We start from the raw sequence: 522,814 nt of genomic DNA, 5'->3' as shown, positions 1-522,814 counted from the left end.
ACACTAACACACATACGTTGATAATCAATGGAGCGACATCTCATCACACTGGGACATACAGATGTGGCGTATGTAGTAATGGATGTGCTTGGAGTAATAATGTTGATGTTAATGTTTACTCACGACCGAAAATTCCTGAATGTTACATTGATTCTGAGTATGTAATTGAAGATACTCAGGTTATATTTACCTGTGAGGCTTACCGTGTCCCTACTCCTACAAGTATTAAAGCTTGGACAATTCTGGACAATAAACGTAACGAACTTGGTCCAACACTGATGGGGGAGAAGATCTTTACTTATCCAATCGACTTGAATCACACAGCAAACGGAATTTCATTTGCATGTGAAGTTAAGTATGAACTTCCAGTTTTTACATCGAAAAACTGCACCACTTTACCATTAAATGTTATGTTTGCACCGAAAATATTTTTTTCTAAGTTTCATGTAATTTCATCTGCCGGGTTAGTGACAGTTAATATTTCAGCGAATCCTGAAGCATCTGCAGTGTACTGGCGACGGTATGATGAACACAGAGAGGCTTATTTGCTTTCAAATCAAACTTTCGCCGTCGTAAACTTATGTAAGCCGTCTACTGGCATTCGGTATATTTGTTTCATTGACGACGACATAAAAAATGGATCAATTATTGAAATAATCGCGGAGAATGCTATTGGCAATGCATCTTATATATTTTCAGCTTTTATAGATACCGGTAACTCAGTTAGGTCAACAAACATGAGTACAGTTTCCACTAAAGTAATTAAGCCTAAGTCTGCTAATATCACATTGTTATCAACTGACCGTCGTAAATTGGATTTTACACTCTTGTCAATAATATTAGCACGTGGTGGTGTACTGGTTCTTGTTGTATATGTCCTGTTTATCATGTGCCTCAAAAAGTTTATATTTTACGTGAGTAATTAAGTGCATTGCCAAATTTACCAGAAAACATAACAATCTGAGATACCGTAAATTATAAATAAGATATTTTATTTACTTTATTATTCCATAATTAACACAAATGAAACATAATTAGGATGTATATTATGAACAGAGGTACTACCTCTTAAGTATGTCCGAAATCGGACCTGAAGTATGTCTTAATATGATAAATTAAATTAGGCCTACTGTATAACAGAGGCATGGTTACGTTGTAATGAAATTGAATATGAATTAAGTATCGGCCTATTAGAAATCTTTCGTTCGTTATTTGAAATAATAGACTGTCGTGAAATCTGTAAGCTCAAATACGCAATGTTGGGTCGCGAGAATTCCCAAAATAGAATCATGGGGTCGTGGTCAAAAAAGGTTGCGGAACGCTGCACTAAGCTAATGGAATTATGAATAATTCATGAGAAAAAAAATCGATTGCTATATTTTCCGATAAGATAAATAAGAATGACAATGTTGACTGAGCGATTGTAATGTACCAATCATCCATTACATCACCTTTGTCCTGTAAAATCGTCGACTCAGAAATCAGAACAAAATGTTTGAATGATCATTAACAGCTAGCAACAAGCTATATAGCTTCTTACATACAGATTAAGCACAAATTTGTCATGTTTTGTATATTTGTATACCTTATATTGTGCTTGAAGGTGCTGTTTGCGAACGGTGTACCGTCAATGCTCCAAACTGAACCACAAATAGAAATATTACAAGCATATGTTGGACAAAAAAACGTGAAGCTGGATTGTATACGTTCCAATCCGACTAACAAGCTATCTTGGTACTTGGTGGACAAAAAATCTGAAACTCTACTGACGACAGACACATGGGTTAAATACCCACGTTTATATGAAGTGGAAGACACTTCTGGTCAAAACGTGAGTAATTATCACCTAGTTATCAAAGACATGAAAATGTCATTTGAAGGATTGTATTTATGCGAAGCTACATTGTATAACAATGAAATTATATCTATGGGATTAACAAGACTGATCGTATATGAATTACCTTCTGAACCAAAGGTTGCATGCAGTGTTGTAGAAACTGATGTCATGGAAGAGACGACATCTATAGTTCAGTGCAATGCATCTATTGGTAGTATTCCAGCGGAATGTGAAATATCGATTATTTATAGCAATTCCCCCGATCCCGTTTTCACCAACTCTACAATGGATGAATGTGGGTTTAATTGTGTCACAGTTGAAGTTTACATAACGCGTAGAATGGATTCATTCCAATGTGCTGTCTTCCACGATCTTCTACCAAACGATATAATAAGTTACACGCCGCATCTTAATGTAAGTTACCGGCCAACATTCCAGAATATTCCTGAGACGGTAGAGTATGACAGAGAAGCCGATTTGAATATCCCAATTATCGTGGATTCTAATCCTAAAGCGCATGTTTATGTGGAGTTTTGGAAAAAGTTGTTAGCTAATACACCTTCCAGCAACATTATTAGACAATTAGGTGAAATAACTGAAAACAGCTTTGTTCTTTCAATCAAAGGATCAGAAATAGGTGAAACCACATACTTTATAATCAAAGCGATTAACAGTATTGGATATGATACGCACATCATCAAGCTCTATAAAAAAGAGTGTTGTTCAAAAGAAAGTGATAAGTATGATAAAAGGTACTGGTGGTTACTAGTTCTAGCAATACCTGTGGGCCTAATAACAATATGGTGGATAACACGGCGCAATCATCGTGTAAATCAGAATCCTCAAAATATACCTTAAATGATATACCATCTTTTATTTTTATTCTGCTACTTTATAATGTTATTATTTATTACATTTTTTTGATATAGTTATCGGTATATATACTTTTCTATTTTTAAACTATGTTTGATCGTTATCATGTATACTGCTGTTTTAATATTGTAAATGAAAGCCTCAATTCAGCCATTGGCTGTTGCTATGGTCTCTTTTCATATTCGGATTGATCATGTAATATATCGAAATAAAGTACTATAAATTAGACACAAACACACCTGAGTAGACAATTGTCATTTAAATGGAGGATGGTTGGTCACATGATATTCAATAACTACCATTATTCAAGAACGAACATTCCTGAATGTTACATTGATTCACAGTATAATGAAATTTAAGATACTCAGGTTATATTTACCTTACCGTGTCCCAACTTCATTTCAACAAGTATCAGAGCTTGGACAATTCTGGACAATAATAATAACGAATTTGGTCCAACACTGATGATGAAATGTTTACACAGCAAACGTCGAAACACCAACAACCTGTACCACTTTGCCATTAAACATTACATTTCCACCGAAACTATTTTTTTCTTCTAAGTTTTAAGTAATTTCACCCATAACAGTTGATATTTCAGCGAATCTCGAAGCATCTGTGTATTGGCAAATTTTTAAAAACAGTAATGTAAGGCTCTACTCCAAACCAAACATTCGTCTTCGTGAACTTATGTAAGATGTCTTATATACTGGCATTCGGTAAATATTGCATCACTGACGACATAAAAAATACTGGATCAACAAAGTTGAAACAATAGCAGAGAACACTATTGACAATTCGTCATATACATTTACAGTTTTAGACACCGGTAACGAAAACTCGATTAACCATGAGCAGGAGGAGCGTTTCTCGTTCAAAGGGTCACATTGTTTGATAGTAGGCCTAAATTTTATTATACCCATTTGCCAATAATAATTGCACGCTGTAGATTTCTGGTTCTTTTCTGAATTTTCTGTTTGCTCATATGCTTCATGTAGAAATGAAAATTAATAATGATTCAATTCATTCATCATGAAAGATGACTTAATCGAAACGTATTGAACGCATATAAACAGAGGGGTACATTCTCATAGCAAAACATTTTACCTATAATAATACAATGTGCAAGAAATCACATTATCAGCAGAAGATAAGCTTTCCAACGATATAAAAACATTTTTAAATCCGATAAGAAAGATAGAATTTATAGAGAATTTCGACAATATTATGATCGGCTGGGGTAGAGAGAATTAGTATAATATTAATAATTTGTTCACTCGTAATAAAACAGTATTATCATTCCGCTCTATACCCCACATTGTGTGATTGTTATTCATGAAATATCACCATCCGTGTTATTGTATTGATAATTCAAATTAATTTCTAACAAAAGCCTAAACGAAACGTAAAATAGGCCAGTGTGTGAAAAATGTAAACAGGATTTTTGCAATTCCAAACAACAAGCTAAGCTCCTGCACCATAGTAATTGTAACTCAAAGGAGTGCAACTCTTTATCTGAAATTATTCAGTGCATTTCTGGTATACTAATAACACAAGTTTGTAATGTCTTTCATTTTCTCATTACACCTCATTTTGTATTTTTGTTTACTGTGTACACCGAGTTTATCATGGCCATTACCTCAACAATTTGAAGAACATCAAGAACTAAAGTTAGTCACTGCAGGTGACACGAATGTGACACTGGATTGCATAGTTCCCTATCATGAGAAGACGTTAAGTTGGTATATGTTGAATACAGAATCTGAAGATCGATTGACACATGACACTTGGATTAAAGACGAAAGTTTGTATGGTGTTAAATACGGCAATTGTATTAGAAATAACAAGACTTATGAAAATTATCAACTGATCATTAAAAACATGAACTTGCTAAATGATGAACGGTATCTATGCCAAGCTACAAGATCTTGTGACAATGAGGTGATATCTGTAACAAGATTGTACGTAATATTACCGAAAGTTGTATGCAGTATTGCACAAACTGATGTCATAGAAGGGAAAATATATATTGTTGAGTGCAAAGTAAGTGTTTCAGCGAAATGTGAAATATCGATTGTTTATAGAAATTCATCTAGGCCTATGTCCGCTATTCTGAACTCTACAACAATGAATAAATTCGGATTCAATTGCGTCACAGTGGAAGTAAACATAACTCGCAGTATGGATTCATTTCAGTGTGTTGTCCAAAGTGATCTTCTACTAAACGAGATAACCAATGACACGAGAAGTATTAACGTAAGTTATCCGCCAACATTCTTGAACATGTCGACGATTTTAACATATGACACAGAGACCGTTTTGAAGATACCGATTAACGTAGATTCTAACCCTAAAGCGGAGGTATATTGGAAGTTGTTGAATCATGAGTTGTCGGTAGATAATGTAAACTTCTATAATAAATTAAGTGCAACATCTGAAAACAGTTTTATGATTTCAATCAAAGGATCAGATATTGGTAGTGCCACATACATTGTATTCAAAGCAAACAACAATATTGGAAATGTTATACACAGCATTAAACTCAATAAAACGGAAGAGTTGAAGGAAAACGACAAACAGGAGAAACAGTACACATGGGGGGATTCCATTTTATCGGTAATACTAATATTGATAATAATAATAATGGTAGTGTATAGGGTGATAGATAACCGAGGTACTAGCGTTGTGCAGCACCAAGCCATACCCATGGATGACATCTAATGTATAGAAGTCTTCAGGTAGTACGGTTTATGTCTGGGTGGTCCACAATTCACACTTCCTCTACGGATGATTGTAGAAAAGTAACTTGAATTGAAAGAGAGGTCAATTCCGTTGGAAGAGAGACGGTTCAATTTTAATGAAATATGCTACAATGTCGGATTAGGCCTATGTCGAATGTAGTTTTTTATTTTTATTTTTTAAATTTCTCAAAACTATTTCTATTTTTTCCCGGGAAGAGCTGAATTCTTACCTAAAAGTAAACATGTATAAAAAAATATTAAACTGTTTATATTATAATAATAATAAAATTATGTTTTACGGTATCAACTATTAATATATTATTATATATTAAAACGTAGCAAAGGTACAGGTGTAGGATTGCTTTACAAAATTAGACATTCTCTGTTATTTTTAACAATAGGTAAGTAAATGGGTAAGTAAAAAAAAAAATAATTATATAATAAAATTAAATTTACCACAATACTATAGTTTAGTCGGCGTATATTACAATATATTTTAAAACACTTTTAAATAAGTTTTGAATTTCCCGCGGGTGAACTAAGACCTCACACATTTTATTAAAACAAATCGGTTGTTTTATAGATAATATTATGTTAATTCAACTATGACAGTCCAATGTAACGTACACATTTTTAAAAGATACCAACAATATTTGTGATGAAAATGTTTTATTTTCCTATTTGAAATAAAGAACCGATCAAGTTTTTATACTCATATTTGACATTCTTTATCTCATTTGTTTTGTTTCCATGTACAATTTGTTTTAAATGAAAAGCGTTGCATTAACAAAACGATATTTGTGAGCTATCTTGTACTATTGTTATGGCACTATAAGTACTCCGATCTGTACAAACCCATCACGCTCCTCCCACCCCCAATTTAGCATGGTGAAACAGCCATCAAAATCGGAAATCTATGTCAAAAATGATAGACGTTTTCGTATCAGGATCAGAAAATGTTACGAAAATGCCTATACTTTCATAGGACGATTTGGGATCATCTTACTTTAAAAATCAATGCCGACGATATTTCATAATTAAGAATTAAAACAAACATGAAGCTGTTGCTAATTAATTAGGCATAACAATGCCGAAACAGCCATAAAAATCGGTCAAATAATAACAGAGTTACATTGAAAAAACCACTCTAAAATAGCTGTTTTTCGGTGATTTCGCGCCGTTCAGTGGAAATCGCCCGGATTTTTTAGTACATAAAACAAATTGTAATGCATCTTTTGTGGGGATGGAGAGTCATTATAATTGTTTTCATTGCATACTGGAGTTTACCGTCGTCAGGTGGTTTCCCGAATGATCGTAAAATCAAAACGGTACTGTATATAATACTTACACTGGACCTAATAGAGTTATGAAAGCCACAGTACAATATGCTTGATTACACTTATGGTTACTAAATCAATATTTTACGTTAAAACATGACATGATGGTCTTGCGTAACAGTTGAGTTTAGTTGCTTTCAGTTCCTGGTCGACATAACGACTCATCGGCATCTACGCATATCCAGGGTAGCGGTGGAAAACAAACAAAGACCTAATCATAAAATCTTAATATGCTTTAGCATAGAAACTAAAAAAATGTGAATTAGTACGGAGAAATTGAAAATATCACATTATTCTCATCGAGTGCGAGAACATCTTAACTAGTTAGAAATGTTGCTCCGTATAAATGCCTGTCTTTCCTACATCTCATTCGTATTTGTTTTAGTCCTCTTCGAATCCGAAGCGATCAACAACGTAACTATAACACCTTCATTGACTATTTCACCCGTGTTTAGCAAAATAGAGCTAAGTTGTATAGTACAAGAAGACATAGATGTGCATGCGGTGATTTGGTATAAATTCAAGAACAAAATTATTGAAAATACAAATATACTTGAGCCTACATATTCTGTGAATTGTAACTTTACGAGTAAAAGTTTCAAACTGTTAATTAATAAAGCTGCAGGATTAAATTCAGGTATGTACAAATGTGAAGTATGTTTCGATTTGGAAAGAAAAACGTGTGCATTTAGCAATGATGCAAATGTGACTGTTTACTCGATTCCTGCAAGTCCAACATGCATTGATGTTGAACGTGACGTTAAAGAAGGGAAAGTCATACCTTTCGGGTGTTTTATGATTGGCGGTACAGGCTTCCCAAGTATCTTGGAGGTATCGATTATTTACAAAAACGGCACATCTCGACAAAATCTGCCGACCTCAACAGACAAAAGCATATCACACAATATATCAATATCTTACGATCTAAACAACGCTGTATTGTGCTGCACTGCCAGATTTCCAATAATAAACACGACATTAAAGTGTTCAAGTGGGCCACTTAATGTCAGCTACTCTCCAAAAGTTCTTTCAATGACCTACTCAATTGCAGACTGCATCAATGATCCAAGTAACGCATCAATAACATTGAATATTACATCGAATCCAGAAGCCACTGTTAGTTGGTCAAGATTTGGCAACAACTTTTTCTTCTGTAACTCATCTGGAAGTTCAGAAAACTCTATGCTTTATGTGTGCAATATCTATAATATTACAAACGGGACAGAAGTTATTGTTTCAGCTAATAATTCTTTTGGTAACCATAGTGAAGCGTTAACGTTAGTTTGGTCTCACAGAAGTAACACAGAAGCCAATTACACTGTCAGACCTACAAAAACGTTGCGAATAAATAATCAACAAACGGAGATAAATGATATTAATAATAATGCTACTGATTATCAAATTAATTACAGTGAATATAATATGTTCACGATAACACTCATTATTGTATCTGTTTCTTCGCTTGTGTTGATTATTACCATTATTATTGTTATGATAAAACTCAGAAAAAAGAGCAAACGTCAGAATCAAAGTCAAAGTAATGTAAATAGAGATTCATCCACACCGAACAGACAACGCCCGATACAACATATCTACGACACCACACTATATGAAGTATGTAGTGTTAATGAATCGGTCTCAGGAAAGCTCAATGAACACAAACATGTAGACCTACCAATGCAAGTGGTGGAATTGCACAATACGGATTCAGAAGCAGAAAACTTTTGTGACAACGAAACGACTGAAAATCTAACGTACATAGAAATTGATCATCCAATAATTGAAAATAAAGTAGGAGTGACACGAACAATTGAAAGAGTTGAATACACAGAAATAGTTGACAAACATTCTACGGCTGGAAAAAAGACAACACAAGATAACAATGTAGGTCTAGTTCCTGATAGAATTAGTTGCATCAAACAATGTAAGTTCGATCATATCACGATGAAGGATAATCAGGTAGAATGTCCACTTTGCCAAAATCGATACCATAGACATTGTGTTAAAATGAAGCTAACGACGACATCTACAGTGTGGTTGTGTCCATATTGCAAAGATATACCGGGTACCATGTCGGATATGGCTAAAAACATTGCTTCGTTGAGTGCAATGGTAAAACAACAGCAAGATATGATTGCAAATCAAAAATTAGCAATGCAAAGTATTTTAGAGAAACAATTAGATAGTGATAAATAATAGCAGTTTTGAAATAACAATGATAATACTAATAATAATAATAATAACTGGTACTTGATATAGCGCATTATGCTGAAAGCCTCAATGCGCTTTACAAAGACAGAAAATTTTGAAAAATTACAAATTAAAAAGGTGGGTTTTGAGGAGAGATTTGAAGACACTGGTGGAAGTAGCCTGACGGATTTCAATAGGCAACGCATTCCATAGAGAAACGGATGCCGAAGAAAATGAACGATTTCCATAAAACTTAGTGGAGGGATGAAATATATGGGCAAGAAGAGACTCAGATCTAGATCTCAGAGACCGCTTAGGAACATAAGGTTGAATAAGTTCAGAAATGAACTTAGATGAAGAATTATGAAGAGCTTTAAAAACAAAGAGCAGGATCTTGAATGTAATTCTTTGTGTTACCGGAAGCCAGTGAAGCTGTCTCAGCACAGGTGTGATATGTTGCCTTATGGGGCTTTGAACGACCAATCGGGCAGCTGTGTTCTGGACTCGCTGAATTTTAGAGATATCCTTTGCTGGTAAGCCATAAAGTATAGAGTTACAACAGTCTAGCCTTGATGTAACAAAGGCGTGAACAAGAATCTCAGTTGATCTTGAATCCAGGTACTTCCGAATGCTTCCAATTTTACGAATAGCGTGAAGCCCAGCTTTGCAGATGTTATGTACCTGATTGGACATACTAAGCGTTGAATCCATGACAACTCCAAGGTTTCTACAGGATGACGAAGGTTGAATGAAAGAATTACCAATCTTAACAGAGGCAGTCCAACACGCAGGCTTAAAACGAGAAGAAAAATGAATAAGTTCTGTTTTAGCATCATTCATAACCAGGTTGTTAGATTGACACCATGCTCTGACTTCGGCAATACAGGATTCAAGTTCACTGACAGCAGAATTACGCTAATTAGGGTTGAAAGTGACATAAAGCTGAGTGTCATCAGCGTACGCCATACACTTCACATTGTGAGATTCAATGAGGTCAAGTAGTGGGGCGGTAAATAAAATAAACAGAAGAGGACCAACCACAGACCCTTGTGGAACACCAACTGTAAGCAGAGTCGGGTTCGACAAAACATCCTTGATGACAATGGACTGGGACCTATCATTTAGATATGATGCAAACCAATTATGACCAATTCCAGAGATACCGTAACGTGATGATAGACGATGTAATAACTGCTTATGGTTGATGGTGTCAAAAGCAGCACTGAAGTCCAAAAGGACCATAAGAACCTCATTATGGTTGTCAAGTGCAATGCTAATATCATTATGCACAAGAAGAAGTGCAGATTCTACACTATGGTTTGGACGATAGGCGGATTGTCTAGTGGCAAATAACCCATTTCTATTCAGATATGATTGCAGCTGACTGGACACAACCCTCTCAATAATTTTTCCAAGAAATGGAAGATTGGAAATGGGTCTGTAACTTGCAAATTCCTCAACATCCAAAGATGGCTTCTTTAACAATGGTGTTATGCAGGCATGTTTGAGTGAAGATGGAAAGATACCTGAGCTCAGTGAGGTGTTGACAACTTTACTAACATTTATAACGCGCTCTCATTCATTTTATAAACAAGAAGTAGATGAGAGGGACATCCACGTTGAACTTTGTCAATTAGTCACTCAGTTTTAAAATATAAATTGGTAATTTATAGAAATAAGATCTGAAGTATTGGAATACTAAAACTACAGCTGCAATCAACACCAAAAGTGCACATGGTGGTGGTAGTCGAAATTAGATGATGCGCGAGGAGACTAACGAAAGTAAAATACCAAACTACATATTGTTTTTCGTGGTGTATTATTTGATATTTTGTTGTTTTTTGTGTGAGAGCTTTGTTTTTATAATTATGCTTAGAAACAGGGTGGTATGCAATATGAATAAATATGGATAAAATAAAAGAAATAGGGCCTACATTGCTGCGGAAACACGACCAGTAAACACATTAATTAAATTGTTTGCCGTAATTGTGGTGGTAAGTGTTGTTTCCATGTTCAACAATAATATCAATCAAATCATTTGGATTCGGTATGTTTGTGTTTATTATATTAATGTACTTTTTTTTAATTTCAATTGTTTTTGATATTTTGCAAATTTTTTGTAGGAGGTTTGGTATCTTTTTTGCTACTTTTGCAGTTACATTGTGGTCTTGTTTTGATGTTTTGCTTAAACCGGTGATACTTATTATTTACACATTTGCGGATTCGAATGTACTATAAGCATTGATCAAAAGTTTTACTCACTGATATAACCGTTACAAGGATAGGTAAATAGAGAGGTTTCGCAATCTTACGAATACGATAACGAAAACGGATACGTCACGCACACGTATTCGTTTTCGTAAGCCAGTAAAAATCTGTTTCGCATGGCAACGAAATATTGAGGGCGCCGTCCAAAATATGACTGCGATAAATTTGAGCGAAGCGCAGGTACGTGTTGCTTGGTGCTTGGCTACCTAGGCCTAGCGTAACATCAAAGCGAGTGAGGACTTTAAAAACTGCTATTTATCAAAATTGACCTGGCATTTTAGTAAATTACTTTAGTAAATTACTTTCAATAAATCTATAATTATATTATAATCATGAATCATTCCTGATTCAAATGCAAAATGTGCAAAATAGATCAAAAACTATATTCGTTTTGTAGTTACGAATATGACTGGTGATATTCGTCAACACGAATACGCTTTACGAATATGAATTGGGGATCAGCTCAAAAGTTTCACAAATGTGTGACGTATCCGTTTTCGTTATCGTATTCGTAAGGTTGCGAAACCTCCCTATTAACTACAACGACGCGATCAGTCGATACAGTTGGCCGCCTGCCGATACTAAACATTGTTTTAATTAAGATAATAAATAAGAAACATCAGTGTGCAAAATGTGAGCACGTACCATTCAGAGTTTTCGGAGGAGAACAAATTACGCGACCAATTTAGTAGTATTAATATAGGCTATACGGTGTAGATGCCTTTGTGTGTAATAAAGCGTTTAAGAACACCACTAAGTTATTCTGAGCTACGATATAACACATTTACACATTTTATAAAAGATGGGACCATAGTTGAAATGACCGTAATAATCAGAAAATCTGTATAATATCAAACGTTTTTGCTGAAACCTAGGCTTATATAATGGTACTGATCATTTTCAGATTCTTACGGTCTACCAATTTCGAACATGGTTTGATGAATAACAATAATACGAGAAAAGAGAATGGTTTTATATTATAATGCTACCTTATACAAACAATCACAATGTAATCAATTGCGTAGCTGCAAATCTCACTATTATTCGCCACGGAAAGGTTCTATAGTATTTCTTTTTTAAATCGTCACAGAGTTTCATTAAATATCGTAACAACCATGAATTCCGTATGCAAGATATTTTACTTTCTTGGTCTTTTTTATTGCTGTTTGTCAGAAAACCAGTCTGAGATACCAACAGAAACATTACAGACGCTTATTGGAGCTGAGAATGTTCGATTAGACTGCTGTCTGATTGATCATATAGGTGATTATTACGTGGCTTGGTATCATGTCACTCAATACGCTGTAACTAAACTGAGTCACAATCAAACAACATCTTTTGAATCCTTATTTAAAATTGAGTATGACGGGGAAACACGGAATTATTGTCTTGTTATAAAAAAGGTTACGAGAGATTTTGAAGGTTTGTACATTTGCAAATTAATATCTGAAACAGGTAGGCCTACTATTTCCGAAAAAGCGGAAATATATGACGTCGAAGTATATGAGTTGCCTACTAACCCCAAGATATTGTGTTCCATTGATAAAACTGATGTTGTAGAAGGCGAAATAGTTACTCTAACCTACACCACCTTAATGGGCGACGTTCCTGCTGAAGTTTCGATCTTGATGATGGATACCGAAGGCGAATATCATGATGTGGAAGGTAAACACCTAAAGAAAATTCAGTATGATGAATTTAATTTGGAAATTGCTGTTACTCGTAACATGAAAACATTTTATTTTGGAGCATCACATAAACTACTTCAACATAGCCTGAATTGCTCTACACCACGACTTAATGTTACCTATCGACCACGGTTTCAAAGTATGCCAAGTGGAATAGAATATCACATAGGGGATCATCTCAACATATCGATAAATGTATCGTCTTACCCCGCAGCAACTATTTTCTTTAATTGTTGGCGGAACAATCAATCGATAGCGTGCCCTCAATCTGAAATATTTCCAAGTGAACTTCACGGTATTTATTACTTATATATAAAAGACAGTGAATTTACAGAATTTGATAATGGTACTTTGATTAAGTTTACCGCAACTAATACTATTGGTAAAGATAGCCACATTATTACTTTATATGCTTCCATTATTACTTCTATAAATGAAAATGGTAAAGATAATAATAGGCCTATAACATTTATTATTTTTGGAGCAATGTCTATTCTAGTGGTTTTTGCAGTCTTTTTATACACTCTAAAAAAACTCATAGACTCTACAGCTCACTATGTCAGTCGGTTGGTCGGTCGGTCAGTTTGTCTGTAAACACTAACTTGAGCACGCGACTGCAGCCATGTATATGGCCTTGTTTAAATCCGGTGGCCATATGAGGATTCACAGCAATTTTATCATTGGCTTCCATAAATAAGTGATAAGTGAAAAACGGGGGTCATCTTTCAATCCGATGAGCTATATATATGGGATTTAAAAACTTTAATTTTTTTAAAGTTTGGCGTGCAAGTGGGAACACATTTACCATTATTATTAACATTATAATAAAACTCAGAAAGAGCAATCGTCAGAATCAAAGTCTTAATGTAAATAGAGATTCATCCACACCGAACAGACAACACCCGATACAACATATCTACGAAACCAAACTATATGAAGTATGTAGTGTTAATGAATCGGTCTCAGGAGATATCAGCTAAAATGTTCGCTTTGTCAAAAACAATACCATAAACATTGTCTTAATTAAGTCAACCACGATACTGAGGAGGTTCTGTTAGTTATTTATCGCATTATTCACTTTCTTGCTTCACATTTTGAAAACAAGAAATTACCAATGAACCACATTCAAAAACGACATTTTATTTTTATTTTGTTAGGAAAAGGTGCCAGCGTTGTTTTATGTTTTCGTTGTTATGCTAAACAAAAGTCTTTTTTAAAAATCAATATTAATGTGATTATTTTTCTGGAAATACTGTTTCCGTTATGAATCTTAAATTACATTTAATTCCCTGTTTACACTAGGCCTACACTTCTTAACAGCAATATTATCCACTCTGCTGTTCCAGACTGATTTTATATTCTGTATATTAGGCCTATATGTATTTTAAAAGCAAGTTTCTATTGATTTTATGAGAATGTTTTTTACTATTTTTATTTAGATGATTTGTAAATTTGTAAATTAAAATGTACAGTATATAGTTCTGTGTTATATATATTTTTATACTTGTAATTGTAAGTGCAATTTAGCCGTTGTCTATGAATGTACAAAGTTATGTTTTTTTTAATAAAGTGATATATATATACTTTATTACCATGTTTAATTTGTTATTTTGAAAAGAAGAATAACGACAACGATGTCGGCGACGACAACAACAATGTTCAAAGTGAGAGTAACTAACACAAAAAAGGGCACTGAAAGCGAAGCCCCTGGAAGCTGTGGCAATCTAAATCATTTGAATCAGTTTACGCGCACACAATGACAATGTTAACACTAATACACTTCAACAAAAAAACAACTCTCATTTTCATTACAGAACTTGTTATATTCCTGCCAAACATACAACCACATTTATTATTATGTTGTTTTGCTTGTTTGTTGTTTGGGTAGAGAGGGTTGTAGGCCTAAACCCGAAATCAGTTGCCCACCATAGACTTTGAACACGACTACGCGATGTATGCCAACTATGTTACTCCAGTGTTCTTGCCTGAACAAGTAAACTGAAATTGCATTTTTCCGAGAACTACTTGTCCAAAATACTTCATTTTTGTACAAGAGGCAAGAGTAATTTGTTATTTGTAATTTTAAAACATAATTTGATTTAATGTGCAACTTTTTTGATGCCACATCTTAATTATTGCAACATTGCTTGGGCTGTCACACATTCCAAACACCAAACACTTTGTCCATGGACTACCACAGAAACAACAAGACAAACTTTTTAAATTACAAAAAAAGGCGATCCGCATCTGTACCCATTCCCAACACCTCACTCATTCCAAACCCCTTTTCTAAAAAGTAAAAATTCTTAACATCTTCGACATAAATAAATTACAGACGGCTTTGTTCATGCACAAATTTAGTAATCAGAAACTTCTCACATTTAACCGATTCTTTACAAAAAACAACGAAGTTCACAATTATAACACCCGCAACTCTAACAAATATATCCCTATCAATAACCATTCCACAGCAAGAAACTCAATTAAATCCACTGGCCCCAGTTTATGGAATTCTTTTCACACCTCCCTAACTAACCGCTCTTTCGAATCCTTCAAGTTTAGCTACAAATCATCGTTGGTATCAAAGTATTCAATCGATCTGCCCTAAGAATTCAATCGTTCTCCTCTAACCCAGTTTTTTAACTCTTGTCCAGCGTCTTCGTCCCTTCTGTCCTCGTTTTGTCACGTGTTTTTGTCCTGTGCCTTGTGCTTGTGTATGTAGCTTAATTAGTCACTAACAACGAGGTAGCGGAAATAATTAAATCTATGATGTCTAAATCCTGCGATTTAGACCCTTTCCCTACCAAGATTATTTGTAGACTGGGCTGTACCGTCTCGATATTACGCTCCCTAATCAATTCATCTCTTTATCTGTCATTTTTACTGATGCTTTGAAAATTGGTGTTATAACTCCGCTATTAAAGAAATCTACAGTAGATCCTCAATCTTTTGCTAATTACCGGCCTGTCACTAACATTGCTTTTGTATCTAAAGTTATCGAGAAGGTAGTTTGTTCAATTTTGGTTAAATTTTTAAATCTAAATAATTTATTCGATCCTTACCAGTCAGCCTATAGAAAGGCACACAGCACAGAATCTGCTGTACTGAAAGTAAATAACGATATTTTGCAGGCCCTCGACAAGGGACACTGTACAGTGTCTGTGTACCTGGACTTGTCTGCGGCCTTCGATACAATTGACCATTGTATCCTCATAGATCGACTTTCAGACTTAGGTCTTTCTGGTACAGTGTTGGCATGGTTCAACTCTAATACATAACATCGAGAAAACAGTCTGTTAGAGTGGAATCAGCTATCTCCGATCCTGTTTCTATAGATTTTGGTGTCCCCCAAGGTTCCACCCTGGGGCCCATTTTGTTCTTAATTTACATGCGCCCTCTCGGTGATATTATTCACAAACTATTGTATTAATCTTCATTTTGCTCATTTTGTTTAATTCTGTATATTTTGTATAATGTATTTAACTACTCAGTTCGCAATTCAGTTTATACTGCCATGAATTGTTTTATGTATATACTTGTTGATGAATAAAAGATACCGAAATATAAACATGCAATCAAGTATCACATTTACGCTGATGATACTCAACTGTATACTTCTTTTAATCCAGAGAATACCACTGAGTCAGTCCGCATCCTAGAGGCATGTATTGATGATGTACATTCGTGGCTGTCTTCCAACATGCTTCGCTGTAACACCGATAATACTGAAGTCCTTCATATAAAGCCCAAACGACATGCAAACATGCCCATAATTGAAACCATTCGTGTGGGAGACGCCTATATCATTCCATCGTCTGAGGTACGTAATGTCGGCGTAACATTTGACTCCGCTTTATCCATGAATGGGCATATCACCAATACTAGCCGAGCAGTATCTTTTCAACTCTGAAACATCAGGGTAGTTAGACGTTTCTTAAACGAGGATGCTACATTAAAGCTACTGCATGCCCTAGTAACATCAAGATTGGACTATTGTAATGGAGTTCTTTATGGATTGCCTCAAACATCTATTAGAATACTTCAACTACTAATGAATAGTGCTGCCCGTCTCATCACTCGAACACCTAAATTGCAACATATCACCCCTGTTCTCCGTCGTCTCCATTGGCTCCCTGTTGAAAAGCGTATTGTTTTCAAAGTTCTTTTATTTGTTTTCAAATCCATTCACCATTTGTCTCCAGCGTATATTTCAGAGTTAATCAAGTTTCGCTCGGCGACCTGTACTCGTTAACTTAACTTAACCATTCTTGACTATCCACGGTGTAGATTGAAGTCATGTGGGGATCGATCTTTCGTGGTCGCTGCTCCAAAATTCTGGAATTCTTTGCCTTTGGTGATTCGTGAGTCTCCGTCCGTTTCGATCTTCAAAGCTCACTTGAAGACTCACTTGTTTCGTTCTGTGTGAATTCATTATTTTTTCATATACATTTTATTCATTTATTGTTTGTTAGGCAAGACAGTCAGATGCTCACATCACTATGACACTTGTGAATAAATAGCTAGCTTGTCGTGACAAGTTAGTGAAACAGTGTGGTGATGTGAGATTCCGTTTTCGGACTTTCTTTTCTGTTGTCTTGGTCAATTTATTCTGTTTTCTTAGGCTATTTCGTCGTTTATTTTACATCAACATTTTCATTTTTACACTTGTGCTAAACATCGCATATAGACTATTTGTATTTTGCGCTATATAAATTTAAAATTATTAACCATTATTTTCATTTATTTATTGACTACTTTTGAAACATTTATTATATATACTTTTTGAATTTTTTTTTTTTTGGTGAAACTAGCCTTAAATCCCTTTGGGCTTATTTATGTTTCTCCAGCATAAGTGCATTCTACTTTTAAAAAAAACTGTCATGTTATTTCACAATGATGTATCTTATGAAAATAAAATTGAATTGAATTGAATGTTTGTAGTCAGGTTTATTTTGTCCCCAATTTATTACATTTAAATAATTATATAGACTATTATATACAATTGTTATAATGCTCTTTCATACCAAACTGTACCGTTATGTAATATTAATAACTGTGAACAATAAAGTTTATTGAATCTTAATTCTTGTTATAACTTTGACTAAACTTCAATTATTTACATTACGGACAGTTTATAAAACCACAATAAATACACTTAATTCGATTAATCGTCAAAATAGGTTGACATAAAATATTAGTAGCTTGTATAGGCCTACATATATTAAGTCTACTGTTTTATTTATTGTTATTTGTTTTATTTATACAGTGGGCTATAGAATAGAAGTTCTGACAGTATCAACAATTTTATTTAAACGTTATAATTAAACTTTTAAAATCGTAGGCGCCATAACATACGTCAAAACCGAAACATAAATTAGCGTATTAGAAACGAAGCTATCGCATCACACGGAACACTTTCAATAGAAATGTTGCTCAGTATGGATATCTGGTGGTTACTCTTGTTTTATTTTATAGGCTTATTAAAAGCTAAAGCGATCTATAACGTAACTATAACGCCTTCAATGAGTGTTTTACCCTTGTTTAGCAAAGTGGAGCTGAATTGTGTAGTACAAGAAGACATGGATGTATATGAGGTGGATTGGTATAAAGACAATCTAAAAATTGATGAAAATACAAATACACTAGATTTCGATTATATTGTTGAGAACTTTACGAGTAAAACCTTCAAACTACTGATTAATAAAGCTGTATGGTTCAATACAGGTATGTACAAATGTAAAGTGTGTTTCGATCTCAAAATAAAAACGTGTGAATTCAGCAATGTTTCAAATGTAACTCTATACTCGTTGCCTGCAAGTCCCACATGTACTGGTGTTAAACGCGACGTCAAAGAAGGGGACGTAATAACGTTTGGGTGTTTCCTAGATGACGGCAAACGCCCTGCAAGTAACTTAGAATTATCGGTTATTTACAAAAACAACAGAACAGGACAAAAACTGGCCTCTTCAACATTCAACCGTTTATCACACAATATAACAATATCGGATGATCTAAATAATGCCGTGCTGTGCTGCACAGCCATATTTTCAATTCCAATAAATACGACAGTAAACTGTACGAGTGGACCACTTAATGTCAGCTATTCTCCAAAACTGTTTTTAACGAGTGTTACCTACTCAATTGCTGACTTAATAAATGACTCAAGTAATGCGACAATAACAGTGAATATCACATCAAATCCTGAAGCCATTGTGAGTTGGTCAAATAATTACGGTTTAAACGGTCGTGTCTCCTGTAACTCATCTGGAAGGTCAGACAACTCTATACATTACATGTGTAATATTTATAATGTTACAAACGGAACAGATGTTATTGTTTCAGCTGATAATTATTTTGGTAATATCAGTCAGTTGTTAACTTTGGTTTGGGATCACAAAACATATGCAGAATATAGCACAACCAATGGTACTACAATCAAACCTGTAACAACGCTTGGAATAAATAACCAATCAACTGAAAATTATAATAAAGATGATATTAACTATGGTGATTATAGGTTTACGATTACTATAAGTGTATCTCTTACATCGATAGGAGTGGTTATCATAATTATTGTTATAATAAGCATCCGAAAGATGAAACAACTTAACAATCGAAAAACCATGAGTGTTGTAGACGGTTCATCAACGTTTAACTCGACCCCACAACATATCTACGAAACAAAACTGTATGAGGTAAACGTTGTCGGTGCTTCGGGCTCAAGAGACATCAATGAACACGACAGTGAAACAATGCGACTAAAATTACCCATAGGCCTAGATCTTGAAACAGACATAATAAATGACAAAGAAACGACTGAAAATCTAACATATATTGATATTGATCATCCAAAAATTGAAAATGAAGTCGGAGTGATACGAACAATTGATGGAGTTGATTACACAGATATAGTACATACACATGCTACACCTACTGGCACCGACAATGAAAAGATAGAAAATGAAAGTACAATATCTAATACCGGAAGACGTATTTGTATCCAACAGTGTAAGTTTGACAATGTCTTAATGAATGATAATCTACTAAAATGTTCGCTTTGTCAAAAAAAATACCATAAACCTTGTCTCAAAATTAAGTCAACCACGATACCCACAGTGTGGTTGTGTCCATATTGCACAGCTATGCCTGGTACTATGTCGGATATGGCTAGCAATATCGCTTCATTAACGGCAATGGTAAAAGAACAGCAAGATATGATTGAAAGACAACAATTAACAATGCGTATTTTATCGAAACAACTAGAAAGTGATAACTGATTTTGGTGAAGATGTTATTCATCGCATTATCCACTTTCTTGCTTCACTTTCTGAAAACAAGAAACTACCAAAGGAGGGTTCGAACCACATTAAAACACTTAATTTTTATTATGTTAGGAAAAGGTGTCAGCGTTGTTATACGTTTTCATTGTTATGCTAAACAAAAATCTTTTTAAAAATCAATATTAATGTGATTGTTGTGTATTTTTCTGGAAGAAGTGTTTCCGTTATGAATCTTAAATGACTTTTAATTCCCCCTACCCGTCTCCAAACTAACGGTAGAAACCTTCGCAACCGTATTTGTATCTCAAGTCCCCAACTCGAACTAAACTTTTTACTAATAGCTCCATTCCTTTTTAAATTAAACTTCTTAACATCAATATTATCCTCTTGCTGTTTGAGGCTGATATTTTATTATATGTATTTTAAAGCAAGTTTCTATTGATATTATGAGAATATTGTTTACTCTTTTATCTAGAGGATTTGCAAATGAATTTTAATGTATAGTTCATTTTTATATATTATATTTATTAGTGCAATTTAGCCGTTGTCTACGAATGTACAAATGTTATGGTGCTTGTTTGAATGAAGTATATACTTTATTGCCATGTTTATTTTGTTATTTTGAAAAGAAGAATAACGACGACGATGTCGGCGACGACAACAACAATGTTCAAAGTGAGATTAACTAACATAAAAAAAGGCACTGAAAGCGAAGCCCCTGGAAGCTTTATCAATCTAGATCATTTGAATCAGTTTACGCGCACACAAATATGACAATTTTAACACTAATAACAGAACTTGCTATATTCCTGCCAAACATAATTATAACCACATTTATTATTATTATTATCTTGTTTTGCCTGTTTGTTGTTTTGGGTAGAGAGGGTTGTAAACCCAAAATTAGTTTCCGGCCATAGACTTTGACCCGATTCACCCCACGTACCCCGAACCCGAATACGCGATGTAGGCCTACTATGTTACTCTAGTGTTCTTGCCTTAATTGTGTTTGTTGCGTGAAATCAAAAGTAATTGATTCCCGGCCCGCCGTAAGCGTGGTTTTCCCACTAGCAACGTAACCTAGGCAACGTAAACGTTACGCAAAGACGTAAACGCAAGGTAAATAATTTGACCATTCACAAGCGATTATTATTCGAACTGTGTCAACTCGCTTGTGTTGCGTCACGTCCTTTCGGTGAAATCAAACCTGCTCGGCTTGCTCGTCAATGTTAGTTGCCGTAGACTTCATCCCCGCATACTTTTCTCTGTTCTTGCGTGAAATCAAACTGCCCGTAGCGATGTTTACAGCACTGTTCCCACTTGTGATTACGCAATACGACACTTTGCATCGATACGTCGTTTGTTTCTATTTTGTTGATAAAAAGTTGAGAATATTGCGATGTGACGATTCGTTGTGAAGGGGACAATGGGGGTCAGGACCCCACTGGCCGCGCCCCTGCACGGTGGTATTCTTAAATGTGGGAGGTTTTGCGCTAAGATCAATAGAATGCAAAGTTTACCTCACCAAAAACATAGAGAGTGATTAAAAGTATTATTTTAAATATACATATGCGGTTTTTCAAAGGTGAAGAATGAATTAGTTCATTAGGTAAACGAATATGGAAACGAACGACATTTAATTAACGGGTTTTAAAGCTTTAGCAAATATTTTCACCTTCATTGTAATGCAAAGAAATAATTGCTGCTTTGCAAATAGAAGACGTAATGTCAATGATGGCAAGTTTTCTTTTGCAGTTAAGAATTTAGAACAGAACATAGTTTAGTTTTAGAGCAAATAATCAAATTAACATTTTTTAATATTATCTTTTTTTCTAAACATGTATTTAATAATTTTGTTCAGGAAGCGCAATTATATAATTTAGGAATAGTTTTGGGTAATTTTCAATTTAACTATTATTATATTTAGTGATTTTTGTTTAAACAACATCTTCCTTTAAATACTTGTTAATAAAGAAAATGATATCAAACATTAAACTTATGGATATCTTGATTAGGTGGTAGATACAGATACTGTAAACCTCTTAAGCGGTTTGGTTTGAACGAAGAACAATTTCGCTACTGCTAGCTGGATCAACCTATACCGGTAATTCTTACTTAGATAAAAATGTTTCAGAATATTATTAATACCTGTACTACCATCACGTTGTAATAAAATAATTGCAATGTATATTAAAAATAAATTTCGGTTTCGTTTCGTTTCGTTTATTCAACAATTTTCTACACAAGATATAAACATAGTAAAAAGCATGTGTAGAAGGAAGCCTAGATAAGTTTTTTGTTACAAACAAATAAACTTTAAGCCTAGACTCCCTGCAGTAATAAACAAAATAACAATGATACCGATTTTTAACAAATGTATTCATTTAATTGGTTTTCTCAGGTAATAAGTACCTGTAGATAGGCCTATAAAATACTGTATTGTAATCAATTTTCTTGTTCTTTTCTCAGAACTTTTACAAAGCAAGCTTGACTCTTTGTTTTTATAATTGGAATCTATAAACAAATCAAATCACAATATATAATACAATATATTTAGGAAGACCCAATTCATTCTTGCACAGAATGATTACGAACATCTAGAGGAAGGTTTCCAAATTCGTGAGAAATTTAGGCCTACGTAAACGTTTAATTTCTATTGTTAATACTCCTGCCAATACGCTATGTTATTTATGTTGGTTAAGCTTTCCTGCACATCATTGTTTGTCATCGATCGAAGATGTATTCCGTTTCGAGAAAATTGCGTTTTAAGAATCCACTAAAAATAAATAGAACATTATTGTAGCTGTTAGCACTAGCAGTACATAGTATTAGTTAAGTAGTCCTCAATAGATTCAGATTATTTTGTTTCTAAATTTATTATGTTTTGTCCACATATTTCAACTTCATATCAAGAGTCAACTTCTATATTAAACTTACTGTCAATTCTTTCATTTTATTTTTGTTTTCATGCCCAAGGTAAAACTAGGATTCTATCCTACTCGAAATGTACGTCAATTGAATAGACTTGTCCCAAATCTGTAGTTTTACTAATATTAAATTTGAAACTACGTCTACAACCTAGAAAACAAACCCATAGACAGGGGCGAAAACACAATCTCCTAGGCAGAGGTAACAAGGAAAAAATAATATTTACATTAATTTGTTGTTGTCGATTGTACATGTATTATTTTTACAGACCACAAAAGACTATGACGTCACAAAATAATATCATTTAATAGAGTCCAAAATACAGAGCCATGCCGAAATATTAAATAGAGCGCCCTCTGTCGTAATACAGTAATAGGTAATTAATTAGAGACGTGACGGGTCCTTTCAATAGCGCCTGAACATGAACCTATTTTCTGTTATCATAACTGAAGATAGTAAATAAATAAATGAATAAATAAAGATAAAGAATAATAAAATAAATAATAAAAGATTGTTCACAGTAAAAAAAAAACATTTGACTATTAATCTACTCTTTTGAAATTAAAAGTTGAAGAAAATATGTCAGTTTTAAAGTGTTTGAACAATAAAGACACATCACACCAATCTATACAAAAAGGTACTAACAAATACTAGACAAAGTGGTGGAAATTTCATTCCATCTAAATCAAACGTACGGTAACATTTATTTCTCTTTAGCTTTAGGTTCATAATAATAAACAATAATTTGATTAAACGAGGTAACTTAATTATTCTGAAAACGTTTTTTTTTCAGGACCTTAACGGAAATAAACCTGGCTATATTGTTTAACAGTTAATATTTCATATCATGTCTGCTTGTAATGGAAGGTTTAAACATTTTAAACTCCTATAATGTATTTTGCTATAGTATATTGTTGTTTTGACCAAATATATGAATGAATAAATGAATAGAATACTACATCCAACAACTACCAATAACCACAATTCTACTAATAACTTTAATAAGTATAATAGTTATTGATATGTCTAGGCTATAAATACATATGTAAATTTAATCACATGTATCCCACAATCGCCACTTTGTATTTCGCAATGATCACCGATGAATTTCACCTTGAATATATATTTGTCACTTTGCTGGAAAGCAGACTTGGACACGGACTTTACTCAGAACCGACTCTAAAGTTTGTTATCATAGATTTAATGGTATTTTTTTTCTTTATATTCTTTATATTTCGTCACATCAATTAACAATTACAGTATATGCCTGACTGAGTGATGATAATAATATTACTGGATCGTCAATAAATGTAAGTCCCCTGTTTATTATTTTCGATCCAGTTGATACATCCTTTGTTCTGAAACAACGAGAAACGTTATTCGATAAATTTTGAAATCGTCACAGACGTACATTACTCGGCCGATATTAGTGTTGCCATAACATTCTGTCTGAATACATATCTTCAAATACGTAAATTATGCTATTATTCAAGATATTTTACCTTGGTCTTTTGTATTGCTGTTTGTCAGAAAGCAACCCGTCTGAAATACGAACATTACAGTTGCTTACTGGAACTGAGAACGTTAATCTAGATTGTCTAGTTGAACATTCAGGTAACTATGACGTGGCTTGGCATCATGTCAGTGAATACGCCGTAACCCAATTAAGTATCAACAAAACAACAAACTTAAAGTTTAAAACATTATTTGAACTCGAGCATGACGTAAAAACACAGAATTACTGTCTGGTTATAAAAAAGGTTAGTCGACATTTTGAGGGTTTGTACATCTGCAAATTATTAACATCAGAAACATCAGTATTTTCCCATGTAGTGAAAATAAATGTTGAATTGTATGAGTTGCCCGTGGACCCAAAAATATTGTGTGATATCGAGAAAAATGATGTTGTAGAAGGCGAAATAGTGACTCTATATTACAATGTCTTTATTGGTAACCTTCCTGCAAATGTTTCAATATTCACAGTGGATACCAATGGAACATACCGTGCTATGGAAGTACATAACCCACCGCACAATCAATTTGATGAAGTTACTTTGGAAATTAATGTAACTCGTAATATGAAAATGTTTCACTTTGCAGTATCACATAAACTCCTTCAACATAGTGTGATATGTTCTACACCAAAACTTACTGTTTACTATCCACCACGTTTTCAAACTATGTCAAATATAATAGAATATAACATAGGAGATCATTTATACATACCAATAAATGTGATTTCTTACCCTGAAGCAAACATTTCCTGGGATTGTTGGCGGAACAATCAATCGATAGATTGCAGTCAAGCTGAATTAACCAGTGAACTTCCAGGATTTTATACTTTATCTAACAGAAAAGAATTTACTGAACATGAGAATGGTACCATGATAACGATTAACGCAACTAATGATGTCGGTGAAGATAGCCATGTTATCAATTTATACTGTAGTTCTAATCCCTCTAATACAAGCGAAGTAAATAATACTTGTACGACTATTTACTACATAGCATTCATTTGTGCGTTTGTATTTCGATTTTATTTTTAATGCTTTATGTTTATTATCACTGGCATCAACACAACAATGGTAGGACAGTAACTATGAATTCACCCAATAGTAATTCCATTTGACTAATTTGAATTTCGATTCGATGTTTGAAAATGTATCAATTTTTGTAGCTTGAATTAATATACGATTGGTTTTGTAAATAGAGGATTTAACAAAAAAAAAAAGAATGTTAAGAAGTAAATACTTTGTATTAATGTTTAGTAATTCAGAAAACAAAAATACTAAATAAATGTTAATATTTACTAATGGTATGATACTAATATGATGATATTAATAAGGGGAAAAATAGAAAAATAATAATGAAAAAAGGTAAAAATGTTTAGAAATTATGTAATGAAACATTGAATGAATTGGTGATGGTGAACCACAAAAGATAAAAAAGGATTTTAAAAAATGTTTTAAGGTGGCATAAGAAAATTAAAAATACTATCCAAGTTTAAATATTTAGCTTAACCCAATTTCTAATGATCTTGATACAGTCCAAAGCGTTTTTGCTCATGGACCAAATCTAAACGAAATTATGTAAACACTGTAGCATTAATTTCATCGTCGCCAAACCACTGTAGAATGCCCTGTCAGGCCCTTATGTGAACTGACGGAATCATTATTACCTCTTTCCTTTCAACTAGGCTTATACTCAATAAGTGGTGGACGAAAAGGTTGTATGAAGTTTGCAGTATCATGCATGATGCAACTCATGCTGAAGCGCATAAATTTTCATTCAACCAGCAGCCAGTTTTATTTACAGGTCTAGATACAATTGTAATGATGGACATTTAAGGCCATATATAAGCAAACATTAGAAATGAACTCTTTGATTCATGTTTGTAGTCAGGTTTATTTTGTCCCCAATTTATTACATTTAAATAATATATATAGATGTATATATAATGTATATAGAATTACCTTGAATTACCTTGAAATTAAGGCTAAAGGGTCTGTTGTGTGGTAGTCAAATACAATAATTTTTTATACAAAACTATACAGTATGTAATATTAATAACTGTGAACAATAAAGTTTATTGAATCTTAATTCTTGTTATAACTTTGACTAAACTTCAATTATTTATATTAGGGACAATTGATAAAACCACAATAAATACACTTAATTCGATTAATCGTCAAAATAGGTTGATATAAAATATTAGTAGCTTGTGGCCTACATATATTAAGCCTACTGTCAACGTAGGCTATACAGGAATAGAAATTCTGACAGTATGAACAATTATATTTTAACTTTATAATTAAACTTTTTAAATCGTAGACGCCATCATAACATACCTCAAAACCGAAACATGAATTCGCGTATTACAAACGAAGCTATCGCATCTCACGGAACACTTTCAATAGAAATGTTGCTCAGTATGGATATCTGGTGGTTACTCTTGTTTTATTTGATAGGCTTATTAAAAGTTAAGGCGATCTATAACGTAACTATAACGCCTTCAATGAGTGTTTTACCCTTGTTTAGCAAAGTGGAGCTGAATTGTGTAGTACAAGAAGACATGGATGTATATGAGGTGGATTGGTTTAAAGACAATATAAAAATTGATGAAATTAAAAATACACTAGATTTCGATTATATTGTTGAGAACTTTACGAGTAAAACCTTCAAACTATTGATTGATGAAGCTGTATGGTTCAATACAGGTATGTACAAATGTAAAGTGTGTTTCGATCTCAAAATAAAAACGTGTGCATTCAGCAATGTTGCAAATGTAACTGCATACTCGATGCCTGCAAGTCCTACATGTACTGGTGTTAAACGCGACGTCAAAGAAGGGGACGTAATAACGTTTGGGTGTTTCCTAGATGACGGCAAACGCTCTGCAAGTAACTTAGAATTATCGATTCTTTACAAAAACAACAGACAAAAACTGGCCTCCTCGACATTCAACCGTTTATCACACAATATAACAATATCGGATGATCTAAATAATGCTGTGCTGTGCTGCACAGCCATATTTTCAATTCCAATAAATACGATAGTAAACTGTACGAGTGGACCACTTAACGTCAGCTACTCACCAACAGTTCTTTCAACGAGTGTGAACTACTCAATTGCAGACTGCATCAATGATCCAAGCAACGCATCAATAACATTGAATATTACATCGAATCCAGAAGCCACTGTGAGTTGGTCAATGTTTAGCAACAACTTTTTCTTCTGTAACTCATCTGGAAGTTCAGAAAACTCAATGCATTACATGTGTAACATTTATAATGTCACAAACGGGACAGAAGTTAATGTTTCAGCTGATAATTATTTTGGCAGCTATAGTGAAGCGTTAACGTTAGTTTGGTCTCACAAAACATCTACAGAATATAGTACAACCAAACAACTCCCTGGTACAACCACATCCGCAACTTTCAATGACGGTTATTATGTAACTGCTAATGATGATTTACCTAATTATGACAATGAGCATATCTTTACGATGACGATAAGTGTAGCATCTCTTGCATTAGTTGTGGTCGTTATCATTATTGTTATAGTAAAAATCAAATGGATTGCCCACATAAAAAGTCGTCAACAAAGTGTTCGCCTTGGTGCATCAGCCCCCACTACAACCGAACATTACTACGAAACAGAACAGTACCAAGAAATCCCATTTGACACAATCAATCAGAGTGTTCATACCCCTTACTCAAGAACAGAGCCACACTCAACAAGAGAAAACATATATGAAATGGAACAGCACCAAGAAAGCCCATTAGACAGAAGCGGTCGAGGCCATGTTCATACATCTTACTCAAGAGAAGAGCCACACTTAACAAGAGAAAACATATATGAAATGGAACAGCACCAAGAAAGCCCATTAGACAGAAGCGGTCGAGGCCATGTTCATACATCTTACTCAAGAGAAGAGCCACACTCAACAAGAGAAAACATATATGAAATGGAACAGCACCAAGAAAGCCCATTAGACAGAAGCGGTCGAGGCCATGTTCATACCCCTTACTCAAGAGAAGAGACACATTCTACAAGAGAAAACATATATGAAATGGAACAGCAACAAGAAAGCCCATTGGACAGAAACGGTCGAGGCCGTGTTCATACCCCTTACGCAAGAGAAGAGCCACACTCAACAAGAGAAAACATATATGAAATGGAACAGCACCAAGAAAGCCCATTAGACAGAAGCGGTCGAGGCCATGTTCATACCCCTTACTCAAGAGAAGAGACACATTCTACAAGAGAAAACATATATGAAATGGAACAGCAACAAGAAAGCCCATTGGACAGAAGCGGTCGAGGCCATGTTCATACCCCTTACTCAAGAGAAGAGACACATTCTACAAGAGAAAACATATATGAAATGGAACAGCAACAAGAAAGCCCATTGGACAGAAGCGGTCGAGGCCGTGTTCATACCCCTTACTCAAGAGAAGAGACACATTCTACAAGAGAAAACATATATGAAATGGAACAGCACCAAGAAAGCCCATTAGACAGAAGCGGTCGAGGCCATGTTCATACCCCTTACTCAAGAGAAGAGACACATTCTACCAGAGAAAACATATATGAAATGGAACAGCAACAAGAAAGCCCATTGGACAGAAGCGGTCGAGGCCATGTTCATACCCCTTACTCAAGAGAAGAGACACATTCTACAAGAGAAAACATATATGAAATGGAACAGCACCAAGAAAGCCCATTAGACAGAAACCATCGAAGCGTTGATATCCCTTCCTTAAGAAAAGACGCTAACTCAACAAGGGAAAATATCTACGAAAATCATCTGAATAACCGATCACGACCCCCACTTGATGGTAGCCGTGTGAATGTTTCTGCTTCAAGGGAAAATTCAGATTTAGCTGAAATTCAATCGTATCGACCAGCACACCTGACCACCATTAACGATTATGCTACTGATAGAGAAGGTAAACCAATAGATACAAACATAGATCCAGCAGCAGCAGATGACCTGATAGACAATGAAAACGATCTGTTTGAACGAAATACCTATAATGCTGAAAACCTGACATATCTTGAAATAGATCATTCAAGAATAAACAATACAAGACTCCAAGTAATAAGAACAACTGAAAATGTAGATTACGCAGAGGTTGTGTTTGATAATTTAAAAAAATCTCCTTAACAAAATTTATAGATATTTACAGATTGTTATAGTCCTTTATGTATTAGCAAAAATCAGTTTACCTCATGTGTTTACCTATCATTGTAATGTTTGAAGAAATGTATTATTTGTCTTTATGTTATTATTCCACCATTCGAAGTTTCGATTTTTGTCTGGAAAAATTATATTATATGTATGAAACGCCATGTATGCCAAAATGTACTAATATTAAGTTAAAATTCAGTCTAGAACCTAGACTAGATGGGAGTATTGACTCAACATGGCAAGGTCTGCTTTTAAATATATTTGTGTATTTGTTTAGAAAACAAACTGTACATACCAGCCGTAGTCTTAAAACATGGAATTGCTCTCCATTTGAAATAGGCACCTTAAATTCTAAAGGATATTGTTTAACAATTGAAACTCAGTATTTCTTTGTATGTGCAGCAATGGGTAGCCTGGGAGGCTTTTTAAAAATGACACTGAATAAAGCCTATAATTTATACGTACCTGGTTACCCATTGTGCTCGCCCTAGTTTTTAAACCTGTTTACGAACATTTGTTTCCTATGGGTTTTGGAATTTCCAATAAAATCATTACAAGAGGATTAAATTCCACCTCAGATTAATAAACAACAAAAATGAACAAACAAACTTGCGCTGAACCCATGTGTCAGGTAATGCAAATTTATTTTGGTCGTAATGTACTTTCATCAGTTTTTTCCATGTGTAGGCCTAATATCTCCTTTTAAAAATAATTATTTAACTTTTTAATGTTGTGAATTTTGATGTTTGAAAGCTTGTACCAATTTTATATGTAAAATCTCTCGCAATTCAGTTTTATTTTATATATACTGCAAAGAGAAATATTGAATAAAAGCAGAATGAATGAATTAAACACAAATTTGCACTATTTTTTTCTACCGATTGTTAGCCATGATGTCAAATAGGTGTTGTGCTAAGTGATGACCTTAATTAACCAAATGATAAAAATGGCAAATAACAAAATGTTTATGCTAAGAAAGACTTTGGTTTCAACAAAAAATAATGCCCCTGTATGCTCCGGTAGGCTTTCTGTAAAACATGATTTTTCGCTTGAAAGAGTTAAAAAACGTATTTGTAGGTTTATTCTTACCAAAAACTATCAACAGGCCCTGTAAGAATTACATTTAGAGACCCTTTCTCAACGTAGAACCAACCTGTGCATAAGTTTTGCACAAACAAAATCACTGACAAACAATGTTCATCAATGCAACTTAGGAATGAAAGGATATACGAAATCCCTGTCGCAAAAACTTAAAGATTTAAAAATAGTCCTGTCCTCTATTTGATGAAAGTATTAGAAAATAGTAGTACTGTAAATAAATTAAATATTGGTGTATATTGTTGTATACCAATTGCAACCAATTTTCATTCTGATATAAATTTTACCTTTGATATAAATTTTACTTTTGTAAAATGTGATTATCTTTTTATTGTTCCATATTTTGTACAGAATACGTCAATTTAGCACTTGTGCTGCCTTTGTATTTTTATATTTTATTGAATAAAGATACCTAACTAAATGGGTATTTCGTTCAATATTTTGAAAATTACCACCCACGCCTCCTGGGCTTAATGTACACATTTAGGGTGAAGTCACTTTGATACACCAATATATAGTACATTTCGTCATCAATACCCATGCATATAGAGAAACACTTTTAGTTCTTTATTATAACCATTTAATGACATTGTCATTTCAATTTGTGGCTCAATTTTGTGAATTTCTTTTCTTGAAATTTAGCTACTTGATGTGTCTACTATTATTATTCTTTATTTGGTCCAATATAAACAAAATAATCAGAAATTCTTCTTATATACACTGCATATAATAATAAAAAATATACATATAAAATACAAATCTATATAAAATCACATATAAAATATCAAAAAAGTCTACAATCCAGGTGTTCTCTCCATGAGTTAGCGTTGGACAAATTTGTTAAAGGTGACAATAGACTGTGGGACAAATGATTTATTATAGCGTTTAGTACGGCTTCGAGGCAGACGGATAAGAATATTATTAGATGGAAGAAAAGTCATCGAAGCGTTGATATCACTTTCTCAAGAAAAGACGCTAACTAACTAACTAACTAACTAACTAACTGACCACCATTAACGATTATAACCATTTAATGACATTTTCATTTCAATTTGTGGCTCAATTTTGTGAATTTCTTTTCTTGAAATTTAGCTACTTGATGTGTCTACTATTATTATTCTTTATTTGGTCCAATATAAACAAAATAATCAGAAATTCTTCTTATCTACACTGCATATAATAAAAAATATACATATAAAATACAAATCTATATAAAATCACATATAAAATATCAAAAAAGTCTACAATCCAGGTGTTCTCTCCATGAGTTAGCGTTGGACAAATTTGTTATAGGTGACAATAGACTGTGGGACAAATGATTTATTATAGCGTTTAGTACGGCTTCGAGGCAGACGGATAAGAATATTATTAGATGGAAGAAAAGTGGGTGTGGGGGGGGGGGGGGAGATGGGTCTGTTTGGGAGAGTATACGTTTTATCATGCTATTTTTTGGTTTGCATGTTGTTCTGCAAATTCCATTTCTTTCATGGATGCACGTCTCACGTGGTTGATTGCCCATGATATAAAATGTTCATCCAAATGATTATTATTATATTATATTCCTTATTAGATTATTGTTACAAATAAATGAGTTATATAAAATGATGTTAGTGTCGTATGAGTAATACTTTTGTCGGTGTTATTCGTGTACGTATTTGTTGACGACATGGAGACACAACAATCGATTGTTCACACACAATTATGATTGTTGGAAATTGGAACATGCGTAGGCTTACTCTCCCATAAACGAACAATGACACATTCATCGATTGCACGCACAAGTGAGTCAAATTCATCCGTCATGGCCCTAAATAAATATTTCTATTGAAATACAATTTAATTCTTATGGTTGAAAGAATCGATTTTACATGCCTTTAACACCATGGTATAATATATGCGCTATAGGCCTACAAATGATTGTTATTAATGGATTTGGATATTCTAGAATGTTTCAACCAGAGTTATACCATAACTTCATCTTTATAGGCCTATATCCAGTCTGTTTAGCCCTAATATGTTTGTGGTTTTGGAATTTCCAACGATTTTGTTTTAAAAATCGTTTGTTTATTGACGCTGCAGTCTCAGTGTATAGTTGATTTATTCTTTTCTTCATCATTAGAGAGGTTTCGCAATCTTACGAATACGATAACGAAAACGGATACGTCACGCACACGTATTCGTTTTCGTAAGCCATAAAAAAATCAGTTTCGCATGGCAACGAAATATTGAGGCGCGTCCAAAATATGACTGCGGTAAATTTGAGCGAAGCGCAGGTACGTGTTGCTTGGTGCTTGGCTGCCTAGGCCTAGCGTAACATCAAAGCGAGTGAGGACTTTAAAAACTGCTATTTATCTAAATTGACCTGGCATTTTAGTAAATTACTTTAGTAAATTACTTTCAATAAATCTATAATTATATTATAATCATGAATCATTCCTAATTCAAATGCAAAATGTGCAAAATAGATCAAAAACTATACTCGTTTTGTAGTTACGAATATGACTGGTGATATTCGTCAACACGAATACGCTTTACGAATATGAAATGGGGATCAGCTCAAAAATTTCACAAATGTATGACGTATCCGTTTTCGTTATCGTATTCGTAAGGTTGCGAAACCTCCCTATTATATTAGAGTTCACACAAAAACACGCAACGGAAGTAATTTGACATGGCCACAAGTGACGGATCGAACTGCTTGTGATTGGTGAAAATTAAATATGTTAAATTACTTGCGCTTTGTCGACATTAATGTCCATGCCTGGTATAATTATAAATGGTCGATGTATATAGTATATGCATCATCACGTAGTAAATATTATATTACGCTAATATAAATATATTACTTCGATATGTAGATGACACTTTTATCATCTGGCAGCACAATAAGGTGGACTTAGATAGTTTTCTAATACACCTCAACATCGTAATATTGCATTCACCATGGAAGAGGAAAACGACCACAGTTTACCATTTCTTGACGTATGTTTTACAAAGGAACCCGAGGGCACTCTGTCCCACTAAGTTTATCGCATACCCACTCACTCGTACAGTTATTTACATAAGCGATCTTTTTTATAGGCCTATTTCATAGATTTCAAAAGTTATCGCCAAAAAACTGCAAATTATAACGTAGGGAGGGATAGGATTTAATTGGTTGAAATTAACCATTTATAATGTTATTTTATAAGTGAAAACATTATGTTTTTTCTGTTTTTTTGCCTACGGAAGTGATTAACTTTATTAAAACAACAAAATAACCTATTCAAAGTCTGATTTAATTAATCTTCATTTTTCATGTTTTTGGAGGACAATACATCTTTTTTGGTTGAAATTAACCATTTATAATGTTATTTTATAAGTGAAAACATTATATTTTTTCGGTTTTTTTTCTACGGAAGTGATTAACTTTATTAAAACTACAAAATAACCTATCCAACGTCTGAATTAATTAATCTTCATTTTTTATGTTTTTGGAGGACAATACATCTTTAAGACTAAATTAATTGTTTGTTTAAAACTACCAGATTTGTAGAAAAATTACACAACGCCCGTGTGTGAGGGCATAGGCTCAATATTATTACGTAGTGATTACGTACTTCCGTAACAAATGTTTCTGTAAAGATGTCAGAGAGTGACCTATCTTAAATATTAGGCCCTAGGCTAGTGACGTGTTTGTGGGCCTCTCTAACAGAAATAAAACCCCAGGCCTACCAAAAAATGAAACTTGTGAGTAAAGAAGTAGAAAAAGATGGATCAGGGTGAGTTCTAATAAAAACAAAAACCTGCCTATGGCCTAGGCTAGTCAGTTGGATGGCTCCCTACAGGCTAACCTTCCTTCCTTGGCAATACTTATTTATTACTACTGGTGGTGTAGGCCTAACCGTCCGTCCGGCCTCCTACTTACTACTAGTACTAGGCAGTAGTAGGCCTAGGTTGTGTTGGACTTTCTTTGTGCAATTTGAAATCGCACAAGGATTTTATGAAATTGCAAACAAAAAAAAGTTGCAAAAAAAATAAACAAATAGGCTATAGGCTAAATAATTTTAATATTAATTAAAATAAATATGTTTATTTTATAATAAGTAGCCCCTAGTAGGCCTACTACTACTAGGCCTACACACTGTAATTAATAATAATAATTAATATCTTTTATTGTTATTAATAAATAATATTATTACTTGCATTATTTATAAATGTAGGATATCATAGTACAGTTAGGACTAGGTTGTTATCAAACTTTTGTTTATCAAATACTGAAATACTTTGCACTTGCACATAACATCCTGCGGTCGTTGCAAATCAAAAAGGAAAAGAGGAAATTCTAAACTGCCTGGTGATATATACTGAATTAATTGATTCATTAATTAATTTTGAAACAAAATCTGTGAGAATTAGGCCTATTATTTGAATATTTTATGAATTGAATACATAGTGATTGTATACTATAGGCCTTTAATATCATTTTTGTTAACATTCTCACAACCATAATATAAGTCAGCTTTTATTTTACCCACATTCAATTTGTCCCTCCAATATTTTCCGACTTACTGTATGTCTGCTTTTCGTAATTTTTTTATATTATTTATAGTATATGTGAATAAAAAATAGCAATTCTTTATTGACATGTCCTTTCAATTTTTAATAAACAGTATTTTTCTTTTGTCAGTCAGGTGACCTTAATACCAGTTGAAGCTGAGGATATGTGGCACGCATACAACCTTATTGGTGTCGGAGACAGTTTGAGGTCAACAACGGTACGAAAGGTCACTACGGAATCAGCAACAGGGAGTAGCAGTAGTAGCCGTGTTCGTACCACTTTGACCATTTCAATTGAAGATATAGACTTTGATACCCAAGGCTGTATGTTAAGAGTTAAAGGCAGAAATATACAAGAAAACCAGTATGTCAAGGTAATTACTAAATGTGAAACTAGAGTGAGAATTGAAGATTTGAATACAAAATGGGACAGAAGTGAAGGATTGTATACAGTGTCTTAAATCATGAAATTTCTTATTTCAGAAGGCATGATATAATTCACCTTCTGTTTTTTTCACTCACGCTTGCAGATGGGAGCTTATCACACATTAGATTTGGAACTAAACCGAAAATTCACACTTGCCAAAGAATGCTGGGATATCATAGCACTAGAAAGAATTGGTTAGTAACGTAAAATAGTAAATTTTAATATGACAATACAAATAACAACTTCTTTTATTTTCTATGTTTGATATAACAGTGTTCAACTGATAATATAACAAATAACAAATAACAAATATGATTTTTTAACAAAGATAACAATTGATTGCGCGAGACACTTTCAATTCAAAGGATACTGAAACCATTTGATATATTTACATGCTTGTCTTGTGATCCTACAATTTCACTTTCAAATGTATTGTCCTTGAAATTCAGTTATTATTTATCACGTTTTATTGCATAATTCATAATTGGAATTAAGAAATCTATTTTTTATATAAACTTTTAGATTTTTAGCCAATATAATTTGACTGTAAAAATGAAACTATAAATTTGTTAAACTAAAACTGAATTATTCTTTTCTTTTAGTTTTATATGCAATTTGTATCTACTTCAATAAACTTAACAAACAAAAAACACATTTTTCATATACAGAATTTAGTTTAGAATACCTCATACTCTTTCACACTTTTTCTGTTTTTCTTTAATAATGTAATTGTAGTATACATGATACTGTGTCTGAGTAATCTCTGAATATATTTACACTGTATTTATACAAACACAAACAATACATGCTGATGTGTTTACTGTCCATTCTACTTACAGTTTAATTGTAAAATTTTTGGCAAAGTCTTATTTACAGTAACACTATTATTTGCTATTATATTTACCTTTCAATCATACAGAGATGGCGTGCGATGTTGCGCAATCAGCGGATGTAGCAGCTGTAATCCTTCAAGAAGGTCTAGCACACGTTTGTCTTGTGACGTCTAGTATGACAGTCATACGTGCCAAGCTGGAACAGAATATTCCACGTAAACGCAAAGGGTTCTGTCAGCAACACGATAAAGCGTTGCTTAAGTTTTACGATTCTGTTCTACAAGCTGTGCAGAGGCATATTAATTTTGAAAGTTAGTTTTTCCACATTTTGCCTGCTTCAATAGGGTTAGTTAGTTAATCGACGGATAAATTAGTTTATTCTTCTACAGTATTTGGATTTACAACAACACCTCCACCACCTAACTTTTATTATTTAGGGCAGCTGGCTAAAAATGAGTGAAAAATGATAAGGTTGCTCTCAATAACTAACCCACCCCACTGCACTTCTTTCTTATTTATTTACTAGTTGTGAAGTGTGTCATTGTAGCAAGCCCAGGATTTGTTAAGGTAAACATTATTAACGTACATTTTCAATCAAAATTGTTTTTCTGTAAACTGTCTTATACATAATTAGCTATTATTCCAATATGTCTTGATAATAGGAACTCATTTAATTATTCCGGTTTCTAAAATTAGAAAAGTGAAGTAGCAATGAAAACAAAAACTGTTTGCTTTGCTTGTTTGAAGTACTGTACTATACTAATTTGCATTGAATTGAAACTGAATGTTGGTAATAAAAACAAACCAATACAATGAAAAAAAACAAAAAACTTCCCTACAAATTTACTCTTTCAATATTTACTAATTGCTTCCTGATACTGTTATGGTAAGTAATGGTACTAACCTGGGAGTTTTTGTAAAGTTTGTTGACCTAAAATGTACATGATGCAAGATTTTAATTTACTGTACCAGTGTCATACTGTACTTTGTCTCTTATTGTCTGAAACCCACTTTTAGTAACTCTTATGCATGGCAAAAAAGATACCAGTATTCATTCGCAATGAGGAAGTTAAAAAGGGTAATCCTAATGAATGTAAAGGTTTATTCAGTTGGGATAGTACAGTATCGACATTTCAAACATAAACTCAGATTGATAGTTTAGCGTACAATAGTTACGTTTGTTTGGTACCTGTGTGGGTTTTTTAATTGAGTTCTACTGTACTTCAACAGTGGTATTTGAGTACTTTTAGGTGACACTCCCATGCTCACATACCAAATGAGAATGTTTGTGAGATGAGTCCATTTTTATTTTAGATAGCTGTAAAGTGTAAAGTATTAATTACTATATTCACAAATCAAAGTTAATTAATAATAATATAATTTGTATTATTGCAGGATCAGTTCTGTGAATATTTATTTCAACAAGCTGTGAAACTAGATTTGAAAATATTATTAGAAAACAGACACAAGTTTATTCAGGTACATTCATCATCTGGACATAAACACGCACTAAAAGGTATATTGAACTAAAACAGAATCAACTCAGGGCTAGTAACACCACTTCAATTAAAATCCCACAACAAAAATATCATGAGTCTAAATGTTAATGCTAAAGCGCCATTTTTTTTTCTTTATTGCAAACTCACTATAACTAAAAGTATAGATCGAATACCTGTTGTATTTGTTTAAATGAATGCATGATGCAAGGTCTCTGTTAATAATATTTACTTTAAAGCACTGCTTTTATGTATTTATTTTTAGCATATTATGGTGGTTAATAGCCCGTGTAAGCAAAAAGAAATAATCCCTCTTTACAAACTATTATTGACAAGTACAAATATAATACACAATACTAAATATTTCCTGCTATTTGTTCCTTTTACAGAAGTGTTATCAGACCCAGATCTATCGACCCGATTGGCTGATACAAAGGCAGCAGGAGAGGTGAAAGCGCTGGAACAGTTTTATACAATGTTAAATACAGAACAAGATAGAGCTTTATATGGGTATGTTTTATACCATGTTAAATACAGAACAAGATAGAGCTTTATATGGGTATGTTTTATACAATGGTAAATACAGAACAAGATAGAGCTTTATATGGGTATGTTTTATACCATGTTAAATACAGAATAAGATAGGGCTTTATATGGTATGTTCCACAACCTAAGGACCCATGGTTATTAGTTCAATTCAATTCCTAGTTAAGACATATCAACTCCAAACTGACCAAGCTAATAATTAAATTGAACCTACTGTATCAATTAGAACTGTCTGTTCTCCAAACATGCCGTCAGTGACTAATGTTTTATTATTCCATATTTTTATATTCAGCTTAAAATAATTGTTAATATCAACACAGTTTCTAAAAATTGAATGATAATAAAAGTGTACTACCATTGAAAATTAATAGACTTGTGTAAATATGGAGGATGGAGATCAGATAAAATCATAATGATTTGTTTTATCTTTTAGGGTAAAACATGTTGAAAAGGCAAATGAGGCATCAGCAATAGAGACATTACTGATTAGTGACACTCTTTTCAGGTTACCTTTTATTATACATTTCTATATTTTAATATTAATAATACCAGGGTATTATACAACAAGGCCAACAGCCATTAAGTCGCGTGCTACAATGCATAGTGATACCGGACCGACAGACAGACAGACCGACCGACATAGTGAACTATACTGACCGAAATTACTGAACATGTTTAAAAATGTTGAAATGTTTAAAAACATTTATATTTTTTTAATTTACACTTTTGACGTGCTCGTATAACGTAATTTCGAGTTGAAAAGTAAGTCAAGAAAACAGAAATCGGGCAAAAAGAGTGCGCAATAACATTTAACGCGCCGTGCGCGCGCAAAAATCTGCGCACTCATGGCAATTTTGTAAACGCTTAAAATTGCCTGAAACGTACTCTTATTTCATCGAAAATAAATTTTGAAAATTTTAAGCGCGCGTACGCATGCGTTACATGCGCTACGCACGTAATTGTATTGCCATATGATGATTTATGCCCTGAAATTTATGAGTACCAAATTTTATTTAATTGTGATTCATGGTTGTGAAGATATGATTACAAACGTGATTTCGTTAAATCGTGCGTAGACCGCGTAATTTTTTATTGCGCACCGTGAAAACATAACCACATCGATTCCTGGCCATAAGGAATATTCTGTGAAAAATTGACTTAGCTAGATTAAACTGATATCAAGATAAGGTCAGAAAGCGATAAAACGCATAGTGATACAGACAGACAGACAGACCAACCGACCGACATAGTGAACTATAGAGTCGCTTCCACGCGACTAAAAAGCTATTACTGTGGTACGGTGTATCAGTCAAGTTTGTTAACTGAACTTGCTGTGTTGAATTGAAGACTTGGCATTGCGTGACAATACCGAGTCATTTCGAAATTGAAATATGAAATCAAAAGTTAATATATGAAACATCGTGAATAACATCGATAGTACATATATATATCAAAGGATATCAAAACAATTTAGCATGCAATGTTCTTGCTTTTTTTAAATCAATACTTTTTTATTTATCTTTTTAGTAAAAACCATCACATAGTATTTTTAAAAACAGTAGAAATATGGTTCAAAATGTACTTTACATTAACAAGTAACAGAATGTGATTCATGGAGTAAGATTTTAAACACTAAAAATAAATGTTATAGGTCATCAGATATTACTCAAAGGAAACGATATGTCGGTCTGGTGGAGGAAGTGAGGGATGGCGGAGGAGAGGTACGAATATTCTCAAGTCAGCATGTATCGGGGGAACGTAAGTAATGATAATAATGTCCTAGATTTATATATAGCGCTTAATGTCATGAGACCTCTATGCGCTGTACAAACAAACTGAAAAATACATTTTGTTCCAGAGAGACAGAAAAATAATGTGAAATAGAGGGCGCCAGAACTCTAATCTATTGGTTCTAAAGGAAAATTGAATACTGAATTTTATTTTAAAAGTTGTTAGTGTTGACTTACAATTTACAGATATTTATTTTCTTTACAATCTTCTCAATATTTAGATGTTTTTTTTGCCCTAACTCTTCTCAATATTATTTTAATTATTATATTAATTTATAACACCATTTATTCCAATATGGCATTGTTCTCAATAGAATTGGATTTGTTGAGTGGAGTGGCAGCCATTTTAAGATTTCCAATGCCTGATATTGAGGATGAGATTGGTTCAAGCTCAGATGAGGATTAAATGTCAAAGGTTGTGGAACTAAAAATGATATGCCATTAAGAATATAGAACTCTAAAAGCACATAATTTGCACTGGAACACACTAGCAATACAATTATTGTACTTGTCTATGTATGGAATATAGACCAACTACTACAAATAAGTATTGAACTTATTATGTTTATTTATTGTACATAGCAGACAACAAATTAAATGCCAGTACAAATTATATTACAAAACTAGAAGGCATACTGTAAAGTGGCTGTGTGTATACTAGTACACCAGTAATCCTCAACTCGAAAGATATGCACACTCACTCATTGGAATTCACAATTCACAAAATGGTAAAGAACAGTTTCGTTAGATGCAAAAATAGATATTCTGACCAAATCAACTAGGCCTTCTTCCTTTATATGGATGTACCTACTTAGTTGCTCAATAAAATATAATCAGTCAATCATTCAAATACTGCTTAGTTTAGAAAATGAAACAAATGTTTGGAAAGTACAATTTAATAAGAGTAATAAAAGAATGAAACAATCAAAGTATAATGAATTCATTTCACACAAGCTTTCAAACAATGGAGGTGGAGGTTAAGCTTCAGTTTATTTTATTCGTGTTAATAAGTTTATCATGTGCAGATATTGGTAAAACAAGTACTATTACTCTAACGCCTTTAAAGAACAATGTTATTAAAGGTGATGCTGTGACTTTGACGTGTGAAGTGGATCTTAGCAAGGCAGTTTATTACACTTTATCATGGTACAAGTATAATACTGAAGTGAGTAGAAATTCAACAGTAATAGTTTACAAGGGTCTTTGGACTGTCGAGTGCAACTTTACAAGTAACACGCATAAACTGATAATTGAACAAGCCGATACACACCACACAGGATCATACACATGTAAAGCATGTGCTTCCAAACCTCAATGTCTGGAAAGTCAAACAGCTGATGTTTCTGTGTACAAACAACCAACTTCTCCCACATGTATACAAAATACTTACGATGTTAAAGAAGATGAAATGATTGAGTATAGTTGTTTGTATGAACAATTTTCAAATCCCCCTAATTCGTTAGAAATAGGACTTACTTACCCAGGCAAAAGAGAAAAACTTGAGAACAAGATTTTCAACAACAGCAATCCCGATCAGAAGCAGATCATCAATGTGCAACTTAATGTGACTTCAGATTTGGACAAAGCAACGATTTACTGTGAAGCTAAATTTGAAACTCCAAATACAACAACAAACTGTACCAGTGGTCCATTTAATGTTAGTTACTCACCAAGAGTTCTTTCAACGGATGTTACCTACTCAATTGCTGACTCAATAAATGACCCAAGTAACGCGACAATAACAGTGAATATCACATCCAATTCTGAAGCCATTGTAACTTGGTCAAGGAATGGAGGTAACTTTATCGTCTGTATATTATCTGGCAGGTCTAAATACTTATATACTTATACATGTAATATTTATAATATTACAAACAAGACAGACATTGTTTTTTCGGCTCATAATTATTTTGGTACTACCAACCGATCATTAACATTGGCTTGGGATCGCAAAACATCTTCAACAACATTCAAGATAGATGACATTGATTATGAAACTGATAAAAATGATCATAATGATTATGATAGTACTATTGAAAATGATTACCTTCTTCCGTTAACAATAAGTGCTACATTAGTTGGGGTCAGTGTCATTATTATTATTGTTGTAATAATAAAAATTCGAAAGAAAAGACAACTTATGAATCGTCATAATGTCATAACTGCAGGTTCATCAATACCAAACTCATCGACACAACATATCTACGAAACAAAACTGTATGAAATAAACAGTGACTATGCTTCAGTGTCAAAAGAGGTCAGTGAACATAGAGGTAGATCAAATGTACTGGATCTGCCCAATATAGATCCTGATGAAGCAGACAATGAAAGGATTGAAAATTACATTGAAATTGACCATCCAAGAATTGAACATAACGCCAGAGTGACACGAACAATTGAAAGAGTTGAATACACAGAGGTAATAGACGAACATTCTACAGCAACTGAAAGAGTTGAATACACAGAGGTAATAGACGAACATTCTACAGCAACTGAAAGAGTTGAATACACAGAGGTAATAGACGAACATTCTACAGCAACTGAAAGAGTTGAATACACAGAGGTAATAGACGAACATTCTACAGCAACTGAAAGAGTTGAATACACAGAGGTAATAGACGAACATTCTACAGCAACTGAAAGAGTTGAATACACAGAGGTAATAGACGAACATTCTACAGCAACTGAAAGAGTTGAATACACAGAGGTAATAGACGAACATTCTACAGCAACTGAAAGAGTTGAATACACCGAGGTAATAGACGGACATTCTACAGCAACTGGTAGTACGACGACACAAAATAAAAGCACAAGAATAGTAAATACAACTGATATAATTAGTTGCATCAAACAATGTAAGTTTAATCATGTTATGATGAAGGAGAGTCAGCTGGAATGCTCACTTTGCCAAAAACAATATCATAGACTTTGTCTCAAAATAAAGTCAACTACGACACCCAAAGTGTGGATGTGTCCATATTGCAAGAATATGCCGGGTACTGTTGAAACTATACTTCAAACCAGTTCGGATCAGCAGCAATTGATATCAGACATGGCTAGTAATATCGTTTCATTGACAGCAATGGTAAAAGAACAGAAAGATATGATTTCAAACCTACAAACCAATTGACAAAATTCTAAGTATGATTTTAATTCTATACATTAAACCTGAACGCACAGTTAAAAGAGCGACTACGGTAACATTGTGCTACCGGCTATCAATATGTAAACCCGGATTAAAAAAATATTTGAAGAAAAATATATATTATCGAGACCTGCTGAAACTTCTAAGTTTAGTAGGCCTAAATTTGTAAATAATGTAAATGTAAGTTTGCTTTGATCTTTATAAAAATGTATATATAGGCCTAAAGTACATTACACATAATGAAAAACTATTTTAAAATAACTAAACTAATAGATTAGTAATAAGTTAAAATTTCAGATTCTCGGTAGCTTTAATAAGGCTCGAAAAAAGCCTAACTAAACAATTTTAGGCCTAGGCAAGAAAGGCAGCGATACCATTACGAAACTTGATGACTGAATGAATGACAACTGAATGATAAATTAATGTAATAAATATATAACATATAGGCCTATAGAAATATCACAGGCAAAGAATAAATTCTAAACCGCCCGGTGATATACTAAAATTGAATTAATTAGTTAATTTGAAACGATAAAGATGGGGAAATCTGTGAGAATGAGAAAAAGTCGCTCATTTTCACATTTCCTCATCTTTAGCGTTTCAAATTAAAATATAAATATATATAAATTATAGTAGTGGATATTTAATAATTTAATAATAATAATAATAATACATCATTTAACTTTAAGATAACCTTGTTATGTAACCAATTACAATGTTGTGAGGATACTAAAATAAATCCAAAAAGAGCTTTTATAGGGCTGAGTATCCAAAAGAATGTACATTGTACATGGTAAGGTAAAAACATTTTAAAAAAAAACGAAGACTGATTTTTAGTATCAATAGAAAAAGTAAGATATAAATTTCATAGGAGCAAACTTAATAACCATCTGATGAATATTTATGGCAAGCCTCAGCTGTCTGAAGTATTCAAAATATTATATTATTATATTATGTTTTATTATATTATATATTGTATTGTAATGAATTATACTTTTGCATTATATTACTTGGTTTTAGCATTATATTATACAAAATAATGTATCAGAATACATTATATTATATCTATTTCTAATATATTATGTGAAAAATGTAACAAATTATTGACGTTTTGTATTATATTATTTGGTTTTAGCATTATATTATGAACATTTACTATTATATTATTAATAAAATTCATTATATTATGATATAATTGTATTATATTAAACGCATTTACCTTACTTTATAACATACAACATTATTATATTATACGTATTCGTTAGTTATATTATTATGTTGTAATGATGTTATTATATTCCTGTTCGAAAGGACTGATTGAATACTTATACGTCACGGCTTATTTCACTTCTTCTAACTCTTTCACTCCCTCCCCCTGTTCACTCTAGCAAGAGCAGCGGCAGGATCTGAATTGGGCTATGTGTGAATAATTTCATGGTAATCTAGCATTTTGTTATATATAGAATGCGTTCGCGTTTATACGCTTACACGTTCTCACGCAGATAGATAGGCTCAACACAGGCGAATAGTAGTGTGTATTGCGTAGGGCATATCTGATTGGTCGATTGCAACCACTATCTTGTGTTGGTATGGTTCACTCCTCTCCATGGAGACGACGATAACATTTCAGTTTGACATATCCAGCTAGCCTTCGGCCGGCTGTAACAACATTGCGTTGAAAGCATTTTTTGGTTGGCTAGCAACCACGCAGGCTCATCATCTATCGCAGAGCCATATATATGGCTCTGATCTATCGCAGAGCCATATATAGAGAGAGTTACGGCATTGCGTTCACGGATTTTAGAAAGTCACGTGGTGTGCACGCCGGCCATGTTTGTGTCCAACTATGCCTATGTTGCGTATGGAGTCGAGTCATTTGCTTCGAAAATGTATAACATTCACAAGGCTTTAAATATCGAATTTAATATCAAAACAATCAATTTGTTTAAAGGTTTTTGTTAAGATAATAACGCAATCATAAAGTTACTGCGAACATGATTTTAAACAACAAAATGTAAAAACAATGCATTACTATAGAGAATCGCTGTACAAACTAAACGCGCACGCGTAGAGCGTGCATGGAGCGCACAACCAGAGCCGTTCCGAAATTGCTATTTTTGTTGTTTTAAATCATGTTCGCAGTAACTTTATAATTTTTTTATTATTTTAACAAAAACCTTTAATCAAATTGATTGTTTTGATATTAAATTCGATAATTAAAGCCTTTTGAACGTTATACATTTTCAAAACAAAAGGCTCAACTCCATATACGCTACATAGGAATAGTTGGACACAAACACGGCTTCTAATCCATTCAATGGCGTAACTCTCTCTATATATGGCTCTGATCTATCGTTGTGACGTGCGCCATCTATCGTTGTGACGTCACACCGATATTTTTATACTGTATCTGACGTACTACTCTACTTACTTACTACTCTTAATATACATTCATGGAGGAATTACATACAGGGCCTAATCATGGAGGTACTGTACTTACTTATTTGTTTTGTTTGTTGCATGTCATCAAGTATGTCGAACATTCCATCTGAGACATTGGAATTGCTTTCTGGAAGTGAGAACGTTTTGTTGGATTGTCACGTTGAAGACCTAGAAGAAGATGCGAGATGGTATTTTATCACTGACACTTCGGAAACTTTACTCGGTGACAGTGAAGACGATTTATTTGGAATTGAGCATGACTCGAATATGCGTTATCAGCTGGTTATCAAAATGGTTACCACATTCGTTGAAGGCCGTTACATGTGCAAACAGAAAACTGCCAGTAGAAGGCCTGCTATACAATTTCGTGTAGTGGATATCAAAGTGTATTACTTGCCTGATAATCCAATGATATCATGTGATATTGAGAAAAATGATCTTGAAGAAGGAGACACAGTAACTCTAACTTACAACGTATTTATTGGTGATGTTCCAGCGAATATTACAATATGGACGATAGACAGTGGAGAAAGCATATATCATGTTGAGAATTTGTCAAACCAACCGCAAAATCAATTTGAGAGTCAAACTGTGGAAATATATGTAACACGTAACATGACAAAAATATATGTTGCCGCATACCACAGTCTTCTTCAAAAGAGTTTAGTTTGCATCACAGGCCAATTAAATGTTAGATATCCACCACGGTTTCAGGGTATGCCAAATGCACTTACATACAAAATAGGATACCATTTAGATATACAGATACATTTAACATCTAATCCCATGGCAGACATTATCTGGGATTGTTGGAAGAATAATAAATTACCAGAAACTACGATTTGCAAGAGAGCTACACTTCAAGACCAATATATTTTAAGAATAGAAGAGTTATCTGAAAATGACAATGGTACAATGTTGCAGTTTCACGCATTCAATACAATTGGAATAGATGACCACAGCGTTACCTTATATTCTAATTTTGAAAATACGCATACAAACCCTCATTTTAAGAATGCCATTATTATTATACCAGCGATTTTGGTACCTTCAGTTATACTTTTTATCTATCTGGGAGTAAGCAAAAAATGTGTATGTCGCAGAACAAGAGGCCTACTTCTTTTACCAGCTTCTTAATATGTACAAATTCACAGGAAGATACTGCTTATTTATGTAAGATGACGGTATGAACTGGATTGCTGAATATTTTTCTTTCAAATAGGCAATTCAAAGACAATAGACAAATTCACTCTTTAATGTTGAAGATAATATTCAGGTTAAGATGTGCAAATAAAGGATTTGTATAGCAAAAAATTCCTCTGTAAAAATAGAATAGAATGTTTTTAAACATAGTTTATATTTTTGGATGTAATCTTTAGATTGGATTGTAAGTTTATGAATTAGATTCAGTATATTCAACAACAACAACGATATGTGTTGGTGTAAATAATTTTATATAAGAGTGTTATATAAGGAGAAAAGCACAGAAATTATGGAGCGGCTATTTCTGAATATACAATAGTAAGTTGTAAGTATCAGAAATTTAAAATGTATACATTTTAGGACATCTTGTCAAAGGTCTTGAAGGGCCTATAGCCTACGGGGCGCCGTTTGGGACATTGCTAATTTTGTCGAAATATTACAATTTTGTCAATACAAAATTCATTTTGTCAATACAAAATTCATTTTGTCAACACAAAATTCATTTTGTATTGACAAAATTCATTTTGTGTTGACAAAATTTATTCTGTGTGGACAAAATTCATTTTGTCTCGACAAAATTAATTCTGTGTAAACAAAATTCATTCTGTGTAGACAAAATTAATTCTGTGTTGACAAAATTAATTCTGTGTAGACAAAATTCATTTTGTGGCGACAAAATTCATTCTGTAACGACAAAATTCATTCTGTGTAGACAAAATTTATTCTGTGTAGACAAAATGTATTCTGTGTAGACAAAATGTATTCTGTGTAGACAAAATTCATTCTGTGTAGACAAAATTCATTTTGTTGCAACAAAATTCATTTTGTCGCGACAAAATGAATTTTGTTAGCCTAGCCTACTCAAGCGTGGGACAAAACGTTTTTTAAAACATTTTGTCCCACGCTTGAGTAGGCTCGGTTTTAACATTTAAATTAGAAGGCGGAGTTTAAACGTGAAAAGGGCAAGACAGGGTGAAGCTATATGACTATGTACAGGGGTGCTGTTGGAGTGGTCTCGAATTACATGCTTTCATAACTGCAAGATACACGCCAAATCGAGTATCCATGACGATTGCTTTCAATTTATAGACCTAACTTTGAAAGCCCCTTATTATTACTTGCAAGTATACCTGCCCAAGGACGGGTTTCAAATGTTATTTAAAACATTCCCAGTACAATTCTGATCACTTTGATACCGATCATTACCCACATTACTCTAGTATCTCCGTAATACTCACCCACCCCTACACTTCCTAACACCAGGGAGTTGTGATTACACCTGCACTCGGGTGACTTTTTGAAGTACAGTATATTGTTTAAAACCTTCATAGGGTTAGGTTTGTTGATACGTATTACACGTGCACCATTTGTGTGGACGCGTGTATTAGCATTATTTTGTAAAACCCCGCAAACGCAAACTTACCTTCTAAAATTCTATCTCGATTTATTTATGTGGTCTGTATTAAATTTAAAATATGTTTTGTTACAAATATGTACATTTTGTATCTGTATATGTGTATATGATTCTATATTTAAATTAACTGTTTTTCTATCTAGTTAGGTTTTATATTTACTTTTGTTTTTAGTCGCGTGAAAGCGACTCTATAGTTCACTATGTCGGTCGGTCTGTCGGTCGGTCGGTCCGGTATCACTTTGCGTTTTATCGCGTTTTCTGTACTCTTTGAACTGCACGCGACTTACAGTGGCTGTTGGCCTTGTTTGCTATATGCTTTTGAAAGAAAAATGGTAAAGCACTTTCTTTACCTCGACTCACGAATCAAACGATTTAAATTGAAAACAGAGTCCTATGCTGTTGTTTGAATATAATAATGTTAAAAATGCTAGATATAAATGTTATGTTTCTATGCTTATTTTACAACTTCATGGTTGATTTTATTTATTATACATTGCTAATTGCAAATAATTGTTTATAGGTTTACACTGTTCTTTGTACTTTTGATGTACGTATTCAGTCTTTGGCTGGCTTGATAAGATTGATGTTAAATAAAAATGCATTTTCCACTAATAAAATATGAAGTTGTATCGAGAGAGTATCGTAATTTCGGGCAGAATGGTTTTCGGTCTGGAAAGGTCATTATTACACTGTCTTGGGGTGTTGATATTTATACATCGAATCGAATCGAATAGCCCCATTATTGAAGCTTTACCTGAAGAGGTCCTAGACAACTTGCGTAATCTTGGAGAAGCCCAGACCCTCAGTCAAACCAGAATGGTTTTCGGTCTGGAAAGGTCATTATTACACTGTCTGGGGTGTTGATATTTATACATCGAATGTTTTATGGGCAATCAGTCCTGAACCTAGCCAACATAGGCTACGTGGCCTACTTACTACTGTAGGTTAGAGGTTATTAGGTTTCGCATGGTGGATGACTTATAATAAAACTAACGTGAGCAATCTTTTGTAGTCAGTTCTTTAAATGTTTTTTTTTCTTCAAATAACGGACAGCTTTCAGCATCATTATTTCTGCAATGATTATTATTATCTTAAAGATATATTGTTAATCTTTTTGTTGAATATGTTATTTTAATGTCACATAATAGTTATTCACTTTCACAAAAAATCATAAAAAAACTTTTAAAAAGTATACCCTAACTAAAAGAAGACTGCATGATGGCGACTAATAGGCCTACTAGGGCAAATACTAAATCAATTGACTTAACAACAAAAGCTAGACCCTCCAAAAGTCCAGAAGCAGATGATCCAATCGAAGCCACCGGCGATCGAGAGGGGGAAACTCAAACGCTTGCTAAACAACTAGGTACTGTAGGCTATCAGAACAACTTAATGGTAAACTAGATAAAGTCCTAGAAAATCAACAAAACTACAACAAAAGGCTTACCAAACTGGAAACACAATTTCTCCTCCTTTAAATCTCTTTTGAAAAAACACCTGTTTCTCTCTCTCTGATTTTATTTCTTTTTATCCTTCTTTCATTGTTGGCATACTGTATTTTTATATATATATATATATTTATTTTTTATATCTTTGTTAATTTTGTGTTTTTATAGTTTATTTTGTATTTACTGTTTGTATTGTTTGAGGGTCCCTAATGATCAGCTGATGCTGGATGGACCACCCTCATAAAATATTGTTGAAATAAATAAATAAATAAATACATAAACTGTCAAAGATCTAGAAAAAAGTGTGGAATATGCGCATAATTCAACTAACAAAACGAAGGATGAAATAAAAAAACTTTGGAAATGAAATCAAGAAAATGGAGGAGTATGAAAACAAAATGGCGGCTTATCAGGATAAAATGGCGGACATGAAAAATTCAATCCTAAAACAAGAAAGATACAGTACGAGTTTTAATCTAAGGTTTGGAGGAGTTATAGAAAATGCTACAGAAAACACCCAGGACTTATTACAAAAAGTACTACGCGAAGAACTCGGACTCGAGGACATTGAAATTGAAAATTGCCATCGCACCGGGAAACGCCGTTTAGATAACAAACCGAGGCATATAATAGCTAAATTTCTGTACCGTCCACAAAGAAACCAAGTCCTAAAACTAGGAAAAGTAAAATTAAAAAGTAAATCACAAAACGTATTTATTACTGAAGATTTACCTGACGCGGACATGAAGAAAAAGAGAGAATTATCTACAATTATGGCGCAGGCATATGCTGAAAAACGTAAGCCCGTATTCAGAAATGGACAACTGTTTATCGACGGTAAGCCATACAAGCCACTAAAATAACTATAATTAAGTCATTAAGCCAAATTAATTAATGTTCAATTAAACACAATTAATTAATGTTTATGAATTATATTTCATACCTACATTACCGCAGTCTATCATTGTCTTGTAGAACGTAGACTAATTATGTGATTGTAGATAGTAGTATTTCTACCGTTATAAATTGTAAATAAACGAAGTTTGTTTGTTTATGTCGCGCACCTGGCTGTTATGTTCTGGATATCTCTGTCCATTCATACTTTAATCAGGTGACCCACGGCAGGTGTGCGACGATAGTGTTACATAATGAGAAATACCAACAACAATTAAGTGGCTGTTGATGATGTAAGTTTGAACGTAGTTGTTTACCGGTAATTCATCGATGAGTTACTGGGTTGATCAAACTCGTAAACGTTAAACACATCATTTTAATGAAACACAACACAACTAAATGTATTTAAGTTATACTATCCGTACTTTACTAGTGATGTATAATGACAAATAATAACAACATTAAGTGGCTGATGTGATTAATAAGTGAGCGCCGTTATTGAGACATCATGATCTAGACCGCTTCAACGTAGCTGTTTACCGGTGATGCTTTGACTTACCAGTGACTAACGATAACTTGCCATAATAATACATTCTGGACATCGGTGAGTTAGATTGATCAAAATCGTTTAAGTTAACCAAGTACTTAATTGGCGTCCATGATCATCATTATTGTTTCACTGCCTGTCGTTTAGTTGTTGTTGGTATGTCATGATAAAACAATTCATATTACATTGTATATATTGTAATCTATTGTACATACTTGTTAACTTAGGCTATATAGTGTTAACTCAATTGTCCTAAAATCAATTCAAATTCAAATTTGCTTCAATAATTGATAACATTTATTGCAACATCGATTCTTTTACTACGTCCCTTAAAAGTGGAATACTAATTACTGATATTTCTGATCACTTCCCAATATTCTGTGTAGATACTTTGGAAAAACATAATAAGCAATATCCTCGATTTGTATATAAACGAAAATACTTATTTTTTGCAAGAATTACAAAGCAATCAGTGGAATAATGTGCTATCCTCAAATAATGCGAATGTTGCTTATCAAAATTTTACAAACACTTTAAATAAAGCAATTGATAATTGTTTCCCTTTAAAACGAATTAGAAATAAGGCGAACAAGTTAAAATCTCCTTGGATCACAGCTGAAATTGCCAGCGCTATCTCTCAAAAACATAAATTATATAAAAAGTACAAACAAAATAACACCACTACTAATAAAAGCACGTACATACATTTTAGAAACAAGTTAACCACTACTATTAGAAATCGGAAAAAATAATATTATATGGTCCAGTTTGAACAAAATAAACAAGATATTAAAAAAACGTGGACAATCCTAAATGATATAATGGGTAGGAAAAAGACTACCAATGTGCCTACAAAAATAAAATTGGGTACTGAGACTTTCTTCTGATAATGATGAGAAAGTTGATGCATTCAACTCTTTTTTTATTAATATTGGAGAAAAACTAAATAATAAATTTAGGCATGAATGTCAAAATGATCAAATCACCCACAGAACTTTCTTAAAGGGAAATTTTACCTCTTCAATTTTTTTTTAAACCTGTTACTGAACATGAACTTAACCACTATATTAACAAGGCCAACAGCCATAAGTCGCGTGCTAAAACGCATAGTGATACCAGACCGACCGACCGACCGACATAGTGAACTATAAAAAAACACAAAGAATACTTCTCCTGGCCATGATGGTATAAGTGCCCAACTCATAAAATCTGCTTCCCCGTTTATTTTAAAACCTTTATTGCATATTATTATTACGTCATTATCATCGGGCTGTGTCCCGGCTGATATAAAAATTTCTAAAGTTATCCCGGTATTTAAGAATGGTGACATCTCAGATATAAATAATTATCGGCCTATTTCCATTTTACCCTTTTTTCCCTTTTTTCCAAAATATTTGAGAGGATTGTGTATGATCAAACGATTTGTTACCTCTCAAAATATAACGTACTGAGTAAAACACAATATGGGTTTAGACAACACCATTCAACTAGTCATGCTTTAATACAATCGATTGAAAAAATCACAAACGCTATTGAGAATAAAGAGTTCACACTAGGAGTTTTCCTTGATTTATCAAAAGCGTTTGATACAATCGATCATGATATATTATTAGATAAGTTAAGATTTTATTGTATAAGAGGAGTTCCGCTAAACTGGTTCTCAAACTATCTTAAAAAAAGACTACTATACACATTTATTATTAATACTGCATCTAGTAAAATGACAGTAAACACTGGAGTTCCTCAGGGATCCATATTGGGTCCATTATTATTTCTTATATTCATTCAAATGATATTAGTCTAGCATGTAACCATGTAGACATGATTATGTATGCAGATGACACAAATGTGTTTTATAGTCACAATGATATTAGTCAAGCTTTTGATACAATGAACCAGGAGTTATCTATACTTTCGGACTGGTTTATTGCTAACAAATTAACGCTAAATGTAAACAAATCAAAATATGTTATATTTAAGGCTAGAAATAAGTCAGCTGACACTACCTCACCAGAATTGAGGATGGGAAATGAATGTATTGTAAAAGCTACTGAAGTTAAATTTCTAGGCTTATTTCTGGATGAAACTTTAACGTTTAATTTTCATGTAAATGAGGTAGCAAACAGTATTTCTAGAATAATTGGTGTCTTAAACAAAGTGAAGTCTATGTTATCAAGTAAAATCTTGTTAACGGTATACAATGCACTTATATTACCTAGAATAACGTATGCTATCACAGTATGGGGTGCTACTTCTGCTAAAAATTTAAACCGTATACATATTCTCCAGAAAAAAGCACTTAGAAATATTTGTCATGTTCATTTTATGCATCCTTCTCATCATCATTCTCATTTATTTCGACTCAAACATTAAATATTTTTGACCTTTATACGAAACACACTGCTATATTTATGTATCAATATAAACATAATCTATTACCTGAATCATTTAATAACTTATTTAGTACATCTGCCTCATTCCATAATTACTGAACTAGAAACAGGTCAAACTACTGTCCACAACTAAAACGCACCAAAGTCGGACAGCAATGTATTTCCTACCAAGGAACACATATTTGGAATAATTTAACAGACTATTTATAAAACAATCCCTCACTTTAAGTTTGTTTAAACAGAGATTAAAGCAACATTATAACAATAGAAATATTTAAGTTAAGTAAATCACATTATGTTATTTTGGTTTGTTCTTTTTGTTTGTACTAATGTTTGATCTTTTGTTAGGTTACATGCTTAAAGCACTTATTAAACGCTTATTTTGTATCCCATTCCATTATCTTATTATTTGTATTGTATTTGTATATGTTTTTATTTTGATTATGGAATAAAAATGTCGATGAAATTGATAAACCCCTAATTTTTACCTTTGACATATAGCCGGCACAAACATTTTGGGCTTGGAGCACAATTTTCATATCTCAGAAATTGTTGGGCGGATATAGTTGGTGTCAAAATACTCAGAAGATACATATTTCTATTCACTTTAATGGACGACTTTTACAAAACATGACCGTGAAACTTTATTTTTGACCATTGATCAAGAAAATAGCCATATCAATATCTCAGCAACCACTAGTCAGAAAGTTATAATTTTAGTCTTAAATTACTTGCAAAATATATATTTATATTTGCTCTAATAAAACAGAAATACACAAAATGTTAAAAACACCTTATTTTGACATTTAACCTATAGCTGGTACAGACATTTTTGCGTGGAGCACACTTACATTTTTGATAACTAGCGAATGTTGTCTTTCCTTAATATCAAAATACTGTACACTCATATTGATATCACTCTAATGAACAAGTGCCAAAAGACATATCATAACCACTGATCAAGAAAATTACCATATAAATATTTAGCAGCCACGTCACAAAGTGATAGGTTTGGTCTCAAAATACTAGGAATGAATATGTTTAAAAACGAAATAACAAGTTATGAAAAAGTGGAGCCTTTCTTCCTTTCACATGATAAATTGAAACGCGCGTTGTCCACGATACACCATACGGTAGACTATCCAGGCCCGTAAACTAGTTTTTGGAAGCCTTTGATAGACCAACCAATTACGATTAATTTATATGTGTATTAAATTTCAAATACACCGGCTCAGGTGGATGATGGTTTTCAGTGGAGGAGGTGGCGATTAGGAGGGAATTCTCAACCTATAGTTGACCAGAAATTAAGTTATGTAAAAATCGTATCAAAGTTCCAGCTTGGAGTCAATTGTATAAAACCTTAAAAAGATATTTGAATCTAAAATATACATATAGGTCGAGTCAATGTCAATGGTAGGGGCGGTTTAGTGAAGGGATCTTCTGCACCACCTCAGTCCCATCACGGTTGGGGCTGAGGTAAGGAAATGGAAACATGGACCTTTTAGTTAGTACAATCGTATCAAACTTCTCAATTCTTTATATTAACACTGTATACTTTTAATTTATGGATAGGGAAAGTCACGCCGTCTCCACACACATAGACTGCCCAAATCATTATGCTATAATACCAAATTTAAATTCTTGCAATATTTCACTTTAAAACTATACCCAGCTTCTTTCTTGCTTGTGTTTAAAATTATGAAAATCTAAAGACAAATCAAAGTAAACCGTTACTTGTGTGACTATGTTATAATAATCCTAAAGGACATTATTGTTATTTACTCATCCTCCTTTTTGTTGGATTTACTATTAATTTAAGAAGCAAATAAATGAATGAACATTGCATAATAAACCATCATACTAAATCAGCGCAATGTGATTTTAATTAAAACTAGTATCCTAAATATAGGTTTGTGAATAAAGATTACTATGCAACTAATTTACATATTTTTGTTTATTTGTATTAAAAAGATTCAATATAACTAAGTATGTTGCATTAAACAGCCTATTGTAATGGCGGGAAACATTTGAACATCTGAATAAAACAAACCTAAGTTCTTTAGAATTAAATTATTAATTTTTAGTTTTAATTAAAATCACATATACTGAGTAGTATGATGTTTATGGTTTACTGTGCAATGTCACAACAAACATGGTAAGCTTCTTAATTAGTTATAAATTATTAGGCCTATAAGTTCGTGATTCCAACAAAAAGGAGGACGAGTAAATAAACAATTTCCTTTATAACATAATATGTAGTCATATTATGGTTTTAAAATATGTAACAATAAGTGTATAGCATTTGTCTTTCATTTACCGAGCTCTTTAAAATTGTTAAACAGTGATTAGTTTAGATTGTAATTATAATATTAAATATTAATAATGATCTTGGTGATGAGAGATTTAACTGTCATGTTATTCATTAGAATGAATATAATTATGTATCTACTTAGGACTTCCAATACAAAGTATTCATAGTATATACCATACTCACACAACAGTCACAGTGTAAGTGTGCTCCACGCATGTTTGTACCAGCTATATAGGTTAAATGTCAAAGTAAGGCGTTTTTAAACATTTTGTGTATTTCTGTATTAGAGCAAGTATAATTATATATATTGCGAGTAATTTAAGTCTAAAATTATAACTTTCTGACTAGTGGTTGCTGAGATGTTGATTTGGCCATTTCCTTGACCAATGGTAAAAAATCAAGTATATTCTGAGTATTTTGACACCAACTACGACCATATCCGCCCAACAATTTTTGAGATATGAAAAGTGTCCTCTAAGCCAAGAAGACCATTATTATGGCTGCAGTCGCGTGCTCAAATTTGAGTTAGTGTTTACCGACCGACCGACCGACCGACCGACCGACCAACCGACCGACATAGTGAGCTGTAGAGCCAAAGGTCAAAATTAAGGGTTTATTGACAGTTTTATGATTTTTATTAAATTAGAACAAATATAAACATATATTTTGCGAGTAATTTGAGATCACAGTTATCACTTTCTGACCAGTGGTTGCTGAGATATTCATATGGCCAATTTCTTGACCAGTAGTCAGAAAAAGGGTTTCCGTCAACTTTTGGCAAAAGTTTCTCATTAGAGTGAATAGAAATATGGGTCTTTCAAAAAATATTCCAATACACCCAGTAGTTACCAAGTTACACAAAGTCTTAACTTTGACCATATTGACCTTTTGGCCCCTGTACTGACCAAGCATCCCAATTTTCTTTCGGCCAACAGCAACAAATTGATTTGTATTGATATAAGGAAGCAAAAACCATTATTGGCATATTTTGCTAGAGGGTGCAGGTAACCCCTTTCTGGCTCCCCAACTACATACATTTAAATTTGATTAGTTTAACAGCAAGATAATTACTTCACTTTTTATATTTAAAAAAAGCAATTCTTAACAGGTTCTATTTTCTTTTTGTTGTACATTTGGAACCTCAAGGACTCTAATGTAGAACATTATAAGAAAATGAATGCATTATTCAATTGTTAGCAAACGTTGAAATTGATGTATGTATGTATGAGAAACAGGTCGCAGGTTCGAATCTCGCCAGAGACATTTTTTTCATACAACTAAAAATACGGAACTTTCGCCGATGAACTATACAATATGTTTAGCCCTTGGATAAATTTTGTAAATGTTACCCGAACAGAAAAAAACAAGGCCAACAGCCATTAAGTCGCGTGCTACAATGCATAGTGATACCGGACCGACAGACAGACAGACCGACAGACCGACAGACAGACCGACCGACCGACCGACCGACATAGTGAACTATACTGACCGAAATTACTGAACATGTTTAAAAATGTTGAAATGTTTAAAAACATTTATATTTTTTTAATTTACACGTGCGTAGCCTGTCACTTTTGACGTGCTCGTATAACGTAATTTCGAGTTAAAAAGTAAGTCAAGAAAACAGAAATCGGGCAAAAAGAGTGCGCAATAACATTTAACGCGCAGTACGCGCGCAAAAACCTGTGCACATAGCAATTTTGTAAACGCTTAAAATTGCCTGAAACGTACTCTTATTTCATCGAAAATAACGTGCGTACGCATGCGTTACATGCGCTACGCACGTAATTGTATTGCCATATGATGATTCATGCCCTGAAATTTATGAGTACCACATTTTATTTAATTGTGATTCATGGTTGTGAAGATATGATTACAAACGTGATTTCGTTAAATCGTGCGTAGACCGCGTAATTTTTTATTGCGCACCGTGAAAACATAACCACATCGATTCCTGGCCATAAGGAATATTCTGTGAAAAATTGACTTAGCTAGATTAAACTGATATCAATATAAGGTCAGAAAGCAATAAAACGCATAGTGATACCGGACCGACCGACAGACAGACAGACAGACCAACCGACCGACATAGTGAACTATAGAGTCGCGTCCACGCGACTAAAAATAAAAGTAAACCCGACGTCATAATAATAAAAAAAAAAACATCATTATCTAATTAATTAACAATAAAACTAGAAACTGAAAGTGAATATTGCGGACATTTATGAGAAAGTTAGAATCATATGAAACACTTTGATTCAAAATGTGGCTCAGTATGAATGTCTGGTTTCTGACATACGTGCTTAATTTTCTAGGCCTACTATTAGTAGTTGAAGCAATGTACAATGTAAGTGTAACGCCATCGATGGATATTGTACCTATTTCTAACCAAGCAGAGCTGAGTTGCGTTGTACAAGATACAGATGTGTATGCCATTTCATGGTATAAAGAAGACTTGCATATTACTAAAAACAAAGATATTCTTGTTCCTGGCTATTCTGTTGTAAATAATTATACGAGTAAGAGTTTTACATTGCGGATTAATAGTGTAACCGGGCACTACAGAGGTATGTATAAATGTCAAGTGTGTTTTGATTCTGAATATAGAAGTTGTGTATTCAGCAGTAATGCTGCAAATATCATCGAATATTCAATACCCGAAAGTCCTAAATGCCATGATATTAAACACGACGTTAAGGAAGGGGAGACATTGTCTTTTATGTGTTCGTCACATGGCGCAAATTCTCCTAATTACTTAGAATTATTCGTTCTTTACACAAATGGCAAAACAGGACAACATCTGATATTCTCGTCAGACAAACGTATACTACACGATATTTCAGTGTCTTATGATTTAAACAACGCCGTGTTGTGCTGTAGAGCCACATTTTCAATTCCAAATACAACAACAAACTGTACTAGTGGACCACTTAATGTCAGCTACTCACCAAGAGTGCTTTCAACAAATGTAACTTACTCAATCGATGTCTCCGCTAATGTCACACGTGACGCATCAATAGCAGTGGCTATTTCATCGAATCCTGAGGCTAATGTGACTTGGTCACATAATTACCGTCAATTTATCTGCAGTAGTACATCAGTAACTGAGAAGTCCACACTTTATATATGTAATATTTATAATGTTACAAACGGGACAGACATTGTTGTTTTAGCTGATAATAATGCTGGGAGTAGTATTCCTGAGTTGTTAACATTGCTATGGGATTCTACAACAGTTTATACAAAATACACTACAACCAGCTTGCCTATAAAAACAAACCAAAATATTCATCAATCAACTAAGATTAATGATACTGAAAATAATGTATCAACAACTTCTACAAAATATTATATTGATTATGAAACTGATGATGATGATGTGGTTACGAATTATTATGTTTTGACGATAACAGTAAGTGTAGTATTTTTTACATTAGTTGGGGTAGTTATCATAATTATAATCACCATCCGAAAGATGAGGAGCCAAGGTGAGAAGAGTCGTCACAGTATTGGTCTCAATGTCACAGGTAGTTCATCCACATCCAACCCCATACATTCAGCGACTCATCATATCTATGAAACAAAACTATATGAAGCAAACAGTTCCAATGCTTCAGTCGCAAAAGAGGTTTGTTTCCACGAAAGAAGCAAAGAGGAATCACCCAACATAGATCCCGAAGCAGACGACATAGCTGACAAGGAAAATCTAACATACCTTGAAATTGACCATCCAAGAATTGAATATAACGCCAGAGTGATACGAACAATTGAAAGAGTTGAATACACAGAGGTAAGAGACGAACATTCTACAGCAACTGAAAGAGTTGAATACACAGAGGTAATAGACGAACATTCTACAGCAACTGAAAGAGTTGAATACACAGAGGTAATAGACGAACATTCTACAGCAACTGGTAGTCATACAACACAAAATAAAAGTACAAGACTCGAAAATACAACTGAAAGAATTAGTTGCATCAAACAATGTAAGTTTAATCATGTTATGATGCAGGAGAGTCAGCTGGAATGCTCACTTTGCCAAAAACAATATCATAGACTTTGTCTCAAAATAAAGTCAACTACGACACCCAAAGTGTGGATGTGTCCGTATTGCAAGAATATGCCGGGTACTGTTGAATCTATACTTCAGACCAATTCGGATCAGCAGCAATTAATGTCAGACATGGCTAGTAATATCGCTTCATTGACAGCAATGGTAAAAGAACAGAAAGATATGATTGCAAACCTACAAACCAATTGACAACATTCTAAGTATGATTTTAATTCTATACACAGAACGCACAGTTAAAAGAGCGACTACGGTAACATTGTGCTACCGGCTATCAATATGTAAACCCGGATTAAAAAAAATATTTGAAGAAAAATATATATTATCGAGACCTACTGAAACTTCTAAGTTTGAGTAGGCCTAAATTTGTAAATAATGTAAATGTAAGTTTGCTTTGATCTTTATAAAAATGTATATATAGGCCTAAAGTACATTACACATAATGAAAAACTATTTTAAAATAACTAAACTAATAGATTAGTAATAAGTTAAAATTTCAGATTCTCGGTAGCTTTAATAAGGCTCGAAAAACCAAACAATTCTAGGCCTAGGCAAGAAAGGCAGCGATACCATTACGAAACTTGATGATTTTTTTGCAACTGAATGATAAATTAATAATAATATAATAATTAATAATTTAAATTTAAGATAACCTTGTTACAAATAAATCCAAAAAGAGCTTTAGGGCTGAGTATCCAAAAGAATGTACATTGTACATGGTAAGGTAAAAACATTTTTTAAAAAACGAAGACTGATTTTTAGTATCAATAGAAAAATTAAGATATAAATTTCATAGGAGCAAACTTAATAACCATCTGATGAATATTGATGGATTAGATATTATTTCTTGTAAGAAATCTTGTAAAGTTAGTGATGATTAATTAATGTCTAAAGATAAATTATTCCATAAAAAAAGGAGTTTTTCCTGAGTGCAGTAGAATAATGGGTAGATGACCTGGTTTTAAACATGAGTTAAAATGAGGGGTAGGATGCCTTTAGTATTTTGTGGACCAAATCAATTATAGCGTGGAGGTTGAATGATTATTTCGGAAGCCGTATTGCCAATCATTTAGTATATTGTATGTTTTAAAGTAATTATACAATCTGGAATGGACTATCTTTTCAAAGATTTTAGAGAAAATTAGTAGTAGTTATATCGGGCGATGATTCGAGGCTAATTGACGGTCCCCTTTTTTGTATATAGTATAGGGATTACATTTGCAATTTTAATCTGTTCCGGTATTATGCCGGAGTGAAGAAATACGTTAGATATGTAAGTCAAGGGCTTTACAATAGCATCACCAACTGCCTTGACTACCTTTGGTGAAATATCATCAAAACCAGGTGTTTTGTTTGCATCAAGTGATTGAATCACTTTTAACACTTCCTCCTCTTACATGGTAGAAAAACATAGAGTTACTTTGCCTGTTTAGCAGGTAATCAGAGTATTTTGCCGTTGATGGCTCAATACTGTCTCGTACCTTGAGATCAACATTAATAAAATAATCGTTAATGTGGTTTGCAATAGGCTCACAACCCTCTATGATTTTGTCACCAGATGTAAAAGTGGATGGAACATTATTTTTGCCTCCACCTGGATGTACTATATCATTTATAATATTCCATGTTTTTTTAAAATTTCCTTTAGTATTGTTAAAAAAATTTTCATAATATGATTTCTTTGCATTTTAACATATGCGCATAAATGACTTATTAAACTCTTTATACGTAGGCCTATCCTTATTTTTAGACGAGGAATGTTTATACATTTTTTGTACAACACATGTTTTCACTACAGTTAAGCCTAAGCCTAATAATATCACATTGTTATCAACTGACCGTCGTAAATAGGATTTTACACTTTTGCCAATAATATTGGCACGTGGCGGAGTCATGATAATAATGTGTAAGTTCAATGTACTTAAACAAGGCCAACAGCCATTAAGTCGCGTGCTACAATGCATAGTGATACCGGACCGACAGACCGACCGACCGACATAGTAAACTATACTGACCGAAATTACTGAACATGTTTAAAAATGTTGAAATGTTTAAAAACATTTATATTTTTTTAATTTACACGTGCGTAGCCTGTCACTTTTGACGTGCTCGTATAACGTAATTTCGAGTTGAAAAGTAAGTCAAGAAAACAGAAATCGGGCAAAAAGAGTGCACAATAACATTTAACGCGCAGTGCGCGCGCAAAAATCTGCGCACTCATGGCAATTTTGTAAACGCTTAAAATTGGCTGAAACGTACTCTTATTTCATCGAAAATAAATTTTGAAAATTTTAAGCGCGCGTACGCATGCGTTACATGCGCTACGCACGTAATTGTATTGCCATATGATGATTTATGCCCTGAAATTTATGAGTACCAAATTTTATTTAATTGTGATTCATGGTTGTGAAGATATGATTACAAACGTGATTTCGTTAAATCGTGCGTAGACCGCGTAATTTTTTAATGCGCACCTTGAAAACATAACCACATCGATTCCTGGCCATAAGGAATATTCTGTGAAAAATTGACTTAGCTAGATTAAACTGATATCAAGATAAGGTCAGAAAGCGATAAAACGCATAGTGATACCGGACCGACAGACAGACCGACAGACAGACAGACAGACCAACCGACCGACATAGTGAACTATAGAGTCGCTTTCACGCGACTAAAAATATATATACAATGTATAGCCTACAATGTATACAATATACAATGTATACAATATATACAATACATTTAGATGTATGGGAAGATTTTATCTCTGGTGACTTGAACACCAAATTAAATCTTGTATTAGGTGAAACTGATAACTACTATTATATGTATGACGTCGAATCCATATCAAATGTCTTTGATCGTTACTGTAAGCACTATGTTAGAAGAGCATGGGCACACAGATGTGTTGTTCTGAGCGAGTAATGTTCATATCAATTAAACCAAATGATTGATATCTATCTCATTAAAGTGTTAGGTCTAAATTGTTGTTGCCCAATTCATTTTATATTGTACAGTTCCTAACTTATTCTATATGTTTATTTCTTGTAGTTTTGTATTTTTAGGTGTCAGTGGGTTTCCTGCTGCTTTAGTGATAACTATCAATGGTATTGTAGTTACTGTAGTCGAATTGTTTCGACATGTTGACCTACATCGACTTTTTTTATTGTAATTGTTGTTTACTATATCATGTTTTTTTTTGTATATTTATTATTGGTCGAGTGCCACTGTTGTAAAAGTGTAAACTCCAAATAAATTATTATTATTATTATTATTAAACTCAGAAAAAGCAAAACGACTGAAGGAGGTTACAGTAATCTTGACATGCAAAGTTTATGATACAATATTTTATTACATTCTAGTGTCGATTAGATATTACAGTATATAATTAAAAGAAAAAGAGGCCTAAATATCATAAACGTTGTCATTTACTTTTTATGCCTTGCTATGTTGTCATAAGATATTAGAATAACAATAAACAGTAATAGACTGAGCATTGTAATGCACCAATCATCCATTACATTTTGTGCATTGTAAACATGTGAAAATATCTGATTAAAGATGTATTGTCCCCTGAAAAAATAATTCTTAAACAAAATTTGTTGAATATTCCATTTTAATGTAACATAATAGTTATCAACTTTGACCAAAAATTGGATCGAAAAAAAATGTATTTATCTGAAAAAAATGTAATTTAAAGCAAAAAATGGTCAAATTGGCTGCCAGCCAATGGATTTTTGGTTGAATTTAACAATTTTTTTGTCATTTTATAAGTGAAAACATTATTTTTTTTCGTTTTTTTTCCATGGAAGTGATTAACTTTATTAAAACTACAAAATAACCTATTAGAGGCTATATATATGGTTTGACCTTGAAAAAATTCTAATAAAAGGTCTTTTGGTATTTTGTTGTAGCTTTAGGTGTGAATAATTACCAAAACATTTTTACAGCCTTCTAGTTACTGCGTTAGTGAGATATTGAGGGTCAAAGTTTGATTTAATTAATCTTCATTTTTCATGTTTTTGGGGGACAATACATCTTTAACAGCTTGCAACGAGTTATAAGCTTGAACCATGGACATAATAGTCCATGCAATTAACCTTACAGTCTGTCTGGGGGAGAGAGAATTACAATATTAATAATTTGTTCTCTTGTAATATTATCATTCCGTTCTATACCCCACCTTTGTGTAGTTGTTTTGCATAAAATAGCACCCAATTATCCGTGTTATACATTGTATTGACAATTCAAATTCATTTCAATTCTAACAAAAACCTAAACGAAACGTAAACTAGGCCAGTGTGTGAAAAATGTAAACAGGATTGTTGCAATTCCAAACAACAAGCTAAGCTCCTGCACCATAGTAATTGTAACTCAAAGGAGTGTAAGGCTTTATCTGAAATTATTCAGTGCATTTCTGGTATACTAATAACACAAGTTTGTAATGTCTTTTATTTCCTCGTTATACCTCATTTTGTGTGTTGGTTTCCTGTGTACACCGGGTTTATCCAGGGAGATGTAAAATAATAATAAATAAATTTATTTTAAATCTCCCTGGTTTATCATGGTCATTACCTGAAAAAGAAGAAATAAAGTTAGTTACTGCAGGTGAAACGAACGTGACACTGGATTGCATAGTTCAAAAGCATGAGAAGACGTTAAGTTGGTATATGTGGAATAAAGAATTTTTATTTATTATTTATTTTTATTTATTTTATTTATTTATTTTATTTCAACAATATTTTATGAGGGTGATCATTAGGGACCCTCAAACAATACAAACAGTAAATACAAAATAAACTATAAAAACACAAAATTAACAAAGATATAAAAAATAAATATATATATAATAAATATACAGTAGGCCTACAATGAAAGATGGATAAAAAGAAATAAAATCAGAGAGAGAGAAACAGGTGTTTTTTCAAAAGAGATTTAAAGGAGAAGAAATTACGAGAATTAAGAGTTACGAATACTTAAAGGTAGAGAATTAAAGAAAGAAGGAGCATTGAAACTAAAAGAAAGTTTAAAGATTTCAAGGTAAGGACGAGGGATAATCTCCTTTAGTAATTTGCCTAGTGTTCATACGGCCGTTGGAAGTGACTTTAGTTAAAAGCTGACAGATAGTAAGAGGAGCAGAGTGATGTAGAGCTTTGAAAGATAGACATGCAAGCTGAAAGAGGTATCGTTATGGAAGGGGAGAGACTTAGCACTGGAAAAGTGATGAGGAGAGAGATGTGTAGTGGGAGATAGATCGAGTAGTAGACGAATAGCTTTATTCTGGATTTTTGTAAGTTTAGTGGTAGAAGAAGGTTTAGAACCCCAGACAGAGCAGAGTAGTCAAGTCTAGAAAGGGAAAGTGAATTGTACAGAAGATGAAGAGAAGATTTGTTTGTAAATTTAGAGGTACGTTTGAGTAAGTAGATAATAGAATTGAGTTTTTTACAAAGGTAAGATATGCGGGATTTCCAGGTTAGAGTATTGTCAATTATGATTCCAAGGTGTTTATGAGAAGTAAAAGATTGAATTGGAGAATCATTAAGAGTAAGGGTGATAGAGTTAGATTTAAGTTTTTGAGAAGAGCCAATGAGCATAGATTTAGCTTTTTAGATATTGTGTTAGCCAGGTAGAGAGATGAATTAGAGCATTGTAAAGATTCTGTTCAATTAGTTTAGAAGAGGAGTTAGAATAGTAGATGATGGTATCGTCAGCATACATGTTAACATGTAGATTAGAGTTATGAGAGATTAGAGAAGATGAAAGGTCGTTAATGTAGATGTAAAAGAGAAGAGGACCAAGAGTGGAGCCTTGAGTTATGTTAAATACGTAAGTTTTTATGGTGTTAAATACGGCAATTGGAGTAGAAATAACGAGACTTATGAAAATTATCAACTGATCATTAAAAACATGGACGTGCTAAATGAATGGTATCAATGCGAAGCTACAAGATCTTGTGACAATGAGTTGATATCTGTAAAACGATTGTACGTAATATTACCGAAAGTTACATGCAGTATTGCAGAAACTGATGTCATAGAAGGAAAAATATATATTGTTCAGTGCAATGTACCTTTTGATAATATTCTAGTAAAATGTGAAATGTCAATTGTTCATAAAAATTCACCTATGTCCGTTATTCTCAAGTCTACAACAATGGATCAATGCGGATTCAATTGCGTCACAGTGGAAGTAAACGTAACTCGCAGTATGGATTCATTTAAGTGTGTTGTCCAAAGTGATCTTCTACTAAACGAGATAACCAATGACACGAGAAGTATTAACGTAAGTTACCCGCCAACATTCCTAAATATGTCGACGATTTTAACGTATGACACAGAGACCGTTTTAAAGATACCGATTAACGTAGATTCTAACCCTAAAGCGGAGGTATAAAACTTGTCGGTAGATAATGTAAACATCTGAAAATAGTTATATGCTTTCAATCAAAGGATCAGACATTGGTAGTGCCACATACTATGTATTCAAAGCAAACAACAATATTGGAAATGTCATACACAGCACTACACTCAATAAAACGGAAGGGTTGAAGGAAAACGACAAACAAGAGAAACAGTACTTGTGGCTATTGATAATAATACCTATAGTACTAGTGTTAAGGAAGATACATAACCGAGGTACTACAGTTGTGCAGCATCAAACCATACCCATGAATGATGATCGTGACATATAATGTATAGATAATTAACTCTCCAGATACTCTCCTACCATATACCAACAAGGGAGTGCCCCACCGGAGGTGCTGACCGGGCGTCGGCGAACATTGTTTTTACTTTTTTTGTACATCATTTTTAGCTCACTATGTCGGTCGGTTGGTCGGTAAACACTAACTTGAACACGCGACTGCAGCCATGTATATGCCTTGTTGTTACCGTGTTACCGTACCGTACAGTTAAATGCATTTGAATAATGGTTACCAAACTGACAAACACTCGCTTCTTTTGGTATACAAAAGAAAAAAAACATTTACAAAATATTGTAAATGTGAATAAATGTATACTGTAGTAAGGTTTACGTCTGGATGGTCCATAATTCACTACGGATGATTGTGGAAGAGTAACTGGGAACAGAGGTCAATTCAGTTGGAGTTTGGAAGCTTTGTAAATAGAGATCGGTTCCATTTTAATGAAATACAATGTCGGGTTATGTCGAACGTATTTTTTCAATGTCTCGAAACTATTTCTATATGGTTAACATTTTCCCGGGAAGAGCTGAATTGTCACTTAAAAGAAAAAAATAAATTGAAATAATAAATTGAAATAACAACAACAACAACAACAACAACAACAACAACAACAACAACAGAATTAGGTTTTACGGTATCAACTATTAATATTATATATTAACATAATTATTCTGTATACAACCTTAATTTTATTAAGCACTACTATATTAAGTACAGTAGACTCATTACAAACTGTTGAAATATCTGACAAGGTCCCTGGCATATCAAAATAATGATTTTGAAAGCAGGACCGGTGGCTAACAGCAAATGATTTTAAGACATGAAAGCCCATCATTCTTCCTATTTCAAATAAAGAACCGATCAAGTCTTTACTCTCATATTTGACATTACTTTATCTCAATTTATTTGTTTCCATGTACAATTTATATTTTACGTGAGTAATTAAGTGAATTGCCACATTTATAGAAAACATAATCATTTTTAGATATCGTAAATTATAAATAAGATATTTCAGTTACTATTATTTATAGGCCTACTTTGTTTTATAATAATATGATTACTTGTAGTAAAACAGTATACAGTATAAGTAAGTATATAAATTCAAAATAATACATTTTTTTTAATCCAAAATAATATATTTACTTTCTAAGATTAACTTTAACAATTTTTTATTTTTGAACATTTTAAAATGCGTCTTTTGTAGAGTTAAATTTAAATAAACAAGAGTTATTTTATTAAAAAATATGTAGGTCTAAAGAATGCATTAGAAACATGTAGTCGTGTAGGCTTAATATTGTTTGATTAAGAAATAGATGTCAGAAGAGAGTATAGACGTAAGATTATTGATTGAATTATATATCATTTTTATATTATCATGATTCAGGTATATTGCCAAGAATGTTTTATTTGTTTACTGGCACAAAGGTATATTATGCTATGCATGATTGGACATGGGTTTATGAATAGCAATGAATAATAAGTCTATTAAACATGATTATTATGGACTGGGTAGAAAACAGCTGTTAACTGTCTGACATTTGCCATGTTTTATATTTTTTCTTACCTTATTTTGCTGTCTACAAAGGACGTTTTAACGAAGGTGCACGATAACGTCGAACCACAAATACAAATATTACAAGCATATGTTGGACAACAGAACGTGGAGTTGGATTGTATATTTACCAATCAGGTAAACAGGTTAGATTCCGAATCTACCTTAACAACAGACGAATGGATTAAATACCCAGGTGTGTATGATGTTGAACACATTATTGGTTTAAACGAGAGTAATTATCGCCTGATTATTAAAAACGTGAATATCTTAGATGAAGGATTGTATCGATGCGAAATTACTGTTGCCAGATCTGACGATGAAATAATTGTAGTCAGAGGCCTAACAAGATTAGTCGTATTTGAAATCTCTCCTGAACCACAAGTTACATGTCGTATTATAGAAACTGATGTCATAGAAAGTAAGATATCGAAAGTTCAGATCAAAGCATCAATTGGTACTATTCCAGCGAAATTTGAAATAAAGGCTATTTACAGCAATAAATCAGCTGACTCTATCGTCGGTAGGCATGTCAACTCTACATCATTTAATAAATGTGGGTTTAATTGCGTCACAGTCGAAGTAAACATAACGTGTAGTATGGATTCATTTCAGTGTGATGTCTTACATGATCTTCTGCCAAGCGTGATAACCAACTACACGGCGCGTCTGAATGTACATTACCAGCCAAAATTCGACAATAATATGCCTGAGATGTTAGAATACGACACAGAAGCCGATTTGAAGATACCAATTAACGTAGATTCTAATCCAAAAGCACGGATTGAATGGAAGTTGTGGAATGAGCATAAATTGGTAGATGATATAACCTATCTAAGAAAATTAAATACAACGTATGAAAACAATTCTGTGCTTTCAATCAAAGGATCAGAAATTAGTAATGCAACACACATTGAAATCAAGGCGATTAACAGTATTGGATATGATACACACATCATTCAACTCTATAAAAAAAAATGTCAAAGGAAAACGACGAACAGAAGAATGAGCATTTGGGGTATTTGATCATGTTTGTAGTCAATATAATATTAGGTCTACTAGTGTTATGCATAATTAATTGGTATCATAGAAGGTGGAACCTTCAAACAGTTGTGGGGCCAGAGCTTTCCTCGACGATGGGTTCACAAAGAACAAACTATTATAATATCTGTTTCAGTCATATTAAGCATTACAAGGCCTGTTTCATGCACTTGGTCTACATGACTTGTTCTCAGTGCAAACAGAAATTGGTATGTGTCAATTCCCGAGTTAAGTTAGCTTAACTATGCAAAGGAGTAGTGGGGATTTTTTATTGTTTACTGCCAATGTAAAGATAGTTGAAACTCTATATAACTCAAATTGAGTTTATTTTTAGTCGCGTGGACGCGACTCTATAGTTCACTATGTCGGTCGGTCGGTCTGTCGGTCTGTCTGTCGGTCCGGTATCACTATGCGTTTTAGCACGCGACTTATGGCTGTTGGCCTTGTTTAAAAGAGATTAACTAAGAAATTCAATTTCAAAACACATCGTATACAAATGGACAGGACACATGTGCTAAAGACTTCCGATGGATACTCTAGTCCGCCGCTGCTCTAGTCAAACTAGCTTTAGCAGAATTTTACGGACAGTTAAGACCAGTTACATCATAAAAAAAGAAAAGTAAATTCATCGACCGAAACAGAATCATTGAAATTAGCGAACGCAATGTCTACCCAAGTCAAATATTGTAACAGATGATGATGATGAACCTATCTCATGCTATGTTCTACGGAGCAGTAGACATTACCGCCCATCACTTCTCGTGTACAAATAAGTTCTGACTAGTTTTATCCATCTGGTACGGCATTGAATGTGAGATGTGAACTTATATATTTTGATGTGGTTTTGTACTGTTTTTTTATTGTGTTGTGTACGGTCTCAGAGCAACACAGTTTCCTTGTATATATGTTTTATGCAAATAATAACTGGAACTGGAAATGGACTTGCACAGTGTATGGACTCTAACCTTACGGTTTTCATTAAATAGATCATTCCATCCTATCCATTCTAAATAACTTATTTTTCAAACTTTTGCATTCTTCTTACTCATCTCATTCATTTTTGTCTTGGTGAAAAGGGAGGGTATTTTATATACTTGGGGCGCCTCCCCGTTCCCATAACACCCAGAGTGGAAGGGCCGTAATTAGCCTATAGTATGTACAAAACAGCTCAACGATTGTTGATAAAGACCGAAGCATGAGACAAAAATGTATTTAGTTTTACAATGCCCAAAAAGGCCTGAATCATAACGCGCGCAGTCTACTAACATTCTAGGTTGTACCAACTTAAAATTCGTAAAAAGACAACTCATCAACTATGCAACAGAAGGTAACGGGACGATTCGGCCCTGGGACGATTCTGCCCTGGACTATTCGGCCCGGGACGATTCGGCCCTGAGACGATTCGGCACACTTACATTTATCGGCTTTGATGCATTTTATAAGCATAAAATAAGCTTTTTTCCCCAAACTTTATTTTCAGAGAGACTATGGGGTAGTACTACTAGGGATAAAGATGCAATAAAGCAAACATTTAAAAAATAATTGTCGAAAATGATCATTTTTTAGTCACGCGAACGATGTAAACAAGTTACGCCCTCTGTTGGCCGCTTGGCGAATGCACGAAATAAACAAGGTTTTCGAAGTAATAAATTGAATATAAAATTACGTTTTTTTAGTAATTTATTATATATATTATATCAACATTGTCAATATTAATAAAATACGGATTGTTAAACACCTTTAGAAACTTGATAAATACCCCAACAAATGAATATGAATTTGGTCTAAAGTGAGACGTTTCGGCCCACTAAAAGTGGGCCGAATAGTCCCGGGCCGAATCGTCTCAGGGCCGAATCGTCCCTGAACCCAACAGAACACCCACTGGTGGCGCTACGATACAAGAGTGTGGCAAGTCTCTATTATCTACTGACATAAATAATAATGTGAAGACGCGACATCGTTTTGTATGCGCCATTAGCAAGTTTTCTGCGCCATTATACAATACATAATATATGACATAAGATATAATGTAAATATTTATATTATGATCAAATAGACACTAAACATTTCGAGAAAAACTTGTCACAAAATGAGACCAATTGTTTAAGTCAAATTTAAACAAACTTAATTTGTGTTTTATATGTAACATTAGGGTTGAGGGATGGGGAAGAGGATGGGTGCAAAGAGGAACAATTTTTAAATATATTCTTTATCCATTTAGCAACGAAATATTAATTGTTTTCATGTTTTACAAATAATATACCACTAAACACAGTAAAACATTTCGATGTAATACTTGTTGAAACTATCACCGTCCTAGTCGATTGAAAAGTACAGTACATGTAACGATACATCACTACGACGTGTATATGTTTATATAATGTAAAACAATCTTGTGAAAACCACCTCTATTCGGGGAAAATCATAAATTCGATTTAATCGTCAATATATATTAAATTATCTAACTCAACTTAATTAGTAGGCCTAATGGTTTTCAATTGTTTCTTAGAGCCAATTCATACTTAAGTTGGTTCCACCCTACCCACCAACGTTGTTCTGCGTTTAGGGCATGTGATGCACTGTAGGCCTATCCTCTACTGGCTTTACAACACTACTCATGCCAGTGAGGGAAGGGTGATGATGTGGGTGGTTTAACTGCAATAATAAATATCTGTTCATAAATAAAAAAACGACTGAAAACGCTAGCTCATTATCCGTTAAAACAAATCTATATCCAACCTCTGCAGCACAGATTGAAAAAAAAATGGATCGAATTTCTGTTTTGAGTATACAGTACTTGCCTTTACGACGCCTGAGGGAACAAAGATTGGAATGTTCCATTATACAATACATAATATATGACATAAGATATAATGTAAATATTTATATTATGATCAAATAGACACTAAACATTTATTGTTCTTTTATCTTATATTATTATCTCGTACCATGTTATTTACCAACGCGTAGGCATAGGCAGCCTTTATTTATAGCGAACTTTGGACACTTACAAAAGAAAGGGATCTTCAATACACTATAGATCTGAACAATAAAAGACGAAACACAAAGTTAAAAAACTAAACAAATTGGAATCTGCAAAACACAATAGAGCAGCACATTGAGACCACTAGACCCCACGTATTTTGTTTCCAGCGGCTATAACACACAAATACAAACACTTCAAGCTAAGCATAATATTAAAGCTTTGCATGTTCATTAAATCTCTCAACACGTGGAGGTATACATGGTATGTGGAGCGAATAATTATATTGAAATATCCCATAACAAGTAAATTAAGGCACAACGTAAATGGTTAAAAGGAAAATATTTGATTGACAATGTAATTTTACAAAGACACTGTAAACATGACAATAATTGTGTATATTTTAATTACAACTATAGTTAAGGTGTATAAAAACATCTTGTTTTTTACCATGTTTTAATTAATGTCATTGAAACTTTCAGTGGCTAAAAACTGTGAGATATTGATTAAATCATCGATGCGTATTTTCTTACGGGACATGGTCTACCAATTTCTAACAAAGAAGAATATTGAGTATTATTATTTTTATACTGAATTTCGTTAACGATCGATATAACACACAATGTAGCCTTTTGTGCTCCATTAATTTATTTCTATCATGAACATGGTTTGATGAATAACAATAATAGGGCCTACGGTAGTCCTTGAAAATAATGGATCAAATCACAAGTCTGGTATTTCAAATTCTCATTATACACATGAGGTACACAATTCAGAAGAAATATTTTTGTTTATCTTCCATTTCTGTCCAATTTGTAGAGGCGTTTTCAACTAAAGATTATACCCCTATATATGAATATACAGCTTATTGATACTATCGGAAGTTCATTATTCTATCCTTACAATTTATTCGTCTTTAATGCTCAGATTGTCATCTGATTCTCAAACGGTAGACCTACTTTGTCTAGAGAAAATAAAGAGAACAGGTCCAGACATATGTCCTTGTTATATATTTTAAAACCCTTGACTTCGAGAGTGGGAATCCGCATTTCTCATCGAGTGAATCGCTCTAATAAGCGCGCGATTTTTGTAAAATCACGAGATTAGAGACATATTTTAACAACCGGCCATCATAATTCACCTATCCAGTGACACATATTCGTAGCGCATCATATACGCGATGAGCACGTTTCAGAAAATTCCTACAGATTTACACCTTTTGTGCAAAAAACGTAACAACGTTGGTTACTTACGTAGACCGTTTTGGATAAATAGCTAGTCTAACGATCTGGTTAAAAATAATTCAAAATAATAATACAAACATTTGCAGTAACTCTTTAAAGACCGAACCCCATCCCCCTCTAATTTAAAATAAAAAATACTGAATCTGTAAAAGATGATGAGCTTATTAAATAATTTAAATAAAAATGATTTCTAAATAATATTAAAGCCAATTTTAGACGACTAAACAGACTCAATGTCTGTCACTTTAGTTTATTTTATTGCTAAGGTCAAGTCTGGGGTCACTTCATCAAGCCTAGATGTCAACAAGTGATAAATGGTATAAAGGGACATTCAAGTGTGAACAAATTGTATCCTATTACAAACAAAAACTTTACTATGGACTGTTTGATCATAATTCAATGATTATCTGACGACGAATTACAGCATTATAATATCGGCCAAGATTGACAGTCAAATGGGAGTCATTGTAAATAACGGCCTATAGGCCTATAACCAAAATAAAGTTTTGATTATTTGACAGATTTTACAGATTACCGTCTACACATGCATCTCAAAATACTGTATTTATCAGCAAATGTTTGCATAGAATCTCTTCTCCCAGACGTGCTTTGAGGTTTGTAATTTGAGCATGACCAGTTTACAAAATTCCAAAAATGTCAGCTTCTAGAACTATAGCTTCCGCTTGATATAGCTTCTGAATGAGTAGTCCTCTGGGGATATAGCTGGCTAAAGCCGCGGCGCGAAAACATAATAATAATAATGGAATAGTCCTACATTCAATACATGCCGAAAAATCAGGTTGATCCAATCATGGAGGTATAAAATTATTTTAATTGTAATATATAAATATATATGTTAACATCTTTGATTGACTGATTTGTTTTATTATGTAATTTTGTGACTTATATGTTATCCTTTGTTACAATTCTCTTCACCTGATGATGGGCTATGCCCGAAACATGTCGTACAAATAAACTTATATTGAGGTAGTTTTAACTTATTTGATCTTGATTTTTTTCTATCCTGCCTATGCAGCTCTTTGATTTATATGTATATAATATACCCCCATGGTCCAACATACTATTTCAAATATCTTTTTTTTTCTAAGCTCGTTTATATCATCGCACTACAATTTACATACACCAAACTTTAGGTGACCACGGAGTTTTTTAGGATTGATTCCGAAAATGCTCTCTTTCTCGCTCCTGTAGTAATATTTTATTACAAACTAGTATACGCCATTATTTCCTGATGTATTGAAATAGAATAGTAATTCCCATTGTTCTATTGTTAACGCAAGTTATTAAAATCACTGATATGGCTCGGAACTAATTCTTTTGCATTACGGATGGAGTAACCGATAGTCTATTAGAAATAGTTTTGAATTCGAGTAGGCCTATTTGTATGTGACTATTTTACTGTGCTCCGCTGTGCGCCAAAATGGGTCCACTGGAGCAGAGTGTATTAACATACCAACAGATATTACAATTTAGCGACTTTATTTGTATTTTATATCACTGTGCTCCGCTCGTACCAAACTGAGTTCATTGAACACAGTGTATTAACATATGAAAATACATTTAGTGACTTTTTCTATTTTATATAACTGTGCTTCACCAGCGCCAAATTAGGTCCACTTGAGCACAGTGTATTAACATACGAAAATATATCAAAATCCATCAGTGCCAAATTTGGTCCACTGGACCAGTTACCGTAGTACTATTTATATTTCAGAAAGTTAATAAAGGCATAAATGGCGCTCCATAGAAGAGAATGTTCCATCCAGTCGTCATCACTGAATATCCTTTGCGATAGAAAGTGTTACATCACAAAATAAACAGTTTAACTACTACTTTTACGGTTCAATTATTTGATTCTTACATATATTCGGTATTATGTATAATTTGTGGGTTGTTTTAAGTCAGGTGTAACCATTGCGAAACTGTTATCTTTGAGTCATAGATTCTATTTTGGGTAAACAAAACAAAGACATTCCACAAAATACAGTTAAAATGATTAAATTGAAATACACCCTGAATAGCTTGTATCCGCCATTATTTCCTGATATTAGAATAATGGGAATTCCCATTGAAGAACACTTTAAAATTAGAGAACCGCTCGAGATAGGCCGCCTCTCACGACGAGTAGGGATAGACGATAAAGAAACATGGGAATCGCAATGTCAAAGCACAACGAAACTGATGTTTTCGGCAATAAATTGTAAAAATAGACCACATAAACAACAACATCAAGCTTCTTATTTTTTACATTTTTTATCATCAATAATACTATCACAACATTACATAATTATTACTTCCTAAATTCCTATAATGGTATTCGTTGTATAAGTTTCCCCTTACAGAGAGTTCCTACAGACGATCGACTATTTGTATATTATTGATTATAATAATATTGATTGATTGATTGATTACACATGTCTACTATTCTCTTTTATTACCCAATTTTATATAGAAATAAACTATAATCGATTAATTAAAGATGTATTGTCCCTTGGAACACAAAAAAATGAAGGTCAAAATATTCTAAATTTAAATTGGCCATATCAAAGTAATATTAAAGTTATTCACTTTAAGTCGAAATTTCGAGCCAAAAACAACAAGTTTACGTAATTAACAGGTAAATTAGTTTGATTGCATTTTGTCTGTGTTTGTTTGAAAATCGTCGCGAGCGAAAGTAAACAAAGATTTCAAACCATGAGTATGCATTATGAATGATGCTAATTAGGATTGTTTACAACTCGTCACGGTTGAGAAGGTGTTTTCAAACAGATCGCAAAGAAGTTTTATGATTATGCATACAGTGTAGCCAAACAAGCGCGTTCCATTATGGGACATGTTTTGATCGAAAACTTTGACTGGAAGTCAAAGTTATTTTTTGAAGAAAAAAACGTATGTATTTCAGTTAAATGATTTTTTTAGACTAATTTTTGGTGAAAGTTAATAACTATTATGATACTTCAAAATGACCCACTTTTTTTCGAAATCTTTTTTTAAAATGTTGTTGGAATTAGTCAAAGGGACAATACATCTTTAATCTAGGCATACACATTGTTACAATGTGATTTTAGTGATTCAACTGAATCGTGAACTATAATTTATTTGTTTTAGATATTCAACTAATCAATTATAAAGGCTTTAGTAATTGAACTAATTATTTATTTATTAATCATTTTATCAAATTTAGGCCCGATTCAATGTTACTATAGCAGGCTGGCTAATTGAACTAATTATTTATGCTATTTATTATTCATTTAATCACATTTAGGTGCGATTCAATGTTACTATGAGGCCTGGTAGGCCTACCAGGGAAACACTTTTACTGTTTATAATCGATTATTTCTGTTGCTTGCTCTATTTATAATTATAAATGGTGTCTAGTACTACAACCGATATATAAGTAGTCTACAAAATTAACAAGATGCATCACAAAAAAAACATGCATTACTCATCAGTCATATGCATAGGTGTCACCCGGGCTTCAATTTCCAGAGGCGTTGGTCATGTGTTCGAGAACCATTCGGGTACACCCACTAGATGGTGCGCTAGCGAAGCGAGTAATTATATAATTAATTAATAATCACGTTATTGGAATAAACTTTGACTTGTAATATATTTTTCCTGTATTTTATCACTTCAATATCAAGGGGATTTTATTTGATTACATTATGTTACCATTTTACGCAACCGTTTATTTGAACATACGGTATCACCATAAGTGTAGTATTTATGAGAAATATTATAAGAAAGAGCTGACAGTCTGTGACGTTTGTTATATTTTCATAGAAAGACAACAATCTCTACATTTAATTTATGATGATTATCAAATCAGGTTCTTTGATCATGTACAAATAAGAAAAAAATGCTAATTTTGTGCAGAAGTTAGCAGTTTAACTTGGCCTAGCTTAGGCCTATTGTCTGCAATAAATTATAAATTGGGATTGCCCGGATATTTTTTCCCTTGATAATTCTTTTTTCCGCAAGATTTATATCGTTATTTAAACCTATAGCAGTAAAACACAAATAGGCCAAACAAAAATATAGTGTAATTCATTCAAACAGACTATAAGTTGTTTATTTTTAAATGATGAATAACTTAACCAACCATATTTAACAAAATAATTAAAATAACGTACTTTATTGGCAACCTTATACCAGATACCTTATACCAGATACCTTATAAAGGGGCGTCGAAAATAATACTACACCTACACAATAATCAAAAACTTTAAAATGTAAAGAAAAACTATAGTAAACTATTTGTGTGAATGAGTGTAGCACGCCTCATATATTTTAGAAATGAGTTTAAAGCTCAGTACAGGCATGAATTTAACAATGTACAAAATGTACATAAATCCTCTTTAGATACAGAATTTGACTTTCAATTTATATTCATATTCATTTAAATTCCTATCTATTTACAACATCATGTACCGTAAGAATAGGGATTTTACTGGGTAATTTGAACTATAAATCGCACACACAAAAAATGAGGAAACTATATTTATTACATAATTATTAGAATGTATGATCAATGGAAATGCATTGTATGCCCTTGTTGAAAAAGACTGCCAAAGACCATACTTTTATTTTTGAAAATTGTGATAAAAATGCAGACCCAAATATTTACAACATTTAGTTTACTAATTCCTAATATCAAATAACAATGTTTCAATCCAATTGACGTTTTGGTGCCGGTGTTTCAATCTCTTCTTTCCTCCGCAATAAAAATTGTGTGGCAGTAGTAGTCAATCAGACTGATCCTTATTTAACTGACTTGGACGTCGAGTACTCGTACGTTATATAAATCTATATTAAACTTGACACTAACCTAACAAATAATTGAACCGTAAACCTCTAAAACCATAACAAACTGTATATTTAACAATTATTAAATCCTAATTAAAATATATTTACATTTATTTATTTGTTTACAAGACTTAACCAGTGGCGGATCCAGAAGGCGGTGCGTATCTCCGCACTAACCTTCCCTCTTCATAATCTATTTTTAAATCGAATTTCGACCAACCTAGTTGGGCAATGATATCTTTTATGACGATAAAAAATCACCAATTCGTAATTTTCAGTGCAAAAGGGGCGGATGCAAGAGAGACAACACGAGAATATGAGCATATTCTCGTGGTGTCTCTCTTGCATCCGCCCAAATTTTTGTTATTGTTAATATTCTCAAAATATTAGTATGGAGTTATTACATATTTTCATTTTATGGACCTGCCACTGTTTTAAACGATAGACTGTGCAGATAAAGGATTAGTTAAAACAGGACCGCGACATGAACGCTCCTTTATAACCTTTATAACCTTGTGTCGTGTTATAAAAAATTTTATTAGGCCTAATAATACCACCAGTGGTACTAGGAGGCCTAGAAAAGAGAAAACCCACCAGTAGTAGTACTGTGCTTCTTCTTTGTCGTTTTCCGTTGACTCTGGTTTCATTTTATAGAGTTGTATGATGTGTGTATCATATCCAATACTGTTAATCGCTTTGATTGTAATATGTGTGGCATTACCAATTTCTGATTCTTTGATTGAAAGCTCAAAATTGTTTTTATACGCTGTATTTAATTTTCTTAGATAGGTTATATCATCTACCAATTCATGCTCATTCCACAACTTTAATTCAATCCATGCTTTTGGGTTAGAATCTACGTTAATTGGTATCTTCAAATCGGCTTCTGTATCGTATTCTAACATCTGAGGCATATTGTCGAATTTTGGCTGGTAATGTACATTCAGACGCGACGTGTAGTTGGTTATCACGCTTGGAAGTAGGTTATGCAAGACAACACACTGAAATAAATCCATACTGCGAGTTATGTTTACTTCCACTGCGACGCAATTGAATCCGCATTCATTAAATGTAGTGTTGACAGGCCTACCGATAGAATCAGGTGTATTGCTGTAGATAGCCCTTATCTGAAATTTCGCTGGAATAGTACCAATAGATGCATTGCACTGTATTATTGATATTTCATTCTCTTCGACATTAGTTTTTGCAATACCGCATAAAACCTTTGGTTCAGGAGATAATTCAAATACGGCCAACCTTGTGCTTATCACGACAGTCTCCCCGTCACCAGATCCACTATCACTTCTTGTTGTAGCTTCGCATTTATACAATCCCACATTTAACATATTCGTGTTTTTTATAACCAGGGTATAACAACGGCTATAACTTGTCTCGTTTATACCAATATCGACGTGTTCAATAGCATACAAACTTGGGTATTTAATCCACGTGTCTGAAGTCAGTTGAGAATCGGATTTTTTGTCAACCAAATACCATGTCCATGATAACGTCTGATTGGTATGCGTTACTACTAGACAATCCAATTTCACGTTCTGTTGTCCAACATATGCTTGCACTAGGCCAACAGGAACTTGCATTTGTGGTTCATCCTGTTGTACTGAAGATAGCCCTTGTGTACACTGCAGTAAACATAAACCTGAAATTATGTACGAAATTATCAAAAACATGGCAAAGCAGTGTTGGTACGATACTAAACTACTATAGGTTCCTTGGCAACAACAACAAAAAACACAATGTGCTATGATCAAACACCAGTGAAACGTAAGTGAAAATGTGATGATTTGAGTTTGAGTGATTGTTTTTCTACAACAACGGTAGACGTGGTAAAGTAACAAAGAGACTCAATTTAAAGGGCGCCTCGCACGTCGAGTATGGATACGGAAAGTTATTCAATAGACAGTAGAATAATATGATGGTAAAATTAAGATTTAATACGAATTTAATACATATAAAATGTAATGTTATCTTTAAAGTGCAAATTAATCATATTTGTATGCTTTGGAATACAAATTTTTGTTTCAATTACCTGGAATTGTTTAGATACCGGAGTATCTACCATATTATATTTCTTTTATTTTATTTAAATTGGCAGCCAATTTGACAATTTTTTGCTTTATATTACATTTTTTTCCAGATAAATACATTTTTTTTCGATCTAATTTTAGGTCAAAGTGGATAATACAAAGTGGATAACTATTATGTTACATTAAAATGGCATATTCAAAAAATGTTTTGTTAAGAATTATTTTTTCAGGGGGACAATACATCTTTATTTGTTTATCATTGGACATAGAAAATCAATACCTAGCTTTAGAAACATTTCTTCGTCAGAGTGAATAAATATGTTCTAGTGATAATGTTATCAAATCTACGTTTCCCGACATCTAAGATAGATAAGGTAGGTTTCCAAGGCGGAGATTTATACCGAAGTTTTTACATTGTGCAGAATTAACCATAATTTATATATTATAGATTACTTTGATATTTTCAATTTTAAGTTATTTTGTATAAACAATTAAAAAGTAATGTATTATTTGCAACTATAGCTATACTTTCTGTAATCCCTGTTGCCAAATCTTGTTATATGTTTATGTTATAAACTTTTTATAAGATTTCATTACATTTTATATGATGTGGACATTTTTATACATATTATCTTAAGCGCTATTGTTTTCTTTCACGAGTTGTAAACCTAGTCTGTATTTTTTTGGAAATACTGTAGAATAATAATTTTACTGTCCACTTTTTTACGTTACGACGATTGTGAATAGGAAACCAGTGTACGGGATCGCCGTATAACAGTGTACAAACCGTTTTTTCAGTAATTAAAAAATAACCCCTAAAAATATAACGAAATAGCAATAACGATATTGTCATCATAATTGCAATAAGACAAGTAGTTTTGTAAGTTTTTGGAAGAGGTTTATGTTTGATTCTGCATTCTATCCCAATGAACTGCAAGGTAATTCTCAATATGAAAACCAAGAAATACTTGATAAAGCTGATATTTATTGTCATAAAACTGTATTCAAAATTAAATGAACATGAATAAAGTATATTACAATATTGTAGCAAATGTTACAAACGACATCAATGAAGTAAATTTGAAATGGTCAAATGGCAAAGTAAAAGCTTTCCAATTTAAATACCTACACAAATTATTTTTACAAATGAAAGGTTGTTCAGGATCGGATTAACTAAATCCGACTTGTGTTCCTTTTGTAAAAAAGAGAAAGGCAATTTACTTACTGTCGTTCTTTATGGATTCTTTTATCTTTTTAACAAAATATTATATTTATGCCTGCAGAATAAAAAATAATGTACCTTATTTTAAAAGCCTTAAGTTCATTAACCAGATTTAAGAACATTGTAGATCTTGCTTAAGGAATAGTGGGTTATGAGTGCTTTATTATTTTCTTACTTTACGCTTTTTTTCTTTTTTTTTGTATGTATAAAAGATATTTTAAAAAAACTAGTTTTGTATACATTATTATAATATATATATAATTATTACATTATAGAAATTATGAATTTAGGCCCACGGAAATTCACTTTTTTTTTAAACAGGGCTATATTTTTAACAGCATTTAGCCTATTACTTACATTTTTAAACATAATCTGCATAATTTAGCCTGTTATTATGGAAATACAGTAGATTTAAAAGATAATTAGTACATGTAAATGTTAAACAGCTGTGAGTAGAACTTCGTTCAGACCCTTAAATCATCATAATTTGGTTCAATAATAGGTCTATAATATAAAAAAAAATATGTGTCAAACACAACCTCTGCGTAATCAACATTTTCGGTTCTCATCACTCGCAATGTTCTTTCGAATGTAGGCCTATTTTCAATTCTTGAATGGTCTATTTCAAGATATGTTAAGTTTTCAGCGTTTCGTTCATAACTGTTTTCACGTATTTCGTATTGTGGTAATCCACATCCATGTCCATTCTCTTTTGTAGCCGGTGTGTAATGGTTTAAGATGTCAAGTGGCGATTCGTCGTAGATATTTTCTGAGCGATGATCTCTTGAGTCTGGAACATTAATCGCATGATTTCTGTCTATACTTGCTCTATACGTTTCGGAAGCAAATGGTACAGGGTGTGGCATCTCATCTAAGACATCAAGACGAATGCTTTCTCTACGACTCTTCTTAAATTGTTTTCTCATCTTTCGGACTTTCATTATCAGCATAAAGGTAATAACTACCCCAGCTGATATAAGCAGTGCACTCATCGTCATCGTAAACATAAAAACATTACTGTCATCATTAGGAGGCCTACTGGAGTAATTATAATGATCATAATTATCTGTAGTTCCCTGTATGATGACTGTAGGCTTAGTGTATTCTGACGATGTGTTGTAACTCAAATGAAACGATCGTACAATTGTACCGAAGTGATTGATTATCGAAATATTCACGTCTGACCCATTTGTAACATTATAAATATTGCATAAATATAATATACTGTTTTGAAAATTTGTTATAGATGAGATACTGGAGAAACTGTTGTCGTCATTCCTTGACAAACTCACAATGGCTTCGGGATTTGATGTGATATTCACTGCTATTGATGCGTTACTTGGGCCATCTATTGAGTCAGCAATTGAGTAGGTAACTTTCGTTGTAAGAACTCTTGGTGAGTAGCTGACATTAAGTGGCCTACTGGTACAGTTTGTTGTTGTATTTGGAGTTTCAAATTTAGCTTCACAGTAAATTGTTGCTTTGTTCAAATCATAAGTCACATTACGTTGCACATTGATGATCCGCTTCTGACCGGTAACACTGTTGTTGAAAATCTTTTTTTCAAGTGTTTCTCTTTTGCCTGCGTAAGTAAGTCCTATTTCTAACGAATTAGGGGGATTTGAAAATTGTTCATTGTACAAACAATTGTACTCAATTAATTCATCTTCTTTAACATCATACTTATTTTTTTCGCATGTGGGAGAAGTTGGTTGTTCATATACAGAAACATCAGCTGTTTGACTTTCCAGACATTGAGGTTTGGAAGCACATGCTTTACATGTGTATGATCCTGTGTGGTGTGTATCGGCTTGTTCAATTATCAGTTTATGTGTGTTACTCGTAAAGTTGCACTCAACAGTCCAAAGACCCTTGTGAACTATTACTGTTGAATTTCTACTCACTTCAGTATCATCCTTGTACCACAATAAAGTGTAATAAACTGCCTTGCTAAGATCCACTTTACAAGTCAAAGTCACAGCATCACCTTTAATAACATTGTTCTTTAAAGGTGTTAGAGTAATATTACTTGTTTTACCAATATCTGCACATGATAATCCTACCAACAAGAATAATCTTAACTGAAGATCCATCGTCGAAATCGTGTGCAAAATGACTAATTCAGTATGTTAGCTTCAATTTTATATTTGAGCTAATAAATTTTGCTTTCAAAACATTGTTTCAGTTTTGAAACGATACGATGTTATAGAGTCTCTGACCTGCTCCAGAAACTAATCTGCTTCTCTTTGTCTTTAGAAGGAGGGGGTCGGTGTGTAATTGTAACACAATTTGACAATTTATTATTAAGTTTGTTGTGGCGCAGTGTGTTGGAAGTTGGACTACTGATCGTGAGATCGAGGTTCGAATCCAACTCTCGCCGCATTGCTTGTATCCTTAGGCAAGATACCTTACTTACGTTTGCCTCTCTCCACCCAGGTGTATAAATGGGCACCCGGTTAGATCAAGACACAACTTTGCGCTGAGTACTAGCTGCATTTATGGGAGTATGTTTCCATACGTGTTTGATAAATACAAATGAAAAAATTGGTAATAATGTTCAGTGCTTAGAGGTTTCACAACATTATGCGCTATATAAATCCAGGATATTATTATTATTTTATTGTTATTTATTTTATTTATTTATTTTTTATTTATTCGGTATAATAAAGATACATCCAATTACAAAACGACAGTCAAGGACTGAAATGAATTGCATTACAAATATATAAAAATAGGATAAAATAGCTATAAAAAAAAAACACCATCCTATTAAAATTGAAATTCGTACCATACATTAAGAAAACAAAATTATTATATTATTATAGTTACATTTATGTCCCTCATAATTAATAGCAGCCTCCTTGATGTATGTTAGGCTACACACATTTACCGTCTTACGGGTCTCTCAACATGATAATCAAAGCTCACTAGCAATTAATTACGAGCTACGAGTTAGTAGGCTTAATACTTCTGGCAAAGAATAATTATAAGTAATTTTAACTACAGTATGCCTATGTAAAACCATATATCTAATGCCATGTATTTTCGGTGTTTATTTTTACGTGACAAAAAAGGATTAGTCTATATACTTACACTTGCAAGTTTGGCACTCATAGTAGGCATGTTCTTCTAAACACTATCAATAATTAAAACTATAATTCTTATTATTCATACATTTGTTACAGGTTTGATTTTCATATTGTACATAGTTTTTTCTTGTAAACAATTTATTTTTGCTTGTATTGAATGTCTGGAGTTGGAGAGACGCGCCCTTTGGCGGTAGCTGTCTTACAGCTCTTGTCTCTCCTCAGTGCTCCATTTTTTTATGTTTCAATGAAAGGTATATGTTCAATAAATAAATAAAATATGAAACTGAATAATAATATGATGAAACTACGGAGAGGAAATAATTTTTTTTTGCCTCCATATTACGTAGCCACTGTTCATTTTCATCCATGAGGCATGTTATAGTATTATACATTACGTATACAGTACTCACCGAGTAGAGTACTGTCTGAGAGTATTCTCAGCAGTATAATATACCCACACCCGGAGCAGCTTGAGAAAGAAAAGAAAAATGAGAGGTAATTTATGGAAAGCCAAACCCGCCAAAAATACATAATACATACCATCCACCAATAATTAATTCGTACAAAATTCAAACCATCCAATATTATCTCATGCAGTTCAATGAAAACTTAAACCATTCACCTTGTATCTACACCATCCAATACAATGTGTGACCATCTACCACTAGCCCAAACGACAATACGCCGAACAAACTACCCATAACACAAACCATCTAAAGAATGTTGAGCCCAGGCAGCAATAATTGAATTAATCTAACGTTAATACAAGTATATATTAGCCAACTCATTTATCAACATTTCATGTAGTTCATGAACATTTCAAACAAAGCATCTTAATGTTAGTTCATCGAATTATAATTCTAATTCATTGCCTGTTTTATACACCGTTCGTCTGTTCAACAGTTGAAACAACTGTTTTGCACACGATACGCCCGTTCGTGAGTTCAAACCATGATATTTGAAGCATCGACTTTCCAAACAGCGATTTTTCGCACCGAACGTATTTTCTTGAGTTAAAGTGGTTGCATTTCAATCACTTACTTTTGATTGGCCAGTATTACACACCGTTAGCTTGTTCGTGATTTCAAACCATGATATTTGAAGCATCGACTTTCCAAACAGCGATTTTTCGCACCGAACGTATTTTCTTGAGTTAAAGTGGTTGCATTTCAATCACTTACTTTTGATTGGCCAGTATTACACACCGTTCGCTTGTTCGTGATTTCAAACCATGATATTTGAAGCATCGACTTTCCAAACGGCGATTTTTCGCACCGAACGTATTTTCTTGAGTTAAAGTGGTTGCATTTCAATCACCTACTTTCGATTGGCCAGTATTACACACCGTTCGCTTGTTCGTGATTTCATGTGATAACATTTCATTCGACAACTTTTCAAACGTTAGCTTTTGGCTCCGCTTACGTATATATCAGTTGATATACTATTTTTTAATTTTCATACTTTCCATACATCAGTTTTGTACATCATTCGCATTTACGCATGTAAAGTGTATTTATTCCACTCGACAAGTTTTAAAACGGTAGTTTTTGTTTTATTGTTTAATTGTAACTGTTGGCGCCGATTTTATATTGGGGTGGGGGGGGGGGAGGTGTTCGGTACTGAATGTGAACAGTACACATTTTTAAATATGGTACCTCTACATGTCCGGAAATTACACTCTCTCAAAAAGGGGTTTTTTTTTCCGTAGTGTGTAATATTAAATCAACCACAACCACAACCGTAAGATGAGAACATTTTAGGAACAATGGACATGTTATGCCCTGAAATTGTACTCATTAAAAATATTCCAGCTAGAATAAAATGTATAGTCCCCTCTCATATTCCCAAAAGTCTTTAACATGGCGTATGTTCCTATTGCTATTGCTTTGCAAGAAATCTGTCAAACACTTGAACAGTATGTGAATGGTAACATTGATAGAAATCTATTAATGCCACTCCCAATGCGACTGGAGGTTATTATCGAAACGATAATCGGGCATGAAAATATCCGGTTAGAGGTAATCGATAATCTTGTAGCGAGTAAAAGAGCGATAGAAGAAGTCATTGGCCCAGGCCAGGTAGGAGACGAACATCCCACTACGGACTCTGCCATGATTCACACTGGCAGACCAGGACGGGCAAGATTTGTGATCGGGCGTAGTCAGCTGCAGTTCTTTGTGGGTGCGTATTATTTTTAGGCCTCCTAGGTTTTGGGCCTAGGCCTATGTATCATTATCTACTTTAATTATTTCTTGTCTTTGGTAAAGTGGCTACCATCGAAGTAAGTAATTCATTCATTAAATTAAATTCGTGTTACGGAAGCCATCTTCTTCTTGAAGAGAGTGGCAAACAGTCGTAACCAGCCGAGCCTTAAAAACAATTATTTTTTGTTTTTTACGCTCGGCTGATCATGGTTGTTTATCATCTTTGTAAGATAGTAGCACGAACATAGTGTGTTTAATACAAATTTAAAGTAGGCCTAACGACCTTTACTTTTATGTGAAACAAATTTTGTAATTTAAATATTAATATATTGCATGACAAAAGGTAGGTAGGTTGCATGATAGGTAGGCCTACTGTATTATTTTTTTAAAAATTATTATGAGGCTCTTGCAATAATAAGCATGTAGAGTCTTTTTTCTCTCGAAAATATTACCTTACAGTACAGTACTTTGAATTATTTCTTAGAATTTTCTAGCCAATATATTATCCAATTCCCATATAACAATTTAGTATTAATAATGAACAAAATTTGGTGTTTTTGTAAACCTAATATTTTACTTTACGTTCAGTCTTCTCTCCATAGTCAGTTATTTTCATTTACTTCGTAGACAACAACTTTACTGTTCAGGACATGAGTAAAATGTTTTCTGTAAGTAAAAGAACGATAGAAAGGAGGCTACAAGAATACAACATGACAACAAGAAACTACACAGATATTTCTTCCGAGTTTCTAGACGCGCGTATTGGCATGATAACCATGAATTTTCCAAGATCAGGTAGGTATTTAAAATATACAGAATGGCTTGTTTTGTTACGCGACGGACTTTAGAATAGAAGAAGTACTCCTTCGACATGATAAGCATACAAAATAAGGATTATTTTTTGAAAGGTTGGGTTAGATACGATGATCGCATCATTTATTGATGGGATGGGATTCTTTCTAAATGATAGAGTAGTACCACTGTTTGTAGCGGTAGCTATTTGCATAGTTTGCTTATTTGTTTTTCTTTATTCATCATTTCATCTTAACACTAGGACTTAAGTCAATTGAGGCTCATTTGATGAAAGACGGCATACGAGTACGAAGAGAAGCATTGCGAGATTCTGTCAAAAGGGTTGATCCCGTTGGGCGTCATTTGCGGTCTCTGCGTTGCATACGCAGACGAGTTTATTCAGTGCCATCTCCGTTGGCTCTGTGGCACATAGACGGGAATCATAAACTAATAAAGTAGGTCTACACGTTTATGATATGTTATGATCAAAACAGATTCGTAGGCAACCCGACGCAGATATGAAAAATGATAATGTAAATGTAAGAAATTTACATTTTATGATACAATAACATAAAAGTATTTTCAGTTTCCTTTATAATTGTCGTATGTTTGATTCTACAGATGGAGGTGTGTGATTCATGGAGGTATTGATGGTTATAGTAGAGCGATAGTGTACCTAAAACTCAGTACAAATAACAGGGCATGCACGGTTCTAACTTGTTTCCAGGAAGCTGTCAGAAAATGGGGATTGCCGTCGAGGGTGAGAGCGGACAAGGGGATCGAAAATGTTGATGTGGCTCGCTTAATGTTGAACCACCCTTCTAGAGGACCAGGCAGAGGTAGTTTTATTACTGGAAAAAGTGTTCATAACAGCAGGATTGAAAGATTGTGGAGAGATGTATTTGAGGCTGTTATATGTTCCTGGCGCACATTCTTTAGCAGTTTGGAAACCATGGGTTGTTTGGACCCAGATAACGAGGCGCATATTTTTATTTTACATTTCATTTATGTACCCATTATTAATAGTATGTTGATGGATTTCCAACTGATGTGGAACAACCACAAACTGCGGACCGAGCACAACAAAACCCCAAATCAATTGTTCATAATGGGTATACAAAATATTGCATCCGATGCAAGCATCATAGCGTCTGAGTACTTTGAAGCCATACCAGAGGTAACGTGGAGTTGTATAAATTAAAGTAATAAATAAAACCTTCATTTTATACGGTATTCTTGGATTTAGAATGTAAGGCGAACGGATGTTCGTATAATTTGTTTGTCGTAACAACTACGTTATTATAAACCTGTAACAAAAACTGTTTTAAAAATAGTCTCCCCGACACACACATTATACGTGAGAAACTACTTGTATAGTTAGCTGTTACCGTACACATTTTAATTTTACCGTGTCTTGTGTGATCTACCTAATCTTCTTTCATTATTTTGGCTTATTGTAGGAAAGTGTTCAGCAGTATGGTATAGATCCAAACTCACCCCTTCCAGAAGAAAATGATGGTATAGTTGTCCCTGACACTGCCTGTCCAATGAATGATGAACAACTCTCTTTATTTAAGGATGAAATAGACAATGCGCTAAATAATGCAGTTGATATTTGGGATGCAACTCCTTATTTACGAGGCTTAGATATTGTTTCTGAATTTTGATGAGTAATAATGACTATTGTGAATGTTTAAAATAGAAAATTATCATAATGCATATATTAATAATTTGGTTGGCATTTACACTTTAGTATTGGAAATCAGGCTGTGTGAATATCGATTGTTTTGAAAAACAACTTATTCTCAAATGAATGTTAATGTTTTTATTAGTTAATTATATAGGCCTAAAAATAGCTGTGTAGATTGGGGATAGAGAGAGAGAGCATGTTGCACAATTTTACTGATTGGTGTATTTAATGACTGCCTTAATTGTTAATTAACAACAAGTTTCTTTAATTGTTAAAGAAAAACGTTTATTGCCATTAAATTGAAAAGGTTATTATATGTCCTAAAATCAATACCGTAGTCAACATATGATTTGCTTTAACATTTTTTCTACTGATGTGTAAACTAAATATGTTTGTTGAAAATAATGTTGTACTTAATGTTTCAAGAACTGCCGACACTAAAATGTTTAGAATCAAATATTATATTTCATTTATTTAGATCTACCCTGTACAGGGGGTTTAAGAACTGGTATGCCTAATGTTTAAAACGGAAATAATATGAAAACGTATTAGCTCATAACAACCCTTTCAACCATCGCTCATCTTTTTCTGTCATATATCTTTCCGTTATGTAAATACAAATTACCACCACTCTTTCTCAACGGTCACCTCCTCTATCCACTCTCCATGTCCTAAATTGAAGCATTATGGATTTTGCTCTGTGATTGAACCAACCCATATCTACAGTAGAAAACTTTATTTAAAGTATGTCACTTGCTTTGTTCTGACCCACTTAGGTCTACACATTACCAAAAAACTGTTGAGAAAATGCCAAATCATACATATTGAACAGTGTGTCTTTTGGCGGCAGACTGCATGTTAAACCTGGCCGTGGAAGTTGCATACTGTTAATACACGTGTTGGCAGACGGGAGAAAAGAACCTGCTGTTTCTGTAAATACTATTTGTGGATGGAGAACAAAACCCAACACTGGTTCTTCATCCGTTCCGGTCACAAACTGCAACAGATGACCAAGCGTCAGGTGACCTCTTCTACCACCTATGAAAAAGAGAGGTAAAAGTCAAAACAAATCAAGTCATAACAAAACCCTTTTAGCCATCGCATCAGTAAGTGACTTGGCTTAAATGCTTTGAATAGTTTTAACACTGCATGTTCTGATATGAATTAAAAGTAATGAGGTTTAAGAAAATTTGAAAAATGTCGGAGTAAAGCGAATTTATTTTGGTATATTACGGTTATTGCTCTTTTTTGCCATTTTAGACACTGTTATTATATGGTTTGCGACGGCAACAACAAATACTTCACTTGTATAGCGGACACATCCACTACAAGTGTGCTCAATGCAATATTCCTTTATTGTTTGTTTATTGTTTTCCACACATAATAAACTTAAAGTTAAATTGTACTAAACGAAAAGTGACTTCAGAAATACACATAAATAAAAAAGGGTAAGTGTGTGGAAGCCAAAATAAGCTTGAGAACTTTAGGGCATGGCCACCGGTTAAAATAAGGGTTTAAACAAATAATGGATTGCATTATGCTACAGTAGGGCAGAAAAAGTAAAATATACGAACAGACAGTCTGTGTTTTTCTATAACTTATAACTTACTAGCAACCTCTCTGACGTAGTCCAGAAATCGGGCATATACAGAACTTTCAAATATCTTAGTGTTTGAGCCATCGCTGCCTTTAAAAGATGGCTTCAACAATTCTTTCATCTTTTTTACAGATAATAGTGCTGCAGGGCTGGGTCGAAAAAGATGAACAAATGTTGGTATGTGACAACAAAGCTATAGAAAATAATTAGATAAAATGGTAGACAAGTGAATTGAATTTACAATTTTCAGTTGATCATTGAACGCATTACATTATTGTTTCGAGCAGAGATGAAGCATTATAGTGATTGGATCTGACGTATGCATATCATTACCAATACTACTTTCTTCTCTTTCACAGGTAATTACCATGCAATATTTGATGTGCACTTTCATGTTCTTCATGGAAATGTCGGCCCTACAATTTAAACATTTTTCTCGGGCTTCCACTAATGGTATTTCTCCTCCGGTATATCCCGCTGCAATGGGCGAATGTATAATTTTCCAGAACCAAATGTTCTAAGGTCTTGAACTTTACATGGCCCGTAATGGACAACAGTCAGTTTTTTGCGATCACCTTCCTTTGCCATTGTTATCTCAAACCCTCCGCAATTTGCAATTAGCAACGGAAATGTTCTACAAAAACAAATTAAAAATAAATATGTAGAATTTTGTTCTCATTTGCAAAATGTCATAAGCATCATCATCATAGTTGATTATTTTCTCTTTAACAAACAGTATTTTGGCAAAATCACCACAGAAAACATTTCGATGTGAAAACATTAGAAAAATTATCTTACTTAAATACCAGGTTGCAAAAATCGTCTTGATTGCCTTCCGCTGGAAACACAATTTTCTTCTCGCCATAGCCGTTATCTTTCAGTTTCCGACGTTGGGCTACAGTAGGAACAGTTTCCATTTTGTGTTCCATGAGGCATACTAAAAATCTTGTCAATGTTCTTCCTAACAAAGGATAAAACATCTTATAAAAACCATCTTTTATTAATATTAATAATCATTTCGGTCAATTAAGAAGATAAGACCTCCTTGTATTATTATTAGGCATGTTTTTGATTATTTTTGGTTAAATAGCAAATTTTGTTACATGGGCTAATTGTTGGAGGTTATCAAATATACAGATATGTTAGGAATTACATAACATCGTTATTCTTTTTATTATATGTTTAATAAAACTGTTAACATTTCAACTTTATATAAAAAATATACACCAATAAACCTGATTGGCAGTATTATCCGAACTCAACTATAACATGACGTAATAACTGTACCGACCTAAATACATTACACACGACAGCTTCTAAACTCTCATTGTGAAAATACAATTAAAATTGATGCGATAAAACAATTACCATCGTACCTTTTCCAGATGCTTTACTACTGGTACTGTTGTTGCTATGACCCCTGTTATATGGGGTTTGTCTCTGAAATAATATTATATGTACACAGTGATAAAAACTCGTTCAAAATGTTAATTTTACTTGTAATACAAAAAATATATGATGTTTTACTGAACGGCCAGGTAAGTCTCCAACAAAATTAATAAAAATGTGATGGACAACATGTTAAAATGTGGCACCATTGTATTGAAAATTATTTAAACTGGATTGGTACAGGCTTGGAGCCACTTAATAAGCTATCTATCGGTACAATAGTAAACTATTCGGGTGCCAAGAAGAAGGGGGTTTAGTAACATGATGCAACTTACATAATTTCGATTGAACAGTCGTCTGTGTTCACTCGCAATACTTTGGTCTATGCTAGGCGTACTGCTGGTGCTAGCACTGGAACTCAACGTAGATCTACTACTACTTCTGCTACTACTAGGCCTACTAGTACTAGCAGCATGACTAGTGGTTGTAGTAGTGCTACTAGTAGTACTAAGCTCACTACTACTATTGGAAATGGTAGCAGGCGAAGGAGTGTTTGTGATAGAATTTGCTAACCCCTGCAGCACCTGCAAAACACTACGTAAATCATCTGACATACTGGATGATACCTGAAACGAATGAGTCCATACAACTTGTATTTACACTTTTTCACAATTTCACGTTAATTTATCACATTTTAAGTTTATATACTAGAAAATCAATATTATTCCTAGAGCCTAGGCCTATATGGTTTAGAGCTATTTGGCAAAATAAAAAATAATTGTTCAGTGGTAGGCTTCTGTACTATTTATTATTAATAAATACAACCATTGATTAAAATATCGGTCTACGCACAATCGGAGGTTTATATATAATTAATTTAATATAAGTAGGCCTAGGCTAGGCCTATGTGTAATAAATATTATAGCTGGATAATTCCTATAATTAGTAATTTCAGCTACAAAATCCAGGTTCCAATCCTGGTCACCACTCATGGCACTAATTGTAGCTTTTTATAAAATAATGATAATAATTCCAATATTAATAATTATTAGGGCCTAGGCCTAGCCTAGAGGCTAGGCCTAGCTAGCCTAGGGCTAGGCCTATACTATTTTATACAGAAAAGTATAACAATAACTTAAACCATCATCAATTTCACCTACAAAATCGATAAAACACAGAATTTAAAATAATAATAATAATAATAAAACAGGAAAACACTATTAAACATTATTATATTTATTTATCTACCTATCATCAGTATACGTACGGTACGTACCTTTTTTGGTCTTCCTGAGCTTCAATGTGTGAAAAATGACGAACTACGCAGTTGAATAGCCCCCATAACAGCGTTGGGTTATTTAATGCATGATGAATAACAAAATAATTATGATTTAATAACAATACACATGTTTTTATTTAATCCATGATAAATATTCGTAAAATATGTTTATTCGGATATTTATTAATTACGTCTCCACTAAAGTCTATAAAACATAATGAATGTCATTATTTCAAATAAATAGGCCTACCCCGTAAACAAATGGAAGCGTCTCAACAACAGTTAATTTATGCATCATAGAGAACACAGAGCAGAAAATGGCTCTAGGCCGGCCTCATCTAGCAGCCGCCGCACAGGGGGAGAGAGAAGCACGATACCAGCTCTTCCCCCCCCCCCCCCCCCCCCACCCCACCCCTGTCTCTCCCCCACAGGCGGGTGAGGTGGGTGTTACCCCGGGCCTAGTTGTGGGGCGTAAAATTGTAACAGGCCCACAAGCTAAATTATATTATTTCATTCTGGTTTTTTTTTCATTATGTAAGTTTGTGATAATGTGTGTAACCAGGGAGATGTAAAATAAATTTATAAATTAGTTTACATCTCCCTGTGTGTGTAACGTAGGCCTAGGCCTAAGTATTAGTGTCATACAGTCGTAAAGTTGACATTCACCCCCCGCCCCTCAATATTAAATCGGCGCCAACAGTTACAATTTAACAATAAAACAATAAATGTGCGAAAAACTACCGTTTAAAACTTGTCGAGTGGAATATCTACACTTTACATGCGTAAATGCGAATGATGTACAAAACTGACTAGGATGGAAAGTATGAAAATTAAAAAATAGTATATCAACTGACATATAGGCCTACGTAAGCAGAGTCAAAAACTAACGTTTGAAAAGTTGTCGAATGAAATGTTATCACATGAAATCACGAACAAGTAAGTTACGCGCAATTTTATGAATTTCAATGATAGGTCATAGATTATAAACCAAAAGTCATTTTGTATTGACACTTGGTAAAAATTTAAGTCATATCAAGGGCAAACTTTCTATGGATTAAAAATGACATGTTTCACAAGAAGTTACGCGCGCACGCGCATTTAAAATTTAAAAATGCGCAAAATTAATTTCTAATCAACTTTCTACGCTGATCATGACATTTTGAGCATGTAAAAAATTCCCACGCGCGCGAAAAATTTTACGCGTAAGGTGCGCACGGAGCATGAAAAACATGTTTTTTTCTCTTGAATTGTGATTTTCCAGCCTTTCCTAGTCATTTAAAAAAAGATTGACATCATTTCAAATTAAAATGACGTCATACGAACACGTTGATTTATAACATTTGCGCGCGTTTTAGTTAAAAAAGTTACAAAATATTGTCAAATATATGCCTATTTTGAATCTATTATAGCTCTTCAGGATCGAAGGTGACCCCCAATTTTTTTAACTTATTATGCAAGAAGATAAATTGTAGATATGAATTCATGCAGAATTTTTACCTCTCGGATGTTATGACGTCATCGTATGGCCACACGAATGTAAAATATAGGATTTTTTACTGTTTCGTTATTGCTCATCACATTAAATAGAGCGCATCTCGCTTATACGTATTCCATTTCACCCGATATTTTAATACTGTCTAGGTCAATTAACTATCTTTCGCATGAGTTAAAAATATTTTAATTTTTATGACGTCATCATGTCTAAAAATGTAAATAACGTGGGTCACCTATTTTCATATTTACAGTAAATTTCAATCTGTTATAGTTCGTCAGAATAAAAAGTGATAATCATAATTAAAAGGTTTTCTGGAAGCTATTGGATTGTAGATACGAATTCATGTGAACATTTTTCAAATCAGATGTTGTGACGTCATCATATAGCCAGTTGAATAAAAAAAGTCGTATTTTCATCTCTTGCGTAAAAGTTCATTGCGTTTAAACGAGAGCGCATCTCACTTTCACGTGCCCAAAATTCTCCAAATTTGTATTAATGTAATGATTTAGATAATTATCTTCTAAAATAGTTATCTTTATAAGTCAATTTGATGACGTCATCGTGTTAATAATTGGCTTTAAAAGATGGGTCTCGTAATTTCGTCTATGCTACCACTGTATATAACATATACAGTGTATTCTGTAAATACTGTAATATGCTGTATGCTACAAAATAGGTACAATTCAGCACTGTAAACATATTTAATTCATGTCATAGGATGGCATAATCATTTTCGGCGTTCATATATTTTAAACGTATGTGCATGTTGCGTTTGCGCGGATAACCCGAACTCGTCAAAGTGACGAGTTCAAATCTAGTTTTTCTGTATTATTCTTCTTTCCTTCCTTCCTTTTTGTGAGTCGTGTTCCTCTAAAATGTGTAAACATAACATTTCATAACTTTGACAACATATGGGCATTTACGTGAAGTTGTGCACCTCCTATTTTTGAATGACGTCATAGTTGCGCAACGTGACTTATGCGCAATTTTATGAATTTCAATGATTGATCATAGATTAAAAACCAAAAGTCATTTAGTATTGACACTTTGACAAAATTTAAGTCATATCAGGGGCAAACTTTCTACGGATTAAAAATGGCATGTTTGACAAGAAGTTCGCGCGCACGCGCATTTAAAATTTCAAAATGCGCAAAATTAATTTCTAATCAACTTTTTACGCGTTTCTTGTCATTTTGAGCATGTCAAAAATTCCCACGGGCGCGCAATTTTTTATGCGCGCGGTGCGCACATAGCGTTAAAAACATATTTTTTTCTCTTGAATTATATTTTTCAAGCCTTTCCCAGTGATTTTGAAAACAATTTAGACCTTTTCCAGTTTAAATAACGCCATACGAACACGTTGAATTAGACAATTCGTGCGCGTTTTTTATGAAAAAGCTTAAAAAATCGTCAAAATTATGTCTTTTTTTAAACAGTCATAGTTTCTAAAGTAAACCGTTAACCGTTTATTTTTATTACAAAATCTAGAAGTTGATGAGTTGTAGATATCGGATCATGCATCAATAAGGCTAAAAAAACATTGTGACGTCATCGTATGGCCACACGAATGTAAAATATAGGATTTTTGTCTCTTTCGTTATTGCTCATCACATTCAATGGAGCGCATCGCGCTTATCTGTATTCCTTTTTCTCCTACATTTATATATTGTGTAGGTCAATCAACTTTCTTTAGCATGAGATAAAAATATTTTAATTTTTATGACGTCATCATGCCTAAAAATTTTAATTACGTGGGTCATTAATTTCATCTTTACAGTAAATTTTAATCTGTAATAGCTCGTAAGAATAAAATATGATAATCACGATTAAAACGTTTTCTGGAAGCTATTGGATTGTAGATACGAATTCATGTAAACATTTTGCCAATCGGATGTTGTGACGTCATCATATGGCCAGTTGAATAAAAAAAGTCGTATTTTCATATTTTGCGTAATAGTTCATCACATTTAAAAGGGTGCGCATCTATATTTTACGTATTCAAATTTCTTCTACACGTTAATATGTTGTTCCTGAGATAATTTCCTTCTGAAATTGCTATCTAAGTGTTTCATTTTGATACCGTCGCCATGTTAAAAATTGGAATAAATGGCGGGTCCCGTAATTTCACCTATTCTACACTGTATGTAATATGTATACAGCTTATACTGTTTGCATGTATATACTATATGACACCAAATTCAGCACTAACAGCATGTCATATTCTTCAGTTCTTGTCATAATGCCATAATCTTTATCTGTGTGCAATATTCCAACGTATGACGTGCACGTGGCGTTTGTCGTGGTGCGGATAACTAACTCGTCAAAGTGACGAGTTTCATGTCTAGTTCATAATTGGAATTAAGAAATCTATTTTTTATATAAACTTTTAGATTTTAAGCCAATATAATTTGACTGTAAAATGAAACTATAAATTTGTTATTAAACTATAAATATAATTATTATTATTAATAAACTTAAACAAAAAACACATTTTTCATATGGTTATTTGAGAATACCTCATACTCAGCAAATTAACTAAACCATTTGTAATTTTGTATTATTCAATACTTTTATGTTTATTATACCTTTATACAGAGATGGCGTGCGATGTTGCGCAATCAGCGGATGTAGCGGCTGTAATCCTTCAAGAAGGTCTAGCACATGTGTGTCTTGTGACGTCCAGTATGACGGTCATACGTGCCAAACTAGAACAGAACATTCCACGTAAACGCAAAGGGTTCTGTCAGCAACACGATAAAGCTTTGCTTAAGTTTTACGATTCTGTTCTACAAGCTGTTCAGAGGCATATTAATTTTGAAAGTTAGTTCAAAACTTTGTTTTGCCACAGACCTGCTTCATTTATTCAACGAATAAAGTAATTAATGCTTCTATTTGGATGTACAACCACACCATCCCCCCCACCATCTAACTTGTATTATATATAATGGCAGCTGGCTTAAGAAGAGTGACAAATAAGACTGGTCTCAATAATCAACCCACTCTACACTAACACTTTTCTTTTATTCATTTACTAGTTGTGAAGTGTGTCATTGTAGCAAGTCCAGGATTTGTAAAGGTAATTACAATACAGTAGTATTAAGTTTTTTTTTTCGCTTGATGTTCATAAGCATACACTAATTGCAATCAAAATTGGTTTTCTGTGAACTGTCTTATTTACTTAATTAGCTATTAATCCAAAGGTCTTGATAATAAGAACTGATTTAGTTAATTGCAGTTCCTAAAATAGCAAGTGAAGTAGAATTTAATGATTTGCAATGGAAATAAAAATTGTTTACTTTGCTTGTCGGAATTACTTTGAAGTGAAACCAAGTGTTAGTATAAAAACAAATCAATACAATGAAAACCAACTCTTTCAATATTACTAATGATTGAAGAGACAATTTTATCGCCATGAAACAGACTAGTGTGCAATACAATTTTGCCTGGAGTCATTTATTTGTTTGGTGTTAGCAGTGAAATATATAAAAATCACAATACTGTATAAAAATGTATAAATCATACAAATATAGGGAAATTTAACCAGACACAAGAAGCATTAGTCGGAGAAGGAAGGGACAGTAAAAAATACCCAAAACAAATATGAATAATTTAGTAATTGTTTTCAAATTAAATTACATAATGCTGATACCATTGCAATTAATTACCACTTGAAAAAAGAATCGGGGAAATTCCTAGGATGGTAAACTATAATTGTAGTAATATATGAGATACTGTACACCTGCTCTCTGAATAATTTCTGTTCTGAATATATTTGCACTGTATTTATAATGCTGATACCATTATGGAGATTTCTATTATGGCAACAGGTACATGATGTTTTTAGATAGCTGTAATGTGTAAATAATGTATTAATAATATATTCACATATTAATTACTTAATTTTAATAATTTGTATTGCAGGATCAATTCTGTGAATATTTATTTCAACAAGCTGTAAAACTAGATTTGAAAATATTATTAGAAAACAGACACAAGTTTATTCAGGTACATTCATCATCTGGACATAAACATGCACTAAAAGGTAAATTGAACTAAAACAGCATCATAATACCACTTATAACGATTATTATTCCACAAAATAATATCTTGAGTCTAAATGTTAATGCTAAAACGTCATTCTCTTCTTTATTGCAAACTCACTATATAACTACAGTAGATTTAAATTTTACTATGCTACAAATCAATATAAGATATTATACCTGTTGTATTTGTACAGTCAGATTTGTTTAAAATAGGAATGCATGATGCAAGGTCTCTGATAATAATATTTACTTTAAATTTGTATAGCGCATAATACAAATAGTCTCTATGCACATGCTTTTCCCTTAAGTGCAGACACTATAAGGCGCTCTTTATATAATAACCTGTGTAGGCAAACATGAAATATTTCCTCTTTACAAACTATTATTGACAGGTACAAATATAATCACAATGCTAACTATTTCCTACTTATTGTTCCTTTTACAGAAGTGTTATCAGACCCAGATCTATCAACCCGATTGGCTGATACAAAGGCAGCGGGAGAGGTGAAAGCACTTGAACAGTTTTATACAATGTTAAATACAGAACAAGACAGAGCTTTATATGGGTATGTTTTATACAATGTTAAATACAGAACAAGATAGAGCTTTATATGGGTATGTTTTATACAATGTTAAATCCAGAACAAGATAGAGCTTTATATGGGTATGTTCCACAACAACCTAAGGACCCATGGTTATTAGTTCAATTCTATTCCTAGTTGAAACATATCAACTCCAAACTGACCAAGATTATTAACTGTTCCTATCTTGGCAAGGTGAGCTTAGTTGTTAGATTACCTTGATCAGATTAAATCATAATGATTTGTTTTTATCTTTTAGAGTAAAACACGTTGAAAAGGCAAATGAGGCATCAGCAATAGAGACATTACTGATTAGTGACACTCTTTTCAGGTTACCTTTTATTATACATTTCTATATTTTAATATTAATAATAATACCAGGGTATTATACAAAAAGCTACTACTGTGGTATGGTGTATCAGTCAAGTTTGTTAACTTAACTCGCTGTGTTGAATTGAAGACTTGCCGTTGCGTGACAATACCGAGTCATTTCGAAATTGAAATATGAAATTAAAAGTTAATATATGAAACATCAAGAATAACATCGATAGTACATTGATATATATCAAAGGATATCAAAACAATTTAGCATGCAATGTTCTTGCTTTTTTAAAATCAATACTTTTTTACTCATTAATCTTTTTAGTAAAAACTATAACATAGTATTTTTAAAAACAATAGAAATATGGTTCAAAATGCACTTTACATCATTATTAATAAACAAGTAACATAATGTGATTCATGGAGCAAGATTTTAAACACCAAAAATAAATGTTTTAGGTCATCAGATATTACTCAAAGGAAACGATATGTTGGTCTGGTAGAGGAAGTGAGGGATGGCGGAGGAGAGGTACGAATATTCTCAAGCCAGCATGTATCAGGGGAACGTAAGTCAACAAATCAAATAATAAAATGATTATAATAATAATAGCCTGGATTTATATAGCGCCTAATGTCATGACACCTATTTTATTTTTTTATTTTATGTCTTTAGGCAATGTGGCCAAGGATTGCCAATAGTAAATTAATCACTGTCCTACCAGATAGGTGGTAATCCTCCTGATACAGGGGCTATTTTGTGAACCAGTTCACCGGGGTAACCCCATACTCTTTTCAAATAATGAACTGGGTTCTTTAAAGTGCACATAGGTTATAACTGTGTACACTCGACCATGGTTTATAGTCCTAGTCCTTATCCGAGAAAACTTGTTCCACCACCAGAATTAGGAGCGAGTCGGCCTCGAACCCTTGCCGATGTTGTTGTCTCTTTAGGTACAGTAAACGGTGCCCCTGCCTTAACTGCTCGCCCTATGTATACAAACTGAAAAATTTAATATGGTGAAATAAAGGGCGCCAAAACTTTTTTTGGTTGGTGCTGAAGGAAAAATTGAATAATGATTTCAGAGATCCCAATATTGGATTTATAACACCAATTATTTCAATATGGTATTGTTCTCAATAGAATTGGATTTGCTGAGTGGAGTGGCAGCCATTTTAAGATTTCCAATGCCTGATATTGAGGATGAGATTGGTTCAAGCTCAGATGAGGATTAAATGCATTTATAACAACCCATGTCCAACTAAGGTTATAAAAATGTTATGCCAGCATTTTTCAAATAAACATTAAAGCCAGTATTGTTCTCAATATAATTGGATTTGGAGAGTGGAGTGGCAGCCATTTTTCAATGCCTGATATTGAAGTTGAGATTTTATTAAATGCATTTGTAAATTTAAATAGATGATATTAATGATAATGATATAGAACTTAAATATGTTTTTAAATAATATTTATCTCAAATTGCTAAAGCTGAATTGCTTGAGAAAACATACATAATTAAACAACTCTATAAACACAAGGAAGCAAAGTTTGAAGAGCAGCTGAGCTTACCGTCAACCATGTTTGCACAGTCAACATTTTACTTAGGGACTGTTTTCAAATGAGTATCAATGCAATCAATCAACACAAACTTACTATTCATTGTAAATAAAGGATTCAACTATTAAAATTAATATATCACTTTTATAAAAGTGGCAACTCAAATTATATAACAGATTCTAAATACTTTGGCATTTGTAGAGAACCAAATATATATAAAGTATAACCAAAATACAGGGCAAGTTTATTGAATTTCATGTGCACTGTACAATCCTTCAATCATGAAAAAGACCTAACCTAACAGTCATTGGTTTGTACATATTTAAAACTAGAGCAGCCAAAAACACAAAACATAAGTGTCATTTTTGAGCAATTCAAAATTGTAAACATTTTTTGCATTTTGCGCACGCACAATTTTGCAATTGATTTTTGTTTTTCATACCTAGATTTCATTCATTTGAACTTGAATCGCAAAATAACGACGCACGTGCACGTTAAACAAATTTGTTCTTTTAATCTGTTATAGCTTATCAGGATGGCTGATTACCTCATTTGATTAAGATGATAGGAAATAAACAAACAAACTTGTAGGCTTTTAAATGTACCAATTGCCTACTTTAAACATAACAGTCATCATTGAAACTCTTTTAACTTGTAGAGTGCCAAATCACATGTTTTTTTTTTGTCTTGTGTGGGTTCGTCCCACTTTTATTATCATAGTCTATTTAAAAAGTTACATTTTTTGAGCATATTTTTTCCTCTTGTTTATATGTTACAACGTTAAAAGTAGACATGTTTTAATGGATGTCTATATGAACATAGTTCAAAGGTAAATAACCATACAATAGGCCATAATTGGACAACATGTGTTATTAGACTCTACGGAAACATGTGTTTTCTTAACAATTTGACACTAAAAAATAATTTCATAGTTATGCGATTCTGTAGTGTAAAGTTCAAAGGTCAATAATGTTAGAATCGGCCATTTTTTTGCACTAACATGTTGGCCTAAGTACGCGGTCTCATTGACCGAGAAGTGTTGGCCCAAAGCGCGGCATTGTCTCGCCGTACCCGCTAGACATTTCACATCTTCTGACAATACTTCAGCGTGTTGTAGTCTATAATCCGGCCGTCGCCATCCGTATTGTTAGCCTAGTTAGCTGTCTCATCCCTCTTTTATTTTGCTCCCTGTTTGTTTAACGTGTCAACAAGCGATACTGCATCTTATAGTTTAATCGTTTGCTTAACAATTAGACAGCCTTTTCAGGAGCAATCAACTGCTGTGTCAATTAGTTTAGTTCATTTTAATTACTCTTTAAATGTGCTAAAGAATCTCAGCTTTGCGTTCAATATCTGCAAACGTTTCGCACCAACGTACAATGCAATACATTAGGCCTAAAACACATACATTAGTTATACTTTATAAATGCATGATGAAATTGAAAGAATATGACGCACCAACGTACAATGCAATACATTAGGCCTATAACACATACATTCAATTCAATTCAATTCAATTAAAACTTTATTATCTCCATAGGGAAACTCTGTTGGCCTTTTCAAAAATACAGTACAGTACATACAAATATAAAATGGATACAGTATATAAAATATAAAATACGATAAAAGAGCCATACAAAATATACATATAAAATCCTAAAAAGTCGATTAAAATACTACAATAAATAAAACTAGCAATGCGTTATACTTTATAAATGCATGATAAAATTGAAAGAATAAATTAAGTCTGAAATATGAAATTAACAAAAATAAAAAGGCATAAAGGGACAGCACCAAGCAAACTTGGAAAACGCAATCAAATAATAGGAACATGACGTTCTTAATTATGTATATTACTTTTTTTTTTTAACATGACATGATGTTTTTCATGCCATGACAATTTGCGTATCGAATTAACCAGAATATAATTTAATTACTAATAATATAATAGTCATATAATAAATTAAATAAACAATTATGCTTGTAAAATTATATGTATGCGAATCACGAATAAATTAATATTGATAACAATCATCACAAATTGTTGCTTTGTCGATAATAACGGTGGCGAAATTAACGGTTGCAGTAATTGAATATTGACAAATGGCCATTTTGCGAGGGCCTAACTATCTTGTTTCAAATTAGAGTCTGGGTATGCATAGCGCGCGTTTTAATTGAGCAGCGCAGACAAGTTAGTTACACCGATGAATTGTTGATATATTGATACTGAGAGTGTTGTTAGCCAAACATGGCGATGGTTTTTGCTAATGATTTTAACATGAGAAGTGAACTATTTGAACAAGTTAACAAACACCTCCTAATTGCGTAAAATATCGTTACATTTATTAATCGTATCTCAGTTTACAGTCAAGTAAATTATTAAGGTATGCAAGATTAAGTGTCAACATAAAACTGCACTTGTCAAAGTATAGCCACTCTTATTAATATTATTCGTATATTATTATTACTGACAAAGGAATACTGACGTTTTCAAATGTTTGTCACTTCTTGTGACTGTTTTACTTTATACCGTTTTTATTTAACTTCAAAATGTCGGCAGACTTTTCAGCGGAGAGGCAGTAATCATCGTCATCATCTAATCATCCGATTTTCGATGTTTATAATCACATATGACAATATTTCTTCTGTATCATAGGCAATTCCGTAATACAGCACCCCATGTGTTTCACGTACTAGGTTAGGGTTCATGACATGCTTCTATGTTTTTTGTATGTGATGCTGTATCTTGGAATTTGCCTATGATAAACTGAGAAAATTATATTACTGAGAATCGGCTAGGTTGACCATCATGATAGAACATTATTTTTTAAAAATAAATAAAGTTCGTGTCCTTACAAGTTTACAGTTTATGCTCTAAATCTAACGCAGGTTATTTAGTCTTCTGTATCCATGGTAACACTATACTGTTCGTGGTACGTTTTAAAGATAAATTTATAACGATCAGTTTGTGAATATTGCTCAATTGTAGTTGGATGAAACTACAATAATTAAGACGCTTATTAAGACATCTATGGGAAGCCGACGACGCCATAAATCACAGATGGTTGAGAATATGGACATTTATTGCTTGTTAATTGGAAAGCCAAACCCGCCAAAAATACATAATACATACCATCCACCAATAATTAATTCGTACAAAATTCAAACCATCCAATATTATCTCATGCAGTTCAATGAAAACTTAAACCATTCACCTTGTATCTACACCATCCAATACAATGTGTGACCATCTACCACTAGCCCAAACGACAATACGCCGAACAAACTACCCATAACACAAACCATCTAAAGAATGTTGAGCCCAGGCAGCAATAATTGAATTAATCTAACGTTAATACAAGTATATATTAGCCAACTCATTTATCAACATTTCATGTAGTTCATGAACATTTCAAACAAAGCATCTTAATGTTAGTTCATCGAATTATAATTCTAATTCATTGCCTGTTTTATACACCGTTCGTCTGTTCAACAGTTGAAACAACTGTTTTGCACACGATACGCCCGTTCGTGAGTTCAAACCATGATATTTGAAGCATCGACTTTCCAAACAGCGATTTTTCGCACCGAACGTATTTTCTTGAGTTAAAGTGGTTGCATTTCAATCACTTACTTTTGATTGGCCAGTATTACACACCGTTAGCTTGTTCGTGATTTCAAACCATGATATTTGAAGCATCGACTTTCCAAACAGCGATTTTTCGCACCGAACGTATTTTCTTGAGTTAAAGTGGTTGCATTTCAATCACTTACTTTTGATTGGCCAGTATTACACACCGTTCGCTTGTTCGTGATTTCAAACCATGATATTTGAAGCATCGACTTTCCAAATGGCGATTTTTCGCACCGAACGTATTTACTTGAGTTAAAGTGGTTGCATTTCAATCACCTACTTTCGATTGGCCAGTATTACACACCGTTCGCTTGTTCGTGATTTCATGTGATAACATTTCATTCGACAACTTTTCAAACGTTAGTTTTTGACTCTGCTTACGTAGGCCTATATGTCAGTTGATATACTATTTTTTAATTTTCATACTTTCCATCCTAGTCAGTTTTGTACATCATTCGCATTTACGCATGTAAAGTGTAGATATTCCACTCGACAAGTTTTAAACGGTAGTTTTTCGCACATTTATTGTTTTATTGTTAAATTGTAACTGTTGGCGCCGATTTAATATTGAGGGGCGGGGGGTGAATGTCAACTTTACGACTGTATGACACTAATACTTAGGCCTAGGCCTACGTTACACACACAGGGAGATGTAAACTAATTTATAAATTTATTTTACATCTCCCTGGTTACACACATTATCACAAACTTACATAATGAAAAAAAAACCAGAATGAAATAATATAATTTAGCTTGTGGGCCTGTTACAATTTTACGCCCCACAACTAGGCCCGGGGTAACACCCACCTCACCCGCCTGTGGGGGAGAGACAGGGGTGGGGTGGGGGGGGGGGGAAGAGCTGGTATCGTGCTTCTCTCTCCCCCTGTGCGGCGGCTGCTAGATGAGGCCGGCCTAGAGCCATTTTCTGCTCTGTGTTCTCTATGATGCATAAATTAACTGTTGTTGAGACGCTTCCATTTGTTTACGGGGTAGGCCTATTTATTTGAAATAATGACATTCATTATGTTTTATAGACTTTAGTGGAGACGTAATTAATAAATATCCGAATAAACATATTTTACGAATATTTATCATGGATTAAATAAAAACATGTGTATTGTTATTAAATCATAATTATTTTGTTATTCATCATGCATTAAATAACCCAACGCTGTTATGGGGGCTATTCAACTGCGTAGTTCGTCATTTTTCACACATTGATGCTGATTGAATTGATTCAGCTCAGGAAGACCAAAAAAGGTACGTACCGTACGTATACTGATGATAGGTAGATAAATAAATATAATAATGTTTAATAGTGTTTTCCTGTTTTATTATTATTATTATTATTTTAAATTCTGTGTTTTATCGATTTTGTAGGTGAAATTGATGATGGTTTAAGTTATTGTTATACTTTTCTGTATAAAATAGTATAGGCCTAGCCCTAGGCTAGCTAGGCCTAGCCTCTAGGCTAGGCCTAGGCCCTAATAATTATTAATATTGGAATTATTATCATTATTTTATAAAAAGCTACAATTAGTGCCATGAGTGGTGACCAGGATTGGAACCTGGATTTTGTAGCTGAAATTACTAATTATAGGAATTATCCAGCTATAATATAATATTTATTACACATAGGCCTAGCCTAGGCCTACTTATATTAAATTAATTATATATAAACCTCCGATTGTGCGTAGACCGATATTTTAATCAATGGTTGTATTTATTAATAATAAATAGTACAGAAGCCTACCACTGAACAATTATTTTTTATTTTGCCAAATAGCTCTAAACCATATAGGCCTAGGCTCTAGGAATAATATTGATTTTCTAGTATATAAACTTAAAATGTGATAAATTAACGTGAAATTGTGAAAAAGTGTAAATACAAGTTGTATGGACTCATTCGTTTCAGGTATCATCCAGTATGTCAGATGATTTACGTAGTGTTTTGCAGGTGCTGCAGGGGTTAGCAAATTCTATCACAAACACTCCTTCGCCTGCTACCATTTCCAATAGTAGTAGTGAGCTTAGTACTACTAGTAGCACTACTACAACCACTAGTCATGCTGCTAGTACTAGTAGGCCTAGTAGTAGCAGAAGTAGTAGTAGATCTACGTTGAGTTCCAGTGCTAGCACCAGCAGTACGCCTAGCATAGACCAAAGTATTGCGAGTGAACACAGACGACTGTTCAATCGAAATTATGTAAGTTGCATCATGTTACTAAACCCCCTTCTTCTTGGCACCCGAATAGTTTACTATTGTACCGATAGATAGCTTATTAAGTGGCTCCAAGCCTGTACCAATCCAGTTTAAATAATTTTCAATACAATGGTGCCACATTTTAACATGTTGTCCATCACATTTTTATTAATTTTGTTGGAGACTTACCTGGCCGTTCAGTAAAACATCATATATTTTTTGTATTACAAGTAAAATTAACATTTTGAACGAGTTTTTATCACTGTGTACATATAATATTATTTCAGAGACAAACCCCATATAACAGGGGTCATAGCAACAACAGTACCAGTAGTAAAGCATCTGGAAAAGGTACGATGGTAATTGTTTTATCGCATCAATTTTAATTGTATTTTCACAATGAGAGTTTAGAAGCTGTCGTGTGTAATGTATTTAGGTCGGTACAGTTATTACGTCATGTTATAGTTGAGTTCGGATAATACTGCCAATCAGGTTTATTGGTGTATATTTTTTATATAAAGTTGAAATGTTAACAGTTTTATTAAACATATAATAAAAAGAATAACGATGTTATGTAATTCCTAACATATCTGTATATTTGATAACCTCCAACAATTAGCCCATGTAACAAAATTTGCTATTTAACCAAAAATAATCAAAAACATGCCTAATAATAATACAAGGAGGTCTTATCTTCTTAATTGACCGAAATGATTATTAATATTAATAAAAGATGGTTTTTATAAGATGTTTTATCCTTTGTTAGGAAGAACATTGACAAGATTTTTAGTATGCCTCATGGAACACAAAATGGAAACTGTTCCTACTGTAGCCCAACGTCGGAAACTGAAAGATAACGGCTATGGCGAGAAGAAAATTGTGTTTCCAGCGGAAGGCAATCAAGACGATTTTTGCAACCTGGTATTTAAGTAAGATAATTTTTCTAATGTTTTCACATCGAAATGTTTTCTGTGGTGATTTTGCCAAAATACTGTTTGTTAAAGAGAAAATAATCAACTATGATGATGATGCTTATGACATTTTGCAAATGAGAACAAAATTCTACATATTTATTTTTAATTTGTTTTTGTAGAACATTTCCGTTGCTAATTGCAAATTGCGGAGGGTTTGAGATAACAATGGCAAAGGAAGGTGATCGCAAAAAACTGACTGTTGTCCATTACGGGCCATGTAAAGTTCAAGACCTTAGAACATTTGGTTCTGGAAAATTATACATTCGCCCATTGCAGCGGGATATACCGGAGGAGAAATACCATTAGTGGAAGCCCGAGAAAAATGTTTAAATTGTAGGGCCGACATTTCCATGAAGAACATGAAAGTGCACATCAAATATTGCATGGTAATTACCTGTGAAAGAGAAGAAAGTAGTATTGGTAATGATATGCATACGTCAGATCCAATCACTATAATGCTTCATCTCTGCTCGAAACAATAATGTAATGCGTTCAATGATCAACTGAAAATTGTAAATTCAATTCACTTGTCTACCATTTTATCTAATTATTTTCTATAGCTTTGTTGTCACATACCAACATTTGTTCATCTTTTTCGACCCAGCCCTGCAGCACTATTATCTGTAAAAAAGATGAAAGAATTGTTGAAGCCATCTTTTAAAGGCAGCGATGGCTCAAACACTAAGATATTTGAAAGTTCTGTATATGCCCGATTTCTGGACTACGTCAGAGAGGTTGCTAGTAAGTTATAAGTTATAGAAAAACACAGACTGTCTGTTCGTATATTTTACTTTTTCTGCCCTACTGTAGCATAATGCAATCCATTATTTGTTTAAACCCTTATTTTAACCGGTGGCCATGCCCTAAAGTTCTCAAGCTTATTTTGGCTTCCACACACTTACCCTTTTTTATTTATGTGTATTTCTGAAGTCACTTTTCGTTTAGTACAATTTAACTTTAAGTTTATTATGTGTGGAAAACAATAAACAAACAATAAAGGAATATTGCATTGAGCACACTTGTAGTGGATGTGTCCGCTATACAAGTGAAGTATTTGTTGTTGCCGTCGCAAACCATATAATAACAGTGTCTAAAATGGCAAAAAAGAGCAATAACCGTAATATACCAAAATAAATTCGCTTTACTCCGACATTTTTCAAATTTTCTTAAACCTCATTACTTTTAATTCATATCAGAACATGCAGTGTTAAAACTATTCAAAGCATTTAAGCCAAGTCACTTACTGATGCGATGGCTAAAAGGGTTTTGTTATGACTTGATTTGTTTTGACTTTTACCTCTCTTTTTCATAGGTGGTAGAAGAGGTCACCTGACGCTTGGTCATCTGTTGCAGTTTGTGACCGGAACGGATGAAGAACCAGTGTTGGGTTTTGTTCTCCATCCACAAATAGTATTTACAGAAACAGCAGGTTCTTTTCTCCCGTCTGCCAACACGTGTATTAACAGTATGCAACTTCCACGGCCAGGTTTAACATGCAGTCTGCCGCCAAAAGACACACTGTTCAATATGTATGATTTGGCATTTTCTCAACAGTTTTTTGGTAATGTGTAGACCTAAGTGGGTCAGAACAAAGCAAGTGACATACTTTAAATAAAGTTTTCTACTGTAGATATGGGTTGGTTCAATCACAGAGCAAAATCCATAATGCTTCAATTTAGGACATGGAGAGTGGATAGAGGAGGTGACCGTTGAGAAAGAGTGGTGGTAATTTGTATTTACATAACGGAAAGATATATGACAGAAAAAGATGAGCGATGGTTGAAAGGGTTGTTATGAGCTAATACGTTTTCATATTATTTCCGTTTTAAACATTAGGCATACCAGTTCTTAAACCCCCTGTACAGGGTAGATCTAAATAAATGAAATATAATATTTGATTCTAAACATTTTAGTGTCGGCAGTTCTTGAAACATTAAGTACAACATTATTTTCAACAAACATATTTAGTTTACACATCAGTAGAAAAAATGTTAAAGCAAATCATATGTTGACTACGGTATTGATTTTAGGACATATAATAACCTTTTCAATTTAATGGCAATAAACGTTTTTCTTTAACAATTAAAGAAACTTGTTGTTAATTAACAATTAAGGCAGTCATTAAATACACCAATCAGTAAAATTGTGCAACATGCTCTCTCTCTCTATCCCCAATCTACACAGCTATTTTTAGGCCTATATAATTAACTAATAAAAACATTAACATTCATTTGAGAATAAGTTGTTTTTCAAAACAATCGATATTCACACAGCCTGATTTCCAATACTAAAGTGTAAATGCCAACCAAATTATTAATATATGCATTATGATAATTTTCTATTTTAAACATTCACAATAGTCATTATTACTCATCAAAATTCAGAAACAATATCTAAGCCTCGTAAATAAGGAGTTGCATCCCAAATATCAACTGCATTATTTAGCGCATTGTCTATTTCATCCTTAAATAAAGAGAGTTGTTCATCATTCATTGGACAGGCAGTGTCAGGGACAACTATACCATCATTTTCTTCTGGAAGGGGTGAGTTTGGATCTATACCATACTGCTGAACACTTTCCTACAATAAGCCAAAATAATGAAAGAAGATTAGGTAGATCACACAAGACACGGTAAAATTAAAATGTGTACGGTAACAGCTAACTATACAAGTAGTTTCTCACGTATAATGTGTGTGTCGGGGAGACTATTTTTAAAACAGTTTTTGTTACAGGTTTATAATAACGTAGTTGTTACGACAAACAAATTATACGAACATCCGTTCGCCTTACATTCTAAATCCAAGAATACCGTATAAAATGAAGGTTTTATTTATTACTTTAATTTATACAACTCCACGTTACCTCTGGTATGGCTTCAAAGTACTCAGACGCTATGATGCTTGCATCGGATGCAATATTTTGTATACCCATTATGAACAATTGATTTGGGGTTTTGTTGTGCTCGGTCCGCAGTTTGTGGTTGTTCCACATCAGTTGGAAATCCATCAACATACTATTAATAATGGGTACATAAATGAAATGTAAAATAAAAATATGCGCCTCGTTATCTGGGTCCAAACAACCCATGGTTTCCAAACTGCTAAAGAATGTGCGCCAGGAACATATAACAGCCTCAAATACATCTCTCCACAATCTTTCAATCCTGCTGTTATGAACACTTTTTCCAGTAATAAAACTACCTCTGCCTGGTCCTCTAGAAGGGTGGTTCAACATTAAGCGAGCCACATCAACATTTTCGATCCCCTTGTCCGCTCTCACCCTCGACGGCAATCCCCATTTTCTGACAGCTTCCTGGAAACAAGTTAGAACCGTGCATGCCCTGTTATTTGTACTGAGTTTTAGGTACACTATCGCTCTACTATAACCATCAATACCTCCATGAATCACACACCTCCATCTGTAGAATCAAACATACGACAATTATAAAGGAAACTGAAAATACTTTTATGTTATTGTATCATAAAATGTAAATTTCTTACATTTACATTATCATTTTTCATATCTGCGTCGGGTTGCCTACGAATCTGTTTTGATCATAACATATCATAAACGTGTAGACCTACTTTATTAGTTTATGATTCCCGTCTATGTGCCACAGAGCCAACGGAGATGGCACTGAATAAACTCGTCTGCGTATGCAACGCAGAGACCGCAAATGACGCCCAACGGGATCAACCCTTTTGACAGAATCTCGCAATGCTTCTCTTCGTACTCGTATGCCGTCTTTCATCAAATGAGCCTCAATTGACTTAAGTCCTAGTGTTAAGATGAAATGATGAATAAAGAAAAACAAATAAGCAAACTATGCAAATAGCTACCGCTACAAACAGTGGTACTACTCTATCATTTAGAAAGAATCCCATCCCATCAATAAATGATGCGATCATCGTATCTAACCCAACCTTTCAAAAAATAATCCTTATTTTGTATGCTTATCATGTCGAAGGAGTACTTCTTCTATTCTAAAGTCCGTCGCGTAACAAAACAAGCCATTCTGTATATTTTAAATACCTACCTGATCTTGGAAAATTCATGGTTATCATGCCAATACGCGCGTCTAGAAACTCGGAAGAAATATCTGTGTAGTTTCTTGTTGTCATGTTGTATTCTTGTAGCCTCCTTTCTATCGTTCTTTTACTTACAGAAAACATTTTACTCATGTCCTGAACAGTAAAGTTGTTGTCTACGAAGTAAATGAAAATAACTGACTATGGAGAGAAGACTGAACGTAAAGTAAAATATTAGGTTTACAAAAACACCAAATTTTGTTCATTATTAATACTAAATTGTTATATGGGAATTGGATAATATATTGGCTAGAAAATTCTAAGAAATAATTCAAAGTACTGTACTGTAAGGTAATATTTTCGAGAGAAAAAAGACTCTACATGCTTATTATTGCAAGAGCCTCATAATAATTTTTAAAAAAATAATACAGTAGGCCTACCTATCATGCAACCTACCTACCTTTTGTCATGCAATATATTAATATTTAAATTACAAAATTTGTTTCACATAAAAGTAAAGGTCGTTAGGCCTACTTTAAATTTGTATTAAACACACTATGTTCGTGCTACTATCTTACAAAGATGATAAACAACCATGATCAGCCGAGCGTAAAAAACAAAAAATAATTGTTTTTAAGGCTCGGCTGGTTACGACTGTTTGCCACTCTCTTCAAGAAGAAGATGGCTTCCGTAACACGAATTTAATTTAATGAATGAATTACTTACTTCGATGGTAGCCACTTTACCAAAGACAAGAAATAATTAAAGTAGATAATGATACATAGGCCTAGGCCCAAAACCTAGGAGGCCTAAAAATAATACGCACCCACAAAGAACTGCAGCTGACTACGCCCGATCACAAATCTTGCCCGTCCTGGTCTGCCAGTGTGAATCATGGCAGAGTCCGTAGTGGGATGTTCGTCTCCTACCTGGCCTGGGCCAATGACTTCTTCTATCGCTCTTTTACTCGCTACAAGATTATCGATTACCTCTAACCGGATATTTTCATGCCCGATTATCGTTTCGATAATAACCTCCAGTCGCATTGGGAGTGGCATTAATAGATTTCTATCAATGTTACCATTCACATACTGTTCAAGTGTTTGACAGATTTCTTGCAAAGCAATAGCAATAGGAACATACGCCATGTTAAAGACTTTTGGGAATATGAGAGGGGACTATACATTTTATTCTAGCTGGAATATTTTTAATGAGTACAATTTCAGGGCATAACATGTCCATTGTTCCTAAAATGTTCTCATCTTACGGTTGTGGTTGTGGTTGATTTAATATTACACACTACGGAAAAAAAAACCCCTTTTTGAGAGAGTGTAATTTCCGGACATGTAGAGGTACCATATTTAAAAATGTGTACTGTTCACATTCAGTACCGAACACCTCCCCCCCCCCCCCCCCACCCCAATATAAAATCGGCGCCAACAGTTACAATTAAACAATAAAACAAAAACTACCGTTTTAAAACTTGTCGAGTGGAATAAATACACTTTACATGCGTAAATGCGAATGATGTACAAAACTGATGTATGGAAAGTATGAAAATTAAAAAATAGTATATCAACTGATATATACGTAAGCGGAGCCAAAAGCTAACGTTTGAAAAGTTGTCGAATGAAATGTTATCACATGAAATCACGAACAAGCGAACGGTGTGTAATACTGGCCAATCGAAAGTAGGTGATTGAAATGCAACCACTTTAACTCAAGAAAATACGTTCGGTGCGAAAAATCGCCGTTTGGAAAGTCGATGCTTCAAATATCATGGTTTGAAATCACGAACAAGCGAACGGTGTGTAATACTGGCCAATCAAAAGTAAGTGATTGAAATGCAACCACTTTAACTCAAGAAAATACGTTCGGTGCGAAAAATCGCTGTTTGGAAAGTCGATGCTTCAAATATCATGGTTTGAACTCACGAACGGGCGTATCGTGTGCAAAACAGTTGTTTCAACTGTTGACCAGACGAACGGTGTATAAAACAGGCAATGTATTAGAATTAGAATTCGATGAACTATAATTAAGATGCTTTGTTTGAAATGTTCATGAACTACATGAAATGTTGATAAATGAGTTGACTAATATATACTTGTATTAACGTTAGATTAATTCAATTATTGCTGCCTGGGCTCAACATTCTTTAGATGGTTTGTGTTATGGGTAGTTTGTTCGGCGTATTGTCGTTTGGGCTAGTGATAGATGGTCACACATTATATTGGATGGTGTAGATACTAGGTGAATGGTTTAAGTTTTCATTGAACTGCATGAGATAATATTGGATGGTTTGAATTTTGTACGAATTAATTATTGGTGGATGGTATGTATTATGTATTTTTGGCGGGTTTGGCTTTCCATAGTAATTAGCGCCACCTACACAACAAACATCATATTTTGCTGCTGGCCGCCGGCTAGCTGCATGCTGCATGCTAGAGCCTCCGATCCCCTCCTCGATATGCTATGAATAATTATGATCATCCTCGAAACTTTCTCTGATTTTTCAAAATAAAGAAAAAAGCATGAAACTTGTTAGTAAAGAGGTAGAAAAGGATGGATCGGGGTAAGTTGTACCTGGACATTCAAATGAAACCACTAAATTGGCCTAGCTTATTAGGCCCGGGCATAACTAGGCCTTCTCTAGTAGGGTTATCAGACGATCGGGACCACGGACGATCGGGCCCACTTCAAGACGATCGGGCCCAAATCGTGAGACGATCGGGCCCATCAAGGGTGAAAGACGATCGGGCCCAGAGACGATCGGGTCCAGACGATCGGGCCCAACAAACAAGACGATCGGGCCCAAAACATTCTCAGAAAATTTTAAAAAATAAATACGCGAATACAAACAACACAATAATAACAATCAAATCAATCACATTTATTCATAAATCGAGAGTATTGGTAAGAAATTCTTAAAACCAGTAGTGTTAATTAGGGGAAAATTATGATAAAATCAGAAAAAAATCTAATTAACCTTTTTAATTAAAATCTTAATTACGCAAGAAAAGCACGTTGACACTAGCAGTAGGAATTAAAAATGATGAAATGTGGCACATTATTTTATATAACACAAACGACTATCGGGGCCAACGCTAAGACGATCGGGACCAACTGGTAAGACGATCGGACCCAACATGGTTCTGAAAACACTGGACGATCGGGCCCAACTGGTATGACGATCGGGCCCAACGCTAAAGACGATCGGGACCACGTTTTCTGGGCCCGATCGTCTTGGGCCCGATCGTCCGTGGTCCCGATCGTCTGTTCCCCCTCTAGTAGTACTAACTAGGCCTAGGTAGTTTAGTTAGTTAGACAGGCAGGCCGCGACCGATTTAACTCACACCGTCATAATATTAATAGGAGTTATTTTTCCCTTTTACAACTCCCTACCTACCTGGCTAGCTAGGCTTGTAGTATATTATACTAGCTTACAGTACAGTACTTGCTAGACCTATTATCAATTAATTCTCTCTCTGTTGGTTTACCAGATGCCCTTCACAAATCCAAGCCTTGTGGATGGACTTCACTTGTTTTTCGGTCGTCAGTTATTATGAAACGCCCAAATTCATGGTGCGCAACTTTCGCCATGATCTTAATATTCCTTGATATGTATTAACTAATAATATTATTAGTCTTGTCGCGCTAAAATAAACCATGTTTGACCCCTTTATGTTTTTATTTTTCAGTCAAGTGACCCTAATACCAGTTGAAGCTGAGGACATGTGGCACGCATACAACCTTATCGGTGTTGGTGACAGTTTGAGGTCAACAACGGTACGGAAGGTCACAACGGAATCGGCAACAGGAAGTAGTAGTAGTAGCCGTGTTCGCACCACTTTGACCATTTCAATTGAAGATATAGACTTTGATACACAAGGTTGCATGTTAAGGGTTAAAGGCAGAAATATACAAGAAAACCAGTATGTCAAGGTAAAGCAAAATAAAAAAAAGTTTTGCGTCACATCACTCAACAAATTTTAAAGGTCCTGTTACATTTTTTTTTTTAATTTTAAGATGTAAATCAGTGCCTACATTTGAACATACATGAATTACTGTATTTAATAAAAGATTATTATTACCATTTCACAGATGGGAGCTTATCACACGTTAGATTTGGAACTAAACCGAAAATTCACACTTGCCAAAGAATGCTGGGATATCATAGCACTAGAAAGAATTGGTTAGTAACATAAAAATGATAAATTTTAATCATATGACAATAACAACAAGGACATCTTCTTTTATTTATTTGTTTGATGATATCAAATGAAAATATGATACTACTGATTGCGTGAGACACTTTAGATTCAAAAGATACTGAAACCATTTGATATATTCACATGCTTGTCTTGTGATTCTACAATTTTACTTTCAAATGTATTGTCCTTGAAATGCAGTTATTATCATGTTTTATTGCATAATTAGTTATCCGCTTGGTATACCAAGCGGATAACTCCTTGTAATTGTATGAGATCAATATTTTTGGTTATCCGCAACTTAGTTGCGGATAACCCTTGTGATTGTAAATATCTTTTTTTTCATCTTCATCATCATCTTCTTTGTTATTCTTCTTTCTTTCCCGGAATTTTGTTCGCAGCGTATCTCTAATTATGGTCAACATAAGATTGCATAACTTTGTCATAAGATTGACCTGTAGCTGTAGATGTGCAAGAAATTTCGTTATATGACGTTAGAGTCGCGCAGCGTAAGTTACGTGCGATTTTATGAATTTTAATGATTGATCATAGATTATAAACCAAAAGTCATTTTGTATTGACACTTGGTGAAAATTTAAGTCATATCAAGGGCGAACTTTCTATGGATTAAAAATGGCATGTTTTACAAGAAGTTACGCGCGCACGCGCATTTAAAATTTTAAAATGCGCAAAATTAATTTCTAATCAACTTTCTACGCTGATCATGACAATTTAAACATGTCAAAAATTCCCACGCGCGCGAAAAAAATTACGCGTAAGGTGCGCACGGAGCATGAAAATCATGTGTTTTTTTCTTGAATTATGATTTTACAGCCTTTCTTAGTCATTTTAAAAAAGATTTACATCATTTCAAATTAAAATGACGTCATACGAACACGTTGATTTAGACCATTTGCGCGCGCTTTAGTTGCAAAAGTGACAAAATTTTGTCAAAATTATGCCTATTTTGAATCTATTATAGCTCCTCAGGATCAACCGTTACCCCCAATTTTTTTAATTTAATATAGAAGCAGATATGTTGTAGATATGAATTCATGCAGAATCTTTACCCCTCGGATGTTATGACGTCATCGTATGGCCACACGAATGTAAAATATTGGATTTTTGACTGTTTCGTTATTGCTCATTACATTAAATAGAGCGCATCTCGCTTATACGTATTCCATTTCCTCATATATTTTAATACTGTCTAGGTCAATCAACTATCTTTCGCATGAGTTAAAAATATTTTAATTTTTATGATGTCATCATGTCTAAAAATGTAAATAACGTGGGTCACCTATTTTCATCTTTACAGTAAATTTCAATCTGTTATAACTCGTCAGAATAAAAAGTGATAATCATGATTAAAACGTTTTCTGGAAGCTATTGGATTGTAGATACAAATTCATGTGAATATTTTGCCAAACAGATGTTGTGACGTCATCATATGGCCAGTTGAATTCAAAAAGTCATATTTTCATCTCTTGCGTAAAAGTTCATTGCGTTTAAACGAGAGCGCATCTCACTTTTACGTGCTCAAAATTCTTCAAATTTGTATTAATGTAATTATTTAGATAATTATCTTCAAAAATTGTTATCTTTATATGTCAATTTGATGACGTCATCTTGTTAATAATTGGATTTAAAAGATGGGTCTCGAAATTTCGTCTATGCTGCACTGTATATAACATACAATGTATTCTGTAAATACTGTAATATGCTGTATGCTACAAAATAGGTACAATTCAGCACTGTAAACATATTTAATTCATGTCATAAGATGGTATAATAATTGTCGGCGTTCATATATTTTAAACGTATGTGCATGTTGCGTTTGCGCGGATAACCCGAACTCGTCAAAGTGACGAGTTCAAATCTAGTTGGTTATCCGCAACTTAGTTGCAGGATAACCCATGTGATTGTAAATATCTTTTTCTTCATCATCTTCTTTGTTATTCTTCTTTCTTTCCCGGATTTTTGTCTACAGCATATCCCCTATTGCTTGTGAATATATCTTTTGTATAACTTTGTCATTATATGGACATTTACCTGAAGTTGTGCACCTCCATATTTTTAATGACGTTAGAGTCGCGCAGCGTAAGTTACGCGCAATTTTATGAATTTCAATGATAGGTCATAGATTATAAACCAAAAGTCATTTTGTATTGACACTTGGTAAAAATTTAAGTCATATCAAGGGCAAACTTTCTATGGATTAAAAATGACATGTTTCACAAGAAGTTACGCGCGCACGCGCATTTAAAATTTAAAAATGCGCAAAATTAATTTCTAATCAACTTTCTACGCTGATCATGACATTTTGAGCATGTAAAAAATTCCCACGCGCGCGAAAAATTTTACGCGTAAGGTGCGCACGGAGCATGAAAAACATGTTTTTTTCTCTTGAATTGTGATTTTCCAGCCTTTCCTAGTCATTTAAAAAAAGATTGACATCATTTCAAATTAAAATGACGTCATACGAACACGTTGATTTATAACATTTGCGCGCGTTTTAGTTAAAAAAGTTACAAAATATTGTCAAATATATGCCTATTTTGAATCTATTATAGCTCTTCAGGATCGAAGGTGACCCCCAATTTTTTTAACTTATTATGCAAGAAGATAAATTGTAGATATGAATTCATGCAGAATTTTTACCTCTCGGATGTTATGACGTCATCGTATGGCCACACGAATGTAAAATATAGGATTTTTTACTGTTTCGTTATTGCTCATCACATTAAATAGAGCGCATCTCGCTTATACGTATTCCATTTCACCCGATATTTTAATACTGTCTAGGTCAATTAACTATCTTTCGCATGAGTTAAAAATATTTTAATTTTTATGACGTCATCATGTCTAAAAATGTAAATAACGTGGGTCACCTATTTTCATATTTACAGTAAATTTCAATCTGTTATAGTTCGTCAGAATAAAAAGTGATAATCATAATTAAAAGGTTTTCTGGAAGCTATTGGATTGTAGATACGAATTCATGTGAACATTTTTCAAATCAGATGTTGTGACGTCATCATATAGCCAGTTGAATAAAAAAAGTCGTATTTTCATCTCTTGCGTAAAAGTTCATTGCGTTTAAACGAGAGCGCATCTCACTTTCACGTGCCCAAAATTCTCCAAATTTGTATTAATGTAATGATTTAGATAATTATCTTCTAAAATAGTTATCTTTATAAGTCAATTTGATGACGTCATCGTGTTAATAATTGGCTTTAAAAGATGGGTCTCGTAATTTCGTCTATGCTACCACTGTATATAACATATACAGTGTATTCTGTAAATACTGTAATATGCTGTATGCTACAAAATAGGTACAATTCAGCACTGTAAACATATTTAATTCATGTCATAGGATGGCATAATCATTTTCGGCGTTCATATATTTTAAACGTATGTGCATGTTGCGTTTGCGCGGATAACCCGAACTCGTCAAAGTGACGAGTTCAAATCTAGTTTTTCTGTATTATTCTTCTTTCCTTCCTTCCTTTTTGTGAGTCGTGTTCCTCTAAAATGTGTAAACATAACATTTCATAACTTTGACAACATATGGGCATTTACGTGAAGTTGTGCACCTCCTATTTTTGAATGACGTCATAGTTGCGCAACGTGACTTATGCGCAATTTTATGAATTTCAATGATTGATCATAGATTAAAAACCAAAAGTCATTTAGTATTGACACTTTGACAAAATTTAAGTCATATCAGGGGCAAACTTTCTACGGATTAAAAATGGCATGTTTGACAAGAAGTTCGCGCGCACGCGCATTTAAAATTTCAAAATGCGCAAAATTAATTTCTAATCAACTTTTTACGCGTTTCTTGTCATTTTGAGCATGTCAAAAATTCCCACGGGCGCGCAATTTTTTATGCGCGCGGTGCGCACATAGCGTTAAAAACATATTTTTTTCTCTTGAATTATATTTTTCAAGCCTTTCCCAGTGATTTTGAAAACAATTTAGACCTTTTCCAGTTTAAATAACGCCATACGAACACGTTGAATTAGACAATTCGTGCGCGTTTTTTATGAAAAAGCTTAAAAAATCGTCAAAATTATGTCTTTTTTTAAACAGTCATAGTTTCTAAAGTAAACCGTTAACCGTTTATTTTTATTACAAAATCTAGAAGTTGATGAGTTGTAGATATCGGATCATGCATCAATAAGGCTAAAAAAACATTGTGACGTCATCGTATGGCCACACGAATGTAAAATATAGGATTTTTGTCTCTTTCGTTATTGCTCATCACATTCAATGGAGCGCATCGCGCTTATCTGTATTCCTTTTTCTCCTACATTTATATATTGTGTAGGTCAATCAACTTTCTTTAGCATGAGATAAAAATATTTTAATTTTTATGACGTCATCATGCCTAAAAATTTTAATTACGTGGGTCATTAATTTCATCTTTACAGTAAATTTTAATCTGTAATAGCTCGTAAGAATAAAATATGATAATCACGATTAAAACGTTTTCTGGAAGCTATTGGATTGTAGATACGAATTCATGTAAACATTTTGCCAATCGGATGTTGTGACGTCATCATATGGCCAGTTGAATAAAAAAAGTCGTATTTTCATATTTTGCGTAATAGTTCATCACATTTAAAAGGGTGCGCATCTATATTTTACGTATTCAAATTTCTTCTACACGTTAATATGTTGTTCCTGAGATAATTTCCTTCTGAAATTGCTATCTAAGTGTTTCATTTTGATACCGTCGCCATGTTAAAAATTGGAATAAATGGCGGGTCCCGTAATTTCACCTATTCTACACTGTATGTAATATGTATACAGCTTATACTGTTTGCATGTATATACTATATGACACCAAATTCAGCACTAACAGCATGTCATATTCTTCAGTTCTTGTCATAATGCCATAATCTTTATCTGTGTGCAATATTCCAACGTATGACGTGCACGTGGCGTTTGTCGTGGTGCGGATAACTAACTCGTCAAAGTGACGAGTTTCATGTCTAGTTCATAATTGGAATTAAGAAATCTATTTTTTATATAAACTTTTAGATTTTAAGCCAATATAATTTGACTGTAAAATGAAACTATAAATTTGTTATTAAACTATAAATATAATTATTATTATTAATAAACTTAAACAAAAAACACATTTTTCATATGGTTATTTGAGAATACCTCATACTCAGCAAATTAACTAAACCATTTGTAATTTTGTATTATTCAATACTTTTATGTTTATTATACCTTTATACAGAGATGGCGTGCGATGTTGCGCAATCAGCGGATGTAGCGGCTGTAATCCTTCAAGAAGGTCTAGCACATGTGTGTCTTGTGACGTCCAGTATGACGGTCATACGTGCCAAACTAGAACAGAACATTCCACGTAAACGCAAAGGGTTCTGTCAGCAACACGATAAAGCTTTGCTTAAGTTTTACGATTCTGTTCTACAAGCTGTTCAGAGGCATATTAATTTTGAAAGTTAGTTCAAAACTTTGTTTTGCCACAGACCTGCTTCATTTATTCAACGAATAAAGTAATTAATGCTTCTATTTGGATGTACAACCACACCATCCCCCCCACCATCTAACTTGTATTATATATAATGGCAGCTGGCTTAAGAAGAGTGACAAATAAGACTGGTCTCAATAATCAACCCACTCTACACTAACACTTTTCTTTTATTCATTTACTAGTTGTGAAGTGTGTCATTGTAGCAAGTCCAGGATTTGTAAAGGTAATTACAATACAGTAGTATTAAGTTTTTTTTTTCGCTTGATGTTCATAAGCATACACTAATTGCAATCAAAATTGGTTTTCTGTGAACTGTCTTATTTACTTAATTAGCTATTAATCCAAAGGTCTTGATAATAAGAACTGATTTAGTTAATTGCAGTTCCTAAAATAGCAAGTGAAGTAGAATTTAATGATTTGCAATGGAAATAAAAATTGTTTACTTTGCTTGTCGGAATTACTTTGAAGTGAAACCAAGTGTTAGTATAAAAACAAATCAATACAATGAAAACCAACTCTTTCAATATTACTAATGATTGAAGAGACAATTTTATCGCCATGAAACAGACTAGTGTGCAATACAATTTTGCCTGGAGTCATTTATTTGTTTGGTGTTAGCAGTGAAATATATAAAAATCACAATACTGTATAAAAATGTATAAATCATACAAATATAGGGAAATTTAACCAGACACAAGAAGCATTAGTCGGAGAAGGAAGGGACAGTAAAAAATACCCAAAACAAATATGAATAATTTAGTAATTGTTTTCAAATTAAATTACATAATGCTGATACCATTGCAATTAATTACCACTTGAAAAAAGAATCGGGGAAATTCCTAGGATGGTAAACTATAATTGTAGTAATATATGAGATACTGTACACCTGCTCTCTGAATAATTTCTGTTCTGAATATATTTGCACTGTATTTATAATGCTGATACCATTATGGAGATTTCTATTATGGCAACAGGTACATGATGTTTTTAGATAGCTGTAATGTGTAAATAATGTATTAATAATATATTCACATATTAATTACTTAATTTTAATAATTTGTATTGCAGGATCAATTCTGTGAATATTTATTTCAACAAGCTGTAAAACTAGATTTGAAAATATTATTAGAAAACAGACACAAGTTTATTCAGGTACATTCATCATCTGGACATAAACATGCACTAAAAGGTAAATTGAACTAAAACAGCATCATAATACCACTTATAACGATTATTATTCCACAAAATAATATCTTGAGTCTAAATGTTAATGCTAAAACGTCATTCTCTTCTTTATTGCAAACTCACTATATAACTACAGTAGATTTAAATTTTACTATGCTACAAATCAATATAAGATATTATACCTGTTGTATTTGTACAGTCAGATTTGTTTAAAATAGGAATGCATGATGCAAGGTCTCTGATAATAATATTTACTTTAAATTTGTATAGCGCATAATACAAATAGTCTCTATGCACATGCTTTTCCCTTAAGTGCAGACACTATAAGGCGCTCTTTATATAATAACCTGTGTAGGCAAACATGAAATATTTCCTCTTTACAAACTATTATTGACAGGTACAAATATAATCACAATGCTAACTATTTCCTACTTATTGTTCCTTTTACAGAAGTGTTATCAGACCCAGATCTATCAACCCGATTGGCTGATACAAAGGCAGCGGGAGAGGTGAAAGCACTTGAACAGTTTTATACAATGTTAAATACAGAACAAGACAGAGCTTTATATGGGTATGTTTTATACAATGTTAAATACAGAACAAGATAGAGCTTTATATGGGTATGTTTTATACAATGTTAAATCCAGAACAAGATAGAGCTTTATATGGGTATGTTCCACAACAACCTAAGGACCCATGGTTATTAGTTCAATTCTATTCCTAGTTGAAACATATCAACTCCAAACTGACCAAGATTATTAACTGTTCCTATCTTGGCAAGGTGAGCTTAGTTGTTAGATTACCTTGATCAGATTAAATCATAATGATTTGTTTTTATCTTTTAGAGTAAAACACGTTGAAAAGGCAAATGAGGCATCAGCAATAGAGACATTACTGATTAGTGACACTCTTTTCAGGTTACCTTTTATTATACATTTCTATATTTTAATATTAATAATAATACCAGGGTATTATACAAAAAGCTACTACTGTGGTATGGTGTATCAGTCAAGTTTGTTAACTTAACTCGCTGTGTTGAATTGAAGACTTGCCGTTGCGTGACAATACCGAGTCATTTCGAAATTGAAATATGAAATTAAAAGTTAATATATGAAACATCAAGAATAACATCGATAGTACATTGATATATATCAAAGGATATCAAAACAATTTAGCATGCAATGTTCTTGCTTTTTTAAAATCAATACTTTTTTACTCATTAATCTTTTTAGTAAAAACTATAACATAGTATTTTTAAAAACAATAGAAATATGGTTCAAAATGCACTTTACATCATTATTAATAAACAAGTAACATAATGTGATTCATGGAGCAAGATTTTAAACACCAAAAATAAATGTTTTAGGTCATCAGATATTACTCAAAGGAAACGATATGTTGGTCTGGTAGAGGAAGTGAGGGATGGCGGAGGAGAGGTACGAATATTCTCAAGCCAGCATGTATCAGGGGAACGTAAGTCAACAAATCAAATAATAAAATGATTATAATAATAATAGCCTGGATTTATATAGCGCCTAATGTCATGACACCTATTTTATTTTTTTATTTTATGTCTTTAGGCAATGTGGCCAAGGATTGCCAATAGTAAATTAATCACTGTCCTACCAGATAGGTGGTAATCCTCCTGATACAGGGGCTATTTTGTGAACCAGTTCACCGGGGTAACCCCATACTCTTTTCAAATAATGAACTGGGTTCTTTAAAGTGCACATAGGTTATAACTGTGTACACTCGACCATGGTTTATAGTCCTAGTCCTTATCCGAGAAAACTTGTTCCACCACCAGAATTAGGAGCGAGTCGGCCTCGAACCCTTGCCGATGTTGTTGTCTCTTTAGGTACAGTAAACGGTGCCCCTGCCTTAACTGCTCGCCCTATGTATACAAACTGAAAAATTTAATATGGTGAAATAAAGGGCGCCAAAACTTTTTTTGGTTGGTGCTGAAGGAAAAATTGAATAATGATTTCAGAGATCCCAATATTGGATTTATAACACCAATTATTTCAATATGGTATTGTTCTCAATAGAATTGGATTTGCTGAGTGGAGTGGCAGCCATTTTAAGATTTCCAATGCCTGATATTGAGGATGAGATTGGTTCAAGCTCAGATGAGGATTAAATGCATTTATAACAACCCATGTCCAACTAAGGTTATAAAAATGTTATGCCAGCATTTTTCAAATAAACATTAAAGCCAGTATTGTTCTCAATATAATTGGATTTGGAGAGTGGAGTGGCAGCCATTTTTCAATGCCTGATATTGAAGTTGAGATTTTATTAAATGCATTTGTAAATTTAAATAGATGATATTAATGATAATGATATAGAACTTAAATATGTTTTTAAATAATATTTATCTCAAATTGCTAAAGCTGAATTGCTTGAGAAAACATACATAATTAAACAACTCTATAAACACAAGGAAGCAAAGTTTGAAGAGCAGCTGAGCTTACCGTCAACCATGTTTGCACAGTCAACATTTTACTTAGGGACTGTTTTCAAATGAGTATCAATGCAATCAATCAACACAAACTTACTATTCATTGTAAATAAAGGATTCAACTATTAAAATTAATATATCACTTTTATAAAAGTGGCAACTCAAATTATATAACAGATTCTAAATACTTTGGCATTTGTAGAGAACCAAATATATATAAAGTATAACCAAAATACAGGGCAAGTTTATTGAATTTCATGTGCACTGTACAATCCTTCAATCATGAAAAAGACCTAACCTAACAGTCATTGGTTTGTACATATTTAAAACTAGAGCAGCCAAAAACACAAAACATAAGTGTCATTTTTGAGCAATTCAAAATTGTAAACATTTTTTGCATTTTGCGCACGCACAATTTTGCAATTGATTTTTGTTTTTCATACCTAGATTTCATTCATTTGAACTTGAATCGCAAAATAACGACGCACGTGCACGTTAAACAAATTTGTTCTTTTAATCTGTTATAGCTTATCAGGATGGCTGATTACCTCATTTGATTAAGATGATAGGAAATAAACAAACAAACTTGTAGGCTTTTAAATGTACCAATTGCCTACTTTAAACATAACAGTCATCATTGAAACTCTTTTAACTTGTAGAGTGCCAAATCACATGTTTTTTTTTTGTCTTGTGTGGGTTCGTCCCACTTTTATTATCATAGTCTATTTAAAAAGTTACATTTTTTGAGCATATTTTTTCCTCTTGTTTATATGTTACAACGTTAAAAGTAGACATGTTTTAATGGATGTCTATATGAACATAGTTCAAAGGTAAATAACCATACAATAGGCCATAATTGGACAACATGTGTTATTAGACTCTACGGAAACATGTGTTTTCTTAACAATTTGACACTAAAAAATAATTTCATAGTTATGCGATTCTGTAGTGTAAAGTTCAAAGGTCAATAATGTTAGAATCGGCCATTTTTTTGCACTAACATGCCATTAGACTAAATATAAATGTGTAGTTTCTGAACAATTTAAGGACTAGTTTGTATCTTTCCAATTAGTGGTTGCTGAGATATGAAATGAAATCAAGATCAAATGTCAGTCATGTTAGAAATAGCACTTCCTTCCATTCATTTTTGGACAAAATTTTGCATTAAAGTGAATATAAAAAACATATATTCTAAAGATGTTGACACCATAATCAAGTATCTCTGACTAGCGGTTTTCCAGATATCAACTAATAATCGCATATGATCAACCACATCCAGAACTGATCCATTTAAGGTAAAGTTAGCTGACATATAATCATTTCAGGAGTTTTTGGTTTAAGAAAATGTATAGTAAGGATGTTTGGGTACCATTATTAACAGACACCATTCATTCAGGTAAAGCATTCATAGGGACAACTTCACCAATGGTGAGGTCATCTACATATTATTTCCATCGTCTGCAGTTATCAAACAGGGCGTAATTAAACGAAAATTGAAAATTGAAAATTGAACGAAAAATATAGTGGGAAATGGGATTTAAAGGGGGATTCTGGGTTTAAAATTGCTTTTAAATATCGTTTATTTATTAAATAAAAAATATTATAACAATATAGACATGTCAGAATGAAGAAGTAATAACGAGAAATTAAAAAATTAAATTTCATATACATTTTAGGGTAAATTCATGGAAAGTCTGTTTTTCAGCAGCTTAGGGAAGCTCATTAATATTCATGAGATATTCACAAAATCACGTCATCAGTGGATTCCAAACTCGCGACGTCATGTACGTTGTGTTAGGCAACTAATTTATATCTCTCTCCCCTGTCAAACCACGACCACCCGATCATTGTGAAATACATTTTTTGTAGATTTTCTAAGCTAGGCCTAAAGTGTAATAATAACAGTAGTAGCATATATTTATTTGACATTTAATGAAATACAAAATTTAGTACAGATTACTCCATGGTACAGATTATATATAGATTATATACAGTTATACTATTTTTATACCTCGAATAGTTCAGATCGTATATCGGCTTCAAGTACTAGGCTAGGCCTAGCCTAAATCATTTTTTGTCATGGGTGAGAGCCATTCTGACTAGGGATTCCATGCCACGATGGATTCCATGCCACGATGGCTACCCTACGTTTTAAAACATTGGGGCCCATCATGGGCCTAGCTAGCCTACTACTAAACGATTGGCCCATAAATAACAAAACTCAGTGGATCCAAACCCATCCTATCAACCAAACTCCTAAACAATCTAAACCTAAAACGTTCTACAAAATCGGCTGTAAATATTAAGGCAAAACAAGGTCCGATCGCCGTCCGCACATATGGTGTCCCGATCGTCTAAGTAGGCCTAAAATAGGCCTAGTTTACTCTCCAAAAAATAAGATACTGCATCAAGCAAGTAGACCAGGTAGTAGGAAGGAGACCTGGCCGATCCGGCCCAGTTAAACATTGAGCTAGCTAGTGTAGTAGACCCTATGCGAATTGATACTACCAGGCCTTTTACTATAGGCTACACTTGTTAAAATTAGCAATACTTATGTTTACAAATATTCCAACTCTCTCATTCGAGCTATGTTATCTATACCATTCCGGTAGGTCGAGTCGACCTTCAATCAAATACTGTACATCGTTTATGTTGTGATTATAAACGGGGTATACTCGACCCGACCAGTTTGGTATTGTATACTGTATCTGTTTATCACGTGACGATGCCAAGCATGGGCAGAGAGAGCACGTGTATCATCGTCTCGCTCTCCTCGCTCAGCAGGAATGTATACGTTACGCTTCATTGATTTTGAAGGCTTTCCCTAAGTCAGTGCGAAAATCGGCAAACGTAAAGTGCAAACATATCTAAGTTTTCACTGTTTTGATAAATTTTCATATAAAATTGACTTCATAAATGGGAAGACCGACTAAAATTACATCAGATAAGTATAATTTTACAAAAGTAATTGATATGGTTAATGATAACGAGTCGTCGGAAGATTGACCATTTCACGAATTTCCTATTCTGTAACACAGTGTCATATCGCCGTAGCTGCACTTGTAATCTGGCCTCATTTCACAGCCTTCGTTCTGCTTCACTGGGCGCTTATATAAATTGAAACTTTTACCGTTCAAGAGACAAACAAATATATTTTACATTTTTTACTATTCATTTTAAACCCGGAACCCCCCTTTAATGGGAAATGTAAGAGGACTGGGTGCCCGCAAACCTGGTGTACATTACTCTGCCACTGAGAAAGCTGCAAACGATGGGAATAAAAGACGACCTCACCCCACAATTAACTTTCTTATAGAGTGATCAATAGGATCGAACGCCTTCATAAAATCAATTTAATCAACATAATTTCCTCCTTTATCCACATTCCTAAGAATTCAGAGGCGGACGCAGGGTTGTTTCCCCAGTTGAACGGGCAACACCATTAATTCATACATTACTAAATTTTTTTTTCTGCCACTTAAATTTAGATCCCATTTCATCGTAAATAATAACCATTAACGTTATAGAATTCCAGGGTTGGAAGAGAATGTAAATTGACAGACTGCAGCAGTCAACAATGCCGCGCACAATTTACCAGCGGTCAGCGTTTTTTTTTCCAATATGTTTCTGAACATTCTCAGAATAAATAGTTTGGGTTGCTTGTGTGCGTCATGAGAAGGTATGAAACGCCACAGCACTGTGTTCGTGGAAAACCCCGTCATATGGGTCGTTGATTTGTCCATACGTATTGCATTTTGCCGAGATTCCCCATAATTTAATTATTTCCGTATGTCCGTAATATTGGGCCGAATTTTCGTATTAATTATGGACGTTCCGAACTTCAGAGTGTCATTTCTGGCGAACTAAAGGTGCCATTTAACATGCATTTTACGTGAGAGTACCATTTCCGGCCATCTATGGGTTTCATTTAAACAAAAGCCCACCCCCCATCATGGGGGGGGGGGAGGGAATACTCGGTACTACGGCCCTGGACTCTTGGGCAATCCCCTTAAAATAGTCCTGCGACCGCCTCTGAAATAAAATCAATGAGGCTAATCAGATAGTGAGTGGTTGAGGAATTTTCATATTCTATATTATTATATATTATATTATCATTATAATAATATATCCAAAGGCAAATTACTGAAATAATGACAACAAATTGCAGCATGAGTGCAAATGAGAGTACTTAGACAATATATATTATCATATGTTATAAGAAATATTTTGTATTGTTTGATCGATTGATTGACGTTATGGAAGTAAAAATGCGCAAGTGCAAAATCGCTGAGATAGCTTTTGCATAACAATAGGCACATGCTACAGTAGAAAATTGCGACAGAAATCCGCACTAAACAGGGAGAATGAAGAAGTAAAGGTCAAGAAATCGTATGTATCTTGTGGAAATGAGGGCAATACATCAATATAATACGTTACAGTTTAGTGAGAAAATGTTATCCCGGCTCATTATTGTTGTCATGGTATCATTCATATGTATATTGCATGATTGAATACTAATTATGTTTATCTATTGTAGCAAATCACTTCGAAATTTCGCAATCGGACAAACAAAATCGTTTAACACTCTAGGCAATGAGTTCATAATAATTTTCGTAGCATTCTGGACACATCTGCTAGTCTTCAACCATGAATTCAATTCGTGTGATATGCCTATATTACGTTATTGCTAATGGTGCTTTCTCCGAAAACCCATCTGAAATTTCATCGAGAACATTGCAAGTACTTGTTGGAGAAAAAAACATTAAATTGGACTGTTTAGTTGTCGCCGGTAATGACGTCGCTTGGTATCATGTCAATGAATACAACGAATACACTCAACTGAGTATCAACAAAACAACAACGTTTGAACAATATTTTGAACTTGCATATTATTATGAGCTGAAAACACATAATTATTGTCTTATTATAAAACAGATTAGCCGAAATTTGGAAGGTTTGTACATCTGTAAATTAACATATAAATCAGTTGTTTCCACTGTAGCGAAAACAAATATCGAAGTGTATGAGTTGCCTACTGACCCCAAGATAATTTGTGGCATAGAAACAACTGATCTTGTAGAAGGTAATATTGTTACTCTAAATTACACGATCTTTATTGGTGACGTTCCAGCAAATGTTACAATCTTCATGGTGGATACCAAAGGAGATTGTCATGCTATGTACAACCTACCAAACAGTCAACTTAGTTTGGAAATTAGTGTAACCCGTAACATGACAAGATTTCATTTCAGAGTTTCACATAACTTCCTTCAACCAAGTCTGGTCTGTGATACTCCACAACTTAATGTTAAATATTCACCACGGTTTGAAAGCATGATGCCCAGTACTTTAGAATATAACCGAGGGGATGGTCTCAACATACCGATAAATGTTACTAATTCTTATCCCGCGGCAGACATCTCTTGGAATTGTTGGAGGAACATTAACATATTATTCGATTGTAGTCAAGCTGAATTAATGTCCAGTGAAATTCCAGGCATCTATAATTTATCTATAGACACAAGTTACTGTTCGGAGTTTATCATGACGTTGACCGCAACTAATGCTTTAGGTAAAGATGTCCACAATGTTAGTTTAAATTGCAGTTACATCTATAATAAGGACAATCGAAAACCTTTGAAAGTATCAATGTGTATTCTATGCCTACTACTAGTAGTGGTGGTATGTGGCCTGGTCTATAGATACAAACAATGGATAACCGAACGATTGTGTAATGGTAGGTCGAGCTGGAGAGACATAATAACTCGTTGCTCTTTCCCTGGAAATGTAGTGTCGGGGCAACAGTGTCGGAATGCTGTTGATGAACAAATGTTGTCTGTTGATGAGAAGATGTTGTATGTTGATGAGAAGGTGTCTGTTGATGAGCAGATGTGTCCTGCTGTAAAGGAGTCGGTATCTGATGATGATGAGATTTTGCAATGCTAAATGCTAAGTATATGATTATTATCAGACTGGTGGACATTAATTGTTGTTATGCAAGATTCCAATGGTGCACCCAAACTGAAACGTGAAATGTGTATGCACTGCAAACTGTAAATAGTGGTTGGTAATTTTATAATGATGTCATAGTTTTATTATTCAGTTAACTTGTACGTATATGTTACATGTAATTAATTGTATGCACTATTGCAAACAATTAGGCCTAATATGATCTTTTTTTAAATAATTCAATTAATTTTAGTATCAATATTTAAAAAAATAATTGACATAGATGACGTTTTATTGGAAAGAGTTTGTAAATATACTGTATAAGTGTGGTTATTGATGATAAAGATCAACTTAGTGTAAAATAACCAATCTATTTTCAATTTTAAACTTTATCTCTCACCACTGTCAGTTCATCTACACTTAAAATATTGTAGCACTGTTTAGTCGAATCTGTTAACAATATTTTCGATTTAAAAACGTAGATAAATAATTAATTGTATGAATTTTATCGATTAATGTAGTTTTCAAATAACTTTATTAAAAAAGGTCTCCAATGGAGATATTTTAAATAATAAAAGTTACAAAAGGTGAATACTTTGAATAATTGATCTAAAACAATATTATAATAGTTTAAATGACCACCTGTTGCATTTGTAATAATAATAATAAATTGTCGCACTTCGTAATAACTAGTTTAATTTGATTATTTCAAAACCTATATGAATGAATAACTGCAATGTGATTACACGTTTATTAATACCTTTGCGGCTCGGCTTACTACCGCGACGCGGTATGAGAGTGTGCTCCAGGTCAATTAGTGTATTTGTAATATCGTATTAATTTATTCGAATAAAGCCTCCTCGAATAAATACCCCCATAGAACGTCATTTTAAATAAACTCCCCCTCGAATAAACGTCCCCGGGACTCATTTTTCCTATAAGACTAAGGCAGAAATCATGAATAATTCATTAGAATAATTGTGACGTAATATGGGACATTATAGAGGGAGGGCGCTATATAAGCATGGAGCGTTTTCCAACCGAAATGTTTGGTTTAGTGGTAAAGGCTGAACATATTACGCTGGAACCCTCGGTTTGAGGTCTATCAAGAACATGTATTTTTTTTAATAGTTGAGAGAGATTATTTAGAGGGCTAGGTTTTGTATATTTAGGAAGTAGATCAGCTATCTTGCAAGTCTTTATAATAGAAAATAATTAAGCTAATGAATTATTCATGATTTCTGCCTTAACCTCATATGAAAAAAATAATGCCCCCGAGACATGCATATTACAAAATATTGTATTTGTAGTGGAATTGATTGACATAATCTACAATTGACCAAGCATTTCGATACAATTTTTACTGTATTTTATCACTTCTCGATTAATTGTGTTTTCATATCTTATATTTATTATTTTATTATATCTTGTATTTATTTGATATTACCATACAACCAAACAAATAAACGCCTCCCTCCCTAAGAGCCCTCCTGAACATTAAACGCCCCGTTTATTCGAATAAATACGGTAATACTCATTCAAGTACATAATAGCGCATCGATATTATTGACAGTTTTGTTACAAAATCCCACAGGTATTACAAAGTACGACGATTAATACCGAGTGCGACAGTACAACAGTATCTAATTTGCTTATTCTATACAATAGTTTTCTGGTCATCTAAATCAATTTCAGTTTTTCAAACTGTTTGGCACACCCATTCTGGTCCACTGTGCGCCGTCATTGCTGGAGTCACTAACTAAAAGGCATCTAAACACTTCTATTATAGGAATAGGAACTTGTTCTTCATTTGTCTGTTCTCCTTTATGTATGTTGTAAGCACTAAATGTGCTCGTATATTATATTTTTAAAATGAATACCTGACGTTGGAATAGAAACAGGTCCAGAAAATGAATATTTATAAGAACCGCCTTAGGCCTAACTACTCATTTATAAAATCTGTGTGGTGAGGCCTGTTTCATTGATTAATACTTCACTGATGAGCATCCAGCGTTCTCAAGTTTCATTGCGCTTTTCTCTAAGCATGAATACAATTTCATTATTCATTAAATATGAGTATAAATGAGCTATCCGAGCGTGTAGAGATAAATGCGAGGTGTTTACAAATACGCCTGTTGGAATATTTATCCAATGGTGACACCGTGTTAGCTAAATCGAAACTGAGAAGTCAATAATAAATTAAGTCGAAACATTACCATTTTTCAATTATAGAAGTCAAAAGCGACTAAAACAATCATAAACATAAAACAGTAACATGAGGCTCAGTAAGAAATCTTCGTTTTTCTCATGCGTAATTTATTTGATATTAAAAGCTGAAGCATCATATAACGTAACTGTAACGCCTTCAATGAATATTTTCACCGTATTTAGTACAGCAGAGCTTAGATGCGTAGTTCAAGACACGGAAGTATACGCAGTAAATTGGTTTAAATCGAAGTACAAAATTATTGGAAATACAGATGTATTTGATCACACTTACTCTGTTGAGTGTAATTTCACAAGTAAAAGTTTCAAACTGTTAATTAATAAAGCTGCAGGATTTCATACTGGTATGTACAAATGTGAAGTGTGTTTCGATTTGGAAAGAAAAACGTGTGCATTTAGCAATTTTGCAAATGTGACTGTATACCCGATTCCTGAAAGACCCAAATGCATTGATGTTGAACACAATGTCAAAGAATGGGAAGTCATACCTTTCGGGTGTTTTATGATTGACGGTACACGCTTCCCACGTATCTTGGAGGTATCGATTTTTTACAAAAACGGCACATCTCGATTAAACCTGACGACCTCAACAGACAAAAGCATTTCACACAATATATCAATATCTTACGATCTAAACAACGCTGTATTGGGCTGCACTGCCAGATTTCCAATAATAAATACGACATTAAACTGTTCAAGTGGGCCACTTAATGTCAGCTACTCTCCAAAAGTTCTTTCAATGACCTACTCAATTGCGGACTCAACCAATGAACCAAGTAACGCATCTTTTACTATGGCAATCTCATCCAATCCTGAAGCAATTGTGACTTCAAATTCAAACGACGGAATTTTTATCTACTGTAATGTATCTGAATCTGGAAATTGTAAGTTTTATGTATGTAATATCTATAATATTACAAACGGGACAGACGTTATTATTTTAGCTGATAATCATTTTGGTAATATCAGTCAGTCGTTAAATTTGGTTTGGGATCACACTACAATTACACCTATCATAACTAATACTAATTCTACCAATTATAAAATGGATTATGGTGATAATAAGTTTGCGATAACAATAACTGTTTCTGCTTCTTCAGTGGGGGTTGTGCTTATTACGATTATTATTATTATTGTTGTTATAAAGAAAATCCGGAAGATGAGCCAAATTAAGAATCAAAACATTCGTCTTAATGTCATTGGCGTTTCATCCACATCCAATCCGACACAATCGGCTACACAACAACATATTTATGCAACAAAACTGTACGGAGTTACCAGTGCCGATAGTCCAATAGGAGAAATAAATAAACAGGAAAGAAGACCAATGCAAATGGACGGACTACCCAACATAGATCTCGGAGCACAAGACATGTTTGTAAATGAAATGTATTCTGAAAATTTAACATACAGTGAAATTGACCATCCAATGACTGTAAATAAAGTCGGAGTGACTCGGACAATTGAAAGTGTTGATAACACCGAAGTAGTAAACAAGCATTTTACACAAACTACTGACAGTAAGATAATACATAAACATAGGCCTAGAATTATTTGCATTCAACAATGTAAGTTCGACCATGTAATGATGAAGGAAAATCAACTAGAATGCTCACTTTGCCAAAAACAATACCATAGACTTTGTCTCAAAATAAAGTCAACCGCGACATCCCCTGAAACATGGATGTGTCCATATTGCGATGATATTCCAGGCACTGTTAAATCTATCCTTCAAACTAGTTCGGATCAGCAGCAATTGATATCAGACATGGCTAGTAATATCGCTTCATTGACAGCAATGGTAAAAGAACAGAAAGATTTGATTGCAGACCTACAAACCAGCAATTGACAACATTCGAAGTAGTTTAATGTTGATAAAAGACACTGTTGTTAGAATACACCATGAAGAGGAGAATGTATCTTATCTATGCTATACATTTTAAAAACATGAACTCACTACGCTAATGTATATATTATATATATTCGTAAATAAATATGTGTAAAATGTATGAGCTAATGGAAGTTTGCTTTGATCTTGTACGTGTGTACATACAGGACATTATAAAATAAAAATTAAAAAAAAACTATTTTAAAATAACTTAGATTAAAGTTGCATAAACAAATATTTCACAAATATAAAAAAAGGCCGATCATATATGCTCGTTAGCTTTAATACTGTGTGTGAATATAATCGTTAGGCTCATAATGTAAATTGATTTCCATAATTTCGTTGTCACATCTAGGACAGCAAAAACGTTTGAATCCGCAACCGAGACCAGGCATTTGATGTTTTGTTTTTAATCGTTTTTTGTTTCATAGCGAATTAAAAGAAAAAAATATTCAAATATATTGAGTAGTTGTGATTTTCTGATTTGTGAGTAATACTGGACTAATTATGTTTGAAGATAATGACAGGCCGAAACAAGCACAACATCAATTTTAGTTGATTTTGTATTAATGACACATTACTGACAGCTAAAAGAAAACTAATATTGGGCCAAAATAAAAACAGAGGGCGCTATCACAGAAACTATCATCGCCTCATGTTTTATACCAAATAATAGAGGGCGGGCTATACATTGGTTAAATGAAAACTATGGAACGCAAAGAGTGCCTTCAGTGAAAAGAATAGTACTGTATTACAAAATCATTGTGAAAAACTGTTTAATTTTTTACTGACTCAGACTGAGTAGAACATTTCCATTTGCGACAATCGTAAACGATGAAGCAGTTTGAGTGCTTGCGATGTATTTTGCATAAACTGCCCCTGCCCAGAATTTGTATATGTTGTTGTTAATAGTTGAGACAGGAAATACGAAACTACTGTACACTACAAATTTTTTTTTCCCGACATGGAAATGTTCTTGTTATCAGTCTAAATTGCCAATTGTCTCCGATGTTGATTCAAATATACAAAGAAAACCAGATTGATTTGATTTTCTCATTAAAATCACAAAACTACTATCATTTAATGACGCACTTATGACATTGATAGTGCAGAAGGGTTAAATACAAATGCAAAACAGTTATAAATAGAAAATAACATAGAGAATACTTTCCACAAGTACTTTATTAGCTGTAATGCCAGTATACCTCTAAAATATTTACATCTCTACTGTCAATATAGATAAACATAAATTTATAAATAAGAAAATTGGGTTAAAATTATCCCAAAAACAAATCGTATTACTGTATCTAACTGTAGATATCGAAAATGTGACCAATGTTTAAACAAATTTCATAAAACCCTCAATCCCAATTAAACCTAGTCTAGACTAATTTGAGTGTGATGTGCCCAAATATGGTAGTGATATGACATCATTTCCATATATGGGCACATACACATTTGTTTGTCACATAAAGTGTAAACAGAGCTTTAAATATGTACAATAATTTATATTATACATCTATAAATCCTCAAGCAAGGGAAAAAGGTTTGAAAATGAGTCTTCCCATAAATTGTCACAGAAAGGACTAGAATCGTTGCTTAGTGGTGAATTTGGAGTGTCACTGAAAGCGGAATCACCAGAGTCACTCATAGTAGAATACGATGGAGATGGTGATAGCGGGTCAGTACTGTTAAGACCCAGCAAGTCTGACAGCTCATCAGTAAAGCCATCGTCCACTTGATCACAATTCAGGATATCACTAATGTCAATTTTGTCTTCATTAGTAGTAATTTCAGCAACAGGTTCAACAACCATTGGAATGTTGTAAGGTACAGAGAATGTTTGTTCATCTTTGTCGTCAGTGACTAACATGACAGAGGCAGCTGGCGGCTTGGAGTACTCATGGTCAGTAAGGATCACTTCTTTGATGGATTCCACGTCTTTTGATGAGCTCCCCACCAGATCACTGGAGGGTTCTGTGTTGGAACTGTCTTTTGTTGTTGTTCCTTTGGTCTCGAAGCTATTAGTGTTTGTTGAGATGGCATGCTCGGAATTGAGCTGCTCGATAAGTTGAAGAAGGACATCAGACTGGTGAAAAAAAGAGAATAAATTGTACAATATTGCAATATACTAAATGTTATTGGTCTAATGCTCTGTCTACACTATCAAACTTAAGTGTGATGTGCCCAAATATGGTAGTAATATGACATCATGTCCATATATGGGCACATCACATTTTTTTGTCACATAAAGTTTGATAGTGTAGACAGAGCTCAATAATGTAAATAAAATAAAGATTGATATCAATGAATCAAACAGCTAATATTACCAACAATAATCAGTACTCACCTCCACATCAGAATGGTTGTTAACAGTGTCGAAAGCTGTTGGATGTGCACCTGCGGCAGAGGGGCTTTGAGTACGGCAGACTCAGGGGATCCAACTTCTTTCTTTACAACCACGCTCGTGGAGTCTAAAACCTGAAATAAAATTAAGAAAATCTGTTAATTAATATATCAAAGAAACAAAGTCAACAAAATATACATAGTTTTGATTTAACTTTTTTTTCCACAAAAAGGACAAAAACTATGAGCTAGGCAAGTTAGGCCTATGTATGTATCATCATTTCCACTGTTGGTCTCTAGTTCAATGAGGGCAATTCATTCCACTTAAACCCTCAAACAACCAGCTACAGGCTTGAGACACAACCAGCTTTCAAATGCACGTAATTTAGTAATGTTCACCCATTTACCTTTTCCTTATCCATATTGTTTGAGCTCAGGAACAGCTTCAGACAGGCTTTCAGTTCTTTGTTTTCATTTTCCAAGGCATCATTTTGTGACCGAAGGAGTTTGTTTTCTTTTGAAAGCTTAGTGTTTTCATCTTTGATGGCATTCACCTCGCCTTCTATACCATTAACATAATCTTTTTTCCGATCACGCGCCGTCTGTGCAGCTACTCTATTCTTTAACTTCCTGTAATAATAAAATCATAAATATCTACATTTAGCCCGTTGTTGAAAAATGATTAGCTCAGACTCTTAACTAGGTGAACAAATATTTTTAAAAATTATAATGGTTTTTATATTATGAAAAAAAATGGTTTAAATACTCTACTGTTTCTGAGCTGAAAAACAATATTTCCTTAACTTAACTAATTTCTTTAACATTTTATTTTTAGTGAAACATGGACTAATGGAAGCTACTCTACAGTTTGCATTATTTTGTAGGCTATGCCTAAAGTAAGAATATCAAAAGAGGCCTTTCCGGTTTCAACTACAAACAACATCATCCAGTGATTAAATTACCATATGGTATTGTTTGTTGGTTTAGGGCTAGGCCCGAGAACAGCAGTTCCGGTTTTTAGATGTTATGGTTTTATTATACAATTTAAGTAAGTTTTCAGATTCTACGATACATACCTTCTAGCCATTTTTTGTTCAGGCGTAAGATGCGTTAATCGCTGTCTTTTTCTTGGCATTCCTTGTTTTGTGTATTGAGTATCAAATTCTGTACTTGTATCAATACTTGGAGTGAATGCCAATCGCTGGGCCAGTTCAATCGATCTCTGATCCATCTCCTCGTTACTCCGTTTCTGTGTTGATGTTGGGCTAGACGAAACTAACATTTTAATCGGTGTCTGATTCTGGGAAATCTGGGCAAGTAGTATTCTAGAGGCCATGTTGACAATAAATAACCAAAAATATCTTCAATAAGATAAAATGGGCCAAAAAGCCGATACAAAACACAGCTACACACAGTTTTCACATACTTCGCCTTTCTGATATTTAGCAACTACTTATGTGACGATCTTACAATCGGTAAATGCTCGTGTCCTTTTCTGATTGGCCAATACAGCTAGCTTCTATAATACCGGTGGCGCTTTTCATGTGTGTGAAATATATATCTGTTTGCATTTGTTTAGGTAAGCTATAATTACGTCATTATTTTTCCAAAAATAGGAGTGTATAGGAATAAATAGACCGAAAACGTGAAAGTCTGATGCAACGGGGTGTGATACATTGTGTTGTGTACAATTACCCGTCTGTTGCTGTCAATTGCGTAAGCAACCGAATAATGATAATAACATCACACTCACGCTAGAATTAACGACTAGAATAACGATGATGCTGTGTCAGAATAGTAATTGCCACGTCTCTGACATTATTTATGCGATTGTCACGTTAGTGACACTGCTAAAATTAAATTACAGTATAACTACTTTTTGATTTGTTCTAGGCCTAGGCCTATTTATGTGGCGGGACCGTACCTGGGAAATTCCTCGCTACTTTTAGCTGGAATTTCCAATTGGTGGTTTATACAAGATAATTAAAGCAGTGGTGTGATTCTCTTAGCTAGTTTTAATCCCTCATTTTAACTTGTATAAACCGTCTACTTCTGACTTGCTCAGACAGAGTGCATAACCACAATTAAAGACCATTTTGGGATCATTGCTTTTTTGAATATTTGTGTAAATATACTCTGCCCTGATAGTCAATGGTAGTGTAATAATACGATGATAACACAACAATTATTTGGTGTTCTCACACTTCTGTATGCCTACTTCAAAATGAACTTCAAACAAATGTTAATGTTGTTACACATTGTTTAAAAAATAATAAACACTTAATAAGCAAAAAAACAAATGTTATGGTTTTAGAACTTCCCACTTACTTCCCAAATTTGCAAACATTTCCCTTGAAGTACGAAAACAATTATTATTATTTTTATTTGTTATTTTATTTTATTCAATTTTCAGTCACAAAAATACATGACAACAAGACAGCGGTGCAGAACCCTGAGGATTGCCATGAGTGCAAAGCACTATCGAGATGGCTCTCCATATACTGCACTTGAACATATAAGTAAACCATAAAAAAACAAAGATATAACAATTTTAAAATTGCGAGGCATCAAGTTGAACAATCATTAAAATTGAATCTAAAAAATATATATATATAAATATTATGTACAGATAAAAATGATTGTTTAAAGATAAAAAAAATAAAAAGTTTAAAGTTGCCTGATATAAGACCGGAGAGCTGTCACAAATGTGTTAAAACTAAATAAAGAATGTTCTCTAATATAATTAGGAATCTCTTGCCATACACGGGGAAAATTAGTGTACAATGAATATTTAAAAGAATTGGTTCTGGCATATTTGTGTTTAAAAATAACTGATTCGGAATACCTTGGATTAAAATCAACAAAATCGGGAATATTAAGATCAATTCGACCATACATACATTTCATAATAAAAAGTATACTTTATATAATTTAACATTAGAGATGTTAAATTAAATATCTTCTGTAAATTTTGAAATTGCACATTCATTGGCTTAATTTACATATTGAAAATAAAAATGTCGGCAAAAATATCAAAGAAAATTGGTCGACGTTATTCTCAGTGTGCACACAAGAAGTAAATCAAATAACAATAATGGAGCAAAATTGGAGACAGGTACAAAAGGCACAAGAACATTGTTAACTAAGACATGAATAATCTTCCAAACAATATAAAAACAACATTCAATGAATCCCTCCCTGCAACATTTTTTTAAAATCATAATACTGTAATGTTTAATTTTTCTTTCGCCACTTTTGCCTTTTGGACCTTTTAATTGTTAATTATATTTTCTATTGTATTATTTTTCTTTTGTCTAGCTTTTTATGTTTTTGTTATAGGTCTAGTGTAAAGAATATAATCTGTGATCGATTTTAAAAAATCAGTACTGTAATACTAAGTGTATCACATAGGCCTAAAAGACAGGAAAAAAGTGCATAACTTGTAGACGATCGACGACGCATCATGACATGAAATAATAACTAATGGCTCCTAAGCGTCGGTCGTAAACACCTCGCAATCATAACTATCGTTATACTGACATAAATTCGGATTTCCTGTGCAGCCGAACACAATAATAAACGCCATCCTTGTTTTACTTGACTAAACTAAAGTAACATTAATATTACAATCAGATCTGTTTAGGCCTATACTACTATACTCGAGTTTTGACTAAACATATTCACATTAATAACCCGCCTATATAATGGTATGTGCCGTCTGTCCAATGATCAGATTTCCTATCTCAACGGTCACAAGACTTCAGTTATCGTAATAAATAGAGGTTTGTTTTTTAGCCGGCCACACCTCCACTGCTGCCAGCTATAGGTACACAATGTGTAATGTAAATGTACGATCTGAATGGCATTCTATAGCCAAACGAGTCAATGTGTTGGAATCATATATGAGTTACTATGATTCCGATCCAGATAAAGTTGACGGAAAGTTCTGTGTAGTTTTTGTTCACGGAAATCCGACATCGTCGTACCTCTGGCGCAACGTCATTCCGTTCGTGGAATCAAAATACCGATGTTTTGCTCCTGATCTGATCGGCATGGGGATGTCTGGGAAGTTACCTGGAGGCAGTCAATACACATTCATGGACGTATTCCGGTATTTGTCCGAGTGGTTCACGGCAGCTTGTGTTCCGCAGAAAGTTGTTCTTGTTTGCCATGATTGGGGATCAGCTTTGAGCTTCAATTGGGCTTACAAGAATCAGGACAGGGTCGTTGGAATCGTTCATATGGAAAGTCTTGTTTCACCGATTCCAAGTTGGGAGTTTTGGGAACAAAACTTTAAAGACCCGACACTGAAAGACGCACCGGAGGGCACTCCTGGAGTAATCGACGTCTTCAAATCATTTCATACTCTGGTTGGCGAGAAAGCAATACTGGATGACAATGTATTCATCGAGAAGCTTCTAGGAGAAGGAATAATTCGAGATTTATCTAACGAAGAGTTGGATATTTATCGACAACCTTTCCTGGAGCCAGGTGAGTCTCGTCGACCTATGCACACCCTGGCATGCTCTCTTCCGATTGTAACACTGGGTGGAGAAGTCGTCCAAATCGTGAGTGCTTACAGTAAATGGCTATCAGAAAGTTCTGGTGTACCAAAGTTGTTTTTGAACGCCGAACCTGGTTTCTTTTCGCCAGTGATCAAAGCCATTACAAAGGATTGGCCTAACCACCGAGTCGGAACGTGTACTGGTTTGCATTTTGTTCAGGAAGATTCTCCAGATATTATTGGGAAGCAAGTGGTGGAGTTCTTGGATGAGTTCTGAGTAGCACTCTTTATATGCAGAATGCAGAACATTATTTTCCACACATTTAAACTATTTAGTGTCAAACAGAAAACAATATATTTGGTCACGTACTCTAAAAGTGATATCAAATAATCAACTTGCTGAAACGATTGGCGATTAAAACAATACTTATTTTCGATTTCGATTGTACTTAACTATTAATACATTTTGTTGAACTATTAACACTACTGCTTTTTTCTCATGCTACATGTAATTTGCGAGCGATTATGTATGTATTTAGTATATTTAGAATAATATTTTAATTCCGTTTTACAAATAACGTAAAATGTAAACCATTTCGCTACAGAAATGCGTACTGAATAGAAGCGCCAGCTAAAGCATATTATTTGTTACAATAAAATGTAACGGAACATAAAGTATATTTTTTTTATTTTGCACACTTGTTTCCTTGTTGTACTACCGGTATGGCTTTGGAATTCAATGACGGCGCAGATCACTTAAGTCGTCGCTTGGGGAATAAAAACAGGGTAATGGAATGTGACATTTTATATTTAAAAAGAAAGCAGAATGTGTAGGCCTATTTACGGCGCACCTGACACAATTTCTCTCGGTACCATTTTCCTTTAAAAAAAAGTGTTTGAACATGTATTCAGCGAATAGGTAAATTGTGTGACTATCAACAATCATAAACAAAAAGCATTGTTAAATTTGCATATGGATTATAATAGACACGTTCAGTTCAATGAAAACATTAATTAAATGTAGTGTGGAATGGTGATGACCAGCCATCCATGACATCATCATCACCACCACCAAACCATACATCCATCTAACTAATACACTACTACCATGGAGGTATCCATGCTACTACCAACCAACTTTTGATCTAGGAGTTGACGGGCTTCATCCATTATTATTATTATTAAATCGCCAGTATCGTAGCCTAATCATAATTCAGACGACTAGCCTTCTAGGCCTCAGCTAAACTGTTTAGGCTAGCGTGCGTAGGCCTACTACTGAAAGTTAGCCATACTAGCCAGCAGGAGTCCCACCTACATCAAGGCTTAGTAGCTAGCTGCTAGGCCTAGCTAGCCTGTTGGACCTACTCGCTCCTCGCTTGCTTGGATAGGCCCTGAGACTGTCTACTACACCTACCTCGAATGTATGCTTGGCCATCAACATCCGTTAGTCCAGGTCTTCTATAGTATTATATTCCACATTAAAGCTTTTGTCATGAATAAGACAACTGAATTTTACGGTTTTACCGTGTGTAGCCTCCGACGTCAAGAAGCGGATAGCACGATGCACTTTCTGACGATGATTTTGCCGCCCATATATGCGTCAACCAACCAAACGAGAGCCATCGATGACGTCGGCTGCGTGATTGGCCAGTAGTTAAATGCCCAAGATAATAATAATAAATACATTGGCAATTACAGTGCGAAATCAACAAATATACAGTTAGTTATGCAGCCTTTTATTTATTGTTTTTTTGTGTACAATATCCTATCGTATTTTAAATAACAGTAATACGATAATTGACAAAAATATAAAGTAATTATTTTAAATCTACAACAGCCATAGTTGTCAAATGTAAGACTATTTGCAAACAATATGATCTTAACAAACATTGTACACACGATTTAGTACAGTACAATCTCAACAGGTCAAAGTTCACAACCGTGTTAAATTGGCATAGATGACAGTATTACTGTAGTTCATCTATGTTTATACACTACAATAGTTCTACTAATTTGATAGAAGGTTTACAAAATATAAAATAAATAAACACATACAAAAATATAGAAAATAACAACAAAGACTTTGTCTTTGAATATTCGCTGCTTGTAACATTGTTATTTTAACAATGTAAAGCAAAAACATTCAGAATGAATGTACTAACAAACACCAACTCCTAATGGTAACATTTCCTTTAATAGGTCACAGTTTGTACTTAATAAATCATTCATGTGCTTGTAACATTTTTATGTATCTCAAGGTTATTGGAATTCAACAATTCTTCATAATACATTCACATTAATGTTTTAATCATTTGGAAAATAAAACATTATTGACTATATCAATAATTTATTTGCTGCAAAAAATGTTATTTGTCATTATTTGGAACATCATGAATGATAATGTAGCATAATATGAATCTATTATTACAAGAAAATACTTTTGAATTTGGATTATAATCTTCTGTAGTACTACCTATAAATGTTACAAGCACCTAATAGGAGTTGGTGGCTGTTGGTACACATTGTAATATTTCTTTTCTATGGCTATTGTACATTATTATTCTACAAGAGTGTTATGAATAGAGCAAATAAATCTATGCTATGTAATATTTTTACTTATTCAACTTTGCTCTATGGTTGTTTGAATGGCAGGAGATAACAAGAGATAGTCTATAGGATATCAGAGGGGGTGTGTATTAATATTGCACAGACAAATCCAATGACATAACATCCTCCCTCTGCTGCCACCCTCTTTTAACAACCAGTTGCTCCTCTTTACATTTGGTCTCAATAACAGATTCATTCCATCATCGCTTAGTTTATAAGTCGATTGCTGTAATCGCTGCACTATCCTTATTTTACGATTAATAGTACAGTATCCATGTTCATCGTGTGCTGTATGGCGATTGTTGGAATCGTAGGACAATTCATGTTTTGCGAAGGCGATAGTACTCATCCTCCTCATCACTTAGATAGTGTGCTGTATGGTGCTTACTGGAACTGCGGGACAGTTCATATCCATCGCTGCCGTCCCAGCGTTCGTACAAAAGGATGTTTAACGTTTCTTCTAAAATTCTCGCTTCAGGAAACTCAACCTTTAAAACGAAGCAAAAATTAAATTTACATTTCAATGATAACTTCTTCTTTCACAAAGTGGCATATTTAATTATGAAAACAACTACTGGTATGTATTGTTGGTTGGAAACACTAATTCATATATACATACTACTGTATAATATTATTTAATACAAAAATATACAAACGACATTCAAACATAAAGATACAAGAGGATTCATAAAAGTAAAATTCTCAAACAGATTAAAAAAAAAGAGAACATGCATATTGGAAACCAAACTTCCATGTGTTTTGGAAGTGTACAAATATTGGTGATGAGTTCTATTTACCTTTGTCTGCTTTCTTTCACTTGTATACACAATAGATGTACAACTGATTTCTGCAACTTTCTTATTGTGCCCATAAAATGTCCAGCAACAAATTTCCTCACTTCTTCCTGTCACATCTTTGACGAAGACCACCCGACCGTTGAACCGTAACGACAACTTATCAAACATTTCTATGTTTTTTAATATGTTATCATCTGAGTTACTAAATAAAATATACAGATGAATATATAGTTAGTAAGCAATAGAATGTTGACATTTGGACTTGAGTCTATTATTTATCAAGATGAATTAGAACTTTGATGAAGCTAGGTTTATGTACATACATCATTAAAATGTAAAATATAAAATTGATGATTTAGTTTCTTACCTTGTATACGAATATTTATTATTTTGCCTGTTATACAACAGTTTAACAATAGGCTGAAATGATAAAATTTAAAATAATGTGATTGAAATATTAATCAATTGTCTGTTCATTGACAGTACATATTATTTGTATAATTTTCTTTTGTGCTTATATCGCTGACAAATATATACGTAAATTGGAGGGATTTGAAGGGTTTTAGCATCCATTTTAGAATGGCATGGCTATTTAGTTGCTTAGTTTCAACTTACTTTACAGGATGATGATATCAATTTCTGAGCCTCCCTCGGTGAAGTGACAACCGGTACTCTACATATAGGCTCATACTCGTCATCTTTTCTTCGTCTCAATGTCCGTGCACAGTTATCAACTAGTCCTTGTACTAGGTAATATTTAGCCTCGCACAGCAGTTCTTCGATATCTCTGGTTGATTCCGGTAAAGGCGCTTGGCCATCTCGTAGATAGTTTAGAATTACACCAAAGTGTTTGCCACTTCTGTCTATCAAAATCCAACCTGAAACATAAAATGATGTAAAAATAATAAATCCAAAAATGCAATGGTTATGCTGTGTGATTATTGTTAACATTGAACAGTTCAGTAGTACAGACAACAAACATACATATTACATTAACAACGACATTGTCATTTAACAAGTTTTACTTTTTTAATTGATTATTGACTTGACAATATTTTTAAACAAAAAGAAAATATTATTAATATTATTAAATTATTGAATACAACAAATACCTTCTGAATCTGTAAGAACCTCCATTCGGCCACTAAACATAGCGCGTAACATGTTATCTTCTTTGGTCAGGGTATCAATGGTTGTGTAATGCAGAGAGCCACCAACATTCAGCTTCACATACTTGCTAGGCGCACCCTTCACACGGCGACTAGTTGCAGGGGAACAGGTCGACGAGTGGCCTACCGAGCTCGTTGCGGTTAGGCCTGGAAGTGAAATCGTACTGCCAGTCGCTGATGTACAACTCGCCATTGGGACTGCTTCGGCCGACATACCGAATTAAAGGCAAAATTCTAGCTAATCTACGTCTTTAAGGAAAAGCTGGACTACCTAAATGAACTATAAATCGTTTATTATGGCATTTAATTTGCCATAAATTCACGGTGACCAAAATAAACCTTTTCCGACTTCCATATTTTCATCGATGATAAATTTTGGAAACACCCAAAAACGTTGGTGGCGCTATAAACAATAATTAAAACAAAAGTACAGTATACACGCCTTTTTGTATTTAGTAGAGGAAGCAATGCCCAAAAAGTGGCTTATTTAAGGAGTTAGTGCAACCGGCAAATTAACAAGATGAATTATATATCAAAATGTTTATAATTTTATAGGCTTTCAGAAACTGCATGATGACACTTTCAAAACTGCTGGCATTTTTTATTACAACCCTTTAAAGACAACTCACTTTTTTATTCTATGAAAAAAATCCACAAGTAGTTTTAAAAAGTTTTTGTAACTTATCATTATAAAATGGGGAAAATATGAATTTTTTTTTTCCGGTTGTAGATTTTTATATCTTCACTTCTATTTCATGATAGGTTTTCTTGTTAAATTTTGCTTAAACTTCAAATATTATGAGAAAAAAATAAAAGAACCTGCTATTCAATATTCTCTAGGTTCTTTTTTAGTTTAATACATTCCTATTTTTCATAATGGAAGAGTCCAAAACTTGTGTGTTTACATTTTTCGCTGTGTCATTTGCTGACTATTTCAACTTGAATTGTAAGACTATCTTTTAATTTTTTTAATTAATATTTTATATATAACTACAATCTGTAAAGTAGTATTAATAACTTAATCAATCATATAGCATCATAGTAGCTTCTCAAAACATTGATTCTAGCATTACTATGTGTGTTTGCTGTGTTTTTGTAGGGACCACTTTTTCTAGGCCCACTTGCTTTTCCGCTGAATTTGCTGCTGCTGCATAGTCAGGTCTCCCTAACAACATACAACATTTGTATATTTTAAGCTAAAAATGATGAATGGATAGAAATATCCAGCTCTAACATCAATATATTTTATTTGCTTCAAATATTGACTAGGTTTGTGCTTTAAATATTGACTAGGTGAACCGTATGGTCTAGCCTCCCTTTAATACTAATAATAGGCTAGCTAGCCTAGGCTAGGCCTACTAGGCCTTTAACTTTTATAGACACTCTAGGCCTAGGCTAGTATAGCTTTCAGTACAGTATACAGTAATTGTTTTTAGTACGTCATGTATTTATTTTCAATTATTATTTAAATGAATTTTTATGAATCTATATTTTAAATAGTTTAGATCGATCATATTTATAATTAATTTAATAAGTTATTGAATTCATCTTTTTTAGTGGTTTGTGTAACTGTAACAAAAAGAAATATCATTTTAATGACGACAGAACCAACTGCTCACGACGGTTGTCATTTTTTTAAATTATTGGTTTAACAAAGGTAATTCAAATAAATTAATATTATTACTATTATTACTATTTTAGTATTAGCTATTATTATTATTATTATTATTATAATTATTATTATTATTATCTAAGTATTAGTATAACTGTTATTAATATTTATTATTATTATTATTATTATTATCATTTTTTGTTTTGTTTAGATTAAACCTTAGTACAACCCATGTAATTTAGATACCGTAGCTAGAACGGTCATTTTTTTTAATTACTGCTCTAACAGAGGTGAGTTTAAATAAGTTATTATACACTATTAATTTATTACTAGCGTTACCATTTTATAGTATTACTATTATTATTACTATTATTAAATTGTTGTTATTTATTATTGTTTTTATTATTTATTATTTTTTGTTTTGTTTAGATTAAACCTTAGGACAACCAATTTAGATAGCTATAGAACGATTATGCCTAGCTTTAGGAATGTAGGAACTTAAAAAATGTCATTAGTCGACAAGGACAAATCAGCAACCATGTACTGCAAGTTGTAACTGTAAGGCAAGTTCATTCAATGACTGTTCTGAGGATTTTCCTCCATGTTCAAATCCTCTGACATATTCAGCAACGAATGCTGATTCTGATAGTGAAGGTGAAGCTATCGAAGAATAATAGCTTCGTAAATGTCTTTCAGACCTAAGAGCAAAACAGCAGTAAAGTTAACACGGGTGACATCTTTAGAACAGAACATGGTTGCTGATTTTGTAATATGCATTGCAATGGAAATAAGAAAATTGTAATCAAAACAGTGTTAAATTAAATCCGGATGATTTTAAAACTAAAGACAAAACAGATATATTCAAGGTTAATTAAAAGCATGTTTATTTCCCCTATTACCATAACGTATTAAGGACTACATATGTATAACAAATAGGAAAATATAAAGATGAGAGTTACTAAAGACAACACAACTAATGTTTTAAAAAAAGCTATACTCTGTACTAAGTGTACCTACTGATCTTTCATTTAAAAAAAATGTTTAAGTGATGAATTGTATAACTTATTGAGGACTACATGTATTTACAAATAGGAAAATATAGTATATAGTTTAGAATTAATGTTCATTGCCTGATGTGTTTATATATATAGATATATATATCCTCATCTTTATCGTTTGAAATTAATTAATTAAATTTCAGTATATCACCGGGCGGTTTAGAATTAATGTTCTTTGCCTGATTTGTATATATATATATATATATATATAGAAATATAGAAATACTAAAGAAATATGTGTAAATTATATACAAAAAGATTATTAAGAGAAACAAAAAACTTTGATTACAAAGAAATGTATTTATTTGAAATGGAAATATAGGTGAGTGATTCTCACAAAAGACAAAAAAAAATCATTTTATCACATGGAAATAATTTGTGTTTTCTATCAATTACTACTATGGCAATTCATATTATAATAGGTTGGCAATATCCTAATTTAATCTTAAAATGACCTCAATTATCTAGAATGTTTTGCATAATTAATTTTTTAAATTTTTTTTTAAATGACATGTCAGGGCAGTTATTGAAAATAAATTGCATTGAGTTGACAGGAAATATTTTGAATACATGCAATTTTTGAGCTAAAAACAATAAAAACTACAGTATTTTCCCCTAAATTTTAACCAAAATAGTATGAAACCCATCCAAATTTGTTATAAATTTAAAAATAAAGTAATCATCTTCAATACGACCAAAAATAATTAGTGTCTTTTATCTCAAATTCTATGAAAATTGCCGTCTTATTGCCATAGGTTGCCAATATCCCAATTTCATCTTAAAATGACCTCAAATGACCTCAATTATCTAGAATGTTTTGCATATTTAATTTTTTAAATTTTTTTAAATTTTTTTTTTTAATGACATGTCAGGGCAGTTTTTGAAAATAAATTTCATTGAGTTGACAGCATTTTTTTACATTTATTTTGACAAATATTTTGAATACATGCAATTTTTGAGCTAAAAAACAATCACAATTACAGTTTTTGTCCCTAAATTTGTACCAAAATGATATCAAACCCACTAAAATTTAGTATCAGTTTAAAGAAAAAAAAATTATCTTTAATATGACATAAAAATATTTTTTTAATTTTATAACAGTAATAAGATAGACCTAAAGATAGGAGTGTATATCAAATTTGACCTCAATTGACCTTTGATAACCTGTAAAAAAAGTTGCCATGGCAACCAAAAATTAAATCATCCATTTTTATGACCCCAATATGTCATAGAACATATTTATACATGTTTCAGCTTGTTAATTTGCCGGTTGCGGTACAATTTTTTTTTTGCTCCAATTTTCCTCTACTAATTGTAATGATTCATCATCGGAAGTAAATAATCATTCAATTTAATTATTACAAAAACAATCTATTTATAGATTTGTTATAAACATATAAATTAAAATGCAACCACAAGCTAGACCATTAAAAAGCGTGCAAGGAAGGACACTAGATGAGCCAGAGTGCTTGACGGAATAAAATAATTGAATTGAGATTAAGATCCAACAAATCATTTTTTTTTAAGTTTCAAAGAATTATTAAAACTATCGGAGATGTAAATATTTACATAAACATAAAATAAACATTTTTACAAATGTGTAAAACTAGATGTATGAAAGCAGAAAGACTCAGGTACAAGATTAAGATTAAAACATTTTTTAAGTCAAAAACGATTTATTTCAGTTATAAGTACACACTTTATCAAACTTGTCATTTTAACTTCTATAGAAATATTAAATAAAAATTTAGTATTAAAATATGTGCGTATATAAATTATATAATAAACAGTTTTATTAAAAATGTTCTGAAAGAATAAACTTATATAAAGTCACACATATAAATATAATAAATAAGTGAAAATGCTTAAAGAATGTTGTGTCATACCGTACATATTGCATATTTTTTTGATAATATATTCTGTAAAATAACAAAATAACTTGATAATTTCCCTAAAAAAAATGATAGATTTCCACTATATTTGGCTCAGAACTTTACAATTATTATACGGTTGGGGCAGTGGTTTCAACCAAACAATCTGGTGGGCATTTCTTCTACTTAATTGCATTTTAGCATGATGGAAAACATTAAATTGTATTTAAAGAACACAGTCCAAAAAAGCATCACACTATTATAATTTTTGGTCTGGACAATGATTTTCAGAATCACTTCATCAACATTATTAAATTTTACTTGATGAAATGATCTCTTTTAAATATATGATACAGTTAACTCTCCCCATACCAGACTCCTTTGGGCTGACCTAATGTGTCTTTTTCTGGAAAATCTGGTATTCAGAATGTGTTTTTAATGGTAAAAATGAATTTAGTACCTTTTGGACCTCAAGAAAAGTGTGGTATTGGGAGAGTCGACTGTATATTGTTATTTGCATACCAAATGTATCTATGCATTAATAATGTTGTTATGTTTTATATAACATCAAATGTTAGACTAAAACTGTTTAATCATTGTGCTTTGTACCATAACCATTGACAGCACTGAATTCACTTTGTTTGGAAGTAGTTACCATCTGATCTGATTTTAATCTCGATTTCACCATCCTCATACCCGCCTTCATTATCAAATAAAACCATCCCAACTGAATAAGTAAGAAGAATAAGTTTCCTAAATTACAATGCCATGGAATTGATGTGAACGCTTCTAGAAAACTAATCTGTTTGTATTCTGCATAAGAGTAATACATAAAAGGAAAAATTAAAAGACGAAAAACTATGAACGTTGAAAGCAGCAAAATGTTGACTAATGTGTACAATCTTGTGTTCTCCTTTTGAATCTGAAATTAAAATATGAAATTCAGTTTGAATTCAGATAAATAAGCTTTTGATACTAATAATCTAAGTATGACTCGATTACAAATGGTCTATTTAATTTGGATCATCTTTTGTACTCTACAGAAAATCTGTTCTTTTACTACAGTAGTAAGGTAAACACATAAAGGCCAATTTACAGACAAGTGTTAACAGTGAGTGGTAAACAGTAACAGGCTGTATTGAGTGAGGATGTCCTAATATCCTCGCAATAAATTAACATGACGTAGTTTGATTGTCTATCATCACAAATCAAAAACTCCCTAGTATTTCTAAAAATTCTTATAAAACATAAATTTAAATTGTATGTAATTAAAAAAATTTACCTTTTTCATTAGTGCTCTTGCATTAAAAAATGGTGTAGTTGTCTCAGATAACAAGTAACATGCTACAAAGAAGTCTCCAAGGCCTTTTCTAAAATACTGAAATACAGGAAATAATAAGAATGGGTTCTTAGTAAGTGCTTACATTTGTTGGCACAGTTTTTGTCACTAAATAGCTAAAGTCAAAGTAAAATATATTCATCCTTAAAAGGAAATTGGATTGAGATATAAATAAATATATAACATTCAATTTCTTTCTGGCTGTTTTATTTTATCGTTATGATTTAGCTTTTTGCTTATTTTATTTTATTTTATATACTTACTAATATAACTGGAGGACCACAAAGAACAATGAGAATATGGTGGTAAACAAATATCCCTCTGGCATTTACAAATTTTCTCACTCCTGTCCAGTATGGCAATCTTAAAATTTTCAATTTAGAATGTCGATAAACGATAAACATTGTATAAATATCGTAGGTGAAGTAAGCTGTGTTTATGACACTGTATGGCTCAACCAACCACCACCTGTTGGAAAATTAATTTAAATTAACATATTAAATTAAATAAACATAACATATATTAGTATAAATATAAAAATAACCTATTATTATATTATTACCTAGTGATTGTAGTCTAACATTCTCAATAAACATACACTATCAGTATCAAACTAGTTTGACAACAAAAGTGTGATGTGCCCAAATATGGTAGGGATATGTCCAGATATGGTAGTGATATGACATCTGCCAATCTGTGTTCCTGGAAATTTAATTTGATATAGAATACAGTTACAGTATATGGCACTAATAGAAGGTGTGGCCAAATCAACTGATGTTCTGTCTTCTTGGTAACAAAAAACTAGAATGACCTACCTGTCATGAATGACATCTTGTTTGCAGAATACAACAGCAGTCAAACCAATGATAGATGCAAGGATGCCTTGCAGGATGCATACTAGCCTAAATAAAATTAAAACAACACCGTGTTAAAACAATCAATTTAATACAGTCAGTAGTTTCAATGATTGTCAGACGATCGGGTCTATTTCAATACGATTGTATGTGGTAACCCATTTGAATGGTTGAGTGTCATGCTAAATAATAAGATGGCAAAATGAAAAAAATAGGAGGCCGCTCAGACCAGACTTTCCAACTCTATCGATATTTTGTGTCATCATCCGCTACAACATGGCTAAAAAATACAATTTCTCAAGATTTTTGGAATAAACATAAAATATATCCAATTTAGAGCCTACTTTCTATGACCTCTAGGCTGTAAATGGATAAGAATTAAGGGGTTTATTAAAATAAAAGGATAGGCTTTATTCGGTCCACAATATTAAAAAGATCGTTTAAATTCATGAATTGAATAATTAATATAGTGAAATATTGAGTTGGTAAAACTAATTTTCCTGCCTTTGATACATCATTATTAATATACCATCATGTTTACTATTAATATATACTATAGATTCCAACATAGTCAATTCTATTGACTTCTATTTTTTAATAGCGTCCTCTATGGTTCCTCAATTAGTACAAAATACACCTGACCTATTTTTTTAAACAGGCGAATACGTGTGTCTCGCCCTGAACGTGATTTACGGTAGGCCCCATCACACAGCAAGCCTAGGAAGGCTGAGAAAAGGAAACAACACAAACCTATTTGCAACTTCGGTTGTAACACCTTCTGAATTTTCAAACTTTCTTGTGTAAGGTCGTAAGATATTGCAAAACAAACCAAATAGTAAAAAGAAAAGCACTAAAGATGATATAAACAAATTCAAAAGCATTTTCTCTCTCGGCAGTCGACCGACGACCAAAACAGAAGTCGAGCGAGGGCTTGTTGGCGCCCTCTACAATTCTTAATAATAACAACAACCAGCCAAACACACATCAACATTGACATCCAAAAAGCAAAGAGCTGCATGTTTCTGAGGATAAGAGCATATGTCACTCCACCACCAGGACATCAGCAATAATATGTGTGTACTGCAAGCACGAGACTTACCTAGTAGTAGTACTTGGGAGCTACAGTGACATTTTAACCATGTCCATAGTTACTGTTCAAATTGGACAATGTGGCAACCAAGTTGGTCTGGAGTTGTTCAACACTGTCATGGAAGATGTGAGCAGTGACTCTACCAAACATTCCACCTTCAATGACCAAACACTCACAAGGTTCTTTGATGTCCCAGAGAGCAGCAAAGAGAAAAGACCGGTTGCTAGAGCAGTCCTTGTCGACATGGAAACCAAAGTGATTCAGAATATGTATGAGGCATCAGAAAAGTCTGGCCGATGGAAATATGGAAACCATCAGTATTTTTGCCAGAAGCGAGGCTCTGGAAATAACTGGGCAAATGGATTTTCTGTACATGGACCCAAGGCTGAGGAAAGTGTTTTAAACATTGTGCGGCGGGAGGTTGAGAAATGTGACAGATTAACAGGTACGACTGCATATTGAGCAATACACCTAAACTTTCGTACAAACTATTAATGATGATTTTGGTTTATTTTTCAGGCTTCTTGAATCTGATGAGTCTTGCAGGTGGTACTGGATCAGGTGTGGGTACCAGATTAACACAGAGTCTCAGAGACAACTATCCACAAAACTTCATTTTAAACCAAGTTGTGTGGCCTCATAGTAGTGGAGAAGTCTGTCTCCAAAACTACAACACTGTGTTGTCACTTTCCCATTTGTACAAATCATGTGATGCAATACTTCTTCTGACCAATGACAACCTGAATAAGATCTGTTCACAACTTCTTGGGATTAAAAATGTTGGGTTTAAAGACATGAACAAGGTCATAGGTCACCAACTTGCGTCAGCTTTTCAACCAGCATATGTGCATGGTCAATCATTGTGGTCATCTGTTGAAGAAACTTTTGAACATTTGGTAGCTCATCCAGAATATAAACTTGTAACATCAAGGTGTGTTCCTCAAACTTCTGAACGATCGATGGAGTTTAGTACGTACAATTGGCCAAGTCTGTTGAAGTACTTACGACAGATGTTGATTGTTGATTCCTACATGGACGAAGGTACACGTCGTCTGCTGTCATAAACACACACTTTATTTTGTAGTCTGCCATGCACCAGTCTAGTAATTTCATGGGAATCATTGATATAAAGCAGGGAAAAAATTCATTTAAAAATTTTTCTAAATAAACTGAATTTAGTCTAGAAATATTTTGTATTTGTATTCTTTGCTATACAATTTTATGTGGAGTAATAAAGTAGATTTGTATAGCTTTTGCTAAGGTTCAATTGCAGTAGGTGTGAAAAGTATTCATACTGTAAATTTTAACCCAATTATTACAGGAACACACTTTGTTTATTTTTGTAGGTGTTAATTGGCACGTTAAGGTACCACCTGCATCTTCCAACCAATCAGCATCCAACTACATCAAGTCCATTAGTAATCAACTCATTCTTCGGGGAAAAGATGTCATGCTGGCAGACTGCCAACATTTCAAAGACACCGCTTTATACGCAAACTGGATCCACCCAGACTCCGCCATGTCAGTGCTCTCGCACCATCATCAATTCCTTAAGTACGAGAAGTCTGCAACTTTGCTAAGTAACTGTCAGTCCCCAGTAAAGCCACTGGGGAAGTGTCTGGATAAGGGCTGGCAGATGTTTGCGATGAGGGCGTATGTTCATTGGTATACTAGATACGGCATGATGGAGGAAGACTTCATTGACTCATTTGCTTCTCTGAAACAGGTGCATCATAGTTATGCAAATATTTGACATCTTTCATAGAAAATGTAAATATCTAAATCTGAAAGTAATTGTAATAATGTTTAATAAAATAATCAAATATAAAAAAAAGACTTGTTAGACTTTACTATATTCATGTTACATTTATTTCTTATTCAAATTTTTATTTACAATACATTAAATATACATTTTCCGATCTAATTTGCACATTTTACGCATTCTAACTTTTAACCATAATACAATCTGAGTTGGTACAAGAAATGGGCAAGGGTTACTGGTAGTTCAATTGTTGGTGTTCTTGTTGATGTTCTTGTTTGATAGCATTGCACTGAAACTGATAAATTAAGACTGAATTTGTTTTGCATTTAGAGCCAGATTTTCTTTGTGCATTTTCTACCATCTGTGGCAAAATTGGTTTAAAACCTGACCTTTTAAGTAACAATCTTACTTATAACATGCTAGAAATATAGCTGAGCCTCCATTATTTTACATATTCTAAATATGGGCCTCAACAGTTTTATATATTCTAAATATGGGCCTCAACTGTTTTACATATTCCTAATATGGGCCTCAAATGTTTTATGTATTCCTAATAAGGGCCTCAACTGTTTTACATATTCCTATGGGCCTCAACTCTTTCACATAATCTTTATATGGGCGTAATAGTTTTAAATATTCTTATAGTAATGGAATGGTGGTTATCAACAATATTACAGTAAGGTTACCAATTTAATAGTTATATAACAGACAAAACATTCTTGCTTATTTTTAATAATAAATCATATATTTGAGTTGTTTTTTTTATCCAATACAATTGTTTTCTTTTATTTAATACGATACTTAATTTGATCAACGATCATAATGCTCATAACTGCTTTATAATGATGTTGGTGTTTGAGATACTAGGGTAAAACACATTTACAACACCAAAATATTTTTTTTTCTGTTGATCTAAAATATTACTACTAATAATATACTTACAACAACTGAGTAAACATCTTACTTTTTATTATTACAGTATTATTGTATTATTACAGTATTATTGTATTATTACAGTATTATTGTATTATTACAGTATTATTGTATTATTACAGTATTATTGTATTATTACAGTATTATTGTATTATTACAGTATTATTGTATTATTACAGTATTATTGTATTTAATATGAATTTTATTTGTTCTATTGCTTCATTGTATTTATTTTACATTGTTATTGTAAAGTGTTTTCAAATTCATCCCACTAGCTTCATTTATTATACTAGCTTTGATCTTAGAGTTTTATTGTTGCCTTTAACATATTAGGAGAGGCTCCATAGTAATAGAAAACAGGGTATACAATTCATTCTCTCAACACTCCAAAAGAGAGGGGAGAAGTCTCCTTTGTGGCCAGTCACTTAATTAGATTAGACCCTCTAAATTCTATAATTTTGCTGTATAATACAGGGAGATGACAGTATTTAATACACATGATCCAATCTACCCAACTAACTTGCTTACCAAATACGTGGAAGACATATTCATACAAAACAAGCTTCTATAAACTTAATCTAAGCATGGAGGTATAACCATGTATTAAGTACATGTACTTTACACTTTGACATGTTATTTTAGGTCATATTCAATCGCTCATATCGCTACTCTAATGATCATGCAATTTAAGTTAGTCTGAACTAAGTGGGTTACGGTTACAGACCACAACACAATTACCATTGTTTGATAAAAAATGACCGGGGTAAGGACTTAAAAGGCTTTGGGAATTTATGTAAGAACAACATATTATTACATAAGCCAAACTAAGTTCAGAAAGCATGGCTTAAGTTCTCATCCTTCAAGCTAATTTGCATAACACATATTATATATAAAATTATAGATATTAAAAAACATGCAATTAAAATGTCCAAAGGAATATAAAATAAAATCTGAATATTAGTATTTTTTTATAGCACATACAAATAATTGTGACCAATATCATTTCTCATTACTGTAGTACCATAATATATTATACATTACCTGTATATAAACTAAACTGATATATTGGGGTAATTTAAATATTTAATATCATTTCATAAGGTTTATCGCAAACAGCTTGATTTCGCGAGGAAAGTCATAGCACAATGCATGATGGGAAGGGTTTGGGAGCAAAAGTCACAACGCATACCTACAAACAAGTCACATACGTACGCATCGTGACGTTTGCTCCCAAATCCATCCCACCATGCTTCGCACATGCTATTTGGGATAAACCTACAAATTTACTAGACAACCTTTAATAATTACAATACGCTGTATAAAAAAAAGTATAACTGAACTGAATTTGCAAACTTCTTAAGAACACAATTAAGGGTAACATACAATACATATAATATAATTTTTTTTAGATTATTTCTAATAGAAATATTTGGTAATGAACATTTAAGGAATGACTATTAAGAAAGTTTAACTAGGAACTGAGACACAACCTACTGCAGCAAATGCATCATTTACTGCAGTAGTCTCTATTGTATACTGGTACAAAATATACATTTTGGTATATTATGAAAGGAGGGCTCAAGCATGGTGGGGTTCAGGTGGTTTTAACATCAATCAGCACTCCTGCCCCTTCCCTACATGCACTACTGACTTGTTTAGTATGGGCAGCCATTTGTGCCAAAATGCTTCCAGCTACTGTATTCAATCAGTAAAATAATATGGTTGTGAAATCACTTAATAATTTATATTATTACTCATAATAATTATATTTCACAATTCTGTTTTATATTTTGTGAAACATACATTGCAGATGTATTGTATTTCCTGAAAAGTATACAAGTTAAAATACTGCAGTAACTGCAGTAGAATGGTCGACTGGTCAAGAATCTGGTGCTGATGGGAATCCAACACCAGTATTATGAGTTTGCATGTTGACATCTTTAATAATCATCTGGGCTACTTTCCACGCCATGTCTTCTTTTGTCTACAGAAAGAGAAATCAAATTAGTCAATTTGCAACATCAAAATAGATACTTGTTTTACTGTGTTCAAAATACATAAATCTAGGTTACACACCTTATCTTCTTCTTTGGTTACTAGTTTCCGTAAAGAAAATTTCCCTACAAAAAAAACAAAATGAGTTTTGTTTAATTTCCATAAATCAAACAGCATATTGTCACATAAAGTTTGATAGTGTGGACAGAGCTTTAGATACCTTTTGCTTTGTGTTGTGCGACCTCTGGATCAGGTTCATATTCTGCTACAAATTGTCCCAAAGAATTCACAGTGCCAAAACTCATAGGCCTACAAGAAAATTGAAGAAGATTAAATTGAGTTAACTTGCTTTTATTGTTTCTAAAAATGAATACAAAATGTTTTAGTAATAAACTATTAAGGAAAATTATAAAATAATTGTAATAGTGTGTCTACTTACGATTGGTTTGGCCTTGTCCACAAAGAGCTTGGGTTCAAAACTCCCGAGTCTATTGTAAAATCATTCATTTCAAATAAAGTCTTCACTTTCCCTTCTGCTAATAAAGTGTTCTTATTGGCTGATTGGTCAGTAGTTGACTGGCCTGCTCCACTTGTGTTGGAGGGGTGTGTGCTAGTATCTGATGAAGGAACTTTAATTTCACTTTTAATTTGGTTTACTAATTCAGATAAGAACAGGTAGTATAAATCACTTGTGAGAAAGCCAGGAAAATGAACCTATGAACAACAAAAAATAAATTTCAATTAAGAAAAATAATATTTAAAAAAAATAAAATTATTGCTTTGGTAAATGTTTGTACCTTCTATCTGTAGATTGTAGAAGTTTTCTTTATAATTTTATTCATTTTAAATTTTTATTTTCAAAACACATCCAACAGCAAGAAACCAATTACAGGATGCCTTATAATCTAAAACAATATAGAACAACAAAGCAGAAATATTTAAATATCATATAAAATATCATAATATTGATATAAACCATTACAAGAATGATAATATTTATATAAATACATGACAAAGGTTTTTAATATTTCATTGAAATGTAGAGTCTTTTGGAATACTAATAAGGAGTATTTCCCTCTATAGCATCAGCAAGTATTATAAGTTTGATTATCTAAAGAAAATTATTAAGAAACGTACAGATTCTATAGTCATCAACGCCTGTTGTTTAGCAGTTGCAAAGCAGTCAGGTAGAGGGCCTTCTTCCCTACATATATTACTCTCGACCTCTAACCTCACATTGTCACTGAATCCTAAAGGGTCAGTTGCTTGCAGAGAAAAGTACCTATAAAAAGATGGTTAAATATTTCTGTAAGATAATCCAATATTAAAAACTCACTATGGCTGAGCGTTTAAGGCAGAGGAGCCGTTTACCATGCCTACAGAGCCAACAATATCGGTATGGGTTCGAGGCCAACTCGCTCCTAGTTCTGGTGGTGGAACAAGTCTTCTCGGATAAGGACTATAAACCGTAGGTCCAGTGTACACAGTTATATTTACCTGTGTGCATTTGAAAGAACACAGTTCATCATTCGAGACGAGTCAGGGGTTACCCCGGTGAATTGGTTCACAAAAAGGCCCCTGTATCAGGAGGATTACCACCTATCTAGATAGGACAATATTGATAATCCTTGGCCACATGTGCCTAAAGACATAAAATAAAAATTAATTTTGTCATCAAATGAAAAAATGTAGAACATACTTATCATAGAGCACCATTGCATCACTTTGAGCCTCCATTCCATCGTACTGACCCTCTTGGGTTAGCAGTTGTTGTTGAAAATTATCAGCCGCAAGATAGAATTGAAGCAGATTGAGACACTTCTCTTGTTCCATGTACTGGGTATAAATGATAGGCTGCTTGTTAAGATCTGTCTACACTATCAAACTAGTTTGACAAAAAAAGTGTGATGTGCCCAAATATGGTAGTGATATGCCCAAATATGGTCGTGATATGACATCATCATGTCCATATATGGGCACATCACATTTGTTTGTCACATAAAGTTTGATAGTGTAGACAGGGCTTAACATAGTACTTTCTACTGCATTATCTATATATCATTGTTACATAATAACAATAGTTTACAAGATACAATAAATGTCTTACCTCCATAAAATGGAACATAGCAGTGTCATTGAATAGGATATCAGCCAAGTACACTTTACCACTTGTTAAGATATCTACCTGATATTTGGCATGAAATTCACTACTCATAAATGCTGGAAAATATCTGCAATAAACAAAATAATGTTATTAATGTAGCTTTTTATAACATTCATTAATGTTAACTTAAATATTCAGACTTCAGGGTAGCTTTGCATCAGGGAGATAAGTTAATTGGTCAGACGTTTAATATTACTCTATGCAAATTATTCTCAAATGTATAATTAAGTCAGAGTAGTGCATTTATCTAACGAAATAAGATTTATGGAATTATGAGGAGAGCCTATTTAAATAAAATATATCGAATGTGTTTTTCCTTTCAAAGTTTAAAAACAGTTAAAAAATGAACTTGAACTTATTCACATAATAAGATGAAAGGAAATTTAAAAAGTCAGACATTCTCAAAACTTTTTTTAGATCAAAATTGTGCTTACATTGTCTCTAATGCTTCGTATACAAACTGGTGAGCAGGACCAAAACTCTTAGGGTCAGGCTGGTCATTCTCTGGACATATTTTAGCTTTAAAAAAAACAAAACAATCATTATTTTAAATTTTGAATACATACTATCATTAGAGTCATATCACTACCATATTTGGGGATATCACTACCATATTTGGGATATCACTACCATATTTGGGGATATCACTACCATATTTGGGTACATCACACTAGTCAAAACTAGTTTGATAGTGTAGACAGAGCTTTAGATATTACACTACAATTTCTTGAAAATATTTTTACTAAAAGTCTCTATACAACTTGACCTTTGAAAAGAAATTGACCTTTGATAAGTGCTCAACTATAAATCAGTGGTACTTAACTTAATGCTGTTATAAATGATGAAAGCACTTATTGGTTTGTCTGAAGGTCACAAGGTCAAATATAAGTCTAAGCAGACAAGTATGTGACATGTTAAGTAATCATTTACATGTGCGCCACTGAGACTAGGTTTTGAAATTGGTTTAATTATAAATACAATTAAATCTAGCATTGTATTAATGTGTATGCTTAAATACTGCATATAAAGTCTTAAGTCTTTCTTACAACACTTGTTTACGTAAGTCTGGCTTTATCTCATAGTTTAACTTAATTAGCGTTAATGCTAATAAATACAAGTTAAAAATAAAAGTTAAAAATAAAAGATAAAGTTAAAACATATAAATAGGTATACACAAAATGGCAGGGGAGAGAGAATATCTAGGATGAAGGACAAGGAACGAAGCACAACAAATTGCTGCCAAGAACCAACTGGAGAATTGTCACTGCAGCCTTATGGGCCAAGAGGATCGAGGTGGTGGGGTTCCTTAGCTCTAAAAAAAATACATATACAAGTTGCTATGTACAAGTTTTATGCTTCTAACCAAAATTGAAGTATTTTGGCTCTAAGGAGCTCCACAAGGAGGCTAAGTATACAAATTACCTATAACTTGTAATCTCATTTCTTCACCAATGCCCACAGGATACGGAGCGTCTTTGCATAAGTATGTTGTGTAAATGTTCATTGCATCACGTTCAATTGCTGCAAACATGAAAATAAAAAAACATTTTCTGAAACTTGCACTTAGAACTTACTTAGTTTACATTTGAGTATATAACCTAAAGTCATTTTGTAGTTGGCAATAGAAGGTATCTATTTAAAAAACATGATACTGTATATTGTACATCAAATAAATGTCAGTTTCATTTCATAAACTATATTAATTTAAAAGGTTCTGAAATTCAAAAGGTAAAAGTCAGGAATGTGAATTATTTTACAATTTTCAAAGATTCAAAAGGCCCTGAATGTGTATTATCTTACAAAGAAATTGGATTCACAAGGCCCTGAATGTGTATTATTTTAAAATTCAAAGATTCACAAGGCCCTAAATGTGTATTATTTTTTTAATAAATCACAGATTCAAAAGGCCCTGAATGTGTATTATTTTATAAAGCTAAGATTCACTATTATTTTACACCGATTTCAGTGAAGGTTAATTGTTGTATACATAATCCAAACTTAACTTACGAGTTCTAGGATCCTGAAACTTAGTTTGATTTTTTTGAAGACTATTTGTGTCTTTTGCACGCTGTACATCCCCAGCAGCAGCATCTTCAGACTTTTCCGCAAGTTTAGCTAGGCCTATCACCGAGTCCGACTTGGAACGTGTATGGGTCTTCTCGTGAAGCAAAACGCTAGAAACAGCTTTACCTTCTATCGGCCTAGATGTCGTATCGCTAACATTTGAATTGTTATTCATTGTCTCATTTGGTATCATTTTGGCAGGATTTTCAGTTGGTGATGAAATTACAATATTTGCACAATTGGTGGGAGATGTTACTGAAGAAGAGTTATTAGTCAGGGAAGTCTTTAATCTATTTATAGATTCAGTTCGTATACGAGACCAAGATGCTCTGCTAAAACTTTCGACAGCAAGCCAAAATCTAACCAAATGGCCGCATTTTTGTGAAGTCATATATTGAATAAAGTAAGGTAAAGCACCATTGTCATTTAAAACTTCATTTAGTGTCCTTGATAGACGAGATTTGGCAACAATTTCACTTTTACGAGTTGTAGTTCCTGAAAATGAAATCGTAAATGCACTTTAATGTTTCTCTAACTTGAGGTCTTCATTAAGATCACTAAATGACGCTGTATGTGTACAAGTACATTAATTCCATTTAATGTATTTAAATTATTATTTTTTACTTTAAATTAATAACAGTGACACAATTTGCTACCTTATTACTGTATATGTTATGTGGTTATTAATAAAAAGGTGTCTTTAATTTAAAATTTTTAGATAACTACAGAGATAACTATTATGTTTGATAAATAAAATAATATTTAATAAAAAAATTTAAAAAAAAATATTTAAAATTATGGATAAAACAATTTTTTAAATTTTTGTTTAATCTGGAAATTAATTCAAATTATTTAAGAGAAGCGTACCTGATCCTAGATCACCATACTTAGATTCGTCATCACTTTTCTTTCTCACTAATGGGTTTTGCCTCGGTATACCACCTCCCCCTCCAGGTACCACATTAGAATGAATGCTAGTTCTCTTTTCATTAATGGCACCTAAGTTTTCCCCATTTGGTAACTGGGTAGAACCTTTTGACAAACTACCACTTTCTTGATGACGATTTTTGTGAGGAACATTTTCTGGTTTCTTTTCTATTAAGAAAATAATTTGAAAAAAATCATAACACAGTAAATGAAATATTGTGAGATGAAAAATTTACCTTGAAAATCTTGATCAATGATAGAGTAAGTGCCAAACAAAAGCTATATTATTACTTAGTATTAATATAAAATACTTACGGTATTAATAGGCCAATTAAGCATGGCCATGATTTAGACTATTAGTATTATTATTAGGCCTAGTGTTTACTAATAATTTTTTTATGAGTAGGCCTACTGCAAACTCTTGACATTTGACTTTTACTTTAAAAAACTAGGAAAAACACTTAGGCCCCTAGGCCTATTTAATTAAAATTAAAAGTTATGTTATGACTGTTTGCTCTGGTTGTCGTACAAAGAATTATATAGGATAGGCCTAGCCTGCAAAGCATTTGATTGCCCAATGACAGTCTTGTTTTTACCCATTCCTCCATTGGATGAATACGAATACACTTCACGTGTACTTGTGGTTTTGTAGGCCTAATGTACGGGGATGGGCTAGGCCCTCTAGCTAAATAGGATAGAGGCTAGGCTGGTCAGGCCTAGAAAGTGTCAGTGACAGTGGAGGCTAAAAATGTATTGATATTTTTACCTGATTTTCTCCGAAATAACGGCATTCTCACCATTAAATATCTTAACTACCGATCCTATATTATGAAAAGAAAAGACATGCTACGTTTACATCGTAATTTACACGATTTAGCAGGTCGATTTCCTCAAAAAAAGCACCATACCGTATCATAAATCGTAAATCTTTTCCTTATCAATATCTGACCTGCCATCACCGAACTTCGATCAAAAAAAGTGAATAGCGCCCTCAATCCAACTTTTACGAAAGACCTCAAACAACAATATTTCTTTCTACCATAATAATTTTAATATTTATATATTTTCAGCATGTCTATCTTTAACACTTTTATAATGGTTAAATCAATGAGAGATGTAAAAGTAAAATTCAATTTTCTGTATTTATATTAATTACTAGTACTGTAAGCAATACAGTACATTAAACTTATCCAAGCAAATGATATTTCACAAACAAATAAAAACATTATTCACACACTTAAAACTAGAAAGGAAAGAAATATGTGTAAACTAAAAGAAAAACAAGAAAAAATGGTGTATTTTCTTTAAAAAAAAAGAAAGTACAATTGAAACCAAATGCAATATTATGCAGCATTGCTCATGTAATAAAAAAAACTGCCAAACTTGAAATTAAATTACAAATTAAATTCACCCCGGACACTGTTGCTTCACAAAAAAAACCCCTAAAATGTGACCCACCCAGCGGCCAGCTTCAAATAATGAACTATGAATATTTTCTTAGGGTTCAAAATTACCAAATTCTGTCCCATTGTAAAATGCAATCTGAAAACAGGACAGGAAATCAGGTGTATTAGTTTTTATAAGGTGTGTTGACTAAGCTCTGTCTACACTATTAAACCAGTTTGACAAAAAGTGATATGACATCATCATGTCCATATATGGGCACATAGCATACAGTTTGATAGTGTAGACAGAGCTTAATAACAAGACAAGATAATCCAGTATCACAGTAAGCTTGCTTGTAAAATAAAAACTTGTCTGAATACAAATTTCAATAATATATGAAGACTAGGTCCTCTACATTAAAACTAACTTTCAATTATTCCTTATTTTAGTAAATAATTTTAATATTTTCTATATTATTTATAAAGCATACTATCAGGCATAATAATGACATTTGAGTTATGTAATTTAACATCATGAGTTGAGAACAAAACCACTGAAGCAGAGTTGATACCTCTTGAGTTAGGTTACTGAAGTTAGCCCTCTTAGTTGTATACTCTAAGTCTACACTATAAGTTTGATGCTCCTAAATATGGTAGTGGTATGCCCACATATGGTGATATGACATATGGGTACATCACATTTTTTTTATCACATAAAGTTTGATAGTGTAGACAAGGCTTTAGCTAGCACTTAGCTTTAGCTCTCTTAGTATACTCTAAGCTAGCTCTTAAAGTTAGCCCTCTAGTTGTATAACAACTCTATGGCAACATTTAATAGTTCAAATCTGTTGAATATTGGAATACAGTACTTACTATATACAACATTTGTTACACTTTGAAGCTCTTACCAATACAATTACATAACATTACAATATTATCCCGTTTCTCCAAAGAAAATTTCATTAATAATACAGTACTTGAGGATTAGATATTATTTTCATGTATAAATGTTAAACACAATTTAATTGGCTTTAGATTCTAGTAGCAATATAAATCAACATGATGTACAGTGCAATTAGCAACTCAAGAGCTGTAAACACAGCTGCAATAAAAATGTTTTTCTATCCAAGCTATATCCACAATAAACATTACTAATGTCACACTGCAGCTGCTAAAGCTCTGTCTCAACTATCACTTTATGTGATGTGCCCATATATGGATACGATGATCACTACCATATTTGGGCACATCATCACCATATTTACATACTAGTTTGATAGTGTAGACAGAGCTTAATAATAGGATAGTCACATCAAACATGGTAGCCATTACTTGAACCGTTGTCCAGCAGTAGAGAAGAGGAGTTGTTTTTGTTTCTTTTTTCCCTTCTTTCCCTTCTTACCACTTGGAGAGCCTGCAGGCGATGACAATGGTTCATCTATAAAGATAACACAATGATTAACTATCGTTTTACAGGTACCAATAAATTAATATCTATTTATAGTACTGTATAAATTCAAACTGAAAAAATGACAATGCTGTCTGGATCTGTCAATGGAGATTTGTTTATAATGATATTGTATTGCATTAATGAATTGGTTTATACATAGTGTCTGTGAAATCATATTTTGTAAGAATAATTAATACAATGGAAGTAAGTTGACCTTTGTGTTACTTTTCCTTCAAACTTAAACTTTTCTATCTATTTATTTTCTTTTTATTATTATTTTTTATCAGGTGTCAATACCAACAGACCTTTGCAACTACTGTTGTATGAGTATAATCTAGATCTCCCTGCTTTGAACTAAATTCAATTTGATCATTTATATAACAACTACAAAAGAACTGACCTAGTTTTTCAGTTTGACCTTTCATGGCTGCCTTATCAAGGGCATCCTGAATAGCATTACTGAACGAGTCCTTGTATGTTGGCACTGGAATATAATCTTCATTGTCATCATCACTTCCATCAGGGCCTAGAGGAGCAGCAGACTTATGCCAGACTGGAGCAGCTGCAGCCAGGGTTGGCTTGGGGTTCTGGGACAGATTAGGCCAGGCTTCTTGCGGCTTAGCAGAGGCAGTTCGTAACATCTAAAAAAATAAGAATAATGTTTACAATATATATACAAGTATATATTGAGATCAAACTTGATATTATGGTAAATTATGGCTATAATATTCAACATAGAAAGTTTGCGATCCATTTAAATAAAAAGCGCCCTCTATCTAACGATTTTCAACTTAGGCCCTCACCTGTGCAAATGATGGAACAGCGCCATATGAATTCTCAACGACATTTCCCAATTCATTATCACCTAAAAATAAAAAAATAAAAATTACAGTCATAACATTCAAAATGTGTAAATCTGTTAATTGTGTCAATCATGGTATTTGTGATAGTGTTAAGTCTGTCTTTTTCACAATGAATTAATACTTTATTTAATTTGTTAAAACTATTTTCTTTTGCTATATACTGTGTGAATTTTAAATGAAATGTGTTTTATACATTGTACAATTTATTGTTTTATTATGTTTTCTCCTAAAGGAGGGGAATAAATTTGAACAAAATCAATAACAATGTATACATTACGTGGCTAGTAAGAAGTATTAACACAAATATTTCTTGTATAAAAACAAATTCATGCATGAAAGAAATTCAAGTTACTTACACTTGCCCGAAGGCTGAGTATCAAACACTGCGTGACTCTCATCTTGAGGAGAAGTTGACTCAGTGGACAAAGTTGGTGAAGACACTTGTGCCTCATCTTCATCAGGTGAAAGAGCAAAATCTGGAAAATGTCTATGACTCTGCATGGACATTCTTGGTGACGGATCTACAACAAGCATTTTTTATGAGTTATATTTAGTATCATTATTGTATTCTTGCGTAAAACTTTAAATTCATAAGTAACTTTTACATGATCACTAAATCAAAGGGAACGACACTGTAAACATTTTTATTCTATTTGCTCTTTTGTGTCGCGAACGTAGAGTGCCCGTCTTGTTCAAAGACACAAGGGGATGCCAGGGAATTCAACTACTACCAAATTTACAACAAGGAAGAAAAAAAATCTTACATTTTCCTTGCTTTCTTCCTTCTTCAAGTTCAATTTTCTGCGATCGCTTTTTTTCTTCTCTCACCTTTTTATCCCTAGCTCTTTTCTTCCTTTGAAATTCATCTACAAAATGACAACGTCCATGTTAGCATAATAAAACACAATAACCTATGTCCAACAAATAGTTCTTTATTGTCATTGTATGCCAAAAATATATGTCACATATTAGTTTTAAGGGGAAAAAAATACCTGAAAAAGCTTTGATAGTTTCCTTGGAAACGAGTGGTGGTTTAAGCTTCAGTTCACACACACGAAACTCGCAGGTCAACGGCAGATGCTTAAGATAGCGATAACGCTTTCTAAGTTCTTGCGTCATTGTCAGGTGTTCAATTTCAATTACTTGACCAGTGATTGTTTCTGGACATTCACTAAGACTTCCATATTCACTAACTAAGCATCTTGCATTCAGTGAGTGGACATATAAGTGCTGGCTGTCAGCAGCTGAAAAGCAAAGGAACATCTCCTTATTTTTAGGGCACTATTAAAGTCATTATTAAAGTCATTATTTGGGGAAATTGGACATCACACAACAGCATGATTGCATACTATCAAAAAGGAAACAGAATTTGTCACATGCGGACCTATATACATGCTTGCTCAAAGACGTACAGAGTGGCGAACACAAGTGAGATGCGCAATGTCTAAGATGATGATTATTGGTCCATCATAGAATATTTTTGGGAAATTCATTTTCCAAACGGCATACATACAAAAATTGACAAAATACTTTAATAATAAAATTAATATATTTTATATAAATTTATTTGTATATATTTTTATTGCAAACTTGATGGTTCTTTAAACTGTTATACAGTACCTTGGTAGAAATAATAGGTGTGCTCTGTCTCACTACTTTGCCGACGCCGACGGTTACCATCTGCTCTCCAACTAACATCTTTCTTATTATCGTTCACCAAATCTGGGGATTGTCCCATACAGCATTCTACTTTCTTTACTTGTTCGTCTGTATTTTCTGGTGGTTGTGGACTTATAGAAGGAGACTTAGATTGTTTTGTCTCATCTTCATCCAAATTTACAGATGCAAACGACTCCTGGAAAAGAAGGAAAAGCTATGAATATTCAGAAACTTTAATCTGCTGGAAACTTCAAAAGAAGGTAAACCTCTGTCTACACTATCAAATGTTATGTGACATATATGGACATGATGTCATTTAACTTCCATATTTGGGCACTCCCAGATTGTCAGCATGCGCTTAGGGTCACCCTCTAGAAATAAGGTGTAATAAAAATAAAATAAATATATGGCCACACATCACACTTTTTTGTCAAACTAGTTTGGTAGATAAAGCTTTAGGAACTACTACCAGCCTACACTAATTTATTATTTAAGCAGTATTGCAGTTTCTCTAACCTCAGCTGATGTAGAAATATCAAAGTGTTCATCTTCTGCAAGATTACCATCAGACTTGTCTACAAAATCCTCTGTCACTATAAAATAAAAAATAATAGGTATATACCTTTTTTTAAATGTTTGAACATTTTAATCCTTTCTGTATCTATATTAAGTTGCACTTAAATTTAAGAAACTGGTAATAGGACTGATTCTGTACACCTAGTGAAAATGTATTTGAATGTTACCAATGATTCCAATTTTTTTTAAATCAAAATATACAAACCCATCTGAGTCATTAGAGCATCTTCTCTCTCTTGATGAAGTTTGATCGCAGCTTCTATGAATGTCCGCTCAAAATCCTGATAGAACAAAAGTTTGAAGAATTAAATGTTTGTTAGATTTAATTTCATACAAGATCGAATAGAATGTTGCATAAATTAAACAATTTAAATTACACTTGGTCCGACATAAACGCTCCCAATCTTTACTACCCAAGTTTTAAATATTGTCATTTATGTTGGATAAAACCACTAACATACATTGATGTACTAGAGATGGATACTGGTATGCAGAGAGATGAACTGGCTGTCACAATGGCAGATAGGAAATTATGGAGGAATCTAGTCATATAAGTTTGGGTATGCAAATTGAACATTTTAGGAAATTCATATAAAAATATTATTATTAACAATTACTTACATCTTCACATGTGCTTAGTTGGAACTGAAGCATGTCTTTCTCTGGTCTTATGATCTGAAATGTAAAAAATACTAAGAAGTGACTGTGTAATAATATCATATGCAATTAATTTTCTGTCTAAATATACAGCTAGATTAGTTGAAACTGATTCAGAAGAATAGGACATTCTATATTATGATCTTTATGTTCTGAATAAACCATTCCTCTTACCTCATCAAGTATTTGTAAATTTGTAGTCGTTAGCAACTTAACAAAGCACTCTTTAGTAACGTCATCTGAAAAGATTTCAAATATTCAAATCATCATTGATCAATAATTATTGCAATAACCAAACACATGAACTCCAGTCAAAGTTGACTAGCTAATTTTGTAATACCATTCTGAAAATTACTTCCTAAGCGAGCAGTTAAATTTTGACAATTTTGTTCAAAAAATTAACTACAATCAAATTTATGAGCGGATTGCATGTTAATACTATACATACATACCTCCTAATTTAAAGGGATCGTTACTTTTGTGCAACTCATGTGACACAGGAACAGCTACCACTGACCCCTTCTCACGCTTCATTAAACGCATGGTGACCTCTTCACCAACTGAATAACTTTTAGTTGCAACAGCGATTACACTGCAGATATAAAAAAGAATGTTATATTGCATTTTGAGTCATGAAAGAAGAACTAAATTTAGTTACATTATTACAACATTATCAGTATATATCTTTATTCATCCCACATGGGGCAATTAACAAAAGAAGGAGATGGATTACATCATCTTACAATAAAAAGTACAAATTACAACATCAAATATAAAACTCTTAATTATAAAATGTTTAAGTTCATTATACTAAAAAGTTAAAATTTAATAAAAATTTAAAATTTATAAAATGTTTATTATTTATTAAGTATTTGCTTGCCTTTTAAGATCCTTCTCAACGATGCTTTCATCACATATTGGGCATTTTCTCCAATTACGTTCCCCGAGAGATAGATAATGGAGGATGCATGACCAGCAGTACACATGACCACATCGTGTCATCTTGGCTACTGTAGGTGGGTATAGACAGATTGGACAACATGTTTCCTCATGACTGAATATAGACACACGCTCAATGAGATCCCAATCAACAAGGATGTCGGCATCGGCCGAGTGTACCGTGTAGTCATGGTTCGCTCTTACCACAAACTGACAACTGAAACATAAAAGTACAGATGAATTTGAAAATTGAACAAACTCATAATTGAAAAAATAAGACTTTAAAGAAACTGTTTGTCTACGAAAATTATTGGTTTGTTAAAAACAAATCTTCAAATTCATTTGGCCAAATGAACATTTTACAAAACAAAATTGCAAAAGTTACATTATTAGTTGAAAATACTTTAACTAGAATATAGTAAGCATCAAATCTTAAATTTATCCAATAAATTTGAATAATTTTTTTTCCAAACGGTTCTCACTTTGCCTGAAGAAATTGCTCTTTATTGTATCGTGGTCGTCTTTTATTCCATTTGCCGCGACCATGAAGTGCGCCACCACTTCCTGACCCATCTCCGTATGAATCTCGTGGTGCGAATGTGAAGTTTATCAAGTGGTTTAGATTAACCTTCTTAGGGCCATGTTGAAGGGCTGAGCCATATTCAGCCCTCTGGGCATGTGTCACCTGCATAAAAGACATAAACAATGTTAATTTTGTTTTAAACCCATGGCCTACCTACTGGATATTTGTAGCACAAACTTTCTTGCATTATATTAATTATATGTTCATTATCGGTTGTATATTTATTATGTTACTCTGTATTTTGCTCTATTATTTGTGGAAATAAATGTTATTCTTATTATTATTTATATTATAGCACTGGGTTAAAACGGCCAACTTTTTAAAAAAGTTTCTAAAAATAGAATAGAAGCCTGGATAGAAGTCAAATACACTCCAGAAAAAATGTAGTTGTAATTTACCTCATCCCGTCTACCACTGCCTGTAGTATTCCGTCCTCTAGGCCTTTTATCAAGGCCTCTAAATTTGGGTAGAGGTCTACTACGTGCTGAGTTAGCAACCTCTCCTTTTTGCACCGGAGGGTCTCTGCGTTTATTGTAACGTGGAGATCCATTGCCAGTAGCTCGAATATTGTCTGAAAAAAAAAAAATCAATGGTAAAAATAAATTGATTTGTAGAAATAGAACTTTTATATTGTCATGACAAGTTGACTATTTTCAAAGAATATAAAAATATAATTTTATATCAAATAATACATGTATTTAACTAGGCCTAGGCTATGCTACTGATCTACTGCTACACCAAATATGAATTATTTATATCGATCACCCATAATTTAAGAATATATAAAGTGCCAGCCTACAAAAGGTATATACCCATTACAATTTCACATTAGGGGGTTTTTTTTCATCGAACCTTTTGCTTTATCAAGTTGAGAACATCTGGCATTCCCACCACTGGACAAAAGACGAGATGAAGATTTCACTTCCATTTCTACTTCCTCTTCCTCTAGCATCGACTGATAAATCTAATTGAGGCCTAATATCTTGGCCGTTTACCCCGAAAGGAGACACAATGCTGACCGGGCTTATGGGCTTCATTTCACTGCTCCATGATTGCACAAGTCAACGAAAGAAAAATCTGCTGTCTGATAAATGACTGCAGAGAATTTGCAAGTTTTATATTAAATTTAGTTCTATAATGTTATTTAACTTGTGCTTGAATGCACAAGTTAGTTTTATTTGCCGCTTTTACCAAAATTTGGTCAAAAAAAGACCAATTTTTGGGCGATATTTCTTGATCCGTAAAATCACTTTTGCTCTTCAAGATGGCGAGCCGCCGGGTGCAGTAGCATGTAAAATATGAGGTTTACCATAACGACGAACTGATATCTTTTTGTATTTAAAAATTTGGTCACGCCCAAAAATCCAATAGAAAGTCAGCCGTATACATCAATATGTATAACTTAATAATACTGTTAAGTAATGAAATAATTTAGGCATAAAATAAATGTAAAAATAAAGACAAAAATATACATTTTAATTTCAGAATAGGTTCGTATTTTACCTTTTACCATCGCAAGCAGAATAGAGAGGGCAGCAGATAGCTTGACCAAGGAGCGGCATATTTGAATTGTTTTTTTTTTGTCGCAGCATCATTAAGTAAATTTCTGCTTTTATGTTTTTATTTACTATAATTATTGTAATTATTCAACAAGTATGTAATGATCCTACTAAGTCTCTATGTAGTTGGTTTTGAAATAGGTTAAATTAACCACAGAGAAAAGGGTATTGTAGTCTAGGCTAGGCCTAGCCTCAGTTCAGACTGAGGAGGGAGCCAGCCTGCTGAGAGCTCACTTAGCAGCAGGCTCGTAATTTACAGTATCAGCAGTAACTAATAAGATAGGCCTAGATGGATGGGCCTAGGCTAGTCCTGTCCTTCCTATAGCCTAGATCGGATTAGGCCAACTTCGGCCACAGACAATTTCGGCCACAGACAATAATACTACCATATCTATGGAACGCCCATAGTGCCATTGATAGGGGAACAATGAGACACGACAATGTAATACAGGATTATCGATTTCATTGTGTTTTACTTTTGTTTTTTGTTTTTACACAGGAAAACACGGACACAGACAAACTTGGCAATTAATTAATTAATTAATTAATAATGAAAATAAAATACGAACGTATTTTGTAGCTAGGTGGCATGATGAGATAAGAAACGAAGAATTACGTAGATACCGATATTTCAGCAGAGTACAACAAATACAATACGGTGAAAATTAAAATGTATAGTTTTTACAAATAAAAGAAATGAATTGAATGAGGCCTAAGTGATACTAATTTTTTGTGTCAGGGTACAATAGAAATGATTTATAATATAAGAAACAAAGATTTACTAAAGTGATAATTAAATGTTTCGGTAAAGAATTATTAACGTCATGTACATTTTTATCCCAATTATTACTCATTTTGTTTGTATATTGATATGATATGTTCATTTATTCTGTGCATGTTAAAATATGTTAAATGCATATCGCCGCAAATTACTCAATATTATTTTTATGTTGGGTCTGATATGTTCGTTTTATTTATGCACCTGTGTTCTTAAGACATGACCTGAGCTCCATGATAAAACATTGAATTACTCCTGTGTTGTATTAAAAACCAATCAAATGAAGACGACAAAGTTTTATTAAATTTATTTTTTTTATCACTAATTTTCTTCTTGATTCTGCTTGTATTGATGTGTAAGTTCCTGATATTCCTCTTTGTTCCTTAGGTCACCTAAGCAATGGAAGGAAAAACGTTTTAATTAAACTTATTTTTTTTTCTTAGCATTTCTTTTTTCATAGCCAAACTATTAATACGTCTGTACTAAGAGAGTATTTAACTGTGTCACTGACAGTTGAATTTGTTTTTCGCCAAGACTCCATGATACAACTAAACTGGAATGGAAACAACAAATCTAATAAATGCAAATTGTAGTGGAATAACGTTAAGAATGATAACACTGTAATGTGTAGTAATAGTCATAAAAAAATACTATACAACAAAGCATGAGATGCGATAACTAATAGCAAAAACAATAGCACGGTCTAATATATGCGTGAATGGCGCGCCATAGAAATCTGTTGTGGCCGAAACTGTCTGTGGCCGAAACGGTCATAGCCTACTCCTGCACTAAATTAATAAACAATAAAATGACCAAATATTTTTATTTCTTATTATTATTTTCTTTTTTTTTACAATAAAATAGATAGGTAAATAACCAAGAAGTATGGAAGAATTTGGCGAGTATGATCCAGAAACGCCGCTGCGCAAAACTTACTGCCAGCAAATTACAGCTGAAGAATTTGAAGACCAAGGTACAGAGAATACGTACAGTGCTTTGCAGGTACTAGAACTTGTCTGACATTATTATTATATTAGTAATAGGCCTAGTATACCTTTTTAAATTAAAAAAGTATTTCCCAGGCTTTTATGTTTATAAATAATAGAGTACCAGCTGGGAACCAGTGTTATAATGTAGCATTTTAATAAATTGTTTTATTCTTGATTACAACATTTCAGCATATCTAGTCCACCACAATAACATATTTTATTTTGTTGAAGAATTTAATGGAATACCTTGCAGAAAACCCAGAAAAAGTGAAAGGAATTTTAGCCAAGAAAAAGATAGAAGAACAAGAAAATGGAGGAGTGCTTGCTTTTATGAAATGCAAACTAATGACTTCCATAAAAGGAGATAGTTACATGCTGGATGCAATCAGTAGAAAAGAGTGTGAAAAAGAGTCTGAAAGACTACAAGCAGAAATGCAGAAAGAATTCAATTATGCTCAAGGTATGGACTGTTTTATAGACGCATCCTCTCAATCTCATATAATAGTAATTTACTTAGGGCTTTTAACAAAGTGACAATTAAGTGTTTCACATCAAAATGATCTACATAAAAAGCTAGTTACATTGCTAACTAAAGACTAACAATACAAAAATAGAACTTTCTCAGAAATTTATTTTTCATCAACTAAAATTAATATACAAAATTCAATTTCAAAGCGCTGATATTAGCTGCAATAAAAACTTTTAAAGCAGAGGATGTTTTTTTTCTTTTTTTGTTTCATAGGCAACAAACAATTCTCGATTAAAGGATGCTTTTAATTACTACCTGTCTGAAATGAATTGTAGAATTATATTGTTCTAAAACAAATTTATTTTCAGAGGCAAAAAACAATGGCAAACGTTTTAGCAGACGAATAGCAGCGAGAAAAGCAATTAATAACCAGATTAGAAGTCCACCTTCACAGGCACCTCCACCACCCCCACCGCCGCCATTTTGCTCACCACCTCCGCCACCACCATTTTGCTCACCACCCCCACCACCACCATTTTCCCCACCCTCAGCATGGTCAGGTCATAATTCTGCAGAGAAACCACTTCTAGCTGTTGTACCTCAGCCAAGGCCATCAATCCACACGCCAACAGGCAGGAAGATGTATGTTAAGAACGGTGCTAGAAAGTGTAAGCCTGTACTTAAGTCACCAAGTCCATCTAGTACTAAATACAGGAAGGCTACACCATTTAGAGAAAGAACGAACATGGTAAGATATTTTCATTTCTTTTTTAAGGCTTGCTGCCCAACACAAGATGTTTTTCTTCATCTTTCAGGGCATCTGTCTTCAAACTCTGACCCCTCATTATTTTATTGCATTCTATTTTGTTATTTTTTACTCTCAGAGTCTGTAAATAAATGTTTTGAAAGTTGATTTAAGTTGTGTTATCAATGTCACAGTTTTTAAAATTACAGTGCAAAAGATAGGATGTTAAGTTCAACACTCTTTAAGCCCTGGACCTGTCACGGGTTCTTTTTTCTCAAAACCTTTTTGGTTGTAAGAAAATAATATCAATGTTGTGAATTCTACCTATTAAGATATTTATATACAAGACAATGCTGTGAATAGTATATTATTCAGGATATTAAACTTCTTTTTATAGATTACTGCCGATGATGAAAGTGAATTTTTGACACCAAAAATATTGAAGCCTAAAAAGAAACCCAAGAAAACAGAGTAAGTATTTACATTAGAAGAGATTAAACATTCAAGTCATTTGAATGAGTAAGTATTTACATTAGAAGAGATAAAACATTCAAGTCTGTTGAATGAGTACGTATTTACATTAGAAGAGATAAAACATTCAAGTCTGTTGAATGAGTACGTATTTACATTAGAAGAGATAAAACATTCAAGTCATTTGAATGAGAGATGAGTAAGCATTAGTAACTCTTACCTTTTTGGCTTTCAGGTCAATTCTTAGTGTTCATGATGAGATAAGATCTTTCTCAAAAGATAAACTGCGTTCTGTACAGGGGCAACGGTAAGTTAAAATTTGACTAAAAAAGAGTGATGTACCCAAATATGGTAGTGATATGACATCATCATGTCCATATATAGGCACATCACATTTTTTTCACATAAAGTTTGATAGTGTAGACAGAGCTTAACTAAGGAGTTTGTTGTTGGAAGATGATGAACTATATATTTTATGTATACTCAAATATGGAGATATCAATATTTATCTTATGAATCTTGTTTTACAGATCACCGGGTCGTACACCGTGCCGAACTCCTCGTACAAAGCGTCTTTTAACGGCATCTGATGCCTACGATCAAATGGGAGATTACAGCGGAGTGTCACTGACATCGTTACAACAGATCATTATGGACAAATTTCGTAACATTAGGAGTCCAGTCGATGCGCCAAGTCCATTAGAATACCCAGAAATTTGTAGCCCAAGTGGGTTTACCCCTTAAGTGATACTCATTTGTAGCCCAAGTGGGTTTACCCCTTAAGTGATACTCATTTGTAGCCCAAGTGGGTTTACCCCTTAAGTGATACTCATTTGTAGCCCAAGTGGGTTTACCCCTTAAGTGATACTCATTTGTAGCCCAAGTGGGTTTACCCCTTAAGTGATACTCATTTGTAGCCCAAGTGGGTTTACCCCTTAAGTGATACTCATTTGTAGCCCAAGTGGGTTTACCCCTTAAGTGATACTCATATAGATTCCCTAAGGTGGTTTGGGAGATTGCCTGTAGAGCAAATAATATAAATATAAAGTGCTTTCACATGTAAAAATTCTATGGAAAAAAAAATGTACTGTAAAAAATATAAACGATAATTAAAATGTTGCATTGCTGTATGCAAATAAGATTACAGTAAATGAAATTCAAAAGTATTTGTGATAATGTATTTTTAAAATTATTTAAAAATAATTGATTTAATTATGAAGATATATATATATATACCTCCATGATTTAATGTACCTTGATACTACTACTGTAAATATGAATGATAAAATATGTTATTTGTAGTATTAGTGCTAACGTAGGTTAGAAAAGTATTTTAATATAGTTTGTGCATCATGATGTGAGACAGCATTACATTGTAAATTAATTCAGCTGTAACAAAGATAGTAATGTACAATATTTCTAAATTGTTCAAATTCCAATCATGATATTAATAACTAATTGTAAATACATTACATGTGTAAATGCAAAAAATTAGTGTAAAAACATAGAGAAAGCAGGTTAAAAGGACTAAATGTATATTGATAATGTTGTATATAATGTTAAAATAAAGCAATTATGTTAATCTACATACCATGTATTATACATGATATTATTTATTTTTATTAGTGGGCTTGCTTTGTAAAAGGATTTTTACTGGTTTGTAATAAACGATTTTGATTGGCTGAAAGCGTGTTGACATCGGACCTACTGACGTGTGACGATGTAAATAACTTCGATCAATGTAGGTGTCCATTTTGGCCTACAGAAGTATTTTTGATGTAGAAATGAAGCCTTTATTTACAAATTCTGATCATTTTAAATCTAAAATTACTCTTTCAATTTTGATATTGATTCCTCATATAATATTCGCAACCAAAGAATTTAGTATTTCGGTCTCAAAAGCTGAAACAGGACGTCATTTCTCTGACGACGAGTTGGAAAGATTTAGATTTGTAGGTACCTTGTTAGCGGGCGGAGAAGGCGTTGAAGAACCTATTGAGGGACGTGTTCACATAGTAAGTAGGCCTACACTACGTAATTGCTTAGCATAGCTGCACATATCAGGATAATTTTTATAACTGTTTTATTCATTTTTGCTATAAATTCATTAAATATTCATCATATGCTGTAACTCTATACAGTGAACTTGTGTCAGCCTGTGGGCCTCTACCTACCAGTATATCATTTGATTTGTTGGAACATTTTTTATGTAAAATTCTATCGCAAATTCAGTTTTAACATGAATATGATTTTATTAATTAATATACAATATCAATGAATGAATGATTTGAATGTTAACATTTTCGTTTTTTAATTTTTAAAATGTTTTTACTAGTAGTAGTAAGTTAAGTTAGCAATACTATTATACAGAAATTAATTATGTTTTATTCTGCACTTATGTATATGTTATTTGTTGTACGATTTTATTTATTTTATCAATTATTCTATTTTTAAAGATATCAGCCACATGTAATAATGATGACAGCCCTCCTCACGATGGTAAATGGATAGCAATGATATTTATTCCAGCGCTTGATGATGATGTCACTGCGGAGGCAAGCTCAGATAAACAGCACAAGTGCAGTATCATTGATATGGTACCAAATTAATTTATATACATCTTACCCCATTACTAATTAGTAGGCTTAAGTAGGACTAACTGCCAGCTGCAATATATTTTTTAATAATTTGTGTCCGCACTGCTGCACATGACAATTGTGATTCAGTGTTTAAAATAATTAACATTACATAATTAACTTACACATGATTGATTGAAGGTAAAGGCAGGATTACTATTCGGAGCATCAGCAGCTATTCTGATCAGAATGGAACTAAAATGGACATTTGAGGTAATATAAGACTCTTAAGTCTGTCTTACTAAACTAAAGTTCTGTCTACACTATCAAACTTTATGTGACGAAGACATAATATCACTACCATATTTGGGCACATCACACTTTTTGTCAAACATTGATAGTTCTTTAGAGTACCTGGATTGTCTACCTAAACATTATCCCATTAGAGTTAATGTTCACTCTTCTCTCTACCTGCCACTGGTACAACTGCAGTAAGTGCTTCACATCTTATAATTATACTTTCAGTTAAAAGGCTAATACATATCTGTTTATGCTTTAGGTAGATGCTTGGAATGTACTCAACTTTCCAGTCATAACAGTTGATATTTCCACAAAAATATCATCTGTAATCAATGGGTAGGTATAATTATATTTTAAACCTACTTACAATACAATGTTTATTAAAAATTTATATTTATTCAAATAAAGGCGTTTATTCAAATAGATGCGGTAATTTTCATTTTAGGTTAAGAATTGGAAATAAAATGTGGATAACATTAGAACATAAAGAAGAAAAAGTTGAGAAACAAAACAGAGTAAATGTTGAGAATACAAAAGAAAAAGCAACTGATAAAACAAAAGAAGCAAAAGATAAACAAATATTGGTATGTTAAATTAAAATTATCTTGATATTTCAGTCGTACCATTCTATAGGTAGTAGATAGTATTAATATTAGCATCTATCTAAGTAAGAACAGGATAGAATTTTCATAACCATGTACACAATACATATTTTTAACAGAATTTTGGGACAGTCATAGAAGGCTCAAAGTGTGTGAAGATGGGAGGTGTTGATTCCAACTTTAGAGGTTGGAGAAGTATTGTATGCAAAGGTGGTAACTACACAATTAATAAGGTAATGTATAGTATCTTTGACAAGATAGTGTAGAAATAATGGTTACTACTGGCCCCACCAAAGTCATTCTTTGTGCTTGTTTGTGTTCAATTTTTACAGGTGTCTCCCAACAATATACTCAGCCTTGCTTTATCTATTATTGGTGGAATCATTATATTAAATATCATGAAAGGAAAATCACAACGTAGTATGGAGAATCATATAGGATTTGAAGATGTGGAGGTAGGTATGAATCACTGAAGGAAATAATGAGATAGGTACCAATTACTGTTGGAGTGAAGATGTGGAAGTAGGTACAGTTATTTTTGGAGTGAACATGTGGAAGTAGACCTAGTAGTGTAAACAATACATTCAAACAAATAATGAACTGAGAAAGAATGTCGTAGGAATTGTTCTGCATTGAACAGAAAAAAGTTAGAAAGATAGTGGTACAATATGTAGTTATTATGAAATGAGAAAGACAGTTAGCAGTAACTATCAACACTGAATTGTGGTTCTGTATTTATTTGCACAGGAAGCTCTGCGGAGGCTGGCCCGCACAGCAATTCTGAAAATGCCAACTCGCAAATATAAACGTAGACGACACCATCAGGAAAAATATAAAGAATGTGCAGTTTGTTTAGATACATTTTTACCAAATCAAGTGAGTTTTTAGTAAAATCAATTTAATTTTGTGAATCAATGTGTTTGTTATGCTGGTTTTGTTCACTGTGGTACTAAAATGTTTTATCTTCAGCTTGTTAGGGTTTTACCTTGCTACCATTCCTTCCACTGTAAATGTGTCGATTCCTGGTTGCTAAGGAGACGGACATGTCCATTATGTAAACTTAATATCATTGGTGAGTATTTTTCATTTTCTGTAAAGCAACAAGAAAGCAAGGTGGCATTCATTGCTGTATCATAAATCAATAATCGATAAATGTTATTACAGTAATGAGAATCAGTCTCATAAAACACATTCTCATAACTTTTTTTATAATTTTTTTAGAACATAATTCCTGTAGTCCAACTGCTCTTCAAGAATGGTGATCTTATATTTTATACAATGTTTCAATTATTTATGGTGTGAAAGGTGTCTAGTAGGAATGTGCCATTAGTGATATGAATGCTAAACATACCTCATTTATTCCTATGCTTGAGCAATAACAATCCTCAACTTCTGAAAAAAATAAACAAACAATAGTTAATGAGGTGTTATTATTTAGTTTGCTTGTTCTGGCAGGGAGGTACAGTATAAAAACTCCCTGGTTCTGGTATACAGATTGGAGTTGTTTTTGGTTTTAAATATTTTTTTTTATATAATGCAGTTATAAAATATTAAATACAGTAGGCCTACGGTATACAATTTTTTTTTTCAAAAAAGCTGAGCATGAAAAATAGTATTTTTAATTGAAGGTAAAAATAATGCCGGTCATGTGATAGGGATCAACCAATCAAATGGCAAGAATACAACATAGGTATAATAATACATTAAAGTATTGTTATATCTTTCTATCAATTGTCTTACCTGATCAACAGGGATGAGATCTAAAGGCTTATTACTGAAATAATGTGTGTAGGTTATATTTATAACAATTAGTATCATAGTAGTTTTATCTAAAATATTTATAAAATTTATATACAATCATAGATAGTTACTATGGCAATAAATACAGAATATATTATCGTAAAGATTTTGACTTTTATTGAGAACAAATTTGGCCTTTAAACTGCGGAACTACGGTATAAAAATAACATTTTTGTACAAACCAACCAAATAAAAGTTTGTAATCATAAAATATTAAAAATATTTAAAAACAAAATCTTACACTAATTATAAGTACAACATAAGGTGAATAATTACAATGCTTTTATTGGACACTATTTGACCTGGGTCAACTCAAGCTGGGAATCATATACTATTGAGTAATCAAATATTACTGTTACGTATCCTACCCTGAACACACATCCTCCAACACTATCAAATACATTTTCTATTTTGTATTAAGCTCTGTCTACATGTGCCCAAATATGGTAGTGATATGACATCATCATGTCCATATATGGGCACATCGCATTTTATTGTCACATAAAGTTTGATAGTGTAGACAGAGCTTTAGGGTATATTTCATTTCTTCACATGAATCTATAAGTACAGTACAGTATTAACATTTATAATGTACATATTTACATAGTGGAAACAGATAGATGCATAAAAGGTATATACTGTACTTAGCCACAATGCAATAGCAGTACACTGGTAAAAGGACAGAAGTATATTTAAGTCATAAATTAAATATATACATTAATGTAACAATAATCTGACAACAGGTATCAATCACAATCGATGGGTTCTTTACTACTACTGTACATATATACAGCATGCTATGATTTTATGATTAACTGACTACAATATTTGACAGAGTATTTTCATTTTATTTTCGGAAACAAATAAATTAAATATATAACACATAAATATCATATATATTCACAGGATTAAAATTGTAATTTGGAAGAGAACTTTCCACCCCAGTAACACAATACAAAACAGTGGAATACTGTATAACATATTTGACTGAATCAATATAGTAGTTCTGCTTGGTTAAGACTAAAGCTAGGCCAGCAGTTTGATCACCCCAAGTGGGTAACCAAAAGGCAGTACAGATTACCTCACCATTTAACAAGATTGCTTTGCTAGCCAGCTGAAGTGCAAATACTAGGCCAAGTACGTTAGCAAGTTTTTCCAACATTAGTAACAGTTTTCTAAAAATCAACATTATTATACAACTTTTGATGGAATATTTACAGCTCAATAATTTGACCAATATGGATCCAAATATTGCTTTTTACATTATTTATACACAGACCACTACTTCATGCAAATTTCAACCTTGGCTATACTATACTACATACTGTAGTAGCAAATACAACAATGCAAGTCCAACAACACTCAGCTACACCACATAAGCACCAGCTAACTACTTGCCCCCAACACAGGCTTAAGTTATTTTATTTAATTTGTGTTAAAGTGTGGTATATTATACAGTATATATATTTTGGTCTTTCATATTAACACACTCGCACATTGTATTCTTTAACTTTCAATTCTTTCACATTGGTGGTTGATGAATGTATAACACACATCAGGTGTGTATACATCCTAATAGTGGTTATCACTCTTCAATGCTACACACATTACTGTATCATCCCTACTACATGGTGTAGCACTCAAAACCTGTGCAAAAGGAATCGTTTGTTTACAATTTAAAAACACTTGTTTGGTTGGTTGTCTTGTTTTTACATAGTGTAAGCATGACTAAATCTGCCTTACTTGAGTATATTCCATTACTTTACTTCCTTCGATAACTCTTGTACTCTTACTCTTACATTTAATAACCATTTTGGTTGGAATGTGGTTACTCTTTCCATCACTCTTTTTTTTTATTCAGCCATCGATTCCTACTATTTTTCCACATTACAGTGGTGGTCACTCTCTTTTGTAATTCAGTAATTCTTCTCCATCCATCTTGGATTCTTCAGTTCTAGTTGGTCAACTCGCAGCACTTTCTGAATTCAGCTATTCTTGACCATCCATCTTGCACTGTCCGATTCCATGGTTCTAGTTGTTCAAAAATGTTATTTCATCCATCATTTCATTCCAAAATATTGTTATTCCATTCAACATTGAATGGAATCACTCTTGCATCGCTTGCCTTACACAAGCAGCAAGTAGTTCTTCTATAACCTCACCATCAGTGTCTTCATCGATGTTGATTTCCTGAAAAACAAAAACTTCATGTTAATAGTGCATTAAAATTGTGCCTAGTGTTTTATAATAGTCAATACAAACAATAGTCAGTTTCCTACAATATCTATTAATGCCTAACAATGTCCAATAATGCCTATATAATGCCAAATGTCACCGATATAAAAAAAGATTTTACAAATTCCATGTACTGTATTATGATTTTAAGCTGTCTACACTATCAAACTTTATGTGACAAAAAATGTGATGTGCCCATAAATGGATACGATGTCATTTCACTACCATATTTGAGCATATCACTACCATATTTGGAAACATCACAGACAGAGCTTAAGAGATAAGAAAAACGTCTGCCTCTTTGTAGCATCACTGACAATGCATAATGATAAGCATAAACTAAGTACCTCTTCATTTATAGACTTAAGTAGTTGTGCAACCATTCTCTGGAATGACTTTAGCCTTGTGGATGCTGTTTCTGCCATTTTCTTCTTCTCAAAAGCTTCATGTTGAAATGTACCAACCAACTACAATACAAAATATAATAAGATTTATTAATAGGGAGCTTGTGTTCATTTTCATTGTGCTTGTGCAGAGATTCCAACAAAAAGGAAACACAATAAATATTTATCAGGTCATGAAATGCATAAAGCCTGTAGCCAAGACTATACATACATCTCGTAATCCTTTCTCATAACTGTCAAAGAACTTCTCCAAATCAAATTCACCAACTTCCTCCAGTGACAGTTTATTGATGTCATCTTTGCTCATCACCCAGTTAGGTGGCAAGAAATATCTTAAGCATTTCCTAAAATAAAAATAAAATAGATTACTATATACAATTAAATATATGGGTAAAAAAATACAATGCTTGAATGCTAGAATGAAAATATAAATAAACTATATATCATTGAAGGTTTGGATGGTAACATCAATAACATTGGCACGGATTACTGATTTTCTAATGCACTGGCTTGAGAAAACCTACCTATAACTCTTAGAGATTGTATCAACCAGAGCAGCCTTAGCAACCAACTCATCTATCTCTTCCTTTGTGTAACCATGCTGTGCACCTGAAGCTGACGGGGTTGTAGTGGTAGCTGGAGACTCTGTAGTGGTGGTTGTGGCAGGCTGAGTTGTGGTCGCCATGGCATCCTTTATAACTTCATCTTCCTTCATTTCAACATCTTCTATCGTCTTTCCATCTTTTTTATCTTCCGTTGTTGACACTTCCATTGTTTCTTCAATTATTTGTTTTTGTTCTTCGTTTTCTTTCTTCTCAATTTCTTCTTTTCCAGATTTTAAAATTGGTGATGATTTGAATTTATCCTAGTAATAAGATTTTTTTTCATAGTCATAGTAATACACAGACAACATTATTAACAAAAAGTAGAGATGGAGGTGTCTAATCATTTGAAGAAATGCAAGTTCATCACACAAAACAATGTTCAATACTTTAAATTGAGTTTTACTATCTTACTAATTACATTTAAATTATTTAAAAAATGAATGATTTCAAGATACATACCTCTAAAATACGCAAATTTTCATCTGTTCTCTCATACCTGAAATAGTAAATTGAACATTAATTAAGGCCATAAACACAGATATTTCAGAAAATGAATAATTGTCCGATTTATAGATTGATTTATTGATTGATTGAAAGAAAAGAGTGGTTACCATTTGTCAAATTTATCCTTAGGATACTTGTCAAATTTCACCTTTACTTTGGATTTACTGGAATGTGTGATTCTCCCAGAATGCCACACCCCATTCATGTTGGTTTCTACTTTGCATCCAATTTCTGATAAAATATAAAAAAAACAAGTTTGCAAGGTTCTATAAATCTCAAGAAAACTACTCATTTTTTAAAAAACTTTGAACCTCCAGCCTACTTTAAAAAAAAAAAATTAAACCAAGAATTTACCCTCAGCCTCGTCATCATTGCTTGATACACAGGAAGAGTCCACTTCCTGTTCTTTTGTTGCCTTGATAGGATCTTTAGTGGTCTTCACAGCACTCTACACATAATAATAATAATACTTTACTGACACTGTACTTCCATTTGCCATACACTATTTATTGGCCACGACCTTCCATATGAAATTGCATTAAAATTTTAAAAAACAATTTTTTAAATAATCTAAAACAACAAAGAAAAAATATAATATTTGGTTTATTTTACCTGTTTTGCTTTTTCTTCTTTTTTCTTCTTGGGAGGTTCAATCTCCTCCTGTAATAAAGCAAATACAGTACAATAATTCAATAATATAGGGCCTAACGGTAAATTTAAATTTTATATAATATCATAAACATGTATTGTTTGAAGGTTTGCATGGCAAAATCAGTATGTGTTTTGCGGTACACCATGTATATACAGATAGTTCTGAAAAGAACTGTTGAGTTTCTCAACGTTTCAATCAATGTACTTTGATCGTCCTCACGAGTGAGAAACTCACAGTTCTTTTCATAACTATATATACACGGTGTAACGCAAACATTTTAACACAGCATAAAATGTTTATTTATAATTACATCACTACTAGATTCAGAACTTGATGATTCCTCCGATGTCTCATCCCGAGTCCTTTTCAAGGACTTAGTACTGGCCAAGATTGTTGCTGTTTTCTAATTAAAATAAAAATAATAGAAAGTTCTACACTTAATATTCTGAAACTCAAAATAATACTTTCGTAACTCAATACTAACTTGATTTCTACAACAATAGAAATACTTACTTTAGGTTGTGGTTTCATGTCTACAGATTTCCGTTTGGCAAGTTGTGTTTTTGATGGAACTGTCCTAGAAGTAGTTATTGATTTTCTTTGATTAGTTGGTGTTGAGGGTAATGACCGTGACCTTGAGTACTCCTTTGATTGGCCACGTGAATTGCTTATTACTGGCGAGGCCTTTCCAACTGGCTTGGAAGATTGCTATACAAAAAAAGTTTGATGCTTTTAAAATGGTTTACTTTACTTATTCATGCTTTACTAGGTACTGTACTTTAAATTGACCTATGACATTATGAATGTTACTTACTTTAGTACTGGCACTAATCGTTTACTTTACTACAGTAGGTACTTTAAATTGACCTATGACATTAAGAACTTACTTTAGTACTGGCACTAAATACTGGGTTAGCTTTACCAACAGGTTTGGAAACAGTAGCTGCTGCAGGAGACTGTTACAAAAACAATAAAACATATATTATGAAATGTAGAACTTTAAAACAAAATTTGTGAAATAAAAGATGGTCTAAAAATTATAAATGAAGTGCTATTTCCTATCTTTTGTATTAGAATTTTTAACTCCCCTCCACTCCACTCCTCCCTCTGGATCAGCCTATGTAAATGATACTATACCTTTCTTATCCTGCTTTCTTGATAACGTGGTGCAACTACTACAGTTGTGTCATCACTGTCTAAATCATGCCTTGATGTCACAGAACGAAATTTCTATACCAAAAAAAAAATTTAGATTTAAAGTATTTTATGTATATCTTTTACTAATTATTGCATGTATATATTTTACTATCAACTTATAAATTTACAGGCATAATCATAAAGAGAAAATCTAAAACATCCAGTGGAAATTGGTTTGTATAAAATTAAAGCAGTAATTTACCTCCATACTATTGAGTTTTTCTTGTTTCTTTTTAATATCCTGCAAATAAAGATTAACAAGTGTTCATACACAAACCTGAGGCAGATAAACAATACATCATTTAAACACTCGGACTAAAAATACAAAAGTCCTCAAACTTAGTTTCACTATTCTGTATACTGTATATAAATATCTTTATTAATTAATATTTCTAAATGTGCAAGAAACCACAAAATCAAACATTCTTGATCTGGGTGGTTGTGTTCTACCCGTAACTAATAACTTAATTTGCATATTTGCTCCTGTATGTAAATGAACTACACACCTCGTTAAGTTTCTTCTTTTTTTCTTCTGCTGTTTTATTATCTTTCTTTAGAACACCTATTGGAATGTTTAACTTCTGCTCAGCAGATGCACATCTAGAATAAAACAGAATTTTGAATAGGTTTAGTATATGGTTTCAACAACTAACTATTTTTACAGCTACAGTGGCTCTATTTGTTCTGCCATATAACCCCACCTGTTATGAGTTGGATCAGGATTTTGAGTACAAGTCCAATCTTCATCAAATTCTTTGTTGATGTTACTGCTTGAGAATTGTAATAGACGCCATTTTAGACAAGAATCTGAGGGGAAAAAAAGTTTATTAACAATCTCTATTATTCAAAAAATGTTGGAATAAGTTAACTTACTTGCAATGTAAAAGTGAAGTTAGAACGTTACATAGTTGCAAAAAAGAGCAATGAATTTGATTGGTTGACTTTATTCGAAATTGTCATAAAAACAATACAAAAATACAACACAACATCAATAACAGAGAAAATTGGGATAACCTCAAAGTGGTCCTAAAACAATTAAAATATTAAAATTGTGAAAAAAAGAAGAAATATTTATAAAAACACAAAAAGGAGGGAACAATTAATAAAGATAATTTGAATTTGAAAATACTGTAGAAAGAATTGGCTGTGTACTTACCACATTGAAGCATTGTTTGGAGCTGCATTGCTCTCTTACGTAAATACTTTGAATCGTTTGAAGGCATGTCCTTCCAGTTGCTACTTATGTAACCAAAATCTTCCCAGTATTTCGTAACACCTTGAGAAGCTGGAAAAGAATGTGAATTTATATAAGTTGGCAAGCCAAGAAAGGAAGAAAATAAGTACTTCTGACCAGTTATCAGTAGTGTACCATAAAATAGTTTAAGAAGACATAATTGAGACTTTACCTATAGCTGTGTCCCTCCAATACTGCACCATGTGTTCTCCCATTGCTTTCAGTAACAGTCTGTACTCTTTCCTATCTTCAAAATTCTGCTTATTATGAGTTGGTTCTAACACTAAGTAAGGTACATCTACATAGCCTAATACACCGCTACAGTTTCTGAAAAACCAAACCATAATAGTTTTTTAAATTATATTTCCTTACATATTTATGGCTGATATGCAAGTGTATTATTATATACAGGATTTATATATTACTGTGTAAACCGTTCATTGGCTTTCTATGTTCTTGTTTTGTGTGAATCTAACCATGTTTATACCTCCATGATCTAAAGTTTACTCAGTTTATCTGGCTAAGCAAGTATACTTAATACACTAAGTACCGTACAGTGTGTTTGTTATTGACACAAGTGGTTCTGTAGCTTGCTGAATAGCCTTCTATTATTGTTTTAACTACTCTTTCACAAGAACCTTCATAGCAGCACAACTGTACATGCAAAATCATGGTTTGTCTGTTTACTGTTACTGTTCCTATCTAAATATGTTGTGTTATGTGGTTGTTAATGTTTATTTACATACAAATATTCTTACACTCCTCCCTCCAGCTGTGGTCCAACTTTCTCATACATTTTAATTAATCTACTACAATTGTATATAAAGAGGCCATCATGTTTCCGGTTTTCAATGTTCATTCCATAAACAAAACTCAGAGTTTTTGGTTCTTTTAATGATTTTTGTTTCCTTGCAGCAATTTCTTTCTTTTGATTTGCTTCTTTACGCCTGTCTGCTGCTTCATGTTGGGCCTTCCGTAACATTGCCTGAAATAATTAGAAAAATTTACTTTTTAAAATAATTTAGGTTAAATTGTTTAGTTTATATTTTTAATTATGGCTTTATTCAAGTTTTTATTTGAAAGTTTAAAGAACTAAAGAAAGCAATTTTACCATTTTTTCTTTTCCATCAACATGTGCAATTTTCTTTTCAAGGTCTCTAGCGGTGCTTTCAGCTTCCCTAGCTCTTTCTTCACCTGCCAAGGAGAAAACCCAAATAGTATCTCAATAATTAACTAGGAGTTTTGTAGAAACTAAAAGATAGGCCTACTACTGTGTACCAGTGCTTGCCATGACTCATCAAATGAAACTAGATAAACATAAGTATATTTTGTGTAGATTCTATTACTGTTTCTTTCGGTTTCTATTTTTCTATAGCCAAATATCTAAGGGAGATAAAATTTTAAAAAGACTTACACAATTTCGCTTCATTGACAGCTTTGGCTGTTTCAAGTTCAGACCTTGTTTTAAATCGAGTTGAAGTGTATTTGTATTTTCTGGAAATAAAGATAACCATCACTTAAAACTTTTTTTTATTTTTTTTTAAATACATAAAACAAAAGTCTTTAAAACATTGACTAGCAATTTATAAAATTAATTACAATGCAACAGACAGAACAAAAGCAAAAAAACAAGTCCTAAAGTCATTCATATTTCAAATCCTATAGTTCTTGTTTTGAATTACAGTACTATGAAAAATAATAAATAATAATAAACAATATTTATATAGCGCCTAATGGATCACTGACCCCTCTAGGTGCTTTACATTAGACCCCAACTAATGGTAATAAACTATCCCCCGCCGGACACTATTCCGGTATTTCTTAGTCGAGGTTTCGGGGATTGAAACAATCAATAATAAAATAAAAAAAATAAAATAAAATACTTAGTATGATCTTGCATACCAAAGTCTAAGAAAGTAAACTTTACACAACTTAAGTAAGTTACCTTGGTTTATGTAGACAACTGGCAAGGTGCTTTGTTCGTACTTTCTTGTTTTGTATGTATATCTTCATTTTTGGCTCTACATACAGCACTGCCGCATAAGCTCGGAAAGACCTTCTTTCTGGATAAACCCTTTAATTTATAAGTAGACAAATTGGAAAATACTGTACACCACATTTTATTTTAATTTCTGTAGTTTTTAGAATGATATTTTTGTATCCATTACCATAACACTTTCAATTACAGAGGATCTCTTTTGTCATAGTCTTTTAAAAAGTTTTAGTTGTTTCTTTCACTAGCTTTTTCATTGAATTGAAAACAAACCAACCTTTTAGGCATCAAAATACTTACCCATCATCATCAGTAGGGGTGTCGCCACCTCCCATCACAATGTCCGTTATATCAGTAGAGATGTCCAGTTCAGGATCACCATTGTCCAAAAGTTTCAAGTTGTATATTATGACTAGGGTTCCAGATCGACCTTTGATCTTACTAAACTGTTCAAACACTTCTTCCTCGGTCTTGAATGGTGAGTATTTTAGAATAAGATCCATTTCTATTCTGTGCTGTTTTAGAATTGTTAATTTAGCAAAATGATAAAATCAACTCAAAATCTTTTATAAAGTATAATGCATAGGAATGGATTAAATAAAAACGTTTAAAGAGATTATTTAGATTTATTAGGTCTTTTGGATTTTAAGTATGTTTTTAATTGGAGGAAGAATTTTGCAAAAAATATTAAGGAAACAAACCGATAAATATTTATAGCTCTAAAATAAAAATCCGGATACAAGAATGAAATCACACAATGATTCACCTTTAACCTTGACAGCTGTGAAAGACATCAAAGTCAAATACTCTTTCCAACTGGTTAATATGGTAAAATAATCATTGAGAAGAAGCAGAGATAAGGAATATAAAATATACTGTATAAAATATACTTTCGCCAATGAGCTATGCTCGACGCGATTATGAGATCATGTTCCGAATATGAGCACTGTTTCTATAATTTACAGTATGATTTATATATAAAATATACTGTAGCCTATTTCCTCTTCCAACTACTAATAAGAATATTCATACCATAATAAACTACAGTATCCACAAAAGTACTACAGTTTTTAAATTAAACTGTTTTTAATTCCTTTAAAGCTGTTTTAAACTATTTTAATCTCCTGAATCCTATTCAATTTTAATATTTTGTCATTTTTACACCGTGTTTCATAACTTATATTTTTTTGTGCAATTATGTGTGTGTACATAACATATTATATATCTATTTATTATTGTACTAATAATTGTCAATCTTCAAGAAGAATTTCTGTTGTTATTTTATGATGATGATGGACAATAAAGCATTTCAGTATTCAGTAAACTAAACTGAAGAATACATTTTTAAATATTTTTACTATACATTATTTATTCCTAATTTTAATTTTATTATTATTGGTAACCATGGAGTAATGTTGCGAACAAAGACAGTAATCCAAATCCAATTCAATAGAGCATATTTTAATATAAATGACACAAAAGGTCTTGTTTTTATCCAACCAATTCTGCATCATAATTAATAAAAGATTCTCGTGATGATAGACAACCCCCTCATTGTTGTCTGAAATACAATACAACAATGAACTATCAATCAACAATAGGAGAACGCAAGTCGACATACCGAGGTTGTGTTGCAAGAACAACGTCCATTGTGAAAGTTATCAATTTGAACTTTAGACTATAAGCACATCGTATTATTGTGTGTGTTCTTAACAATTAAAAGATATTGCAAAGTGTTTCGTTTTCAACTCTAATAACCTATAAACATACTGTGACTTTATTAACTGAGAGCGTTGTTTATTAAGCTTGGTTCCCACTAACGACGCAACGTAACGCAACCTACGCCAAAGCCCTTCCAATACAGTAGTTGTGTTTTCCTCCTCCCCTCTGCGCAAGATAAAACATGCGATGATTGCAGCTGACTGTTGCGTCGTCGGTTCCCATTTGTGATTACGCAATACAGCACTTTGCGTCGATACGTCGTTGCATATTGCGTCGCTAGTGGGAACCACGCTTTATGATTACGCAATACAGCACTTTGCGTCGCTGCATTGCGTCGCTAGTGGGAACCACGCTTTACTTACTTTTAGCTTTTCAGTGTGTGTCCTTGAAATCGTCTTCTTAGATTTGACGTCAAATGACGGTAGAGGTACAATGACCTCGTCAATTTTTTCTTGTTCGTGAAATGTTCTTGATAAGAACAAGCATGTCATCGTGTCGGCTTTCTTTGTGAACAAGATAAAGTCTTTTCCTATTCTCATGGACCCGCTGTAAATGATAAGGAAACTTGTTCTTTAAAATCAATACTGACATTCACTGCGACAAAGGATCGGAAATATTCGGCTTTATACTATAAAATCGCGCGTAACTTACGTTACGCGTCTAACATCATTACAGTACTAGGCCTAGTTACTACAACATTCTATTCTACATACAGTAAAATGTTGTGATAGTTAATATCAATTATTTCCGTTTGTGTAATTTTTTTAAGTTGATCTAACAACGACTGACTAACTTACGATTTTAATCCATTTCCGTACTGACCAATTGAGAACAGATCAGAGTTACGTTTAGTGGACTTTCCAAATTGGATAACATTTGCAGCTTCCTCTGGGAAAACAACAATCAACGCCGGATTTAAGCACTTTCTTCTGCCATGGTTTCTCATGCTTCTGCCATGGTTACTCCATAATTTAACGAAGGCCTAGGCTTATCATATATCTGTTATATTATAGGGTGATCCAGGGGCGTTCATGGGGTCACTGGGTACGCCCTTTTTATTCGTTATTGTGTGACGTTTTGTCGGCTGGTACAGTAGGGACCTACTGCTTCAGCAGATACATTTTTAAAATCTATTTATTGTTTTATGAAACAATCTTCCAAAACTGAGGATACGCCGCAGTTATTGCATCATTCAGCCTACAAATTTATTTTCTTAAATATATCATTCATTCATGAGTTATTTTTACAAAGATTTCCCGGTTTCGATATTATAAAAATACGCATGTATTTTGCTGTATGACTTCCTGCTGCAACAAAACATTATATTTCTAATACAACAAAGAAGCCTAATTATATTACAATATTCATCGAGTCATACACGACTCGGTACACACTAGTGACACGTGTATTATCTAAGGTAGGCTAATTCCACGTGGAGCTAGCTGGAAGAAGAAGACTTGTCACGTCACGAATGCACGCACAACTTACCTGGGTTCATACCAATGCCGTCGTCAAGGAAACAAAGCATATAACCGCCACGAAGATCTTCGTTTTGAACTGCCAATGAATAAATTAATACAATGTTTAGGTCATGTATTGATGACCCACGTATGAACATTTATTGTAATATCTATATATAGGTCACTAAACAAAGACAAATTTCATGTCGGGAACAATACACTTATTCTCGATCAAGAGCATCTTCACCAGGTTTAAATTAATGCAATACGTATTGTACAGTGTACGTAATTAATACTAAAGCGTGGTTCCCACTAGCGACGCAACGCAAGGACGTAACGCAACGCAAGTGAATTGACCAATCACAAGCGATGGCTTATTCGCTTGTGATTGCTAACTGTCTATAACTTCGCTTGTCATTGGTTAAAACGCTTGCGTTGCGTTTACGTCCTTGCGTTACGTTCTAGTGGGAACCAAGCTTTAAACGAGACTTTTGCAGTAAACGCGCTTAGCATTTTGAACGGAATGGGTAAAGATAATTAGACGGCCTGTGGTTCCCACTGGTCATACAGATTTGGGGCTCAAGAGAAACTATGACAGAACGTATAAGATTTTATCATGGAGAAGATATATTTATTCCCTCTGTATCCCTATTAGGCTTACTTATGGGCCATTTCTGCTAGAAGGAAAACTTAATTAAATTAATTAATCAACCATGATACAACACATAAAATAAGCATACTGCATATTATTGGTAAATGCCCTAAAGACATACATGTTTGTGCTGAGATCTATCTTGCTTTTATCGGGAAAATTACCGCCGCTATTTTCTCGTAATCCACATCAGTATTTTTATTACACTGTGGATGTGTTTTTTTTGCAAATCAATTATGTTTACCAAATCGACAACACGATTTATTTATTTGTCGGTTTATATCAGATCAGTTCCTGTTGTAATTATTCGTACACGTGAGATGTTATTCTACTGCTTATGCCTGCCTGGTTCACACAGTACAAAGACGTAAGCGCAACGCATATATTCACAAATCACGAGATTCATTGCGTCGTGATTGGTCAAATACTTGCGTGGCGGCCTCGTAGGAACTAACGCTTGTCACAAGCGATGGATACGAACATTGGTCAACACCCTTGCGTTGCGTTTACGTCATTGCGTTACGTCCTAGTGGAAACCAACTTAACCTTTAATACATTTTCCCGTTCTCTACTGTACATCTAAATGTGAGATATTGCGCTACTGAAGGTTATTTATTATGTATATCAACCATTTCATTCTCACAATCCATAGGTCATTACAAGAAATATATTCTTGTTTCGATCGATCTGTTCTTCTAGGGAATATCAAATTTTACATGACATGAAAAGTTTGTAAAGAGTTCATCTCTATCGAACGCACGACATCAATTTCATCTTCTTCAATTTCATCATTAAAATCATCAAATGCCTCACTTGCAGGTCATTTATGAATGTATCTACATATTTCAGGTTACTTTTCGACTTCTGGTGCCATTGTAAATTACGGTACAATATGCAAAATTAATATAAAATACGCATGTCATCGTACATTTACCAACACCGAACCATCGGGCACTTTGAACTCCTAACACAATTCTATTCACAATGCTGTAGGCTATACTGCGAATATTTCTTGGATCGCGCCACTGTAATCTACTCTATGGTTCATTTATTTTCAAAGACTGCACGCAATCAACGATCAACCTTGCCAACATTTCTGGGGCTTTTTTTGCATAACAAAAGAAGACTCAAACAGGAATGTGATCAATCACAGAGAAATAAACTACGTCATTGTGCAGGTATGCTGCTGCTTGTACAGTACTGTAAATGTTTATTTTTTTATTTTCGAACGTCGAACTACGAAACATGGGCATGTACAAAGTTTAATACAGTACCGGGCGGTACAGATCCTAAGTAATTGCTACGTAATGAATTCCAGATGAGGTTCATTAGGTTCACATTGAACGTAATCCACTGTATTCGTTTTCTTTAGATCTTGCTATTGTAGGATTAATGTATGCCGAGTTTTCTAATCAGTTCCTCATTCGTGACCTCTGCCATTTGCTCGATCCAATAGCTAAATCTATTCTTGAGTTAGTCAATCTCCGCGCTTGTCTTCACTCAGGCCTACGCCTATGATCAGTAGGCCTACGCCTGTGAACAAGGGACTAACTATTTTGGATAATTTTTATTTCCAACAATTAATATAACATAAGAAAGAAAAAATGTTGGTTTTTTTTGTGAACATTGCGAAATGAAACAGTCACGCGACAATGATCTACTATGTGCGTTATTACAACACGTGACATCCTGTGTAAGCTTAACAACTCCCAAAGAACTTAATTACAGAAGGAGGTTTACGATCGGTTTGGATCACCTCATAATCATCAATCTTATCTTGTTGACGAGCCTATTATATTACACTAGTATGTTTATTTTTAAATATTACAATACAATGGTCGTACAGAGTGCAAATTAACTAATCTCCGTCGCCTATTTGTTCATGTTGTATAATTCCTTGTCAAAGTTATGTGCTTGCCCTTTTTCTGATTGCATTAAAATGAGTCAGTTTCGTACATATTAGCTTACTTTTTAAATACAGTACTTACCAGTAAAGATATCCATGCATGTTGCTCCAGCATCTCTGTGAAAAAATATTTGTTATCGTCACTTTTATTTCTGTAAATCCACATTGTAGGCCTACTAATCTAATACATAAGCATGTACTACAGCCTAATAATACAGTACATTGTAGGCCTACTAATCTAATACATAAGCATGCACTACAGCCTAATAATACAGTACATTGTAGGCCTACTAATCTAATACATAAGCATGTACTACAGCCTAATAAAACAGTACATTGTAGGCCTACTAATCTAATACATAAGCATGTACTACAGCCTAATGATACAGTACATTCGGTTCTTTTTCTAAAGCGTGGTTCCCACTAGCGACGCAAGGACGTAACGCAACGCAAGTGAATTGACCAATCACAAGCGATGGCTTATTCGCTTGTGATTGCTAACTGTCTATAACTTCGTTTGTCATTGGTTAAAACGCTTGCGTTGCGTTTACGTCCTTGCGTTACGTTCTAGTGGGAACCAAGCTTAAACAACGCAAGTCATGCGTCAATTAGGTACTTTTTTTTAACCAATAACTTTACCTGGAGTTATCTAACATTTCTGCTAGTGCACCAAACAGAAATTCATGAGTGGTTCTAGAAAAGAAAACATGTTGTTAAGAAAGTCGGAATTTCCTTGGTTTCCGATTTTTATGATATATAAGGAAATAACATCATAATAACCTAACCCTAACCAAATATGTACAGTATGTAAAATAAGAACATATGAAATTAAACTGAACTATACCATGTGGCGGTGGACGGAGGGCCGGTTACGAATTACACAGGATTTCAGCAGGGGTAGTGGGCGTTTATAGAAGTATACGGTACTGTCATGGAGTAAGAATTACTCTATGATGGTACTGTATACAAAGTTACAATTTATTAAAGGAGTATGCGAGAGGAAGAGGAGGGTTCGTGTGGTCAAACGTCCTGTATTCAGGGAAAAGAATGGCGTCTACGATTCGCGCATGTACAGCAGGCACGGTAATGTACCGCATACGCTACAATAAGATACTAAATTATGGGCACTAAGAGGTATGAAACACAGTGAGTAGACTGTAGTCAGACATAAACAGTTCTACACCCAACGTGTTTATATACTGTACTGTATGTCTGAATATCGAAGCAGGGTTAAAGTTAAGTTGTCTCGTGATTATCGATCAATGCTGAAAGAACTGTGACCTTAAAAATAATCAAATCAGTCTAAAAGAGTGCAAAGTTCACTTAAAATAAACAAACTATTGTATGAGGGCATGGAGATCAGTTTTCCATGGTTTGGAGATTGTGGCCATATATATACACCATGTACACCAACAATACTTACTAAAGGCGAATTTAGTAATGTCATTGTATGAACAGTATTCTCTCCATTAGGCATTATGCAGTACTGTACATTACTTTCTTGCATATGACACAGTTCTACAATGCCTGTTTCAATTATTCTACCATGCATGGTGACTATCTTAAATGTCAGAGCACATTCACTCATAAAACATGTTCTAGAAGTAATTATACAGCCTACAGGCCTAAATTAGTTACTAGACCTGGGTTGAAATATCAATAGGTTGAATAGTCTAGGCCTATACCGTTTTATAGCAGTAGACATATGCTATAGGATTTCTATCCATGATTCCAGATTAAATACTTCTTCTGCCTTGATAAATGAAAGCACACAATTCTACACACCTTGAATTGAAAGAATTCTTTACTCCATGCCTTAATATATTATTAGTAAGTTTATATCAAGTCAATGAGTGTGTGCACAGTTTAAAATAGACGAGAATAAAGCCAGCCTAACAATGCATGACCCCCATTAAACAGTATAATACAGTATGTACAATAAAAGCCTACAATATACAACTACTACAGCAGGATGTTATGAAACCCCGTATGAAGTTTTTCTTTTGCCTTACGAATTCGTATGAAGGTATTCAAAACTAAGTTGTGCTCGACTCAGTCCCTGGTAGGCCGCCATCTTCATCTGATCATGCCCCAACAATAATAAATTAACCGATGTTGTGGAATGCGTATGTTTATGAGTTCACGCACTAAAGTCTAGGCAAGTTTCGTTTTCACTGGCCTGCCTCGAGGTTGAATCAGACGACATCAGAAAAAATGTGGTCATACACAAATTTATAATCCAACCGAGTTACTGATGACAGTGAATGATGCCAACCAAAATTATCACTTGTAGATTGTAGTATGATATCCTAGCGAGATCAAGCAGTTTTCAGATTTGATTTCGGGAATACAAGCCTAATTTAAAATAGACACTTTATATGCATGACGTCAAATTAGAAAAACAGCCATCGCCTTCTTTTCTCTCACACACACGACGACCAACCAACAAAATGAACGAATAACAACCAAAAAGCATGCTTATGATAAATGCGCCCGGCAATGGACGACCTGGAAGTATCATCGATTGCTCCATTAGTAAATAGTTCCTACCATTACAGGGCTGTATTCAATATTCCTTAACATATTTAAACAATTTAAATTTACTATTTATTCCAAAATTGTTTGCGAAAACTACCTGTATATGTAATTTATTTGTAAGGAATATAAACACAGTTTTCTAACTATATGCGCGTATTAATACAATTTGTAAATTGACGTGTCAAAGGTCATTCGTTAAGGTTGATATGAGGAAGAAAGAGAGAGACTATCGTTTCTCTCCCCCGACATGACGAACTTGCTGTGCGGTATAACAAACATTACCAAATGACTTTTGTGGTTCATTTCTTTCACATCTGTTAAATTTAAGACCAAGATAACTGAAAAGCTTAGATTATAGCAATTTGATGTACCTACCAAACTCCATAAGCGCAGCCAGCTGGAATTCATGGTCCTGACCTGGATGGAGAGGAACATCGAGTACAACTTGCATAACAAATTAGTTAAGCAGCTAGCTAGGCTTGGCTAGACACATCATGTCTAGCCTCCTCGGGATTAATCCGAGGTACTGTAGTACGTTTCCGTAGGCCTACGTTGGAGTGAAATGTTTTTATTAGATACTGTACTACAGTATAGTATTCATTTTTACAACCGTCTGGCTCTACTACTAAGCCATATGGTGTCTACGTTTGTCTTTGCCTACAAATTTCATGGATGGGCAAGCTTTGTTTATTAATACTATTACAACATGCAGTAAACTTTTCAACTTTCACAATAATAGCGTGCCTGCTGTGTAAAATTTCCTGTGTTTTAAGAGCGAATCACATTCATCAATCAGGTGTTCAACCCCGGTGGTTTGGACTCGAAGTTTGAGTTTTAATTCACACTAGTAACAGAACACCGCCGGTGTTGATACCCCCAGTGTGTATAAACTCAGGTATTTGGCTATGATGTGAAGGAGGTGTGAAAGTGCATTTTATTACTGTAATTATGACCTTCCCATGGAAAATCCTAAATTCCCCTTCTCCCCCTCCTCCCAAAAAAAAATACAGAATGATTGTTATTAACCTGTCATAATCATGTTATAATTACAGTGTATACGAAATTGTTTTATTATTGCATATAGTACGACTAATGGATACAAAGGCACATTCATTAGTATACATATTTGCAGTTTTTTTTCTTTTTACTGCAACTGGTTGCATCATGAAGTGTACTGTTGCACATAAATTCAAAATGTCCTCTTGAGGTTTATTGCCTACTGTTTACAATATGTTTGGTTCCCACTAGTGACGCAATGCAAGGATTTTTTATGCAACGCAGTTGGAGTTGAGAAGCGACACTTGCATTGAGTTGCGTCCTTTTGTTGTCTAGTGGGAACCAAGCATTAAAGTGGATCATTGTTCAATTAAACTAGGTTCAAATTAATAGTATCTCTATTTTCATTGTAGCCAAGAATCCCTAAAATATTATATACACACCAACAATATTCTTAAATAGTAATACATCTTATATAATCCTTCTTATACTGTAGTAATTCTTCTCATAATTTATTTTTTTACATCAAAAAAAGAATCAAACAATAATTCGAAACAATAATTACAAAATATACAATTGCACATCAATTGTTTGGTACAATGATACTGTACAAGTGATTATTGAAGTTTGATGTAACAGTCCAGGCCAACCAATTGAGTTAGTGAAAATGCAGGTACAGTATTTGGTATACAGTACTTCTGTTAAAAACACCAGGCTTATTTGAATGCAAGGGTCTTCAACAACAAAATGTAAGCAGAAGTTTGGGCTAGCATGATGGTATCCTGATTACAATCCATTTAAATCTCATGAATAATATAGTGTAGATGTTGTTATAATGGTATTTCCACATTTTCCGGCTGACAAAGGAAATACAATATTAAACAATTGTACTGTGAAGTTTCTAAATAAATAGCCTTACTTCCTTTAACATTAAATTGTCCATAAACTGTATTTACATCACCAACTGTAAATAGATTTCTGCTCCGAATACAGACAATAGGCACATTGTCAAAATGCTACTTGTTTGTTTGGCTTGCACAAGTTTGCATGGAACTAAACATAGTTTATAATGCTGATTCTCTCAATAATGTTCTTTGTATTAACCTTACACGCTACTCAACTTACACTATTGTAATTCAGTTACAGTATTATAATAATAGTTATACTCATTCATATCAAAATATGTTTTGAGCATTTGGAACAATCTGTGTTGGTAATCCACCTTTTTCCATACACCCTGTAAAGTCCATTCTTATGGTGTTACCAGTTGAAGAGTGATTTCACTCTTCAACTGGTGTCAGAGAAGAGTGAATTCACTCTTGCCTGGTGTTGCTGATGGCAAGCTAAGTGCAGCTGTTTCAAGTTATTTGTGAAGAGCCTGAAATAAAATGTTTTTAAAATGGCAAAATTAAGTGTGGGTTGAGACTCATTGCTTACTTGCTAAAGATTGCTGCACTAAAAAATTATAATTTTGAATAATTCACATACACACTCCTATTAATATTTATTTACATCTTGTTATACTATCCTTACTTTTTTTTCTGCTGTACTTCCAACAATGACCCGTGTTTTAGATGGTTTTCTTTTGAACATGGCATAACAAAAGCATGTAATTATCATAACAAACAAGAAATAACTTGTGTGCATCAGGTGTAGGTTAATAAGAGATCGTTCAGCCTGAGGGAAAGAAGTGTGCATTGTTGTGTAAATGTTTGACTAACTGTAAAGTAAAATATCAACAAGCAGTGATGTAGCCACAAGAAATATAGTGGTCTGGTTTTTGCAAGAAAAGAGAAGAATCTCTGTTCAAACCACAGGGTTGTCTCTGTGAAAAAGTGGTCAGGTTGAAACATTACCAATCGTACTGGTGGCAATGGCCCTGACAATTAAATTCTTCCATATATTCTATTTGTCCCCTTAGTAGCTGTACATCATTTTTATCTCAATCTTATTTCATTTGGTCTAGATTATATTTTAATAATACTGTATTATGTAACGTTTACAACTGTTTGACTGTAATTATTATTTTTTAAGGTTTTTGAATAGTAATGTATATAATATTAAATTCAATGATTTTAAATTGTTGTATAATTGTATTGTCTAGTTCTTCATATCATGTCCATATTGCAATGTTTAACAGCTAAATAAATCAATTCTTTTTTTTAAATTATAGTACCATTATATTATTACTGTAACATCATTATTACCATTATTATTGATTAAATGTTATTAAACTTAATCCTAAGCACTTACTGAACTGAGCATTACTGTAAGCCTAGGGTCAAACTTGTGTTCACCATACATGACTGCACCATTATCACAGAGGTCACCAGGGGCTTCAGTCCTTGATGATAAGCCAGCTATATAATAGTCTCTTTGCGTTTCTGTGATATTGCATGATGGTGGAGCTCTGTAATGAAGACAATAGAACTTTTAATTGCATGATGCTATGTTAAATAGTACAAAGCAACAGGCTTTAAATCTTTGCGATCCTGTGATATTACATGATGGTGGAGCTCTGTAATGAAGACAATAGAACTTTTAATTGCATGATGCTATGTTAAATAGTACAAAGCAACAGGCTTTAAATCTTTGCGATCCTGTGATATTACATGATGGTGGAGCCCTGTAATGAAGACAATAGTACTTTTAATTGCACGATGCTATGCTAAATAGTACAAACCAACAGGCTTACAATCTTAACGATTCTGAGATATTACATGATGGTGGAGCTCTGTAATAAAGACAATAGAACTTTTAATTGCATGATACCACGCCATTCTCTTACCTTCTTGCTGGAAAAACACTTTTGACAGCAAAAAACGTGACACAGGATCTGAGGACAATCTTATCACAGAGATTAGCTTTCTTGCATGTATGTAAACCAACTGGCTCAGGTAATTCAAAATGGAAATACACCACTTCACTTTCTGCATCTTTACCTACAATTAACAAATTGGTTTTCTAGTAAACTAATTGAAGCAACGGAGATAAGGCGCACAGAAATATAACATTGACCATTACAGTCTGCATTTAGTCCAAAATTAATCATACAAGTTGATTCAAGAAACACAGCAATTATGTACTATTCTATCTATGTGCAATGAATAGGAACAATAATGAAAATAATTCTTGCAATTTTTTTTTTGAATATGCCATTTTAATGTTACATAAATTATTACTGTAGTTACCCACCTTGACCAAAATTTGGACCAAACAAAAATTGATTTACCTGTACCTGAAAAAACTGTAATTTAAAGCACGAAATAGTCAAATTGGCTGCCAGCCAATGGGATTTTGGTTGAATTTAACTGACTGTTTTGTCATTTTATAAGTGAGAACATTATTTTTCCCATTTATTTTTCTACAAAATAACCTATTCAAAGTCTGATTTAATTAATCTTATTCTTCATTGTTTTTGGGGGATGATACATCTTTAACAGTATGTGTTTCTTCATGGAGAAAAACTGTAAAAACATAATCAGGGCCATAGCCACCAGTACGGTTGGTTAGGTTTCAAACTGACCATTTTTTTCACAGAGGCCTTTGACAACCCAGTGGTTTGAAGAAATATTTTTCCCTTGCAAAACCCGGACAACTTTTTTTCGTGGCTACATCACTGATAATTGAACACAGTAATAATAAATTACCTAAAACACCAAGCTGAGAAGCAAACATCTTTCCTCTGAAGAAGGTAACATTTTGCAGACTGTTGATCATCTTCTCAGTTGGTTCAATGACCAGTGACACACCCATTGAATAGTTATGCAGTTTGGTGTCGTACTCAAGTATGTTAAGTTGGTCCGCACCTTGACTAAGCAACGAGTCTGTTACATTGCCGGTGGAAATGATGTATGGATGCGCTTGCTGTATTGACATTGATGTATTGCTGTCTATACAAAAGTCATTCTCAGAAAAACTTAGTAAAAAGCTGTTCCAGTCCTAGAGTAGAAATGTAATTGAGTTAAATAATTGGAGAGACAGAAAGCAGACAAACAAAAACAAAACATAATGAGATACAAAATCTTTCTTGTAAACAGGCTGTTAATTTAGCCTGGGCCAAAATTAGAACAAATAAACACATTTTGTCTGGCTCAGAATTTTTATTCTCAAGTGGCAAAATAAATTCAATGACAACAACCTGAGAAACATCATAATCCTGTACTTCATGTTGCTTAACATACAACGCTAATGACATCATAACAATCACAAACGAGATCATACAGCCAACAAAGACGACAACGGGTGGCTTGCTGATTGCATGGCTCTTGAAGTTCTCAACTATAAACACCTTCATGATAACCTGAAAAAAATTATAATTTTCATTGCATACTCATACAGATAAATAATAAAACACACCTGAAAATGAAATAGGCTAGATTCTTAGCTTATTCTTTTTATTGATAGGAAATAGACAAAAATACAATTCTTACTGTCACTTTTTTTTAATTAGTTTACATTTACAGTCTGACAGTGTCAGACTGTAATGTAAATGTAAACTAAATTGAAAGTTATAATGCCTAGTAGGCCTACCCCAGTATAGTCTACAAACTAGGCCTACTACTTATTATACTCCTACTGTAGTACTAGCCTAGCCTAATGTAGGCCTGTCTAGTTAGGCTACAGTACTCGTCGTCGGGGGCTAGTCTAACTAGCCTAGCTAGGCATACATGGACATGTAACATACTGTACGTACCACGGAGATACCTCCATGGAGGTTGGACATGGTGGTACGTACTGTATTTTTAATTCAATAATTCAGTGACAAACATCTTTACCTTGACAATTTATACTTGTGATCAATATCTACATTATACGTATAGACCCTGCTTTTAATTACGTCCTATTATTCGTCTTTTTATCTATGAAATCACCAGTTTGAGATAAAAAAGGATGGAAGAACCAACATTTTGATTTGATGATACGTGGTTGTTGTTCGTCGTCGTCGTGTCGTAACCTCGTATCGTGGATGGCGCTCTCTATATAAAACCTGTAACCCCTTATGGTGGAATTTTTTTAGGACAATACATTTGTTTGTGAGTGCAAAATTACAAATAATTTTATGAGGTGACAGAAAAAAGGTTATACAGTATTTTTATGAGCCTTTTCCACTCTTCATCTACAATCTGTGTGTTGCAGGGGGTTCAACACCAACACTTCATGACATGGAGTAGTAGTAATGCATATGACCTTACCTCATGAATGTTCCAATGTCGGTCATATCAGTTCCTGGGTGTATGGTCATGGCAGTCATAGTAATGTACTGTAATGTTTATAAGAAAATCAACTACAATGGTTTCCTGAACATTTTTTTTTATTAAAATTTCTAATTTAACGTATAAAAAAATTTTCTTTTAGGCTAGAACACAATAACACTAATTACTGTACATAAAATGCATAAAAGCTCTATAAATGTTATTACCACTAACTCGGGTATAACCCTGTCTAGAGGCTTAAATCCAATACCAAAAAAAGGTCTACATAATACTGGAGTGTATTGCTTGGAATGTTGTCCAATATTATGCAGAATAATGTTTTCTATTGTACTATTTCTACTGTTAGTGGTTTACTAATCAAAAATAAAAAGTGTTTAAAAAGTTCCGAAATGCATAACGTTTAAAATACAAAGCAAACAATATATAATAACTACAACTACATTAAACATAAACAATATTTATGGGATGCAACGTTTTTTTAAAATTTTTCATTAGAATGTCAGTTATTTTAAGTTTTAATTTTAAAAATACGAGAAAGACTTTGTATTGTATACAATATAAAAATACCAATTCTGAAATATTTTATAACTTATTATTAGTAACCATAATAATTACTAATAATAACAGTTCAAAATGCAATAAAATCATGCATAAATTAGAGATAGTAGTACATTTTTATTTAAAATTAACAACTAATATATGTCTGCCAAAATTATAGCACCATGAAACATATTAAATTAACCAGTAATTTTTGATTCTCAGAAACCAAAGGCGATGGAATGATCTACAAACTAAACACTTGCTACTCATCCTTTCTCCATGGTAACCCTTTCTCTATGGCAACAGTTTCTCCATTGTAACCCTTTCTCTATGGTAAAGCTCTGTCTACACTATCAAACTTTATGTGACAAAAAAATGTAGACATGATGTCATATCATTACCATATTTGGGCATATCATTACCATATTTGGGCATAACACTACCATATTTGCTACACATCACACTTTCTTTGTCAAACTAATTTGATAGTGCAGACAGAGCTTAACAGTTTCTCCATTGTAACCCTTTCTCTATAATAGTTTCTCCATGGTAACCCTATCTCTATGGTAACAGTATTTAATATACAATAGGTGTAGTAAGAAAAAACAATATACAGTATAATACACAGTAACTGAGAAAACAGAGATATTTTAAGTCAAATACCAGCAGTTGATATGATGTCATCGTGTCCTTATAAGGGCACATCACAGATCTGAAAGCGCATAACTAAAAACTATAAATGCAAAGATAATATATAAATCATGTCACCTGCACAAGATTTTGTCTTTTTCAATGAGTAAATAATTTTCAGCTAAGCATTCTAGAAATCATAGATACTGGCCCATAGTTTAATGTATAGTACATAAGAAGCAGCAAACTAATCACTATTATTTCTATACACAGGTTACTTTTCCTCTTCTATTAACTATGGAATAACTCGCCTCTCCCTATTCCCTCTCCCCTTTTAAAATGAATGGAATGGAATGTTCAATATCTTCTGCTTTTTATACAACTCACAACAGTAATCCACTTTAACACTTTGGAATACAAAACTTTCTTAACATTTTTAAAATGTATAATGTACATATGCTTGTCAACTGCACAAGCTCGACTTATTTTCTTACAAAAAGAAAAGGCGGTCTGCTAACTCTATGCGTGGTTCTCTGTGGAGAGACTGGCCTACGAGGAATGCCAACTTGTGAGCATACTGACATGGAGCAGGAACTCGGATTGTTCCCTGCAAAAGAAAATAGTTATTGCAATTATTTACCACAAAAAATCCTGTGTTGTTTTCTTTTCTTTTAGTGATGACAGCTTGTTTAAACTTTCCAATATATTTAAATACCAGCATGTATGAACTTTTATACATATATTTATCAAGTTTGGTTTAATAAAGACAAAATAAAAACATAAAAAAACTTACAGGCCAATTGTAGTAAAGGTGGGTAAGTTTATAGGTCAATCTTTGGTACTGATCTGGCTGGAAGCCTGCATTGTCCCAGATAATATCGTAGTTTGTTGGAGTAACGGTACCCTGACGGACTGATTGAGATACCAGGAAGAAATCATACCTAAACAAATATAAAAATACAAACAATTATTGTTTTTCAGCAGTGAGAATTCTGGTAAAACTAATAGAGGTAGTTATGCTGGGCCTTATACCAAGGCTGTAGCAAGAGGCAAAGATGATTTAAATGTAATTATTAATATAAAATATGACGATCTGTGCTGGGGAATTGGGGTGGGTGGAGAAAATTGAAAATTTCAGATGAGTTGAGTGATAAACTTAATTTACTGGTTTGATAAACTTAATTTACTAGTTTGATATACTTAATTTACTGGTTTGATATACTTAATTTACTAGTTTGATATACTTAATTTACTAGTTTGATAAACTTAATTTACTGGTTTGATATACTTAATTTACTGGTTTGATATACTTAATTTACTGGTTTGATATACTTAATTTACTGGTTTGATATACTTAATTTACTGGTTTGATATACTTAATTTACTGGTTTCATATACTTAATTTACTGGTTTGATATACTTAATTTACTGGTTTGATATACTTAATTTACTGGTTTGATATACTTAATTTACTAGTTTGATATACTTAATTTACTGGTTTGATATACTTAATTTACTGGTTTGATAAACTTAATTTACTAGTTTGATATACTTAATTTACTGGTTTGATATACTTAATTTACTGGTTTGATAAACTTAATTTACTGGTTTGATATAATTAATTTACTAGTTTGATAAACTTAATTTACTGGTTTGATATACTTAATTTACTGGTTTGATAAACTTAATTTACTAGTTTGATATACTTAATTTACTAGTTTGATATACTTAATTTACTAGTTTGATAAACTTAATTTACTAGTTTGATATACTTAATTTACTGGTTTGATATATTTAATTTACTGGTTTGATATACTTAATTTACTGGTTTGATATACTTAATTTACTGGTATGGTAAGTAGCAAAGAATTAAGTAATACTTACTTTTCAGGCTTGGTTACGGTGGAGTCAACAATAGTACCAGGTGGTGGGTTACTTAACTGGCCATTATTATTCAGAATCAATCGAGTACTGATTCTCTTCCTTACAACAATCACTGTTAGTAGAGGCCTGTAACAAAGTCATAACACATTCTTAAGCTCTGTCTATCAAACTAGTTTGACAAGAAAAGTGTGATTTTCCCAAATATGGTAGTGATATGCTTAAATATGGTAGTGATATGACATCATGCCCATATATGGGCACATCACATTTTCATATAAATGTTGATACATAGACATAGCTTTATACTATTTTTTAAAATCTACATAAAACTTAAACTTCTAAAAGAAAGTTATGAACAAGATTAACTGAATATATAAATATAAAGGGTTTGGATTTTTGTTAATGAATGTAGACATGAATGTAGACATGAATGTAGACATGAATGTAGACATGAATGTAGTGTGCAATGTGCTGCTGTAAAGACAAATTCCAAATCTGATAGGAAAAGTTTTTCCAAGATTTGCCAGTGTAGACAGCAAACTGCAGAAAAAGTTTTCAGAATTTAGGCCATGCATTGACAAATAAGTTTTCCAAGATTTAAGAACTCAGTAAATATTGTGACAAAGAAAGGTCTGTTTGCTAGTGTAGGCTTTACATTTGGTCACAATGTGATCTTGTAACCAATGTAAATGGAGCACATGACATGACCCGAGTGACCCATGGAGTATGTGTTAAAATGGAGCACTGGTGATTAGATTTTTTTTACAGACATTGTTCTCATGTGTCACATATGATGTACATGTACATAGTATCACAGAACTTGCCTATATAGTAGTAGATATAGTACTTACTCTTTGCCTGGTATAAGACCCTGAATGCACTTGATTAATTGAGGTATTTCGTGATCCCTTACAGCTTGTGTTTGCCCTTCGCCCACACCGTCCCTGTATACAATGATTTTGGCTGGGAACTGTCCGTTGATCTCATAGTATTTTTTTAGGGATGCTATACACACATAATAACAAATGTTACTCATGTAAACGCACATAATAACAAATATTACTCATGAAAACACACAATAATAACAAATATTACTTATGTAAACACACATCATAAGAAATATTACTCATGTAAACACACATCATAAGAAATATTACTCATGTAAACACACATCATAAGAAATAATACTCATGTAAACACACATCATAAGAAATAATAATAATGAATAATCAGAAAGCAAGGAGATAAAATATTTGTTTTACCTTGAAGACTGACTCTTAGTCCATCCACAATTTCTTGGCCTGGAGTTTGAAAGGAGCAGCGACTATAGTAACTATAACAGAAAAAAAAAGAAGTCTGCTACTTATTCCACCAGATAAATTAAGCTTTAATTTAGTACTAGCTCTAGAACAGCTACCGGTAACTGATAAATCATAATTTTATACAAGAGAAGATGTCTTTGTAAAAAAAACAAAGCAATGTCGGTTGTCAGCAAATTTGAAAGATACATAAAGATAAAGATAAAAAAAAATGACAAAAAGTGTATAAAGTATAAACTTAAAAATCTTAAAAGGTTAAAATCGTAAGTCAACAATTAAAACTCTTACCGTGTCAAAGTTCGATTCATGGAGGCAACAAAACCGCAAACACTCCTACCTCTCTGGGCCGAGTCGTGATAGTTGTCTATGCCGATGACCATAAGGCCAGGCACCTAGAGGTAAGAAATACAATTGCAATGGTTATTACATTGTGTGCTATGCTATGCATTAATTGCTTTGCTGATGTTTTCACATGTGTAGACCATGTGTTGTCACATTTGTTGCCGATGTTTTGTTTTGGGAGTTAAAAATGTTTATTAATTTCATAACGAATAATAACACCAAATACAGGAGAAAACAGTAGTAATAATATTTATTATTATGATTTAAGTCATGAGCATCATAGGAGGAAATAGCTGAAGGGATTCCTTTAAAAAATTATTAAAAACTCATCTTTTTGCCCAGGCTTATACATAGTCATAATTCTTGCCATTTTAAATTCGCAATTTTATTGTGTATCTGAGCTGATTGCATACTATAAGCATTGAAAAGGGCCTTGAGCACATTTGGTGGCAAAGTGCGCACTAGAAATCTGCATTATTATTACACAAAAGCTAGCGAAATTAAGTTGAGAGACTTACCGGGTTGTGGACACACCACAGTTCACCACCAAGTTTACAATTAAGTTGCATGCCTATCTTAGTGGCAACGGACATCAACATCTGTTTCTTCGCAATGGTTCTACCGACGACTACTTGACTAGGTACAGGCATCTCCAAGCAACACTGCTTCTTGATTGCATCATAACGATCTTTACGGTTGTTTGGTACGATACAACACACCTGAAATTGAATCATTTATTTCTTAATTTATTTGTCAAAACAAAATAATAATAAAATTCACAGAGCTGGACGATAAATATTTTTTAGATTTTTAACAAAATTCGGAACCTTGTGAATGCTAAGAAAAGTCATGAACACAGGAAGAAACAGTTTTAGTTGAAACCAACCCCACTAAAAAATTGTCAATGATTTACTTGTAAGATCAAAATTGATTAAACACATCTGTATAGGCTGAAACAGCTTATATAGTGAACTGCCCTGTGCAAGATTCCTTCGAAAAAATAAAAAGTTGTAAAATCAGAAATGTACAAACCATTTGGGTTCTTTGAGTCATCTTCTCTTTGATAGCCTGAATATAATTTTCAGTTCGATCTCCATTTAAAGCAATGACTGCTGGTTGGTTGACGCGCATTCCAATTGGACCACACACACGGATCAAAGTCTGCACAAAGTCTTGAGTGTTGGCTTTGTCACGAGGACTAAATATTACAAGCCAATCGTCAAGGTTCACTGCTGTCTGGACAGGTTTGCCACGAGTTTCCCTCGACCAATCAGCTGTTCGTATGTCGTACGAGAACTGTGAAATACAATTATATGTTAAAACAAATCTTTTGCTAAGATAATATTTATTGGTCAATAATAAAATATGTTGGAAATTCATTTTCCAAATGGCGAATAAGTTATCAAATGATACTGGTAATATATTCTTTTTATATAGTGGTACATCAACAGAAAATGTCTCTGTACCAGATTTTATTTTTGTAGGCAAGTTGGTGGTCTGTTAAGAATATATTTGAGTACATACTTTAAAATTACGTTGGTTTAGCTGTTCAGCGGGCAAGCCCCTTCCTTGGATGTCCATCAAGTTGTTGTCCAAAGACAAGCCCCACCTTTCAAGATGTGAATTGGCTTCTTTATTGCTGTAACAATAATGTATGCATATTATTAACATTTAATCATTTATGGCAAGATTAATAATATAAAACTATTATTTTGGTGACTAGACGGAAAATGATTATTACTCAAAAAGAACTTCATTTCCATTAAGCTAAATTAATACTTTAACACCATTCATGAATAAATCATGTAAATAAAATTTCAATTTCACACAATCATTTCAGAAAGCAGTCTAATAATAGAAGTGACTCGTAATGCACACTAAATCTAAGAGACACAATGCAAGGACAAGAAATTTGACCAATCACATAGCTCTTTTTCTAAAAAATTAAAATAAAAGTGTACAGCATGGTATAAACGTGGATCGAGTACACCCGCAGTGAAGTCTTGATGCTAAGTGTCCGTCAACGACAGCCAGGTGTCTTGAGTACACCAGCAGTGAAGTCTTGATACTAAGTGTCCGTCAATGACAGCCAGGTGTCTTCAGAAAAAGACGGCTACCAGAACAGTAACAGTAATTCAGAAAAGGTTGTACAGTCTTAAAATAGATTTGTAATGTACATTAAATCTCAGTTTCCACTGGGACACAATACAAGTAAATAAGCAAGCCAATCACTGCCGCTTGGTCAACGTAGTTGAACCAAGTGGGAACCAAACTTAAACATGTTTGTACGTACTTGCTAATGCTATGCAGGAACCTGTTGAGAGTGGCAGCTCGGTTCTTGGGATCAACACGAGTATGTTGTGCAAGGTCCTTCATTACTGTAAAGTTGCTTCTTACTTCATCACTTATGCCTGTCACGGTACAGAACTCTGGTATCAGATGTAGCACCTCTGGGCCTTGTTGTCCTGCACGAACTTCCTATTTAAAAAAAATTTAGATTTTATAGTTTTAAAAAGAACATTTGTATTGTTTTAGAAATGTCACTTCCTATTAAAACAAAATAGTAAAATTTTATAGTTTTAAAAAGAATGAAAATTTGTATTGTTTTAGAAATTTCGGGTGGAATTTTCAGCAAAAATGAAACAGTAGTATCTACATTTTATGTACCCTAGATTTTACATACGAAAAAAGGTCTTGGAAATTTAACACCTATGTAAAGTTGTTTCTTGTTTGTCTTTCTTTCATTAAAAGTGTGTTTTTAGGCCTAGCTTTAAAGAAAACGATACATTACTGCAGCTACAATCAATTCACTTTTATTTCAGAACAAAGTCCATATCATAACATATAAAAATATTCTAATAAATAAATGTAAGTAAGTAAAAATCTATACCACATGTCGCACATAATAAGGCCGTCGGAAAACTGACGGTTTTCAACTGGAGTGAATTAACATTATAATGGCTATACTGATACAAGTTAACATACGTAAAAGTATACATGAAATTATGTATACAGAAGTTCAATCCATCTACAGGATGTTGGGGTGAATTTAGATCCCTTGTTTTATGCACAGTTTTTGGTACTGTACCATATTTGCGTTGAGATTAATATTGCATCCTACCAATTCATCTAAATTCATGCCTTGTGTTTTGACAACATAAATGTGATTACAGCACTTATTGTTATAACTTCTACACACCAACATAAAAACAGCACATCTACACCACCCCTGAATGTGTTGAGGAGTGCAATTTGTAGCACACCTACAATTTTAAAAAGACAGGCCTGTAAAATGTATTGTAAAAATTCCTTACCCTCCTTTTTGGTCGGCTAACCAACAATGGTTGCTCAAGATCAGTGATCTTCCGCTCATACACTTGAGCGTAGTAGTCCACATAGGATATCTCACTGCCATCAAACTTCTTAAACTTACTCATAGGGTTCAATGACCAGTTGATGTCATCAACACGATAAGTCTTATTGTTGTACCTAAATTAGAAAAAAGGCCATTAGTTGACAGCTTATATTGTTACAAATTGCACTTCTATATATATATAATTTTTTTTTTATTTCCTATTCATGCAACAGCGAGCACAAACTCGCCAATTACAGGATGGATATACTATTTTATAATTTATCGTGCTTATAAACTAAGTCTCATTTGAGGCTTAGGATTGAGTTGAAAGAGTCAGGATTGAACCCTGGACCTTGGGATTGGAAGGCAAGCACATTAACCACCAAGCTACAGCTCCACTCAAAAAATTATATAGGTTTTGTTTTTTTTTTTTTTTTTTTAGAGATAGCTTAGAGATTTTTGGTTTATGAAATAATACAGGTATGATTTGTATTTTATCTGTATTTTAAATGACGTTTTATTTGTATTTTACCTAATTTTATATTTTTACCTAATTTTATATTTTTACCTTTGAACAAACACAAATAAGTTCTAACCATGTACATATTTTACTGTGTTTAACCATGAATAAATGAATACTGAACAAAAATTTGAGCATAAGAGGATGTTGGCCTCTGGTTATCATCACTACAATGACCTGTCGATCTATTTTTACTTACTTAGTTAGTACAATTTGTCCAACAAGCTTCTTTGTGGCCTGTTCCTTGAAGGATGACCGGTTTGCATGGAATAGATCATAAAGTTCATCAAGGATTGTACTCAGACACAGCACTTTGTGTGACACCTCCGCTTCAAGCATGATATGCGTTTCTCGTTGGGAGATTGATGTTATGAAACCGGGCCAAATTTCAAGTCTTCAACAAAAAAAAGTTTATAGTTAACTTTAAATTAGTTTTAAATTAGGGGAAAAACTAGTTTCTAGTTCTCAAAATTTTAAAAATATATTTGTACTTTATCTGTACTGATTTAATGTTGACTTACTTGTGCTGCCTGACCTCAATTTTATTGTCTGGATTAAAATAATGGCGGCCAATTTGCTGCATGTTAAGCGACCCCATCACTCTGAATAAAACAAAAGTAAATATGTAAAAGCATTAGTAAACCATCAAATAGGAGATATAGACATAGATTAGTTGTATATGTCGTAATTTTAAATTATACGAAAATGTTTTTCCTTGGCAAATTTCAAATAATCTTTGGATAATAATAAATAATAAATAGAATACTTACTTCCTGAATATGACATTGTACATGTGAAGACATACACCAGAGAAAGGTGGCAGCTCATTGGTCAGTTTAATCGTAATCTGGATGTTCTCACCTCGGTTTGTCTGCACAGTAAATACAGTCTCCTGAAAAAAAAATTTCTTAGCATTACGAGTGCATCAAAGAATTGAGAGAACTGTCAGAATAATTTTTTACTACAAATTATCTACATGTGCCCATTATTATATTGACATGATGATGGCACATTTTTTTTGTCAAACTAGTTTGATAGTGTAGACAGAGCTCTACACTACTTGTTAATGAACGTTCACTCATTTAAAGTTAAAGAATCACAAACGTATGGAAATGCATATTGAAGAATTCTATGCTGGATGACTACTAAATATTTAAGTACTATGGTTAAATAACGACAAAATATAAAATCAATACGTACGGTTCGTTCAAGTTTTATAGGTAGGAACAAAACCATACCATCAAATGCATTGGTGGCTCCAATAATTTCTTTCTGTTGTTTTACGAGAGCAATTCGCAATCGTTTACTATCCACAGGTGGGTTGAAGTCCACATGGTACTGGTACAGCGCCCACTGCCCAATCGTCTTCAGTCTAAAGTTGTTGGACACAAGTTGGCATACCGATCCACTTTTACCTGAAAAAAAATTGTTAAAATTTGTTTTTTGTTATTTAGAAGAACCTATTTTTTTTGGGTCACATCGGTATCAATGTTGTTTTCAGGAATTTTTTTTTAAATCCAGTTTTTGATCAAAGTGAAAAAGTAATGCGACATTAAAATGGCATATTCAACAACATTTTAAAAATAATTTTTTTTTTTTAGAGGGACAATATTTCTTTAACAAGGTTTAAGTCAGTTAAGATGTATTTAGTTTGAGTTGACGGTATATTTGCATAAATTTAGTTCATTTCAAAATTCTTACCTTGCTTATCCTTAACATGTTCTGGTCTCGTTTGAAACACATTATGGTCACGTGACCTCCGACCTCTATCTAAACCGCCAGCCCCTTGCGGGCCAACTTGCAGCCGCTGCATCTGCTGTACAGGTGGCTGGGCAGCTTCAGGTTTGGCCGGTGGTCTTGCCAATTGGGCTAGTACAGGTAAAATGAAAAAGGTAAAATATTAGTACACCATAAACACACTATAGGATCGGATAGAGATAACTCAATGAAAAATATTAATAGATATTCTAACCAATCATTAGTCTTTTTTAATTAATTTGATTTATATATATTTATTTTTGTAATTTCTAGATTATTTATTTTAGATTATAAAAGGATCCCAACGGAAATAAGCTAATAAGCTTTATGGGCTATCCTGAAAAATCTTTATAAATGTATTTATTTGTAATGTCAGTCATTTATGTTATCACTTTGTATGTATTTTTTATGATGATTTTTCTAGTAACTTCAAATCAAAATCAGAAAAGTTTGGAAAATGAAGGTCATCTTGGACAGATGGCATTATAATAATATTACATTCAATAAAATACATAGGAAATATTAAAGGTATCTAGCGTACCTGCTACCATAGGTTGAGTGGCGGCCCCACGTGTACGTCCTCGTCCAGGGGCTACTTGTGGGTCCATCTGAGGAGCAGCAGCAGCAGCACTTCTGGAAGCTTCACCAGGGGTAGGTGCTGGGGTACTTGCAGTCGTTTTACCCCGACCCCTAGCACGCCCTCTTGCACGACCTCCTGTTGACATTGTTTCGTATTTCTTATATTATTTTCCCCCAAAAATGCCAACTGCAAAGAAACAAAAGTAATTTTACCACAAGGTATTCCTGTAACTAACACAGTGGAGTGACTGATATGGTCATATGGCTTACTTGCTTTATATGCTTGAAAATGTTATAGATATTGTATTGCTAATGACTATTGTATACATATCCAAGTGAGAGAGCCCCACCCATGACCCAGCCCCACCCATGACCCAACCACACCTTACCTAACACACACTTGTTGGTCATAGATTACCTGTGCTGTGCTAACATCTGTATGTAATTTAGTAAGAGTATATGCATGGGAAAATAAGTTAAAACATAACATAAGTTCGGACTAAATCTATATTGATGAGTAAGATTAGTAAAGTCAACAAGTTATTTAAGTATTACTTAAATAATGTTTTGACTTAAGTTCATTACTGTATTTTATTAACTATATATGTGATGAAAAAAAGTAAATAAACAAGGTCAAAATATGTAATTTCCTTGGTATTATCATTAGTATAGGCTGGTCCAAGGTAAAATATATGAATCTATACTTTTAAAGTAACTAATAGTAAAAGAACAGGAAAATAAAAGCTAAACCATTTAGAGATCAAATTTTCAAAGAGTAGTAACATATTTTAAAAATAATGTTCATGTTTTGTTGTCTTTACTACAGCAATAATAACTACACTTTATAAAGTGCATTCCACAAATATGCTCAAGGATTACCTCCACATAAATGATTACAAATTATGCTTAGCACATATTCATATACAAATATTTTCATTGATTCCTTTCAGAATAACAATTCTATATTTAACAGCCAATGATGTCAGTATAAAACAATCTCCAACTTGATGGATTGCATTTTTTCTCTCGATAACATCACAAAAGGTCAGGACTCCACAACAAATTCCAGATACAGGTTAAAGGTCATTAAACCCATTATCATATCAAGGCTATTGAAAGGTGTAAATAACCAGGTTGCTGGTAATCCAATTACAGAGTCTCTGATGGCCTACAGTAGGACCTTTACCCAATGCTCTGTAGATAAAGCTTGGCCTAGCAAACAAACAGGAAACACACACACTGTACTATAATTAAGTTATCAAATATTAATGTTAAAAGTGTTATAACATAACATAGACAACAAAGACAATTAGCAGTGAAATCTTCAAAACAACCAATCCTATCTGTTCCTTTCTTCAATTTATAAGACCAAAACAACACAGTAATAAAATCATAAACTATTAAAGACCCCTTCCCTGCAATTTTGGACGTTTTTTTGAAAATAATACATATATATCACTTTAAAAACATTAAACCATGTCATTCCTTGTCTTAAATGTACGTTTTATGGTAAATTATGATAAAAAGTGAGAAACAATGCACTACCTAAGTAGCTCGCGGCGATCGACCTCTCGTGGACGGTCTTAGGCCTAGCCTAGCTAGGCTTAGTTTTGTAGGTGTAACGTACGAACATCGTACACTAGCTATATACCTAGCCTGACGTTGTATAGTTGCTGCATTAATTGTCTTTCTATTTTTGCCAGACTCCATTGATACAAATTGGGGAAAATCCGGTATTTTCGCTGAAAAGTTAGGAGTCTTCCATTTGTTTTGGCCTCACGATTGATCGAAAAGTGGGCGAATTACAGGTGAAAAACAAAAATATCAATCCGCGCGCAATGCATTTTGTGATTTATAGCGGGCCGTTATAATTATTAGAATCGACTTATTTTTCACATTTTTAACCGTTTAAAGACGAAAAAAGTTATCGCAATAGGACCATATAGTATTATTTTTACATTAAATATAGTTTGTGATCTTAAATTAGATCTAAAAAACGTAGGGAAGGGGGCTTTAATCATCAATCAGTATAGCATCTTCTTTGTAAAACAAATAAAAAATACAACTCCCTAAGCTGGTTTAGCTAGCAAGCATTACAATTGGCTCCAACCAGTATTAAAAATGGTGTATTTATTTTAAATGCGCTTTGAGCACTCTTGAGTGGTACGTGCGCTATATAAATAGACATTGCATCAAGTAAACATTGCATCAAGTAAGTACTGCAGTGGGCTGTGCCTAGCTATTAACAATATTAAACAAGAGCATTCTAGATTGATAAAGTAAATATTATATTTTTTATTGAATTTCTACACTGGGAGAACAAGTTGTAAATTATAGCAATTATATAACTACTTGAATAAATAAGTACTGTTACTGTTTATACTTTTTGTCAATTTTTAGTCCATTTAAATACATTATGTGTTTTTTAATCGGATTTGCTGACAACCAACATTTCTTTGTATTTTTCGAAGACAAACAAAGTTTCATGTACAAGTAGCTTTGCTTTGAATGTGGTAATTAGCAAACTATTTGGCCTAACCTGATGTATTGTGTTTTATACTTTTGTTAATTAAGAAAGCACAAATACTTCACTCTACCTATTTGACAGTAACAATAAGACATGTGGATGAAAACTTTTGACACAATGCATTCATTCTTTGTACAGCAATAATAGGATTATTTTAAAGACCCATTCCCTACGTTTTTTAGATTTGATTTAAGGTCACACACGACATTAATGTAAAAAAAAAACTATAATGGTCCTATTGATTGAGATCATCTTTAAATGGTTAAAAATGTGAAAAATAAGGCGATTCTGATAATAAATCCCAACATGCATTGCGTGCGGATTGATAATTTTGTTTTTCTTCTGTAATTCACCAACTTTTCGATCGAGAGGCCAAAACAAATAGAAGACTCCTAACTTTTCAGCGAAAATACTGGGTTTCCCCAAATGTGTATCAACAGCGTCTGTCAAAAACAGAAAGATAATTAATGCAGCAACTATACAACGTCAGACTAGGCCTATAGCTTGCGTACAATGTTCATACGTTACCGATGTTTACCAGCTAGGCCTACAAAACTAAGCCTGGCTAGGCATAAAGACGGCCAACGAGAGGACATTCACCGCGAGCTACTTAGGTAGTGCATTATTTCACCTTTAAGATTTTTCACGGTATTGATTCTTTGGATCCGATACGATTCGGCCCACTTTTGGGCCGAAACATCCCACTTTGTGGGCCGAAACGTCTCACTTCAGACCAAATTCATATTCATTTTTGTTTAGTATTTATCAAGTTTTTAAAGGTGTTTAACAATCCGTATTTTATTGATATTGACAATGTTGATATAATATATATATTAAATTACTAAAAAAACGTAATTTTATATTAAATTTATTACTTCGAAAACCTTGTTTATTTCGTGCTTGCTTATAAAATGCATCAAAGCCGATAAATTTAAGTGTGCCGACCACCACTCATGACATGCTGGCGACATCCCTGGAAGAGGATGCTGTGATGTTTGAGGGACAAATGAGCACAGTTCTCTAAGTCTCGAAGATTCAAGGTAAATTCAAGGTAAAATTGTAGGGAATGGGTCTTTAATTTTAATACTTTTTCAAGATTAGAAAGGTAATATGAAGAATAAGTCAATATGAAGAATTTATTTATTAGTTATTTACAAAGATTTAATGTATGGTATCGTAATCTTAGCAGTACCTGACCAATTCATTCTGTATGTTTGACATTTTGTTGGTCTAAATCAATAAATGAAAATGAATAAGTTTACCGCCGCGAGCCGACGACCATGGTAATGGTGGCCAGTCCATAGTCACACCAGCAAAAACAACATGCAGCAGCTGCTGGAAAGGTACAGCTGATGGATACACACTGTCGCTAGCTGTTACCATCATAACAACCGACCCAAGCATGCCATATTATGGACAGAAAATCTTTGTTTATACGAAGAATTACTCTGAAATAGACAATTGAAACAACGTTCATAATTATTATATTGTAAATAAGTCAAATTAAAAGAAATATACCTCGTTTTTGGCCCTATATGTTCACTATTATCAGCTCTTGGTCTCGCCCAAACGCGCCAATGCACAATCAAAATGGCGAAAGACGAATACCACGCGGTTGTTTGGCGAAAACAGAGGGAGACATTATGAGAGGAGGAGAGGCGGTGGTATCCCCGATCATCCATAATATCCTTATGTATTTTTTTAGCAGTCGCGCCAGCACGTGGTGTGTGTAAAATAGGCGCGAGACCTGTATCTCCTCGTCTCGTCGTCGCAACCTAAAAAGTATAGGTTTTTTTCAAATATTAAAATTATATTACTGGTATTGTATCAAGAGGTTCCCACGTATGTTTGGGCCATTGGTCCATGGTTTCCTACTCTTCTACCGGTATTTTTTTTTATTGAAGGCTGCAGAGGAGACAAAAATAGCTATGTGGCCTGCCTACAGGTAAAATTCAACATGGATCACAGATAACAGATTAATAAAAATCAATTAAATAAGATAAAAATTAAACCAATAAAACAATCATGTATGGCCAACTATTATTTGATACTGTAATTTTGTTAAATTGTCTAATAGGCACTAGCCTAAACTATTTCCATCAAACAGTAAGTGTAAATGTACACGACGGTCCCATTGGAGTTGTTGTATTATAAAACGGCCAGTTTCAAATTATGTTGCCTCGACATCCAATAAATTAATTCTACTTAAAGATGTTGTCCCCCGCAAAACAAGACAATTAAGATTAGGCCTAATACTTCAAACTTTGAATACGCAATAATGGTTTGATTATAAAAAGACAAAATAAACGGTTACATTTAATCAAGAACCTATTGACTGACACTCAGACAATTTGACTATTGTTTTGCTTTTTACAATTTTTTCCTGTAAATAAAATAATTTGTTTTCGATCCAATTTTTGGTTAAAGTTAATTCAAATGTTAATATTCAACAAAAGCTAAAAAAATATATTTTATTTCAGGAGACAATATCTATTTATTTTCCATGCATGCAGGCCTACTGAGAGTGTTAGTAGGCATATGTTGTGAGTGGTTATTTTTAAAATAATTTCTATAAAAATTAAAATTTGCCCTACTCTGCTCTAAATACTTTCCGGCCGTGTTCGAACATTAATTGTGATCAGGATCCCACAAGAATCTCTCCCCGATTTTGACCGGACAACGCATGGCATACCAAACTCTAACGAATAAAATTAATTACAATTGGGGGCGCTAAACATACAATTGCAGGTGGCGAAAGCCAAAAAAAGATGTAACGTGTGCTCTCCCTCCCTCTCAGCGCTAAGGCCCTGCTGCAGCCTTTTGGGGTGGTTTTCACCAAATCACCAGATGCATTAATGTTCACTGCCTCATGATGTGGTGGAAAGGCGGAGCTAATGTGAACCCCAAACACATTAGCTCGCATAGCTTTAACTCTATTCCACCGACCAGCGTAGGAATCGAACCCACGACATTCGTGTTACTAACACGACGCTCAGTCGACTGAGCTAACTGGTCATCTTGCTTTTAACTGGGTTAATATGTCTATTTATGACGTAATGATGAATTACGTAATATACGTATAATAATAAATAGACTATTATCCGCTGCCTAGTCATGGAATTTGTGGCGTAACGGGTAATGCTTAATTTTAAGTTCTCTCAGCCCTGGGTTCGAACCTCTACGAATTTTTTTTTTATTGGAAAATGAATAATAGGCCTGTTGTTTTTCTTTTATTTTGAAAGAGAGATATTTAGATAGTTGAAATGTAATTTTGTAAAATCAGAAACAAAGTTGTATGGCATTCATTTTTCCATTAAATAGACTACTATACCATAAAACCTCGAAAAGAAGCCCATGTGCTGATCCTTCATTTTTTAGTACTCATGGGTGGGCTTCTTTTCAACTTCTTTTCTTGAATTTCTAATAAAGATTAACAAATAAAATGTAACAGTGTAGCATGTTGACCGCGAATGACTAACAATACCATCTACCCCATATTACACTGAACACAAACTCATTTGCATAACAACGCACGGCATACCAAACTGTTTAAAATAGAGCGGAAAGGTAGGTACGGGTTCCCGGAAATGACACCTATATTTTGAAACAAAATGTATAAGAGTCTTCTGTACCCCTACCATGCTTGAGGCTGAACAAAGACAATTTTGAAAAATATAGAGCTGATGGGTTCCCGCTCGAAATGTCACTTTCCATGATTTGAAATTATATGAAATAAATAAATAAGACACATGGGCATATTTATAATGTTCTTATATTTGATCTCATCAGTCCTCCATTAACCAGCCCCATATTTAAAAATGCAGACAAACTGTCTGTTTAAATATTTATTCTGGGACGACCCGGCCATACACGCCAACTACCATAAACTTTTATTCATAACATATAATAGTACAACATAATATCTTGATATTTCCCTGCACAAACTCATTTGCATGACGAAATCGTTTATGATGGGACAAAAATGTGGCATCATGAATTGCCGGATTGGGAATTTCTTGTAATTTTGTCTGGCAATCTTTTCAAAATGGCGACGAAGCCTCGCACGACGAGAAAGAGCGGGATAAAAACACGAGATTTTCAGTGAAACGAAAGCTTAATTATTGTCTGATATCGGGAATTGTATTACCTAGACCTATTTTGCAAGTATTTAACAAAATAATGTAAAATAAATCTTAAATTAGATTGTAAATAAAATAGAGTAGGCCTAGGTCCTAGTCTAGAGCTCTAGCTAGCTAGGGCCAGCCCCCTCCCTGCTGGCTGCTAGCCTAGCCTGCTATCCCATCTACCCAGATTTAATTCAAAAATCTATTTATTATTATTATACCTGCTGTCTGTAGTAGTAGGCCTTATCTTAGTAGTAATAGCCTAGTATAAGTATTGTATTATTTTGGATGTATTTTTTTTCTGTTTACTGTTGAACCATGGTGGAGGTATAATTCCATAATATCTCCATGGTTGAACTAAATAAACACACTTTTTGATTGCAGAAAATGTCGAAAAGAAAAGCTGTGGAGGGTGAAGAGCCCGAGTTGGGGTCATTTTCAGACCATTCTAAACGGAAGGTTAGGTTTAATGAAAAGGAAGAAAGCAGTAAAGATGAGAAAACAAGTCGCTTCAATGCTAAACACTCACTAGATAGTGATGAAGAAGATAATACAGCTGACCCATCAACTTATAACATTGAGGAAGGGGATCTTGTAGAAGGTGTGTAGGTTGTGTGAATGTTGTAGAAGGTGTGTAGGTTGTGTGAATGTTGTAGAAGGTGTGTAGGTTGTGTGAATGTTGTAGAAGGTGTGTAGGTTGTGTGAATGTTTAATGTATGAGTAGTAGTTTCTTATTCACGAAAAATACATTAAATTAAACATTTAACAATTTTAGTTACTCTTGAAACTCTTTTTTTCCAAAACGTTAGCGCACAACTAAAAAAGTTTATCACAATAAAATTAAATCTATAACTAGAATTTAATTCGTCACTTTGACGAATTATAGGTGATCATTTTTATCATTTTACTGAAATTAATTTTTTTTAAACATGCATGTACGTTAACATACGATCGGAAAATGTTGATGTATGCCATCCTATTATATGCTTATAGTGCTCAGTTGTGCCTATATGCCATATACAATATGTACAGTATATACTGTATATCTATATACAGTGTAGCATAGGTGAAATTACGGGACACACATGTTCTAATTTTTTGGCATGATGACGTTATCAAACTAAACTTTAAGATGACAATTTCGAAAGATAATTAATTGAGCAAAAAAATATTAGATTTGGAAAAAAATTTGGCACGTAGAAGCGCTGTGCGCGCTCTTTGAATTGTGTATAACTTTGACGAAAAATATGAAAAAACTACTTTTTCACTTCAACTGGCCATATGTTAACGTCACAACATCCGATAGGCTTAATTTTTATATGAATTAATATCTACATTTCATCAGCTTTCATAATAAATTATAATCATCAAGGTAACCCTCAATTCTGAAGAGCTGTAAGATATTCAAATTTACTGCGAAGGTGAAATTACACGGCCTACGTTATTCAAGTTTTTACGCGTGATGACGTCATTAAAATGAAGATAGTGTCAACTCATGATAAAGATAATTAATTAAGCAAGCACATACTGAAAGTTGTGCGAAATTCGAGCACACATAACCAAGATGCGCTCTGTTGAATGTGATAATCTACACAAAAAGATAACAAATCCTAATTTTTAAATTCAAGTGGCCATTTGATGACGTCAAAACATTTTGTACGTAAAATGTGTACATGAATTCATATCTACAACTCAATGGCTTCCAGAATAAGTTAAAAAAATTGGGGGTCATCTTGCATTCTGAAGAATTATTTTCATTTTAAAAAAGACCTATTTTTCACCATTTTCAGAACTTTTGTAAAATTAATGTGCGCATTTTGTCATTTTTAACGTGCTCGTATAGCGTTATTTTAAGTTGGAACTGACTCAAATTTGGTGAATGTACTAAGGATGGTGAGTAGAATGAGATTTGTAAAAAAATTCATATTTTTTACGCTTTTTAAGTATCGCGCGCGCAAAAACGCATTTTTGCGCAGTAATTTTTTGAAACACGCAAATGCCCTAATTCATGCTCTAAATTGATCAAAACTTAATTTTGAGCGTTTTAAATTTTTAACGCGCGATATCACGCGCATGAACCTACGTGCGCGTGCGTTTTTATTTGCTAATATTTTTACCCTTGATCTGAAGTTTACGTGTAGTGAATTTCATTAATATGTGATAATGAATTATGGAGATATGATTGATAATGTGATTTCGCAAAATGGCGTATAAATGTCGTCACGGATGAGTGATCACGCTGGAAAGCTTATTAGGATTAAGTTATATTATTTGAAAGATATTCTGAAATTTTTGTAATCATTGACATTAAACTTTTTGAGATAATTGTTACACAAAATAGTGTACAGAAACAATAAAAAGACTAGACATGTAACTCGTCACTTTGACGAGTTTGGTTTTCCGCCGCGCAAGTGGTGCAACATGAACGTGTAACGACGTACCTTACCGTACCGAACATTAAGGGGATAGGTTGAGGACAAAAGGAAGTGTCCACGTTGGCATTATGACCTGAACTGAAGAATATGATATGTTTTTATTGCTGAATTCTATTAGTTTGATTCATATATAGTATACACAGTATAATCTGTATCCATATCACATACAGTGTAGAATAGGTGAAATTACGGGACCCGCTATTTATTGCAATTTTTAACATGGCGACGGCATCAAAATGAAATACAAAGATAGCAATTTCGGAAGGATATTATCTCAGCAACAACATATTAACGTGCAAAAGAAATTTGAATACGTGAAATATTGATGCGCGCTCTTTTAAATGCAATGAATTATGACGCAAAAGATGAAAATACGACTTTTTTCATTTAACTGGCCATATGATGACGTCACAACATCCGATTGGCAAAATTTTCACATGATTTCGTATCTAAAATCCAATAGCTTCCAGAAAACGTTTTAATCGTGATTATCAAATTTTATTCTTACGAGCTATAACAGATTAAAATTTACTGTAAAGATGAAATTAATGCCACACGTAATTTAAATTTTTAGGAATGATGACGTCAAAAAAAATAAAATATTTATAATTCATGCGAAAGACAGTTGATTGACCTAGACAATATCAAAATTTGGGTGAAAATGGAAAACGGATAAGTGGAGATGCGCTCTATTCAATCTGGTGAGCTATGACGAAAGATACAAAAATCCTAAATTTTATATTCGCGTGGCCATACGATGACGTCACAATGTCCGGTTAGCCATATTAATACCTGATACGATATCTACAACTCATCTACTTCCAGAATATGCCATCCACAAAAAGTTGACCGTCTAGTTTAGAAATTACGATTGTTTAAAAAAATGCATATTTTAAACGAATTTTTTAACCTTTTCATAAAAAACGCGCGCAAATTGTCCAATTCGACGTGCTCGTATGACGTATCTTTAAGTCGAAATTGTTTAAAATTTGGTAAAATTACTAGAAAAGGCTGGAAAAACATAAATCACGCGAAAAAAATACGTTTTCAATGCTACGTGCGCACCGCACACGTAAAAATGTGCGCACGCGTGGGAATTTTTGACATGCTTAAAACGACATGAAACGCGTAGAAAATTGATTATAAATTAATTTTGCGCATTTTGAAATTTTAAATGCGCGTGCGCGCGTAACTTTGTGTAAAACACGCAATTTTTTTTCCACAGAAAGTTAGCGCATGATATAAATTAAACTTTTGGAAAGTTTCAATATAAAATGTTATTTGGTTTTCGACCTATGTTAAATAGAAGGAAATCGTTAAATCACGCGTAAGTCACGTTGCGCAATTGTAAACGTCATGAAAAGCTTCGCAGTACATCTTCATGTGCATGACGATATGTTGAGAAAGTTACAAAATGTTATGTTTGCAAGTTTTAGAGAAAAGCGTTCCACAAAAATCATACAGAAAGAAAGAAGATCAAGAAAAAGATGTTGATTTCGTACAATCACAAGAGGTTTTCCTGCAACTTCGTTGCGGAAAACCAACTAGACATGTAACTCGTCACTTTGACGAGTTTGGTTTTCCGCCGCGCAAGTGGTGCAACATTAACATTAAGGGGATAGGTTGAGGACAAAAGGAAGTGTTCACGTTGGCATTATGACCTGAACTGAAGAATATGATATGTTGTTATTGCTGAATTTTATTATTTAAATTCATATATAGTATACACAGTATAATCTGTATCCATATCACATACAGTGTAGAATAGGTGAAATTACGGGACCCGATATTTATTGCAATTTTTAACATGTTGACGGTTTTAAAATGAAACGCGAAGGTAGCATTTCCGAAAGGAAATTATCTCAGCAACAACGTATTAGCGTGTAGAAGAAAATTGAATACGTGAAATATTGATGCGCGCTCTTTTAAATGTAATGAATTATGACGCAAAAGATGAAAATACGACCTTTTTTATTTAACTGGGCATATGATGACGTCACAACATCCGATTGGCAACATTTTTACATAGTTTCGTATCTACAATCCAATAGCTTCCAGAAAAAGTTTTAATCGTGATTATCACATTTTATTCTTACGAGCTATAACAGATTAAAATTTACTGTAAAGATGAAATTAATGCCACACGTGATTTAAATTTTTAGGCATGATGACGTCAAAAAAATTAAAATATTTTTAACTCCTGCGAAAGATAGTTGATTGACCTAGACAATATCAAAATCGGGGTGAAAATGGAAAACGGATAAGTGGAGATGCGCTCTATTCAATGTGGTAAGCTATGACGAAAGATACAAAAATCCTAAATTTTATATTCGCGTGGCCATACGATGACGTCACAATGTCCGGTTAGCCATATTAATACCTGATACGATATCTACAACTCATCTACTTCCAGAATATGCCATCCACAAAAAGTTGACCGTCTAGTTTAGAAATTACGACTGTTTAAAAAAAGGCATATTTTAAACGAATTTTTTAACCTTTTCATAAAAAACGCGCGCAAATTGTCCAATTCGACGTGCTCGTATGACGTATCTTTAAGTCGAAATTGTTAAAAATTTGGTAAAATTACTAGAAAAGGCTGGAAAAACATAAATCACGCGAAAAAAATACGTTTTCAATGCTACGTGCGCACCGCACACGTAAAAATGTGCGCACGCGTGGGAATTTTTGACATGCTTAAAACGACATGAAACGCGTAGAAAGTTGATTATAAATTAATTTTGCGCATTTTGAAATTTTAAATGCGCGTGCGCGCGTAACTTTGTGTAAAACACGCAATTTTTTTTCCACAGAAAGTTAGCGCATAATATAAATTAAACTTTTGCAAAGTTTCAAGTTGAAATGTTATTTGGTTGTCGAGCTATGTTAAATACGAGAAAATCGTTAAATCGCGCGTACGTCACGTTGCGCAATTGTAAGCATCATGAAAAGCTTCGCTTGACGACGTTACATAAATGTCAAAATGTCAACATAGTTAAAAAAATGTTATGTTTGCAAGTTTTAGAGAAAAGCGTTACACAAAAATCATACAGAAAGAAAGAAGATGAAAAAAAAGATGATGATGATGATTTCGTACAATCACAAGAGGTTTTCCTGCAACTTCGTTGCGGAAAACCAAAAAAAAAAAATAAAAAAAATAATAATAAAGATTTTATACAATAACAATAGGTGATCATTTTATTCTAAATGATCACCTAAAAATACAAGTATATACTGTATTACAAAACAACTTTGAAAAATACAATTACAATGTTACATTTAGTTATATTTTTCTAGTAGCATGCAGCCTGTACATTTTTAGGTACAGTAATTGATTCCATTCAATAACTCCTTAATAGGAAATACCATACTTTTTCTATAGTAAGTTGTTTCAGTGAATAGGTGTTTCTTTTTTGACAGGTTGTGAGGACAGAACATTGGAGAGTGAAGGAGGAATGAAACTAACTCCTTTCAACCTGAAAGAGGAAATGCAGGATGGGTACTTTGACAAAGAAGGAAATTATTTTGAGAAGAAAGATGATGAAATCAAAGACAGCTGGATGGATGAAATAGATTGGGTGAAGGTAAAAGTGAAAGAAAGTTTGAGAAAAGATGAGAAGGACGAATCCAGTATGGTAGGGGATGAACCTGTAAATGAGCTTAATATTCTCAAAAACATTTTGCCTTTTCTTAAACCGGGTGAAACGATTTCAAAAGCAGTTCGTCGGTTAGGCGGAGGAAAACAGACAAAAAGCAGACCATGGGAAAAAAAGAAAAACAGTGGTAAGGCAGCAGCAGCCAATGAGAATGTAAATAAGGATGACATGTTAAAACTGACTGAGCATGTTGATGAACTTGTCGCTAATGGCAACTATGAAGTGTATCAATACACTTATGAAAAAATTACACATTTACTTGAAGAACAGAAACGTAAAGAAGTAAAGAAAAAAGCAGATGCCTTTGACATGTTCTCTGACGATGTTGATGAAGAAAAATTGAACACAAATAATCAAGATGGTAATCATTATTTTATTTTTGTTGTTAAAGATGATAAAAATGACCAAAATTATTTATGTATGCGCAAAACAACAAAAGACAAATTTGAAAGTCAATTTTATATTTATTATGTCTACTATATATCAATTCTATAAATAGTTTTAAGCAACAATTGTGATGTACAGTATTTTTTAATCCTTTTGTTATAACTTTTATGACTTGTCTTTTGTGTTTTTTCTATATGAATGTTTTTTTTGGATGTTTTTATGAGGAGCAGAGTCTTAAATTTTATATTAATTATGTCTATAATATATTGATATTATAACTTTTGTGTCTTTTGTGTTTTTTCTATGTTAATATTTTTTATGGATGTTTTTAATGAGGAGCTGAGTCTTACATTTTATATTTATTAATTCATTTTTATCATATAATAAAGTAATATGTAAACATCTTTTATTAAATTTCTAGATTCAAACGAAAAGAAAAATCAATTGAGTGTGGATGAAGTTTACTGGGAGTACCGATGGGAAGACAAAGAGGACGCTGAGATCCACGGACCATTCAGTAGTACCCAAATGCAAGAATGGGTCCATAAAGACTATTTTGCCGACGGTGTTTTAGTTAGAAAGGTTAACTCTGGAGCTAATTTCTACACATCTAAGAGAATAGACTTTGACTTGTATACATAGTTTTTATGATTGAGTGTGTGTGAACAGCAGCAACATATTGTAATATAATGTTGTTATGAGGTACTTTGTAAGGAAGACTCTTTACTCGCTTTGCTGTCGTAACATATATTATTTATTCAGAATATACTTGATACAATAACTGAATAACTAACTGACTAAGGAACAGAGGATTAGTGATGCTGGCTGTAAGGTGTTCTTCTGAAGAAGTGGCTGTGAAGTGTGTCTGGGCTCTTCTGAAACTTGGGAGTATATCGGCTTCGGTTCATTTACATATGTCACTACGTAATCTGTGAGGGTAACGATTGGTTCTAAGTTGATCCAGGGGTGTTTAAGTGGGAGTGATTAACGGTATAATAAGGTATTTCAATGATGGATGACACTGTCAAATCTGTACTTAAATAGTGTCAATCTCTCCTGGTTTAACGATGGGATAGGTCAAATGTTAAACTAAGTGTTTTCTTTAGGGATTCTTTTATAAACTAATGGTCATTAAAAAACATCTGGACAAACTCTCCTCTGGACTTTCTGGGTCAAGTTTGTGAACTCAAATGCAAAGGTTGATTTCTTAATTATAAAAGTAGGCCTATATCATTACATTACATCCCTCTGTTTCCCTTTTTTTTTTTCTAATCTATTTAAAATATAAAAATGGTTATAATAGTGGCATGCAAAATTAAAGTTATATAAAAGAAAAAAAACATGATTATACATATAAGCAAAAATTGAGTTAGCCAAAACCATTGACTCTGAAGTGTAACCTTATCACTTTCACTCTCTCTCTTCTCTCTCTTAAAAAAAATGAAATTAAAACTGAATTTTGTATAAAATTTCCGGAATTTATATAAAAATTTGGAAAAAAAAATGTATAAAGAACAAAAGTTTTCTTCAAGATCGACATAATTGTGGGTCGTTGCTTTGGAGGCATGCTACACTCGGATTACCGAAATAAAGACATCACAACGGTTGGGTTTCCCTAAAGAACATCGGTCAAGAAGGCAACTCTTGTTAATTATGCACTCTAATCTATAATAACGGTATTCGCGTAAATCAAACAAAATCGGTCAAAATAAAAATACAAAACTTAAAAATGGTATGTTACATTGAACATACATCAAATCGTGCGACAACTTATCGCATTCTAATTAATGGCCTTCGAACATAAATCAATCAAATTAAAACATAAAACTCAAGAAAACTGTGGCTGATCAGCCTAAAATCAATATCAATCGACTCAAGATATCGAACTTAATCACTTAAAACTTTAAAAGAAACAAATGTGTGTGTCCCGCTGACACAAACTTATCCACAATATATCGTTATCATCACAACTTTATCACAAATTTATCGATTTAAGCATTTATATTCACAGGTAATTACGATTTCAATCGGTCGACAAATTCGACTTTTGTACTCAATGTAAAAAATACAATTAAAAGTACTAAGAAAATCTCCTGTTCTTGTATATCAATTAATTAATTAATGCTTGAGATTAACGACTCAAAGGTTAAACAAAATATTTGTTACAAAATTGATTGTCGTTCTTTTCAATATCTCAATATATCGATCATCAAAATTCAAAATAAATCATTATCAAACTCGTTACAAAATCAATACTTAATCATAATTTCAATTCTCTTTTAACTGAAATCACATCGTTACTAAACAAATCTTATCAAATACGTAGACTATGCTATCATTAATTTAGCAAATGTCGTAATTAAAAAAAATTCTCGCAAAAAATTAAATCAGTAACTTGTTGCATTATACAAACGTTTTATGAATCGTTTTGGCGATCCACTTATCGGTATCTGTTTATCATTAATAATCTCTTTAATCAATTTATCTGTATCGTTATATCTGTCGATATTCCACCAAAATTTTCGAACATTAGATTCGTGTTTTGTTTTATCAGTGTTGCGTTTGGCTGAAGTCGGTTTAGAATACGAAACTAAAACTTGGAAATGTCCTGCTTTAAATCTACCACGGTTTAATGTCATATTTGAATCATTAGGTGCTGTCATAATTAAATTAGTTTGTTCCTTAATTTGTTCTTCTTTCATTTGGAATGGGGCTGCTAATCCCATGTTATTCTCTACACAGTCAATGTAAGGTTGCAAGTTAAGGGGTTCTACTTTAGTTGGATGTGTAAGGGTATCTGATTGCAATTGGGTGGGTGTCCTATCATGTTCGTCGACAAATTAAACATTGTTTTCGTCATTTACTACGTTAACGGTATTCTGAATTTTCTCGTTATTATCGGTGGTTTCATTTTATTATTATGATTATTTTAACAATTTAAAAAAATTTTAAGTGTATACCATGAACTTTCACACTGGGTTACAATTCAAAATGGTTTTGACTTACCCCAATGCTTCGGATCCAATTAAAAACGAATTAAAGGAAATGCAAAAAGTGTTCAACAATGTTCAAATGTTCAAACAACGAATTAAAGAAATGTTAAAAGTGCTCATCAATGTTCAAATTTTCAAACAACGAACTCAAAAAAAATGCGAAAGGTGTTCATCAATGTTCAAATTTTCAAACAACGAACTCACAAAAATGCGAAAGGTGTTCATCAATGTTCAAATTTTCGAAGTTCAAAATTAAAAAAAGTAAATGTTAAAAAAACGTTCTAAAAAAACTTGAAAGTGTCCAAACGAAACGTTCTTGTCCGCTTGCTTCTGTTTTCCGTCTTGAGTCTTCTTGTGTCTTCCTTGATTATCTTCTTTATCTTCATCAAACGGTTATACGAAATTAAAAAATTCTGCTTCTCTTGATCCAGTTAAAATGCCGTCTTGAAAAAAAAATTCTGCTTCTCTTGATCCAGTTAACTGCTTAATTGAAAAAAAAAAACTCTGCTTGTCTGATTAAAATATAAATTTTAGCTTGTCTTCGTGTAATTTTCGGTTTTCTCCTATCAAACAATTATCTGACTGGTGGCTGGTTTTCTTCGTCTTCGTCTCTTGTTCTGTTTCAAGAAATTATCTCTTGCTTTTATTTTCTGCTTCTTGTCTTTATGTTAATTATCTTGTAAATTTTGGTTTCCTCGCTCTGTCCCTTGTAAAATTTGGGTCTTCCACCATGTAATATAATGTTGTTATGAGGTACTTTGTAAGGAAGACTCTTTACTCGCTTTGCTGTCGTAACATATATTATTTATTCAGAATATACTTGATACAATAACTGAATAACTAACTGACTAAGGAACAGAGGATTAGTGATGCTGGCTGTAAGGTGTTCTTCTGAAGAAGTGGCTGTGAAGTGTGTCTGGGCTCTTCTGAAACTTGGGAGTATATCGGCTTCGGTTCATTTACATATGTCACTACGTAATCTGTGAGGGTAACGATTGGTTCTAAGTTGATCCAGGGGTGTTTAAGTGGGAGTGATTAACGGTATAATAAGGTATTTCAATGATGGATGACACTGTCAAATCTGTACTTAAATAGTGTCAATCTCTCCTGGTTTAACGATGGGATAGGTCAAATGTTAAACTAAGTGTTTTCTTTAGGGATTCTTTTATAAACTAATGGTCATTAAAAAACATCTGGACAAACTCTCCTCTGGACTTTCTGGGTCAAGTTTGTGAACTCAAATGCAAAGGTTGATTTCTTAATTATAAAAGTAGGCCTATATCATTACATTACAATATACCAAGCAATTATGATAAACTTAATTTGACAGGTCATTGAATAGCACTTAAAGCTTGGTTCACACTAGGACTCAAAGCTAAATAGTGTAGCAGCACAAAGCTTGGTTCCCACTAGTAATCTGATTATTGTCTAATATGCAGTATTTTTTTGTAGAAACATTTTGAAAAAAATAAAAGAATCAACACATTGTATGAGATGTGCGGTAAAAATATAGGTATTAGTTTTTGACTAAAATATTTAATGAAAGCTAACACAATTTTAAAATGAAACACTACCACCTTATGGAATTATACAAATATTTTTATTTATAATACTGTACACTAATATACACAATTTTACAAAAAAAACAAATCTTTAATGCAAGATTATTTTGTGTGAAATTCCATACTATAACATGGTGAATGTGCAGAGCAATGCATGTTTCAATACATCCAATGTTCATTCATTTTCTTTCACCACTGTGCTCTTTTTCTTTCGACTTTTTTTCACCTTTCCTTCTTTCTCTGCTGCATTCACTGCAGAGAGTTTGTCACTCACTTCTTTTATGTGGTTGGCCTGAAATAGGAAATAGAAAAATATTACAATATTACAGATTCACTACAAACTACAGCAATGTATAATAAAATATTAAAAGAAACAATTTGATAAATTAAGTCCATTTTCGATAATTATTTGTCATATAACAATTTACAAATACTGATAAGGTATTATTTAGCTAATCAAAGCTTATCAACTACATGTACATACTTTTCTTTAATAAAAAAAAGTAGAGAAAAACAGTAAGCAGGATTAACAAAAATAAGTTACATATGCAATGCTGTATAATAATAGAAAGATATATGAGAGCTGTGTTTGGTGAATCTTTTGTACTTACCAGGGCACCACTTCTCCTGGCCAGTAACCGGACATCATCTGTATTTATCACAGATCTCTTACCATGCCTGAAAATAAGCCAAATAACAGTCAATCAATCAAACACAAATAATAATAAAACACATTTATTATTTTGTGGCATAACGGAATAGAATGAATTTGAATAAACTTGTTTATGGAGAAGCATAACTTTATGGTGTCACTGACAATATTTTATATCATGTTGGATGTAATATTGATTTGTCTGTCATTTATCTCTGACCATTGAATGTAATCAGTCTTTAAGTAAAATGTTTATTTATAATTTTCAGTATATCACCAGGTGATTTAGTTTGTGAATGGTAGCCCATCAACGGAAAGACTAGAAACCAAAGGCAAACAAACTCAGAATTAATGTAATCAGTACTAGTATTACTATTAAACTTTGTGATTACCTTGCAAATAACTCCAAATCCACAGCAGCAATTTCTATTAGAAGATAAAAAAGTTCAATATATTTAATCTCACTGAAAAAGACACTGTCATTGATTCAATTAATTAATTGAATCTCTAACAATTAAGAGCTAGTTATAGGCCTAGTTATAATTCATTGTATACTTTTTAGTGGTAGTTGGAAGATGTTTGTGTTTCGATGGTTGGTAAAAACAAAAATAACAACTCTCTGGTAAAAGTCTACAATATTTTTTCATGACAAATAAACAAATTTCTCTCTCAAAAACTCTTCTTATGAGATGTAGTTCATCATGGTAGTGCTGTATGTCTTATTTGTAATGTAAACAATTGTCTATTTATTACATTTGCTATTTATAACACTTCACGGCTCTTACCACATTGACGGAAGGTTGCCTCGGCAAGTGCTGCAATAACTTGCTTCGAAAATGTAACTTCTATTTCGCGAGATGTTTCCTCGCAAATCTGTCCGACAGTAAAATGTACAGCTGCTTTCAAGCGCTAAAAAAAAAGGTTAAAACCAAAATTATTATCATGTCATGTGAATGTGATGCATAATAAGGATTAAGTAGCTACTGCTTCTTCTGGCTTCAAATTTAATACAATCATCCTATATTTGAATGGAATAACCCACTAAGTCTAAGGCTAATCTGTCATCTCTCATCTCACAACACAGTGTCAACTCCCACCAGGCCAGACAGTCAGTTACTAGCCTACCATCCAGTATTAACAGCTAGGTCTGGGCTCTGTTTATTATGGCCTAGGCTATCTTTATTCTATTTATGAATACAATTTTTGGTAGCTAAATTACCTGAGTATGTGCTAGTTTTTCATAATCATCTTGGGATTCCATATTAATATAGTTCGGTAGGAAGGAGGAGGACTATTATACAAACGACTCGAGTCGAGAGAAAACAATTTTGTAAACAATAACAATTCAACTTTCGCGCAATTATTAATTTGAGTAGCTTAGGAGGTACTTTTTTAATGAAATTAATAAGATACATTATGAATTGACTTGTAGTGTAGTACCAAAATAAATAATCTGTTAACTAATATTAAAATTCTTTTTTAAACTAGTTTATCTACTTACCTAATTTATGGAACATTATTTTACCTAGCTTAATTTGTTTTCAGCAAGAAGTTAAGTGGTATGACAAGGCCTAGACTATAGGTGGCGCTCAGTAGACAAAGTGTGCAAAAATCTAAAATTTCCGTAGCGTAGGGCCTAGGGAGTGCAAAGGGAAAGTAAAACACGTGTTTACAAGGTATTTAAATTCTGTTTGTGAAATAATTTTTCGACTAAAATATATAAACAAATATACATATGAATACTGGGCGAATACTGTAGTTTTACATGCCAACTAGCCTGCTAAAATGCGAATATAAGCTAGGCCTAGGCCCTAGGCCTACTAGTCTAGAGAGGCAGAATAATGAGAATAGTACAAGAGATGATGTAGTGTGTAGCGGGCCACTAGCGACCCTGCATGCATGCAGTTCAGGCCTAGCCTAGGCTGCTACTAAGGCTATAGAGTGTAGAGACCTAGGCATCACACACAATATTTAATAAACATACTGTAACTGGCAATGTGCTGTAACACTGCATGCAATAGTCTAGAATAGAATATTTATTTACATTTGATGATTGTATGTTTATTACTCACTGTCTATGTAGTAAATAAAGGTGGGCTCCTGCTTTATTAACATTATATATTGTTGATTGTTTGAGAGCAATGTCAGGAAGGTTCACTCGTACAAATTCAATGGCCCAGCCAAGTTCATTACAAGTTGTCAAAGATTTTGAACGTGCTTCATCTCCACTCCGAGTCTTCGTTGATGCTAAGAAGAAAATAAATGGAATCTTTCATGGACTTTACACGCATATTGAAGACAGCAGAAAGTTTATGAAATCTGGTAAATCAATTGTACTAGCAGTAAAACACTAATAATACAATAACTTGCCCTGAACTCTTTGAAATCTAAATTGAATCAATGAAGTTTGTTCATTATCAATAATATATACAATAATGTATAAAAAATGATTCAAAATATATTTTGTTTTAGATGCAACTGGTGATGCTGACATCATCACTACAGAAGAAAAAGAGAAGATTGATGGCTTCTCTGATCAGGTGGATTGTATTGCGGAAATTCTTGCCAGAGATAACATGAAGGTGGCATTCTTTGGCAGGTAATATAATAATGCAGGTGGTCTGTTTTGCATATTCCATAGTAATTTGCATACAAGTGTCCATACATCATTTACAACAACAACAAAATAGTTTGGTTTACTTATGTTGTAGTTAAGTTGCAACATGGACCAATAAATTAGATGCTTGCATTAAAGGCGTATTTTATGTAGATTATTAATTACTAATTATTGTTTATATTAGAACAAGTAATGGCAAAAGCACTGTTGTGAATGCAATGATGCGTGACAAGGTCCTGCCCACAGGTATCGGACATACAACGGACTGTTTCCTGAGTGTTGAGGCTAGTAATCTGGATGAGGCATACATTATCACACCTGATTCTGAAGAAAAGAAAAGCATCCAGGTAAGGGTGACACATATCTGTGGTTTGTTTTGGTTTATTAGAATTATCTGTAATACATTAGGTAAGTTAAAGCCGCCTTTTTAGAGACGACCACCTAACACACTTCAAAGATGCCCCTGATGTGTGCTATTTAGGGCCTACATAATTTGGTAAATAGACACAAGGTATAAACAGCACACCTAAATCACATATAAAAGATAAAATTGTCAGTCAGTCAAATTTTATTTAAACATTTTTTTTTTCATTTTTAGTCTGTAAATCAGATTGCCCATGCTCTTTCAAGTGAAAACCTGAATGACCAGAGTTCTATGGTTCGAGTGTTTTGGCCAAAAACAAGATGTCATCTGTTACAGAATGATGTTGTACTCATGGATAGGTAACAGTACAAACATTTTTATTGTTAATCTTTAATTTTAAGCGTTGGCAGGAAGTACATTACAAAAGTCTGCAGGCAGAAAAAAAGTATTAATGCTTTATATTCTCACACACAGCCCTGGTGTTGATGTAACTACAGGCCTTGATGAATGGATTGATAAGTACTGCATGGATGCTGATGTGTTTGTCTTGGTTTCTAATGCAGAATCTACTCTGATGAGGACGGTAAGTAAGCATATACACTTACATAATTGAGGGGATGAGAATTTTCATTTCATTTATTTCGTCAGAAAAGAACAAATACATAACAAAACAAAAAACCAAAGAAAATGAATAAAAATGGAAATTGAAATGAGTAATATCATTTTTAAATAGGTCTAATCCTCTGGACTGTTTGGATTTAGCATTTTAAAGAAAATTTTGCACATATCAGACAAGAACCACCCAGGTTGTTAACAACTCCCTGCACTACCCAGGCCTATGGACCTCAAACCTTTTTATATGGAAATGTTTTGTAGTTATAGTATAATGAATATTACACAGATTAATAAAAACACCTTTTGCTTTACAGGAGAAAGGATTTTTCCACAAAGTCAGTGAAAAGTTATCAAAACCAAACATATTTATTTTGAATAATCGTTGGGATGCAGCAGCATCAGAACCAGAGTTTATGGAGGCTGTGAGTAAACATTAAAGATTTTACTTATTGTTGTATAATAATACATAAAAATGTCTATAGCGTCGTTATCTTTCTCTCTCATGGCACTATGTGGATTAACAACTCATAAAACATTAGCAATTAGTGATGTGTCTCTGACCCCACTTATTTTCAGTCATATGTTCTTGAAACACACAATGATTGAAAGAATTCGCCTCCATTATCTCTGTTTTGTTCATTTTGAATACAAATTAAATAAAAAATCAAATCATTTTTTTAGGTGAAACAACAACATCTTGAACGTGCTGTTGACTTCCTTGTAAATGAATTGAAAGTAGTAACAGCTCAGCAAGCAGAAGATCGAATCTTCTTTGTGTCGGCAAAAGAAGTGTTGCAAGCCAGGATACAAAAGCAACAGGGTATGCCAGAGTCAGGTATTTGCATGCTAGCTTGCTGGCTGTTCTGTTTTCATTTTGCAATATTTTAATTTAATATTATTTATAAATTAAAGTTTGGCATTTTAATTTTAAGAATGAAATTTTAAATTACAATGTGTGCCTTTTCTTGTATCTTAATTTATTCTTTTAATTCAATAGACATTTTTCTCAATTTAAATGTCTTTTTTAAACTCCCAATATTTCCCAATTTCAATGTGTTTGAGTGGATTGTTTTTTTTTTAATTTACAATAATTCAATGTGATAAGCTTTAATTTTTAAATGTAATTATTTTCTAACAATATTAGTGCATAATATATGTGCCTTTTCTAATATGGTCTAGTCTACATATTGTGATTAACCAGTTAATCAGTTTGCAAAGAGTGATCTTTTTAATGCATCTGTATGCTTTAAAGCCAAGTGTTTTAGTTTCATTAGAATAAATGTACTGTATATGTATATTAAGGGAAGTTGGCAGATTTAGATTGATAACACACACCCACAGACTGTGTTACTTCTTGACAGAAAAATAGAACCTTTCCAATGGTTTTACAACATTCCTGCAATTTATTATCATTGTCTGTTTTATAAAGGTGGTGCATTAGCAGAAGGCTTTCAAGCTAGACTGTTTGAATTTGAAAATTTTGAACGAAAATTTGAGGTAATTTCTTTACTTAGTCATAAGAGAACAGTTTTAGTGAATACATAATAATCTACGGTAAATGTTGTTAGATTGAGATAAGGTTATACTTTTTAATTTATTATATTGTTGTCACTCCTGTTTTGGGCCATTGGTCCATGGTTTCCTCTTGGACTATTTGCCAAATCTTTAATAAATAAATTGGAGAAGCATACGAGAAGTCTGAGGCATTACTATATATACATGTATTTTCTGTTCTACAATATACAAATTAAAGACAGATAACATCTTGTACTGTTATTTAAAGGAATGCATATCTAAGTCTGCAGTAATCACTAAGTTTGAGCAGCATGGCAGACAAGGTCAGCAGATAACACAAGAGATCCAGGCTCTGATGGAATCTGTTTATGAAAGAGCTGCAAGAAAGAGGTACACTTTAATGATAGTTGAAACTTCAAGTTTTGGCCATTAATTTGATTTTTAAATTGTGTTTGTTATTTAGCACAGCAATATGCATTGAAAGTAACAATGTTTAGTTTAGTTTGTACTTATTTGAGAAAATCCTATTTTGGTACGATTTTCCGCTTTTTATTGATCTATATATGGAACTTTTATTCTGAAATAAAGTGATCAATCAATATACATATATATAATGTTGGTATTTACATTTTAGAGCATCATGTATTGAGAAAAGAAAAGAGAAAGGTGATTTGCTAGACCACATCACCAAACAACTCACCATCCTAACAACCGAATGTAAGGATAAGATTAAAGATATCTCTGAACAAGCAGAATATAAGGTGAGATCAGGTTTTTTTTATCTTTTTATTATTTTTGTTGGACTTTTTTTTCTATCAAAGTGAATACCTTTATTAAAACTGCAGAATAGCCTATTCAAAGTCTGATTTAATTAATCATCAATTTTTGATGTGTATGTACAATACAATTTTTAACATACTATTAATGAATAACTGCTGTTCTCATATAGTTTATATATAGTTAATCTTCTAGTAAATTCTCATAAAAGTACAGAAGATGATAATTATTATATTTAACAGATATCTAGTGCTATGACTGAGGAGATTCGACGTCTACACATTCTAGTTGATCAGTTTGATCGACCATTTCACCCTGATCCACTTGTTATCAAGGTTTACAAAGAGGTATGTAACATACATTTGTACTTTTAATGTCCTCTTCTAACTATTTTATATAACATCTTGTTCTCAGTTTTATGTGATTTTATACTCTTTATTACTGTTTGTGCGACAATGTTTTTAGACAATTTTAAATGTGTGTACTTTCAGCCAAAGTTTCAAGTCATTAATGAGTTTGACAATAAAGTTTATTGAATTGAATTGAATAATAATATATACGCAAAACCAAATTATATACAATATAATAATAAATGCAATATATAAAATGACCATGTTTATCAAATTGTTTTACAGGAGTTGCAGAAGTTTCTAGAAGAAGGTTTAGGAAGAAATCTTGATGCGCGGTGTTCATCAACAGTCTTGCAATCACTTGAACAAACTCAAACACAGATGACAGGTACTGCTTTCACTCATAACCATTTACTTGACCACACTTTACTTTCATGAATACAGTAATTATAACTGCTAAAATAATACGTAGTTTGAACAACATGGGAGTAGCAGAAAACAATGTATAGAGCCTTAAAATACAAGGAAATCAAATATACTTGGTTATTTTTAGTATTATTTTTTTTTTCACATATTTTTTCTTTTTAGAACACATGTCCGCTCTTCTTCCGGAAGAACGCCAAAGTCAGATGAGCAGTCTCATATTCCGTCGTGATTTTGATTTAAGTTACCGACTCGACTGCCGCCATCTCTGTGCAGACTTCAAAGAGAATATACAATTTCAATTCTCCTTGGGCCTAACTGCTATGATGAACAAGTTCCTAGGTCCTAAAGGTACTAGAGTAGCTTTAACAGGCTTTACATCCATGGTAAGTACACAAAATAATAAGTAATAATGATATAATAACATTGTTTACCATAACACAATAGGATACTTATTTGAATGGTTGTATGTATATAACAGTAATTGTTTTCCCTTTAGACTACTTCTGTATTTTGATGACAATAAACAAATATTAAACGCAAAGTATTATCTTAATATTATTTTGATATCTGTTTCCAGATGCCAAGACACTTGCCACCACCGGGACCAGGTACTGGCACCAATCAGGCCTCACCTGACGAGGATGTTGCTGTTGCTATGGTTTCTGGATTAGCTTCACTTTATTCACGTACTTCTGTTGGTTTGATATTTATAGGAGGAATTGTAAGTGGTCTCTTTTAATTTCTTGCACTAATTTATTCAATGCTCTCTTTCTCTCTGAGATTTTGTTAATTGAATCAAAATGCCAGTCAGCTAACTTTACTTTTGGAAACGCATGTGTACCACAAAACTGGCTTAACTTGTGTTTATTCTCCGTGCAAACCTTTGAAGAATGTTGAATCAGCATACAAACTCTCCATATATCCACAATATCCGGGTTTCTAGATTGTCCAATTGATTTTAAATTATATAGATCTTTAGAAAGTGCCCTTTTAAGCTGTCTGTCTCTTACTAAATTATTTACTGTCTAAATGGCCCTTTCTAGAATTTCTTTAAAATTTCTCTCCGTTGTGCTTGTTACATCAAATAAGTCTAAGTCTCTTTCTTAATTGTTAGATTTGGAAATCAGTTGGCTGGCGTATCTTAGCAGTAGCTGGAGGGATGTACGGAGGCATCTATATGTATGAGAGGCTGACATGGACAAATAAAGCCAAGGAACGTACATTTAAGAGACAGTTTGTGGATTACTCAGCAGAGAAGCTTCAGCTGGTTGTCAACTTCACTAGTGCAAACTGTAGTCATCAAATCCAACAGTAAGGACACAATATTGTTGCAATCTCATATATATTTTTCAAAATACAACCTTTATGTATACAAAAACACCAATGACACAAAAATGGAAAAATTGAATGTCGGGAGACTTTATAAAGCCGTGGCTAAACCAGAGAGGGCACTATAATTTGTTAAAATGCATCCAAACATAGATGCTACTAAAGCTCTGTCTACACTATCAAACTTTATGTGAAAAGAAAGTGTGATGCACCCAAATATGGTAGTGATATGTTTAAATATGGTAGTGATATGACATCATCATGCTCATATATGGGCACATCACATTTTGTTGTCAAATAAAGTTTGATAATATTATAGAAAGTATTTGATAGAAAGTATTGTGGACAAGGCTTAGGAGAGGGTATGCCAGGGGCTATCCAGTATCTTTGTTTTGAGCTACAAAGGGATGCCTATGTTGCCTTCAGTTAACCAAAATAGGCATACTGTTCTAGTAGAACATACATTATTATTGGGACATTGAGCTTATTAACTACCTAGTTAAATTTCAGTTAATTTTTAATCCTTTTATTTCACAATTTTGTTGCTAGGGAGTTGTCAACAACATTTGCCAGATTGTGCCAGGAAGTAGACACCGCAAAAGAAGCATTAAATAAAGAAATTGTTGTTCTGGATGCTGAAAAAAATAAGCTAGAAAAACTAATGAATGATTCAAAATTACTTCGGTAAGTAAAACGGAATCAAACTGCTTTATGAGCTTAATTTTGTGCAGGACCATGGGTGGGACTACTAAATGTGAACTAGTAGCCCCAGGACACATTGTGGAGTTAATTAATGCACTCTTGTCGGCCCTGAGAAACCCTTTATAGAGGACATCTGCAATGTACAATAGGTACCGGGCCTGTACTTTGTGGAGAACCCAAAGAGGAACAAGCTAGGCCTCTATTGATAGATAAACATGAATATATTCATTGCTTTTTGGTCTTTCAATTATTATTTTTATAAAAAACTTACTGATTTTAGCATTCTTCTGCTTTCAATCATTACTTCTTTCCATTTATCAGTTTATATAAATTTTTCATGTATTTTTTGTTTTCAAGGAATCGTGCAAATTGGCTGGAAAGTGAATTGATGCGCTTCATTCGTCAATACCTTGGCAACGAAGACTAGCCTAACTAAGTGGTCTGGATTTGAAACAGAGTCTGGAAAGAGTCTATGCTTATGGATAGCTTTATTTGAAATAGAGTCTGGAAAGAGTCTATGCTCATGGATAGCTTTATTTGTAGGTATCTTTGTATACTACAAAAATGTATAAATATGGAATTTTAAATACATTTTATTTTATGGTATTATTGACTTATTGGCTCAACTTTACACACACTTTAATATTTTAATTTATATAATGTGTTGATTGATTTGATTAACTCTCTGTATTTTACATTAAATTTAATGAATTTACATCATTATTTTGAGGAGAAAAAATACCCTGATTTTGTTAAGTTATATCTGAGACAACAGTAAATAGATTTTTGTTGCAAATTAGAATTCTAATTTATATTTCATAAAATAGGTGAAGCTGAATTCTATAAGTAGTATTGATGTGCGTTTCAAATAAAATAATTTTAAATCTGTACAACCAGGGAAGAGCGCCACTCTTCCTTGGTACAACCATGGAGTAAGCTCCATGGTCCAACTAAGTAAATATGTTTTACATACTAATGTTATTTATATACATTATTCATTTTGGATACATGTCGTGTACTACAAACCTAACTTTACTATCATTTATATACTAGATAAGTTAATCTCAAACATTAGTACAATATTATATGAATTTCAAGAATAATTTAATCAATTTTTGGAGGAGCAAATGTATTGAAGGCAAGAGTGTTTATTTTTCATTACCAGTTTTATTCTAAAATGAGTACATATGCTAATTAAGGTACCTTACTTAATTTTAAAGTTTGTACCTATTGCAAAGGTGCTAAATAAGAAATACTTTGATTTTGATGAGTGTAGTAATTGAATTGTATTTTATTATTTTTTTTTTATTATTTTGTAAGTGCAATATTAGCGTTGACAAATTTTTAACTCATTAAGTCATTTCTTGTCTGTCAATTTCTGAAAGGTTTATTTTGTTATGAGGTGAAGATAATATTTGTGTTCGAACCTAAACATGTCTAAAGTAACTGTTGCGTATGTATATCCTAAAAATTGCAAAGAACTGAAGTAGCTTTATTTGTTTACAATCTAAATATGAACTTAAAGTTTCGAAAAAAACAAATTATTCTAAAAGAAATTAATTAAGAATGAACACTCATTTTGGACAATTATTTCTGTATGTTGCTAAAAGTATGAAAATACTGGTTATGCTTAAATTAACATCCTAATAAACGAGATATTAAGTAATTGTTTCTTGTGGGTTTTTTTCAGTTTAGACTTATACTAGTTATTATCTAGTATTCTGGTATAGTTTTTGTCTGTAATCTTTGGCTCAAGGGTTCTACGTATGAAACGCCATATGTGCCAAATTGGTAATTAGTCAACGCTGACGATTCGCGAGAATAATGTTGCTTCATAGAAAACTGGTTTAGACAGGATTCGAACCCACAACCACAAAGCTACAGAATCATCTTAATCATTGTTTAATGAAAAAAATGGAATTTAACCAAAGGGTGGTTATTTTCTGATAATGACGTCATTAGCAGCATTTATACTGAAACGATGCGAATAAATGTAACAAACGCGTATGTCTTCTAAATGCTTATTTTGTATCAATTTGGTAAAATGATATGACAGTATTTAACTGTTTAATGATCGTAAGTTTGTTTGTATAGTGTTAAACGATTCCCACAACCGTAATCTCTTTATTATTTTTATAATAAAGTGTAAAACAAATGTTATTAGCTTGCTTAGTCCTTGTTCACACGGGCGTGATATCTGTGAGAAAAACATGACAAGTTACCTTCTGCCCTTAATATGTAACCTTGGACCTCGCACGTCGTTGCTCAGCAACCAATGAGGCGCTCGCTCAACCAGAATGCCTGTATCGTTGATCAAATTAATACATTTATTTTCAAATTTCATATGCAAACGTAGACAACAATGAACAGCATTCCCAGCAGACGACTTGCCTAACAGGCGATGCACCCAGGCGGAATGAAAGGCAACAATAATGGCGTCAGGCGCTCTCACAACCCTAGGCTCACAATACATTGATGATGGAAAGCGCGCTTGAAAAATTTAACTTGCGTTAGCACGGTTTACATGACCAAGGACTAACTTACACACCTATTAATTGACGTCACACATCCACTCCTAAGCGCGCGTACGCGTAGTATAATACGCTACAGTAATATAATAATTACCTATCCTATATATCTGGCCTACTCGTGGTTTCTTCAGCTATTTTAATAAAATAAATATAAAAAATAAAATAATAATAAAATACTTAATTCTGATGTATTATTTTTTTATTTAAATCACAATGTCATATCTACTGTATGAGCGATATAAATGTTAGCCAGTGATCCGAAATCCACCAAAATAATATACCAAATCATTGCCAGTTTTTCCAGTTTGCCTTTTATTTACTATAAAACACATATTATATTTACTTTTGAAATAAGTATTTTGAAATTCAATGTTGAAACAGTAGAATTAATATTACCATAGGTAAACATGCATGATATATACGTAGGAGGAGGAGGAGGAATCAAGACTCGCTAGAATTCCAAAACTCTGTAACTGGGATTCAAACTCGATTTTCTATATCAATTTATGTAGGCCTAAAATCGATTTAACTTCGTGAAACACTGAAATAGTCGATAAATCAACACATCACTTGGCACCTATAGCAAACCTCTCACTATTTTTCTAAACGAACGTGGCCAACTTGATATAGTCTGGCTTGGGATGGCCCAGCTGCGTGTATCGCCTACTGTAGTGTCAGCTGTAGTTGTACTTTATCCAAAATCCACCAATGAACTAGAAAATGTTTCTTTTGTTTTCAGCACTTCCACACCCGTGCAACCTGTTGAAGCGTGTAAAAGGACTGTCTAGAAAATCAATCATAAGTTCTATCACACGATTAGCAAACTACATAATATTTTAAAACACCAATAAAACAAACATTAAAATCTGGTTGAAGCAACTACATACTTTTATCTCCTTTCGCATAATAAAGAAAGTATTATATAGCTTGGTTCCCAGGAGGAGGACGCGCGCACAGCTGACGTAGACGCACTCGAGTATATTGACCAATGACAAACGACAGTTTCAATCAATCGATTGTGATTGGTCAAATTACTTGCGTTGCGCTTACGTCCTTGCACTGCTAGTGAGAACCAAGGTTTATTTTTTTGAAATGGGAACTTACCTGGTTTTATTTGGATTTATTAATTAAATTTAAGTTTTAAGCTTGAACTAGTTATATACTTTCCCATATCAAGATTTCTCGGGTATGAATTCATTCACTTATTTTGCTGACAAAGTTTAATTATTATTATTCCAATCTAACATGTATCGACTTTTTCGGTGATGATTCTTAGTAGTGTTCTTAAGTTACGATTTGACGGCTTTGGTCTCTTAAGTCTTTGAGGTTCACTGATCAGCCTCCTTTGTTAGTACAGAGAACCAGACATATCCATAGCGGTATACACTTACCACATCGTTACTTACTGGCTTATGTTTGACTTAACTTTGTTTTCAGTCAACTTAACTGTTAAGTAAAGTAAATTATTGTAGTAATAGAGAAGAGGGTAACATATAGGGAGTTTTCAATTTTCGACGACCTAGTTACGTCATGATAATATATATTGTGCGCTGCGGGGAACATTAGGATGCGCTTTCTCACTCAATTCTTTTAAGCTCTGTCTACACTACCAAGCTAGTGTGACCAAAAATGGTAGTGATATGCCCAAATATGGTAGTGATATGACATAATCATGCCCATATAATATATATATATATATATATGGGCACATCACATTTTTGTCACATAAAGTTAAATAGTGTAGACAAGGCTTAACAAAGTACTCTTCTTATGTTCAAACAAATTGTCGATTCTTGGTACTGTATCATGTCCAGTTCCGGTATTATAGACAAAGTCATTTATACGCGCGCGTAGCCTACTTAATTACAGCCATTATGAAGCATTAATGATCTTCTTTATCTAGCCAACTCGTAGAATAACACAAGAATTAATTCATTTAATTTGGAATTACCACAATTTAGATGCATTAAAGAAGATCATATCGTCAATTATAATATCGCCTTACTTAGCATTATCACGGGATAATTTGCATCATGCTAGCGTGGTTCCCACTAGCGAGTAGGACGTAACGCAACGTAAGTGATTTGACCAATCACAAACGATGGATTATTCGAACAGTGGCTTGTCATTGGTCAACTCGTTTGCGTTGCGCGTACGTCATTTTGTTGCGTCTCTAGTGGGAACGACGATTTACCGTTCATCTTGTTATTATTTTCCCAGCACAATGTTGTGAAGGCAAGAGGCAGATGTCAAGCGGTGGAACAATCATAATGCCTTCTGATGCCTCTTCCACCTGATTTCATCATTCGCTATCTTCTGCCTGGGTGCATGTCTTATAATAATTTTTGAAATTTCTCAACGAACAGAATCGATGATAAGATGAAGGTTGAATTGAAAACGCTATTTCGAGTGTATATGAATTTACATAACATTATTTAAATCAATTAAAACATACATTATGTTGGCTTGTTTTATTCGGCACTCTCGAAAAGAACACAGTACCAGATGACACATATGATGTTGAAACAGCTTATTTCAAATGTGGGTCCTATTTACAATCAATGTTACAAAAACACATCGAAAAAATACGATATATTTATGACGTTTACCAACTTCTGTATGCCTACGTAAATTAAACATTTCTCAACCATCATTACTAACCGTAATGAAAGAAAACATTTATAATATAACCATAGAACCTTAAAATAACCGATAAAACGTAACGTAACGAGTGAATACTGTGCGAAGGCCTATTGTTTCTACTAAAATGTATATCCAGGTCCATCTATGGCAATCTAGTCAATCTCAAGTTAGGTGTAAACTGCTTTCTCAAACTGAACGAAAGTCCCACCGATCTGCAGTTAAGACGATTGGCGAGGCTTTCATTCCATCAGAAAATGCAGAAAGCTGAAAGTACAGGAAAAGCTAGCTATGTCTTCCATTCAGTGACTCCTACAAGAGTATATTTAAGTGTTCCATTCCGGCTACTTTACTTGTTGATGTCTCGGCAGAACTAATGCTCTGTCTACACTATTAAACTAGTTTGACAAAAAAAAAAGTGTGATGTGCCCAAATATGGTAGTGATATGGTTAAATATGGGCAAATCACATTTGTTTGTCACATAAAGTTTGATAGTGTAAACAGAGCTTTCGTTCGAAAAGAAGGAAAGTTTGCAAAGTAGTATGACGCCATACTAAAAACCTATAACAAAAAACGTGTCAAACCTGTGTCAACAGCTTGGTTCTCAATATGACAAAACCAAGAACGTGCGCGCGCAACGCAAGTAGTTTAACCAATCACAAGCAAGATATCGTTTAAACTGTCGTTTGTGATTGGTCAAACTAAATGCGTTTTGCGTACGTCCTTTGCACAGTTTAGTAACAGAAACAGACGTATAGGCCTATATGATGCTGCTACAAGACAGCACTGGAAGCAGAGGCCATTGAAGATAGGTAGTAATTAATACAGTTGAAAATCACGTTGATGATTGAAAAGAAGTATAATAAGTTATGATAATCAGATTAATAATTATATTACTTCTTACACTTCCCAATTGCATGCTTAATTTAACCAAGTCGTATTTGACCCTACGTTGACCCTGTACCTTCTGAACCCGTGGAATGAGTGAATTCCCTTTGGATTCCGTTGGGTTATTGATTACCATGAATATGAATCATTTCTAAAATAAATAAATTATAGTTATGAGATTCTTAAATCAATTCTGACGAAATTTGAAAAATAATGTATCCACTAATTTAATAAAATTCTTACATTTCCTTTTTCCTCTTGTAATTTTGTAGGCCGTCACAGCAGCTATAATAATAGGCCTAACTACACTGTGGTGGCCTGCGGGATCCAGTTCAATAGGCGAATTTATTTGATATATTATTTCATCTACCTTTTTTGTGATACCAAAAAATAAGAGAAAACAAAAGTCTGCGCGAGTCGGTCAGATTCGAAAAATAGGTAGTCTCCTAGGCTACCGACTTTCGTCCAATCAGATCACGGGATTGAGGAAAAAAATCTGACGATCTTTTTACTGCAGATTTTACACAAGACGTTCAAAGTTCATCATACAAAGAAAGCCAAAACAGTAAGTAATTAGCTATTTTAAAAAGTTTGAATACTAAAATATATTATTATTTATTAAGATATCTAAATTACATGACATCTAGGCTCCTAACCTACCGTAACATTTATTTTATTATACCTATTGGAAAATCCTAGGCTAAGCCTCGTGTCCGCTTTTAAACTTTCGGCAGGCATGCTTATAAGCCACCTTAGGCACGATGGTCTTAGCTTAGCCTCGGGCTTAGCCTATAGCCTAGGCCACCTTAGGCGTATAACAGGATTGGTAGTTTAGTGCCAACATTTAGGAATCAATTGCAATTGAAGAGATGAATATGTCGAAGATGTGCCAATTGATACAAATATTATGTTATGCCAAGGACATTAATTGCCTTTATTTTGGTTATAAATCTGGAAAATTGGTGATAAAATGGTGGTTTTCGCTCTCCAGCGTCTGGGCTGGGGACACGCTCTCTGCTTCCCGTGTCGTGAAATAATTTCTATCTCGTGCAGTCTGTGTACAATGTTTAATTTGGTTTAGGGAATTTTCAATGTCAAGGGTTTATGCAAGCAACCTAATATTAGACTCTAGACCTACTGAAATAATACAATAATAAGTAATGAAGTAGAACATACTAATAGAAAGCTATTATGATAAAGGCCCACCTTATTTTTTAAAACCAAATTGATGGTTTCTGTACAAATGAAACAATTAATTACATTCCGTTTGATTCCTAATATCAATATTTTGATAACCTCTTTACAGTGTATTCAAAGCAATTACATATAAATAAATACAATATCTAACCAATACAATAATATAATATATAAATGTACATTTACATAACCCACCTGAAAATACGATATAACATAGACAGGGTGTTGGCCTCGTCTACTACATACGCTTTTTGTAATCATAATTATTATCGTCTATTCATACGTATGTACTCTCCTCGTGCTGTTCAATACATTACCGAGGTTAGATCGATCGAATTTATTACGGTACGATTGATACCATCTCATACCACAATTAAACAATTCTTTCCTGACTTTAGGTCAAGATTTCAAAATATCAAATGAGAACTCGTTGGCATGGCTATACGCAATTTGATATTGGAATATATAATTATTCAGCATGACACAATGCTATTTATAATCCATCACGATGCTGACGCGCGCGTACTATTTTATCAGCGTTTGAACGCGTGCACATTCTACGCGTTGGTGGTGGTGTAGTGAAATTACATTTTCACTCTTCTCTATGATATAACTAATATTTAATTAATGCTAATTGTTGTTGATCGTCTACCGTAGGCCTACTATTCTACATTATTAAAAAGGCTAATTGTTTAAAGGTCATAGAAAAAGTAAGATAAATGTAAGATAAACCTATTTCTTCGTAATGGTACAACCTAATAATTATACTTACCGTTAGAAGTCTCCATTTTGTCCATGTTTCATTCAATCGGTGTTTTCGGCACACATGGTATCGGAAGCAGAATGTATGTATACCATCCATAAAGTTGCTTTGTCCCGTTCTCTTGTTTGGTGACCATGTCATCTGTTACTGGTGCTCCAGAGTAACTGGTACTGAATCATCCGCTATTCTCTTTTATACCAGCAGCAGCATTAGCGCTTTTCATTTTCTCATACCAACAGTCACTGCCTTTATACACATGTGTGAGTTGCCAATCGGCTTTTGTTCGCTAATTTCTTCAGCAATATTATCGAGTTTTTCACTTGGACGAGTGTTAAAAATGAATCAAACGTGATGCAATTGTCATTGGGTCGGCTAACCATTACGTCATTACCATTCAACAGTAGGCCATGCTTTAGTTTTTATGCAGTCAAGTTGTTTCCAGATCGTTGGGCAGTACAGCTGGAGTAGTAAGTCGTTGTAGAATTCTGGTGAGAAAGATCAGAGCTCCAGCTTCTATAGATCCAAATCATTTATTTACTGTTTTGTATGTCGTATCTTCATCATAGAGTCTTCAATGTCGACAAAAGGATCGAATAAGCCTGCTGCACCACATTGTTAGGAATCGACAAATGTGCTTATTTTTTTCTATGCAGAACTTTCTAAATCGAATGGTATGCCTAACAGTTACAGTTAGTTAGACCTCCGTAAAGAATGAGTATAATCCTAATCTTAGTTTCTTACAATTAAGTACCGTACTTCTATGTACTAAGTTACAATGCGTTATGAATGATATCCTAAATATTATAATACTATATTGAAACAATTATGCAATTTACTTCCATCATGTTACGCTTATTGCCTTGACCTTATTACCACACGTATGACTGCATCACAAACCGGGAAACGTATTCTGAATACAGTTTATAATATTATTAGTTTTAGGCCTAATAGAAATGTAAACAAAATGAATTACGCAAAGGTCGCACTGTATGGATAGGAAGCCATATACAATTGACAATAATATAAAACTCAAAAAGTGAGGCAACTCTATTAGATTCAATGCGCTCTTGCTAAAGTTCGAATTAACATATAAATCATAAGGCATAATGGCTGGTCAATTCAATTCAAATTCTTTCTTCAAAATTTCAAAACGAGATTGCTGTTAGAGTTGATCTCACTTTTTTATATTAGGCCTACGTTATCAAACATTAATGTTAATGTGACACTTTCGTTTATGTAATCTTTTTTTGTTATGAGGTGATCACATGGCGTTAGTTTTTTTTTATGGTGAGAAGAAATTAAAAAATCGCCTCATTAATATTAGTGGATTCTCTCAGCCAGTGAAGTTTCGCCTTGCAACAATTTCGATTCAAAGTTTTCTAGGAAGGAAAAAAAATGACCAACTCTCTTGTGATTCGAAAAGGATAGTAGGTATAACAGTAACAAGGGAATCAATCAAGAATCTTAGCTGAAATATCAACCAGCTTTTAACATTAATTAATCACTAAACGGCAGGAAATAAAGTTGATTTAACTTAGATTTATACATATAAATGTTTATTCCTTTGTGATTGTACTCAAACTAAATTTTCTTTCATTCCTATTTATTTTTTTCCCTGTTTATTTAAAACATTTGATTTCTCAATTGACAAAACACTTTTGACATCTGCCCCGAAACCCATCGAACGCCATGTACAACGGACCCTCTCACAACCATCTCGTTTTGTCCCCTTCTGCTTGGTTTCATCATTTTCTATTTCGTTTACTTTTAGAAATCATGACGCACTGATTCGTGTAATTTGATACGCTATATAGACAACCAAAACAACTGAAATAATAACAATCTAGCTTTCTATTGAAATTATTAAAACTGAATCGACTGTTTTGCTAGCGACGCATTACTTTGCGAGGTAGACACGTGCAGTTGACACCTGTGGAGTGAGTGAGGTTGTAGAGCCACGGGACGACGAGCCGAGTTTGGTTGTTATTGATGAATACGATTTGTTCGCACGTGTCTATTATGACACCTGGAAACACTAGTAGATTGTTAAGGATGACCGTAACCAACAGAGAGAAGGGACGCCAAGGTTTTCTCATCATTAACAGATGGTGCTGGTCGACAGAGATTTTAAAGAAAACAAAAACAGATTTATCATTGTAATCAGCATACCATAATGCGCGCGTTAAAAAGTTGATAATAATTTTACGCACGCGTCAACTTAGTGAGTTTATGCGTGACGTCACCAACAGAGTGCGAAGCTTTCAAAAGTTCCTTTGCGCATATTATTGATTTGTTTAAAATCACTATATTGTTTAAAAATCGCAAATGACATCAAATCAGGATAGAGAGTTTCTTCCCATTACAGCAATTGCTTTTATTAATAATACATCCCTCAAATTTACATATAAATCATAATTTTAATAAGCACCAAATCTAAATGCTTTATTTAGTTGAAATAAACTTTAAAAATAATTAAAAACATTATTTGTAACTTTTTTAATACAGCACAGTAATAAAGCATCATTCTATAAGATACCAATGATAATGATAATATGAATGAAAAATACATGGACAATGATCATTCTCTTTGAAAGAACCGACCTGTCTCCACTCACATGTAAGTAGGCCTACGAGAGACACTTCCTAATAGAAACATTTCAGTTGAAATTACACATTTATACATTTGTTTATACCACTGGAATGTAATAATAATATTTCAATAAAATAGTCAATTTAGAAATATATTTAAAAGTAAATTTTACCAAAAAGAAAAATTGAAACTAAAATAATAATTCATAATATATACTATTTATATATTCATTTTAAAATCATAGACATAATTAACTGCAATATATAAATGCAATATATAATTTCAAATTTAACTTACTTAATTTAGTAAGCAGATTGATTTAGATAATGGTTTTAAATTAGTATACAACATGAAGGTTTATATAACACATTGAGCGTGTGGTGTGTTATGGTAATTATTGATCATACACACTTTTTTAACAAGTCATTTTTGTTATGGCTGCGGAAACATGGCCTATAAGTACAATGTTTATAAATGTGTTTTTTTAGAAGCTTAAGGAGTCTTCCTATGTGTTAATCAGGAACTGTATGTCTTCCCTTGAGGCTGAAATGATAGAAAAACAAAATTCTTAAATTAAATTAAAAGAATAATTGTTAAGTTATTAAAATCCTCAATGATATACTGTCATATTAGAATTAAATAAAAGATAACATAGATTAACATAGGTTATTCTTGCTTTAACAATTGGCTTAAGTTACTATAGAATTTACAAAATAATTGAGAAAAACTGACTAGGAACAAGTAATATAAGTCACCAGTACTAGATTTAAGCAGAGTACCTAAGTTTTAGAAATTACCTTGATATAGATATGAGATGGAATCATTTTACTAACGACATCGTCTGTTATTGTAGGAGCTTGAGGGGTCTTTAAATGTAGTCTAGGGAGCTTCACATACCCTGGTATTAGAGGGTAAAGGTTATACAGTAACGTTTGATCATCTGACGGCAAGATTCTAAAGAACACCTGTGGGAAAGAATATACATATACATATTTATATATGAATCCAAAGGCAAATTAATGAAAATAATGACAATGCTGAGGTTATCAGTGGTTGGATCTTGGGTCTGTGAAATACCCTGGATATGGGTCTGTGAAATACCCTGGATATGGGTATGTGAAATACCCTGGATACAGGCCTGTGAAATACCCTGGATATGGGTCTGTTAAATACCCTGGATATGGGTCTGTGAAATACCCTGGATACGGGTCTGTGAAATACCTGCTTATGTCCTGAGAACATGAAAGCCTCACTGGGATCAATGCTAGCCTCTATGTTTTGTACCATCTCTGTGTGATTAACTATTGTGAACTGAAGGGCTAAAGGAACTCTAACCAGGCCATGTGAAGGAAGATCAGTGTCAATGTGCAAGGGTAGATGCTCTACAGATATGTCAGGAAGTGCCATCTCTGTCTTTACAATAGGCTGGTCCGAATCGTCAGATGCTCTATAAGGTGAAAACAAACATATATATTAACTGCTTCTAAATTATTTTCAATAAGAGTTTAATTAATAACTGATGTAACTGGTTATTAAAGAACTTTCAATTTTTGAAAATTTAGAATTTTATTATTTTTTTATCCTACCTTCTCCATTGTACAGTATACTGTCCAAGGCTGATAGTTGTTTTGGTCTGGTTGCTATTGGTAACAAGGCTCAAGCATTCACATGCTTGTTCATACTTTTTCAATAATACTGAAATCAGTAAATAAGTAGAAATAAACTTGAAATGTTAAGTACTACTAAATACTAATAGTAAGTACAGTACCTATTACGTCTGGAAGCTAACACTAGCTAGATCAGTAAGTAAGCTTGGTAAGTACGGGTTTAAATACCAGGATAGCTGGAGGTTATGGGTTAAATTTACTAAGTATGTTCCTTTCTTCTTTATACTCCGTAACCTTGTCAATATAGGGACAAAAAAGTTAATATAATCAAAGTGATGTAGATATAATCCCATGGGGGTGTAAACGAATGTAATTTTCAAGCAAAGTGAATCCTGTAGATGGAAAACTAAACACTTACTGCCTTTCAACTGTGATTCTACATCTTCATCAGTAAAGTCAACATCAGTAGACTATAAATGGATATGAAATATTTGATGTAAAATAACATGTAGAAAGCAGATGCTATTGAAATATGCTTGATTACAAATTAAAGGGTTTTGTAAATAGTACGTAACAGTTAAAAATGCACAGTTCCTATCTACACTCAATGGAAAAACCTATCAGATGCCTGTTTTAAGATTGACTACAAATCTATGATTAAAATAGAATGGTTAGTAACTATTACTGGTAAAAATAGCTATCTTTTCAAAGAAATTCGATAGAACTATCTTCCCACTAACAGATACTAGTAAATATTGACTTCATATCACTTGTTTCAAACTGTTTTTTATATGAAAGCAGTCTTTAAATACAATATAGAAGACATAATATATTGTTACCAGTGTGAGATGACTATCCACAATCTGCAGTGGCCATGGTGAAGTACATTTAATGTCAGTCATCATTAGGAATGGTTCTCCTGCATAAACACTGCTCACTTCCTCAAACTAAAATAAAACAAAAGTATAGATAAACAAAATTTGTATTACAGTCAACGTAAACCAGAATTGTATTAAGGTCCAAAAGTTTTCAAATTTATTCCTACTACAGTATGTAAAATGCATTCTTTAAGAACAAGAAAAAGTTCATCATCCTGCTCATTTGAGTAAAGTTGCACATGACGAAACCCATAAGAAACAGCAGTCAATTTCATTTTACAGTTCTATAGTTTGCCATTACTAGAATGCTACTAGAATTCATGCATATCTTGTAAGATAGATAGACAGCCCCCACAATATTTAATTGGAAAGTAGTTTTACTGTGTTATAGAAAATGTTAAAATTATAAACAGTAGCAGCTAATCTAATTTTTCTTCAGCACCATACAGGTTGTACAATTCTCTGGTCACTGTAATAGTATAATTCTACTGATTAAAAAGTAGTAGTTTTTATACCTTAGATGACGTTAGCCTGATGGACACATCAAATGGCATGACAGTTTCAAGTTTGACATCTTCATCCTTATAACATACACAACTGACTGCCGATGCTTGCTTCTCCACCTGTGCATCGACGGTATAGGCAACTCGGACAATAATTGACCGAGTGCCAACCTGCAGGCAACGCACGTACAACTGCCGCACAATCTGTTGGTCAGGTGCCAGGTCATCTATGTTTATTCCTTTTAAGCGGGACTTGCATAAGGATGGATTCTGTTCAAAATTTACAATATCTTCACTAACTTGAGCTGAAAGATAATAATAATAATAATAACTCGTTTTTATCTAGCGCCGATAAACAAATAATCGTTCTCCTAGCGCTTTGCATTATGCTGGTAACATTTTAATAAAAAGGATTCTTTAAATAAATGGGTTGTTAAACAGGGATTAAAAATGTTGATGAGCTCCACTGTGTTAAGACTGTCTGAAGTACTAATGTAGTACAAATGTACTATTTTAAAGTAATAGTTTACCATTTATAAACAGAACTTAGTTTAATGAGGAGACTTACTTGTTTGTTCTAACTGGGAATCCTGTCCTTCTTTAAGCCCCATTGTTATACTGCAAGAACAAGGCAAGTATACCACTTAAGTTCTGTCTACACTATCAAACTAGTGTGATTTGCCCAAATATGGTAGTGATATACCTGAATATAGTAGTGGTATGATGTCATCATGCCCATATATGGGCACATCACATTTTTTTTTGTCAGTTTGACAGTGTAGACAGAGCTTTAGACAATTTCCATAACATTGAATATCCACTTTGAGTAAACTTGCACAAGTAAAATAATTATGTCATCGTTACCTTGCATTTCGTATTGTGGTTTTCTCTTTATTTATGATAGTTGCTAGGATGCTGTACGGTTCATTGACAATTGAGGGCGCTGCATGCTCCAACTTTATCTCCATCAGTGGAACCCTTGATGCGATACTATACAAGTTAAAAGAAATGAAATAATAGAAAACAGACCAAATAAATTATATGACATTTTTTTCTTCGCTTAATGTGAAAAATAACTAATGGATGAATTTTAAAAAAAAATGAAATGAAATCTGTCAACTAAGGAAGGCAAGAACAATTTCTTTAGAATATTGGTACCTTTTTTAATTTATCAAAAAAAAAAAAATCTTTAAAATTGTTACCTGGTTGCCTGTTCTATCTTGATAAGATGCCAATCCAGTTCCTCTTCTTTTGGTTCTCCTCTCCGCTTAGAAACACATTCCTGGATGTTAGTGACTGAGGCAGCATCTCCGCCTCCTCCTGACCAATGAAGATGGGCACAACGGTTTGCTTCATCACCAAGAGATAGCAATATAGATACAATCTAAATATTTCAGAATGAATTTAGGCAAAATGTTATTGATAGTTTATGGAGTTTTTAAAAATGGTTATTAAAATAAGGAAGGAAGTCAAACATATTATACTGCAGTTACTCCATTAACTACATTTTGTTTACTCTTTAAACTGCTTATTATGCAATTATTCAGCAAGCTGTTTGAGGTAATCATACACACAATTTATTGCAGTGACTGTCGCGTTAACATTGAAACTAAATCATGCATTTTTGCAGTAAAAAGAATTCTTGTTACTGCAGTAACTGCAGTAGAATTATTATGAAATGAAAAACACCAACCTCTATTTTCTTGCCAACATCTTCTGGGACAGCAATAAACTGGAACGTATAAACCTTCACCTTATTAGGTATGAGGTAAAGATCTCCAGTTGTGTCGCTATCGTGGGGCATGATCGGCTCTCCTATTGGCTGTCCGTCAGTCACAATGCATTGTGGGTTATATATGGGGTTACTAAGTTGGACAGAAAGCTTTGAGAATCGAATTGGGAATTGACACGAAGGTCTGAAATGAATTAAGAAACATTGATGTTTAATGTAACTATCTAATGTGGTAATATGGAACTATCTAATGTGGTAATATGTGCCCTTTAAATGGGTGGCATTTCAATTTCTGTTACTTTGGAAAGAAACTTGTGACACTAGACAAACAGGTTGTGTAAAGATTCTAACAGTTGAATATTGGACCAAATAACATTACCTTATATAGACATTACCTTATATAGACATTCAATGTTATAGGAACATCAGCAGTAAAACGATTTTTACTGAAGCATGCTTTAAATTCAACTGCAAGAAAAAAAATAATTTCATGAGTAAATTCAAAACTCTAAAAAAAATTTTTGTTTTCTTGTTTAAGAATTTAAAAAAAAACCATTTATGTAGTTTAAATGTAGGTTAACATGTTGACCACACATGCATATGTCAAGTTGTTTACATAAGTTTTGCATTAAAATTGTAACTAATAACAGAAACAATAATTTAATAATAGCAGTGCTGCAGTAACTGCAGTAGAAGACACTTACCAAATGGCACAATGTTCTGCATTTCAAGAGTAAAAGTCTTAGGCTGTTCTGCCTTTGTTACATCCCCCTTCCAAAGTCCTTTGGCCTGTTCTACTGCCTCTGACGAGCAGCCTGGCTCTGCTTCTGGTGGTACATTCTAAAAAAAGCAAATAATTTGAGAACTGTCTAACATTTCAAATTCATTAAAAAAAACCTCCAAAAATAGAGAGTTACATTAAACAAAACAAAACCAAAACAATATACAAAACAGAAACAATTCAATGCTTAGAACGCCCTCAATAAGAGTTTCATATAATTATGGTCACATTTATTTAATTACCGTAAGTGCCAATTACTATACAGTATTAAGTAAAGATGAGTATAACTAAAGACTCCCTAAGGTCCTAATAATGATAATTAAAACCTATATGAAATAAGCACACAACTCCCTAAGCCCTGAATACACACCAGTGTGACATATGGGGCTAGGTTTATCTTCTGTTATAGTACTTTAACATACACATTCTAGATTGGAATGACTTACTGACATGACCCTGATTAAGTTCATTTGCACTCTTGTCTTCTCTTCTGGAGAACTCTGTGAATCTGAGCAAACAAAACTAAGAAAAACTCCTTTTAAGATTAGTAGAGCAGTCTAGATTTGTTGTTGCTTGCACTGATTTTTCACCTTGGCCTTTTCCAAAAGTGGTAATTATCCTTGCACGTTCATATTTTCCCCTAACTCTTTTTTAAATGTCAGTCCTCTTTGATATAATTTTTAAATGATTACCCGTTTTATGAATTTATATTTTTTTATGTTTTTATATAATATATATTGTTTATTTCAGCTGATTCAAAAGTTGCAATAAAGTATTTTATCTCTTATCTCTATCTCACCTAATTACTTGTATTACATAATTTATATATACATGTTAAATGGATGGAAAGTTTAATATTTTAAAATAACATCATTACATTTTACACTTTTTCAGACTGAAATAGAAAAAACTATAATAGCACTTCAACAACAAGCAAATCAAGGATACATCGTCCCATTATTTCCAGTGAAATTGTAACATACTCCTCCAAACTGGCAACAAGGTAAGCACACCTGAAAAAAAATAAATAAAATAACAAAATACAGTTACTACTAAATTTGATTTTACTAATTTCCCTACATTGTTTTACATTTAAAACATTTGACTGAATTGCATATGATTTACAGACATTACTGCCTGGTATGTTACGATAAGAACATTATCATGTTTTTGTCAAACCAACCGTTCATCATGTACTATATGATATAGCATTTGTTTTTTCATTATATATAATGATATTTTATTGTATAAGCAAAATTGCATTCAAGAGCTATATACCATAGATCTTACCTGAGAGATGTAACAAGAATAGAGGTAAGTAGCGACCACCAACGCTCACTTCGATAATCCCATGTGACACGACCAAGAAGCCTGAAGAAAGAAAAGTTTACAATAAATGTTTAAACTTAATTATTAAGAAAAATAATGGTAAAACGCAACATTTAAAGCATAGATTATAACAAGAGGTCAAAATAGACACTGTGTGTAACATTAAAATGACAAAAGGTAAATAATTTGTTTGGGGTTGGGGTGGTTACTTACGTAAGTGCTTTGCTGTAATCCTTGGCATGGTAATATTCTTCCCCCATCTGTACCACTACATAAAATAAAAATATGCCTGCTTTGTATCCAATATTTTTAAGTTTCAACTTATAATTTGTTAAAATTTCATTAAAAAAAGTTAAAACCATGCTGAGGAGAATATAAGGGGTGGGTGTTGAGTATGGACTTAAATGTGAGTAAGCTAGTAGGAGCAATTTTTGTACTTACTTAAGAAGCGTTTCATCCTAGCTGACTTGTATTTCTTAAACTGTGCCACTGCACTGCTAAGTAATGGTATAATAATCCACTATATTGAAAAAAAAAATATATTGTGAAACGAAATTATAAGTTTAAACAATTCAATTATTTGATAAAAACTAAGATTTTTCAAAATAACTCCACATACAAATATTGAAAAGGAATATGACCAGCTTAAAGCTCTGTCTACATGATCAAACTTTATGTGACAAAAAAAATGTGATGTGCCCATATATGGACATGATGATGTCAGATCACTACCATATTTGGGCACAGAATTGCTTAAGAACTCACTGAGTGATCAACAAGGAGCTCTTGGTATTGCAGGGCTGTTATGCCTTCCTTCTCCATCTGAGCATCTGGTGGGTCAATGCTCTGGTGACCTTGTCGCCATGGACGCTGACCAAAGAAGTCCAAGTTATTGGCACCCTCGAGGGGATTAGGACTTGGCATGTGTGTTGCATGCTGGGAAAACAAAAAAAATAATAATATTAACGATAATAGGAATAACAATGATAGGTTCAAACTAAATGAGCCAAAAAACACATAGCATACATAACTACACTTACCAGGCAGAGACCTCTACAAAGCTGTTTTCTTGATATTGCATGATTGGATGCTTGCTGATAGTAAAAACCAGGATGTTGTGTTTGTATGGCTGTAAGTCCCATTTTGATGGCTTCATCAAACAACTCCCCAAATATACTGAATCTACAGATGAAAATAACCACCAAAATCAAAACCATATTTTTTATATTTTATGATTGTTTTATGTAAATTGACCCTGGCAGAATATGAATCACATAAGAAATTTCTCTTTATTCTGGTCTTGGAAGAAGTCAAAATTACACTGTAACCTTCTTAATTAATACAGTAATTAAGTACTACTTACTGCTTGGACATCCAATCAGAATTCTCAAAAGCGAGCTCTGGACAACCAACTCGATTCTTAAACAAATCAATGTGTTTTCGGAATTGACTGATCGCATCTAATGGTGCATTGTGGGTGAAGAGTTGCTGACAGATCTAAATTTAAGAAGATTGATATCTAAGCATTTGTAATTTATGTCAACTGCAACTTCATTGGCTCACTCTGTTTTAAATTGAAATAATAAATGTCAGTTTAATACGCCTTCAGGAACTTCAGAATAGATTGTCTACAGTACCAAAGAGCTAGAGGGCAGTAGATTGGAGATTCAAATTATACAATCTAAAGCCCTGTCTACACTATCAAACTTTATGTGACAAAAAAGTGTTATGTGCCTATATATGGACACGATGATGTCATATCACTACCATATTTGGGCACATCACACTTTTTTTGTCAAACTAGTTTGATAGTGTAGACAGAGCTTAACAGGTCCTCGACAGACAGCAGAAACTAGCTAGCAGACCAGCAGTGTGAGTATATCAATCGTATTGTGACAGTTACTTACCTTGTAATTAATGAATCCAGCAATTGTTTTGATTTCAAGCATATTGCTGTCATGTGCCCTTAACTCTGTCAGGTGACCATATGCTGTTTTATATTGCCTGTCAAACAATTTAATCAATTAAAATAAGAAGTTTTTCAGATGAATGTATTGCTTAAAATCAAAAACACATTTTTCTTATATAATCTGTGATATGTCATGTGACTTTAAAAATGAACACTTACTTCAGTGCATTCTGTGCATCTTGTTTTAACTCACTAAAGAATGCAATCTTAAAGGCATGCCTGACAAACAAGAGCTGCAACAAACAAATTAAATGGTTCACACAATTGATCATGTACTTAAAGCATTTTCTTGCAAATGAAATGGTGGACAAAGCTTACTATCTCTGATAACCTCACAATTCAATGTAGTTCAATGTATTTACAATGCAGTTGCAATGTAGTTAGAAAGCAGTTGCAATGTAGTTGCAATGCAGTTGCAATGTAGTTGCAATGCAGTTGCAATGTAGTTGCAATGCAGTTTAAATTTACTTCCCCAGTCCAACCTTCATTGATTGTTGGTGCAAATTTAAATTTTAGGTTGTAATTGTGAAAGATTTTCTGGTTGATCTTCTACTTTAATTGTTTGAATGAAGAGTATGAATACTGTAAATTGACATTATCATACCTGATGAGTGGTTTTATTCAGAAACTCTCTGTGAGCTTTTACTTTGCGTGCCTCCATGTGATAGTAACTCTGTGACAACTCATAAAATGCATTTTCAAGTCTGAAGAAAAAAACACATTATTCCAAACAATGCAAAGGTTACACATCTTCATATTCTTATTCAAAGTTCTGGGCATAAATTATTCTAATGCATTAGTTGTACAAACACTGACCTGACAGTATAGCCAAGAAGATGACCAGTCCATGGAAGAACAAACAGTGACTTGGCCGACAGGTCACATGCTGCGCACAGTGCTGCTGCCCTCTCTGCAGCAACAACATCTTCACCTGTGTAACAGTGAAACACATATTAAACTCTGTCTACACTTTTAAACTAGTTTGACAAAAACAGTGTGATGTGCCCAAATATGGTAGTGATATTCCCAAATATAGTGATATGACATCATCATGTCCATATATGGATTCCTTTCAAGTGCAGCACTTTCTTTGACTGTTTTGAGGTTATTTTACAGCAGTAATTGAAAACAAGTCAAACCTACCTGGAGGAAGAGGCGCATTTTTCTGAATTAGAACAACAGCAACTCTCGTTAACCTTCCTTGTAGACTTGTTCTATCAATAAAATAATTATCGTGCAATTTGTAATCTGTTTGAATTACAGCCAACCTTCTCATTTACAAGGTTTTTATTTTTTTGTTATACTTCCAAATATGGTATTGATATGACATCAACATGTCCATATATGGGCACATTACATTAAATACCTGACAACTTCCACCCTGGTAGCACATTCCATCTGCCGTTCTTTCCATAGATTTTCATCCCAATCCAGGTCATAGAAAAGTACAACCAGAGACGGAACTTCAGACAAGTGCTTTTTCATCCATCCAGATTTTAAGATACCTTTTGGAATGTACCATTCGTAAGACGTTCTTTGCTATAAAGATGAAAATTGTTGAAAATTTAGCTGCAAATATGAAGAGATTAGGAACTTTTTACACCTACTGAGATTATCTTAAGCTTTATATGAGTCAAAGTGAAATAAATAAATCTTCATTTGCCTATTCTATTTTGTAGTTTTATAATTAAGATGAATCTTCAAAGAAATACTTTTAGATTAATAATATAACACTGTATAAATGTACAGGCAGTTTAGAGTGGAACTCTAAATCGCCTGGTCACCTGAAATTGAAGTTAATTATCGGTTAAGATGAGGAAATCTGTGAGAATGAAAAAAAGGACCAGTGCAGTGGTGTAATGGTTTCAATTTTCTTTAGTAATTGTCAAAATCAGTTTCAAGTATAATTTTCAGCTAATTTGATTACTATATTGTCGATTGATTGTGATTCGATTCAAATACTAGGCCTACATAGGCCTTAGGCTAGACAGTTTATTGAATATTATACTTTTTAACTTACTTTTGACCGACACTTGGGGTATTCATGATCTCCAGGCAAAACTTTAAAATTCAGTGGAACTCTTTCTGGCCTTCTTCCGGATACAAACGAATCCCAAATATCTCGATGAATTGCATTGTAAGTTATGTCTAATCCTGTAAGTACAACCAGTCCCATTGGACGGCATGTTAGTTCCGTTGGTAGGCCCCCTGGTCCACGATTTGAGTATCCAGGCAGGGCTGAGGAGCCTGTGATAGATAATGAGCCGGTAGCAGAAGTAGATGGTAGGCTCAATTCCGACGACCCATCGGCCGAGTTCACAGACGTGCCAGATGGAGACAGAGCAGGCTGTGATTGACCTGGGACTGACGTTGGGCCTGCTGGTGGAACACTCATATTTACGACTAGCCTAGGCCTAGCCTTTATTTATAATATTTTAGCAGGAGAAGATCCACTCTAACTAGGCCTACTATACTTCGCTTAATACTACATGAACCTGACTGCAATATCGAAGTTTACACATTTGCAGGAGGGTTAGAAAGCCCAATAATGCAAGAAATAATCTTGTTAGGTTGGGTTCTTCCGCCGTCAAAAAAACACTAAAATCATATATTTTTTGTATATAGCGTACAGAGCCATTATATATAAAGAGTTACGACATTGAAAATTAGAAGCCATTTTTGTGTCAAAGAATTCGCACGCTGAGGGCGCGCGCGTCTCTTTTGTATAGCGTTTTCCTATAGTTCATGCATTATTTTTAGATTTTTTTGTCTATGAAATAAAGCTTATATTCCGTTTTTATTTTAGTAATTAATTTTATTAATGGTATTAATTTGGTAACATAAATATATTGTATCTATAATAACAAAAGAATAAATGCTAGGGCCTACATGCAAGTCAGGATACATCAAAGCATGAACCAATACAAAAAACACACAAATTCACCCCTCTTTTTATACAGTATATGGCTCTCTGTGTGTTTTTGACACAAACTTTCAGAGACTCGTTCATCATTTCATTTGTAATAATTTGCCTTTATTATTTTAATATTGTTCATACCCTATTCAATATATTAACAAATATATCCACGACACTTTATTATTTTATTTAGTCATCAAAACATGCATTATGAATTGAAAATATTACATAATTGTTATTAATAGGACGTAGTTATGGGATGTTTCGTTCCAAAATCAATCAATCGAACTTTATAATGTATTAGCGCACGCGCGCGCAATATTCTTTGCCGCAAGTACTTATGTACGCTGTGCACATCAATATTTCACCGTAAAATGTGCAATTACATTTTTTTAAATATAAGAAAAAGTTTAAAGTATTTTCTTGCTCCTATACTTTACATGCAATAACGGAGACAAGTTTGACACAAATTGATCTGCATATCACGTGACTATAATCCAATGTCGTAACTCTTTATATATATGGCTCTGATAGCGTAATTTTAATAGCGCCCTCTAAAAAATTAATTAGGAAAGATGATCATAAGATTGAAATTGAAATTTTGAAATGCAAAGTAGTCGTCGAAGTGCCACTGTTAAATTTGGATCTTTTACATTAGAAGATTATTATTCTACCGTACCACATTATATTGTATTTTGAAAGATATTCTTTTCGGGGTTTTATGGCAGTCTATTTAATGGAAAAATGAATAAAAATTATAAAACATACATGAATAAAAAACCTTAAAACATTCACTTATTACATATCAAAAAAAGAGCTAGTGGTGCCTATTAATTATATCCACCATGGTGGGAACTGGAGACGACCTAAGTCTGTTCTGTTCTTCAGGACCAGCCATACAATGGTGATTGTTTCCCAAGTGTGAGACATGCAATGCATGCGGCCGTGACGGTTCAACAAAGCAAAATTATGAAATACAAACAGAGCGAGCACACAAAAGCCTACTTACTAATTTTAATATTTCTATAATTTAGAAAACAATTAGAATTATCACCTTTGATAATTATAATGTTAAATTTTAACTATCCAGATGGGAATTTTAGGTTGGGTTTTAAAAATCTCGACTTCATATGCTTCAATTTCGAAGATCTGCTTAAAACATATTTATTAATTTATTTATTCTACCATAAACTTTTACTCACAACATATTAGTAGGCCTACAATACAATATCTTGCATGAAACGGATATTTAAAAATACACTATAATGTGTAACGGTAGAATTATAATTCTAATGTAAAAGATTAACAAAATAAAAATCGAACAGTGTTGTGTGACGATCGCGAATGACTAACAATACCATCTTTCCCACAGCACATGTGCACACTCATTTGCATAACAAACGCACGGCATACCAAACTACGATGAGATAAAATTAATTCTCTTCTAAAAACGTAACGTTACATTAAAATAAATTGAGGGCGCTAAACATAAAATTTAAACCATCAAAGCAGTTGGGGAGAGCCAAAAAAAAAGATGGTAAATGTGCTCTCCCTGCCTCAGCACTAAGGCCCTGCCACAGCCTTTTGGGGTCGTTTCCACCACATCACCAGATGCATTGATGTTGTCGCCTCATGATGTGTGGTGGAAAGGGGGACGTATGATCTGTGAACCCCAAACACAGTGGCTCGCATAGCCTTAACTCTATTCCACCGACCAGCGTGGGAATCGAACCCACGACATACGTGTGTTAACACGACGCTCAGACGACTGAGCTAACTGATCATTTTGGTTTTTACAAGGTTAATAGGATATTAATGACGTAATGATGAATTACGTAATACACGTATAAATAGACTATTATCAGCTGTTCCGTCATGTACTTTGTGGATTAACGGGTAATGCCCAGTTTTGAGTACTATCGGCTGGGGTTCGAACCTCGACGGATATTTTTTTTATGAATATTGGTTTTTTTTAAAGAGAGATTTGTGACACTGTATTGTCGAACATGTATGGTACCATACCGGTAGGTATTCAAATATGCTTAATCGATGTAAAATACTTTTAAAATAATAATTCATCAAAAATCTAAAAATGATATTTATGACGTAATGATGAATTACGTTATACACGTATAAATAGACTATTATCAGCTTTTTATTCATGTATACTTTGTGGCGTAACTGGTAATGCTGCTCAGTTTTGTGTACTATCAGCTCTCTCGAGATTGGGTTCGAACCTCTACGGATACATATTTTTTATTTAATGGAAAATGTTTTTTTTTCTATTGTGAAAGAGAGATATTTAGAGGGTTGAAAATGTCAGGACTAAGCATGAAATAATGGACCGTTTTTAAAATCAGAAACATATTCATTTTTCCATTAAATAGACTACCATAAAACCTTTCCTCTAAAACTGTGCTCCTTCATGTTTTAGTACTCTTAAGTGCGCTTCTTTTCAACGGATATGCTTCTTTTCCACATGGGGTTCTTTTCGAGATTACTTTTGCAAATTAATGGAGAGAAGCTGTATAGGTTTCCGCTCGTAAAATTGTTTCTTTACATTATTTGAATTTCTAATAAAGATTAACAAAATCAAAATTTAACAGTGTGGCGTGTTGACCGTTATCTTGCACAATACACCTGCACAAACTCATTTGCATAACAACGGCGGAGGCGGTCATTATAATATAACACACGTGAGAATGTGTGTATACGCTTAAACCTACTCATACAGAAATTGTGTATAAATATACAATTATTACAGGTTTCAGATGATGTATTATTTCTTAGAATGACTTCCAAGGAATTGTAATAAAAGTTTTTACGAGATAACAAACCAGATGAAATTCTTCCAACATTTGAGATAACAAAAGATGAGAATTGATGAATTATTATTTAAAAGTATTTTTACATCGATTAAGCATGTTTGAATACCTACCGGTATGGTACCATACATGTTCGACAATACAGTGTCACAAATCTCTCTTAAAAAAAAACAAACAATATTCATAAAAAAAAAAATATCCGTCGAGGTTCGAACCCCAGCCGATAGTACTCAAAACTGGGCATTACCCGTTAATCCACAAAGTACATGACGGAACAGCTGATAATAGTCTATTTATACGCGTATTACGTAATTCATCATTACGTCATTAATATCCTATTAACCTTGTAAAACCCAAAATGATCAGTTAGCTCAGTCGTCTGAGCGTCGTGTTAACACACGTATGTCGTGGGTTCGATTCCCACGCTGGTCGGTGGAATAGAGTTAAGGCTATGCGAGCCACTGTGTTTGGGGTTCACAGATCATACGTCCCCCTTTCCACCACACATCATGAGGCGACAACATCAATGCATCTGGTGATGTGGTGGAAACGACCCCAAAAGGCTGTGGCAGGGCCTTAGTGCTGAGGCAGGGAGAGCACATTTACCATCTTTTTTTTTTGGCTCTCCCCAACTGCTTTGATGGTTTAAATTTTATGTTTAGCGCCCTCAATTTATTTTAATGTAACGTTACGTGTTTAGAAGAGAATTAATTTTATCTCATCGTAGTTTGGTATGCCGTGCGTTTGTTATGCAAATGAGTGTGCACATGTGCTGTGGGAAAGATGGTATTGTTAGTCATTCGCGATCAACACACAACAATGTTCAATCATGTATCCAAAGTAACAAGGAAGGACAAGTTGGACAAGACAAAAAATGAAGACAAAACAAAAATATTGGTAAAGTAATTTTATTTTTGTTTTTATTTGTTCATGACGTTGTTGGCATAAAATTAAAATTTACAATATTGGGAAATAGCATTGGTTTTGCATTTTGTGCAACAAATAATATGAAATTGAAAATGAAATTAATGAGATTTCTATCAAAAGTGTCGAGTGAATATCCAACTAATAAGAAGTAGCAAACATGCCATTATTTAATTATTTTTACACAGTCACTACAAATAAAAGTTTTCCAAATCATTCTCTAGGTGGCAGCATTTACTTTTCTCGCTGTACAATAAAAATGGGAAGTGGGCGGAGCTTATGGATCACATGGCATCACAAAGTATTATGATTTTATACACAAGAAAACTGCTACACAGGAAGACGTTGGCTAGTACAGAAACAAGGGTGATTGTTATTGAGGAATTTAACAAAACAGTGAAAGAGGAATCATATAAGGTAGGTAATCTGCAGGCCTTTTGATTAAATCTGTTGTTACCTGTAGGTATGTAAGGTTTTGAGACCTGTTTAATTGTGTATTTTAGTAGTATATGTAATTATATTGTAAACATTGATTTTCAGATATTTTCCTGTTTTCACTTATTTATACCACCTTTCTCTGCATAATGATAGTATTTAGTATGGTGTGTTATCCTCTATTTTAAACAACAGTTAGTACACATGTTTTCCCACATAATTTACATTATTGACTCGCCAACCACTAAGGTCTAATACACATTACATTTTTGTAACTAAAAAATCAAAATCAAGGATATTTTATTTCATAATGTTTGTGTAAATTTGTGTGAGACGCTGGACCTTAGAGAATCTTGTATGACAATTTGCTGTACAAATTGTATATGATAATGTTATTGCATCAGAAAAGGGCAGTAAAATTTAATGCAAGTTTATTTAGTAATAAAACGGAAATAAACTCATTAGAAATTCTTGTCTGGTGTAAATTCTTTACAATATTTCATCATCCAGCTCTGTATAGTGTTTTCTAGAAAAAAGTGCAGTTGATTGAATGGAAAAACCAAATTTAAATGTGGGTTTGAAGTTGAACTGCTAATTGTTGCATTACTTCCTCAATCATTTAATGATTAATTCTCCAAAACATCAACTCTTCCTGCCGCCGGTGTTCAGGGTAGAGAACAGAGAATAGTGCCACGCCCCTTCCTGTCAAGTACCTATACACACCCCCACTGACAGCAACTTGCAGATCTTAAAGGTGATGCAAAATATTTTGCGATAATTCATTTAAATTTAAATAAACAATTTGAAAAATTGACCTTTTAAAATTGAGGGATGGGAGTTCACCCTCTTACTGTATATTTTTATACTAATACATTTTGTTCGGGTTTAGCTGAAAAATAGATTTTAAACATAATATCTTCCAATGCTGATTCAGATGGGTACTGCTAGGGGTGCATGTGCCCCCTCCCCCACCCCTTTTTAACTAATTTTTGATTTTATTTTAATAATACCTGTTAATGTTCCCTTGTTAAATAATAAAATCCTGAATCTGCCCCTGGTTTGTTTTATTATGAAAACCTTTTTATTATTCATTGCGTTAATTGCACTAGAAACAAAATTGATGATCCAATTTCCAATATCGTCATGAATATACAACACGAACAAAAAAGAAAATTGATTTTTGAACGAACATGTCAATGAAAAAATCAATTGTTGTTGGACTTAACAAAGATTAGTTACTATGAACACAAGGCCTTGTCTACTCATCATTTCCGTCATTATTCATACGAAGCCACCACGACACTTTAGTGCGCGAATAATTATTCCGTTTTTTGAATATTCACGATTTTGATTGATCATTTAATACATTCAGTGGATAATGCTCGGGGTGCGTTCTTCCCCACTTTTATCTAAAATGAAATTATGAACTAAAGCTCTGTCTACACTATCAAACTTTATGTTATTGTTAACAATATGTGATGTGCCCATATATGGACATGATGAAGTCATATCACTACCATATTTGGGTACATCACACTTTTTTTGTCAAACTAGTTTGATAGTGTAGACAGAGCTTTACTTTCTAATATTTCTGACAGAATATTAATATTTATGTTAGTCCTCCTGCGTTCAAATATCCTGGATCCGCCCGTGGTGATGTGATAGCAAAAAGTGTATGTTAAAAAAATTAACATACCAACTCTGGCATATCTGCCAAAAATCTGATGATAATAAATAAATATGATGATATAAAATATTATTTTTCTCCCTTTTGTTTTTCCTCTACAAAGATGTAAAAACAAAAACAAGTGAAACCATGTCAATGACCTGGATGAGGTCAAGGCCGCTGATGACAATTGACATAAAGCACCTTGTTTGTTTACATTTGTTTGTTTACATTTTCATGAGTCCATTGACACTGTAGTACAAGGACACAGCTGATTCCAGGTCAACCATTGCAGGCCACTTATACAATGTATTCTGAAATGGTTTTCTAAAATGTATAAAATACAATGAAAGGCAACCATTGGCCACTTATACAATGTATTCTGAAATGGTTTTCCAAAATGTATAAAATACAATGAAAGGCAACCATTGGCCACTTATACAATGTATTCTGAAATGGTTTTCCAAAATGTATAAAATACAATGAAAGGCAACCATTGGCCACTTATACAATGTATTCTGAAATGGTTTTCTAAAATTTATTAAATTAATTAAATATTAATTTCAAGTCAAATAAAAATAATTTGATTTATTTCAGTAATGCCAGTAACAAGATCAGCCAAAGCGACCAAACAAAAAATGCAAAAAAATTGTAATGGCACAACATGCCAGTTTACAAATCACACTTTAACCCGATAGAGCTTGCTTTGAATAAATAGAAATACATGACATATAAAAGGTACACTGTATAGCTTTTTGTAAACAAGGGTCACCATACGATGTACTGTTGTTTTTTTTTAACACTGTATTTGATTTTTATAATAACCTAATTTTTCATTAAAGCTTTTGCTTGTTCTGATAAAATAACGTTGTTTTTGCTATTACTAAATTAAATTAGCGATATTTTCTTTGGTAGAAGAATACAAAATATATTAAAGACAAGATTTTTGTGAAATAAAATGAATCCAGGGTGAGAATAGAATTGTACTAGTTATCTCAATAATGGTTGTTTTTAAGTTCAAGGTTAGGTTCTTATTTTGTGTGTTTTGTTATGAGTTGGTCTACGTGTCAAACTGCTTGTGCAGCAGGCTATGTCCTCATACAAAGGCAGTTATTCACATCTGTAGTGTGGACAGGTTGTTATAAGCTGTGGCTTATATCCTGTTGTGGTAATTGAATCATGACTTGTTTTGGTATCACTCTCTGTTAACATCAGCAGTATATTTGTTTACGATTATCCAATTGTGCATTCATGGGTTTTGCTAATATCCAAAGCTAAGACATCACTTGTCATGTCACTAAGTTCACGATAGTACAGTACTTTGTCTGGCAAACACAACACCAGGTAGGTCGGTACATTTCTTCTTTTTCTTCGCGTAACAGTATTTATTATTATTTTTATACATGAAAGCTAATCAAGTTTTCCAGTGCAATCGATTAAAAGATTTACCCTTTTTTAGAGACCTAAATAAACTCCCAACAATATTCTTTAAATGGGACTTTAGAATGGCACTCGGCTTTTAAATGAAGAATTATGAATGCAGTGGAAAAACTGTCAAATCCTGTGAATCCTGCATTCACTGATGTTACTTGGCTAATCAGTGATAACATGAGATGGACATTTGCCTCTCATCAGATCTAATTAGTTGACCTCTCGCATCCACCTTGAACTATCTGTGAAATTGCATTTTAAACTACCTGCAGAAAAGGATCAGTAAAAATATAATCACAATTTTTATATTTAATATGAAAGATGATATTAAATGTGACCTCAATTTATGATACAAACAAACAATAATTGTGTATTGTAGGTCAGCTGAACAGTACCCTGAGCCTAAACACTAGCCTCGTTTTTATGATACACATAAATAACAAATAACAAGTTCAAGCATTTATTAAACATTTTCAAGACTGTCCAACAGCAATACTTTGACACTACAACATTTTTCAATTTTTTATATCTTAAGTATTTTTATTGTTTTTTTTTCACTTTTGAATGTTTGAAGTGCAGTATGGAGAGCCAATTCGATAGTGCTTAGCACTCATGGCAATCCCCACGGTGCTGCACCATTGTCATGCATTATATGTTGTTGTATATGCCTGAAAATTGAATAAATAAAAAAAAATAAATAAAAATAATATTTCAGTGATAATATTGTAAGAAATTGATTTTATAATTTTGGTCACAAATGTGACTATTGTTATCGTCAGCCCTTGTTCAAGAATATATCTGGTTTAAGTGAGTACAGGTACTCTAATAAATTCCAACTGATTTTCAATCCTGTTTCTTCGGAATAAATTCAGTCTTCATGGATTTTATTCCATATAATTAAACACTTATCTTTGCCCTTGGTTTCATCTTTATAACCTAATCAATATTACGACCTTAGCACTGATAGGCTTGTAATCTGTAGAGATTTACTGAAGGTGATGCTTGTTGTAGGTTTTATTATGTTTTCTCATTAGTAGATGAACTTGGAACTGATTGAAAATCAAGGGGATATCCTCCTTCTTATTAATAATCAATTTAAACACATTGAATTGTTGGAATAAGATTTCATAAGCAGTTTATGGTGTTGTCATCTGACCAATAGTGTTATTTATTGCAACATTTCCTGGTTTGAAACTATCATTAAGGATGGCCCTAATAAAATTTCCAAGCAAAAATGATGTGTAATTTTTGTGTTTGAATCCAAATCACTTACTACTAAACTTCAAATGTAATGTAAAGCTCTGTCTACAGCTGTCAAATGGGCTTGACAAAAAAAAAATTTAGGGAGTCACCAGACATGTTATTACATTAGGTTAAACTACCTAACTACCTATTTATCTACAATTAATCCAAATATTATATTTAAAATTCATGCCTGTACCTGAGCTTTAACTGATGAAAAGCAATTGAATTACATTAGAGAGAGCTTATAAGCATAGCTAGATGCAGGTGCCCTTATTATTTTTATCGTTTAATATTTACTTTCATAACTTAATTGTGTTACTACTGTATTACATTCTTCCTGTAACGTATCTGAGGAGTCGTAGCAATTTGTAATTGTCAGTTGTTGAACAAAAATTTACGACGCGCATACTTTATTGCAAATCTGTGATTATGGAAAATGATGCTGTAGTGTATTCAGTATCAAATAAATTAAATATATTGAATTTAGAAATAAATGCATTTAGACTACTGCAGAGAGTTTTGCCGTTTTGCGTGCATACATCAGGTAGCTATGATGAGCCAAAGGAACGCTGAGCGCTTTACTTTGAATATTAAAGCTCTGTCTACACCATCAAACTAGTCTGATAAAAAAAGGTGGGGTGCTCAAATATGGTAGTGATATGCTTAAATATGGTAGTGATATGACATCATGTCCACACATGGGCACATAACATTTTTTTGTCACATAAAGTTTGATATTGTGGACAAGACTTAAGTAAAACATTTATTTTAAGGATATAGAGCTATCTTTCCTGCACTTTGTTGACAAGAAAATATGTACTTTATTAATATGTTATGTTAAGCTGTTGTTGGAAATAAACATTATACTCTATTTATTTTACTACTATCAATCCGAAAACAAGTTCTTCACCAATAAGCGCTTAAAACCACTAATTTCTATACTTTTTTATCATGACTACTAAAATGAGTTACATACATTTATGGTTCCTTACACAAACCACAAAATAGTAAAGAAGTGATGTAATAAAATGATTTAATGACATGAAACAAACATTGTCTGAGCAACATCTAATAATAGACCTCAAAATATGACCACACCTAATAAGACCATAATCACATGGGAAGCATGTTACTATTTTTATTTATCAGTTCCTTCCTTGTTGCTATACATAGTGATAATACAAGTTATTTGCCAAATAAACAACATAGTAGGTTTATTTTTGTAAGATGTTGTCTGCTAGATTCATTGTTTATATCCGATACTTTAAAATAGGTTATTTCGAAACAACCTTATTTGGTACTATTTATGGCGGTGATGCGTTCTCATCTCCATTTCCTTAGCGTTTGGACCACTCCACTGTTTGTGCAGGTTTGAGTGTGGCACAGAAATTGCTTAAATTATCCTACATTAAACAACAAACATTAATGATATATTTTTGAATCTAGTATTAATATAATAATCAATAAATATTATTTTCGCTACTTCCTAAAACCAAGTAATTTGAAGACAATATGTGGACGCTTAGGTAAAAAAACTCCAAGTTGCAAGCCAACTATTAAACGCCTTGGGGTTTTTTATAATTTCTATTTTTAGCTGATTAGACTTCCTTAAAGAAAGAACAACATGTTTACATTACCATATTTGTAAAATCTAATATGATTATAAAGCATATTACGTAGTTAGTTTGGAATCAATTTTACAGCTTGTCGAAAACGGTTGGATTTGTGTTCCAACTTTCAATATTTAATGACGTTCCGCTTCCTTTGAAACAACACGTTAAATATACAATAAACATGTTTCCGTGTTTGTCACCCCTAATTAACAAATTAATATCAGAATTATTTCTTTTTTAATTAGAAACACAAATTAGTTTCGTTTACGGGATTAGTATTATTACAGTACCTGTTATTACACATAAATTAGTAACAATTTTATTTTTCTGTAAAAAACTAACAATTGTCGTATTTAAAAAAAATGTTTGTACATTAATAATTGTAATATTTTTTTCCCATAAATATTTTAATCTAGAGTAGATGTTTGTGCCCAACCATCATTCTCTAATAGTTCCGGTGATATATTTTGCATTAGAAATGTGAAATTAATATCATTAAAAATATTTTTAGGCACAAACCACATGGTATTTGGTGATAATCCTGGGACTTAACATAGATTAACAGCTATACAGACTGCGCATACAATGTGTTGAAACGATTTCATTGTGGCAGTGAAACCATTGCTATCTATTTAGTACTGTAGGCTTGGATTCTATTGTCAGTATCCATGGAAACTCAATCACATAATAATAGTAATTATTGCTAAAATGTTTATGCTTACTGGACAATCTAGTTTACATTCCTTATCAAAGTGTCTCACTAGGTTTCTTAGTATTATTTATATAACATACAGTATTGCCCTTTATTTGTTCCAAGGCCAATTGTACTGAAAAGAGCGCTTTTATTTTACTGCATCTATTGAATTTGATTTCTTATAAGATACTATACCACAACATGGTAATACGGTGGTATGGTCACTACAGTGAGTGGTATGGTCACTGCAGTGAGTGGTATGGTCACTGCAGTGAGTGGTATGGTCACTGCGGTGGTATGGTCACTACAGTGGTATGGTCACTGCGGTGATATGGTCACTGCAGTGGTATGGTCTCTATAGTGGTATGGTCACTGCAGTGGTATGGTCACTGCTGTGGTATGGTCACTGCAGTGGTATGGTCACTGCAGTGGTATGGTCACTACTGTGGATCGGTCACTGCAGTGGGTGGTGCAGTTAGTGGTATGGGGTCACTGCAGTGAGTGGTATGGTCACTACTGTGGTATGGTCACTACTGTGGTATGGTCACGTACAGTGGTATGGTCACTTACAGTGGTATGGTCACTATAGTGGTATGGCCACTACAGTAAAGCTGTCACAGAGAGCACTATTAGTTATTACTGTATCCCTAGATAGTCTTCTATTGTGTTGTAGTGTTCTATTGTTTGCAAGTATTGATTCCTTGATCAATAATGTCCTCTAAATAATCTTAATCTAAAGCGTTTAGTTCTAAACAATAAAACTGTGATCTTACTTTACTTTATTGTAGTAAGGTCCGGGTTTGTGGGCTATTTAGTCTTGTTTTGTAGGTGGCATTGTGACTGTTCTTAGCTACAGTGGTATTTTTTTTGCAGGCTAGGTAGGAGAGTTGCTTGCTTGGAATTTTACAGTTTATAATATGAAGGTATTTTGTTGAAATTATTGTGGTAGTATAGTTTGTACCTCTAACTAGTTTACCTTTCTCTGTAGTTAAGATACAGGTACAACTCCCAGATAAAATATTATTCCTAGCTTCGAATACAGCAAACCTACAGCGGTATAGTTAATAACAGCCATGGCAATTTGCCTGTAAAAACATGCTTATTTTCTTACACAGTTAAGGCCCTTCTTGGATTACTGTCCATAGTGTACTTTTAATTCAGTATTCCTTGCAGTATAGTATACAGTATATTGCTTACTAATAATAATAATAATAATAATTTGGTAATCTTATATAGCACCTAATACAATGTTTCTAAGCGCTTTACACACAAAAATGATCCATAAAGTATCCTAAAATAACCCCTACCCCCCCCCCCCCCCACAAAAAAAACCCAATTCATTCTCCAGTACTTTGAAGCTCTCATATGAGAGCTTGCCAGAACAATATTCACAGGAGCTCGAGTGAAAAAGGTATCTGTCTATCCTATCGTACCAAAATAAGAAGTAAAAAGATGTTGCTTATTTTAAAAATATCGATTGATGATGCCGCTTTAATAGCTTGTGGTAGATCATTCCAAAACCATAAATGAATAAAAATAGAATAATATTCTATGATGCTAATCTTCTACTTGCTGATTTGTTTATAATCTGAGATTCTGAAAATAGAAATTGACCGAACCGTGGGATGAATGTGACTTTTAACACTAAGCAAACACCTAAAGATAGATCATATTGTTTTAACATTTCTTGTTTGTGACTTTGAATTGAATTTGAAACCAATATAAGCTATTTATATTGATATGAATTGGATTGATTCTTTAAAAAAATAGCTATTTATATACATAATGTAATAGCGTAATTAACTTGGGAAAACCCAGATTTTTTTAACCTCATTCTACTAATTTTCAAAACTAAACTATAAAGCTCTGTCCACACTATCAAACTTTATGTGACAACAAAATGTGATGTGCCCATATATGGACATGATGATGTGATATCACTACCATATTTGGTCACATCACACTTTGTCAAACTAGTTTGATAGTGTAGACAGAGCTTAAGTGACTTCATTATTTGGACATGAGTATTTTGAAATATGGTATGCCTAAATATTTAAACATTTTAAATGTGAACACGTATTTTTAAAATACACATTAGTCTTTAATTTGAAACATTGCTAGCTTTTAATACAACATTTCTTTGAATTTGGAAAGGTTAAACTTTAGTAAATGCATGCATTGATTATTTTCTCAATTTTCTCTTAAAACATATAAAATGAAATATACCCAATAAATTTTGATTTTAAAAGCAAAACTAGAAAGAAAGAGTAAATTTTAAGTCTCGTACTTAAGCTGAATTTCATAATAGCAAGTATTTGCTTCAGTAATTTTGTACAACAGAGTAATCTGCATAGTGTACAGTATATAAGTCCAGAATAGTAATATACTATTTCATTTGTTGGGACTATATTCGATCTATTATTGCTAATAGCTATTATTTATATTTTATATGTAGAAAAAACACACAATTGTAATCCTAAATTTATTTATTTATTTAATAAGGAAAAAATAAAGTATCTGCATATTTTAAAATTTTTCATTTGAATAAAAAAAATTTGTGCAAAATTCTGTATAGCTCTGTTTACACTATCAAACTTTGGCAACAAAATTTGATGTGCCCATATATGGACATGATGACATCATACCACTACCATATTTGGGCACATTACATTTGTTTGATAGTGTAGAAAGAGCTTTACTTACAATTCATGAGAAATTCTAGCACTACCTAATTATCTTTCTTAAAATAATCCAGCCAATACCCACAGAGTTTGCCTTGAATGATTCCTGGAAATATTTACTAAATTGAGGCCAAATTATTTAGTATGCTTTCAAGTCAGTAAATTTCAATCACTTCTTATAGCCTTCAAATTCAATCAACCCATTCCTGTATTATGTAATTGATTTTTTCAATTTACTCATTGACGACTAAATTACTAATACTAAAATATTTCAGGAAATCTTATGGTGTTTAGAGTTTTCACCTCCCTGTATAATATAAGTCTGTCCATCTTATAAAATTTATCCCTCATTTCATTTCATATTCTCAAACAGTATATAAGCCTGTGAAACCCAACTATGTGAATATAAATTGAATTTCAACTTTCTCGGAATTATGACGATGTTGTATTCATATACCCATCTTCTAGCGTTTATTAGTATCATCTAAAACGTTTATTTCGTTCACGTTTCATAGAAACAAATCACATTCACTTCATATTACATTCACCCAGTGTAATGTGAATACTTGTGCTGTATCTATTTGGTATGTTTTCAGCATGCGAAAACCTAACTATGCGAACACTGATTGAAGTCAATGTTCTCAAAACATATTTATATAGGACTCATCTTTTAACATTAATAGCTAAAATTTTTATTTAATTCACGTTTCATATAAATGCTTTTTAAACATTGGCACATCACATTCAGTTTAATGTAATGTAATGTGAATACATAGTATGTTTTCAGCATGCGAACGAAACCTAACTATGCAAACATTGATTGAATTCAATGTTCTCAGAAACATTCTGTATTTAGTTTGGTCATCTTCTAACTTCATTTTCTAACTTTTTATTTCATTCATGTTTCATAGAAATGCTTTTTAAACATCCACACATCACATTCAGTTAATAGACATTCACCCAGTTAATTTAATATGAATAAATGTATCTATTGTGTATGTTTTAAGCATTGAAACCTAACTATATGCGAACATTGATTGAATTAAATGTTCTCATACGGCACATCACATTGAGTTGAGCTTAATGTGAATAAATGTACAGTATTTGTATGTTTTAAGCATGTGAAACCTAACTATATGCAAACATTAATTGAATTCAATGTTCTCATACAGCACATCACATTGAGTTGAATGTAATTAACGTATCTATTGTGTATGTTTTAAGCATGCGAAACCTAACTATGATTTAATTCAATGTTCTTGGTAACATACTGCACATCACATTCATTAATGTAATATGTATAAATGTATCTGTTGTGATGTTTTAAAATTAGCGTTGTAATGCTCCAAGTGCTTCTATATAGATTGCTCTCAGGAGACGTGAGCCAGGTGTTTGGATGGCCATTACCCGCATTATCTACGCTCCTCATTTTGCTATATAATGATGTTGTTCATACATTCTTAATTACTGTATGTAGGAGTGGGTGATTAAAACATTGATTTCACTATATTCTAATGTATTATTATTCCCACTTGTAAAAGTACATGGAATTATTACTTGATATAAGTACTTACTTAGCAACTTGAGTACTAAGTGCAATCTCTAGGTTTTGTTTACATTTTTAAGCCACAGATTTCACTTCCTATTCACTGTAAATTTATTTTCAATAACCCAAAAAAATTATTCAGTTTCCTGGAAGGTCTTTTTCATCATGATTTCAATCATTATTTGGCCCATAAGTTCATACTTAAATGCACATAATGGATGGTCCCTAGGAAAAGCCTTTAACCAATACTTTGGATAGTGATAAGCGAATTAGTATTCAATTCTCAGTATCATATCATACCCACACAATTTGAAAATTCCCCTTGAAACGTGAATTATTTGCAAGTTTTAAGGGATTGTTATAACACACCTACAGCACAGTAGGCTACTGTTCTGTATAAACTTAAACAAGACCAATTTCAACAGGCAGGGGTGCGACCAATAAACGCTACCCTGTCAACATAATTCCATCCACATGCTGATTTTGATCAAAATCTTTACAAAGCAATTATTCAATAATAACAGCTTTTTGCTAACACAGTCTAGATGTTTTGGAGACCTTTTGTCATTTAGAGCTTAAATATGAATTTGTTTCGATTTCTCCCATCTGTCTGAAATGACCTGTTTTAACCTGTATTGTTTCCCCAGTAATGTTGTTTTTTCACCAACTGCAACACGCGGGTTTTGACCCCATATCCTTCTACATGGATAACCCACCAATATGCCTGACTTATCTTAAGCTATTTAGTAGTTAAGTCAGCCATTAAAAATGTGAGAAATTGCTGATAAAATAAGGTCAATGGCTCTTAATGTTGTGTTAATTTGCATATGATTGTACCTAATTAGCATATTTATGAACAAATAAAAAGCAATATTGTAATTCAATAATAAAGTTTACCAGGTAATGATTCATTTTATTGCATATAATTTTACAGTCTGGTTGACGTTCATCAATAAAGAATAATTTTGAGGCTGTTTCTGCTAAATATGCAATGCAAAATATTAAAAAGAAAACATTTAAAATACTTATACCTGTATTTAAAATGCTAGAAAACAAATTATTGCAACATTTCAAAAAATAACAAATTATAAATATAGTGGCTCAATGTTATACCCTTATATAGTCGCAGCCATTTTTTAATGGCTTCTAAAAACCATACCAGAATGTTTTTTTCATCATCATCGTCATCTTTATCGTGTCAACGTCTTTGTCTTTGCCATTGCCATCAGTGGAAAATTATTTCCTTTTATTGCTATTTGCATATAAAATATGCATAGAAATTATGTTTGCTCTGAGATATACAAAAACAGATACAGATTCATTTTTCTTGGCTTGCCTTAAATAAATATAAATGAAAAAAGGACTATCTAAGAAATCTTTTGTTATAATGTCGTATATCCCAGCTGGGTAGAACGAGTACTGTGCATTTACCATCCTCATCCTACCATGATAATATAATAAAAAACTAACAAAAACAATTACAATTCAAAGTTTCACATCATTCTCGTTTGTTTTCTCTCTTGAACACAGACTCTGTGTGAAACAGGCTTAAGTGAGCGTATTTCTGTTTACACATACTTTGCTCATTGATTAAACTTGCATACTATAAATGAATATTTCATAATATATTTAATAATGTATAAATCATGGGATAAATGTTTAATAGTGATTCTGTCAAGCTTATAAATACAGTAATGAATTATGCAATAAAAACAGGGAGGTATAGAAAAAAAAATGTTTAAGGTTATGTTCACACGAATGGCGTTACAGTATGCCAATGATAGCAAGGTAACATAAACTGCAGAGGAAAAAAAATTGAGAAACGCTTTATCGTTAAAATTTTACATCATCGTTTGTGCTAAAATAGTACACTCTGCTTCTTTCTCTAATACAGCATTGCAAGTGTTTTCAGTACGCAACTATTGTAAACTGTAAGACAAAAATATGTACCATATGCTAAAGTTCTGTCTACACTATCAAACTTTATGTGAAAAAAATGTGATGTGCCCATACAGTATATGGACATGATGATATCATATCACTACTATATTTGGGCACATCACTACCATATTTAGGCAGATCACACTGTGTAATTATCAGTGTGAACAGAGCCTGAAAGATTAAACCCTGTGACTCTTTCCTCTATTTTTATTTTCACACTGCATTTTTTTTCCTATGTTGTGGTTGAATTAGTAAAATTTTACAATGCATTACAAGCAATAGAGACCATGTGGAAGTACCCACCTACCCATGTGACTTAGTCACTACATTATTAAGTCAGTCAGACTTCATTGCGACTACCTCACCCAGAGGGAATTGTCTTCTGCAGGGTCTACTGATATTTCTTGATAAAAAGAACTGAATAAATTAATATTTTGATATTAAATTGGATAACAATCCACACCCCTGGGGTTTGTGCTGGGGCTAGTAATGGGTTTTGATGGGTGGGTTGTTATGGCTGATTAGCATTGCCAGCTGCAAAGCCAGAAACAGGAACTATAAAGAAGGGTTAATAACCTTAAGTTTATAATATCTGGGGTGATGCAGCTTTATGCCAAGTCTGGCTAACTAAGCGTAAAAGCTTAAATATCTAACTATTTTTTAAATTTTAGCCAGCAATTATGTATTTTTACATTTTAATTTTAAGAACATAAAATTTGATAATTGAAAAGCCAACTGATAAATAAGAAATCAACACACAGTTATGATTGATGGTGGATTAACATTATGACATGATAGCTGTGATAAAATTCCTAAGGGTTTTGCATACGTGTACATGAACACAACATTTGCATGTATGAGATACCAAGTAAATTGGTTATAATAGGTCATTGACCTACAGGAAGTCTGGAAGAAAGCTTCTTGAATCCTTTCCAAACTTTTCCCCTGATCATTGCTTGTTGCAGGAAGTAGCCTTTGGCTGTATAGCGTGACCAGCAGCAGTACTGCAGTAGTATTACCTTCTTGATGCATGTCCAAAAGGGGCTGAACATTAAGATTCATATCATGGCTTGCAGGAAATGGCCTTTGGCTGTATAGCGTGACCAGCAGCAATACTGCAGTAAGGCCTACTACTGCAGTAGTTATGACTCTTGATAGAATGCATGTACATAAGGTGCTTCAAGATCCAAATCCTTCCCTCTGTTCAAAGTCTCTACTCACTCATTCCATCCATCCGTCAACAAAGCATTAGGGTTTTTGTTCCTTTTCTTGGCCCTCTGTCGCCCTTTGGAACAGTTTAGCAATCTCTATCTGTTAAATTGCTTAAGGCTGCTCTGAAAACTCGCCTTTTTAACTTAAATTTTTCTCTTAGTTTTCCGCTTTTTATTTCTTTTGTTAAGCGCATTGAGGCATTATTATTAGTATTATTATACTGTCATTCTTTTCAAGCCTTTCTCTTTTCTTACACAGTGAAGTAGAAGAACTCATGCTGCGACCTTTTTCTAAAAAATTCTCCAATATTCTATCTGCTAAAAGTGAGACAGGTCTGAACCATTCTATTGTCACTAATGGATGATCAGAGTTTTTTTGCAAAATTAGACAAATTTGACATTCTACTTGGTAGATCAGAAAAGTACTGTTTTTGGAATAATGATTTGAAGACCTACATTTTTCAATGGCGGATACAGGGTTTTGAAAGACTGTAGGGGACACACCATGGCCCAAAATTGTGAAATTAAGCGTTGAACTTAATCTTTTGCATTGTGATTTTACTTGTGTCTGTGTTTTTAAATATATTCCATGACAGAATTGTCCCTGTACAGCATTAACAGCTTGAGAAGTTTCCAACTTTTTCTGCGTCTTATCTATTTTAATTACTTGCTCTGCTGCGTGTTTGATAATATTTTAATTACTGAATGGTGATTTACGTAAATGTACAAGTTGGAGTGTAGCCATGTCAAAATGATTCTGCACAATTCTGCTTCGTTACTATTGCCATGGGTCATTTCTTTTGTCGTGGCTAGTTACCTTATGAAATATGTAATTACCGCAGTCAGGGTTTTATCATGACAATAACTGAGAATGAATGAATTTATTTTCTCCAGGTCTCAAAAGATTGATGAATCATGAATTCAAATGCTGTGCACAACTAATTTATTCTATAAATCATTCTGATTTAAACAGCTTATTTATAAACTTTTTAGAAATCATTATTTTTTATTCTTTATCAAATCAAATATTTCTTTCTAATCAATAACAACTATTGAAAGCTGTAATTCATATTGAGGGTGTGGCAACGGGGGAGGATGTTAGCGGTGTTGTGTGAGAGTGGGAACGGGGGAGGAGGTTAGCGGTGTTGTGTGAGAGTGGGAACGGGGGAGGAGGTTAGCGGTGTTGTGTGAGAGTGGGAACGGGGGAGGAGGTTAGCGGTGTTGTGTGAGAGTGGGAACGGGGGAGGAGGTTAGCGGTGTTGTGTGAGAGTGGGAACGGGGGAGGAGGTTAGCAGTGTTGTGTGAGAGTGCAGGATTTTATTTGTGTGTGGAGCTCCTTGGATTTTGAAATGATTTGAAAGTTTGAAAAAATTATGATTATGTTTATACAGAAAAACATCCCTCCTTGGGGACATCTCTATTCAGGGGACACCAGGAGATTCAGGAAAACTGTCTTGGTAAACACAGACACTGTTTTAACAGTAACCAACCCCTGTTCAGGGGACACCACTATTCAGGAAAACTGTCTTGTCAAACACAGACACTGTTTTAACAGTAACCAACCCCTGTTCAGGGGACACCACTATTCAGGAAGCACTTTCCTGTCAAACACAGACAAAACATAGACACTGTCATTTAACAGTGGCCAACCCCTGTTCAGGGGACACCACTATTCAGGAAACACTTTCCTGTCAAACACAGACAAAACATAGACACTGTCATTTAACAGTGGCCAACCCCTGTTCAGCGGACACCACTATTCAGGAAACACTTTCCTGTCAAACACAGACAAAACATAGACACTGCCATTTAACAGTGGCCAACCCCTGTTCAGTGGACAACTTTTTGGAACCCAGAGGTGTGCCCTTAAGTTCTACTAATTTATTTAACTATAAAACTTAATACAGTACTCTTTTATTTTTATTAACAATAATTAACATTAAATTATTTTATAATTTACTTTTCTCTTACTCACTGCATGCTTAATCTTATATCTTTACAGGTCTATCTTAATCCTTGACAGATGCTATTCTTCAAGATTGTTTTCTAATTTGCAAGCAGGTTTACTAACTCTATATTAATCTAAATGATTGAGACTCTTCTTGGCAAGATGGGTACAGGTAGGCATTTGGTGTACTGTGAGCATTCTGTTGTTTGATACATGTTCGTTGTCAACACTAAAGCTCACAGGAGCGTACATTTGGAACTGTTATCCATAGCCATAATATCGGCAAGGACTCACTCCATGGTTCTGGAAGAATTATAAACCATAGGCCTAGTGTGCACTTTAAAGAATCTATTACATCTTCCCCCTGCTTTACACACACAGCCATTGTTGTGGACATATGGGCTAGCATCATATTTGTCTTCACTGACATGTATAGTAGTTGAAAAGTGTAAGTTTGCCTATATTCATTAAAACCATCTTGGAACATGACAATACAAAATGCTTTATTCCACTCTGTCTTTATTTCATTTCCACGGATGTGGGATGAGATTCCGGTACATATTACAGACATGTTCCTTTACAATGAAAGTAAATTTGTCTCTGATTTAAATAATTTTTATTGAACCGGATTGTAAATGCTTAATTATATCAACCAACTATTAGGAGAGTCTGTTAAACAGCGATATTTTTATTGCTTTTTGACAATCTGCCAGAATGGTGTCTTAGGTTTTTTTGTATTGTTAATTACCACCGTTTGTTTTTTATGTGTTAATTATGTTTTCTGGAAAATACATGAACATTTCTTCATGAAAATGGCAACAATTGTGGTATAATAGTATCGGGACACTGGTGTTGGTATTCCTTCCTTAACCATCAACACTTCAGCCATCCTCACTGTTATGGGTAGATAAGAAAGAACTTAATTATACAATAAGCACATTATCTGAAAATATTAATTGGTGGTTAGAGTCACTTTCTAAGACACCATACAGTTAATACTAACCACAGAAATATACGATTTAAATAAGTTCGTACTTGGTGGTCCCTAGTTCAATGAATAATTTAAAACCTGGTTCCCTTAAGAAAACCTTCATTATTTGATAATTTGGCTATCGGAGGTGCTAATGCACATTCTGATTAAAATGCATCATTCATCAATTCTTCCTTTGAAACATTTGCATTAAGATCTGTCCACACTATCAAACTTTATGTGACAAACAAATATGATGTGTCCAAATATGGATATGATGATGTCATATCACTATCACAATATTTGTGGGCATAACACTACCATCACATTTTGTATCAAGCTAGTTTGATAGTGTGGACAGAGCTTTAGGACTGGTAGGTGGTTTATACATAAAATATATTTGACATTATTTGACATTTAATAATGGAATAATATGGGTAAAAAGATAATTATTACATATTTATTATTGTTAATTTGACTATAAAGGTGTTCTGACTGAAATGCATCATTAATCAGTTCTCCTTTGATACCTTTGCTTTAAGACTGGTGGGTGGTGGTTGCTCCTCTGATACCAAACATTCATATTCATAAACAATATTTGACATTTAATGATAGAATAATATGAGTGAAAAGGGAATGCACATTGTTTATTGTAGAATGAATCTTGCAGAATCAAAGGTTTTTATCTCAATTCCCTTCAGTGAAACATGTGCTCGCATAAATACATTGCTCTATTTTCATGTTTTATAGATTTCTTAACCTTGATTTTAAAGGTTTTAGCACAATTCTGAGACCAATTTTAACATTCAAATATCTTGTTTTTCAGGAAGCAGTGCAATCTGTGATATTTTTCGTGGAGAGAATAGTACAGCAACACAAAGCTCAAGGGCTCCGAAAATGAAAAACTTACCAAAGTAAGTATCGGTGTCTTAATAAATATGGTCTTGGGTTAATTTTAGTATCAACTTTCAATAACATGTTATTTTTAAAAAGTAATAATTCGCTCTAATGAGAGATAATTATTTGTAACCAAAATCAGACAAAATATTTTATTTATTATTATTATTAATATCAAGCAACATGTACATCAATACATTAAAGAAAAAGTTCAATTATATGTTATTAGAGTATAACCTTTTAAACTAAAAAGCTTGACTAAGGGGTTATTTCAAGTCCAATAATGAAATTATACCATAAGATGTAAGATTTCTAAAAAGATGGAGAGCTGTTAGGCAGTGTGTACTTAATTATGTACAACTGTGAGTGTTTAGCTGAGTCGAGATTAAGGTGAGGATTTACTTAAATCCCACTGGATTGAACGCTAATTAGATGTTGTGTAACTAAGGAAAAGCCTCTACGATTTATGGTCCGTGATGTGCCACAGTTCTAATATACATAATCCTTCGTCTTTGCCACGTGATGTTATAAGCACGTACTTAGTTGATGGATGCCAACTGACTTTAGCTCATAATTATTAGATGAGAATTTGGTTTAACTTAATATTTCTGCTTTTTCATTTCTGGTCATGTTGCACATTTGTTATAGCTATTTTTGTTTGATTTTGATTTAAACCTAATTAGAGAATTTTATCTAATGTTCTCAGAATATCCATAAAAACTTTTATCAGAGTTTGTTGCAAATGTATTTTACATTACTATCCCTAACACTCCTGCCCCCCAAAATATATTTTTAGAATCATTTTTTATTTGCAAAATCCATTCCATTCTGATTTTTTATATTTGATTTATTTTTTTAAATCTTTAATTACTTTGTTTTTATGCAAATATTTTTTATAATATTTAGATTATTTTTTCAGATTATAAAAGACACTAATAGAAATAAACTCCTAAGCTTTTTGGGTTATTAATCTTGAAAAATCTTCTAAAAATATATTTTGGTAGTACAGTAGTTTTAATTAAGTAATGTGATGCTTTTGTACCAATTTTTTTAAATTTCCACATACATTCAATTCATTATTCCGTGTAATATAGTTTGTGCCATTGCACTCATAAATATTCATTATCTGTATACAATGCCTGTGCGTTTTTATATCCAGACATGACTGTATGTTTAAGTCTTATGACATAAAAAAAAACTTGAATCTGTTTGCTCCTCCTCTTTTTGTAATCACATTGTGTGCCTGCATCGATTAATACCAATTAGTGTTACTCTTTACTCCCAATGGCCAAAGTGTATATGTTAAACTAGTTAATTATTATTAAAGTGCCTTGTACAATGAGATGTTAGTATTACCTTTATTAACTAATTAACTTATAAACCACAATGTACAGTACTATCAAAGTTTATGTGACAAAAATTGTGATGTGCCCATATATTTGTCATATCACTACCATATTTAGGTATATAGTATCACTATCATATATAGGCATATCACTATCATATTTAGGCATATCACTACCATATTTAGGCATATCACTACCATATTTAGGCATATCACTACCATATTTTGGCATATCACTACCATATACGTGCAGGTTTAATCATGATGAAAGCATTTTTGACTACATTTATTTTTTTATAAAAACATAACTTCTCTTTTGTATAGTTAAAAGATTATTTTGAAGAGCAGTCAACATGTATTCAAACCAGTTAAAAAAATATTTATATCCTTGTGAAAATCATAAATAATTGTTTTTACATCATACTGTAGCTTCTAGTATTTACCCTGTGACAAGATTTACCTTTAATATTACAGTTTTGTCTTATCTGCTAATTATTTCCACAAGTTATACATTTTTATTTATTTATTTTCAGTCACATGGAATGGATTAAAAATATTTTAAACAATATATAAAATAATTTAAAATATTATAAAAACTTTAAGCAGTATCTTATTACAAAAACATATAATTAACTATCAAAAAAAGGGTCAATGGAATTAGTTATAAATTGTTATGCAGGAGGAAGAGTCATTCAGATTAATTTGGTGACGTATTACCTTGTGCTTAGTTTAAGTATGCGGTGGTCTGAGTATTATGTAATGTTCCTGTCCAGAGATACCAATCATCAATTAGTGAGCATTCACTAAAGCCTTTTTTCGTTGAAATTTGTATGACTGTTGATAGAGACACCTGTGTTTAAGCAAAGGGTAACGCAAAACGTCGTCACTATTTATTATTGACAAAATTCCTAGTAGAGGAGTAATCCTACACAGTCAGGGGTGTGTACTGCGGATAGTGGGAGGAGGTAAGGGGTGAGAAGGTGACAACTGATTTAAGCTTGTCTAGTGACATCCTAGTAGAGAAGTAAGCCTACATGGTCAGGGGCGTGTACTGCGGATAGTGGGAGAAGGTAAGGGGTGAGAAGGTGACAACTGATTTAAGCTTGTGTAGTGACATCCTAGTAGAGAAGTAAGCCTACATGTTCAGGGGCGTGTACTGCGGATTGTTGAAGAAAGTAAGGGGTGAGTAGGCTGGTCTAATGTAGTAATACGCCTACCAAGTCAGGTGCATGTAGGCCTAACTGTGGTAGTGGGAAAGAATAGAAAGGGTGTACAGTACTGTAGGTCACAGCTATCCTCCTAATTCTAAACCTTTTTTTAATAATTCAAATATACACCACTAGTATACCATACTGTAGGATTTCTTGTACCTCAACCCTGGATACCTTAAGTTGAACTCCCTCGAAAATAATATTCTGCTCAAATCGTTGTTTATCATTACGCCAGCAGTTCTAAGCCTAACAAGAAATCTGAGAAAGATTTTAAATCCCTTTATTAGTATGCTAATTGTAGGTTGAGTTGACGATGCAATCGTGTCTCGTCTTGAAGGTAGCACGCTTAAAAGATTGAATACCTACAGCTTGTTAACTAGGCTTTTAAAATATTGAGTTGATATATGCTAAAGTTAGCCTCAGGATCTCTTCATTTCTGTCGAACCAGTATACATTTATTTGTGTTGTTATACTGTACATCTATCTTTTAAATTACGCATTTTCGATACTTAGTCTGATTAAACATAAGTTTGTTGTTTTTTTTATAAATATGGTAGTGATATGCTTAAATATGGTAGTGGTATACCCAAATATAGTAGTGATATGCTTAAATATGGTAGTGATATACCCAAATATGATAGTGATATATGGCCACATCACATTTTTTTGTCACAAAGTTTGAGCTTACAGTAACTTATGTAGGTTCTACAGTGTACACCAAACTATTTATTTATTTAAATAAAAAATATTAATAAATATTATTTTATTTAAATAAAAAAAAATAAATGATACTCCAATAATTTATTAGAATACTATTAATGTCGGAATACCGTACACTAAATGTGAAATAATTTTTGATAATCAATCCATCATCCATTAATATAAAGTTCTCCGCCTTTACTAGACAATATCCTGATGACCCCTGCATCCATACAAATATTGACACTCCATATCCAATTAATTACACCCCATATTTCGTAACTAATTTGGTTTGTTTAGTTATGTTGTTTAATTAGATTAGAATTTTATTTTATATACCTGGAAAATCATATTATTTTTGGCCTTGTATTTAAAACACTAAATTAATGCATAATAATAATAATAATTAAATTAATGAATTAATCAATGATATTTATAAAGATCTAGTCAAGGATGCTTACAAGGTTTTTAATTAAATTAAATAATTTGTTTATTCAGTTTAAACTTTCCTTATTTTTTACTTGAAACCCATGAAATCTTATAAATAATTTGGTCTGTTTAATTATGAGAGCCTATTGAGAAATCAATACATATATATATATACATATTTTGTTATGACATTCAGATTTTGTTTTGACAGAAACTCATGGTACAACTAGACACAATGTAATCATTTTTAAATATTCATGTATTTGTGTTTTAACCGTTGCCATGGAAATACAAAGCTTATCCTTACAGTTGTTTTAATTTCCATAACTTCAAAGTTTAATTAAAGGACTTAGTGTAGAGTCATCAATCTTAATGGCCGTTTTTCAACTTTCATTTCATTGTATGATATTATTGATCAAGTAAATTAATTTACAGTAAACCACCTGCCAAGAGCTAGCGTTGGATAAACTAGACAATGCATTATGCCAAGATAGTGAGCTAGTGTTAGACTGAACTAGGGACTGTACTAGACAGTGCTTCAGTGCTCTGTATTATAAGGTGATTGCTTTTCTAGATTTAAGATATCTTAAAGCTCTGTCTACGCTATCAAACTTTATGCGACAAAAAAATATGATTTGCCCATACTGTATATGGACATGATGTTGTCATATCACTACCATATTTGGGTATATCACTACCATATTTGTGTGGATGTGGGCAAGGACACCCTTCAAAGAATTCACTCCCACCCTAAATATTTTTAGAACCTAGGTACCTGAAATTTCTCTTTTTACTACCCACCCTAACCTACTGTACCTTAAATCACTGAACCCGTAGACTCTTCAAGCTACATCCCTGATATATATTTATTGTATTGTATGAATTGACAGGGAAATCTACCCAATTTGCAAAAAAAAATCTCAATTTATTGTATTTTCTGAAAAACCTTCTCCTTTCAGAACATTGGTTTCAACTCTATGGATGGTTGATTAACCCCCACCCCACCCCAGAAATAATTATTATGTAGTGGAGCTGTAGCTTGGTGGTTAACGTGCTTGCCTTCCAATCCCAAGGTCCAGGATTCAATCCTGACCTAGTGCCAGGGTTGTAACTCATGAATGACTCTTTCAACTCCACTCCCTAAGCCTCTAATGAGACTTACAGTAGTTCATAAGCCCGATACATTTTAAAATAGTATCCATCCTATAATTGGCGAGTTACTCGTTGGATGCGTACAGTATGAAATAAAAAAATAAATAAAAAAATATCCTTGATAAAAAAATAGAATAGACTTCACCAAGGTTTTTTTTTTTTTTTTTTTTGTGACAAGTGCAAATCAAGTGTTAGTCATAATATAGGCATGCATCCAAGTATTAGCAATAAGTCACAAGATAATTACTAATGATAGCGAGTTCAAACTCGTCTTTGTCTAAATAATTCCGGTAAGCTTTTGGATTGAACCACAGACCCTGGTATTCGCAAAAAAGATTTTTTAACGTAGTTTGGAGTTTATAATTTGTAGGTCAAATATAATGTAAAGATAAGGTTTATCGCAACCAATGATACTTGTATGGTGTTATTTACCTTGGATTCTATTGATTCAATTCCTTATCACATCATATCATTTATTTCTGAATGAAACCATGGTGGATCTGTAAGTAAAATACCAGCATTTTGTCAAATTTTTACAATAACAATGAAATATTTATTAGTATTTAGTTAATGTTTAAATAGCGTAGCATCAATAGTAAATCATATTGTGTGTGTATGCAAATAGATTCAAGTGGAGCTGGCATAAAAGGCAAACAAAGCCAGTTGAAATCTGAAAGCTGTAAGGAGATGAGTCCAATTTTTGGATGTGGTAATTTAGTGACCGACTTCACAGAATTCCAGGACACTACTAACCTAGTCAGTTTTACTAACCTAGTCAGTTTCCTGTTGAGAGTTTAGGGCACTTTATGTTGTTATGATATATAACACTGTGTTTTAGCAGTGCCTAGTTAGTGCCTTGGATTTATATAGTAGTGTAGTACATTGTATAGCATGCCGCATTCATAGAGTATTATATTGACTATACCAGGCCTGGACTATACTAAAAGCGGGTCAAGAGAGTTTATGTATACAGTGGTAAAGTAATTTTTTTCTTAGTGACCTTACCATAATGTTAGTGACATTGGGTACTTTTAGGACATTATTTTGTTGACGCTTGTTAATATTATATTCTACAGTGTACTAGTACTATAAGCCATATCTATAAATTTATTAATTAACACATTAGTTGTCTTTGCTTATGTGTTAGTGTATTTTGCGCTTACAAACTCCATAACACCAACTCCAATCAAAAGGTATCAGGTTGATTTGATTTTGAAAAACACATTATAAATAGATTCAAATTGACATATTTGCACTCAATTATTATTTAAATATATGAAATAGATAAATATGATAAAATCTATTTAGAATATGATATTCAATATGTTTTTAACTAACTATGTATGACATTGAATTTTTTACCATGGGAAAATATTGTTTTGTATGACAAAATTGTGCTGTACATCAATATATTGATGCTTTTTCCAAAGTGATAAAGCACAATATTGTTTGAATAAAATGCTCACCGTACAAAATCTTGCCTCTTAAAGATTGCTGTTCAAAAACAGTCATAACAGCAGAAATATTACAATTATGAAACGACAATTCATTTGTCCTATAAAAACTAAAATGCCATATAAGATTTATGGCTTGTGTTCTGAATTCAAAATAAGTATATGCATTTATTTTTTACATTCCGCAAATTTATTATTTTTACAGTCTTTTTAAACCATGATTATGATTGTAAAATCATTCATTTTTTTTACAGAAATCCGAATATAGACGTTATTGAAGAAGATAGCTGCAATACTACTGTAAAATTATCGCAAGTTAAAGCGCCCTCAATCATTACGGATGATGGTCAGCTGGTTCTGACCACGGATAATTGTAATTTAAATCATAAAAATGGAGAATTGATGAAAAACCAACATAATATGACCAACGGTTCTGCTACAAATAATCTTGATTTAAGAACAGAAAGTTTACCCACAATGCATCAGAACTCGACGGACCATACCGATCCTACAGAGAGTCAGAGTATCCATGCGGAAGCATGTTCGAACATTCATATGCGGAGGTTGGTCGGATTTAACGAGATTCAAAGCTGTGATTTACCGATTTTATCTAAAAGTGTAACGGAGAGAGTGCACGCGCCACTTGGGCGATGTGTGAGTGCGGATATTTGGACTCCCTCGTCCAGTCTGGACGTACCGTCGCATCATAGTTTATTGAAACAAGCTAATTTACAAAGAAGGATTTTCCCGTCAATTCCATATTCACCGTACGCTTCACCTGTGGGATCTCCTTCAGCGTCACCACGTATTAAACGCAAACCTACCATAGAATCAAACGTCATTTCAATCAAAGATAAAATGGTAAAGTAACTTAAAATTAGGCCTAAGAAACTTTTTTTTTGGTTTGCTCTTATTGTAAAGTAATGAAAGAGTTGAAAGTTTTTTTTTTTCAGTTTAAAAAGAAACTGATCTTTTAATTATAACTTTATTTCAATGTATTAACTACTGTATATATTATATGAGTATAAGCCTACGCTCGAGGATAATCCCACACCTAAGTTTGAGTTTAAGTATGGACAATTCCAATCCAACCTATAATTTTCGCCAAATTTCTATTTTTTTTACTTTCATTTTAAACCTAAACATATGTTAATAAAATGGTTTAAATACATTTTGTTTATATTCAGGATTATGTACAACTTAATCAGTATCAACTTAGAGAAGAAATTGGAAAAGGAACATTTGGTGTTGTTAAACTAGCCTATAATGAGGAAGATAACAAGAATTATGTAAGTCAGACTAAGTGCGCTCTTAAATAACAAGGGATCTGGTATCAAAAGGTACAAAGAATATATTCAATGTGGCTGAGATCGCAACATATATTAGGCATGAGGTCTACTTCCTATTATCTCACATACATAATTAGAAACTCCACAAAATACAGAACACTTTGGTCTTGTAAAAGGTAATATTCAGGGGTGGATCCAAGGGGGCCCTTCCCCACTCCCCTTCCTAAATTTCGCAAATCATAATGCAAATAATAGGACATCAAATTAAGCTTAGCCATTTATTTCACCCCCTATTTCAAAATTGATACAAGAAATGAATTCACTTTTGGCAGGCATGAGTTTGGTATTGTAACAGTAGTAGCCTTTATTACTGCCTGCCCATTATTGAATTGCAACATTATTGAATTAATAAATGCATACACTAACAGATGTTGACAAAGAATGAATATGTACCAAACATCACATGTACTACATTTTATTCTAAATATTAGAGTTGAATTCACACTGCGACGAACATAACAAACGCTTCGCTGTGTGTAGATCAAAGCAATTACGTGTGTTTAACATACCCCATGTTGATGTTACAGGACATTATTTATACATTAGCGGCAACTGTTCACTCTAAGTAGAACTAATAGCATTTTAATTTGTGAACACGTCATCTGAAGCCCATAATGCTTAAAGATGCGTAATTTACTTGAAATGTACAATTTACTCCAAACTAAATTAGGTGTAAGATAAAAAGTAGAAATAACAAGCTATACTTGGGAATAACATTACATGACTATATATAATACTAATTACTATTGCATGCCATGTGACCCACAATCGTCCAATCAAATGACAGGAATGTATTTAGGTGTTATATATAATATTTGTCTTTACTTTCAATGTGCTATTTCTAGCTTCTTTATAAGTTGTATTTTTTAACTCAAAGGCCTGTTTTTTACATTTGTTCTATTTTTACTTTCAAAGGCTATGAAGATTTTGTCAAAGAAGAGGCTGATCAGGAAGGGAGGATTTGCACGTAAGTTGCATAATAATAACATTCAGATTATTTTTACAGCTTGAGTTGAAAACCACTGTTGTTCATTCAAAATAAATTTATTTCCCAAAATAAAAACATTGAAATCTTCTTCAATAATAATAGCAAACTAAAATCTTTAGAAAAAGTTATTTTTATTTTTTTGTGTATATGTTTGTGTTGTGAACAGCTTTAAGAATGATAGTGAATTAATGTGCCTATGGTTATCCTTGGAGATTTGCCTAAATATATAAAAACAAACAATATAACGTTTTTAGTTATTATATTGTTGTTGTTTAATATCCCGATAAATATATAATTTATAGATTTACTATTGTATTGATAAATACTATGTTTTATTCAGCCAAGAACCATTCATTTATTTGAAATAAATATAACAATTTATATTGATTTATGAAGTACGATGTTTTGGTATTGATCTCATTCTCACATCGCTCAATTCTTACGCCGATACGTCTTGCCGATAGACTCCATGTGACGTCAGAAAATAAAGACTAAATTGCCCATAGACTGTCACAAAAAAATCAATTAGCTAAGTGATGGATTTTGACGTCAGATTCTATCGTTAGTAAGGATCCTTTTGCCCAATAGTTGGCAGGTTCTCTTCAAATTCCACCCAAATAAATTGATTTGGAAAGCAACCTGACAGTGGTCAATATAGGATATGACGATGCATGATTCTTTTCCAGTCAAAACAAGTCTTTTGTGATATTCATTAAGTCTGTCATTGCACTCCATTGTAACATTCTCCAAAAAGCCTTTTAATGGCCTAATATTGCTCATACCTGAACATTAATGTTGTTTAACATCTATTGATAATTTTTGTGAATGTAAACATTTTTTGTCATCATCTGTTTATTTATTCTATTAATTTCTCTGGAAATCTTTTTATTTTATCAATGCAATAAATGCATTATTTTAGCGACTGTGATTTTGTGTAGTGAATTATAGATATATATATATCATGTCAAATATAATTGCCTCACTAATTGATTGCATGTTAAATGCAGTTAAACATTCAATCCTCTTTAATTCTATTTTAATCTACATATATTTATCAAATTTGTATTTAGTAGCCCCGGCTGACAGTTGGTCTGTCGATATTTCGCTAAAAAGTCTGCTAAAACATCGCTAAAAATATCATCATTAAATTTATTATTTCCAATCGAAACACAAAATAAATAAAATTTCGAAAAGCTTTTCAAAATTGTTCCTACCAGTTATGTAAAAATTACTCCTTTTTAAAACAGACACCTAGATGACCTTTTACCCCTTATCATTGACAAGATAGCAAGATTATCATTGCTATTGTCCTTGAGACTGATATCAATGATATATTCAATATTAAATATGTTGAGTTCTCAAGTGGACCGGTCAAAGGTTAAGCATGTAGTCACCTCATAACAAGCAGCAACTAGATAGAAAGTGTGTGATCTTAAAAGCCTAGTGATGTGTTGCGATTTAAAGAATTGATTGATTATAAATATTCCACTCATTTTATTAATGATGACCATGCAGGTCTGCTCTATAATAAATTACTCATTAGAAATACATTGATTTACTCTCAAGGTAAATCAAGGCACTTCTATTATAGAAATGTGTTCTCCATACATAGTTTTAGCTAGGATGACTTTATATCATACTACAAGCTTGTTTCGTATGGCCAGCAAAGCTGGTCACACTCTTCAGGTGAATTACAAAACATGAGTTTTAGCTTTAGATAGACATAGGTTACAAATTGTAGGCAACAACATGGAATATTACTGTTGATGTTGTGCATGGTTCAGAGAGATGTAAAATAAATTATTTTATATCTCTCTGCAACCCACATGTCTGCAACCCACATGTAAAGTTTGATGTAATATTGTCTGGGCAACATAAAATATTACTGTTTTATTATGTACAACCCACATTTGATGAGAAAAATGCTAGGCGACATAAAATATTAATACTGTTTTTTTTGTTATGTACATCCCACATTGGATTGGAGAAAATGCTAGGCGACATCTTACTGTTTTGATTATATACAACCCACATTGTATGCAAAATAATATGCATCATAAAATATTACTGTATTAATCTGTATAACCCACATGCAGTTTTCTTACAATATTCAGTTAGTTATAAATAAAACCCCAACAATTATGCATAATGGTGAACTGACAAAACTAATACATATTAAATTAATTCACTGCATTTTCAAATATGTTTTTGTTATAACTAAAAATTAAATTATTTATTTATTTATTTTCAGTCAAATTTAACAGGCATTTTCACCAGTGTTTCTTTTGAGCACAGATTGTTTTTTTTTTCTGAATAAAAGAAAACTGTTAAAGTACAGAGACCTGTAGAATGTACTATTCTAGTGTGACTGTCGCTCACATCCCTAGGGCATGTCTGATCCGGCGGATCCACAACACTTCCTGCAACTAACATGTGACCTAAAATCTGTGTAAAAAAATCCAATCTACCATCTTATGTAAATGCTTGAAAAGTTCAGTAAACGGCAACACAAACTGCTCATTTTAGATAAAAAGGAGTGGAAAGTGTTTGGCGTTAAGCCACTATTTCGAAACGTCTTGAAAATTGCCAAGTCATGAGTGCTGGGCTTTATTTTCAAGTGGTTATATCTTCATATTTGTAAAATGACAACAATGCCTTTGATACAACATTACCGACTCGTGTTCAATCAACAAATTCTGGTTGAAAAAATCAAACAAATTAAAACTGCCTCAGTATAAATTTATTAATCAATTTATATTGAGGCAGTTTTAAATTGTTCTATTTTGATTTCTACCCTGCCAATGCAGCTCTTTGATTTCTATTCTGGTTGAAAATACAGATTCATAAAATTGGCCATAGTAGCAGTAAGAACAGAATTGTAGAAAAACATTTTTAGATTATTTACAACAAAAATTACAGATATTTAAAAATATAAATTTTAGAGTTTGAAAATTCAAAACTGTAAAAAAAATATTTTAATACTGTGTACAGAAACAATGTTTAAATTACAAAAGAAAAATACAAGGATATTTAAAAATATTAAATTTAAAACTAGAACATTGAAAAAGGTATGGTTGATTGAAAATTCTAAAGCTCTGTCTACACTATCAAACTAGTTTGTAGGATAAAATATGTTAGTTTTTCTGATATTGGCGTCATTATCGACGCATGGACATTACATGCCGTTGCTTGCCTGTCATTGTACAGCACGTCAGTGCAGAAATCATACCTTAATTTCCTTTTTAATACGATATTAACTAAACGTTTTATATGACGGAAACGAGTACTAATGGTCTGGTAATTACTTATATCCATTCATGGGGAACTTTTAATATAAAAAAGTATACGTGATATCATTAAAAAAATAGGACTATTTGGAAAAGAAATATATTCCATATTAAATAGTATAACAATCAGGAAATATGTTATCAAATAATAAATAATCAATAGAAGAATACTGTATGCAGTAGTAGCCATCTTGGATGTGAACAAAATAATTAAAATTAATCTTAGAAATAATAATATTAGTACCCCCTATCCACTGTACTGTATAAAGCATGTTTCAGTCATTAATTTATTTATAGTATGTTTTTATTTGCTGGTTTTAGGTTGCACTGAAGTTTAATCTATACTTTGTTTTATTCATTATTACTACTGTATCAGTTGTGTAGATTATGATTGAATTATATGCTTTTGTTGTTGGATAATTCCTATTGTAAGGATGTATGTGCAGATAGGGAGGTGTGGGCAGGGATAATCAATACACCTCAAGTGTGTCTGGCATGAGGCTCACTCTTCTTTACCAAACCTCAAGCTTTCACATCACACACCTAAAATGTTACACTTCTTCACAAATCTCAATCTTTATATTTTTTAAAACCAAACAATTGGTAAATATCAAGTCAGCAGCAACCTTGAACTTATAAGATATTAACTGAAAGTAAAACAGTTTGTTTTAACCCACTCTTCACTTCTTAGCACCCACCCCCAGGATTACACTACTTGTACATCCCAGCTATAAGTCATGTCATGACTTACTTCCAATCAATTCTGTTCTTATCAATCACAGGCTAGATTCTCATCAGCCCTTGATAAATGAGAATATATACCATCAATCTTTGACTGATGAGAGTAGTGAGATGAGAGTTTTATCTTGACAAGCTAAATCATCTGGTTCATACAATATCAAGAAATTGATTTCTGAAATATTGAAGAATTGATTTACGAGCCATATATCTTTCTGTTTACAGGTCGACCACCTCCACGAGGCGGAAGAAAAATTCCGAAAACGCCACTAGATAGAGTTTACCAAGAAATTGCAATACTTAAGAAATTAGACCATCCAAACGTCGTCAAATTAGTTGAGGTAATTATTCACACAAACTTTAAACTACAGAAGTTGACGAAATTATTCTACAATCAGTCTCACAATATTTATATATACATTGCCAGAACTTAGCATAAGTGGAATTTGTTATTAAAATTTATTTTAAGATTTATAATAATAATAGATCATCAGATATTTTTGCATTGTACTGTATCAATGTGTTTTGTTGGGGTCTCTATTGGAAACAAGCCTTTTGGCCTAAAGTGTTATCCCCTGATTTTCATGTTTAGTTTCTCAAGTTTAATGTTTGTATTATTCCATATTTTATGCTGTTTTATAAATTGTACTGTTCTTGGAAAGCAATAAATATTACTTACAAGCAATATTTGGAATTCATATTCTTGTTGCGTACATTTTTTTTAACTTTCCCCGCTTTAACTTGAGTTTACTTACTAAATTCATTTATTATTCAGAATTAAATTTAGATTCAATTGGTTAAAGGAACAGAGGTTATGTAGTATCAATTATTAGTTTCTCTTAAATTATTCATAAATGCATTTATTAATAATTCTAATTTGATGAAATTGTTTGTTAGTTTTGTAGCAATTACTTTTCCCATTTTAATTAATTGGTAATAACATTCATTAATCTTGGCAAAAACCATTGAGATTCAGCCACTGACACCACTGCATTGTCAGTTATTCAGTAATTTTCTTTTGGATGTACTTTTGTATGGTATTTTCAAATTAATTTCTTTTTTTTTCGTGTAAAGGTGATCTCACTGTTAGGGGTGTGTAGTGGAATAATGATAGCATTTTCTCCAAATAGAGGTAGAAAATCTGCCTACCATTCATTTATAATAATTTGTTTTCGTTTTATAAACTCCAGGTGCTTGATGACCCCTCTGAAGATGAGCTATATATGGTATTCGAATTGGTAGAGAAGGGGTAAGCATCTTATGCCTTCTTATTTATTATTATTTATTATTAGTTATTCAGGCAAAAGATAAATTTTACAAAATATAATACAAATCAACAAATTAAATTTATGTTATCCAACTTTAGGGTATTTTGCTCTCTTGATATTCTATTGTGTTTTTATTTTGATTTTCTAATTTTGTTTGCCTATTTTAGGCCTGTGTTGGAGGTACCGACAGATGAACCTTTAAGTGAGGAACAAGCCTTGCTATACTTCAGGGATATCATACTTGGAATTGAATATTGTGAGTAACAATTATTAATCATTTAAGTATATATAGTTGGGTTTTAAGTATATTGTTGGTTTCTTAATTTTAAACTCATCCTTGATCACAAGATATGAATTATAAATATAATTTTTTTTTTCCACAGTACACCACCAAAAAATAATTCATCGAGATATCAAGCCTTCAAATTTACTTCTAGGGGAAGACAATTCTGTAAAGGTAAGTTGGAACTTAATTTGTAAGTTGGAGCTTAATTTGTAAGTTGGTGCTTAATTTATAAGTTTGAGCTTAATGTGTAAGTTTGAGCTTAATGTGTAAGTTAGTTTGTTTAAATAGTTAAAAAGTGTTTTGCACTATGTTGATTTTCAATTCAATTCTGAATTTAATTTAGTCTCATAAGATATACCATAATATGTAATAACACAAATGGGAGTTTTAAAATGTAGATAAATGTAAATAAGTTGCCTTGTCTAGATACAATATCCGTTTATTTGTAAAATATTTACTACTTATTTTTATGTTTGACTAGATATCTGATTTTGGTGTTAGTAATAAGTTTGAAGGGATTGATGCATTACTGTCTGACACAGCTGGAACGCCTGCGTTTATGGCGCCAGAGAGTCTACAGGAATATTCCAATAAGTACGGAGGACGAGCGCTTGATGTATGGGCAATGGGAATTACTCTCTACAGTTTTGTGTATGGAAAGGTATGAGGAAAATTATTTACGGTATTGACTTTTATGGAGAGTTTTGAAAAGTATTTGAATATAAACTATTGGTTTGTTCATTTTAAAAATGTATTTGTAATTTGTTGTTGGAAGTGTTTTCCATGAGCATGTTAAATACGTTATCACGTGTAGCAACGTTAGACATCCTGCAGTATCACATCTAATGATGGCAACAGCCCCATACCATCTTACTCCTAATATTATTACTTAATCTAACCCTCTAAATAATCTGACTATACTATATGGTATCCCACATGGGATCAAGAATGCTGCCAAAATATGCGATACCTCCAGTGTATCAAGTATTGCTAGTTATATTATAATTAGTATTATAATTCTGGAAATAAAAGTTGTATTACTGTTCACTATCAAATAAAATAATTTATAATGGAATGCGTCAACATTTTTATGGCCTCTTACATCATTTATTTTGTATACAGTAGTTTTCTTATTAGAATATATTAATGTAAACAAAGGAAATTTAGAAAGCTTTCTTATTAAATTAAACTTGAAAAGAAATTCTCATTTATACCTTGAAGCATGTAGCCGAGAAATCTTATATCAGAATACATTCACTTTAATGCGCTGCCGTTTAATGTTGAGATCTTGTTATTAATGAACATCGATTTATAACATCAAAACAAGATCAAATAAATATCAAATTATGTAGTTTGAATGTATAAAATGTATGTTAAATGTCAACAACATTAAACATCATTATATGTATTTGTAATAAACCATATTTGTATTAAACCAGAACAATAATATTATGAGCAATTTTATGTATTTAAGAAAACAATTACAAACCTTTTGTTTATTTTTTCAGATACCATTTACAGACAGCTTTATCTTAGGACTTCATAATAAGATTCGAACACAGACCCTGACATTTCCTGATCAGTAAGTGCCATTCTACAATCCCATAATGATTATTATTAACCTGTGTTCATACTGAACCTGTATTTGAGGTCAGGTGACCGGAGAAAACTCTTGGCTATGTTATGTTTTTCTGCTGCTGCAGTTCACAATGCGTATGTTTTGTACGAAATCCAAATTGAGTTAGTGTGATACTACATCCATTTTTCATGATTTTTCATTTGGCCACCAGACCTGAATCCATTCTCAGTGTGAATGCAGCTTTAGCAATAGATTGATAGTGATTATGAACATCAATTTAATTATATTGAATACATGCATTTTTGTTTCCTTAGGCCAGCAATATCAAATGAACTGAAGGAATTGATTGAATTGATGTTAGAAAAAGATCCTGAAAAAAGAATAACAATACCACAGATGAAGGCAAGTCCTTTGGAATAGTTAATGTTATTGATTCATAAATGCAATGTTAAGAATGTCAAATGTGAATGTTTTTACTCTTCCCAACTTGGACAAATGAAATATCTAGAGACTTTATGAAAGAATGGCAAACAAACATTAGAGTCTACACTATCAAACTTGTTTGACTAAAAAAAGTGTGATGTGCCCAAATATGGTGGAGATATGGCCAAATATGGTAGTGATATGACATCATCATATCCATATATGGGCACATCACAATTTTGTTGTCACATAAAGTTTGATAGTGTGGACACAGCTTTAGACATCATCATTTGCATTTCAAACACCATCCAGCCACCACACTATTGAATACTCTAAACCACTGGATTGTTCAATTTGTTTGTACATACCATACTATTTTCACTATGATTTTGATGAATAAATGGACATATTCGCACAAAATTATGCTATAAAATATTTTATTTCTTGACTTTTTTTTCTTGGACTAAAAGTCTGAGTGAATAACTAACAATATGTGTTTTGTTTATTACTGTAGGAACATGACTGGGTGACTATGAATGGGGATGAACCAATGCTTTCAGAGGTTGAGAATTGCACTCTTATTGAAGTGTCACAGGATGAAGTTGACTCTTGTGTTAAACCAGTGCCAAAACTTGAAACATTGGTAAGTTTGATTGTTGTGCAATAACTATTAAAATATTGTTGTTGTTCTGGAAGTAGCGGCTTAAGGGGCCTTAAAACATGAGCAATCCAATGCAACTACCTTAGTAGCTCTAAACCATGGTCCTTTGCCCACTGTATTACGCCACTGTCTGGAAGCTTGAGTTGGATGGTCACTCAATTCTTGGTGGAAGTGGTATTTCATCTCTTTACCATCCTCAGCACTTACTCTTCAGTTATAGGGTCACACCATTCTCATTGATAGTGATAATTCTAGTCAGCATGCCACTACTGTTCCAGGAAGGTGGACAGATTTGACCCTTTATATATTTGCTCTTTTATTTTGTAGATTTTAGTTAAGAAAATGCTGAATAAAGGTTCCTTTCACAATCCATATCATAAGACAAGCAAAAGCCAGGATGGCAAGTTGCTTATACATCCACTAAGCAAAATGTAAGTATTGCTTATTTGTGTTTGTTAAATAATTGTTATCTTTGGTATGTAGTTCATTGATTGTAAACCAGTATAGATTTAACTTACGTTTTAAGACAGTTTCATCAAGCTGTCAGCTAGACTTCAAAAGTAGTAAATCTAAATTTTTATTTGTATATATGTATTTCATAAATAGTAGATCTAAATTTTTATTTATATATATATATTTTATATTTTGCTTAATTTAACATTTCAGTTATTTTCTATTTTTTAAATTTTCTTATTATTTTTAGTCTTATGTAATTAATTATATTTTTTTCTTTTACTTTTCTGTTCTTGTTGTTTTTTTGTATATTGTATCTGTTCTGAGGGTCCCAAATGATCAGCAAATGCTGGATGGATCACCCTCATTAAATATGGTTAAAATAAAAAATAAAATAAATAAATAAATAAATAAGTTCATTAACGTTAGTTAATTTATACTGATTTACAATCAGTGAACTACATATATCAATATACTAATCGAAACCAGAGGAAAATGTTTTCACAATTGTTATCTTTATTTTTGTAGAAAATCTAATTATACATACATAATACTATGATAATTGTTGTTGTTATTGTTACAATCATCACAGAATATCTTTCAATGTGTTTTTTCAGGACATTATGTGAGCCAAGTGAAAGGATGCGCCACCGGTCTGGAACACCGTAAATGTTTTCTGACTTTTATTTCAAGTGCTAAACATTGCATTATCAACAACCTCACATTATCCAATCTATATATTGTAGGATATATGGATTAAGTTCATACTTTGTACAATTTGAGACCAAAAAATATTGCTAAAGAATATCACATCTTATTGATGTGGATGAAGCAAATTTGATACCACCTGACAACTAGGATGTTTAAACAAATATATGAGGAATGCATCGAAGAAAGATCGCAACAATTTATGTAGCCTATTATACAGAAAAAGACACATACATATGTCTGTAGCCATCTACCTTCTTTGGTGAGAAGAATTAGTGGTACAAAATCAACCCTTTTGAAATACGAGGAATGCAATTGATGTTGACATTTTATTTTTAGGTTATAAATTTCACACCTATTTTTACAAAGCAGACAAGACCTGTCAGACCATCATGAAACTCTGTGTGATTAGATATTTCAAATAATCAGAAAAGGAGTCTCCCGAGTTTCTTAATAAACTGTTAATGTATATATTTCTTTTGGGCATGCTGCAACACTAAGCCTGTCTACCTTGTACAATTTTAATAACAACTCATAAACTATTGTGGAAGTACAAACATGTTTTACGTTTGTATAAAATGTTTTAAATCATTAAAAAAAAAACTTCTCAGCATTTTACTAATATGCTGTGTGTATATAAGAAACATTTTTTATTTAAAAAAATCTTGGGGAATAAAGATTATTTTATCTCTGAATTTTGTAGAATTCTGCATGATGTAAATTACTCATTAAATACTGTATTTTGTAAAGATTTTTTTCTAAAACTTCACTGGTAATCAAGTTGAATGATTTTTATGAACTTTGTAAACATCACAGAATTTTTGAAGATTTTACTGGGTTTTTGTTATTTTCTGTATTTTAAATTTCAAGTAAATTGATTAAAATTGGGTTTCTATGGAAGCCTGTTCAAGCCACTCGTGTGTCTGGCAGTTGCCACATAATAATCTCTTAAATTATAATTGAATAGTGGCTCGAACAGGCTTCCCTAGGTTTCTATAATAGGAAGTAGTTTATATATGAATAAGGTTGAATCATTAGGTCGCACACCCAAAATAATCATTTTCGCAAAAGACGAGGCAAACTTGTATCCATCAGCTGTTTCTAGCAATTGATTAGAGGAGATATTGAATGGGTTAGCTTTATATAAAATGTATGAGGCAAGTACAACCAATGATTAAGAGACAACTGTATAGGCCTACACTGGTCTATACTGTCTGCCTGTACACATTTGGATATTTACAAAATGGCTACCACTTTTTATTGGCAGAATGAGTGATTCAGTTTGTATTTTATTTTTTAATATTCACTTGCATAAATTGATATACATAATTAATATCTGGGCAGTCAGCAATAAGAAAACTTGAAAGAATTTTTTCAAAATGTGTTTCAATAAAGTTGAAAAGTTGTAGATATATGATTTTGATTTGACAAGATCATCATGACGATAGACTTGTATGCAACGTAAGGATGTATACACAACACAAGTTGACTAATCACATCACGGATTGGATGACCAGTTGCTTGTGATTGGTGAAATTACCTGTGTTGCGTGTACACCCTTGCATTGTATGTCAGTAAAGAATCTTGTTTAAATTTCATTATTTTATTTTTATCATTTGCTGCTGCAGATTCAATAAAGATCATTTAAAATAGCATAACGTGTTCTATGCAGGTTTTACTCAAATAAAATGTCCAAATGCAATATATGATCATATATAGCAATATTATCGCATAATAATTGTATTTAAAAAACCTGATATTTTGGCCATTTTTCGAAAAAATCCCTGTACTATAGTACAGGGATTTTTTTCAAAAATGGCCAAATTTCCAACCTTTTATTTTTCGACAAACTGGTTTCTATGGCACTATAAGATGATGATAATGCAATATATGATCATATATAGCAATATTATCGCATAATAATTGAATTTTAAAAACCTGATATTTTGGCCATTTTTCTATGGCACTATAAGATTTTCCCATTGGGAGTATTTTTCATAAATAACTGTACATACAAGTTTAATTTCGACTTTATTGACATACTGCCAAAACATGCACTGTGTTTACAAAAATGCTAGTACATCTTTTGCCCAGTCTCATCACTGAGATTGAGTTCACTACATCTATAGTACATCTTTTGCCCAGTGGGTCTCCTCATCACTGAGACTGAGTTCACTCTTATGCTTTCTTTTCTCTTTATGATATTAGAGTTCACTCTTTCGTAAGCTCTATCGTGTAGATAGATTGAGATTGATGTCAGAGGTCACTCTTTTGTTTTCTTTTGTTTCTTTGATGTAAGAGGTCACTCTTGTGTTTTCTTTTCTTTCTGTGATGTAAGAGGTCACTCTTGTGTTTTCTTTTCTTTCTGTGATGTAAGAGGTCACTCTTGTGTTTTCTTTTCTTTCTGTGATGTAAGAGGTCACTCTTGTGTTTTCTTTTCTTTCTGTGATGTAAGAGGTCACTCTTTTGTTTTCTTTTCCTTCTGTGATGTAAGAGGTCACTCTTGTGTTTTCTTTTCTTCCTTACAATGTTAGAGTTCACTCTTTCTTAGCTCTATCTACACTGTCAAACTTTATGTGACAACATTGTGATATGCCCATATATGGACACAATGACATATCACTGCCATATTTGGGCATATCACTACCATGTTTGGGCACATCACACATTTGTTGTCAAACTAGTTTAGACATAGCTTACGTTTGCTTATGTCAGCGTTCTAGATATTATGCTGTTTTATTATATCATCGGATCATGGAATTTCCAATAAATCAAAAACTTAAATGATGCTGTACATTTTGTTCTTGTGTTTTTAATTGAGCTTCTGCAATGTCGCTCAAGGCCTGTTGAATCTGTGATAGCAATATTTCTCCTCGTCGGACAACGTCTCTCAATTTCTGGGCTGCATCTTCATTTTCTTCTTCCAACCTCCGCAAACTTGCATTCTGAATTAGAATACAAAAATCTGGTTTATTTTATATATGTAATAGCATGTAAAGTATCTTAGTTATAGAATCGCTTTAACCTTTGTCTACACTATCAAACAAAAAATGTGATGTGTCCATATTATATGGACATGATGATGTCATATCACTACCATATTTGGGCACATCACACTATTTTTTGATAGCACTACTAAAAGCTGGTTCTCCACTGAAAGCATGGTCTATTGATCTTTTTGATTTTACAAGTTTTAAGCAAGAGTGTCAGAAAAGTTATTTAATGAATTCAAAATATTTCCAATTTTCGAAGAATTGCGAAAAACATCCACAACGTCCAATCAAATGGTAGCTATATGTATATATGTATTATTTGTAATATCAGTATGTATTTTTTATGATGATTTTCAAATTCAAATCAAAGCTATGCTTTACACACCTGAAGTTCTGTGGTAGATTCTTCACTTGGTAGTGAGTCTATTAAAAGATCAATGTCTTTAGCGGTCCTGGCAATCAGTTGAGCAAATAGTAAGGTTAGATCTTCTTGTTGTTGAGGTGCTACTCCAGATGGCTCTATTATGAAAGACAAACAAAAAACAGTTCATAAATCAATCCAGTATTATAGGCCTACTTCTTTCATGTCCCATGTGAGGACATGCATACATGCCAAATTGGTGGTTGTTTTTTTTATCCCTGGAATCAAATTTTAACTGATTTTATGTTCCCTGGATTTTATATACAGTATAAAATGATTGATGAATTGATTGAATCATTTAATTTTCTGTATAATTTCAAGATTCAAAAATTGTTTTGGTTCACTTAAAACGGAAATTAATTTTGCTAGTTATAATTACGAACAATAAAACTACAAAGAAAAATACTTCAAATTGCACAAATGTTATAGGCCAATGGTTAAACACAGATTGCAAAATGGCATAGGCCAATGTAAAATGATTTATTAAAAGGCGAGTGTGAATCAAGATACCAAATATTTATCCTCACCTTGTTTTACTGTGCTCTGAAGTTTACCTGGCGTTGCTGATTGCTGTAGTACACCAACACTGTTGCAAAAATGATCAGCAAGCTAAAACAAAGTGTAAATATAATTATGAAAATATGGTAAGAAGCGAATACTAAGTAAAGATGTACCGTAAATCTTCTAATTGTAAGCCTGGGTTATTATTCTTTGATTGTTTTTTAGGGTGGGTTACTATTAGGTTACTATTAGAAGGGGGTTACTATTGGAGTAGTGGGTTCTATTACTAATCTTAAATTCGGCACCTAAAAATAGTAACTCTAACTTTATAAACTAAAAAACATTCAATCCTCCCCACTCCCGATATCGACATGCATCATCTCCTTGTTTTCAAAAACGACCAGTCTTCATATTCATAAATGTCATTTTGTCAATAGTTTTTGTGACTCTAATATGGGTTACTATTAGAGTAGTGGCTTATTATTATAGATTGACTAAGTACTATTAGAAGGGTTACTATATTATTAGAAGATTTACGGTGTGCGATGTAGGCATATACAATACCTAGGCTTATTCATTGATTGGGGGTTGTATCATCCCTGAATAGGCATTTTGCATTTTGAACAAAGTTATTCACTTCCATACATAAAAAAAAAGTACTCAAAAATACTCTCTAACTTCAAATTGCGCAGAAAATTTCAAACCAAGAAAGAATAGTAGGCCTGTAGCAGCAGGATGTCGCATCATAATAGAAATAGCCTAGGCCTATCTCCTTATATAAACTAGGCTAGGCCTACTAGGCCTAGCCTATAATATGCCGAGAGAGAGGCCTAACCGGTAGCAGATCACTAGCACTAAAAGTAGCCTAGCTAGGCCTACTTACTAGGCCTAGCCTAGGCCTCCTAGCTACTACTTAAAGTCTTAGTAGGCTAGTCCTACTAATATACTGTAATACAGAAAGCTGGTCAGCAAATGCACATTGATTATCTTTAAAAACTATAGTTTTACCTGGTTGACAGCGTCCTGTAATTGGGTTACACGGTCTGCCATTTCATTTTCGTTTTTTTATACAATAGGGCCTAGGCCTACCTAATGTTTTTGTTTTGTCTCTGTTTTGGTCGTCGATGATCGCGAGCTATATATAGTGCGCCCTCACTGCTACATGACGTTCCAACGCGTTGGTGGCGCAAAGTTCATTTATTCACAGGGGAAATCCCCATTTCAATTATAGAGATTTTATGGCACTTGGAAAAACCCATCAGACCTAGTACACAATTTCCAAGTCTTTTTTCACATTTTATATGTAAAACTTGCCAAAAAGTAGAAAGGTAAGGTGCCACGTAATACTTACATATATATTTTGTTTAATGTATAGGCCTACAATACAAGATTTATGATTTTAATATCGTTATTACAGATTCGAAAGAAACCCGCTCCCTTGCTAATGCTTGTTTGGTTGGCCTAGCTAGGACCGAGTAGCTAGTTAGTAGACCCACCAGGCAGGAATTGGCACAAGCGATTATTCTTATTCTTAAATGAATGTTTTTAAGGTCCAACTGTGACCCTAGGTTCATAGAGCAATGTCACTTCTAGGCTGATTTAAAAAAAAATAGGAGGTGTATTTTTTCAAAGTTATTCTTAGCCTATTTTTATTTTATAAAAGACAATTTTAAGTTTAATCAACAATTTATCCGACAATAGGCCTACATTTTTAAAATAAAAGGGGTTTGATTGTCATTTTAATCAAAATTTATATCTGGTATACTACCACAATCAAAATTGTTCAGCATCTTCAAAATATTATTTGCTATTTCTTCTTCATTAAATTCCTAATTTAGTAGGGTTATTAATAAAGAATAGACTATTATGGCCAACAACGTTCACTGCCACAGGCAATTTGAAAAAATGACTATTTGTAATTTTTTGCAACCGACGCATCGTTTTTATCATAAATTATTATTATTATTATTATTATAATATATTTAGCACCCCACTAATCTATTAAGCTGGAGATCCATCCCTGCACTGGCATTACAGTTTAATATAATATATTTTAGGCCTATCATTTATAAATTTTATTTTTACAATTACTTTAGTTCACCGGAATTCATACAAAGGAACTTTCTGGAAAATGGCATACTCTTTGGGGGATAGAGAGAACCAGCAGATCCTAGAGGAAATAAAACAAATGGCTTCATGTCCAATTTGTGGCTGTGAATATGATGAACACACAAACCGGCCAAAAGTTCTTCCATGTGCCTACAAGAGACACACTTTGTTTAAAGTTTGCATTGAAAACCAGATTCAACACAGTTGCATCGATGGGATGTTTGAATGTCCTTTTTGCAGACACCAACATGAAACTCCACCAGAAGGTGAAGATCTTAATGAACACTACACTGACTGCATATTACTACCTCAATTAAGTGATCTACTTCAACGTCAAATGCTACGAAATGATACAAATAGTAGGCCTAAAGTATGCCATCCTATCTGTGACAGTTGCAATCCAGCTAAACACAATGAGGCAGTTGCTTGGTGTGACAGTTGTTCTCAAATTTTATGCGATGAATGCCGTGAAATGCATGACGATAGGCTTCTATTAAAAGGTCATCCTCTCTCTACACCCTTAAACTCTATTGATTTAGGTAAGATCGAAAGAAAAGCCAGCTGTCAAAAACACAAACGGGAAGACATTACTTGGGTATGCTACCATTACAATCTGGAGGGTGAATATCTGTGCAATGAATGTGTCAAAGATGGCCGCCACAAAGACCATACCCATGTGGATCTGAAAACAGAAACCGAGAAAGAGAAAACAGAACTTGAAGATTTATTAACAAATGCACGCACCAAAAATAAGAAATTTATCGATCTAAAGGATAAGTTAAAAATTGCTATGGATACTCTTAAAAGAAACTCGGATGACGTGGAATTGAAAATTGATACATGTCAAGACAAGTTTATGACAATGCTGGAAGATCATAAAGAAAGCAAGAAGTGCGAGTTTCTTGAAATCAAGGAAGAGAAGTCAAATAAATTAAAGAAACAAGCCCAAGAAACAGACAAATGGTTGAGCATACTTCAAAACATTGAGAATGAGGTTGATCAACTTCAGCATGCATCACCGATTTCCAAGTTAGAACACATTAAGAAAATATCAAATGCTCTTAACGAGTATCTTGCTTTAAAAATAGATGATGCACCAACTAATGTATACATGAAAGTCCAAAAATTCAACTCTGATAAAGAGTTTCAAGAATGCCTAGATAAATCTACTAAGATCACAACAAGACCATCCCAATTTCAGGTAGCTTACCCAGCTGTAGCTTTTCAAGATCATGAGTTTGAACTCCATATCCAGTCAATTTCAAACAGCGAAAGGTGTACAATCGGTGGTCTTCCAGTAAGAGCAAGAGTTAATTCTCCTTGCTGTAGTGATCATAACATCCTAGAACTAACTCCTAGGGATGAAAGGAATGGAAAATATGTGTTACACTTTAAGCCAAAATCCACAGGCTTATATAAGTTTCACATTTATTTAGAGGACAATGTCGAACCAGTAGACAATATTGATATTTGTGTTCACCTGGCCGAGTTTGTTTACAATCGACTCACTCCTTGTTATCAAACATATCAATTACAAGTAAGTTTCAAGACTAAGATTGACCTTGATGTAATTCAGAACCTTGATGTGACATGCAATGGTGAAGTCTGTGCTGCTGTGCAACCTCAAGGGATAATCTATCAGCCTGATTTCATTGCCGAATTCCTACCGACCAAACTTGGTAAGATAAGAACATGTATCACCTCCAATGACATGAGAATAGCCGGACCATTCACAACATCTGTTTGTAAAAAAATCATGTGGGACTGTGCTGATAACATTATATCCGAAGAAGACGCAGTGACAGACATTGCAGTGCACAAAGATGGCCACGTCTATCTTGCAATTACTACTCCATCAAATAGAAAGATCGTTTTGTTTAATTATGAGGAAGAGCCAATTTTTGCCAATCCTGTCGTATCTTACCAAAATGAAGGCATCTCAGCCTTATTTATTGCTTTTGATAAAGATGCAAAACTGTTTGTCTTGAATGTAACCAATATCAAAGAAGATGCTGATACTGAAATTGACACCAAAACAGAACTTCAAATTATTACTCCCAATGGTCAGCATTCATATATTTTAGAGTCACTAACAAGCCCTGGTGGGCTTGCCGTCAGTCCATCTGGATCTATCGTTGCCATTTCTGACAAAAAAGAACACAAGATATGCTTATTCAATTTGCCAGAAGCCACAGAACACATGACTCCTTTCAAAGTATTAGGAGAGTATGGTAATGTTTGGGGCAAGTTTGTTAACCCGACAGGTCTATGTATAAAACGTGAAGAGTGGTTGTTTGTCTGCGACACTGACAATGGTCGGATACAGGAACTTGACATGAATGGTAATACAGTGCATGTGTATGGATCATTACGTAGACTTCAACATCCGGAATCTGTCTGCTTTTCTTCAGAAGGTCACCTTCTTATTTTGGATGGTGAAAAACTTGTTGCTATTGATGTTGACTCCCACTGCCGGAAAACAATCTGTGAAATTGAAATCAGCTGCAACGGCAGAAAGTGTGATTTCAATCACCAAATTTGCTGCCTTCCTGATTGCCAAGTTTTGCGCATCTGCTGTCGGAATAATGACATGAACATTTTTAGGTATGCTGTCTCACAACGTTAGGTGTTGGACAAGCTGAGTAAAGTAATGATGAATTGCTGGGCAATCCTAACATGATAGATAGAAGACATACATTGCGACAGGCACAGTAGAGAAACAGAATGACTACACAGGAAGGGACCTGAGGAAGGTCAAAGATGAAGAAAAGGAAAGAGGGGATGCAGTGTCGGCACACAGCTGGTCCTTTCTATACATTTTGAAACTTTAAACATTAAAAATTGGGAGTGGGAACAGGTCCTCGTTGGCCCTATCATCTACCTCTAAATCCACCTATGCTTAGTACTATTAGTATTATATTTTTGTTGCAAGATTACCACAGGAAAGAACATTGTGTGTGCAAAACCAAGCTACAAATACTGCAGTTACTGCAAAAGTAGTATACAAAATAACATTCCTTTAGTTTCTGCTTCTAGAATTACTGCAGTTATGAAATACTGTAAATATTGTTTAATGTTGTAAATACGCAAGCTTTTAACATTTTGTAGAATTTGTAGTGTACTTTGTAGTAGAGTTTAATTGTGATATACATCCTACCGATACAATAATGTATAATAAATCAATTTTATATTCAATCAGTAGTAGTTTACATACATTTAAGATGTGTCAGTATTATTGTGCATTTACAGTACCTACTGGATAACCATACTCATAATTCTTTTTATATAATGACTACAAAATATGTAGGAAAAAGGAAAATGACAAAGTAGATAGTATTTAAGACAGATATGCAGAGACTTTTACATGGCTAATTTTGTTCTAATTTGTTTGGGTCTAAACAAAACCCAGATTATAGTACTGTATCCTTGCAGTTGAATACTTCTTTTTGACATCATATTTACCATAAGTTGATATTCTTGAACACTTCAACATCAAATTCCAGTAATATAACTGGATTTAAAAAGTAACAGTTCCTAATACAGTAGGTTCAACGGGAATGAAAATTAAAGCCGAGCACAGTCTCAAGAATTCGCCGAAGTAAACTCATCTTTGCTATCATTGCTGATGATAAAATACACAGAAAACTGTATAATAATAATAATGTTTATAATATCATTTATTTCGCCACATTTTAACACAGTAAGACATAAAAATAGTACAAAGGTAAATCGATGAGACCTAAAAGTTATAAATAAAAATAACCGTCGAGAAATACTTGCATACAATGAATTAATTAATTAATTAAACATTTTGCAATTGCATTTATAAGATAAATTTACATAGAGGCTTTAAGAGTATCATCAGCATTATTGTGATTCAGTGCAGGAGGCAGATCAGATACAAAGAGATTAAAGAGGATTGGACCAATCACTGATCCATGAGGACCCGGGATTTAATCAATATACAGTAAATGTAACACTTTCAGACCTACAGGATAGATATGATTTAAACCAGTCCAGCATTGAATCACAGATACCAAAATTATGTAATTTATTTAAAAGAAGGCTTTTCGCCAATCGAGAAAAATCGCATCGATATGGGGCGGAGAGCGTTCATCAAATAAATCAAATATAGAGCAACCAGTAATTACATCAGTAAGTAATAACAAACACATTAACAACTTAGTATTACAGTCTTAATATACATATTATTGAACATACAAAATGTTAATCAAAATAGAATGGTTTGGCAACAAAATCCCAATTTCTCACCCTGCATAACTGAGCTCTGAGGTTTTTCTGATGTTGGTGATTGCTACAGCACACAGAAAGATGTCATTTAAATAAATCTAACCAATCAAAATTGAATATTCATCAAACCGTTTCTATTATCTAACACAATGTAAATTGTTCGTCTACACTTAACATAAACAATATAAAATAAACAACACAATGCAGATGGGTATATTTATTACAAAAGTTACACACAGGACCCATTTTATATAAGTAAAAGCATATTGGTACATTTAAATGGCTGATTTATTTTACATTAAACTAAAAACTTACTATGTTTGCGCTGTATAATCCCATAAGACATGGCTATGAATCTAGTGAAAAAGAGTGGTAGGTTTATACTTGGATTGCATTAACCATAGATTTACCAGAGTCATGTGTCCGAATTTAGCCTATAGGAGGTGGGATTATTTTTAGCATGGGATAATACGTCTAGAATAAAGGAACTAGAGTAATAATGTTGTTGTTTTTAAATTTAGCAGATTTGGGAGCAAACCGATACAGAGCAAGTAAAGTCGTCAAAAACATTACGGGGTTAACAATGGTCTTAATTATACTGCAGTTTTAAAAAGAACTTTATTATAATTGATTATAATTAAATCATTAAATGAGATAATACGATTATAAATGTTAGCAAAACCGATCAAGGATAAAAGATGTACAAAAGCCTTTTTTAGTACAATATAATCTATTCATTCATTCATTCAATCTTTTATTTCGGAATCTCTGGTACATATACAGAAATATTACGTATAAATTAACAAAAATAAACTGTACTAATCCTACTACAAGACGCACTCTCATCTCAAAAGGAATTCTACATTCCGTAAACATGAGGCTGGCCTACAATGCCAAGGCATTTGCAACACAACATTCTTAACCCATTCTTGTAGAGATCGCAAGGTAGCCTAATGTACATACCACAATACTATTTACACATTCCGCATCAACAGAACACATGACCAATGAGACTGTTGTATCTGATACAAAAAGATATGTATTGTCGCTTTATATCCAACTAAATCCAAGGAGTTAAAAACATGACCAAAATACGTGGCTGAATCGACATATTCTAAGCTTTGCCATTAATAGTAATTATTGGTTTCAATTGAATCCTACGTGACCTATTCTAAAATTTCGATCAACTTTGCACACAATTCATCTTCATTTCTGTTAAACGTTGTTTTCATAGTATGTATTAGTATAATGGTAGTATTATTTATACAGAATTCACTTTTATCCACAGTTCTACCACTGAAATCAATGTTGGCAAGAAGGTCAACCACTGAGTGATATTGATAAATTTACTGTATTGATAATTTTATTTTTCTTTTTGAACACTCTTTGGTCATTTGACTTATTACATACACGGATAAATTACAGTTACATATTTTTAACTCATTTAGCTTTGGAGACAAAATCAATAAAGAAGGAAGTAAAGTACTATCAATTTTGCTGAAATCATTATCATTGATACTGAGTCGTTCTAATGTTAATTTAACACCTCTATTTGCACACTCTATGATCATGTGATTTATTACGTCACCTGATAGATTGCAGTTGTTCATTAAAAGGTGATGCAGATTAGGATGCATACTCAATAAAGAACACAGTAAAGTACCATCAATGTTGCTGAGATTATTACCACTGATGTCGAGCCAAGTTAATGCTAATTTAACTCCTTGATGTGAACACTGTTTGATCATGTGATTCATTATGTCACCTGATAGATTGCAATTAGCCATATCAAGTCTGCTCAGTTTAGGAGAAAGCAATATAAAAGAACCTAGTAAAGTACCGTCAATTTTGCTGAGATTATTATCATTAATTTCAATAAAAATGTTTAAAGGTAATTGAACTTCTCTGTTTAAACACTCTCTTATCATCTTATTCATTACCTTACCCGAAAGATTGCAATTAGACATGAGAAGATTTTCTAGCTTCAGACACATACTCCATAAAGCACCTAGCAAAGTGCCATCAATGTTTCCAAGATCATTACAATTGAAAACGAGTGCATGTAATGCTAATTGACATCCTTTATTTGCACACTCTATGATCATGTGATTTATTACATCACCTGATAGATTGCAGTTGTTCATTAAAAGGTGATGCAGATTAGGATGCATACTCAATAAAGAACACAGTAAAGTACCATCAATGTTGCTGAGATTATTACCACTGATGTCGAGCCAAGTTAATGCTAATTTAACTCCTTGATGTGAACACTGTTTGATCATGTGATTCATTATGTCACCTGATAGATTGCAATTAGCCATATCAAGTCTGCTCAGTTTAGGAGAAAGCAATATAAAAGAACCTAGTAAAGTACCGTCAATTTTGCTGAGATTATTATCATTAATTTCAATAAAAATGTTTAAAGGTAATTGAACTTCTCTGTTTAAACACTCTCTTATCATCTTATTCATTACCTTACCCGAAAGATTGCAATTAGACATGAGAAGATTTTCTAGCTTCAGACACATACTCCATAAAGCACCTAGCAAAGTGCCATCAATGTTTCCAAGATCATTACAATTGAAAACGAGTGTATGTAATGCTAATTGACATCCTTTATTTGAACACTCTCTGATCATGCGATTCATGATATCGCCTGACAGATTACATGAATTCATGGTAAGAACACTCAGCCGAGGAGACATACTCAGTAAAGAACCAAGTAGAGTACCATCAATGTTTCCGAGATTATTATCCTTCACATTGAATACATTTAATGATAATTGAACTCCCCTATATGAACACTCTCTGATCATTTGGTTCATTACATCACCAGATAAATTCTCAATCCTAACATATTTACATTTATCTCTAATGCCTAAAATGTGTGCAATAACTCTTCCCTTGCACTCTAACGCCATCTTACTACAAAAAGTATTCAAACTATCGCCGTCATATTCCATGCAATGAAGTTGGTTAATTAAATGTATGAAATGCCCGTCACATTGTATATCTGGACTAATCTGATGGATAAAAATTCTTATGGAGGTACATATATCATCCATATGCTGTTTTATTTCTAAATCTTTGCTGGTCATGTGATTAATTAATGCATCTACCACAACATCTTCATGTTGTTTTTTAACTGCCTTTTTAAAGAAAGTAATTAGGGAGCGATAAGTAGATAATTGATTTGTAATCCAATGCTTTAAAAGTTTATCAGCTTGATAACCAAGAAAACCAATTGAAAATTCTATTGCTGTTTTTAAGTACTCATTTTCTCTGATTGCATCCCATTCTCTAACCCTTAATGGTGCAAGTAACTGTCTTACATCTTTTACGTATTCAATCCTTTCCACATCTTCGCTTTCACATAATTTGCACAAGTAAAATCCCACCAATGACTCTACTATCAACTTGTGAGGAGGCATGAATATTTCTTCAAAGCTAGATTTTGAAATTTGTTCCTCTTTGTAGACAAATCCAAGTTTTAGGGCCATGTCAACCAAATCTCTGTTTGTTTGTTTATCATTTAAATCTTTTTTGTTTATTGAAAGTTGATTTACTTTTAAGCTACCATACATACATTTCCCTAACAAAATCATAGCATTTACATAAACCACTGGAATATCTTCAAACCTGGAAATCTTTTGAGATTGTTCTTGCTTGTTAAACTGATTTAAAATAGTACAAAAAATGTCTTTAAAAAGGTCTGACTTATCTTCAGGAAGACTTTGATTTCCTTCCCATAGCATACAGATTGAAAGAAGTAGCATTGGATTTTTGCACATTGAATATGCCTCTGGATGTTTTTGGTCTCTTAGTCTAGACCACTTGTCAATATTTAATTCCTTTCTGAGGGATTTTCCCAATTCTCGTTTTCCAAAATGTTCAAAATATTTGTCAATATACTTTCCAATGCTCTGTTTGTTAAATCCCTTAACCCTCACATGCACATTACATGCTTTAATGAATTCATTTATGTTTTCTGATCGTGATGTAAGTATCACAGTACTTTTCTCTAAGTTGTTCTTTTTGAAAAGACTAACTAAGCCTCGATTATTAAATCGTAATTCATCTAACCCATCTAACAACAAGACAATTTTATCGTCATGTTTCATAATGAATCTTTTAATCAACGTTGGGTCTTCTGAAAGCTCTGTGACTAAATTAAAATCTTCCATATCCTGTTGCCTTTGAATTAGTTTTAAGATGCTCTCATCTTTTTCTAAATCCCTTACACTTAAAAGAAACACAATTTTACCTTCAAATACTTGAATTGATTGGCCAGTTGCCCAATTGTATGATAAATGCCTTAACATAGTAGTTTTACCAATACCACCTTCCCCATCAATAAAAACTCTACATCCAGGGGTGAACTTGATAACGTCTATGACTTCTTTTAATGTTGTTGGTTTGCTGATTTGTGTGTTGTTTTCACTTTCTTTGAGTAGTTCCAAATCGGTAAACATCTTCGAAATATCAACTTTGTATCTATCATTCATTATTGCTGGTGTAAATGTATGGTCACGACTGCAGAGTTTCTTTTGTCTTTGAAGCAGATACTCTTCTATCTTTTCTAAATAAGAAAGAAGTATATCTTATAAAGTAGTATTGCCAAACTCTTAAACAACAGTTCCAGCACTCATATCATTCATGTCGGGGGAAATTGTATACAAGGACATTTTTATCAGGGCATCAAATGTTGTGAAACTCTTAAATTAATAAAACAATACGTCAAAACTGCACTGTATAACATTAGTTCTGATTAGGAATTCTAACGGCATTGAGAAATCTACTTTCCTAATGGCCGTGGTGAAGATGGAGTGGTGTAGACAAGCAAGCTTTGTTTTATTTACATTAACTACCTTATTATATCATTAAATCTAACAATAACTTGTCCTGTCAATATCTTTAATTTTGGTAATTTTCTTTTCTTTGGTGTTTAAAAGTCGTATACACGGTCATTGTAGTTTCTATATAACAATTAAAGACACAGAGCATGAAAACAAATAAAGGACATAATTATGTCCTACTGACTCATTAAATTAAACTCACCTGTTTCTGATTTAACATCTTTTTGCATTCCTTGTTCTCGGTTACTGGTGGTTGGCACATCCTCGGTTCCTTATAAATAATAACAGGAAAAAATCTCAATTTCCAATCACAGTTTACCTTGCATGTTTTATCCATTGTGAAATCATGTACGGTCAAAAATTCTTTTCATACATGTCTTTGAAATAATCCTAATTCATACTGTACTAAATGAGCTTTTGCATTAATTAATTCGTAAAACGTGACAAAGGAACAAAACAACGTATCGATGTAAAAATTGCCGTAATCATTATCAACGTATTTTTCGGCTACAGTGTACAGTATGGAACGCCTCCTCTGCCTTCAGTTCACATTTATCATGCAGTACACACCAATGGTCATGCAGTACACACCAATGGTCATGCAGTACACACCAATGGTCATGCAGTACACACCAAACATCATGCAGTACACACCAATCGTCATGCAGTACACACCAATGGTCATGCAGTACACACCAATCGTCATGCAGTACACACCAATCGTCATGCAGTACACACCAATCGTCATGCAGTACACACCAATCGTCATGTGTGTGTACCGCATGACGATTGGTGTGTACTGCATGATAAATGTGAACTGAAGGCAGAGGAGGCGTTCCAAGCCATTTTTTTTTTGCTTTTGTATTTCGACTCGGAGTTTAAAATCTGCATCAACTATGGATGGTAGTGAAGACTCGGCTTAGACAAGTTGTTTTCAGAACAGGAGGCTGATATCAACAGCAATAAAGTAAAGCTAGCAAATCATAAATATGCCTAGAACAGGAACTCAAATAAAATCGTTTTTGAAACAAACACAGTTTTCATGAAGCATCAGTGTGTTATTTAAATATACAATGGGAACCGAAAATTGCGTTCTGTCTCGAGTATGTCAATGATTACTTATCTTATTACTTAACTTAAAAAACAAGGATAAGTAATTGGTAGATATCATCTTAGGTTTTTTTCTAATGGGAACCAAGCTAAATGGTTAACCCAACCCAACAAGTGTTTAACTACTTATAGTTGTGTTTATAGATACATTAAGTTAAAATAACTGAAATGCAGCTCACCTTTGTCTAATTTAAAACGTTTCTGTAATCTGGGGTGTTCAGTTTGTGTAGTGAACTCGGACTTATCTGTTAAAATAATCAATAGAAAATATTACAATAATATAGGCCTATATCATCCATCTCCCTTTATTAAAATGTTATTATGATACCTTTATATTATTGTGATTTTGAAACAATCATGAGTGCCTAGAAAACCAAGATCTTAAAAAAACCACTTAATGCTTTATAAAACAAAAGTTATATTTGATACCACACGGTACTGCATATTGTTTCATAGAAATAATTTAAATATAGCGAATTTGTATAATTTGCTTACTATGAAATATTTCTACTGCTATGATGAAAAACGGATAGATCAATTCCCAAATAATGGCTATAAGCAATAAATGAATTGAACCATAATTGATAGTGGTACACAAATAATGCAGAATGCTTATTGTACTGCTATGGTATTGAATTATACACTGTATACTATAAAGTTAAAGTATATTTAGTATGACTGATATAATTTATGCATTATTGGTCCAATTTTACATTTATTCATATCTTTTATATACTATTGTTCTTTGATACTTAAATAAATGAACTGAATTGAAATTCTCTTTTGTTGTTCTTCCGCAACCATATCATCATTGAACATTATTAATATGTTATTGTTACCGTATTCTTTTATATACATTTTTACCAACATACCTTTGGTAAGAGATTCCACACCCTCTATTCCAAGACTTCTTAGATTGGTAATAAATTCTTCCAATTTTTGTTCACAGATTTTTTGTCTGTGCTCCAAATCCATAATCATAGCCCAAGAATCTTTATATTTTGTTCGAGGATTATTGTACAGTCCATCAATTCTGTCGATATCCGCCTGTATAAGTCCATTTCCGAAAGTTACAATCCAGTGACGATATTGGGTGAACTTTGTATTTTCTTGAACTTCAGGAAAAGATTGTTGGAGAATTGTGAGGACACCAGATTGCTTTGTTACTTTTATTGTTTCGTAAAGTAACGAACGATCTTCTGGACTTAAATGTCCAGAACTCATTAAGTTATCAAGTAAATCTCTTGTGTTAGTGGCGTTGTCTATATCTGTGTCTGCAATTAAATCTGTGAAAACAACTTTCAGCTGGCCGAGGAGATGACGTTTATCATACCATTCAGAAACCTTCACTAAATCGAGATTAAAATCTACAGTAGAAAACAAGTAAAAATGAATAAGTAAAACTAATTAAGAATGTACTAGGTCGTACTTAACAGAAAACACTTTATTTAGTATAGTAATTACCTGTTGCCATTTTGTATATCAAATTTTTCGGGTTTTCTTTCTGAAAAATAGAACTCTATTAAAATATGAGGATTTTCTTTTTATCTAGTGAAACATCTTATATTCTTACAAATAAGCAAAAGCAGTGATAGGAGTGCATGGGCTATCAGCTACAAGTCTCCATCTTAAACGGAATTAGTAATATAGGCCTATACATTTTAATTTTTATTCTAATTTTACAAAACTTCTAAACTAACTAAATTTCTCAATTCCAAAAACAGAGACTTATTATTTATCAGTTTTAGTGGGGTTAGTTGAGATGGTTTTATAATACTCACATGTCTTTAAATCACGTATTTGATAACTGTAATCGTAGTGTCAATAATTTTAAAATTGCTAGAAACTGACTCCGGTCTTTACTTTGGACTACTTAATTTATATTTAGTCAAAATACAACTTCTTTATTTTTTTATTTATTTTATTAAAACTGATTTAGTGAGGGTGACCCTAAACAGCAATATGCTGACAATCAAGGGGCCCTCATATAAACATTAAAAAAAAATATGTATATATGGAAAAAGAAAAACGGATGAACTATGTTAAAAAATATAAATATATATATTATATATGTACTTAAATACAAAAATATAGCCTACAATTTTATACAAAACGTTGAGTTATTCCATTTTAAAAGATCAATCAGAAATTGTAGTCTGTATTTATTATAGATAAATTGAATGCCTAAATCACATTTTGATAATATACATACTGTGGTAAGCCTATACTTAGAAATTTATATAGAAATCAAGCTACTGTATGACAAATATAGTTTTAAATGATTTTGCGACAGATTCATTTTAGAATAGACACATGCTGAACCACTAGTACAATCAAGTAGGTCCGGCCACTACGTCGTGTATTTTTGCACACCACACTTTTGAAATCTAATTTAAACTCAATTATTTTAGTTCCTCAACGTAGGAATTGCCAAAATGTTTTTTGTTTGCCTTGAAATTTACTCTCATTAAAACGATAGTTCCTCCATTGAAGAATGAATGTTAACCACTAGACCTACTGTGTGCTGTGATCACTGTTATTTACTCTTACCTGGCCACCAAGTTGGTAAATATTTCAAAATCAGGGATAGATGAAGCACTGGGTTGTACAACTAGCCACGCCCTATCATGGAGATGCCCATGGTCCTATGTGAATTATTATCTAGCATGCAGTATCAATGATTCTGTAAATGTACAAAAATAAGGCGTTGCTACCGATATCCGCCGCCGATAAGAGGTACGTGGAGATATTGCGAAGCCAGAAAGTAGTACCGGTGATGCCTTTGTTTGTTAACAAAGAACGTATTCGAGCATTATTTATTGTTTGGTAGACATACATACTACTTCCTGTTCCGGAATTCAATTGGTGCCGTTTGTTACTAAATTAGTTAGTGTGGTTAGTAAACCATACCACACCACCCGACAGACGGTCCACCGCAGCCCAGTATTTTTAATAATACTTCCATACAGCGAACGTGTATGTGACGTTCTGTATTTTATTAATGGTGATATTTTTTCACTATTTAATTCAACCATGGCGGACTTATTTAAATATTATCTAAACAATTCATCCATGATTCAACAATTCAGCCGAACTGATCATAGGACCGTAACAAATCAGACAATTGAAATAAAATAGGGCCTACGCTATATTGATTGGTAACAATAAACAGATACATTAAATGCAACATTTTCTTTAAAGAAATAGAAAACAATTAAAATACTAATTAAAATGTTTAAAATAAGACGCGTTATAGAGAAATGTTATTTTTTTAAAAGTTGGACTGAATGGTAGGATAACAGTAATATTGTTTGCTCTATAAAATGAAAGCGCGCACGGACGCGTTTTTGAGAAAAGTAACGTCGCGTGCCTCTAAGTTTACGTCGGTCGAACCTTCAAATCATCAGAATCAGAAGGAAGGTCATTTGACGACGACCCAACTGGTCATGTATGCATCGTGAAAGAAGCTTTACAAATTACAAACGCCATGTTCAGAAACACTATGATCAGAAAAAGGCAGCATACAATAAATTGTTTGACAACAGAGTTGTCGATCAATCTAGTCAAAATCATGGCTATTTGTTTTTATCATTTTATTTTACACATTACATAGTTTCATTATAAATAATATCATTTGGAAATAATAATAATATTCAAACATTTATATTGCGCAATTCCAAAAAGATGATCAAAGGCGCATTATATCCTGAAATTTGCTAAATAAATAAGTTTTTCAATTAATCTTAAATGAGTCAACGTTTTACAAAAGGAGGGAGTTTTGTTCCAAAGAGAGGATGCAACAAAAGAAAATGAGCATAGGCCTACACCGCAAGTCTGATAGCAATGATTTGTCAGAGGAGTGAAGGCGTTGTTGGTGATATAAGATGAACGGGAACAAAATAAAAGCTTTAAACAATAATTTTGAAGGTAATACATTCTTTAATGGGGAGCCAATAAAGGTCGATGATATGACAACGGCGTGGAGTAAGTGTAGATACACGGGTAGCAGAATTTTGAAGCCGGAAATTCTATACAGAATGAGATTTATGAGTAAGCACAAAACCTTTTATAGGGATGTGAGTGCATTGCTATGTTCTTTCAAATTATCTTCTATGTACAAAAGTTAATACATTTATTTACTTTATATATTTTTTAAAATAAAATAAAAATTGTTCATTTTGATTTATCTTCAACATGATTTTTGACACGAAAGGATAGAATTTAATTGGGTGTTATAAATCTGAACTGTGTCTGTAACTTGCAACATTTTAGTTGCCAGTCAAATGTATCTCATCATAATTTGTAGAGTTGCCATCTTTTCTGGCTGACTATCTTAATTTTGGCTGTATCTTGCAACCTTCTATCTTCCATTCCAATGTTATACTTGGTAAAAGAGCATTCGTCTTAATTATGGCTGTATTTTGCAAACTTCTAGTTTCTAGTCATAATTGGTAGCCATCTTCAATCTGTTTGGTTGTACTGTCTTGCAACCTTCATCTAATTTATAATCCAATGTATCATCATAATTGGTAGAGCAGCCGTCTTAACTCTGGCTGTATCTTGCAACCTTCATCTAATTTTTAATCCAATGTATCATCATAATTGTTAGAGCAGTCGCCTTAACACTGGCTGTATCTTGCAACCTTCTAGTTCCAAAATGTATCATCATAATTGGTAGAGCAGCCGTCTTAACTCTGGCTGTATCTTGCAACCTTCTAGTTTCCAATCCAATGCAGAGAAATCTGCGTCTTCTATTCTCTCTTTTTTATGGTTGAGTAATTCTGCTGCCTCTTCAGTTCTATAAGATAAACAATTGAAAGTTCAATTATTGGTTACTCACAGCTCACCTAAGATACAAAGAAAACAATAGGTGATCTGATGGATTGCCTAATAAAACAAAGTGATTTATTCATTTCAGTATAATTTGCACTTTCTGGGAACAATAGATTGTACTTAATAACTAATTACAATATTAAATGTAATGGTTATGATTGTTTGACAAGATGTAATGCTAACATGCTAAAAGAAATTCCATTTCAATATGTTTGTGGAGATATTAAAAAAGTCTATGTACGTGAGTTGCTGGAACAGTAACCTCTCTGTCAAAGCTGATATTGCACAAAACATCTTTGATCTTAACTTCACACTTTGTTCTATCTTCAGTAAGTCAAGCAGAGTCTCAACTTGTTCTGGTTCAATGGAGTCTACAAATATTTCATTCAAACCTTTTTCCATTTCCTGAAAGAAAAAATAACTTCTAATTTACATGTAATACAACTCAGAATCTGCAGGGCATTGGTTTGTTCAATTTGTCTACCTAAGTCATTTAAGAAATAGTCCAAACCAGTCTACATTTTCTGCCAACAATTAAAGAAACCACAATAAATGATTTTATTTCCCATTTAGACAGCTTAGACTGTAAAAAGTTTGGGCTATCCTTTTATCATTTTTATAACTGAATGTACTAGATCTCTTTTGTGATTTCTCAAACATAGATTTACCTTTAAACTGATTACTCCCATTATCCCTATCTCCCTTTCTCATTCTTTCTGTGATTTCTCAAACATAGATTTTCTCATTCTTTCTGTTCTGTGATTTACCTTTAAACTGATTACTCCATCATTATCCCTGTCCACCTTTCTGAATGCTTTCTTGTACATTGCCTGGCGACGTTTATTTATCCGGCAGTAACCTAGGAGATAATCCATTGGAGTCATGGACTCCAGGACTCTTACATCCATTGGGATTTCAAACCGACTGGATTGACGAGAGAGAGCTAAGCGTCCACGTAACCAAGTTTGCATTTTGGGTTTCTGAAAATAGTAAGAAACATTCTTTGTTTTATTCAGTTCATTTGTTTTGGCACATTTTGACTTTGGCGCTTCACCTGCACCCAATCACAATATATCTGTCTCTGAAAAAAGTAAGTAAGTGAAATGTAGTTTAACACATTAATTTAACTAAATTATTACTATAGATGAGTTTATTAATTTATCAAACATCAGTGGTTTGCACCTATGTTAATTAGGGACTTACACACAGTAAGTGAGACTGTATGTAAATTAGCTTCTGTTGTTAATAGAGAATCACTTTTTTAAACCAAAATATAGATACCAGTATAAAATGCAAAAGCTAGGATATTAAATATGCTGCCCTCAAGTTAATCATGATGATTCCTACCTTGACATCGATGTCAGAGATGTCAGTGATATCTGGAGAATCTGGTGATGGTTCTGCTCCTCTTCGTCGCAACCTCATCTCAATATCCAGAAGATCCTGCATAAATAATTAAGAATATTATAACATTTTGTAAAGTAAAATTAGAAAACTCAAATTTGTGCACTGCACTGACACAACAATTAGCCCATCCTTGAGTAAATTTCATGCACACAAAAATGGCCAACTCACAATTATGGTCATCAGGCAAATGTATACACATACTGTAGAAGCATGTGTGCAGGGTTTTATGTTTTTAGTAGTGATGTTAGGCCCAAAACATAGAACAATGCTTCTGTACCAGTATTAAATAATTGTCTTTCCACCAACTGATTAATTTAAAAAGCTAGTGTGGTATGATCATGTTTTACTGCTGAAGCTAAATATAATGAAGCAAGCGAGTACGTTAATGCTGTAATATTGTCTATGAGCAAATTGATAAGAAAGCAGTGAAGGTGGATGCTGCTATATGTATCAGTTGATGATAAAGCAGTGATGGATGCTGTAATATTGTCTATGAGCAAATTGATAAGAAAGCAGTGAAGGTGGATGCTGCTATATGTATCAGTTGATGATAAAGCAGTGATGGATGCTGTAATATTGTCTATCGACAAAGTCATTACAAAGCGGTGAAGATAATGGCTATGGGAGAAATGGAATCGAAAACCTGTAAGCAAAGTTTACAATGAAACTTTTTTTGCAAAAACTAAATATATGTTAATAACAATAATGTAGCAAGCTGACAAATAAGTAAAGCAAACGATAACATAAAGAATTCAAGTACAGTATACATACTTTTAATGACTGTGGAAGAAAACAAAGAAAGAAGTGAAGATAAACAAAAAAACTATTGTCAAATAGTAAAATATATACATATTTCAAATTGCTAACAGATCTCACTTTACAAGATAAAGGAATACTAAGAATTTAAAGAAATCATAGATATTTACAAAGAATAGTTATTTGATAAATATAGACACTAGCACTTAGATCTAAACACTAATGTAGTTTTTTACCAGAAATAATTCACACTATAGCAAAGATTATGATTTTCATAACATAGACGACTTAATGTCTATGTCGGTCAGAATTTGAATGGTCTTACCTGTGCATCCATTCCAAAAATATCTACTTTATATTTTGGAACTGGACCAAGTGGCCTTCGTTTTTTAGTACCATCTTCTTCAGAGTTGGTTTGATTCTCACTATAAAAAAAAAATATTTTAGTAGAATTTAAAACTACCTTTAGTAAAAACAAAGAAATATTATTTTTTTAGTAAATGGTAATAGTGTACATGCATCTTGATATCAAAGGAACTAAATTATCTACTTTTTAGCTTGCAAAACAATTTTGAAAGTTGTTATAAAACAATATCTGTAGACTAAAATTAGGTATAAAGGATTTCACTTGTTGATGTTTGTTACATACCTTGACGTATTTGTATTTGAGACTACATCATCTGGATTTTGATTGTCATCTGGATTTTGATTGTCATCTGAATTTTGATTGTCATCTGAATTTTGATTGTCATCTGAATTTGCGGTTTCAATCTGAAAAAATAAAAAAAAAATATTTGGAAATTTGTTTGCGACTTTACAGTTACTGTAAACATGTTCTATTTTGGATCCTTTTATTTACCTGAGTTGCATCATCTTCTGATTTGTCTTCCATATCTTTATTGTCTTCCTCTCCATTTTCTTCTGTTGCCACTTCTGATTCAGCAATATCAGTTTCTTCTTTAGTTTCTTCAAAATGGTGCTATATAATTGCAAGAATAAATTTGAATTATCAGGTGTCTTTAGCAATGCAATAGACATCTGAGATATGTTGTGAAAGAAGCGCTTTGTCATCTCCAAAAAAGATCAAAATAAATAACAGAAGGAGGCTTACTTCTTGAACCAATGGTTGTTGAAATGAGACTTCTTTCTTTGTTACAGGTGGTATAGCGTCTTCCTCTAAGAGGGGTTCTATACTTGATGGCTCATCTAACCTTTCTTTTGGTAATGTCACTTCTGGTGCTGGTAGCGATGTCACTTCGGGTACTGGTAGGTCATCTTGCAGTTCTTCTTTAGGTTGTGGTTCTTGTGGTTCCTTTGGTGGCGGTGATGGTGGTGGTGTTTTTGTCTGTGGTTGTGGTGTGGGCTCTCTTTCCAATTGGCTTTCCTCTCGTGGTGGAGGCGGTGGAGATAATGGTGGTGAAGCAAGGGGTGTTGGTGTCTATTAAGCCAAAAAAATATCCAATAAATTACGTATCTATAATAGAGTAATATTTTGTATACCCATCTTCAATTTCATAATTATAGAAATTGCAAATTACTACAGTATGATAAATTTGAATCTCAAATTACCGGCGCATACGGCTCAGTTTTCTGATCAGCTTCGTCCTCTATCAGGTCTGGTGTTAGATCATGGATGATGACATCATCTTCTACTAGCTTCAGTAACTCTTCTTCTGAAACGATAAGGAACAATAATATGAAGATAAGAAACAATTTTTTATGAAATACTAAAAAAATGATGGTGATGGTGCATGATGTTTATGTCCTCCCCATCATCATGTTAAGCAAGCTTTCACACATAAATGGAGAAAATGATTTGTAATTTTTTTTTAAAAGTTTTTGCAATAAATTACATTTCACTGTTACAGCAAGTGAACCTAGAACATTAGGATTAATTAAATAACAACTCAGCATATATTTTAATATATGAAGCAAATTGCTTTGATTTGTGTTGATGGATAACTAATACAGTTCTCAATACAATATCTTGAATAGTAAAATAGTACCGTAGAACATCCAGTACTTTAGTTACAATATTCTTTTCAAAATTATTTTTTATATGCACTAACTTTTCTGAAATACAAAAATAAAGACATTGCCACATACTGTAATCATCAGATCAGCTAATAATAAATAAAATGTATTAATTAGTAGAGCAAATTAAATACTGTTCTTAACACTGTAAAATATAAACATGCATACTTCTAAAAGTATACTAATTAAAACATTTTGAATGAAAATTGACAAAGCAAGTGAATGAAGCAAATATAAAATGCACATGAAGAAAAATTCAATTAGTGTTTTATTATATTAAACATTTATATGGAGACACTTAGCAACTGTTTCTCGTTGTTGTGCAATTCCAAGAATGGAATTCAGCTAAAATGTTATAAAATACTAATAAGACAAAGAAGTGCTGAAGTTGACATTATTACTATTAGCTAAATATTTGAAAAAAAAAGCAGTTGTATTTTCAAGTCACGTTACAGAAGAAATCTACAATACAGTAACTATATCTTCTCTACTACAACACAAAAGTCCACGAAAGCAATTATAAGCGATCTCAAACCTTCAGTGTCAAAGGTTAACTTGACTGCCATTGCATTCTCCAGTTGGCGAATCTCAGAGGACATATTATCCAAAGAAAGCCGAGGTGACATTTCTTCAACTATAGCACACAAATTGTTGCCATCCAATATAAAGTCATTCGGATCAGAGTGACCCAGCAGAGTGTCTTCGGGGTCAAAGGCTAACTTGACTGCCATTGTATTCTCCAGTTGGTGAATCTCAGAGGACATATTCAAAGAAAGCTGAGGTGACATTTCTTCAACTAAAGCACACAAATTGCTGCCATCAGGGATAAAGTCATCTGGATCAGTGTGACCCAGCAGAGTGTTGTTGGAGTCAAAGGTCATCTGAGCAACATCGGCAGTCTCATTATTTTTATGGGTAATTTCAGAGACAGTGCCAAATTTATCGTTATGGAGATCAGTTTTCTCTGAAGGAAAATCTTCAAAAACATTTGATTTAAGAACTGTCTCTTCATTTATATCAATATTCTCCAAAGAATTTTTCTCAAAGTTGTTTTCGCTATTTTCAAACCATGGTTCATCTTCATCTTTCCTTCCTTGAGCTATTTTACAACAACAATAATGTCAGTAATAAGTACTGTAAACAATACACTACAAATAAAGTTATAAGTTATATTTGAAACTACAAGGAATAAAATTGCACCTGTACATGATCAAAATAAGATAATCCTAAAAGAGGCCAAATTATATGTAGACTATAAAGATGAAGTGAAACTTATATCTATTGAATTGAATTTTGATTATAAAATAATTAAATGAAAACAGTGAATTTTGTAAAGACACTTTTGGATTAATGAATAAATGTTTATGAGAATCATATGCTCCACAATAATACTATACAGTCAACTTTACCAAAACAAGATTTTCCAAATACACGAACTCTACAAAGAACAGATTGTGTCCCACAACCAAAAAGTTCATTCAAAATTTGAATTTAAAGATTTTGATTCAGAATGAGTTTGGCAGAATTGACTGTACTAAATATGACATTGATTTACACACATGCTTGAAGCTAAAAGAGCAGCGATGCAAACCAAACCTTTGTCTTTCACTGTCACTCTGATAGTCATAGTATTCTGCGATTGTTGGACCTCATTCAACGAAGAAAACACATTGTCCTCAAGAGCACTGCCATTTGAATCAGAGCTATTCTTGTCAACATCCTGAGGAGCAGTGCCAAAAAGGGTGTTCCTTTGAAGGGTAGGAATGTGAGGGGTAGTGCCTTGAGGGGGATGAGAAACTTTTGTTACACCTAGATTCAGCCCTGTAAATACGATAGATTAGACTAGATATTATATTATTAATTATTATTAAATAATAGAAAACCTTTTTCAATATTATTTAAGAAGTTTCAACAAGAATTCCCTTTAAAAAAAAGTGTATATTATTATATGAAAGGAATCTCATTGTTGGTTAGTTTCATGTGACAACTTACTTATTTTATTTTAACTTTAATAAAAAAAAGTAAAGCTAAATTACATTTTTCTGAGACTCTACTTAATTGTTTGACTGAATAAACAACCTTATGTTACAAAGCTGTTTCACTTCTTGTAAAAAGTAAAGCTAAATTTGACGTGGCATTGTTAATTTAGAATGAATACATATAACCAACCTGTATCATTATCTCTTTCATCTTCAACTGAAATCAATTCTTCATTTTTCCTTTTAACCATTTGTTCGACTGGTTGCTTTCTCCGATGTACGCATCTGCGTAGTTCTCTCCTGCCGTGATGTGCATCTTCAAATGCTCTCCTTGGATGTGGGGGTGGTGATGGCGTAGAATCACGATCAGCAAGATTGATTGAGCTAACAAAGTTGGTGTAGTGAGGAACTTTTCCACGTCGTATCTTCAAAACAAAACAAATTAATAACAGTTAGCACATTAAAGAGATAAAATGATTAAAAAGAAAGAAATTGCCTCTGTATTGAAAATCACCGTACTGTTTTTCTTTAACTCTCTAACTTAACTTCCACTGAAATCTTTACAGGAAAAAATGAGTTCTTAAATGACTGGATCATGATTTAAATAATACATTTGGATTACACAATACAAAGGAGAAATACAAATTGATAAACATCAACAATCCACAATATTTTTTTGCAAAATAAAAAACAGTTTAAAGTAAATTATAATTTTGGAATATTATAAAACACAAATTAATTGAAGAAAAAGCAATAAATGATAGACATTTAAAAAAACACTAATATTTCTTGTGAAAAATTAAATAGAAATGTAAAATACTACCAGAAGCGTGCTGTAAAGTGCTTGCAGCATGATTACTACTAAATACAGTATAATAGTACTAACTGATGTGTCTCTTTGTCTCTGAAGAGAAAAACTTATTCACACTTTGGAAAATAGTTCAACAAAAGAGACTTAAATGACGTTAAACTCAATTGTGTACTTACATTGTTATGTCTTGGTAATTGGAAGTATTCTCTTCTCTACAAAAAGAGAGATAACAATTGGTTAAATAAGCAAATGTTTTACAGTTTTATATAATGAGTATACGATACCTGCTTATTACTATGGTCCAAATTTATTGTGGGAGTGCCATGCCTTTTCTAAACTCATAATTAACGAGTATAAGTAGGTTTGTGTTTAATTCACATTACTGTATTATAGTTCCCTAAATATTATGGTATCCAACTAGATTTTGTAAATGTACAAAAATTATTAACAATTTTAATGTGTGTAGCATATTTCATCAGACACACTTTGAAATAAAAAAGTAGGTCTGAGGTGCTCATTGGCTGGTACTATTTAAAACACTTTCTTCTGTGACAAACAAGAGAAAGTATGCAGATGTAAATACAACTTGTTTAAAGAAGGCAATAGTATACAGTACATCTAGGATAAGCATGAAAAATATATAACATGTTAAAAAGCCTATAGAAAAACTACAAAACTATGGTTACTACAACACAATACACAGGAAGTAGATCACCATAGAAACGGATAAAAACAAACTACAGAATACAAGTTTGATCCATTTCAATTATATCACAATGAAAAAGGATTTGGGCTTATTGTGAACAAATTTTTCTAGGCGAGTAATTTTTCTTTCAACAAACACACTCCTCTATCATTATGGTTTGACAAGTAAGATATTCTTCAACTTTATTTTTACTTGTGAAATATATTGCATTACATATATAAGAATATATATAAAAAACTGCTTTTTTAAAAATGTTTACACCCACGATTGAAAAAAAAAAAGGATATAAAAAAATTATTCATAGTTTATAATTATTATTCAATATTCAAATTCAGATAGACCTGACTTAGTGAAAAAAGAGGTAGGAACTTGCAGATCATGATCCAAAGTTGCATCATTAAGCAAGATACTTTACTCTCATTGCCTTACCCGAGGGTCCCAAATGTGCTGGATGGGTCACCCTCATTAAATATGATAAAAAAAAGAGAGCTCAAAACCAAACAACAGAGGATAAAACAGGATAGTCATCTCAGAGATATTTTAGAAGATGAAAATGACACTAATGTTGTCTACGATTTATAAGCTATCAATATTTGGATGGGAACAGTAAGACTAAACTGGTTTATGAATCATTAAATAATGACCAACTGATGCCAACCATCTTAAGCCTCATAGTAAGATAGCATGCTAAGCAAATTAAATGAATGACGTTTTAAGTGTTTTTACTCATTATTTACTTAGTATGTTACTTATTTACCAGTCTCTTTCTGTTAATGGTACTCTAGGATATCTAAAGCAAGGTAAAGTGCTTCTAAGTATAAAAGCAATTATATTTCCCTTCCAAGAATAATACTACAGTACCTCATTTGATTTATTTTAATTGAACACACCTGAGCACTGAAGGTACATTGAGATTCAGTCATGGACTTTTAGGTTTTTTATTGCACAAAATGTATTGCTTTATTTCTCGCATAACTGATGTCTACACTATCAAACTAGACAAAAAAGTGTGATATGGTAGTGATATGACATCATCATGTCCATATATTGGCACATCACACTTTTTTGTCACATCAATTTCATAGTGTAGAGAGAGAGAGAGAGAGTGTACAGAGCTTACTATAATTTTAGAATAATATATTCAAGATAATGCAATTAATAACCACCACTTAACGAATTATTAAATATTTATTTTATTGCTGATTTGAGTAAAGAGTTACTTTTTAATAAAATACGAAAACCTAAAAAAAAGATCTTATCATTTAACCCTACCGTTGGTGGTGCAGTTTGCGGACGTGTCCAAAACACATAGCGCTCAAAATGCGATGGCAACAGAGTTGCAAGAAGACCAGTAGAAGAAGTTGGTCTGAAACTACTACTGGACGGCGGTCTACAATCAACTGGACAATAAAAACAACTTCCATTTTCCATCGATGCTAAACTTTCAAGTTCTTCATAATACTTCTTATATAGCGGACTATTTTGAATATTTTCCTGATCTGATGATCGGGTTGCAAAACGGGCACTTTGTGCACGTCTGTGTTGGAGAGGAGTTCTCGTCGAGCCCTGCGAATCCACCCTGTAATTGTAACAATCAACTTTCTCATGCCGGTATACTTGGGTACTTGGTGGTCGGGCACTTTTGGGTCGATTTGAAGGTTGAAAATTGACAGGAGTCGTAACCCTTCGGTGTGTGGCACTCTTCACTCGTCTGGTCTGTTGACGAGTACTGTGAGTAGTCGAAGGTCGGCTACGGTTTCTAACATCATTGCGATAAAAGTCTTCTCTCTCAAAATTCTTGTAACCCTGTGATAACCAGGGTGTATTTGGATCCAACATCATTAAACTAAAAAGCAAGATTAGAAAACTATTTTTTTTTTTTAACCAGAAATCAACACTTCTTTGGAAGGTATTGAATTCTACCCAAAAAGCAGTTTTAATTTGTTTTCATGTACAGTAGTGTAAAAATTAATAAAAATATAGCCTATCTACATACAGTCAGTAGACATATGTCTACTCTGTACAAAGACAACACTCCACTCTACCACATAAGATCCAGATTGTTTTTCTAATGTCTACTTAAAACCAAAACTGCAAAAAATAGATACACATAATACATTTTTGTCTAATAATTATGAGTCATTCTCACCTTCCAATCGAAGCTAGGCTTAGGATTTCACATGGCTCACTTGCTCTGCTAGGGCTAAACTTCCAACAAAGTGACTTGAACTTTCGTATACTAACCGGTCCTACTAAACAAGTTCTTAACTCAGTAAGTGGACGGTTTCTTATTGAAAATAATTTAATCTCAACCAAAAAGTAACTCGCGGTAAATGTTTTCAGATGACTACGCTTTTTGATGTTCAAAACAAACCCAAATTTTGAAAAAAACCCACAAAAATTGTAATTTATAAACAACACATAACAAACACCAAGGTAAATACCGATAAGGCAATCAAAGCATACAGCCCGCCCTCTAAAGTAGATTAGGCCATAGCAACAAAGTTATTACTTAACGCGTTTACCGTTGCTAAGCAGGTATATCCCTATTAAAAGCGGTTTTATTGCCAATCATGCGATCTTAGATTATTAAAATTAGTTCATTAATATTCTTAGATTATTAATTTAAAGTTAATCTTTAAGAATGAACTTTGTAGTTTGATTTATTTTTGTTTACAACAGTTGTGAAAGTTATATCGATATCAACCCCGGAAGTGCTTATCAAACAATACGGTACTTATATCTCTCATTGTGACGCTGTTGGGTTTATTGTTCATAGTTCAATAGTTGTCGTGGGCAGTCTGAGTAGGCCTAACAGTAGTAGTCTCACTGTCATGCATGCTGTTTCAGGAACACATTGAGGCGTCATTACAGATATTTACTAGGCCTACTGGTGGTTAACGTAAATTCGGTGGCATAGCGAGTGAATTGGAATATTCACTACAGTCACTAGTGTTGGATGACTCATTTGCTGCCTCATGTGAAGTCAAGGCATAATACTTTGCTATAGGCCTAAATAGCTCTATGGCTAAAGCATTGGATCGTTTCATGTCTCACTGAAATATTTGTCTAAAGAACTGTTGCGTGATCAGGGACAATGCCACTCAAAAAGGGCAAGAAAAAGAGCGGTGGAAAAAGAAAAAAGTCAGGTAAGAAGAAGCTTACAAAAGCAGAAAGAGAGAAAGAAAAACTAGAAAAGGCAACCGAACTGCTCGTATCCAATGAAGATTCTTTTGACAGTTTTGTGGACCGTATGGACAGATGGTTAACCAGCAACAAACATAAAGCTATCGAGTTATTTCGCAAATGTGACGTTGATGGAGATGGTGTATTGACGTATGATGAATTCAAAGCTGGTATGATTGACTTAGAAGCACCGTGCTCGAGCGTAGAACTGCACGCACTCGCAAAGAACATTGATAAGGATCAGGATGGCATTATTGACTATCTCGAGTTTTCCAAAGGATTGAAATACACTGAACATACTTATAACCGCCCTCTTCTGGTTACCACCAGAGTGGAATCACAACCATGTTCTGTCTGCAAAGTTAGTCTTTGGCAGCCCTCTGTTGTTCACAGGCCTACCTATATCAAGCTGCATCTTCGTCTGTCAACTTTCGACAATTTACGCTCGTATCCAGGACACTTTACCGTCAAAGTTCACTCTCACATCTCCATATATGGCATCATAGAAATTATCAAAGAAGAGATGCATTTATTATCAACTAACATTAAAGTTTTTCGCGGGAAAGTTCGAGATGTGTGCAATCTTTTAGAAGAAGACGATACCTTGGAAAGTTTAGGCTATTTAGGAGGAACGAAAAACGAACCTGAAGATTTGACGCTGTATTATGATTATACGACAGACTTTCACAATTGCCCGATTCTACTAACTGATCATTATTTTATTAAATAACAGCGTTCTTGAAATTGAATAAGACAATATAAAGACTACTGTATACGAAATAATTAGAGCCGCAGAGCGCGTAGCTTGTTGCCACTACTCGAATCGGAAGTGTTGGTGTGGGTGCTTCGTTCTTTACGTTTCATCTAATCCCAAGGATATGATCGGTTTACGCGAATAAATTCGTCTTGTGGCATGGAAAACAGGCTTTAGAGAGAACGTTGTAAATAAAATACTGTACTAAGGAAACTTAAAGGATCAGTTCAGATCACAGAGTAGTGGAGGTGTGTGAGTAGTTAGAAGAAAACAGCTGCAGACAATCTCAATAAAAATGTATATTAATGTAAATATGTTATGATTTTTACAATTGGTTTAATCTATGATTTAACAACGATTAATGTATTCAGATCAATAAATAAAACCTAACTAAATAAAATGTGTTTCATTTATTTATATTTTATTTTTGTTTCATAATATGCTTAATTCCTATGAGACTTGTGATGGCATCGAACTACATCACATGATATTATATACACCCAGTCTTTTTTCCCAATTCAACACCACCATACAAATTCTACAAGCTTTACAGTATGGTGAATCTATTCGCGCGAATCGAACATTCCTGATTGGTTGTGCATTGTTGCTTTCGCATCACAACAACTTTAGACTCGACTCAACGCTACCGATTCGCGCGAATACATTTGCGGAAACAGGCTTAATGATTGCCAAACATTATCCCTAATTATTTTACATTTACTGTATTCCTAAATAGTGAAGTCATTAGTATAATGTGCTGCTATTACGATGGTAGTGTCCGGTAATTAACAACAAAAATAATGGTCTCTTTAAATATAAGGTCGATTTCATTATTGGTTATTTTGACGTAATGCTTTGAACATTGGTATCTTCAATGTACGTTTCATTTCTTTCTTTAGTATATTCGGAACCAATAAAATTGGTCAAATGGACAAGCGGTTAAGGCAGGGGTGCCGTTTACCGTACTTGAAGAGTCAATATCGGAAAGGGTTCGGGGCCGACTCGCTCCTAGTTCTGGTGGAACTAGTCTTCTCGGATAAGGACTATAAATCGTAGGTCCAGTGTACATAGTTATAACCTGTGTGCACTTTAAAGAACCCAGTTCATCATTTGAGACGAGTAGGGGGGTCACCCGGTGAACTGGTTCATAAAATAGCCCCTGTATCAGGAGGATTCCCACCTATCTGATAAGACAGTGGTTAATTTACTATTGGTAATCCTTGGCCACATGTGACTAACAAAATAAATTTTAAAAGGTTTGGCCGTTTCCCACTTGCCATGTTGGATACCTCATATTTAGGCAAATATCCGTTACGGTACTGGTCTGGAAACGGGCTTTCTTATCTATCAATTATTGTTTACCACATTTTTACCAGACAGACACGTATAGAATTATTCACAGGATATGGTTAAACAATGTACCACTTTGAATGCATATACATGTATCAGTTATGATAAAATATCGACAACTATTATCTTATTTCATAACACTGACATTCTAAAATGTACAAAAACAATGTAAAAAGTACAATGTTAACATTCCAAAACCTGGTAAAGTTTCATTTCTAGAAATTTAAGAACTGAACGGCTTTGGAGACAATTCGCCCATGTTGATATCTGGGATACTAATCTCACTCGCAACGCAAGGAGGACGAAGCGCAAAAACACACGATGGATCATCCGTCGCTTTGATTGGTCAACTCATTGCGTCCAGTGAGAGAACCAATGTATTAGCTGTATATATAATTATATACATTTTTTTAACGAAATATTATACTGTAGTTACTTTTATATTAATAGCTCGCATTTTCGTATTTACTGTACCATAGTAAGCTTGACGTTTTACGCTGAAACAATGTTGAAACATTAGTAAAAAGGTTCATCTAGATTGTTTTTAAGTTTAAGTTAAAACAATTGTTGGTTCCTAAGGCCATTTCGATTAGAGTAACCGGTTGGTGTCAAAATATTGATTTTTATTAACGAACGTGGTGGTATATATTACGATTGTATTTTCTTATTTGCAACTAATCAATACAAATATTACATACTAATCAATACAAGCCTCACTCACTCCATGGTTCTTGCGGTAGAACGAGTCTTCTCGGATAAGGACTATAAACCGTAGGTCCAGTGTACATAAGAACCTAGTACATATTTCGAGACAAGTAGGGGCTTATCCCGGTTTACTAGTACACACAGCCATTGTCACACACAGACACTTATCATAACTGATCAAGAAGGCCCCTTGATTGTCGGGATACACTGTTTAGGGTCACCCTCTATAAATAAGACGAAATGAAACATTAAAACAACTAATCAATGAAGCACAAGCAATAATTCATTCTTACCTTTCCTTTTTTTATCCGATGACATATATCTGACGACGTCAACTGTCGAACATCTGACAACATGGATGTTAAATTGGGGCACGGGCTTGTCGAAAACCGACCCCTAACGAAGCAATGACTAGGGGAGCAGTGAACATCTTGGACATACTCTCCACCAGCCCATGGTGTTCCTATACACCTACTTGGAGAAACAACACTCCTTTCGGAAGTAAAATCATCCACATAAAGTCCAGTCCAGCTAGTAACTCGACGCATATCGGTGCGTTTTGTTGCCTCTTCTGCTGTGTGTGATATACGAACTTTAGGGAGAGACGTCGTCCTTTTCAGAATGTCCGCCGCGCTGTGAGGTTGACGCAAACGATACGTGGTTGTCTCTCGTCTTATTTTACGACTCTGCCGTCTGTTATCAAGAAACAATTCAGCCATGATTTTATAAATTTCCGAAATAATAATTAAAAGCACTATCCACTCCGGAATAAACAGATTTCAGAATTTCAATTACAGCTGTATACGCTCGCTCTCATAACAAACAGATGATGAGCAGTTCAGTTTGAATTGTTTCGGCATCGATGTGATTTTCGCAGAATATAAATACGTCATGTAGGCTGTATACTTTAATAAGTCGCAATATCGCATTTTAAATGTTTTTAGTATAGTGTTATAAACACATAGAAACAGAATATTCCAAGCTATTAACTTCAATGTTGCATTCTTAAATTCGTCATTTTTACCTGGGTATCAATTGATTGTTTTTTTTCAACGCGTAAACGACGTGTAGCGCCAACCAGGTGTTTCGAAATCACGTAAGATTAGGCTAATCCAGTTTAGATTAAAAAATCAATGAAAGAGTTCATTTTCTTCGATTTACTCGTAAAGAAGTTGCCATGAGCGAACCGTTATTATACACTCGCAAGAAAGAGAAACAAATACATCCGTTCGAAATTGTAGGTTAGTAGACGACCAATGAAACGTCAGCAATTTCCACACGTGACTGAAATAATGACGTAATAATCTGAAACAATAACACAACATATCAGTATTGTCTTTTGATGAGGAATAATTTGAAAATTAATTTCAAAATATAAGTGTAGGCACACAGATGAAAAAAAAACCACCTGGATGGCAAGATAAATCTTGGTTTCCAATTGGACGCACAACGCAATGACGTAAACGCGCTGCACCAATTTAACCAATCACGACGCGATGGATCAACCGAAATGTCGCTTGCGATTGGCCAAATCAGACGCAACGCAACGGAAAGTGATTTAACCAATCACAAGCTATAGATTATTCGAACAGTGGTTTGTCATTGGTCAACTCGCTTGCGTTGCGCGTACGTCCTTGCGCTGCGTCTCTAAATTGGGAATCACGCTTGAATGGGAAGCAAGCTTTAAAGAAGTTAGCGTATTGTTGATATATTTACGTACCTTGATTGTGCGTGACTTACCATATATACAGGTGTTAAAAATCCCTCAGTTTATCCGTAATGCTATCGTGCGATTACGGTAATCAATCACGTATACAAACACAGAACGTCACCCGACCATACCTTTAATGAGAGAAATAGCAACAACAATGAGATTGGCGATGAAAAGGAGCCGAATCCTGCTTTTCAATTTACGAATCCTTAAAGTTGCTGCATTTCAATATTACCCACTGTATTCAGGCAAACGCAGCCGTTTGTCTTATATCAGGCTCCTGAAACGATAAGGAGACACACAATGCACGTGAAGGTGGTTCGACAGGAAATTCAAAATTCACTTTTACACGTTGAAACCTGCAAGCAACGTGATCGTTACGCGATATATTACATACTCGTTACATTTAATACAGAGTGACATATAGATGGTTTTATGTATATTGATTACAGCGTGGTAGTGTTGCTATGGTAACATCAATAACGCGTCTAAATGTCTATATATTTCAATCAAGCACTGTGACCGTACAGTAATATAAATTTAATATACATTAAATGTAGTGATTATTATTGACAAAATGCTCGTATATGTGACAATAAAAGTGTTGTTGAATATTAATTTAAACGAATATAAAGGAAACGCATTTTGGTAAAACTTGCGTTTGCGTTTACTCTTCTCGACATTGAATAAAACGCGTTAACTCGAGGTTAAATAAAACGCGGTACACTCAATGTTAAACATCGTTGTAGCTCGGCACAAAAACGTATATCTTACGTTTAAGGGAAACGAATATTTTTTTAAGTATAGTGGAGATAGGGTGTTGATTTAATACCACGACCGACGATAGACCGTTGACAGATGCTGCAATCCTAGAAAGCCCATTCATTTATTCACTTTAACTGTATTTTGTCTTTTATGATGGTGTAAACTGACTTTGGGGTTGGGTCAACCGGATCAGCTACAGTGATTAAGTTCACTTAGGTTGACCCTGGTCTCCCCAATTTCAGTTTTTTGTTGTTATGTATATACTGAAATAGACCGAATAAATAATGAAATGAAAAGAGGAATCTATGTCTATATAGATTAGATTAACTTTTAGGCTTTTCTTTTTGTTATTTTTATGTGTGTTTTTATATTTATTATATCTATATTTTCATCCTGTAATTGGTCTATACACTGTTGGATGTCAAGGAATAAATACAAATACAATTCCGATTTCCGGACGAACCACCGAGAAATTCGTTTAATTAAAGTTGCGTATTGTGGGTGTGACGGTTTGTATCAAATGTCAGCCCACGATATCAACAATGTTATGATGGTCTAGTGACAACCTTATTAGCACTCTCGCGAGTCATTTGGTGTTAATTACAGGACACGTTGTAATACATCGTTTACTTACAATCGTGTTGCAACGTGATCTGAAATACAATATTTTCGTGTAACTATATAAATAATTATATGAGAAGGCAATGCTGCTGTATTGATTGCATTGACATGTCATTCATTTGAGAACAATGTAGAGGGTAATTAGACTCAAAGCCATGTTTTTTTACTAGAACCCAAAGCAAGAAGAATCCATCGCTTGTAATTGGTCAAATTATTTTCGTCCTTTGCGCGTTGCGTACTGGGAATCAGATTTTAGAATATCGAGAGCCGCAACAAAACGTATGGTCTCTATACCAACACCCCTGTTAAAGAAAGGAAGTAGGCCTACCCTTATAAATATGGATACAAAATTTAGAATGCTAATTGCGCTAAGATATAGCAAATGTATGCACAACCAAATACTTAAACGCCCCTTTTGATTTATTCAAACGTAGGTCTACGTATGATAGTGGTATAATTACCAAATAGAGTGACGAGACACTATATCACAGAACTTTGTTATTTATAACATAAATAATAAATATATATAAAATATAGAAAATATTATACAGAATGAATCGGGTGCCGATGTCATTAAGATTTGAAGAAATAAAACATGATTTAAAATGATAAAGTTTATGATAATAACTTACAGTGAAGTGTTATTTGTTGTGGCGGCGACCGAGGTTCAATTAATACTCCATCTGAATATCGCGGTATCCTTAGCAACCAACCAAGCGTTTCGTAACTATATGAAGATTAATAAACAACATTAACATTTCATTGCTACCGGCGGGAGAGAAAGAGCGAAGTACATCAAATACATATTAAAATATTCAATTGCATTTTAATAATGTTATGGTGTATTTACTTATACTTGCGTATACAATATCCATGGGAAACAAACAACAGACGTGGATGGCTGACTTTAGACATCAACCGTGAAAATTATAAGAATACATTATTTTTGGAACTATGAAACAGAGAATAATAATTATATTGTTTTGTATCGAAACCTTATTTATTATAAAATATCACTCTTCAATGATTTGACCTTCGTTCTCTATTCGCATATTATTCGGTGATTTTTGTGGTCGTATTAGTGGGTTATATAAACCAAAAAGAAATAAAGTTACTGTCGGTGAACAAAAAGGCTTAGTTAACTTACCTTTAATATCCAGTAAACACCACTATCGTACTGCACCATATAGTTACATTATCAAATCTACCACCACAATCTGATGTTACGGGTTCCCAGCTCAAGAGGATAACTGTAATAGACACCATTGTCTTGAGTGTCCGTTTTCACATGGTCAAATATTTCGGACAATAGCACCCTATATAAGAATTACTTTAGGAGTAGGGTTACAGTAAGTACCGGTTATTACGTATGAAGTGCGCGCCGACAGGTGGTCGTCATAGGGATGGAGTCTGACTAATTCAGGATAAAATGTACTGAAACAATTTGTTGGATAGATTACTGTTATACATTATTTTTTAGCAAGTAATGACTCACAATTTGGTATCATTATAAGTATACCAGTTTTAGCATTGGATTAGGAAGACATTAATAGTCTACATACCTCAGCTCCTTTACTACAGTTGAATACTCATATACCAATCCCATCATCCATAGCGGTATATACAGTACACAGTACAGTACCACCATGCTGTATAAAAGTTTTGACGGTTGAGTCGTGTAGAGGGCGACATGTCTCCCAAGCTTCTCTACATTGTTAAATGTTTTATTAACAAGGCCATATACATGGCTGCAGTCGCGTGCTCAAGTTAGTGTTTACTGACCGACCAACCGACATAGAGAGCGTTGCACGCGACTAAAAACTAGAAATTGCAATTTTGAGCGCTGCGAGTCGCAACAGATTAATTAGCCTCGGACCCAGCCTTCTTAAAGATAGCCGGGGGTGGGGGACAGAGGGAGCGCGCTATCCGTCAAAAAAATAAATTGGTTGGATGTAGAATAAAGTTAGTCACATATTTTATATATTTATCTCATTAGCACAAGCCCATTTCAAACTTCAGTATAAATTCAATTAATAAAGATCAAATTTCCGTAGTACAGTATTTTAAAGTAAAACACTTTCAATTTAGGCTACTTATCTTACATAAGCACCTCAGTGTGCATCTAGGGATATTTCCAGGGAACATAAACGCTGGCTTGAAACAAATTGGCAGAATCCAATCCAATCGAACTACACAATCGTTCCGACAGATTTTGTACAAATTAATCAGAAATTATCTTATCAGTTGACTTCCGTTTGTGAGATCATCAAGTAATGTTCAGGGTTACTAGGATATACAGTATACCATCGTCTGCGCGCGTGACATCATCAGTTCCCATGAGTCCACATGGCGACTAAAGGATTTGGAAACGGCCGGTTAACAACCCCTATTTCTATGCGCTATTTTTCTTTTCACAAACTCATAAATTATAAGTTGCGGAACACGTCAATATATGCCTGTACAATTCGTCGCGGGATATTACAAAAAAGCAGAAACAGATTATGCGCGTGTACTACCTTGGTTCCTAACGCAACGCAGTAGGCGCAACGCATGTGAGAGTTGACCAATCACAAGCGACAGTTTAGATGACCCATTGCGACAAATTAGGCCTACTTGCGCCGCGCTTTCGTACATGTTGGCTAAAGTGTAATGGCACACGTATACTATGGAATGCATCGAGAACAATTACACCGAAACCGAGTACACATTTATTGTTTCATCGGAGATTTTTGGAAGATTGATCGTAAACTTACGATGGTAATCCAGCAAGCGAGTTAAGTGAGCACGTGTACACACGTACACATGTGTGTGGACACGAAGTTACATAAAAAACATCGATTTAAACCGTTAACAAACCAACGCAGTCATAATAACAAGTTGAGAACACGGAACGTGCAGCTCTGCTTTTGAAATTAGTTTTATCAACAAGACACCGGTGAAATAACGCGAAACGGAACTTTAACTAAACATTCACAAAAATACATATTATTATATATATTACATTAGATGATGTAATTGGAGTTGAGCCAAAACCGTCTCTTTTTCTTAGCCAAAGGGATAGACTGGCTTACGAAGAATAGGCTACATATATTTGGCCTATAAAAAGAACGCGATTTTGAAAACGATGCCGTTATCGCCGTAATGCTGGTTTTATTTTACGTACACAGTTGACGGCAATGAGGCTGAGTATACCTCAAAATTCATTGATCTATTTCCATAATTTATCAAACTTCGCCCAGAGTAAACATTCGGCCTATTTAACGGTTTAATTCGGTCATCATGACGTCATTAATGTCGCACATTATCATTCATCAAAAATAGTATATAAAAAAAACTAAAACACTCAAGCAGTTTGATACATTAATTTAACCTTAAATCTCGATGTTTGTAGTTGAAAAAATAAAGATTATAATAATTTACACAACAATAAAGTGTACACAGAATTCTCATTCAAGACCCCTAACATACAGTAATGCATCAATTTATTGTCAATAGATTTACTAAAAAATATATTTGAGTGTTTACAACGTCACTAGCAGTAAACGGGAATATCATATCTACATCTACAATTCAATACAAATTAAATATGTACATACTCTAGCGATCTTTCGCTTTCACCACGCGCACTACGCAACTCTGTCCAATAATCAGCGCGCTCAGAATAACGAGCATGCGCAGTCGAGTGTCGCGTTGTGAAAACGAAATCATCAAAACAAACTATCTGCTGCAGCATTTTGATTCATACAACACAATTTATTTATAGTTCTATAAATTAGTTTATATATACATAATCATTGTAACGAAATACGTTACAAATCGTATTCAAAAATATGTTCTTGTAATCATTTATACAGTTCATTGCTAACATAAATTAAACAGCCTCTTGAATATTCATGATTCAAATCTAACGCATGCGTAGATCGATGGGTTTAATATAATTCCTGAGGGTGCTTTAAACTTGGCTTCGTTCAGTCGAATTCAATGCCAACAAATCATACATTTATTAGGTCTAAGTGAATTAAAACGGTTCCCAAAATTAAAAGCAGGAAATATTCAACGATATATATGTTGAAACATGTTTATTCAACAGAACGACACATTTTCAAGTACAAATTAGCCCGATTTTTTTTTATTGGATAGGAAATGATTTATCTATAAAGTAGGCCACAGTGTTGAGATGAAATGATCAAAAATAATAAAATAAACTACATTTTAAACTATGTTAAATTCAGGCTTAGAAAATGTTAATTGTACAGCAAAATTAGAAACAATATTTTATACGCTAGTCGTCGTATAAGGCATCGCGCGTCTTGTGTAGGTTTATATTAAGAAAATCGTTAACAGATTCTATATATTAGTCTAGTCTGTAGTTTGGAGAAACTTTGTATTTTCGCATCCAAGATAAGCATTGAAACGAAAACTCACCTAGCGCCCTCTATAAAACAGAAACGCGTTCCACTTTGCGTTCCATTTCAAAACGCATTAACTTAATTGTCAGGTACTATATAGATTTGGAAAATTAAAAGTACCTAATAAATTATTGTTGATTCAAGTCGTGTAATGGGGTAGGCATAAAGCGGATGATATTAATCATTAAACTAGAACTTTAAAAAAAATATTATTAAACTTAATAAAAATCATTCATATTTTTTGACAAACTATTCTTGGAAAAGAAGTACAAGCGTTCATTTAAGAATAAATATATATATCCCATTCAATGATTTCCATGTTGGCATGACATCAATATAAGAGTCAGCAAAATTATATATAAAAAACTGGAATACTGTTTGCAATAAATGAACTATCTTGAATTTTCTGATGAAACTGAACTATTAACATCATTTCTGATGAGAAACATGAATAAAAAAAATTAAATAAAAAAAAGATCTAACAACCATGAAGAGAAGCATATAAATGCAGACAAGTTTACAATTTTGTGTAAAGTAATTTCTTTTGGTGAAAGAATACATAATTTTACTGCAAAGTCATGAATATAAACCTTTGTAATAGTCTCCAGATTTCAGTGAAGTTTCTGAACAATCTAGTGCAACTTGTCTAACTACTAACACTTGCCTAACGTGTGATAGCACCATCCCGGGGGATTCACCCCTATCATGACTGGGAGGAACAAATGCACATGCTCTTTTTGTATTTACAAAACAAAATGAGTCTACAATTTAATTGGCAGCTGCTACTTGTTTGGACTATATAAATAGGACAACAAATTAACTAATTTTAATTCAATTTTACTAGGAAAAGGAAACAAATATAATAGTGGAATAGACTGTGTTTTTGATCTACAGGCCTCTGTCAAACTCAGCTGACTAATTTACAAATCTACAACAAGAGACGTAGAAATAGAGCAGAAAGTAGTCTTTCCAATATTGAAAATAAGCATTCTAGAATAGATAGTGCGGAATAAAAGAAGTGCTATTTTATATAGTGTTAGATCACTAATTTTCTACAGTACTCGGGTAAAAGTAACCATTGTAAAAAAGAGAACTGGAACTCTCATAAAATAAAATCTAAAAGTAATTTTCATTTTATGACACTTGAAGTAAGTTTTACCATTACACATTTATTATCGAAAAAATTGTTCTGGGTATTGGTACTGTAAAAAAGGCAGAAAACAATAATATTATGGTTGTTCATACAATTGTGTCTAGTCATGTTTGTGCCAAGAATTTACCAACAAGAAAAAAGGCAAATCAAGGAGCCACACAGAGTCACGGAAGAGTCCACTTCCCAAGATAATGAAATCAGTTTGAAGTCAAAAGATTGATGAAATTCATTACAGGTGTGGAACCTCATGACCTTTAGGTGGAAGAGCTTTTCCAGCTAGGCTGCAACAAACGGAAAGAGATTATCATTAAAAAATTGCCCATTATCTTAGATGTAATAAAAGTGTTGATTTGAATAAAAGAAATTTTAAAATATGTTAATAAAAAATTTTAAAAAAACTTCAAGAATCTGAAATAAATCTAACAAAATAAACATTTAAAGTTATAATAGACACTCCTCTAAAGGTTACTGTTACTCTAGACCAAAATAAGTTAAAGCAGATATTTTATAAAAATGTAGTTTGATGATTAATTTCAAATTAAAGTTCAAATGTAACTATTACTACACTTTGGCTAATTTAATATGATTTGTTAGGCGAGATAGTCTGATCCTGTATCCTTTAAACCACCTGTTTTTTTGGATCAATATACTATTTTTGGTCATGTGATTTCTGGTCATCCATGGCCTTCACGGTACTCATCCTATTGGCAGACACTCTAGGATAAGTTAAATGTCAGGGTATGGATCATTGTGATAAACGGTGCTTTAATCCTTAATGACATGATGCCTATTCCAGGATAATCAGTGATGATTCTTCAGCTCAAGCACCAACAAATTTCGCCTTATTTTCCCATTCTTGATGTCTAGGCCTGTGTGGTGATGGTCACCCTAGACAATCAGCCATTCTTGATGTCTAGGCCTGTGTGGTGATGGTCACCCTAGACAATCAGCCATTCTTGATGTCTAGGCCTGTGTGGTGATGGTCACCCTAGACAATCAGCCATTCTTGATGTTAGCAGGTCTGTGTGGTGATGGTCTCCCTATGTGTTCTCCAGATTGCACAATTGGCCATTCTTAATGTCTAGGCCTGTGTGGTGATGGTCACCCTAGACAATCAGCCATCCTTGATGTTAGCAGGTCTGTGTGGTGATGGTCTCCCTATGTGTTCTCCAGATTGCACAATTGGCCATTCTTGATGTCTAGGCCTTTGTGGTGATGGTCTCCCTATGTATTCTTTAGATTGCACAATTGGCCATTCTTGATGTCTAGGTCTGTGTGGTGATGCTTTCCTCCTAGAAATTCTCCAGATTGTTGCACAATTGGCCATTCTTGATGTCTAGGCCTGTGTGGTGATGGTTCCCCCTAGAAATTCTCCAGATTGTTGCACAATTGGCCATTCTTGATGATAGCAAGTCTGTGTGGTGATGCTTTCCTCATGGACATTCTCCAGATTGTTGCACAATTAGCCATTCTTGATGTCTAGGCCTGTGTGGTGATGGTCTCCCTAGGTATTCTCCAGATTGTTGCACAATTAGCCATTCTTGATGTCTAGGCCTGTGTGGTGATGATCTCCCTAGGTATTCTCCAGATTGTTGCACAATTGGCCATTCTTGATGATAGCAGGGATGGGATTATCTAGATTGTACAATCTGGCATTCTTGATGCTAGACCTGATGGTCTCCCTAGGTATTCTCCAGAATGCACAATTGGCTATTCTTGACTCTAGGCCTGTGGTGATGATGCTCTCACAAAATTGGCCATGCAATCTTTCAAACCATTCATTCTTGATGCTTAGGTCTTTCTGGGTGTAATGGCCTATTTGTCATTCTTGACTCTTAAGGTCTGTGTGTTGTGGCAATGGTCTCAGAATCCTCTACAGATTGCACTTTCTGTCACATCTCATATTCAATCTATCAATCCATGTTACTGTGGGGATAAAATTAAATTGAATGATGTCACTGGGTGTGGTCACTTTTTTGCGTATGGGGTTAATTTAAAAAGACGTACAATTCATTCACTTCATTTCCTTCTTTTTATACAATGAATAAGATATATAATATTATACAAGAAGTAGTATGACGTGTGTTATGATAAAAACTGAATAATGATGAAAACATGTGTTTTTACAAATAAGATTTACATTACAAAAAATGAATTTATAAAGAAAATCTACAATAAAACTACAAATAATTAGAAACAAAAATGTAAAATAATTTGATGAAAAAAAGAGTAAAAATATTAAATTTATAATTAATATATATGAAACAGAAAGATATGAAATTAACAGCAGTAAAAATATGTATTAAAAAAAAAAAGTAGACGAAAAAAATGCACAAATTCTTTAGGAACATTTATTAAATGTCACATCAATGAGATAATATCATTTTACAGTTTGTTAATTTAGAAGTGAAACAAAATAAAGCAAAATCTTGATGTTTCTGCAAGAAATACATAGTAGCGTAGTTAATGAATATCAAGGGAAGGTAAGGACCGAAATAAACGGTGTACATCGCAGTGAGTCACTAGATAACGATATTCCCTATGACATATCAACCAACATCACGACAGTCGCGAACATTCTACTGCATTCTGTGCCTTGATAAAGATGGTATGCATACATCGGACTAAATAATTTCATCATTGGTGTGAGTTGAAATAATACTGTGGATTAGGACAAAATTGCAAGATTTCTGTTGAAAATGAGGTAAATATTGAATATGAATAAAAAACACATAAAAGGAAATGTAATTGCTAACATAATCGCGTGGTTGAGAATGTCTCAACGTTTCAGTTGTTATGCTATAATCGTCTTCTGTCTTCAAGGTGTACCGCAAACTTAACTTTGCAAACCTGTAAACAATATTGTACCAGAATCTTGCAAACAACTGGGCAAGAAAAAACAAAATAAAGGAAACGAAACAATGAGACATAAAAAGAAAAAAACTAAACAAAAACCTGATAGAAATTAATCACACAGAGACATATTAATATTTGGTATCTTCATTCATATATAAAAAACAATTTCCATAAATACTTTTAAAGCATAAAATGCTAAATTGTAGTATTGTACAGTTTAGTTTATTTAATTGACTCTCACTGTACGTTACAGTATTTTCATATAACACATAGAACACTAATAAAACACAGAACAAAAACAAAATAAAAATAAGTTAACAAATAAAGTTAAAAGGATGAATAAACATTTTGGAAAAGATGTGAAAGTGGGGAAAAAATAAATAAATTGTAAATGAACATAAAAATGTACAATAAAAGGCTGTAGATTCTTGTCTGAGGAAAAGCAACTAAATATTGTTGGTTACTCTGGGGATGTGTCTCCCTCACAAAAAAACATAAGTTACCTTACTCTGGAGAAAAGAAATTTGAGAAAAAGACATTCCAATGTCATATGTGAGCAGTCAGGATCATAAATAACTGGAGTAAATTTATATAAATATCATTTCATGTTTTGATTTCCATGGCAGAAAAAGCACAAATATATTTAATTATGGTAAAAAACATAGGTGTGCTAGGATTTTTCAGGAGAATAAAAAAAAAACAAATACATTTTTCTTCTGAAACAATTTTAAAATGGTACACTATAACAAAAAGAATTCTGAACCATGATTGCGAAAAATGCAATAGAGATACGGTGCAAAGCACAACAATTTGTATTAGATGCTACAATCTACCATAATACTGTTCCTGTAAAGCTCTGTCTACACTATCAAACTAGTTTGACAAAAAAGTGTGAGTGCCCAAATATAGTTGTGATGCTTAAATATGGTAGCAGTGATATGACATCACCATGTCCATATATGAGCACATCACATTTTTTTGTCACATAAAGTTTGATAGTGTAGACAGAGCTTTAGTATGAAATTAGGTTGTGAAAGATAGCAACTTGCTCACTTACAACTTAATTAGTAATTAATTATTTCAATATAAAGGTTGATTGTGTCAAACTCTTTAGTAGCAGTCAACGAGTTTCGTTTGTAGGTTCCACGATGGAGAAGCTGTGCCAGGACCCAGTTACAGGAAATGTCTAATCTACTTTTGATTTTCTTAAGTAAACAGTTCTGTAAATGACACACGTACCGACAAGCAACGAACTGCTAATTTCACCAGGATTATTTCCCGATGGGGTGGCGTGAAGTCATTAGGATGGCGGCTCAGATTGTACTTATCTGCACCAAGAAATTGGGGTAATTATTTGCTCCCTACAGAAACTGCCCCTAAATATGTAGTTTTCAATTATTTATTAATTTGTTGGTTATTATATTGAACTGATTTGATACTTATAAATTTATTTAATACTTATAAAAATAACGTATAAATTATGGAACTAAAATAACTAATAACAAATACACACATCAAATTAAAATATTACAGGAATGATTTCCAACAAAAATAGTGTTGAATTAACCTTTTAATTTAAAAACAAAGATTTAATAAAATTGGTGGGAATAGTAAACATCCTTCTGATTTGGAACGAATCAGTTCAGCCTGCGCAGCTTTGTGTAATACCATTTTCACACACCTAATTTTATGAAATCATTTCTCAAAATGAATTAGTAGTTTTTCAGCAAACATTAGAAACTTTAGCTTTAAAAATGATCCATACATTACAATTGAACATATTTTTAAATAAAAAAAAAAAGTTCACGACATCAGGCTATTTAAAAACAACAGTATTGATTAATAAGATTTAATTTAAAAGAAAGAATTAAGCAACAGTACCTACTTAGAATGTTGCAAAAGTTCTTTCTGAACTTTGCAATAGTTTCCCCCTGAACCCTACAAAAGCATCTTCTGAACCTTACAATGTGGTCATGTTGTCGGCTTCTTGTCTCTATCCCACGTAGGTCTAAAATATCTAAGCTATACAACTTTTTTTTAAAGAATGTTAGCAGTAAAATATATAGTGCAACCTATTCCCTAAGAGATCAGCAGTAAGGTAGAGGTGTAAAAAGTAGGTTGGTAAAAGAAATGTAAAAAATTTAGCACCAAGCCAGCCCCTGGATCTTCAGGTAAATTTTGCAAAGACTAAAGAGATGGAGAGTGCGGCAACTGATTCACTTCATTCATTTCTTTCAACAATTGCAAACTTTACAAGAAGAATGAATTAGATGGCTTGGTTAGACAAACTTTAAACACCAATGGTGGTCCTTATAGCCCATAATGCAAATGTGTCTAAGTGATTTATAGCAGAAAAGAAAGAAGTCATGAAATAATCAATGAAATGAAGATGATTAACATGGAACAGAGAGATTATGGTTCCAGCACTTTGAAGCTTCCCTAAGAGAGCTCATTACTGGAATAGAGTGAAATGTTTAGGTGGAAATGTTTCCTGAAACTAATTTAATAATAACAATTTTAAAATATATATAGAGCTGTACATGCAGAAGCAAAAAACATTGCAAACAAAAATAAACACCAAAGTACTATGTTTGAGATTTTGCAAAACTCTAAATATTTCTTAAAATGTTTCATAATTCAGATAATTTTGTGAGACTCGTTTCCAAGGAAACAAATTTTGGAAATGAAAGTTGGCAAGACCTTAAAGATAGGAACATGATATTTGTAACTTCCCCTTAAAGATAATGGAAGAGTCCAGTATAACTGTTAAGGAAAGGTGGGAATGAAGATATACAGAAAACTAGTGTAGGTAAGGAAGCAACTGAATCTAAGGAAATAACCCTCACATGGTATGTTGTGATAGCCACGCAATCAACCCCAAAGACACTGACTAAATAATCCCACTGATGAATCAATACATTTAAGGCGTAAAACAACATCGGAAATAACAATTATCAATTTAAACCGAATGAATAAACTTGTAAAGTAGCTGGTAGTTATGGAGGATTAGGAGATATTTCTACACTGAGATGCACATTGTTATATGTTTAACGTTTTTAGTAATTAATAAAACGTTGCTTCTAAACCATAACTGTGTTTTCAATTAAATGACAAAGTTGCTTGAGGAATTAAGATAATTACATTATTAGATGAATTAGGACGTCCTTAATAAATTGGATGTGGGTAGAAAAGCACACGAGCAGTGCAAAACACTTTTTCATATTACTTTTACCAAAATATACTTCAATTTCATTTTATTTTGGAAACGATCATATTAATAATTATAAAGACATATTAATTATGCCCAGGATAGGGACATTGACAGCCATTATTTAAACAAGCATACCTTAAACACTTCCTACATATATACAGTATACACTGTTTATAATTATTATTATATTCAGGAAAAAAATACATATTACAAAATATAATACAAAACAACAAATTAAACAAACACGACGCAAAAAGATATAAATCGTAGTCACTAGCTGCCGAAAGATCATGTAAGAGAATTAGCATTTACTAATTGTATGCAAAACTTCATACTACTATTAATTAATTACTGATGACCTTTTCATGCCACGATTTTAAATATATTTTTTTTATTAAAATGCAGCTTTGATTTAAAATGCTCTGACGTGCACAGATCAAACATTCTAAAAATACATTTCAGTAAGAACTTAAAATTACTGTACAGTACTTAAATTAGAGACTTCCAAACAGGTTATTAAACTAAGTGATTACTAATTTATTTTACACAGTTACAAAGTACCTTCAGTAACTACAAATTACTTTTTTTTTGCAAAAACTAAAATAATTTAGTTGGTAAAATGTTTTATTTGAATTACATTCATCAGCGATATCACCAATATGATAAATATTAATATCAACTAGAAAAAAAATCTAATTTTTTTTTTCTTTAAAAAAAAATAAATGTGTGGTTCTACCACCAGCATGTTCACCTTAGTAAACTTTCAAAACAAAGACACTATTTTGTGTAAAACATTTGATGTGTAAGGAATAAAATACAGATTTATTGGTTAAAAATAGTTCATAAGATGTAAAGTATACTTTTAATTTAATTATTCATCAGAAAAAAAAATTGAAAGAAATGAAAAAAAATAATCAAATTATAATCACAAGTAACATGATATTATTAGATTATTAACTTCTGATGATTCAATTTTGAACAGTTACAGATGTTATATAAAAATCCTGAGGCAAGATAGACCACTCACGTGGCAACGTTTTAGGCCTTAACACATTTCAAATCTTCCCCTGATACTCATTTTGCCTACTTTACTTTAACTCCATTGGTATGTTACTTAGTTGACATTTGACCCTGACCCAAATCTAGTCACCTTTCCCCGGTCTTAAAAATACTGCTCATCTTCGTACCGCAACAATAACAAATAATATACATAAAAATTAATTTCTTTAAAATTTAAAGCCATTTTAATTATTTTTAAGCTTTTAAGTCTTTGTTACTATTTGCATTTTTTTCCTGTCACCCTTTGGTACTTTTGTTTAGTTGTTAATTTTGCTCATTTTTTGTTGTTACATAAACTTTGATAGTGGAGACAGAGATTTAGCAGACACCTTTATTTCAGGAGACAAATCATGACCCAGCAAACCAAATTATATTGCTTTCTAACATCTTAGTGACAATAGGTGTTTGAACTAATTTTGACCTATTGAGTCTGAGTTGGCAAAATCGTAAGATCACATACTTATGTTAACTTAGGAAAAAGCTGAATGTCTTGCAATTATGAAGTAAATTAAAATCAAATTCTTCCTTTTAATAGAACGTAAATAAAGTCCTACTGTTATGTTTACTATGGAAGTTGGAGAAAACAGAATTACGTTCATTAAAACTGGGATTATACTTTAATATTCCAAATATTTATATATTTTTGTTTAACAATTCAATAACAAAAAAAAATCAAGATTAAACTGCATTGTACTAGAATGTATTTATATACTGTAGGCCACTGTATGAATGCATGGAAAGGAACTGGCCACCCTACCACATAATGCAGAGGCTTACTAAAATGAGCTACTAACATCTCATTCCACTATGTTCAGTAAATGAATACGAGACTTACCAGAATGAATTAAAAAAACATTGGTAAACAATGCTAAGACAATAATATCTATCATTGGGAAAATGTGCATACAAGTTTATTCTTTGAAGGGTTTGCTGCAAGACAAATTGCTATGATGAATTATTTATAAATGGTTTTATTCAGTTTTAATCTTCATTTAAATAATAATCTTGATTGTTAAATGGATATGTTAATAAAAGTAGATGTCTTTATTCACATATTAAATTCTTGTCCATACCTTAGAAGTAATAATTTATTTCCAGTATTATTTATAATATATTTAAAAAACAAACAAAAATAATACAAAACAATCTTGCCTATGAAATTAGTCATTAATAATTTTAAGATGTCTGACATGGCATCCGGTAGCAGACAAAATTAAAAAATGCTAGGCCACCCAAGATAACAAGATTCATGCAAAAACACAAGTAAACATCATTGCCGCCGCCAAACGCATCATACAGACGCCATGATAAAAGGCTTGGCAGAATCCTTGTACATTTTTGGCCTACTGGGTCTCCATATGTCACTTACAAATTAATATAATTTAAAAGTTTTTTCAACAACTTTCTATTTAGCGACCTGTTGGGAGGCATACCCACTACAGATAATATAACTTTTCATTCCACGTCTGTGAAATATCCAACAACTTAGTGTACATCCTAAACTTAATCATAAATTCAAAACGATTTCTTCCGCATTATTCTTTACGAAATGAACGGTTATGCGCTTTTTTCGTTTCTATTTCGAAGTAAAATTTTGTATTATTAATCGAGGGATTAGGTTATGTAAATATCTTATTATCTAAAATAAACATTCTGCCTAATAGCCTGTAGGCTTAATCAAATTGAGAAAAATATATCTAAATTCAAATGAATGGGATAATAAAGGAACACATCTGAAAACTGTTTGAAATAACTAAATTATCATATTCAAAACAAACTGACACTAAAGTGTAAAAACGAAATTAAAAAAGATATGTACTCTATTCTACTGCAGTTACTGCAGTAACTAAATATTGTTTATTAATCTTTTTTAAAATTATTTAGCAACCTTTTTTCCAGTACTGTTTTTGCAGTGACTGGCTAGCAAACAAACTAAATCATACATTACTGCAGTAATCAAATATATTTACTACAGTTGACTAATAGACAAGATAGTCTTTCTTCTTCATTTTAAACTGTAATATGAAATACTGTAGGACTCGAACAAAGATTTTCAAAACCACTACATTGGAAAATAATTTCTTCACTTTCTGGACACAAAATTCCAACTAATAATCAATCAATCAATCTATTCCATATGACTAAATTATTTTAACAAAAAGTTATGGAAAAGGGAACTAAAAATAAAATAACCTAAAAGTTAAGTAATATTGTCCAGAATAAAATACAGTACAGTAGTTGTCCAAAACAAAACACAGTATTTTGAATTAATATTATGATATCACTAGGTGAGGTCACACATATTATGATATCACTAGGTGAGGTCACACATATTATGATATCACTAGGTGAGGTCACACATATTATGATATCACTAGGTGAGGTCACACATTGTATTTAACATTTGCACTTGTTTTCATAATTTCCCAGAGGTTGTTACATTTAAAGAGCTTAATTTTTCCAAAATTATTTAATAATTTCCACATTGCGAAACATGGATGGAATTACATTACCATGGTTTTAATATTATCATGTTCTATTTCTGTTTTAAGTCCCAATGCTGGTACTTAGTCATCTCTCTTAACCTAAGTTTGGTCTTTGTTGCAACAACATCAAAGTGGAAAATCTCACAATTTACATGTGAATTGTTAAAAAGTTGTCAATATAAAAACTATAAAACACAGGAAAGAGTCAACAACAACAGTGATAGAAGATAGATTTTTCCTTTTTGTTGATCCAATAGATCGAAAGTACTGAAAATGGTACTTTCAGTAATGTTTCGGAGTCTATCTTCCATAATATTAGGATCCAAATGAAATTATTTCAAGAAAAACAGTGATAACAGTTATAATTATTGTACTACCAAATTCATATTTAGTGTTCTTTAAACTTAGGGGCTCATCCAAAAATCATATAGTTAAGCTTTACTTAAAATATTAACTACAAAGTAGTTACAATTATTATATATTAGCAATTCAGAAAACTTGTCTACCGCCCTCAATAATTGATAGAAAACCAAAATCCAAAACAAGCCATAAACTATGCTGTAAAAAACTTGCACCATTTTGAATAACAATTGAATAGAACAAACAAAATGACAGCAAATATTCAGTTAAACTGTACTATTCTCAGTACACCTTTCCTAATGTATACATTTTTAATTCGCAAAAACAAGAGAACTTTTGTTTCTTTATTTTTATCATGTTGAGTATTTATTGTAAACATTCTTGTTTTTTAAATTTATTATATATTTTAAATTATTTTAAGATACTAAATGTCTAGTATTGTGGGTGACTTATACTAGCAAGACAGACTATCAAACTAGTTTGACAAAAAAAGTGTGATGTGCCCAAATATAGTAGTGATATGTTTAAATATGGTAGTGATACGACATCATGTCCATGATCACATTTTTTTTTGTCACATAAAGAACTTAAAGATGTTGCAAAAAAGCGTTTTTTCAGATCAATATATTTTGTCAGAGTTTCCAGTTTTCGCATGTAAACTGTGGATGTAAAAGAACGTAATGGTAATGTTATTACATATTGAGCCTATTACCAACATGAGTAACGTACTAATATCAGTTCTAATTGCTTCACTGTCCTAGATTTAAATAAACTCTCAAACAACCAAGAAAAAAGAAACATTTCATCTGCAAATAGCTGTCTCTTGAACAAACTCATCTGAAAAAATAAATGATTTTATTACGCTAGAAATCCTGTCCTATAAAAAACAGAATATGAACACTAGTGACCAACAGGGAATTTGAAAATCTGTTTAGCCGATTTAAATTTCTGTGTGTTATACAGTAATTGATTTTAAGTTGGAAATAAATGACACTGATACGCTGTAAAGGTGACGGTATATGTAGGCCATAGCGGTTGTTGCTTGGGGAAATTGTTGATTTTGATAACGGAAGTAGTCTGTGACCATAAACTGACCCATTCTGCAGCTAAATGATTTAATTTACAACCTTTTTCCTGACCCACCACCCTGATCATCTCTAAAGGTCAATGACACAATCTCATTTTACTTTAAAGAGTCGCTGTCTCGCATTTTGAAAGGTTTAGTCTACCTGAGATTTGGAATTTTTAAAAATTATATTTCTAAATTTATCAATTACACTATGATCAAAGTAGAACTTGAATGATAGTTATAGGTAAAGTACACTATAAAATAATACTTTCCTAACCATAACCAATGCACTGTATTATTATGACTACATTAACAAGATAAATAAGCCGAATAGGAATAAATAAATTGTTGATTGATGGAATTTATATGCCTGTTAAATGAGAAAAAATGAATGAATATTAAAATGTGGAAGTGAGTAAAGCAAAACATTAGATAGACAGTAAGGTTATACAGTTACATAATATTCTATATATTATTATACATCAAAAGGCAAATTACTGAAATTTACAATGCTGTAGGTATCAGTGGCTGGATCTCAATGGAGATACAAAATAAAGTAAAAAGCTAAATAAAAACAGCCAGAAATAAATTGCAGTGCTTTCAGGTAACACTAAAGCTCTGTCTACACTATCAAACCAAAAAAAGTGTGATGTGCCCAAATATGGTAGTGATATGCTTAAATATGGTAGTGATATGGGCACATCACATTTTGTTTGTAGTGTAGATAGAGCTTTTTGTATAATTAGTGGTTTAACGCATAAATAAAGCCTTCCTCAGTGCAAGTGCAATATTATATATTCATTGATTAATAACTTGTTAATTCAAATGACCCATGGTGGATAATCAGCATGACAGGTGGCCTGGCATTTAACTACAATTATTCTACACAACAAATTAAAAACCATTAAACACATTCAAGAAATCTTTAGCTACAAGAACAGAATGAAATCTAACAAACTAACAGATCCTCCGGTAATATAATTATACAATGATTTAGAAAAAGATGATTTCTGGGTTCGCTAGGAAATTAAAAATTTGAAAAGAACCTAAGGCATGCTGTATCGAAGGAAAGTAGTTGAGGAAAGCCTGCTGTAACCTGCTTTAGACTGCCAAGAACTCAGTGGTGAAATGCATACAAGCTACACAACACGGCCTACGGCATTTATGAATAACACAACTTGCTAATAATGATATAAAAAGTGATCACTTTTTTTTTTGCATAAAAGACACTTTTTAATGCGACATTCAATATTAGAATGGGATTTTTTAAAAAGATTATTAGCATAAAGACAATTTTAATCTCAATTAATGGATTATAGTCACATGTTACTGTACGTTAGTAAATCTAAATTAAAACATTTACAAACGTTTTTTTGTGTTTATATTACAAATTATTTATTAGTAGGAGGAAATCTTCAAATGAAACAAAATGTAAATCACTTGCAGGCCTACACTGCTGAAATTAATTTGGGAAAAACACAACATTAGAATTTATCTTATATATATTTTATATGTTTTTACATTGGACAACCCATCCTTTTGATTCAAAGTTAACACCTTGTTTGAAATACTTACTGGCAATTTTGGATTTTTTAAATTTGGTAAAATCTCACTTAGACATAAGTATTAGTACCTAGACAAATATAACCTATTTATTTATGTTACTAATAATAAACCAAGACCTTTATTCATGTAAATGAAAAGTGAAAATATGTAATAGAAATAAGATAAACTCTTTCCAAATGTAGTATTTGAAATGACTTTTTGAAGATAATTTAATTTTCGTATGTTTTGTTTTTCCAACGTCATTCAAATGATGTTGAAAGATGGCTGAACATTGCCTTTCATCAGAGCACCTGACTAAGGTGTGAATTAGTCAATTAGGTCACAGAAAGTGAAATCGTCCCCAAAACCCTATCGATCCTAATAAATTTATAGACGTTATGTCCCTTACCGGTCCCGAAGGACGCTAGTTTATGGTAAGGGGTGACACATGGCCCAAAACTACCCCTTATTCATTATTAATCCCTTTCAGTAAGATGTCTTGAGAAACAGGTGAAATCAGGGGTAATGCCCTACCGATTCTGACCTCTGACCTCTTTACTGGGGTTGTTTAATTCAACTAGTGTTCTAATTAATGGCGCATATTGACGTTCGATTTATGAAATTTATTTATAATTCACATTTGGAATGTGTTAAAAATTAGGTTGTTAATGATCAAAACATCACACATACACTTCCGCACGCAAGGAAACGCAAGCAGTGCTTGCAATGAGAACGCTATCGTACTATGTCGTACTGGAGAGACCTACATAGATCTGTCAGTACCCAGCACCTGGCATGCAGCAGGCTAAGGATGACAACGACGTCCCCCTTTCCCAAGCTAATCCCAGGAGAAGGAGCAAAATCAGGGACAGTGTTCCATTTTTTTCAGCTAATTTTGCGGATTAGTGTCTATCACTATAGCAACAACTGTAATTTAAGAAACTTGTGCCAGAAACCGTTTTTAAATGAATGTCATTCTGCTCTACGTAATATCCTTCAAAATGATGAGTTGACATAACATGCCTGCATTCATGTAGCAAAATATCAATTCAAATAAGGATAATGTTTTACTATGTAATAATAAATGTTTGTTTATAAAATTATATAAGATATAATAAAAAGATAAAATACGTCATAGATAATAGATAAATATCATTATATAATCATAACAACCTTGTTTCAATGTAAACTACAATTGTTAACAATACAATTACCGGTAATGAGAAAAATAAATTTTCTTTTTCTTTTTTTACAGTATAAATGTTCAGTACAATATCACAGCACATGTTGTCCCTAATTTCTCACTCCACAAATTTACTTGCTGTACTTGGTGCTGTAGTGGCATTGTAGCCATGGTGTCATTGTGTTCCAATCCTGACAGTACAAGAACTTTTTTGGCCAAAAAAACCTAATTCTTCAGGATTTATTTGTCAATTATAACAGACATTCTAAAGTTTAAAAAATATATAACATAGACACAACCTGGTGTGGTACTGTCCTTGTAAAAATTTGACTGACTCACTGATGATATGATAGATAAAACATCATATTGAACATGCTATGTTGAAGGTTATGTCATATCATAGTCACCTCCTTCCCAATTTAAATATCATAACTTCAGTTATTAACACGTAATAACAAATATATAAAATCAAAAAAGTAGAACAGTTTATAGGGGAAATTGAAATAGTATCTTTATACACATGTTTTTTATTTTACCATAATTAAATTTGGTTAAGAAATCTAAAAAGAATTATTTTTATTTTTTTTTATTATTTAAGTTATGAATCTTAAACCAGAATCTTTTGTGAAGAATAATAGAAGTAGGAATACTCAAACCTCCTTTTTGTCCTGTAACTAAAATAAAGAGTTAAAATATTTTGGTTGCATTGTATCCTGAGGATCAAGAGAAAGTTTGTAACTAAAATAAAGAGGTAGAAAACTTTTTTTGCAGCTTAGTCGGGAGATCAACAGAAAGCCTTGTACTTGTGGAAGCTAAGCAACCCCTTCTTTACTCAATTTATGAGGAAGGGAGAAGGGTATAACATTATTCTGACCAATCTGGCAATTTTAAGTCCTCTATACTGATGAAACAGGTGTTAAGTACGACTCTTGACATCTAAGTCGCTAGGTTGACTCTCAAATGAGGGGCAATAGGAGCATGAGTAATACAATGAGTGAACCATATCGCCCCTTTCTTGATCAAGGCGCCAACAAGTGTTGAACGGTCAAGTATATAAACAACACACAAACATATTGCATGTTATCAACTATGATACAGTATTTCATTTCAGAATGAAAGTTGAAGCTCTGTTTACACTATCAAACTTTATGTGACATAAAAGTGTGGCTAATATATGGACATGACGTCATATCACTACCATATTTGGGCAAAATCACACTTTTTTGTCAAACTAGTTTGATAGTGTGGACAGAGCTTAAAAAATGTATTGAAATTTTACATTAATAATGCAAGTGTAAATGTAGAACATACCTTAATATTTCATATTCCTGTTGAATTCTTGTGATATTTTGTTCTAATTGTCTGTTCTTTGATTTTAGACACTCAAAGTTGTCGGCTTTCTGAAAATGAATAAGTAAAAACAAAATATCAATAGCCATTCAGCAAAGAATTGTAAGACTATAGTTACTTAGGTAAAACAGATATTTTATTGTCTCATTTTACAAACACAAAGTAAATTTGCAAAATAATTATTATACTGTACTGAAAAAATAAATTTGTTCAATATCTGATACTATAAATTAATAAATAAAATGAATGAATGTGTGATTTTCCGATACAAGTATACAATATCATACCAATGTATCTAATCTATATTTTTGTATTTCATTTTTTACATCCAACAGTATGTACATCAATTACAGGATGAAAATATAGATATAAATATAAAAATACATATAAAAATAACAAAAAGAAAAGCCTAAAAGTTAATCTAATCTAAAGACTACATAAGACTAACATAATAATTAATAATTTCTTCTAGTCTATTTTATCTTCAATAACTTCTTTGTTTTGCAATGGTTATGGTCCAATTGTTGCCTAAATCCATTTTATTCTGTTTTTTCCCTCAATATTTTAAATGGAAATAAAGTATATTGAATATGTACTCTATGACACATGATGAAAACCATATCAATATATTTGTGTTGTGTTATTTTAATTATTGTTTAAACTTCTGCAAATGGTCAATGTAAGTTTTTCATGACAAGTAAATTAATCGGTGATGCTAACCTTCTTAAAAATAACTCAATTATTAGCCGCCTCTACAATCAACACCCTGCAATACCTAACATCATGTTGTTACACGCCGCCACGGCACGTGCATCCTCTAAAACATATGGAACTAGGATTCTGCGTAATATAGATAATAATATTACAGAAAGCCTAAATTGGTCCCAACAGGTACAACGCAACCCACACACACATATCTTCGGAGCGTGTGTCCTGTTTCTTATGACGAAGGCTTTATATAATTCTCTCCTCTTTACTTTGGCTTCACACTACAGTTTACTAATAATATTAACTATTAACCAATTTCCTATTTCTCCCTGTATTTTACTGTTTCGCATTTTATTCACTATACAAATAAATTAACGTAATCAAATAGACCTGCAGTCGAGAATATACTTATTTTAGGAATATTCTTTAAATTTTAACTTTCGGTAACGAAAAAACAGATGGGAACAATTTGTTAATTATTGCACAATAAATTAATTTAAAGGTAATTAGCTTTCTTTAATTTACTAAAGTGAAGGCGCCTATAATGCATGTCAACGAATATTCTATTGTATTGTTAGGGAACTTTCAGTATTTTTTGACCTACTTTTATACATACTGAAAATAAAAAAAAAAAAGGATTTTTTTGCAGCAATAAACAAGCAAATTGTATCACATTTACTACAAAAGGGGATTTGTTAATAACAGGAAAAAATGTAAATATTACATTAATGATATAATATTAGCACAATACTATCCAAAATTACTGTACCAAATGTCAAAAATACCACCATTACAGAATATTACCAAACCACCTGCTATTTGACAAATCTAAAGTAATTTTGTTGATAAAGTTTGCTGCACAGACATACTTTTAATAGTCTATAAAATGTTGAAAGAAAATTAAGTATTCTTGATAAGGAAACCCTAAAAACATCAAATAAACTTGGAAAATAAGAATTTTTACAGCAATCATATTAGTAGTATGGAATTGGCATCTTTTTTATGACCTTTAGAGATTTTGTTTGGTTTCAGTGTTTGGAGTTTATGACACTGTTAGTACCAGGACATGTTGCAATCTATTTTTACTAGGTGGTCGGAAACGTTCATATCAAATTCAAATTGATGAAGTATTTTGAAATTGCTTCTTATCATTTGTACTTTCCACCAATAACACGGTAATTCTCTAAGTAATTATCTAAGTAATTCTCTAAGTAATTATCTAAGTAATTCTCTAAGTAATTCTGAAAGTAATTATCTAAGTAATTCTCTAAGTAATTCTCTAAGTAATTATCTAAGTAATTCTCTAAGTAATTATTTCCTTAAAAATAAAGATGCAATTTTAAATAGTTATGTATTTCATGATGACAATAATTAACTATTCTACTTCGAAAAAAGATCCAAATTGTTACGAATTACTAATTAGTAATTTTAATAATTTTTATTTGAATAATAGGCCTAATTTGAATAGTAATTTGAATATTACTTTTAATAATTTTAATTTGAATAGTAGGCCTAATTTGAATAGTAATTTGAATATTAATTTTAATAATTTTAATTTGAATAGTAGGCCTAATTTGAATAGTAATTTGAATATTAATTTTAATAATTTTAATTTGAATATAATTTGAAGCATGAAAAAAGATTTATTAATCTTCACAGCTGACTGAGGCACAGATGGAAATTTGAAACTGTTAGAAAATTACTTCTTTATTGCAACAAACTTAAGTAAGTTTACTTCAGGGACTTTAAATGACACAAAAAGTCATGTACTAGAAGTACTAGTGTTTATGGATATATATTTGGCTGTTGACAGGACCTAGGCCCTTGGAGAGTGGTCAGAGAAAACTCTGTTAGCAAACAAATTGGTGATAATCAGTGACTGCTAGGTCACACATGAGCCATCTGGTTGGTTAAGTCCAGTGGGGGTTAGTTAGACTGAATATAGCAAGCAGTTTGCCATCTGCTCTACCATGTCCAGTGGGGGTAAACTAGCTAATACATGATTTGTGCAAAGATATTTGGCAGGCAGTGAGCCATCTGGTGTGGTACAGGTCCAGTGGGGTTTAGGCAGGATAATAGATGAATTTAGGAATATATAACACAGGTAATACACCATCTGCCATATTCCAAATGGGGTTAGCAATTACATGAGGGAAGACTTCATATAATAAAATCAACAGTTGGCAACAAGATAGTGGGAGGGGATGTCCACAAGGGGATGGACCTTTCCGTTCATGTGCGTGTCTAGATGTCCTTATCTGTTTGTCTCCAATCGTTAGGTACTATCTAAGCATGGAACTCTAAGAGTGGTACTGATAGTTTACATAAATTGAAGGAAACAGTTATCAATCAAAAAAGACTAGATTTAGTAACTTAGAAAATATATTGGATTATTGTAATTTTTAAAAATTTGACTTACAGCTTATTATGCAAAAAGTTTACATGGCGAATAAATACTGTATACCATAAAAAAGTAAGGTTGAGAATGTCTTGATATTTTGGTTTTTAAGTTACTGTATACCATCTTCTTTACATAACCGAAACATTGAGTCATTATACTATACTTAATTTCCTTTTTAGAACAACATTGGTAAACCATGTCACCTTTAAGTACTATTATGCAATACTATGACCAATAAACACTTAAGTGTTAAGTAAAGTTGAGAATGTCCCAAAGTATTCTGAAGTTATATATCTTCTTTACACAACAAACATGTACCGTAAACCTGACCTTCATAATACAATTATGTATCAATTTGATTAAATTACTGGTAATAAGAAAAAATAATAAAGACAATATCACTCACCAATTTCTGTCGATGCTGTTTATCAATCATATCAACAATAAAAGTTTGCGCTATATTAAGAAAAAAACAAATATTAAGTAGAAGAAAACTTTATTAACATCGATTAAAAGCTGAATTAGATTAAATTTTCTACATAATTGTGCCAGTGCCACTAATGATAAAAGTGTAAAAATTCATTAATATTTTAATAAATTCATGAAATTTTTTTTTTCTAATAATATATAAAAATATTAAATATATAAATAGAATTTATATAAAAGCAAAACCGAAAGTAGGCTGTAGCTTTCCTTTGGGAAATTGTAAGTAATTTGATATTGACATAATTGAACACGTCATTTTAATTGATTTTATGTCTTAATTTGTAACCAGCTAAGTTTTAAAAAATACAAGCCAAGGTTAAAGAAAATATTGAGCATCCCTATAAATTAATGGTATAGTCCTATGAACCCCAGTGAGGTATTCACTCACTCCCTGACATTTCTGTTTGGTTATTATGCCAATATGCATCACCAGGAAAAACATTATAAATCTAACTTTCTACACTACCAAACTTCATGTGACAAAAAATGTGCCCAAATATGGAGATGATGATGTCATATCACTACCATATTTGAGCATATCACTACCATATTTGAGCATATCACTACCATATTTGAGCATATCACTACCATATAAATGTAAATCTAACTTCGGAATAGAAACATTTGAATTTATAATTTCAATGTTTCAGAATTTAAATGTTGATGTTGTATTAGGCAATTAATGTTGACATTGCGGACATTGGTTTCAAAATGATAAATAACAAATAGAGAATTCCTTGAACTGAGTTTCAATTTCTTTAATTCTTCATCATACACTTTTAATTCATCCAATTTCAAAGTGAAACTGATTAACAAACAACAATAATGATAACAAATGTAAAATTGCATTACTATAATAGTTACTAACAAGAAAATAAGTAATTCTTTTCACAAACTAAAGCCAGGAATTTATTCTAGAAATCCCATTTCTAAACGACAAATATACATAAAAATTGTCCAAACGTTATCAATACATTGTCGACTATTTCCTGATTTTCCAATAATCAACGGAAAAAGCGTGTTTTATTTTGCTGATTAAGCTAAAAATTTTGTCCAATTTTTTGTTCATCAGTCTTAATAAGCAAAGAATGGAGACTTATTTGTCTACGAGTCATAATAATTATCACATTGATGGCGTCGATGCAGTATATGTAAAATCTACAAATTCTCTATTCATTCTCCATCATTACGCTATTTAGCCAAATTAAGGACTTTCCAGCGAGTGTTCCACAAATTGTCTCTAAATGTTAAATATCTTTATCTTGCATAACTGCATTTGGAAAGTAGACGCTATTTGTAAAAGTGAAATAAGTTTCAATTTGTAAAAAAAAAAAAAAGGAAGCTATATTAATGCTTAAGTATTAATCTTAAAACACCCAAAATAATAACAAAAAAAAATAAAGTCGGCCAAAATGGACAAAGATTGATACTAAATAAATACCTCCTCTACTAAGAACAAGGCCTATAGACATGACAGAAAAAGTATATTATTTATGCATATTTTTTAAGGAAAACATATTTCAGATTTTCCTTTTGAGTCATATTTTGTAGCATTCGAATTTGAAGATGGCTTAACGTTCGCTTAAGTTTCTTTATCCGAGACTTAGTTTAGCTTAATTCATCAGGTAATTGAGAATTAAGAATTAGTGCTTTTTGAAAGGCACGAGATGAATAGCATTTCACTGCTACTGAAAGGTCAATAAACTTCTAGGCTTACAAACGAAATTAACGTCAAATTTTAAATTCAGTATTGGTTATTAGTTTGTAGGTTTATGAGTGATATATTGATTAATGATAACAATTCTAGGATGGAGAAAAGGTCACGGGATGACAAAGAAGGAGTAACAGTCCTTGGGAAGGAAGGAAAAGGGAGTAGATGTTGGGAAAGAGAGTAGTAGTAGGCCTAGATGTTAGAAAAGCAAAAACTTGTTGTGAGGTAAAATATTATAAATTAGATTAAGAAAAGGTGACTAATGAACATTATGTTTACTAACGACTACTCTCAAAAATACTGAATTCATTAACCAGTATTAATTTTATTTGAGCAACTTGAGAAAGACTGTCGAATAAATATAAAATTATTTTCTAGTTTGTTTACATGAATTAAAACAGAAATGTTTCTATTTAACAGAAAATGAAAAGTTGTAGTTTAAATCTATTGATATAGGCTAAATTGAGGTCAATCATCTGACACAAGGCACACGATAGCTGTCAATATTATGCAAAATCTAAAGCTATTTAAATATTTATGTGAATATTTTACCAAACAAATCATTATGCTTGATAGATTATTTGTGTCTACAGTACTATGCCATCACCACTAATTTACTGTTTGTTTTGGTTTAACGCAAGATCTGTATCTTAATTTAGATCATGACAGAAATATAATGTCAACATGTAATTGTTGTTTATTGTTAAAATGTGGTGAAACTTAGACAATGATGGAAAGATTATGTCATCAAAAAATGTTGTTTGTTGTTGAATGTGTTGAACATGTCAAAAACAGTGTACTGCCCTCAAACCAGCATCAATGATTAACAATTATAATTCGTGAATAATGTGACATAATTCTTGTAAGGTAATCAATTTAGTTAAAATTAAGAACAGATTAAATTAATATCAATTCCGCATATATTTAAAAATGTTATTGATACTATAGATATACTGTAGTTATGAAAAACAAAAGTTGATTAAAACTTAGAAAACAAGAAACCAAGTTTGCACACAAATGTCAAATTATACAATTGCCGCACATTTCATTTAGAAATCTTGATATTATGCTTATTTTATTTTAATGATAATTCTGGACAACAAAAGTTACTTGAAAAGACCTTGTTTTCTTCAAGTGAAGAAAACATCAATATTAAGAATTTCATGACAGTAATAATATAAGCTAGAAAATAGAAAAACAAACAACTCTGCAGCATCCTAGCAGGCTAGGCTGAAACTTTTGGCTGTGAATCAAATTGAGTATAATAACGGAGGCCAGCTGGAATTCCTAAGCAACTTGAGATGGACCTTCCCTAGCAAAAGCGTTGCCTCGAACTTCTCCTGACCCCGAATCTGATTGCCTTTCAGCTTGCTCCAGTTCGGTATCTGAGGCAGCTACGCAGAAGGTCAAAAAACCCATGCTTGTAAATGTCACAAGATTGCATGCTAATTTTTATTCTGGGAAATTAAATTGGGCAACATATCCGAATGATTTTAATAGCTTTTTATTATATATTAAATATCTATTACTATTTTGAATATTGTTGATGATGGTTTAAATCCATAAACAAGTACAATCTTCTTAAACTAGGATGCCTAAGATGATGAAGCTATTTATAGACCGACATAAAAAATCTATTTTACCATGAAAAATACAGAACTTTGTTTAAAAACAAAAATTAAGAAAAAAAGAAGAAAATAATAATGTACAGTAATTAAGCAAAATGAAACACTAAATTACATCATTTGTTTATTTTAGATATTTACAATTTCATATTGATGAAATAATTAATATAATAAAAAATAACTATAAATATGACAAAATAGTATTTGAATTGCTAAATTTTCAAACTAAATTTGACGTAAAAAGGCAGAATAATTACATGCAATGTTAATAGTAAACATGTTGAGATGTTTTATTCAAATAGAGAGAGGTAATTGATAACATACTCTGCAGGGGATAAAAGCTGAGATGCGTATTAAAGGTGACAAGGTATGGTGTAAAACAAAGGACAACAGATACGCAACAAAATATGCATTTCAGTTTTAAATATTCACGTAAAATCGGATAAAGACTGGAAATTTTAATAATTCTGAAAACGATCAATGATGAAAATGAAGATTAATATTATTAACATTTCTATCATCGCAATCAATAACTTAGTGATGGATCCAGGATTTTGAAATAGGGCCTAAAGCTCTGTCTACACTATCAAACTAGTTTGACAAAAAACGTGTGATGTGCCCAGATATAGTAGTGCTATACCCAAATATGGTAGTGATATGACATCATGTCCACATTTTTTTGTCACATAAAGTGTGATAGTGTAGACAGAGTTTAAAAGTGGTGAAATAAAATGCTGAACTTAATTTGATGTCCTATCTTTTGCATTACAATTTGTGAAATTGAATCCACACCTGTTACTATTAGGTAACAATGATTTAAAACTTATTAACAATGAGGATGTCATTGCAGATGATAAACTGATTATAGTGACAATGATGATTGATGTAACAATAATGAATATGAAGATTAATGATTTTGAAGATAAGATTAATGATTGATACTGATAACATAATATGATGATACTGATAATGAAGGTAGTAGTCAAGTTCAAACCATAGAAGTGAGCACATAGAATCTCTAAACCAATCAGACTGAAACACAATATCAGGTCCCAGTGGGATGTCTGCATATGTCAAACAGAAGATTCCAAGTGCGATTCCTGGTTTTGATATTTTTTCAATCTTGCAGATTTTCTCAACTTTATCATTTCACATATTAATTACTGGACGGTTTAGATTTTCCTTCTTTATGTTATTAAATAATAATAATAAACTTTTATAAAGCTCTATTTATTCTCACAGCGCTAAAAGACCAACAAGAATTATTGAAGAAGGTGAGATTTTAGAAGTGACTTGAATGGAATTGCTTAAGAGATTTACATTGACGGATATGGAGTGGAAGCTGGTTCCAAACTAGTGGAGCTAGTGCAAAAAATACTGTAGCTCTTTCTATTTACCTCTTTTAATCAATTTTGTGAAAGTAATCAAGTTTACCTTTAAGTAAGACACTTTGTTGGTTTTGATCTGCTAAGTTTTGGCAATCTGGTACAACCTTCTTAAGGTTTTCAAAGGAATTCTTGATAGTTTCTCGTCTTTTTTGCTCAGACAATTTATGTTGCGTCCGTCGGTCAACTTGTTCAACTATATCAAGATAAAAACAAAGAATATGTTAAAATGTCATATCACTACTATATTTGGGCATATCACTACCATATTTGGACACATCACACATTTTTTGTCAAACTAGTTTGATAGTGTAGACAGAGCTTAAAGTAATGCACTACATAATAATATGTGATAAGAGGTACATATGTATTCACAAAGAAAGTAGCAATGTTATTATTCTATGATTTCAATAATTAATGTGATCTTATTCCGCTCACATTTACAAAGCACATGATGCACATATTAATGTAGTAGTATGTCTCAATACTTCTTAATAGAAATTAGAATTAGCATTTAATGTTACAAAAACATGTTAATGTGGTTTAAAACAAGGTTAGCTCTTTTAGATACATTTGATACAGTTTAGCTAACACAACCTTTAGGCTTTTTGGGGAGGGATTAAACACTTTTACGCTTTACTCTTCCAAATACAGTCTGCCATTTCATTCAAATAAGTAACATAATGTACATTACTGTTCATTTTAGAATTTTGAGGAGGGGATGATTTAACTCTACTACTGTATTTGCGAGTTGATATGTCAAATGTCTCCTCACAAATTCACATAGTCTATCATTGTATTCATTATACAGTAGTATGTAAAGCTATAATGTTTGGTGGAGATAATTTTAATTCTCTCTTCCTTGTGGGTTGATCTACAACTGCCTCCTAACAAATGCATTAGTCTGCTATTTCTTTACACATTAGTATGTAACTACTGGAAATGAATGATTATAGAAGGATAATATGACCAAAACTAAAAAGTTATCCTACAAAAAATAAATTGAAGAAATGTTTTTGAATTTAAACTTAAATTTAAACTTATTTATAGTACGAATAAACAATTCAAATTATTTTACGCTAATAATACATAGCATCACACAGACACCAAAACAATTTGATTAAACAGACATTTTTCTCAGAAAATGAAAAGTATAAAAAGGTATTTTGTAGTGCACACAGGAAGACTGGCTCACAACTACTACCAATGCACAGACACACTTCTCTAGTTGCAGAATTGCTGGAGGGATTGTCTAAATTGGAGTTCTGTTAACATATTTTGGCATTTTTCATGCTTAAATGCAGATCTTTAAAATGACTTAATAGAGTATGATCCAGAACATGAACGTGGACAATAACATGCAGAATTGGTTTTACAGTTAATTACACAAACTTGTAATCCTAAAGGCTGTTCGCACCCATGTCTAAGGTACTAAAGGGTGTTCGCACTCATGTCTAAGTTACTTAGTTTGAATGGGTTCAACAGTGGTTCAAACTACAGTTGTGCAGTTCAAAATATACTGAAAAAATGGAAGGGCTCATGGGTGTTGTAGTATCTTTTTGCATATTTTGATGCCTCAAAGATGACGAGCTTAAATAAATAAAGTTCTAGTATTTATAATCGGTTTGGATTTGCATTTTTAAATTATTCATTAAACAAAATGATAGAAGTAACATCGTTACTTAACATGACATCCAATAAAATTGAAATATTGAATAATTGTTTTGTCAATTCTAAATTCGTCTTAAATTATTCAGGTAATTTGACTGATTCTGAGAGAATACTAAGAATAGAGACTTAGTGTGTAGTGCAACAGTCATTAAGCATCAGGATTTTAAGCTTAAAGGGAAGGGATCAAAGACCTTGTATTAAAGCCGTTCACTGACAAATTGACTATAAAAAGGGGAGATAAATTTTGCAATCACGAGCAAATGAATACAAATCTGACATATTTTATTTATTTCTATTTTTTTTTATGAAATAAGACCAAAATGATAAAACATATAGGGCATACAGTATATACATTTATTCATCAACAGTTTGAGATAATTTTAACATAAATTGAATTACAAAAACAAACTATCTTCCTTTGCTTCCAAATTCTATTAATTACTTAAAATTAGGAATAAATTATTACAAAATAACAGCATTTATTTTCACAAACCTATTGTATTCTGTATAGCAAAGTACTAATATTTTGAAAAGAAAATCTTGACACAAGTGTGTGACATTTCTGGCAAATTGTATGTATATTGTTAAGAAAATGTGTTCATTTTAGCAACCCTTGGCTCGATAACACGTACGACATACATTCAAAAGCCCATGAGCTTTACTTAGAATTAATTACAGCATTACGTATTCAATTAATGTTAACGCAGTATTTCCACGTAGATAATAATATCATAAAAATTATTGTGGCAGTGAGAAGTATAAACAGCTGATGTTAAATTGTAAATTTAGAACTGTTTTATGAGTTCGGATTTGGAAGAATGGGAAAATGATTTTATTAAATATTAATTGAAAGCAGATGTAGGGAACATGAACATAGTTTAACATGCCTATATATTTTGCAACTTAAAAAATAATAATAATTTAAACTTGATAAAGTGTTTTATGAAGTCACAATGAACAGGAAAATATATATTTAAGCAAAATGTTTTTGGGAAGAAAATTAGGTTTTATTCTTAGACATTTGACTGGATGCTTAGCTATACCATGCACCTGTATTATTATATAATTTGTTTATATGTACAGTACAAACTAATGTGAAGATAACGGTTGTTATTGATCTAGCTAACTAACTTGCATCAGCACCAAACAACCAGTATCAGTAATCAACATAAATTTTAATATTTCAATACTAAATGAATGATACTCACCGTTTTATTATTTTGATAAAACAATAGATCATATATTATATATATACTGTATATAGAATCATCATTATTTCACAATCATAATCAATATCAAGTTGTACAAAATAATACTAATTATGATAAAATGTTAATGATTTTATGATATGTTTCATTCTACAATAGGATACAATTTCATATTTATCAAACAACAAACTTGAGATCAATCAAAACCTGACAGATCAAGTGTAACTACCAGATAATAATAGGTTTTGTATTTTGTGCTAATTTGAATTCATTTTAGTAAGCTTTATGTTGGCTGCTTTAGCCAATTACAATTAAGCAAGAAGACAAATGAACCATACAAGTAGGTAAAATATTTGTCATATAGTAAAAACTTAAATAAGTATCTGTAGTATTATTTAAGTAATTGTACAAAAGAATATTTTAGTACACAAGGAATAATTTTGCCAGTGCAAAAAGCTTTACTACTTTTTACACATTATAAAACTGAATAGCAAAAAATATAATATAAAGTATGTTTTATCTCAAAATATTTCAGATTGTTTTATTACCAATATTGAAAGAAAAATGCAAAGTTGTTCAGTATGTGTTTAGTTGGCAAAAAATGAAAAATTTAGAGTTAAATGTTTCTCATTTTCAAATGTTTTTGATCTGCACCAATGAGTCTAGATAATCTACAGTAATGTTGTTTTTTGAAAGAGTATTATTAAGTTGGTTGTAAAAAATAAATGAAGGTTGAAAATTATTTTAAACCTAAATTAATTTGTATATTATCCATCAATCATCGCAAAAAGAAATGGCATAAACATATTCTAAGAATTGTATCATGACGATATCGATAACATCAAACTCTATGATCATGTGTCGTAACCAATTTTGAACTCAGTCAAAATACATAATTTTCAATAATTGTCAAATTATGATTAATCACTGTAAATTTCAATAAAACACATTTACACCAATTCTGACTGTTTTTGTAGAACATTCTATATCAATTTATTATTTTAAAAGGAAGTTGATGACTTGGGTTTTTATAATTTAAAAGAACTAATAGAAAAAATAACATCTACAATATTGTAAATACAAGACAGAAATTTAATAAATTCTATTCTCTATTTAAAAGTTATGTAAAATAAATTTTATTTTGCAGTTTAACATTTGTGCATAAATAGTTGCAAGACATTTTTAATGTTATTTTGGAATATCATTGTTTCATCAAAACTTTTATAAAAATAAATAAATTGATGCTCTTTTGCATCGTCAAACAATAAACACAAATTCTTCATCAATTTATTAAACAATTTCATACAAACATTATGAATAATAATATTTCGACATATGATATCCACTTGAACTTTGACCAACCAACTTATGACAGTACTTGCCAAAAATGCTGTGGTATCCAAAAGAAATAATGGCACGCATAGGAAGATAGAAAGTAGCAGGAGGCCACCGAGAAGCTTTGAACGTTTACTGATGAAACTCATACAACTTCTACTCTACTACCTACCACAAGAAATTGTTTGTATTAACTAAAGTTAATACCAACATCGGACACTCTCGGATTTGCTTATAAGGCCGGTTTTCTCGAAAGTCTGATATTCTGAAATTGTTTTTAATGGTTAAAAAAGAATTTGGGACCTTTTGGACCTCACAAATACTTTATAATAGTTCAGTAAATAAAAGTAAAGAAAAAAAAATGAAATCTTTAGCTGGTAGTACCATGCAAATGTTGCTTTTGTTCTGTAATTGTTAGAAGCAACGGTATAGAAATTAAATACACTAAAATAAAAATTGAACTCTATTAGTTCTCAAAAATATATGTATATATTGATGTAAAGTTAGATCCATTAACATTTAAATATAATTTGGTTCCCATGATAAACATATTTAAGTAATTAAATTAAATAAACATTTATTGTTTAGTTTGAAACTCTCACATTCTACCAATCTGGATCATCTTACAAAGTTCAAGACTATTTGTACAAAATTTACCCCAACTTCAACCCAATGCATGTCCTTAATTGAATTTAAGTATAAACTTAATGCTTGGTGGTAGAACTTCATCGGTGGAATAAAGAAACACATAAAATTAAATTAAGTCAGTCAGATTATCTTTCAAAGTAGATATTTTAGTTAAAGTATTTCAAGTGGAATTCTTTTATTATGGTGTAATTTCGTGGACCTTGTAATAATTTGATTAAATTTTACTAAATCTTTAAGCAAAGTTGCATTGCTTTACAAATTAAACATGGGTCTATGACCACTAGTGCCCTAACACAAAACAAATAAAATGGAAATTGAAAAATCAACCAAATGCATAAAAAGTTATAAAAGCATCGTAAAAAAAAAGAACTACCAGTTTAGTCATGCTCTTACTTAGTGCCATATTGTCAACTGGTCAAACATATTTTCAATAAATATTTTTTATTTTATAAATAATTATTATCAAATACTCAAACCTGGACTAAACCAAACTATTAATTAGTAAATTACAGACTTTGAAATCTTTTAATAACTTTTATATAAATTGTGTTTGTTTTGTTTTATATTTAATGAAAAATAATGTTATCTTTAAATAAAATAAAATTGATTGAAGATTGATTAATATTAACCGGAGTAAATATATATATACATAAATATATATAATATTAATATTACTGTATTCATAGAGTTAGATAATAATCTGCCCTCGCACTTAGTGAATGATTGTGCTTACTTTATGAGTGACTAGAGCTTACAAAGAGTTAAATACTTTACCATTTCAATTTACAAATATTAAGAATCTTCCATTACACTAACAAGAATAAAATGGCTTAAAGGGATAAAACCAAAAAAAAAATATTTTAATATCAAAATGAGCCCGAGACAGAAAAATTAAACCAAGAAGATAGAAAATAAGCGTTTAAATGATGTCTAAATTACCCATAATTCACACAACATTTACTTCAAAGTCAATAAGAAGTTTGCAGCGGATAATTGAAAGCAGTAGAAATCACATAAATGCACACAAATCATTAGAAATAATAAAGACATCCATTAAAGACCAAGACTGACAGCTACACATGGAAGCGATGACGATCAACGCACGGACCAATCAGAAACAAGCATACACACAGGTATGTCTGGAAGAATGCCTCGTTGATTAATACCAATGAATGTGATGACAGGAGAACATGAACTCACAACATTCATCATTGACAAACACAGTTGTGAGTTATGATGGAATTGATTGTGAACATTGATAGTGGAGGCCTTATAGGCCAGTTAATGTAGGGCACTAAGAATGGCTTCTAGGTCTAGGGCAGTTTCTTACTGTAAATAACAGGTGCATTTATGATATCAACTGAGTGGATGTTTAACATTCATAAGAGGCTGCATATCATTTCAATATAGTCAAGGTCAGACTGGCAATAATATAATGATGATGTCATAAATTTGTACTGAAGTTAAAAAACAATAGAAAATCATACTTTTATTTGGAAGAAAAATTAATTCACATAAATGAAAGCCTGTTTTGTATATTGTAGCAAAATTTATTTTAATAACAACATTTATGTAAAAACATATCTGGAAGACATAATATCATTTATTTTTGAAGAAGGAAGTTTCAGATGTTGTTGACACGTTTTCATTTCTACCGCAAGCAATTTTAAATATCGATAAACATTATATTCACAAAATGACAAAAGCCTTAAGGTCAAAATATTCATGTTTGAACAACCATTCTTTTGTATCTTATTCCTTTATACATTTTTAATTGATTTGCAATGCTTTAAGAAGGTTATAGTTGTCAACTAGTATGGATTAGCATACTACATCTGCAGTTTCTATTTGTGTATTTCCACTTGTTTGCAATACTTTTACAATCGTATTGTTCTCTTACTGCGGAGAGAAGAGCTATGTCGGTTTAACCATGTAACCTAGGCACAAAATACACTATACAAACCAACAATGGTGTTTAGTAATATACCTAGATAAACTGACATTAGCCCTATCCACACAAAGTGGGAGAGAAATACAAAAATAAGGATTGTGCAACACCCTACCTGACAATGGGACAGTCTGCTACCATGCCCTCTATTAGGAGCACTACTAAGTGCTGTCATGTTGAGAAACGATATTTGTATAAAGGTTAAAAGTTTACAATTGGTGGGAAAAAAATTAGATAAGTTGTACGACAGTTAAATTTGTAAAGAAGTTCACATTGTTGAAAATTCCAACCTTTCTAATCTGCAATATTAATTTTTATAAGATAGTAAAATATAATGATATTGACCCATTTCAAGTTAGCCTAGTTTTCCAGTTAAATGCAAAGAAACGAGATTATATTACCATGTTTCCATCACATATTTTACTGCTATATCAACACAAACTAAAAACTACAGATGCGTTACACCGGGTGCGGCTTGCATGTTTACCCACGATGCATTTGCATCAGGCAGCAAAAGAACGCACATGAGGCAGAAGATATATACATTGTCATGATAAATAGAAAGGTATCCTCTATAAAAACCTACTACTGTTTTAACTGCATGTGTTTAATAAGACGGAGTATTGAATAGGACGAACAATGTTGATAATCTGCCAATCAAGTTGATTGACAGGTAGAATCAATTGGATTGTTTACATTACATAGGTAACCAGTGAGGCTTGAAGTAGGCTTAGATTAACCCTAAATAAACTTAAGCTGATACCATTAACAAAAGCAACCACTGGCTTAAATTGTTCTAAAAAGCCTCAAGGAGGGCTAATAGTTACTACCGATTATGTTGTGTTTTAAGTCCTTCCTATTAGGGTGCAAATAAGCCATAATTTGGCCAATAAATGTCACCTTTCGTTATATTTTTAACCGTGCACAGTCTCAGATGAGCTTGAAGTCTAGCCGAGGATTTGTTCAAATCACCTTTAATTAATACAGCTCAGTCAAGACTATTGGTATATTTTAAAGATTGGGTTGCAAATTAGTCTAGTTCTAGTTATACAGTATATACTAAAAGATCAATTTTAATAACCAAATAATTGACCAAAACAATTACAATACAAGTGCAGTATTTCGAAATTAATCCAATTCATCCATTCAGTGAAAAATTACTTCCATTTATTGTCATCATATAAAATACACATAGAATAATTTTGTCCTTTCAAAGTCTATTTCAAAATTAACTTAGAAAAAAAAATTAGCTATCTGTGTATGATATTTATACAACAGAATATTTATACACATACATTCATCACAATAGTATCTAATTATTTTATATCGCATTCTAAAATTATAATATCAAATCATTTTAGTATTTTCAAAGATCATCACCATTTTATTAAATGTTCCCAAAACACTTATTAATATAATCACCAAGGATAGTTACCATGACGATGAAATCCTAAAGATTTCCTTCTCCTAAATAAAGACATTACGATATGATGGCGTTACTCTGTGCTTGGGTTTTAAGCACTTTGTGTAAGCACACAAGTGCCAACTAAGTCTGATGGAATTACACTAAATTTGTTCGGATAAGAGAAGGATCTGTCCTAATTACATCAATTTATAATTAGATTCTACAGTAATGCTGTAAATAATGATGAAACTAATGATGAAACTAATGATGAAAATAATGATGAAAATAATGATAAACTAATAATGAAACTAATGATGAAACATAATGATGAAACATAATGATGAAATATAATGATGAAATATAATGATGAAATATAATGAAGAAAAATAATGATAAAATTAATGACGAAAATAATGATGAAAATAATGATGAAACTAAGTATGAAAATAATGATGAAACTAATTATGAAAATAATGATGAAATTAATGATGAAAACAATGATGACGACAACGATGAAAAATAATGCCGAAATATAATGAAGAAAAATAATGATGGAAATAATGAATGATGGAAATAATGATGGAAATAATGAATGATGGAAATAATGATGGAAATAATAATGAAAATTTTTGATGAAAACAATGAATAAAATAAATAAATGATCAAGTTAGCATGTAGATAAATAGATAATAGCAATTCACCGGAATGCTGAATTGATAAAACCGAGAAACTAATTAGCACGATGCTTTTACCCTTAATGAAGAAAAGTCGGCCAAAAGGCAATACATCGTTCACTATCTGCCTGACAAGGCGCGCTGGTTATACGGCCATTTACTTGATTGCTCTCGCAAATAGAAATAGGACAAGTTTCCACGAGAAAAATTAAATTCTCTAAAGATAATAATTTCAAAATGATGAATCTGAAAGGCTTATATCCTGAAATTAGTAAGAAACTCACAAGTAAATCTACAGAATTGATTAAAATGAAATAATTTTATTAAGGTTTAGAGAAAATTGTTAGATATCTTAATTAATAAGATATAGCGCATAAGAAAATGAAACAACATTTTGACAGTTCAAGAGACGGAAATACTTAAATATATATGTGATAGAAATGAGATTTAGTTATTTAAAACATTAAATTAAAAATTCAACTTCATTTAGGTCTGCTATAAATTTTGTTGAAGAAAATAACTTTAATTACAAATTATACAATGAAGAAGTGATTTACATTCTTTCAAAAAATAACCACTTTTCCAAATCGAGGATTTTAGAAAAAGTGGACAAAAATCATGAAAAATGTTATCATAGTTGTAAAACCAATTTGCTGATAATTGGTATAGTTTATAATTGATTTTTACTCTATTTAATGTTTATCTGGGCTGCTTAAGTCTTGCCTCAGGCAGAGTATGTACATATGACAATTAGGATGAACTAATATTTAATCAAAAACAACTTATTGGCTGCCTTCCTAAGTAAATACAATCCACTGTGTACTTGTTACATTGATTTCAACTGTTGGTATAAAGAAAACAATTTACATAAGACTTATGTATGTATGTGTACTCATTGGAAGGGGCTAGGACATATGAAGAGAATGAAATAAGAATTTGAACTTAACTAGGAACCTAACTTGTACTGCAGCTCCTTTGCAACCATAAAGAGTATTAAATAAACTAAACCAACTCACTAAAACTGGATCCAAAGTTTGTGTATTTAATATTATTGTCATCATAGAGTGCAGCTTATTTAAATATCGTAGTGATATGACATCATCATGTCCATATATGGGTACATCACATTTTTTTGTCACATGAAGTTTGATAGTTTAGACAGAGCCAAAGTCAAATATTAGGATGTCATTATTTTGACACAAGTATGGTCACATGACATTAGAAAGTAGGGTCATCCAATTTTTTTTTAATGTCTTAAGGGTAAATGTGGCCCAATAGCCTCATTTTAAAATCATGAATATTCATTAAAAAAAATATGATACTCCCATTAAAACTAAATTTGGTCAACATATTCATTTAAATTTGAAGAATGTAATTTGATAATCCTCATTCTATTTTAAATAGTTCATTCATCGAAAAAACAAAATAAAAAATATCTACCAATACAAACTCATTCCGGACCTTCAAACATAATACCTTTCTATTTTCTTCTTAAAACAGATATTTATTTGGATGTAACAAACAGAAAAAGACAACCAAACTAACTAAATATAGCACACAAGTGACTACAATCCTTTCTAAACTCTAGTAGATAAAGAGAAAAATCTCAGAATGGGGACAATCTCCTTCACTGTGACGTAAACGGCGCCACATTTATTCACCATTAGACAAATATAGTTCAGTTACGCTTTTTTTCCCTTCTTCGCTGAATTTTTTAAACACATATTTTCAGAAGAAACTTAGCAATCTAAGTAATTACCACTACACAATTGAAATGCCCTTTCTCTAAGACGGAAACAAGTCGCAATCCAAAACAGAATCAACGATGCTTATCACAATTTTACCTAATATTGATCAGTTTTCTTAGATTTGTTTGCCGCTTATTTGTCGCGATAGCAACACAATCTCCATCGTCGTGACATTTGGCACTGTTACCATCGCTAATACTTCGTCTGATTTACTTCGTTCTATACCTTAGATGATTTGCAATCGCCTTAGTATCTTAATTCATCACCAACCCCCATTTAAACGGTAAAACCTGCTTTACGTTCTTGTCAAAAAACTCTTACTAAAATTACTTTTCAGACAGGTAAATGATGGAGCAAGTCTGTGTGACTACTTTATCCTCAAATCAAATTCTAGTTCATGTGTGTTATTTTGCTTATGATGTTTTCAATCTCACTGAGAGAAGTAAAATATAGCAGCTCACACTGATGATGTCCTTATATGGAGTAAGAAACAAAATTGTAATTAAAATACTGTTCATTATTTAAATGACTATCAATTATGGTTTTTTAAATCCAAATAATGAGACGAAAAGTCATGATTTAATGTTTTATTTGGATGACTGCATAAACAAAATGAAATCTAAATCATAAATAAAATCAATAATATAATTTTAGTTTAAAAAGATATAAATTATATTAACTATGTGTAACTGTCTTTTTTTGGGGTTCGTCCCACTTTATTGTTTTAACCAAAAAAAAAATACAATATTTTTCTCAGGGCACCGGACCAAATCCTGGCGCGATGTGAAAGCAGCTTAAAGCAATTTTAGAAAGGTATAGAAGATAAAACAATAATTTTAGGCTAATAATATGATGAGTATGAGGACAAGATGCATTATCACCAACAAAATCGGTTAATACATTAATTAGATAACACATGCAAATTGCAGGCCACATCTTTCTTGGTTAATCTAAGGCCTTTGTGAACATAGATCCAAAGTAATCGTATTATGTGCAATAAATTAGTAACAATATTTTGCTTATTATTACCATCCATCGTTTGATATTTAATTCAAACATTTGTAATGGGAAATTGAGCCTGAAATAAGCCCTCTTAAGTGCACGACGTTAAGATCTTACTTAGGTATCATATTTTGTGGTTTGTCACATGATTTTTACTGCGCATCTTTTCCATAAATTAAACGAGATCACATTTAGTAGTTTTCATTAGGAACTGATGAATGATACTAAAGGTTACAGGTATTGTTTACAATCAAAAACATTTAAATGAAGATAAAAAATAAAATATAATAAGGTAAACCAGAAAATTCAAGATGTAAAACAATTGTTGTAAACAGAAAATTAAATTGTACAAGATTAAAATCATCTTATATTATTATAAAAACAATGACTGAACAGAAACAACTCGGTTACAAAGTTCACCAGAGAGTAATAGCTTTACGACCAAAATATTCTCTCAATCAAATTTGAGAAAAGACATGTTTGTTGTGTTTACTAATATTAATCAATTGTAATTATTTTTTTCAGTATCTATTCTATGAAAAGCAAACAATTTAACAGATATGAGTTTTATAATTTAGTTTTTTAGTTGTGGTATCTAATCAGCTACATCTTATTTGGATGGCACTTTCCTTACAAAGACAGATCATCAATAAAATGGACATGCCTCACACTCCGCACACGGCGAGTCTAAGAGTCGGGCAAATTGTTGGTTTGCAAAAAATACATTTAACAAAAATATTAATTACTATCGCTCTTTAACAGCTTTCACAGTATCATTGTTTGTCAGCTGTTATGATGGTGTCTAATAGTAATAGATATTTAAAATTTACTTACAAAGATAGGTACTGTACAATGCGATGGCTTGATATTACACAGATGAAAAAACATAATTAGTATGGCTACATCATTGCTAGATAGTAGCCCAAGGGTACTATTAATATTTAAAAAAAAATTGCCATAGGCAGTTTTTAAAAGGTATTAATGGCTGTAGGTCAGATTAAATTATCAGTGTGAACTCGCAACACAAAAGGTTAACAACAAGTTAATCAAAGCAGCGTACTTAAACCATCCAAGTCCAACCTGACAAAAATTAGAGGAACATTGAGAATCAATTTTTAAAAATAAAATTAGTATAATTATAGTTTGTAGTATAGCTTTAAATATTTATATATTTTTGTTTTGTTTTCTTTCATTTTTTGCTTATTTGTTTTATTGTTTATTTTATTTTAGTTGCACCACTAACGACAGTGTGTGCCAAATAAATAAATAAAAGAGTCATGTGATTCCTAAAAAGAAAATAATGTTAAGAATAAAGTTAAGAATAGCTCAATGTTACTTTTTACTAAATAATGATAATATTTAATAATATTAGTGCTAATTAAACATTTTTAAAATTCACATAAAAAGTTTTGGATACAATTATTAATTACTCTATGACAACTAATTCATTTTTATTAATCTACTGTATTCCCCATCTTTATTATACTTGGTTGATGTTCCGTTGTTTTTCTGTTATTTTTATATGGCTTGTATATTGGTATCCTTCGATTTAGTACCATTTCTCCAATCATGCATTCAGAAAACAAGGGACTACTAACAATTGGTTGGATGTGATCCAACATTCACTCATACCCATCATCATCTTAAAGTAGTCTTACTCCTAGGTTAAGCATCAACAGGTTAAGTTCATTGTTTTTAAGTATTAAACTTAGCAGAGGTTTGGTGGTGGTATTTACACATCTTGTCAATACAGTGCTTTAGTAGAATATCTAGTAATATTTCATGAAAATGTGCATTTAATTATGATGTTTGTAGGTCTGAAATAAGATCAGCTACTTTAAAAAGTAGATAAAGAGAAACAGCTTTAAGAAATAGGAGCTGGCTTTACCCCACTGTATTCATGAGTTCGTGTCAGGTTAGGTGATTGTTGTGAACTATTGCAAACATATGAAAAAAAAAAAACCTAGTAAGAAAAAAAAATCAGTATGTGTGCATAGGCTCTAAGCTTCTGCTGCCTGCTTTACCACCCCACCCCCCTTAATTTCCCTCCTAATTTTTCCCTTTGATATTGTCTATAGTATTTTCAACTACTGTAATATGCCTATGGCGGTCTTCAAAAGATAACTGCTGTACTACCATCTCATTGAGGCTAACTCCAATTTGCAGGACATTGCAAAAGACATTGACAATCAACTAAGGGGAAGAGGAAGATGGGAAGGCCTACTGACATACCAGACCAGCTTCAAGAAGACACAGGTTATACTGTACAACCAGAGATCTTGAAAAGACACATTTGGAGAACCATCTTTGGAGTATCTCACATGATGCTAGAGTAGAGAGAGCAGTAAATAGGCCTATTGTTTTGTTTTACATATTCTGACTAGTAGAATGTCATCGAATATTAAGAAAAAAATATGCAAAAATATTTGAAACTACAGTACCTTAAAGCAAAATCAAACTGTTGTCACTGTGTTCAAATCATATCAACAAATCATCAATAACTCTTTTTTCTCTAACAATTTTATCAATTTGTTACATGTGTTCAGACGCGTCTTATTCATTTGTATGACTCAACTCAGATTGAACCTGAAACAGATGACCGTTAGGCATGGCACTTCATACATTTAACCATCAGTCAATTGATTAAGAGGCCGTCTAAATCACTCAGTCACTGTATACTTGTATTCATGTGGTAATCAATCAGTAGTAGCAATGATTCAATTAGTAATGAATAAATGTAAAGTTAAGGTGATGTTGGCACATGACAATCAATCAATCCATCAACATGCTATCATTCAACAATTATGAATAATTTATGAAATGTGTATAAAAACACACACAAAATAAGAAGCAACCAATTGATGGACTGATTTATGTTGAAGTACGATACTTAAACTCCAAATATAAGTAATAAAAATAATAAAAATATTGATGAGCGCTCTTTACCAAGAATGTCTCACAGCGCTTAAAGAAAAGAACCAAAAAGGTAAGTTTTAAGAACCTATGAGGTAGTAATGCTTTGGGTTTTAGTTTTTAATAATTACAAAAAATTAAGTAGGCCTACTAACTTAACAAGAAACTAGTTTGCTTAGAAAATGTAAAAGAAAAAAAGTCACCAAACATTCTTATTTTTATTTTCAACTGGTTTTCTTCTTCTTCTTCTACAATAATTTATTTATTAACAGTTCAGAAGTCATTAGAACATTATAAAAAAAGTATTTTACTTATCATTTGTTTTTCAAGTCAAGATAGTAAAAAGTGCTTAAGTAAAAAAAAAATTTGTTAATCCAGTTCTTTTTATCTTAATATATAACGTCATTAAAGATTAAGAAAAAAAATAGGTAAAAATATTTGAAAACTAACTTAAAACAAAATCAGCAAAAGTTAAGATGATTTTTTTGTTAAGTACAATTGCTAAAGCTGACCCCAATGTAATTGAGCATCAGGTCTCAGGTACTTAAACCAAAGAGTTCATGCTATATCTACCTAACTTGGATTCATAGTAAATCTTGAATTTCCTGGTGAAAATCCTTATAAAGCTGTAATAATTGTCGCCACAAAGCCTTTTGATTAGCAACAATTATCCAGCTAGAGAGGCTTGCTCTCCCTAGATGAAATCATAAAACAATATCTCATGGGACTTGTTCAATAACTTTTTTATGGATTAGATAAAGCACAATTTAGTAATAGATTAATGCAATCCTGCTGTTGCTGAAATAAGAAATAACTGTACATTTGATTTATAATCAAATACAAGAATCTATTTCATTGTCATTAAAAGTTTGCAATATTAACTATAAACAATAAACAACCATAAATGTTGTACAACATTGGATTGTACGCATCCAGCCCAGTCCTTCCTGTACTCAATAACACAGGAAGAAATATGTCAATGTATAGACTATTTGATGATCATACATGTATATTTCTAAATAATCATCATATAGAAATCTTAATACCAGTTATTATCTAGCCTAGATATTGTAGCTAATGAAATTAGGCATTTAAAACAAATTATGTTTAAAAGGACAAAATCTTTAGATTATTAATAAAATGAAACTTTTTAAAACCATGTATCGTAGCCAATGCCTTAGTCACAGCATGCCCTACTTTCAATTTAACCTATAAATAGCACACACATCTAGCTTCTACTTTGTTTGTATAGTCCGCAATGGGGCTCGCAAGAAACATGATGTTGGCACTACGTCACTACCAAAAAGTAGAACATGCAGAGCTCGCATTTGGTAAAGGAAGTGTGTTGCAATTGGCCAATTTTGCGCAGGAATCTTTACTGAACTTTACCAACTGACTTGTAAGTTTGCAGAGAAATCTTTACTTTTGACTTAAAGTATCAATGCGACTTTACTCATTTATCAATATTCTGCCTCTGAAACTGCAATATTCATGGTTTATACCACAAATCAACAAGATCATACATCTATCATTATATAACTACCTTAATTTTATGATTAAGAAAATGTATAGGAACAACAGAACTAGCAAGGTTAGAACAAAATATGGAAAAAATATCTATAAATTAAAATAATTAAATATATCAACTCAAATGTCATCTAAGTTATCCTGCATATCTACTTTTTTTATTTTACTTTGTATGTATTGTATGTATACAAAAGCAAATTTGTTTTTAGAGATATCTTTCAAATTAGGCCTACTGTATAGATGCTTATATTTTTTGTATATTATTGTATATGTTATAATTTTCCTTTACTTTTAAACTTTGTAACTGGACCATTTTGAAAAGCAGTACTATGTTTTACTGAAAATGCAATCCAGTCAAAAGAAGAAAAAATAAAAATAAATAGCAATGTGTACAAAACGGGATGAGCGTGATTACATCATAACGAAAAGGGGGTCAACATGTTTGATAGACAATGAGTCGTGGAATCAGGAGAAGGGGTAAAGAATTATCCTAATCTTACCACATAGGCGTCTCAGGAAGGGGGTTGTCAATTACGATGCCAATAGAGAAATAAAAAAGCTACACTCATCATTTTTTTGATTTGTAAATACCACCTGTCATAAATATCAGTTTATTTGCCAATTCATCTCTTAACTCATAACATAATAACAGAAATAATCACTCTCCTCTACAACTTTTTATTACATTGTCGCAAAATAAACCATTATTTATAAATCCATCATATCTTATAATTTGCAAATTGCAGTGTTTTATAATCACATATCAAACTGAGCAGCTATATGAACATTAATAATACACAGTTTGTTCTAAGTATTGTGTAACCTTGACATTTTAACTTGTGTTGAAGGTAACGTGAAAACGCTGGAACATTTATGCTTTTAACGAGTCATTACAATTGGATCTAGTACAAAACCTTTATTGATAGTTGCAAGGTCTGTACAATTGACTACAGTATATAATCAAACACAATTCTTTATGTATATTCTTCAATTATGATTTGTTTTCTTGTCTTAAAACAACTGTTTTTAATATTTAATTTATGTGAAGTCTAAACGAAAGTGGTAGTAATTCCTAATATCCACATTAAACTGTTGGCTGTATTATAAATTTTAATCCAATTTCTAGAGGATGTTAATTGACATATTATTATGATTATTCTAATAATTTATTAATCCTAATAACCTAAAAGTAATAAATATTAATGCTGATATCTCCTCTATAGCCATACTCAAAAGCTATGGAACTCTGTACCTTTTTCATCAGCTATATGTTTGTTAACTTCCTATTATCTTTATATAATTGAAAGAATACATTTTTATTTGAATTTTTTACTTTCCACTTTTCCTTTTCCATAAATATACTGATGTAATCTAAAGCTCTGTCTACATTATCAAACTATTTTGACAAATTTGTGCCCAAATATGGTAGTGATATGACATCATCGTGTCCATATTTTATGGGCACATCACATGTTGTTGTCACAAAAAGTTTGATAGTGTAGACAGAGTTAAGAAATCATTCTGATCGATTGACATGTCAAGAATTATTCCCAAAATATTGTTGTGGTCAAGAAAGGTAGAAACTGCAATTTATATAAAACATGATTTCTTTAACCTAAGAACTTTCAATGATTATAGCTATAATTAAGATAAAGTTATACAGATAAATTGCAGTATTTATCTTGTAGGGTTATCTCTTATTGTATGGGCATTTTCTAGCCTAGAAAGTCTAGACACAGCTCCAAGATAAATCAAACGCTGTGGGTTGGTTGTAACTCCTGTCTGTATTAATCAAAACATGGATAGCTTCTTAGTAAATTTATTGGAGTTCAGATGTTCTTACAATCCAATGGTAGAAATATGAAAGATGATCAATCTTAAATCATAGAGATGTTTTCGTAGTAAATCAACATTAGGGTCTCCATAAAAATTACATTATGGTTATGTATCACACAATTCCTAAGCAGAGAGACAGAAGACTGGACTGTAGAAAGGATATTTTATCTAACGCCAAGATACATGACATATCTGAGTGGCCAACAGCGCCACCAACATATTTTAAGTCCCACTACATCATTCAATGACTACTGATACTAATGAACATACTTCAAATATAAGTTATTATTAAGATAAGATCTTAAATTGATTTCTTTGGTTCTGAAATTATAAAAGATTTCAAAATAAAATTAATAAATTATTTTGGAGATTTCTGCATATCCACAAAAGATACAGAAAGTTATGTTCATAACGATTAAAAGAAATGTTGGATATAGTAACAGCAATAGCAAATTATATAAAAAAAAAAAATAAAAAAATAAATGAGAGTAACATTGGAATATATAAATTAGAAAGATGTATAAAATCATTTGAAAATAAAACGAATAAAAGTAGTGGTTAACACCACAAATGAGAAAAAAAAAACTAAATCAACTAACAAATAATGACAAAAAATGTGAAAAATATAAAAAAAAAAAAGAATACATTTAAAATTAGTTAAATAAAAAGGTAAAAAGAAACAGCCAGTTACAATACAAAAGTTGTTTTTTTTACCCAACTTGTAAAAAAATGTGTTTATAACTAGGTTGTATGATGTAATGACCTCTATCATTGATGTTCTCTCATCTTCCAATTTATTTTAATAAGTTCATGATCTGTAGATAGTTGATCTGTTAATGGCTAGGATTAATACCCCTCTTTTAAACATGACATCATCATATTGGGGAAAACAATTTAATAGGTGCAATCCCGACTTATGATATAAAAATACAGGTGTTTTTGTCAAACGTTAAGCTCTAAAATATGCGAAGTGTCGTCAGATAATGATTAGTGTGGTAAAAAAAATTATAAACGAGAGTTCAGTTATAATTATTAATGTTATTACGATATATTTTATGGATACTTGCTTGAAAAGCATGAATGCTTTTGATATTATTATAGTAATATTTTTTAACAAACAACAGCTCTTTTTATGTCAACAGTTTTTACCTATTTATGTAAATATAACTTAATTAACCTACCTCCTAATATCTTTTGACATATCAAATTAGACTATGTAAATAAAACTTAAAAGTTTCAAATTTATGACACCTTTGGCAAAAGTTGAAATACTAATTGCTAATGTGTTGTGTACCTGTTAATATTTTGTGACCAAAGACAGATAAACAAAATTTAAGTTTACTCTAGTGGATTATTTTCTGGAAGTCTAGTACTGGTACCACATAAAGTAGAAGACTATTTATAATATTATTTTGTCCTACATTTCATAGGAAAACAACCAAATTAGTTCATTTCTAATGTGACAATAAGAGGAAACAAAGAACAGACGTATAAAAGTTTTCTTAACAAACAAGTTTTTTTTAAAACATCAGCAATTTCTAAATAATTTCTAATAAAAGATTTTACATAAACAACAAATAAACATTTTGTAACGCCAACAAATTCTGATTTTTTTTATTATATTACCACCAATCAGGTATTGAACAAACAATTCAAGCTTGCCGGAAGCAGACGACAGAAAAATAGATATTTCTGAATGTTGCTGCTATTGTTAGTGAGTGGTGAGATTCAGTCAGTGAAGTTTACTTGGGAGAAGTTGTGTCAATATTGACAGCATTTCTCGAGATCTCCTGGGATTAGCGTGTGCTAAACTCTCTGCCAGCAAACTACTGGCAATCGACCTGATGGGAATAAATTGGAGTTAGACGTAATGAAGAACTAAAACTAAAACTTGTGTAAGATACACAACCAATATTTAAGGGCTGTTAACTCTTGAGTCAACTCTAATATTTCTTTAAATAAAGAAAACGCAGTTGAGCAAAAACAATATCATCTGATTTAGGAAGGAAAGAATCTTATTCTTTAAAAACATTACAACTATATAAAAGGTCATATAGACAATTTAGTTTTGGTTTTGGAAAACAGTTTCATAGTTTTCTTAATCTAGTTGAAAACAGAATTCTGTAATTATTATATTTTTTTTGCTGTATTACAAATTTTAAGATCATACTCTGGTGGTGAGACATGCATATTAATAAAACCCCTTGAACACAAAATAACATAAAGCTGATCTGTCTACACTATCAAACTTTTTGTGACAAAATAATGTAATGTGCCCATATATGGACATGATGATGTCATATCCCTACCATATTGGAGCATATCACTACCATATTTAGGCACATCACACTTTTGTTGTCAAACTAGTTTGATAGTGTAGACAGAGCTTAAAGTTTATGAGTAGTTAAAAAACAAAATGGATAGAAACAAAATGGATAGAAACATTACTACATATTTGGAAGTTGTATTATATCTCCGGGTTCGATGTCGTCGGTATGTAAAAGAAAGGGTAAATTATGTAGATATTGCAAAAGGAACAATGAACTCTTATTGTCTCCGGGTGGTATCAGCGGAGCCACCAACTTCTTACAGCACACACCATTAGAAAAAGCAGTCAGGAGACAAACCCAAAGTAGAAAGTATTTAGCACAAAGTGTTAAACTTTTGACTGCTCTGGTTTCTCAAGTGCCCCAGAGGAACAAGGTAGTAGAGGATGGTAAATCAAACACAGAGCCAGTGACAAGCAAAGTAAATCAATGATAATAGTATGGTAGGAGTGTATAAAGGCAGAGATCCACTAGGGAGGCAGGCAAGTGTCAAAGCCTAACCAAACACCACTTGGCGTTAATACCTAGCTATTGGTCTGGGAATATATTACTAATAGTACTGGACTGTAGTAATACAGTTTTTTTTACAAAAATATTGCTACTGTTCTTGGTGCATTCAGAGAGCCAAGAAAATTATGAACAAGAATATGAATAGTTTATCTTATTAAAATAGATAATAATTATTAATAGATATAAGCACATTATAAAAATTGTGAAGTCAAATGAAATGTTTAAATGATCTATTTATAATTAATATATTTAAAATATTGATTTTACATGGAAATTTCCTCACGTGTTGCGATATATAGCAATCATATTCATAGGGAACATCCGCTATCGATCTTATCGTACAGAATGAGGAAAGGAAGGGATCTGGCAAAGGAAGGAAGGCTGGTATCAATATATACAATCTTGTAAAGCTATATAAGATAATATAAAGATATATATAAGATATGAGGTCGTTCAACTTTTGACATATATAATTTAACCTTAACGTCCTTAAAAGGTGAATCAGTCATGGAAGCAATGACTTCTATTGTATTTTTTTTTACAAAATTTGTAACAAAAATAAAAATACTGTAAAAATATCTGAAGAAACCAGGCTTACCGAATGTTACTAATATTAACGATATCACATAACTGCAATATCTACGTCTGGAAATTGTATCTACATTGTAATGTCCTCACATGTGATTCAAGACTTTATGTTTGGAGCCAAAATCTTGAATAAAAAAACTATCTACGAAACCTTGAAATAAAACGTCATGTTTGCACACAAACTCTTCAATTGGCTATAAATTCATATTCAGTATGACATGCAAATAAATTCCACTACAATATGTAGTGGCATGTAAAAAAGGATCCCTTGGTACTCCATACTTTTGGGATTCTATTGAGGTGTTGTATTACCTGTACAAGACCAGGTAGATTAATATTAATGGCATGATTAACCATGTTGGAATTTGTGGAACACCTTTTAAAGGGCAATAGAGACATTTTTACCTGTCCAAATATCTGTGGTCATCAAACCACAAAAGAATCGTTCATTATCATTCATTATCAGATTCTTTCATTTCATTTATTACTTAAAATACATTTTTATAACTTTTGATAAAAAGCAATAAAATCAATTTCAAATAGGAGTTTTTATTTCACTAAGCGGTACAATGATACACACACAATTGTAAAGAAGAATCTGGACCCGCTTGCGAAAGTTTGATAAAAAATGTGAGATCTTCTGTGTCTACTAGGCATTTTACAGAACATCAGACCTAAATGCCGATTCCATCAGTATAGCTACCTTTAAGATGAGATGTGTATTAATGCAAATAATCTTTTAATTCAAGTTGAAAATAACTTCTGTATACATTACTCATTACTGAGTCATCTTATCTTCTTTTTTAAAACATACTCTAAAAATTAACAAACAATGATGAATGAATTTTCTCCCAAAGGATCTACTTAACAAGAGTATTTTTCCATTTGTATCTTTCTATTTTCTTGTGTTGTGATTGAACATGTCTGGCTACTAGTCTCCTAGCTGTAATTCCAAGATGATAAAGAGCTCATGAAACATAATTTATCAATCGCAAGAATATTAAAGAACATTACACTATCTACTATACAACTTAAATAGACTCTTTAACAATTATTTTGTGTATCTTTTTTTGTAAAAATGGGATTACAATACATGCTACAAAAATGTAGTATAAAAGCTTTAAATAATGATTATGTCAAAACAAGTTTGGTCATGAAATTGTCTAGAGATCACATATCACCTACTGTGGCATTTACATATAGTAACATAAGTCCTCTTTTAAATTCTGGACCCACACCACCCAGTACTTTAAACTATATTGTTGAACTACAGTACAACTCACTGTAAACTAAAGTTTCTCTTTATAACTATAACATTAATTATTATTCACAATTAAAATAAAAAACATTTTATTTGAAATTCTGTATATACACTGCCAAAGTTTTACAGTATAAGAACAATATCTCTGATCTACAGTATAAGATATTTTTAACAACTAGTATATAATTTTACAACCATTATAGTGATTTTGAATTTAAGAAGACTTTTTTACTTTTTTTTATAGTAAAGCCATGCATATAATGCTTGAATTTAACTTGCATTGTGGAGATAGCAGAGTGGATGAAGACTTTACAGAAAGAAACACCAGAAATAATGCTTATTGGTAAGATTGGTAACTGCACAGAGTCTTTGGCAAAAGGTAAACACTCAAATATACTTTTATAATGTTTATAATTTAGTTAGTATAAAGCATATTTGAATGGCATAAAAACATGTGTTACTCAAAGCTATGCTAAACAAACTGATTTGCCCTCTATTTGTGGCAAAGTACTTGCTCATGAATTCACCAATTTACTATACAAGTTGTTTTAATTATTTGGCAATAAAATAGTACCTTAGTAAATTGTGAATTACAATGGATAGGCTAGTAAGAGGGAACAGCTGAGTTTAAAGGAAGTGAATTATAGAGATTGTTATTGGAAAAAATAATACAAATTTTGAAAATTTACAAAAAAAAAATCCCTTTCAGTTGCCCTTCTTTTTCTTAGCATAGAAAATTCATTGCATCGATTACGATCAGCGATCTAACCATCAGTCAATGACAATCACCATTACTGAGTTTCCTAAGGAAGCTAACTTGACAGTGTAAATAAGAAAAAAGAACAAATGTGTTCAAAATGTTTGGGATTAAGGTTGTTTCTGGGTTAAAGTGAAAGTTTTGAAACCGTGGAGACCGCCTAGAAAGATCTGTTGCTTCCCTCAACAAATGTACACTGACTTTGAACCACATGGGGGCAGTGTTGCCATGGTGACTAGCTTCAGATGAGACAAACCATGAACCTACTGTCCTTTCTGAAAGTTGTTAATGTTTAAAAGTATGTTTAAATAACTTATATAATTTCCCCTGAGGTAATAATAGTAGAGCATGAATATGTACCGTAATTTATGCAGATTGAGTCAGCTAAAACTGTTACTTAGTAAAGAGTTTAACTTTATGAATGAAAGATAGGATGTATTGTACATTGGTCTACTAAAATTGACCAACACATCATAAAACTTGACTTCTTGTCTATTTGAAGAGACTTGTTTGAAGGTTAGATATTACAAATGCCAATATTTACATTTGACTTTACTTGCTGCAAAAAATAACTATAGAGTGCTTTAGTTTGAATTAAATTGAATTTTGTCATTGAGATTATGGTAAAGTTATCAATTTTACTACTACTACTAATAATAATAATAATTGTATTGGTAGTCTTATATAGCACCTAATTCAATGTTTTTAAGCACTTTAGACACAAATATGATCCATAAAATATCCTAATATGATAAAAAAAAAAGAAGAAACAGAGGAACCATTTACACCGCTCCGTTCTCCAGCACTTTGAAGCTCCCATATGAGAGCTCGTCGAGACATCTGTCTATCCTATCCTACCAAAATGAGATTTTCTTTGTTGCAAAACTATGCAAAAGTTAATAATCTACCATTTTCCCCAGCGTCAGTTTACCACTCCCTGACAAGATATGCTCGCTTCCGACATGTCCAACAACCAACAAATGATTGACAACCTCATTTCCGACTTTGGCCATTTTTTTAATCATTTTTAACCAAGATTTTCTACCGAGAAATCACGGAAAGGAAATACTGTAGTAAAAGTGCTGAGTTACTCAAGTAGTTGAACTTTAATATTTAGTATTAATCATATTTGGAATTAAAATCTGATAAATAAACATTAGAAAATTAAGAATAGTTTATATACCATACTACATGTTGTTTGTAGTGTTCATTTCCTATTTATAGGAGGAGACACCAATTTAGGATTACAAAGTTAACAATATTTAATACCTCATTCCGAATTTTTCATCTATTGCAAAAAGATTTATTTATATTGATTACAAATAAAATATTAATTTGTTACCGGTTAAATTACTGATATATATTGTTGGATTTTAGAAGAGAACAATTCCAACATCTTGTCTCATCTTCTATTAATCAGTAGGGTGAATATTTCCATTTCCCAAAACATTCCAAAAATGTAGGTCAAAGTCTTCCCAATGGGAGAGAGTCTTACCATTGGTTAATCAATGGCCCCTATTAACTTTAACTCAACAGCAATAGCAGGACTATTACGATTATCCTATATCTAACTATAGTAAAACTAATGATAAAACTTACCAGTTGTTTTGTACAGTACTACAAACAACTGTTCAATTATATCACTTTGACTACAATTGATAAAGTCTGTAATTTGTTTAAAGGAAAAAAAATTTAACATTGAATATGCTTTTAACAATTTATAACTATTGTAGATTATTTGCCGTGTCCAGACAGAGAGGTACAAAGACATTTAATGGTTTAGGTAACTTTAAATAACAATATTAATGGATAATTTTATAACTATACAAAGGATTATTTGGTAGATTTAACAAAAAAATAATGGATCAAAAGCCTGGGAATTAAATTTGTCTAATTTCTGTTTTTGTGAATCATGTAACTCAACCTGTTCCACCCTGCGGCCTAAATTTAGCCTACATATGAGAATGAATCATATAAACTCATTTTATAGGCCTAGATACTCATTTTTATAACTTTTAAAAAGGGACAGGAAAGTATGATTGAAAGTGGACATTCTGCCAAAAGACAGTTGGAACTCACAACTTTTTCATAATGTATTCTTTAACTAGATTAATATTATTATTGTATTAACTGTTCTATGGTTTTTTAGTATCATTACTTTTTTAGGTCATCAACCACGTACAAGCTTTTAGCTTTTTGTTGATGGACCTTTGGATCTTTTAAAGTATTTTATTCAATATTTTAAATTTTAATTTATTAAAAAACTTAAGTTGTACAAATATATTAAGAAAAAATTAATGTTGAGGCTAAAATCAGCAAAAAAAATCAAATAAAAATAAATTAATCTTGAAAAATGAACAGGTTCTAGATACAAAAAAATTGGTAATTTCATATTTGCGCTGACAGGTTCTAAAATAATTCTTGATTTGATTGGATTTAATTAAAAATACATAGTACGTAAGGTTTTTCTTCAGGTTTTACAGTAATACTTCAGAAGGTATAACAACCAACAATGCACAAAAAAATACATCTTCTTTTCCTCACTGAGATTTTTTACATTATTCACTAAACATAATAAGCAAATATATATTTCCAAAGGCTAATGTCAAATAGACATTTAATTTGTTATCTGTAGAAGAAGTCTAACCTAGAAATTAACAGATGACAAAATTTAAATGTTACGGAACAAACAGCTAAAGAAAACAACTCAATTCAAAAACAATACAAGAAATAAATACAAAAGGATATGATGAATGGTGTTGAAAAAAATCACAATGTGACTCAATCAATTACAAAAATGAAGGGACATCCACACAAAGCGTAGATCTACAACACCTGGTACGGGTCACAAGGTGCATCCTACCAACAAACAAACAGTAGAATTATCAATTGCGCACTCCATTCTTAGTGACATTTTTCAATATCAATTTATCTTTAACAATTACATGAAATTATTACATTCACAATAGGATGGCAACTGAATAGAACAGTAGATCTACTATACACACATGTACACTCAGTTAGTACTTAAGTCTCTTAATATATAATTTATATGTCTTCATTAAAAACTGTTGCAATGCATACCCAGCATATACCATAGGTTCTAATGGCAATTCAGATTATATGATATAAAAAAACAGCATAATTTAAGAGTATGATAATCCACAATCAATGTTTTTAGCATTAAATATCAATTAAAAATGTTTCCTCTTTTGAGCCTAATTCAATCCACACCAAAACATGAGCATCAATTCCAAGTGAGTAACACAGCAGGAGTTAAGAGAGTTGTCAGGGTCAGACACCAAATGATGTCCTGTCAATCAAAGTGATTGACAGATACATCTACTGTTAATAGGTGTGGACTTTGTACACATTACTGATAAGTGATAAAGAGATAATTACCCTGTAATGAAGTGTTTATGAACTACTAAATAAAACAACCTACTAAAGCCAGACTGTCCTTTGGACTGGACATCAAGTAGTGTAACACTACACTAAACATGTAGCCATTAATGAGGATTAATTAACCTTCCTATTGATAGTAAATAATGGTACAGTCCACCAGTCAATCAATCAGATTGTGACAGAAGTATTAACAGCTTGTATTGTTGGTCCTAGCAGTGCTCCACCCAATCACAAATTGGTTTGTAATTATTACCTTGGCATGAATATCACAATCAAAACATAATTTTGTACTGACTAATTGATTCCTGTTTGCCTATGGGTAATTTGTTTATAGGAAGGAATTTGTTGGAAGGCTTGAAATCTAAAATCACTAAAGCTTCATGCCTTTAATATCTAACTTTACCACGGCGTACTAATTGCCAATTGCATCATACCATTCTCTTTGATGATTGGACGTTTTCTGATATGTAGTTGCATACCATAATTTTGTATTTTGATTGGTCAGTTTGTTAATTGATAATCATGTGATTAAAATATGTTATTTGTTTTATGAATAAATTATCAAAATATTTCGCTGATCAGTATAATGTGAATTTGTTTTGATTTGCAACATACAACGTTTATAAACACACTATAATAGTAAATTAAAATGTACAGTACCATTCATTAGCAAATGTCATGATCAATCAACATATTCTTGTATTTGCTAATTTCATTTTTTGAACAAGAATTTTGATTAAATTTATGTCAGCCAGTCAACAAAATAACTTAATGATAAAGTAGTTTTAAATTTACAATAAAAACCATTTCAAACTAGAATTGTAATTTGCAACCAACCCTTCGTCATGGAGATAAACGACAATCAATATTCTATTGTGAATAAATTCTTATCAAGAGATTCAACAATAAAAGAGAGTATGACAGTATTCATAATTAAAGATTTACAAAATCATTCTGAAAAATATTTCTTTACAGTGTGAACAATCATGTAGAAATCTTCTCCTTGAGGCCAAGTCAGCAAACTAGGATCAAATTGCCAGCTACTCTGACCTTCTAGTAAGCTAAGCAGCACTGAAATTTGAGAACTAATGCCAATAATAGCAAAGATACAGGCCTATCTTAAAATAAAACAGGCCTATGAACAAGCCTATTTTTCCAATCAAGCAGGCCTATTCCACGAAAAAAGCCTCTTTAAAAAAATTAAATAAAATATAAAATTAAGCGCTGTTCCAACATGACATATGAAGGTATTTGCATCATATTTTGGAGCTACATGACTTTTTAAAACTATTTTCTATTTTCATTTTGATCATAACAAATGGTTGTACTGTAGTATAGTATTCAGTAAAAAAAAACAGCCTAAACAAGCAAGTGACAGTTATTTATACTAAACTTTCTCATTTTTACTGCTTCATCTACTGGCACATCATTTATTTACGGAATATTCACTGAGTTTATCCCTTTAACGTAAAGTTTACGTAAACATAGATCTAAACAAAAGTTATATAACTTAATTCAAAGAAATGTTTAGTTAGTAGAGACTCATAAAATAGAATGCAGTACAGTATGATTGGAATTATAATTCTTTTCAACCCTCAGCCTTGAAAAATGTTGTCTTTTTGACAGGTACTGTATTCATTTATCGATTTTTAAAACAATGAGAAAAATCTATGTACAGTAAAATGTCTACCATTCCTTTTATTCTAAATCCTAGATGAGAGTGTAAGTAAGTGTGTAAAATTTTATTTGAACTATAATATTAATTATGGTACATCGTTAACAAACACTAGGAATTTTACCAGACAGATTGATATTATTAATCTATGTTCTTCTTAGATGGAAGTATAGAGAAAGGGTACATTTTCAGGGAGTCTTTAAAAACGTTTTCATAATTTTCCATTTTTATTGTTTATATTTGTAATTTGTAAGTGTTAACTGGACTTCAAGGAAGAACAATGTACAAATATTGAATGAATATCCAGAATAAAGAAAGATTTCTAAAGGGTACATTTTCAGGGCCGGCTTTACTATTAGTATTATTAGGAAGAAATTTAGGACAATGATTTGGTGCTTTCAAGAGACGTGCATATAATTAACGAGATGAGAGCATATCAATTTGATCTCTGTTGCGCATAATACATTCAAGAAAGTGTTTAAAAGAGTGACTATCCAATTGGATCTGAACCCTACCATGTGGTCTAATGGATGTCTGCATATCGAGCAGAAGATTCCATGATTGAATCTCTGTTGTTATTTCCAGTATACCACCGAGCAATTTTGAGTTTCTCTATGTCTTTCAAAATAAAATATATACCAAAAACACATATTACTGGACTCTTACAATTTTTTGAGTTGAGTATCATTAGCACGTGGGATTATATTTGAACACTGAATTATGCTCTGTCAAACACGGTAGTAATTTTTATAATACCAGCAAGGCGTACGATTAGGCTTCTGTTCAATAACTCGACTTTATTTTCAATTAAAGCAATTTAATTACATATACAGTTTCAATTTTCTCTTCTCCATTTCCAGAATGGTAAAAATTAATGTTGGTGGTAACAAAGTTACTTTGCAAAATCTTAATATTATTATTACAAATAAGCATGTCATATTTATGGGAATCTACAACTATTGAGAAAAAACGAATCAGAATTTAGATTACAATTTACATTTTTGCGTGAGAATAACATGATTTGAGCATTGAACTGGTAAACTCCAGTTTTGCAAGAATTTATAAATTTTGGTCATTAAAAACTTGTTATGGACGTAATGATCGAGTTATCTAAGGAAAAGTTTTAGAAATGCACCCTTTTGCCATAAACTTCAAAGCTGCAGACAAATCCAGAGTAGACTCTGGACCTTGTATTAGTATGCAATGCACATTCTGTTTGGAATGGTGCTTAACAAGATATGACAACGTTAAGACAATTGTACGTTACATTCCCGTTTGAACCATTTGATAAAATAATTCTCAAAATGGTATTTTCAAACACATTTTGTTTCACATTTTTGTAAACACAATGATCAGATATCATGTAGATAGAAAGAGTGTGTGGAAACATAGCTTTTATGTGCATTTTAAATAGTGTATCCACTATCAGTTGTTTATGGGCATTTTAAATCCATCCCATGCATTAATAATACCGATAAATTATTTCTTCTTTCACAATAATCTTGGAAGTTGAAGAAGTTACAGATTTGAATGATGGAGTATTCCATATTACATTAATGTATACATTATGTGTAATTACAGGTTAATGTTCTTCATTTATCAACTCATCATCTTCTCTCAACATAAGTACTTATACTAAATACTTAAGAACTTTAAGTGTTCAACATAGGAATGCGCTTAAAACAAGGCCTTCCAACAGTGAGTAAGTATTCATAATATAAAATGAGGGTGATATCTTCATCGAGAGAAAAAGTGCTTCCACCATACATCGACGAGCAGAAACAGTAAACGGAAAACAAAATAGAATGACCACAAAATACGAAGCGGACGACCATTTGAGCAGAAACCAGATCAGGATAGATACAGATTCTGTAGGACAAGCTTTCCGATTACCATTACGGCTTGTCTGTCTGTCTGTGTAAATTGGCCTTTTGTTTTAGTACAGAAATATGGAAACAGATAGTTAATGATCAAAAGAAGGAAGGCGACAAGATGGAACATATCTTGGAACAATTTGGGTGAAAGATGGACGGGAAAATAATAAAGCTTTTAATGCTAAGAAGATAATTCTGTTTGTCTTCTGATGTTAAGGAATCAATGCAATACATTACAGGCCTACAGTATTTTTATGGATATTCCTGATTGAGGCTTATTTTTTAACAACAGGAAATACACATTCTACAATTCCTGTACTAAGGAGATACTCTAGTATGTAAACGGCTGGTGAATGACCTCATGCTTGTTTGTGGTCATGTTTGTGGCACAGGCATTGTGATGATTCTCACTTTAGTAGTTGTTCTAAAACCACCCTGTAGCTTATTGGAAAACATGCATAAACACTTATTTTTCAATTTTAAAGATTACAGTACAATGCTGTATTCTATGGAACGCCGTTTACGCAACATTTCGATGATATGAATTGAATGGCGCGATATACGAATGAAATGTTTTGATATGAATTGAATGGCGCGATATATGAATAAAATGTTTTGAATTGAATGCTTTGAATTGAATGTTTTGAATGAAATGTTTTGAATTTAATGTTTTGAATAAAATGTTTTGAATGAAATGTTTTGAATGAAATGTTTTGAATGAAATGTTTTGAATGAAATGTTTGAATTGAATTGAAAAAGTCAAACTATTGGTGGCGTATGTCATTCTCGCTTACGATTTTTTCTCTCAACCTCTTAAGCCGGCCGGGTTAGCTTCTTCTCCTTTTGTTATATACGCCAAGTTGTTTGGAATGAATATTAATAATATTATTCCCTTAACTCTAATATAAAAGCAATACTAAAACGGTTTAATTAAAGATAAAACGCATTTTATTTTGTATTTATTTTCAAGCAAAACAAGAATTAAAAAGATTGTTATTTGTTAAAAAGAGAAAACAATTTTTGTTAATTGATAATGTATGTATAAAAAAATACATAAGTATAATTAATGTATAAGATTATAAAAGAAAGGAAATGTATTAATGATGACATGTACACAAATTAATTAAAGATAAAAACGCATCATATTTGTATTTTTTTTAGCGGGAATGACATACGCCGCCAATAGTTTGACTTTTCAATTCAATTCAAACATTTCATTCAAAACATTTCATTCAAAACATTTCATTCAAAACATTCAATTCAAAACATTTTATTCAAAACATTCAATTCAAAACATTTTATTCAAAACATTTTATTCAAAACATTCAATTCAAAACATTTCATTCAAAACATTCAATTCAAAACATTCAATTCAAAACATTTTATTCATATATCGCGCCATTTAATTCATATCAAAACATTTCATTCGTATATCGCGCCATTCAATTCATATCATCGAAATGTTGCGTAAACGGCGTTCCATAGTATTCAGTATAGTTAGTCAAAGCTCAACATTCTACTATACATACAGCAAAGATTGGTCTTAACCTAATATAGCATAGATTTGGTTTAGTTTTAAACTTAATTTATCATCATTCATAAAATAAGATTTTTATAGGGGGAATTTCCCTAACAAAAAAATATATTCTTCAATATCAGAATAGCATGTCAAAGGTCAATAAGACTACACCCATCCCTAAATTGTAGTCTGTGTACATTTAGTTAATGATAGCTACTATTTACTCAAGGCGATATTTACATTACTTAATACATGGACTTATAAACTAAGTACTTTACATAAGCACTTTTATAGCTATTTAATGCATTAAAAATTGGTATCAGTTTTCAATCTATAACCATCAAGTGGACTTTGAATGTTTGATGTTAAACAAAGATTAGATCAGACACTGAGTAAACTGTAAATGTCCTCACCATTTATCTTTGATCTTTACTTCTGTAATAATCTACCAAGTACAGTAAAATGAAGGCTAAGGGAGCGTGTCTATGAATTGTGGTTCGAGGGTCGGTTCTTTATTAGAGAGAAAATAAAAATATACTACTTTTTGATATCTATTTTTGACAGACTATTAATATTATTACTCGGTGATCCCCATTTAAAAAATGTTTGATCCGTTTCTGGGTTCTTATTTCTTCCACAGTTTATGATTTTTTTTTTTTACATGACAAGCACCTACTAAATCAATCATCGTACTAAAAGTATCAATCATTTTTTGCTCCAAATGCAGTATGCTCCTCCATTACTGCAGTAAATAGCTATACACAACTATAAAATCAAAATCCAGTCAATTAGTTAGTCTGAGCTTCCATCCAATAAATAAAAAGATGCTAAATGCTATTTAATTAGTGATTATGTAAAAGTAATTATTCAAGGTTTTCTTGTATTTAAGAATGAATACAAGGATGAAATAGTTATTAACATTCTGTTGCTGATAATGGTGGTAGGTTATGTAATGAATCAAAAATAATAACAAACAATTTAGTACTATAACTGGCAGTTCAATACAAAAGAGAAAATATGTCAGACTACAGTATATAATGTGGATGCATAGGCCTACAGTTAACTATAAAATATTGGACACCTTTGGGCTGTCCTGAAATGCCAGGTTTTTTCCAGGAATTCTGGTTTTCTGAATACGCATTTGAATAATATTTAAATATGATTCTTTTTTGGGGAGTTTCCTTTTTTTTATAGAAAATGTTGAGATATTTGGTAAAGAAGAAACAAATCAAACAGGGAGGGTTGAAATATCAGAAAGACCTCTTTTTTTAGGTTAATAATGTATGCATATTCTTTGCATGTTCTTGTTGCTTGTTTCCATTGGTTGCATCCATGCCTATTAGTATGTTCTGCTGCATTCCACCAGTCTTTTGTCCTACTGCCTCAGGGCTAAGCTGACAAAACACAAAAGAATGAACGCTTTACAAGTCAATGTAGCTTCCTACAATAGCCAAAATAAAGCACTTTGTGTTAATTCTACTACAATAACTCGATAGAATAAGCTCCAGTTTGTAGACTATTTTCAGTGGAATTTGATCCACTTGAAATTCCATGCTTCATACTTTAAATATGAGTTTTAGTGACTACTGTAGCTCCTTCTTATTATGCTAACTAATATTAATAGGTCAATATTACAGTGTATCCATCATACACTCAATTAAAAAGCTATTAAGTTTTGACAACTTAGAAGAAAGAAACACCTTTATTTCTATTGAGGACTCAGTAAAATTAAATGGTTTTATAATTACGATCATCAAGATCAAGTTAATCTCAATAAAATATATGGGGTTTTATCAAAATAGCATGTGTGAATCCATCACTAACTTTACAACGCATTTCTTAAATGCTACCAGTATCTATTTTGTTTATATAATTCTTACATAAAAAGAAACTTACTTACTTTAGGCCTAACTGCATACAACAACTACAAGACAAATTGTTTTCTTCTGGTTTTAACCTTATTTACGGTTTTATTTGCAACTCACATTATTATTTTGTATTTATCTTGACTGTATACTAAATAAATTGTGCTGTCTCACAATAAATCATAAAAATATAGGTGGACTAAACTTCCCTGTGCTTTAGGGTTGCTTATAGATTAATTTTGTAAGGACTTGGACATACAGCAAACAACTACTATACAAAAGCCACTAGTAGTATGGTACATTAATCTACAGTATTCTAGTCGTTTTATAACATTTAAGGAAATAGTAACTATATAAACTTGCTTAGTTATACTGGAATAAATAATAATAATAATACAGTTTAATTATAAAACTCCAGACTTATGAAAGTAAAAACAAAAATTAAGCGGAAATCACACTAAAAATGACTGGTAGAAATAACAGGTTTTTTAAAGAAAATATTGATGGTTGTCTTTTGTGTTTTTACTAAGCAGCAGATGAAGAGATGCATATTCATTCAACTCTCAAGTCCCTCAGGGTATGTGTGGCCAAATCAGCTATAAATTATATACTAGAAATATGAAAGATTAATAACCATACATAATTTGATTGAATTAATTTCAAACTCAATTAGTTTTATATAATAATGATGTCTAAATTTATGTCTATGCTAAATGGGATGGAATGCACTTAAAAGCTGGACTTTAAAATACTAGCAAGATTTTTTCTTGGGTAAAAAAGACACAGTTTTAAAATTAGGTTACTAGGCCCTTAAGCATCAACAAAATAATGATTGTTGTTGCCATAACAACCTAGTTTACAGTATTTAAATCTGAGGTGTATTATCCATTTAGTTCAAAATAGACTTTTTTGATTTTAATCAATTTGTCTTGGACAAAAAATTCCAATCCATAGATTGTTAGTTCCTAAATAAAAATAATTTTTGTTGGGAGATTTGATGATAAAGTTTGTTCCAGAAACATAGTTCTAAGAAAAATAAGTCATAAGCCACCGCAGTCACAGTCGGAGCCATAATTCTGGATGAGTACTGTACCTGTTTTCCTTATATTGAGAAAAAACCAGTTGCAAAACAATTAAAACTTGATGCCATGAGGTTTCTGGAACTCGGACAAGACTTTGGAGAGTTAAACAAAAATACAAAATGTTGGAAAGATACTTTGGGAAAGAGACATGGTATCTGCTGGTGAAATATGTACTAAATGCTGCAAAGCGACACCGCATGTCAAATACTACAGCAATAACAGCACCATTGTAGTTTTGTTTTCAATTTTTTTTTTTTAGCTCTACTTGCTCACTGAATTGTTTTGCTTTTCTGCAGGCATACATACATGTACGAATCGATAAAAGAAAAAGCCAAGCAGACAACGGCATCGATCACTTTCAAAAACTGAGAACATTTAGAGGATACAAAAGACAAAACAAGGGCTAGGAGGCGATATCCCCAAGAAACAATTATTGAAATGATTACGGCAGACATGGATATTTTTGAAATGTATAAGTATGTCCGTTCGAAGATTGTTTATTGTCTGCGTAGCCAAGAATGTAAATGTTTCTGAACAGTAGGGTTGAGTATGTAGTGTGTAGGAAGGCTGGCCTTAAGGCAAGCATTGATCGATGGTATGCCGAAAGAAGCCTAGGTTGTACGAAGCATTCACCAGCTTAAAACGTTCTACATTCAACATAAACTCATCGGCGATCTTCTCCATCAAAACTTAGCAAGAAAAAAATCAGCTGCATAGCTTGCGTTCGAGCGATTACGTCGCTTTGAAATCCATTCTACAAACTTCCTGTGTTAGTCTACACAATAGTTTTATATTTTCTTACGTGAATACAAATACAGGTGTATCCTATACACCCCAAAGGTTACTTAGTGCCTACAGCATTCTTTCACAAGGATTTAATCATGCTGTACATATTAATATCCTTAATACGCCAGAAAATTACTCTTCATATAATTATGATGTTTTCATAGAAAAATAAGTAGATGGTGTGACAAAGTAAATTAAGTACACACATAAGTACTGTGTTATTTAAGTTTCAAATTTTGGAGCTGCTTAATTTTTTTACTACAGTTGCTTGAAAAAAATGTTTTTGTAAACATTTGTACAATTTCAAAATCAGAAAATTGTAATGTGTTTCGAGGTGTGTACAGTAGATGTCAACTGAACTCTGTTTGGTGTTCAACACAATAGCTAATACTAATAGAAAAGCCACTCAACAAAAAAACTAACACTTTACTGTATAAATGACTGTAGAAAGAATCCATGATCCATAAATACAAAAATTCCAAACAAATCCAAAAATGTCTTCAAATCATTGAATAAGATTAAACTTAATTCAGCAATTACCTTCTAATTTTCCAGATTCTATTATAATATTTTTGTTGTTGATTTCTTAAAAAATAAATAATTATTTATAACTTGAGTAGTACTTTAATATTAGGATTTAAAGTTATCGCAATAAGAAGATAAATGATGTGTTTTATTGCAAGTAAACGTCTGTCTACAAATACACAAAATAAATCCGCCTTTTATTATGTAAATCCTTTCTTTACATGGTCTAATATCTAAAATCTCAGATGGGATAAAAGGGATGAACAAATAATCCCCTAATCATGCATGGATTAGTACATGGTGATTAGTTGCCAATACACCTTTAACAGTTTACATGGCAATACGTTTAATATGAGTAATACTGTAATCATAGCTGACACAAAGATTTAATCACAGTGTATCTAAGATATGACTATCTATTTCATGCTTCATTAGCAGTCGGATAAAAACATAATAGTCGACAATCAATTGGTTCAATTTTGGCTTAATAAAATAATAGTGATGTATTATCCAGACAGCAGGTACAAAATACAAACACAGCTTAGTTCATCATTTTTCTTTTATCAATTGAATTCAAATTCAGACAAATTTATTTCAGACAAACTGTCCATACGGTACATATGATGAAGGAGAGACGACCATGAATTATCTGTTTTTTTTAGGATAATCATATTTGAAATTGTGTGTTATTATGTACAGGTACAGTCATTATTATATTATTAACTAAAATGATCAACAAATCATTATGTAAATATTTTGTATACTGTGATACTAAAGTGCTCTACTGTATGTATTGAAAACTCTAGTATTTTGAGCAAGTTTTTTTTTTTAACCATATTTAATGAGGGTGATCCATCCAGCTATTGCTGATCATTAGGGACCCTCAGAGGTTCACAAGACAAACATATACACAAGATGCTCTACATAAACAAAGTCTTATTACAAGTCTTTGGGAGTGGAGTAATTTGGTCCTTAGAAAAAATCCTGACATGTGACGGGACTTGAACCCAGGACCCTTGGAGTGGTAGCCAAGCATCATAACCACCAAGCCAGTTTAATAATACAGTATTTTGCAAACTTTCTCATCATACTGTACATAGCCAACAAGCTTAAACATTAGGGGGTCTTTTTAAAAACACAAAATTCTTACCGAGAAATTTAAGGGTGAACGTCCTTTACTATTAATGTATTTAGAATTGAACAATGCCAGTTAAAGTATGCAGTTTCCTTTTGGCAACCACTGAATAATTTGCTAGCTCTGGGCAACCACTGAATAATTTGCTAGCCCCTGGGCAACCACTGAATAATTTGCTAGCCCTGGGCAACCACTGAATAATCTGTTATTAGCTGGTGTTTAGTGTGGAGAGTAGGATTTTCCAGAGACAATCTAATCATTGCTTTAAAACACAGTATTACCAATTATTACATTTGGCAGCATATATCCAAATACAATAATTAAACTGGCTGATTTAGACATACTGATGAAATACTTTTAAAATGTTTATCTTTTATTAAACGTAAGTCTTCTTGGAGAAAATCTATGGCTTTATGGTTTCTTCAGAGTTTTTCTAATAATGTATATTTACCTATAACTTCGAAAACAAATTAATCACAACAAAAATGGTATGAACTATGAGAGAGTCAGGTGCTTTTAAGGCTCACTAGCCGTTCATGAACATGTACAGTATATACAAAAACAGTAAGACATTTTAATTAAATTTTATATATTTTATTTTAAAAGTATTTTATATTAATATTCACATCCTTGGAATAAACTAAAATAGTTATGTTACTATAGCAACAACCTTTGAACCTTATAAACTGCTGACTGCTACACCAGAGCAAAGTTAACATTTATTTACATACTACGCAACTGGGTTTATAAAATTTATTTCTAAATATGTTTTGGAGACAGTTCTGGATATTTTTAACAATCTTTTAAGAAAAAGTTCAAATAGCCAGTCATCCAATATACCATTTTGGTAAAAACAATGACAACCTGAAAACATGACTTTACTACTGTATATAATTTATCATTGATGTTGAACAAATTTAACAAAATTGTACTGTACATGGAATTAATATCCGTATTTTAATTATCATAATTCAAGTCTGGGACCATAAAGAATGGGTAAAAACAGGTAAATGCAAAATGTTCAAATCTCTGCAATACAGTGGTAGTGTGTACAATGTTTTTAATAAAGCCACAGTACTGTACGTCTGAATTCACTGGAGTTTGAAATAATCATTGAAATCTCCAGTTAAGTAGGCCTACAGTAGAATTGATTTAAAAAAATTTAATTTTAAAAAATGTTTATCTTTATACGGCATTAACTTGTATTTCACCTACAATATATAGGTTTCTATACGTCTATTATAATACTGTATAATATTTAACGTTGAGGAGATATGATAAGCCAAAAACTGTTATATTTTATTATGTTTTTTATATGTGACAAGCAAGACAATTTTTGAAGTGCTTGACAAAATAAAATAATTGAATCCTATGATAGAGAATGATAGAATTTCCAAAATAGTCATCATACAGTTTGGTAATAGTCAAAAGGCGAATCTGAAATGCCTGTACTGCACACACAATTGCCCTTGGCATTGAACAATTCAACCATTTCAGAACAATCGCCAAGTACAAGGGTTTGTAAAAATCTTAAAACAATGAAAACAATGTCTCGTTAGATTTTGTTTACTTTCCACAATTAGACAGAACACAGTGTAAATCACTACATTTAAATTCCTTGCCTGTACAAACAGCTAGTCCATATTGTAGTATTTTAAAGTTGTTTATAGCAAATATAATTTGCAGACCTACACACTCTACTCTCTCAATAACCGGATGAACATAAAACCGGAATTCATGTAAAACCGGATGTTCTTATAAGGGCCAACATTCTATTAATCTTTAGCTCTAAAAAAACATGCTTCCTGGAACAACATAGTTTCAGTGGAAACTTAGAAAAAAACCTTTCTTTTTTTTTATTTCCAGGGAAAAAAGTACTTTACAAATGTTGTGAATGATTATTTTATGAAAAATAGATAATCTTTTTACTTTTTAAGATTTAGGAAAAAGAAAGTATAAATTAGTTGCCGTTTTACAGAAAGTCAATCCATTTTAAATCCAGTCTATTACGACAATAAAGAGACAAAGTAAGGTATGAAAGCAGTTCTAGTGGCTTCCTTTTCCAAATTTGGTAATCACTTTTCTAAATTAGAAACCAAGGACATTTAATTTAGATTAGTAATAAAAATCCATGTACAGTTTCTCCAACAAATGTAAATGGTTACAACTTTGGCTGACAATCAAAATTCATAATTAGATAATTTTCCATACGTCTACAGTATATTCAGTTATATCCTTTAGGATACTGTTTTTCAGCAAGAATTGATTTCACACAACATTGTCTCAAAAAAAAAATTCATATTCAATTTTAGTTCACAGTAATCCATTGTTTAAAATTTATGTTTTTTTTAAATTCCATGAATTGAGTTTCTGTTCAGGAAATACACATAAGACTTTGAAGCCGCCTACCTTTCGTTGGTATGGTAGAGGGCGCTTTCTTCGAGTCCTCCCACGGTAACAAAACTTCATCTTTCTTTGAATCATTTGTCATATACCAAGCAGAGTTTTTGTCCGTAATCAAAGCATCAACACTAATGTCCGATGAACGGTTGATGTTGTTGCACGAGGAGGTTGTAACGGTCGATGAGTCTTTACCTATAGATCGTGTATCGCCAAGATTGAACTGCTGTCGCTGTATCTGAATTTGTTGTTGGAGAATTTCAAGAGGATGCGCACTGTCCTTACCAGCTTCTTGCATTACATTTTCATTGGGCACCTGGGATACATTAAACTCACTGCTTGTGGAGGTCGGAAGGCTATTTGGTTGCGAGTTGAAATGAGACCCTGACTTGGGACTGACAATTGGAAGACTTGCGTTCGAATAATTAGAGCTTGGTCGATTTGGGGTTGACGGTTTAGAAGGATTTAATGACGTATTCACATTCAGTCCACAATTTGTTCCATCGTCAGATTCTTGAGGTAAACTTTGTGCAGTGGTATCTGGAGAAAATACACTTTCAAAGTGATCAAAATTTCCCGATAAACCATCTTGGCACGGTGACGGTTTAGAGTTCACACAATTTGGACTTGGCGTATGCGGATTTAAAGACCCAAATGACATTGATTGCATGGGTGTGTTACAAGTTCCAGTATTTGTAAGTTCATCTAAAAAATTATCACTTAAAGCTGGGGTGGTACAATTATCCGTGGACTGCGGCGTGCCGATAGAATCTACACTTGGTGGATTTTGCGACTTTTTTCTAGATCGCCGCCGTTTTTGTCCAGTTGTATTTGAAATTTGATCGGACATATCCTCCGAAACTTTCCTTCTGCGAGTACGCTTTGGTTTTTCATCTGGTCTTTTATGTGTCATTTGCATGGGCAGAGACTGTTCAAGAAAGTCGTGATATTGCATTTGAAAATCTACTCCCATATAATGGTTCGTTCCACCAAAAGAATAATCCGTGTTCATATTAAACTGATTATTGTTAAACGAATTCATATTAGCGTTATTATTGGCCATACTGTTCTGCGTCATTCCAATAGGATTACTCGTATAACTCGGGGTTGTATTGTTAGTAGTGGTAAGTGTTTCAAAACTTGGAAGGGAACTGCTCACTTGCCCTTGAGTGGGTGTCTTCTGCTTAGGCATTGAACTATCCATAACAGCAATCATATTACGACATGCAGCCGATAAAGCTGCAATACAATTTTGACTGCTGCCCTCTGTGTTTCCTTCAGCGTTACCATGGGAGATATAATCACCCTGTTGATTTTTTGAGTCAGATTGTTTGTCTTTCATAGTATGCGACGTCAGCCTTTGCAAGTGTTTATTTTGACGTTCTTCGGCATCCACTTTTGAATCGGTAGATTGCAAACCTCCAGCATCGTTATTTGTAAACGTATTTGAAACCGGCGTGTTATTAACTGGTGAAGACGAGACTGGGATATCGGTTGTAGTTGCTTGATTATTAGGCGTAGACGGTTCCGAAAAAGGCGTGGTGGGTAAACTCTGCATCTGTTTGGTGGGTTTACGGTTCATTTGCGTGTTCTGCATGAACGTGTCACTTTCAGGTATCTGCGAAGGCTGAGGTAGTGGCTCGGGTTGAAACTCGGGCGAAATTGCTGTCTTTGGGAAACTGTTTGGAGATGGTACTGTTTCGGTGGGTCCTGGAAAAGTGTTTATTTGCGGATTCATCGTTGAATCGATCGGTGGAACAATCGGAGAAGCAGTAAATGGTTCGGACATTGGATTACGAGAAAGTTTTGCTAGTTTTTCTAATTCCTGGCTAAAAATGCGATCAGTACGTGCAAGCTGCCTGCGGGTAGCTTGTTGTTGTTGGAATTGCATAGGATTGGAAGAGTTCATTTTACCCATTGACATATGATTAATGTTCGGGTCGTAAGAACCTATCATGTCGGTTCCGTTCATGTTAGGTAATCCTGATCCATAACCATCTGATTTATTCTGATATCGTTGAGGTCGTGGAATGTTGAAATTTTCATTGTTTGGGAATCCCGAGTTCATATATCCAGAGTTTGCGGTCTGATTAACCAAACCCATACTATCCATGTTCATGTTAGTTGTACCAGACGGACTTATATTCTGAATCGTGTTTGTCATGCCAGTGTCAAAGGTTGATGGGTTAGAGTTCAAAGGTTGTGTTGACTGCATAGGGTTGAAATTTGCATTTGGAAAACTAGAATCCATTCCTTGAACATTTGAGAAATCCATGCCCTGGTTAGCAGGGGTTGGACCATAATGTCTTAAACGTTGTGTTGATAAACGATTCATTTGATCAAGAGATCCTTGATTGGCTAATGGTTGACCCATAGAATCCATTAAAGGAACTCTCTCTTTCATTTGCACATTTCCAAATTCAGTTCCATTCATAAATCCTCTGTTTAACTCAAAGCTGGCACTCGGTAGTAACTGACCACTACCGCCACTCGGCAATAACTGACCACCACCCGCAGTCATTCTATCGTCAACTCTACCCGTAGAAAAACTTCGCTGTATGGTAGATCGAGAAGTCGTACGAGTCATTGCCGTAGATGCGCCACCTGGGTAAACTCCGGTTCGTGTCATGCTGTAGTTACCTTTTTGAGCCCGCATTCCCATACTCGAGTTTGAATAAGACGACGGATATTTTTGATAGTTTTGTAAATTCCCACCACTACTAATTGGAAGTTCATTAGAACTGTACATATTAGATTGATGCATGCCATATTGTTCACTTGGATAGTTCCTATGCGTCAGAGAATGTACCATTTGGTGGTCTTGTGTAAAACCAGTGTTCATATCGGAACCAGGAAATGTCATATCCTGCTGTGTAAAAGCACTACTTCTTTGCTGGAAATTTCGCTGAGCTGATCCTGCTGGAGCTGACACACGTCTACTCCCAATAGGCCCAGGGCCCATAGGATATCCTAAGTTCTTTCCTGGAATTCCTGCACCATATCCTGCTGTTGGTTTTGTCTGATCAAAAGTGTCATTATTAGCAGAAGAATTAATGGAAAATGAACGGCTTTGTGTAGCGACACTGTCTGGAATAGCCATACCATATCCAGAATTAGCGTATGAAGAATAATTTTGCGATTGTAAGTTATCAACATTATTAAAAATGCCAGCTTGATTGTTCATTCCTGATACACCACTATTATTATCTGTACTACTAGCTAAAAAATTATCATTCCCAACATTTCCTGGATATTGTTTCACATGTGTGGGATTATTTTGATATCCATCGTACATGTTTGCCATATAATGTCCGTAATTCTGGCCCATGCTAGATTGGTCTGGACCTATCGCAAAGTTTCCTCCACAATTTCTAGTTTGATTGTGTGCGTTAAACATTTTTTCTCAGTTCTCCTACAATTAATTCTTCTTAAGTTTTCACCAAATTTAATCCACTTTTTTTAATTTTATCATATCCTAGAAATAGTCCAGACGATATAATTCCAGTCCATTGTTGATGAAAAGTGGGTCTTCAATTAAATAAACCACTGTTGCGTCACGTCTCGAAAAAACACCACGCAAAAAACCTGAATAAGAAAATACTATCATTTAAAATGTTGGTTTGAATTTAAATAATAAAACAGTGTTCCACAAACAATGTAACGTGACATCAAGATCACGCAACTAATAAAAATGTCTAACTGATAGAGAGGAGATATGACGATGTCTACGTGATAAAGCAGAGAGAAACATTAATAGCTTTCGAAAGGTGGAGACACCTGCCTGGGCTACCCTCCTCATCAGAATTTCGTGAGCCTGTCACTCACTCACGAAAAAGTCAAGAACCTCGTTACGCATGGCTAAGCAGCTCATTGGTCTAACATTTTTTAAAAAGGAGCAGAGATGAAAATAACAGTAAAATGTAGTCGTAGATTCTACTAACCTTGCTTGTGTTTTTCCTTTACTCCGTACCGTTAATGATTCTCTCACTACTAAACCATAAAACCTTTCATTGGGTTATTCTTTCTACAGACAGACTAAACGAAAATTGGTTCGTTGAAGCGGTATAACAACATTCCTTCGGTGTTCAACTGTGTACACCGACATTTCATTTCATTTCTACGCATGTCAGAAATTATAATTTAGACTATTCCAAATTACTAAGAGGGGGTTTTGAAAGTTTATAATTTTCTTTTGTCAATCTAACTTTTTTATTATTACAAAAAAATTATTCTAATTTTATATATACAATTAATTTATAATACATAATATAAATAATTATGTTAATTTTAAGATAATGAACACATTTTGTTTTTATAGGAATAATCTATACCTATGATAGTTTCGAGGAACCCGTAGCCCTGGAAAAGAGGTCACAAGTTCACACATCACAGAATTTGGATTGTATTCGCTCGATGAGGATAAGGCACTAATTACCTTTGAAAATACTCAATGAAAAGAAGTGGGCGGGAAATTTTCTCACCCTGCGGGACAAAATCTTTTAATTGTTCACGCAGGAAGAGATTATGTCTATTGAGCATTATAACGTTATGCAAATTGTTTAAATTGATTGACATGGGCTATAAAACTGGCTACACGCGTGTCGTCGACACAAATCATACTACACCACTCAATTAAGCTCCGCCCATCTGTTGTTAAGGTACAGTTTATCTTTCTGTTAAATCTTTTGAATTGAAATCCTCATTATGTGATTGAGTGAAACGTGAGCTGGCGTTTCATAGAGTGAAGTATAATAATAATATAATCACATGTTATAACAGCTCTCAGTTTATATATTATTAGATTAATGTTGCACCCATTATTAATATTAATTTGCATACATATGACCACCTTACCGTACCTGGGTAAAAGACTTATAACTACATTGGCATGTATTTACCAACGACCAAGAATCCATTGTTACGTTTAGTACGTCACTCATTTTATTAAAATTCTGTAAATTTACACTAATGACTAATTTCTTGTTTTCTTCATCTTTCTTCTTTGTTTCTCTCTAAACTAAGACTAAGTACAGACTTACTGTAATTAGTTACTGTGATTTGTGAGTTCGCTTCGCTGGATGCCAAATAAAATTACAAAAACAGCTTACCTTTTTTGGTATTTTATAAAAAATAAAATGTTTGATTCCTTTTAGCATAAAATTCTATTTTCTTCTATGCTTTATATATTCGAGTAAAATACTAAAATGTATAGAGGGCGCTCATCAATTTTTTGCGCTAGTAAATATTTTATAATTGTATATGAAAGAATGATACTGTTTTAAACTTGCCCCAAGTCTGTATACATTGTCTTTTTTATTTATTTTTTATATTTCGGTTTTTGTCTAAAATATCCAAGCTCAAGTAGTATACGTATGAAACGCCATATGTGCAAAAATATTTATCTGTTTACTAATATTAAGACAAAACTCTGTCTGGAACCCAAACTTGATACTGTGTATGTATAATTGCAAGAATAAAAAGTAAAATAGCCAAGTCAACAAAAATAAATGAAGACAAAAAAGACGAGATATAGCTGCACAACATAATACACTAACTGCGCATGTTTATTACATTACATCCATCATATACAGAGCCTTGCAAATGTCCCTCAAGTTATACTTACCACTAGAGGGCGCATATCTTTTTTGTAATGTCGAAAAATGTATGATTTCAAATCATGGAGGAATTATTGAATATTATTCCATTTTCTCTCCATGTCAAATATTTTTTTTCCTAACTTAATTTTGTCAATATTATATTTTGCCTTCTTCTATTACAACATTTAGACAAAATGTTTTATCATTCAATTTTAGATATATAATCATTGTATCTTAGCTGTGTAAACTCATCTATATTTCATTCATTTCATCTTTTATTTCGGAAAAAAGGAATACAGAGTACAAAATTCTCCATAAGCTCAAGAACAAATTATTGGTATTTATCAAATAAATATGTGTTCCTGATTTGATAATCGTATCTTATTTTGTTCTTTTTTCTGAGTAAGCTAGGGGTAAGTTTTGAGAAGACATAATACGATCAATAGGTTAAAGGATTATTGTATGAAAAAAAATAATTATATAAAAAAAAACGGAGGAATGATGAATGATAAAAAGAGGGCGTATACGTTAAAATAAATAAATAAATATAAAATCTTAACATTGATTGATTCAAACTATAACAATTTTCTTTTAAAAATGTAGGCCTACATATGAGGTAGTAGTCTAAGTACTATATTTGGCTTTAATATACATGTACTTAAAAATGAAACTATAATTTGGCATACACGGCGTGTCTTAACTATAAAGACGGAATAAAAATCAAAACATTACGTAAAAAGAAGCTTTATTTCCCGCCACTGTGACTAACGTAAGCGCGCCGTAATTTTACCTATCAGTACGCGATGAATCATTCGAACTGTCGCTTGTGATTGGTCAACTTATTGCGACCAAGTGGAAGCCAAACTTTAGAAATTTGGTGGCAAGTCTTAAGAGATATGCCTACAGTAGTAATAATAATAAGTTTTTGGGAGCTTTTCGTTCTCTTATAAATTTTATTAATTAAATTAAAATCAAAGCCGATAGAAATTATTGTTTTGACACACAATCGTTTTAAATTCACCATTTTAAAATTTAGACATTTCTTAATATTATATAAAAAAAGAAACCGATAAAAATTATAGAAACAGTTTATCTAGAAGATAAAACATGTTAGGTTCATTTATTATTCCTTCCACTCTTTGAGGTTAAGTCTTGGTATTTTACCAGTATTGGAGCATGATACTCTTTTGTTGGCGGGTTCCGGTTTAGGAGGTCGAGGAAAGAACGGTCCGAAGTAGTGGAATTGTGGTGCTTCGGTTGGTTCTCTATAAAAAGAAGAAAAATGTTGGAAAATAATTAATGGTCAGTTTTTGTCGGAAATCTCTACGTTTTTGTGTCCGTAAAGCTCTGTCTACACTATCTTACACTATAGTGTGATGTGCCCAAATATGGTAGTGATATGCCAAAAAGTGATATGACATCATCATATCCATGTTTTTGTCACAAAGTGTAGTGTAGACAGAGCTTTACTTTACTCTAGAGCGCGGTTTCAATAACTCGGTCACACACACGTACAACACGCACCCTCTACTATTATAATCTGACATCTATGTCTCCTAAAAGGTCCCTCTATATACTATTTGTACACTTACCTTATATGGCCAACAAATCCTTCATCAGGCTCTACTAATACTTTTGGTTGGATGCGGGCGACGTTATCTAAATTGTCACAGATGATTCGGGCTAAAGATGCCTTTCGTATCTCATTGACTTGATCTGTGTAACGAAATAATGCAAATAATGTTTTCAGTATTAAATAAAATTTCTTTTTAGAACAACCAAAAAATAATATAAGCGAACTTATTATTACTTATTTAATACCTATTCCACAACCAGATGAAATTCTTCCAACAATGTTTTCAGTGTTAATCACAAGGAAGATACAATGAATGAGTAGGCCTACGGGGCGCCGTCCGACACACTACCTATTCTGTCCTACAAACCATGATTTGTAAAAGACAAGCAATGGTTTTTGTATAATAAAAAGACAAACTGTGGTTTGTAAAAGAAAAACAAACAAACAAACATACTTTTACAAGCAATGGTTAGTCTTTTACAAACAATGGTTTGTAGGACAGAATAGGTAGTGTGTCGGACGGCGCCCCGTATTTGAGGTGTGTTTATTTTCAAGAAACAGTGAGTGTCCTAATAAAATACGTCTAAAATTATAAATAAACGTCACAACTGCACAAACCAATCAACTCCAAATGTCTTTTGTTGCGTCAGTTTATCATTACATTGTAGATTGAAGCGGTGACCTTGTAAGGCAACAACATTTCTATGATAATGTTTTTATTATGCTTGATCTCACTTTGTATATATTTTTTTTTAGGAATTTCAATTTTTTTGTCGTCTGTCTATCAAAATTATCATTTATTGTAATTGTAATGCGCCCGTCTATGTTTTGAGACTACAAAGACAAGCCACTTTGGCTTCTGTGTGTCTTGACTATAAACAATGTAAACTGTCTGATGTTGAATAATTATTATTATTATTAAAACACGTCAAAATAAACCGACTATAAGTGAAAAAGGCTAAAATGAAAATATACCAACCTGTTGTAAATTCTCCAACTGTTCCTTCATTTTCAAACCAGAATCGGTCGCCATGTTTGAACTTGTTAAACTGTACACCAATGATACACGCAAGTGTACGGCCGACATTTGCTCCAGGTTGAGGAGTTTCAGCCGTTCCACCAATAAACAGGTCGATGTCATGAACATTCCTGGAAAATTAATATTGTGTTTCAATAGTTCGGCCTGATACTCGCAAAAAGAAAACATTTTGGCACACATGGCGTGTCTTACCAATACCAACAGAAATCCAAACGCCCGCTGGTGGCGCTCGTTTAGAGGAACAATTAACAATGTATAACAAAAAATCAATAACATTAAACCTAGATACTGCTTACTTGGATTATATACACCCAGTGGTACATTATAAAAGGTCTTGACTTTGAAAAATGAAATATCTGGAGATTGTATATAAAGCATGACCAACCCATAGAGGGTGCTATCATTGTTCTAAAAATACATCCAAACATAGAGGGTGCTATAAAAAAATACATCTATAGATGTATAGCGCTATTTAAACAAAATCGGTCGTCAACTAGTGTTTCTTATCATATTCTTTCTTAACATTGTTTTAACTATGAATGAATGAATGTGTTATAAAAGAATACGTTAAGAAAATGAATACGCTAAGAAATGAACATGTTAATGAATATTATCATAAGTTATGAAATGAATATATTTTTAATTTGTGTGTATTAATTAGTATGCTTACGTGTATAACTGTTGCAGTTGACCAATAAGCTCGTCGTCTATATGAGGTCCAAGATCTTGGAAATTACGAATCTGTTCCCCGAAGCATTTAAACACAAGAGCGGTATAACTTGGGATTCCATGATCTCGACCACGTTGGATGTTTATCGATATCAAGTCGTTACCAGGTCTGATGGAAAAAAAAAACAGAATTTTATATTTTTCAAGATTGGCTTTTTGATAACTCTCACTGACTTCAGTAATTTTAGTCTTCTGGTAACTTAGTTTAGAAAGCAACGCAAGGAGTCAAAGACGCAAGTAATTTGACCAAGATGCGATTGATCATCCTACTGTCATTAGTTAACTAGCTTGCGTTGCGCTTTACGTCATTGCGTTGCACAAAGCTGCAGACTCTAATCTAAATCTGTACTTACCCACCGGCAGGTTCGGCAAACAAATGGTTGGATACATGCTGTGTAAAGAAGTTGTCAACCTTCATGACTGGTGACGCAGTCAATCCAAGAGTTATGGAATCCATTCCACCTTGAGCAAAATTGAATAAATGCGTAGCATTGAAGAAAACATCACTGAGTTCCAATGAATCGTACACTTCATTAAATTGTTCGTCGACACGAATGAATGATGATGGTATCATACTGTGGCCCATACGGAAGGCAGCAGTCGAAAACTCATTTAGGATTGTGACGTCTTCGGTTTGATCATAGTGATTACGCGAGCTTCCCTGCGTACGTGGATACAAGTTGTAATCAGATGACATTTTTGGGCCAATGATTAAGTGTATATATTCATTGTAAACTATAAACTGCCACATTGCAATCAATATTCGTCTTGTTTCTTGGTACAGGCGTTCTGAATTCCAGTGTGGGTTTATTGTGGATAATTCTGTCGCAATCCTGTTGTGCTCACGAAGGAACATAGTATGTAGTGATGTCAGGCCAACCTGCTCGGGTGCTCGGAAGTCGCCAGCTAGGCCACACTTGATATCGCCATCTTCAAAACACATGGAGTTATCATGGTCAAATGGAAGATATTTCTTTCTTCCGGGATATTGTGGGTTTGGTGCAGTACGCAGAAGTCCTATATCTGTGAAATAAAATAATAATGTTTATGAGTCTTTCTCTTCTTTTCGAGTACATGACAAGGTGCATAGAATAGCAGCCTCTAATCGCATTTTGAAACGTTTTAGACCATTTTGCTAAAACTGTTCTCATTGAAACAACAAATCGCATTTGGCAACGTTTACATTTTGTTTGGACCATCAATTCAAATTGGTTGAGCTTAACCTTTACTGCAACTAGGCTACTAACATAATCATTCTTCAGTAGGCCTGTTGTATAGTTACATTTAAAACCTTAACAATGTTTTATAAGCATTGTTTAAACATAGATATACCTTTGTATACTATAGGATTATTGTAAACTTCAAGATAAGCTAAAAATCTACTATAAATAATTTAGACATAGGCCTAAAATAGTTTAAGATATATCTACCAGAATTTTGGTCTCTAACAGAATTGATGATGTCATCAGAAGTTCCATACACCATGGAGAGGTCAATGTAGGAGGATATGATGTTCTGTTGTTCCTCGGGATATTCATCACAATCGGCGCCCTTTACTCGTCGGGATCTCGTAAAATGCAGACATTTCTTATTTCGGAAGTAGTAATCGTCTTTAAGGATTTGAATCGGGAAACATTCACCGTGTGTTTTACAGCTCGTGCAAACAGTTACTAAAATATTGACACAGATCATTAGTTATACAAAGAAATTACACAGATAATTCTCACTTACTCTATCAATGCGCGCACGTTCGTAACATTTTAAAGCTTTGTTCCCACGATGTAGGCGCAACGTAAATGAGTTGGCCAATCACACGCGACATTCGCATGAATTATCACGTCGTCAACTTACTTACGGCGCGCATACGTTTTTGCGTTGTGTCCTAGGAACCAAGTTTACGGCGCGCATCCCATACGTCGTTCTTGCGTTGTATTCTAGTGGGAACCAACGGTTCGCTTACGTCCTTGAGTTGCCTCATAGTGGGAACCAAGATTATTGGGGATTCTGCCATGTAGATGAAGTTTAAGAAAATAAAGTCCTACATTACATCAAGGCAGATAATCGGATAAGTTTAAAATGAAGGCGCCGCTTAACTTACATTTTTCTGGAGACAGGGCAAAATCGTGATCCAGAAACTGTCCAAATGACATCAAAAGTGCTGTATGTTTCTTGCTAGCAGGACTTTTTTTCACAGTTATTGTTGAGGTTATTTTTCTTGCATTCGGAAGTTCTGAGCCATCAGTGGCCCGTCGTGGTGTACTACGACCTTGCAGAGCAAAAACAAAAATAAGTAATTACAATAGATAAATACTTTCTTAGGTGTGACCCATTTTTGTTTATTATTATTATAACATTATGTCAATAAATACATCTTCAATAACAGTATTTAATTCATTTGTTTTTATTTTGAAATCACTGCTTCATTTAGAAAATATACAGATTTGTATATAAATTACCAAATTTAAATACAAGGAGAAAAAGGAGTTAAAAAAGGTACAGAAGTTTTGAATTTCCAACGTTCGTAGGTCTACTGTACTCACCATCTCCATAAGCTGGAGCCATTAACCTAGCCAAAGGGCCAATGGCTTTCCCCCAATTAGGGCGAAGTAGATTATTACAAGAACCATCAAAACTACGATATGTTTGGTCTCCTAAACAATCATCGGGTGTCTTGTCATACCCATTCTCTGGACATAGACCAGGAATGGACGGAACGAGGTTTGGATCGACTGGTTCGAAGCCAGGTGGATGCTGTCTAAATGTAAAAGAATAATACGTGTTAATGTCGAAACTTATTTATTTGTTTAAACTTATTTATTTTTTTAAACTTATTTATTTGTACAGGTATCTATATTAATGTTTTTTATGGGGGTCACTGCTTAAAGTCGATATTTTGACCACAATCCACATTTTACTATGAGAATGTATATAATCTGGAAAACAGTAATAAACAAGTATCCACGAACGATTTCAACAAAAAAGGTAAACATTATTAACATTATATTTGAATTTAATAATAATATTATTTCACAATGATGTATCTTATGACAATAAATTGAATTGAATTGAAATAATGTTATTAATTCCTATTTTCTTTCTCGCAAATTTGAAACAGTAGTAAGGAATTTTATTACAACAAATTCTTGCCTGAAAAGTTAAACAAGAATTGATTTTAAGTGGCCATAAGTTTTTTGATTTGTTTTAGGAAACACAGATTATGAGAGTGGTTTACGTATGGCGTGCCCATTTTCCGGATTTCATGTCCATATGGTATAAAGCTATTAAGTGGCAAACTTAAGACCCAATTTACATTTACATTGGTATTCATAAAAATGTAAATCCGGGTGTTCATTTTGTTATTGAATCATCTAAATATTTTAAGTGGCTTATGATTATGTAAATATGACCTAATTTTCAAAATCACCTTCATGGGTTCATCAATTTCGTCATAAAAAGAACAACAATAAAAACTGGTAACTGACGAATTGTCCACTAGGCGAATTCATTCACGAGAATCAAAAGCGTTGACTAATGCGCTTGCGTAATAATACTGTTTCGTCTACGTACATTTGCGCGAACAACATGGAATACAGGCGCGCTTTTAGGATGAAACAGAAGAAGCTAAAATATAACAGATAATTACAGTTTTGAATGTATCATTATGAAAAATCTCTTGTCAAATATCTGTACAATGTATCGAAGAACTCAAGTAAAAAACATACCTCTTATTTTGTCCTAAATCTGCTTCTATTCTGTTGATTTCATCAACTAAGAAAATAAAGTAATTAAAAGTTAGATTTAACTATGAACAAAGTTTTATAAAACGATTTTGATTATTATTAGTAAAGAAAATCACAATGTTAAAGACATATTGAAAATGATTTGATTCAAATTAATGTTTGTTTGATTTCTCTCCATTTTAATCAGTGGAACTTTTGGTCAAATCAATGTTAGCTAATAATACATAATTTAAGTTCTAAAAAGAACTGTTGAGAAACTCAACAGTTATTTTCAGAATTAAATATACGTGGTGTACCGCAAACTTATATCAACATTTATTTCGCCATGCAAACCTTATTATTGTCATTATATTACAATAAAATCACGATTACATTCGTTATGTATCTTATTTAACCTGTTTTACAACTCAGTTGATTAAACAATCTGGTCGGGCCTCGTCGTCTAAGTTGGTCTTAATGCATACCTCAACAAAACACCACTGTGGTTGATTCAATATTATCGGATGATGGCATACCGTAATAAATGGCGAAACATCGAAATAACATAATAGGTTAATCCTCTTATATTGTTACACATGTATTATGATAATAAGTGGCTTGTGTAAAATGGAAAGTTTGATCTTAATTATATAGAAGATAATAATTAATGGTTAATATTATCTTACCTGTTATTGAGGACTCAAACGTATCGCTACTACTACTACTACTACTTAACATTTGTGAAGTTGAAGATGCAATTAAACTACAATAAACAAAGATAATAGAAAATGTTGATTTAGTAATTAATAATTTTTGAAAACATACATTTGATGTTAACATTTTTTTAAATATTTTTACAGCTCACTATGTCTGTCGGTCAGTAAACACTAACTTGAGCACGCGACTGCAGCCATGTATATTGCCTTCTCAATTTATGGAATACTTTAATTTTCTAGATAAATCTAATATTTTGTACTCACCAAAAGAAGATGGGAATCAATCCAACTATACCGATTGTTGCCATATTGTTTGCTTTCCGCTTTCTTACCGAGGATAATAAATAATTGTTATTAATAAATTCGGCTTATATACTATCTACACCACACCCCCCTTTAACTCGAGATGAATAAATTACTACGGATGCTAAGTGATCAATGATACTTATGGTTAAGATAAGTAGAAGTACTCGATATAATCCTCTTAATCCACTAGAAACCTCAAAAACACAAACGAAGGTGAAATAGATGAATGACCTATCATCATAAGAGTGAAGAGAAAAGGAGAAATAGTTGGAGAAATGGTTGTAGAACAAGGGTGTAGAAAGGAGTGGAGAAAAAGAGGAGAAATGATAGAAGAGTGGGGGCTAACTTTATGCACTTTTACATTAAACATATAAGTAGCTAGTAACTTTTGGGCGAAATAAGACAATGCATTCTAATATGTATGATATTGTATAATTTATTCAAAATAAGATGTCACGGGAACAGGACGTAATAAATATTTCAAAATATTCTCGAAATTTCCAAACAATTTGAATTCCGGAATTGTTACCTCAAGTGCGAATTTTAATCTTTATTATTAACAGACAGTTAATTGACTACTAATAACAGGTATTAATTATTCTAATGAATTATGCATAATTCTCAAGTAGGGACTACTGGAGAATACTTCTCACATAAGTTGTAAGTTTCTTAAAAAACAAATAGATACATAATTTATATCTTATAAGCCGTCAAACGATCATAGGCCTAGTATGGCGCGTTATCGTAAGATAAACATTACGCGCGCGCGATGCACTCGACGCTCAGTTTACTATTATTTTTTGGTAATAGTTCTTTATTATACCGGGCCCTGGAAATTATTAAACAAGAACACAAATGGAAAACAATTTACAACTTCGAAATTATACTTGTAAGAATTAAGAAGTATTAAAAACACCGGTACTTCCGGAAAATAAAACAACGTAAACAATACAATTTGTAACATATACGTTATATTAAAAATCATTAATTTATAGAAACCTATAAAATTAACTAATAAATGTATTCATAAATTGAATTTATTTTCTAATGTTTTTTTTTTACAGTTTGTTATTTAAATTTAAATTCTTAAATAAATTATAATGTTAAAGATGTATTGTCCCTTTGTCAAATTCCAAAAAAATAAAAAATAAAAGATTTTGAAAAAAAGTGGGTCATTTTGAAGTATCATAATAGTTATTAACTTTCACCAAAAATTAGTCGAAAAAAAAATCATTTAACTGAAATACAGACGTTTTTTGGTTCAAAAAATAACTTTGACTTCCAGTCAAAGTTTTCAATCAAAATATACCTCATAATGCAACACGCTTATTTGGCTACTCTGTATGCATACTCATAAAACTTCCTCGCGATCTGTGTGAAAACACCTTCACCTCACCTGCAGTGAGTGAGTGGCCGAGCGGTTAAGACAGTGGAACCGTAATTACGTAGCCATAACATCGGCAGGGGTTCGAGGCTCACTCACTCCATGGTTCTGGTGGTAGAACGAGTCTTCTCGGATAAGGACTATAAACCGTAGGTCCAGTGTACACATCTAGCTCGTGTGCACTTTAAAGAACCTAGTACATCTTTCGAGACGAGTAGGGGGTTACCCCGGTGTATTAGTACATCACAGCCACTGATCACCAACTGGGCCCTCTGGGAGACCAGTCTTTGACTGAAGAGGTTACCCAGTATAAATATATATTTCAATTTCAATTTCAATTCTCAACCGTGAAGAGTTGTAAACAATCCTAATTAGCATCATGCATAATGTATACTCGTGGTTTGAAATCTTTGTTTACTTTCGCTCGCGACGATTTTCCAGACGAAATGTAATTAATTAATTTAGCTTTTAATTACGTAAAATTGTTGTTTTTGACTCAAATTTTCGACTTAAAGTGAATAACTTTATTATTACTTTGATATGGCCAATTTAAATTTAGAATATTTTGACCTTCATTTTTTTGTGTTTCAAGGGACAATACATCTTTAACTATCTTAACCTAACAATGATGTTTATGCCAATGGTAAAAGTATGATTCTTATTCTAAAGCTCCGTCTACACTATCAAACTTTATGTGACAACAAAATGTGGTGTGCCCAAATATACACAGTTTTTTTTGTCCAACTAGTTTGATAGTGTGGACAGATCTTTAGAATCGAACATTCAATAATCCACCATCGAAAATGTTGGGAAATATAACAACCGAATTGAATTCGTAATTCTATTAAGGTATTATTTCTGACCGCCTCTCTGAAGGTCAACAGCTTTGTAATCGAGTTCAACCAAAGGTTCTGGAAAAAAAACGGCGATAAATAAATTACTAATTAAGTAATAATTATGTATCATGTGTATTTATATTTCTATTATTTTTTGCCAGTTTGTTAGTTCTACTTTTTAAAGTTTAAAGTTCGTTGTGTTACGTCTCTAGTGGGAACCAAACATTATTGCGAGCTTACCGACTTTCAATGGCAATCGAAGTATCGTATTTTTCAGTAGAGACTGTACTTAAAAATAAGTAAGTAAGTAACTAAGTAACTTTTGTGTATAAGAAAATAATTTAAAAGAAGTATTACCTTCGTACTCAATCCAATGTTGTAGTCTAATGGTAGGAATTGCTCCGTAGTCTCCGCACGACACACGTTTATTTTCCCCATGAGTGACGTACCCTGTGCTTTCACTGCAACATAATGACGTCATTACAATTATTTTCTTTTTAAATTAAATCAAATAAAATGCTTATCTTACAACACATTATATATTATATAATTTATTTGTATCGTCAAAGTATGTAAGTAGCAATTGAGTGAAATCTACGCACAATTCCATCCGAACTGTACCGTATCTGTTTTACCAGGAGCACGCCACGTAATATAGTCACATAATGACTAATAAAGAATTAGCTGCATACAATTTTTAGATTACTAATTTTTAGATAACGATATAATTAACGAATACCTCAATGATTATCACGAGAACGACAGAGCGCAATAGGACATCAAACAATATTTTCTGATTAAACAATTACTAACCACTCTAACCATACCGATTTTAAAGATTCAACATAGGCCAAGCCTTCACGGGATTATCACAATCCAACAAAATCGTTGAGATTAGTATGGTTTATGGTTAATATAACTATTATATCAGTTACCAGATCTGGTTAAACTTACGTTGATGTTTTGTCTTCATCGGCCACTTCAAACGCTCGAGGTTGAACGGTTTCTATGTTATCCAAATTTTCACATAAAACACGTGCCATTGTCATTTTTCTAATCTCATTTAATTGTTCTGTATACATAAAAATATGAAAAAAAAACAATGTTTTGGATATTTGTTTTCACTCATAAAATTCGTAATTCATTCTTTGGCCGACATATGTTTTATATTGCTTTATAGGCACACATTATTTATTCTTCTGGACACGTAACCACAAGGTGTCTACGAATATTTGATTTATAGGGTTTTCAAGTTTTTTTACAACTGAGAAGAGAAGAAGGCCGCACACAAGAATAACAGTAATTTAATAAATGATAAATTATTTTAAAAATGTTGAAAACAAAAATAGAATAACAAAAATATGTGGAAAAACTCATCATTTTGAACAGATTATGAGGCCTGGAAGAAAAAGTTGATTTGAAGAAGAAATTTAAAACTGGTAACTGATAAAAGGTTCTTAATTATATTTTTATAAGAAAGACAAAACTCTTCTTTAAATGTAACTTACCGATTGTAAAAGCTTGTTTTCCATTTCCATTTTCGTGCCAAAAACGATCCCCAAACTTGAAGTTTCTAAATTGTTTGGCTATTATGCAACCGAGGGTCTTGCCAACAAGAGCGCCGTCTACGGCCGTCTCGGATATAAAACCAATAAATGGATCGATGTCATCAACTGACCTGAAAAGTAATATTGTCACGTGTCAGCAGCGTTCAAACACACTACTAATACAATATTTTAGTTAAATGGGTTACTTACTCGTAAACCTTCTGTAAATTCCTGATGTTGGGCGCGCTCATTTCACTTCTCAGATCGTCAAAGTTTTTGGCTTTGGGAAGTTCACAAAAATAGCGCCATTCATTATAAGCTGGCAGTCCATGATCACGCCCTCTTTGTATATTTAGAGCCACAAGATCTAAACCAATTCTGAAATGTTGATATAATTAATATTATACATCTATACAACAACAATAGAAACTATTTCAATAAATAATGAAATTTCAAAAATGATAGGCCTAACTTTGAAACTTCCATCAAGGTGAGGTTGATAAGTTGAAAACTTACCCTCCAGCTGGGACTGCAAATAAATGCTTGGTGACGTCATCATCTATATTTGTGTCCACCTTTGAGAGAGAGTCTGACAACATGCCCAGTACAATAGAGTCCAAGCCTCCGTTTTCATGATCAAACAAAAAACTTGCATTAAAGAACGCCTCTCTCAGGGTAACTCTGGGGTAAACCTCTTCAAACTTGGGGTTAACACGTTTTAGATCTGAAGGTATCAGGCTGTGACCGAATCTGAAGGCAGCGTGAGAGAAAACATTAACAGCTGATGGGTCTACTTTTGTATTGTAACCAAGGAAAAAGCCATCATTTAATACTGTCAAGTCGTATTTTAACATTGTTTCTCGTCCAATAATAATTGGTAAAAATTCGTTATATATTATTCTTTGCCAAATAGCATAGTTAATTTTCCTTGCTTCTTCAAATACCACGTCACCCTTCCACTGTGGATTTATATCATACAGTATCTTAGCAAAAGCGTTATGTTGGCGCATGAATATGGTGTGCATAGCAACCAAGCCTGGTTGTTCAGATGTTCGTAAATCGCCCGCTTCTACACATCTTACGTCTTCTGATGTTCCTACGCATTTTTCCAATTCTTCATCGACTGGAAGGTACGGTTTGTATGGTTCTCCAAGAGGATTTTCTTGAACTTTTAAATAGGCTTTATCATCTGAAATCATATAAAACAGTTTTTAAAATTTACCACATGATAATAGAACAGATCAATATTAAAAACTAAATTATACAATTATTGCAAATTCAATTTTGTGTCGGAAATTCAATCTATGTAGTAGTTATAGTTGATTAGAAATATACCTTGGTTACGTAGAGCAGCGGATACGTTATCGTGCGAGCCGTAAACAGACGATAAGTCTAAAAAGGATGTAATCTGATTGAGTTGCTGACGTGGTCCAGGTTTGCAATCAAGTCCGGGAACTGGTGACGAACGTAGAAATTCAATACAAGATGAAGAATTGAAAAACGGATCATTATCAGGAATCTTGATTGGTAAGCATCTGTCGGTGGTCGTGCAGTGACACTCCTCGTCTGTGGAAATCAAGAATCGAGTTATTAACAATTTACACAACGTTTAGGCTTGGTTCCCACTTGGAAGCAACGCAAGTAATTTGACCAATCACGACGTCACTTGTGATTGGGCAACTCACTTGCTCACAGCGTTGTGTTGCGTCCAAAAAGTGTTAACCAAGTTTCTGCGCCTATAACTACACGCGGACAATTCACGTAAAGTATACTTAAAACTACAAATTGGCAAAGTTTTAAAAGGTAATTTTCTTTCTTACCTCCTTCTTCTTCTGGCGAATGTCCTATATCGTGGTCAAGATACTGCCCTGTATGCATCACCAATGTGTTGAACTGTTTTGCTAAGTTTACAACCTCATGGACAACAGTCGATGAAACAAGACGAGGACTTGGAAGGAACCTTGGTGCTGGCGCTTCACGAGGATCATTAACACCTACAAGAAAGAATTTGTACACACAATAAACCAAGATCTACGGCATAAAGGCCAATTTACACATATATAAGCATATATCTCATCTCTTTGGTATCAGAGTAGATTATCCAATAACGCAGGGGGGTTGTTGCTTTCATTTTGGAAGGAAATTTAACGAACGATCTAGTAAATATATGAAAGACAGTCTGTTGCCTTGATAAATGCTAATTATTTTCTTACCGTCTGCATAATCTGGCGCCAAAAACCGAGGCATTGGTGTAAGTGCCGCACCCCAATGCACAGTATCTAGGTTATTACACGTTCCATTGATTGTTCTATATCTTTTTAATTTGCTGCAGTCTGTCTGATAGAACCCAAATCCTATCTCTTCACATAACGCTTCCAATGTTGGTGTGTATTGCGAAACAAGATTCCTGTTGTTAAAATATTAGAACAATGTTTGAAATTATTGTATTATAATTTACTTTCAAAAGGGCAACCAAATAGACGGGCAGTTATTGTGCTCTAGTGGCTGAAAAGAAAGTAATAAGACCACCAGGACGACCAACAGAAAACTGGATAAACCAAATAAAAAAAGATTTAAAAAGAAAAAATGTAGACTTTAGCACAATAACAAACCATCCTGCCAAAAACAGAAAAATATGGAAGCAAATCGTGGAAAGCGTAATTTCGGAATGACGGAAACATTTTCAAGGGAGAGAGAGAGACTACGTGATGAAACATGTAACGTAAATCTGTCTGCAATATACAAATAATGTAACTTTGTACAAACCTTCTTTCAATTTCAACATGCCTTTCCATCAGTACGGCTATTCTCGCCAATGCTCCGACTTCCCCAGATGACGTTTTACTAAATAAATGTTTAAGTGACTGAGTCGATCGTTCAGTTTTTCTATAACTTGTATCTGAAACTGAATGAAAGAATACACAAATAATTATAAATCAAACAGTGAACTGATATTGCTATTTTTTGAGGAGGGTGGTGCAAAAGACAATAGTGGCACTTGTCCTAAAAGCTCTGTCTACACTATTTTATAAAAAAGTGATGTGCCTAAATATGGTAGTGGTATGACGTCATAGTGTCTATATAATTATGAGCACATCAAATGTTTTTGTCACATAAAGTTTGAGAGTGTAGACAGAGCTTTAGACTACAATAGTGGCACTTGCCCCAAAGAATCAATTTTGTATTCAATGTTTGACGACCTACGACCTACGAAGTATTGTTGATCGTCGCTTGGATATACGCTTTCCGATGTTTAACATAATATTAGTTCAATTCTTACTTTCTGGATAGAGCCATGTGTGTACATTGGCCAAAGCGTCCTCTGTTTCCTCATATAAAGCCCTCTTAAACTGCTCATCTTCTACTGCAACTTCATCAGATAATGTGATAGTGAAACCTAACAAACTGAAATCGAACTTTATTTTGTTAGTCTTTTTATTAATAAAGAGTTATTATAAATTACAAAAAAATACTATAGTACCAACCAAAACAACTTACTGAATACAACTTGCCTCCATGTTTAAAGAGTCTGATGAGGACACAATTTTACATTATTAGAATTATAGGAACCAGCGAAACATTGGTTAATTTTTGCAAATGATTGTTTACCACTAAATATATAACGCATAGACAACTTTTCTTAAATAGGCTAACCTAACCGTGTCTATGCTTGTTACGCATTATTAAGTTTTATTCGAACCAGCGAAACATTAAAGATGTATTGTTCCGCTGAAAAATTAATTCTTTAACATTTTACTGTTGAATATGCCATTTTAATGTATCGAAAAAAAATGTTAATAAAAAAATGGAATTTAAAGCAAAAATTAGTCAATTTGGTTGCCAGTCAATGGGTTTTTGGTTGAATTTAACCATTTATTTTGTAATTTTGTAATTGAAAACATTATTTTTATCCAGTTTTTTTTCTACAGTTTTAATGATTAACTTTACTAAAGCTACAAAATAATCTATTCAAAGTCTGATTTTATTAATCTTCATTTTTTCATGTTTTTGGGGGACAATACCTCTTTAATTAATGTTTGCAAATGATTGTTTACCACTAAATAAATTCCTTTGCTTAATAGGCTGACCTAACCAAACCGTGTCTACGCTTGTTACTGTTACTAACGTACTAATATAAACGCACTGCAACTGAGCCTAAGAATAATGACAAACACACACATACTAACCTTAAAAGAAGACACACGAATATGTACTGCATTTTGCAACCTCAAACAGTAGAACAGTAATTTACCGAGTTGATGCTTAGCAAGACTTGCTCCGAATGCCCCCAAACTGCAGCCTAGCTCCTTTATAATCGTGTCCCAGGTACTTGAGAGAGCCCAATTTCCGTATGGTGTTCCTAGTGAAGTGCGCACTCCATGAGGGATAAAGGGCCGTACGTTTTATGTTAATTGGGAATCAGCATGGAATGTTTTGATACCTTGCTATACTCTTTAAAGCTCAGGTACAGGCATGGATTTTAAATATAATATTTGGTTAATTGTACATAAATCAAATATTGGTAACAGAAATCAAGACGAAAAAACATGAATTTCCCTTAATATGGCCAAATACAAAATTTGGCAAACTTCTTCCATAAAAACCAGGAAGACTTTTTTTCAGTAGTTAGGTAGTTAACCTAATGTAATAACATGTCTGGTGACTCCCTAGAAGGTGAAAAAAAGATGGTGGATATACGGTGGATAATTTTTGCTATAGCATGAAAATAAAAAGCTGAAGTTGAATAAAAATACCAGAAATGTAATATTCAAGTTATATTACCTATATTTAGTTATCTGAAAACATTTTGTACCACACCGTTTATTTTTCATAGCTTTTTAAAATGCCTCTCTATTTACAAAATTTGTGTACAAAAGAATAGAGATTTTACTGTGTAATTTGAACTATCCCCCCACTGATCAGAAAGTGCTTATTTTCAACAAGCTCGTGTAACACAAATAAAATCCCAAAAATTATGAAACATAGGGGAAACTATAGATCGATAATTATTGGAATGTATGATCAATAGAAATTTTTTGCCCGCACCTGCCCTTTAAAGAAACATAAGCAACTGCGCTAAGATGTTCATATTGCTAATTAACCATGATTGTATAGCGTTAATTATTTTAAAGTGGAGCTCCACCCAGAAAATTGCTATTTTCCATACATTTCAACTATTCTTTAAAAATATCATCCCTCATACTTCATATTTTTTTGAAAATTTTTTCAATGAGTATGATTTTCTTGAAAATCACGCCTTTTTGCGTTTTGGGGGGATACCTTGTAATTTCCTATTCTTTTACATGCAAAAGGGGGGTATATTTGAATATTCCTAAAAAATTAATTTCTTCACTAAAAAAAAAAAGGAAAATGTTTTTATATGTAATTTTTTCAGATCTTTTCATTTCTGGTATTGTTATTGCGTATACACTGCGCAATTTCGCGTAAATAGACACTTTCCCCCGTTGGGTCCAATTGGGTTTTTTACTTTGCTAGGGAGTATGATCACGTGACATTTCTCACGACATTTTTCACACTGCAGCTGGCGATCTGTTATTGTCGCGATGTTATTTTTGACGGGCGAAAAGTATATTAAAACATTCTGGATGTGACCCTATCATGTTTCACAGTGTAATAAGTGATTATGAGATTATTACTAAAATGTCAAATTTAACGAGATTTGAGAAAGACGTGGCTATATATTCAATAAAGCTAGGCCTAGGCCTACTAGAGTCTAGGTATGTAACGATGCTGCTTGGCCTCCTAGCTGGCTGCCTGATAGCCTTACACTACAGCAGTCCAGTGAAGTTTGTTCTGGAACCCAATCTCGGCCTACCCATATGTGCCATGATAGGGTGCCTGAATAGTTGCTTTTCAGTCAGACATAAGCTTCCACATCCGTTACTATTCTTTACTATTCTGAGCAATACCAGTCTTGTTTTGTGGAGAATTTTGTGTTTCACAATTCTTAATGTGCGAGAAAACCCAGGAACGATAAATGGGACGAAACGACCAAGCATTTTCGAACCCATGACTACAGTCCTACCTAGACATGAATTCAAGCCTAGCTAGCTAGGCTGAGCAGACGATTTAGCTAGGCCTAGCTTAAAATTAATAAGCAATTTGATTAAGATTATTATGCTGTTGTTGTACAGTGCAAATAATGATGTTACATGTAAATTATGCTGACATTTTTATCGGAAATATTACTTGGGCCTAAACAAATCGTATTAATTGTGTGTATAAACAGGGAGTTGTAAAAATTATTTTACAACTCCCTGGTATAAAATTGATTCGCCATTTTCCCAACACATAATTTACCAAAGGGGAGACATTTCACCAACGCGTTCACCGGCGACTAAAACGCGTCAGTCGCTAAGTGCGACGTATTGTAAACTAATAACCCCTAAGTTACTGAAAAAGTGTAATGTAGTAAAAAACACTATTTTCTGACCGATTTTTTAGAAATTAATTTTTGGAAAATATTTCCATATCTTCCCTGTTTTTTGTATGTAATCACTTTCAATTAAACATACTTAAACATAATATAAGCTGAGAAAGTCTGAGTGTAGCTCCACTTTAAATCAAATCACTGAAATATAGCAATCAATCAATTTTAATTTATTTCACATGAAAACCCATACAGTTGATTTGTAACAAAAGTTTGATATTGAGAAAATTACTAATACATTATTTCCACCAGCTTGAACATGCGTAGAATGACTGTTAGACTAAATAGTCGCCTAGTTCCTTCACTTGGCGCGAAATTATCGCAATTATCTATCACAAGAGACCGCTAAAAAGCATTACTGTATCCAAATGTCCACTAGTTTAAAAATATAAATAAAAAGCAAAATAACTATAACATTACAAATTAAATTGTATTATTGCGATATTTAAAAAGTTTGGCAAGATAATGTAGGCCTGTGAATTTTAAATCAGAACACTACTGTATAGGCCTAAGGTAGCAGGGCACTTTTGTATTGTTAATTAAATAAGTTAAATCAACTAAGATTCGACAAAATCAATAACATTAATATAATTCATAATATACAACAAGGTACACAATATAGGCATGTACACTATTAAATATCAATTGTCGTATTCGATTTAGACTTTCACCATTGAGTACAGTTTTTCCGTTGAGTACTTCTTTAACGGAGTATTTTGAGCGTTGAGATTGTTCTTAACGAAAAAGCTTTCGTTGTCAACGTTTTCTATTCGAATGACTTTCTGTTGAGCACAAATTTACAATTCGAATACAAAAAGTAGTACTCAACAAATCTTTACGTTGCCAACGAAAGTTCCCAATCGAATACGACAAATGCACCATTAAATTACAGAGTACTATAAATAGTAGAGTACTATAAATAGTAGAGTACAATTAATAGTAGAGTACTATAAATAGTAGAGTACAATTAATAGTAGAGTACTATAAATAGTAGAGTACTATAAATAGTAGAGTACAATTAAAAGTAGAGTAGGGCCTACTATAAATAGTAGAGTACTATAAATAGTAGAGTACTATAAATAGTAGAGTACAATTAATAGTAGAGTACTATAAACAGTAGAGTACTATAAATAGTAGAGTACAATTAATAGTAGAGTACTATAAATAGTAGAGTACTATAAATAGTAGAGTACTATAAATAGTAGAGTACTATAAATAGTAGAGTAGAATTAATAGTAGAGTACCATAAATAGTAGAGTAGAATTAATAGTAGAGTACTATAAATAGTAGAGTACTATAAATAGTAGAGTACAATTAATAATAGAGTAGGGCCTACTATAAATAGTAGAGTACTATAAATAGTAGAGTACAATTAATAGTAGAGTAGGGCCTACTATAAATAGTAGAGTACTATAAATAGTAGAGTACAATTAATAGTATAGTACTATAAATAGTAGAGTACTATAAATGAATTAATAAAATAAGTTAAAACGATTCGTTCCACAGGTTTAGATTCAAGTTTGGTAACTCATCGCAAGTAACTCTATTGTTCTTGTAAGATCTAACAAAACAAAAATGTACAAAATGGTTAACATTAGCTTTTTTTGTGCTGAATATTGTAATTTCTATGCTTTTTTAATCTTTATTTGTATGCATCATTATTTCATATTTCGTGACTAATTTCATGTGGTTTTACAAATGGCTGTAACCTCACCAAATAATTATGAAAACATTAAACCACAATACATCATAAAGAACAAACATAGTACAAAAGAAAAAAAAACACCTTTGATGCAAACAAAATGTGGTATAGTAACTTACGGGAGACGGAATACATCAGGTTGAATACGCCAAACATCTTGCAGCGTGTCACAAAAGACCCGAGCCATTGTGACCTTACGGATTTCTTGTAATTGTTCTGTGAATAACAAAGAACCATAAGAAAAAGATGACTAACTAAGGAACGTCTACAACAACCACTTGAGGGTCTGTGACGTAAGACTAATTTCAAACCAATTATAAACCAAACTTCAACAAACATACCGTAAGTGAAGCTACTTTGAATATTACTCCGCTCGTGCCAAAAGTAATCACCAATTTTCAACTTTTGAAATTGCACACCGATGATGCAGGAAAATGTAGGTCCAATTGATCCGCCTCTCACTGGTGTTTCACATATTCCACCAGCATATAAATCTATATCATCAACGTGCCTAGAAGAAATTATCTTCTGTTTATTATTTTACCCGCTAAGATGTACTTTGTTAATACTTTATAATTTATCAAAGAAAAACTAAGTCAACTTAGAAATAGTATACACGATAAACAACTAAAATCTCCGATTTTACAGTACTTGTCCGAACAAGATTTTTCATTTTTTTAAATGATGCATGATCTAAAATAGTATCTCCATGGCTATATCTTATATCTTTAGTATTTGTTTTTTCTTCTAATGTTATATATCTATCTATTTTCGGCCATAATACCTGTACCGTACTAAATCCTTTTAAGTTAACAATGCTGTGGTAAAGTGTGAACTTACTTATATATTGATTTAAGTTTCTCTATCGTAGATGATCTAATACTATCCAACAAGTCATCAAAGTTATGTGCAAGTTTTAAGCCGCAAGCTTCACGAATTTTGTTGTAAGATGCAAGTCCGTGATCACGTCCACGTTGGATGTTGATCGCAAATAGATCTCTTCCAGGCCTGTATACAACAATATCATTATAAATTTCATTCATAATTAATATAACCATCCTAGAAACCATCCATGCTTAGGTCAATTACATTTTGTTTTTTTCACTCCTTCTTGTATGGTATAATACATATATAGGCCTATGTATTGTTATTTTACTGTTTTATTAGCAAATTTGAAAGAGTTTTTGCATGCATGTTTTTAACCTTTTACTTTATAAAACAAGACCATAATGTAAAACAGCTTCTACTATATCTAATATGTTTTATATATTTTTAAATAAATAGAAAAATATAGGAACGTAATCAATAATTATGTTTATTTTATCTAATTTAGATGACGTCATGACAAACTTTACGATAAACAATAAAATTGTAAAAGTTGTGTTTTTTATTGTTGTGTTTGTATTCATTATTTTGTTTTACCTCAGCCTGTAGAGAACATTTCATTTCTGTTGGCTGTTCATTGAATAACATAAAAAATAAATAAAATATTATGTCAGTTATGTGTAAATATTTGTTGACCAACTTATGCTTTTTTAATTGATGTTGACTAATTGTATTGCATCTGGATATCCTTACCCATCGATTGGTCGTGGTACCAGATGTTCAGTGATTTCCTCACTCAGCGACTCGTCTGTTTGACTCAAAGGCGTGACCATCTGGCCTAGCAGAATCCCATCAATACCTCCATTATCCTCATCATACACAATGCTCGCATTGTGAAACGTAAACCTAAGTAGAATCGGTTGGTATGGTTCATAGTACCTATTCACACGGGTGACACTTGAGGGTACTTGGCTATGTCCGAATCTAAACGCAGCAGACGAGAATTCATTTAGCACTGACGGGTTAACGAACGGACTATAATACGCGCCATTTCTTCCACTATCTTCTAACTCCAAACCGTAAAGTCTACGTGTTGATGCGTCCAGTATCGCTGGTAAATACTCACTGTACGTTATTCTTTGAAAAATCGCGCCTAATATTCTTCTAGTCTCTTCATACAAACGGTCGTTTGACCAATTTTGGTTGATCTCAGACAAAGAGGTAGCAATTTGGTTATGGTATCTTAGGAATACAGTATGTAAAGCAGTCAGACCTGGCTGTTCGGACGTTCGATTATCACCGGATAAACCGCACTTTAATTTGACATCTATGGCGCAGTTTGTAATGTAAGGATCATTCGGTAAATACATCTGTGTGGACGAACTGTTTGGCTTAAGTGTGTACTTTAGTAAGCCTTTACCTGAAAGTATTTAAAAGTAGCAATTGTGATTTAACGATTTCTTAAGATTACCGTAAGTCTTAAATTCAAATTTTGTTAGGTAGTAGTTCCCAGGAGTTGGATTATTGAAAGTAAATTCATATTTTAGTAGTTAAACACTTTGGGGAAGACTATTTTTTCTGTATTTGTGAAATATTTTCTAAGCCGTAACTATGTATATGTGTTGTGACTGACTACATGACTGACTGTTTGGAAACAACTTTGATACTATAAATAACGTTTATTTAGGCTCACATCAAATGAAATGTCAAAATGATACCTTGTGATATGTCTCTAAGTTGATTAGCTCTGACGTCATTATTACCATACACAAGAGACATGTCAAGAAATGACGTAATAGAGTTCAATTGTTGCCATGGATTCTCTTTGCAGTCTTTTGAAGGGACGTGTTGCGATCGTCTGAGTCGAATACAGTTTGAAAAACTCGGATCGTCGTCTGCAACCTGTATAGGCAGACAGGTGTCATTGGTTGAGCAGTTGCCACACAAATCTCCTAAACATGAATGGTTTACATATTTTAGATAATGAAAAAGCAAAATCTGTGATGGCATGCTTTCGAAGTCGAGTAACTCCCCTGGTTTTGCACTCTTAAGGGGCCCTCCAATTACATTGGGCTACTCATGCTCTGGGGCTCCTGACGCTCTTGAGCCCCTGGGTTAGGCCAGTGAGCGCTCCTAAGCCTGTTTTTCTGTCGACGTTATTCGACGCTATCGTTAATAATAATTGACGATCTTCTACATAAACATTGAACTGTTAACGATTTACAAAGGTACACTGAACGATCATCAACGACGATAGCGTCGAATAACGTCGACAGGAAAACAGGCTTTAGCCGTTACACCACTGGTAGTCCTTCACAAGTGGGAAAAGGGATCGGTACTTAATGTATGTAAGTTTTTCCAAAAGTCTTACCTTCTACAGGTGAATGGCTTATATCATGGATCAAAAATTGTCCAAAATCCATCACAAACGAGGCAAAATCTTTATCAGGCATATGGTATCGAACTTCGTCTTCTGCTGTCATCATTAGGCTGATTTCTCGTGGGCTAGGAAGAGGAGAGCAATTGTGCGACAGACGTGGAAGCGACCGACCTAATGAGAATACAAAATAACAATTGGGACTTACGTTCATTATACAGCATTGCATGCTAGTCACATGTCACTATCATAAGAATTAATGTAAAATTAAAACGAGTCACAATTAAAACTTTATTCGTAAGTTGTTATAATGATCTCTTACTCTTGGATGATAAGTTGTGCTTTTTAAAATGTTATTTTTGTATTTTAACATTATTTTATTGATATTTGTCTACCACGACCACACGAATTTCTCATTTGGGATAATAACGCTTTATAGAATTGAATTGAAGATGCTATATACATTATATTTTCCTAGATGCACATAAAAGCATCGGGTGCCAATCTAAAGAAGTGAGAGGCATCTTTAAATGTAGTGTAAGTTCAATTCAATTCAATTCAATTCAATTTATTTTCATAAGATACATCATTGTGAAATAATATTACAGTGTTTTTTTTTATTTTTATAATTATAATGCACTTATGCTGGAGAAACATAAATAAGCCCAGAGGGCTTTAAGGCTAGTTCCACCAGAAAAAAAAAAAATTCAAAAAGTATAAGTTAAATAAGTATATCTAGGGACGTAGGCTGGGGGTGCGGAGGTGCAAAGAAGTTTCATTTTTCATTAATAAAATCCTACCATCTGAATAGTTAGCCGGTCTTATCCTCTCCAATGGGGTGCCAGCCTTCCCCCAGTTTACCTTGAATTCATTATTACAGGAACCATCAATCGTTCTATACCGCTTCGATGGCGGGCAGTCATTGTATACTTTATTGATACCGGCAGCAGGACACGCGGGTCTGTGGAAATCGTGAACAAAATAACACAAGGATATAAGGTTCCTTGTCTCTAGTCATTAAGATGGCATTTGTCTACTAAGGCTTGCCTCTCATTAGGACGCAGCGCAGGACGTGTATACGTAACGCAAGCGAGTTGACTACTGCCAAGCTACAGTTCGAATAATCCGTCGCTTGTGATTGGTCAAATCACTTACGATGCACTTCTGCGTTGCGTCCTAGTGGGAAAACGATCGCAAGTTGGACAGTTAGGCCTACTGACGTCAGATTATTTTTGTTCTTAACAATAACATTTTCTAATGATAATAACAATAAATGGTGCCTACATATACAGATACAATAACAGTATTCGTACCTCCAATACCACCTGTCCTGCTGAAGTAAATTCGAAATCTTAGAATCTGCTTATAAAAGAGATTACAATCATATTAATTTCTAAAATTCATATTTGACCTTTAGCCTTAATTTTAATATTTTAACCATTGCAAACAAAAGGTCATACCTCCACAACGCCGAAGCTCTGTCTACATCAAAATAGTTTGACAAAAAAAGTGGGATGTGCCCAAATATGGTCACGATATGCCCAAATATGGTAGTGATACGACATCTTTATGTCCATATATTTTTTGTCACATACAATTTGATAGTGTAGACAGAGCTTTAGATGAAATGAAATAACTTTACACATGTATTATATGTATGAAACGCCATATGTGCCAAAATATCTTTTTACCAATATTACTCTTAGACTGTTGTGAGTAATAATAACTCGTTTTATATAGCACCGATAAACACACGTTCTGTAGCCCTACATTAAGTATAGATAATTAATGGTACTCACCAACAACAGGTAATAATGTCATAAAAATATAAATACAGTTACTGAAACAAAATATTAAAATAAAATAAATAGTTCAATGATATAGTTGGTTCTTTCAAAAGTTTATTTTGAAAAAAAAACCAGTTCTTTAGATTAACAATTTGGGCCTACAAAAAATGGCCAACATTAGACACTAAATATTGATTATTAAAGTAGTACTAAAAACAATAAATAAAATTATAAATAAATTATAAAAATTATAAATTATAAATAAAATTATTATATCAATCAATCAATCAATCAAAGTAGCATTTATTTCTCTAACTTCATAATAATTAAAAAATAACCGTACAGGACAAAAACTATAATGAAGAGTTTTAGTTTCAGAAAAATGCTAAATATAAAAGCTATAATAAGTGAAAGGATAATTACACAAAACTGTCGTTTCAATTTAAAAGAAAAATTCTTCTTCAGCACTTTTTGATAGGAACTGATACATGTTCCCAAAGTTTTGGACTAGTGAACTTAATTCTGTGTTTAAAAGATGTAGGACAATACATTAATGGTCTATCTCAGATACAACCTGTATGCAAACATTGCCGCCATATATTATGAGGCAGTGTTAATCTTAAGACACTACAAACCCTGAAAAATAATTATTAATAACTATGAAAGAAAGCAGCTAACCTGAAAGCGTATGCGATTCGCATTATGCCCGGTCGGTTTATGTTGGTGCCGAAAGAACAGTGAAAAAAAAAACAACCTTGCGGCTATAACATATTACTTTAAATGCAAGGTTCAAAAATTGATATAATTAATCCACTGAATTACAGTTTTGGTTTGAATAACTGTTTTTTTATACATTGAAATCCCGTTGATCCTAGTAACTAATCCAATTGGATATTTCTACAGCGCGTCACAGCACCATGGTTACTTAATATCAGAAAATCGCGAGTGATTGATACACTGATAAAATAAGGTTATACTGTAATGCGGATATTGACAGACGAATACTATGAATGGAATATTCATTTTATTAATAGCTTTATTATAAAACAATAACTTTTTGAAGCGATAAGCCTGTCAACTGGTCTGAACTTTCTACCAATCTTAAGATATATTCCCGAGAGCGGTTGGAAAACGGCAATCGCAAACATTGATACGATTATGAATGAATTCATTAAAGTTGAATTGAAAGAGCACGCAGAAACCATTGACTTCAACAATCCACGTGACTTCATCGATGAGTTTTTAAAAGCAAAATCTGAACTTGAAAACGCTGACGAGAATACTGACGCATTTGACAATGAATCGGCCGAACAGATTGTTCTGGAACTTTTTATCGCTGGAACTGAAACAACCGCATCAACTTTAAAATGGGCAATTCTGTACTTAGCTCTTAATCCTGACATCCAGGCTAAGGTGTACGACGAAATTGAATCAGTGTGCGGAGAGACCAATCCTCCAACTGTGAAAGACCGACCGAAACTTGTGTACACTGAGGCAGTGATGAAGTGACCCGTATCCGACCCGTTGCTCCATTTAGGTAAATAATATTCGTTTTGAATTGTACCTGAACATTTATTCTTATTAATTGGGTATCAGTACCACAGAATATTTAAGGTCAACATTAGATATCTCATATCATGCATGTTTTAATGTAAACGTTGAAATAAATAGATTAATACTTTATTGCAATTTATAGAACAAAAATTGAAATACGAATTGAATTTGAACAATTTAGCAAATTAGGAAAAATTAAGAATAATAATAAGAATAATATAAGTTATAAACATGGGAAATAATAATAATAAATAAAGCATTTTATACACACTGTTTTACATACAGGTATCCCCCATGCTGTTCTACACGATACGTGCTACCAGGGGCATTTTATACCAAAAGGTACAACCGTTATACCAAATATTTGGGCAGTGATGCATGACCAAACCACAAGGCATGAACCAGAGAAATTTAAACCAGAACGATTTATTGATGAAAAAAGTAATATAATCAAAACAGTTAATCCCATTCTCGGTTGGTAGGTTATTTTTTTTCAGTACCTAAAATGTGTAAGCCCTAGTTTTAGAACTATAATAGAAGAAATCTCTTTTATTATTTTTCTGCAGAAAAGTATAACTAATATGATTTTTTTTAATAGGTCGCCGTTCATGCCCAGGAGAGCAATTGCACGTATAAACCTGTATTTGTTCTTCACACACTAAGTTCATCAGTTCAAGTTTGCATTACCTCCAGACAAGCCGAAAACAACAACGGAACCACATGTTGGAATAACCTTATCTCCCAAGCCATATCAACTGATAATCACCAACAGAAATTAAATCAAACCGAAATTGTAACCCACACCCCTGTACATTTGAAATCGCCAGTTTTTTTACGCTGAAGTTACTGTGTATTCGAGAACCATCTGTGGACACGACCTAGATGTAGAGATCTAATTTATAGAATAAATAAATAAATCGAATCGTAATTGTGATGGTAAGTTGTTTTTTATTTTGATTTTTTGCTTTAATCGGTGAAACCTATTATTTACATATTTCGAAAATGTTCAATGTAAAAACACCAGAAGAATTCAAATAACAAAATAGTATCATTATGGGATGGAATATATTTAATTCTTTGAATAGAATATATATTTATCAAACAATAGATGTAAAAGTAAATCATTACAAACACCTTATTGTAAATATAATTATAATATAAAATTTATTATGAAAATGGCAACAAAAAATCACAATTTATTAATAAGCGACTTCGATAACTCTAGAGGGCGCCTTTCTAGTCCAGCGCGACGATGTAAATTTATATCATCGCGCTGGCCTCTCTAGGCCTAGATGGATCGCGACGATGTAAATTTATATCATCGCGTTGGCCTAGAGAGGCCTAGATGGATCGCGACGACGTAAATTTATATCATCGCGTTGGCATACAGAGGCCTAGATGGATCGCGACGATGTAAATTTATAGAGATCCCAAAAGGGTCCCTAGAGGATTCATATTCGGGTAAGAATTTTAGAATTCTGTGTGTAAAGGAAACTTTTTCCTGTATGGGTCAGCCTATTGGGACCAAATGTTTGACCGATTTCGATTACAGAGCCGGTATGACCCATAGAGAACAGAAAAGATCTGATCCTATATAAGGATCCCATGTGAGATTATTCGGAAAAACTTTATAGGTTCCTTCATGAAGAGAAAGTGCTCTTCATACTGTACCAAAGTGTTACAATCAATACCAAGATACCGCGAACCACCACACCCCCACCCCTACCACTTTGAATTAAAATCCATAAATAGGCTCCATGTACAGTATTTAAAAGGTCAATACTCACACAAGTTATTTTTCAAACATTATAATCCATTAGAGTGAATATAAGTATATATCTATTATTATTATAAACAATTAATGTTCGCCTACTATCAACTATTTTTTATATTTAGATGAGAAAAGTGGGTAAAAAATGTTAATACACACAAAATACATGTTCCAGTCATTTATTTAAGAAGAATATACATATACATTGCGAACAATTTGACACCAAAACTGGCTCCCTACGACAAATATTTATTATTTATTTATAGATTTATATTATCAAAGAGAATAAATTTATGTCAAAGGTCAATAACCACACTTCTGGTCATTTTCAAGTAAGATCTTCTGTTAAACTGAATATAAGCATATATCTTGGGAACAATTTGCACATAGTTTTAATTCTCTCCGACCTGCCGTTACTTAGATATGACGAAGAGAGGTCAAAGGTCAAAATTGCTAAAAATGGGGTTTCCGGTCAATTCTACAAAAATATTCTGTTAAAGCTAATATAGAATTGAATATATATATATAATGATGATTAAAGAATTTTGAATTGAATTGAATTGAATTATAAACATAATTATACATTGTGAACAATTTGACACAAAAATTAACTCAATATGTCTAGTAAATCCAGAGATATAGCATGTTTGCATGAAAATAGCGGCCATTTTGTTTATGCTAATTACGCAAATTGCGCAATGCAGTCAAAAAATTCTTCATTCTGATGATATCGAGAATCAAAATCCATAAAAAAAAACTATAAAAAACATTGCAAGGTTAGACCCCTTGGCTGACTGGTTCTTGGGAAACTCTCGCCGCGCCTCCAACCGTACATCCTGGCATTCTAAATCAGTACCTAGTCACTATTTATCTGCCAATGCATATGTTGCTGAATGTGAAAGACTTCGCAGTATCCGTCACCAACAGAGTAGTTAGAAACCTAATTGCAGATGCTGAATACAAATATGTTAACAAATAAAAGAACCCAACAGACTCATCCGTAGCAGAGAAGTACTTTGCTTAACTAAATATTTTGGACCTGGGGGTTATCGTCTGCCATGACGGGATTAGGCCATATAGTAGATATTAATTGTGTTTTATTTTTTCATATTTAGAGAGCGTATTTATTTGAATATACATGTTACCACATTACACCCAAACAATAAATGCCTCCCCGAATCAACTCCTCTTATACATGGAATCCAGGGATGTGATACTACATCCCATCTATCCGGTATAGGAAAAGGTGTGCTTACAATGGAAAAGGTGTGCTTCTGTAAAACCAAACTTTTCCTAAAAGGAAATTTTCATTGGTAGCTATATACTGTATAAAGGGAACTATGGAGACTTTGGACAGCCTACATTATTAAAGGTTCTGTGAGAAATTAGCAAAAAGCAAAACGGCACTTGAAATAAAATATATTTACCAACAACTAATGCTGCAAATATTGCCATGATACAGTAGTGGATAGAAAAAAAAAACTCTTTAAATGGCGTGTCCATTGACGACACTACCACTGTTTGTGAAGAATGCCACGGCATCAGCACGTATGCTCAATTTCTATCCATAGACAGAGGATGATAACCTGAAAATGAAAGTGAATGGATACATAGATTGCAAGATTGTTGTGACCGTACAATGTAAATGAACTAAGTTTTATTAGAGACCGTGGTCCTATGCATTATAATGCATATGACTATGTTGTCTATTATTATAACCGTGGTGATATTTTGATACTTAAATTAATATATATATTGCAGAAATATAAAAAGCACTGTAAAAACTGCTATCAAGTGGTAGTGGTGTTTATTATCAGTCCGGTTGTACATTTATTATGTTACTCTGTATTTTGCTATATTATCTGTGGAAATAAATGTATTATAATAATATAGTATATAATAAATTATTATTCCCCAACCAACAAAACGGACTGAATTCTGCTTCGGGCACGCTCTCCTGACACCATATAAACAATCTACGATCATTGCTTGATCCTTGCCGAAAAGGAGCCCTCCCTGCAAAATTCCGGGCTTCCGTGTTTCATATTTATTCTGTATTTTCACGTGCTAGCTCATTCGTCTAATAACTCCATTACACGTGTATGTACTTTGTACGTCCTTATGCTAAAGGTTAATATGTAAAATGGAAATATAGGAAGGAAATACATCTTGGTTTGTAAATTACAGTATATGAATAGAGTATCTTGATCAGGCGTTTATTGTTTGCGTAGACGTCACGTGCTCCGTATTCCAATTTTGACTATTTATCTGTCACTTGGTCACATTCATTTCTCGGGTTTACGTCAACATGGACCTTTTCGATTTATTTTGTGGAATCAACTTCCAAACTTGTATTATTGGAATTACAATTTTGCTGTTTATTTTGTACATTACAAGGGATCTGCGTCGTAACCTGCTACCAGGACCATGGGGGCTTCCTGGCCTTGGTATAATTTTATTCATGGGAATTCAACCACAAAAGACACTGACAAGATATTCTAAGAAGTACGGGCCGGTGTTTTCGGGTTATTTTGGAAGCAGACTGGTGGTTTTCGTCAATGATTTCAAGTCCATGAAGCAGATGTTTGTTAGATCGGGAGACACTTTCAATAATCGTTCGAAACTTCTTGTTGTTGACGAAGCGTCTCACGGAAAAGGTAACGTATTGACTGTGCTTATCTTTATACAAATCAGCAACTAAAAAGTTAAATGATCACGTTTACTATTGGCCTCACATTTTATTAGAACACCATATTTTGGCAACTCATGTATTCTAAGGCATAGGTCGTGATGTAATAAGACTGACATTATGCCTTTTTTGACTTGTGCGGTTACCCGAAACAATATAATAATCTTAATAATTATGATTTGCTTTTTAAGGACTAGCAAGTGGCTATTTGCATCTTCAGTTAAAAGAGAAAAGAAGATTTACCATAAAAATACTTCGGAGTTTGGGAATAGGTAAATCAGCATTTGAAACTACTATTGTACACGAACTAGAATACCTGAAAAGTAAACTGTTAGAAGTTGCTGATACGTCTGTTGCATACGACCCTAAACATATCATTGAAAACGCCGTTTCAAACATCATATGTGGAATAGTTTTTGGAAAACGTTACAAGTACGACGATCCAAAATTCAAACGATTTCTCAGTTTAATGTACGAACATTTTGAATTATTATCCCAGTCTGCAGTCCTGAACTTTCTACCGGTTTTCAAATATATTCCTAGGAGCGGTTGGAAAACGGTAATAGGGAGGTTTCGCAACCTTACGAATACGATAACGAAAACGGATACGTCATACATTTGTGAAACTTTTGAGCTGATCCCCATTTCATATTCGTAAAGCGTATTCGTGTTGACGAATATCACCAGTCATATTCGTAACTACAAAACGAGTATAGTTTTTGATCTATTTTGCACATTTTGCATTTGAATTAGGAATGATTCATGATTATAATATAATTATAGCTTTATTGAAAGTAATTTACTAAAGTAATTTACTAAAATGCCATGTCAATTTAGATAAATAGCAGTTTTTAAAGTCCTCACTCGCTTTGATGTTACGCTAGGCCTAGGCAGCCAAGCACCAAGCAACACGTACCTGCGCTTCGCTCAAATTTACCGCAGTCATATTTTGGACGCGCCTCGATATTTCGTTGCCATGCGAAACAGATTTTTTGATGGCTTACGAAAACGAATACGTGTGCGTGACGTATCCGTTTTCGTTACCGTATTCGTAAGATTGCGAAACCTCTCTATTGACAAACTTTTATACGATTATGAATGAATTCATTAAAGTTGAATTTAAAGAGCATACAGACACCATTGACATCAACAATCCACGTGATTTCATCGATGAGTTTTTAAAAACAAAATCTGAACTGGAGAGCGCTGGTGAGAATACTGATGCGTTTGACGATGAATCGGCCGAACAAATTATTGTTGATCTTTTTTTCGCGGGAAGTGAAACAACCGCAACATCTTTAAAATGGGCATTTCTGTACTTAGCTCTCTATCCAGAGATTCAGGCGAAGGTGTATGACGAAATTGAATCAGTTTGCGGACAGACCAATCCTCCAACTTTGAAGGACCGATTGAAACTTGTTTACACTGAGGCAGTGATGATGGAGGTCACCCGTATCCGACCCGTTGCTCCATTAGGTAAATCATCGTCTGATTATCTGCGCATCCATAGGCTACTGTATGTTTCTGAGTCTAGTAATAGTAAACAAAAAATAACATGGCCAATTGGACAATTTATATACCTGTTGTTTTCATCCATCATTCATAAAAATATAAAGTCTAGAAATTAATTACAGCCTAGTCTTAAATTATCGTTTTGAAATACATAAATATATACTGTATTTCCTAATGTGTGTTGACATTTTTTACATTAATGTTTCCCACAGGTGTGCCACATGCTGTTCTGCACGATACGTACTACGAGGGCCATTTTATACCAAAAGGTACAACCGTCATACAAAATATTTGGGCAGTGATGTATGACCAAACAACTTGGCAAGAACCAGACAAATTTAAACCAGAAAGATTTATCGATACAAAATGTAATCTTATTAAAAGTGAGGAGTTAATTCCATTTTCTATTGGTAGGTATTCAACATCTACCAAAAGTAGGCCTAATGGTACATGATACATGATAAATTAAAGATGTATTGCCTCCCTGAAAAATAATGTTTACAATTTTTGTTGTTGAATATGCCATTTTATTGTTACATAATTATCCACTTTGACCAAAAATTGGATCTAAACAAAACTTATTTACCTGAAAAACTGTAATTTAAAGCAAACAATTGTCAAATTGGCTGCCAGCCAATGGATTGGTTGAATTTAACCATTTATTATGTTATTTTATAAGTGAAAACATTATATTTTTTTTCTATGGAAGTGATTAACTTTATCAAAACTACAAAAATAACCAAATAACGTTTGATTTAATAATCTGATCTAAGAATTCATTTCTCATGTTTTGAGAGGACAATACATCTTTAATAATCAAACATTCATATAGCGCCAATTAAAAAAAAATGGTAAAAAAAAGACGATAATCAAAAATGATGATTCATGATTATACATGATAATAATAAAGATTTCTAATCTTTCTCTAACGCACCCAAAAGTACCCAAGGCGCTTTTAATAACTCCACATGACGAAGCTTACACAATCCAATTCCAATCTAATTGAACAAAGTGTATTAATTATTGATTAAATTGTATATTATTCTGTCTTTTGCATTTTTATTTCCTGATAGGTCGCCGTGCCTGTCCAGGGGAGCAACTAGCCCGCATGGAAATGTATCTGTTTTTCACACACTTAGTTCATCAGTTCAAATTTGAATTACCCGCAGACAAGCCAGCTCCAACAACAGAACCACATGTTGGATTAACGTTGTCACCCAAGCCATATCAACTGATAATCACGAACAGAAATTAAATTGTAATAATTGATAATCAGCAAAATATGATCATTTAGGTTAAAGTTGTAAATCGTTATACTTTATAAGTATACTATACAATATACGATATAGTGATAATAAAGTTATAGGTAATTATTATGTTCTATAAAATATATATTATGATGTAGTAAATTAGTTCTTTACATTTATATATTTCTCCGTCATGTGAATTTACTAGACTCAACAATAATTTACTTCATTTTCCGTAGATGAAATCTAGGTCTAGAGAAATGACGACATTTATAAACAAATTGAACACTGGTTGTCTCCATTGAAGTGTATTTCGTCTACTGATGTCGATAGCAGCTCTATCTCGGAATTCCCTCAATCAAAATAATAAATGTGCAAATGAGTCGATGGTCGTCTCCAATAAACTGTCTTTCGTCTGCGTAAAATGGTTCGATACCAGCTCTATTCCCAATAAAAATAGGCCTAATATATAGGAAGATGGAAACCATCGCATCTTAAAATTCAGAAGATACCTTTGTACGCATTTGTAATTATAGATACAAATTAAATGTTACTTTAACTACTTTATTTTGAACATTTTTATTTCCGTTTAATTAATTTGTATCATTTTAAATATCAACTTTTCAATCTTAAGATCATGCTAGGGTTGTTTGCAAAATTGTTTCTCTTTTAGAGAGTAGACCACCAGTGCATTACATTTCCTTAAAACATTGTTTCACATTGTCAGTTTTAAGTAACGCGTTCTTGATATATGTTTCAATAACTTGTTAGGAAGAGAGCTTATATACCTTTTGATTATACTATTAGTATTTTAACGCTTATTATAAAACACGTTTTTTATCACTTCCCTCCAACAAACAAGGCCATATATACATGGCTGCAGTCGCGTGCTCAAGTTAGTGTTTACCGACCAACCAACCGACCAACATAGTGAGCTGTAGAGTCTGAGTACTCTGACGTCCGTTTACACACGCTCAAAGTTTGCAAGTCGGATTGTTTTAGACTTACTCGAGTTGACCCAGAGGACTTGTTGTTGCCCGTTTACCATCACAGAGTTTGTGTTGTTGTTGACTTGATAGCTATTCGGGTAATAGCTTAATGGGTATTATCAGTTTGTATTAGTAGTTGTTTATGTATATTGCGTTTGTACCCGATATTGATAACTATAATGTGATACCCAGACAAACATCATGTTTTTGTAATGTCAACATATGTACATATCCTCCCATGAAGTTAAATAAACCTTTGTACTTTCTAGCTCAATATAATACCCCTTGTACATTACCATTGTTTCTCCAACTCGAGTTGGTTAAGCCGGATCGAGGACCCGAGTTCGGCGTCCCGGTGTGTTATGACTTCTTTAATTTAATTAGGTGTTTGGATGTGATAGTGATAGAGTAGAGTAGAGTTAAGAATTGCATTGAAACAGCATAGCGCTCCGATCAGCCGAGTAGAACAGTTAGGTTCTATACTGCATTCCGACTTAATATTATTAAAACAATTTTGGCACTCATGGCGTTTCATACGTATAATCTTGAGTTTGAAATACAATTTATTTGTTTTTTTAGGGATCTTATGACACAAGTATTTCTACTTCTAATTTGATTCCTAAATTCTTTTTTTATTTCTGTTCAAAGCCTTTCTTTTTTTGAATATATATATATATAAATATCGCCATTAAATATCATTAGTTTATGATACGAAACTAACCAATCAAATTTCACGGATAGACTCAGAGAAGTGTTATATAAAACACATACGTCATATCCTCTGCATTGCTAAGTTGTTGATTGTTGATCTTCATACACTTGTTACAGCATTCAGCATTTCTTGGGGTTACGTCAAACATGGAGTTTCATTACGACGACTTATTTTCTAGAATCAACTTCAAAACTTGTATTCTTGGAATTACAATGTTGTTGTTTCTTTTGTACATTACAAGTGATCTGCGTCGTAACCTGCTACCAGGACCATGGGGGATTCCTGTCCTTGGTATAAGTCCATTCTTGGGAAGTCAACCACAAAAGGTACTGGTAAGATATTCTAAGAAGTATGGTCCAGTGTTTTCGGGTTATCTTGGAAGCAGACTGGTGGTTTTCGTCAATGATTTCAAGTCAATGAAGCAGATGTTCGCTAAATCAGGAGACACTTTTAATGATCGTCCGAAACTGCTCGTGATTGATGAAATAAGTCACGGAAAAGGTAACGTGTTTTGTGTACAGATAGTTTTCTTTAGTTAGTGTTATACTGTACTTTGTTAAAAGCGCCATGAAAATCAAAGAAAAGAAGTAATAATGTTTCTGAAACATTATTACATTAGATATGCGACGACATATACGACCTTTTTAATAGGATACATCTTTCAAAGGTCGTAGGTCATGGTAATGTCATAATTATTGTGATAACATGATATCATTATTATGTATGTTGTTATAAGGTTTGCAGTACACCTATAGTGTATAGTTCTCAAAAGAACTGTTGAGTTTCTCGACGTTTCGCTCAGGAGTGAGAATGCAGAATAGGAGAGCAAGACACATCATCCATAGTTATGCATTCTCACAAACAACACCGAGTTAATTGGATAGATGCTAATCTGATTGCTACTGTTCCTTCTTGACATTCCAGAGAAGACATTGAAATCTACAAACACAAAATGTGTATTTAATACCGTCCATCAATACATTTGTTATTAGTGACATTTGGCTATCTTTAACAAATCTACATCGACTGTAAACCATGCCATAGTCTTTGGCCAGTTTACATTTCACAACCCTTTCAAGACTCATGGTTTTTGTTCAGCCAGTCTACACCCAGCTGCGAGACAATGCTATTGTATATAGCGTGTCTCCCTTTGCTGTTCACACCTCTTTGAAACACGAATTTTGCTATAGTTTTAGCTTTCACACCAGTCCCAGTCAATTTCACTTTTATTATTAGTTTCCTGGACTTTCTGCATTATCACTCTTGAGGACGATCAAAGTATATTAATCGAAACGTCGAGAAACTCAATATCCCTAGTTCTTTCCCGAACTATATATACTTGGTGTACCGCAATTATTGATTTCATCATGCAAACCTTCAAACAATATATTCTCATTTTTTTTGGCCAAACCGATCTAATAATCTCACAATTTTGATTTGATAGGATTAGCGAATGGGTATTTGCATCTCCAATTAAAAGAGAAAAGAAGATTTACCATGAAAATATTTCGAAGTATGGGAATAGGTAAATCAAGATTTGAAAATACAATTGTAAACGAACTAGAATACATGAAAACTGAATTATTAGAAGTAGCTAATACGTCAGTTGAATACGACCCACAACATATCATCGACAATTCCGTTTCAAATATCATATGTGGAATCGTTTTTGGAAAACGTTACAAGTACGACGATCCCAAATTCAACCGATTTCTAAGTACACTGTATGCAATATTTGAAATTCTATCTCAGTCTTCAGCTCTGAACTTTCTACCGATCTTGAGGTATATTCCTGGAAGCGGTTGGAAGACGGTGATAAACAAAGTAGATACGATTATGAATGAATTCATTAAAGCTGAATTGAAAGAGCATACAGAAACCATTGACGTCAACAATCCACGTGATTTCATCGATGAGTTTTTTAAAACAAAATTTCAACTGGAAAACGCTGGTGAGAATACGGATGCGTTTGATAAGGAATCGGCCGAACAAGTTGTTGTTGATCTTTTTGCCGCTGGAACGGAAACCACTGCATCAACTTTAAAATGGGCAATTCTGTACCTAGCTCTTAATCAAGACATCCAGGCTAAGATGTATGACGAAATTGTGTCAGTGTGCGGACAGACCAATCCTCCAACTTTGAAAGACCGACCGAAACTTGTATACACTGAGGCAGTGATGATGGAAGTTACCCGTATCCGACCCGCAGTTCCATTAGGTAAATTATTGCTTTGTGTTTAATATCATTGCAAAATTCTTCCTCAGTCTATCAGTATATTTTCGTTTCCACGACGCTCAACACGAGTTATTCTAAGAGGCATTATGTGCACAGTGTTTCTGAGAGTGCACAGAATAACTTTCTGCGTAGTACATTATCAAATTAATGTTTACATTAATGTTTCCCACAGGTGTGCCACATGGTGTTCTGCACGATACGTATTACGAGGGCCATTTTATACCAAAAGGTACAACTGTGATACAAAATGTTTGGGCGGCGTTGCATGACCAAACTACTTGGCAGGAACCAGAGAAATTTAACCCAGAAAGATTTCTCGATGAGAGATGTAATATTATTAAAAATGAGGAGTTAATTCCATTCTCCATTGGTAAGTATTGAATACAAATAATTTGTAATGCGTTTAACAGAAACCGGCCATCTTTAAGCCTAGTACAATAACAAACTCTTAACTTCTTGTCAAACTCCGAGTCTGCAACTGTTTTATTTAGGGAAGGATATTTCTGCTAGGCTGTTCATTTGAAAATCACATAACTACAGTAAGCCATGCGATCCCAACTGGACATCCTTCAAAACACAACCTTCTCCAAACAGGGGCAAACTCGAAGTGTAGACTATAAGCTTAACACGCCCTCCAAAATCAGTTGTTGTGCGCGCCTCGTATCTTATTGTCTGCGCTTACCAGAACAATCAATTGCTTAAATTTGAGGAAGATACAAAGCGACCACAATGATTCGTTTTCTTCTGGCATTTTCCAAACGGTGGATTTTTGCGTTTTTTGTTTGGCGTCAATTAGCTCATTCATTTGAAAGTTTTTTTTATAATATTTTTATTATTTAGATTTTAAAAAATTATTTTTTTTCAGGTCGCCGTTCATGCCCAGGAGAGCAATTAGCACGTATAAATCTGTATCTGTTTTTCACACACTTAGTTCATCAGTTCAAGTTTGAATTACCTCCAGACAAGCCGAAACCAACAACGGAACCACATGTTGGAATAACCTTATCTCCCAAGCCATATAAACTGATAATCACCAACAGAAATTAGATAGGCCTAATGAGCTGCAATTGGCTTGCATTCATCTGTATACGTTTGATTTTTCTTATCTCAAGTTTTAGTTCAATTATTACGGATTCTTAGTACATTGTTTAGTTAAGCTTGATGATGAGATTAACAAGCGGATTAAAACCTTAGAACCATTTTTATCCTTTTTACAGTTCATCAGTTCAAATTCGAATTATCGGCAAACCAGAAACCAAGTACTGAGCCATATGTTTGAAAAAGGTTATCGTCAAAAGCCAAATCGACTAATAATTATGAACAGAAATTTAAATGAGCAACCCTAAGCTGTATACGTTTGATTTGTCTTCAAGTTCACTATCTATTTCCTAATACATTGCTTTGTACGTTTCTATATTACTCTCAAAAAGTGGCTTTAACAGTTTACCTTTTTATCTTTATCTACAGTTTTTAGATTAATCTTTTATATTATTATACAAATAGGAATGAATAAATAAGTTCTCCAGTTAACTTGTGAATGTCTACCATTTTTAATTTCTCCTAACTGAATATACGGTGTTTAACTATTCTGTATATAAACTTGTAACGAACTAAAAATAGGCATACGCAAGGATAATGAAAGAAATAACAAGGCCATATACATGGCTGCAGTCGCGTGCTCAAATGTGAGTTAGTGTTTACCGACCGACCGACCCACAAACCGACACAGTGAGCTGTAGAGTTGCACGCGACTAAAAATGTACATTCAGGACCAAACATCTGAAGATTGAGGCACTCCTCATAAAACAGCATGTAGTGCATTTAAATGTTAGGCCTATAACTAGCGTCTTTGAGTATTTCTTTGTAGTGTTATATTTATTTAAATCTATTCTTATACTGAATGACAATTTCGGTGTTAAGGCATTGATTTACAAAGTGTTTCAGAAAAAAAAAAACAACAGAGACAACAAATGACATAATCCCACGAATCTGAACTTCTACCTAGTTTGTTACACGTCCTGTAAGGTGTATGTTTACTTTGTATTGATTATTTTGATTATACTATCCAATCACACTGTGCTACATAATATGTACTACAAAGGTTAGTAATAATAGCAAGATTGTAACCTAATATCAAGATAGACAACAAGTGACATAATCCCACAAATCTGAACTTCTACCTAGATTGTTATACGTCCTAAAAGTTTATGTTTACGTTTTATTGATTATTTTGATTATACTATACAATCACATTGTGCTACATAATATGTACTACAAAGGTTATTTGTAAAGTCAATATCCCTACTGTCAACATGGAGATAAATACACTTTTGTCCTAGTTGAATGCTGATATTCTAAATAAAGCATGATTCTATTTTGATATATAATACGTCTGTGCAAACAACGACGTTAGAAAATGAATATTAATCGTCGACACGCGCACATTGTGCTTTATATTAATCCATGAACCCATAAACCCTAGCCGTTTAATATGAAAGAACGTTGCGTTTCACCTACTAAATTTTCTCCTGTTTTAACCTGTATTTAAACTACTTACAAATAAGGAGATGTGATTGATTGATTGATTGGATATTTTGATTATACTATCCAATCACACTGTGATATACATAATATGTATTACAAAGGTTAATCAAATTTCGTGGAGATAAATACACATTTGTATGTTTGCGTTGACCTCACGTTGCCTTATAAATTGCATAATTTCTCACTCACATACATCATTCCCAGCCGAGATACTCTTTCTTGTAGTTGCGAGATCACACTCCTAAATCATGGAGTTACTTTACGACGACCTATTTGCTAGAATGAACTTCCAAACCTGTCTTATTGGAATTGCAACGTTGTTGTTTCTTGTGTATACTACACGAAATCTGCGTCGCAACCTGCCACCGGGACCATGGGGTCTTCCCGTCCTTGGTATAATACCGTTTTTGGGAAGCCAACCACAAAAGACACTAGTAAGATATTCTAAGAAGTACGGTCCAGTGTTTTCAGGATATCTTGGAAGCAGACTGGTGGTTTTCGTCAATGATTTCAAGTCCATGAAGCAAATGTTCGCTAAATCAGGAGACACTTTTAATGATCGTCCAAAACTTCTTATGTTTGACGAAATAAGTCACGGAAAAGGTAACGTATTTAGTCTTTATTTATATCTAGGCCTATAACTTGTATTTCTCTTTCGTTGGGGCATCCTACTTTTATTTCATATTGTACGATCTGTCAATTTTGTCAAATATATATATATATATATATATATATTTGAAATGATGAAGTTGAGGAAATCACATTACATATGAATTACAATAAATTAATACAATTGAATGCTTGTTTGAGTATTTTCAGTATATTTCTTTAAAAGATAATTTAAAGTTTAAACTTATATACACATAGGCCTACTACATTGACGGGCGGGCACCAAACAAATTTTAATTCTTACTTTGTTGACGACTGGAATAGCTAATTACCAATGATATGTGAAGCAATCACTGCATCTCGCATTGTTTTAAATATATGTACGCGTTAAGGTCAAATCAAAGAACTTATAACACACGAATCTCCTGTTCTTCAATTTGCATTCAAAACACATTATCGGAAGAACAGGGTTAAAAGGTCAAACTGGGCGACGCCATTTCACAGCATGGAGCAGCGCCCCCTCCAAACTAGGAAGTCAATTACTCTATCCCCTTAGAGTATTAGCAGATCCCCTCTATGATTTTGACTTTCTAATTTGATGCGGGCGCCCGCTACTCCATGGCTCACAATGGCGCCACCCATTAGCTCTATTCTATCCCACAATGCCTTTCGAAATTGTTACGCGCTTCGGACGAACAGGAGATTCTTGTGTTATAAGTTCTTTGGTCAAATGCCACAGGGTAACGGTAAATGGTAAAGCAGGCGAAAAACCACGTGGCTTGCCATCATTTACATAGCCCGTGAGATGGAAAGTATAGATTCTTGTAGGCCTCGAGGCTACTGCATGTTACAAGCACTGCTGGACTAGAATAATATGCCTGACTGTCATCGAACTAGACCAGTAGCCTATGTTTTAGATGGACCTATTCCTACATGTCGTACATTCAGGTCACGTCGTAGTTGTTTGTATTTCTGAATAATAACAGGTTCCAAAACTAGTACTACGGCACTCGTATTTATTGTCATATTGAACTCGACGGACTCACAGGCAAAAAAAGTTGTCGATAGATGACGTAAAATCAATCATGTCTTCGATTGGCCAGAATATACAATTACATGGCGGTATTTTCACAAAATCGAATCTGTGTCTATCCTAAGCGAATTTCCGTTCAATCGCCCGTCTGCTCTGAGTTATGTGTAAATAGTCATAAGAAATAACATAGATTCTAAAATGTGTTCGTTTTCCGCTTACCGTTATCACTCGTCGGAGTAAAATGACCTTTAGGCGTAAAAGCTATGACTTTATAAGTATCTAACAATTTGTATTTATCTTTAGGGTTAGTGAGTGGGTATTTGCATAACCAAATAAAAGAAAAAAGAAGATTTGCCATGAAAATATTTCGAAGTTTCGGAATGGGTAAATCATCTTTTGAAAATACAATTGTACACGAACTAGAATACCTGAAAAGTAAACTAATAGAAGTAGCTGATACGTCCGTTGCATACGACCCTAAACATATCATCGAAAACGCCGTTTCAAACATCACATGTGGAATTGTTTTTGGCAAACGTTACAATTACGACGATCCAAAATTCAAACGATTTCTAAGTATACTGTACGCAAATTTTGAAAAGGTATCCCAAGCTGCTGGCCTGAACTTTATACCAATCTTGAGATATATTCCCGGAAGTGGTTGGAAGACTATATTTAAAAACGCAGATACGTTTATGAATGAATTTATTAGTGTTGAAATAAAAGAGCATACAAAAAACGTCGATTACAACAATCCTCGTGACTTCATCGATGAGTTTTTGAAAGCAAAATCTGAACTGGAGAATGAAGGCGAGAATACTGATGCGTTTGACGAAGAATCGGCCAAACAGATTGTGGCAGAACTTTTTATCGCTGGAACTGAAACAACCGCAACATCTTTAAAATGGGCAATTCTGTACTTAGCTCTCTATCCCGAAATTCAGACGAAGGTACATGAAGAAATAATTTCAGTATGTGGAGGAAACAAACCTCCAACATACAAGGACCAAACAAAACTTGTGTACTCTGAAGCCGTGATGATGGAAGTGATCCGTATCCGGCCCGTTGTTCCATTAGGTAAATAATAGTAGAGCCTATAAAAAACATAGGTCTTTTGAAGTTTTGTTTTTTTAATTATCAATACCACCCCACTTTTAAGGCCAATAAGCAACTTCGGTAACTCCAGAGGGCGCAATATTTCAAAGCTCAATCAGGAGAAAATGTTTCATCGAGGCGCGCGTGGCTACCGCGACCGCGATGATGTAAATTTAGAACATCGGGCTAGCCACGCGCGCATCCATGGAACATTTTCTACCGATTGACCTTTGAAATATTGCGCCCTCTGGAGTTATCGAAGTTGCTTATTTGACAATTCGCACCATACGTATTAATTTCATAATTATTCCAAAGTCTTAGTATTATTAAACGTTTATGCAATGTTCTGCATTATTTAATAAAATTAACATCTAAACATTTATTGACTGTTTTATACCTACCTCGAATATATCATTTAAAATAACATACCAACACATTTTAAACACACTGTTTTTATATTCAGGTGTTGCACATGCTGTTCTACAAGATACGTACTACGAGGGGCATTTTATACCAAAAGGTACACCCGTGATACCAAATCTTTGGGCAGTGATGCATGACCCTACCACTTGGCATGAACCAGAGAAATTTAAACCAGAAAGATTTATCGATGAAAATTGTGATGTAATCAAAATTGAGGAGTTAATTCCATTCTCAGTTGGTAGGTTATTTTCAGTATGCCTATCTACCTAGTTTTAGAACTATACTAGAGTTCGATGTATTTTCTCCAGAAAAAATATGTAATCTTATTTACTATATGACTTTCTTCATAGGTCGCCGTTCATGCCTAGGGGAACAATTGGCGCGCAAGGAACTATATTTGTTCTTCACACACTTAGTTCATCAGTTCAAGTTCGAATTACCTCCAGGCAAGCCGAAACCAACAACGGAACCACATGTTGGAGCAACATTATCTCCCAAACCTTATCAACTGATAATCACCAACAGAAATTAAATCAAGATTAAGCAACCGAAACTACAACCCACCTGAGTAGATTCTTTTCATTTAATTGGAGGGTTGTGGGTCACATGATATTCAATAACTACTCCATTAAAGACTTACGTGATCAAACGGGCAATTTGAAATTACACGTTTGTGATGACGTAAGGTATTGATATAATTGTTAAGGTCTACTGTATAAAACTACGGTAGTTTGAGTGGTAGTGATGTGACGTCATCGTGTCCATGGGCACATCACATTAAGTTTGACAGTGTAGACAGACGACTGAAACTTTGAAAATGACGTCATTTTAATTTATAAACCGAACTAAATCGGCGACTAAATCAGGTCAATCTCGTCTAAATCAAGACGGATTTTGATCAATTTTTAATATGGTTTTTAACGAGGTTTATAAAAAATGTAACATTATTGAGTTGTTAAATTGGCCAGATATTGAAGAATGAAATATCTATTTTTATATTAGCTTGATTCGATATCCATAGGTTGTATATAATAATATTAATTGTATATTAAGCCTAATGCAAATCATGTTTATTTACAACCGTATAATTACATTATTTTCTTCGCGTCAAATCCGACTTGAATTACTACGTTACGCCATAGCGACAATGGGAGGAGAGATGAGGTAATTCACCACGCGAGGGATCGTCTAGGGGCCTAGCTCTTTCTGGTCAGGCTATGACTTAACTATGTAGTTCGTCGCGATCATACTTGGCCAGAGGTCTAGAAAATATGAAAGTTACCGTACAACAATGGTTCCTCTATACACACATTGTAGTTTTTGTTTTTTGTTAATCGGAAGTACTTCATTGTTAAATCATTGCTTACCTTGTTCTAATAATAAACTATTCGAATGATAGTCCTGATGTCTGCACAGTTTGCACGCTGCTGTTCTAGCCCGCTACGTCACAAGAGATGACGTAATCAGATATAAAGCAAGCAGCAGGTTTAGTACTGAGAGACTCACATTTTTGCGAAAATGCATACTCCACTATAATTTATTGGTCCCAGCTGCTAGACCCAAAGCATTTCTGGTATTTATGAGTCCCATAATATTATATAATACTGTAATTCGCTGTCAGATAATCATTGAATTATTATTAAAACAGTCCATGAAAATTTTTGTTTGTACTAAAGTGACAGAAATTGAGTCTGTGTTTCATATCAAAGTTATTCACTTCTGTAACTTATTCACATATAAAAAGAGAAAAGAAACGTTTAATTATAACTCAAAAACCATTGTCTGACAGACAAGTATTTTTTGCTTTAAATTACATTTTTTCAGGTAAAATAACTATTATGTGACAATAAAATGACACATTCAAAAACAAATTTGAAATAAAAAATATTTTCAGAGGGACAATATATCTTTAAAACTGCTCGTCAATAAGCGAGCACCGTTTTTTGTAAGAAATATTTCTTGTTTATTATATTTTTTACAGTTATTAATCCGCATAAATATCATCTGCTTCTTGAACACCTATCACTGGCCAATTTATAGCCTTTGTTTACCAGACGTGTGAAACTTGACTAAAAGCCCGACTTCATTAAGTCGAAACTGCAAACTTTGACTACTTCTTTTATGAATCAAATTTGAAGTAAAAGCTCGAACTAGCACTTTTTGAAGTCAAAATGGTTAAAAACGTGAAAAATTATAAACAATATTCAACATTTATTTCGACCAAAATCACACCTAGTGCGTCATTTACACAAACAATGAGCATATTAAAAGGACACGGAACATACCTCAAAGCGTTGTGTTTTGTTCAGTTACGATATCTCCAGTTGAATTTCGTCTTAAACGTCAACGTACAACTCTTCCAGTCATTCAATGAAGTGCAGCTCTTCAGCGAGGTTTCTTCAATGTCAAACTTCCAGTTTCTTAAACTACCAACTCTCCCGCAAAGTTCCTTTCAACGACACGCAACACCAACAATATATAAAGAACATGTTGTCAAAGTACGTTTTTTTTTTAACCTAACCAACAAAAAAATTAGGTCAATTCAGTAACATGATATAATTAGTCCTCCAGTAAGGAAGATAATTTTGCCTAAATTTTTATAGTGAATCTATTGACTAGCCTATGTTTGTTATGTCAACATTTACTATCATATGAGGTTAGACACACCTTTGTACCTTGTGTAACTCAGCATTGTCTCTTATAATCTCTATTTATTTAAGAACACCGAGTAGATATTTTTCTTAGTTGCAATATCATCAACTATAGAATTTCTTTACGACCTATTTTCTGAAATTTTTTGCTAACCACTAAAGGTACTAACGAGATATTCTCACAAATACGGGCCAGTGTTTTCGGGTTATCTTGGAAGCAGACTGGTGGTTTTCGTGAATGATTACAAGTCAATGAAGCAGATGTTCGCTAAATCAGGAGAAACTTTTAATGATCGTCCGAAACTACTCGTAATTGACAAAATAGGTCAATATTCGTCAACATAGAGATACCTATACCTTGTACCTAGTTGAATGTCACCCTGTTGATATTCTATTGTTAAATATAATCGCTAAAGCATAACATCCTGTATTAATACCAGTATCTAAACTATTTAATATTCTTTTGTGTATTATACTATGCACATTATACAACGATACAAAATAAATATCCATGCATGACTCGCACAATTTGTTTTATATATAGATGCATTAACCAATAAACCATAGCGTTCAATACTATATGCAAGATAAAATGCTATGTTTGCGTTGAGGTCACATGCCTTAGATATTGCATAATTTCTCGCTCATTTACATCATTCTCAGCAGAGATACTCTTTCTCAAAGTCTCGAAATCACACTCTTCAATCATGGAGTTTCTTTACGACGACTTATTTGCTAGAATGAACCTCCAAACCTGTATTATTGGAATTACAATTTTGCTGTTTCTTTCGTATATTACAAGGGATCTACGTCGTAACCTGCTACCTGGACCATGGGGGATTCCTGGCCTTGGTATAATACCGTTTTTGGGAAGCCAACCACAAAAGGCACTGGTAAGATATTCTCGCAAGTATGGTCCAGTGTTTTCAGGATATCTTGGAAGCAGACTGGTGGTTTTCGTCAATGATTTCAAGTCAATGAAGCAGATGTTTGTTAAATCAGGAGACACTTTTAATGATCGTCCGAAACTGCTTGTGATTGACGAAATAAGTCACGGAAAAGGTAACGTGTTAGTAGGTCTATAGTCTATATTTATGTCTATAACTTAGTTGACGACTGGCAAAGGTAATTACCTATATTATGAGAAACAATCACTGCATCTAGCTTTGTCTTAGATATATGTACACGCTAGGCGTAAGCTATGACGTTTTTTTGTTAGCCTTTTGTGATTGTTTGCCAAAACAAAGTATCTAATAATTTGTATTATCTTTCAAGGTATAGCAAGTGGGTATTTGCATTTACAATTAAAAGAAAAAAGAATATTTGCCATGAAAATATTTCGAAGTTTGGGAATGGGTAAATCAACTTTTGAAAATACAATTGTACATGAACTAGAATACCTGAAACGTAAACTGTTAGAAGTTGCTGATACGTCCGTTGCATACGACCCTAAACATATCATCGAGAACGCCGTTTCAAACATCACATGTGGAATCGTTTTTGGAAAACGTTACAAGTATGACGATCCAAAATTCAAAAGATTTCTAAGTATACTGTACGCAAATTTTGAAATGATTTCCCAATCTGCTGCTCTGAACTTTCTACCAATCTTGAGATATATTCCTGGAAGTGGTTGGAAGACTATATTTAAAAATGTAGATACGTTTATGAATGAATTTATTAGTGTTGAAATAAAAGAGCATACAGAAACGATTGACTTCAACAATCCACGCGACTTTATTGATGAGTTTTTAAAAGCTAAATCTGAACTGGAGAATGAATGTGAGAATACAGATGCATTTGACGATGAATCAGCCAAACAAGTTATCTCGGACCTTTTTATCGCTGGAACTGAAACAACCGCAACAACGTTAAAATGGGCAATTCTGTACTTAGCTCTCTATCCCGAGATTCAGGCTAAGGTGTATGAAGACATAATGTCAGTATGTGGAGGAAACAATCCTCCAACATATAAGGACCAACCAAAACTTGTGTACTCTGAGGCAGTGATGATGGAAGTGACCCGTATCCGACCTATTGCTCCATTAGGTAAATAATAGAGCCTATATAATATATGCCTGTAATTACATACCTCGAATATATAATTTTAAAATAATAAATATATACGAACACATTTTATACACACTGTTTTACATACAGGTGTCGCACATGCTGTTCTGCACGATACGTACTACCAGGGGCATTTTATACCAAAAGGTACAACCGTTATACCAAATATTTGGGCAGTGATGTATGACCAAACCACTTGGCATGAACCAGACAAATTTAAACCAGAAAGATTTATCGATGAAAAATGTAATCTAATCAAAATGGAGGAGTTAATTCCATTCTCAGTTGGTAGGTTATTTTGAGTATTCTCAAGTATAGATAGTTTAAGAACGACACAGCGATTGTTCAAAATAATTTCATTTTATGCTCAGTTATCCACGATAAATATACTCAACAAAAACACCAATTCTACCCACAATTTAAAAGAACCACTCAAAAATAATTAAGTTTAGTTAGTAAAGGGGTTGAACTTTGGCGTGAAATACCTTAGATTCTTAAGTTACATAAGAATCCTATAACTTTTAAAATTTTACAAAAATAAATTACTTCTGCAATATTCTGATTAATCTTTTTTGTTGTTGATAAGATAAAAATAAAGATTGTTTGCATTTTCCTAAAAGTTACATTTTGTGTGCCTATGCCTTTTTTCATATTTCTATTTATATATATACTGTTTTGTAACAGGGATTTCTACTTATAAGCTGTGCTTCAGACATTCCCCCTTTCCATTCTTTCGCTTTGTACAGTAATGCATATTTATGTATGTTTATGTTTTTGTTGTGAATGGAAATAAAAAAACAAACTAGAAGAATGTATGTATTTTTTTCCCAGAAGAATATCTAATACAGTGTATACTTATAATTCTCTCCATAGGTCGTCGTTCCTGCCCAGGAGAACAATTAGCTCGCAAGGAACTATATTTGTTCTTCACACATTTAGTTCATCAGTTCAAGTTTGAATTACCTCCAGGCAAGCCGAAACCAACAACGGAACCACATGTTGGAATAACCTTATCTCCCAAGCCATATCAACTGATAATCACAAACAGAAATTAAATAATAATAATTTAATCTACATTTTACTGGGTTTTTAATTTGTTCTTATTCTTAGTGTTTTACTCTATTTTTAGACACTAATCATAACATTGTTTATCCTTTTAGTCTTGTTACACTTTCTGTGATATAAATGAATTAAAATTGATTTTTTAAACATTTTAAACTATCTATCATTTTAATCTTTTAGATTATTCCGTTTAATTGCATGTGTTATACATAAATAATATCAAATTATGATTTTGACCAAATAAATAAAAATGAAAACAAACAAAAATGTAGGCCTATGCAGTATCGTGGGCAATACGGTAAGCGTTGTGATTAATTGTACTGTATTCCTACATCTAATTTAGGGCTAATTTTCTACCGTTTAATTTAATATTTGGATTGCAGCTGTTCACCGACAGCACTCTGTGCTATTATACTTTGTTGCTTGTTTGATTCAGAACAAAAAGTATCATATTTTGTCTAGCTATCTATTTAGATCACGTGGTCTTTGTATTCTGTGTATCGATATACAACTTTTCCCACCAAGTTCCCTCGCCAACTTTCTGCCGCTAAGTTCCTTCGCCAAACTCTTGTACGTGGTTCGTCCAACGCACGCGCAACTCTTGCGCGATGTTCCTTCAACGCGCAACTCCAAATATATCTTCATGATATCGATCTTCGTCCTTTAAAAAAATAAAATGTTTTATGTAAGTTAACTAACAATATATTCTAGAAAATGACTAAGGAAATGATTATGTATGCCTATATGCCTACAAACAACTATTAATTAGTTCTATTTGAGGAAAAAGTTATTCAATATTCCTTTGATGCTAGTTTGTGTAAAGCTCTGTCTACACTATCAAACTTTATGTCACAAAAAATGTGATATGACATCATCATGTCCATATATGGGTACATAACATTTTTTTTCACATAAAGTTTGATAGTGTAGACAGAGCTTTATAATAAACAACAATATGCCTATTGTCACACTATAGTAAAACAACGTATATGTAGAAAAATGAATATGGCTAATATGATATTGATATTTCCTAGTCTACGTAAAGTTCTGTCCTGTCAAACTTTGACAAAAAAAAGTGTGATGTGCCCAAATATGGCATAGTGATATGACATCACATATGGGCACATCACATTTGTTTGTCACATAAAGTTTGTTAGTGTAGACGGAGCTTAAAATGAAGTAAAATAAAAGTAAAAATAATCGTCACCTTTAGTATCTGTAGCATAGCTTCGGCATTTGCTAATGTTGTGCATCCGTGAATTTGTATAATGTCCAATAACGTCGTTATTACGCCTCTCGCCATGTTTGTCCCACCACATATGTACACGTGACCTCGCTGCTCGATCATTTTCGTGTATACAGTTAATGAATGTTCACGTAATTCCTTTTGTACGTATCGCTATTTTAAGCAAATGTTTACATGTTATATATTAATATGTATTTTCAATGCTTTCTTTTTAAATTGTTATTTATTTTTATGTCTTTAGGCACATGTGGCCAAGGATTCCTAATAGTAAATTAATAACTGTCCTATCAGATAGGTGGTAATCCCCTGATACAACCAGTGAACCAGTTCACACCAGGGTAACCCCCTACTCGTCTCGAATGATGAACCGGGTACTTTAAAGTGCACACGGGTTATAACTGTGTACACAGGACCTACGATTTATAGTCTTTACGGTTTATAAGTTTATAAGTCTATGCGAATATCCTCTACTCTTGGCGGGACCCATAAAACAGGACGAATGGAAGATCAAGGACTTGGAAGAGTCGTTTTCATTGTCAAATTAAATTTGAGTATCCACCACCCCTACGATGTATTGTCCCCCTGAAAAATAATTTTTACAATTTTTGTTGTTGAATATGGAATTTTAATGTCACATAATAGTTATCCATTTTGATCAAAAATCGGATCTAAAAAATTGTATTTACCTGAAAAAAATTGTAATTTAAAGCAAAAAATGGTCAAATTGGCTGCCAGCTTTTTTGGTTGAATTTAACCATTTATATGTTATTTTATAAGTGAAAACATTTTTATTTTTCTACGGAAGTGATTAACTTTGTTACAAAATAACCTATTCAAAGTCTGATTTAATTAATCTTCATTTTTCATGTTTTTGGGGACAATACATATTTAAGTCTTGCACCTGTTTTGTCTTACAGCAATGCTGTACAGAATAAATAAAATAGGTGATGTTCAAGTATGTTGCTAATATTACACTTATTCTAACATACGGAAATTCATAACTTTAGTTACAGACAACCGATATTGTAAATGAACTCATTTAAAGTGACGTAGTTGCTTCTGCGGAATAATTGGGTTTTTATTGTTGAAATTTCCAGCATGAACCCAAGGATCAAGTTAAAAAATCTATTCCTACCTTTCGACCATTTTCTGTTTGTGAAAATGCTACATGAACACTTTCTAATACACCTGACTGCAACAGCGCCCTCAATTCATTTTCGTAAACGTAGTCAATAGAGGGATGACGACAGCCATAAAACAAAGTGAGTCTATTTGCTTTCTCTTTCAAACTAGCTTTCGTCTGCTGGAGTTGAAAGAAGCCGCGAAATGGCGCAATACCTGCTCCATTCCCAATTAAGATAATAGGTGCAAACGATTCGGAAGGAAGATGAAAACCTTCGCATCTTAAACACAAAATTGATGACATTGAACATTTACGAGCATTATCTAAAGTTCTGTCTACACTATCAAACTTCATGTAACAACAAAAATGTGATGCTGTCATATCATTACCATATTTGGGAATATCACTACCATATTTGGGAACATTACAATTTTTGAGTTTAATAGTTTGATAGTGTAGACAGAGTTTAAGAAACTTTGATGAAAACAACGATGATTAAATTAGCAAAAGAATCTTAAAAAGGTATAACATGATTCTAAACTAAAAAAAACCTGAAAGTGACTCGTTTTATTGTTTTATTATTTTGTAGATTACCTTTTGATAGATAATGGAACGACATCCTCTGCCTTCATTTTTCGAAACCATCCGGAACACAGGCCATAACTGTGTTTTCCATTCTTAGCTGTTGTTTTTACACCTAAAAATAACAGCCAAAAAGACTGAGTTTCATGATCAACAAAAAATCACTTGATGTAAACTCTAATAACATAAGCCACTTTTATCGTATATAGGCCTACATTTGGAAAAAGGGTATTTTAAGGTCTGTCTACACTATCAAACTAGTTTGACAAAAAAAGTGTGATGTGCCCAAATATGGTAATGATATGGCTAGTGACATGACATCATCATGTCCATTTATGGGCACATCACATTTTGTTGTCACATAAAGATCGTGTAGAAAGAGCTTTATACATCCCTAAAATTTACATTTTGGCATATATACACATTGAGTTAAGTCTCAGTTGAAAAAAAGTCTGTGGGAAAGTTTTGAAACTAGGTCGGCATTGGCGCTCAAGTACTATATTTGAAAACTGCAAGATATACTTACCATTAACTTTACCACTGGTGAAATGCTGCTGTAAAGCCACTGTTAGATGAATCTCATTTGCATAGGTCAAAGGGCATGAGCTGACTGAATAGTATCGAGGCCTGATGATAGGGAACTTTTCAATGATGAGTTCTGCAGTAACCTCTACATTGACAAACACGTCTAGGACGTCACATACTGATGGATTTCCAAGTGCATGCAACGTCTCTTTGTATAAATCTTGTTCCTAGTTTATAAATCATGAACAATAAATGTTTCAAATATGTGTTTAACAAAGACCCGGATTAGGAAAAGATGGAGAACGACTCACGCTTTTCATTGGTCAACTCGCTAGTGGGAACCAAGCTTAACGGGCTAGACTTGATAAGTAAATTAGATTTTATAGCTCCTTCTTATGCTACTTTACCAAAAAAAAGAAAATCATTTTGAATTGAATAATACAAAATCACATACGGTAGACAGTCGTTGAAGAATCTGTTTCTCAGCAGAATCTGACGTCATTAATGAAAAAGTTGTCAGAAGTTCTTGGGTTGGGGGCGCACTTATGTCTATAAAGTGTTTCAATGCTGTTCGTACTGAGCAGGGCGGCAACCTACTGCATTTTCTCCATGATTTACTTGCGTCTAGAATAAATTAAGAAGGTATATTGGAAGGTATATTGGAACGGTCGATGGATGATACACTGTATACAAGGCAGTTTTTAGTAATCGTGGTACTTGCATTACTAGACCATATGGACGTATGTATAATGTTTTTTTTATACGTTGTGCTTTGAAAACCGTTAAATTTGAAAAGTACCCGTAATATATATGACAATGGCAACTTCTTTTATTTACTTTGAACGATGAACATTTCAATATCAAAATAACAAATAAAATTTATGATTTAAACAAAAAAAGTGAAATTCTAAAAACAAATGCTTATAGAAGAAAGAACCCAATTTAAATACCAATTTCAATAAATAGACTATAAATACCGAGTTTTTCAACTTCAATGACGTCATCAAAAGTCCGTGTGTTCATTCTGCCCATAATTTTGTTCACAAGAATGTCATCATTAGAGGGATAAACGATGACGTGGTCACCTGGTTCGTAAGATAAACCAGCTTCTTCAACATGTTCCAATCGAATAAGTAGTGTAGACCGACTGAAGAATAAAAGGTAATGAGAATCATCAAATTTCAATGGTTAAATCGGTCGGTTGGTTGGTCGGTCGGTCATTCGGTAAACACTAACTCAAATTTGCACACGCGACTGGGCCAGCCATGTACGGTATATGACCTTGTTTACTTACATACAATTAGCTTGGCTAGATTGGTAATCATGCTTCAATATTTAACTTTACAAAACTTTTGGAACGTCAAAAGAATAGATCTACACTTCTAGGTTTTAGCAGATCTAATTAGTTTGAATATTTACCTTGACGAATGTGATTGTAATTCTTTTTTTGAATGCAAACGATACGGTACAATCTTCCTCTTGTGTATAGATGACAGAGAATCTATCAGATTTGGTTCTGAAGACTGACTTTTGACAACACGGTAGTTTTTAGGATCCCATTCTAGTTCCTTCTTTATTTCATCGATTGACTTTAGTAAGATTGTCTGATCATACAAGCAAGTATCATTGCATATAGTCTATAAAATACAAATGATAATTAATTATTATAAGCTTGTGTTTGCCGTTATTTTAAATGTTTACAAAGTGTCAAATACTAGTTTTATTACCAGATTTACAAACATTTTGTCGCGTACCTGAATCACTTTAAGCGTCCAAAGTTGAAAAGACTCTGCCTGTTTGTACAGCTCATCCCCCTCACCGACTTCAAGTAATTGTTGTGCTCCAAGTTCGATTAGATTGTCGTTAACATCATGGGCAAATTTACAAAAAGTATGGTACGCTCGAGATCCAAGACCAAACACTGCAAATCTAAAATATTAAAAAGGCGCCATCTAACGGCCACACAATGAACCAATTTGTCTGCTATCCTTCTAGTAGTTGAAAATACCTTACCTGACATTCTTGAAATTCCTTCTACTATCATTTGCGTTGCAATCGTTTCCATTTTGACACGTGACTTTTGTACGTAGCAATGATAATTGACGACCAAATTTCTAAATGAATCAAGATTATAAAACACCAACTTGCCATAGGCCTACATACAAAGATATACAGGCTAAATCAAAGTCAAACCAATACTTACCTACATGTAAATGAAACATCGTTGTAAAAAATCACACTAAAGCTTGGTTCCCACTAGACGCAACGCAAAGACGTAGACGCAACGCAAACGAGTTGACCAATAACAAGCGACACTTGAATAATCCATCGCTTGTGATTGGTCAAATCACTTATGTTGCGTTACGTCTTGTATTGCGTCTCTAGAGTGGGAACCAATTAACAACACGTTTGCTGCCCTCCCTTTATGAATGTCAATACATACCTGTCATTGTTTTTACCTTTGCATTTTGTGGAGGGTCACCATTTCCAAATGTACTTGTGATTATCAGTAAGATATGCTCTCTGCTCAGTCGTGTTGTGTCGTATTGATCCATCGAGTATACCTTAAAGCAGCAAAATACAAGTTTAACGCCACCCTGGATATTCGCCCAATGAAACATAACAATGGAGTACTGTTTATCCGCACACGAGGAATGATTTGTGATAGAGCTAGTACCGTGCAATTGATCGTTAGACGTTAATAGTTACGTACTTTATACCGGTATGCTTACCTCAACATAAAATAAATTCCGATAGAATTCGGCAAATCTTCGTGCACATTTTTCAGACTGGCCTGTCTCTGTTCCAAACAATATACATACCCTGTCACGCTTGGCAAGTGCCTTCATTGTCATGTATTGCACGCACATGATAAAACTGAAATGACACCATTAGTCAATTGTATTTTTTTTTCTTTTAAAATTGTGTAAATGTTTTTCTTTTCCAGCCTGTGTTTAGGGATCACAGCCCATAACAAAAATTAATGAAACAAAGAAAAGATAATGTCACATTTTAATTGACGTTAACTTCAGATTCGGTGCATTGGGACGGCAGGGGAGGGGAGGGGAGGGGAAGGGAGGGGAATGATGTGTACATGTTCGAATGGTCAACCATTCATCATCAGCTTTAAACACGCGAGTCACTTGTTTTGTATACGTATAGCCAAGAGACGTAAATAAGCTTTGTCATATTAAGTGTATTGTTGTACTTTAGTTGATAAAGACGTACTAGGCCCTGAAATGAGATAATAAATACACGCCCTCAACGGTCACTCACATTGTAACTTCTTTCAACGTGTATCGCTTCTGTTTAAATTGCAATTTCAATTTGGGATCCTGCCATTCGTGCGACTCAGCAGCATTTTCCTGTAAAAAAATGTCAAAGTTCAGCACGCCATACTCATCATTCATTGATGTGTTTAGAGACAGTTGAATGAATGCAATTATATATTTTTTTTTCGATTATTACTAGCGTGTTTATACCTGGTAATCAAATGAAGGTTTTAAATGATAATTCGTCATCTCCTGATGAAATACCTTGGTGGCGCTACCAGACAGTGGAGGAACTATCCACACCCAGTCAGCTGGACAACCTCCCCTTACCGTCTGCTCTTGTTTGAAATGTTTCATGAAGGCATCAGACGCTGTATGATGATCCCACAGTGTAACGCCAGCTGTCTGAACAGAAAAGAGAACAGGTTTAAAATCAGTTCTACGAATGGAGTTTAAATCAATACACTTTCCAGGAAGTTCTATGAATGGAGTTTGGACTATAATGTTGGTTATTTAAGCTATTCATATCAATTTTCTTTTTGTGTAAACATTTATATTTTGTTTTTCTTCTGTGTTTTATTCTTTAGTTTTAAATGTTTCATATGACAATAGTGTAACGTACGGTGAGAGTCAATAAACTAAACCTAAACCTATTATAAATATTATATATTTATAGTAAAACCTCTTCAAACGTTACTCACCTGAAAACTGTAATTAACAGCCAGTGTTGTCTCCACCATTGTTTTGTCCTTCCAAAAAGATGAGTTGGTTGACGTATCCAGACACATTCGCTTTGCTATCGGCTACCAGTACAGAAAAATAAAAATGAGAATTTTATAAAAACTGACATAAAAGAAATATTACGGAACAGGTTTTTAAACAGAGAAAAAGGAAACTAAACATCAAATAAATAAATCAATCAAATCCGACATTTTTAGAGGTCTAATTTAGTTTACTATTGTTATTTTGTTCAAAGTGGGGTCAAGGTAGATTACCATCGTCTATTTGAACAAAAGGTGTCTATACGTAGCAAATATTAATATTTCTGTAATCTAAAGATTTCTATATTTTGACCCCCAGTTGTATGCTGCAATTGTATTTTTTTGTATGGGTGTTTGCATGATAATAAGGAATACGAAATAACAGTTTTATGAGAATAACAAGCTGGTGTCTCTACGTAACAAAAAAATATTAGTTCTGTAATCTACAGATGTACAATGATATTTTGATATAATAAGTATACATACCTCTAACATATTGTACCGTTGTGGATCACAAATATCGCGTGTACCTATCTCAGTTACCATGTACCAGCCGTTGAATGGTGCGGCTGGAAATTGAATTCCTCCGCAATCGAATACCATATCGGACACTGCTGGTACGGCGTACCACTGAAGGCCTAGTTCATTAAACCATTCATATCTAGAGACAATAGAAACAGGTAAACAATTGTGTAAAGTCAAATGTGGGAAATTAGCTTTAAAGCAATTAATACCCTCTTTAGAACTTACGTTGGATGTGATATTGATACTTGCAAAACTAAATTCGAAGGTATCTCAAAAACGTCTGGATCATTTCCATTTGTTGATAACACTAATGGAAGAATATCAAACATCCCTCTCTTTCCTTTCCATCCAAGTAATTGGCAAAGCTGAAACAAGTTTAGATTTTATAATTTAGCACCTAATTATCTATCAACATCCCATAGTATATTTTCTTATCTATTATCTTGTCCATTGTATAGTATTGTATGTTTTTAACTGTATTTTAATTGTAATTTGAACCTTGGAAGGCAAATTTCATTTACTTTGTATTTGACAATCAATTTTAACTTGAACAATAAGCTCAGGCTAGGCGATTCGCGTACAAAATAGATGAGTAGACTTACACGAACATTGGAATGCGAATGTTAAAATGAACACAGTTACCTCTACAGTACACATACTTTTGTAAATTCAACATTTACTGGATCACCAATGGCCGTTCCGTCTTCCCTAATATACCCGGCATATCGTATCAACTGCGGGTTCCATATACGGAAATCCTTTTGTCCTGGTTGTCTTGCTGGGAATATTGTCATGGCAGATCTAGCAATAAATAAATTAACACATAGATTAGATTAATATGAAATTTTAGTTTGTCAATAACGCCAAAACGTTTGTGCGCGCTCGTCAAATCGTAGATATCCGTCAATAGGCTCAAATTACCTAATTTTTCCTTTATTCGTAGCAAATTCCAAGTGTCTACAAATGGCATCAAACATGTCTTTTGTTGATGAAATATTACGGCAATCAAATACTTCTAGAGTGTTCCACTGTTGCCTTCCAATGCATCTGGGTGCGTTTCTCCAAGCTAACTTGGCGCCAAATACGAGTTCTTGGTGGGAGAGTTCATAATGACCCGTTTTAGAAATAGATTCTTCAACACATTTTATTCGAGCCAAGTGCAAATCTGTTCCATTTCTAAGACAGAAAGATAGTAACGGTATGAATAAACATGAGGTGTAGTGTATTTTATACTAATAGTGACTTACTATAATATTATAATACAGTCAAAAGTAAAGCATTCATAAAAACGTTCTTTTACGTTTTACATTGTATGAAATATTTAAATCAAAATGTTTTCCCTCGTAAAATGTGCTTGATATTAAAAAATCATTAATCGAATCCAGTTATTTGCTATATCTAAATAAATTAAATAAAATTAAAATATAAATTGTTTATTTATATTCAATCACTTTTAAATTTAGAATGACAACTTGCAAATTGTAGGCGTTATTATGTATTTACATCCATGTTGTCATCGTGCTAACAAACCAACAAACCAACAAACAAACAAACAAACAAACAAACAAACCAAATACCTGTACTATAATTAGCAAAATTCTATGTTGACAAGTAAAAATATGGCAACAATTGTAGATAAACTAATAGGCTTATACCTAAAAATGATTTACAAAGGCATGAGGTAAAGTACAATTTCAAAAAACAAAAGCACAGTAAAATAAACCAACTTATAATAATCTAAAAATATGTCAAACTTGTAGAACAGACGTTCATGTGGGATTTAGGCGGATAAACAGAAAAATGAGAAAGTCGAGGAAAAAATAAAATAGTTAATACTTACTGACCAATGTGCCGGTAATACGAATCAATGAATTCAATGGCTTCTTGGCTCACATCAGAGAGTGACAATTGCTTTGTGACATTGCCTGACTGTCTCACCAGTGCCCCTATACAATGCTGCTTAATTAGTAGACAAAAATAACACACAAAACAGTGTTTTAGTTTAATTTAGCAACGAACTCTGCTGAATATTGAAATACACAGGAAAACCACGAGAAAAAAAATATATTCCCAGTGCTGTATCTGCACATTATCTATTTTCCAAGTATCGAAGGAATATTTGGTAATACAGCATCTCATTGTATCACATGTGGTGCCTGTATCATGTAAGGTTAGGTTACTACTAGAAACACATGTGATGTTGTATTTCTATGATACAGTACCGAGAATGGAAAACAACTTACCTTATTGCTTTTTGTGTGCAGAGTATCCCGGCTTCTTGTGTTCGAAATGTAGTCTTGCAGAGATATGTGTTCCTTTTTCTGCATTCTACAGCATCTGGACCTCTCCTCCATTTGCTTCTCTTTGTTAGAATATTAAGCAAGCACAGACTTTGACTCAAAGACTAAAGATCCCAATGAGGTGTTATTTACATACAGTTTATGGAATTCTGTTATACAAACCTTTTATGAGTGTTCCTACCCAAAGTTCATACATTAAGGTTTTATCTTGTTAAATTATATGTATAAAGAAAACGAATTAAATAGTTTAAATATCGCGATCAAATATTTAATTTAATTATTGTTCACGGCCGTAAAGTCTTGTTATAAAGTAGTGACACCATTGTAAAACAACAGAAAAGAAATCCACAATCAGCCATTATACCATTAAGTCAAATTACTGTTTTTAGTCGCGTGGACGCGACTCTATAGTTCACTATGTCGGTCGGTCTGTCGGTCTGTCGGTCTGTCTGTCGGTCCGGTATCACTATGCATTTTAGCACGCGACTTATGGCTGTTGGCCTTATTATTATCTTCTAAACTTTGTTTATCTCTTTTATACACAATTTGTGAACATGCCGTAGTCTCCTTCATAATAATAATATCATTTTTAATATCAATTTTTTTTAATAATAAACGAACAAACTAGAGCAACAAATGGAAACTATACCCAGCAAAAGAACCTGGAGATATAACAACGTTATTGATTCAACAATGCGTTACCCCTTGTCTTACCTTAAAATAGTAACATTTCTTCTTCGTCAAAAAAATAAAAATAAAGAAATAAAAAACACCGAGACTGTTAATGTAGCTTTTTATAGCATCTGTTTTAAAACATTTCAACATACTAAAATAGTAGAAAGATCAGTATTAGGAATTAGATGATCACAATGTCATTCCGCGATTCCAGGCAGCATTCGGTACTGTCGTGTGTTACTAGAAGAAGGTAAGAAGGCTCCACCCCAAGAAAGAGTGACATGCATGAAGTTTGTAATATACCTTAGTATCAGACTTGATCCTTACGTACCCCTATGACAGGTTTGAACACTTTCAACAGGCTACAATCTGACCAAATCATGTCCTATCTTAAAACATTAATGTAGAATAACCACTTCCAGAACATGTTTACGTTAAAAAGAGTGATTCTATACATTTATAGTTGTGGAGTCAACAGAAATAAAATTTAACAAATATTTGATACAACTATCCGCTTTTGTAAAGAATATAACAGATAACAATGTTGTTGAAGAGGCTGATAATAAAATGTAGTACCATGCCATGGTTGGTTGTTATGGACTTTGTCACAGCTTAACCAAACACACTGGAATAGGTTAGTCTTCCTTGTACAGTTGAAATTCACTAATTAGATAGAAAGAACGAACGGGATTTTGAAAGTCTCCGTTAAGGGAGGTGGCCGCTTAAGGCTGGTTTCCTGTCGACGTAAGAGGCAGTTTTTCTAACGTCAGTTACGATTGTTACGTCGATTTTACGTAAGAAACCAACATTTGACAGGAAACCGCTTACGACAATATTTTGGTGAAATCGACGTAAACGCAAGAAAAATAGACGATCGACAGGAAACCGGGGTATCGAATCTCCGTCTGATACGTCGATTTATCGCGAATTAACAGGAAACCGGGATTTTATTGCTTGCGATCACTTGCGTTGCGTTATTAACGATTCTTACGTAAAGTTGACTTGGAGTCAACTTTACGTAAGCGTAAGAGTCGTAAGCGCAAGATATACAATGGAAAAGGATAGGCCTATTTTTAATAGATACGAAAATACGAATTTCATTAATAAAAGCAGCTTTTTTACAACACCTCTTTACCAAAAAAGGATAAAAATTAGCCCTATATTAAAAACGTACAATTATATTAAAGTTCTTTCTATTCACACTTTTCTTTATTTTATTGACACATTCTCATTCCGGTAATTAAGTTCATTAACTATTCTTTTATTAGGAGAAATGATTCGATGTTTTTAAACAATTTAAACCGGCACTATTTGCTCCATCTGAGTTTTTCTAATCAATGTTTTTGTTGTTTGTGTTGTTATAAGAAGCATGCTATTAGACTCTGATGCAGTAGATGTAATATTAAATATACAGAAGGTAAGATATTTAATAACAATTAATAATAGTAATAATAATAATAATAAAGTTATTAAATAATATTTCCATTCAATATCCCTCCACACTTAATAATAAGAAGCATACAGTAAATACTTGTTAAATAAATTTATTTACAAATACATTCTGCACAATACTATTTTATGGATTAGGCCATTTATATAAATTCTCAAAAATAATAGATGCATACACCATGGCATACAGAATATACAATACCGAAAATCAAACCTTTAACTAAATACTAATTACTTACTTATTAACTAAATACATTTTTAAAAAGCAAACACAAACACTTTTACTGATTACCTTAAGTGATATAGGCCCTACAGTAACTTTCTTTGCATACACTGTGTCACACAATATATATGATACAGGAAATTAAACCTTTAAATAAATCTAAAAAGTTGAAATACTAAAACTATAAACATATTTTTAAACTCTGAAACTGTGGTACACACTGTACTGTAATTTCTCTCTTTCAGATGGGGCTGAATTAAGGACACAAGTTGATTCAATCTTTCTGGTGTCATTCTTGTATATCTATTTAATAAAGCAAAACAATTTGTAAATGCAACACATACACTTTTAATGTTGATACATTATCAATGTTAATATCAATGTTTTGTTTAATTTTCAGTGGTACTAGAAGCAGACTTTCTGTTCACATGTAAAAATTTTAATAAATAAGTGTGATATTTCCTATGTACTGGGCAGTATTTACTTTGGAATCATTATAGGCCTAATTTTGTGTTTAAAATTTGCTCTGTAAAAATATTTAACATTTTAAAACTAGTGTGTTGAAGCTTTTCAATAATTATTTTAAATCAAAGAAAAATAATTAAACATATTTAAAGTGTTTTTCACTTGTTTTTCTTAAGTTAATGACTACAAATTTTAATTTTATAGAATTTTCCTGTTAAGCAGCTGACCTACTGTTATTAGTTATAGTTATGTGTACAGTATAGATAACATTTTTAGTTACAAAGATTTAGTTTTTAAACACATTCCAACCAAAAGGCATGTAAAAGAGAAGTTTCACTGTAGATCATTTTTGTTGCAGTTTAGAAGTTGGAATTATTGTGTAGAGTGTGTAGATCCAATACATTAAAATTTTAAAATGTTTTTTTTTTAAATTTGGCCTATCATATAAAATAAAGTCACACTAAAAAAAATGAGAGATTTATGCCTAATTTCAAAGCTAGCCTAGGCCTACAGATGGTGGTCCACTTAATTGGCCTAGGCCTAGTACTTGTAGGGCCTAACCTAGTAGGCTAGTATAGGAGGCCTACTACTACTAAGTACTAGGGGCCTAGGCTATAGTAGGTAGGCCTAAAAAAGGCTTTTAGTAGTAGGCTAGCCTAGGCCTAGGCCTAGTATTACTAAAGTAGGCCTAGGCTAGGCCTACAAGAAGGCTACGGTCTAGGACATTTTTAGTACAGGCCTCTTGCCTATATTACAGTAAAATAGTAGTGGTTATGATGTAGGCCTAGGCCTAGGCATGTTTTATGTAGCTAGTAGGCCTATGTACAGTATATGCCACACAGCATGTATGCCTTTCTAAGCCTAGGCTGCCTACCTGAAAAACAATTGCCTGACATGGGCAACCATCGATCGAGCAAACACGGAAGCGTAAGAAAAAAATTTCAACTTTACGTAACGATCATAAGACGACCGTAAGCGCTTGAAGTTAAAAAAGTCAACTTTACGTAAGGGTCGTTATAGGCTCGTGAGCCTGCGGTTCAGAACGATCAAAACGACGTTCATTTTTGTTCAACTTAACGGAAGAGACGTAACAAACGCAACAATCGTAACAAACGTTAGCATTTCCAAATCTTACGTCGACAGGAAACCAGGCTTTACGGGAGGTGACCGCTTACGTACCAAATGCACTAATTAGATAGGAAGAACAAACGGGCTTTTGAAAGTCTCCGTTAAGGTAGGTGGTCGCTTAAAGGAGGTGGCCGCTCACGAAGATTTAACTGTATTCCCTTTCTTGACAATCCAGAGAATAGGAATTCAATATTGTTTCTAAGGAAACCTACGCGCAACGTAACTAATTTAACCAATCACAGTTCGTCACTCGGTAATTGATTGCTATGATACGTAAAATAACTTGAATGTGCCTAGGCTACGTCTTTACGTTGAGTTCTAGTGCAGGTAGCCAAGCTAAATGAAGAAATATTATATACTATACTATATGATAATACTATTTAAACGTTTACGATATTCACAAAGTAAACGTCATAGGATTATATATTATTATTTGTTAACGTTGTTTGTTAACTGCAAACCAAATGTGAAGTTTATTTAACTCATTACTGACAATATCGCAAAACTTTTTACATCAGCAAATAAGATAAAACTAAGCAATGAGGACACACGATAAATATCATGTATATACATTAAAAATGAAAAAAAAAAAATAAAAAGAGAAGGGTCCTAAAATGGAGCCTTGTGGTACACCGGATTTAATGTCTATAGGCTCAGACGTTACATTATGTTACTCTTTGGATCCGGTTTGATATATAACTTTTTAACCACTGAGCCACACACCGGTCCGTAATATTCAAATTTGTTTAACAAGATGATCAAGTGTGTTAAAAGCTTTCTTTAGATCGAAAGACGCCGACACAGTATTTTGCCTTGCCCAATGCAGATGTAATATCTTCATTAAGTTTATTAATAAGGCATGTGCTGTGAAATAATTTAATTTAATTTCATTTATTTATTCGACCAATACACAGATACAGAACAGAACAGAAACAAAGCACAATGGTCAGGGGCAACTAAAGCAAAACAATTACTATAACTCAAAAAGTTTGGCCGAAAACCAAATTGTCCACTATATAAACTTAGTTAAGTCGAAGATGCTCTCCAGATGGAATGCCATCCTGAGATGAGTAGTAGTAATTTTGTTTATTTTATTTATTTCATTTATATGTAATTTACTTTCTATGGACCAGAGTTTCCGAAAAAAAAAGATTGAATGAATAACAAATTATGTTTGTTAATAAATCTCATTAATCTTTTGTTTTTTTTTCTAATATTTTTGAAAATTGCGGAAGTAAAGAGATTGGCCACCCGAATATAAAATATAGGATTTTTGTCTCTTTCGTCATAACTCATCACATCTCGTTTATCCGTACCTCAATTTGTTTTAATATTTGTTTGCTCAATCAATTGTCTTTCGTATGAGTTACAAATATTTTAATGTTGATGACTGCAAATGTAAGATTACCACATCATATTTTAAATAATTTTTAGTTACTGTGCCATTTTTACTCATAACCTCAGGAGGAACAGGAGCTGAATTCGAAATTCCCTTCACGAGATTGACTTTCAGTCAATAATTTATACACATATAGGCCTATGGACACTTTTATTTTATTTATGTTATTTGTTATGTAAAAGGCTCCTGCGAAAACAGAATTATATACTAACATTCTAAAGTTATAAACGATGAATGTGAATGAATGAATAATAAGTAAAAATAAAATACTCACACTTTAAACTGGAAATCATACAAAATGAAAAAAGTGTTTCAATCCCGTAGCTCTTGGATGTATGCCTATGTTTTAAGTGTGCCGTACATTATATTAAGGTACCTTTTTATAATAGCTTATAACATAATATTCCTACGCAGTTTCTCTAAAAACAAACACTCAAATAGCTAATAAAAACATTCAGAGTGAGTGAGTTGTCATTTTTCTTTTGATATGTAATTGTTGGTGAGACTTAATTTATTTATGATATTGTTCACAAACAGTATAAGTTGCGGTACAAAGACGTCACAACTACTTAGACTAATGTTAAGTTAGGCGTACGTGATAACAACAACTTGCAGTATCAATAAAGTTACCGCAACAAAAATCCCCAAAAGAAGAACAAATTATGAATTGATAGGATATGTTCATAGTTCAATAGTATTTACAAAGAAATATAATAAAATAATGGCGTGATACATTTGGATTATCATCATTACTATAGGCCTATATAGCCATAAATATCACATTGTATCATCCGTGAAGTTAAATCCCACATTATTAATTCTATGATTTCCATTCTTTAATTTATGGAAATTTTGCTTCCGCCAGCACTTTCAAACTTTATGTGCCAAAAAAAAAAATATTATGTGGCCATGGACATGATGATGTCATATCACTACCATATTTGGGCATATGACTACCATATCAGTGCCATGGCAAGGAATTGGAACCTCTGATCTATTGAAAAAAATAAAGTATTAGCAATAATTTTATCTGTTTTATTTCTTAAATAAATTGTTGAAAATTAATATTTACTTAACATTTTATGAAACTTTGACCGGCAACGTATACTAATTCGTCCATCATGCATTTATTTGTGTCATAACGTTGGAAACAAAATATCCCTATATCATTGTAAATTTGAAACCAGCTTATCGAATTTATTGTTTAAAGTTGTGATTGGCTTTATTGGTGACACAGACATGGGTGTAATACCATAGCATAAATAATTTAAAACAAGAAAATGCGCAAAATTAATTTATAATCATTTTTCTATGCGAACCATGACATTTTGCGCATGTCATCAATTAATTTTTTTTTCAATACCAAATATTGCACTAAGTAAAAAATTTGTACAAGTTTGGCCGAAAACCAAATTGTCCACTATATAAACTTAGTTAAGTCGAAGATGCTCTCCAGATGGAATGCCATCCTGAGATGAGTAGTAGTAATTTTGTTTATTTTATTTATTTCATTTATATGTAATTTACTTTCTATGGACCAGAGTTTCCGAAATAAAAAAAAAAGATTGAATGAATAACAAATTATGTTTGTTAATAAATCTCATTAATCTTTTGTTATTTTTTCTAATATTTTTGAAAATTGCGGAAGTAAAGAGATTGGCCACCCGAATATAAAATATAGGATTTTTGTCTCTTTCGTCATAACTCATCACATCTCGTTTATCCGTACCTCAATTTGTTTTAATATTTGTTTGCTCAATCAATTGTCTTTTGTATGAGTTACAAATATTTTAATGTTGATGACTTGACGTTTCTTTCTCCCTTTTATTTTGTTTGTGTTGTATTTTCATTTTTACGTTTTATGCAAAAAAAAGTCCTGCAAAAACAGAATTGTAAACTTCTTTATGCAGGACCCTTGCCATCAATTACATACTGAAATTGTAATTATAAACAATGACTAAATAAATGTGAATGAATTAATGAATGAATAATAAGTAAAAAGAAAATACTCACATTTTTAACTGGAAATCATACAAAATGAAAATGGAAAATGTGTTTCAATCCCGTAGCTCTTGGATGTATGCCTATTTTTTGTTAAGTGTGTGCGATAATAAAGTTCAAGTTAAGGTTAGAACAGCCTTCAAATTTTTGTAATAGCTTAAAATATATAATTATAAATATAGGATATCCACGCATTTTTTCTAAAACCAAATAGCTAACAAAAACCATTAGTACTTAAAACGTGGGTTGTCGTTTTTCTTTTGATATGTAATTGTTGTTAAGACATTTTGATGCCCTATGCCCTAAATGTCTGGCAATTCAAAAGGCCTTTATGTTATTCTTCACAAACAGTAGGCCTACTAACAAGTATGGCGCTATACAAATACTTAGTGCTTTTGATTCCCTGGCGTTCAAAATTATTGATAAGTATTTGACCTTCTTTAATTTTGGACCAACTCTTAAGAAATGGTGTAGACTTTTTTACACGAATATCTCTTCATGCGTTCTAGTTAATGGACACCCCAGCAATTTTTTCAATATTGAAAGAGGTTGCAGACAGGGCGATCCGCTATCTCCATACCTATTTATTCTGGGAGTGGAAATTCTAAACATAATGGTACGCCAAAATATTAATATTAAAGGAGTAACAATTGATACCTCTGAGATTATTGTTACAATACGCAGATGACACTGCATTTCTTCTGGACGGCTCACACAAATCACTTACTGAATGCATGAGTACACTTTCAAAATTTGAAAAGATGTCTGGTTTAAAAATTAACATTTCTAAATCCAAATTAATATGGTTTGGATTAAAAAAGTTCTCGAGTGAACAAATTAATACTAATTCAAATCTTGACTGGTGTGATAAAGGCCGTTTTGATTTTTTGAGTGTTACATTTGACTTAGAAATAAGCAAAATGACTAAATTAAATGTTGAAGAGATAACGGGTAAAATTAGGTCTACTATTAATGTGTGGCGTAAGAGAAATATTACTGTGTTGGGAAGATTAACTGTGTTAAAATCTCTAATATTATCAAAACTTAATTATATTTTTACAATGTTGCCAAACCCTACTACAGCTTATCTAAGTGAACTTAATAGGATGTTTTTTAATTTTGTCTGGAAGGGAAAAGATAAAATCAAAAGAAATAAGCTAATTAGAGAGTATAAGGATGGCGGAATTAACATGATTGATATCTTCAGTTACATAAAGGCAGTTAAGATTAGTTGGATGCGAAGAATTCGTAACAACACTGGAATTCTCAATGTAGTTTTCAACAAATTATGCCATGGTAAAAAAACTGAATCAATCTTTGAATACGGCTCATGCATGATTCAAAGGCTGTCGAAAAATATGAACAATTTGTTCTGGAGAGATGTTCTCCATTCATGGTCCGAGTTTATTGCTATTCATAATTCAACAGCATCTGCAAACTATAACGTACTAAAAGAACCAATATGGTTGAATGATTCGATTCTAATCAATAACTTTCCAATTTTTTACACCAATTATTATGAGTGTGGCGTAAGGTTCATAAATGATTTAATCTCGGATAGAGGAACCTTGCTTTGTTATGAAAACTTCAAAACACACTATAAGGTGAAAAAAAAAATCCTTAAATACTATGGATTAATTGATGCAATTATAACTAAACACCCTTCTTTGGGTACAGAAATAAATACTAAATTACAAAACCCAATAAATTTACCCATACTTGAAACCATAACCAAACCCCAAACAGGATGTAAAGCTTTTTATAGTAAGTTTATTCAAAACAAAGACTTTAACTGTAAAGCTAAACAAAAGTGGGGTAAAATCTTAAATGTTGAATTCTCGGAACATGAATGGGAAGGAATTAATGTTGCAACTTTTAATGTGACCGACAACATAAAATTACGATGGTTTCAATACAGACTTAACAACAGTATCCTCACAACTAAAGTTTACCTTATGATTATTAAGTACATCGACGAAGATAACTGCTCCTTTTGTAACATTAGAAGAGAAACAGTTTATCATTTATTCTGTAAATGTAATATCAGTAGATGGATAAGCAATTTTTTTTTTCAATGGTGTTCTCGAAATCTTGATATTCGCATATGTGTATCGGAAAGTGAACTGCTTTTTAGTAATACACCATCCAATAGGATTAATTTACTTTTGTCAATACTAAAGTTGTATATATATAAGAGTAAGTTTTCGGGCCTCCTCTCACCCACCGGCCTCATAAGCTTTGTAAAATATTACTTTACAATTAAAAAGTTTAGATGTTTGATTAATAATAGAGCCGCTTTTTTTTGTATTCCAAAGATTGAAAAAAAAAAAAAAAAAAAAAAAAAAAAAGAAGAACAAATTATGAATTGATAGGATATTTTAAACTCATTAGTATTTACAAAGAAATAATTAAGTTGGTTTATAGTGGCGCCAGCATTAAGCGAAACATTCTGAAAGAAAATAATAAAACATTTTCAGCTAAAAAGAAAATTGGGTTATCTATTGTAGGTGTACAATCATCAAGTTGAATTTTGCCATAAAAAGATCGCGTGATACATTCATTACTAATAGCCATAAATATCACATCATCCATGACGTTAAATCACTTGTACGATGCAGATCTAATAATTGATTTTATAATGTGTATTTTATCGGTTCTATTATCTATGTTCTATTATAGACTTAACGTTTAATCTTGCTGTTGTAACTCTCTGTATGGCACTTAATAGTTTACACCTTTGTTGCATATTGACTGTCTACATTGTTAAATTAATAATAAAAGTTAGTTCCATGAATATGTCCTTACAAATGTCTTCGTGTAATCACTTTGAAGGGTGTTCTTACCTTAACTTGAACTTTATTATCGCAATTCATTATATAGATAATATATCATAAATATCGCATATAAAAAAAAAAAAAAAATCTTGCACTCAAAATGCAATAAAAGGTAAACATACACACATTCGCCGGACTGTGCAGCAAATATTTTACCAGTTCATGAAAACACTATGGTTTTTAGTTGCGTGGAAGCGACTCTATAGTTCAATGTCGGTCGGTCTGTCTGTCTGTCGGTCGGTCTGTCTGTCGGTCTGTCGGTCTGTCGGTCTGTCGGTCTGTCTGTCTGTCGGTCCGGTATCACTATGCATTGTAGCACGCGACTTAATGGTTGTTGGCCTTGTTTAGTTTTACATAGGCCTAATTGGTAAACAAAATTCATTACTGTGTCTAAGATTTAAGGTCATGAACTCGTCGTTTTGGTAATACATTATTACGTCGAATTTCTTCTTCTAAATCTTTATTTTCTGGAAATATTGTTTGTGCCGGCACTATCAAACTTTATGTGGACATGATGATGTCATATCACTACCATATTTGGCCATATGACTACCATAATTGGCACCTCAGATTTATTGAAATAAATAAAGTATTTTATCATTCATTTCATCTGTATTATTTTTAATAAATTGTTGAAAATGAATATTTACTTAACATTTTAGGAAACTTTGACCGGCAACGTATACTTGTCCGTCCATTTTATTTGTGCCATAAAGTTGGAACAAATATTCCTATATCATTGTAAATGCGATGTGATAAAATCATTTCAAACCAGTATATGTATGGTAACAGATTGATGATTTATAATAAGTATTCTTTAATCTTTTATCTGACTACAGTAGTGTGTTGTGTCCATGTTGTTAGCATGCTATTTTGTGTTGTGCAATTTTCTGTGTATTTTTACTGTTTTATATATGAAAATTTCTTTTAATTTCAGTTTTAATGGAAAAATAAAGATACTATGACTATGACTTTATTGGTGAACCTAGAATTAATATCATATAGCATAAATAATAGGCATAACAATCGAATGCACCGAAAAGTGACATCACCAACTAATCACGTGGTACTTCTTTATCTTGTATAACAATATCTTTCTGACCTTATGCACTTCTTGTTTTCCCAACCATCTTTCTTTTTAGTTGTCTGGAAATTATGATGGTGTTTTAAAAGGAACGGTATCAAGTCACTTACGGTAATATTCTTACTTTATTTGTCAGTTAATATTTCGTTAGTGGGAGTATTTATCACGGGTTTCGTCCAAGTTAATTTATTTGCTTGGTAGATACGTCTTTTTTGGCTTTGTCCTCCTTGACTACACAACAAGTAAAGCCAATCCGCCGGCTATGTTGGTACGGTGGTAAAGTTACTACAAAATGGAATTGTTATCAAATTGAGTTTACGATGTATAACATGTCTTATCTACCAACAAATAGTTAACAACAAGGTAAATTTGAGCGATGATACCACAATGACGTCATGATCACATAACACAATCCAATTCGGATCGTCATTTGCTGCTGCTGTCTTTCTACGAAGAGAAAATAGACAATACGCGTATGGCGTTTGTACGCGCGTGCGTGCGTCAACAACTATGCGTTTCGTGTTCACATGCATTTGATATTAAAGTTTTATGCTTGCTAATAAAAAAGTTATGCTTACGAACTAACCGCAATACGGTGTGTAACTTAATAGTGAAACGAGCGATGGATTTACTTAAATTGTTTATCACCCTATCGGTCAGATGTCATTTCGAAACCCAGTCCATAACACCCACCGTTGCGTCCCATTCGATGTGGAATATAGCCACATATACTACTGATGTATTGTAATAGCGTCTTGAGTAGCTTATTCTGTTACATTCGATTTGGAATATAGCCACAAAGACTACTGATGTATTGGAATAGTGTTTCGAGTAGCTGAAGGGGAAGATACTTCAAGACTTGTGAGGTAGGTCCGATATCCCCGTCAAATTCATAGCAGCGTTATCTTTCCCCTAGTAAATCGGAAATGGTCAATGGTTATTCTATGTATATTCATTATTATTCAGGAATTGATTCAACAATATACAGTTGTGAGGTTAGTTGGAGCAATTGTTTGATTTAGACTGGACATTGTGTGCCATTAGTGTTGAAACTAAAAATAGAATCTATTCAGAAGGCCTCTTCATCTTAATCACCAAATACATACTAAAACTGTATTGAGTTCTTTATGTTGGCTTTGTAGCGGTTTCTGAATGCTGAAACAAATATCTAATAAGTTTTGATTTTTTCCTATCGATTTTGTATGAACTTTTGAAAAATTCGTAAAATATCTAGACAAACTTTTTATTTTTTTTTGCGAAAAGCCACATAAAAAATGTTATTGGTCCCAACGTCGTATTGAATTACCAATACGCATTAAGCTTTATTTCCACTTGCACACATCACAACAACGTGTAGGCGCAATGAATTGATACATAAAGCGTGGTTCCCACTAGCGACGCAACGTAACGCAATCTACGCAACGTAAGAAAATGCCTCCAATCATTGTGTTTGCCCCCACCTGTTGCGTGAAATCAAACCTGCGATGTTTGCCGAACTGTTGCGTCGTCGATGGATTCCACTTACTTCAGAAAATAAAATCACTATCGATAACGTGAACATAATATTCTTAGTTCTTGGCGTGACAATCCCTCGGATTGCAGCTCAAATAATGGACGTAATAACTTTGTCCATGCTTAAACGACGAACCTGAGATAGTGCAGGTGAAAATAAACTGGGGCTGAACATTATTATGTTATGTAGTTACAGTATTATGTCTAAAACTCTAAGGCTCTGTCTACACTATCAAACTTTATGTGCCCATGGATATCACTACCATACTTGGGCTCATCATTATTTACGATTTCTACTATATACTGACAGTGTTTGTTTATACAACAGGTAGAGTCCGGGCATTTCGTGGCCCGTTCTAAAATTCTAAAATATCCGCATTGAGGTAGTTTACATAATACAGTACTGTACATTGTTTCCGCTGTTAGTGGGAAATATAGTAATTTGCCTAAAGCGTGGTTCCCAACTATTGAGAGGCGACGGGCGGAAGGACGTGCGTAAGCGGCAACACAATCGACAGAAATCTACTGTATAGGGAAAACAACACCGCGTAATGTTACATACTTGGAACAAGGTGATGTCATTAGAGAATAAATGAAACCCATTTTAATATAAATTTTCGAACTCACTTATAACCTGTTTTGGCCCTCGTCAGCTGCTACGGCCACAAATTATGTATGTCATGACTTTATATGTTTTAACTGTGTGTAGTTGTTTAACACAAGATTTATCAGCAATTGACACGTTTAGCCAATAGTATTGAGACGGCGAGTCTCCGTCCCAATCTTTCTTTCCATAACTTTTACAAACTTTGTTCAGTAACGTTTCATACAAATATATTAGGTATCGATAACATGTTGTAACTCTAACGTGTAGCTCGTGACTAATTCAGTCACATGAGGATAAAGGCTTAATTTATGCGTTACCAGAATTTATGAGAAAATAATGTTTCAGTGTTATTTTATGTATTTAATAGAACAATGTAACTAATGTTATTTCTCAGTGAAAGGTGTCATAAAACGGATATGTGAAAGGTAGTAGTAAATCAATTATTATTTCATTTACATTTACATGTAGTTGGTTCCAAAGTCAACGACATCCAGGGTGCGCGCGAAGCGTGTTTTTACGCGCACGTACATACGATTCTGTGTATGGTTGAAATACCGTATTTCGGCGATAGATTATTTTGGTTAACATGGTATTTTACTTAATCTATTACTAATACCAGACAGCAGAATCATTTTAATATTAAATTAAGGAAAACAACGTTGAAATCAATATGTTTATGGGATGAATAATGGAATTTTATTATGGAATAAACTCCACAAAATGTATAGAAAAAGTATACAAAAAATGTCTACTAGAAAATTATACAATATGAGAAAATTAATTATAAATATTTAAACATTTGTAAACCCTTCTTCTTTATTAACACAAAGGGTATTTAACAAATTTGAATTTATTGGTATTTGTTGGAAAACCGTTTGCAATTACTAGGACTGATTTTCATTGATATTTAAAATGGGTTCGGATTTGCTTCTTCTAGAATTTTCCCGTTTCTTAGTTTGAATCAATTTTTATTTGTTATTATCATTTTGAAATGTTATATCTACAAAGAAAAAGAAATTGTCATTGTCATAATTAGATACCTCACACCAATTACACATATAATAGTACATTTTTTCACACATCAAATTTAAAACAAATGAACTTTCTCCTCGCCCTTGGGCGGTGCTGTCCCTGGTTGGTTTCGGCTCTCATACTCGCCAGTATTGTATCCCTATTGTTGTGTTCTCTATACCCAATGTCTTATTATCATTCCTTGTCAAATTACCCAAGGAAGAGGACGCCTTATTTCATTAGAACTAGACTTCGCTTTATCTACAACACTGTACTATAGGCCCTGTAGTTTTCCACACGAACATAGCCAATATTATAACCAAAGAATTCGGCCTATACTAACAGGATGGGTGTCCATCTTTCTAAAAGGTAAGAGTTTAAAAATATGTAGTCATTAAACTGCGACATTTTCACAAATACGTAATGACACACAATAGTTAGAATATGAACAACATTAAATATGTTTTTATCAGCGTGTTCTGAATTACGATCTTGGGTACCATGTGCTAATGGGGCCTATGGAAGTAGTACAGTAAGACCCCTCCTTTAGGATACACCTATTACACACCTCATGGAACTAATGAGGGGAGGGTTTAGGTTTTAATACTACGGTCAATTCCTATCAAGCGCATCCTCCTATTAAGGCAGATGTTGGGTCCAAAACAAACCCTCTAATTAAGTTCTACTTTATTCTATTTGTTTACACCAGTTGGACAAAAACCTCTATTCATGATCTTCCCACTGTTTTAACTTATACGGTAAATATTTATACTTCTATTTATACTTCTACTTATCATCGGGACGCCGTGTCAATAAGCGATTCCTGTTATTCTTTTAAATCGCTTTTCATGTTTGTATCTAAATTGAATTGAAACAACCTCTAGCCTACAATAATAAGCCTACATTTATACAGAAACAACCCCCGTCAACTCCAAAGCAGTGGGGTATACCTAGCATTTGAAACAAAGAAACGCTGCCAGTTTGAATTATATTATATATTTTATGAGTTTGAAATTCTTAACACATAACCCCAGCAAAGTTTATATCTCAATATCTTGGTAAACAAATGATATTGACAATATGATTATTGCAAGGTGGGCCGGCAGGTAGTATGTAGTGGGCGGCCACCTACACAGCTTCTAAAGACATACTGTACACGTTGACTTTATCAACAAAAAAACAAACTAATTGGTTCCAACTAATGAGAATGATCATTTAGTCGTGATTGGTCACATAAGCCGATTTCTACTTGGCAATTTTTTTCGCGCGAATAGAAAGAGTCAACTTATACGCATGCGTATTCATGTTTCCATCTTCCATATCTCTCCTCTACGCATGCGTGTAAGCTGACGCTTTCGATTCGCGCGAAAAAGATTCGCCTAGTGGAAAATCGGTTTTACGGTCAACTCAGACAGCGTCGTACGACGAGGCCCGACGAAACGTCTTGACTCGTCGGTGCTGTTTCAGTTGAATCCTGACGAGACGAGTCGTCTTGTCATAGCATCAGGTGTAGTTAGATTTTAGGTCGTCGGGAGAACTTTAAACATGTTTAATTATATTAATAATTATTGTAGGCTAGAGGTTGTTTCGTCGGGCCTCGTCTTACGAAGCTGTCTGAGTTGCCCTAGTTGCGTTGTGCTGGCGTCCTTGCGATGCGTTCGAGTGGGAATATGCAGTTACGCTGTTAAGCTCTATCTACACTATCAAACTAGTTTAACAAAAGAATGTGATGTGCCCAATTATGGTAGTGATATGACATCATCATGTCCATATTATGGGCACATCACATTTGTTGCCACATAAAGTTTGATAGTGTAGACAGAGCTTAACAACAGAGGAAATATTATTCTATCCAAGGTTAAAAGTGATAGCATAATCCAATGTAGGCCTAGCCTATACTAATCAATTTTTACCTCTTTTTTTTTTAAACAGAAAAATGTTGCGATGCCATCAATGAATGAACTTCAAACGCAGATATTGATTCAGTAGTTATTTTTATTCCAGCACCTTTTGTTTTATTAATTTTCATATTAAGTAGTTTCATTTTCACTTATTATTATGTCAACAGATCAGACGAATACATAATGTACAGTCCAAAGATAAAGAAGAAAGACCTGATTACGTTCGATTCTGCTCAGCTGATTAAAGCAAAAAAATATGGAAGTCCCAAAACAAACATCACCACTGCGCAAATGCAAAAGCCACATACAGGATCCAAAGTTAACTCCAATTGTAGAATCAAAACCAACCAAAGATTAACAGTGACTAGTCAAGCGTATCGACATAGTCCAAGTCCAAGACCAGTACCGGCACCACAGTTGATTATTGGCCAGTCGATGAAACGACGTGAACATCCACCGAAAACTACTAAAAACCTGATCATGAATGGAGAGTGTAATGGAAAGACAAGTAGTCCTCCTAATGATATTAGGAATGATGGAGACAGTAAGAAATCACAAGGGCCAACGGTTGGGGGATGTCCTGTCATGTCCAGATCGTCTGCACAGCAAGGGCCAACGGTTGGGGGATGTCCTGTCATGTCCAAATCGTCTGCACAGCATCAGCAGTTTGTAAAGATACAGAATTTTTCATCTGGAAAGCAATACGTCGATACCTTACACCAAAAAAGAGAGGTATGTTGTCTTCCTAACATTCAAATTTGACTCACGCGTGCTTATCGATAATGCGCGCGTATTTTTATGTATTCGTGATGTCACCTTCGTACGTATTTAATGTAAATATTCTCACATTATACCTAACATGCTCATTATATATTTCTATATGGAAATGGAATGCATAATATTCCATGTTACTAATACTCTCAACTTTGAGGTTGGTTCTTCCCACTGGACGCAACGCAAGGACGTACGCGCAACGCAAGCGAGTAGACCAATCACAAGCGACGGTTTGAATAATCCTTCGCCTGGGATTGATTCAATTACTTGCGTTGTGCCTACATCTTTGAGTTGCGTCCTAGTCATGGCAACCAAGCTTTAAAGGTACAAATATCGTAATACTGTTTTCTATCTTCATAATACTTGTATATGGTTGTTGACTTTGACTAAATGCGTGTAAAGTACGTTTATTGTTGACTTAGTTATGCCTAATAACTGAACGTCGATAATTGTAGTTTGGTATTTGGCTGCTTATCAAATTCATAGTTACAATACAATTTAATAACTGAACACAATCGGAATAAATACCTTTTATGGTACGCTAACCCAAACAGATTACTTCTGCAACTATATCAATGACCGCTCTGACATTAACAATAGTTAATGATCACCTATAGCACGACAAAGTGACGAATTAAATTCTAGTTAATTGTTAATGTTGCGGTATGTTGTATGACGTGTGCCACCGTTGTGTGTAGCTTCAATAAATATTATCAATAAACATTATTATAATAGTTTATCCTACTATAATTTCTTATTATGAAATAATTATGGAATTCTGAGAAAGACACAACAATGAATAAATACATTTCCGTTTCTACGTTACGTATTAGTTCCGGTCAATATACAGTAGGCTACTTTGATCGTCCTCATACATTTCCGTTTTAATTTCCTATGTTTTTATATTATTTTTCTTCTACTATTGAGGTTTGAAAATTGTTGATAATTAAATTCATTTAACCCTTATTATTTTCTGTTGGTTGTATTGTACTTATACACACGACTTTAATACTTTACATTTTATTTTCTGTTGGTTGTATTGTACTTATACACACGACTTTAATACTTTACATTTTATTTTCTGTTGGTTGTATTGTACTTATATACACGACTTTAATACTTTACATTTTATTTTCTGGTGGTTGTATTGTACTTATACATACGACTTTAATACTTTACATTTTATTTTCTGGTGGTTGTATTGTACTTATACATACGACTTTAGTACTTTACATTTTATTTTCTGTTTGTTGTATTGTACTTATATACACGACTTTAATACTTTACATTTTATTTTCTGGTGGTTGTATTGTACTTATACATACGACTTTAGTACTTTACATTTTATTTTCTGTTTGTTGTATTGTACTTATATACACGACTTTAATACTTTACATTTTATTTTCTGGTGGTTGTATTGTACTTATACATACGACTTTAATACTTTACATTTTATATTCTGGTGGTTGTATTGTACTTATACACACGATTTTAATACTTTACATTTTATTCTATTTTGGCTGTAGGCCTATTGTACTTACACTTTATTATTTATCTAAAGGCGACTTTAATACTTTACATTCCTTTTTATGTCGATGCTTCTACTCTGTATGGGTACAATAAAAAAGAGATTGGTTGGTTGATTATAAATAGGCAAGTTACACAAAATAAAACATTCCTTAGATCGTAAAACCTTGAAAAGAAGCCAATGGACTTATATTTTAAGAATTCTCTTCTACCAGACAGGAGATAATAAAAATTCAATAAATGAACCATTTTATATGTAGAATTACTGATGATCAGACTGTGTCTCCATCTTAGGAAACCAAATTTCAGAAATGAAGTAAGACATTGTGTTTCATCAAGTTTGGCATCATTCAAAAATCTAATGCTTTTAACCCGAATGTTCTTTTTTAATTCTATTTAGACAACTGTAACATGTTCGGAACAACGTTGCTTCGGCTCTATGATGTTTCCAGAAAAAGCTTCGACGGATCCAAGACCAAAAGAAGTAGTGTTGAGCCACGCTGTCGACTTTATCAATGAGTATTACGACCATATTAAAAAGTACGTTTCTACCATTGTACCTTGATCGCCACGCTAGAGAAAATTGCGTTCCACTTTATCAATGAGTATTAATACGACCGTATTAAAAAGGACGTTTTTACCATTGTACCATGATCGCCACGCTTAAACTCAAATTGCGCTCCACGTCAAGATAATAATAATAATAAGGTTTATAGAGCGCACATAACCACAAAGTGCTCAAGATCGTCTCTAAATAGATGTTATAAGCCCGTTTCGCAATTACAATTTAACTTTTGCACCCCATACACCATTTCTACACCACAACAAATACAACTGTTTCATTTTCTTTTATAAGTTTTTATTTTAACTGTATTGAAATGGAGTGAGTGCAGAATCTGTTTCGTATTTAGTCTATTCTCACTCCTGGTTATTTTTCATTGGTGACCGAATACATATTATTATTATTATAACCAACTTTCACGTTCTTGGGCATCCTAAATTTAGTACTTACAATACTCATAAATAATTACGAACATTATTACAATTTTTAAGACGGTCAAGCCCACTATATGAAGGTAGGATGAAGGAAGTACAGGAGAGCATTGAGGCAACAGGAACGTACAAACTCACAGAAAAAGAACTAATATTTGGAGCTAAGATGGCTTGGAGGAATTCCGCCCGATGCATTGGTAGAATACAGTGGTCTAGACTACAGGTATATGACGTAATTGAATTTCTTACTAACGTTTTCATTTAAAGTGACATTTAACCCTTAAGATGGTAATGATGATGTCATTACTTTCTGGGTTTTACCTCTTTATTATTTATATTTAAATTGTTATGTTGTTTACCTTGAAAGAGAAAGAAATAAATGTTATTATGAATGAATGATCGAATAATGTTGATTGTGATGTTGAGTATCGGTGTGACAATGTTGATAACATTTATAATGTTGATAGGTAATGCTCTTAACACATAAGTATTATTTAACGTGTTATCATAATGTTGTATTGATAAGGTAAGGAGACTGTAAATATTGATATGTTATCATATAGTGTATTTGTTGCTATATACACCACACCTACAACAACCTATCGAAACAATTGATATTAATAGATGCCTGTAGATTTATATAGCACATAATGCTGGTGTCTTACATTTTAAATAGCAGACAATATGGGTTTTAAAATGGTCAACAGATGCATATTTCACTATCGACGCAACGTAACGCAATCTACGCAACGTAACGCAATCTACGCAACGTAAGAAAGTGCCCTTCCAATCATTGTATTTGCTCCCGCCTGCGTGAAATCAAACCTACGATGTTTGCAGCACTTGTGCCGTCGGTTCCCACTTGTGATTACGCAATACAGCACTTTGCGTCAATACGTCGTAGCGTTACGTTGCTAGTCGAAACCAAGCTTAAATGGTATAATGTCCAACCAAATCAAGTGAACACACACTTTAAACAACTTTGTTTACCGCTGTACTATGGTGACCATTCCAGAATATACCTTGATCGACATAAGGTCAATTTGTTTTGATAAGATATTCAAAATACAATGAAGTCTACGATCAAATCATCGTTACTATCTCGTTAGTTTGGTTTATATATCGTTTGTTAGCTTCTGTGGGAGTATTTATCGATTTGTTTCGAGGGATAGTGCATGACTAATCAATGTTGTAAAGGTTTAATACACTTCATGTCATTTTCATAAAATAGGAAATAAACAGACCTATACTCATTAAGCTTGGTTTCCACGTAACGACGTACTGTCAGCGCAACGCAAGTGAGTTAACCAATCACAGGCGAATGTCGAATGATTCTCGGGTGGTGATTGGTGGAATTATTTGCAGCGCGCTTATGTCCTTACATTGCTTGGAAACCAACTGTAAGAAAATTACATGCTTCGTCTTTCTCCGTCATGAAAACATTTAACATTTTAAAAAATTAATTCACTACCGGTAGGCCTACAGTGTATTTTTTAATACTGTTTAATTTAAAAGGTCAAAGGTCAACGCAAATGGTCACACCCATGCGTAAAGTCCACATTAAATAATCATCAACATTCAGAACACGCGCAAAATTATGTTGTGAATACGTATACGTACTAACTTGCTATATTATATTCATTTTTGTAGGTGTTTGATGCCCGGAATGTGAGCACGGCTTCCGAGATGTTCCAAGCTATCTACTCACACATCGTGTACGCAACCAATAAAGGAAATATAAGGTGTGTTTGATACACGGAGGCCTGTTTATACTTATATTTACCTACCTACCAGCCGATTCTACTTTGTCCAAGTTAAATTACATTTAACATAAATTGTAATGTAACTCTTCCCTGGTCCAAGTACTTTCACTTGCACTGATGAAGGGCTAGTGTTGCTAGCTTTTCTGGCTGTTTTACTTTTCGCTTTTTTTTGTATCTCCATTGAGATCCAACCACTGATACCCACAGTATTTTCATTTTGTTCAGTAATTTGCCTTTGGATTTATATATTCAAGTATATATTTATACTTGGCAACGTAGTGTAAGCAAAATACATTAATCAAAATATGAAACACATTGTTTCAAAAGTCCTATTAAACATGACAACATGGTGATGTAGACAATGGCAAACAAATACACATACATTAAAACATGGTGGAACAGATTATGTTAAAAAATAAGTGTTATGAAATCATGACGACGTAGCAATGTACGTAATGTTCTGCACGCCTTTCATTTTAACGTTCTCATCACATGCAAAGGATCTATCAAACTCATATTAGTTTCGTAATAATAGTTATAGATTATTCTAGCAATATCAACATTCTTCAGCTAGACAATTATTGCGTGAAAGTTTATACAATTTGACTCAGCTGCTAACGCAAGGTACAAATATTACCAAGTATCCATGGTGAATAATCACGGGCTAATCGTAATTTTAATGCGTCTAAAAAATAATTCCATATTTACTTTGAAAAGCATTATAAAAAACACTTACAAAGTGATAACTATTGGTATTTTAGAAAAATAACTTTATAGACGATTTTCCAGGATAGCTTAAAAGGATAGCTTATTTCCATTGAGGCCATTATTATAATCTAAAATAAATAAGTACTTTGCGTTTACACATAAATATAGCAAAAATATAAATGTCAAAATAAGTGAATTAAAATATTTATGACTAGTTATGGTTTGAAAGTACTGAGCTGTGATTTAACTCTTTTCTTAAATTACTCTTGCTTTTAATTTGATTATACATATTGAGGAAGGTTTTTCCATTCCGTTATTATGCATGAACATTTTTAAATATTCATAAAAAAACTAAATACGGATTCAATTTGCTTGTTTAATTATGCAAATTGCATGTAGACTCAAGGAAGAGTGAGATTACTCTTGTAAAACTATACTAGGTCCAAGGATTTATAACTGTTATCCTTGGTAGGAAAGTTGTTTTAAAAATACTTTTACGTCAAATGTTCACTTACAATATTAAACCTATCCCATCATATCATAATATGATTACATTCATATTATATGGACTTAATCAATTTCTACAAATGCAAGTAGCATCATTCTGCTGACGAGAGAGAGAAAAAAAAGTAGATGGGCCTAAATATAACATTTTTACTGTTATTTCCCTTCAGATCCACGATGACAGTGTTCCCGCCAAGGGCCAATGGAAAGGACTTCCGTGTTTGGAACAACCAGTTAATCAGTTACGCGGGCTACGCGCAACCGGACGGTTCCATTATTGGCGATCCGGCAAATGTGGAATTCACAGAGGTAAATCTTACTTAAAACTTATTGTGTGTGGCATTACATAGGCTAATGTGCCTCTTGTGACCCACAGCCAGTTATGCTTCGAAGCCCAGAATGGTATTAAAATTTTCCAAAGAAATTGCATTTTATTTGTCGGGCATTTGTATGATTTGTTTTATTTTTTTTGAATGCGCCTTGAGCACTCTTGAGTGGTATGTGCGCTATAAAAATCCTGTTATTATTATTATTATTAAAGTTCTTATTCGGACCAATACTTGTCCAATTTTCTTTCAAAACTTGATTGTGATTTGAAGAGACCGCTTCGGAAGCTGTTGTAATCTATGTATTGTATAATATATCCGGTATTTATATTTAAATAAAACACCGAGATATCCTTCTTCTAGAGAACGTGATAAAGTCAAATCGATCAATCAGCGCTTTCAGTTCGGTATAATAATTAACAATTCCAACTGAACTGTATTACTTATAATTCAAAATATTTCATTATGTTTTATGATGATCCTATCAGGTGTGTAAGAGTCTTGGTTGGAAAGGTGCTGGTGGCAACTTTGATGTCTTACCCCTTGTACTATCCGCCAATGGAAAAGAGCCAGAGATGTTTGACCTTCCACTGAGCGCAGTTTTACAGGTCGAATTTTCACACCCTTCGTAAGTTATAAGAATTCAGGTGTCAACACATTTTATGAATAATAGTTTAGCCTAATGTGATGTCGTTGATGGATGTGTCACAGTCTGTAACGTTATTTTAATATGTCGATTACAGGAAAGCAAATCTTTGGATGGAATATTAAAAACCACAAATTCATGTAAAAGTTTATCGCGAATAGCTTGCGCGACGCATGATGGGAAGGGTTTGGGAGCAAACGTCACGACGCGTACGTACATGATTTGTTGTTTGTAGGTGGTACGCATCGTGACGTTTGATCCCAAACCCTTCCCACCATGCATTGTGCAATGACATTCCTCGCGAAGTCAATCTATTTGCAATAAACCTTATAGATCAAGTATTTTTAATTGCAGTTTTGATTGGTTCGCTGCTCTTGGATTAAAATGGTACGCGCTACCGGCTGTTTCCTGCTTGCTATTGGACATAGGCGGGATCGAGTTTACCGGTGCACCTTTCAATGGGTGGTATATGGTAACAGAAATTGGTGGAAGGGATCTCTGCGATCCACAGCGGTATGATATGGCAAAGGTAAGAAACTTCATGGTTTTTAATGCATACAAATACATTTGATTGAAGTTTTTTCTGCATGGAAACGTTTGTATTCTTGCAATTTAAACTTTTGTTGCAGACGGAGAAAGTGACGAATCTACAGAACATTTACTGTACTACCAAACATCTAATTTGCAAAATTTGCTACACATACAGGACGTGTTGCAGATTATTAGATCTCTTGAAAAAATAATTTTGATTCAAAAATTCGATAGAAAAGTTATTTAGGCCTACTACCTGACAAAAAATAGTAAACCGGACGCCCATAGACTATATATATCATAGCTTTTATATGTTTAAGATTTCTATTATGATTTTATTTATTAATTTTTTTTTATAGAAAATAGCACAAGGCATGGGCTTGGACACCAACAGTTATGCGTCACTTTGGAAAGATCGTGCTCTCATTGAAGCGAACCTAGCAGTTCTGTACAGCTTTCAGGTAACTAACTAAACATTCTGTGCAGGACATGTATAGATACATTTATACTTGTCTTTTTTATGTTAGTCCACCAGTCGGCGTTTCGATTTTTGTCTAGAAAAGAACGAGTTCTGTAGCGAACAGAACAGATAGTATGTTGTTATGGTAAATTATGTAGTTAGAGTTTAAATAAAGTGAATTCTCATTTTACTAGTTATCATTTTGTTCAATAGAAAGCTGGAGTCACAATTGCAGATCATCATTCTATGGCGGACTCTTTCCTAAAACACATGGACAACGAGCAACGCTTACGTGGAGGCTGTCCTGCTGATTGGGTGTGGATTGTACCACCAATATCTGGAGGCATTACACCAGTATTCCACCAGGAGATGCTTAACTATAAACTAAGACCTTCATTTGAGTACCAGGTAGGAAACGTTCTTTAAAAAGAGTGGACAAAGTTTGATTAATAATTCTATAACATGTATATACTGTTTTATTGTTTGAAGGTTTTCATGGCGAAATCATTACGTTGACCGTCCTCACTCCTGAGGATCGGACGTAGGCCTATATTGATTGAAACGTCGAGAGACTCAACAGCTCCTTTCTGAACAAAACATACATGGTGTACCGATCAACATTTTCTAACTACTTAAACGTTTTCTAACGATCTTATTTTCTAAATTTAATATTTAGGCTGATGCTTGGAAAATCCACTCTGTAAAAAAGAAGACTGAAGAAAGTCCAAAACACAAGATGAAAGGAATCACCTTCAAGAAAATCGCTAAGTACGAACTTAATTAATTTCCTAAAAATCAGAAGTTGACCAATTACACTACTCTCCACAGGAGAGCAGGTATAAGTCGAACTGGCAAAACTTTTGATGAATTTTCTAATAACAAATGACATTTTCTTTAGCATTTATCAAATTGGATGTTTATTTTTCCAGAGCGGTTTCACTTTCTACTGCAATGATGAACAACGCCATGGCTAAGCGTATAAAAGCGACGATTCTCTATGCCACAGAAACCGGAAAGTCTGAATACTTTGCCGATAGACTTTATGAGGTTTACAAGTACGCTTTCAATCCAAGGGTAAGTATTCGGTAGATTCAATAATCGAGGAAAATGAGGGCCCATCTCAGCCCCTGTTTTTCATAGTTGACAAAACATTGTGATACTGCACGACGCTCTAGCCGGCTATGCGCCAATCGATATGCGCGTTGCCGGCCGCGTGAAATCGATTGGATTTGCCGGCGCCGGACCCGTGCCGGAACAGGTGTGAAAGACCCTTAATGCTGTTTAATTTCTGAATGTTAAGCATGTACAGTAATATTAAAAATGTACTAGACGTACCAATAAACATTATAAGCCAGAACAGTTGTGTTGGCTATCTGGTCTCTCCGGGAGACTATACAAAATACAATATTTAACTCTTTAACTATTATTATTTTATCTTTAGATAATGTGTATGGAGGAATATGATATTACTGATCTTGAAAATGAGAACCTGCTATTGATCGTCACAAGTACATTTGGCAATGGAAATCCTCCATCAAACGGCGAGGTAAGTGATGACTTGCTGACTGACGTCTTCGCTACGTATTCGTAATAAATTTGTCAAATAAAAGAAGACGACACTACACTTACGCGCGCGCCTATGAGCTGTCGGTGACGCGGTGGAGGAAGAGAAAATGAAGAGAAAGTCGTGCAACAACACCCTCTCCCTCTCTTTATCTACACTCTTTTTTATTTTGAATAATCTAAAACTGGCATGTGCATTATTTCTCAGAGCTTCTATGAGAACTTGCAAGAACTGATGCTTGATGAAGAAAGATCTTTAATGAACTTAAGCATGCCAAAGTAAGTTGTATTATTATTTATGATATTTATTTTAGAAAATAGAAAACGGAAATAAAATAATGGTTAAAAACACGTTTCAGATATTTAGAGAGGAGATGGAAAAATCACTTCACCTATGTTACAATTGGAAATTTGGAATCATTACATAGAAAGAAAGACATACATTTTAATAGAAAGAGAAGAGGCTAATCGTAAATAGGCAAAGCTATTCGACTTCCAACTCATTTACGTACCTACTCATTGGTTGGCTGAATGGGGGTTCCTGAACGATAGAAGGTTGTAAAACAACGCCCCCTATATATATTTATATTAGAAAACTTTCTGTCAAAAAGTACAGATCTTTGATATCCCTATTATATTTAAGTACAGTAATGTTATAGTAAATAAGTAACGTTGAATCCCATTTTGGTACAGGAACTATAGAAAGAAGCATGACAAAATCAGGTACTTTAAATAAACAATATCATTACTAACACTATAACAATGAAATGGTTTCTTTGTTGTTTTTGTAATCCTAATAAATAAATGTTTAACATAATACGTTCTAGATGGCGATTCGGTTAAATATCCGATAAAATATGTTTGAAATAATAAAAACATTTGTAAAGAAATCTAATCTCTTTATTCAGTCTATGGTATACATTTGTTGTTTGGACAACACTGTATTGTTGTTGGTAATAATAATAACGGAAAGGTACTAAAATTAACGTTATAACATCATGATGTTTCGTGTTCTAGTATTATTCACCACCTTCAGAATGTGATACACACATAATACGAAGGAAAAAAACTATCATAGCTATACTTCTAGCTATACTAATAACTGCACAGGGTCAAGAGAAAGATTAACAACATTGATAGTGATGAAACATAACTATTTACTTAGGCACATTTTCTTTTTTTTGAATTAAAATTACAATTTGTTGTGTTGGTAATAATAATTAATTTTGTATAAGCTTTAAACAAATAATTAACTACCTTTTTCACAATTGTCTTTATTTTTTTATTGGTATTTTTATATGGTTTTTGCTATTGCTTAATATTGTATTTGTTTTTTCTTGTATGTGCAGCCCATAATGTTTTAATGTTTTATATTTTTAGTATGTACATACAATGATTGCTGCTTTTTTTTATATTTTTATACCGAAATAAATAAATAAATTTTTCCGCCCTCATGAAAAAAGCATGAATCTTTGGTTTGTCTTAAGCTTGGTTCCCACTAGGACGCAACGCAGTGACGTAAGCGCAACGCAAGCGAGTTGACCAATGACAAGCGACAGTTCGAATAATCCATATTTGCACAGACGTTCTTGTGTCCTATTTTCTATAGTGTAACAGTATTAGTGTTTTCTCTTAGGTTTGCAGTGTTTGGTTTAGGCTCCAAAGCGTACGTTAAATTCTGTGCGTTTGCTAAGGATCTCGACCGTATTCTCATTCGTCTTGGTGGTGAACGCATTTTTAAAGTTGGTGAAGGAGATGAACTCGGAGGTCAAGACGTGTCATTCAATAATTGGACACGTGATGTATTTAAGGTAAATAATTCGATAATAAATCAAATGGTTTCTAAGATTGATCGATCAAAATGAAGAACAGTGAAGTAAAGAATGTATCACTTCCATGTAAAGATGCTCCTTCTTTTTTACAATATTGCAGAACATACATTTTTACTGTTTGTGTTGAATTTCAGAAATCGCTAGAAGAATTTTGTCTTGAAGACGACGAGAACTACAAGGAAGCCGTCAAGATGTTGACAACAGAGGGACAGCAGTGGGACAAATCAAATTGGAGATTTGTTGAGACAAATAAGAAAGGAATAGATGTCTCAGAAGGACTCGGCACTATTAATAAAAAGACAGTCAGCGCATGCAAGATTTTGTCAGTAGAAAATTTGCAATCTGAACAATCTGGGTAAGTCTGGGTTAAAAAAAAGCACATGACTTTTAACAAACAGCGGATATGTCTTTTTTCCCGGGAAATAAATAGACAGAAGTGCAAGGTTCACTGAAAGCTTATACTGGAAGGTAATAAGGAAATAAAGTTAAAAACACTTTCCAGTTTTCCATTTTATCATTTTAATGTTGAATGTAGACTTTAGCACAATAACAAACCATTCTGCTCAAAACATAAAAATATGGAAACAAATCGTGGGAAGCGTAATGTCGGAAAGACGAAAAACGTTTCAAGAGAGGAGAGAATGTTTAAGTTTAAAAACTTCTCCTTTCAGTCGTTCTACCATTCTAGTGAAGATGTCAACAGGAGGCCTAGATGACATGGATTACGAACCAGGAGATCATCTGGCAATATTCCCAGCCAATGAAGACAGTCTTGTCAATCGAATAATCACAAGAACTGATTTACAAGGCATTCAACCAGATGTTGTCACTAAGTTGGAGAAGCAAGAAATGAAAACGACTCTCCTAGGTAAGCTAAGACTCCTACTCTCCTACTTAAGCTCCGGTCACACTATATAATGCATTTGCGCACAAGAAGGCACTCAATCACAAAGGACGAAACCAATTTAAACGACTCTACATGAAATAATGAAATGGTATATCAATTAAAATCTTTATTTATTCACGAAAAAGTACAGCATGTAAGATAAAACACCTGTTCACGCCACCAAATGTGATTTTCCACGAATTCATATCAATTCGAGATGGGGCAAGAGAATGGTGGTCCCCAAACAGCGAATGTTCTTTACACAAGATAAACTATAGAGATATATAATATCTCTATGAATAAACTGACTAAAAATACACGACGCTACATTATTCCACAGTGAAATAACGTAGCGGCGTGTATATTCACTACTCATTCATGTCTAGAAATGTATGGTAGGTCACACACACAGTTGGTTTCTCTTCTAGGAACTGTCAAAAGTTGGAAAGTAGAAAACCGTCTGCCACAGTGTTCATTGAGAACAGCTTTATCACGATACCTGGATATTACGTCACCTCCTACTCCAGACTTTTTAGCTTTGCTTGCTAATTTCACCGACAATGAAGATGAAAAGAAAAATCTTAACACTCTAGCCGCTGTAAGTATACTATGATAAATGCACCTTTAGGCTAACTTGACACGATAAGATCGAGGATTACTTTCTAGAGGCAGTGAATATAACATTTGTTTTTATTTATGTTAAGGGAACTTCATTGTACGAAGATTGGAAGTTCGAACATCACCCAAACTTAGCAGAAATATTGGAAGAATATTCAACTGTTGAGATTCCAGCTTCTCTTCTCATAGCAGAGTTACCGATGTTAAAGCCTAGATACTATTCCATTAGTTCAAGTCCCCGTATGTTCCCTGGAGAAATCCATCTTACAGTCGCTGTTGTTATTTATACAACTCGTGGTAAGTAGTTTAATTGGCGATTCTTCAAACTGGAAATTTGCTAGAGAGACCCTTCTACAAATCAGGTACAAACGGCAATTCCATTTGCAATCAAGTCCTATTCAACTTTGGTATAGGAGTGGAGGATGGCAGGAGGGGAAGACAACCTATATAATTTGTTGATATTTACACTCATCAATATGAACATCGTTTGGTTACATAGCGCCTTGATCCGATTATGTATACGAAAATAATCGGTTGATTAAATTACATTTGTGAGTGATAACAATAACAACAATATATATTTCAGAGGGCCAAGGTGTTGAACACAATGGCGTTTGCTCAACATGGCTAAGCACAAGAAAACAGGGAGATGAAGTGGCAGCTTATACTAAATCGTAAGTATCTAAATAAAAATATGAGTAAACCTACTTTACCAGAAAAACTTACATTCAGTAAACATTTAGTGTAGCTTTGCAAAATGCTGCATACCTATATAAAATAATGCAGTAAGTAACTTTCTAAAACTTCATATCGAATATCAGTTTTTGTTAATTAGGCCTAAATGAAAATGTTCACTACTGGTGGTACGAATCACAAACCACTTTTTTTAAATTTCGGTTCCATTCTTACAAAATGTATTAATTCGTATCAGCAGCCAGCGTTAATTAATTATTCTTAGTACAATGATATATTGTTTTATTTTGAAACATCGAGTAAAATGTTGGAGACATGTGGTGTATTGCAAACCTGTAATATACTCTTATTCTCTGACAAAACTAATTAATGAAAAATACAGAGCCAGTACGTTCCACATCCCAAGCAACCCATCAACACCAGTGGTTATGATCGGTCCTGGCACAGGTATTGCGCCTTTCCGTGGCTTTTGGCAAGACAGGGTACACTACTTAAATGACAAGCAAAACAACGGCAAGCTGTCAGCAGATTGGAAGCTGTATTTCGGGTGTCGACGTTCTGATATGGACCACATTTATAAAGATGAGATGCAAGACGCCCTCAACGGAGAAGCTCTTACTGACTTGTTTACCGCGTATTCAAGAGAACCTGGTCAGCAAAAGGTGAGTTTATTATTTAGCTTTTACGAACATTCTAGAAAACAGAATGTTTTCGAAAGTTGTTTCACTACGATGCATGCACTATTACTTGATTTATAATAATAATCACATTGATTTGAATCGTCTCGTTTTATTTATAATAATAATCACATTGATTTGAATCACATTGATTTGAATCGTCTCGTTTTATTTATTATTTAAAAGGGAAGTTAGTAATTAGCAGAAGAAGGAGAAAGAGGAGAAGAGAAACTTTTGACGTCCGAAAAGGAAAAAAATACAACCGTTCACTATAAACTAGATTTGAACTCGTCACCAGGACGAGTTAGTTTGTTCCGTTTCAATTTCAACGTGTACCGTGCACGTTGACATATACATGCGAAGTGGGTGTATTATTCTATGCGCATAAAGTCACGTTAATGGGTTTTTTTTTCTTCTCAGACGTATGTCCAAGATATGCTGATACAAAGCAGTTCTAAGTTCTACAATCACATTATGAATAATGATGGTCATATTTTCGTTTGTGGTGATGTATCGATGGCATCTGGTGTATACAAAGCCTTCTTACAAATCCTAGAAGAAAATGGATTGACGAAAGAGGAGGCTAAGACAACTATGTCCAATATGTTGGTAAGTGACGTTTCTTTATTCATTCATTCAATTTTTTTTTATATAATTACAATAATAACAATCATGATCATGATTACAACTTTTATTGTTTGTACTATTTATTGTTTGGTTCTCATTTTGACGCAATACAACGACGTACGTACGCGCAACGCATGCGAGTTGGCCAATCACAAGCGACAGTTCGGATGACTCATCGTCAAATCATTAAATGCTTGGTTCCCACATTATTTCTTTTTAATTGTTAATTTCAGCGAGAACATCGGTATCATGAAGACATCTTTGGCGTTACACTTCGAACTGATGAGGTGACGCGTCAACTACGAGAGAATGAAACGAATGAAACGAGTGACACGAGTCAACAGCTGGCGTTTAAAACGAGGATAAACCCAGCAAAGAAATAGTAGCTAAACAGGGCCGTACGCAGGATTTTATTTGGGTGGGTGCGGATTAATATATTTTGGACCATTTTCATAATAATGTATAATACACTACAGATTTATTTTAAGACCCTATAAAATGTGGACCTTTTGCAATTTGGGGGGAGGGGGAGGTGCGTACGCACCCGTCGTCATGGTTTTTACTTCTCTATGGCTAAATTATTAATCCCTGGCGTTTATTTGTAACATGTAGGTAAAACCATCACCGTGTTACTATACTCTGTAGGCCTAAGGACACTGGCCTACATTAACAGTTTGGACACAAGTCCCTGTTTCTTTAACGTAGCGCCACCAGGGGCTTTTTATTTTTTAACGAGAGTGCAAGTATGACACGCCATTTGTGCAAACAATTTTTTGAACCTACACTATATTAATTAAAAATTATAGTTCAGTTTATTTTATAACGCATTATGACCTGATAAAATGTACATTATGTAATCTTTCCTCGTCATATATTCGTAAGTTATTGTTTTGATGTAAACATTTGTTAACTGTCCATATAAAAACTTATAAAGAATTTTGTTCCAAAATATTAAGACATTCCATAAAGTTTACGAAATCGTGATATAAAGTTGCCATGGATAACAGACTGCTTCACACTATGACGCAATGCAAAGTAAATTAACCAATCACATGCCAGAGTTGAGATGATCGGTCACTTGTGATTGGTCAAATTATTTGCGCAAGTCATTGTGTTGTACTGTATACTCTAGTAGGGACATGGCTTTAGCATAGTTGTAGGTAACCTTGTAGGAAATATAATTAAATCAAAATAAAAACAAATTATTGTGAATAACGTTTAGCTTGGCGTTTTAAACTAACCAAGCCTTTTTACTTCACAACTGCATTTAGTGTGAAACTGTTTTATACAGTATTTGTAATTTGTATTTTGTAATTTACTTTTGACTTAAGTCATACGGTATTTGTAATTTGTATTATGTAATTTACTTTTGACTTAAGTCATACGGTATTTGTATAAATTATTTGCCAAATTAAATTTAAACTTTAATGCATTTATCAATTGTATTTTGTAAATAAATAAATGATTATTACTACAGTCTATAACAACCCGTTCATACAACAATTTAATAATCAACATGAATAAATTTATTTATCATAAAAACATATTATATAACCGTACATTTCAGTATCAATTAACATAACAAATAAACCATATACCAACAAATACTAGCCCTATTCCTCAAACATTAGGCCTATCAGCTAGGTCTATAGCATAAATTATCAACAATAATTTCTCTTGCTTTTAACTAAAAGGCATTTAGTATTACAGAGATTTACGTTCACACTTAGCCTGGGTTCTGTCCGGTGAAAACTCAGGGCTATGTTACGTTTTTCGATCACACATGTTTTGTACAAAATACGGAATGACTTCAGTGTGAACGGTCTAGTATTCTTAAACACTACACCCATGTTTCAAGATATCTGGACACCGGTCAGTGTGAACGGGGGTTAATGATTCAGGACAATGCTACAGATACAAGCTTCATTTAGTCTGCCATCAGCTTTTTGTTAAACCTCGTTAAATAAAGCATCATAAACAGAACTAATGAACTTAAAAATAAAACTGCAATGTGAGAGTGTGTATGTGATTTACACAACATTTAAAGCTCTGTCTACACTATCAAACTTGTTTGACAAAAAAAAACTATGATGTGCCCAAATATTAAATACTAAATAGTGATAAGACATCATCATGTCCATATATGCACACATCACCTTTTTTTTGTCACATAAAGTTTCATAGTGTAGACAGAGCTTAACAAATGTATTTTTTAGAATATTGTCTATAGCAGATACTTAACTAAATGTGCATTAGTGCACAACTTTAGTATCTCAATTTCATATCTGGGCAACACAAACATTTTAAAGTAAAGTGAGAGACTGTACACGAAAAGAATGCTGAAGACAATAATGAAAAATGTTTGTCAATTTGAGAAAATCTCTTTAAAACCCATTTTGGGTATTTTGCATTATGTTGTCTATTTCTGACCACATGCAATGATTTAACATATGTTTCAATATGATAATATAGTAAAATAATACCACCGTAATACAATATACTGGTATGGATCGATTCATTTACATTATGAAAGACAAAATAACAAAACTAGAACAGATAACACTTAATGAAATTTAAGTAGGGGTAAAAAATATCATTTACTGGTACTTAAGTCCTTTTTAATTTTAATATAAAGGTCAAAGGTTAGTACATTTTGTAGTACTAAATATCCAGCTAAATAAACCCCAACTAATAACAAAACACAAGAGTAGTATTAAACTATAGTATTATATAGTATTAAAACAAGTAAGCAAAATTTATGTTTTACCGATAATTATATTAAACATAAACACAGAAAAATACAATTACTTATTCATCACACATTCTAGAAAAGAAAGAAAACCAGAATCCACTTGCATTTTAGTTGCAATTTAAAAAAACCATTCTGTTTGTTTACCAAATTAACGTCACACACAAAATACATTTTATGGAATGAACAACCCTAATCTATAATATTGATATAAATCTAAACATCTTCCGTCATATTAACAAACATTTTGTTAATCTCATCATTTAAATTTGAATTTATTTTAATACAGTTTGTTACTGTACTGTAACATTTATTAAATCTTAAATAAATAAACATTTTGTTTAACGTCTGGGATTTTCATAAGAAGCTTTACTATATTAGATTTTCTTTCGGCAAACTAAAAGTGGTAATATTTAATTCAGTATTCAATTATTAAAGCAAAAATATACTCTTTCTAAATTAAAAAAACATTATAGGATTATTAACGTTTCATTGAATATCCTAGCTTTATTTTAAAAGATTTAAACCAGTTTACATATGAAATTGAATTTGTTTTTTCAACTCTATTTAGAGAGGGAAACACTTCCAAACTTTACTACAAAAATTGTATTTTTAATTTGATGTATTATCAATACTTCTATGATTTTTATTTCATAAATTAATACTAAAATACTATTTACTACTATGAAAATGTAAAAGTTAAAAAGACAATATCTTTGTTGAAATATCACAAAATTATCAGAGATCATAAAATGTTGGCAATCAAGAAGATTTTAGTTTTTAAATATGTTATAAATGTAATACATGCATTGCTATTTAGGCAAATATATAATAATAAATGTCTATAATACTCCACTACATATCTTAAGTAATTTCTTAGGTAGCGCTTACATTCTTAACTTTTCACCAGATTATCCCAAGTTGCTTTCCAAGGGCTTATGTTTGGAAGAAATGTTTAAAAAGAAATATGCAAAACAAAAAAGAACACAAGGCTAGAAAGGTCATTTAAAAATATCAGGGTCATTTCACTGCTTAAAAATATTCATTTTTTTCAATGTGTGATTGTTATGCAGCATTATGGGATTTTTTTTAAATTTCATTTCAAAACGTATACTTCAAAACATATACGTAACAAGAAAACAGGAAAAAAAATGGATTTGAAAAAAAACACATAAACTATCGTATAAATGATATGCATTATGGGATTGAGCAGGTGCAATGCATTATGGTAGTATTCAAATTCAATGAATGAGTGTCTAGTCAGTTGTTTTACAAGGTCACTTAAAAATAGCAGGGTCATTTTTCCAATGTGTGGTTGTTATGCAGTCCCAGTGCATTATGGGATAGAGGAAGTGCAATGCATCATGGTAATATTCAAATTCATGATAGAACAGCTAGCAACATTTGAAAAATAGTAACTGAGCTAACAGTTTCACAAGGTAATCATTTCAGTGTGTTGGAATGAATAATGTCATCAAAGAAATCTTTGATGTAATATACAGCTAAACAATTCACAAATAAAAAGCGTGTTCATTTAATTTACATAAAGTCTGTTTCACAAATTGTTATCATACTTTTTCATTTATGCAAAAAAACAAATATTGATAGCACCTGAAAATGGATTCAAGTTTTTCAAAAAAGCTTACCTAAAAAAAGTTTTCATAAAAAAAATTGATCTACCGTAACCTAATTTTGCAACCAAACATTCAACTATATCTATGGTTATCAAATGCATTGTTTTGTCATTTATATATTATATATTATGAACTTAAAACAAAACATTACCTTCAACACCAAGTTGCAATAATTAATCTTTACCCATGTGAACGTTCACCTCATTCTACTTTGGTAAAGGCTATTAAAACATTTTATATATTTTCACTGTTACAAAACTACTAATACTATACGAATAGAATGAAATTCCCGGCGACTCCTACTAAGATTTCTCTGGCATAGTAATTTCACACGTATCAGTAAACGGAATTTTCGCAGTAACTGGTATGTACTCTGCTTGCGCAACAACGTCACGCTCTCGCTCGCATTGAAACGGATGATATAATTTCATTGTTGAGGTATAGATGATGTAAGCGAGCGTAATTCCAGCAAGACCGTCCACGAGATAGTGATGACAAGTGTACATGCTGGCCCACAATATCCAACAAACATGGAACACACCGAATCGGTAACCGAACCACGGTCGAAATAACATAACAACTGCCGGCCATGCCACGTGCAGACTTGGAAATGCTCCAAATTTTACTTTTGATTTACCGTACAAGTTATGAAATAACGGATATCCGAGCATGGCGTCAACTCGCTTGAAACCAGCCTCATTGTCAGCTACGGATATAATATTTCCATTTGTGTCATATTGTACAGAGTCTACGAACCAAGGCGAGGCTGTCGGGCTGACAAGCTGAACAAGAACAGCGATAAAGTTCACCCAACCAGCGACCCACAGATACAACGGTACTTCATGTCGTCTCCCAACGTATATCAAGTAAAGAGAAAATACCAACGGCAGTATAAAATGGAACAAGTATGGAATGGCCGCAATAAAATCTAAAACTGGTGAGGTATGACTTGACAGGATCTTATGTGGGTAACAATGAAATAACGAGTGTTCGAGCCACGGAAGAAACGCTGTACTCACATGCTTCTCGTCTAAGCCTAAAAGTTTTTGCAAGTCGTGATAAAAGGTGAATGTGATGAGATAAGCACCAAAAGGTATAAACGCAAGCAGGATCTTGCCGAGGAGTGGCGTGCGCCGCGCCCCGGTGAACCCGCAGTGGACAACCGGAGCCGTCTTTACAAAATTTGTGACTTTGGACACAGCAGTGCCCTGTGTCCAGTGGATTCTTGGTGCCATGATATTAATTTGGAATAATCACTCAGAAAACTGGAAAAAAAATGTAAAAATATATGTTAAAAAATAATAAAATTAATAAATCAACTATTTTACTGGAAATTGAAAAAAAATATGTAAGTATAAAACTTTTCATTTTTTTACCATTGCACAGTAACATTTTGTTTCCAGGTTTGAATAAAAAATGATTATTATGTTAAGAACTCAGTAATCAGTTATAATACAAAATTGTAGGGGATATGTAACTTTAACAGGGTAAAGTATACACCATTATTGTAACTGTATAAATATACCAACTTATTAGTACAATAGCGTATAGTATATGACATTTGTACTGTATAAATACTGTAGACCAACTTATTAGTACAATAGTTCTCACCGAATGACCTCTATAATTGCGGTTATCAATTGTGCACACAATAGTGTAAAAAAACAAATATGCTTTTCTTTCATACAGTACAGTGTTTACAGTAATGTCAGCTTAAAGAATTTCACAATACAGTCTGAGTTAGTAAGTTTCAGGGCAGGCTTCCCCGACACACGTTTGGCAAATTCTGGGTCCAGGTGAGACCCATGACACATTATGCGTAGGTCCTAGGTATCGAAAGGTCTCGTAAATGAAGTGCCAGAGACTAGCACTATAATTAATAAATGTGGTCAAATATTCATTCAAGCATGACCAGATACAATTGTGGTACGGTAGTACAGTACAGTAGTTCAATCAATCTTTGGTGAATTACTACAATGGTTTTAAAAATATTATAATAATAAAGGAGAATTTTATTATTTTATGAATCACACGAAAATACAATGAAGGAATGAATTGGCAAGATTTTATACCAGTTGTCATGGTTACGACAGAAGGTCAAGTGAATTCGAAGAAGAGATTATTAAAATTTAAAGAAAAGATTTTTGAACGGGACAAGGATTTAAAGAAGACTACGCCTCCACATTTTGGAAAAAATGTCAAATATTCATGACAATACAAGCAGAATACAAATACAAATACTTATAATAATTAGAGAGAGAAATGGGCAAACGCTATGTGAATGTTAAAGCCCCCTTCCCTACGTTTTTTAGATCTAATTTAAGATCACAAACTATATTTAATGTAAAAATAATACTATATGGTCCTATTGCGATAACTTTTTTCGTCTTTAAACGGTTAAAATGTGAAAAATAAGTCGATTCTAATAATTATAGCGGCCCGCTATAAATCCCAAAATGCATTGCGCGCAGATTGATATTTTTGTTTTTCACCACCTGTAATTCGCCCACTTTTCGATTGATCGTGAGGCCAAAACAAATGGAAGACTCCTAAGTTTACAGCGAAAATACCGGGTTTTCCCCAATTTGTATCAACGGAGTCTGGCAAAAATAGAAAGACAATTAATGCAGCAACTATACAACGTCAGGCTAGGTATATAGCTAGCGTACGATGTTCGTACGTTACCGATGTTTACCAGCTAGGCCTACAAAACTAAGCCTAGCTAGGCTAGGCCTAAGACCGTCCACGAGAGGTCGATCGCCGCGAGCTACTTAGGTAGTGCATTGTTTCTCACTTTTTATCATAATTTACCATAAAACGTACATTTAAGACAAGGAATGACATGGTTTAATGTTTTTAAAGTGATATATATGTATTATTTTCCAAAAAACGTCCAAAATTGCAGGGAAGGGGTCTTTAATATGAAAGAGATGATCTATCCCTGGTAGGCAGTAATAATTATTGAAACAATACAGGTCATGGGTCAAAGTGTAACCATGGTATATTCATCTGATCTATTGCGCAATATCCATTTGTTTCCTTTAATGAATTAAATATTAAACATCAAGTCAGTGAAATCTGAAAACCAACTGACATGTTGCAATATTTAAAAGCTGATTTGATTAACAGGATATACAATGCAAAGATTTCATGAGATTGTAGTGTTATCAATATTCCATACAGATATAAGTCTTTGGTACTCACTTATCAAATTAGAATGTTACTGTATTGGTATCCTATTTATCATTCAGTAAGTTTGAACTTACTGTAGGTTTAATGGTTTAAATTCTAATTAGTAGCATGCAATGACCTATGAACTCAAATCATTCATTAATGCAAGAAGTCCTTATTGTTCGCAATTTCACACCTTCTTTGATTTCTAATATAAATACCCTTTGACAGTTGATGCAAGAATACAAAGCAGGATTTCCTATTGTGTTAGGGAAGCCAAGCTAAGATAAAATCTGTTTGCACTTCATTATTGTACAAAAATGCTTGTCATCCAAATTTTAAGAAGATGGTTTGGGGCAGGGTATCCATACATTTATTTAAAAAAAAGGTTCAGAAAGACACAATTTCACTTTGGATCATCATAAAGTTACACCCCAGACCAAAGATGGGTGTGGCCTCATTGATACTGTCATGGTCAGTGACATAGAATGTATTTTGAACTCCAAATTACAAGGATGACCTGTTGCTAAGTACCAAAAGTTACAGTTACAGCCGTTGCTCATTTCAAAGCCAACTGGACCAGATTGTCTTTAAAAAATACACTGGCCCTGTGTTGGCGATGGATTTGCCCATCATTCAAAACTCACCATTTTTACATTAAATTGTCAGTCTATTTTTGTTGGGGTAAAGTCCATGTTTTGTGGGTGGCGGCTAAACATGCCGATGGTTCAACTATGCATGCTATATAAACTGACCTCCCCTATTTTAACCGTACTAGTAGTAGGCTAGCTAGCCTAGCTAGGGCTAGGCCTAGCTTTCTAGAAGGAGGCCTAACTAATTAATTCAAATATACGTAACAAAGTACTAGATATACTTCATTCGGTTGCTACTTAGTATAGTATGGTGGACACCCAAACAACTAGTAAGGCCTAGGCCTACTAGTAGGCTATACTACTCTAAGCGGCTGGGCGCGGTATTCCTCTTTTACCCACCCATGATCGATCGACGTCGATGATGATGAGAGTGAGAAGGCTAGCCTAACTAGCTAGCTAGGTAGGCCTAGAATTAGCGATGGAAAGACAATATAAACCTTACCTGTTAATCGAAACAATAATAAACAGAAATTAACACATTTATATTGTGGTTCAGTCCATGATTATTTTAGTTTTCGCTACTGTTGTTGAATTTAAGGGCATTACATATTATATAAAATACGTAGCGGCCGTACACATCAACTGTTTTTGCATCATTACAAAACTCAGCCCTTCGGGATTAGTGGGCGTGGCTTTCAGAATTCACAAAATCGGATCCACTGAACAGTTATTCTCAAATTGTAGGCCTATTAGATATTATGAATTGCGCGTCTGGGTTTAATAGTTTTTCAGACCTAGGCTTGTATTAGTAACAAATAAAAGAATTATAATAAATAACAAAATACATCTATGCACAATATTTGAATTAAATTTTGTTGTTCTGTTCTATCCGTGTGTAGCCTATATAGTTCATTCATTCATATGGTATATTTACTTAAAATCATCTGGGCCAGCAGCATTTGTACTCGATCATTTCATTTCAGTTTCCCGCAGCTTTCATTTACAAATAAATATTCTCATTTTTTAAAACTTAATAGGCCTGTTTTTTATATGTACTAAAATATTGAGTTGATTTGAAGGATCACAAAGTTAATTATTAACATTCAAGATTCCTTTCCATCCGGGTCTAGAAATTTGACTTTCCCTTTAGCACTAAACTATACATTATTTTTAAAACCAACATTTGAAGTCATTGAAACAGATAAAATGTTACATTTAATTAAGAATCAAAAAACGAAATCTAAAAACATTAATAGATACTACCGGGTCACCCAACTATTATTAAATACATCGCGCACAATCTCAAAATAAATCCGTAATTTGCCGCGTCAACAAGAACACTCTCCAGTTGGTACAACGTGGTACCAGACTCTGATCCTAGTGTTGCAAGGTTATGATGCGTACAACCTCCTGGAACGATTTCCCTCCATGCACAGCCACGAACTGAAGGAAGACAGAACCATTCGCAATAATAAAATTACTGAATTTTAACCCACGTTATCCTATGTTAAAGATGTATTGAACGATGACGTTTAATAATAAATCTGATTCTGAATAGGACATTCAAAAATAATGATTTCTTCTTATAAAAAAACAACATCAAAGTTTAATTTAACCAAAAGCCTATTGTCTGACAATTTGACTATTTTCAGGTAAATAGATTTTTAAAATCCAATTTTTGGTCAAAAAAAAAGGCATATTCAACACAAAAATTATTGTTTCACGTTGACAATAAATCTATCTTCTCAGTTGAGAATATAGTAAGAACAAGTTATATAATTTTTTACACCTCCATTCAACTTCTGTTTAGTGTTATTGATTAATTTTGTTTCAATATTTATTAAAAAATCAGTGTTCGTCGTACTTTATCCAAACTTTGGAGTCAGTAGCGAGGTCTCTAGTAGCATGATGTAAGGTGGATCCGATTCCATGCTAAAGAAATCAATAATACACCCACATTAAGCACGTGAGAATTTGTACATTGAGGGCGTTTCTTTCAATATGAGTATTGTAAATGCAAGTTTGTCGCCCTCTATACCACAAATAGTAATTTTCGTTTACTATAACATGGATAAAAGTGCTGTTTAATCCATGCTCGAATTTTTCCGCTGCGTAAAAAAGTATTCACAATCACAATGTATCATGGGATTACTACAAGATAAATTAGGAATGTGTTGAGAGCTAGAAAGAGAAAGTTTAACAGTTTTATTCTGTAATTCTGCATTACGATATTCCGCTGATGTCATGAATTCCGATGTGAAATAATATGTTGTAATCTCAGTTTAACAAAAAAACAAACAGCAGGGGAGGAATGAAATAATCTCATTGTTGCTGTCTACTAGGATGTTGAATTGTAACTTTTTTCTCTATTATCGTTTGATACTTTCTTTTCTATAAATAATTCGAGCCAGTTGAATGTTTACCATTACGACATCAACCGGGGATTAATTTGTCTGTAGTGTGTAAAATGATACACTATGCAAGGCAATATCTAAGGACACTGAGCTCGCCTTGTCAAGAAAGGAACTCGTAACAGTCCTTTGATCTTATGTCTGGCTGCGACAAATACCAACAATACTGTACAATGTAGGCCTAATTCTCCGCGGCCCGCGGTGTCTGCTATGGGCGAGGAACTTATCCGCATGTCGCAACGACAGATAAACCCTTTGATATCCAGAGCTCAGCATCCTATTGTTAGAATGCCTTGCACTATGGTACTAATTACCCGCATACTTTCACATGCTTCTAAGCCAATGCGTCACGACGATAGAAACGAAAGCATCCACGTAACGCGACGATTGGTAATTAAACGCGATTACAGTTCTGTACGTCAATTGGGATCATGTGACATTAGAGAGAAGGCTCTTAATGTCACTGTTTGTAATTATAATAATTTAAAACCAACTTTTTAGGCACTACACCCCTCCCCCGCCCTCTCCACAACATCATCGAAAAGTGCGAGTATAGTTTGCAGAAGTTTGACTGTTTTTGTTAGCAGACAGACGCGCCCATAATGTATACATACATAAGTCTTATTTACATTATTTGGACACACGGTATATATAATCATTATGATCAAAATAACAAGACTCATCTATTGTTATAGATGAAAACGAAACCAGACGCGCGCCCACATACTTTCATTTCATCATTTTTTAGCGTGAATATTTACACTCTCGTTGGCGGCAAATAAACATAATTAAATTCATTGTTTTCAGTTTCTTTTGAAATACATGTGCGTCACGCGTAGACGAGTCATATTTTAACAACGTATAATGTAATTATATTGTTTAAGCGTCTCACTCCTGTGGACGATCAAAGCATATTGATCGAAACGTCGAGAAACTTCTTTTCAGAACTAATATACGTGGTGTACCGCAAACTTATATCAACATTTGATTTCGCCATGCAAACCTTCAAACAATTTGATCAATCTCACACATTATCCGAATCTTCGCTTGTGATTGGTCAACTCACTTGCGTTGCGCGTACATCGCTTGCTCAGTGAATTAGTTAATTTTGACGAATAAACAATAGCGGTTTTCGATATTCATATTAATAATATTTTTCGTAATATTGTTTGAGGAAGCAACATTATTAATGTTTGCCGCTGTCATGAAAGAGTTTTCCGAATCAATCAATATTATTATTAATCGATTAATATTTATAGTTTCTACGAATAAAACAATCGGTTTGTGATATTCCTACTAACAATTAAACTAATATTTGTTAAACAAATTCGTTAGAATACTACAAGCCAATCAACACAAAGAAATATTTCTTGTTGTATTACGCTAACGATGATTAAAAAAAAGACATAATGTTTAAGGTACGTCCACTTGTATACCGGTTTAGGATCCGGTTTAGGACCCGGTTTAGCGAGGCGGACATTAAACTAGATTACGTGCACAACCATGGACTATGTTTCCCGCGAATTATGACGTGTGAAAAATTACTGAATGTTTCCCTTAATAGGCTTCAAATGTATTAATTAGTTTTTACTAAAATATAAAAAAATGTTCTCATTATGACTATTTGTTTTGTTGTAATAGTTTATTTGTTGCTGTGTATACTATTGATTAACATTTTTTTTTAATGGGAACGTTTAAAAATATTTAAAAACACTATACACTAATACTTGTTTACGGTTT

At 33.0% G+C, this 522,814-nt stretch overlaps 42 protein-coding genes, 1 long non-coding RNA gene and 1 pseudogene across 55 annotated transcripts; 21 read left to right on the top strand and 23 right to left on the bottom strand.

Annotated features, from left to right (window-relative positions):
- The first annotated feature begins 34,531 nt into the window (after positions 1-34,531).
- LOC144834943 (protein pelota homolog) lies at positions 34,532-41,463 on the top strand. 2 transcript variants are annotated; one of them, XM_078689941.1, is made up of 10 exons: positions 34,532-34,692; positions 35,601-35,844; positions 36,001-36,091; positions 36,817-37,041; positions 37,257-37,297; positions 38,126-38,246; positions 38,616-38,736; positions 39,206-39,277; positions 40,424-40,530; positions 40,877-41,463. In XM_078689941.1, exons 1-10 carry the CDS (start codon positions 34,652-34,654, stop codon positions 40,966-40,968), a joined length of 1,155 nt encoding a protein of 384 aa, XP_078546067.1. In that variant the 5' UTR covers positions 34,532-34,651; the 3' UTR covers positions 40,969-41,463. The 2 variants fall into 2 exon arrangements, with proteins under 2 accessions (XP_078546067.1, XP_078546068.1); XM_078689942.1 differs by lacking the exon at positions 36,817-37,041.
- A 3,641-nt stretch (positions 41,464-45,104) lies between these two features.
- On the top strand, positions 45,105-48,793 carry LOC144836297 (uncharacterized). Its single transcript, XM_078691557.1, has 2 exons — positions 45,105-45,144; positions 46,239-48,793. The coding sequence occupies exon 2, from the start codon at positions 46,240-46,242 to the stop codon at positions 47,284-47,286; it is 1,047 nt and encodes a 348-aa protein (XP_078547683.1). The 5' UTR covers positions 45,105-45,144; position 46,239; the 3' UTR covers positions 47,287-48,793.
- Positions 48,794-86,218: 37,425 nt separating this feature from the next.
- On the top strand, positions 86,219-90,734 carry LOC144834939 (uncharacterized). Of its 2 annotated transcripts, XM_078689934.1 has the most exons (6): positions 86,219-87,315; positions 87,966-88,133; positions 88,393-88,585; positions 88,752-89,307; positions 89,591-89,800; positions 90,597-90,734. In XM_078689934.1, exons 1-5 carry the CDS (start codon positions 86,994-86,996, stop codon positions 89,795-89,797), a joined length of 1,446 nt encoding a protein of 481 aa, XP_078546060.1. In that variant the 5' UTR covers positions 86,219-86,993; the 3' UTR covers positions 89,798-89,800; positions 90,597-90,734. The 2 variants fall into 2 exon arrangements, with proteins under 2 accessions (XP_078546060.1, XP_078546059.1); XM_078689933.1 differs by lacking the exon at positions 90,597-90,734 and having other exon boundaries at positions 89,591-90,189.
- LOC144834944 (uncharacterized) lies at positions 90,092-91,606 on the bottom strand. Its single transcript, XM_078689943.1, has 2 exons — positions 91,430-91,606; positions 90,092-90,858 (listed from the first exon to the last, which is right to left on the bottom strand). The coding sequence occupies exons 1-2, from the start codon at positions 91,536-91,538 to the stop codon at positions 90,599-90,601; spliced, it is 369 nt and encodes a 122-aa protein (XP_078546069.1). The 5' UTR covers positions 91,539-91,606; the 3' UTR covers positions 90,092-90,598.
- A 258-nt stretch (positions 91,607-91,864) lies between these two features.
- LOC144835689 (uncharacterized) lies at positions 91,865-93,648 on the bottom strand. The gene is made up of 4 exons (XM_078690753.1): positions 93,142-93,648; positions 92,794-92,857; positions 92,216-92,378; positions 91,865-92,051 (listed from the first exon to the last, which is right to left on the bottom strand). Exons 1-4 carry the CDS (start codon positions 93,418-93,420, stop codon positions 91,865-91,867), a joined length of 693 nt encoding a protein of 230 aa, XP_078546879.1. The 5' UTR covers positions 93,421-93,648.
- A 511-nt stretch (positions 93,649-94,159) lies between these two features.
- LOC144834948 (uncharacterized) lies at positions 94,160-114,917 on the bottom strand. The gene is made up of 3 exons (XR_013611023.1): positions 114,459-114,917; positions 94,498-94,890; positions 94,160-94,467 (listed from the first exon to the last, which is right to left on the bottom strand). It is a non-coding gene; the product is annotated as an uncharacterized LOC144834948 (long non-coding RNA).
- LOC144834946 (protein pelota homolog) lies at positions 100,242-103,167 on the top strand. The gene is made up of 4 exons (XM_078689946.1): positions 100,242-100,287; positions 100,464-100,535; positions 100,985-101,091; positions 101,667-103,167. The coding sequence occupies exons 1-4, from the start codon at positions 100,253-100,255 to the stop codon at positions 101,756-101,758; spliced, it is 306 nt and encodes a 101-aa protein (XP_078546072.1). The 5' UTR covers positions 100,242-100,252; the 3' UTR covers positions 101,759-103,167.
- LOC144834703 (uncharacterized) lies at positions 107,414-109,197 on the top strand. The gene is made up of 4 exons (XM_078689597.1): positions 107,414-107,920; positions 108,205-108,268; positions 108,684-108,846; positions 109,011-109,197. Exons 1-4 carry the CDS (start codon positions 107,642-107,644, stop codon positions 109,195-109,197), a joined length of 693 nt encoding a protein of 230 aa, XP_078545723.1. The 5' UTR covers positions 107,414-107,641.
- Positions 109,476-110,938, top strand: LOC144834945 (uncharacterized). Its single transcript, XM_078689944.1, has 2 exons — positions 109,476-109,632; positions 110,204-110,938. The coding sequence occupies exons 1-2, from the start codon at positions 109,524-109,526 to the stop codon at positions 110,461-110,463; spliced, it is 369 nt and encodes a 122-aa protein (XP_078546070.1). The 5' UTR covers positions 109,476-109,523; the 3' UTR covers positions 110,464-110,938.
- LOC144834940 (uncharacterized) lies at positions 110,873-114,326 on the bottom strand. The gene is made up of 5 exons (XM_078689935.1): positions 113,747-114,326; positions 112,929-113,096; positions 112,477-112,669; positions 111,755-112,310; positions 110,873-111,471 (listed from the first exon to the last, which is right to left on the bottom strand). The coding sequence occupies exons 1-5, from the start codon at positions 114,066-114,068 to the stop codon at positions 111,265-111,267; spliced, it is 1,446 nt and encodes a 481-aa protein (XP_078546061.1). The 5' UTR covers positions 114,069-114,326; the 3' UTR covers positions 110,873-111,264.
- A 424-nt stretch (positions 114,918-115,341) lies between the features above and the next one.
- On the top strand, positions 115,342-127,496 carry LOC144836296 (protein pelota homolog). Its single transcript, XM_078691556.1, has 10 exons — positions 115,342-115,492; positions 116,619-116,862; positions 117,022-117,112; positions 122,383-122,607; positions 122,823-122,863; positions 123,709-123,829; positions 124,276-124,396; positions 124,671-124,742; positions 125,192-125,298; positions 125,874-127,496. Exons 1-10 carry the CDS (start codon positions 115,452-115,454, stop codon positions 125,963-125,965), a joined length of 1,155 nt encoding a protein of 384 aa, XP_078547682.1. The 5' UTR covers positions 115,342-115,451; the 3' UTR covers positions 125,966-127,496.
- A 10,017-nt stretch (positions 127,497-137,513) lies between these two features.
- Positions 137,514-140,168, bottom strand: LOC144834929 (X-box-binding protein 1-like). The gene is made up of 4 exons (XM_078689917.1): positions 139,772-140,168; positions 139,103-139,325; positions 138,700-138,830; positions 137,514-138,438 (listed from the first exon to the last, which is right to left on the bottom strand). The coding sequence occupies exons 1-4, from the start codon at positions 140,029-140,031 to the stop codon at positions 138,267-138,269; spliced, it is 786 nt and encodes a 261-aa protein (XP_078546043.1). The 5' UTR covers positions 140,032-140,168; the 3' UTR covers positions 137,514-138,266.
- Positions 140,169-142,528: 2,360 nt separating this feature from the next.
- Positions 142,529-143,476, top strand: LOC144835688 (coelenterazine h 2-monooxygenase pseudogene; annotated as a pseudogene).
- A 1,443-nt stretch (positions 143,477-144,919) lies between these two features.
- On the bottom strand, positions 144,920-148,163 carry LOC144834928 (BTB/POZ domain-containing adapter for CUL3-mediated RhoA degradation protein 3-like). Its single transcript, XM_078689916.1, has 5 exons — positions 147,716-148,163; positions 147,219-147,481; positions 146,971-147,023; positions 146,604-146,805; positions 144,920-146,294 (listed from the first exon to the last, which is right to left on the bottom strand). Exons 1-5 carry the CDS (start codon positions 147,984-147,986, stop codon positions 146,127-146,129), a joined length of 957 nt encoding a protein of 318 aa, XP_078546042.1. The 5' UTR covers positions 147,987-148,163; the 3' UTR covers positions 144,920-146,126.
- A 3,935-nt stretch (positions 148,164-152,098) lies between these two features.
- LOC144834926 (TLC domain-containing protein 3A-like) lies at positions 152,099-155,392 on the bottom strand. The gene is made up of 5 exons (XM_078689915.1): positions 155,257-155,392; positions 154,468-154,554; positions 153,916-154,120; positions 153,596-153,691; positions 152,099-153,235 (listed from the first exon to the last, which is right to left on the bottom strand). The coding sequence occupies exons 1-5, from the start codon at positions 155,385-155,387 to the stop codon at positions 152,903-152,905; spliced, it is 852 nt and encodes a 283-aa protein (XP_078546041.1). The 5' UTR covers positions 155,388-155,392; the 3' UTR covers positions 152,099-152,902.
- A 26-nt stretch (positions 155,393-155,418) lies between these two features.
- Positions 155,419-157,479, top strand: LOC144834925 (tubulin delta chain-like). Its single transcript, XM_078689914.1, has 3 exons — positions 155,419-156,041; positions 156,116-156,637; positions 156,943-157,479. Exons 1-3 carry the CDS (start codon positions 155,645-155,647, stop codon positions 157,347-157,349), a joined length of 1,326 nt encoding a protein of 441 aa, XP_078546040.1. The 5' UTR covers positions 155,419-155,644; the 3' UTR covers positions 157,350-157,479.
- A 58-nt stretch (positions 157,480-157,537) lies between these two features.
- LOC144834924 (A-kinase anchor protein 10, mitochondrial-like) lies at positions 157,538-166,378 on the bottom strand. Its single transcript, XM_078689913.1, has 12 exons — positions 166,208-166,378; positions 165,382-165,609; positions 164,458-165,009; positions 163,873-163,971; positions 162,885-162,969; positions 162,394-162,517; positions 161,986-162,122; positions 161,424-161,568; positions 160,726-161,000; positions 160,507-160,595; positions 160,368-160,411; positions 157,538-160,275 (listed from the first exon to the last, which is right to left on the bottom strand). Exons 1-12 carry the CDS (start codon positions 166,239-166,241, stop codon positions 160,171-160,173), a joined length of 1,917 nt encoding a protein of 638 aa, XP_078546039.1. The 5' UTR covers positions 166,242-166,378; the 3' UTR covers positions 157,538-160,170.
- Positions 166,379-166,749: 371 nt separating this feature from the next.
- Positions 166,750-174,820, bottom strand: LOC144834923 (E3 ubiquitin-protein ligase RNF10-like). Its single transcript, XM_078689912.1, has 16 exons — positions 174,406-174,820; positions 173,952-174,124; positions 173,453-173,655; positions 172,912-173,187; positions 172,484-172,623; positions 172,206-172,270; positions 171,996-172,049; positions 171,580-171,655; positions 171,315-171,391; positions 170,760-170,994; positions 170,132-170,383; positions 169,904-170,005; positions 169,496-169,660; positions 169,080-169,141; positions 168,677-168,917; positions 166,750-168,264 (listed from the first exon to the last, which is right to left on the bottom strand). The coding sequence occupies exons 1-16, from the start codon at positions 174,503-174,505 to the stop codon at positions 168,155-168,157; spliced, it is 2,331 nt and encodes a 776-aa protein (XP_078546038.1). The 5' UTR covers positions 174,506-174,820; the 3' UTR covers positions 166,750-168,154.
- Positions 174,821-175,101: 281 nt separating this feature from the next.
- On the top strand, positions 175,102-180,144 carry LOC144834922 (uncharacterized). 2 transcript variants are annotated; one of them, XM_078689910.1, is made up of 7 exons: positions 175,102-175,151; positions 176,755-176,892; positions 177,111-177,339; positions 177,717-178,096; positions 178,491-178,564; positions 178,800-178,871; positions 179,095-180,144. In XM_078689910.1, the coding sequence occupies exons 2-7, from the start codon at positions 176,776-176,778 to the stop codon at positions 179,306-179,308; spliced, it is 1,086 nt and encodes a 361-aa protein (XP_078546036.1). In that variant the 5' UTR covers positions 175,102-175,151; positions 176,755-176,775; the 3' UTR covers positions 179,309-180,144. The 2 variants fall into 2 exon arrangements, with proteins under 2 accessions (XP_078546036.1, XP_078546037.1); XM_078689911.1 differs by having other exon boundaries at positions 175,151-175,206.
- A 170-nt stretch (positions 180,145-180,314) lies between these two features.
- Positions 180,315-183,429, top strand: LOC144834921 (RING finger protein 215-like). Its single transcript, XM_078689909.1, has 10 exons — positions 180,315-180,579; positions 181,021-181,161; positions 181,342-181,413; positions 181,700-181,776; positions 181,886-182,024; positions 182,162-182,275; positions 182,375-182,497; positions 182,790-182,918; positions 183,012-183,114; positions 183,264-183,429. The coding sequence occupies exons 1-10, from the start codon at positions 180,349-180,351 to the stop codon at positions 183,302-183,304; spliced, it is 1,170 nt and encodes a 389-aa protein (XP_078546035.1). The 5' UTR covers positions 180,315-180,348; the 3' UTR covers positions 183,305-183,429.
- Positions 183,430-183,942: 513 nt separating this feature from the next.
- On the bottom strand, positions 183,943-200,870 carry LOC144834919 (ATPase MORC2A-like). Of its 2 annotated transcripts, XM_078689905.1 has the most exons (28): positions 200,419-200,870; positions 199,046-199,099; positions 198,489-198,523; positions 195,877-195,945; positions 195,186-195,276; positions 194,751-194,934; positions 192,967-193,181; positions 192,619-192,747; positions 192,088-192,167; positions 191,785-191,867; positions 191,432-191,658; positions 190,846-191,000; positions 190,596-190,724; positions 190,141-190,246; positions 189,946-190,039; positions 189,642-189,680; positions 189,380-189,472; positions 189,130-189,198; positions 188,756-188,950; positions 188,553-188,645; positions 188,203-188,250; positions 187,945-188,038; positions 187,698-187,821; positions 187,546-187,582; positions 187,006-187,346; positions 186,693-186,825; positions 186,425-186,544; positions 183,943-186,032 (listed from the first exon to the last, which is right to left on the bottom strand). In XM_078689905.1, the coding sequence occupies exons 1-28, from the start codon at positions 200,484-200,486 to the stop codon at positions 185,949-185,951; spliced, it is 3,189 nt and encodes a 1,062-aa protein (XP_078546031.1). In that variant the 5' UTR covers positions 200,487-200,870; the 3' UTR covers positions 183,943-185,948. The 2 variants fall into 2 exon arrangements, with proteins under 2 accessions (XP_078546031.1, XP_078546032.1); XM_078689906.1 differs by lacking the exons at positions 194,751-194,934; positions 195,186-195,276; positions 195,877-195,945; ... (1 more) ...; positions 199,046-199,099; positions 200,419-200,870 and adding an exon at positions 193,433-193,508.
- A 1,460-nt stretch (positions 200,871-202,330) lies between these two features.
- On the bottom strand, positions 202,331-206,879 carry LOC144834917 (transmembrane protein 248-like). 2 transcript variants are annotated; one of them, XM_078689904.1, is made up of 7 exons: positions 206,718-206,879; positions 206,082-206,239; positions 205,591-205,882; positions 204,729-204,882; positions 204,194-204,350; positions 203,474-203,617; positions 202,331-203,318 (listed from the first exon to the last, which is right to left on the bottom strand). In XM_078689904.1, exons 2-7 carry the CDS (start codon positions 206,235-206,237, stop codon positions 203,304-203,306), a joined length of 918 nt encoding a protein of 305 aa, XP_078546030.1. In that variant the 5' UTR covers positions 206,238-206,239; positions 206,718-206,879; the 3' UTR covers positions 202,331-203,303. The 2 variants fall into 2 exon arrangements, with proteins under 2 accessions (XP_078546030.1, XP_078546029.1); XM_078689903.1 differs by having other exon boundaries at positions 206,082-206,243; positions 206,719-206,879.
- Positions 206,880-207,236: 357 nt separating this feature from the next.
- LOC144834920 (piwi-like protein 1) lies at positions 207,237-222,232 on the bottom strand. The gene is made up of 18 exons (XM_078689908.1): positions 222,129-222,232; positions 218,046-218,270; positions 217,448-217,615; positions 216,947-217,161; positions 216,517-216,638; positions 216,268-216,348; positions 215,946-216,140; positions 215,186-215,360; positions 214,165-214,349; positions 213,396-213,510; positions 212,904-213,167; positions 212,390-212,590; positions 211,818-211,921; positions 211,473-211,543; positions 211,062-211,215; positions 210,211-210,336; positions 209,120-209,267; positions 207,237-208,933 (listed from the first exon to the last, which is right to left on the bottom strand). Exons 2-18 carry the CDS (start codon positions 218,227-218,229, stop codon positions 208,817-208,819), a joined length of 2,625 nt encoding a protein of 874 aa, XP_078546034.1. The 5' UTR covers positions 218,230-218,270; positions 222,129-222,232; the 3' UTR covers positions 207,237-208,816.
- A 2,329-nt stretch (positions 222,233-224,561) lies between these two features.
- Positions 224,562-235,717, top strand: LOC144834914 (CD2 antigen cytoplasmic tail-binding protein 2-like). 2 transcript variants are annotated; one of them, XM_078689900.1, is made up of 5 exons: positions 224,562-224,774; positions 225,119-225,335; positions 230,590-231,186; positions 231,634-231,892; positions 235,504-235,717. In XM_078689900.1, exons 2-4 carry the CDS (start codon positions 225,122-225,124, stop codon positions 231,852-231,854), a joined length of 1,032 nt encoding a protein of 343 aa, XP_078546026.1. In that variant the 5' UTR covers positions 224,562-224,774; positions 225,119-225,121; the 3' UTR covers positions 231,855-231,892; positions 235,504-235,717. The 2 variants fall into 2 exon arrangements, with proteins under 2 accessions (XP_078546026.1, XP_078546025.1); XM_078689899.1 differs by having other exon boundaries at positions 224,564-224,791.
- Positions 235,718-235,789: 72 nt separating this feature from the next.
- LOC144834915 (centromere protein S-like) lies at positions 235,790-237,774 on the bottom strand. Its single transcript, XM_078689901.1, has 5 exons — positions 237,639-237,774; positions 237,205-237,328; positions 236,812-236,845; positions 236,379-236,445; positions 235,790-236,059 (listed from the first exon to the last, which is right to left on the bottom strand). Exons 1-5 carry the CDS (start codon positions 237,678-237,680, stop codon positions 235,943-235,945), a joined length of 384 nt encoding a protein of 127 aa, XP_078546027.1. The 5' UTR covers positions 237,681-237,774; the 3' UTR covers positions 235,790-235,942.
- A 241-nt stretch (positions 237,775-238,015) lies between these two features.
- On the top strand, positions 238,016-246,774 carry LOC144834910 (mitofusin-2-like). Of its 3 annotated transcripts, XR_013611020.1 has the most exons (19): positions 238,016-238,095; positions 238,557-238,741; positions 238,892-239,018; positions 239,221-239,383; positions 239,635-239,759; positions 239,875-239,983; positions 240,330-240,437; positions 240,697-240,850; positions 241,445-241,512; positions 241,799-241,920; positions 242,165-242,291; positions 242,550-242,654; positions 242,943-243,045; positions 243,246-243,466; positions 243,661-243,804; positions 244,198-244,394; positions 244,962-245,096; positions 245,472-245,591; positions 245,637-246,774. XR_013611020.1 is itself a non-coding variant. In XM_078689896.1 (18 exons), the coding sequence occupies exons 2-18, from the start codon at positions 238,561-238,563 to the stop codon at positions 245,539-245,541; spliced, it is 2,244 nt and encodes a 747-aa protein (XP_078546022.1). In that variant the 5' UTR covers positions 238,016-238,095; positions 238,557-238,560; the 3' UTR covers positions 245,542-246,774. The 3 variants fall into 3 exon arrangements, 2 of the variants coding, with proteins under 2 accessions (XP_078546022.1, XP_078546020.1); XM_078689896.1 differs by having other exon boundaries at positions 240,697-240,835; positions 245,472-246,774; XM_078689894.1 differs by having other exon boundaries at positions 245,472-246,774.
- Positions 246,775-255,493: 8,719 nt separating this feature from the next.
- Positions 255,494-267,104, bottom strand: LOC144834906 (trafficking protein particle complex subunit 11-like). The gene is made up of 28 exons (XM_078689890.1): positions 266,544-267,104; positions 265,890-266,062; positions 265,667-265,737; positions 265,340-265,454; positions 265,128-265,227; positions 264,683-264,756; positions 264,462-264,558; positions 263,918-264,051; positions 263,595-263,736; positions 263,320-263,490; positions 262,996-263,074; positions 262,768-262,822; positions 262,516-262,596; positions 262,174-262,238; positions 261,672-261,733; positions 261,149-261,284; positions 260,840-260,912; positions 260,406-260,628; positions 259,915-260,096; positions 259,577-259,702; positions 259,281-259,330; positions 258,725-259,017; positions 258,171-258,278; positions 257,750-257,801; positions 257,311-257,419; positions 256,946-257,171; positions 256,522-256,689; positions 255,494-256,267 (listed from the first exon to the last, which is right to left on the bottom strand). The coding sequence occupies exons 1-28, from the start codon at positions 266,916-266,918 to the stop codon at positions 256,241-256,243; spliced, it is 3,567 nt and encodes a 1,188-aa protein (XP_078546016.1). The 5' UTR covers positions 266,919-267,104; the 3' UTR covers positions 255,494-256,240.
- Positions 267,105-271,516: 4,412 nt separating this feature from the next.
- LOC144834903 (calcium/calmodulin-dependent protein kinase kinase 1-like) lies at positions 271,517-307,678 on the top strand. 2 transcript variants are annotated; one of them, XM_078689886.1, is made up of 16 exons: positions 271,517-271,606; positions 287,655-287,772; positions 289,397-289,484; positions 296,012-296,618; positions 296,945-297,046; positions 298,022-298,073; positions 302,345-302,460; positions 303,310-303,368; positions 303,555-303,643; positions 303,771-303,844; positions 304,155-304,334; positions 305,182-305,255; positions 305,567-305,654; positions 306,190-306,318; positions 306,664-306,767; positions 307,407-307,678. In XM_078689886.1, exons 2-16 carry the CDS (start codon positions 287,739-287,741, stop codon positions 307,456-307,458), a joined length of 1,848 nt encoding a protein of 615 aa, XP_078546012.1. In that variant the 5' UTR covers positions 271,517-271,606; positions 287,655-287,738; the 3' UTR covers positions 307,459-307,678. The 2 variants fall into 2 exon arrangements, with proteins under 2 accessions (XP_078546012.1, XP_078546013.1); XM_078689887.1 differs by lacking the exon at positions 287,655-287,772 and having other exon boundaries at positions 271,523-271,606.
- A 2,069-nt stretch (positions 307,679-309,747) lies between these two features.
- LOC144834904 (mediator of RNA polymerase II transcription subunit 21-like) lies at positions 309,748-312,546 on the bottom strand. Its single transcript, XM_078689888.1, has 4 exons — positions 312,421-312,546; positions 311,439-311,520; positions 310,876-311,009; positions 309,748-310,442 (listed from the first exon to the last, which is right to left on the bottom strand). Exons 1-4 carry the CDS (start codon positions 312,460-312,462, stop codon positions 310,269-310,271), a joined length of 432 nt encoding a protein of 143 aa, XP_078546014.1. The 5' UTR covers positions 312,463-312,546; the 3' UTR covers positions 309,748-310,268.
- A 112-nt stretch (positions 312,547-312,658) lies between these two features.
- LOC144834909 (uncharacterized) lies at positions 312,659-316,736 on the top strand. Its single transcript, XM_078689893.1, has 2 exons — positions 312,659-312,740; positions 313,509-316,736. The coding sequence occupies exon 2, from the start codon at positions 313,544-313,546 to the stop codon at positions 316,145-316,147; it is 2,604 nt and encodes an 867-aa protein (XP_078546019.1). The 5' UTR covers positions 312,659-312,740; positions 313,509-313,543; the 3' UTR covers positions 316,148-316,736.
- A 1,954-nt stretch (positions 316,737-318,690) lies between these two features.
- LOC144834702 (uncharacterized) lies at positions 318,691-325,239 on the bottom strand. Its single transcript, XM_078689596.1, has 6 exons — positions 325,203-325,239; positions 324,611-325,105; positions 323,918-323,983; positions 322,831-322,899; positions 319,259-322,351; positions 318,691-318,794 (listed from the first exon to the last, which is right to left on the bottom strand). The coding sequence occupies exons 1-6, from the start codon at positions 325,210-325,212 to the stop codon at positions 318,691-318,693; spliced, it is 3,837 nt and encodes a 1,278-aa protein (XP_078545722.1). The 5' UTR covers positions 325,213-325,239.
- A 2,043-nt stretch (positions 325,240-327,282) lies between these two features.
- Positions 327,283-338,686, bottom strand: LOC144834907 (uncharacterized). Of its 2 annotated transcripts, XM_078689891.1 has the most exons (16): positions 338,414-338,686; positions 337,537-338,110; positions 335,735-335,770; positions 334,938-335,172; positions 334,365-334,589; positions 333,304-333,867; positions 332,304-332,407; positions 331,846-332,172; positions 331,594-331,713; positions 331,384-331,505; positions 331,060-331,159; positions 330,750-330,758; positions 329,919-330,014; positions 329,339-329,551; positions 328,813-328,976; positions 327,283-328,536 (listed from the first exon to the last, which is right to left on the bottom strand). In XM_078689891.1, the coding sequence occupies exons 2-16, from the start codon at positions 338,104-338,106 to the stop codon at positions 328,404-328,406; spliced, it is 3,018 nt and encodes a 1,005-aa protein (XP_078546017.1). In that variant the 5' UTR covers positions 338,107-338,110; positions 338,414-338,686; the 3' UTR covers positions 327,283-328,403. The 2 variants fall into 2 exon arrangements, with proteins under 2 accessions (XP_078546017.1, XP_078546018.1); XM_078689892.1 differs by lacking the exons at positions 333,304-333,867; positions 334,365-334,589 and having other exon boundaries at positions 338,414-338,682.
- Positions 338,687-338,882: 196 nt separating this feature from the next.
- Positions 338,883-340,584, top strand: LOC144834913 (uncharacterized). Its single transcript, XM_078689898.1, has one exon. The coding sequence runs from the start codon at positions 339,362-339,364 to the stop codon at positions 340,178-340,180; it is 819 nt and encodes a 272-aa protein (XP_078546024.1). The 5' UTR covers positions 338,883-339,361; the 3' UTR covers positions 340,181-340,584.
- Positions 340,585-348,821: 8,237 nt separating this feature from the next.
- LOC144834902 (uncharacterized) lies at positions 348,822-418,055 on the bottom strand. Of its 2 annotated transcripts, XM_078689884.1 has the most exons (6): positions 417,919-418,055; positions 413,987-417,562; positions 374,403-374,549; positions 369,553-369,602; positions 365,999-366,087; positions 348,822-352,844 (listed from the first exon to the last, which is right to left on the bottom strand). In XM_078689884.1, exons 2-6 carry the CDS (start codon positions 417,372-417,374, stop codon positions 352,832-352,834), a joined length of 3,687 nt encoding a protein of 1,228 aa, XP_078546010.1. In that variant the 5' UTR covers positions 417,375-417,562; positions 417,919-418,055; the 3' UTR covers positions 348,822-352,831. The 2 variants fall into 2 exon arrangements, with proteins under 2 accessions (XP_078546010.1, XP_078546011.1); XM_078689885.1 differs by lacking the exons at positions 348,822-352,844; positions 365,999-366,087; positions 369,553-369,602; positions 374,403-374,549 and adding an exon at positions 407,493-407,578.
- A 2,642-nt stretch (positions 418,056-420,697) lies between these two features.
- LOC144834701 (uncharacterized) lies at positions 420,698-434,944 on the bottom strand. The gene is made up of 21 exons (XM_078689595.1): positions 434,939-434,944; positions 434,707-434,857; positions 434,193-434,331; positions 433,640-433,833; positions 433,247-433,420; positions 432,762-432,992; positions 431,943-432,615; positions 431,637-431,804; positions 431,388-431,557; positions 430,834-430,951; positions 430,237-430,340; positions 429,907-429,954; positions 426,641-426,686; positions 425,459-425,673; positions 425,017-425,184; positions 424,349-424,588; positions 423,272-423,941; positions 422,860-423,027; positions 422,130-422,299; positions 421,167-421,290; positions 420,698-420,839 (listed from the first exon to the last, which is right to left on the bottom strand). Exons 1-21 carry the CDS (start codon positions 434,942-434,944, stop codon positions 420,698-420,700), a joined length of 4,119 nt encoding a protein of 1,372 aa, XP_078545721.1.
- A 4,418-nt stretch (positions 434,945-439,362) lies between these two features.
- Positions 439,363-445,269, bottom strand: LOC144834700 (peroxidasin homolog pxn-1-like). The gene is made up of 9 exons (XM_078689594.1): positions 445,247-445,269; positions 443,582-443,742; positions 442,776-442,955; positions 442,123-442,356; positions 441,158-441,824; positions 440,420-440,587; positions 439,921-440,090; positions 439,699-439,795; positions 439,363-439,438 (listed from the first exon to the last, which is right to left on the bottom strand). Exons 1-9 carry the CDS (start codon positions 445,267-445,269, stop codon positions 439,363-439,365), a joined length of 1,776 nt encoding a protein of 591 aa, XP_078545720.1.
- Positions 445,270-450,029: 4,760 nt separating this feature from the next.
- Positions 450,030-453,776, top strand: LOC144834699 (cytochrome P450 2U1-like). Its single transcript, XM_078689593.1, has 5 exons — positions 450,030-450,550; positions 450,774-451,234; positions 451,641-452,058; positions 452,307-452,504; positions 453,168-453,776. Exons 1-5 carry the CDS (start codon positions 450,202-450,204, stop codon positions 453,347-453,349), a joined length of 1,608 nt encoding a protein of 535 aa, XP_078545719.1. The 5' UTR covers positions 450,030-450,201; the 3' UTR covers positions 453,350-453,776.
- Positions 453,777-455,043: 1,267 nt separating this feature from the next.
- On the top strand, positions 455,044-458,738 carry LOC144834898 (cytochrome P450 2U1-like). The gene is made up of 4 exons (XM_078689879.1): positions 455,044-455,543; positions 456,487-457,260; positions 457,451-457,648; positions 458,144-458,738. The coding sequence occupies exons 1-4, from the start codon at positions 455,189-455,191 to the stop codon at positions 458,323-458,325; spliced, it is 1,509 nt and encodes a 502-aa protein (XP_078546005.1). The 5' UTR covers positions 455,044-455,188; the 3' UTR covers positions 458,326-458,738.
- A 1,332-nt stretch (positions 458,739-460,070) lies between these two features.
- Positions 460,071-463,931, top strand: LOC144834698 (cytochrome P450 2U1-like). Its single transcript, XM_078689592.1, has 4 exons — positions 460,071-460,425; positions 461,768-462,541; positions 463,023-463,220; positions 463,333-463,931. Exons 1-4 carry the CDS (start codon positions 460,071-460,073, stop codon positions 463,512-463,514), a joined length of 1,509 nt encoding a protein of 502 aa, XP_078545718.1. The 3' UTR covers positions 463,515-463,931.
- Positions 463,932-466,311: 2,380 nt separating this feature from the next.
- LOC144834897 (cytochrome P450 2U1-like) lies at positions 466,312-468,764 on the top strand. The gene is made up of 4 exons (XM_078689878.1): positions 466,312-466,695; positions 466,909-467,682; positions 467,794-467,991; positions 468,577-468,764. Exons 1-4 carry the CDS (start codon positions 466,341-466,343, stop codon positions 468,756-468,758), a joined length of 1,509 nt encoding a protein of 502 aa, XP_078546004.1. The 5' UTR covers positions 466,312-466,340; the 3' UTR covers positions 468,759-468,764.
- An 8-nt stretch (positions 468,765-468,772) lies between these two features.
- On the bottom strand, positions 468,773-472,863 carry LOC144834697 (nitric oxide synthase, inducible-like). Its single transcript, XM_078689590.1, has 6 exons — positions 472,696-472,863; positions 472,243-472,468; positions 471,729-471,831; positions 471,147-471,414; positions 469,973-470,164; positions 468,773-469,426 (listed from the first exon to the last, which is right to left on the bottom strand). Exons 1-6 carry the CDS (start codon positions 472,741-472,743, stop codon positions 469,382-469,384), a joined length of 882 nt encoding a protein of 293 aa, XP_078545716.1. The 5' UTR covers positions 472,744-472,863; the 3' UTR covers positions 468,773-469,381.
- Positions 472,864-473,864: 1,001 nt separating this feature from the next.
- On the bottom strand, positions 473,865-479,153 carry LOC144834696 (nitric oxide synthase, salivary gland-like). Its single transcript, XM_078689589.1, has 12 exons — positions 479,043-479,153; positions 478,640-478,755; positions 477,721-477,975; positions 477,459-477,600; positions 477,025-477,164; positions 476,761-476,935; positions 476,215-476,316; positions 475,724-475,918; positions 475,518-475,606; positions 474,974-475,118; positions 474,685-474,805; positions 473,865-473,878 (listed from the first exon to the last, which is right to left on the bottom strand). Exons 1-12 carry the CDS (start codon positions 479,151-479,153, stop codon positions 473,865-473,867), a joined length of 1,605 nt encoding a protein of 534 aa, XP_078545715.1.
- Positions 479,154-495,641: 16,488 nt separating this feature from the next.
- Positions 495,642-511,646, top strand: LOC144834901 (nitric oxide synthase 1-like). Of its 2 annotated transcripts, XM_078689881.1 has the most exons (23): positions 495,642-496,120; positions 498,090-498,229; positions 498,743-498,905; positions 500,333-500,424; positions 501,828-501,966; positions 502,472-502,611; positions 502,984-503,158; positions 503,520-503,621; positions 503,834-504,028; positions 504,297-504,388; positions 504,550-504,694; positions 505,062-505,166; positions 505,392-505,462; positions 505,877-505,906; positions 506,820-506,994; positions 507,150-507,370; positions 507,687-507,883; positions 508,330-508,499; positions 508,606-508,816; positions 509,106-509,193; positions 509,595-509,874; positions 510,310-510,498; positions 510,750-511,646. In XM_078689881.1, exons 1-23 carry the CDS (start codon positions 495,680-495,682, stop codon positions 510,897-510,899), a joined length of 3,711 nt encoding a protein of 1,236 aa, XP_078546007.1. In that variant the 5' UTR covers positions 495,642-495,679; the 3' UTR covers positions 510,900-511,646. The 2 variants fall into 2 exon arrangements, with proteins under 2 accessions (XP_078546007.1, XP_078546008.1); XM_078689882.1 differs by lacking the exon at positions 505,877-505,906.
- Positions 511,647-511,995: 349 nt separating this feature from the next.
- Positions 511,996-519,273, bottom strand: LOC144834912 (uncharacterized). Its single transcript, XM_078689897.1, has 2 exons — positions 519,161-519,273; positions 511,996-516,164 (listed from the first exon to the last, which is right to left on the bottom strand). The coding sequence occupies exon 2, from the start codon at positions 516,132-516,134 to the stop codon at positions 515,202-515,204; it is 933 nt and encodes a 310-aa protein (XP_078546023.1). The 5' UTR covers positions 516,135-516,164; positions 519,161-519,273; the 3' UTR covers positions 511,996-515,201.
- Between the last annotated feature and the right edge of the window lie 3,541 nt (positions 519,274-522,814).

Source organism: Antedon bifida, chromosome 2 (assembly GCF_963402885.1).
Source record: "Antedon bifida chromosome 2, ecAntBifi1.1, whole genome shotgun sequence".
Taxonomy (NCBI): domain Eukaryota; kingdom Metazoa; phylum Echinodermata; class Crinoidea; order Comatulida; family Antedonidae; genus Antedon; species Antedon bifida.
This window is presented reverse-complemented; position numbering and strand designations above follow the sequence as displayed.

Excerpts from the sequence above, each read along its gene's own strand:
- LOC144834921 (XM_078689909.1), top strand. The coding sequence starts at position 180,349 with ATGAAGCCTTTATTTACAAATTCTGATCATTTTAAATCTAAAATTACT. Across the intron at positions 180,580-181,020 it reads TTGAGGGACGTGTTCACATA|ATATCAGCCACATGTAATAA; the intron begins GTAAGTAGGCCT and ends CTATTTTTAAAG. Across the intron at positions 182,025-182,161 it reads CAAAAGATAAACAAATATTG|AATTTTGGGACAGTCATAGA; the intron begins GTATGTTAAATT and ends TATTTTTAACAG.
- LOC144834906 (XM_078689890.1), bottom strand. The coding sequence starts at position 266,918 with ATGAGTGTTCCACCAGCAGGCCCAACGTCAGTCCCAGGTCAATCACAG. Across the intron at positions 264,757-265,127 it reads TGAATAAAACCACTCATCAG|CTCTTGTTTGTCAGGCATGC; the intron begins GTATGATAATGT and ends TGTTTGTTGCAG. Across the intron at positions 260,629-260,839 it reads ACATTGAATGTCTATATAAG|ACCTTCGTGTCAATTCCCAA; the intron begins GTAATGTCTATA and ends AATTCATTTCAG.
- LOC144834701 (XM_078689595.1), bottom strand. Across the intron at positions 431,558-431,636 it reads AATTTACAGAAGGTTTACGA|GTCAGTTGATGACATCGATC; the intron begins GTAAGTAACCCA and ends ATTACTTTTCAG. Across the intron at positions 420,840-421,166 it reads GGATTTGTTGGCCATATAAG|AGAACCAACCGAAGCACCAC; the intron begins GTAAGTGTACAA and ends TTCTTTTTATAG.
- LOC144834939 (XM_078689934.1), top strand. The coding sequence starts at position 86,994 with ATGGCGTATGTTCCTATTGCTATTGCTTTGCAAGAAATCTGTCAAACA. Across the intron at positions 88,134-88,392 it reads CATGAATTTTCCAAGATCAG|GACTTAAGTCAATTGAGGCT; the intron begins GTAGGTATTTAA and ends TCTTAACACTAG. Across the intron at positions 89,308-89,590 it reads ACTTTGAAGCCATACCAGAG|GAAAGTGTTCAGCAGTATGG; the intron begins GTAACGTGGAGT and ends GGCTTATTGTAG.
- LOC144834696 (XM_078689589.1), bottom strand. The coding sequence starts at position 479,153 with ATGGAGGAGAGGTCCAGATGCTGTAGAATGCAGAAAAAGGAACACATA. Across the intron at positions 478,756-479,042 it reads TGCACACAAAAAGCAATAAG|CATTGTATAGGGGCACTGGT; the intron begins GTAAGTTGTTTT and ends CTAATTAAGCAG. Across the intron at positions 475,919-476,214 it reads CTGTTAATTACAGTTTTCAG|ACAGCTGGCGTTACACTGTG; the intron begins GTGAGTAACGTT and ends TTTTCTGTTCAG.
- LOC144834901 (XM_078689881.1), top strand. The coding sequence starts at position 495,680 with ATGCAAAAGCCACATACAGGATCCAAAGTTAACTCCAATTGTAGAATC. Across the intron at positions 503,159-503,519 it reads AGCGGTATGATATGGCAAAG|AAAATAGCACAAGGCATGGG; the intron begins GTAAGAAACTTC and ends TTTTTTTTATAG. Across the intron at positions 505,907-506,819 it reads AAGAAGCATGACAAAATCAG|GTTTGCAGTGTTTGGTTTAG; the intron begins GTACTTTAAATA and ends GTTTTCTCTTAG.
- LOC144834929 (XM_078689917.1), bottom strand. The coding sequence starts at position 140,031 with ATGGCCTCTAGAATACTACTTGCCCAGATTTCCCAGAATCAGACACCG. Across the intron at positions 138,831-139,102 it reads ACAATATGGATAAGGAAAAG|GTTTTAGACTCCACGAGCGT; the intron begins GTAAATGGGTGA and ends ATTTTATTTCAG. Across the intron at positions 138,439-138,699 it reads ACAACCATTCTGATGTGGAG|TCTGATGTCCTTCTTCAACT; the intron begins GTGAGTACTGAT and ends TTTTTTCACCAG.
- LOC144834904 (XM_078689888.1), bottom strand. The coding sequence starts at position 312,462 with ATGGCAGACCGTGTAACCCAATTACAGGACGCTGTCAACCAG. Across the intron at positions 311,521-312,420 it reads TACAGGACGCTGTCAACCAG|CTTGCTGATCATTTTTGCAA; the intron begins GTAAAACTATAG and ends ACTTTGTTTTAG. Across the intron at positions 311,010-311,438 it reads TCAGAGCACAGTAAAACAAG|AGCCATCTGGAGTAGCACCT; the intron begins GTGAGGATAAAT and ends CTTTCATAATAG.
- LOC144834898 (XM_078689879.1), top strand. The coding sequence starts at position 455,189 with ATGGAGTTTCATTACGACGACTTATTTTCTAGAATCAACTTCAAAACT. Across the intron at positions 455,544-456,486 it reads TGAAATAAGTCACGGAAAAG|GATTAGCGAATGGGTATTTG; the intron begins GTAACGTGTTTT and ends TTGATTTGATAG. Across the intron at positions 457,649-458,143 it reads GTTAATTCCATTCTCCATTG|GTCGCCGTTCATGCCCAGGA; the intron begins GTAAGTATTGAA and ends ATTTTTTTTCAG.
- LOC144834922 (XM_078689910.1), top strand. The coding sequence starts at position 176,776 with ATGGAAGAATTTGGCGAGTATGATCCAGAAACGCCGCTGCGCAAAACT. Across the intron at positions 178,097-178,490 it reads TTAGAGAAAGAACGAACATG|ATTACTGCCGATGATGAAAG; the intron begins GTAAGATATTTT and ends TTCTTTTTATAG. Across the intron at positions 178,872-179,094 it reads CGTTCTGTACAGGGGCAACG|ATCACCGGGTCGTACACCGT; the intron begins GTAAGTTAAAAT and ends CTTGTTTTACAG.
- LOC144834700 (XM_078689594.1), bottom strand. The coding sequence starts at position 445,269 with ATGCGAATCGCATACGCTTTCAG. Across the intron at positions 440,588-441,157 it reads GTACCACGACCAATCGATGG|GCCTGGAAGAGATCTATTTG; the intron begins GTAAGGATATCC and ends TGTTGTATACAG. Across the intron at positions 439,439-439,698 it reads CCTGATGTATTCCGTCTCCC|ATCTTACAAGAACAATAGAG; the intron begins GTAAGTTACTAT and ends TTGTTTTGTTAG.
- LOC144834928 (XM_078689916.1), bottom strand. The coding sequence starts at position 147,986 with ATGTCGGCCGAAGCAGTCCCAATGGCGAGTTGTACATCAGCGACTGGC. Across the intron at positions 146,806-146,970 it reads AATAAATATTCGTATACAAG|TAACTCAGATGATAACATAT; the intron begins GTAAGAAACTAA and ends TATTTTATTTAG. Across the intron at positions 146,295-146,603 it reads GTGAAAGAAAGCAGACAAAG|GTTGAGTTTCCTGAAGCGAG; the intron begins GTAAATAGAACT and ends TTCGTTTTAAAG.
- LOC144836296 (XM_078691556.1), top strand. The coding sequence starts at position 115,452 with ATGAAACTTGTTAGTAAAGAGGTAGAAAAGGATGGATCGGG. Across the intron at positions 117,113-122,382 it reads CATAGCACTAGAAAGAATTG|AGATGGCGTGCGATGTTGCG; the intron begins GTTAGTAACATA and ends ACCTTTATACAG. Across the intron at positions 123,830-124,275 it reads ACATAAACATGCACTAAAAG|AAGTGTTATCAGACCCAGAT; the intron begins GTAAATTGAACT and ends TTCCTTTTACAG.
- LOC144834910 (XM_078689894.1), top strand. The coding sequence starts at position 238,561 with ATGTCAGGAAGGTTCACTCGTACAAATTCAATGGCCCAGCCAAGTTCA. Across the intron at positions 239,384-239,634 it reads AAGAAAAGAAAAGCATCCAG|TCTGTAAATCAGATTGCCCA; the intron begins GTAAGGGTGACA and ends TTTCATTTTTAG. Across the intron at positions 243,805-244,197 it reads TGATATTTATAGGAGGAATT|ATTTGGAAATCAGTTGGCTG; the intron begins GTAAGTGGTCTC and ends CTTAATTGTTAG.
- LOC144834920 (XM_078689908.1), bottom strand. The coding sequence starts at position 218,229 with ATGTCAACAGGAGGTCGTGCAAGAGGGCGTGCTAGGGGTCGGGGTAAA. Across the intron at positions 212,591-212,903 it reads TGACTCAAAGAACCCAAATG|GTGTGTTGTATCGTACCAAA; the intron begins GTTTGTACATTT and ends ATTCAATTTCAG. Across the intron at positions 209,268-210,210 it reads ACCGTAACCAAGCCTGAAAA|GTATGATTTCTTCCTGGTAT; the intron begins GTAAGTATTACT and ends ATATTTGTTTAG.
- LOC144834945 (XM_078689944.1), top strand. The coding sequence starts at position 109,524 with ATGAAAGAATTGTTGAAGCCATCTTTTAAAGGCAGCGATGGCTCAAAC. Across the intron at positions 109,633-110,203 it reads CTACGTCAGAGAGGTTGCTA|GTGGTAGAAGAGGTCACCTG; the intron begins GTAAGTTATAAG and ends TCTTTTTCATAG.
- LOC144834698 (XM_078689592.1), top strand. The coding sequence starts at position 460,071 with ATGGAGTTACTTTACGACGACCTATTTGCTAGAATGAACTTCCAAACC. Across the intron at positions 462,542-463,022 it reads CCGGCCCGTTGTTCCATTAG|GTGTTGCACATGCTGTTCTA; the intron begins GTAAATAATAGT and ends TTTTATATTCAG. Across the intron at positions 463,221-463,332 it reads GTTAATTCCATTCTCAGTTG|GTCGCCGTTCATGCCTAGGG; the intron begins GTAGGTTATTTT and ends CTTTCTTCATAG.
- LOC144834914 (XM_078689900.1), top strand. The coding sequence starts at position 225,122 with ATGTCGAAAAGAAAAGCTGTGGAGGGTGAAGAGCCCGAGTTGGGGTCA. Across the intron at positions 225,336-230,589 it reads GGAAGGGGATCTTGTAGAAG|GTTGTGAGGACAGAACATTG; the intron begins GTGTGTAGGTTG and ends CTTTTTTGACAG. Across the intron at positions 231,187-231,633 it reads GAACACAAATAATCAAGATG|ATTCAAACGAAAAGAAAAAT; the intron begins GTAATCATTATT and ends TTAAATTTCTAG.
- LOC144834702 (XM_078689596.1), bottom strand. Across the intron at positions 323,984-324,610 it reads TGTGGAATCTCTTACCAAAG|ATAAGTCCGAGTTCACTACA; the intron begins GTATGTTGGTAA and ends TTATTTTAACAG. Across the intron at positions 322,352-322,830 it reads AGATGTTAAATCAGAAACAG|AAAAGATAGAAGAGTATCTG; the intron begins GTGAGTTTAATT and ends TTTCTTATTTAG.
- LOC144836297 (XM_078691557.1), top strand. The coding sequence starts at position 46,240 with ATGTCGAACATTCCATCTGAGACATTGGAATTGCTTTCTGGAAGTGAG.
- LOC144834897 (XM_078689878.1), top strand. The coding sequence starts at position 466,341 with ATGGAGTTTCTTTACGACGACTTATTTGCTAGAATGAACCTCCAAACC. Across the intron at positions 466,696-466,908 it reads CGAAATAAGTCACGGAAAAG|GTATAGCAAGTGGGTATTTG; the intron begins GTAACGTGTTAG and ends TTATCTTTCAAG. Across the intron at positions 467,683-467,793 it reads CCGACCTATTGCTCCATTAG|GTGTCGCACATGCTGTTCTG; the intron begins GTAAATAATAGA and ends TTTTACATACAG.
- LOC144835689 (XM_078690753.1), bottom strand. The coding sequence starts at position 93,420 with ATGTCAGATGATTTACGTAGTGTTTTGCAGGTGCTGCAGGGGTTAGCA. Across the intron at positions 92,858-93,141 it reads GACTGTTCAATCGAAATTAT|AGACAAACCCCATATAACAG; the intron begins GTAAGTTGCATC and ends ATATTATTTCAG. Across the intron at positions 92,052-92,215 it reads TTTTGCAACCTGGTATTTAA|AACATTTCCGTTGCTAATTG; the intron begins GTAAGATAATTT and ends TTGTTTTTGTAG.
- LOC144834699 (XM_078689593.1), top strand. The coding sequence starts at position 450,202 with ATGGACCTTTTCGATTTATTTTGTGGAATCAACTTCCAAACTTGTATT. Across the intron at positions 451,235-451,640 it reads AGCTGATCCCCATTTCATAT|TGCGAAACCTCTCTATTGAC; the intron begins TCGTAAAGCGTA and ends TATTCGTAAGAT. Across the intron at positions 452,059-452,306 it reads CCGACCCGTTGCTCCATTAG|GTGTGCCACATGCTGTTCTG; the intron begins GTAAATCATCGT and ends TGTTTCCCACAG.
- LOC144834944 (XM_078689943.1), bottom strand. The coding sequence starts at position 91,538 with ATGAAAGAATTGTTGAAGCCATCTTTTAAAGGCAGCGATGGCTCAAAC. Across the intron at positions 90,859-91,429 it reads CTACGTCAGAGAGGTTGCTA|GTGGTAGAAGAGGTCACCTG; the intron begins GTAAGTTATAAG and ends TCTTTTTCATAG.
- LOC144834946 (XM_078689946.1), top strand. The coding sequence starts at position 100,253 with ATGTTAAATCCAGAACAAGATAGAGCTTTATATGG. Across the intron at positions 100,288-100,463 it reads CAAGATAGAGCTTTATATGG|AGTAAAACACGTTGAAAAGG; the intron begins GTATGTTCCACA and ends TTTATCTTTTAG. Across the intron at positions 101,092-101,666 it reads CCAGCATGTATCAGGGGAAC|AATTGGATTTGCTGAGTGGA; the intron begins GTAAGTCAACAA and ends TGTTCTCAATAG.
- LOC144834697 (XM_078689590.1), bottom strand. The coding sequence starts at position 472,743 with ATGACGTCAGATTCTGCTGAGAAACAGATTCTTCAACGACTGTCTACC. Across the intron at positions 471,415-471,728 it reads GTTCCATTATCTATCAAAAG|ATGCGAAGGTTTTCATCTTC; the intron begins GTAATCTACAAA and ends TTTGTGTTTAAG. Across the intron at positions 470,165-471,146 it reads AAACAGAAAATGGTCGAAAG|CGATACGTACAAAAGGAATT; the intron begins GTAGGAATAGAT and ends TGCTTAAAATAG.
- LOC144834907 (XM_078689891.1), bottom strand. The coding sequence starts at position 338,106 with ATGATGTTGGATCCAAATACACCCTGGTTATCACAGGGTTACAAGAAT. Across the intron at positions 332,173-332,303 it reads AAACTGAGCCGTATGCGCCG|ACACCAACACCCCTTGCTTC; the intron begins GTAATTTGAGAT and ends TTGGCTTAATAG. Across the intron at positions 331,714-331,845 it reads AACAACCATTGGTTCAAGAA|CACCATTTTGAAGAAACTAA; the intron begins GTAAGCCTCCTT and ends GCAATTATATAG.
- LOC144834917 (XM_078689904.1), bottom strand. The coding sequence starts at position 206,237 with ATGAAGGTGTTTATAGTTGAGAACTTCAAGAGCCATGCAATCAGCAAG. Across the intron at positions 204,883-205,590 it reads TTCTCAGCTTGGTGTTTTAG|GTAAAGATGCAGAAAGTGAA; the intron begins GTAATTTATTAT and ends TGTTAATTGTAG. Across the intron at positions 203,618-204,193 it reads TTACAGTAATGCTCAGTTCA|GCTGAACGATCTCTTATTAA; the intron begins GTAAGTGCTTAG and ends TCTTTCCCTCAG.
- LOC144834915 (XM_078689901.1), bottom strand. The coding sequence starts at position 237,680 with ATGGAATCCCAAGATGATTATGAAAAACTAGCACATACTCAG. Across the intron at positions 237,329-237,638 it reads AAAAACTAGCACATACTCAG|CGCTTGAAAGCAGCTGTACA; the intron begins GTAATTTAGCTA and ends CTTTTTTTTTAG. Across the intron at positions 236,846-237,204 it reads GGCAACCTTCCGTCAATGTG|AAATTGCTGCTGTGGATTTG; the intron begins GTAAGAGCCGTG and ends ATCTTCTAATAG.
- LOC144834902 (XM_078689884.1), bottom strand. The coding sequence starts at position 417,374 with ATGTTTAACGCACACAATCAAACTAGAAATTGTGGAGGAAACTTTGCG. Across the intron at positions 374,550-413,986 it reads CTCTACCATACCAACGAAAG|TTGAACAAGTTGACCGACGG; the intron begins GTAGGCGGCTTC and ends ATCTTGATATAG. Across the intron at positions 369,603-374,402 it reads ACAAAGTGTCTTACTTAAAG|CGCAAACTTTTATTGTTGAT; the intron begins GTAAACTTGATT and ends TTCTTAATATAG.
- LOC144834943 (XM_078689941.1), top strand. The coding sequence starts at position 34,652 with ATGAAACTTGTGAGTAAAGAAGTAGAAAAAGATGGATCAGG. Across the intron at positions 36,092-36,816 it reads CATAGCACTAGAAAGAATTG|AGATGGCGTGCGATGTTGCG; the intron begins GTTAGTAACGTA and ends TCAATCATACAG. Across the intron at positions 38,247-38,615 it reads ACATAAACACGCACTAAAAG|AAGTGTTATCAGACCCAGAT; the intron begins GTATATTGAACT and ends TTCCTTTTACAG.
- LOC144834923 (XM_078689912.1), bottom strand. The coding sequence starts at position 174,505 with ATGCTAGAGGAAGAGGAAGTAGAAATGGAAGTGAAATCTTCATCTCGT. Across the intron at positions 171,392-171,579 it reads TGCTCTAATGACTCAGATGG|TGACAGAGGATTTTGTAGAC; the intron begins GTTTGTATATTT and ends TTTATTTTATAG. Across the intron at positions 170,006-170,131 it reads AACTATCAAAGCTTTTTCAG|ATGAATTTCAAAGGAAGAAA; the intron begins GTATTTTTTTCC and ends GTCATTTTGTAG.
- LOC144834909 (XM_078689893.1), top strand. The coding sequence starts at position 313,544 with ATGGCATACTCTTTGGGGGATAGAGAGAACCAGCAGATCCTAGAGGAA.
- LOC144834924 (XM_078689913.1), bottom strand. The coding sequence starts at position 166,241 with ATGGTGAGAATGCCGTTATTTCGGAGAAAATCAG. Across the intron at positions 163,972-164,457 it reads GTTTCAGGATCCTAGAACTC|CAATTGAACGTGATGCAATG; the intron begins GTAAGTTAAGTT and ends TCATGTTTGCAG. Across the intron at positions 161,569-161,985 it reads GCAATGGTGCTCTATGATAA|GTACTTTTCTCTGCAAGCAA; the intron begins GTATGTTCTACA and ends ATCTTTTTATAG.
- LOC144834926 (XM_078689915.1), bottom strand. The coding sequence starts at position 155,387 with ATGCTTTTGAATTTGTTTATATCATCTTTAGTGCTTTTCTTTTTACTA. Across the intron at positions 154,121-154,467 it reads CAAGATGTCATTCATGACAG|GTGGTGGTTGGTTGAGCCAT; the intron begins GTAGGTCATTCT and ends ATTTTCCAACAG. Across the intron at positions 153,236-153,595 it reads CAAGAGCACTAATGAAAAAG|ATTCAAAAGGAGAACACAAG; the intron begins GTAAATTTTTTT and ends TTTTAATTTCAG.
- LOC144834919 (XM_078689905.1), bottom strand. The coding sequence starts at position 200,486 with ATGAAGATGGCGGCCTACCAGGGACTGAGTCGAGCACAACTTAGTTTT. Across the intron at positions 192,168-192,618 it reads AGTTGTCTACATAAACCAAG|AAAATACAAATACACTTCAA; the intron begins GTAACTTACTTA and ends CTTTATTTCCAG. Across the intron at positions 189,199-189,379 it reads AAGAAAGCAGGATAAGAAAG|TCTCCTGCAGCAGCTACTGT; the intron begins GTATAGTATCAT and ends TTTTTGTAACAG.
- LOC144834903 (XM_078689886.1), top strand. The coding sequence starts at position 287,739 with ATGATTGAGACTCTTCTTGGCAAGATGGGTACAG. Across the intron at positions 303,369-303,554 it reads TTCGAATTGGTAGAGAAGGG|GCCTGTGTTGGAGGTACCGA; the intron begins GTAAGCATCTTA and ends TGCCTATTTTAG. Across the intron at positions 303,845-304,154 it reads GGGAAGACAATTCTGTAAAG|ATATCTGATTTTGGTGTTAG; the intron begins GTAAGTTGGAAC and ends ATGTTTGACTAG.
- LOC144834912 (XM_078689897.1), bottom strand. The coding sequence starts at position 516,134 with ATGGCACCAAGAATCCACTGGACACAGGGCACTGCTGTGTCCAAAGTC.
- LOC144834940 (XM_078689935.1), bottom strand. The coding sequence starts at position 114,068 with ATGGCGTATGTTCCTATTGCTATTGCTTTGCAAGAAATCTGTCAAACA. Across the intron at positions 113,097-113,746 it reads TCAGCTGCAGTTCTTTGTGG|ACAACAACTTTACTGTTCAG; the intron begins GTGCGTATTATT and ends TTTACTTCGTAG. Across the intron at positions 112,670-112,928 it reads CATGAATTTTCCAAGATCAG|GACTTAAGTCAATTGAGGCT; the intron begins GTAGGTATTTAA and ends TCTTAACACTAG.
- LOC144834925 (XM_078689914.1), top strand. The coding sequence starts at position 155,645 with ATGTCCATAGTTACTGTTCAAATTGGACAATGTGGCAACCAAGTTGGT. Across the intron at positions 156,042-156,115 it reads GAAATGTGACAGATTAACAG|GCTTCTTGAATCTGATGAGT; the intron begins GTACGACTGCAT and ends TTTATTTTTCAG. Across the intron at positions 156,638-156,942 it reads TGATTCCTACATGGACGAAG|GTGTTAATTGGCACGTTAAG; the intron begins GTACACGTCGTC and ends TTATTTTTGTAG.
- LOC144834703 (XM_078689597.1), top strand. The coding sequence starts at position 107,642 with ATGTCAGATGATTTACGTAGTGTTTTGCAGGTGCTGCAGGGGTTAGCA. Across the intron at positions 108,269-108,683 it reads TAGTAAAGCATCTGGAAAAG|GAAGAACATTGACAAGATTT; the intron begins GTACGATGGTAA and ends ATCCTTTGTTAG. Across the intron at positions 108,847-109,010 it reads TTTTGCAACCTGGTATTTAA|AACATTTCCGTTGCTAATTG; the intron begins GTAAGATAATTT and ends TTGTTTTTGTAG.
- LOC144834913 (XM_078689898.1), top strand. The coding sequence starts at position 339,362 with ATGCCACTCAAAAAGGGCAAGAAAAAGAGCGGTGGAAAAAGAAAAAAG.